At 42.7% G+C, this 566,226-nt stretch overlaps 5 protein-coding genes, 3 non-coding genes and 1 pseudogene across 14 annotated transcripts; 5 read left to right on the top strand and 4 right to left on the bottom strand.

Annotated features, from left to right (window-relative positions):
* The first annotated feature begins 125,829 nt into the window (after nt 1-125,829).
* On the top strand, nt 125,830-244,370 carry PIK3AP1 (phosphoinositide-3-kinase adaptor protein 1). Of its 6 annotated transcripts, none has more exons than XM_053583669.1 (17): nt 125,830-125,972; nt 134,822-135,238; nt 182,471-182,607; nt 184,995-185,139; nt 185,839-185,981; nt 186,111-186,243; nt 188,990-189,186; nt 191,796-191,985; nt 209,126-209,221; nt 210,608-210,685; nt 213,307-213,372; nt 215,400-215,605; nt 219,506-219,578; nt 227,049-227,204; nt 231,621-231,691; nt 232,761-232,879; nt 238,784-244,369. In XM_053583669.1, the coding sequence occupies exons 1-17, from the start codon at nt 125,960-125,962 to the stop codon at nt 238,839-238,841; spliced, it is 2,298 nt and encodes a 765-aa protein (XP_053439644.1). In that variant the 5' UTR covers nt 125,830-125,959; the 3' UTR covers nt 238,842-244,369. The 6 variants fall into 6 exon arrangements, with proteins under 6 accessions (XP_053439644.1, XP_053439642.1, XP_053439645.1 ...); XM_053583667.1 differs by having other exon boundaries at nt 210,608-210,799; XM_053583670.1 differs by lacking the exon at nt 125,830-125,972 and adding an exon at nt 133,405-133,502 and having other exon boundaries at nt 210,608-210,799.
* Nucleotides 244,371-247,444: 3,074 nt separating this feature from the next.
* Nucleotides 247,445-314,648, top strand: TM9SF3 (transmembrane 9 superfamily member 3). The gene is made up of 15 exons (XM_053583337.1): nt 247,445-247,739; nt 257,791-257,986; nt 268,604-268,726; nt 271,305-271,465; nt 272,511-272,588; nt 276,963-277,094; nt 279,250-279,416; nt 284,048-284,142; nt 288,816-288,946; nt 299,706-299,845; nt 302,747-302,815; nt 308,084-308,230; nt 308,724-308,807; nt 308,922-308,998; nt 313,015-314,648. Exons 1-15 carry the CDS (start codon nt 247,641-247,643, stop codon nt 313,080-313,082), a joined length of 1,767 nt encoding a protein of 588 aa, XP_053439312.1. The 5' UTR covers nt 247,445-247,640; the 3' UTR covers nt 313,083-314,648.
* On the top strand, nt 277,984-278,090 carry LOC128582762 (U6 spliceosomal RNA). The gene has a single exon (XR_008379207.1). It is a non-coding gene; the product is annotated as a U6 spliceosomal RNA (small nuclear RNA).
* LOC128582877 (small nucleolar RNA SNORA2/SNORA34 family) lies at nt 283,386-283,522 on the bottom strand. Its single transcript, XR_008379299.1, has one exon. It is a non-coding gene; the product is annotated as a small nucleolar RNA SNORA2/SNORA34 family (small nucleolar RNA).
* On the bottom strand, nt 309,180-309,285 carry LOC128582775 (U6 spliceosomal RNA). The gene has a single exon (XR_008379219.1). It is a non-coding gene; the product is annotated as a U6 spliceosomal RNA (small nuclear RNA).
* Nucleotides 314,649-321,462: 6,814 nt separating the features above from the next.
* Nucleotides 321,463-469,472, top strand: TLL2 (tolloid like 2). The gene is made up of 21 exons (XM_053584534.1): nt 321,463-321,862; nt 358,513-358,623; nt 395,736-395,813; nt 410,228-410,383; nt 413,257-413,374; nt 419,147-419,325; nt 420,276-420,381; nt 427,650-427,774; nt 430,377-430,492; nt 435,726-435,828; nt 443,353-443,469; nt 444,493-444,638; nt 445,293-445,488; nt 453,136-453,261; nt 453,949-454,109; nt 455,328-455,508; nt 459,946-460,071; nt 462,171-462,298; nt 465,241-465,454; nt 467,513-467,763; nt 469,266-469,472. The coding sequence occupies exons 1-21, from the start codon at nt 321,688-321,690 to the stop codon at nt 469,398-469,400; spliced, it is 3,048 nt and encodes a 1,015-aa protein (XP_053440509.1). The 5' UTR covers nt 321,463-321,687; the 3' UTR covers nt 469,401-469,472.
* A 7,719-nt stretch (nt 469,473-477,191) lies between these two features.
* Nucleotides 477,192-496,467, top strand: OPALIN (oligodendrocytic myelin paranodal and inner loop protein). Of its 2 annotated transcripts, none has more exons than XM_053585941.1 (6): nt 477,192-477,495; nt 481,075-481,110; nt 491,257-491,289; nt 492,368-492,487; nt 494,020-494,076; nt 494,728-496,467. In XM_053585941.1, exons 1-6 carry the CDS (start codon nt 477,343-477,345, stop codon nt 494,902-494,904), a joined length of 576 nt encoding a protein of 191 aa, XP_053441916.1. In that variant the 5' UTR covers nt 477,192-477,342; the 3' UTR covers nt 494,905-496,467. The 2 variants fall into 2 exon arrangements, with proteins under 2 accessions (XP_053441916.1, XP_053441915.1); XM_053585940.1 differs by having other exon boundaries at nt 481,075-481,143.
* Nucleotides 490,348-491,240, bottom strand: LOC128582240 (ubiquitin-conjugating enzyme E2 C-like; annotated as a pseudogene).
* Nucleotides 496,468-513,362: 16,895 nt separating the features above from the next.
* Nucleotides 513,363-549,067, bottom strand: DNTT (DNA nucleotidylexotransferase). The gene is made up of 12 exons (XM_053583508.1): nt 548,762-549,067; nt 533,639-533,813; nt 532,507-532,635; nt 531,046-531,216; nt 530,025-530,096; nt 528,409-528,532; nt 524,702-524,834; nt 523,536-523,644; nt 519,570-519,818; nt 517,361-517,449; nt 516,215-516,314; nt 513,363-513,413 (listed from the first exon to the last, which is right to left on the bottom strand). Exons 1-12 carry the CDS (start codon nt 548,962-548,964, stop codon nt 513,363-513,365), a joined length of 1,605 nt encoding a protein of 534 aa, XP_053439483.1. The 5' UTR covers nt 548,965-549,067.
* Nucleotides 549,068-566,226: the final 17,159 nt, after the last annotated feature.

The raw sequence follows: 566,226 nt of genomic DNA, 5'->3' as shown, positions 1-566,226 counted from the left end.
ATATGCCTAAGATATCCCTTGTTTCTACATCTATTTGTAGCTACCTTTATTAAAAGCTTTTGTTCTGGTTTGGCACTTGTGGCTCAAGCGGCTAAGGCGTCAGCCACATACACCTGAGCTGGCAGGTTCGAATCCAGCCCAGGCCCTCCAAACAACAATGATGGCTGCAACCAAAAAATAGCCGGGCTGGGGCGGCGCCTGTGGCTCAGTCGGTAAGGCGCCGGCCCCATATACCAAGGGTGGCGGGTTCAAACCCGGCCCCGGCCAAATTGCAACCAAAAAATAGCCGGGCGTTGTGGCGAGCGCCTGTAGTCCCAGCTGCTCGGGAGGCTGAGGCAAGAGAATCGCTTAAGCCCAGGAGTTGGAGGTTGCTGTGAGCTGTGTGAGGCCACGGCACTCTACCGAGGGCCATAAAGTGAGACTCTGTCTCTACCAAAAAAAAAAAACAAAAACAAAAACAAAAAATAGCCAGGCGCTGTGGCAGGCACCTGTAATGCCAGCTACTTGGCAGGCGGAGGCAGGAGAATCACCTGAGCCCAGGAGTTGGAGGTTGCTGTGAGCTGTGATGCCATAGCACTCTACCCAGGGTGACAGCTTGAGGCTCTGTTTCAATAAAAAAAAAAAAAAAAAAAGATTTGTTCTGTAAAATTTGGATTTAGTCAGAAGGCCATACTCAAGGATCCAGAAGGTCACAATGTGACTCCAAGGTCACAGCATATTTCATGCTGATCTATTTTTACCTGAGCGCATGATATTTTCTTCTAGTTTTCGGGAAACAAATAGTTACTATTGTCTCCATTAGGTAACTACAAGAAGCAATTTTTTAAAGAATAACTGGAAAGGAGTTATTTATAGCTAGGTAGCAACTGAAAGCTGTTTCCATGGAAAATTTCTGTTATAATTTTTATGCCTGAAAAGGTACAAAATGCATCTGAGGTAGGCAGAATGAAATTGTCTAAATCCAAAGAAAGTCCCCAAAGAAAAGTTTAGCTTTAGCAAGTTTCATAAAATCACAGAAAGTACTTAAATGTCCTCACTGAGCTTTAACGTGTACACTTCAGAATTTCCCTCTGAAATTTTCTCATCTAACACCAATGACTCTTCATTACTGAGCAACCACTCTCACTTGTTTTCATTTAATCTTTTAAAAGATTGGTTATTTGGGTGGCACCTGTGGCTCAGGGATTAGGGCACCGGCCCCATATACCAAGGGTGGTGCCAAACTGCAACAATAGCAACAAAAAAATAGCCAGGCGTTGTGGCGGACGCCTGTGGTCCCAGCTACTCAGGAGGCTGAGGCAAGAGAATCACTAAGCCCAAGAGCTGGAGGTTGCTGTGAGCTGTGACGCCATGGCACTCTACTAAGGGTGACAAAGTGAGACTCTGTCTCTAAAAAAAAAAAAAAAAGATTGGTTATTTGAAATCTACTATGTATCAATTACCCAAATGACTGAGTAGCAGATCAGTTGATTTTCATGGGTCTGAATAGGTAAGATGCAGAGTCCATTAGAGATTTATTTTTTGTTTGTTTGTTTGAGACAGTCTCACTGTTGTCCTGGGTAGAGTGTGGTGACATCATAGCTCACATCAACCTCAAACTCTTGGCCTTGAGCAATCCTCTTGCCTCAACCTCCCAAGTAGCTGGTACTACAAGCACCCACCACAACGCCCAGCTAGTTTCCTATTTTTAGTAGAGACAGGGTCTTGCTCGTGCTACAGGCTGGTCTCAAACTCCTGAGCTCAAGCAATCCACCCACCTCAGTCCCCCAAAGTACTAGAAAAGATTACATGGCACCTGACCTCCATTGGAGATTTAGATCACTTTCAAGGGTGGAAGCCAAACAGACAGAGCTGGGCATAGGACTCAAATCTTCTCCTTCCTTATGCAATGGTCTTTCAGCTCTGCCTCTAGGAGTACTACATACTGCTTACCATGAAAAGTAGTTTCACCCTTGTGGCTGAATCTTAAATTATGTTCCTTGCAGATAATACAGCATTTTTTTTTTTTAAACTGAGCCTCAAGCTGTCACCCTGGGTAGAGTGCTATGGCATCACAGCTCACAGCAACCTCCAACTCCTGGACTCAAGTGATTCTCCTGCCTCCGCCTCCCGCCTGCCACAGCACCCAGCTATTTTTTGGTTGCAGCCGTCATTGTTGTTTGGCGGGCCTGGGCTGGATTCGAACCCACCAACTCAGGTGTATGTGGCTGGTGCCTTAGCTGCTTGAGCCACAGGTGCTGAGCCAATTTTTTGTTTTTTTAAAACGGAATCTCAAGCTGTCACCCTGGGTAGAGTGCTGTGATATCATAGCTCACAGCAACCTCCAGCTTTTAGGCTCAAGCGATCCTCTTGCCTCAGTTTTTCTAATTTTTTTTTTTTTTTTTTGTAGAGATGGGGGTCTTGCTTTTTACTCAGGCTGGTCCCGAACCTGTGAGCTCAGGCAATGCACCCACCTCGTCCTCCCAGAGTGCTAGGATTATAGGCGTAAGCCACGGAGTCCGGCTGATAATACAGCAATTATAATTGCCAAAACACAATACAGACATCTTAAGTACCTGTCAGTTTAGAAAAACATAAGAGTAACATATGAATTTTTGAAACAAAAATAGGAGCTACTATTTATTGAGCAAGGACTGTAAGCTAAGTCCTCTGCTTAGTATATTACCTGCTTCATTTCACTTAATACTCCAAACAGTTCTACAAAATAGTTACTATCTGTCTCATTTCAGAGATGCGGGAAATAAAGCACAGAGATTTTAAATACCTTACTCACGGTCACACCACAGTTAGGAGGAAGAATCTGAACTGAAGAGATTACAATAATTTGGTTTTAATTTCTTTCACTGAGTGCCTCACAAATTGAGGTCAATGCTAGCTTAGTTTTTGTGTAATTAAAAGATAGATGTGGCTCGGTGCCTATAGCTCAAATGGCTAAGGCGCCAGCCACATAACACCAGAGCTGGCGGGTTGGAATCCAGCGCAGGCCTGCCAAACAATGACAACTACAACCAAAAAATAGCCGGGCCTTGTGGCGGGCGCCTGTAGTCCCAGCTACTTGAGAGGCTGAGGCAAGAGAATTCCTTAAGCCCAAGCGTTGGAAGTTGCTGTGAGCTGTGACGCTCTAATGAGGGTGGCAGAGTGAGACTCTGTCTCAAAAAAAAAAAAAAAAAAGACCTCAAACTGTAATAACCAGCTCTATGAACAAATTTTAATGACTCCTGTGTGTGTGTGTGTGTGTGTGTGTTTTATAAGCCTCTCTCTTTCACGTTTTAGTTTCTTAGCAAAATAGGGCTTGATGACCAGAGCTCTGTACTTTTTATTTACTTGACTTTTTGAGTTGTTTCCCAGAAATAGTAGAATTTCTTCAAGACAAACGAGTTGAGTTTGTTTTCTTTTTAGAGTCAGAGTCTCACTTTGGTAGAGTGCTGTAGCAAAGCAGCTCATAGCAACCTCCAGCTCCTGGGCTTAGGTGGTTCTCTTGCCTCAGCCTCCCGGGTAGCTGGGACTACAGGCACTGGCCACAACCCCCAGCTATTTTTTTTGTTGTTGTTGCAGTTTGGCCCGGGCCAGGTTCGAACCCACCATATATATGGGGCCCACGCTCTACTTACTGAGCCACAGGCGCCACCCAGGAGTTGAGATTCTGAAGACTCCTGTGTAGACTTTCTGATGGCAAGACTTACCCCCTCGCCAACCTGTTCTAATGAAAATAACCCCTTTTTAATTTCAACCCAACTTGCCCCAGTGCACATAGCCCCTCTTTGAAAAGCTCATACTCTCTGTTAGTTGAAGAGATTGGGACTGATTCCCCTGTTCCCAACTGATGTGTTACGTATTCAAATTTCCTTTCTTCCTTGGCAGTCATCTTTGTCTCAGTAATTGGCTATCTGTGCAGGGAGTAACCAAGGTAGGCCAGACCTCTTTGGGCCTATTCTGTTTTTCAGTAACAGAATTTCCCTTTTACTTAGCCTATACAATTAAACACTGTTTAAGTCTTTGAAGTTCTGAATCATTTAATCGGGATTCTTGCATCTTCAGAGCATAAATGCTCATGAGTTGAGTAACACAGCTATTCTTAAAAGATGGCAATTCATTAGAATATGTATATTTAGTAATTGTATTAACCAATTCACACTTTCTCCAAAATAAATTCCTTTAATATTTTTTTGTGATTTCTCATTAAAAGGCCTTTTCAAAAGTTTGAGCACTGTCATTTATCACTAAAGCTGTGACTCCTTTTCTTTGCCTGCAACACAGATCTCTAATTTCCTTCACAAGCATTGTCTCTTTCATCCAATAACAGCTCTTCCCAAATCCATTGACATGCAGAGGAAACAAATTCCAAAGCACACACTGTGGAAGACTTACAACACTGTTGATAAACTGAAACAAAACAAAGAACAGTTCATCTATTCATGGAATGAGTGACATTTCATATTCAAAAGAAAGGGAATAAGTACACTAAAGTGATGAATGACATCTGTTTTTCACACGTTCACTTAAGAAAAAACAAACAAATATCATCTTTACAAGTTGCCTTACAGTTGTTGTCACCTTAACATAAAAAATTCTCCCTTACAACTTTTCTTGAAAGTTACTCTGTGTGTCTCTCTGAAAACCCTTTATTCTCTCAGTCACAGTGTTTTGGACAGATGGCCTCCTACATTCAAGATTAATGATGCCAATAAGCAGTCTAAGTGTTCCAAACAGACAATGATGTTGCTGCACAAGAGCTCTTTCATATTGTCTTTCATATTGACACTATTAATTATGACAATCACTATTCGTCAGTATCTGAACATGATATGTTACCTATGATATATCACCCTTTCAGAAAGTTGAGGACCACAGTCATTATTATATCTTTGTTTTTTGTTTTTGTTTTTGTTTGAGATAGAGTCTCACTCTGTCGCCATGGGTAAAGTGCCATGTCATCATCTTAGCTTACAGAAACCTCAAACTCTTGGGCTCAAGCGATACTCTTGCCTCAGCCTCCTGAGCAGCTGGGACTGTGGGTGCCCACCATGACACCTGGCTAGTTTTTTCTATTTTTAGTAGAGATGGGTCTTGCTCTTACCAGGCTGGTCTCAAACTCCTGAGCTCAAGGGATCCATAAGCGTTGGCCTCCCAGAGTGCTAGGATTATAGGTGTGAGCTATGGTGCCCTTCACAGAGTTGTTATACACTTGAAATACGTTGAACATTTCCTTTGGCAATCAGTTTGCTTTATGACCTTTGACTAATCATTGACACTCATTTTCTACTTCTATAAAAGAAGATTGGACTAGGTATTCCCAAGTTCCCTTACAGCCTGAGTTTTCTAAGTTATTAGGATTTATCAATGTCACATGTCTGAAAGTCTCAAGAAAACAATTTTACATTAGTAGATCTTAATAATATACCCTGTTTCCCCGAAAATAAGACAGTGTCTTATTTTAAGGTGTGCTCCCAAAGATGCGCTAGGTCTTATTTTCAGGGGACGTCTTATCTTTCCTGTAAGTAGGTCTTATTTTCAGAGGATGTCTTATTTTCAGGGAAACAGGGTATCACGGTGAGCAAAATACAAACTGTGGTATCTTAAAATGAAATGAGCAGACTCAACTCTGAATGAACCAGCACAGTTTTTTTGGAGACAGGGTCTTGTTCTGTTGCTCAGGCTAGAGTACAATGATGTCATGACAGCTCACTGCAATCGCAAACTCTTAGGCTCAAGTGATCCTCCTACCTCAGCCTCCCAAGTAGCTGGAACTACCAGCCTATACCACCATAACTGGCTAATTTTTTTTTTTTTTTTAGCACTATGTTGTCCAGGCTGGTCTTGAACTCCTTGGTTCAAGTGATCCTCCAATTTTTGGCTCTCAAAATGCTGGGATTACAGGCATGAGCCACCATGCCCTGGCTGAACCCGCACGTTTTAATGTGATGTAACTATTTGTTTTTCATTTGATGATGTGACACATTCAAAATTTAAGGCATTTGGAGTTTTCTAGGAAGAAAATAGTATATGTAGGAAATATGTGCCTGCCTACTAGCATATACAATAAATACATTAAAAGAAATAAACTCAAAATAATAAATGGTAACAAAACCTATTAAAATAAGTTTCAAAACAAAGGAATTATAAAATAAATCTCATGTCTCCAGTTAGAAAGTGTGTCACCAAAACAGAGAAGGCTTTAGCAAGTTCTTTCCAAGGAGTTCAAAATGGCAGAAATTTGAGCTCATAAAAGACTATTATACAAAGAAGTAGACAAATGAGCAAAATTTTAATATTTGGTTATTAATGATAGTGAAAAATAGAACCAACAAGGAATTGGTTATGTAGATGAGACCTCCTCTGATTACCTTATAGCCACCAGAAACTATGTTCTAGAAAAATATTGGTTGTCAACATGGCATGGTGTGTTACCTATCACATGTTTCTGGTTCTCTCCACCCCTGGACATGGTAGCCTTTCATTTCCTAGCCCTACTGTGGTTGGGTGGAACCATATGCTTGTGTGGTCAATGCATTGGCTGGGTACAGAAGAGACTCCCAGACTGGGTCATCTGAATGTTGAAGCAACGTCTTTCTGAAGCAACATCCTCCTGGGCACTCTTTTCTCTATGGATAGAAACCAGAATGCAGCAGCTGTTCTGTCAGCTTGGGTCCCTGAGTGAGTCTAGTGACCTGAACCATTGTGCTAAACTTCACACAATGTTAGCAAGTGTTGTTCTGAAAGTATGGAAATTGTGGGATTTTTTTGTTACTTCTCTCTTTCAAAATATTGTACTGTACCATGGGTAACAAAACTACAGAACATGAAACCACAAATAAGGAGCACAACTGTATTTGAAGAGAAAGACCACTTTCATATAACTTTTATTAAATAGTATAGAACAATATATTGTTCTAATTGTTCTATTAGTAGTTATTAATCTCTTACTATGCCTTATTTATAAATTAAACTGTATTTAAAGTACCCATACAATCATTCTGATTTTCATTTTCAGTATAATATTCAATAAATTACAAGAGATACTCAACACTTTACAGATGACTGTGTCCAACTGTAGGCTAATGTAAGTGTCATGGGCATGTTTATGGTAAGCTGAGCTAAGCCATGATGTTCTATATGTTAAATATACTAAATGCACTTTTGACTTAGGATATTTTCAGCTGAGCTTAAGTTCAGGAGCATCTGCACTTTTTTCCAGGTGGCTACCCAATTGCCCAAACATTAGTTACTAAAATATTATCTTTTCCCAACTTCACTGTAGTGTCATCTTTGTCATAAATCAGGGGGCCAAAAATGTGTGGGTTTATCTCTGGCCTCTCAATTATGTACCACTGACCAATTTGTCCTTTTTTTTTTTTTTTTTTTGGCACCAATACACACTGTGTCAATCACCAGACTTTTTTTTTTTTTTTTTTGCAGTTTTTGCAGTTTTTGACTGGAACCGGGTTTGAACCCGCCACCTCTGGCCACAGGCACTGCCCAATCACTAAACTTTTATAGTGAATCTTCATATCAGACAGTACAAATATTCTAATATTGTCTTCTTCTTCAAGGTTTCCTTGGCTATTCTTAGCTCTTTGAATTTCATCGGATTTTGGAATCAGCCTTTTTACGTACCGATAGTGCACGCAGGCATACGCATACTATGCACGTACACACACACTCCCTTCTGTGGTTTCGATTAGTATTTTCAAATTAATATGAGGCTATCTACATCTTAACAATATTGAGTCTTTCAATCTATAAACATGAAATATTTTTCTATTTAGGTCCTTAAAAATTGATTTATGTAATATTCTATAGTTTCCAATGTAGAGGTTTCACGTATCTTTCATTAGATTTTATTCTTTTTTTTTTTTTTTGATACAGAGTCTTTCTATATCACCCTCAGTAGAGTGCTGTGGCATCACAGCTCACAGCAACCTCTAACTCTTGGTCTTAAGCGATTCTCTTGCCTCAGCCTCCCAAGTATCTGGGACAACAGGCACCTGCCACCATGCCTGGCTATTTTTGTTGTTTTTATTGCAATTGTCCTTGTTGTTTAGCAGGCCCAGGCCGGCTTTGAACCTACCTGCCTCAGTGTATGTGGCTGGCACCCTAACAACTGAGCTACGGATGCCAAGCCTAGATTCTATTCTTATTTGATTTTTGATGGTATTCTAAGTGGGATCTTTAAAATTTTTCACTTTAAAGTCATTTAATGCTGGTCCATCCACAAATACAATTTTTTAAATTAAATTTTTGTTTTGGAATAATTTTAGATTTTACAGAAAAGTTGTATGTGATACTCTTCACCCAACTTCCCTTAATGTTAACATAACCATGGTACATTTATCAAATATTTTTAAATATTAACAATATTGAAACAATACCATAAACTAAACCATAGACTCTATTTGGACTTCCACAGTGTTCTTTTTCTGTCCCAGGATCCAATCAAGAATGCCACATTGCATTTCATCATCACGTCCTCTTGGTCTCCTCCAGTCTGTGACAATCTTTCCTTGTCCTTGAAAGATTTTCATGACCTTGAAAATTTTGAAGACTACTGGTGAGGTATTCTGTAAAATGTCCATCAGTTTGGGTTTGTCTGATGTATTTCATGATTACAATGGGGTATGCGAAGAATATTACAGAGGTAAGGGTCCTTTCTCAGTACATTGTGTCAGGTGGTACATGATATCAGTATGAGTTATCATGGGTTGATGAAAATCTTGATCATTTTCATTAATATGATACCTGCTAGTTTTCTCCTTTGCCACTTGCTATTTTTCTTTTTCTGTTCTTTGGATGAGTGCACATATCTAGCCCACATCCAAGGGACGTGAAGCTAAATTCCTTTTTTAATCCTTCCCTGACATCCTCCCCATACAATCACTGATACATTATCTGCCACTATAATCTAATATCTATTATCTATGATCTGTTACATCTATGATCTGTTTTGTCACTATTGCATTTCTCAGAGTCGTTTAGGGTTTTTTTGTTTTTGTTTTTTTTTTTACAGTTTTTGGCCAGGGCTGGGTTTGAACCTGCCACTTCTGGCATATGGGGATGGTGCCCCACCCCTTTGAGCCACAGGTGCCGCCCATTTCTCAGAGTTTTATATAAATGAAATCACATAGTACTCATTTTTGTTTATTTTTCACTCATTTTGTTTATTTTTGTTTAAAAATACTCATTTTTAAACAAAAATAAACAAAATATTTTTTGTTTATTTTTCACTCAGCATATTTATTGTGAGATTCATTCATGTTGACTGTATCAATAATTCATTCCTTTTGCTTGTTGAGTTGTATTCCATTGTATGAATAACTAAAATTTGTTCACCTATTTATCTGTTGATGGACATTTAAGGTATTTCCAGTTTGGCATTTATATTAGTTTGCTATAAAATAACACAATCTTGGAGGCTTAAACAACAGACATTTATTTTCTCTCAGTTTGGTGGCTTCCTACAACTTTGATATGTTATTTTTTTATTTTTATTTTTATTTTATTTTTTGTTTTAAACTGTAGGTTTTATTGGAGGAAAAGCAGAAAGAGGGACGGAGGGAGGGGGGTGGGGCCTTGGTGTGTGTCACACTTTATGGGGGCAAGACATGATTGCAAGAGGGACATTACCTAACAATTGCAATCAGTGTAACCTGGCTTATTGTACCCTCCATGAATCCCCAACAATAAAAAAAAAAAAAAATTATGTAAGTGAGGTGAAGGCTATGTTAACCAGTTTGATACGAGAATTCGAAATTGTATATAAAATCAGCACATTGTACCCCATAAATGTATTATTGTTGTACACAGTTATGATTTAATAAAAAAATTAAGAGTAAAAATAAATAAATAAATAAATAAATAAACTGTAGGTTTTATTATTATTTTAATTAAATCATAGCTGTCTACATTAATGCAATCATGGGGCACCATGCACTGGTTTTATATACAGTTTGAAATATTTTCATCAAACTGGTTAACATAGCCTTCCTGGGTTATATTTTTATTTTGATTAAAATCTGTACAACTACTATCTATCAATTTAAAAAGTTCAAAGTACTTTCTGATTTCTCTTTTGATTTCTTCTCTGGCTCATGGTTACTTAGACTAATATTCATGGGTGGCACCTGTGGCTCAGTGGGTAGGGTGCCAGCTCCATATACAAAGAGAAGCAGGTTCAAACCTGGCCCCAGCCAAACTGCAACAACAAAATAGTCAAGCGTTGTGGCGGGCGCCTATAGTCCCAGCTACTTGGAAGGCTGACGCAAGAGAACTAAGAACCAAGCCTTCAGAAACTCTTATTACTATTTTTTGTTTGTTTGTTTGTTTGTTTTGAGACAGAGCCTCAAGCTGTCACCCTGGGTAGAGTGCTCACAGCAACCTCGAACTCCTGGGCTCAAGCGATTCTCCTGCCTCCCAAGTAGCTGGGACTACAGGCACCTGCCACAACACCCAGCTATTTTTTGGTTAGAGCCGTCATTGTTGTTTGGTGGGCCTGGGCTGGATTTGAACCCGCCAACTCAGGTGTATGTGGCTGGCGCCTTAACTGCTTGAGCCACAGGCGCCAAGCCTCTTATTACTATTGTTGATTCTAATTCTGGTTGTTAGCCCGCCTGGGTGATCCCTGCCATCTCAATATTGGTTATAGCCCTGACGTATCACCTCTACATGACAGAAGACTAAATACCTTCTCAAAAGCCAATGCAAGAAGTGATTGCTTTGGACAAGAAGAAAAGCCAGTGTTAACTACCCTGTTTCCCCGAAAATAAGACAGTTGAAAAAGCTAAAGTAGTCCCAGAATGGCAGTTCCTGTTGACTTCTAGGAGAGGATCAGAAAAATCCCCCCAAATTAGGATAAATACTCAAGGTCTTACAAATAAAGATCAGCAAACATAAGAGAAAATAAGCCACTGTGATTACATTGGAACAAAAAAACAACAGATTTAAACCTCCTTGGTCTTCAGATATGGAAATTATAATATTCCAACTATAAAAAATTTGCATGAAATACTAGAAATTTTCACATGAAATTACAAAAACAAGCAATAAGAGACTGTCATAACTAATTGGGAATTTTTTTCTTCATTTTTTCTTTTAAAAATGGGGTCTTGCTCTGTTGCCCAATCTAGAGTACAGGGGTATGATCATAGCTTACTGCAGCCTTGATCTATTGGGCTCAAGCAGATCTCCCGCCTAAGCCTCCCGAGTAGCTGAGACCTCAGGCTCTTGTCACCATGTCCAGCTAATAATTGGTCATTTTTGTAATAGAAATAAACAATGTACCAGAAAATTTAAAAAATTTGGAGAATAAATCTAATTTATGAATTTCTGGTGGATTAATCAGTGAGAATAGAGGACAGGAAATATTTGAAGAATTAATGGATGATAATTTTTCAATTCTGATGAAAGATATGAATTCACAAACACCTCAAACATAATTTATAGCAAGCTTGATAAATATAGAGGACGCTAGATCCAGATACTTTATAGTAAAACTCTAGAACACAAAGGAAAAAACAGTTTTAAATCCCCTTAGGAGAAAAAATTTACCTACAAATTAATGGCAGCTAGACTGCAAATTTCACAAAACCAAAACCAGAAAATGTATTTATCTGGGCAGCGCCTGTGGCTCAGTAAGTAGGGCACCAGCCCCATATACCAAGGGTGGTGGGTTCGAATCCGGCCCCAGCCAAACTGCAACAAAAAAATAGCCGGGCGTTGTGGCGGGTGCCTGTAGTCCCAGCTACTTGGGAGGCTGAGGCAAGAGAATCGCTTAAGCCCAGGAGTTGGAGGTCACTGTGAGCTGTGATGCTACAGCACTCTACCGAGGGCATTGAAGTGAGACTTTGTCTCTTAAAAAAAAAAAGTTACATATATATATATAATATATATCAATAATATCTTGGCCAGTTGCGGTGACTCACGCTTGTAATCCTAGCACTCTGCCGGGCCAAGGCAGGTGAATCACCTGAACTCAGGAGTTTGAGACAAGCCTGAACAAAGCGAGGCCCCATCTCCACTAAAGATAGAAAAACTAGTTGGATGCCGTGGGGGGCTCCTGTAGTCCAAGGTACTCAGGAGTCTGAGACAGAGGATGGCTTGATCCTGAGTTTGAAGTTGCTGTGAGCTATGATGTCATAACACTCAACTCCAGAGCAACTGAATGAGACTCTGTTTCAAAAAAAAAAAAAAAATCTTCAAAGTGTTAAAGAAACATTAACTGTCAACCTGGAATTGGAAAATAATTGTCCACTTTGAATTATGTGTCTACCACAGATAACTTTCAGGACTGAGGGCAGAATAAAGATTAATAGTATCTGAGAGAATCTGCCGCAGCAGACCTTCACCAAAAGAATTTCTTTAGAAATGATTTCAGAGGGCGGCGCCTGTGGCTCAGTTGGTAAGGCGCCGGCCCCATATACCGAGGGTGGAGGGTTCAAACCCAGCCCCAGCTGAACTGCAACCAAAAAAAATAGCCAGGCGTTGTGGCAGGCGCCTGTAGTCCCAGCTACTCGGGCGGCTGAGGCAAGAGAATCGCTTAAGCCCAGGAGTTGGAGGTTGCTGTGAGCTGTGTGAGGCCACGGCACTCTACCGAGGGCCATAAAGTGAGACTCTGTCTCTACAAAAAAAAAAAAAAAGAAAAAAGAAATGATTTCAGAGCTCGGTGCCCATAGCACCGTGGTTAAGGCACTGGCCACATACCCAAGGCTGGCAGGTTTGAACCCGGCCTGGGACAGCTAAAACAACAATGACAACAAAAAATAGCTGGGCATTGTGGTGGGCACCTGTAGTCCCAGCTACTTGGGAGGCTGAGTCAAGAGAATTGCTTAAGCCCAAGAGTCGGAGGTTGCTGTGAGCTGTAATGCCACAGTCACAGCTGTCTCAAAAAAAAAAAGAAAGAAAGAAATTATTTCAGGAGGATAGTTGCAGTGACTCACACCTGTAATCCTAGCACTTTGGGAGGCCAAGGCAGGTGGATCACCTGAGCTCAGGAGGTTGAGACCAGTCCGAGCAAGATCGAGACCCCTGTCTCTACTAAAAAAAAAATAATAACCAGGCTTTGCGGCAGGTGCCTGTAGTCCCTGCTCTGGAGGCTGAGGTAAGAGGATTGTTAGAGCCCAAGAGTTTAAGGTCACTGTGAGTTATGATATAATAGCACTCTACTGAGGGCATCAAAGTGAGACTCTGTCTCAAAAAAAAAGGTGATTTCAGGAATAAGAAAAATGGTCTCAAAATGAAGACCTGAGATCCCAAAAGTGATAGTGAGAAAGAAATTGGTAAACCTTGGGCGGCGCCTGTGGCTCAAGAAGTAGGGCACCGGTCCCATATGCCAGAGGTGGCGGGTTCAAACCTAGCCCCAGCCAAAAAAAAAAAAAAAAAATTTGGTAAACCGGGCGGCGCCTGTGGCTCAGTCAGTAAGGTACCGGCCCCATATGCCGAGGGTGGCGGGTTCAAACCCAGCCCCGGCCAAACTGCAACCAAAAAATAGCTGGGCGTTGTGGCGGGCGCCTGTAGTCCCAGCTGCTCGGGAGGCTGAGGCAAGAGAATCGCTTAAGCCCAGGAGTTGGAGGTTGCTGTGAGCTGTGTGAGGCCACGGCACTCTACCGAGGGCCATAAAGTGAGACTCTGTCTCTACAAAAAAAAAAAAAAATTGGTAAACCTGTAGATAAAATTAAATAGCCATTACTTATATGAAGTAAAGATTATTATGTTTAATTTGTGTGTTTTCTGAAGGACTAAATTAAAATACAGGAAAACTATAATTTACTAGTTATAAGTAGAAGATTTGGAGGTAAAGAATTCTTTCTTTGTTTTCATTTCATAATCTTTAGGGGCGGCGCCTGTGGCTCAGTGAGTAGGGCGCCGGCCCCATATGCCGAGGGTGGCGGGTTCAAACCCAGCCCCAGCCAAACTGCAAAAAAAAAAAAAAAAAATGTTTAGAAGAGTAAGAGGTAAAGAATTCTACAGTCCGGGCGGCACCTGTGGCTCAGTCGGTAAGGCGCTGGCCCCATATACCGAGGGTGGCGGGTTCAAACCCAGCCCTGGCTGAACTGCAACCAAAAAATAGCCGGGCGTTGTGGCGGGCGCCTGTAGTCCCAGCTACTCGGGAGGCTGAGGCAAGAGAATCGCTTCAGCCCAGGAGTTGGAGGTTGCTCTGAGCTGTGTGAGGCCACGGCCCTGTACCGAGGGCCATAAAGTGAGACTCTGTCTCTACAAAAAATAAAAAAAAAGAATTCTACAGTCCTTGTTTTGTTTATTAAAAGTATATACGAAATATAAAATTGTCGATTTAAGCAGGCATGCCAAACTTTTCAAGAATAACTAGTAAAAGAATAGAAATACAGGCACATCTGTTTTATTGTATTTCACTTTATTGTGCTTCACAGATACTGCATTTTTTTTTTTTTTTACAAATTGAAGGTTGTAGCAACCCTGTGTTGAGCAAGTCTATTGTAACAATTACATTTCCTATTATTTAGGAAATACATTTCATAAGGCTGTATCTGCCGTAGATAGTAATTCCTCTTATGGATCTAGGAAAAATGAATTGAAATCCTTCTGGAAAGCATTCACCATTCTAGATGACACCAAAAACATTGGTGATTCAGGGGAGGAGGTCAAAAATATCAAAATTAGTAGGAGTTTGGAAGGAGCCAATTCCAACTCTATAGACGACTTGGAGTTCAAGACTTGAGTGGAGGAAGTAACTGCAGATGTGGTGGAATTAGCAAAAGGAATAGAATTAAAAGTAGAATCTGAAAGTATGACTAAGTTGCTGCAACTTTGTGATATAACTTGAATGAGTGAAGAGATGCTTCTTACAGATGAGAAATGAAAGTGGTTTCTTGAGATGGAATCTACTCCTGGCGAAGATGCTGTGAACATTGTTGGAATGACAATAAAGGATTTAGAATATTATGTAAACTTAGTTGATAAGACAACAGCAAGGCTTGAGAGGATTGATAACCATTTTTTTTTTTGAGACAGAGTCTCAAGCTGTCACCCTGGGGGGAGTGCCGTGGCATCACAGCTCACAGCAACCTCCAACTCCTGGGCTTAAAAGATTCTCTTGCCTCAGCCTCCCAAGTAGCTGGGACTACAGGCACCCGCCACAATGCCCGACTATTTTTTGGTTGCAGCCGTCATTGGTGTTTGGCAGGCCTGGGCTGGATTCAAACCTGCCAGCTCAGGTGTATGTGGCTGGCTCCTTAGCCGCTTGAGCCACAGGCGACAAGCCTTGATAACCATTTTGAAAGAAGATCTACTGTGGATAATATGCTATGAAACTGCATTGCATGCTACAGAGAAATCTTTTTTTTTTGAGAAAGAGCGTCAAGCTGTCGCCCTGGTTAGAATGCTGTGGCATCACAACTCACAACAACCTCAAACACTTGGGCTTAAGAGATTCTCTTGCCTCAGCCTCCCAAGTAGCTGGGACTACAGGTGCTCACCACAATGCCTGGCTATTTTTGTTGTTGTTGCAGTTGTCATTGTTTTAGCTTGCCCGGGCCAGGTCCAAACCTGTCAGCCTCGGTGTATGTCACCAGCAACCTACTCACTGAGCTATGATGGTGCTGCCCTAAGAGAAATCTTTTTGTGAAAGGAAGAGTCAATAGATGTGGCAAACTTCATTGTGGTCTTATTTTAAGAAATTGCCGCATGGCAGCACCTGTGGCTCAATGGAGTAGGGCACTGGCCCCATATGCTGGAGGTGGTGGGTTCAAACCCAGCCCGGCCAAAAACTGCAAAAAAAAAAAAAGAAGAAAAAGGAAATTGCCACAGACATCCCATCCTTCAGCAACCACCACCCTCAGTCAGCAGCCATCAACATCGAGGTAAAATCCTCCACCAGCAAAAAGATTATGACTTTTGGAAGGCTTAAATGTTTAGCATATTTTAGCAATAAGGTTTATATTAAGGTATACACATTTTTTTTATTTATTTTTTACTTTTTTATTTTTCGTAGAGACAGAATCTCACTTTATCGCCCTCAGTAGAGTGCCGGGGCGTCACACAGCTCACAGCAACCTCCAACTCCTGGGCTTAGGGGATTCTCTTGCCTCAGCCTCCCAAGTAGCTGGGACCATAGGCGCCCACCACAACACCTGGCTATTTTTTTGTTGCACGTTGTTCAGGGTTGGGTTTGAACCCACCACCCTTGGTATATGTGGCTGGCACCCTATCCACTGAGCCATAGGCGCCACCCTACACATTTTTTAAAGACAAAATGCTAGTCACACTTAATAGACTATAGTTTAGTACAAAAAAAGTCTGTGATATTCACTTTGTTGCAGTGATCTGGAACTGTACTGAAACTGTTATACCCGTATAATGTAGACCTTAAAAATTTGAGGGTGATTCTCCTGCCTCAGCCTCCCGAGTAGCTGGGACTACAGGCACCCACCACAACGCCCAGCTATTTTTTTGTTGCAGTTTTGGCCGGGGCTGGGTTTGAACCCGCCACCCCCTGCTCACTGAGCCACAGGCGCCACCCAGTTTTTCTATTTTAAGTAGAGACGGGGTCTTGCTTTTGCTCAGGCTGGTCTGGAACTTGTGAGCTCAAGCAATCCATCTGCCTTAACCTCCCAAAATGTTAGGATTACAGGCATGAGCTAGGTGCCCGGTCAACCTTCTCACCCTTTTGGAAAGCTTAACTCTATATCCCTGCCTCAGGCCCAGGGCTGGGAGGGGCAGGGGAATGTCTTTTGTTTCCTGTGTCAAAAGAGATAGCTCAAGAGAATTGTCTGGGCAGAGGTACTGAGATTGTCTTAGCCGAAGAGAGAATAAATTCAGGGTCGAGGTCACAGATTGTTTTAGCCAGAGATGGGATGAATCTGGGCAGAGGCCATGAGATTGTTTCGGCCTAAAAAAGGATTATGGGCTTAACCAGAACCTCTCTAAAAGCTCTATGCTTCTCCTCAGAAGGAGGAATCTGGATTCTAAGATGACAGTCTGCCGTTTTCCTCCTTTGTTGGCAAAGTAACAAATTTCTCTTTCCTTCTCCTCAAACCGCTTATCCCTGTTTTACTGATTTAGCCTTAGGTACAAATGTCTAGCTTTTGGTAACATTATCAGATTGTTGTAAAAAAGAATGTCCATGCAATCCAGATGTGGCCATGATGAAATAATGGGTATTAGACTTATTCTCCCACCAGAAGCAACAAAATTGGCACAATATATGAAGCAACCATTTTTAGACATGAACAACAGAGTGATTAGTGAGGATCTTTGAGGAAATGGAAATACAAATGAAGTGAGCTCCGTATTCAACACAACTTTCTGCCTGGGCACACTTGCCAAGCCATGGTGCAGGGAGATTAAGCCTAGGTAGAGCATGCAGATTTTGCTGAGCTGAGGAAGCCCAGCATCAGAGTTCCAAATTACTGTAGTGGCTGCAATTTTGAAGCAGAGTAGAAAAGAAGAATATTCTACACAGAAAAGGAACTCAAGAAATAACGCAAAAGGATTCCCTTAGTCTTTGGCTGAATGCACATGCACAGGAGAACATCCACAAGGCCTGGCAGAAAATAGCTACTACTAATGGGTTGCAAGAACAGAGATCCTTGGTATGTCACTGGGAGAGTGCAGTGAGACAGTACAATTCTGACCAGTAATGTTGCAGGAAGATAAGGCCCGATGGAGAGAAATAGCATCCAAACACCGTATTTAAGAGGAAAAAGGCTTTTATTCAGCCGGCGGAGCCAACAGCATAGAAGAATTTAAAATGGCTCAGCTCTCTGACTGCCTTGGTGTTTCCCTTATCTCCAGTCAAAAAGTTTCAACCCCCAGCTACCTTTCTCATTGGTTAGTCTGAATCAAGCGGGAGAAGCTGTTCCAGCCCCCATAGAACTACATGATTTTGCAGAAGCAGAAATTTTCAGGTCCCAGGAAGTTAAGTCTACAAATTGCTAAGAGCTGAGTCACCGTGGAGAGGACCCTGTAGGGGTATCCTTGGGGTCTCCTCGTGAAGATCTCTGTTCTCCTAGACCTCACCCTTTCTGGGTATCCTCTCTCAGGAAGGATAGGAGACCTTGATATATACCCTGGGCATCGAGTTTTCATCCCCAAACTTCAGTGCTTTAGGAATAGTCTATCTTATCTGTTCTAAAACAATTAAAAAACAAACCTATGATAATTTATAGCTGATCCAAATTACTTCCAACAACAAAAAATAAACCTACAACATTTTTTTAAAGGAAAATCATAAAACCCAGATGCTTTACAATGTAGCCTACACAACGTGTAACAATCAATAAAAGTCACTAGACATGAGGACAAGGAGACTGTGATACACAACTGGAAGGGAACAGAAAAGAAACACATTTAGCAAGGGCAGGGCTTTTCAAAGGACCTTAAAATAGCTATTATAAATGTGTGAGCTCCTTGAAGACCAAAGCCATGCCTTCTCCCAGGGAGGCAGTGTAAGTGCAGGACTGAGAGTATGAGGTTCAAATCTCAGATATGTGGTTGTTAATCATTTAAATTTGAAAAATTATTTAGATTTTTTTTTGAGACAGAGTCTCACTCGTGGCTGAGGTAGAGTGCTGTTGTAGTTCACAGCAACCTCAAACTTTTGGGCGCAAGTGATCCCCTTGCCTCAATCTCCCAGGTAGCTGGAACTATAGGTGTGTGCCACCACACCTGGCTGATTTTTCTTTTCTTTCTTTTTGAGACAGTCTCACTATGTCACCCTTGGTAGAGTGCCATGGTGTCACAGCTCACAGCAATAAGCAATTCTCTTGCCTCAGCCTCCCAGTGCTGGGACTACAGGTGCCCGCCACAACACCAGACTATTTTTTGTTGTGGTTGTTGTTTAGCTGGCCTGGGCCAGATTCGAACCCGCCAGCCTCAGTGTATGTGGCTGGCGCCATAACCACTGTGCTATGTGTTCTGAGCCCTGGCTAATTTTTCTATTTTCAGTAGAGACAGGGTCTCACTCTTGCTCAGCCTGGTCTCGAACTCCTGCGCTCAAACAATCCATCTGCCTCAGCCTCCAAGAGTGCTAGAATAACAGGGATGAGCGACCAGCGCCGCGGCCTTAGATTGTTTCTTAACCTTAAATGGGAAAAAGAATGTCTACTTCACAAAGCTGACCTAGCATTAAGCAAGAAAATGTGTAAAAAATGTCTAACACAGGAGCAAGAAACCTGTAAATATCGTCCATTATTACTCATGTGACCTAGCGAAGGCGGGCTTAACGTAGGTGGTCAATATTTTGAATGAAGAAAGGAACTAATGACTCTAAAGGCTATTATCAATCCCAGTGGAGCTCACATCTGGTCTGAATGTTGGATACCAGCTACGGGGGAGTAGCAAGCACTATGTTGTCAAACCCACCCAAGGCATCAAGCAACTGACCAAGTGGAGAAGGCAGAGAGTGACACCCATGGTCTAGTCTCTTGGGATGAGATGATAGCTGAAACACAAGTGAACTGAGTACTTACGTTTCAGGGGCCACTTTAGGGAGAACAGTGGGTCCAAATAGTGCCTGATCCAGCTTGAAGCACCTGCTTTACCTACTGCTATCTGTTACAGATTAACTATGGGCACCTCTATTGCCACACCCTCCTGTTAAAACACAATTACATTTAAAAATAACACGACTTTAGGAAGAACTGTACAAAGTGCAGGTATCTGGCCTGTGGGTGGGAGTTAGCAGGGTGTAGGCAGCAATGACAGTGGAATCAGAAACACTTTGTCTACCTGTTTACTTTGAAAAACAATTATATCCAGCTCGGCACCTGTGGCTCAAGCAGCTAAGGCACCAGCCACATACATCTGAGCTGGCGGGTTCGAATCCAGCCTGGGCCCACCAAACAACAATGACGGCTGCAACGAAGAAATAGCTGGACGTTGTGGTGGGCGCCTGTAGTCCCAGCTACTCAGGAAGCAGAGGCAGGAGAATCGCTTGAGCCCAGGAGTTGGAGGTTGCTGTGAGCTGTGATGCCAGGGCACTCTACCCAGGGTGATAGCTTGAGGCTCTGTCTCAAAAAAAAAAAAGAAAGAAAGAAAGAAAAAGAAAAACAATTATATCCAACTTCTCACCTGGAGAGGAGAAAGACAAAGAGCCTTCTGAGCTGGGTGTGGTAATCTCTTTCCCAAACCTGATCACGTGGAATCTGAAACTTGGATATTACAAACTCTGCCTCTGGTGGAACCTCTTTCAGCCAGGCCGAGGAAATGTCTAAAACATTTGTAGGAAGAGCCCTGGGGAAATAGGCAGGGGCCATCAGCTGTAAGCTTTACCACTAGGGCCCTGTATGCTCCTGGGCAAGTTGCTGATCTGAACCTCAGACATCAGATCAAGTAGGCCAGCATTTCCAAGGTGTCCCCAGGATGTTAACGGGTATTACAGAAAAGGGGATTTTGTTAACCAATATTTCCCAGACCCTTGCATGTGAACCAGTGGTGTTAGCTGAGAAGACTTTAGGAGTTTTTGGATTAAAATTGAATTTTTTTTTTTTTTTGAGACAGAGCCTCAAGCTATAGCCCTGGGTAGAGTGCGGTGGCCTTACAGCTCACAGCAATCTCCAACTCCTGGGCTTAAGCGATTCTCTTGCCTCAGCCTCCTGAGTATCTGGGACTACAGGTGCCTGCCACAATGCCCAGCTAATTTTTGGTTGTAGTTGTCATTATTTGGCAGGCCCGGGCTGGATTCAAACCTGCCAGCTCTGGTGTATGTGACTGGAGCCTTAGCCCCTTGAGCTACAGGTACCACCTAAAATTGAATATTTTTTGTTCTAATAAATTTTTGCAAATGATCTTCATTTTCCATTTATAGCAGTGATATAAAATGTTCTGTTAGAATATACCTTAAAAGGTGAGTAGATTTAAACAAAGAAGATTGAGTCGATAACAGTACAGGTTGCATGGGCAGCGCCTGTGGCTCAGTGGCAGGTTTGAACCCGGCCCCGGCCAAACTTCAACAACACAAAAAGCCAGGTGGTGCCTGTGGCTCAAGGAGTAGGGCACCAGCCCCATATGCCAGAGGTGGCGGGTTCAAACCCAGCCCTGGCCAAAAACTGCAACAACCGAAAAAAAAAAAAAAAAAAAAAAAAGCCAGGCGTTGTGGTGGGTGCCTGTAGCCCCAGCTACTAGGGAGGTTGAGGCAAGAGAATCACCTAAGCCCAGGAGTTGGAGGTTGCTGTGAGCTGTGACAAAGTGAAACTCTGTCTCAAAAAAAAAAAAAAAACCAAAACAGTACAGGTTGCAGATATGACCAAAGGCATGAAGGCAGCACGCAAATGGCTAAAGCAATGGTTCTCAACCTTCCTAATGCCACGAGCCTTTAATATAGCTCCTGTGAGTTGCAACCCACCGGTTAAGAACCACTGGGCTAAAATATGAGAAAACTTCTTTTTTTTTTTTTTGTAGAGACAGAGTCTCACTTTATGGCCCTCGGTAGAGTGCCGTGGTCTCGCACAGCTCACAGCAACCTCCAACTCCTGGGCTTAAGGGATGCTCTTGCCTCAGCCTCCCGAGTAGCTGGGACTACAGGCGCCCGCCACAACGCCCGGCTATTTTTTGGTTGCAGTTTGGCCGGGGCCGGGTTTGAACCCGCCACCCTCGGTATATGCGGCTGGCGCCTTACTGACTGAGCCAAAGGTGCCGCCCGAGAAAACTTCTTTTAAAGCAAATTAAACTGGCTAATTTGTTGCAAAGACTTCTCAGAGATTTTGTTTTGTTGATGAGTAGTTTGTTCTTCAAGAAGGGATTTGGGGGTGGCACTCAATGGAGTAGGGCACCGGCCTCATACGCCGGAGGTGGTGGGTTCAAACCCAGCCCCAGACAAAAACTGCAAAAAAAAGAAGAAGGGATTCGGTATCATGCATTTCCTTAACTCATTTGACTATGGAACTCTTTTTTTTTAAAGTGGAAGAGCATCTCATTAGACTGTAGTTCTGGAGATTACAATTCAGGAAATTCCTGTGAGAAGTGGCAAGGTAGCTTTTAGAGCTAATCTTACGATTTTGGTTCCTCTTGCATATGCTTGATGGAAAGTCTTAGAAGGAATTACAGGAATGGATCTGGAAACGGCCATCTGAGTAGGTTTATATAATGGTAAAAAGCACTTTAGCTTCTTTTTTTTTTTTTTTTTTGTAGAGACAGAGTCTCACTTTATGGCCCTCGGGGTAGAGTGCCGTGGCCTCACACGGCTCACAGCAACCTCCAACTCCTGGGCTTAAGCGATGCTCTTGCCTCAGCCTCCCGAGTAGCTGGGACTACAGGCGCCCGCCACAACGCCCGGCTATTTTTTGGTTGCAGTTTGGCCGGGGCTGGGTTTGAACCCGCCACCCTCGGTATATGGGGCCGGTGCCTTACCGACTGAGCCACAGGCGCCGCCCGCACTTTAGCTTCTTAATACAATATGGTGTCCTGGGTTGGATCTTTGAAGAGAAAAAGGACATAAGTGAAAAAAAAAAAAAAAAAAACTAGTGAAATATAGAGTTTAGTTAACAGTAGATAAAACAGTGATATATAGTTAATACCATTAATGGTAATGTGGCAAGGTTTGGTTTCTTAGTTTTGACAATGTACCATGATAATGTAATATGTTAATAAGAGGGGAAGCTAGGTGAGAGGCATGTGGAACTCCCTGTACTGTCTTGGAAAATTTTCTGTGAATCTAAAACTACTGTACAGCTAAGATTTTTTTTAATTTTTATTTATTTTTTAGAAACAGAGTTTCACTTTGTTGCCCTCGGTAGAGTGCCAAGGCATCACAGCTCACAGCAACTTCCAGCTCTTGGGCTTAGGCGATTCTCTTGCCTCGGCCTCCCGAGTAGCTGGGACTACAGGTGCCCACCACAACACACAGCTATTTTTCTGTTGCAGTTGCAGTTTGGCCGGGGCCGGGTTTGAACCTGCCACCCTTGGTATATGGGGCCGGCGCCCTACTCACTGAGCCACAGGCTCCACCCGGATGTTTATTTTTAAAAAGGCACATTAGACCAAAGTTTGGTTTTCTGATTTTGCCACTTACTAGGTAAGTCACTCTGAGTGAGAGATTTAGCTTTTCTAATTTTCAGTTTGTTCATCAGGAAAATGTGAGTTACCATGGTTCTATTTCAATACCTTGATGGAAAGATTAAATGATATCATGAAAATAAATTGCCTGGCACAGCACCCGACATGGAATAAGATCTTAATTTACATACCATGGTCAAGGGTGAGCTGGGACCAGGGACTCATGAAATCTTACACCTTCTTGGCAAACCCCAGTGGAATTCTGTGGCAGGCAGTGGAGGGAGTGACAAGGCCAGTAGGCAAATTCACAAAGCCTGGTGACATCTGTCCCCTACTCACTTCTTTGCTTGGTTTCACAGTGCTAGCATGAATGAACAGGGCTGAGTTGAATTTGAACGGGAGAAGTAGAGGAATCGCACACAACTGCTCACCAAACCCACGCTGAGCCCCTCCCTTTGCATTTGCTGGTTCCACATTTTGTCCAATAGGGGTGCCCTGGTAACAGTGAAAGGAGAAGCATTTTTTGTCCTCCTCAGTTACATTCTGTACTGGTCACCCACCCTTCCAGTCACAGTCCAGCCTCTGTAACATTCCTCAACTTCATAAGTTTAGGGCCAAGACCCCTTGGGGCCGGAAATGGGAAAGCCCTCTAAATCAAGGACCTGAGAGTATTCACTTATCTGGGAACAGAAGCTTCAGTCATGTTATGGCCATAAAATCTTTAGCAGGGCTGGTGAGCAAGGGAGATCGATTGAGAGGAGCATGGTTAAGAGGGCTGTGGTCTGTGACTCTGCTAACCCTCCCCAGAGACTGTGCCCAAGTAATAAATGGGTGGGGAAGAGAGAAGTAGCCACTTACTTCCATGTGCAGACAGACACTGGCATTTATGGCACGCTTATCTCAAAAGTCTGCCAGTTACTAGACTTCATAACAAACAGTTGCTGGAGGGACAGAAGGAGCGTAAGACATAAGAGAAACTGAAAGGGAGAGAAGTATCAACAAAAAACCAATTTTATTTATTTATTTAGACAGAATCTTACTTTGTCCCTCTCATTAGAGTACTATGGCATCATAGCTCACAGCAACCTCCAACTCTTGGACTCAAGTGATCCTCTTGACTCAGCCTCTCAAGTAGCTGGAACTACAGGCGCCTGCCACAACGCCTGGCTGTTTTTAGAAATGAGGTCTCCCTCTGGCTCAAGCTGGTCTCGAACCTGTGAGCTCAGGCAATCCACCCGCCTTGGCCTTCCAGAGTGCTAGGATTACAGGCGTGAGCAACAATATATACTTTTTTAAATTACACACCTTCCAACTTTGATCAGAAATGCAGACTAGAATGAAATTCCAAGAAGGAAGACAAAAATCTTTAGAGGTTTTTGGGAAGGAGAACAGAGACAGAAGTAAGTTGGTGCTGTCCAGGACAGGGAAGACTGAAGCAAGGGTGAGGACTGGATGCACAGTTGGTGGATGATGGGGTGGAAGGGACTACTCCAGTCAGCTGTGTGACCCCTGCCTTTCACCAGGAAAGTCCCCTGGATCCCCCTCCAAAGCTTCCATTAGGGCCTACATCAGGAAATCTTAATCTGGGATCTGTGAGCTCCTAGGAGGTCTGTGAATGGACTATGGAGGTATGCATAAACCCTCTAAAATCATATATATCACTTTGAGTAGGTGTAAATATGAGGAGACAAGGTCCATAGCTTTTTTTTTTTTTTTTTTGAGACAGTCTCACTCTGTTGCGCTGGGCCAAGTGCCATGCGTCATAGATTACGCATAGATTGCGTCATAGATTTAGGAGTAACTAAATCTGAGACTGGATTTCCTCATTTGCAAAACAGGAGTGATAAAACTTACCAAGATCCTCTTGTCTCAGCCTCCTGAGTAGCTGGTAGTATAGACACCCACCACATGCCTGGCTAGTTTTTCTATTTTTTTTTTTTTTTTCTGAGACAGAGTCTCATTATGTCACCCTCAGTAGAGTGCTATGGCGTCACAGCTCACAGCAACCTCAAATTCTTGGGCTAAAGCAATTCTCTTGCTTCAACCTACCTAGTAGCTGAGATTACAGGCACCTGTTACAACGCCTGGCTATTTTTGTTGTTGTTGTCACTGTTGCTTAGCAGGCTCCAGCCGGGTTCGAGCTCACCAGCTCCAGTGCATGTGGGCAGTGCCCTAACCACTGAACTCCAGGCACTGAGCCAGTTTTTCTATTTTTGGTAGAGATGGCAGTCTTGCTTTTGCTCAGGCTGGTCTCTATCTCCTGAGCTCAGGCAATCCACCTGCCTTGGCTTCCCAGAGTGCTAGGATCACAGGTGTGAGCCAGCCAAGGTCCATAGTATTAATCAAATAGATTAATCTCAGAGATCAACCTAGGTGACACTTCCTCTGGAGAGCCTTCCTGGATTCCACCTCCATGTTTCCCCAGCACTCAGTACTTCCTCTGTCTTAGCAGTGATCACACTGTCTTAAATCGTTTGGTTATTCATCATTCTCCCTCACAAAACCGCATTTGTTTTCCTTGATGTTGTATTCCTGGCTTGGTGTCTGGTATATAATAGCCACTCAGCATGTATTTGTTAAATAAATGAACAAATGAATGAACTTTTTAGAAAAAAAGAACTCTGGAATGCCAAGGCTCTAGGTTTTCCTTCTGGAGGAATTACCTGGTCCTGTGCATTTCTCCTTGGCCCCTACTAACAAAGTCAAGTGGCAAAGATTAGAGCCAAAGCTGTAGAACTCCTTAATTGGCATAGTGTAATCAGACCTCAGCCATGTTTGGGTCTGCACAAGCTGATCACCCAATCTCACTTACTCATCCATTAGCCTTCTGTATACCCACCTCTCCTACATACACCATGCTCGTAACTGTTACATGCTTGTCACCCTCCCCCAGATCATTAGCTTAACCCTAACAGCTATTGTTATCACTCGTTGGGGCACTCAAGTACTTCTGACATTTTCCACTTTGCTCTTCACTGATGGAGTCAAGAAGGTAACCACTGTGTCCTGGCACTTTGGTTCTGCACACTGCTTGCCATGCCTCTGTCTTATGATTTCAGAATCTTTATGCCTGCTTGTGAGATTATTATTCAGGTATTAATGCACACCAGGCTTGGATGGGCAAATAGACTTTGTGTAGAGCAATAGGTCTCACCCTAGCTGCTCATTAGAATCAATGAGGCTGCTTTAAAGAAGACCAATACCAGGTTCCACCCCAAAGATCTAAATCAGAAGTACTGAAGGTGGGCCTAGGCATTGTGGTTTGTTTTTTAAGATCCCTTGTTAGGATGACCAACTGTCCCAGTTTGCCCAGAGCTAAGTGGTCTCACTGGGTCTTACATGGCTAGGAAGGCCCAGGCAATTCAAGTTTGTCACTCTAGCAGGTGATTCTAGCATGTGTAGCTAGAGCCGAGGACCACTGATACTGATTTTGTCATTGTTGGTCAAGAGATTTGCATTATAAATGCTTTATGGTTTTCCCCACCTGAGAGTGACGTACAAAGCCACTCCACTCTGTGCGGTAACTAAATCTGAGACTGGATTTCTTCATTTGCAAAACGAGAGTGATAAAACTTACCCTACCAAACTAGTCATTAGTCTGGATTGCAAACAATAGAAACCACTTCTAGTTAACTCAACCAGAAAAGGAATTTTTTAAAATTGTTTTTTACTAAATCATAACTTTGTACATTGATGCATTTATGGGGTTCAGGGTACTGCTTCAATATACAATGTGAAATGTTTACATTGAACTAAGTAACACATCCATCACAATTATACTCCTTTCTGAATAGTTTTGAAATGTACCATTGCATCATACACATTAGATGAGGTCCCCGAATACCCTCCCTCCTCGCATATCACCCAACCTCTCCCCTCTCTCTCCTCTTCTCTTCTACTTTCTGGACTATAGTTATGTTTTGCCAATTGTGTGAGTGTGTAGGTAGTTACATGTTGATTTCATAGTAGTATTGAGTACATTGGATACTTCCCCCCCCCATTCTTGAGATACTTTACTAAGAAGAATATGTTCCAGCTCCATCCAAGTAAACATAAAAGATGTGAAGTCTCCATCTTTTTTATGGCTGCATAGTATTCCATGGTGTACATATACCACAATTTGTTAATCCATTCATGGGTCGATGGGCACTTGGGCTGTTTCCATGTCTAGGCTTTTATGAACTGGACTGCAATAAACATTCTGGTGCAAATGTCTTTGTTGTAAAATAATTTTTGATCATCTGGGTATATACCCAGTAGAGGAATTGCAGGATCGAATGGTAGGTCTACTTTTAGTTCCTTGAGTGTTCTTTCCAAAAAGGTCATATTAACTTGCATTCCCACCAACAGTGTAGAAGTGTTCTCTTCTCTCTGCACCCACATCAACATCTGTAGTTTTGGGATTTTGTGATGTGGGCTAATCTTACTGGAGTTAGATAATATCTCAAAGTGGTTTTTATTTGCATTCTCTGATGATTAAGGATGATGAGCATTTTTTCATGACTTCCTAGGCCTTGTGCCTGTGATCATCAGAGAAGTTTCTGTTCTAGTCTCTTGCCCCATAGAAATAGGGTTATTTATTCTTTTCTTAATGATTAGTTTGAGTTCTTTGTAGATTCTAGTTACCAGACCTTTGTCAGAAGCATAACCTGCAAAAATCTTCTCCCATTCTGAAGGTTGTCTGTCTGCTTTACTTACTGTGCTCTTGGCTGTGCAGAAGCTTTTTAGTTTGATCAGATCCCAGTAATGTATTTTTGGTGTTGCTTCAATTGCTGGGGGAGGGGGGCGGGGGGCGAGAGGGGGTCCGCCTCATAAAATATTCTCCCAGGCCAATTTCTTCAAGTGTTTTCCCTGCACTCTCCTCTAGTATTTTTATAGTTTCATGTCTTAAGTTTGAATCTTTTATCCAGTGAGAATCAATTTTTGTTAATGGTGAAAGGTGGGGGTCCAGTTTCAGTCTTCTATAGGTCTCCAGCCAGTTCACCCAGCACCATTTGTTAAATAGGGAGTCTTTCTCCCACTGAATGTTTCTGATAGGCTTGTAGGACATCAAATGGTGATAAGTAGCGAGGTTCATCTCTTAGTTCTCTATTCTGTTTCATACATCTACCTCTCTGTTTTTGTGCCAGTACCATGCTGTTTTGATCACTATAGATTTATAGTATAGCCTGAATTCTGGTAATGTGATACTTCCTGATTTGTTATTTCTGAGTAATGTATTTGCTATTTGAGTTTTTTTCTGATTCCCAGGAAAAGAATTTATTGAAAGAGATTGATTCACAGACTCAATGGGAAGGCTAGAGAAGCTGGCTTTTGTTGGTTGCGACCTAAGTGAGAAAGACATGTCCAAGACATCTTACCTCCAATACACACACAGGAAAGGTCCACTTAGGATACCACCAGATCCTGCTGTCCTGGACTTTTAACTCCACTGCAGTTTCATGAATAATTTTGAATTGGCTCCAAGACTTTGAATTTCTTCTCTCAAAAGCCAGTTCTGGTTTGAATATCTAATGGGCTACGCTAGGTCATACTGCACACTCGAGTCACTTAAGGTTAGGGAGATGAGCCATCTAAATTAGGGAAGGCAAGTGAAAGCACGTTAAGAAGGATAAAACTCTGTGCTTCAGGAGTTCTCCATTGTGGCTTCACTGTAGGATCACCTGGGGACCTTCTAAAAGATCAAAATCTCAGGAGTGGGACAAGAGAAATTTCATTTTAAATGTACTAAGTGATCCTAAAATATACTAATATCTGAGAACTATTGTGCCAGAGAAACACCTGGTCCTTCTGTGTACTGAAAAGACTTGGGGGTGGATGTCATGCTCAAGACTTACCATTCTAGCCCATATGATTGCATGAGACCCAATCACAGACGTAAAAAGAGAGAACAAAGGAATTGGATGTTCTTTTAGAAGCACTTCTTTTAAACTATAGTGTGGTAAACAGAAGAATTGTTCTTTTGTATTTTATATATATATATATATATTTTTTTTTTTTTTTTTGTAGAGCCAGAGTCTCACTTTATCGCCCTCAGTAGAGTGCCATGGCGTCACAGCTCGCAGCAACCTCCAACTCCCGGGCTTAGGCAATTCTCCTGCCTCAGCCTCCTAAGTAGCTGGGACCACAGGCGCCCACCACAACACCCAGCTATTTTTTGTTGCAGTTCGGTCAGGGCAGGGTTTGAACCCGCCACCCTCGGTATATGGGGCCGGTGCCCTACCCACTGAACCACAGGTGTCACACTTCTATTTATTTATTTATTTATTTTTTTGAGACAGAGTCTCACTTGGTCACCCTTGGTAGAATGCGGTGGCCTCCCAAGTAGCTGGGACTACAGGTGCCCACCACAATGCTTGGCTATTTTTTTTTTTTTTTTTGGTTTTTGGCCGGGGCTGGGTTTGAACCCACCACCTCCGGCATATGGGACAGGCACCCCACTCCTTGAGCCACAGGCACTGCCCTTGCTTGGCTATTTTTCAAAGACAAGGGTGTCCCTCTTGTTCAGGCTGGTCTCGAACTCGTGAGCTCAGGCAATCCACACTCCTTGGCCTCTCAAGTGCTGGCATTCCAGGTGCGAGCCTTGCCTGGCCTCCTTGTGCATTCTAAAAAGTATTTCCCCTGAAATATTTGGGACCAGCCACCTCACACCACTACTATATATTCTTTACTCTACTATTAAGGAAACACTGGCGAATTATTTACACCTAGCTCTTCCCTCCACCATACACTTCATGCAGACCAAAATCTACCTTCACCAAATCTCAACTTTACTATAATTCATAATACAATTAATTTAAAAAACCCTTACTTTCATTTATTTTTATTTTAGACATTTTAGAGATTGTGATTTCTCTAAGGAAATCGAGAACGTTTTTCCCTCCTCAAATAATTCTATAATCAAATTTGATCAGAAGAAAATTGCATTTGAGAGAACACAGTCAGCTTTCCATATCTGTGGGTTCTGCATCTGTGGATTCAACCAGACTCAAATCAAAAATATGCCAGGAAAAATAAAAGATGATTGCATCTTTACTGAACTTGTCATTATTTCCTAAACAATATAGTTTAACAACTAATTACATAGCATTTACATTGTATCGGGTATTATAAGTGGTCTAGAGATGATTTAAAGTACATGGGAGATTACAGTTATATGCAAATACTACACCATTTTATATCAAGGACTTGATCACCTGAAGCTTTTGTTTTCTGTGAAGGATCCTGGAACCAAGTCTCAGGAATAAACAAGGGAATATACAAATAGCTAGTCCCTAGACATTTTATATTGGTGTTCTTAATTTTAATTTCTGGTCGTAAATTTCCCTGTTTATTACTGAATTTTAGGGGTATCACTATTTGGCTCTTTTTGCCTCCTGTAAACTGACTTTCCCTATGATAATAGCTTTAAAAATATATATTTTAAAAATTCTTTTTTTTTTTTTACCACCTCAAAATATATATATATTTTTTTTTTTTGTAGAGACAGAGTCTCCTGTACCGCCCTCGGTAGAGTGCCATGGCGTCACACGGCTCACAGCAACCTCCAACTCCTGGGCTTAAGCAATTCTCTTGCCACAATGCCCAGCTATTTTTTGGTTGCAGTTCAGCTGGGGCCAGGTTTGAACCCGCCACCCTCGTTACATGGGGCCGGCGCCTTACCGACTGAGCCACAGGCGCCGCCCCTAAAAATTCTTAAAAGACAGGTGGCACCTGTGGCTCAAGGAGTAGGGCTCCAGCCCCATATACTGGGAGTGGTGGGTTCAAGTCTGGCCCTGGCCAAAACTGCAAAAAAAAAAAATCTTAAACGAGTAGGTTCTTGTAAAAAAAAAAATGGAAAAGAAAAAAATTGGAAAAGATAGAAAAGATCATGAAAGAAACTAAACTACGAACTCTACTATCCAGACAAAATTCACACATAATATTTGGTGTATATTTTTCTTTTTTTTTTTTTTTTTTGCAGTTTTTGGCCGGGGCTGGGTTTGAACCTGCCACCTCCGGCATATGGGGCTGGCACCCTATTCCATTGAGCCACAGGTGCCTATATTTTTTCTTAATTGTGACAATGTTATATACTAAATGTTGTATTCTTTTTTTTTTTTAATTGAGACAGAGTCTCACTTGTTGCCTTCTGTAGAGTGCATGTTGTCATAGCTCACAGCAACCTCAAATTCTTGAACTCAAGCGATTCTCTTGCCTCAGCCTCCCTAATAGCTGGGACTACAGGAGCCTGCACAACACCCGGGTATTTTTTCTGTTTGTTTTGTTTTGTTTTTTTGTTTAGCAGGCCCGAGCAGGGTTAGAACCCACCAGCGCCAGTGCATGTGGCTGGCGCCCTAACCACTGAGTTATGGGTACTCCCTAAATGTTATATTCTGATTATTTTAATGGTCAGGAGAAACTATAAAAGACTTTAAAACGGGAAAAAAGAAAAAAACAACCAGATAGTTTCCTGTCTATTGCATATCTCTGCTAACTGATAGCCATGCAAATTAGTCTGGTCCATAGGTATGCAAATGATTTCTGAGAATGGAGGGACAAATGACTTCCAAATCCCCAAGTGGATAAAGACAGTTTTGCATCTATTTATAAATTCATTAAAGTCTTCCTGATTGACCTATTCATGTGTGATTCTTTGAATTCACTTTTGAGGGCGGTGCCTGTGGCTCAGTCCGTAGGGCGCCGGCCCCATATACCGAGGGTGACGGGTTCAAACCTGGCCCCAGCTGAACTGCAACCAAAAAGTAGCTGGGTATTGTAGCGGGTGTCTGTAGTCCCAGCTACTTGGGAGGCTGAGGCAGGAGAATCGCTGAAGCCCAGGAGTTGGAGGTTGCTGTGAGCTGTGTGATGCCACGGCACTCTGCCGAGGGCTATAAAGTGAGACTCTGTCTCTACAAAAAAAAAATAATAATAATAAATAAATAAATAAAAAAAAGAATTCGCTTTTGAACTAGTTATAACACCTTACTGCTTCCCTTATTAATTAATGAGTTAAATTAAATCTTGATGAGTATTCACCTTATATTTGCAAGAGTCATGATTTTGCCTTTGAAAATATTATCCTTTAACCCAACTAACGTTATAACATAAACAGGTCTCCCTTAAAATTATTCATGAATATACGTTTTAAGGATTCTAGGACATGCTATCATGTGAACGCATTCTTCTGTCCTCTAGTGTTCAAATATTCTACTGTCCCTCACGTGTCCAACATTTACATTGGTTACATTTTTTCCTTTTACCAAGAAAAAGGATGTAATGAACATCTTTTTTCTTTTCTTGTTTTGTTGTTGTTGTTCAGTCGGAGTTCTACCCTATGCCCTGAGCAGAGTGCAGTGACGTCATAGCTCACTGCAACCTCAGACTCAGGCTGTGGGCATCCAAAATCTGCTGGGATTGCAGGTGCTCACTGTGGTGCCTGACTGGGTTTTTCAATTTTTCTTTCATGAGTCAGGGTCTCACTCTTGCTCAGACAAGCCTGCAACTCCTGAGCTCAAGCAATCCTCCTGCCTCAGCCTCCCACAGCGCCAGGCATGTACTGAATATCTTTATGCATAAATCCTCATTCACATTTTTCACCCTTACAATAGATTTTCATAAATAGAACCATTGAGCTATTAATATCTTTATGTTTCTAGAAAGGTATTGCCTTCCAGAGAACTTCTACCAACAGTTGTGAGACTACTCTTCTCCTTGAACTCTCACCAATATTTAACATTATCATCTAAACAATACATTGGGGCGGTGCCTGTGGCTCAGTGGGTAGGGCGCCAGCCCCATATACTGAGGGTGGTGGGTTCAAACCTGGCCCAGGCCAAATTTCAACAACAACAACAACAAAAATAGCTGGCGTTATGGTGGGTGCCTGTAGTCCCAGCTATTCAGGAGGCTGAGGCAAGAGAATCACCTACATCATCAAGAGAATCACCTCGGGAGGCTGAGGCAAGAGAATCACCTGGATCATCAAGAGAATCACCATCAAGAGAATCACCTGGATCATCAAGAGAATCACCTCCAGCAAGAGCTGGAGGTTGCTGTGAGCTGTGACGCCATAGCACTCTACTGAGGACGACAGAGTGAGACTCTATCTCTAAAAAACAAAAACACACAAACAAAACCCCCAATACATTGTTTTGGTTTTCAAAAATTATTTTAAATTGTGATAAAAACACATACAAAATAAAATTTACCATTTTATCCATTTTTTAATAGTGTTACATATATGCACATTGTTCAACAGATCTCCAGAAACTTTTCATCTTGCAAATGTTATGTTTCATTGCTTTCATTTCTTCTTTAGGGACCTCAGTTTTATAAATGACTGTCCTTCATTTTCATACTTATTTTCTTGTCTTCTTTTCCAGCTGGACTCCCATATCAAGTGTTTACTTTTCTATCTTTCTGTTCTTAAATGTGACAGCTGAGGCATTTCTCATACACCAATATCTCCAAGGAATCAGGACCATGTTCCAGAATCCCACACGCTCCTTTATTCTGTCAGTAGATACTTCCTCCCATCCCCCATCAAAGATAACCACTTTTCCAACTTCCCATCCTCATTAGCTTTGCTCTTTCTTGATATTCATATGCATGAAATCAGACGGTACTTACTATTTTGTCTGGCTTTCTTTCCTCGATAATATGTAGATGAGATTCAGCGTATATAACAGTAGTTGTCTTTATTTTATTGCTGACAACAACAAGTATTCCCAGAGCACCTATCATATGACGGGCTTTGTGACAATAATCTTCAACAAGGACTGTGGTTAATTCTGTGATCTTTCTGATGCCCAGCATCATGGGTGACATCCTATTCATAGGATAATATAAAACCAGAACAATGGGAACACGTTTAATCATCACCTCCACAGTCTTGCTGAAGCCAAACAGCCACCAGAATGGTCCTTGGGACTGTGTAGAGCCTGTCTTCAATGGAGCATCTTGTAAAGCAATGGTTTTCGGTATATCAGAATCACCTAGAGTTTTTCATTCTGTAGGCCTCAGGTGGGCCTGGCAATTTGCATTTGTTTTATTATTATTATTATTTTAGATATACAGTCTCACTATATCACCTCAGTAGAGTGCCTTAGCATCACAGCTCACAGCAAGCTCAAACCCTTGGGCTTAAGCGATTCTCTCACCTCAGCCTCCCAGGTAGGCTGGGACTATAGGTGCCTGCCACAACGCCCAGCTATTTTTTTCATTGTTGCAGTTGTTTAGCTGGCCAGGTTCGAACCTGCCACCCTTGGTGTATGTGGCTGGCACTGTAACCACTGTGCTAGGCACTGAGCCAGGTAATTTGCATTTCTAACAAGTTCCCTGAGGGTACCGATGCTGATGGTCTAGGGATCACATGGTAAAAACCACTGCTTCAAGGTGCTGGGTTCACAGAAGTTGATGTGGTTCTATTACCGGACCCCTTACCACCATCTTCATCAGTGGCAGCACATGCCTCTTGCGCCCACTCTGGGAAGGCCTGAGACTAGCTCAGGTGACTTCCACTGCTGGAGGCAGACACTTGGTTAGAGGTCTCTTAGGCATTTGTGCTTGGGATGGCTCATCAAAGTTCTCTGGGTCCAGAATTGGTACGGAGGAAGCTAGGCTCAGGAGAACAATGTTGTTACCCGTTCTGTAATGTCATCTAAATAGCCATCTTCAATATTATTAAGCATGGACATCTGGTTTAGCTTCTTGCTTCCAGAAGCCCTTGGTGACCACACCCGGCTCTAGGTCCAAGATACCCTTAGGGAGGCTGGGCCCCTACTGTTAGGCGTAAAGGGCAGTAGAACCTTCCAATGGCTTCATATTCTGAATTTCTCAGATCAGGCTGCTGAAGGATGTCCCAGAGAATCCAGTGGACTTTAGAGAAGTAGGAGTGTGCGCTAAGTAGAGTGGGATGTCTCTATGGAATCGCAGTGCTGCTGGAGATCATTCTTTCCTCCTCCTGTCCCAAAGAACCTCCTCTTCAAGAAGTAATTCTCCTGGTGAAAAGACAGTCCCCTCAGGGTAATTTCCAGGTTGTGGGACCCAGGTATGCCTGGGGTACCTAGCTTCTTATTCTGGTCTTTATTTCCCAGATGGGAAGATTTCAGTACCTACTATTGTTTATGATGATATATATACACATATATATTTTTTAATTAAATTAATTTATTATTATTATTATTTTTTTTTTTTTGGTGCTGCAGAGCAGGCAGATTTATTTCAGAGAGAGAGAGGGAGCTTCTGCACAGTCACAGAAGGGGCCCCCAGAAAGAGTTGCCAATGAAAGGTGGAGCGTGCTGGGTATATATCCTGGTGTTCACCCCTCCCCAGACAATGAGGTCTGTTTATTTTCAATCCTCCTGATTACTGATTGTTTCTTTAATCCTTTGTCTAATTGGCTCTTAACCTTGGGGAAAGTCCAAGGGGAAGTCTCAAGATCAAAGAGGGCCTGAGCCAGCTACCCACACTCCCTCCCTCTGACAGGGAGACCCAGCTGCTGTTGGGAAAGGGGGCACTGACTGCTCTGGCTGCTTCCTGCTGTGAGGGGTGTTAGGTGGCCCAATAGTTGGGTGTTCCTCCAGAAGGAGCTTCTGTAAGGTGGGCTGCTCAGGGATAATTAGTGGGTCTATCTAGGGGCCCATGGGAGAAGGTTACAGTTGCTTCCATGCCGGGTTCCATGTCAAGGATCATTTGTAACTAGATGGCGTCTAGCCTAGAAGAGACAAATTTGACAAGAAGATTTAGGACACAGACTGATTGAAAAAGAAGTAGCATTAGGTTTTGGGATGATACATGGAAGAAATGTGGAGAGCACCTTATGTCTCCATGTCCTGTCCGGAGCCCCCTGGTTATTCCCAGGGCAGCAGGAGTGGAATGGGGGCTCTTTTGGGCCTGACATGTGCCCTTATCGGGATGGATAGAGGTTGATTAGGTGGGGCGACGTTAATATTAGGAGACAGTATAGGAGAGTGCTGGTGCCATTCCAGTTGGTGGGTAGGCAAGAATGTGCTGTTTCCACAAATAAAAAGTAGCCTTCTTGGGTCAAGCATGAGCTAAGGTAGAATGAAAAGAGGTGGAAGAAAGTGTTACTTCTCTGCAACCATGTTCATCGCTCCAGACTGAAAAAGAACCAGCGTGCTCCCTCAGGGAGAAGGGGGATCTGTCCACTGGTCTGCGAAGGGCAGCTGAGAGCCTGTACCCTCTCAGGGGACGGGTTTTGAGAATTATTGTTATGGCAAGAAAGAGTGGAAATATTAACGACGTTGCGGGGGTGGGGTGGGGGTGGGGGTGGGGGGTGGTGGAGGTCCTGAGAAGAAAATGGTTTGTAAAAACAATCCATTAGCATGAGATGACAGAGAATATACTGAGGCATCACATCCAGAAATGTTAAAGGGACCAAAAGAGATAGTAAAGTGGGGAAGAAAATAATTCTAGTCACTCTCACCATGATGGAGGGGCAGGAGTTATTTACAACTTACCTGTGGTCACAGGATGAGTTGACGACTTATGGCTTGGGGCTTGTTGGAGATAAGTCCTGAGGAGCTTTCACCTGCAGAGTACTTCTGTTTTCTGAAGGCTTGCTGGAGGTTTGAGGGTCCGAGGGGTCCTGTCCTTCGGTTCTTGAGGCTCAGGGTTTGAGCCGACTGTGGTGTAGCCAGTTGCCTGTTCCTGATACCTTGATGCGGACGCGGGGAGGTGGGACGCGCTCCTGGCTGGCTCGCCTACATGTTCCCCGCTGCTTTTGGAGTAGCCGGCAGGTTGTTCGGAAGAGGCCTCCGCGGCCGGCCGCGGTAAGTGTTACATCCCAAAGGAAGAGGCTGGACTCCAAGAGCCTGCTGCAAGAGAGAGATAAAGGGAGAGCGAGCACGAGCGTATGTGAGCGAAGAAAGGGCTGCCCAGCAGGATACTGTTGATGCCTCTTGGCAACAGGAGTTGTGTGGGGGATTGGTCAGCCAGGTGTGAAGGATTCCCAGCTGAGGAGCCCTGGAATGTGCAGGATGAAGGGGTCACAGACCATGGCTTGGTGACTTAGTTGATGTTTTTTATAGTCTCATAAACATGCTTCTGGAGGGTTGTCTGGAAATTCTATTGTTTTCCAACTGCAGTTCCTTGTTCTGTTGCCAAGTTGGTCAAGGGAAACAGATTTAGTGAGGCACGAGGTGTTTGACATAGTTTGTTCTGAAGATTTTCAATTTTCGTTTGGTCTAACGAAGCATTTCCACGCACGCTACATCCTATGTACTTATCATTCAGTTGCGGAGTTCATAGCTTGCAGCCAATGGCCATCTTGAAAAGCCCCTGGAGGCTGGATGTTTTACAGTAACAAATTAGGCTAATTCCGGAAAATATTTAAAATGGAAGGCTCTTCCAAACCACACAATTTGTTACTTTTTATAAAAATTAGGTTGTTCTGAAAATTGGGCTGAACTTATGGCTTTTGGAAGAGAATTATGATTTAGCAAGCCTGAAAAGACCTATCGGTAGAAACTGAAGCCCTTTGGCTGGGTCAGGGGCATTTTACAAGAGGTGCACAACGCCATCTGGTGGTGATTATGGACAAGAAGCCTCTTCTTTCCTTCTGCAGATTGGCGACTGAATCTCCGGAGGCTAAAAGACCCGCTAGGGTGGGCTACAGCAAAGTCCGGCAGATGCTGCACCTGTACGTCTTCTCTGGTTTCTGAGGTCTTGCCTCTCTTAGCTTCCAGTTTCCTTTTCTGTACAACAAAGGGCAACAGGTGAACTTGCGGTTTCTTTATGTGAATCAAAATCCCCTTCTGCAGCTTCCCTCATACTTCCTCTTTCTCTATTTGCCAGAGAAGAAGATAATAAAATGAGTGTTTTTATTATGAAATAAGAATTTTGTTCATGTTGTTGGAGAGGGCTTTCAGGGGTCCTCAAACTGTGGCCTGTGGGCCACATGAGGTGGTGTGATTGTATTTGTTCCCATTTTGTTTTTTTACTTCAAAATAAGATATGTGCAGCGTCCATAGGAATTTGTTCATAGTTTTTTTTTAAACTATAGTCCGGCCCTCCAATGGTCTGAGGGACAGTGAACTGGCCCCCTGTTTAAAAAGTTTGAGGACGCCTGCAAAGATTAACTTGGCAGAAGTGTAAATTGCACGTGGATTACATAATGAGGTTGCAAAAAAAAGTGTCATGCTTAGGAAACACTATTAAAGAGAGTGCTATTTCCTGCCATTATTTTTCTAAATCATGGAAACTCCATCACAGAATATTGGAATATGGAAGGAAGAGTATTATATCTATACCCCAGTCCTGAGAGCAGGCTTCCACGTGCTGCAGTTTCTAATTTGTGTTGTTTCACACCAGATTCTATCTTCTGTGGGTGGCCAGAGAATATCGTTTGCTTGCTTGGCAATCAAGCAAGAAAGTAAGGTGTGAAAGGTGATTTTACAATTGATCACTTAAAATGGTTCCTTTGTAAGAGCGCTCAGGAGTACCCATTACTCAGCAGTGTTGGTCATTAACCATATTTTCTCTTTGCCCATCTCATGAGCAATAACAATAACTGGTTGTTTGTGCATTTCTTGTACTACCTCAGAGAATGAAGAGCTCATGATTTGGCTCAGCTTCTATAGCTCAAGCAGCTAAGGCGCCAGCCACATACAACAGAGCTGGTGGGTTCGAATCCAGCCTGGGCCCTCCAAACAACAATGACAACCACAACCAAAAAATAGCTGGGTGTTATGGCGCGTGCCTGTAGTCCCAGCTAACTGAGAGGCTGAGGCAAGAGAACTGCTTCAGCCCTGGAGTTGGAGGTTGCTGTGAGCTGTGATGCTACAGTACTCTACCCAGGGCGACAGCTTGAGGCTCTGTCTCAAAAATAATAATAATGATAATAATAATAATAATAAAAATTAAAAAAAGAGTTCGTGATTATTGACTGTTTATATGTATTTTTCTATTAATTTTTGTTCCTATCCTTTGCCTTTTTTTTTTTTTTGCTTACATATTTCTATTTTGGAATTATTTATAGATGAGTAATATTACACTTTGTCATATCTTACAAATATTCTCTCCCAGATTATCATTTATCTTTTGAGTTAGTTTATGGTATTTTCAGTGTTTATGTGGTTGAACACATCAACTTTCCCTTTAAGGCTTCCAAGTTTTCAGTATTTCTTAAAAGGGCTAACCCCACCCTGAGGGTAAATAAATGTTCTAATTTCTTTTCTGCTATTTTACTAGTTCTAATTTATTTTTTGTATTTGTGTTGTGAATCTCTGTGGAGTTTATTTTTGTAGTGTGAGTAGTGTGAAGCAAGATTCTAATTTTATTTTCTTCCAGAGGGAGAGCCACTTTCAACCTTTTCCAGAGAGAGTATAAATTCTTGAAAAGCAGTCTGGCCAAGCTACTTCTTTAAAATGCACATACCCTTTGATACAGCAGTCCTATTCCTAGAAATGTATTTTGTAGAAGTAAAAGCACAAACATATAACAATTTATATGTAACACTGTACATGGTATCATTTCTTTTATAATAACAAAAAAGTTTCCTTTAATATATGGGAAAATAGTTAAATCAATTATAACAAGCCCATACTATGAAATATTATGAAGTTAGGGCGGCACCTCTGGCTCAGTGAGTAGGGCGCTGGTCCCATATGCTGGAGGTGGCGGGTTCAAACCCAGCCCCAGCCAAAAAAGAAATATTATGAAGTTATTTAACAGAATGCTATAGAGCTCTACATACCTTGAGTTAGAAAAATGTTCAAGTGTTCAGATATATTGTTAAATGAAAAGCAAGTCACAGGGCAGCACCTGTGGCTCAGTAGGTAGGGCATCAGCCCCATATACTGAGGGTGGCGGGTTCAAAACCAGCCCCGGCCAAACCACAACAAAAAATTAGCTGGGCGTTGTGGCGGGCACCTGTAGTCCCAGCTTTTCCAGAGGCTGAGGCAAGAGAATCGCCTAAGCCCAGGAGTTGGAGGTTGCTGTGAGCTGTGTGATGCCACGCCACTCTACCAAGGCCAATAAAGTGAGACTCTGTCTCTGCAAAAAAAAAAAAAGAAAAAAGCATGTGACATGTCATTAAAAACACTCTTTATATGTATAATATATTTGTGTACGGACAGAAAAAACTATAAAAGCATATGCATTATACAATTATCATTAGTTTCTTCAAGGGGAAGGAATTGGAAAGGGATTGGAATGTAAAGGGTGAAGATTATAAATTTTTATTTTCTAGGCATGTATTTTTTGAAATATGGCAAATCAAGATAGAAATCACATTACTAGGTGGTTAATTATCCAAAAAGTAAGGAATCTGTTTAGCCTCTGGAAGGCAGAAGGGTCATTACCCACATTTTTCCTGCAAGAAGGCTGAGGAATATCAGGATAAAGACATCAGAAGGCTAGTAGGTTTGGAGAGCCATAGACTTACACCATGTTAGTGCAGAACCGGGAGGAGTGGACAGGAATTTCAGGAGGGCTGATTGTAGCACAACATAATGTACATTTCTAATCACGATATGTGTCAAAAAACTGAAGCGTCTGTCACAGGAATTTGACTTTCCATTGCTAGAAATATTCAAATTGAAGTTAGGTGACCATCTGACATGTGTGCTATGGAAAAAAAGACTTCTCAATTTGACTGGAGATTGGGCAAGATAATATTGAATATCCTTTCAATGCTAGAATTTTAAGATTTTATTAGCTGCACAAAATTTATTAAAAAATAACATTGCAGGCTCAGGGCCTGTGGCTCAAGCAACTAAAGCGCCAGCCACATACACCTGAGCTGGCCAGTTTAAATCCAGCCCAGGCCTGCCAAACAACAATTCCGGCTGCAACCAAAAAATAGCCGGGTGTTGTGGCAGGTGCCTGTAGTCCCAGCTACTTGGGAGGCAGAGGCAGGAGAATCACTTGAGCCCAGGAGTTGGAGGTAGCTGGGAGCTATGATGCCATGGCACTCTACCCAGGGTGACAGCTTGAGGCTCTGTCTCAAAAAATAATAATAAATAAATAAATAAATAACATTGCAAATAAAGTGCCCCTAAACTCAAAAATGACATAGATGTTAGAATTAACAGATAAAGACATTAAGACAGTTACTGTAACTGTTTTATGTATGTTCAAAAAAATTAAGTAGAGACAAGAAAGCTGTAAAAAAGGAACTGTATCAAACATATGGAAACAAAAACTACAGTGTCTGGATGAAAAATATATTGAATAGGATCAATGGGATATTAAATATTGAGAGAAAAAAGGTTGCTGCTCTTGAAGACAGAGCAATAGAAGCTCTAAGAAATGAAACAAAGAGAAAAGAGAATTTTAAAAGTTGAATATCAGGGCTGCATGTGGTGGCTCACACCTGTAATCCTAGCTCTCTGGGAGGCTGAGGTGGGTGGATTGCTTGAGCTCAGGAGTTGGAGACCAGCCTGAGCAAGAGAGAGACCCTAGCTCTAAAAATAGCTGGGTGTTGTGGTGGGTGCCTGTAGTCCCAGCTACTTAGGAGACTGAGGCAAGAGAATCGCTTGAGCCCAAGAGTTTGAGGTTGCTGTGACCTATGATGCTATGGTACTCTACTGGGGGTTGGGGGTCGACAAAGTGAAACTGTCTCAAAAGGGGGAAAAAAAAGTTGAATATTAGTGAGCCAACTAATTGGTGAGCCAAAGTTGAATATTAGTAGGCCAACTTTGAATGGCCTAACATATGCCATATGCCACTCCATGGGGACAATTATAGTCCCCAAAGGAGTAGGAGGGTCAGAAAAAATACCTGAATTAATAATGGCCTTTTTTCTCGAATTTTATTAATATTAAAAACTATAAACTCATAGATCCAGAAAACTCAACGAACCCTAAACTCAAGAAACATGGAGGCTCAGCTCTCATAGCACAGTGGTTACAGCTCCAGCCATATACACCAGAGGTGGCAGATTCGAACCCAGCCCGGGCCTGCTAAACAAGGACAACTGTAACAAAAAATAGCTGAGCGTCAGACAGAGGCGGAGCAAGATGGCAGCTGAGTAACAGCTTCCTTGCATCTGGGCACCGTGAGTCTGGGGATATAGGACTCCAGGCATCTCTGGCTGGTGGGATCTGCCTGTCATCACCCCTGACAGGACACAGGGAGTCAGCGAGAGACTTCTGGACCCCAAGAGGAGGACTAAAACAGTGGAAAACCAGCAAGTGGTCGCGTGTGTTCAATCCGTCTAAACCCGCCCGCAACTGTAAGTTCAGTAGCAGTGAGACTGCAAACCAGAAAGGCCTTACCTGTGAACTGTTTTGGTGTCTTTGGACTTGGCACTCAGCTGAACTGCCTTGGGGAGAGCCTGAAAGGGAGTGCGGAGAACTTTGGCCTTTGTCTAGGGCCCCAGTCTGAGCCGCTGAGCCAGACAGAGCTAATAGTGTTTGGCTCTGGGTCACAGGCAGACATTGTGAGCGATCTGCCCTGGCAAGCTCCGCCCTCAGGGTCGCAGAGCTGGAATTGGGTGGGAGCTGGTAACCCAGCGACCAAGTAGCCTAAGGGCGGGGTCTGAGCCGCCTTGCAGCCCTAACCCTCGGGGGCAGAGGGAGACCAGTTTTGACACACAGGGTAAGTGGATAGCTACTTCAGCAGTGATTCCAGCGATAAGCACTTCCCTGAGAAAGCTTCTGCTCAGTAAGTGAACAAGTTCAAAGTGCCTTTTAAGTGTGCTGAAGAGAGATTTAGGGTGTCTACCTGCTGGGGTTTGAGAAACTAGCAGCCTCCAGTCCTATCAGAACTGTAATTAACATCTCATACCCCAGAAGACCACGTGTTGCCAGGACAATATTCAATAACATATACATACTGCTTTGTTTTTGGTTGTGTGTTTTTTTCTTTTTTTTTTTGGTTTGGTTGTTTTTTTTTGTTTATTTGTTTTGATGTTGTGGATTGTTGTTTTGTTTTTTAAGTTCAACCTTTTCCATACAGATCCTTTTTCTTTCTCAATTTTTCTAGTTTAATTATAATTTCCCATTGCTGCCTATTTCAATAATTAGAACTTCATTTTTGTTAGTGTTTCTACTGCTATTATTTGGTTTTTCCAGCCAATTTTATCCCGTAAACTTTTCTGTTTGCTTGTTTTGGTTTGATTTATAGCATTTTTGTCTTTCCTCTCTACTTGGTGGAGGTGGGGTACTGTGTCTGATCAGGTTAGCAAAGAGCTGCTGACCTCAAGGGAACCACCCAACTGGGCACCCCCAGAAGGTGTTTTTTTTCTTTAAGGTTGTATCAAAGTACCCTGCTGTACACCTATATTGCTCTGTCTCCCTCTTTCTGTGCCTCTCTTCTTTTTATCAATATTCCTTTTACCCACCCCCTCTCCTTTCTCTATTTTTCTTTTTTTTTTTTTTCTTATCACTCGGTCCTCCTTTCTTTCATCCCTTTTTTGCTCTTCAACCTTCTCACCCTTCTGGTCCTGTAACCCTTAGTCCACAGGCACGAGAACTTAAAGAGCAAGAGGAAGTGAAAGGAAATTTAGGGCAAGGAAACAGATAAAAGAAATCACCCATGAGGAAGAATCAGCAGAAAACTCCAGGCAACATGAAGAACCAGTCCAGAACAACCCCGCCAAGGGACCATGAGGTAGCTACTGCAGAGGATTCCACCTATAAGAAATGTTAGGAATGACAGAAAGGGAATTTAGAATACACATGTTGAAAACAATGAAAGAAATGATGGAAACAATGAAGGAAACTGCTAATAAAGTGGAAAATAACCAAAAGGAAATCCAAAAACAGAATCAAATAAGAGATGAACGATATGAAGAATATAAAAAGGATATAGCAGAGCTGAAGGAAATGAAACAGTCAAACAGGGAACTTAAAGATGCAATGGAAAGTATCAGCAACAGGTTAGACCATGCAGAAGAAAGAATTTCAGAGGTAGAAGACAAAGTTTTTGAGATAACTCAGATAGTAAAAGAGGCAGAAAAGAAGAGAGAGAAAGCAGAACGTTTACTGTCAGAATTATGGGACTTTATGAAGCGTTCCAACATACGAGTTATAGGAATTCCAGAAGGGGAAGAAGAATGCCCCAGAGGAATGGAAGCCATACTAGAGAATATTATAAAAGAAAATTTCCCAAATATCACCAAAGATTCTGACACACTGCTTTCAGAGGGCTATTGGACCCCAGGTTGCCTCAACTCTAACCAAGCTTCTCCAAGACACATTGTGATGAACCTGTCCAAAGTCAAGACAAAAGAAAAGATTCTGTAAGCTGCCAAGAGTAAGCACCAGTTGACCTACAGGGGCAAATCCATCAGAGTGACTGCAGACTTCTCTAATGAAACTTTCCAAGCAAGAAGACAATGGTCATCTACCTTTAATCTACTTAAACAGAACAATTTCCAGCCCAGAATTCTGTACCATGCTAAGCTAAGCTTCAAAATTGACGGAGAAATCAAATCATTTATGGATATACAAACATTGAGGAAATTCGCCACAACAAGACCAGCTCTACAGGAAATACTTCAACCTGTTCTACACACTGACCACCACAATGGATCAGCAGCAAAGTAAGAATTCAGAAATTAAAGGACAGAACCAAACCTCCACACTGATGCAAAAAATAAAACTAAGCAATGGACTCTCACCAAATAAGATGAATAGAATACTACCACACTTATCAATTATCTCAATAAATGTTAATGGCTTGAATTCCCCACTGAAGAGACATAGATTGGTTGACTGGATTAAAAAACACAAGCCATCCATTTGCTGCCTGCAAGAAACACACCTGGCTTCAAAAGACAAATTAAAGCTCCGAGTCAAGGGTTGGAAGACAATTTTTCAGGCAAATGGAATTCAGAAGAAAAGAGGAGTTGCAATCTTATTTTCAGATATATGTGGATTTAAAGCAACTAAAGTCAAAAAAGACAAAGATGGTCACTTTATATTGGTCAAGGGAAAAATACAACAAGAAGACATTTCAATTCTAAATATCTATGCACCCAATTTAAATGCTCCCAGATTCTTGAAACAGACCTTACTCAGTCTGAGAAATATGATATCTGATAATACCATAATAACAGGGGACCTTAACACTCCTCTTACAGAGCTGGACAGATCCTCTAAACAGAAATTAAACAAGGATATAAGAGACTTAAATGAGACCCTAGAACAACTGTGCTTGATAGATGCATATAGAACACTCCATCCCAAAGATAAAGAATATACATTCTTCTCATCACCCCATGGAACATTCTCCAAAATTGATCATATCCTGGGACACAAAACAAATATCAACAGAATCAAAAGAATTGAAATTTTACCTTGTATCTTCTCAGACCATAAGGCACTAAAGGTGGAACTCAACTCTAACAAAAATGCTCGACCCCACCCAAAGGCATGGAAACTAAACAATCTTCTGTTGAATAACAGATGGGTGAAGGAAGAAATAAAACAGGAAATCATTAACTTCCTTGAGCATAACAACAATGAAGACACAAGCTACCAAAACCTCTGGGATACTGCAAAAGCAGTTTTGAGAGGAAAATTCATCACTTTAGATGCCTACATTCGAAAAACAGAAAGAGAGCACATCAACAATCTCACAAGAGATTTTATGGAATTGGAAAAAGAAGAACAATCTAAGCCTAAACTCAGTAGAAGAAAAGAAATATCCAAAATCAAATCAGAGATCAATGAAATTGAAAACAAAAGAATCATTCAGAAAATTAATGAAACAAGGAGTTGGTTTTTTGAAAAAATAAATAAAATAGATCAACCATTGGCCAGACTAATGAGGAATAGAAAAGTAAAATCTCTAGTAACCTCAATCAGAAATGATAAAGGGGAAATAACAACTGATCCCACAGAGATACAAGAGATCATCTCTGAATACTACCAGAAACTCTATGCCCAGAAATTTGACAATGTGAAAGAAATGGATCAATAGTTGGAATCACACCCTCTCCCTAGACTCAGCCAGGAAGAAATAGAGCTCCTGAACAGACCAATTTCAAGCACCGAGATCAAAGAAACAATAAAAAATCTTCCAACCAAAAAATGCCCTGGTCCAGATGGCTTCACTCCAGAATTCTATCAAACCTTCAAGGAAGAGCTCATTCCTGTACTGCAGAAATTATTCCAAAAAATTGAGGAAGAAGGAATCTTCCCCAACACATTCTATGAAGCAAACATCACCCTGATACCAAAACCAGGAAAAGACCCAAACAAAAAGGAGAATTTTAGGCCAATCTCACTCATGAACATAGACGCAAAAATTCTCAACAAAATCCAGCCAATAGATTACAGCTTATCATCAAAAAAGTCATTCATCATGATCAAGTAGGCTTCATCCCAGGGATGCAAGGCTGGTTTAACATACGCAAGTCTATAAACGTTATCCACCATATTAACAGAGGCAAAAATAAAGATCACATGATCCTCTCAATAGATGCAGAAAAAGCATTTCATAAAATCCAGCATCCTTTTCTAATTAGAACACTGAAGAGTATAGGCATAGGTGGCACATTTCTAAAACTGATTGAAGCTATCTATGACAAACCCACAGCCAATATTTTACTGAATGGAGTAAAACTGAAAGCTTTTCCTCTTAGAACTGGAACCAGACAAGGTTTTCCTCTGTCACCTTTACTATTCAACATAGTGCTGGAAGTTCTAGCCAATACAATTAGGCAAGACAAGGAAATAAAGGGAATCCAAATGGGAGCAGAGGAGGTCAAACTCTCCCTCTTTGCTGACGACATGATCTTATACTTAGAGAACCCCAAAGACTCAACCACAAGACTCCTAGAAGTCATCAAAAAATACAGTAATGTTTCAGGATATAAAATCAATGTCCACAAGTCAGTAGCCTTTGTGTACACCAATAACAGTCAAGAGGAGAAGCTAATTAAGGACACAACTCCCTTCACCATAGTCTCAAAGAAAATGAAATACCTAGGAATACACCTAACAAAGGAGGTGAAGGACCTCTATAAAGAAAACTATGAGATCCTCAGAAAGGAAATAGCAGAGGATATTAACAAATGGAAGAACATACCATGCTCATGGATGGGAAGAATCAACATTGTTAAAATGTCTATACTTCCCAAAGCAATCTACCTATTCAATGCCATTCCTATCAAAATACCAACATCGTACTTTCAAGATTTGGAAAAAATGATTCTGAGTTTTGTATGGAACCAGAAAAAAACCCATACAGCTAAGGCAGTTCTCTGTAACAAAAATAAAGCTGGGGGCATCAGCATACCAGATTTTAGTCTGTACTACAAAGCCATAGTGCTCAAGACAGCATGGTACTGGCACAAAAACAGAGACATAGACACTTGGAATCGAATTGAAAACCAAGAAACGAAACTACATTTTACAACCACCTAATCTTTGATAAACCAAACAAGAACATACCTTGGGGGAAAGACTCCCTATTCAATAAATGGTGTTGGGAGAACTGGATGTCTACATGTAAAAGACTGAAACTGGACCCACACCTTTCCCCACTCACAAAAATTGATTCAAGATGGATAAAAGACTTAAATTTAAGGCATGAAACAATAAAAATCCTCCAAGAAAGCATAGGAAAAACACTGGAAGATATTGGCCTGGGGAAAGACTTCATGAAGAAGACTGCCATGGCAATTGCAACAACAACAAAAATAAACAAATGGGACTTCATTAAACTGAAAAGCTTCTGTACAGCTAAGGAGACAATAACCAAAGCAAAGAGACAACCTACACAATGGGAAAGGATATTTGCATATTTTCAATCAGACAAAAGCTTGATAACCAGGATCTATAGAGAACTCAAATTAATCCACATGAAAAAAGCCAACAATCCCTTATATCAATGGGCAAGAGACATGAATAGAACTTTCTCTAAAGACGACAGACGAATGGCTAACAAACACATGAAAAAATGTTCATCATCTCTATATATTAGAGAAATGCAAATCAAAACAACCCTGAGATATCATCTAACCCCAGTGAGAATGGCCCACATCACAAAATCTCAAAACTGCAGATGCTGGCGTGGATGTGGAGAGAAGGGAACACTTTTACACTGCTGGTGGGACTGCAAACTAGTACAACCTTTCTGGAAGGAAGTATGGAGAAACCTCAAAGCACTCAAGCTAGACCTCCCATTTGATCCTGCAATCCCATTACTGGGCATCTACCCAGAGGGAAAAAAATCCTTCTATCATAAGGACACTTGTACTAGACTGTTTATTGCAGCTCAATTTACAATCGCCAAAATGTGGAAACAGCCTAAATGCCCACCAACCCAGGAATGGATTAACAAGCTATGGTATATGTATACCATGGAATACTATTCAGCCATTAAAAAAAATGGAGACTTGGGCGGTGCCTGTGGCTCAGTTGGTAGGGCGCCGGCCCCATATACCGAGGGTGGTGGGTTCAAACCCGGCCCCAGCTGAACTGCAAACCAAAAAATAGCCAGGCGTTGTGGTGGGCGCCTGTAGTCCCAGCTACTCGGGAGGCTGAGGCAGGAGAATTGCTTAAGCCCAGGAGTTGGAGGTTGCTGGGAGCTGTGTGAGGCCACGGCACTCTACCGAGGGTGATAAAGTGAGACTCTGTCTCTACAAAAAAAAAAAAAATGGAGACTTTACATCCTTCGTATTAACCTGGATGGACGTGGAAGACATTATTCTTAGTAAAGCATCACAAGAATGGAGAAGCATGAATCCTATGTACTCAATTTTGATATGAGGACAATTAATGACAATTATGGTTATGGGGGGGAACAGAAAGAGGGAAGGAGGGAGGTGGGTGGTGCCTTGGTGTGTGTTACACTTTATGGGGGCAAGACATGATTGCAAGAGGGACTTTACCTAACAATTGCAATCAGTGTAACCTGGCTTATTGTACCTTCAATGAATCCCCAACAATAAAAAAAAAAAAAATAGCTGGGCGTCATAATGGGCGCCTGTAGTCCCAGCTACTTGGGAGACTGAGGCAAGAGAATTGCTTAAGCCCAAGAGTGTGAGTGAGGTTGCTGTGAGCTATAACACCACAGCGCTCTACCAAGGACAACATAGTGAGACTGTCAAAAAAAAAGAAAACAAAACAAAAGAAAGAAACATGGAGGGAAGGAGACAAGATGGCTGACTGAAGCCAGCTTTCCACAGAGGCTCCCGTTCAGAAGGGAGTTAAAGGACAAAAATTCAGCAAGTAATCTGGTGGATTTGAGCTGCACTAAGAGAGAAGGTTGAAGAACATACGTCAATCCCACTGAGGCGAGCTGCAACCACAAGGACACAAACAAAAGGTACAAAATCCATTACCAAGCGGACGGGAGTCCCCTCCCCCATGAGAACGGCTCAGAGTGCCCCACAAACAACTGGGCAGAGTTCAAAGGTCCTCCCACTACACTCCACGGGAGAGACCCTCTAAAAACTGGACTTACCTCCCCTACTAGGGTGCCATGGCATCCTCCTGCCAAGCATAAAACTGTGTAAACTGTATATAGTCTCTACCTGGAATTCTGAGCTACCAGCGCTCTCCTTCGCTTACACTGGGGTCTGGAGGCCAGTCCTGGTCGGTTGGCGGAGAGGGGACTGCACCGGAGTGGCGGTTCCCTGAGGCACAGTGCGACAGCCGTCTTTTAGTGACAATACGGCCAGGCATGAAACTGTGTGAAGCTGTGTGTGTTCTCTGCCCACAACCCCCAGGCTTCCAGCGCTCCCCGTGCTCCCCTCTGCTCTCGCTCCAAGGTCTGGAGGCCTGTCCTCCGGGGGTCCAGACTCTTGGGCAATTGCTCGAGGGGTGTGGACAGTGCTGGGCTGCAGCCGGTCAGTGCAGACTCTGGGATGCGGGAGCAGAGAGAGGACGGTTGGCCGGAGGGGAGCTGCACCGGGGCAGCGGTTGCCTGAGCCATGGGGCAGCAGCCCTCTTTTGCTACCAATATGGCTCACTACAGAATATTCTGAAGCCACACCCCCTGTCTTCCTGGGCAACCAGAGACTCTGAGTTTGCCTGAGGCAGATCCAACTTGCAAACCAGGGAAACTCCCAGGGTGGGGCTGACCCAGAGGTTCGCTTTACTAAACCTAAGATGCACCTGGCCCTCAGGGGATCGTCAGCCTATAGACAATACAAGAGCAAGACAAGCTGATTTGGAACTCAATTCAGCTTCTCTTCTGCAGGGGAAACACAGAGTTGTTTTGTTCTGTTCTGTCAGTAACATTAATCAGGGGCGAGACTGGACCTGAGTGAAAACCCCTCAACCTTCATCTAGCACCCGAGGTTGTCAGGCCTCACCTCCTCCTGCTGGAGAGAGGCAGAGCGCAGCGGCCTGGCAGACTTCCTTGTGACTCAGGCAGGTACAAACTTCTGGAGTACTGATTCACTACAGGCAACTGGGTCAGCCAACTGCAGGGCTATCAGTGACTGGGTGTGAAGTGGTGCAAGGTGGGGAAGGAGGCAGCAACCTTCCCAGACTGATTTATAGGCTGGGTGGCTTCTCCTGACTCCACGCAGCACTGGAGCAAGCCACACCAGAGTAGTCACCAGACGCCTGTGATCCAGTTCCCAGAGACCTCTTAAACTTTCTCACCCGAGACAGGTGCAGACTGAGACAATTGATTTGGACATTTTTGAACTGAACCAATCACCTGAGGACAAATCAGGTGGTGCCCTAGGTGCACGGTGGTAGAAAGGTTTGATTTTTCTTTTCTAATTGTTTGCCGGTGGGGGGCAGGGTGACTTAATTACTGATATTTCTCCACAGCTGAGACTTCAATCCAAAGTATCTGTTTTACTAGGGTGGAACAGAAACCAGCTGAAAACAAGGCAGAACCATTTAGCCCCACCACACCAGACAGGGCCCCAGTTTCTCAGGCCACAACACTGTATGGGCCCTCGACAAAGCCTCAGGGGAAAAAAATCAGAGGGAGTAAAACAACCATGGGGCGGAATCAGCGGAAAAACTCTGGTAACATGAATAACCAGAATAGATCAACCCCCCCAAGGAAAGATATGGCAGATGCAATTGAAGATCCCATTCATAAACAACTGGCTGAGATGTCAGAAATCGAATTCAGAATTTGGATTGCAGACAAGATTAACAAAGTGGAATTAGGAATTCGAGGAGAAATTCAAAAGTTGTCTCAAGAATTTGATGAATTTAAAGACAAAACCACCAAAGACTTAGACACACTGAAGCAAGAATTTGCAGCCCTCAAAGATATGAAAAATACAGTAGAATCCCTCAGTAACAGAATGGAGCAAGCAGAAGAAAGGATTTCTGACATCAAAGATAAAGCCTTTGAACGCTCCCAAACTCTCAAAGAGGAAGAGAAATGGAGAGCAAAAACGGATCACTCTCTCAGAGAGCTCTTGGATAATTCGAAGAAGGCAAATATCCGAATCATAGGAGTTCCAGAAACAGATGAAGTGGCCTCGCTGGGCACAGAGGCCCTTCTGCATGAAATTACGAAAGAGAATTTTCCAGACATGCCTAGAGATTCTGAAATTCAGATAGCGGACAGCTTCAGAACCCCAGCACGACTCAACCCCAATAAGACATCCCCAAGGCATATCATAATTAACTTCACTAAAGTTAATATGAAGGAGAAAATCCTCAAAGCTGTCAGGAGAAAGAAAACCATTACCTTCAAAGGGAAGAATATTAGAATGACTGCAGATTTCTCTGCTGAAACTTTTCAAGCCAGAAAAGGGTGGTCACCGACTTTTAATCTCCTAAAGCAAAATAACTTTCAACCCCGGATCTTGTATTCAGCTAAACTGAGTTTCATTTATGATGGAGAAATTAAATAATTTAATGACATTCATATGTTGAAGAAATTTGCCATAACCAAACCAGCTCTTCAGGATATTCTCAGACCTATCCTCCATAATGACCAACCCAATCCTATACTACAAAAGTAAACTCACTCAGAAACTTCGGATCAAACTCCAATTTCCACACTGGCGAAAGGATTAAAAATGGCCACTGGACTTTTGAAAAACTCGATACCCAAAACTTCACCAGACTTATCAATATTTTCCATTAATGTGAACGGCTTAAACTGTCCTCTAAAGAGGCATAGGTTAGCTGACTGGATACAAAAACTCAGGCCAGATATCTGTTGCATATAAGAGTCACATCTTAACCTAAAAGACAAATACAGACTCAGGGTGAAAGGATGGTCGTCCATATTTCAGGCAAATGGTAATCAGAAAAAAGCAGGTGTTGCAATTTTATTTGCAGATACAATAGGCTTTAAACCAACAAAAGTAAGGAAGGACAAGAATGGTCACTTCATATTTGTTAAGGGTAATACTCACTATGATGAGATCTCAATTATTAATATCTATGCACCCAACCAGAATGCACCTCAATTTATAAGAGAAACTCTAACAGACATGAGCAACTTGATTTCCTCCAGCTCCATAATCGTCGGAGATTTCAACACTCCTTTGGCAGTGTTGGATCGATCCTCCAACAAGAAGCTGAGCAAAGAAATCTTAGATTTAAACCTAACAATCCAACATTTGGATTTAGCAGACATCTACAGAACATTTCATCCCAACAAAACTGAATACACATACTTCTCATCAGCCCATGGAACTTACTCCAAAATCGATCACATCTTACGTCACAAGTCTAACCTCAGTAAATTTAAAGGAATAGAAATTATTCCATGCATCTTCTCAGACCACCATGGAATAAAACTTGAACTGAGTAACAACAGGAATCTGCATACTCATACAAAAACATGGAAGTTAAATAACCTTATGCTTAATGATAGCTGGGTCAGAGATGAGATTAAGAAAGAAATTGCCAATTTTTTGGAACAAAACAACAATGAAGACACGAACTATCAGAACCTCTGGGACACCGCAAAGGCAGTTCTAAGAGGGAAATTTATAGCACTGCAAGCCTTCCTCAAGAGAACGGAAAGAGAGGAAGTTAACAACTTAATGGGACATCTCAAGCAACTGGAAAAGGAAGAATATTCCAACCCCAAACCCAGTAGAAGAAAAGAAATAACCAAAATTAGAGCAGAATTAAATGAAATTGAAAACAAAAGAATAATAAAACAGATCAATAAATCAAAAAGCTGGTTTTTCGAAAAGGTCAATAAAATAGATAAACCTTTGGCCACCTAATCAGGAAAAAAAGGTAAAATCTCTAATCTCATCAATCAGAAACAACAAAGACGAAATAACAACAGACTCCTCAGAAATCAAAAAAATCCTTAATGAATATTACAAGAAACTTTATTCTCAGAAATATGACAATCTGAAGGAAATTGACCAATACTTGGAAGCACGTCACCTTCCAAGACTTAGCCAGAATCAAGTGGAAATGTTGAACAGGCCCATATCAAGTTCGGAAATAGCATCAACCATACAAAGCCTCCCTAAAAAGAAAAGCCCGGGACCAGATGGTTTCACGTCTGAATTCTACCAAACCTTTAAAGAGGAATTAGTACCTATATTACTCAACCTGTTCCAAAAGGTAGAAAAAGAAGGAAGACTACCCAACATGTTCTATGAAGCAAACATCACCCTGATCCCCAAACCAGGGAAAGACCCAACAAGAAAAGAAAATTATAGACTGATATCACTAATGAATATAGATGCAAAAATATTCAACAAGATCCTAACAAACAGAATCCAGCAACACATCAATTATACATCATGACCAAGTCAGTTTTATCCCAGGATCTCAAGGCTGGTTCAATATACGTAAATCTATAAATGTAATCCAGCACATAAACAAATTAAAAAACAAAGACCATATGATTCTCTCAATTGATGCAGAAAAAGCTTTTGATAATATCCAGCATCCCTTCATGATCAGAACACTTAAGAAAATCGGTATAGAAGGGACATTTCTTAAACTGATAGAGACCATCTACAGCAAACCCACAGCCAATATCATATTGAATGGAGTTAAATTAGAATCATTTCCACTCAGATCAGGAACCAGACAAGGCTGCCCATTGTCTCCATTGCTTTTCAACATTGTAATGGAAGTTTTAGCCACTGCAATTAGGGAAGAAAAGGCGATCAAGGGTATCCATATAGGGTCAGAAGAGATCAAACTTACACTCTTCGCAGATGATATGATAGTATATCTGGAAAACACTAGGGACTCTACTACAAAACTCCTAGAAGTGATCAAGGAATACAGCAGCGTCTCAGGTTACAAAATCAACATTCATAAATTGGTAGCCTTTATATATACCAACAACAGTCAAGTTGAAAAAACAGTTAAGGACTCTATCCCATTCGCAGTAGTGCCAAAGAAGATGAAATATTTGGGAATTTATCTAACAAAGGACGTGAAAGATCTCTATAAAGAGAACTATGAAACTCTAAGAAAAGAAATAGCTGAAAATATTAACAAATGGAAAAACATACCATGCTCATGGCTGGGAAGAATCAGCATAGTTAAAATGTCTATACTACCCAAAGCAATATATAATTTCAATGCAATCCCTATTAAAGCTCCACTGTCATACTTTAAAGATCTGGAAAAAACAATACTTCATTTTATATGGAATCAGAAAAAACCTCGAATAGCCAAGACATTACTCAGAAATAAAAACAAAGCAGGAGGAATTACGGTACCAGACCTCAGACTATACTATAAATCAATAGTGAACAAAACAGCATGGTATTGGCACAAAAACAGAGAGGTAGATGTCTGGAATAGAATAGAGAATCAAGAGATGAATCCAGCTACTTACCGTTATTTAATCTTTGACAAGCCAATTGAAAACATTCAGTGGGGAAAAGATTCCCTATTTAACAAATGGTGCTGGGTGAACTGGCTGGCAACCTGTAAAAAACTGAAAGTGGACCCACACCTTTCACCATTAACTAAGATAGACTCTCACTGGATCAAAGATTTAAACTTAAGACATGAAACTATAAAAATACTAGAGGAGAGTGCTGGGAAAACCCTTGAAGAAATCGGGGTGGGCGAGTATTTTATGAGGAGGACCCCCCGGGCAATTGAAGCAGCTTTAAAAATACACTACTGGGACTTGATCAAACTAAAAAGCTTCTGCACAGCCAAGAACACAGTAAGTAAAGCAAGCAAACAGCCCTCAGAATGGGAGAAGATATTTGCAGGTTATGTCTCCGACAAAGGTTTAATAACCAGAATCCACAGAGAACTCAAACGCATTAGCAAGAATAGAACAAGGGATCCCATCGCAGGCTGGGCAAGGGATTTGAAGAGAAACTTCTCTGAAGAAGACAGGCGTGCGGCCTTCAGACATATGAAAAAATGCTCATCATCTTTAATCATCAGAGAAATGCAAATCAAAACTACTTTGAGATACCATCTAACTCCAGTGAGACTAGCCTATATCACAAAATCCCAAGGCCAGAGATGTTGGCACAGATGTGGAGAAAAGGGAACACTTTTGCACTGCTGGTGGAAATGCAAATTAATACATTCCTTTTGGAAAGAGATATGGAGAACACTTAGAGATCTAAAAATAGATCTGCCATTCAATCCTGTAATTCCTCTGCTGGGCATATACCCAGAAGACCAAAAATCACATCATAACAAAGATTTGTACCAGAATGTTTATTGCAGCCCAATTCGTAATTGTTAAGTCATGGAAGAAGCCCAGGTGCCCATCGATCCACGAATGGATTAATAAATTGTGGTATATGTACACCATGGAATATTATGCAGCCTTAAAAAAAGATGGAGACTTTACCTCTTTCATGTTTACATGGATGGGGCTGGAACATATTCTTCTTAGTAAAGTATCTCAAGAATGGAAGAGAAAGTACCCAATGTACTCAGCCCTACTATGAGACTAATTTAGGGTTTTCACATGAAAGCTATAACCCAGTTATAACCTAAGAATAGGGGGAAGGGGGAAAGGGAGGGGAGGGGGGGAGGTGGGTAGAGGGAAGGGGATTGGTGGGATTACACCAGCGGTGCATCTTACAAGGGTATATGTGAAACTTGGTAAACGGTCTGTGAAGCTAGTGAATGATGCCCCATGATCATATCAATGTACACAGCTACGATTTAATACAAAAAAAAAAAAAGAAAGATGGAGAAAATACACTAAGACATGTTATAACCATGTTGCTAAAAAACAGAGATATGAAAATTTTAAAGCAGGGAGTGGGAAAAAAAAAAGACATATAGCGAAAAACAAAGACAAGGATGACAGCAGATCTCTCATTAGGCAGACAGTAGAGCAACATCTTTCGGGTACCGAAGGGGAAATAACCCCTCTCAACCTACAATTCTATACCCAGTGAAAAATATATAAAAGCTTAAAGAATTTGTCACTAGTACATTCATACTATAAGATATGTTAAAGGATGTCCTTCATGTAGGGGGAACATGATTCCAAATGTAAATACGGATCAATACAAAAAAATAAAGAGCATCAGAAATGGTAACCACATGAGTAAATACATATAGTAAGCTTTTCTTTTGGGGGGGGTGGATTGCTTGAGCTCAGGAGTTGGAGTGCAAGCAACCTCAAACTCTTGGACTCAAGCACTCCTCATGCTTCAGCTTCTCAAGTAGCTGGAACTTCAGGCATGGGCCACCGTGCCAGGCTAACTTTTCTATTTTTAGTAAAGACTGGCCTCACTCTTGCTCAGGCTGGTCTCCAACTTCTGAGCTCAAGCAATCCACCCACCTTGGTCTTTCAGCATGCTGGGATCACAGGTGTGAGCCACTGTGCCCGGCCTTGTCTCCAGCTTCTTAAAGGAACAACTTTTTCTCCCTGCTCCATATGCATAGTTGTAATTACAGGGTATGTACACATAAATTTGTGTTCTTTGATTTCATGATATTTCATCAAAAATATACACATATGAATTTGTGATCTACTTTCATTTTTATTTGATGTTGTTTCATAAGTGGTTTTCTCATCATGAGTCTCCTCTTTAAAAAACTATTTAATTTCATTACATGCAGATGACATAATTGGCTTATTCATTTCTCTAATGGTGAGCATTTAAAACACTGCCTTTTTTTTTTCTTTTGGCTGGAGAAATTTTGTTATAAAATATTAAAAAATAAAGGTCTCAGCTTGGCACCTGTGGCTCAAGCACTAAGGTGCCAGCCACATACACCTGAGCTGGCGGGTTTGAATCCAACCCAGGCCCTCCAAACAACAATGATGGCTGCAACCAAAAAAAATAAAGGTCTTTTTCAAATTATTTTTTTAAAAAATAAATCTCCAGGTATATGTGAAATGGGGGAAGGGGAGAAGTTTGAATTTTTTTTTTTATTAAATCATAACTGTGTAAGAAGTTTGAATTTTTTTATTGTCCTTAATATATACTACTAAATTTTACATAATAAGATTCTAGTAATACCATCTGATTTCATAACTTATAAAGTTATAGTAATCGTGACAATGTTATATTGGTTCAAAGATAGACAAATACATGAATCAAACTAGTTAGAGTCCAGAAGGAGACTTCTACACATACGGACAATTGACTTTTGACAAAGCTTCAGAGACAATTCACTGGAGAGAGGATAGTCTTTTCAACGAATGATGATGGGACAACTGGGATATCTACACTTTAAAAAATAAACTTCAATTCGCTTTTTTCTGCCCACGCCACTCTGGCTCCACTGCTCTGGATCCCAGCTCTGGGTTCCTGCAAAGCTAGCGTCCCCGCAGGCTCCCTTCAGCCATCATGATTATTTACTGGGACCTCGTCAGCCACTACAAGATGTTCTCCACACTGACAAGAGCCAAGAGATTGAAGCATCCCAGCCAGCCTGTACCTGGAGGTGGAGGGAAGATGGTCAGCAAGACAGAGGGTAACATTGATGACTTGCTCACTGATAGAAATGCTTCTGCTGAAGGTCCTGAGGGCCAAAGTACAGAAAGCACAGCAATCACTGGTGTTGATATTGTCATGAACCATCACTTGCAGGAACCAGCTTCACAAAAGAAGCCTGTAAGAAGTACATCAGGTTTTTCTTTATTGGCTTAAGGATGAAAGAGCCAGAAGATGCCCTTAAAAAATGTGGCCTTAGAGTGGCCAAGAAACAGCTTCCCTACAACAGGGCTCAGTGAGTCTGGGGAGATAAGACTCTAGGCATCTTTGGCTGGTGGGATCTGCCTATAATCATCCCTTTGAGGATGCATGGAGTCAGCAAGGGACTTCTGGACCCCAAGAGGAGGACAAAAACAGTGGAAAACTAGCAAGTGGTTGCATGTGTTCAATCGACCTAATCCTGCCGGCAGCTGTAAGTACAAGCAGCAGTGAGACTACAAACCGGAAAGGCCTTACATGTGAACTATTTCAGTGTATTTGGACTTGGAACTCAGTTGAACTGCCTTGGGGAGAGCTTGAGCAGGAGTGCAGAGAACTTTGGGTATTGTCTAGGGCCACAGACTGAGTCGCTGAGCCGGACAGAGATAATAGTGTTTGGCTGTGGGCCACAGGAAGCCATTGTGAGAGAACTGCCCCAGCAAGCTCTGCCCTCAGGGTCACAGAGCAAGGATCAGGCGGGAGCTAGTAACCTAGTGACTGACCAGGCTAAAGGCGGGGACTGAGCTGCCTTACAGCCTTAACCCTCAGAAGTAGGGTAAGACCAGTTTTGGCACACTGGAGCTTTAGGCTGTTGCCCTGGGTAGAGTGCCATGGCGTCACAGCTCATAGCAACCTCAAACTCCTGGGCGTGGCACCACCCGGACCTCCATAAGAGCTGTGCCATGACCTCTGACCTCTGACCAGCACCCACTGGGCCTCCATATGCCCTGACCAGGAACTACAGGAGCCACGCAACCCTGCCTCCTTCCTTCTGTACCCTCCCTGCCTCCACACCAGCCCGCTTGTCTGGCCAGGTACTTTGGTAGCCGCGTGCCCTCCAGAGCCCTCCCTGCCTCTGCACAGAGCCCTTCTCCTGGCCAGAGACTGCTGTAGCCTTCGGCTCTCCATGCCAAAGTCACTGGGCACCAGGCACTCCCAGAACCATGCTCACCACCTCCTGCCCTGTTGCTGGATCCGGGTGTGTCACACTCTGGAGCTACTTCCACAACCAGAACTCCCTGGCTGGGGCAGCCCCAGAGGAACTACACAGGGTCACTCCCTACAAAGATCTAGCAACAATAGAGTAATCCCGCTGGGGTCTAATCTTAGAGAGACACCTCCCCAACTCTGAGGATGGCCAGAGGCAATGGTGAAAAACAATCATGAGGCAAAATCAACAGAAAAACTCTGGTGATATGAATAATAAGAGTAGATCAACTCCCACAAGGATCAATGAGGCAGACACAGCACAAGATCCCATCCACAAACAAATAGCTGAGATGTCAGAAATCGAATTCAGAATCTGGATAGCAAATAAGATTGAATTAGAATTCCAAGCAGTAACCCAAAAGATATCTCAAGAATTCAACAAATTCAAAGACCAAATGACCAAAGATTTTGACAGATTGAGAAAAGAAGTTGCAGCTCCCAAACTCTCAAAGAGGAAGAGAAATGGAGGGCAAAAACAGAACACTCTCTCAGAGAGCTCTGGGATAATTAGAAGAAAACTAATATTCGTCTTATAGGGATCCCCAAAAGCAACGAAGAAAACCAATATTAGTCTTACAGGGAACACTGAAAGCGACGAAGTAGCTTCACAAGGCACAGAGTCTCTTCTCCATGAGATTATGAAGGACAACTTTCCAGACATGCCAAGAGATTCTGAAATTCAGATAGCAGACAGTTTCAGAACTCCAGCATGACTCAACCCGAATAAGACATCCCCCAGTCACATCATAATCAATTTCACTAAAGTTAATATAAAGGAGAAAATTCTGAAAGCAGCCAGATGAAAGAAAACCTTCACCTACAAGAGCAAGAATATTAGAATAACTGCAGATCTCTCTGCTGAAACCTTTCAAGCTAGAAGAGGATGGTCATCAACTTTTAATCTCCTAAAACAAAATAACTTTCAACCCAGGATCCTGTACCCAGCTAAACTGAGTTTCATTTATGAAGGAGAAATTAAATACTTCAAAGACATTTACATGTTGAAGAAATTTGCCATAACTAAATCAGCTCTCCAGGACATTCTCAGACCTATCCTCCATAAAGACCAACGTAACCCTCCACCACAAAATAAACCCACCCAGAATATTTTGATCAAATTCTAACTTCCACTGTTGCAAAAGGATTAAAAATGTCCACCAGACTCTCGAAAGGCTTATCAATATTCTCAATTAATGTGAATGGTTTAAATTGTCCTCTAAAGAGGCACAGGTTGGCTGACTGGATATGAAAACTCAAGCCAGATATCTGCTGCATACAAGAATCACATCTTACATTAAAAGACAAATATAGACTCAAGGTGAAGGGATGGTCATCTATACTCCAGGCAAATGGAAAGCAGAAAAAAGCAGGCGTTGCAATCCTATTCGCAGACGCACTAGACTTTAAACCAACCAAAAATAAGGAAGGATAAAGATGGACACCTCATATTTGTTAAAGGTAACACTCAATATAATGAGATTTCAATTATTAATTTTTTTTTTTTTTTTTTTTTTGTAGAGACAGAGTCTCACTTTATGGCCCTCGGTAGAGTGCCATGGCATCACACAGCTCACAGCAACCTCCAACTCCTGGGCTTAAGCGATTCTCTTGCCTCAGCCTCCCGAGTAGCTGGGACTACAGGCGCCCACCACAACGCCCAGCTATTTTTTGGTTGCAGTTCAGCCAGGGCCGGGTTTGAACCCACCAACCTTGGCATACGGGGCTGGTGCCCTACCGACTGAGCCACAGGCGCCGCCCTCAATTATTAATATTTATGCACCCAACCAGAATGCACCTCAGTTTATAAGAGAAACTCTAACAGACACGAGCAACTTGATTTCCTCCAGTTGCATAGTAGTTGGAGATTTTTTTTTTTGCATTATTATTATTTTTTTTTATTGTTGGGGATTCATTGAGGGTACAATAAGCCAGGTTACACTGATTGCAATTGTTAGGTAAAGTCCCTCTTGCAATCATGTCTTGCCCCCATAAAGTGTGACACACACTAAGGTCCCACCCCCCTCCCTCCGAGTAGTTGGAGATTTTAACAGCCCTTTAGCAGTGCTGGATAGATCCTACAAAAAGAAGCTAAGCAAAGAAATTTTAGATTTAAACTTAACCATTCAACATCTGGACTTAACAGACATCTACAGAACATTTCATCCCAACAAAACTGAATACACATTCTTCTCATCAGCCCACGGAACATACACCAAAATTGACTACATCCTAGGCCACAAATCTAACCTCAGCAAATTTAAAAAAATAGAAATTATTCCTTGCATCTTCTCAGACCATTATGGAATAAAAGTTGAACTCAATAACAACAGGAACCTGCATACCCATACAAAAACATGGAAGCTAAACAACCTTATGTTGAAGGACAGATGGGTTATAGATGAGATTAAGAAGGAAATCACCAAATTTTTGGAACAAAACAACAATCAAGACACGAATTACCAGAACCTTTGGAACACGGCAAAGGCAGTCCTAAGAGGGAAATTTATAGCACTGCAAGCCTTCCTCAAGAAAAAGGAAAGAGAAGAAGTTAATAACTTAATGGGACATCTCAAGCAACTGGAGAAGGAAGAACACTCCAACCCCAAACCCAGCAGAAGAAAAGAAATAACCAAAATCAGAGCAGAATTAAATGAAATTGAAAACAAAAGAATTATACAACAGATCAATAAATCCAAAAGTTGGTTTTTTGAAAAGATTAATAAAATAGATAAACCTTTGTCCAACCTAACCAGGAAAAAAGGAGTAAAATCTCTCATTTCATCAATCAGAAATGCTAACGATGGAATAACAACAGACCGCTCAGAAATTTAAAAAATCCTTAACGAATACTATAAGAAACTCTACTCTCAGAAATATGAAAATCTGAAAGAAATTGACCAATACCTGGAAGGACGCCACCTACCAAGACTTAGCCAGAATGAAGTGGAAATGTTGAAAAGGCCTATATCAAGTTCTGAAATAGCATCAACTATACAAAATCTCCCTAAAAAGAAAAGCCCAGGACCAGATGGCTTTACATCAGAATTCTACCAAACCTTTAAAGAAGAACTAGTACCTACATTACTAAACCTCTTCCAAAATATAGAAAAAGAAGGAATATTACTCAACACATTCAACGAAGCAAACATCACCTTGAACCCCAAACCAGGGAAAGACCCAACAAGAAAAGAAAATTATAGACCAATATCACTAATGAATATCGATGCTAAAATACTCAATAAGATCCTAACAAGCAGAATCCAACAACACATCAAAAAAATTATACACCACGACCAAGTGGGATATATCCCAGGGTTTCAAGGCTGGTTCAATATATGTAAATCTATAAATATAATTCAACATATAAACAAACTAAAAAATAAGGACCATATGATTCTTTCAATGGATGCAGAAAAAGCTTTTGATAATATCCAGCATCCCTTCATGATCAGAACACTTAAGAAAATTGGTATAGAAGGGACATCTCTTAAACTAATAGAGGCCATCTACAGCAAACCCACAGCCAGTATCGTATTGAATGGAGTTAAATTGAAATCATTTCCACTTAGATCAGGAACCAGGCAAGGTTGCCCATTGTCTCCATTGCTCTTTAACATTGTAATGGAAGTTTTAGCCATTGCAATTAGGGAAGAAAAGGAGATCAAGGGTATCCACATAGGGTCAGAAGAGATCAAACTTTCACTCTTTGCAGATGATATGATCATATATCTGGAAAACACTAGGGATTCTACTACAAAACTTTTAGAAGTGATCAAGGAATACAGCCATGTCTCAGGCTACAAAATCAACACCCATAAATCTGTAGCCTTTATACATACCAATAATAACCAAACCGAAAAAACAGTCGAGGACTCTATTCCTTTCACAGTAGTGCCAAAGAAGATGAAATATTTGGGAGTATACCTAACAAATGACGTGAAAGATCTCTACAAAGAGAACTATGAAACTTTAAGAAAAGAAATAGCTAAAGATGTTAACAAATGGAAAAAATACCATGGTCATGGCTGGGAAAAATCAACATTGTTAAAATGTCTATACTACCCAAAGCAATATATAATTTTAATGCAATTCCTACTAAAGTTCCATTGTCATATTTTAAAGATCTTGAAAAAATAATACTTTGTTTTATATGGAATCATAAAAAACCTCGAATAGCCAAAACATTACTCAGCAATAAAAACAAAACAGGAGGAATCATGCTCCCAGACCTGAGACTGTACTATAAATTGATAGTGATCAAAACAACATGGTACTGGCACAAAAACAGAGAAGTAGATGTCTGGAACAGAATAGAGAAGCAAGAGATGAATCCAGCTACTTACCATTATTTGATCTTTGACAAGCCAATTAAAAACATTCAGTGGGGAAAAGATTCCCTATTTAACAAATGGTGCTGGGTGAACAGCTGGCAACCTGTAGAAGATTGAAACTGGACCCACACCTTTCACCATTAACTAAGATAGACTCTCACTGGATAAAAGATTTAAACTTAAGACATGAAACTAAAAATACTTGAAGAAAGTGCAGGGAAAACTCTTGAAGGAATTGGCCTGGGTAAATATTTTGAGGAGGACTCCCCAGGCAATTGAAGTAGTATCAAAAATACACTGCTGGGACCTGATCAAACTAAAAAGCTTCTGCACAGCCAAGAACATAGTAAGTAAAGCAAGCAGACAGCCCTCAGAATGGGAGAAAATATTTGCAGGTTATACCTCCGATAAAGATTTAATAACGAGAATCCACAGAGAACTCAAACATATTAGCAAGGAAAGAACACGTGATCCCATCTCAGGGTGGGCAAGGGACTTGAAGAGAAACTTCTCTAAAGAAGACAGATGCACGATCTACAAACACATGAAAAAAAGCTCATCATCCTTAATCATCAGAGAAATGCAAATCAAAACTACTTTGAGATATCACCTAACACCAGTAAGAGTAGCCCACATAACAAAAATCTCAAAACCAGAGATGTTGGCGTGGATGTGGAGAAAAGGGCACACTCATACACTGCTGGTGGGAATGCACACTAATACGTTCCTTCTGGAAGGATGTTTGGAGAATACTTAGAGACCTAAAAATAGACCTGCCATTCGATCCTATAATTCCTTTACTAGGTTTATACCCAGAAGACCAAAAATCACAATATAACAAAGACATCTGTACTAGAATGTTTATTGCAGCCCAATTCATAATTGCTAAGTCATGGAAGAAGCCCAAGTGCCCACTGACCAACGAATGGACTAGCAAATAGTGGTACATGTATACCATGGAATATTATGCAGCCTTAAAGAAAGATGGAGACTTTACCTCTTGCATGTTTACATGGATGGAGCTGGAACATATTCTTCTTAGCAAAGTATCTCAGGAATGAAAGAAAAAGTATCCAATGTACTCATCCCTACTATGAAGCTAAATTATAGCTTTCACATGAAGGCTATAACGCAACTATAGCACAAGAATATGGGGAAAAGGCCGAGGGAGGAGAAGGAAGGGGGGAGGTTAGGGTGGAAGGAGGGTAATGGGTGGGGCCACACCTACGGTGTATCTTAGAATGGGTATAGGCGAAACTTAGTAAAGGCAGAATACAAATGTCTACATACAATAACTAAGAAAATGCCATGAAGGGTAAGTTGAACAGTTTGATGAGAATATTTCAGATTGTATATGAAACCAGCACATTGTACCCCTTGATTGCACTAATGTACAGAGCTATGATTTAACAATAAAAAAAAAGTACATCAAAGATTACATAAAGTCAGTCAAAGGCAAACTTGAAGAACAGAGACCGGAAAGAGTCTAACCTTTTATGACAGGGACTCCAGGCCAAATCAAACACATCTTGGCTAATTTCAAAAACTACCAGTTCTTTCTTGGTGAAAACATGAATCCAGACGGTATGGTTGCTCTCCTGGACTACCGTGAGGATAGTGTGACTCCATATCTGATTTTCTTTAAGGATGGTCAGAAATGGAAAAATGTTAACAAATTTGGCAATTACTTTTGGATGTATCACCTGTCATCCTTGCTGGCTGCTGCTTGTCATCCACATAACACCAGGACTTTTTTTTTTGCTGTTGTTGTTGCAGTTCGGCTGGCACTCGTTCTAACCCACCACCCTGGGTATATGGGGCTGGTGCCCTTCTCACTGAGCCACAGGCGCTGCCCCCAACACCAGGACTTGAGACAAACAGGATTGATGTCATCTTGAGCTATTTATTTATTTATTATTATTTTTTTTTTCTTTTTTGAGACAGAGTCTCACTCCATCCCCTTTGGTAGATGTCATAGCTCACAGCAACCTTAGACTCTTGGCCTTCAGTGATTCTTTTGCCTCAGTCTCCCAAGTAGCTAGAACTATAGGCATCTGCCACAATGCCCATCTATTTTGCTCTTGTTGTTGTTGTGGTTGTCATTTTTTGTTTGGCAGGCCTGGGCTGGGTTCAAACCCGCCAGCCCTGGTGTATGTGGCCAGAGCCCTAGCCACTGAGCTACAGGCACTGAATCAGAGCTCTTCATTTATTTTGACCATGATTTATTTGGAGTGGAGGTATTGTTAAGGAAAAAAAATGTCATGTAGGTTGTCTAAAAATAAAATGCATTTAAACTCATTTGAGAGAATGCCTCTTAGTTTAATACATGTTTAAATTAAATCCATCCTGCAGTGTTCCTGGAGAAGCTAGAGACTGGTTGTAGGCCACTACTAGAAAGCGTAAGACTGTCATCAGTCATGGTGGGGGATAGGGGAATGAGGGAGCGGGGAGGAGAAAGAAAGAAGGAGGTTGGAGGAGTCATTGTGTATGGCACACCTCTTGAGGGTGCGGCACAATTATAAGATGGAATTTACCTAACAAATGCAATCAGTGTAACCCAATTATTTGTACACTCAATGAATCTCAAACAATAAAAAAAGAGAGAGAGAGAGACACACACACACGTAAAAAACTGTCATCAGATAAATTCTACAGTAGAAACTACTTCTGAGACTGGAATATAAAAATGAATCACAAGTTTTAATTCTGAATTACAGTGAAGGGAGAGACCATGCTCATAGCAGTGCCAGCACTTGAAGTGGAGCCTTACACATTTCATTACCTACAACAGAAGTAGTAACTGGAAAAAATTACCAAGAGAATAGAAAGAAACTAATTCAGTCAGAAAAAAACTTCAATTCATATGGCACACCATATACAAACATTAAAAATGTATTTTATAGACCCCAAAGTAAAACCTATAGCTATTAAACTTACAGAAGAAAATGTAGAAGAAATATTTGTACCTTGGGGCTAGGCAATGATTTCTTAGAAATGACACCAAAACCACAAGCCATAAAATAACAAATTGATAAATTTAACTTTATCAAAATATAAAACCTCTACTCTTAGTAAGAGATAGTCAAGAAAATGAAAACACAGGTGGCACCCAGTGCTCAGTGGGTAGGGTGCCAGCCACATACAGTGAGACTGGAGGTTCAAACCTGGCCCGGGCCAGCTAAAACAACAATGACAACTGCAACAGATAAAATGGCTGGGCATTGTGGTGGGCGCCTGTAGTCCCAGCTACTTGGGAGGCTGAGGCAAGAGAATCACTTAAGCCCAAGAGTTTGAGGTTGCTGTGTGCTGTGACTCCATAGCACTCTACCCAGGGCAACAGCTTAAGACTCTGTCTCAAAAAAAAAGAAAAGAAAAGAAAAGCCTTTGGGTGGTGCCTGTGGCTCAGTGGGTATGGTGCCAGCCCCATATACCGAGGGCGGCAGGTTTGAACCTGGCCCCAGCCAAATTGGGACAAAAAGATAGCCGGTTGTTGTGATGGGCACCTGTAGTCCCAGCTACTCGGGAAGCTGAGACAAGGGAATCACTTAAGCCCAAGAGTTTGAGGTTGTTGTGAGCTGTTGCCACGGCACTCTACCCAGGGCAACATAGTGAGACTCTGTCTCAAAAAAAAAAAAAGAAAAATATTCAATTTTAAAAAAGGTAAAGGGCATTTCATCAAAGAAGATATACAGATGGCAAATAAATACAAAAAGGATGAGCAAGATCATTAGCCACTAGGGAAACACAAATTAAAATCCCAACAAGATAACTGCTACAGTCCTAAGTAGCATGGCCAAAAGTAGAAAGACTGACCAGACCAAGTGTTGATGAGGATGTGGAGCAATTAGAACTTTCTCATATTGTTGGCAGGAATGTAAAATGGTACAAGTACTTTGGAAAACACACTGGAAGTTTATCTAAAGGTTAAAATGCATCTGTCATGTGACCCAGATATTTCACTCCTAGGTATTTACCCCAAGGGAATGAAAGCATAGAGCAATGTCTATGCCAGCAATTTTTAATTGGTATGCCGTGAAAAAATTTAAAGATCATTAATTAAATTATATTTGAAAGAAGTTTAAAAGTTCAAAGCACAGCTAGTGAATGATGCCCCATGATCATATCAATGTACACAGCTATGATTTAATAAAAAATAAATAAATAAATAAAAGTTCAAAGCACAGTAAGTAGATTCTTTTTACTCTTTTTTGTTTTGATCAACATAATTTAAGTTTATAAGTTCAAGTGTGCCGTGAGATAAAAAAGGTTGAAAAACATTGGTCTATACAAGGACTTGTACATGATGGTTTACATAGCTTTATTTAAAATAACTAAGGTTGTGGGCAGCGCCTGTGGCTCAGTGAGTAGGGTGCTGGCCCCATATACCGAGAGTGTCAGGTTCAAACCTGGCCCCAGCCAAACTGCAACAAAAAATAGCCAGGTGTTGTGGTGGGTGCCTGTAGTCCCAGCTACTCAGGAGGCTGAGGTAAGAAAATCACCTAAGCCTAAGAGCTGGAGGTTGCTGTGAGCTGTGATGCTACGGCACTCTACTGAGGGCAATAGAGTGAGACTCTGTCTCAAAAAAACCCCCCAAACAAACAAAAAAAACCCAAAATAAATAAATAAATAAAATAGCTAAGATTTGGAAAGAAGTCAAATGTCTATCAATATGTGAACTGATAAAGAAACTGTGGCATATTCATGCAATGGAATACTACTCAGCAAAAAAAGGAATGAACTATTAATACATGCTATAACGTGTGTGAATCTCAAAATAATTATGCTGAGTGAAAGAATACAGACAAAAAGAATAATACTGTCAAATTTCATTTCTATAAAATTGTAGAAAATGCAAACCAATGCATAGTGACCCAAAGCAGATCAGTGGTTTGCCTGGGGATGGGGCGACTTTGTGCTTGGAGGACAGAGTACAAAGGGGACAAAGAAATTTGGAGAGGTGATAAATACGTTCATTATCTTGATTGCAGTACGATTTCACTGGTGTTTTCTGTGTGTCAAAACTTATCAAAGTGTATCCTTTAAATAAAGCTACTTTTAAAAATGGGGAAGACATGCTGTCTTTCTATTTTTTTACACTATCTCCTTAGAAAACCAAGATCATATATATTTAAATGTTATCAATTACTCCTGACATGCTTGAGAAATGGCAATAACAAGGATAATGAGCTTTCTTCCTGATTTTAGTATGTCTGGATATCGATGTCTCTAGGCAGCCCAAACTTTTAGCTTTTGGTCTTCAAAACCCCAGACTTGAGCACTGACACGGCTATTTGTTGGCTTTAGTGATGAGCTAGTCATTTGTCCTTTCTTGATTCAATTTCCTGTGTAATGAGGGTAATGGGTCACCTCCTCAGATTGTTTTGAGGATCAAAGAAGGTAATATATGCGAAAGTGCTTTATACCTATGAATGGCAAATCACATGTATAATTTTATAAGCTTCATCATTAGATGACCTAATTCACACTTGTGCTTTGATTAGACCAGAATGAAGATAATTCCTATTTCATTTTTTAAGGGGGTTGTGGTGGAAGCCAGGGCGTAGACACTAGATCGAGGTTGAGATTTCAGTGCCTGTGGCATCAGCCACAGGTGGTTCCAGGAACCTGGTTTCATGTATTTAGATATGATATCTATGATATCTGTTAGAACTTACTCCCCCCAAGTTCCTCCAACACCTTGAACAAACACTAGCACTAAAGGAAAACCCTACGGATAACACTGGGCTATTTTCTAGGCCAAAGCTAAATTTGAACTCCTTTTATTACTGAATAAAACTGAATTTATGTTCATTTTATAGTTAGCCTAATAGAGTTAGTGTTTTCACATTACTGTAATACAGTGGCTCTAAGTGTGTGGCTCCCTAGAAGTCTCAGCATCTACTGGAGACTTGTTAATAATGCAAATTCTCCACCCCAGCCCACATTGAACAGATCAAAAGACACCAAAGATGGAGCCCATCATTTTGTGTTTTAACGATCCCACCAAGTAATACTGGTGCAGGCTAAAGTTTGACAACCAATGCTATAATACAGAGGCTGCCAAAATATACATATACACAATTTAAGAAAGGAGAAAGACCTGTATTAAATTTGTAATACCCAAGTCACATTTAACTTCTGCAGTTATGACTTGTATTCAACGTGACTCGTATTCATCTTTTGTTATTGGTTTGTATTATTACAAATTTATTACAGTTTTTTACTTTCTTAACAAACATGCATACTTTTTTTTATACCCTCTGTAATACTGTTATATCTTACATCTCTGCTGCCAATTAACTAGTTGGTGGCAAATTAAATAGTTTTTAACATTTAAGGATAGCCCTTTCTGTAAACATTTTCAGAATTCATTCATTCCTTCCCTCCTTCCTTCCTTCACTCCCTTCCTCTATCCCTTTCTTCTTTCTTTCTTTCTTTAAAGGACACAATGAATAGAAGAGAAACAGTTTTGTAAGAAGCCCAAATTGCATTTGAATTCTACCTATTGAGTAGGTTATGAGTTACTGGACATGCTTGTTACCCAATTTTGCCATTAGATTATGCAGGCATTTGGGAAGTTACTTTGACTTTTAGTATAGTGGAGTGACATTTGGACAAAGTGGCTATTTACATAATAGTATCCTATTCTTAGGAAATTGAAGAATTATTAAAAAAAAAAAACAACAACCCTGCAGAGTCACCTTCCTTATACCAACGAAGGAATTGTACATTGGGAGACTACGGCTTATGTTTTACAAATTTGCATAATAAGCTGTGGTAGAAGTAGGCTGTTGTGTTAAGATAAAACGTGACTTGAGTATTACAATCTCCGTGTGAATTAAAGCTTAACAGCATTTTCAAATTCCACAGTGCCCCTTTCACCTGTTTACTATTACCCAGAACATCTTCTGTTCATTTACCTAACAGAGTCACCAAAGTACCAAACTTCCATCTGGGTGGTTCGTTATGCTGTAATATATGTAACTGGTACAACAGCCCTACCTAGGGCACAGGCATTAGGTATTTCTTCTGGAATCCCAGAAAAGATAGCTGGAAGGGAACATATGTTAGCAATGGAGGTGCCATTCTTGAGAATACCACAGTTGTCTGGATTAGGAGCCAGGGTACAATTAGGGAAATGTTTTTGGTGGTGCCCATAAGCTGCTGGGTTCTTCAGGGGTATAGAAGCCTCCCAAAACGATAGAGGGCAAATTTCTTTCAAATCTTATATGACTGAGGGATTAAATTAGGTTTATTTTGATTTAGAAAAATAAAACAATGTGATATTTCCTGCACCTAGTTGTTAAGGAGCAAATCCAAATAGGCTTTAATAAACTGGTCTATCCATAGGGTGCCAAAAATGTATACACATTTTACGAAAGGGAAGAAGACTATATTAAAATTGTAATGCTCAACATATACTGATAACGTTTGTTATCTTATATCTCTTGTAATTGCAGAAGTCAAACTATTAGGTAGTTAGGAACAGTTCTCCCAGGAAGGAAAACAAGGTGTGTGGTGGGGGTAGGGGGAGCAGGCCTCCATCTTGGTGGCACCCGCCTTAATTTTGTTCCAGGTGATTGCTCACACCTGGGAAGGAGGAAACTTTCTATCAAACTACCAATCAGAATTTAGTGTACCAATTGCAAAAGGATGTGGAAGAACTGTCTAGCTTAGCAACAGGTAAAATAGAGTCTTGAAGATGACCCAGAAGTAATTATTACGTCATTAGCTTAAATCTACATTGTGGTCCACACCTCCCAATAGGCTCTCAGAGAGACTCACGGGAGGTCTGCATATGCAGTAAGACTCTGATTGCTAGTAATGCAGGTCCCCTTCACCTAGGGCTAAACACAGACCCCATTTTCGGGCCTGAGCAGGCTCATAAACCAGTTCGATCTAGTTCCATCTAAGGTACCACTCACAGGGCAGGGCGGAATGCCCCAACAGGACTGCATTCCTACACATGGGCAGTTTTAAAATTAACTTCTGCCCACAGGGGGAGTTACGATGTATTTTAGACATGTATCCCACCTCTCCAAACTCCCCTGTCTGCAGGGTGGCAAAAGCTGCATCAACCCCCTAGACAGAGAACTGAAACAGGCTACCCACTGGGGACCCTGCTCTGCTGTGCTGAGAAAAGAGGCTTTCCTCTTTCCTTTCTCTTATGTCTAATCAAATCTATCCTTTCTCTTACTTGTGGTGCTTCGTGAATTCATTCTTTGAATTTCCAAGACCAAGGACCTGGCAGAGAGATTCTGGTAATAGTAAGTGACTTCTGAACCACAAGGTAGGCCTGATCTAGGCAATATAAAAGAGAACCCACTGGCCTCTTGGCCTCTTGGCCTAGTTGCCAATGGAGACCCATTCCCTGTCTGTTGGGAATGTATCTTGCTTTGTAAATTTTCTTACTCTGTAAACCTATCTTTCTCTTCCTTAATAAACATTGTTTCATGCTTGCCTTCCTTTAGGGTGCCTGGTCATTTTTTGAGCAAGAACCAAGAACACAGACAGCTGAACCCCCAACATTTTAGGACATGGACAGCTGCCTTGAAACCTGACAAGACGTGACTTGAGTATTACAGTTTTAATAAGTCTCTTCCTTCCTTAAAATGTGTATACATTTTTTGGAATCCTCTCTATACACAGTAGAACCTCTGTAAGTTGGCCATGCAGTGACTGTAACAAACTGGTCAACATATGGAGGGGGTCAACATAAGGAACCAGGCCTGCTGTACTGATAGGTACAGGTGGTGCATGTCCAGTCTATGAAAATTAAGCTAACTTAAGAAGGTGGTCAATATAGGGAGGTGGTCATCTATAGAGGTTCTGTTGTATATTGTTTGTATCAAAATAATTTTTTTTTACTAATATGATGGTACAGATGATTAGGTTATATTGTTTGTTAGGTAGAGTCCAAGTTGTAGTTGTGTCTCACACCTAGGAGGTGTGCTATATACCCTTAACATTGTGCCTGTTAATTGAGAGCACACCAATCCCCCTCACTCCATCCTTCCCCACCTTCCCTCCTACTTCAGTTAATTGTGTTTTTCTCTTGTGTGGACATGTATTTGTTCATCTACTGGTTTCATATTAGAATAGAATTACATTGTATACTTGATTTTCCATCCTTGTCATACTTTATTAAGTAGAATGTTCTTCAACTCCAGCCAGGTTAATACAAACAATGTAAAGTTTCCACCTTTTTTATGGTTGAATAGTATTCTACAGTATATATATACCACATTTTATTAATCCATTCATTGTTGATAGGCACTTGAGTTGATTCCACATGTTGGCGATTGTGAATATGTATATATGTACTTATGGTAAAATGATTTTTTTTTCTTCTGGGTAATGAGTACTCATACTTGGTAATGGGATTGTGGGATCAAATGGAAGGTCTATTTTGAGTTCTTTGAGGATTCTGCATACTTCTTTCCAAAGAGGCTGTATTAGTTTGCAGTCCCACCAACAGTGTAAAAATGTCCTCTTTTCTCCCTACCTTTGCCAGCTTCTGTAGCTTTGTGACTTTGTGATGTGGGCCATTCTCACTGGGGTTAGGTGATATCTCAGGGTAGTTTTAATTTGCATTTCTCTGAGGATTAGGGGCGATGAGCTTTCTTTCGTGTGTTTGTTTTGGCCATACATCTGTCTTTTTTGGCGATGGTTCTGTTCATATCTCTTGCCCACTGATAAATGGGATTGTTTGCTCCTTTTTTGGTGATTAATTTGATTTCTTTGTAGATTCTGGTTATCAACCCTTTGTCTGATTCATAATTCACAAATATCTTTTCTCATTCTTTTTATTTATTTATTTATTAACTCTTGGGCTTAAGCAATTCTCATGTCTCAGCCTCCCAAGTAGCTGGGACCACAGGCACCCACCACAACACCTGGCTATTTTGTTGTTGTTGTTGTTGTTGCAATTGTCATTGTTGTTCAGCTGGCCTGGGCTGGGCTTGAACCCACCAGCCTTGGTGTATGTGGCTGGCACCATAACCACTGTGCTATGGGCACCAAGCCATCTTTTCTCATTCTGAAGGTTGTCTGTTTGCTTTAATTGTTGTGTTCTTAGCTGTGCAGAAGCTTTTTAGCTTAATTAAGTCCCATTTATTTATTTATGTTGCACGATTGCCAATTGAGTCTTCTTCATCAAGAGTTTTTCCGTGAGACAGAGTCTCAAGGTGTTGCCGTGGGTAGAGTGCCGTAGTGTCACAGCTCACAGCAATCTCATACTTTTGGGTTTAAGCCAGTCTTTTGCCTCAGCCTCCCAAGTAGCTGGGACTACAGGCACCCGCCACAATGCTCAGCTATTTTTGTTGTTGTTGTTGCAGTTGTCATTGTTGTTTTTTTATCTGGCCTGGGCTGGGGTGGAACCCGCCAGCCTCGGTGTATGTGACCATCACTCTACCCACTGAGCAACAGGTGCCACCTTCCCACACTTTCTTATAGGATTTTTATATTTTTGTGTCTTAGATTTAAATCATTTATCTATTGTGAGTCAATTTTTGTAAGTGGTGAGAGGTGGGGGTCCAGTTTCAGTCTTTTGCCTGTAGTTATCCAGTTCTCCCAGCACCATTTATTGAATAGGGTTTCCTTCCGTCAATGTATTTGTAGTTTTGTTTGGCAAAGATCAAATGGTGATATAAGGCTAGTTTCATCTCTAGGTTTTTTATTCTGTTCCATATGTCAAATGTGTCTATTTTTGTGTCCATACCATGCTGTTTTGATCACTGTGGACTTGTAATATAACCTAAAGTCTGGTAAAGTGATGCTTCTGGCTTTGTTTTATTTTATTTTTATTTTTTATTTTTTTTAGAGACAGAGTCTCATTTTATCACCCTCAGTAGAGTGCTGTGGCATCACAGCTCACAGCAACCTCCAGCTCTTGGGCTTAGGCGATTCTTTTGCTTCAGCCTCCCAAGTAGCTGGGACTACAGGCGCTCGCCACAACACCGGGCTATTTTTTGTCGCAGTTTGGCCAGGGCTGGGTTTGAACCCACCACCCTCGGTATATGGGACTGGCGTCCTACTCACTGAGCCATAGGCACTGCCCCTGGCTTTGTTTTTATTGCTAAGAGTTGCCTTGTGTATGTGGGCTTTTTTTCTGGTACCATACAAAATGAAGAACTATTTTTTCAAGTTCTTCCAAAGTATGATGTTGGTATTTTAATGCGGGATTGCATTAAATCTGTAGCTTACCTTGTATAGTATAGACATTTTAATATTGATTCTTCCCAACCAATAGCATGGTTCGTTTTTCTATTTGTTAATGTTTTCTATTTCTTTTCTCAGGGTTTGATAATTCTCTTTGTAGAGATTCTTTACCTCTTTTGTTAGGTATATTCATAGATATTTCACTTTCTTTGAAGCTCTTGTGAAGGGAATTGTGTCCTTGATTTCATTCTCAACTTGATTGTTATTGGTGTATACAAAGGTTTCTGATTTGTAGACATTGATTTTATATCCCACCATGTTACTGTATTTCTTTATCACTTCAAGGAGTCTTGTGGTTGAATTTCTGGAGTTCTCTAAAGTATAAGGTCATATCATTAGCAAAGAGTGAGAGTTCGACCTCCTCTACCCTCATTTGAATGCCCTTAATATTCCTCTTTTGACTGATTATACTGGCTAGAACTTCCAGCACTATGTTGAATATGGCGAGAGAAGACATCCTTGTCTGGTTCCAGATCTAAGTGGAAATGCTTTCAGTTTTACTCCATTCAGTATGGTATGGGCTGTGGGTTTGTCATAGATAGCTTCTATCAGTCTAAGAAATGTCCCATCTATGCCTATTTTCTTAAGTGTTCTTGTCATAAAAGGATGCTGAGTTTTGTTAAATGCTTTTTCTGCATCTATTGACAGGATCATATGATCTTTATTTTTGCTTTTATTTATGTGGTGAATTATATTTATGCATTAAACCAACCCTGCATCCCTGGGATAAAGTCTACTTGATCATGATGTACAATTTTTTAAATGTGTAACGGTATTCTATTTGCTAGGATTTCACTGAGTATTTTTGCATTGATATTCATTAGTGAAATTAGTCTGTAGTTTTTCTTTTTTGTTGGGTCCTTTCTTAGTTTTTGTATCAGACTGATGTTTGCTTCATAGAACAAGTTGGGGAAAGTTCCTTCCTTCTCAGTGTTTTAGAATAGGTTCTGCAGTATAAGTACAAGCTTTTCTTTAAAGGTTTGATAGGATTGTGGTGTGAAGCTGTCTGGTGCAGGACTTTTCTTTTGTTGTTGCTGTGAGCTTTTTTATTATTATGTGTTAATTTTGGTGCTTGATATTGGTCTATTCAAGAGATCTATTTCTTCCTGGTTAAGTCTAGGGAGGTTATGTGATTCCAGGTATTAAATAATTTCTTCCATATTGTCAAGTGTCTGGGCACAGAGTTTTTTGTAGTAATTGGAGATGATTTCTTGTATTTCTATGGTATCTGTTGTTGTTTCCCCTCTTATATTTCTGATCGAGGTTATTAAGAGATCTTACTCTTCTGTTTCTTGTTAATCTGGCCAAAGATTTATTGATTTTATTTCTTTTTGAAGAACCAACTTTTGTTTCATTAATTTTCTAACTGATTCTTTTGTTTTCAATTTCATTTGTTTCTATTTCTGGGTGTCTTTGCTGGTGGACTGTTATGATGATCTGTGTGTAGTGTATGTCTGAGAACTTCCTGCAGTGCTGATCTTATAGTGGCAAATTTCATTAATGATTTCTGTTTGTCATTAAAATATTTGATTTCTCCATCAACTATGAAACTTAGTTTGGTAGGATATGGGATCCTTGGCTAGAAGTTGTTTTGTTTGAGTATGTTGAAAGTTGAAGCCCAGAGGGACTTTACCTAACAACTGCAATCAGTGTAACCTGGCTTATTGTACCCTCAATGAATCCCCAACAATAAAAAAAAAAGAAAGTTGAAGCCCAGTCTCTTCTGGCTTAAAAAGTTTCAGCTGAGAAGTCCACTGTCACCCTGATGGATATGCCCTTGCAGGTCAATTGGTGCTTACCCCTGGCTGCTTGCAGAATTTTTTCTTTCATTTTGACCTTGACCAAGTTCATTACAATATATCTAGGAGATACTCTATTTGTATTGAGATGAACTAAAGTTTTATTTGTGTCTAAAAGGAGTGTGTCAGAATCTCTGGTGATATGTGGGAAATTTTCAGTTATGATATCCTCCAGTAGGGCTTCCATACCTTTGCATCTCTCCTCTTTTAATTCAGGGATACCTGTAATTTGTATGTTTGTATGCTTCGTGAAGTCCTATAATTCTCGGAGAGATTACTCTGTTTTTACTCTCTTCTTTTCTGCCTCTTTGATTGAATGAGTGAGCTCAAGAGCCTTATCCTCTATCTCTGAGATTCTTTCTTCTCCATGATTTCATATGTTACTGACACTTTCTACTGCATCTTTAAGTTACCTGAATGACTCCTTCAATTCCTTAAGCTCCAGTTTACTCTTTCTAATTTAATTATGCCTTTCATACATTTCTTCGGTCAATTTTTGGATTTCCTTTTGGTGGTTTTCCACTTTCTTTTTATTTTTTATTTTTGTCTTCCATACTCTGAATTCCATTTCTATCATTGCCATAATTTCTTTATAGGTGGGATCTTCTGTGGTAGCTACCTTGTGAGCCTGTGGGGGATTGATCTGTTCTGGTTTTTCATGTTGCCAGAATTTTTTTGTTGGTTCCTCTCCACATGTGTTTTCTTGTTTACTTCCTTCCCCTACTTTCTCCTTTTGCTTCCTCCCTCTCCTTGATTTTCTTTGTCTCTGTGCTTGGGTGATGCCGTGGCTGAGAGTGGCTGGTGAGGAGATGTCTCTAGTCTACCACTTTTGGACTCCACTCAACATTTTTTTAAATTTCTTTTTACCTGAACAACTTGGGAAGCATTATACAGTATTTTTAAGTAGCACTAGGTTAAAAACTATAGAATCCTAGGCCGTGCCTGTGGCTTAGAGAGTAGGGCGTTGGCCCCGTATACTGAGGATGGTAGGTTCGAACCCAGCCCCCGCCAAACTGCAACAAAAAAAAAAGCTGAGCATTGTGGCGAGTGCCTGTAGTTCCAGCTACTGAAGAGGCTGAGGCAAGAGAATCGCCTAAGCCTAAGAGCTGGAGGTTGTTGTGAGCTGTCAGGCCATGGCACTCTACTGAGGGTGATAAAGTGAGACTCTGACTCAAAAACCAACAAATAAACAAACAAAAAACTACAGAAACCTATTTAGTTTCCATCCGTATGCTAGATATGTCACAGTTTTCATGGGAACCACTTCTCTTTGTTTCTTTCTTTGCTACATTAAGCATTTTTTTTCGTTTTGTACACAATGTGATGTACATCGAATTGAAACTTAAAATATTAATACCAAACAAGGTCAGGGGAGAAGAGGAGGCATTGGAAGGAATTGTGTCATTGTTGATATTGTTTTCCTTTCCCATCCTCCATTTATTGTTTCTGATTTTGTTCTTTTTCCATCATTTTGTTTCTTAATTGTGAGCTCTGAGGAGTGTAGAGTGGGCTGGTCATTAAGTGTGAACTCATGATAAATTCTCCGGAATCTCCTAGGTTCACTTGATATTCTGACTTGTGTACCTGGTGCTTGTAAGGCCTCTTTCCTTTGAAAAGTTTTAAAGTCAATTAAATCGTATAATTGATTTGCTCAGAATCCTCAAATAGTTTTCCTAGACAGAGTAAAATTCAAAGTCCTTTCCATGGTGTGGTAGCCATATTAACAGACTCCCACAGAGGTTCACATCTGAATTCCTGGAACTAGTTAATATGTTACTTCACATGGCAAAAGAGACTTTTCAGCTGTTGAGATGGGGAGATTATCCTGGATTATCATGTGGGTTCAATGTAATCATAGAGTTTTTACAAGAGAGAGAAAGAGAGTCAAAGAAAGAACTGTCATAATGGGGGCAGAGATGAGAGAGAGATTTGAAGATGCTATGATGCTGGCTTTGAAGATAGAGGAAAGGGCGATGAATTAAGGAATGTGGGCAGGCTCTAGAACAGAGTGGAGAACCTTTTCATGTTAGAAGGCTGCATTAATTTAGCTGTAATAAAATAAGGCCATGTTCAAGAAACTTCAGTTAGATATGTTTAAAAATACATAGGCTCAGCCCCTGTGGTTCAAGCAACTAAGGCGCCAGCCACATACACCCGAGTTGGTGGGTTTGAATCCAGCCTGGGCCCACCAAACAACAATGACAGCTGCAACCAAAAAACAGCCAGGCGTTGTGGTGGGTGCCTGTAGTCCCAGCTACTTGGGAGGTGGAGGTAAGAGAATTGCTTAAGCCCAAGAGTTGGAGGTTACTGTGAGCTGGTTCTCAAAAAAAAGAAAAAACATAAATTTTGTAAAAATCTAACTACTATGGGGCGGCACCTGTGGCTCAGTGAGTAGGGCACTGGCCCCATATGCCAAGGGTGGTGGGTTCAAACCCATCCCCGGCCAAACTGCAACAACAAAAAAAATAGCCGGGCATTGTGGCAGGTGCCTGTAGTCCCAGCTGCTCGGGAGGCTGAGGCAAGAGAATCGCTTAAGCCCAAGAGTTAGAGGTTGCTGTGAGCCGTGTGACGCCACGGCACTCTACCGAGGGCAGTACAGTGAGACTCTGTCTCTACAAAAAAAAAAAAAAAAAATCTAATTACTATGTACTTAATAATTTCAAAAATGAAAACTATTTGTTAATTTTAAAGTTAATTAACCCTTTTTTTTTTTTGAGACAGAGCCTCAAGCTGTCGCCCTGGGTAGAGTGCTGTGCAGCTCACAGCAACTTCCAAACTCCTGGGCTTAAGCTGTTCTCTTGCCTCAGCCTCCCAAGTAGCTGGGACTACAGGCGCCCACCACAACGCCTGGCTATTTTTGGTTGTAGTTGTCATTGTTGTTTGGCAGGCCTGGGCTGGATTCCAACCCGCCAGCTCTGGTGCGTGTGGCTGGTGCCTTAGCCTTTGAGCTATAGGCACCGAGCTTAACTAATCTTTTAATGACTTTGTTGCTTCTGCTTTTTTGTTGGAGAGTACTTGAATATGCGATTGCAACATGGTGGTCTGCAATTTCAATTGATGCTGTAGATGGTATTAGTCATTTGTGACCGTAAGGGCACCTTGATTTGATTTAGGTAGGAGACTGTAGACTTGCAGCAATAAGTGACTGAAAAGCAAGAAAGCACTTTTCAGGCTGCCAAAGGTGTAGGTATTCTACTGCATGTTTTTCATATTTCTATTGGGTCTTCCTTTTTTTTTTTGAGACAGAGTCTCAAGCTGTGACCCAGGGTAGAGTGCCGTGGCATCACCAAACAATGACTTTAAAATGTCATTTACTGAAAGCTCAATTCATTCTATCTGTAGTTCTTTAGTTGTCTTGGTGATATCAACTAGGTGAGGCTAAATGCTAATTTAGGGTGATATCCTGATTCTCGAAGTTTGAACTTTTCACTATATTCTCCAATTAGTAGGTCTACAACACAGTTGTGTATTCTTCAAATGATATGACATATCATCCTCTTCTTTAATGATATTTGCTAAGTGGGAAAAATGTTCATCTGAAATTTCCTTTTGAAGAAGTATTTTGAAAAAAATAGCTTTTTTAAAAAAATGCTAGATTTTTTTTTTCCACATATCATACATAGACTTAGTTATACTTTGCAAAGAAATATTCAAGTCATTTTGATTTGATATGCTGCCACACAGAAAAGCTGCATTCCTATAGAAATCTTTTTTCAATAATTCACGTTGCTGATTCTATTCTTCAGAAATTTATCTGTCTGGCTCAGCTCCCATAGCTCAGTGAGTAGGACGCCGGCCACATGCACCAAGGCTGGCGGTATCAAGCCCGGCCTGGGCCTGCTAAACAATAATGACAACTGAAGCCAAAAAATAGCCAGGCACTGTGGCGGGCACCTATAGTCCCAGCTACTTGGGAGGCTGAGGCAAGAGAATTGCTTAAGCCCAAGAGTTTGAGGTTGCTGTGAGCTGTGACGCCATGGCACTATACCGAGGGTTACATAGTCTCAAAAAAAAAAAATTATCTGTCTGCACAGAGATAGATATAAAATTTTGGCTAATACCTATTCCTGCAACAGCCAACCCACTTTAGAATGAGACAGCAAATCCACAGTGAGTACTTCATGGTTCAACTTCAGCATGTTAGGAAACTGACAATGCCACATTTGCATGAATATGTTAACAATACTTCCAACTTGTTGTAAAGTGTCACTTAAAATAGTAGCTTTAGCACAGAGATTTTGCTGATGCAAGATATGATGAAAAGAAATGAGAGTATCTGGATCTATTAATACTTTTTTTTTATCTGCGCAATAAACACTTCATGTTTTCCTGTCATGGAAGGTGCACTGTCTGTACATCCATTCACTAAATTTACCAAATTCAGTCTATCTTCATGACATTTATCATGAAAATTGTTAAAGATATATATTCTCTGTGGTCTATTCACAAGAGTGCCCAAAGTAAGTAACTTTTCGTAGCAAAGAAAATCTTTTGTTATGATGACCAGAATGAAGTATAAAACCTGAGTCAATAGTATTGGTTGATTCATGCCAAGCAATTGAATAATATCTATTTTCCTTTCGAATAATTGCATGAAATTGTTCTGCTAAGTTGAAGGCTAATTCATGCTGCCAATCAGTTATGGTTGTCCTTGAAAGGGGCAGTTGTTTGTACTTTGGGGTTTTTTGTTTGTTTGTTTTGCTTTTTTTTTGAGACAGAGTCTCGTTTTGTTGCCCTAGGTAGAGTGCTTTGGCGTCATAGCTCACAGCAACCTCAAACTCTTGGGCTCAAGCAATTCTCTTGCTTCAGCCTCCCAAGTAGCTGGGACTACAGTCACCTGCCACAATGCCCGGCTATTTTTTGAGATGAGGTCTCTCCCTGGCTCAGGGTAGTCTCGAACCCATGAGCTGAGGCAATCCACCCACCTCGGCCTCCCAAGTGCTAGGATTACAGGCATGAGCCACCATGCCCAGCCTGTACTTTGAAATGTTATTGGGCCTAGGCATCCTACAACTTGGACAGTGAATTCTTTCACAATTTCTACATCACTGAATGGCTTCCCTTTTCCCCCAATGATGTAAGCTACTTTATAAGTTCCTTCAGGGGAATTATTTGTTGACAATTAGTTGTCAATCCTCGCTCTTTGTAAGAATTGTCTTTGCTTTTGCTTTTCATCTTTTAATTTCCATAATACAACCTTCTGTGCCTCTCCATCTAATTTATAGTATCTGTGGTCCTTATGAGTATAATGATGCTGGGCATTGGATTTCTTTAATGTTTATATTGCAGTGTCACAAAGCAAGCACATCATCTTGTCTTTAGCAGAAACAAGATAATATTGCAATTCCCAATCCTCATTAAAAAGTCTGTTTTCCATGGGCGGCGCCTGTGGCTCAGCGAGTAGGGCGCCGGCCCCACATGCCGAGGGTGGCGGGTTCAAACCCAGCCCCGGTCAAACTGCAACAACAAAAAAAAATAGCCGGGCGTTGTGGCGGGCGCCTGTAGTCCCAGCTACTAGGGAGGCTGAGGCAAGAGAATCGCGGAAGCCCAGGAGTTAGAGGTTGCTGTGAGCCGTGTGACGCCACGGCACTCTACCCGAGGGCGGTACAGTGAGACTCTGTCTCTACAAAAAAAAAAAAAAAAAAAGTCTGTTTTCCTTCAGCATTCTCTTGGTCTTCTTTGACATGATGGGCTCTTAAGTAGACAATTAAAAAATACTGTCAAGCTGTGCAACTATTCACAAATTACACTTCACACAGAAACATGGTGCACTGTTGTCAAAAGCTGGTAACAGACTGGTGTACTTGACCCCCATAAACTCTTGCCAACCAGCCTTATGCAGTAGTGGTGCCAGTCAGGTGGGGGAAGTTAGAACTAAATCATGTGTGTAGCAGCAGTTAAGTTAGCTAGAACATTAGCTTACTAATATTCTAATTGTGCCAGTCAAACTGGGAGGGTTATTTTATTGAAACTTATTTTATTCCTTGGTATTTGAAATACATTTATTTTTGAAATAAAATATAAATATGTTAGAAGAACAAAAATGTATTAGTGAAAATAAAAGGATTTGTTCTATAAAATTTGAATTTAGTCAAAAGGTCACACGAGAACCTTCAAGGACATTAAGGTCCCGTTGGTTCTTAGAAGATAGAAGCTAAGGGGAAAAAAAAAAAAAGAAGCAGCTAAGGGAATAGAAGCTAGAAAAGGGAATAGATTCTCTCCTAGTGCCTCCAGAGTGAACACGACCTTGCCAATACTTTGCTTTTAGCCATTTCAAACTTCTAACCTCCAGAACTGTAAAGTAACTAATTTGCATTGTCTTAGCTGGGCATGGTGGCTCACACCTGTAATCCTAGTGAGACCCCGTCTCTACTAAAAATAGATAAACAAGCCAGGTGTTGTGGTGGGTCGCTGTAGTCCCAGGGAGGATACTTGGGAGGCTGAGACAAGAATCTCTTGAGCTAGGGAATTTGAGGTTTCTGTGAGCAGTAACACCATGGCACTCTACCCGAGGTGACACAATGAGACTCTGTCTCAAAAAAAAAAAAAAGAAAAATTGTGTTGTCTTGAGTTTGTGATAATTTGTTACAGCAGCAAGACCTTGTACAATTTGTTCCCCTCTCCTGTCCCCCACCTCTCTGACTTAATTTCCTTGCATTTCTAACCCCTCTCCCATCCCTAATCATGCTTTTTCTACTCTTTCTTTCTCTCTCTCTTTCTCTCTTTCTTTCTTCAACAAAGCAGCTGTCGCCCTGGGTAGAGTGCCGTGGCATCACAGCTCACAGAAACCTCCAACTCCTGGGCTCAAGCGATTCTCTTGCCTCAGCCTCCCAAGGAGCTGGGACTGCAGTTACCTGCCACAATGCCTGGCTATTTTTTGGTTGTAGCTATCATTGTTGTTTGGCAGGCCTGGGCTGGATTCGAACCTGCCAGCTCTGGTGTATGTGGCTGGCACCTTAGCCGCTTGAGGTATAGGCATCAAGCCTCTACCCCCATTTCTCCAAGATTTCAAGCATGCTACCTCCTGGGCAAGAAAGCCCAGTCTTTATGTTTGCTGTTCCTTGCTTCCAAATGCTTCCCCCCATACATCTACAAGATTTCACCCCTCCTTTCCTTCAGGTTTCTGCTCAGATGTCATCTTATCAGGAACTTATTTCCTGAACATTCTGTATGAAGTAGTTTACACACTCCACCTCCAATCTCTCCCCCTTCTTAGTCTACTTTATTTTGCAGACTATTTCATTTATATACCTTTCCCTGTGGTATGTATTTTGTTTGTTATCGTGTTTCTTTGTTCATTGTATGTTGTCCACCCTTAGAACACAGGCTCCTTCACCACTATAGCTATGATTCCTAGAACAGTCTTGACTTGTAATAGGTGCACAATAATTATTTATTCAATAAACAAATGAATAAACATCTGAGGAATAGCCTGATGTAGTAGAAAGAATATAGGCTTGGAAATAAATTCACTTGTGTTGAATCTTGGCTTTGGGGTGTATGGCCTTGAGCAAGACCCCTTGATTTCAGCATCCATCCTGAAAATGGGGGCACAGGTCCTCCCTCTTTGTTTGGGGGACTTAAATGAAACAATGCACAAGGGGCCTGTCTCAAAGCTGGCATTCTTTTTTCTTTGGATGAGCATGCAGTAGACTGAAGCCGAACTTTTATAAAAGGAGAAGTCATAAAAGACACCTGCTAAAACCAATGCTACACTAAAACATATAGTCTATATCAACCTTTGGGGTAACTTCTGTTCCTTTGTGCTTCATTATGGCATTTTTCATCTGGCTCATCCTCTGTTCACTGCTTGATTCAGCTGAATCTAAGAAACCGTTAAACTCATCCACTGAGTTTTAAGTTTTTATTATTGTATTTTTTATTGTGATATAATATGCATAACATTTATCATTTTAACCTTTTTTTTTTGAGACAGAGTCTCAAGCTGTTGCCTTGGGTAGAGTGCTGTGGTATCACAGCTCACAGCAACCTCCAACTCCTGCCTCCACCTCCCAAGTAGCTGGGACTACAGGTGCCCACGACAGTGCCCAGCTATTTTTTGGTTGCAGCCATCATTGTTGTTTGGTGGGCCCGGGCTGGATTCGAACCCTCCAGCTCAGGTGTATGTGGCTGGTGCCTTAGCTGCTTGAGCCACAGGTGCCGAGCCATTTTAACCTTTTTTAAGTGAATGGTTCTGTAGCATAAACCATCACCACCATCCATCTCCAGAACATTTCATCCTCCCATACTGAAACTCTATACTATTAAACAATAACTTTCCTTCACTCCAGTCCCTGGTAACCAATATCCTACTTTCTCTCTCTATGAATTTGACTACTCTCATATAAGTGGAGTCATGCAATATTGGTCTTTTTTTATATCTGGCATATTTCACTTAGCATAGTGTCTTTAAGGTTTGTCCAAGTTGTAGCATATATCAGAATTTTCCTCCTTTTTAAGACTGAATAATATTCTCTTGTGCATGTATGACACATTTTGTTTATTCATTCATCAGCTGATGGACATTGGGGTGTTTCCACCTTTTGGCTATTGTGAAAAATCCTGCTATGGACAAGGATGTACAAATATATGTTTAAGTCTCTGCTTTCAATTCTTTGTCTGTATACTCAGAAGTAGAGTTGCTGGATTATACGGTAATTCTGTTTAATTTGAGGGGGAAACCACCATACTCTTTTCCACAGCAGTTGCACTATTTTATACTCCCACCAGCAATGCAGACACATTCTAATTTTTCCACATCCTTAACAGTGCTTGCAATTTTCTGTGTTTTTGATAGTAATCATCCTACTGGATATGAAGTGGCCTTTCATTTTGGTTATTCTACTTTTGAGATATACATAATAGTTCTTCCTGTATACTTTAGTAGCCAGCCCAAATAGTGAGTCTTGTCCTCTATCTCTTTAACCATATGAAGCACAGATATTTGAATAAGTGGGTCTGATAACTCCAGTGTCTGGATCTCCTGTGGGTCTGCTTCTACGTCTGCTTTTGCTTTGGCTTTTATTCATGTTATTTTCTCAGTGCAGGAGTTTGTTTGTTTGGGTTTTTTTTTTTTTTTTGAATACTGACCCTTGTACCTGAAATAATATAGAAATACTTTAAATCTTAGGATAATGTATTTTCCTCTAGAAAGACAGTGCTCTGGGTGCTACCTATCCAGCATTGCCCTAATCCAATTGCACTGACCAAGATGACGAGAAGCTGGGCTTCTGTAGCTACAAGGCAGATCAATCTCTCATTTGCCATTACTCGAAGGGTAACATTTTGATGTCTCATCCCAAAACAGAGGGGGAGTTACCAGGTGCCCCATCTATTGCATGTCTTAGACGCCAAAGACAGCTCCATTTCTCAGCCTCTTGAGACACTCCTTTTGTAGTTGACAGTTTTCCCACACAAGAAAAAGAAAGCCCAAACTGTAAGCTTTCATTTGTGGATTTCCATCTTCTCTCAGTTCCTGGCCTATTAATCCATTATTTCTTTGCTAGCTCTCTTCTTACTTTTAATATTTACCATTAGTGGATGTGCAGTAACAAACACCTAGTTCCCTAAACTTGCCTTTTAAAATAGTCCCCAGTTCATAGCTCCCACTCCTAAGAATGTGCCACAGCAGCCCCAGGTAAAGGGATTTGAACAGTCTCTTTTCTTTTTTTTGTAGAGACAGAGTCTCACTTTATGGCCCTCGGGTAGAGTGCCATGGCCTCACACAGCTCACAGCAACCTCCAGCTCCTAGGCTTAGGCGATTCTCCTGCCTCAGCCTCCCGAGTAGCTGGAACTACAGGCGCCCACCACAATGCCCGGCTATTTTTTGGTTGCAGTTTGGCTGGGGCCGGGTTTGAACCCGCCACCCTCGGTATATGGGGCCAGCGCCTTACTGACTGAGCCACAGGTGCCACCCTGAACAGTCTCTTTTCTATACCTGTATTTCACTGCTGGGTGATATCTAAAATATTTAACACTGGTTTGGTTGATGCACTGTCAGAACAGTGGTAACAGTGTGGAGCCTGGTGCTGAAATTCACCTGCTATGCCAGACATTATTCCGCCAGGAAGGCACACTTGGCAAGGCCCCGGGGTCCTGGGAAAGGGATGACAAAGCCCACTTGGAAGGATTGGGCAGTGATTATTGACTAAAAGTAAGTAAACATAAGTGAAAGGTGATTCAATTTTAATGCAGCACATGCTGTCTTACTTCCCCTTGAGAGGAAAAGCCTGGAACAAAGACATGTGTGCAGGTGGTTTACCGTAGGAGGTGATCCCAGGGAGCAGGACTGAGAGTCTCTGTAGACTGGGAAAGGAGGGAAAGTCAGGCCAGTCATGCTGGTCATTGCCGTGAGCACCTAGGCTTCTGTCTCAACAGGAACTTCTGAGGAGTTGTACAGAATGTGCCTCAAGTTGGCCATACAATGGATGAAAGGGAGAAGTTGTAAGTATTCATCCCTCGATTCCCATCTAGCACTGACAGAAGGGCATGGTAGGAGGCAAATTACAGCCTACATGGAATTATGTTTGAAAACAAAGGCTGGGATCAAGTATGGCCATGAGAGTGTAAGGCAGTGCACATGGTCCCAACACTTCTGCATTTCCAAAACCTTGAGTTTGGCAAAATCACGCAGTAACAATAATAGGTCTTATAGGGAAAAAAGGATTAGAGGCAGATCACTCCAAATCTATGCAAATCTGTGGCAAGAATAGTAATAAAAATAGTGGTTTGCACATAGGAGATGACTTGGACTGCCCAGACAGGGATCTCAGTGTGGCTGGAGAAAATGGTTAATATGATAAGATGGGAAAATGCTGACAACACTTTAATTAGAGCTGGGTTGGCAGGTGCTAAAACAGGGCAGACTGTGATGGGCTCTGAGCACCTGTCAGGTGGGTCCAGGAGGCAGTGCAACCTGGCTGAGAGCCGGATAAAAAGGCTCTGTGTGTGGTAGGTGCTCATACTGAATTTTCCTAAAATATAGCTGCAAGGGCTCATGAAATTAGTGTAGCAGCTGAGATGAGTTCTTCTTGATGGCAGCTATAATTTTCCTTCGTCAATGAGCTGATTCCTATTACAGAATTGCAATTTTAGCAGCATGAATATGTATCAGCGTCTCATTATATGGCTAGCGAGGTGCATACTGGTTACGTGTTGGCCCATTTCACTGCGTCTGTGGGTTTCCCTTGCTCCATACTTCACTTCTTCATTTTGTCTCTGAGACCTCAAAGCTACTGCCTGTATAGGTTGAGAGATATTACCTTCTGTGGCTCCTCACCTACCATTTTATTTTTATTTAATTTAATATTTATTTATTTATTTATTTGAGACAGAGTCTGATTATGTCACCCTCGGTAGAGTGCCATGGCGTCACAGCTCACAGCAACCTCAAACTCTTGGGCTTACATGATTCTCTTGCCTCAGCCTCCCAAGTAGTTAGGACTACAACGCCCTACTATTTTTTTGTTGCAGTTGTCATTGTTGTTTATCTGGCCCAGGCCAGGTTTGAACCCGCCAGCCTCTGTGTATGTGGCTGGCGCTGTAACCGCTGTGCTATGGGTACCGAGCCAACTCACCTACCATTTCAATTCCCATTTTTGGTAAGTGCTAGTTAAGCCTATTTATAGCTAACCTCTCTGGCTTAATTTTTTTTTTTTTTTTGAGAAAGAGTCTCACTTTGTCACCCTTGGTAGAGTGCTGTGGGGTTATAGCTTACAGAAACTTCAAACTCCTGGGCTTAAGTGAAATTCTTGCCTCAGCCTCCCAAGTAGCTGGGACTACAGTGCCTGCCACAATGCCTGTCTATTTTTTTTTTTTTTTCTAGAGATGAGGTCTTGCTCTTTCTCAGGCTGGTCTCGAACCTATGTGCTCGGGCAATCCACCTGCCTCAGCCTCCCAAGTGCTGGGATTACAGGCATTAGCCACCATGCCCAGCTCCCTCTGGCTTAATTTAAAAGCTCCTCTTTTCCCACAAGAATGTTTTTCATTCCCCTCATGTCTGCCCTTGTCAGAAGCCCTGATGAATGTGCCCTGGTGTTTGGACTCCATCTTCTTCTCATGCTTCAGAGTCACCCATTATACATACGTCAAAATGAGCAACATATGGATTAATGAGATTAAAAACAAAAGTACTAGTGAAAAAAATGATTCAGTCATTTATCACAGCTATGGTAAAACAATCATTTTTCTAATTATTGGAGGAATAAGAGAATGATAGTAATGATGCCATGATGAACGGCCTTTATGAATTGCTGTATGCCAGCTGCATCTTATGCATTATCTCCTTTATTCCTCTTAAGAGCTCGGTACCATTATTAATGATATCAGGTTCTGGCCGGGTGCGTGCAGTGGCTCTTGCCTTTAATCCCAGCATTGTGGGAGGCCGAGGCTGGTGGATTGCTTTAGCTCACAAGTTCGAGACCGGCCAGAGCAAGAGCACAGACTGTTTCTACAAAAAATAGAAAAATGATCTGGGCATTGTGGAAGGTGCCTGTAATCCCAGCTACTTTCAGTGACACTCGGGAGGCTGGGGCAAGAGGATTGCCTAAGCCCAGGCAAGAGTTTGAGGTTACTGTGAGTTATGATGCCCTGGCTCTCTGCTCAGGGTAACAGAATGAGACTCTGACTCAAAAAAAAAAAAAAAAAAAAAGAAATGATATCGAGTTCTTACAGATAGGAATAGGGCTTAGAGAGAGGCTATTTCATTTGTTCAGTCACCTTGAGTAGCAGAACAGGAATAGGAATGATGGACTTTGACTTTATACACTCCTTTCTACTACTTTCTAGCATAAAGTAAGAAATAATGAGGAAAAAGCTGAACTGCTAGGACATGGTAAGAAAATAAGAATATCTACATATAAAATTTATAAAGAAGGAAAAGAAGAGATTGGAGGAAATAGTTACAGTGGATCTAAAGGAAGTTTTTGAAGAAGAGCATTAAGAAGCCAATTACAAACAGACCACATACAGAAGAGAAACAACACATTTTAAATTAAGTGGCAAATTTTTCAATAATTCTGATATTCAAGGACATGAAAATAGAAATAATAATAAGATGCAATTTTGCATCTGTAAATTCGCAATACTTTTCTGCAAACACAAAATTCAATGTAAGTGAGGTTATGGAGGAATATTAGTTGCTAATGGCATTGTAAATTTGTAGAACCATACTGTGAACATTTAGGAATACATATCAAGGGCCATAAAAATATGAACTCCTCTTCTGCCGTTGACCATATTCCTAGGGGGTTATGTTCAGAAAAATAAATTGATAGAGATCTTTAATTGTTTAAAAATATTTTTATAACACATTTTCCCCAGCAAGAAAGGTGGAAAGTTCTTAAATGTTCAACACTAGAGAAAGGATTAAGTCAGTTATGCCCACCTTTATATGATGGAATTATATAATTTTTTACAGGTAAGACTCACAATGAGAAAATCGCTCAGGAAACAACACTAAATGAAAAAGAATAGAGCACAAATTTGTGTGTGTGCTCGCTGTGATTACAAGTATGTGAAAGCCATGCATCTAGAGCAGGGAGAAAAGTTGTTCCTTTAAGAAGCCGGAGGCAGAAGTCCTCAGAAAGTGAGCTCACTTTGCTTGCCACATACTTCATACACCCTCAGGGTTATAGCTATCTTGAACTTTGGCTGGCCTGGGTTTGAGTGAGACAAGTAATTCAACATTGCTCTTCTTTTTTTTTTTTTTTTGAGACAAAGTCTCACTTTGTCACCCTCAGTAGAGTGCTGTGGCATCACAGCTCACAGCAACCTCCAACTCCTGGGCTTAAGCAATTCTCTTGCCTCAGCCTCCCGAGTACCTGGGACTACAGGTGCCCGCCACAACACCCAATTATTTTTTGGTTGCAGTTGTCATTGTTGTTTGGCACGCCCAGGCTGGATTCGAACCCGCCAGCTCTGGTGTATGTGGCTGGAGCCCTTAGCTGCTGAGCTACAGGCGCCAAGCCCAACATTGCTCTTCAAAACAAAGAAAAATAAATTTTGAATGTCCTACAGTAAGTGAAAGTGGGCAGGAATGGGGAGAAGCTGGTGGAGATGAAGGGTGACTTCAGAGAAAGAAAGGTGGCAAAAGTGTGGGTGGCTGGAGCCTTGGGGAGACCAACGGCCCATGAGAATGTTCTAAGAACACCCATAAGGTGGAAGCAGAGGAGGCAGCCTAGGGAGTGGGTGGGGAAAACCAGAATACAGCTAAACAAGTATCCCCAGAAAGCTGGTGAATTTGGGATAACTAGGAGGCTGACCTTTAGGGTTATATAGGTGAAGACTGGAAGATGCGGTAAAAAGCAGCTACTGCATTAGTGTAGTGGATTATAACTAAACTTTTTAAAATTTTATCTGTATTTCTTCATCTGTTGCTGAGCTAATACTATATACTTGATTAGAGGAATGTTTTAGAAACTTTTATCATCTAGTATGCCAAGTCTCTACTCAAAATTCCTTTTCCCCCATAAATTTCGTAGCCATTCTCTGACTTCTCAGACTTTGATTCTTCTTTACAGATTTTTAGTTTGAAGATTTTTTAATTAATTTTCATTTTATTTTATTTATTTTTTTGAGACAGAGTCTCACTTTGTGGCACTCAGTAGAGTGCTGTGGCATCCCAGCTTATAGCAACCTCAAACTCTTGGGCTTAAGCGATTCTCTTCCCTCAGCCTCCCAAGCAGCTGGGACTACAGTCACCTGCCACAATGCTTGGCTTTTTTTTTTTTTTTTTTTTTAGAGACAAGGTCTAACTCTGGCTCAGGCTGGTCCCAAACTCCTGAGCTAAGACAATCCACCCACTTTGGCCCCCCAGAGTGCTAGGATTACAGGCGCGAGCCACTGCACCCAGCCTTCTTTACAGATTTTTAAATGCTTTTTTCCTATTCTCCTAGTACACCATCATTCAAACCAGGGAACAAATGCTACAAGAAGCTCAGAAATAAGTCCAAGTATATATTCCAAACTTATATGACAACATCGTTGTTATGTTTCAACAGCGAGAGTATGATTTGCACGGCTGCCATAATCGGCTCTTCATGCGGAAGAAAACGAAGCTTGACTCTGTACTTTATGCTCTGCACAAAAACAAATTTATATGAGATCAAAGATGCAAATTAAAAAAAATAAAGTTTTTAAGTTAATGTAGGAGACTATTTGTAAAACTTTGAGGGTGAGGCTCGGCGCCTGTGGCTCAAGGGGCTAAGGTGCCAGCCACATATACATGAGCTGGCAGGTTCAAATCCAGCCTGGGCTGCCAAACAATGACGGCTGCAAACAAAAAAAATAGTCAGGCGTTGTGGCGGGCGCCTGTAGTCCCAGCTACTGGGGAGGCTGAGGCAAGAGGATCTCTTGAGCCCAAGAGTTTGAGGTTGCTGTGAGCTATGATGATGTTATGGCACTCTGCCCAGGGCCACAGAGAGACACTCTGTCTCAAAAAAATCCCACAAAGAATGGTTTACATGGAAAAAATGACAGTAGACAAGAGTCAACAGATGGTGATGGACTGGTGAAAAAAAAAATCTGCACATATATTACAGACAAGGGATTAATATCCCTAGTGTTTGACAGGTTCTCACAAATTGATAGGGAAAAGATACACACCCAACAGAAAGAGGGTAAGGATCCTGGCTGCCTGTTTCTCTGAAATGGACTGTGCTGGCTCTCCTGTTTCCTCCCCACATCTATTCTCCATCCACCTCTGCCTACATCTGTGCCTTGGGAGGATGTCCTGGGGAAGGGGTTGCCTCAGCTGGGATCCTTGCTGGCTGACTCCCCGTTAGGTGTGGCCAATGGGAAGAACCAGCAGGAAACTGGAGAGCTGAAGGAGAGAAAAGTTAGGGTATCTCCTGCGTCTGGTAATGTGTCTCTGGCAGAAGCTAAGTGCTCCCACCTCACCAGCTCCTCTGAGGCAGCTTTTCCTCCATGATGCTGGTCCTCTCAGGGCTCACTTGGTGACCTACTTTCATGACTCTCTCCTTCAGCTTCCCCCTGCCTCTCAACTGCACGTGCCCCACCAGCTTTTCATTTTTTGATTACTCCCTGAGTCCTACCCACAGCTCTGTGAGTTGTCCCTTCACGATGATCTCACCATTTGAACCATGTGGGGTGAGTTCAGTTTCCTGCTGAGATTCTCAGGGGTACAGATATGAACGAACCCGCAATACACAAAAGAGGAAAGGCAAATCATCAGAAAAGGTATGACAATACCTTCAACCTCACTCGTACCCAGAGGAACTCAGATTTTAAGTAACAATGAGGTAGAGTTACTTATCCATTCCAATAGGCAAAAACAAGAGAATTAATGCCAATATAAGGAAATGGAGACTCTCATTCATTGCTGACTCATGCATAATTTATTATTACATGTAGACTTTGTGGGAAGAAATATGGCTATATTAATAAAAATCTCATGTGTTCTTTGACTCTTTTGGGGCAATTTATCCCACAAAAACAAAAGCTGTTGGAAGCAAGAATCTATAAACTGGCATATTTATTTAGTGAAGAAACTTTATGGGTATAGAAAGATGGACTTAAATTGAAAGTCCACCAATACAGGAATGATCAAATATTTTATGCTATAACTATACAATGCAATATCAGGCAGCTATGAAAACAAATTTTCTCTATTTATTGACTTGGAGGGACATTATGAAATAAGCAAAGAGCAGAACATTGTGTCTAGTCTGCTAAATGTCCCCATAAGATTCACTCTTCTTTTTTTTCTTTGGTAATAGAACCTCCAAATTTTATCCAGGCACATGACTAACCAGTTACAGATTCTAATTCAAGCCTCCCTTGCGGTTAGTTGTGTACATGGTTCTAAATTATGGCCAAGGAGAAATGATTAGAAATGATCTATGCAACTCTGAGATTCTGTTCTTAAAGAGAAGGAATGTTTTCCCTGTCCCCATGCCTTCCCTTTCCTGTTGACGGGAACACAGACATAGCGTGAAGCACCCTGGAGAATGTGGCCAACGCAACCCCCAAAGGATGGTGAAGGAAGGAACTTGGATCCCAAGATGATCTCAGAGGACAGAACCACCTTGTCAGTCTTGGGCCACCCACCTTGGGACTGTCATGCAAGAGAGAGGTAAGCTTCCATCTGTATAAGCCACAAATATGTTGGCCTATTTCAGGAGCAGAATGTGAATCCTAATAAAAAATAATTTATTTTTTGTAAAATAAATAGTAAAACCTTTCCCACATGTGTGTACGGTGCTCAAAGAAAAATGTGGAAAGGTGCCTACCAAGCTGCTAACCTTGGTTATGCAAAGGGTGGGTTGGAATGGAGTTGGAGATACTGAACTTCGTCTCCATTGGAGGGTATGGTGATAAGATTCACTCTTCTTTTTTTCCTTTGGTAATAGAACCTCCAAATTTTATCCAGGCACATGACTAACCAGTTACAGATTCTAATTCAAGCCTCCCTTGCGGTTAGTTGTGTACATGGTTCTAAATTATGGCCAAGGAGAAATGATTAGAAATGATCTGTGCAACTCTGAGATTCTGTTCTTAAAGAGAAGGAATGTTTTCCCTGTCCCCATGCCTTCCCTTTCCTGTTGACGGGAACACAGACATAGCGTGAAGCACCCTGGAGAGGAAAAAGGAAAAAAAGAAGAGTGAATCTTATGGGGACATTTAGCAGACTAGACACAATGTTCTTTCAACCACATTCTAGGCAGGATTTTTGTGTTGCAAGGAGCAGAGTTTGGTGTATGGATGCGAAGAGGGTCACACAGATGTTAAAATCAGGAACTTGATTATAGCTTGGCCTATGGGAACTGAAGAGTAGTCAGGACCCTGGCCGCTCTCGGTTTCCCCGGGTGGTTTTCTCCATCCTGTGTTTGGCACATCTGCTGCTTGCCCAAGGTCCCAAAATAGTTGCTCCTTGGCAACATCTTGATCCGTGGCTTTCAAAGTGTGGTCCTCCAGCAAGCGGCAGCAGCAGCAGAATCACCTGGGAGCTTGCTAGAAATGCAGATTCTTGGGCCCTATTCCAAACCCAGTGAACCCGAAACTCTTGGAAGGGGGTCAGAAATGTGTATTTTCACAAGCATTTCCAGTGACGCTCATGAATATTAGAGAACCACTGTTGTAGATGATATTCTAGCTCTAATACCTATACTTAATTGACATTAGGCATTTCTTAATTTAAAGACAGAGTGAATCTCTAATAGGCTCAGTTTATCTTTTTTTGCCAGGCCAAGGAAATTATAAGTTACTGGTCAGCTGATGGATTTATTGGGTCTAGTATCTATTATTCCAATTAGTCTTTGCAAGGAGGCATGATCACAGTTTATTTAACTCTTGCCTTGTGGCTGTATATTTAGAGGATGCCATTTTATCCCCATCACACAAACACACACACACACTCACACACATTACACACATACATTCATAGAATCAAAAAGAATGCACATTATTATTATTATTTTGAGACAGAGTCTTGCTATGTCACCCTTGGTAGAGTGCTGTGGCATCACAGCTCACAGCAACCTCAAACTCTTGGGCTTAAATGATTCTCTTGCCTCAGCCTACCAAGTAGCTGGGACTACAGGCACCCACCACAATGCCCGGCTATTTTGTTGTTGTTGTTGCTTAGCAGGCCCAGGCTGGGTTCAAACCCACCACCCTTGGTGCATGTGGCTGGTGCCGTAACTACTGTGCTACGGGCACCGAGCTGAAAAATGCACATTAAAACATCACATTGTACCCATTAGTATATAATGTGCACAATTTTTTTTTTTTTTGAGACAGAGTCTCACTTTGTTACCCTCAGTAGAGTGTCATGGCATCACAGCTCACAGCAACCTCAAACTCTTGAGCTTAAGCAATTCTCTTGCCTCAGCCTTCCAAGTAGCTGAGACTACAGGCGCCCACCACAACGTCCAGCTGTTTTTTTGTTGCAATTGTCATTGTTGCTTAGCAGGCCCAGGCTGGGTTCGAATCCACCAGTCCTGGTGGATGTGGCTGGCACTCTAACCACTTAGCTACTGGCTCCAGAGCCAATATACACAATTTTTAAAAATGCTAAAAAGGAATGCACAACTTATGGCCTTTATATCATTTCCCACTTCCATTAGCAGCATAAAATTGTACCAGTGCATAATCTTCAAAATATAATTAAATTATTTTTGCTTTCTTACTAACTTAACAGTATCACTTTAAAAAGGAAATGAATAATACCTTTCTTTATACAAGGGAGCGGGGGAAGATGTGGCAACAGTTAAACAAGTGGTTTAAAGAGTCAGTATCAGAGGGGCACTACCCATGGTGTTGGCAAAGGTGGGGGATGTGGAGAGGAAGGAGAAAGGGTTTATGGAGTGACGTCCAGCAGGGCAATGGCAAGGGTCTTGGGAAAATTGCAAGGCAGGGGCTGGGAGTCAGAGAAAGGTGATATGGGACTGAGAGATGTCGCATTCATCAGAGCCACTGACTAGGTCTGCTAAAGGGTGTCTGAAGAAATCTTGAGACATCTGGGAGCTCACGTACACAGTTATGGTTTAATAAAGGAAAAAACAGTGCATATACATATGCTTTATGGACTTAGGACTTGCTTGTTTAAAAAAAAAAAGAAAAGAAAAAGGAAAGGAAGAATTGGAAGTTGTGTGTTTTTATACATTTTCAATAACTTTTTTCCATAAAAAATATAGGGCATGAGATGGGGGGAAAAGTAGATAAATGGGAGATAATTTTAACTTCATATGGATCATGAGGTTATTGTATTTGAGCTCTACTTTAGCTCGTGAAAGAGAGAAGGGGAAAGCAGGTCTATTTGCTGAAGCAAGTAAGGGTCCAGGATCCAAGGCATCCACGCGGGCTAGTACAGTAGTGTCTGCATTCAGAATTCAAAATGTGGCTGCTTGCATTTGCATTTCTTTGATTACTAGTAATTATAAGCCCTTTTATATACTGTTTACTATTAAGTCTTCTCATGCAAATTGCCTGTTCTTTTGTTCCCTCCCTCCCTCCCTCTCTCCTTTCCTTCCTTCCTTCCATCCAAACAGGGTCTCACTCTGTTGTCTGGGCTGGAGTACAATGGCATGATCATAGTTCACTGAGCCTCCAACTCCTGGGCTCAAGCAATTCTCCTGCCTCAGCGTCCAGAGTAGCTGGGACGACAAGCATGCACTACCATGCCGGCTACCTCTTTTTTTAAATAGCTAGAATAAGAACTTTCTATTAATCTGTTGTCATATTTGTGACAAATGCTTTTTAATCTGATGTCTTTTGTTTAATTGTTAAGGTGTAAACGTGAAAATTTTTATATATTTGAACGTCTGGCTTCAGTGATATTTTCCATTGCTTTTAGAGTTGAGATAGTTACCCATCCTTCACAGATCTGACAAATACTCCATTCTCTTTTCTTTTTTACTTTAGTTAATGTGATTTTTATATTTAACACTTCGAGCCATCTGGAGTTTCTTTTTGCAGTATGTTGTTAAGAGATGGGTCTGATTTAATTTCCTCCCCAAATTACTATCAAATTATTCCAACACCATTCAAAGAAAGTGTCCTCACCTCAGAGTTATTTAAAGCTTATAATATCATATAATGAGTTTATATTTAGCTGAGTCTATTTCTGAATTTTGTTCACTGCCTTATGTTGCTTTTCTCTTTCTTTTTTCTTTTATTTCTGCTATGATTACATTGTATTCCTTCCTAGTTGTTAGATAATCTACTGATTTTTAAGAGTGCTTATTCAGGAGACTCAGAGCACAGTTCTACTATACTAGTTTGGATTTGGAGGGAAATCTTTAATATGTAACAAATCCATATGATAATATGTATATTTAGCAGATAAAGGGCTATTTTTATTAGTATGAAAGTAATAAATGCTTCTTATAAATTTTTCATGAACAGTTTTATTGTGATATGATTTACATGGTATACAATCGACCCATTTAAAGTGTACAATCCAATGATTTTTAGTATATTCACAGGTATGTGCAATCATCATCATAATAAATTCTAGAACATTTTCATTTCCCCATAAAGAAACTTTGCACCCCTTAGCCATCGTCCACCAGTACCCTCATTCTCTTAGCCCTGGACAACCGCCAATCTACTTTCTGTCTATAGAGTTTCCTTTTTTGGACATTTCACATAAATGGACTTAAATAATATGTGGCCCTTTGTGACTAGCTTCTTTCACCTGGCATAACATTTGCAACTTTCACCCATATTGTGGCATGTGTAGTACTTCTTTTTTTTTAATTGCCAAACAATATGCTATCACATGGGTATACTAGATTTTATTTATTCGTTTATTAGTTGATGGACATTTGGATTATTTCCACTTTTTGGCTATTATGTAAAATGCTTGTATGAGTATTTGTGTACAAGATTTTGCATGGACATGTTTTCCATTTCTCTTGGGTATATATCTAAGAGTGGAATTGCTGGACCATATTGTATAGCTTTTAAAATACAGACTTTCATAAAGTAAGAACTTATAATACTCCCCAACATCTCCTGCTCCCCAAGGGAGTCAAGTACTTTAATATTTGGGAGTAAATGCCTTTTCCCCAAGCATACCAATGTATGCCACTCTTTTTCTGCTTGGTTTTACTATCCTTTCTTTTACTTTCTTTCATTTCTTTAAAAAGTTTTTTTCCCTTTGTTCTCTTTTCTCTCTCTTTTTATTCCTTAATGAAAATGGAAGTATCCCAGTAAAGGAAAGATCATAGCCCAGGGGCGTGTCCTCCCTTCCAGACCTTCCATTGTTGTGGTCCAGCCTCCTTCTGCTGAAAGGTTTGGGCCACAGAACAGAAGAGAATAAGAAAGAGCTCACTCATCCCCTCACCATTCCCTCTCTGTACCCCTGCAGGTAGAAACCACCACACCGAGCAAAGACATTATATGGAGCAGAAGAGATAGTCATGATCTTCCTCAACCCATCTCTGCTGAGGTGGGGGATGAGGCTTGCAAAACAAATTTGATATTTATCAAGAAAAATAAAACCAGCACATGCATATATATATATATATATATATATATATGATGTAAAACCATCAATCATCTTTTTACATTCATTTCATAACTGCTACCATAGTGATCTCTCTCTCTTATCAATTCTGACATGATTTTTCTTTCTTTTTGTTTTTTAGAGACAAGGTCTCTCTCTTGGCTCAGGCTGTCTTGAACTCCTGAGTTTAAGCAATCCACCCACCTCAACCTCCCAAAGTGCTAGGATTACAGGTGTGAGCCACTGCACCTGGCTCTCTTACCAATTCTAATGGTTTTGGTTGACTGTTGGAATTTTCTAATATAATTATATCTCTGAAAAACAGCTTCTAATTTTCCCTTTCTGTATTTTAACTCAGTGACTTTGCTGATAGCACTAAAACAGTGGTTCTCAATTCAAACAGATTTATAATGAAAATTATGTAACAATATCTTGACTAATCTGAAATAAAATTAATAGGTAATAGAAAACACTTAATCTCATGATTTCTAAACCAGCATTATTGTGCAATAATGTAATATCAATTTATGGAGAACTTAAGGAAAAGTGTTTTATAATAAGACAATATATTTTCAAAAATTTAAGTCTTGTTTTAGAGACAGGGACTCACTGTCACCCAGGCTGGAGTGCAGTGGTGACATCATAGTGACACAGGAAAGAGGACCGACTCCCAAACTGGGACTGAAGGCCAGGAGAGCTCTTGGATTCCTATAGGAAAATAATTCAAGTATGAGCCTTAAGTTAGAAATGAAAGCAGAAAACTCTGATCTGGGAAGGGTGGAGCAAGATGGCAGCCGAGTAACAACTTCCCTGCAACTGGGCACAGTGAGTCTGGGGAGATAAGACTCCAGGCATCTCTGGCTGGTGAGATCTGCCTATAATCATCCATTTGAGGACACAGGGAGTCAGCAAGGGACTTCTGGACCCCAAGAGGAGGACAAAAACAGTGGAAAACTGGCAAGTGGTTGCATGTGTTCGATTGACCTAATCCTGCCAGCAGCCGTAAATACAAGCAGCAGTGAGACTGCAAACCAGAAAGGCCTTACCTGTGAACTGTTTCGGTGTTTTAGTACTTGACACTCAGTTGAACTGCCTTGGGGAGAGCTTGAGCAGGAGTATGCAGAACTTTGGGCATTGTCTAGGGTCCCAGACTGAGCCGCTAAGCCGGGTGGAGCTAATAGTGTTCGGCTGTGGGCTGCAGGGAGCCCTTGTGAGAGAACTGCCCTGGCAAGCTCCGCCCTCAGGATCGCAGAGCAAGGATCGGGTGGGAGACAGTAACCCAGTGACTGAGCAGCCTAAAGGCAGGGACTGAGCTGCCTTACAGCCTTAACCCTCAGGGGCAGAGTAAGACCGGTTTTGGCACACTGGAGCCTCAGGCTGTTGCCCTGGGTAGAGTGCTGTGGTGTCACAGCTCATAGCAACCTCAAACTCCTGGGCTTGGCATCACCCAGACCTCCATAAGAGCTGCACCATGACCCCTGACCCGGGACCCATGCCCGCTGGGCCTCCGCATGCCCTGACCAGGAACTGTGAGAGCCGCACAACCCTGCGTCCTCCCTCCCGTACCCTCCCTACCTCTACACCGGCCCGCTTGTCTGGCCAGGGACTCTGGTAGCTGCGTGACCTCTGGAGCCCTCCCTGCCTCTGCATGGAGCCCTTCTCCTGGCCAGAGACTGCTGGAGCCTTGGGCTCTCCATGGCAAGTCACTGGGTGCCAGGCACTCCCAGAATCGTGGGCACCACCTCCCGCCCTGTTGCTGGATCCGGGTGTGTCACACTCCGGAGCTGCTTCCACAACCAGAACACCCTGGCTGGGGCAGCCCCAGAGGAACTACCCAGGGTCACTCCCTACAAAGATCTGGCAACAATAGAGTGATCATGCTGGGGTCTAATCTTGGAGAGACACCGCCCCAACTCTGAGGACAGCCAGAGGCAACAGTGAAAAACAATCATGAGGCAAAATCAACAGAAAAACTCTGGTGATATGAATAATCAAAGTAGATCAACTCCCACAAGGATCAATGGGGCAGACACAGCACAAGATCCCATGCACAAACAAATAGCTGAGATGTCAGAAATCGAATTCAGAATCTGGATAGCAAATAAGATAGAATTAGAATTCTAAGCAGTAACCCAAAAGATATCTCAAGAATTCAGCAAATTCAAAGACCAAATGACCAAAGATTTTGACACATTGAGACAAGAAGTTACAGCCCTCAAAGATCTGAGAAACACAGTAGAATCCCTCAGTAACAGAATGGAGCAAGCAGAAGAAAGGATTTCTGACATTGAAGACAAAGCTTTCGAACGCTCCCAAACTCTCAAAGAGAAAGAGAAATGGAGGGCAAAAACAGATCACTCTCTCAGAGAGCTCTGGGACAATTCGAAGAAAACAACTATTCATCTTATAGGGATCCCCGAAAGCGACGAAGTGGCTTCACAAGGCACAGAGTCTCTTCTCCATGAGATTATGAAGAAGAACTTTCCAGACATGCCAAGACATTCTGAAATTCAGATAGCAGACAGTTTCAGAACTCCAGCATGACTCAACCCAAATAAGACATCCCCCAGACACATCATAATCAATTTCTCTAAAGTTAATATGAAGGAGAAAATTCTGAAAGCAGTCAGACGAAAGAAAACCATCACCTACAAGGGTAAAATTACCCTGTTTCCCCCAAAAGAAGACATCCTCCGAAAATAAGACCTACTTACAGGAAAGATAAGACGTCCCCTGAAAATAAGACCTAGCTCATCTTTGGCAGCACACCTTAAAATAAGATACTGTCTTATTTTCAGGGAAACAGGGTATTAGAATAACTGCAGATCTCTCTGCTGAAACCTTTCAAGCTAGAAGAGGATGGTCATCGACTTTTAATCTCCTAAAACAAAATAACTTTCAACCCAGGATCCTGTACCCAGCTAAACCAAGTTTCATTTATGACGGAGAAATTAAATACTTCAATGACATTCACATGTTGAAGAAATTTGCCATAACTAAACCAGCTCTCCAGGATATTCTCAGACCTATCCTTCATAAAGACCAGCATAATCCTTCACCACAAAAGTAAACCCACCCAGAATATTTTGATCAAATTCTAACTTCCACAGTCGCAAAAGGATTAAAAATGTCCACCGGACTCTCGAAAGGCTTATCAATATTCTCAATTAATGTGAATGGTTTAAATTGTCCTCTAAAGAGGCACAGGTTGGCTGACTGGATACAAAAACTCAAGCCAGATATCTGCTGCATACAAGAATTGCATCTTACATTAAATGACAATTATAGACTCAAGGTGAAGGGATGGTCATCTATACTCCAGGCAAATGGAAAGCTGAAAAAAGAGGCGTTACAATCCTATTCGTAGACGCAATAGGCTTTAAACTAACCAAAATAAGGAAGAATAAGGATGGACACTTCATATTTGTTAAAGGTAATACTCAATATGTTGAGATTTCAATTATTAATATTTATGCACCCAACTAGAATGCACCTCAATTTATAAGAGAAACTCTAACAGACATGAGCAACTTGATTTCCTCCAGTTGCATAGTAGTTGGAGATTTTAACACCCCTTTAGCAGTGCTGGATAGATCCTACAAAAAGAAGCTAAGCAAAGAAATTTTAGATTTAAACTTAACCATTCAACATCTGGACTTAACAGACATCTACAGAACATTTCATCCCAACAAAACTGAATACACATTCTTCTCATCAGCCCACGGAACATACACCAAAATCAACCACATCCTAGGCCACAGATCTAACCTCAGCAAATTTAAAAAAATAGAAATTATTCCTTGCATCTTCTCAGACCATCATGGAATAAAAGTTGAACTCCATAACAACAGGAACCTGCATACCCATACAAAAACATGGAAGCTAAACAACCTTATGCTGAAGGATAGATGGGTTATAGATGAGATTAAGAAGGAAATCACCAAATATTTGGAACAAAACAACAATCAGGACACGAATTACTAGAACCTCTGGGATACTGCAAAGGCAGTCCTAAGAGGGAAATTTATAGCACTGCAAGCCTTCCTGAAGAAAACGGAAAGAGAGGAAGTTAATAACTTAATGGGACATCTCAAGCAACTGGAGAAGGAAGAACACTCCAACCCCAAAGCCAGCAGAAGAAAAGAAATAACTAAAATCCAAGCAGAATTAAATGAAATTAAAAACAAAAGAATTATACAACAGATCAATAAATCCAAAAGTTGGTTTTTTTGAAAAGATCAACAAAATAGATAAACCTTTGGCCAACTTAACAAGGAAAAAAAGAGTAAAATCTCTCATTTCATCAATCAGAAATGGTAACGATGACATAACAACAGACCCCTCAAAAATTCAAAAAATCCTTAACGAATACTACAAGAAAATCTACTCTGAGAAATATGAAAATCTGAAAGAAATCAACCAATACCTGGAAGTACGCCACCTACCAAGACTTAGCCAGAATGAAGTGGAAATGTTGAACAGTCTTATATCAAGTTCTGAAATAGCATCAACTATACAAAATCTCCCTAAAAAGAAAAGCCCAGGACCAGATGGCTTTACATCAGAATTCTACCAAACCTTTAAAGAAGAACTAGTACTGGGTGGTGCCTGTGGCTCAAGGAGTAGGGCGCCAGTCCCATATGCCGGAGGTGGCGGGTTCAAACCTAGCCCCGGCCAAAAACCACAAAAAAAAAAAAAAAAAAAAAAAAAAAAAGAAGAACTAGTACCTATACTACTAAACCTCTTCCAAAATATAGAAAAAGAAGGAATATTACCCAACACATTCTACAAAGCAAACATCACCTTGATCCCTAAACCAGGGAAAGACCCAACAAGAAAAGAAAATTATAGACCAATATCACTAATGAATATTGATGCTAAAATACTCAATAAGATCCTAACAAACAGAAACCAACAACACATCAAAAAAATTATACACCACAACCAAGTGGGATTTATCCTAGGGTCTCAATGCTGGTTCAATATATGTAAATCTATAAATGTAATTCAGTACATAAACAAACTAAAAAATAAGGACCATATGATTCTTTCAATGGATGCAGAAAAAGCTTTTGATAATATCCAGCATCCCTTCATGATCAGAACACTTAAGAAAACTGATATAGAAGGGACATCTCTTAAACTAATAGAGGCCATCTACAGCAAACCCACAGCCAATATCGTATTGAATGGAGTTAAATTGAAATCATTTCCACTTAGATCAGGAACCAGGCAAGGTTGCCCATTGTCTCCATTGCTCTTTAACAGTGAAAGGAAGTTTTAGCCATTGCAATTAGAGAAGAAAAGGCAATCAAGGGTATCCACATAGGGTCAGAAGAGATCAAACTTTCACTCTTCACAGATGATATGATCGTGTATCTGGAAAACACTAGGGACTCTACTACAAAACTTTTAGAAGTGATAACTTTAGAATGATCCTTCAGTACAATGTTGGGTCATAGATGTTAGTGTTACTGGATGAAGAGGGTTTGGCCACCTGTCACTGTCAGCCAATATGGAGAGACAGAGATGGGTCCACCAAACTTTGTCAGAAGGCCAGTGTTTCTGGAGAACAGTGAGAGTAGCCTCTCCAAGACTATTCTGTTCCTCCATTTTGAAAATTACAGTTTTATACATGAAAGTTCGAAGTAAAAACCATGTTAATCTTTACCTTATACAACAATAATCAGCATAACCCATCACCCATAATAAACAATAATCAGCATAAGCCAGGACACATAATAAACAATCAGCATTAATCCATGACCCAAAACAATATTCTAAGTCAAAGGTTAATTTCCTAAATCAGTCCTCCTAAATTACTCAAGCTAAGCATCTTTAAGGTGGGAGCTAAATTTATAAAACAATAAGAATGAGAGACAGGCAGTGAAGGTCACATAGGCCCTAAACTGACCAGACCAGCTGTGTCAGATTCCATCTTAATCTCAGCACATGTGCTTTCATTAGCAGGTGCTTGTAATTGACACGATGTTTCACCATCCATGTGATGTCTGCTCTTGGTTTCTGATGGTGAGCACTATCAGGTTAAGGAAAGTTTCTATCATTAATATCTATTCATTGTTTTGTTCCCATAATGTCTTAATTTTTGTTTACTTTTCATGCTTTTCTTTAATGTGATTGCTTGTGCATTCTATTTTTTAACCAATTTTTTTTTTTTTTTTTTTTGAGACAGAGCCTCAAGCTGTCACCCTGGGTAGAGTGCTGTGGCATCACAGCTCACAGCAACTTCCAACTCCAGGGCTTAAGTGATTCTCTTGCCTCAGCCTCCCAAAGTAGCTGAAACTACAGGTGCCCACCACAATGCCTGGCTATTTTTTGGTTGTACTTGTCTTTGTTGTTTGGCAGTCCCGGGCCGGATTCATATCTGCCAGCCCTGGTGTTTGTGGCTGGTGCCTTAGCCGCTTGAGAGCTATTAACCAACTTTTTGAGTAATCATTTGCATACTATAAAATTCTTTCATTTAAATGTTAAAATATGCACTTTGATGGATTTTTAACAAATTTATATACCATTCAGTTGAGAAAGGATACCTGGAAAAGTAAGGTCTAAGAGAACGGAGGTTTTCTCAAGGAGACCCCAAGGCCCTCCCCTGGTGACTCAGCTCTTAGGAATTTGTAAAACTTAACTTCCTGGGACTTGGAGGCTGACCTGTGCTTCCCCTTCTGTGAAAGCCCTTGATTGTGTAAAAGTTGGAGCCCACTTCTCCAGCTTGATTCACACTAACCAATGAGAAAGGTACCTGTGGGTGGGAACTTTTTGACTGGGGATAAAAAGGAGAAGACTGAGCCAGTTGGGGAGTGTGGCCATTTTGAATTTTTCCTCTGGCTGAAATAAAGCTCTTCCTCTTGTAAATATGGTGTTTGGGTGTTCTTTCTCTCCACTGGACCTCATCTTCCTACAACATAGTCACCACCACAGTCAAGATACAGAATGTTGGCTCGGTGCCCATAGCACAGTGGTTACAGCGCCAGCTACATGCACCGAGGCGGGGGGGTTTTGAGCCTGGCTTGGGCCAGCTAAACAACAATGACAGCTGCAACAAGGAAATAGCCAGGCAATAGCCCCAGCATACTCCTATAGTCCCAGCTCTTGGGAGACTGAGGTGAAAGAATCACTTAAGCACAGAGTTTGAGGTTGCTGTGAGCTGTGATGCCACAGCACTCTACAGAGGGCGACATAGTGAGACTCTGTCTCAAAAAAAAAATGCAGACTGTTTCCACCATCCCCCTTACACCTTTTTATAGTCAATTTCCTTCTGTCTTTAGCCCCAGGCAACTTTGGATCTTCTTTCTGTCACAAGAGGTTAAACGGATTTTCTCAGAGTTTATTCTGGACTCATACAGTTTGTGTTCTTGGGTTCCTCTTCTTTTGTTCAGTTTGTTTCTGACATTCATCCATATTTAGTGTATATCAATAATTCATTTCTTTTTATGGCTGATTAGTATCCTATTGTAAGAATATGTCACACTTTTTTTTTTAAATCTGATAGACATTTGGCTTGTCTCCAGCTCGAGCTATTATGAAGAAGGCTGCTATGAACATTCATGTACAAGTCATTGCATGAGTATATGTTCTCATTTTTCTAGGAGTAGAATGGCTGGCTCATTGGGTGTTTATTTAACTTTATAAGAAACTTGCCAATGGGTTTTTAAAAACGGTTGTGCCATTTTCATTTCCACCCATAATATTGATCAAGGCCAAAATCCTGCTTTTAAGAAGGTCACCATCCTTAGGATGGATCCCAGCCAGCCCCTCCCAATCTTGGCTTTCCTATGGACCAAGTGGGACCTGTGTTTGAGGGAGAAGGAAGAAAAGGGTGGAGGAGATGTGGGGCCACCAATGGAGGATGCCAGCTTACACAGTAGCCCCCTTTGGGGACGTATCCTGGGCAAGGCAGTGGCCCCCGTCCCTTTCAGACCATGGGGAAGTGGTTCTAAACTTCCACCTTCGTATTTGATTCAGCAAGTGCTGAATAAAGAAAAATACTAAAAGATCATTGAACAGAGAAGTGAATAGAAAGAACCCATTGTCATGTGTGTGACTCACCGCTTATGCTTGTTTTTTTACAGGATGGGGATCCTCAACCACTTTCTGTTTTCAATATTTGGCAGAGAAACATGCCTTAATCCCTTCCCCTTCCATAACCCTTTACCATACATCTGATCCAAAGAGAAACCAGAAGTTCTGCTGTCAAAAGGGGAAGACGAGGTAATGGTGACTCTTCCTTAGACAGTAAAAACTCACATGAAACTAGGTTAAAAGGTACACAGCCCACTGCAGCCAGACACACCCATCTACAGGGTCTGGCTCTTGCTGCAGGTAGACAGGTCGGCCGGGAGCAGGCCGGGGAAGGAGGGTGCTGGGAAAGCAGGTGGCCTTCAGCTGTCAAGCCCTCCACAGACACGCTCTGTCCCTGACAGTAGTGGGAGTGTTAAGGCCCAGGCCTTTGGGAACAGATGACGTGGGGACAAATTCTGATGGTCCATTTAACTCCAAGGCTGTGCCAGCATCCTGACCTCTCCCTCCACCCTTCCTTCTCCAGGTGTCACTCCCAGGAGCACTCCCTGGTGAGCATTTTGCATTCTACACTCCATCTGAATCTGTTTCCTGGGGAGCACAGGCAGAACAAGTACTTAGTGAAAAAAGTAAGCTGTGAACTCATACTACACATCAGCCTATTTGCATGACAAATGGATAATAAGCTTCTGAATGCATAGACAATCTCTTTAACCATACAGAAAGTCCTAGTAACAACAGCTATGTTCAAGGACTCGGACTGGGCTCTTTTGGGACAGGGAAGGTGTTGCTTTATACTCTTTGTCACAAACATAAATTGCTTTTTCTTTTATTGTTTAAAAAGCCTTTAATTTTGAAGAGCCATTGGATCAAAATATAGATAGTTGTCATAGCTACCGTTTGTTGAACATAGTCTACATACCGTGAACTTTACCGTGTATTCCCTCATCCTCGCAGAGATGCAGAGAGGTGGGCGCCGTTAAAACTTCATTTTACAGATAAGGAAGCTGAGCATCAGGGGTGCCGAGTGATTGCCCCAGGAGCATTTGTTACCAGGCCGTGGAACTGAAATAGTCTCAGGCTCTATCTCCAAAGTTCAGGTTCTTTCTGAGCTCAATCAGGGTGTGTCTTCCTGTCAGCTCAAATGACACCTTCTGTTCTGAGCAGAAAATATGGTTAGGTGGGAAAAACAAAGTGGGAGTTGAGACCAAGCTTCTGGTCCTGTTGCTATCATTATTTATTGTCTATGCTGCACTCACTTCATCCAGAAAAATCCCAAAGGCAGTTTGGGGTAGAGGCAGGACCAAAGGGCTGTGAGGTTGACAGCGCTGGGTCCCGCTATTTACTGTGTGTGTTTTAATAGTTACCTAACTTCTCTGAGCCTCAATTTTCCATTCTTTAAAGAAGAGAAAGAGAATTGTAAGACTCAGGGTCGTTAGGAGAGTTAAATAAATAATATAACATCACTTGTATTCTAGGCACTCAAAAAATAATTCCCTCCTCCTTGAGATTAAACTTTGGTCCTTGAAGAGAAGAAAAAATGTCCACAGTTTTAACATAAATAGTAAGTCTCAGTTTAATGAAGAAAATATATTTAATGTACTTGAAGTGACTGGTTTGGGATTCTTTGCTGGATCAGCAGAAGAAAGAAAACATTTTCCTCATGACTATAGTCTAACTTCTGCATGACTAAAAGATCTCTCAGGATGAAGGGCTATCCAGCATGGGTGAGCAAGAGACCCACGTGGAAAGTAAAAAGGAAAAAAATCAATTCCTAGACTTGGGAAGAGTGGTGTTATCATGGGTTGAATGATGGCTTCCAAAAAGGTATGTCTATGTCTTAAATCCTGGAACCCACCAATGTGACCTTCTTTCTTTCTTTTTTTTGAGACAGAATCTATGTCGCCCCCTGTAGAGGGCTGTCGCATCACAGCTCACAGCAACCTCAAACTCTTTTGGGCTCCAGTGATTCTCCTGCCTCAGCCTCCCAAGTAGGTGGGACTACAGGTACCTGCCACAACGCCTGGCTATTTTTTGGCTGTAGTTGTCATTGTGGTTTTGGCTATGTGACTAGAGCCCCAGCCACCTGAGCTACAGGCACTGAGCCATATGTGACCCCTATTTCGAAAAAGGGTCTATGCAGATGTAATCTCAAGGTGAAATCATCTTGAATTATCTAAGTGGCCCATGACAAATGTCCTCATAAGCGACACAGAGAAGAGAGCTGGGGAGAAAAAGGAGAAGGTCATGTGAAGATGGAATGGGGATTTGAGTTATGCAGCCACAAGCCAAGGAACTCCAGGAACCACCAGAAGCTGGAAGAAGCAAGGAAGTGTGGAACAAAGTGGCAAATGCAAGGAGCGACATTTGCTCAGTCCTTTTGCCGGTAGAACTTCACAACCCCCCGACTGAATGAGCCCAGAAGAAAGCCCTGAGAATGACAAGCAGGAGAGAGCCTGGGTTCCTGCTGCTTGCTGCCTGGATCACTGCAGTTTTAGAAAAGATACGTTCAATGAGTGTGGCCTTTGACGACTCCTACACATAACATTTAACGGGACTAATGGTTATGCCTGTGATCTATGACCAGATGTGCCCTCATACCCAAACTTTGATGAGATTTTGCTCTAATGCAACTTCTGAGCACATTGATGTAACTTACGAACGCATGCTGGACTGCCACCACCTGTGTGTGAACCACAGGCTGAAACACTACTGTGGAGCGAGCAGTCTAACAGACACTCTGACTGTCCTGGGTCGCAATTCCCAGTAACACTCTGAATAAAACTGACTTTAATTCTTTGAAAACCTGATTTTTTTTCTTTAGTTCACAGAAAGATTCTCCTGTTGAGGCCTTCAAAGGAAGTAGAACCCTGCTGACGTCTTGATTTCAGATTTTTGGCCTCTTGAATTGTGAAAGAATTAATTTCTATTGTTTTAAGCCACAACATTTGTGATACTTCGTCACAGTGGTGACAGGAAGCTAGGACAGGTGCCATGGGACAATGTTAGTAGCAACTCTGGGAAAAGAATCAAGATTAAAAGACATCAAAAAAGGACATATTGGACTAATATGTAGCATCAGGCAATAGAAATACAGACTTCACACTGACAACATGCCCACCTTCTGAAACCAAGTAAGGCAAAGAAGGAAGTAGGTCAGTTCACGGACCCACTCAGGGCAGGAAACTCAAGAGGCTGCAGTGCAGGAAGGGAGACCTGCCACCATCTCAGACCCCACCCCAGCCATGGCAGAAGGGACTTCTCAAATGCCAGGAAATTGGACAGGGACATATAGAGAATGAACACATTTCCATTAGAATAAGAAAAAAATGAAAAATACATAAAGAGATGGTCAAGGTGTAAGAAGACACAGCTCCCTCTCAAGGAGCCAGCAAGTACTGGGGTGCACTGTCTTCCCAGGGTCAAAGCTTTGAGAGAGAAGATCCTACTGAAGAGTCTCGCAGAGAAATGGATCACAAAGAAAGGGTGTGGGAACAACCCAAGGCTCTGATGCCAGAGGACTGTGAACCCATAGCACAGCCATATAAGAGGCCATGATGCTGTAGAAGAATATTTACTCAACTGAAAGATGTTCAAGATTTAAGTGCAGAAATCAAGTGATAAAACAGTAGGTATGATATAATCCTATTCCCCATATGTAAAATGCAGATGAAAATAATGGGGCCTACCCTGTAGGGGTGTTATAAAGTTTAATTAATGACTGGATGCAAGCACAGTACCTGGAGCTTGTAGAGGTTGTACGGCATCATGATTTTTTTTTATCATCGCTTTTTTTTTTTTTATTGTTGGGGATTCATTGAGGGTACAATAAGCCAGGTTACACTGATTGCATTTGTTAGGTAAAGTCCCTCTTGCAATCGTGTATTGCCCCCAGAAGGTGTGGCACACACCAAGGCCCCACTTTATCATCACTTTAAAGAGTTTGAGTCCACCATTCTGACCCCTGGGAGTCACGTGTGTTTTGTGGTTCTAACTTTTTCAGATTTTTTTTTTTGTTGTTGTAGAGACAGAGTTTCACTTTATCGCCCTCGGTAGAGTGCCATGGCGTCACACAGCTCACAGCAACCTCCAACTCCTGGGCCTAGGCGATTCTCCTGCCTCAGCCTCCCAAGTAGCTGGGCCTACAGGCGCCCGCCACAACGCCCAGCTATTTTTGTGTTGTTGTTGTTGCAGTTTGGCCAGGGCCGGGTTTGAACCTGCCACCCTCGGTATATGGGGCCGGCGCCCTGCTCACTGTGCCACAGGCGCCGCCCACTTTTTCAGATTTTTTACAGAGATCGTTAATTACAGAGCACTCTCTGTGTGAGGCAGCAACTCGCAAGCAAACTCATTAAATTTCTGAACGAAACATACATATTCAGACTAAATATGTAAACTAAAGACTATAAATATCACCTCATCAGTTTGGAGAGGGTTGCACAACCAAATAAATTCATTACAACTTAAAAAACAAACACAAAAATACCACAACCTTGTGTTTCCAGAGGTTTTTGCCTTCTGAATTATGGATGAAGGACTGTGTATCTGGGCATATACAGAGGGTGCCACAAAAATGTATACACACAGTAAGAAAGGAAAAAGCTGTATTCCAACTGTAATAAAACATACCAGTAACAAAAGATGAACACAGGTCACATTGAGCACCTGTTGTAACTGCAGGAATCAAATGTGACTTGAATATTACAAATGTAATATAGTTTTCTCCTTTCTTAAGATGTGTATACATTGCTTTGGCACCCCCTGTATGCATAGTATAGGGATCCAGAAAGCCTGAAAATATTGCATTATTACAGTGCTACTGCTGACTAAGGAGACTGCAGCTTGTTTATATTTTTACCTTTGCTATATTTTAATTTTTCTGCAATAAGTATTCATTACTTTGTTTACTTACAGTTTCCTAAGTTTTAATCTATTCAGATAAACGTAACCCGATTTTAACACCAGGAGAATATTGCATAGCTTAGTGGTCAAAAGAGATAATAGCATCGGGCTCACAGCTCTCATTTGTGCATTTAGGGAAGTATTTTGATGGGGGAAACAGGGACCAATGAAAAAGATGGAGTTGGGTTTTTATTTTTCTTGAGTCTTCAAGTCATCCCCACCAATACTGTCATTATCCAGAACCTTAATTCCTCACCTAGGGCTTGCCTTAATTACTGTTTCCTGATAAGTATGTTTTGGTTTTATATTAAAAAGTAAACAACAATAACAATGGCGAAGGCAAAGTGGAAAGGAAATAGCGAGAATGTGGGAAGTCTGTGTGGACATTGTCTACAGAAGGAAGTGAAAAGGAACCCACTGGGGCAGAGGTCTTCTCCCACCCCGCAGGGCCTGCCTGTTAAGGAAGCAGAGGGGGAGAGTTTAGGGGAGAAAAGAAGCAATGGAAGGGACAGCCATGGAATGGAGCAGCAGAGAAGAGGGAGCTGCTTCAAGAGCCAGGAAAGGGCCAGGTGCTATGGCTCTCAAATGTAATCCTAGCACTCTGGGAGGCTTTGGGGGGTGGATCCCCTGAGGTCAGGGCTCATGAGACCACCCTAAGCAAGAGTGAGCTACCCCCTCCCCAATCTCTACTAAAAATAGAAAAAATTAGCCAGGCGTGTTGGCACACCTGTAGTCACAGCCACTCGGGAGGCTGAGGCAGGAGGATTGCTTGAGCCCAGGAATTTGAGGTTGCTGTGAGCAATGATCATATGATCACACCACTGCACTCTAGCAGGAGTGACAGAGCAAGAGTCTATCTCGAACAACAAACAAACAAACAAAAAAACCCAAGAGCCAGGAAGGAGACTTCTTGCTGGGCAAAGCTGCTGTGGTGGGGAAGCAGGGAGAGGGACTTATTCCACAGAGACTTTGCAGATGGGGTCGGGCAAGCGCAGGGCCCACAAGGGGAAGTGTCAGTGTCGAAAGCTGAGTTCTATCAGCTCTGAAACCAGGGGCCCTTTCCTGCTCAGCTACTTGGGTGGTTGAACAATTTGAAGAGGGAAGTGACAAACCCAGGAAGAAATGTCAGTGCACATGTGTAAAGCCTTCTCGTCAGCTATGCGGTTGAGGATTTTTTAGAATGATGAAAAACAAGAGCTATAAAAAGGATCTGTATCATCTGTATGTATATCACGCATGTCTATCTATATAGTTACTTCTTTTAAGCTATGAACCTCACTGCATGCAGATTAGCTGATTGTGGAGCGAATTCTGCCAGAAAGTTGGCCAGACTTAGAAGGTTAAGTGCCCACAAGCCAATGGCAATCACCCAAGAGATGCTGTGGGAAGGACTTGCAGAAAATCTAGAATTTAGAAAGGGAGCTTTGGATTGACTAGACAAGTCATATGTGGACTTCAGGGACACTGGATGTTAGAAAATGCCAGATGTGAAGAACGCCGTGTACCCACAAAACTAACAGGCCAAGCTGCTTTACCCGAGCCCTGCTGTCAGGACTGAAGATCAATGGCTAGTGAAGGGACCTGGAGGCACAAGAGTCCCAGAGAATGAAGAACCTCCAGGGAAATCTCCAGGTGACAGCTCCCTCTGAGCTCCAAGAGGAGTCCCCAGTCCCCCAGTGAAGTCCACATGCTGCCCAGGAGAGAAAGCTCAGGTTTCTTACCCATATAACCAGCATAGGACGGCCCACACAAGAATCTGGGTCAACCCAAATGGCCAGCCTTGGAGGCCTAGGACTGCCAGCGGGGCAAGGCTGAATAGAGAGGGTAGAGCAGCTCCAAAGGAGGTGCTGCTGAGCATGTGTGACATGTGACAGGGCAGTGGCTCTTAACCTAGGCCATACAGAACCCTGGATCAAGGTGGTCTACAGCTAAAACAGAACTGCCTCTTCTGCATCTGCAGATAGAATTACTTGCTTTGTTGTTCCATTTCTAGAGCACAGGCAGAGTAGATTTAGCATAATTCTTAAGGGCTCTCAAAATTTCAGAATGCTAAATGGCTTCACCAGCTAGGTGCATTAGCATGTAACGAGAGTCAGCCTATCCTGTGATGCTTTGAAACCAGGTATTGAGTTTTCCTGTCTCGCTAGGAAAGTCCTAAATGACACCTTCTTCCAATAGATGACTGAAACTGAAAATCTGCTGTTTAGTGTTCAGTGATCTTAGCTCGATCTTCTGGATAACTTGCTGCAGCTTCTCCATCAGCACTTGCTGCCTCACCTTGTACTTTTAAGTTATGGAGACAGCGTCTTTCCGTAAACCCTATGAGTTTAGCCTCTGCTAGTTTCCAAATTTCCCTGCAGCTTCCTCACCTCTCTTAGCTCTTGCTGTCCACTGGCCTAGTCAGAGACATGGAGGCAGACACTGCAGACGAAATGAATGATTTATTAAGGGATGGCTGGTGCTCGCTCAGGCACAGCTGCAATTGGCCGTTCTTATGCACTTTCTTATTTACCCCAAATCATCAGATAGAAATAATCCAAGAACCAGGAAGACAAAAGGTAAAGATGCCTTATCAGAGTTAATCCAGCAAAGTATGTACACACCTTTCTAAACCAAGAATATCTTGTTTAGAGATAAATAACAATGGAGATGAACCACAAAGGGCTGGGTTGTCTGGTCTGTTTGCCTGCTTCTCTATATGATTAACTGAAAGTTTTTGTGTAAATAGAGGTAGGGGATTAAGTGCAATGGTCCATTGCCCCTGGCAGATGCTCTGTCTTCAGCTACGACTTGGGGAGAGTCCTCCGGGATATTATTTCCTTTAAGGCGTGACTGCCTGCATTTTTCAGCAAAGCCACTTATGTGAGTTGGGGGAGAATATCCTCCAAAACTCACACCTAGCCCAAGTACTGGAAATGTCCCTTCTCAGCGTTTTGTGCTTCGAGGAGCACAAAAGAAACTGATTCACCTTACAAGGGTGCAGTGGACTGTGCCCCTTCACTTAGCCTTCATGGGAATTGAAGAGGGTTAGGGCTTTGCTCTGGATTAGGCTTTGGTTTAAGGGCTGTTGTGGCTGGTTTGCTCTCTGTCCAGGCCACATATATTCCCTGGAGTAGCATTTCCAATTTTTCATTTGAATTCACAACTTGGCTAACTGGCACAAGCGGGCTAGCTTTTGGTCTGTCTCACATTTTGATATGCCTTTTCCACTAAGCTAAATCATTTCCAGCTTTTGATTTAAAGTGAGAAATGTGAAACTCTTCTTTCACTTGGACACTTAGAGGACATTGTAGGGTTATTGGTCAGTGGAGCAGCCAGGACATACAACATTTGTCAATTAAGTTTGCTGTCCTATGTGGGTGCAGTTCATGGTGCCCCAAAATAATTACAATGGTAACATCAAAGATCAGTGTTCACAGATCACCATGACAGATACAGTAATAATAAAAAAGTCTGCAATATTGCAAAAAGTACCAAAATAAGGAGACACGAAGGGAGCATATGCTATTGGGGAAATGGTACCCATAGACTTGCTTGACACAGGGTTTCCACAAACCTTCAATTTAAAAAAAAAAAAATAGTATCTGTGAAGTGCTATAGAGTGAAGCACAATAAAATGAGGTGTGCTTGTAACTCAAAATGAATCAGAGATCTAAATATAGACACAAAACTATAAAAATTCTAGAAGATAATATAGGAGAAATTCTAGATCACTTTGGGTTTGGTTATTACTTTTTAGATACAAAACCAAAATTACAATCTATGAAAGAAAAAATTGATAATTTGGGCTTTGTTAAAACCAAAAACTTCCGCTCGGAAATAAGTCCTTAAGAAAACAAAGGGTGGTGCCTGTGGCTCAAGAAGTAGGGCACTGCCCAATATACCAGAGGTGGCGGGTTCAAACCCAGCCCTGGCCAAAAAACCCTGCAAAAATAAAAAATAATAATAAATAATAAAATTAAATTAAATTTTAAAAAGCTACTTAAAAAAAAAAACAACAACAAAGGAACAAGCCACAGATTGGGAGAAAATATTTGCAAAACCCGTACCTGATAAAGAAATTATATCCAAAATATAAAAGAACTCTTAGAACTCAACAGTAAGACAACCAACCCAATTAAAAAATTGACAAAAGACTTGAACAGACACCTCACCAAAGAAGACATAAAGATGGCAAATAAGAATTTGAAAAGATAGTCAACATCATATGTCATCAGGGAACTTCAAATTCAAACAACATTGAGGTACTGCCATAAAACTATCAAAATAGCCAAAATCCAAAACACAACACCAAATGCCAGTGAGTAAGCGACACAACAGGAGCTCTTGGTCATTGCTGATAAGAATGCAAAATAGTACAGCCACTTTGGAAGACAGTTTGGCAGTTTCTTACAAAGCTACGCATAATCTTGCTATACAGTTCAGCAATTGTGCTCATATATATTTACCTAACCGAGTTAAAATTAAGTCCACGTAAAGTACCTTTAATCATAATTGCCAAAGGTTGGAAACAATCAGGATGTCTTTCATTAGGTGAATGGATAAACACACTGTGATGTATCCATACAATGGAATGTTACTGAGCAATAAAAAGAAGTAAACTCTCAAGCTATGAAAAGACATGGAAGAAACTTAAGTGCATTTTGCTAAATGGAAGACATCTGTTTGAAAGCCTACATGTTGTAGGACACTGGGGGAAAGGCAAACTGTAGAGATAGTAAAAAGATTAATGTTGAGTTCAGAGGTGTTTGGGAAGGGGTGGACAAATGAAGCATGGTGGAGTTTTTAGTATGGTAAAATGATTCTGTTTGATACTGTAATGGTGGGCACATGACATTACGGGTATGTCAAAACCCATAAAAGTGTACAACACAGAGTGAACCTTAATGTAAACTATGGAAATTACCAATATTGCTTCATTAATTGTAATAAATATACTATACTCATGCTGTGTGTGTGACCGGGGTATACATTATGTAAGGAAACTCTTTGTACTATCTGCTGAATCTTTGCATAATTCTAAAACTGTTCTTTAAAGACATCTACTAATTAAAAAACATAAATGTCAGAGACCAACCAATTATATTTTTTTTTGTCTGAGACCAAAAAAAGAATGAGGGAGGGGAGGTTTACCTTCCCAGATGTGGCTGAAACTAACTAGGTGCACTTTCAATATCTGGCAGCTAAAGAACTTCATTTCCCTGCTTCCCTTTCAGATAGGAGTATAAATAAATCTTTTAGGTAAAACTTTCAGAAAAGCATGTAGAAAGGAGGCCAGACAGCTGGCCTCTGCCCTCTGGGCCCTTCCCTACTCTGCTTGTTTTCTTCCTGGAATAAGGGACATATGGCAAGGAGCTTCCGCAGCCACCTTGGAGCAAAAGGAGATCACAAGGTTGAAAACTACTGCTGAAGATATAATAGAAGAACCCGGGTTCCTCCTGAGCCCAGTGCTTCCATGCCAATCCCGGGCTTCCTATATCAGACTTCTTTTTCATGAAAAAAATATACTTATTTCTTGCTTAAACTTCTTCTATTTGTGTCTGTTACTTAGAAGCTAGACATAATTCCAACCTTATATACCAGGTAATAAAACTTACTGTTATGTTAATATAATAAAAACCATATGTATAGCACAAGAATAAACAATGTAAGTAGAATCTAATATAGAATCCAGAAATAAATTCAAATGGGGACTTGATATAAATAAAGATGACATTTCATTTAGAGGGGGAAAGATGGTTTACTTGATACATGGTGCTAGCAGAACTGACTATCCATCTGGAAGAAAACATAGTTACACTTCTACCCCACTTCATATGCAAAAATAAACTCCAGATGGATTAAAAGTCTAAATGTGAAAAATAAAAATATTATCTACAAATGTAAGAAATTATTTATAAAATTGTAAATTAAAGAAAACCTTTTGAAGGAAAAGATGAAATCCAGAAACCTAAAAGCACCATCTAAAAATGATAGTCAGATATCACCTCTTAAAAATTAATTTATCTTGGGTGGTGCCTGTGGCTCAAAGGAGTAGGGCGCTGGCCTCATATGCTGGAGGTGGCGGGTTCAAACCCAGCCCCGGCCAGAAACTGCAAAAAAAAAAAAAAAAAAAGTATATTTAAAAATTAATTTATCTTAAAAAAATTAACGTATCTTTTGTATAGTGAAAGAAACTACAAATAATGCCAAAAAAAATGATAGACTAAATACTTAAACTATATATGGCAAAGAATGAAAGTTGCTAATATACCTTAGCTCTTACAAAGCTAAGGTACATTATAAAAAGGACAGTTAATCCAATTAAAATTGATAGTCATAGCAACAGGCACTTCCAGGAAAAAAAACAAATCATAGGCAATATGAAAAGATTCACAGTCTCATGAGGATTAAAGGAAACACTAATTAGCATAACAATAAGTATAGCATTTTTTAAAAAAATCATCAGACTTGCAAAAAAAATCAGTGAGATTGTTGATATGGGTATAGAATGTGAATTTGTATAGCCACTCTGAAAAGTATTGTCATTATATGTATTTTAAAATGTACATATCTGTTGGTCCAGCAATACTTTTGTAATCTATCCTACAAAGAGAATAGCATTAGTACATAAAGAAATATGTTCAAGAAAGTTTATTATAGCATGGCTTTGTAAGGACAAAAAATTGCACCTAACCTGAAAAAAATTTTAACTTCCATCAGTGAAGAACTGGTACATTATAATATATCTATACTATAGAGTATTATCCAACTTTTAAAAAGAATGAGTTAGATGCATGTTTATTGACCTAAAAGCGTGTCTGGATCAATGGAAGATTTTTTTATGTCCTTAAATATCCACTTGAAGACTGTGTTTACCTAAGCAATGAACAATTTGTATGTCATCTATTATATAAGGAGTCACATAGAAACTTGAGTTAATTGGTACCATACAAGTATTTCTGATTTATTTTTGTGATGTTTTCATATTCCTTATAGTGTGGCACCTTGGGCATGGCTCAGCTGGTCTACCTCTTTTTTGGGATCCAGACCCTAGGGGTTCTAGCTTTCAATAGAGGGATAGGTCCTTGGAACAACCCTCCTATAGGAAGCACCATAGACTCTGGGCAAAAAAACCCAAAATGACAACAAAAAGTAAAGGCACTGGAGGAGAGTCAAGGCTTAGAAGACAGGGACAGCACAGGGTTTCTCAGATTTACAGTTGTTTTGCCACAGGGCCGGCCTCTGTCCATGCTCTGTGCAGGAGTTAAAATTCAGACAGATGAGACACAGCCTGTCTTAAGGAACAAAAAGATAGGCCAGCCGAGTTTGCTGACACCTGTAATCCCAGCACTCTAGGAGGCCGAGGCAGGTAGATCTCCTGAACTCAGGAGTTCAAGATCAGCCTGACCCAGAGGGAGACCCTGTCTCTAAAAATAGTCAGGTGTTCTGGCAGGCGCCTGTAGTCCCAGCTACTTGGGAGGCTGAGGCAAGAGAATCGCTTAAGCCCAAGAGTTTGAGTTTGCTGTGAGCTATGACTCCATAGCACTCTACGTAGGGGGACAAAGGGAGGGTCTTTGTCAAAAAGAACAAAATATAGCATCAGAAAGGAGGGAGGAAGAGAGGAGTGCTCCAAACTCTGAGCATAAACTCTGTCCAAACCTTTGGCCGACTTCTTCTTTTCTTTTTTTTAACCTGACTTGCAAGCTAACTAACCTCTATACTAAAGCTGTGCAGGCCAGACTCCGAGAAGCTCATTAAACCCTGAAAGAACTAGAGAGTCCTACTGTTTCCCACCGCAGTGGAGAAGACAGAATTTGGAGTTTCAGTCCAGCCAAAGTAATTGGTTAAAAAAATATTTCAGAGGCATAGTAGAATCCTGAGTCTCTACAAGTGTCATTTACAATGCCCAGGGTAAAATCCAATATTACCAGGCTATCTTTATTTCATTGACATTATTCCAAACAACTACAAATACTTGTTATTTTCAAATGCACATTTATCAAGACAGATCATCAGTGGGGCCATAAAACAAATACCAATAAATTTTAAAAGTTAAAATCATAGGTCTGTTTTTAATCATAAGGAAATTAAATTAGAAATTAATAACAATACCATGTCTTTTAAGAATTCAGATGTTTGAAGATTAACTTACTTTTAATTAACCCATGGCTCAAATAAAAAAAATCACAGGGTATAAAACCTAATGGAAATCAAGCACAGGGGAGGAGCAAAAACACTATTTGGGCCACAGGCATACTTATAGTTGTGACCCAAGGATTACAAAAGCGAGCCATGTAACCAAAAACATTTGTACCCACTTAATAGTCTGAAATAAAACAAACACCCCCCACACACACAAAAGAAATCATAGGGGACACTAGAAAATATGTTGAACTAAATTACAATGAAAACATAATATATCAAAATTTGGAAGATGCAGGAAAAACACTGAATTGGAAAAATTTATAGCTTTAAATGTTTCTGTTAGAAAAGATGAAAAGAACAAAATCAATGGCCAAAGGTTCAACCTTAGGAAGCTAGATAAGAACAAAGTGAACCCAAAGTAAGTAAAAGGAAGGAAATAACAAAGACAAGAGTAGAAATCAGTGAAGTAGAACACAAACTAAAGAAAAATTAACAAAACCACACTCTGTTGGCTGAGGTTAATAGTAAAAGAAAGAAAAAAGAAAAATTAACAAGACCGAAATCTTGTTATTTGAAAAGATCAACGAAGGTGATAAATATCTATTTCAACTCATAGAAGCAGACACACACACACACACACACAAGGAGAGACCGAGAACACAAATTATCAATGTTGGAAGTAAGAGGGGCTATCATTACAAATCCTACAGACATCAGACAGATAAAAAAGAAATATTGTGAATGACTTCATGTCAATAAATCTTAAAGAACAGAGGAATGAATTTCTTAAAAAGTACAATTTACTAATACCGGTAGGAGATAAAATGTTAAATCCAAATAGCCTTGTATCTATGAAGGAAATTGAAATTGCTAGCAAAACCTCACAAAGAAAAATTTAGGCCTGGATAGTTTTATTGGTTAATTCTATCAAACATTTAGGAAAGAAATAACACAGATCTTTCTCTACCAAAAAGAGAGGAGCAGGTATGCTTCCAAACTCATTTTATGAGGCCAGATTAACCCTAATAGCAAAAACTGACAAAAGACATTATAAAAAATGAAAATCACACTGGGTGGCGCCTGTGGCTCAAAGGAGTAGGGCACTGGCCTCATATGCCCCATAGGTGGCGGGTTCAAACCCATCTACGGCCAAAAATTGCAAAAGAAAAAATGAAAATCACAAACCAATATCTTTCATGAACATAGAAGCAAAAATCCTTAACAAAATCTTAGCAAATTCGCAATATTTCAAAAGAATGCTACACAATGACCAAGTGAGGTTTAGCTCAGGGATTCAAGTTTGGGTTGACCCTCTAGTGTTTGTGGCAGATTTATGGAAAAGAACTGAAAAGTTAAAGCATCAGATCAAGAAGAAATTTCCTATAGTCTTTTAAGAAAATTTACTAGTAGGAAAAAAATAAGTGGCTGGATAAAGCAAAAAAGCATCACACTAGAAATCAGGACCTCTCAAAGTATATTAGAAAGGTCATTTTTGCCTAGGTTTTCATGGGTGTCCAATAATGACCTCTTAGGGTCTTTCCCAACTCTAGCACTCTAAAAGTCTATGAGGTCAAGTCCTAACATTTTTTATCACAGCTGCCTAGACTTTCTGCTTCACTACCACAAAAGGCAGAAGTAGAAAACGTGCAAGATATGCTTTCACGCACGAATGAAGCCACCACCAGCTGTAGATTACTTGAAGTGCCAAGGATTCACGGGTGGCCTCCACTTGAGAGCACCCACATGTCCTCAGGAAGTACTTTCAAATCACTTGTCTGCAAGGCATCCATTATATCATTGTACTAGGGCAAGATCCTGGACTCTGGACTGAGACTGACCTGGGTTTGAATCCCAATTCTGCTGCCTGCTGAATGACCCTGGAAACATGATCTAACATCACTGATGCTCAGTTTCTTCACCCACGGAGATTATTATAATACTGTGATGCAGAACTGCTGTGAGAATTAACCGAGATAGCGTTAGAAAGTTCACAGTTATAGTCAGTACTCAATAAATGTTAGCTTCCATTCTTTTATCAGTAAAGAATTTGGTTTGACTACATACAGCAGAACACTCAAATCATTGTGGCTCAAACAAGACAGAGATGTATTTATTTATCTCTCATGTAAAAGAAGTCAGAGGTGAAAAACCTGGAGCTTGACTGGGATCCTTTGTCAGCAGGGAGTGGAGCTCTGCCGAGATTTCTGCACTGCCATCCTCAGTGTATGGCTTCTACCCACATGGTCACCTCATGATCTAAGAGTGCTGTTGGATGATTCGTCCATTCCATTCACATTCCAGGCAAGAACTAAGAGAAACAGGGCAAGGCAAAAAGGGCATCTGTCAATTAGAGTTCAGCCTCTTTGTAAAGAACTTTCCTAGAAATCCCAGCCAGTGACTTCCATTTACATTTTATCAGCTTCCCCTGAGTTACAAAAGAGGCTGGGGAATGGACTCTGTCAGTGGGGCACATTGCTGTCCCCTAATAAAAATTGAAAGTGTGCTATTAAGAAACAAGGGAGTGAAAATCAAATGGTACATTAAAACGGAAAAAAAAATAAACAAACAAGGGAGAATGAATATTGGGTGGGCAGCCAGTAATCTCCGTGACACTCCTTTTTCTTGTTACTAAGGTAACTTTTGGGGTTGAGGATCATGGCCTTATAGCTAGCATGGCTTCTAAATCATGCCTGGCACAGGAGGCAGCTCTTGTGTAATGAATGGATTTGAATAAAAATCTAGCTTTGACATTTACTAACCAAGTGACAATGAGTCAGACAGATTATCTTACTGGAGTCATATAGCAGGTGTCCAGGGTTCTGTTTCTCCAGACACCGGGGTCTGGAAACAGGCACTGCCATTGTCCAAAGTGTCCCAATGAAGGGGCCTTGGGCTACGGCACAGCCTTTGTGGGGAGTGGCTGTTTTGGTAAGCAGGGAAGGAGGTTGTACTCTTTCAAGAGGGCTAGGCTTCTTCTAGATTTTTATTTACAAAACTACTTGTTCTTGAAAAGCTACAAATGTCCCCAAATTACCTGCATTGGGTTTAGATGAGCTGCCTTACTGGCAGATACAAAACTATCTCATACGGATAAGAAGGGCAGCAATCTTTATAAAGCCAGGTGTTTATAAACAGGATTTATAATGAGTGCCTGGTTTTGCCTTGGTTTATTAAAGTTCTTATACTGGGGAACTCCTTTCCCCTGCCCCCACATATGATGTCTCACCTGCCTGTCCCACAGGGTCCAGTCTTTATATATTCTGCCCTATCCATACAAACATTCCTGAGTCTCCTTGGTCTCCTGAACAAAGCAAAGAACAAGCTCTTCAAATGAAAGTTGTGGACCATAGGCAGGTCCCTTAACCTGCATGTCAGTATCTTCATCTGTAAAATAAGCAGGTTAAACTTGATGATTTAAAAACAATTAATTCTGTTAAACACTTACTTTTTGCTGGACTCAGTTGTGGGTGGTGATGAGAGAGACCATCAAGGAGCTGATGGTCTTGTGGGACCCTGGCAGTGAGGAGGGCAGGGAGTACGGGATACTAAGGGATTTCAAAGGGAGGGCTCTTTCCAGATGTTGATGGCTCAAGAGAATAAGGTAACCTTGGCAGTGCTAGGGGAACTCACAGATGACAGACAACTATTCCCATGCCACCTGCAATGGGAGGTGATGCCAACACAGGGTGAGTTGTGGGGCCCTTTGGGTCACAGCAGGGCCTGCTTTAGGCATTTACCACCTAATCTAGTGGGCAGAAGCATGGACTCTGGAGTCAGACTGTCTGGGTTCAGAACTCAGTGTTGCAGTTACTAACCGTGTGCCCTTGGGCAAAAGTTATTGAACTTCTTTATCTGTAAAGTGGCTATGCTATTAGAACCATCTTCAAAGGCTAGCTAGGAGAATTAAGATGAATTAAGAGCATCCTGTAGGTATGGCAAGCTCCTCTACCTTTACCTTTGTTCAGCAAGTGAGGCTTTGATAATCAGGAAAAAGATCTTGTCCTGTTGTGAAATCACATCTTTACAATGTGAGAAACAAGGTTTTCTTCCCCTCTGCCTGTCCTTGTGTGCCTTAGATGACGCATGCTCACCTCTCTGTCCCCTCCTGTTTACCATGCGAAACAGGACTCCGGGGCAGCAGCCAAATCTGGCTTTCCATCCTTCCTTAACGCCATTCGCCTGGCTTCCAGTGCTGCAGGGACTGATCACAGAGCCTGCCCAGTGTACTGGGGCCAAGCAGGGCTCTGCAAAGGTGCAGCTGCTTCCATCCCCCCATTCTGCAAAACCCATCACATGGAGGTACAAAACCTAACAGTCACTACTCCCCCCCACCTCCTTCCCCACTTGCTATACAAAGAAACCAGGTGGAATCACCAGTGTCAGACACTAGTGATGTCCTCTTAGCACAGGATTTTTGGCCTCTGAGTCCTCTCCTTGGCCGTATTCCAGAGGTCAGTGCTGTGCAGCAGTGGGAGCAGAGTTTGGACAGCTGACCCAGCACCATGACCCTGTCTGAAACTGGCAGAAGCCCTCTATCAATTTAACAAGTGTAGAAGAATCTTTTAGGTTAAGAGTTGTCCAAATCCTCTCTGTTAAGAGGGAGGAAAGGGCTTTCCCTCTCTAACATCTGGAGCTGCAAAGGAAGACTGTGGATTTGAACAGTGGGGGCATCTGGGAAGTTGACCTCAAATGAATGGATGCACATTCAGGAGAAATGACTCCAGCAAGGAATGCAGACACCAGGGAGAGGATAGAGCCTGGAAGACCAGGGTTTAAGCATGGTTCTCCAAATAGGGCATTTCACAGAGCCCTACCACTGTCTGAGTTGGAACACCCTCACTGTACACAGCAGTGTACACACTGAAACAGAAGGCTTTAGAGTTCTGGCTTGCCCAAGGCAAGAGAGGAATTTGAGTGCAGGGCTGAGATAAGAATTTGGGCCCCAGGCTTTGAGTCCAGACCTCTGTCCCCTGCTTCCAGCTGCATTCCTCACTACACTCTCCCCCTCTTCTAGCAGTCTATGTTTCAGGCTGATTTCCTGGATGTTACTGTTGACCCCAGTGTCCTGTTGTTTTTATGTAAGATTTCATTTTTCCAGACCCTCATGGTGATCCAATAACAAACTTCTCTTCAGAACTGTCCTTTCGAGTCCTCTGTTACTTGGTCCTGCTTCTCTGGTAACTCTAGTCTCCTTTGCAGACCCTTTTGCTTGTGGGCCAGAAGCACAGCACTTCCCCAGGGTTCTGTCTTTGAGGCCAGGCTCTTGCTCTTTGTGTAGCTTCACTGCCTCTGTTTGTGTAGCTTCAGCATAAGAGAGAGAAAGAGAAGTTATGTTGCTGGCTTTGAAGATGGTGGAATGAGCCAAGGAATGTGGGTGACTTCTAGAACCTCAAAAAGCAAAGGAAACAGATTCTCTATTTGCAGAAAGGAACCCAACCCTGCTGACACCTTGATTTTAGCCTACTGAGAATCATGCTACACTTCTGAACTACAGAAATGTAAAATTGTAAGTTGGTATTGTTTTAAGACACTAAATTTGTAGTAATTTATTAAGGCAACAGTAAACACTAACACATCTTGTTATCTCATTCTTAAGTCCATTCCGTTTATTTCCACATAGACTGGAGCCCTAACTTGCCTTCGTCTCTTGTTCCCTGGGGTGCGGGCAGTTGACTGGAAGGGCATGTGCTGTGCAGATTCATACAGCAGCAGCAAAGGGAGAAGGACAAGAGGGGCAGGGGAGTGTGAGGGTTAAGGAAGAGCTCTGTCTCTCGTGCCAGGCAGGCCTGGTATGGAACCTCCAAGAAGAGGAGCATTTTCTCTCAGTGGAAGTTTGAGCAAGGTATTTGGTTTGTTTCTTCAGCTCTAACATAAAGAAAATGATAGATTCCACCTCAAAGGGTGGTTGTGAGGATGCAATTCAGTGCCCGGTGTAAGGCGGTGAACACCCGGACCAGCCAAGAGCAACATAATAGCTGGCAGCGCTAACCATCACATTATACATCCAATAGATGAGATGAGAACTGACGTTCCTGTGCCGGCAGGAGACCAGGTCCAAGGAATTGCGGAAAGATCACAGGAGGGTACTCAGGGGCAACATGCCCAGCACTGAGGGCCGCTGCCCAGCCTTCCTCCTCTTCCCCTTCCTGCCCCCACCCGCTTCCTGCTGGGGCTGCACGGCTTAGGGACGAAACCCCAGGGGGTGAGGAGGTGTTTTAAACAGCTGGTACTCTTGTCCCAGAGGCCTGGCAGCCCAACGCTCTCCCTACCTCTCATCCCAACATCACCTCGGAGTGCCCTTGGTGGCGATGAGGGCTAATGTGGTGCGAAGCCCCCTACCCCCTCTCTGCCCTCTCGAGGAGGGCGCCGTGCCCGGGGGTGGGGTAGGGTGGAAGAGCTGGCCAGGGTCCCGGCCCGCGTGGGGTTCTCACTTCCCCTCCCCAACGGCCGAGTGCAGGTGCCCCGGGCCGAGCCTCGCAGGCGGGGCGGTCCCTGTGGACACGCCCTCGCGGCAAGTCTTGCCTGCTCGTCCGGAGGAAGCGCCACAGCGCTGCTGGCCCCGGGTGGAGCCCGGCGCCCCTCCAGCCCTGCGCCCAGAGACGCCGCCGGGCTCCGGGCACCGGCACGGGCGCGCCGCGAGCCGGGGATGTGAGCTGCGCCCGCGGGATGGCAGCCTCAGGTGGGTAGGCGGGCGCCGGGCCCTCCGCGCAGCCCCTCGCTCGCGCCGCTTGTCCCGGTGCCAGTCTCTCGCGCACACCCGCACCCCTCGTGGGGGCTCCCTCTCACTTCTATCTGCAGCTTCATGCAGGGACCTGGTGTTCTTTCCGTTCTTTACTCTGTTCTCTGTTGCGAACTTCCTACCTAACTTTCGCGCGGTCCTCTTCCCAGCCTGTGGCGCGGCTCTCTTCAGCCCCTGCCTGACTTTCCGGCGTCCGCGTCTTTTAAGTCTCCTTTTCTCAGTCTCTGGCAGTCGGAGCATCTGTGGGTCGCTTCCCGGGCTCCTCAGACTCTGGGAAGCCGCTCGCGGACTTAATTACGCCGGACAAACGCTTCTCCGACGTAGGGCCTCGATACACCCATAGGGGGCGCTCAGGCAGCCCTGGGTGGTGCGGGGAGATCGCAGGTGGCCGCCGGTCCAGCCGCCCAAACCCACTTCCTGCACTTACCCTGAGCTTTGTTTTGCATCTGGAATTTTGCTAGGAATCCAGGAGCACTTTTCCTTTAGTTTTACTTTTCCTATGTCATTTGCAGAACTTTGGGGGATGGGGAGAGTCTGTGGTCACTGGATAAACCTACCGATGAAAGGATGCCAGGAATCTTTTCTGGCTGGTCTTGGGTTTCCTACTGGTTCATGGGTGTATACACTTGGCAAGTCACTCACCCACCGAGATCCAGACAACGGCATACCAACGCTAATATTTAAGGACAACAAATGAGCCCTTATTGTGCTCTCCAGTGGACACTGTGCACCTAATACGTTCTCAGTGGTGATCAGGACATAATACCTAGTCTCTACTCTTGAGGAGTTTATAGTTCTGGAAAGGAAAGCAGTAAGCAAGCAGGGAATTACTAGATGAGAAGAGAGAGAGAGACCATGTTTGCAAAAGGGTTTGCTTGTATTTTCCCAGCCTACTTTATGATGTTTTAGTAGAGATAGCTGTGTAAACAGATTGCAGATGCCTTCTGAAAATGAAAATCTAGTTGGCCAGGAGAAAGCAATGCTTTTGGAGGAGGTGAGCAAATTCTAGACTGAAGAACCAGCTCTCCCCAGATCCTTTGAGGTCTAGCCTTATAATGGTGCTTTGGAAGAAAAAGCAGAAAAGGCCAGTGGTGATGGTTCTATTAGATTTGTTCATACAGACTTATTTCGAGGGGCTGGGAAGATAGTTAACCTCAGCTGATGGCTCTCCAGCTGGGCTCTGGAGGCTAGAGGAAGTTGTATTGTGAATAAGGAGTCCTTGATAATAGAAGGTTTATGGTTCACACATTGTGTCTGAAAGCCAAAGTTATTTAGGGGGAATTCAGGCATTTGACAAATATTGATTGCTATGCTTACTGTTTCTAGGTCCCTGTTCCAGGTGTTGGGTGTACCTTCAGTAAACAAAACAGACAAAACCCCACCCCCATGTCACTTACCACAGAGTGAAGACAAACAATGCATTTAATAAGAGGAGTCAGTGGCCTGATGTGCACTACAGACAAATTATAAAGAGGGGTAAGGGAGGTTGGGGTTAGAATTTTAAATGAGGTTTTCAGGTTAGGCCTCATGGAGAAAGGGACATTTGAGCCAAGACCTTTAGGAGTGGGAGGAGTCTTGTGAGGAAGGGTGCTGTGCCAATAGGTGTATATATGGGGTGTTTAATGCATGGGGAGCAGGCCAGGGTGGTGAGGGGAGGTGGGTGACAGGGGAGAGGAATAGGAGATCGGAGAATGAACCATTGAAGCTCCCACCTCCTTCCATGGTTGGGAACAGGCCTTGGGCTGCTAAGGCCAGGATGCAGCAAACAGGGAGGGCCTTTGGGCAGAGGAGGCCGGGGAAATGGTTACTCTCTTCCTCTCATCCAGTGTCCCGTGTGCATCTCCCCAGGGGGCAGGCCGAAGCGGTAAGAGGGCAAGCCCCAGCTCAGATGGGGACCCTAGCCCATGCTGAACCTGGGGCTAGTTATGGGCTCTGCAGTGGCTTCTACAGATGTCTGCAGTGGTTAGAACTGCTAAACATCTTGCTGGCAGCATTCTCTGTGGTGGGACACTTCTCCAGGTGCTACAAATGGGAGTTGGGCCTCTGTAGTCCCTGGGGGCTCCCTGAGGTCTGGAGGTACAGGGGCCCTTGGGAGCAGGTCACAATGGTGAGAGCAATGCCTCTGGACAAGATGCTGTGGGCTCTGGAGTCATCCAGGATACCCCTCTGTGTGGTCTTCTTCTCTTTTAAAGAGCTTTATTGTGATATAATTCACATGTCATACAGTTCATCCATTTAAAGTGCACTGTCAGTGGTTTTTTAGTATCTTCACAGAAATGTGCAACCATCATCACAGTCAATTTTAGAACATTTTCATCCCCTCTAAAAGGCGCTCCATAAATTTTAGTTATTACCCTTTTTAACTCTTCTCTCCGCCTCAGTCCTAAGAGCTGCTTTGTCCCTGTAGATTTCCCTACTCTGGACTTTCCATACGAATGGGATCACATAGTGTATGGTCTTTGGTGACAGGCTTCTTTCATGCCATTTAATATTTTCAAAATTCATCCAATTAATCCAAAGGAATTAATGTAGGTACTTAATTCCTTATTATGGCCTATGCCTCAGGTCTTCTTAAATTCCCTTCTACTTAAGGGTAACCAATAGTCTTTTATTTTCTGAAAGATTTGTTTGCTTATTGAAATCTAGGAGGCTCTCCACCCTTAAAAGAACCTTGGATTGGGCGGCGCCTGTGGCTCAAAGGGGTAGGGCACCAGCCCCATATGCCGGAGGTGGTGGGTTCAAACCCAGCCCCGGCCAAAAACTGCAAAAAAAAAAAAAAAAAGAACCTTGGATTAAGGTAAAATGAAATGAATTCAGCCTATCCGTAATATTCTTTAGGCCCCTGATGGTATCTTATGTATTTACATGTGAGAGGGGAGAGAGAGAGGCCAGAAATGACTTTCCCAAGTGGCCGGGTATGTGGCTAGGCAAAGACTAGAACTCTGTCCCCTTGTGTTAGCCTCCAACTCTTTGAAGGTAGCTCTCATACCTTTTCCTGTCACCTCTCCCCAAGGGTTCTCTTATCTTCAGATTCTTCTGCCATTCCTGGATTCAGAACCAAGAGGCTTGCAGGGATGTTTTACATTTTTGTGATCTTAATTTCCATCCAGTTCTTGAGGTCTTTCAATATCCTTGCTAATCCCTAAATTTGAACACATTTGAGGAGAGGAAAGTCCTCATGTGGTTCCTTGTTAGATCTCTCCCTATCCTGATCATCTTCCCTAGCTCACATCCCTTTTCAGATATGGCGTTCAGCTTCAAACGTGGGGCTCCAGGACAGATGAATGGGGTGCCAGAGTCCTCTATAGAGAAGAAATGATCTGGGTAGTTTGAGTAGCTCCTGGCGATTCCCCTCTACTCTTCTCCAGTGGGTTCTGAATTGTCCAAAGGTGGCTGTCCATCGGCCGCTGCCCTGCTTACCCCTGCTGCGTCGCTCTGCTGCCACCAGCCAGCCCCTTCCTTAACGCATACCCTTCTTTTCTCCTGCTATAGCTAAACCCTTTCTTTTAAGTTTTACAAGGACAAAGACCTTTCCTCATTTTTGTCTAGGGTTTATGGACTCCTTGTTGGTTCATGTATTTACTTCCTCTTAACAAATAAACAAAACGAGAAAGAGAGAAGTAATTCAGGACATGGGGAAAATGACTTACAGTTAAAGGAATTATTACTGAAGAGAGGGGTTTCCCCCGACGAGGGAGCATTGCTGACAAAGCATTTAGTCCTACTTTGCTGCCCAGCACATCACAGAAAGATTTTAACTTCCACTTTGGACTTTTTTACAACTTCCCCGTCTTTCAGTTTCGGCAGCACAGTAATCTTCAGGAAGGTAATAGATTTCACTGTCCTCATTGACTTCGAGGCAAATTTGCATAGGTTTAGTATCTTAGTCTAAGTCACATCAGAAGTTAGTGATCAAACAGGTGGTAATGTTAACTCTTCCGAGGCACCACCTACTTCTTTCTCAAATACTTTTGCTCAGAGAGGATTGAATTTAACACTAGAACCCCATGAAGGAGATGTTTTAAATAGCTGTTTTTTAAAGAGAAGAGGCTAAACTCTTAAATACTTTTTATTTCAATTGTATTTTTCATGAAGTTTTATGTTAGAACAGTTTTAGATTTCCAGAAAAACTGAAGACAGTACAGAGAGTTCCCACATATTCCACCCCTAGTTTTCCCTAGTATTATTTTATATTAGTGTAGTATTTGCTATAATTTTAATGCACCAATATTGATAAATTATTATTGACTAAAGTCCATACTTTGTTCAGATTTCCTTAGTTATTAAACAATGCACTTTTTCTGTTCCAAGATCTCATCCCAGATACCAGGTTACATTTAGTTATCATGACTCTTTAGGCATCTCAAGGCTGTAACTTTCTTTAACTCTCTTTGTTTTTGATAACTTTGACAGTTTTGAGGAGTGCTGGTCATTTATTTTTTAAGACTATCTCTCATTTTGAATTTGTCTTATATTTTTCTAATAATTAGACCGGGTTGGTGGATTTTGGGGCAGAGATCCAAAAGATCCAGAAGACCACAGCAGTAAAATGCCATTTTTAGCTGGACCCAATACGTTGAAGATAAATTGCTAAAGATAAATTGAAGATAAGTGGCTTATGCCTATAATCCTGGGACTTTGGGAGGCTGAGGCAGGAGGCTCCCTTGAGCTTAGGAGTTGAAGATCAGCCTGAGCAATAGGGAGACCCCATCTCTACTAAAAATACAAAAATTAGCTGGTGTTGTGGCATGTAACTATAGTCTCAGCTACTTGAGAGACCTTGGCGTGAGAATTGTTTGATCCCAGCACTTGAAGTTACTGTGAGCTAAGTAACTAGATTAATTGCTCATGACACTATGGTACCTAGCCCCCCGGGCAGCAAAGTGAGATCCTGTCTAAAAAAAAAAAAAGTAAAATGCCAATCTTATCATGTCGTATCAGGGATACACACAATTTAAATGATTTTTGACTATTGATATTGATGACTGGGCTGAGGCGTATTTGCTAGGTTTCTCCACCATAAAGTAACTTTTTTTTTCTCCCTTTCTATATCCTGTCTTCGGAAAGAACTCACAAGGCATGGGCACACTTAGGCGGAGTTATACTTACCTCCTTGAGAGTAGAGGTATCTACATGTATTATTTGGAATTGTTATGCATGGGAGATTTGTCTCTCTTCCCCAATTTATTTATTCAATTATTTATTTATATCAGTATGGACTCATGGATATTAATTTTATGCCTTGGGTTATAATTCAATATATATATTTTTTGAGACAGAGCCTCAAGCTGTCGCCCTGGATAGAGTGCTATGGCATCACAGCTCACAGCAACCTCCAACTCCTGAGCTCAGGCGATTCTCCTGCCTCCACTTCCCAAGTAGCTGGGACTATAGGCACCCACCACACGCCTGGCTATTTTTTGGTTGCAGCTGTCGTTGTTGTTTGGTGGGCCCAGGCTGGATTCGAACCTGCCAGCTCAGGTGTATGTGGCTGCCTCCTTAGCCAGTTGAGCTACAGGCGCTGAGCCTATAATTCAATATTGTTTTACTTATTTTGTTGCTGATATTATTCCAAATTTGCCCATTGGGAACTCTTTCAGTTGACTCCTCCTGTGTCCCTTTGACAGATGCCTATCATTTTTTGTTTGAGCAGTTCCTTACTTTCTGGCACTACAAAGTACTCTGGGCTCATCTTGTCTATTTTCTACCTCAGAAAATATATATCCTAGAACTGGTCATTTCTTCAAAGGAGCCATGGTTCATTTTATTGGAGGATGGTTTTTGAACCATTATATGTTCTGCATTTTTCTGACTTTTTAAATAAGGTGCATCCTAGAGATTAACAGCACGGCCTTCAGAGTTAGATGCCTGCTCTGGCACTAACAGTGTGGTCTTGGGAAGCAGCAACTTATTTTTAAAGAGTTTTAATGTCTGTGTCTATAAAATGAGGCTACTGATAGCATATACTTTGTAGGATTGTTCTGAGGATTAAAGAGAGAATGCACCTGAGATGCTTAGCAGAGTGACTGGCACATGGCCCAGGCAACAGAGCTGAATTACTATTTAAATTTCCTTGGTAATGACCTGAAGTCTACTGAACAGCAAGTGCTATTCCCATGTGCTGTTAACAGAGGAGCAGGCTCAGTGGGGCAGTACTCAGGGTAAAACGAGTATTCACTCTCTTACTGACCCAGCGCTTGTCATCTTAAAATATTGGCTTTCTTTTGGGTCACTAAGTCCTTCACATAAGACTAGATTCATTGCTCAAGACTATGTGATCTTCAGGGCAATGCAAGAGTTGTTGCTTTTCTACTAAGTCAGCCAGTGGTCAAAGACCCAAGTGACCTTCATTTTTTCATTTTTATTTTTACTTATTTATTTATTTCGGGACAGAGTCCCACCCTGTCATCCTGGGTAGAGTGCTGTGGCATCATAGCTCACAGCAACCTCAAACTCCTGGGCTTAAGCGATCCTCTTGCCTCAGCCTCCCAAGTAGCTGGGACTATAGGTGCCCACCACGACTACCCTGTTTCCCCGAAAATAAGACAGTGTCTTATTTTAAGGTGTGCTCCCAAAGATGCGCTAGGTCTTATTTACAGATGCGCTAAGACCTGTAAGTAGGTCTTATTTTCGGAGGATGTCTTATTTTCAGGGAAACAGGGTAGTTTTTCTGTTTTTAGTAGAGACAGGGTCTCAGTGTTGCTCAGGCTGGTCTCAATCGCCTGAGCTCAATCTACCCACCTCGGCCTCCCAGAGCACTAGGATTATAGATGTGAGCCACGTCTGGCCCCAAGTAGACTTCTTAAGGGTACTTTGTATGCTTCACGAAATCCTCTTCTTTCCTTTTTTGCCGTCACTTGTCAACCCTCTTGAAAACATTTCTGATGGTTTCTTCATCACTGGTGTATGGGACACAGCCAGCCTTTTCTGAGATTAGTCTCTTTCCACTTATTTGCATAATTTGTTGACATGGTACTTGCTAGTGTATTTGTGTGAATGGGGAGGAAGGTGGTGGCTACTGTTTCTCATTTTTGCATGGGACTTACTAGTGTATTTGTGTGAACGGGGAGGGAGGTGGTGGCATACTGTTTCTCATTCAGCATCACTCATTGCATCCTTAACATTATAGTAAATGTAAAGTCTTGTCCCTTTCCTGCTTGATAGTTCATGCTCATGCACGCTCATCTGTAATAACACTTCACATTTTTGTTTCTTAAGATAAACCAGCTACATAGGAAAGAGCAGTGTATTGGATTAATGGAGAGGTGATGACCCAAAACTGTCGTAACAGTTATGGTAAAAGCTAAGCTTCTTTGGACTTGGATTATTTGATTATGACTTATTCCTCATAAGATTCTTGACAGAATTCCTGATGGGAGATAGCGGGTGAATTGGGAAGAGGACTGGACCCAGAACCAGGAAACAACCTGAATTTCAGCCCTGGCTCTGCTGCCCTCTACTGAGTGTGAAGTGAGCAAGGCCCTTGACTGTTCTAAATGAAATGCTTCTTTTATCTGTAAATGAGGAGTTTGGGCCAAGTGATCCCTGAAAGCCCCCTTTCACTCTCTTCCTGGCATTTCCATTGTATTAGAGGAGGAACAAAGCCTATCTTACAGGCCTCCTGTGGTGAGGGACACCTTATAAAATAGTATCGTGGAGGTCAAAGCACTAATTCAACCACAAATACCATGTATGTTAATGCACTGTTTATGCTGATGCATAGATGATAAGACCATCTACCAATTATTGAAGGTTTTCTATATGCAAGTGCTATGCTTAGCACTTTACATGAAATATCTAATTTAATTCTTATAAACACTGATAAGTATAGCCATCACGTCTAAGCTGATGTTCAAGGAGTTTGAGTAACTTGCCCAAGGTTACAGAACTAATCAATGGCAGAGCCGACTCTAACTCTGACCCTCTGATCCCACACCTGTGCATGTCACCATTGTACTTGGGAAAGAGCCAGGTTCTGAGGTCCACACTGAGTTCAAACTCTGACTCTGCCACTGTGAACATTGGGTAAGTTACTTTCCTTGCCATACCTCAGTTTTCTCTAAAATAAACTTTTTTTTTTTTTGAGACAAAGTCTCACTCTGTTGCCCCAGACTAGAGTGCTGTGTTGGATAGCTCACAGCAATCTCAAACTCTTGCGTTCAAGCTATCCTTCTGCCTAAGTCTCCCAAGTAGCTGGAACTGCAGGAGCCTGCCACTATGTCCAGCTAGTTTTTCTGTTTTTTACTACAGGCAAGGTCTTGCTCTTGCTCAGGTTGGTGTGGAACTCCTGAGCTCAGACAATCCATCTGCCTCAGCCTCCCAGAGTGCTAGGATTACAGATGTGAGTCATCATACCCAGGCTAAAATGGGCTAATATTAATAGTAGCACCTGCCTTTTAAAGTTGCTGTGAAGATTACATGAAATTACTAGGCAATGTGTTCAGAAGAGTGCATGGAACATAGTAAGCTCTAGATAAGTGCTTGTGGTACTACTGTTATTGATATTGTTATTGTCCTATACTCTGTCAGCTGTGGAGGGATGTGCATGCCATACAGAAACAATACCTTGTGCAGGAATCTAAACCAGAATGGTATGTTTGGACAAAGACAGGGAAACTGGTATGACTGGAACACAGATTATAAGTGAGGAAAGGGGTTAGATAGGTATACTGAAAGAAGATTTTGTGGGTGACAGGTCCCTGATCTGGATGGTCTGTTTTGCTGGTTGTAGGGAGCTCCCTGGAAGGAACAGGCATGCTAACTTACTTCTGTGCTTCATTCTTGCCCAGGGGTGCTGGGAAGATGTGACATCCTTATCGTCTACAGCCCAGATGCCAAGGAATGGTGCCAGTACCTCCAGGAACTTTTCCTGTCCAGTCGGCAGGTCCACAGCCAGAAGATGTTAACTCACAGGCTGGGCCCTGACACCTGCTTTTCAGCCCAGGACCTGAGCCTGTTCCTCAGCGCCCGTTGCGTCATGGTGCTGCTGTCTGCGGAGTTGGTGCAGCACTTCTACCAGCCGGCCTTGCTGCCCCTGCTGCAGAGAGCCTTCCACCCTCCGCACCGCGTGGTGAGGCTGCTCTGTGGGGTGCAGGACAGCGAGGTGTTCCTGGACTTCTTTCCAGACTGGGCCCACTGGCAGGAGCTTACCTGTGATGATGAGCCCGAGACTTATGTGGCAGCTGTGAAGAAGGCCATTTCTGAAGGTAAGGATTTCTTCTGGAGTAAAGACAAGTAAGCCTAGAAAAATTACTAATCCAGGTTCCAGGCCTTCTAGTGAGACTTGTTTATGTTAATACTATAAATGTTTTTTAAATTACTTTTTATTAAATTATAACTTTGTACATTGATGCATTTATGGGGGTCAGGGTACTGCTTCGATATACCATGTGAAATGCTTACATTGAACTAATATAAATTTATATTACAAAATGAGCAGGGATCTCGCCACGTTAAGAGATACCGTCATATTTATTGGTTAAGAGCAACATATTCCAGGAGTGGGATAGGTGCAGGATAGGTCTCCTGAACTGCAGGAGAGGAAGATGACATTTTCCCTTGTGTTCTGTGTTTTCTAGAATTTTCTTATTTTTAATTCGTACAAATTTAAGGAATACAAGTGCAACTTTTTGTTTGTTTTATTTTTGAGACAGAGTCTCACTTTTGCCCTGGGTACAGTGCCATGGCATCACAGCTCACAGCAACCTCAAACTCTTGGGCTCAAGCAATTCTCTTGCCACAGCCTCCCAAGTAGCTGGGACTACAGGTACCCGCCACAATGCCTGGCTATTTTTAGAGATGGGGGTCTCGTCTTGCTCAGGCTGGTCTTGAACCTGTGAGCTCAGGCAGTCCACCCACCTTGGCCTTCCAAAGTGCTAGGATTACAGGTGTGAGGCACTGCACCTGGCCCATACAAGTGCAATTTTGATACATGGATATATTGTGTAGTGGTGAAGTCAGGGCTTTTAGCATATCCACAACCCAAATAATGTGCATTGCACCCATCAAGTAATTTCTGATCATCCATTTCCTTCCCACCTCCCAAGCCTTCAAGTCTCCATTATCCGTCATTCCATACTCTGTGTTCCTGTGTACACACCAGGGGCTCCACTTATAAGAGACAACATGTGTTATTTGTCTTTCTGTATCTGAGTTGTTTCACTTAAAAAGTAATGGCCTCCTATTCCATTTATGTTTCTGCAAAAGACTGATTCTTTTTTATGACTGGGTAGTATTCCATTGTGTATATATACATATATCACATTTTCTTTATCCAGTCACGGTTGGTGGACACTTAGGTTGATCCATATCTTTGCTATTGTGAATCGTGCTGTGATAAACATACAAGTGCAGGTATCTTTTTGATATAAGGATTTCTTTGGATAGATATCCAAAGGAAAAGTAGTGGGATTGCTACATTGAATGGTAGTTCTATTTTTAGTTCATTGTGAAATCTTCATACTGATTTTCATAGAGGTTGTAATAATTTACATTCCCACCAATAATGTATAAAAGTTCCCTTTTCTCCATCTTCCCTCAGAAGACACAAAACAGAAGTTCCAGTCTAGAGAGCAGTGGGCGTGGGAGGTGGTGACTTAGTTTCCTGCGGGTGTGAGAAACATGAATGCCCACCTTTCTGCTCGCACGCCGCTTCTGTTTGATTGTCACAGGACCTGAACATTTTTGTTGAAAATGAATCATTTTTGAAACATGTGTTTATAGAGATATAGCCCTCTTCTCTATATCTCACCAGCCTATTTCTGTCCTTTGCCCTATTTCTCCTTTTAGAGTGGGAAAATTCTGATCTTCTCTGCTGGGGCTAGTGACTTCACTGGGCCCAGGAAGTGTGACATACACTCTGATTAACAGTAACGGAAGATGTGTTCTGGGATGGATACGTGTCATAGCTTTTCTTTCTTTCTGTTTTCTATTTGTGCCTCACTGTTGGCTCTGAGTGGGCTATGCCTTTATCTTGTGTTTGCTCACCACGTGCAGTCTCATGTACCTGACAGTACATGCCAGCAAAAAAGCCTGATGATCATCAGCCTGATTTCACTGTGCCTCTTCCTCCCTGTTGGGACTTGGGTGTTAATTTGGTTCATCCATCCTGTCCCATCAGATCAACTAAATTGCGAATTCATTAATTTTTAGTGACTTTAAAAAGGTAATGTAGCTTCCTCAGTAGGCTACTCCTAACATAGTGAGATCCCTGTTCATTTTGCAATATAAACAACTGATTTTAATGTAAAAGCTGTCTCATCTAAATGCCTGGGACCTGGATGAGTCATTTTTCTAGATTTGCTTTAGTGGGACACAATGATAGAGCTAGCACATCATTCGTATTTGCATGATTGCCCTTCATGGCTTTCAGGGAGTTGTGATCTTCCCAAACTCACAGAAAACTGAGATGCAAGTGGCTGTTTATGCAATGGATTTATGTCACTACAATGATCTTCTTTGATCTCACGGGCTGGTCACTGTGAATGGCCAACCAGTCCTTCAGCCCTCCATGGAGGTATCACCACTGTTTTGTCACTTCACACTGTGTTGCTCTAACAGATTTCTTTAAAACATTATAGTGGGTTATTTTTCACAAAGGATTCTTTTAATATTGTTTGGATGCATGCAGTGATTAGATGCCTGGATAAACTGATCTCTTCTACTGTTTTACTTTTGTTTGTTTGTTTTTGTTTTTGGCCGGGGCCGGGTTTGAACCCGCCACCCTCGGTATATGGGGCCAGTGCCCTACTCACTGAGCGATAGGTGCCGCCCGATTGTAGGGCTTTTGAAAGCTACAGGCAGACAAATTTCAGGAAAAGCTTTATAGAAATTAGAGCTGTGTAAAGATGAATTGGATTGTCTTTGGAGGTGGTAAACTCCATATGACCAGGAGACACAAGAGTGATTACTGCAGGTGTGTCATAAAGGGATGAGGCTTTGATACTGTGCTTGAACATGTGGCTTTTGCAGCCTTTGATCATACATTCTTTTGTAAGAAATTTCTATTTTTCGGCCTGGCGAGGTGGCTCACACCTATAATCCTAGCACTTGGGAGGCTGAGGCAGGTGGATTGCCTGAGCTCACAGATTCAAGACCAACCTGAGCCAGAGCAAGACCTTCTCTCAAAAAATAGCTGGGCGCTGTGGCGGCTGCCTGTAGTCCCACCTACTTGGAGGCTAAGGCAAGAGATTCGCTTAAGCCCAGGAGTTTGAGGTTGCTATGACCTATGATGCCATGGCACTCTACTGAGGGTGAGAAGTAAATAGCAGGAAAAAAGACTTAAATCCATAGTCTATGTAACCCTTTAAAATGGTGAGGCTGGCTCGGTGCCTGTGGCTCAAGCGGTTAAGGTGCCAGCCACATACACCTGAGCTGGTGGGTTTGAATCCAACCCGGGCCCACCAAACAACAATGACAGCTGCAACCAAAAAATAGCTGGGTGTTGTGGTGGGTGCCTGTAGTTCCAGCTCCTTGGGAGGTGGAGGCAGGAGAATCGCTTGAGCCCAGGAGATTGCTATGAGCTATGATGCCACGACACTCTACCCAGGGTGACAGCTTGAGGCTCTGTCTCAAAAAAAAAAAAAAAAAAAATGGTAAAGCTACCAGCATCTATATGTATAATATATATTACATATATATTTCTTCTTAACTTTGAAGCATTTTTTTGGTAGAGACGGAGTCTCACTTTATGGCCCTCGGTAGAGTGCCGTGGCCTCACACAGCTCACAGCAACCTCCAACTCCTGGGCTTAAGCGATTCTCTTGCCTCAGCCTCCCGAGTAGCTGGGACTACAGGCGCCCGCCACAACGCCCAGCTATTTTTTGGTTGCAGTTTGGCCGGGGCCAGGTTTGAACCCGCCACCCTTGGTATATGGGGCCGGCGCCTTACCGACTGAGCCACAGGCGCCGCCCTGAAGCATTTTTTGATATAAAAGGACTGTTTAATGAAAGTCATGGAGCTCATTTAACATTTTTTAAGTTTTTTTTTTTTTTTTTTTGAGACAGAGTCTCATTTTGTTGCCCTCGGTACAGTGTTATAGTGTCACAGCTCACATCAACCTCAAAGTCTTGGGGTCAAGTGATTCTCTTGCCTCTGCCTCCCAAGTAGCTGGTACTGTAAGCACCTGCCACAATGCCTGGCTTTTTTTTTTTTTTTTTGAGACAGAATCTCAAACTGTTGCCCTGGGTAGAGTGCTGTGGTATCATAGTTCACAGCAACCTCCAACTTTTGGGCTCAAGCAATCCTGTTGTCTCAGTTTTTTCTATTTTTAGTAAAGAGAGGGTCTCGCTTTGCTCAGGCTGAGCTCAAGCAATCCACCCTCCTCAGCTTCCCAGAGTGCGAGGATTCCAGGCATAAGCCACTGTGCCCGGCTTGCTTGACTATTTTTTTTAGAGATGAGGTCTCACTCTGGTTCAGGCTGGTCTCAGGTGATCCACCTGCCTCAGCCTCCCAGAGTGGTAGGATTATAGGCGTGAGCCACCACATTCGTCCCATTTAACATTTAGTCTAAACTTCCAGAGGTCCTCAAACTTTTTAAACAGGGGGCCAGTACACTGTCCTTCAGACCGTTGGAGGGCCGGACTATAGTTTTTAAAACAAACTATGAACAAATTCCTATGCACACTGCACATATCTTATTTTGAAGTAAAAAAACGAAACGGAAACAAATACAATTACACCGCCTCATGTGGCCTGCGGGCTGCAGTTTGAGGACCCCAACCTGGGCCCGATGGCTCACGCCTGCAATCTTAGCTTTCTGGGAGGCTGAGGTGGGTGTTTCGCTTGAGGTCAGGAGTTCAAGACCAGCCTGAGCAAGGGCAAGACCCCAGCTCTACTAAAAATAGAAAGACCGTGGCAAGAGGATGACTTGAGCCAAAAACTTGAGACTGCTGTGAGCTATATAATGCCACGACACTGTAGTCAGGGTGCCAGAGTGAGACTATCTCAAAAAAAGAAAATTATTTTCAAGTTTAAAATAAGGCTTAAAGGTGAACAACTTTGTGAGTAGAGCTGGTAATAGAGCAGAGGAACTAGTTTTTCCTGAAATTTAGATTAAAATGGTTACAGGTAGTTAATTACACTTTGTTTTGCTGCACCATCTAAACAAATGGTACTTAAATTTTAATGTGTACAGAAGGACCCAAGAATCTTGTCAATATGCGTGTTCAGATTCGTTAGCTCTGGGAAAGGCCCAAGATTCTGCATTTCTAAAAAGCTCCCAGGTGATGCTGGTGCTGCTGGTCCAGGCACCGCTGAGTAGCAAGCGAGGGTCTGAGCCATCCCACCTCTGGCAGGCTGATAGTCCTGTATCTCTGGTATGTGTGAAGCATTTTCTCCAATCTCCACTTTTCTGGAAATGGAGGTACTATCACATCAGGGCAGCTCCCGCACACCCATCAATTTAGGTAGAAAATTAGGCCAGTGTTTGGTGCTGACGTCAGCACACTGCAGGGTACAGCTCCTGAGTCCTCTTCCTGGGCCCCTACCCGCAGATTCACTGTTTGTGCTCTGGCAGGTTTTAATCTCTCAGTTTTCCAGACGTTGGGATGGGGGTACTACTGCTACCACAATTCTTACTCTTTCGTCACTTACTAGATCCCTTGATCAAAATTACTATTCCACTAAAAATGTTTTGGAGGTTTCATTTTATTTCCCTGTCCCCCCTCACCTTAAAATCGAGCAGATGTTTTAGTAAGAATCTTCAGTGTGTTGGAGTAGCTAGTTTATTTCCCAAGTTCTTTATCTATAAAATGATGGGTTTGAACCAGATGATTTGGAATATTTCTTCCAGCACTCTGTGGTGTAATATATCATAAGTTTTTCAGGAAGATGGTAAATTACTCAGAACATTTTAACTGATTCAGTTTAGTTCCAAAATGTCTGCAGTGGTGTCTACCAGTGCAAAGAAGACTAGACTAATGTTCTGAAATTTTTTGACTTGTGGGATGATTATTTTAAAATAAGGAAGTGAGAAAGCCCAGGTACAGCAAATAAATTATTTCCTCTTTTTTTTTACTGACACTATGCTTTGCTGCAAATCTCACTGGAGTATAAAAATAGATTCTGTCAGACTGTAAAGGGAAAGGACTCAGTGGGTGGCATTGAGTTTTATTTCAAAAGTTCTCATTTGTGTGTGCTTGTGTGTGTGAAGGGCGGAAGAAAGCATTAAATCTGCTTCTCCCAATATTGTTTTAATATTTCAGTGGAATATCTTGTCTGTGTCTCTATATGCATTATTTTTTCCTTGCCTACCCCATCCCTCCCTGTGCCCTTTGTGTTGCAGAAGCTCCGATGTTACCCATAATTATAATGTATTTTGCCTTTGGTTCCTGTGGGAAAAATTTAGAGGGCTCTGTCTACATCTGGCCTTCCTTTATTGATAGTAATATTCTAATTTGAATATTAAACTGGAATTAAAAGAACAACAACATAGATATTTAAGAATGCTTTCAGCTAATCAAATGGATTCCAAAATCTTTTCCTAAATCAACCAATTGATAAATTAATTAATTTTCATTTTTCTACTTTTATTGAGGCACAATTGACAAATAAAAATTATATATATCTTCAGTAGGCCTAATGCTTGTATAATCAATAATAATAATGCTTGAATAATCAATAAATTATTTTCATGCTCAGAAAAAAATTATATATATCAAATGTGTACAACATGATGATTTATTCTGTGTATGTACTGTGAGATGATTACCACAATAGAATTAATTAACACATCCATCACCACACATAGTTAACATTGTATATGTGTATGTAGAGGTCAAGGACACTTAAAGTCAATTTCTAGTTAACTATACTGTATTATTAATTATAGTCACCATTTTATACATTAGATCTCCAGAACTTATTCATGTTATAACTGAAAGTTTGAATACTTTGACCAACACCTTCCCAAGCCCCCTGGTAAACATCATTGTATAGTCTCTGCTTCTACGAGTTCAACTTTTTTAGATTCCACATATAAGTGAGATCATACTGTATTTGTTTTCCTGTGTCCGGATTGTCTCACTCGGCATAATGCCATCCAGGTTCTTCCACATTGTCACAAATGGCAGAATTTTCTTCTTTCTTATGAATGAAAAATATTCTATTGTATAACTTTTCCTAAATTTAAAAAGGAACATTTTTGTTTGAAATAAAGTAACGGGTTCATCCTAATGTTAAGAAAAAGAAAACAAAAAAAACACCTGTAAGTTCTTTCTAATTTTCCTTTTTTATAAAGAATGCTGCAGTAAATCTTCATGTAGCTTTGTGCCTAAATCTTTGTGAATCTCTGTTGATTTCCTCCTAATCCTATCTCGGTAGAGCCCCCAAAGATTAGATTGTAATCCTGCTCTGAGCATTTCCTCAGCTCCCCGTATAACCTGAATCCACTGTCTTTCTAGCTGCAGATCTTGTTGTTGCAGTTTATTTTAGTTTTTTCTTCCCTTTATGCCTGGCTCAGTCCATCATTTACATCTGCAATTTATCTTGCATAGATAGTCATATGGAGAACTGCCCTGTACCCTTCCTTCCCTTGTGGAAAAGGCTAATAATAAGATGGATGCTTTTAATGACATTACTACCCGGTTTCCCCGAAAATAAGACATCCTCCGAAAATAAGACCTACTTACAGGAAAGCTAAGACGTCCCCTGAAAATAAGACCTAGAGCATCTTTGGGAGCACACCTTAAAATAAGACACTGTCTTATTTTTGGGGAAACAGGGTATGTGCAATACATTGAGCATTTCATGTGTGTTCATTCCCTCCTCAACCCTAAATGGGCAGATGGTTTTATCACCGTTGTACAGATGAGGAAACCAAGGTTCAGAGAAGTCAAATGACTGGGATCTAGGGCCTTTGGGCTGTAGAGTGCTTTCCATTTTGCTTTGTTTTTCCTCTAAGTCTTCCCTCCCACTCTGAGACAAGGATTAGAATGGAAGAGAAAATGAAGCTTCCCTGAGTTCTTCAGGCCACAGATTTCCAAATCAGGCTCAACGTTGGCACTGCCATGCACTGTTTTAAAATGTACATGCCCAGGCCCCACCCCAGGCCTACTGAACAGGAGCCTCTGGGTGCTGATCCTGGGAATATGAATTTGGAGAGCCTCCGCAGCTGGTTCTGCTGTGTGGCCATGTTTGGGCTCTGCTCTGGGCCTGATGTCTTGTCCTTCGGTTTTCAAGCTGGAGGAGCTGGCAATAGCTCAGGCCCTGTGGGCTGTTATGAGCTAGTGTAGGCAGGTCACAGGGCAGTCGTCCCAGAGGCTCAGAGCTTGGCCCTGGCGTGTCACAGGCAGCAGCCCCGAGAGAGGAGGAGGGAGTCAGACCCTCTCAGCGAAGAGGAAGTGGCTGCTCTGCTTGGTGCGCTGGCCTTGCCGATGGTAAGTCATGGACGATTTCTGGGGCTTCTGGGGCACCTTGTAGGGCTGAAGGGAGAATCTGATCTGGGATCTCTTGAAATCTACTGTTTTGGTTCTGCTGGCCTGCCTGTGGCTGTAAGCTGCTGGGGTCAGTCCACTCTGCACTCGGCATTTTGAGTCTTCTCCCTAAATGGCCCTGCTGAGGGAGGCTTTCTTCATATTTTCCCTTTTGAAATGACCTTTGATTTGGGGAAGAAGATGCCCAGCTGGGATGGCGAAATCCTTCTGGTGTCACTAAAAAGCTACAGCCTGTCCAAGAGTCATTTGGATTTCCCCTGCCATATACCCTGACCCCCTTGCCGAATCAGGGGCTGTTCATGCTCCTGTGCGGCTCATCGCCAGCTGCGCCTGGAGCAATTAACAAGGAGCAATGCCCGCAATAGATTTTTGTGCCCATAGAACTTTTCCTCTGAGGCCTCAGAGTCTCCCAAGATTACAAATTTCCCAACAACCACCTGCACCAGGTGGCATGGTAAACCGGATTCCTCTGCCACTTCTTTCTTCAGCCACCACCTCCCGTTCACATTAGACTTTTGTGCTCCTTCCAAGAAAGTATTTGCCAGTCTCTCTGTCAGCTGTGCGTGGTGAGCCATAGTGAAAAGGGTGTAATAAGTGCTGAAGTTTCTGCTAGTGTGGGAATCTCAAGTTTGCACCTGTCTTTGTCTGAATTTTCTAACATATACTGGAATGAAAACATGAGATGTAGGAATTTTATCAGTTAATTTCTTACCCAGTTGTTTCCATAATTTTTTTTGTTTTTGTTGCAGTTTGGCCGGGGCTGGATTTGAACCCGCCACTCTCGGCATATGGGGCCGGCGCCCTACCTGCTGAGCCACAGGCGCTGCCCTGTTTCCATAATTTTTATATCTCACTTCTCTTGGGACTATTACTAGAAGAGAATACTAGAACTCAGCAGGAACCTGACTCTGTTTTACCCTTTCAGAACTCTTTTATAGACATTATTTCATTTGGTCCATGCAATTTTCTTATAAGGGAGGGTTAATGTTATCTCTGTTTTAACGATCACAAAAACAACCTCAAGGCAAGTTTAATGACTTGCCCAGGGTCATACATCTGCTTTTGCATTAGATCTAGGATGGGGTGAGGGAGGAGCTCCTGTTTTTTATAGTCCAAGGCCTAGTTTTTGCCTAATCTAGATACCAGCGCCAGCCTTTCGTCTGATGGGTATTCATTAAGTATCTACTATTCTCATAGCCTTGTGTTGGGTGCTAGGATAGAGCAGAGAAAGCCAGACACTTTTACTGCCATGATGGTGTCTATATTCTTAACCAGCTCTATCCAAAGTAACTATAATAGAAGTGTGACTTTTAAAAGCTGCAACAAGTGATTCGTTCCTGGGTTTCGGCACAAAAAAGAAAAAAAAAAAAGAGCTGCAATAAGGAAAAAAATAAATAAAAAGAAACATGAAATTGATGTTAATAATATGACTTACTTAACCTGATATATCTAAAGTATTCTCATTTCAACAGTCAATATAAAAATTATTGAGATTTTTGCATTCTCTTTTCATATTTGAAAGCTACCGTGTTTGACAGCAACATTTCACATGTCCAATAGACACATGCGGCCAGTGGCTACCACATTGGACAGTGCAGAAAGTATGCTTTTCAGCAAATTGGAGCCACTTATCAGTTAATATTTTAATATATTACATGTTAAAACTATGCCTATTTTGGTTTCTTCCTTCATTCATTTATTCAGTCAGTCATTAAGTCATTCATGAACTATTGAGCGAGCATCTACCAGTTTCTGGAAGGCTACATAACACCTCTTCATCTTATCCTCATCTTCCCTCACCCAGACCTGTTGTTGTTTTTCTTTTTCTTCCCCACTTCTCCCTTCTTTGTCCCTTTCTATATTTGTCACCTATATAGCTACATTCCCAGGCTCCAGATACAGTGTCCGTGAAGACAAAATTAGCTTTCATTAACAATAGGGTTTCTGTCCTTAAGATGACAGTTTACCATTGGAACTATTGAGACTGAACTCCTGGCGGCCTTTATGAAGATGAAATCAAACCAGGGTGCCTGTTTGCCTTTCAGAAGAATCACGTTTGGGTCAGAGCCAAACGTGGATTACTCTTACATTTGTGCAATGGAATACCACACAAACTTCAGTAAGAACCAGGTAGCTCTCTTTGTGTTGATATGGAAAGTCTGCCAAGATTTATTAAGGGAAAAAAAAAAAAAACACACTAAGATACAGAAAAGTATGTCTAGTGTACTGTGATTTAGGTATATTTTTAAAAGGAATATATCCTATGCTGGTACAAGCATAACTTTTCCTTGGAAGGATTCATAAGAAACTGCTGGTAGTGGTTACCTTTAAATTGATAGAGGACATTTTGAACTTTTTGTTTTAGACATTTCTCCCGTTTTTAAATTTTTCTATGTTCATGTTTGACTTTCAGTTAGGAATTTTGAAAAGAGAAAAATGATGGAGTCATGGAGATTTCTCGGATCTAAAGAAGATGTTGGGCTTGCACCCAGATAATCCAAGAAGGGTGGCTTCAGGTTTAGTTCCTTTGTGCAAGCTCATTGGCCTTCTCCCTCGACTTTCTTAGGCTGACCTCTGGTTAAGGGAAGCAATGTGGTATTGGTTCGTGTTCTTGCTGTGATGTCTTCACTGTCACTCACTCAGTGTGGGTTAATGCCTGTAAAGAAGGAACAGCTACTTATCACTGAATCATATTTTTACTCTTCTCAAATGGAATTTGACTCATGTTAAGTTTGGAATGATGTCTTCTCGGGTTACCACCATCTTTATGACAATCTGTAAGAGAATATTGATGTTTCGTGTAACAGTCTGACACTAACTGGTTGACCCACCTTAGGCAAACAGTCTGACACTAACTGGTTGACCCACCTTAGGCAAAAAATCTATTCTTGTCCCCTTTAAAATGCTAGGGGAAGACAAATTGACATTTTAAACTTTTATAGCCATGAAATTTCATGATCCTAACTATGTGTGATTTTATATACTTTGCATTTCATTTCTGGGTCTCAATATGGTATTTTTTCAAATCCCATCAACGTACAGTATATTTATTTCAGCCAAGTTATCTTTCACAACAGAATTATAAACAAAACCTTAAATGACATGTTAATAATAGCTTTCTGTTTATGGACATTAGCTCAAATTCAGTCTTATGAGACTATAACATTATATCATTATCTGTGAGGGAATAAAGGAATGTATATGTATAACATTTTACATATATTGCTTAGTATGGTCTGCATGAAGATTTATGCATGTGGGTTCATAGGAAGATGATGGAGGCAAGGGAAATGGAGGCAAATATGCATGCAGAGTGAGCCTGTTAATTTTTCTATTATTACAGGATGTTTTTACAGGTTTTCATTTTAGTTTCCACCAGCCATTCACATGACCAAAAGTGGGTCTGAGATGGCCCAGGAAATAGGATGATTGAATGCTATAAATGATTCTCGATCTGCCCATTGGAGAAATTATTAAAACCACAGTAGACTTGTCATATGGACTTCTTTCTGGGAAAAATATTTCCAATTTTAGCCAGTTTGGCAAAATTTAGACTTAAACAAAGGATAATTCTTTTTCTAAAACACAGAAAAAATGAACAAATCAGTAACTGATAAAAATTACATGTTCCAATAGGTGAAAAGACATTTGGAGGCCTTTTTATTTTCATGATGTTTATGCTTAAAAAATAATACTGGTTTCCACTGGCAATGTTTTATGTGTGGTAGGTGCCCACTGAACAGTGGATGGGTGGATAACTGGTTGGGTGGGTATATCCATGTGTTATTGTCCATTTTCCTTGTTCTTGGGCCCATTTTGACCGTCCCAGTTAGAGAAAAGGTGTCCCTCTCATGAGCATTCTATGTAGGGGCCTGCCTCACTGGTGCCCTTTGGATTGTTAGCAATTTGGAGTAGCTTTGTGTTGGGTCGCATGGTCAGGGTTTCTAAACAGAAAAGAAGCAAGGCAGGGTCTGCAGAAGACATGTGTTTTTCCATGTCCAAACTTAAAAATGTGCCAGATATGACAACCTATCACACAAAAGATTCGGACATGCTGTTCCAGAAGCTAGTTAACAATTGGAATTGTCAGCTTCTTAGGGTGGGTATAGGTCTATTAGTAGAGATTACATTGGATCTGTTCTTTTGAAAAGAGGTCATAAAAATGAAAAAATCTGTAGAGTTGGCTTATTTGTTTGGGGAATTTCTTGGTAATTTTTCTTCTGGGTTCATACCTTATGATTATGTAGATACAAAGTTAGACCCATTCTAGGTTCTTATTTAAAATAATGCTGGTTGAATGTGCATATTTTGTCTACCAAGTTGCCAGTTTCACAAACAGACTGCTGGTTCTCTCCCTGACATCTGATAACACAGGAAATAGAGGGGGAGGCTGATGATGAAATGAAAATGTTCTACTTTTAACTTGGACTAAAATAAGTTTCTTTTTACATATACAGCTAATGTTTGAGACTGTAGCAGATAGTTGAAGCTTGCAATAAGATAGGATATTCATCAAGACTAGCAGGTAGAATAGTATCAGCATTAGCTGTTCATTCACTCAAGTTTTTTTGAGCACGTAATATGTGGGAAAACACCTCTGTTGCAAGAGGTGGCACTTAGTATTCCAAATGGAGCCAAACTTGTTTAGAAAGGTTTTATATTTTCTAAAACTTTCTGAATATCATTGTTCAAAGCCTTGGTTTGTTGCCAGAGGAGGTCCTCAATTGATTGTATTTTTGTGTTAGAGAATTGGACATATGTAATGTTGAAGTAATTGTAAGGTAAGCTAGCAGCCTAAATGTTTATTTTTGTTTTGTAGTCACTTTGAATTCAGAGTCCCTGTAGATTATAGAAATGATTACAAGTTGTTTTGTTCCAAACCTTCTCCATGGTCCAGGGTATTCATGTGAATAAAACTTGTCCATACTCAGGAAACAATCTAGTTTTAGAATCTTTGATAGGAAAACTGAGACAAGGAGCCACTGAGTCAATAAGGTGGACAAATTGAATATTAGCATTGGAAAAGAAAACTTTGGAGGCTGGGTTGGTGGCTCATGTCTGTAATCCTAGTACTCTGGGAGGCTGAAGCCCGTGGATTGCTTGAGCTCAGAAGTTCCAGACCAATCTGACCAAGATGGAGACCTGTCTCTGAAAAATAGCCAGGTGTTGTGGCGGTGTCTGTAGTCCCAGCTACTTGGGAGGCTGAGGCAAGAGGATCACTTGAGCCCAAAAGTTTGTGGTTGCTGTGAGATATGACACTTTACCCTGGGTGACAAAGTGAGACTCTGCCTCAAACAAAAGCAAATACAAAAAAAAAAAAAAAAAGAAAGAAAGAAAAGGAAACTTTGGGGGGACAGATGTGATTTATGCCTATAATCCCACTATTTTGGGAAGCGGAGGTGGGAGGCTGAGGTGGAAGGATGGCTTCAGATCATGAATTTGAGACCATCCTGGGCTACATAGCAAGATTCCATCTCTAAAACAAAACAAAACAAAACAAATAAACAAAAAAAATTTAACTGGGTAAAGTAAAATGGGCCTATAGTCCCAGCTATTTGGGTGACTGAGGCAGGAGGATCGCTTCAGCCCAGCAGTTTGAAGTTGCTGTGAGCTATGATTATGCCACTGCATTCCAGCCTGGATGTTGCAATAAGACTCTGTCTCAAAAAATGAAATGAAATGAAGAAACGAAGAAAAATAAAAGGAAACTTTGGGATGATCTGGCCCAACCCCTTCAGTTTAAAATGAACAAAATAGGATCGAGAGAGTTTAGAAGATTTGCTCAATGTTACATAGTTAGTGTAGAGATGAGACTGTAAATATGTTTATTTTCAACAAATCTTTATTGGACTTTAAAGTCCATGGGTGCAGCACCATGCAAGATCCTAGGGAGACTTGATGGAAAAGTCAGATTCAGCCCCTGCCATTATGGAGTTTGTGTGTCTGAGCAGGAGACCAACATTAAACAGCTAGTAGCCCTGTTAATGATTTAATGCCAGGAGTGTCTGAAGATATGAAAGTCAGAGAGCTTCTTTTGAATCATAAAGGAGACCTGGCTATTTTTCCAGATGAGGTCCCGCTCTGGCTCAGGCTGGTCTTGAACCTATGAGCTCATGCCTCATGCAATCCACCTGCCTCGGCCTGCCAGAATGCTGGGATTACTGGCGTGAGCCACCATGCCCGGACTATTCACTCATTTTGTTTACTGTTGTTGTTTTAGTAGAATGGAAGCTGTAAGATCTCCACAACCTAGAACAGGCACATAACAGGCCCTCAAAAAATTATTGAATTACTGAATGGAATATGGGGGAATTTCAAATTCTGTCAGATGAGAAGTGATTAAAGGAAATGAACTTGTTGAAAAGAAAATAAGTTTTATTGGAGCCACAAAAACTGTCTTCAGAGTTTTGAAGGCCTGTCACCTGGAAATGTGAGGGGCAGGATCATTTCTGTGTTTCTGGAGTGGGCAGGGCAAAGAGCAGGGGATGACAGCTGCCAGTAATGGCAGCAGTGCAGGCTTAGGAGGCCTCACAATCTGAAGACAAAGGATCCTGGGAAGAGGTCACTTAAAGTGGATATACTTAAGCCTGGGGCATAAAAATGTTTGATTGGGCCTTTGATTTTGAAAAAATAAAACTAAACATTAAAAATGCATTTATTTTATTATATTAATGCAGAATTGGTTATAATTTCAGCTATATGCTAATTCTAAAACTACATAAAGACTGAGTCCACTGTTGCTAGGCCTAGTGCAGGAGAGGCTGAGGCTGAATATTTCTGACACAATATTATGCTAGAACAATATAACTAACATTGATTAGTTCACATTTGATGTTTTATTAACAACTGTAGTTAAATATAATTTCCAACACATTTGACTTTTACCATTTTCCCAAGGTCTTCTCTTAGCCGTTGTTTATTCCTATTATTTGATTTTGATTTTTAGACAGCATCCCTATGGGATTTGGTAACCTCTCCAACTGACAGCAGCTTCAGTTGTGATTCAAACAATTTTCCAATGTCACTTTCATCAACTTCAGAAAATTCTACATCTTTTACAAAATCTAGAATTACCCAATGAAACAAGATCGTATTGCATTTGTAATTTATTGTGCAGAAATTCTAAATCTGGGAGAGACTGAGAAACAAAAACATGAATTGATGGATGAGAATATGAACCAAGATTAATCAAGCTGGGATGTTTTAAGTAGGGACCAACTTCATAAATGAGCATAGTTTTGTTTGTAAATACTTTTATATTATAAAAATTTAGTCTCCCAATGTTATTATAACTATGGGAACTTGAAATAGAAATACTCAGAAAATGATAAAAGAGTAGGAAGCCACTGTTATGGGTTCAGAGCTCCAGTCTTCCCTTCACTGAACAAAGAACTAATGGAATGAATATCCAGATACATCTATAAACCATTCCATTTGGGAGATCAGTTGGGAAATTCTGCTGTTGATGATGGAATCCTGAGTTTAAAAAAATCTTGAAGATCAAAGTGCATTTGGTCTTTACAGATATGTGGAACCCAGGACATACTTCTCCACCTCTCATTTCTGTGTCTCTGCATATTAGCATGATTCTCTCTACCGAGTCGTCTCCAAGAAGAAGAATTAGAGCTCCCAGGACCCCCTAAAACTCACTTTTTCAACTCTAGCTCTAAAGAGGAACTGATACTTGTTCTTTCTGGTCCAAAATTTAAAAATCTCAAGGTGAGGTCTAATTGGTTGAACTTGGGTCAGATGCCTAACTCTAGGCTGATTAATGGTCCAGGGGAGTAGAGAACTGTGACTGGCCCATTCTGGTAGCCTGGGCATGGGATTTCTAAAAACTAGGCAGCTTCCATTCAGACTACTTGGTGAATATAGAGGGATTAAGGATTTTCCCACAGGAAGATTACTGTTCTTATCAAGAGATGCAAAAGTTGTCTGCCACACTGAACAAGGTGCAAACAAGCCTAGGCCTGAGGAATAGAGGAAAGAACTGGGAATGTTTGATCATAGAATTATGGACTTGTAGGATAAAGTGGAACTGGGCTGAGTATTGTCAAATGAGTAGAGTCAGAAGCCCAGGGCTCCAGCACTGAACTCAAGAGTTTCATCCACTATACTTTGCTGTCTTCCCAAAGAAGAAAATACCAAGGAGAGACATGATAAGTGCCTTCAAACATTGAAGGACTGGTATGTGGAAATAAGAACAGTGTTTGATGATGCTCCGCAGGGCAGATTAGGATTCACGGACGTCCTGAGAACAGAATTCCACCAGATTTAAGGGCTTAGCAATGGAGCAGGCTGCCTCAGGAAGTGGTGGCCAGAGGCCCTGTCACTGGAAGCTATCAGGCCAAAGTTGTGTAAACATCTGCCAGAGATAACTGAAGAAGGAATCTTTCAAATCTTTTCCATCTGGAGAGACTATACGTTACAAACCGGGATCACGTTGCTTCTTGCTGTTTCTTTCAGCCACTGCAATATAAATAACAGCAGCAGCAACTATCACCATTCGTAAATGTTTAACCTCATAAAATACAAATTTTATCTATTTCTATTTATAACAATATTAACTTAGACTAATATTAAAGGGCATGTGTGTGTGGGTGGGGGGGTGCCAGGTTTGCCCCCAAGGCCCTTGTCTTAACCAAGCTCAGTGGCTTCTCAAAAACTTGTTTCCAGCCCTATTTTTCCAGTGTCTGTACCAGGTATTCTCGAAGTGTGATCCTCAGGATACCATCAGAACCACAGATTTTTGAGTTTGATGGAGAACCAAATATTTTGAACCCCACATTTTTATAAATATTTGTGTTCCCCATATAGTTCAAACCCCACATTTTTGTAAATATTTATGATCTTGGTCCCTCTCAATTACCTAACTAGCCACAATGTCTGTCTGGAATGGACTGAACAAGTGTATTTTTTAACCAGTACCCTGGGTGATTCTGATGGGCAGTAAGTTTGAGAACCTTGCAGGGGTGACCGCAGGTAGTCTTCTGGATCCTTAAGTGCGGTCTTTGGATTTATTCTGTGAAGTTTGGATTCAGTTGAGGGGCTGCATTTGAGGATCTGGTGGGCCACATGGCCTTGAGGCTAAAGGCTCCCCACCCCCTTGAGGGGAAGGCTGGAGGGGAGATCCTGAAAAGTTCCATGTTTATCTTAGCAGCTTAGGCTTCACTCTGAAGGCCATGGGGAGACATTGAAGGACTGAGAGTTTGGGATCTGATGGGATGAGAATTGACTTTTAGCAAGTTCAGTGTGGTGGTCGTGTGGGGGCAGAGTTGGAGGCTAGGGAGGGAGCAGGGGGCTAGAGCATTCTTGCAAGGGAGAGGTGACCTGAGCCTGAGCTGTGCAGGGGCAGTGGAGATTGAGAAGAAACACTCTGGAAGGGTGAAAAGCAGGTGCAAGCAGCCGGACTTGGTGCATGGTTGTGGAGGGAAGGAGGAAGCAGCCTAGTGGGTAAGTTCATGTCCTGAAGAGTAAAAGTTGCCCACGGTGGGACTGACATGCATGTAGAAGTCAGAAAATAAGAAAGGACTTTCAACAGGTGGACAATTGAAACCTTGAGTGAGGAGATGGCACTGAAATAGAGGGTTGGATTTTAAGAAGCATTAATAAGAATGAAAGGAAAAGACATCCAAGACCAGGGAACTCCCTGGGCAAGGCAGAGGGGGAGGAAGGCACAGAATGTGTTTGCATTTGGGCTGAGGAATGGCTTGGTGGGGAAATGATTATAAAAGGCATATTGAGTCAGTAAAAGAAGGGCCTTCAACATCAGAATGAGAAGCTTTGCCCATCTTATTCCACAGAGATTTTTGTTAACTGGTAGCAATATGACAAAAATGGTATTGGGAGAAGTTATTGAAATAGTCCAGCTAAAGGGTTGACCCTAGTTCTTGAGGCGGCCTTTCTCCCACCATGATGTAAAACTAACCATGTATAGATTCTACTTAATGGAGAAATGGTTGAGTAATTCGTTTGTTAATTTGCTAGATTTACCCACTCCATGATGTAAATGTATTCCAAAACACTGTGTTGTACATGATAAATACACACAATTTTTTGTCAATTAATTTTTAAATTAATGAATTAATTTAAAAAAGAAACAAGACCCATATTATGCACAGATTTTCTGATGAAATATTATAGTACACTTCTATGGGTTCATGAGTACTTCAGTGAGATAGATAGCATCAAGTGCTAAGTTCCTTTGACATCTTATCCTTGCCCTTTGATTCTTATCACCAGCCCTCTTTACTATCAGTATTTACACACTGTTGAGAGCTTTGCTGTGTATTTGCATAGACTTCATCGCTAATGTGGGTGGGAAATGACATTGCCTAGAAGGAGCAAAAGACCCTGGCATGCAGCTTGCTGATTGAATCAACAGTGGAAACACCAAAGAGTGTCTGGGTAGGTTGTTTAGCCCTAAATATGCAGAAGCTTCCTGGCACATAACACAGAGTCCAGGAGAAAAGAATGTGCTTGCTCTGCAAAGACTTCTTCAAGACAAATTCCCTATCCTTTACTCCATCCTGCATTCCCTTCAGATTTGCTCCAAACCAGCTCTGTGAACATCACTCTTACTAGTGTCCCAACCATTGCTTACCCAGGTGCCTCTCCAGGCTCTGGCCTCAGGATAAAACAGGGACAGGGCTGAGGGCAGAGCAGAGGTCATGGGAAGACTCAAGTGCAGTTCAAGAGCAGGAAGTGAGTTGCTTAGACCAGGAATGCAAGGAAGGTTGGGTCTAGTTTGTACATGCTTCTCTGAGATATAGAGGGAATTAATACACAAAGGCTTTAATGCAGGCATGAAGGTGGTGAGGGCCTGAATGAATTATGACAAGTGTTGAGTATACTAAATGGGAAAAGAGACAAAGAGGAAGCAAGAAGATAGGATTTTGAGTGTGGGGCTCAGGGCCTGTAGCTCAAGCAGCTAGGGCGCCAGCCACATATATGGAGGCTGGTGGGTCTGAATCCAACCCGGGCCTGCCAAACAACAATGAAACTACAATCAAAAAAATAGCCAGGCGTTGTGACAGGTGCCTATAGTCCCAGCTACTTGGGAGGCTGAGGCAAGAGAATAGCTTAAGCCCAAGAGTTTGGGGTTGCTGTGAGCTGTGACACTACGGCACACTACGGGGTGAGTGCTTGAGACTTTGTCTCAAAAAAAAAAAAAAAAAAAGATTTTGAGTGCGGGTGACTGGACGAATGATGTCATTGAGAGAAATGGTGGAATGCTATGACAGACAGTTTTGGTGAAGGGCTGGGTATTCACTCCCAGGGACTCTGATCTTCTGGTGATGATGATGGAAGTCAAAGTCACTGTGGAGTGGACATTTGGAAGTGTGGGATTGGCACTGAAGACATGGGCCTGGAAAGGATTTGCCTTTTAATTCACTATTTATCATATATCTACCATAGTCCAGGCTCTATGGTGGGGATGCAAAATCAAAGAAGTCTCCAACTCTTCTTTGAAAGAAGGATGTCAAACAGAGTCCTGTAATGGAGATAAAGTGTTTAGTTTCCAAAGCACAGAGGGAAGGAGGAGTGTTCAAGGCAGTGGCTTTTAACTGCATGGCCTGGACACACCTGCATACATCTATCCTGCCCTTCCCAAGGCAGAGTGGGCCAATTTGGGTTTCATATTGAACTTTTATTTGTTTTTGCTGGAAATGTTTATGAACCAAGTTGCTTTTGGTTTGCATTCTAAATGTATGGAAGAGTTATGAAGCACACCAGGTACCAAGTCTACTGAAATTTATGACAGTGCTGTCCCTGATACTTGAGAAAGGGTGGTCAGGGCATAAAATAGTTCTGGTCAAGCATCCACACAATGCTGGGTGCTGACCAGGTGCATAGGGTGAAAGCTGTAGTTGCTTTTATGGATACTGCAAAATGCCATTATGTTCTTGAGGGGCTAGGGAGAATCCAAATCATTTTTCCCTTTGTCCTTTACCACAGAGCTCAAGTCCTTCCAAATTAAATTCTAATACCTATGATTTCTCCTTTCTCTGCACTCTCGTGGAACTCATTTGTAGGACACTTACAGGTAACATTCATTTAGGTAATCACTTCCTGAATTCCAGTTTGGTTCCCCAGCTAGAGCAGGCTTCGCAGGAGTAGGGCCATGCCTTATCATTCTGTGGGATTCTCTGTTGTGCCCAGCACATCGTGTGAGCATTGGAGATTTTAGTAGGTGCTATTTGGTAGGTTGGCTGTTTGGCTGAAGTCTTGGAGCACATATTACAGTTACTTTTCAAGTGCAGCAGCTTTAGAACAGAGTGAGTAAAATACTCTCTCGTTAGTGTCACTGTCATTATCTGTCACAAATGTACATTGACTGCCTACATCTCGAATTGTTGAGGGAAAAAACACTTTCAGAGCACTCATGTTCTAAATAAAGAATAAAATACACTTTCATATTTGCTTCAGGTGATCCTCTTGCTCTTCCATTAATATGTACTTATTAAACACCCACTCAGTGAATTTAGCGAGGACTTGCTGCTGTATCAGATGCAGCAGAGAGATTACAGATTCTGAGCAAACACTGGTCCTACCCTCCAGAATCCTCAGGAGCTAATCTAGCATAGGGGCATTTGTGTGTTGGTGGCCAGTTTCAGAGTCTGGGACGTAGTACTCCACAGGGACGGGCACACATTTTATCCTTGCAGGTGCCCCATCTGCCACCCTGTACTGTCAGATCTAACTCTCTAGTTCTCTGTGGCTGCCTTGCAGGAGGAGACACAGTTATTTCCATTGCAGGATATATGAAGCAGACTTGTCCTTTGGAGATGGCACTAAGGACTGTGAACAGATGAAGATGGTTGGCATTCTTTCTTGCTGAACCACAGCCTGGCTGTCTCTGCTTCTCCTAGCTGTGCAGACCTGAACAATGAAGCCCCAGGATGGGGGAGATTTAGGGCTGCTCTGTCTTTGCTCAGTTCACACCAGTAATAGTTTCATGCATCTTGAACTTGATGACTGCTAGACTGACCACCCTGAAACCACCGTGGGATCATTTTAGATTTTGATACCGGTGATCTAAGAAACTCTGAAAAAAATCAAGACATAAATAACTCACAAGCTGAATTTTGTGGCTTTTGTGGATATATTTGTATTTTTCAAACGTAGTATGTCTATAGCCCTAAGGTATGCCAAACGACGTTCTTTGCATCCTTTGACCGCTAAAGCCACGCATCTGCACCATTGCCAAGAGGCTGCGTCAGACAGGTTGTGATCTCCCCACTGATCTTTATTATTATTATTATTTTTTTTTTTTGGTAGAGACAGAGTCTCACTTTGTCGCCCTTGGTAGAGTGCCGTGGCCTCACACAGCTTACGGCAACCTCCAACTCCTGGGCTTAGGCGATTCTCTTGCCTCAGCCTCCCGAGTAGCTGGGACTACAGGTGCCCGCCACAATGCTCGGCAATTTTTTTTGTTGCAGTTTGGCCGGGACTGGGTTTGAACTCACCGCCCTCAGTATATGGGGCCGGCACCCTACCCACTGAGCCACAGTGCCACCCCCTACTGATCTTTAAAGAAAAGCAAAAAATAAGAATTCCGGTGGTGGTTGTAGTACATACATTGGTTAAACTCTTCAGCTCTTACAAAAAGATTTTAATCCTATCCTCCTTGTTATGTCTTGTTAATTGGCAACATGGCACATCTGTCAGACAGTGCCACCTCAGGTGCTCTGATCTCTGATCTCTGTGATCATATTTAGATTTTCTGTGTTTATGCTTTTGTGTTGCATTTTTTTTTTTTTCCAAAATATAATGTGTTTGCTTGGCTCTTACCCTTTCCAGCAATTTGGAAAGTGCTCATTCTGTCTTAAATTCTACCATTTGTGCTTCACAGTTTTCTCAAGATTGCATTCTAAGGTCTGTTACATTGGGATTTTTCTGTCTGATTATTTCTGTACACTCTCTCTGGGAACTCAGTGGCATGTATCTGCCTTCCATCGGCAGCATGGTCCAGGCCATATTGGACAGTAAGGACACATTCTACAGTGCAGCCTACCTGCTCCCAGACCAGACTTCCTGAAGGCGTCTTTGCTCACAGAGTTGGGCCTAGGCCTCAGCACTGTCTCACTCACCCACCACTGTTGCATTGGAGCTGGCACCGGAGAGAAGACCAGCATCCCATTCCTGGGCTAGCACTTCTCACGCATACGTTATGTTACTTACTATGTAAAACTTCTCGCTTCTAAGCGTGCAAGGTACTTTGACAACTGTTTGGAAATAACCCGCTGCTTACGCACGTTGTCTAACTAGCTACGTCATAGTCTTGAGTGGAAAAGAATCACTGAGAAGATTGAAGAATGGCTTTTTCTGGGATTTCACAATACCTGACTATTAGGGGCACTTGGGGAAACCTTCATCATTTGGGGTGGAATTCAGCCATATCTCCTAAGTAGCACAGCTGTATGGTATTTTCAGAAATCCCAAAACAACTGTCCTGTGGCAAGGTCTCCTAGGTCTTAGTGGTGGCCTGTTAGCCATCATTCTAGTTCTGGTGTCCAGACTGGAGTCGTTAAAGTGAGTAGCATAGCCATGTGACTTGTGTTCCCTCCTGTATATAAACATAATCTTGAATTTTTATTTTTTTTTTGAGACAGAGTCTCACTATGTTGCCCTTGGTAGAGTGTGGTGGCATCACAGCTCACATCAACCTCCAACTCTTGGGCTTAAGCGATTCTCTTGCCTCAGCCTCCCAAGCAGCTGGGACTACAGGCGCCTGCCACAATGCTGGCTATTTTTTTTTTTTGTAGTTCTCATTGTTGTTTGGCGGGCCCGGGCTGGGTTCAAACCCACTGGCCTCGGTGTATGTGGCTGGTGCCCTAGCCCCTGAGCTACAGGCGCCGAGCCACCTTGAATGTTTATTTAGAGAAAATGGGTTAAAATTTCCCCAACATTTTGGCATAAAAATCTGCCACACTATGGATTAGAAGGGCAAAGAGGCCTTGGATGGAGTCTGACTCATCATTAGTAGACGCAGCTCTCAGTATATGCTGGAGTCTTCTAGTGCTCGCTGAGTGTTTGATGAATGAGCAGATGAATGGATTGAGTATCACTAAGTTATAGTCTGGCTTTAAATAAGTAAGATGAAATTATTTGGCTTATGGAAAATGACCTAATTTTATTATTTCAATGTTCAGTACAATTGAATTTTCCATTTTCTGGGACCGTAAGTAGCAAGGGAATGAGAGATATAGGAGTGATGAGATGGGTGGGTGCTCATTAATTTGTTAGCAGATTTGTATTTTGTCTTAGTAAATTTTCTGAAAGGTATCTTTTCTTACCTTTTTGTAAATATGAAATGCATTTCCAATATCTGCAAATACCCCAGGCCTCACCTGTGACATTGTTCTTAGAGAATGAGAAAAAATTAGACTTCCTGAGTGAACATCTCGCCCGTTATCTCCGGCTTAACTCTCCTTACCTTGGCATATTCCCACCACAGCCTTGAGCCACATTAGCAACTGAATAGCTCCTCTTCAGTGAATAGGTAAAGTCTAGAAATTTCAAGAGATTTGCCAGTTGCATATTGAATAGTCTAATCCAACCTTGTCTTATTGTTTTTTTTTTTAAACCTGATGCATGTATCTTTTTGAAATTAGCAATATTATTTGCCCTAGCTTGGGGTTGTTATCATAAGGCACTTTTCAAAGCATGGTTGTCACACTTTGGAGGGAAGCCTTTTTTGATTTTAATAATTCCTAGCACTGGGCCAAATCCTTAAGACTTCAGTAACATTAAGGCCACAGTTGAGGGATAAGTGTATATGTCTAGGTGTCTAGAAACCACTTAAATGCTTGGTTTTAGAACCTTGTTACAGTCTGTTTAAATGTAGTTTTTTCATAATAGATTTTTAATGGTTATCTTCTGAATAGTGTGGATTTGAAAATGAAGAGGAAAGCAGCTTTTTAAAAAAAATAGTAGATTATATCAGAGATGGAAAAGTTGTATCTAATTCTGTGTGATGGTTGCTATGGTGATGATTGAATATAAATTTCAGTTTGTGTAAAACTCCATTAAGGTTTTGATTAGACACCATTGGTAAGGCTTGGGGTCAGTTGGTGAAGTGGCTAAAAAGCATTTACTAATGGGGCCAAAAAAAAAAAAAAGAAAGAAAAGAAAAAGAATGAAGGGGTGACACAGCTCCCTCCCCACCTGGCTATCATGTCAGCACAGACGTATCTCATCATGGTAAAGCAGTACAAATTCACACAGGGGATGAAAAAAGGTGTTTCTCTTCTCCCTGCACAATTTCTTCCTTGAGGAAATTGAGAAGGAATAAAGTGTTTCCTCGGAGAGAAGGCAGCTCTTGCAAAGGTAAACTCCCATGCACCAGTTTTACTGGTTTTAAGTAAGCATTTGGTTGTGGGAAAAATTCAAGCATCAGATGTAGGAGCAAGGCTGAGCTATCTTTACAGACCCTCCAGCCACGATTTCCATCCTTGGAGCACTTGCGCACACCAGCAGGAAGGAACGAAATCAGCAGGGCAGTAATCACATCAGGTTACCCTAAAGCCTTGAGGATTAGAATTCTAAGTTGACCTGGAGTGCAGGCTTTGGCTTCTTAAGTGGAGCAGTTAGAGTGAAGAGTCCCTATTCCATGCTTTTGGACGTAATTTTCTCTTTTTTCTCTGGACCTTGTGTCTGAAGTGAGCCCATTGCTGCCACAGCCATCTTGCCACCAGCCGGAGAATGAAGCTCGTTCTGAAGATCATGGCATCGAGAAATGGAAAAGCCTGGGACTCTAGTGATGTGGCTGACAGCTGATCAACCCCCAAACTCTCTTGACTGCTATATTTTCTATTCTGGAAAATAAATGTCCTTAATATCAAAGACATTTTGAGTTGGGATTTCCCTTAATTACAGCAGAAACAACTTAATAGAGTCTGCCAGTTGGACTGAAGATAAGGATGAGCTTTTACAGATGATTAAAAATGTACATCAGTGGAGTAGACTCAAGAAGAGAGCTCTTGTCACTGTAATATTCAAATATAGGTTGACTATAATAAAAAAAATCCTCTACACGCCCACACAAAAGAAAAAACACAAGTAATAGTCTAGCAAGGGGGAAGGAGAGGAAGGGAGAGGGTTGAGGAGGGGGTAAGAGATGAGATGGGAGTAAGGGGAAGGAGGAAGGGCAATTGGCGGGGTCTCACCTAAAGTGCACCATGTGAGGGTGTTCAGCATGCCCCCTGGGTGAAAGACTCAACTACAACTTGAACTTTACCTTAGCCAAGGCAGGTGGATCACTCGAGCTCAGGAGGTTGAGACTAGCCTGCACAAGAGCGAGACCCGTCTCTTCTAAAAATAGACAAAAGCTAGCCTGGCATTGTGCTGGGCACCTGTAGTCCCAGCTACTTGGAAGGCTGAGGCAAAAGGATTGCTTGAGCCCAAGAGTTTGAGATTGCTACGAGCTATGATGCCACGGCACTCTTCCCAGGGCAACAGAGTAAGACCCTGTCTGAAGAAAAAAAGAATAGAAAAATTAGCTAGATGTGGTGGCAATGCATATAGTCCCAACTACTCAGGAGGCTGAGGCAGGAGGATTGCTTGAACCTAGGAGTTTGGGGTTACTGTGAGCTATGATGCTATGGCACTCTACCCAGGGCAAAAGAGTGAGACTCCGTCTCAAAAAAAAAGGAAAAAAGAAATGAAAACAATGTAACCTAAACATTTGTACCCTCATATTAATCTGAAATTTAAAAGAATCCTTTAGTGTGATCCTAACTGATTCTTAAAGTTGTCTCAAACGCTGATGATCTAAGATTCAAAAATAATTCTAACTAGGGTGTGAGTGACCGTGAAGCTGAACCTTTCCCCAGAGCATTTGCATTATCCCCAGCATAATAACTCGGATGAAACTTTTCTTAGTAGAATGTGGAGGTGGGGGAGGTTTTTGTGCATGAGAACCTTACAGGTGCTCCTCGCCTACTTCATATGAGTGAGCCATTCTCCTCTTCTGGTCTGTGTCTGACACACCTACTTTTGGGAAGTTGTTGAACCCTGACCAAAGAGGAAACAAACTATATCGTGGCTTCTGGGTTGGAAAAACACAAAGTACAAAGGACTGCAGTATCATGACAGGGAAAAGTGAAAAAGAGCAAGGTCTTAGAGCAAGTGGGCTTAAAGCTGAAGGAATGGTGCAGAGGTAGGCAGCAGATTGCCAGGATTCCAGGAGAGCAGTGTTCTGCCTATTTTAGCCCAGGATCCCTTTTGATATACATTCCCCTCCCATAATTCATATTATAAAAATAATAGTTAAAAAATTAAATATAAAAGGAAGCTATAGCTGCTTCTAACAGCTACACAGTTTCTCCATTCTAATCCATCACTCTGGCAGGACCTTTGCGAAATCTCCCGCCTACCTCTGAGGAGTTGAGAACCTCTGGGATGGGATGTTCTTGATCCCAATTTCAGTGTTGATTAGGTTTCTAGGATCCCTGTAAAATAACACTGCAAACTATATTTTGTCCTCATGCTTGCAACCCCAAACAGAAAAGCATGTCCTCTCACTTTATCTCTCAGGTTACACCTAACCAAAGTGTGTGTGTTGGGGAGAAATGTTTACAGAAGGGCAAAGGGCAGCATTTTTGTACTTAGTGAGTATGCAGTTGGCAAGGTCAGTGGACTCACAGAGTGTCAGAGCTGAAAAAGACCTCAGAAATAAAATTGTATTGTCTACCCTGTCTTATCACAGAGAAGGACAAACTGGGCTTTCAGAGGGAAAGTGACTCACCCAAGGCCATGTAGTTAGTAATGGTTAATGGATAATTGACCTCCAGGTAGGAATGTCAAGCCCCTCCAGGAAATAGCCAGACTGGGAATGCCCAGGTTTCACTGCAGGGTATCATTTCATAAAGAATTTGGATTTGAAAAAAAAAAAAAAAAAAGAATTTGGATATTTGGATTTGCAAAGAACCCAAACATGATTGGTTTTTAAATTAGTAAGAGGGATAACTTCAAATGAGAGATTTAAAAAAAGTGATGCTTGGGCGGCGCCTGTGGCTCAGTGAGTAGAGTGCCGGCCCCATATGCCGAGGGTGGCGGGTTCAAACCCAGCCCCGGCCAAATTGCAACAAAAAAATAGCCGGGCGTTGTGGCAGGCGCCTGTAGTCCCAGCTGCTCGGGAGGCTGAGGCAAGAGAATCGCGTAAGCTCAAGTTAGAGGTTGCTGTGAGCTGTGTGATGCCACGGCACTCTACCTGAGGGCGGTATGTGAGACTCTGTCTCTACAAAAAAAAAAAAAAAAAAAAAAAAGTGATGCAAGGAGGCTAATTAATAAGCTTATAAATATATGTGTCATAGGGGTAGAAGATGGTGTCACTGAGGTTTCTCCCTAGTGATGGTAGTTCTCTCTCCTGGACACTGGGCATATCTGGTGCCAGACTGACGCAGCACTTCCTAGCTCTGGTGTGGAGGACCAGAGGAAAAAAAGAAACTGCACTGGAGGTGCACGTGTGGGCCACCTATTCAATTGCTCTGGGACTTTACTTCTACCTTGGAGTGCAACCCTTCTGTCCTCACATGGGAAGGCCCAGTTGGGCCTGGCTGGGAAAGCTGAGCTTGTCCTTTATTTTTGGTCCTCTGCTGTCCCACCTCAGGCTGAAACAAGGAAGCTCAAGTGTTGAATTCTACCTCCAACACAGAAACCTAAAACCCCCCGGAAAAGTCCCTGTGAAATGAAAATTATTATTCAGGAAGGTACACTTCAATCAGCTTTGTTCAGCTGTTAATTATTAAACAAAATCAATATTTTTTAGTCGAATTTGGACTCCTTCAGTTAGGAAAACTGAAGGTCATTCTCTCAAAGACAGAAACCGAGAAAACCCCAGTGTGTTTTTGATGACCCTCTGGGAAAAGGGAGCTGGAGAAAAGGCCTGTAAGTCGCTGTAGAAGTAGGTGAGAGCACATTTTCAGTTTGTCTGGACCTCCTTTCTTTGTTGGTTCTTGGCCACTACTGTTACCAAAATGTGAGGATCAGCTCAACTGGGACCATGAAACCTGTAATTGCCTCTAGTTGTAGCAGCCCAGCAAGGGGACAGTCTGTGATTCCAGCAGGGTGCAGGTGTTAGGGGTCAGCAGTAGCCAGGGAATGAGCACTACTGAAAGTTGGCCAAGGTTTAAAAAAAAAACACAAAAAGTCACAGAGACAAAGGCAAGAAAAGAGTCCCCAAACAGGTACTCAGAATTAATATAGCACAGCAAAGAGTCGTGGCCCAGGGACAATCCTGTTCTTAGAGGAAGGTTCCTTGACTATGCTTTCTTTCAGAGGAACACAAGGGTCCAGCAGCTGACAGGGGCAGACTGAGGACATTGCCAATGAACAGTACAAGCAGAAGGGAGGAGAAGAGGTTGTGGCCCATCCTGGCAGCCCCTCCAGGAAATAGCCAGACTGGGAAAGTCCCTCTGATCTTTCATTTGTAGACAAACTGGTTTGGTTGTTTAAATTGCGATACTGCCAAACCATGATTTTAGGCCATGTTCCCTGTCCCCGAGGTGGCCTAAAAAGACTCCAGTACAAGTATACAACAGCGGGTACTATTCTCAGGTCCTCATTGCTAGTAGACGTACTTGTTATAATAACAAGTATATTAAGTAATATAATACTTGTTTTGAGGCTTAATTATTTATTAAGTATTAATTTATTAATGTAAGTATTATTATTCATGAATAATAACAATAGCAGACAGAGAAACGGCAGCTGCCAGTTGTTTTTGGTTTTATTCTTTTGAGACACAGTCTCATTCTGTACCTGGGGTAGAATGCCATGGTGTCACACTCACATCAACTTCAAATTCTTGGGTTTAAGTGATCCTCTTGCCTCAGCCTCCCAAGTAGCTGGGACTACAGGCACCTGTCACAATGCCCGAGTAGTTGTTCTATTTTTAGTGCAGACAGGATCTTGCTCTCACTCAGGCTGGTCTTGAACTCATGAGCTCAAGGGATCCACCAGCCTGGGCCTCCCAGAGTGCTAGGCTTACAAGCATGAGCCACCACACCCAGCCCTGGCAGTTACCTTTTATTGAGCACTTACAATGTATCAGACATAGTGTTTGACAACAATCCCAAGAGGTAGGAATTATAATTTCCATTTTACAAATAAGGAAAATGAGGCTTTACAAGTTCAAGTAAGCAGTTAGTGAGAGCAGAGTTTCAACCCAGATGGGACTCTAAACTCCACGCTTGGAAGTATTGCCATGTATGTGGTGGCTGTGAGAATGCACCTCGAAGGCAGTATACCTGTCTCTTCTAAAAATAGAAAAAAGCTAGCCTGGCATTGTGGTGGGCGCCTGTAGTCCCAGCTACTTGGGACTGCTGGAAATGGAATTGATCATTGATCCCAGTGCTGCACTCTAAATCTATCACGGCTTTGACCAAGACCCTGCTTTACATGGCTGCTCCTAGCCAATGACTGAGGATGGCATGGATGCTATAGCAGACCAGTTCCTGGAAGACATGGAACTCTCCAGTGGCCAATTTCAGTTTCAGGACCCTCACAGATTTGCACAACTGTCTTTAGACGGGTCAGTGTGTGGGACACTTCCACCCAGGCCACCTCCCTTTTCTTCTTCATTCAAGCTCAAACAGTCTCAAGGTTCTCCCAGCCTTCCCCTTCCCCATTTTCTGTTCCAGGCACTTTCCCTAATAAAATCCCTGTATGTCTAATCCCAATTCAGTCTTTGCGTTTTAGAAGACCTGGATGAAGACAGCATACCATGCAGAATTTCCGGGGCAGCTTGGTTCAGCCTGCTATCATAAGTTAGAAGGTGAGACAGTTTCCTGTTTCTCTCCCGATTCCACGCTAAAAGCCTCCAGGCTCAGAGGCTTGCAGTGGTCCTCCCTGAGGGGTTGTTATTTTCCCTGCTAGTAATTTTAAGATGTTGCTCTTATCTCATTCATTGATTCATCCATTCATGCAAAAAGCATTTATTGATTTCTCAATATATTCTAGGCTGTGGGGATACAAAGATGAATGAACGTCAGGGAATCTGTTCTCAGGAAATCACAGTCTAGTAGAGGAACAATTTGGTCAACAGCTAAACGACAATTGATTTAACCCTGTCTTGTACATTTCAGTTTTCAAAGGGCTTCTGCACGTTTATCACTTAATTCCAACAAGCCTGTACAACAGGCCAGGCAGGTATAAATATTCTCATTTTAAAGGCTGGGCAAACTGAAGCTTAGCAAAGTCAAGATTACCCAGTAAATGTAGAGGTGGGACTTGAATCCAGGTCCTCTGCGGCTTAGTTGAATGTGCTTTTCCAGAATCTCTCTGTAACTGGATTTTTGTTGCTAGGAAACATTATAGAACATCTTTAGCATTGTGGCTTTAGTATCCCCAATTTTATTGTTAGGGCAATGTGCAGTTCCTAGGTTAAAGGAGTTTTAATTTTAGCCCATAATGATTTAAGCAGAATTTGGAATGCCACCTTATTGTTCTGTATTCCTGTAAGCCCTTCAATAAGGAGCATCACACCCCTACCCCACCTTGACCATTCTGTGAAGCCAGACACAGTATTTCACAGTGAGAAGTGAGAAATAGAAAGTACCCTTCTGAAAAATGGAAAGCGAAACCGACCAGCTGGTCAGAATGCTAAGGGGTCAGCAAAAGTGGGAGGAATAGACACTCTTTCAGCCTTTTCTGGAAGTCTGGTGACGGAGCAGTAGGGAGACAAAAGAAAGATATTTTCTTCACAATTTTCTGACCTTGGTTATTATCAAGAGCTGTCTTTGGGCTCTCAGTTCTTGTCTAGGGGAAAATAAACCGTGTTTATGTGGCTGCCTGTCCCAAACAAATCCCATTTGTCCATCCTCAACACCAGTGAATCCAGACATCAGTGTCTGTCTAGATTAAAATTGATTCCTGCACCAGGAAACCAAGACTCGTTATTAATGGCCTCGTTAAAAACCTGCGTTGTCCCATTTGAACCAAATTTACATAGGCAGAGGAAGCACATTTATAAGTGTTGGAAAGAGATGAAGAAAGAGGAAGCCTTTTGGGGGGCTGTGGTGGCTCTTGCTTTGTTAGCAACACTGGGGTTTCCTGAACAATGAAACAGGGCCTGTTGGCCTCCAGACCTGGGCACCTGGGTGGAAAGCTTTCTCCCATGGTGGCCACTGAGACGTAGGTTTGGACAGTGCTCCTTAAGGATCTTGATTAACTCAACCAAGGAAGCTTTCCTGGACTCTTTTGGTTGCCTGTGTTTGGTGGCAGCAGCTCTAGAGATGCTGAGTCCAGAACAGAGGTGGGCTTTTGTGAAGCCTGTTTACCATGGTGGGGAAGTAGATTTTTCCTCATCCTTTCCTAGGTTTATATCCCAGAGATTGGTTGGAAGATCTACAGTCTGTGGTTAGGAAGCAGCCCACCCAGCACAATCTTAATACCCTTTGGGGTCTGTTCTTCTGCTAAGAAGTTCCGGGGCTGGAACTTTAAGTTTTAGTGTGGTTCTACCATTAAACCTGCAGCTAATGACCTATGGTCAGTCAGTTCATGGCCCCATGCCTCCATATTTCCATCTGAAAATTGGAGATAGTCTGGAGACACTGAAAGAAATGAATGAGAACAAATTAAAAAGTTTTGAGGCCCTGGGTAGTGAGACAACTCCAGCTAATCCTTGGCTTCTTGGATGAGGATAGAGCAGCTTGGCTCTACTCAGGAAAGCTTCCTGAAGGTTGAACTTGGAAGAAGGTGAAGGGGCCCATCGCAGCTAGGAGAGGGCCATGGGAGCCACAGGCAGCTTTTATCATCAGTGGACAAGGATGAGCACAGGCCTTCACTGGTTGTCAAGGCAGCCTCAGCTGTGGTGCTATTTTTGTTCAAGCTGAAGAGCAGGTAGGGTGGGGTGCAGAGGGGAGGGGAAGAACCAACATCCTTTGCTTTACAAAACAAAACCAAAAACCAACACTTTGAATAGTTCATTTAGAGCTAGTAGTTCGTTTATTCAAGTGGAGCTGGATAAAGGTCTTAGAGGCTTCTCTCCTCCTGTCCGGCCACCTTGATCTTGAACTTTTAAGTACCTGGGCCTCATGAATGAAGAAAATTTCTTGGATCTATGTGAGCTGGGAAAGACTGAGGTTGATGTACACTAGATCCACCAATGTGTAGTGAAACCAGGCAGCCTCAGGATACCTGGATGGCCAAGCAGGTTGGATGTGACAGGTGAGCTAGCCTGCATTCCAACAGTCAGCAACATGGGATTGTGGGAGGAGCAGATTCATTCTTCCTTCCTCCTTTCTATTACTTTCTTCTCATTTCTAGGGAGACAGAGTGGCCTTAATGATTTATGTAGTCTGATTGGGGGTGTAACCATAGGACTCCATGGTGTATCCGTGATGATGATGTTGATGAAGATGATGAGGGTAATGGTTGATGTCACTTTAACCCACACTAACATCTCTAAATAATTGTCACCTCTCCCTTCCCTGGTTTCAATTCCGGTAAGATGGTGGGTAAAAGCCTGACATTCCACTGACTATCTTACCGTAAGTCTGATGACTGTGACTTTGGGGTAACTGGTGACTTACAGGTCGGGTGTGCTTGTCGCTCTCTGTTGGGAGCTTTGTGAGTGAAGGAGGTTAGTTGGACGGGAAATTCAATACCTATTAACCGAGGTGGGTGAACAAGGGAGAAGACAGACCCATGGTGATGACTAAAATGAAAAAGCAATCTTGATGTTTGCCAGGAAGCAGGTGGGGGGAGAAGGGGGGTATCGAAACTGAAGATGTGAGTCCCACCATTGCGTGCCTCTCACCGCCCACCCTGCAGCTTGCGTATATTTGCAGTAGCTCCTTCACTGGGGTTCACACATTTAGAATTTGGACACCAGGCCAGGCTTCAGGTTTCCCTCTGTGCTTTCTAAGGAAACAATAATAGCTGTGGCACTGAATTTCTCAGCTAATAGCCAGTGTAAACAAATTGAATGCAGTGTAAACAGGAGCAGTGTTTATAGTCTACTTCAGAATCTTCGTCTAAGCTCTTTATAAACCATGCTTGTGGTACATTTTCAAACATGGGGTTAATTATAGCATCTTATTTGTTCCTGGAAGCAGAGAGAGCAGGTTGTTGGCTTGGTAACACTGTGTTAGCCACTAGCTCATGTTACTTCATGTATTTGAAGGCAGCGCTTGCTCAGGGCGGGAAGGGTGGGCAGCCACAACTCTTTTCAATTCTGACCAGACTTTACAAAAGAGCTGATATATTCTTTTCAAGTGTCTGGAATTATTTTAAAAATAAGCAGAGAAAATGTCCAACTTAAAAATAAAACTGCATTTTTAATCTACATTTTACAGAATTTCCTTTTCTCCTGAATTCTTTCTGCTGACAGGTTTCCAATATACAGACCAAACTCCTTTGCATGACATTTAAGGTCCTCGCAGGCACCCAAGCGCTTTCCCCCTCTCATGCAGCCCTCCCCCAAATAGATGTAGAAGGTGCCCCCACATTGCTCCTGTATTCCAGACATATCACTTTTTCTCATACTTTGTGCTTTGAATTATATTTTGCTGCTGTGGGAAAGTTCTTCCAAATCTTCTACGTGGTCTTCCTGATATCATTGAGGACAGAAGTTTTCTCATCCTTCCATTTCTTGGGAAGCCTAGGATAGATTTTGAATATTTGTTATTCACTGATAGATAATATTTCTTGAAGGAATAAAAGAATGAGTGATGCTGATTTTATTTATTTTTGACACAGTCTCACTTTTTCTCCCTGAGTAGAGTGCCATAGCTTGATCATAGCTCACAGCAACTTCCAACTCTTGGGCTCGAGCAATCCTCTTTCCTCAGCCTCCCAAGTAGCTGGGACTACAGGTGTGCGCCACTCCCCCTGGCTAGTTTTCCGTTTTTCTTTTCTTTCTTATTTTTTTTTTTTCGTTTTTTAGTAGGGATGGGGTCTTGTTCTTGCTCATGTTGGTCTCGAACTCCTCACTCAAGCAATCCACCTGCTTTGGCCTCCCAGAGCACTAGAATTATAGGCATGAGCCACTGCACCTGGCCTGATGATTGCTTTATTAATTTAAATGGAAAATATCATACCTTTTTCATAGAAGGGTAAGTTCAGCATCCTAGTGCCATTTGACTTAAGGGAACTAAGCTCGCTTTCTTCATCCCTCAGAAAGTTTTTCTCAATGTCTTTAAAATGTTCCATTCTTTATGTACCAGCACTTTTCTAAACACTTAGAAACATTAACTCAATTTAGTTAATGTATAGCTTCGTCATACTGGTTGGTGCCTGATGGTAAAGTATCTCATAATTCTTTTGACTTTTTCATGTGGAAATTCATCTTTCCAATTCAGGTGGAAGCCCCATAAGGGCTGAGACGATAGAGGACACGCGTTTGGGATTCCCCCATGTGACCAGGCTAGTGCTAGAACATCTAGACTCATTCAGTAGATGCTTGTTACGTGCTAGGAAACTTCGTAATGAGCTCAGGTTTCAGAACATTTTGTTCAGGGTTTTGAGAAATAGCTCCTTAGTGATTTCATCACCGTGGCTTACGTAGGATGGATGAACTTCATTACAGCTGAGAAATTTCATCCTGAAGGGAAAAGCCTCCGGAAGTTTTTTCAGACCTCCTGCAACTCTTGGTATTCCTGCCCCATCTGAGCAATGCCGAGTGATAGTTCAATCTGGGACCCAGACCTAGGACAAAAATGCAGAGGGAATACAGCCTTGTCTTACATGGACCCCAATATTTAGGTTGAGTGTTTACTTATTTCCACATTCTTCTAAGAAACCATTAGATCGTCTTCATTCTTTCTTTTATCAGCCACACTGGAAACCTTGGATGTGAATCCACGATCTGCTTTTACTTCAGTCTAACACAGAGACACATGTTTCCCCAGCTGCCCCCGTGACTGCTTCTATTTCATTCCACTTTTGATAGACTGGTGGCAAGCTGTTACTTCTTAGCTGAAATTTATCTCCTTATTTCTTTCTCTGTTCACTTTCTTTTTCCTCGTCATCCAAAACTTGGAGAAAGCAATGCAGCATGTTTATGCCACAGGCCTTCTTCCTGCCCTCCCACCTTCACTTTATCTCATTTAAACATTTTAAAAATAAGTTTAGTTTTCAAAAGTGGAAGCAGTATGGTGCTTTTTCCAAATTTCAGTCATTTGAGAACTACCAACATTGTTGTTGGCTTATCTTTGTACCATAGAACGACTATTTTCTTTTTTTTTTGAGACAGAGCCTAGGTAGAGTGCTATGGCATCACAGCTCAGAGCAATCTCCAGCTCCTGGGCTCAAGCGATTCTCCTGCCTCCATCTCCCAAAGTAGCTGGGACTATAGGCGCCCGCCACAACGCCCAGCTATTTTTTGGTTGCAGCCATCATTGTTGTTTGGAGGGCCCAGGCTGGATTTGAACCTGCCAGCTCAGGTGTATGTGGCTGGCGCCTTAGCCACTTGAGCCACAGGTGCCGAGCCTATTATTTTCTTTTGTACTTTTCTTTCTTTCTTTTTTTTTAGATAGAGTCTTGCTCTGTTGCCCAAGCTGGAGTGCCATGGCCTTAGCCTAGCTCAAACTCCTGAGCTAAAGCCATCCTCCTGAGTAGCTGGGACTACAGGCACCCGCCACCACACCCTGCTAATTTTTCTATTTTTAGTAGAAATGGGGGTTCTCTCTTTGTTTACTCTGGTCTGGAACTTTTGAGCTCAAGTGATTCTCCTAGCTCAGCTTCCCCAAGTTCTAAGACTACAGGTGAAGTCACTGCACACACCAGAACTATTATTTTCTTTAACAGCTTTCTTGATATATAATTCACATACCATACCATTACAATTCACCCATTAAAACTGTACAATTCCCAGGAAGGCTATGTTAACCAGTGTGATGAAAGTGTGTCAAACGGTCTGTGAAGCTAGTGAATGATGCCCCATGATTATATCAATGTACACAGCTATGATTTAATAAAAAAAAAGTGTGCAATTCAGGGTGGCACCTGTGGCTCAAAAGAATAGGGCACCTGGACCCCATATACTGGAGGTGGTAGGTTCAAACCCAGCCCTAACCAAAAACTGCAAAAAAAAAAAAAAAGAAGTGTACAATTCTGTGGTTTTTGGTATTTGATATTGTTAAGTGTTAAAAATCATGGTAAAGCTTGGCACCTGTAGCATACTTGTTATGGCACCCATAACAACTGGTAGGTTCAAACCCGGCTCAGGCCAGCTAGACAACAATGACAACTGCTACAAAAAAATAACTGGGCATTATGGCAGGTGCCTGTAGTCCCAGCTACTCAGAAGGCTGAGGCAAGAGACTCGCTTAAGCCCAGGAGGAGTTTGAGGTTGCTGTGAGCTGTGATGTCACAGTACTCTACTGAGGGTGACACAGTGAGACTGTTTCAAAAAAAAAAAATCAGTGTAAAAAATATATAACACAGGTGGTGACTGTGGCTCAGTGAGTAGGGCTCTGGCCCCATATACCGAGGGTGGCGGGTTCAAACCCAGCCCCAGCCGAACTGGGGAAAAAAAAAAAAAAAAAAAATATATATATATATATATATACATATATAACATAGTATTTGTCATTTTAACCAATTTTAAGTGTACACTTCAGTGACATTAATTATAGTCACATCACCACTATCTACTTCCAAAACTTTTCCATTATGCTATTAACTTAATATTTTTGTTAAGTCAATTTATTTTTTAAGTAAGTTTATTTCAAAAGGAAACTTTGCCACTGTAAATGAAAAACCAGTATCTCTTGTTATAGAATGAAGGTAACTATCAAAATATGGACAATAAAAACAAACACTGGTGTTAAATTCTTTGAGATATAAGTGCCTACGAAGCCTATGGGCGTAAGGCCTTATTGTATCTATGGTTCAAAGGGAGATATTCATGTTAAAGACATAGTAAAGGCATCTTCCCACCAGGTGGTGAAGTCTTTCTGGTTTTTGTTATAAACAGAATTGAAAGATTTAAAAGAGGACTGATTTCTTAACATGTGGCTCACTGAATGTGTGCTGTACACTTTAGAATCATCCTTGTACTCCCAGAGTACATGGCTCACGGTGTGGGAAACCTTGGCAGATGGAGGAGAGCCTGGATTTGGGGGTAAATTGCTTTATAGCATGCAAGCACTGTGTGACAAATTATCTAGATTACATCTGTGAAATGGGCAGAATCATACCCATCTCCTATCCATGACAAAATGGAATCATCTATATTGTGTTTTACGTGGCCCCTGGCATAGCGCAGCTGCTCAGCAAATAGCTGCTGTTCTTGTTTTTACAAACCATCCTTATTTATATGTTTCCTAAGGTGTAGCATTATCTTACAAGAGAAGTTAGCTTGCATACTCAGGGAAAAACTCTAGTAGATCAGGAAATGCCATTCTTTACCCTAATCATTTTCAAGTGCTGACTGAGTACCAGACGTTATGTAGTAAAAAGAGGCAGTGACATCATGCTATGAAAATGTAACTGAGAAATAAAAGTGTGCATCCTTGGGTCAGAGGCCACCAGGGCACTTAGGACCTTGGCTGGCTCAGTTGGCATTAAGTTTCTGTTGACTTAACTCCCATCCTTGGAATGTGCCTATTTGCCCTGGTAATAGGTCACAACATAGGTAACCAAACCATCATTACTCATTGCTCAAAACAAGGCAGCACCAACAGGTGTCAGTGACAGTGAAAGTCCAAGTCCTGTCTTGTGAGCTGCAGAGTCACAATCCCAGACTAGGAATAGCAAGTAAATAGTGCCTTCTGCTGCCCCCAACCACATCCAGAAGGGGGCAGGGCAGCTACAGCTGGGGGAGAATTCTAGCTCTGCCCATTGATTGATGCATGACCTTAGCTGAGTTATTTCATTCCATCCAGGCAGGGTATTTTTATCTATAAAGTGGGAATGGAATATTGATTCCTATTTTACAGAGTTGTTTGGAGGATTAAATGAGATTAACACCATTGAGCAATCACCACAGTATTCAATAAATGGTAACTTTTATGGTTATCATTATTGGTAATAATAATGAGTCTATCACTAGTCTTCTTACCTAGTGTGAGCTTCTCCATAAGGCTTAGGTGTGAGTCTAAGTGCATACGTGCACCGATTACATTTAAAATTCATACTGCTTGTTCTAGACTCAAATAATGTATAATTTTTCCCCTCTTATGGGAAAAAATTATGATGAACCTTTAGTGTTGACAGATTAATTATTTTGATGTCACTTAAAAATGCATAAACATATTTAACTCCTTATCTTTATTCCCTTTCCCAATTCTGAAAGCAGAACAAATGAACAACATACAAATACCTGTATAAAATGAACAAAAGGCAAATTGACTACATTTCCTTTGTCATTAGCAATGCTAGTTTATTGAGGCAGCGTCACGAACACGGTATAGAGGTTGGGGTGCTTGCTGATTCCATTGGGAGGCTTGCTGCGTCTCTCCATGTTATTTCAGGACTTGGATGTCCTATCACGTTTCTCTATTTAAAGTAGTGTACTAGGAAATCTTCCTGTGTTCAGTTGGTACAAGTGCCTCATTTACATAGCATCCTACCTTCTCCCTGCTTTCCTCATTACCCTCCAATATTTGGTGCAGCATGACCTAGTTACAAAATGATCATAAACACAGACACACGCACCAAAATCCTATGGCAGGACCCAATTATAATGCAGTCATTCAGATAATCTGAAATGTTCTAGCATCCCATTATAAAGGTATTATCATCTAGCTGAAGATCCCAAATATAAATTCTCACAAGAAATATATCTAGGACTTTTGGTAGACAACGGCTTGAGAAACAGTGATTCATATACCCACCGGATGGCATTTGAGGCAGAATACAAAACGAAACATAATATAAAAAATATGATATAAATAATATAATATGCTAATGTAAATAATATACAATATGTTATATTAATATATAATATATAATAAAATTATATATTAATAATATATAATATAATTATGTATATTATATATACATAATATATAACACAATAGTATAATATAATAATATTATATAATATTAAACAATATATAATATAATATAGTATACAATACAATAGTATACTATATATACAATAGTATAAGATACTAATATTATATTAAAATAAATAATATTATATAATATAAAAAAAGAGAATCAGGCAGCACCAAGGACCTAGACAAGAGTGTGAAAGAGATTAATAAGCAAATTTGTCACTGAGCTTCCTGGCAGCAAGGGCAAAAGGTGAAACATGCTAATGTTAGCTCATTCTGATTGTCTACTAAGATAAAGCAGTCAAGTTCTCTGAAGAGACAGAAGTTCAGGAGTATTTGCCTCATGGGCCCTTTATAGATGACACTTTGGGGAACCAGATGCACAAATAGTATTTTTCTGTAATTTTTTCAGAATTTTTCTAGACTTCATAATACCTGAGAGGTATTGTTAAATTCTAAAGCAGTGAGGATACTATTGACATCTTAATAATGCTTTACATTGGAGAGGATCATTGGCACTTTCGGAGTGCCCTGACTCATTTGTTATTTGAGTCTCAGGATAGCAAAGGTGGTTATTTATCTTCAATAATAATGATTGGAGAGGGATTTACATGTCCAAGGGGGAACAGTTAGGGAACATCCCATTCTGTCAGGTGGGTTTCAGCAGTGCATATGTCTGAGTTGGCATTTCCTTCAAAGGGAACTTTTTTTTTGCACTTTCTGGCTGGGGCTGGGTTTGAACCCACCACCTCCGGCATCTGGGGCCAGCACCCCACTCCTTTGAGCTACAGGTGCCGCCCTCAAAGGGAACTTTTAATCTGCTGAGTGTTTGGACCCTGGCCCTGTCTAGAGGCTTGCCTTCTCTGCAGCACACTGTGTAAGAGGCCGCTGTGGCTTGTCAGTCAGCGCCAATAAACTAACTCTGCAGAATGAATGACACGCTGCTTGATGTCTTGACATGAGTGAGCTTCCCAGGCTATCCAAGGTGACAAACCAATGGACCTACTAGAAGAAACTATTTAATTTCTATGGCCCACCTAAGTGCTGGGGACTATCTGCCAAGTGCTGCACTATCACAATCCATCTCATTCATGTCAAGCTGGGCTCATGGGCAAATTATTAGCCGATAGATTCAGTTGCTACTTTTCCTATGACCCACCCCACCACTGTTATCAAAGTAATGCTATCTTGCTGTGGAAAATACTAAAATACATAAAATGGTAGAAGGAGGGAGGGAGGGAGGAAGAGGCATGCAGAAACCAGCCACACATTTTCTTCTAACACTTTAAAATGCCTTTTTTATGCAATTGAAACCCAGCAGCATGAGATGTAATTTCATACCCTGGTTTTTTGCTTCACACGCCGTAAGCTTTTACTCATATCACTTATAACTCTTTGAAAAGAATGTTTTTAATATTCTTTCTGATGGGTTGTTTTCAGTTTTCCGCTGATGCCAAGACATCTCCATTCAGTATCTTTACCTACATTTCCTTATTTTCCTCCTTTAGAGAAACTTCTGGAAGTAGAATTACCTAGTGAAAGGTATGAAAATTTTAAAGGCTTCTTCTTTTCTGGATACAGACACATGGCTTTCCAGAAAGACTGTACATTTTATACTTCCCTTAGCATCAGGGGGCTGCCTGTTCTTCAGTCATCTCCAAACAGCACACCAAGTATACTTCAAACATTTTCTAATTTGAAAGGGTAAGGTGGGAATATAGTACGTTATTTGTATTTGAATTTCCGTGATGACTAGAGAAAATTAATGATTTTTTTTTGAATGGGGAGGTAATTTACAAGGTGTCCCAAAGATCACCATACATAGGAAATTAACAAGCTCATATTATACATTATATTATTATATTTTATATTTTTTAATTTATATATCAACATATAGAGGAATATTTTGTAAATATTTAATAAAATTTTGGAAATAAAGGTACATTTAGCTACAATTTCTCATTTTCCCTATGTATGTATATAGAGAGACTTTTGTAAATTGTCTACTTATTGGGCTTTGGATGTATTTTTTGTTTGTTTTTTGGCTGGGGCTGGGTTTGAACCCGCCACCTCCGGCATGTGGGACCGGCGCCCTACTCCTTGAGCCACAGGCGTCGCCCAGGCTTTGGATGTTTTAAGGAGATTAGTTCCTTGTCATATTTATTTCAAATTTTTAACCAGTTTGTGATTTGCCTTTTGTGGGGGGATTATAACAACTTTATTGAAGTATAATTCACATAGCATACAATCTCTCCATTTAAAGTGTATAATTCTGTGTTTTTTAATATATTCACAGATTTGCACAACTATCACCACAAACAGTTTTAGAATATTTTCATCGCCTGAAAAAGAAATCTCACATCCTTTACCTATTGTCCTACAATCCCACCCATGTCCCCAGACCAAAGCAACCACTAATCAGCTTTCTGTCCCTGTAGATTTTCCTGTCAGGGACATATCATGTATTTGGAATCATATTCTATATGGTCTTTTATGACTGGCTTTTTTCACATAGCATCATGTTTTCAACATTTATCCTATCTATTTATTTTAATTAACAAATAAAAATTATCTGTTTATCATGATCAATGTATTTTTGGAATTTGTTCCTTTTTATTACTGAACAATATTTTGTTGTATGAATATGCCACATTTTGTTTATCGATTCATCCATTGATGGACATTTGAGTTGTTTCCATCTTTTGGCTTTTGTGAATAATACTGCCATATGCATTTAGATTTTGTTTTTGGTTTGTTTATGAAAGTTTTAAATCCATATCATCATATCTATTGCTCCTTTAGATGGTGATTTCTTCAATTGTTTTATTAGCAATCTTTTTCAAACCAATGTTAACACTTTCACCCATATTTTCATCTTTTTAGTTTAAAAAAATTTTTTTATTTGCATTTAAATCTATAATCTATTTAAATTTTGTTTTAGGGTTAAAAGAGTTATAAAGAGTCTAATTATTGCCCCTCCCTTCCCCACTTTTCCCGTTAACCATTTCCTTTGTTCTATATTGGTTTATTTTTTAATGGACTTTATTTTTAGAGTAGTTTTAGGTGCACAACAAAATCAAGTGGGAAGTACAGAGAGTTCCTATATGCCCACAACCTCCCCCACCATCAATGTCCAGCACCAGAGGTACATTTTTTTTTTTTTTTTTGCAGTTTTTGGCCGGGGCTAGGTTTGAACCCACCACCTCCAGCACATGGGGCCGGCTCCCTACCCCTTTGAGCCACAGGCGCTGCCCCATAGGTACATTTTACAGAAGATGAATTAACATTGACACATTATTATCACCCAAAGTCCATGGTTTACATTACATACATTACATAGAATACGATGCTGTGTATTCTATGGGTTTAGACAAATATATGACATGAATCCACTGTTACAGTCTCAGACATTTTCACTGCCCTAAAAATCCTCTGTTCATTCTTCTCTTCCTCCCAGCCACTGGCAAACAATGTTCCAAAGATTTGTGTTTTATAGAATGTCGTGTAATTGGAATCATATAGTGTGTTTTCAGATTGACTTTTTTCACTTAGGAATGTGTATTTAAATTTCTTCCTTGGCTTTTCATGATTTGATAGCTCGTTTCTTTTTAGCGCTGAGTAATATTGCATTGTCTGGATGTATCCGTTTTTTTGATTCATTCATCTACCCAAGGTCCATGTTGGTTGCTTCTGAGTTTTGGCTGTTTACGAATCAAGCTACTATAAGCATTTGTGTGAATATAAGTTTTCAACTCCCTTGAGTAAATACCAAGGAGTGAGATTGCTAGTTTGTATAGTAAGCATCTGTTTAGCTTTGAAAATCTCTCTTCCAAGGTGGCTGTGCATTTTTCATTCCCATCAGCAACAAATGAGAGTTCTGATTCTCCACATCCTTTCCAGAATTTGCTGTTGTCAGTGTTCTGGATTTTGACCATTTTGATAGATGTGTAGTAATATCTCACTGTTGTTTTAATTTGCATTCTCTGATGACGTCTGATGTAGACTGTCTTTTCATGTGCTTATCTGCCACCTGTATATCTTCTTTGATGAGGTGTCTGTTCAGGTCTTTTGCCCATATTTTAATTGGGTTGTTCATTTTCTTTCTTTTTTTATTCTTATTTTATTTTATTTTCATATTCTGGATTAATATGAGGGCACATACCATTAGGTTACATTGTTTGCATTTGTAAGATGAAGTCTGAGCTGTGGTTGAGTCCTTCACCCAGCAAATGTGTCATATGGCTGTATGGTTGTGGAGCTTTAAGAGTTCTTTTGTGTATTTCAGATACATGACCTTTATCAGATGTGTATTTTACAAACATTTTCTCCCAGACTGCAGCTTGTCTCCTTGTAGAGAATGTCTTTTGCAGAGCAGAACAGTGCTGGTTTTTAATGCTTTCTTTATCACATACTAAGTTTTTACAGGAATGAAGCTTTATTTTTGAGATATCTGCTAGATGTAGTATTCAATTGCTCTGTCCATTCTGTTTTTTCATGACTTAAATATAAAATAGGACTACCCTTTATTATTTTTTAAAACTTTACTAGGGGACATAATACCTATATAAATGGACTTTTTATAAATGGAGTATATTATAAAGTTGCACATTGCCCAAAATAAGATTTTAAATTCAGTCCTAAGAGGGGTAGGTGGGTTTTACTCTAAGTATTATTTGAAAACTGAGGAATGTTTTTTCCCATGGTTATTGATTAAGTCAGACTTTCTATTTATTTTGAGGCAATTTTGGTACTTTTTATGTATTTTTCTATAAAAATTTCATTGAGATTTTGTTAGCCTGGAGTGCTGATTTCAATAGTCATTCTTTTTTTTGAGATAGAGTCTCATTATGTCACCCTGGGTAGAGTGCTGTGGCGTCACAGCTCACAGCAACCTCAAACTCTTGGGCTTAAGCGATTTTCTTGCCTCAGCCTCCCAAGTAGCTGGGACTACAGGCACCCACCACAACACCGAACTACTTTTTATTTTTTTGTTGTTGTTGTCATTGTTGTTTAGCAGGCCGGGATAGGTTCGAACCCGCCAGCCCTGGTGTATGTGGCTGGCAGCCTAACCACTGAGCTATGGGCGCTGATCCTAATATTCATTCTTAGCATAGAGTTTTCATTTCATTGTGTTTCTTAAAAATCTCTTCTATATAGGTGGTTGCCATTTCTGCCTCATTTGGCTTATTTATGTTTTCTTCATTTTTTTTCTTAATTATATTTTTAGAGTTTTGCTCTTTGCCCAGTAGATGAGTGGACCAGAAATTTGGGAGAAATAAAAGATACTTTTGTCATTGAAGCAATGTCAAACTGCACTATGAGTCCATCCCAAAGAGGTTATCCCAGTGTGACATATTAGAATAGGTAATTGGCAAGAGTTGAGGCCACTGCAGCCATTCAGGATAGTGTCTCAATAATTCTGGAACAAGAAGTCATTCCAGGGAGCCTCTTTCCATTTTAAGTAACTTAATGAATGCTTTAAGTCAATGGGATTCCCTAGAATCTTTTTGAAAGGGACACCCAGGCATCTAATAATAAATAATTGAAACTTGATATAATCATTTAGAAGAAGAGTATGAATTGTCCCTGATCTTTTTGGCTTCTGTGTTGGATGAGAGCCACTCGGGTGGTACGTATAACTCTGTCCATGGTGATAGGCCCTGGCTGTGTCGGCAGTGACCTGTCTACCCCGTTTCCCCGAAAATAAGACATCCTCCGAAAATAAGACCTACTTACAGGAAAGATAAGATGTCCCCTGAAAATAAGACCTAGCGCATCTTTGGGAGCACACCTTAAAATAAGACACTGTCTTATTTTCGGGGAAACAGGGTAGGAGAGAAGGGTCATGGAGAAGGGCAAATCCAGGAAAGAAAATGGCGGCCTTCTGTTAATGTGGCAAGGAGAGGTGGAAGGTGGGGAGACTACTGTGTTAGCTTTTGTAGGGGAATAATTAGCACAGAGTGAGGAGAGAACCAATAGAAGAAAGGAAAGGAGAGGTGTGGGACACTGATGGCCCTGATGCCCAGCTAAAAACCGTATGGTCCTGCTTGGAACTCCCAGGGTCATTTGTTCCTTCTCTTAATTCTAGATTCTGTCTGTTGCACAAATAAGGTCAAAAACCTGACAGCATTCAAATAGGCTTTCTGGAATGGTGAATCTTAGAGAAATCACACAGTGGGGAAGAGCAGCAGCAGGACATGCCTTGCTGTCCATTGCATTCTGGGGAGGCCTGAAGATATTCACCAGAGCTAGATTTTAGTCTCTGGGACAGAACCTCCACTCAAGGATGTGGGGCTTTTAAGCTGCACCCCTAGGGGACCCCCAGCTCCTTCCCTGACCTGAGCAGTGGTTGATGCCTCACAGTTATGGCAGTAGGATGTGGTGGTACCCTACCCTTTCCCCCCCACCTCACCTTCATGGCCATGGGAGCACAGCTTCTTTCTGGCATGACTTGGGGTCTAGGGTGCAAGTCTGAAGTTACAACTTTCCAGGGAGCATATCACCCCAGCTTTCTATCAGGACAGTTGCCACCAGCTCTGGAGAGGCCAGCTCCTTCCTGGGAGGCCAGCTGCAGCAACCAGCCAGACTAATCCTCACCTCTTACCTCTCCTCCCCTCTTAGATCATGGTTCTATGAAGGAAGGGTTGGTGTCTGATTCATCCTCAGGTTGCTTCAAGTTCCTAATACCTATGGCTGGTTTTATAAATGGTTTAGGAGTGAATGAGAGCAAGCCTCAAAAAGGGACTGGATGAAGCTTTTCTCTCTTTCAAACAGTCTTAACCATTTTGGGATCCTGTCCCTTTTTGAGGATCTGATGAATCCTTTGAATTATCTCCAAAAAAGCATAGGCAAATACATGCATACACACGCATGTGCACGCGCGTGCGCACACACACACACACACAAAATCTTGTGCACAACCAGAGGCAGACCTGTTAATCAACAGATCCTGGTTAAAAGTCCCTGCCTTAGAGCCCTGGTAGTTCTCAGCATCATCTCATCTTACACATGCACTTACGTGCTCACCAGCTCTGAATCTGTGTGTGCTCTAATGAGGGCTGTCCAACCTTTTTTCTTTTCTGCTGCACATTGGCAGAATTAGAATTGTCTTGGGCCACACATTAAATACACAAACACCAGTGAAAGCTTATCAGCAAAAAACAAAAAAAGGTTCATGCATACTTTTTGTGATATCCAACACCAGAGATAAGAAAACAGTCCTCAAATAATCTGCATGTGGCCTGCAGCCACAAGTTGGACACTCCTGCTTGCAGGACCAGTGTTAGCTGGGGTACTGATCTGGAACCTGGTTAGACTGACCTAAGGGCGGCGCCTGTGGCTCAGTGAGTAGGGCACCGGCCCCATATGCCAAAGGTGGCAGGTTCAGACCCAGCCCCGGCCAAACTGCAACAGAAAAATAGCCGGGCGTTGTGGCAGGCGCCTGTAGTCCCAGCTGCTCGGGAGGCTGAGGCAAGAGAATCGCGTAAGCCCAAGAGTTAGAGGTTGCTGTGAGCCATGTGACGCCGCAGCACTCTACCCGAGGGCGGTACAGTGAGACTCTGTCTCTACAAAAAAAAAAAAAAAAAATGATTGCTACTCCCAGAGGGGCACATTGTCTAGCTGCGACATTGAGGTCTAGTGGCTTTCTGAACAGCACAAGTTTTACTCAGTGTTACAAGGATGGCCTTTAATTGGCCAACTCTGTTAAGTGGGAGGTGAAAGGGCCTCTCTTTCTTACACCCCTTCAGCCCCACAGGAACTCTGGAGGTGAAGCTTCCTGAAGCCTGCTGGTTGAGACTAGATTTGCAACCATAGGCATTTTTGGCTTTCCTTACCCTCTTTATCCTCTCTTACGGGCATCCTACCCTGTGGCCTACGTGATGGCTGACTTTTCTCCATTAGATCCTCTTTCTTGATTTCCTGAGTCACTCCTTTCAGCCTGTATTCGTCTGACATGTAGAGCCATTTCCTATTTGGTAATGTTTGGGGTTCTCAGCGGGTGGAGAGTTCTCCTTCTTTCTGTTTCCATTTAGCAGTGTCCTCTATTCTATAGATTCTGGCTGTGACTCAGTCACTGACACTGAGCCTGAGGACGAGAAGGTTGTTCCCTACTCAAAGCAGCAGAGCCTGCCGCCGGGGACTTCACCTGGGAACCTGATGGTGGTGCAGCCGGACCGCATTCGCTGTGGGGTAGGCTCTCCTGGGGCCCTGGTAGATCAACCTCAGAGCATGGGCTTTTCAGGTGGATACACTTGTTGCAGTAAAGGGGTTCTGCAACAAACGCATCCACCTGAAAAGCCCGTGTTCTGACCTTGTACCTCGGTATAATTGCAGCCTTTCCTTGGGGTTTCCCTTGGCCACCCCTTCACCTGGGCCCTGTATACACCTAGCTCCTTTGGGTCAGAGGCCCAGGAATGTATGTGTTGTCGACCTAAGACTTTCATTTTATGGATCAATAATACAGAGCATGTGGGTGGGAGACCAGCAGACAGGAGCATTCCAGACACTTAGGCAGGCCAACTCTGGGGTTACAGGCTGTGTCTATTTCTGCTAGCCTAGACCAGGGAGGAGGGAGATATGGGACATCCTGGTTCTCTGTCAGCTGGTCATTGGCATAGCCACAGGAGTGCCTTGAAGCTTGACCGCTGAAACTTACTGGCCAGTATTGTTTGCTAAATGGATCACATAAATGCCTAAGCATCATGTGACTAGCATTTTCAGGGGTGTGGCATATATTAACAGGTGACTTGAACTTGATGGCCCAACTGATGAGCCACTGTCATCTGAGTCCTACCATGGTATTGATGGTTTTTCATTATTTTTCCTTTTTTGTTAAAAACGGATGGCATTGATGACAGTTCAGAGCAGCAGATGTTTTCTTCATGGCGACAGGCTCTTCACTAAGCTGGCCACTGTGGGCTCCTCGAGACGGGGTGCACGAGCCTTGGGAACGGGAAGCACTGGCCTCCCTGCCCTTGTGAGAGGTTTTCTGAGCAGCCCATGGCCACGAGGCATTGAGCAAGAGCTTCCTACACGGGGGTTCCCAGCTGCTTCTTTGACTCATAGACATATTGGTTTGGGGGACCACATTGTGTTTTAGAAGTTTGGCACACAAAGCTGTGTTTCCAGCTTCCTTTGAGTCTGCTCATAGTAGCTGGCGGGGGCTGAGCAGCTCTTCCCATGGGACATGCATCCTGCGTTCTGCTGGTCCCCACACCTCCCTGCTCTTTATACTTTTACTCTTTTGCCCTCCTGGCCAGGCCGCTGGGGAACAGAACAGTTTCTTCATGCTCCTCCCTGTCTTCCCCATGCCCTTTGATCAGGCTGTTGGGTGCCTGTGGGTAAAGGGAGTTTAAAAGCAAAGCTTGACTCCCTTCACTTGCCTCCCTGATTTTCCAGGTTTTCATTCCTTCTCCCATCTTGGCTGCCCGTTCAGCCAGCATCTCTGTGTTACTGACTGTAGGTCTCTGGAATCTGGCAGGTTTGGGCCAAGTGGGTCTTGACTGTCAGCAGAGGAGACATGCATCTCCTTTGGCTCCTCACTCCTGGGACAGACCTGGGGCTGCAGCAGGAGCAGTGACAACCACAGCACAGGTGTATTCTGCCTCAGCAGCCTCCAGGACCTCCCTCCCTCCCTCACCTATTGTAAAATCCAAGCTTGCTGCACCCTTCCTGTGATCTTTGTCATGAAGGGCTATTTTGGGGACTTTATAGCAGAATTTTAGGATGCACATTTGGCATTAGCCATGGCCAGAAATTTCTTCTTTCCCTACGTTTTTGGAGGGCCTATTTTTATCAGTCTGAGAAGATGATTCCCCAGTTTAACCAGCACAACAAAACAGGATCGATTCTGTTTGGCAGACTTGGCATGAGATCTCAAAGCAAGGTTAAAATAAACTTTTTAGGTTGCTTGATATGTTGGAAAAGTTAATCCCCCCAAGAAGTTATTTTTCCTAGCCAGGAGCAGCATGAAGAACAGAGCTCAAGAGAGCACCTCTAGGCCAGTGTCTCTCTCACTGCAAGGCGCGCAGGAATTACCTGGCGTTCCAGTGCAGACTCTGGTTCAGGGGGTCCAAGAGGGGCCCGAGATTCTGCATTTCTAACATGCTTCCCGGGGAGGCCAGTGCTACTGACCCCTTGGCTTCACTTTGAGTAGAAAGCTTAGTCTGGAACAGCGCTTCTCAAACTGTCTGTGGCAAAGGACTCTAAAAAAAAAGTCCAATTCTGCAGTGGACCAATGATTTTATTAAAAGGATTTAAAAAGAAATGCTGTACATATGATATAAAAAGACATATAAAATACAAGCCCTAGGTATTATTATTATTATTATTAGATTCAACAGACATAAAATTAATCTATCAAATTGCTAACAATGTTTACTCTTGGTTTTCGTAATTTGTCCACTGGGATTGAAAGCAAACAGCTGATCGCCTAGCGCTGGTCTGGGAGGCCCACCCTATCCAGGAAGACCCTCAGTCTGTAGGGCCAGGGCTGTGGGAGCTGGGGAGACCCTCTGCCCTGGTACCCGAAGAGGATCAAGAAGGGAGTGGGAACAGTGACTGACCTCTCATTCCAGGCAGAAACCACTGTCTACGTTATAGTGAGATGTAAGCTGGATGAGAGGGTGACCACAGAAGCAGAATTTTCTCCTAAAGATTCTCCCTCCTTAAGGATAGAAGCCAAGCTGGAGAATGAATACACCGTTTCCGTGAAGGCCCCCCGTAAGTAGCCCCACGTTTACATGGTAATGTGCTCCACTGCCTGCTTGGTCTACTGTCACCAAGACCAGCCCATATTGTTTTAAATAGTTTTGCTAATTAGATGTTTTAAATAGCAATCCATTGTTTTAATTTCCATCTCTTTGATTATTAGTCAGGTTGAATATTTTTCCATGTTCTCTACTTGTTGTATTTCCTCTTTTGTGAATTGAATCTTTGTGGTTTGGTGTATTTTTAATGCTTTTTTCCCCCGTCAAAACCCCTTCCTGTGGTGTAGAATCCTGCCTGGGCAGAGTACATAGTCATCTATTCAGCTGACCCAATGTGGCAGAAACCGCAGTTTCACCCCCCTAAGATCCCTCTTACCTTCAGCCTTTGTATAAAGTGCCTTCAACTTGAATTTCCTTCCTGTTCATTGAGGCTCTTAGCCTATAGTAGTGAGTAAAAAGGTGGAAATTAACTAAAATTAAATCGCAGACCCAGTGAGGGTAATTGCTCTGGCTCAGAGCCCTGCAGTGTGCTGGTGCACTCAGCTTCGACACCTCCTCTCTCCCTCATCCCCCAGCTCACTGCCAAGGTCTCTCTTCCAGTTCCCAGGTAGTTTCTTTTCCATTCAAATGGAGCATATATATCCACAACCACGTCTCCCTAGACCCTTGTTTTTCCTGGGCATTATTTAATAGTATCTTTTCTTCTGTTCAGACCTTTCATCAGGGAATGTTTCCCTGAAGATATATTCTGGGGACTTGGTGGTTTGTGAAACCTTCATCAGCTATTATACTGACATGGAAGAAATTGGGAACTTACTGTCCAGTGCTGCGAATCCTGTGGAATTCATGTGTCAGGTAAAGTTGTTGAAAAGGAACACTGAGTTTTCTGGGCATGTAATTTCTAAGAATGGTTTCTCAGTCTCGGATGTGCTGGCTAGGAGATAGCTGGATTTAAAATCTGACCATCTTCATCTTTGTATTCAGGCCTTTAAAATTGTGCCCTACAACACAGAGACCCTTGACAAACTGCTCACCGAGTCCCTGAAGAACAACATCCCTGCCAGTGGGCTGCATCTCTTTGGAATCAACCAGCTGGAAGAAGAAGATATAACGACAAGTAAGTCAACGGTCAAACCTCAGGCAGCCAGCGGCGGCTGACTCCTGCTGGTTTAGCTTCTCGTCCACACCGCGTGTGCTTTCTGCTGGCCCCTGCTCTATAGCCTATCCTTTGAGAAGGACTCATTCTGCACTGAGTAGCTAGACATTCTTCTAATTTGCAAATCTGAATGCTTCACCTCCTTCTTAAAACATGTGTGGTTCCCACCTGCCTTCTAGATAAAGTCTGAGCCTTGTGGCCTTTACCAGCGCCCTGTTACCAGGTCCTTCTCGGGGACCCCTGCTGCATTTCTGCCCCCTTTTCTCTCCTCAGCCCCCTCTTGGCTTCTATCGTCTGCTGTGCAGAAGGTATGAACTTCTTTCTCTTGCCACTTGATGCATGGGAAGACAGTTTCTTCCCTGCATGGATCACTATTGGCATGGCTAACTTCTCTTCACCTCCCTACAGCAGCTCGGATGGTGCTTCTTCTAGAGCAGCGGTTCTCAACCTGTGGGTCGCAACCCCTTTGGGGGTCAAATGACCCTTTCACAGGGGTCGCCTAAGACCATCCTGCATATCAGATATTTACATTACGATTCATAACAGCAGCAAAATTACAGTTATGAAGCAGCAACGAAAATAATTTTATGGTTGGAGGTCAACACAACATGAGGAACTGTATTAAAGGGTTGCGGCATTAGGAAGGTTGAGAACCACTGCTCTACAGGGCCTTCTCCAAGCCTCCACCCGCGGTGGGCTCCCTTAGCAGTTGTGCACCTCTGTCCTAGGGCTCCACAGCTGTGTCTGTCTTCTTTGCCGTCAGCTCAGTGAGGACAGAAACCCTTCCTGGGTGGTGGCTGATGGTAGACCCTAAACTAAGAATCAAAGAAATTGATTGTTCCATGAGGGCGGAGCAGCCTCTTACATATATGTGACATGCTGGGAGCACGGAGATGATCGCCTGATGTTCTGGATATTGTTTTAAATATTTTTGCTAATTAGCTGTTTTAAAAAGCAATCCATTGTTTTCATTTCCATCTCTTTGATTATTAGTGAGGTTGAATATTTTTCCATGTTATCTACTTATATTTCCTCTTTTGTAAGTTGAATCTTCGTGGTTTGGTGTATTTTTAATGCTTTCTTTCCCCGTCAAAACCCCTTCCTGTGGTGTAGAATCCTGCCTGGGGAGAGCAGGTAGTCATGACAGCTGCAGGGCAAGAGAACCTATTCAGCTGTTGTAATGTTTCTGTGGACAACACCCTTCCATCACACGGCGGTTGCTCTGCACAAATGAGACTCAGGTCTCTGGTTTTCTTCTGCCTGTGTTCCATCCTTCCATATTCTGCAAGGACCATAAGGATGGGGGTACATCACTTTCTAGGACTTCTCCCAGAAGAAGACTTCCCTTTCTTGTTGCCTCTCCCCATTTCCCTATCATGCATGTTATTGCATCACTTCTAGTCGATGTTACCACTCTCTCTTCTTAAAACCGGGGCTCAGGAGAGAGTATTTCATAACCTGGCATCTGAAATCCTTCCAGAACCTTTGCCCCAGTGGTCATATCCTAGTAAATAGGAAGCTGGGTTTATTATTAAACAAACAAAACAAAACAAATACATATGTATATACACATGGGGCACTGTGAAAGTTTCGAGACAGACTGTGTTAGGGTCCATTATTTCACTTCCAAGAACACAGTCAACAACGTCCTTTCTGATTCATCCATGGAAGTTTTAACTTGCTTAAGCTCATCATCAACAAGCTTAAGTTGCTGGGAGGACTTCATTGTTTCTGTCCGCGCAGATTTTATGTTTCTTGATTTCTATATATCTCAAAACTTCTGTAATAACTCGTATATATAAACATTAAATTTATGTATACATGTATATATAGATATTAAAGTATACGTAAATTTATATATTAAATATAAACATTAAATTATATATAAACAGTAAATTTATACATAAATATTATAGATATATAAATATTGGCCTTCAAAATCAACTTTTATGAACAAAAGAGTTGTTCCCCAACTTGATAACACAAACATGTACATTTTTGAGTTTAACTTGCTGTATTCCGGTATCGGCAGGTGGTGGGGCCGTGGGAGTCCTAAGGCTCTTAGGAGTACTTTGCTTCCCACCAGTTAGACAATTAACTGATGTCCTGGGGCTCACGTCCATTAATACCAACGTCTGAAATCTCTCCTAAACGAGGACCTCCTGGAATACTATCTTATTACTCCTCCCAGGTCTTTTTGAGATAGTCTGGAAATATTTTCTGTTTCAAAACCAAAGGCTACAGAAAGGCTAAGTAATATACCCAAGATTATTTGCATGCTTAATATATAATTGAGACTAAGAGCTAAGAGGATATACCTCTGTTTTTTTTTTTTTCTTTTCAATCAGCACAAAACAATTGTTTTAAAGTGCTCTGAACTCTGCAGAGAAGCTTAAGACATGATTCCTGTTGTGCTTTGTGGTTGCTGGCTAAGCCTTTAAAACACCAGCACATTTTGAATTACTGCTTTTCCTCAGGATTTTCCAATCCTTTTGGAGAAAGCAGGTAGGATTTTAATTATTAGATTTGCTAATTAATTAAGATATCACTTTCTCTGTCATCAGAGGACATGATCTCAGTCAACCAATAAGTAATGCTTGAGTGTTTACTGGATGCCCCACTAGGGATGGCAGCTTCGTTTCTGTGGACAAGTGTGTCCTGTGCTTTGTTTTTATATGTCAGTTAAGTTTTCCTGGACAATTTTCAGATCAGAGGGATGAGGAGCTGCCCACCCTGTTGCATTTCGCTGCGAAGTACGGACTAAAGAACCTCACTGCCTTGTTACTCACCTGCCCGGGAGCTCTCCAGGCGTACAGTGTGGCCAACAAGCACGGCCACTACCCCAACACCATCGCCGAGAAGCATGGCTTCAGGGACCTACGGCAGTTCATCGACGAGTATGTGGTAAGGTCAAGGCGGGAGGCCCCTAGGGTCGGGGTGCACCGTGTGCTTCTCTGCCTTCCACAGAGTCCCACACACGTTTCCTCTCTAGCACGTCCTCGTGTGCCTCTTGTGGCAGTGCATGGTCTGTGTGGGCTTAAGAGATAAGCCCCGGAGTCACATGGGGGCTTCAAGTTCCTGTACCAACACTCGTTAGCCATGTGACTTTAGGCAAGTCACATATCCTCTCTCAGTTTCCTAATATGCAGGAGGAAGATAATAATAGTTTTGCTCATAGAGCTGTTTTGAGAATAAAAGGAAATAAAGCATGTAAAGCACCGAAGCCCACCCTCCGGGAATCCACGGAGACATTTATAGACTGAATCTGCTGAAGGCTGGTGCTGATGCCTCTTCCACCTCCCCACCCCCCTCGATGGTACCTTGGTGGGATATCCTTGCCTACCTGAGGCCCAGGGGGACTGTATTGGCACTGGCTCCTTCCTTAGCACAGACTATAGGAGACCTCTGCACTTGAGGCCTCGGGGAGGCCAACAATGAGGCCTACCTGTTGCTGCCTGTTTTCCTGACCCCTATTTAGCTCTGACCTTGAGAGAGGCAGATAGATACCCCCAGTTTGTCTGCTCGTCTGGCCTTGGACCCCCAGCTGCTCCTTAACCACTGACTTCTGGGTCTTTTTCTGAGTCTTCTCTCACCTCATGTCTACTTCTTATTCCACGCCCTGGTATTGCCCTGGTTTTCTGGGAGACAGCTGCTCTTCCTGACTCCACCCCTTCTGGTTTTCTTCCTTCACAGACTCCCAGAGGGCACCTGAGAACAGCTCAGCCTCTCAGGTGGAGCTGTGACCTCCAAAGGAGCAATAGACACAATACAGTTTTGTTCTTGACCTCCAGACAGGAGGGAGCCTAATATCACCCCCAAAACTTAACTTTCTGCTCCATACTGGGGAGTCTACAAGGCAGTCACTCACAGAGGCACAAGGGAGACTTCTCAATGTTTTCAGGTGTCTAAGTGTTTTGAATAGAATAAATAGTCCTTGTCCTGAGCATCACTGGCATAAATGAGGCTAAAAGGTGCTTGCAGTCTTGAAGTATTTACTCAGCTTTCCTTAGAAGTCACAAATGTACACAATGTAGCATTTCATTTCCATGTCAGTAGCTTTTATTAAGGACATACTGTGTTCATAGTAGTAACTAGTATCTATTGAATTATCTGACTTGAAAATGCATTATCTCAATTAATCCTTACCATAGTCATTTGAAGTTGACACTATTGTGATCCCCATTTTACAAATGAGGAAAAGGATTTAGATAGCCAAAGGCATTGTGTGTTAGGCCACAAACTAGAAAGGACAGAGACAGGATTTGATCCTAGTTTGAAAACCAGGGCTTGTTATGCTGATGTATCTAACACAAATGTTTAAAGATGCACTTTCAGTTTGCCCTGAAGTTACTGTGGTTCATATCACTTTTGCTCTCTGACTACAGTCACTTTCCGTCAATGCATCTTCATTGCTGCCAAAAGCTTGTCCCTATCTGTTTCTACTGGCTCTGGGAGCTGTCCATTTCGTTTCTCCACCACATCAAAGTCAAAGGCCAGACCTTGGGTCTCCAACACTTTGCAGCTGTCACCTGGTCTACTTGGGTCCCACCAGGAAACTAACAGAGTGGCAATAAAAGATTAGCTCTCTTGGGGTGGTGCTGATGAAAACGAGGAGTTTTGTGGGTTAATGCTGAAATAAGGATTGTGAAACACCAAAGTTTCTTACCAGGAAAGGTTGTGCAGAGGTTTCAGAGAAGTCAGCGCTCTGGCTTCACAATCACCTCGGGGTAGGATGCCCGAGGGGTCAACTTTCAGACATCAAGCACTTCATCCAAGGCCATCTCTCCTCTTGGACGTGTAAGACACAAAAATGAGGGAGGAGCCCCTGGAAACTCAGGCACTTTAAAGAAGCCTGCAGAAGGAACGGGGACTAGTTTATCAAGTCATTGAGGGACCTCCGATTACACACAGTGCAGAGACACCTTAGCTGCAGCCCTCTGGAGCCCAGTGGAACTTCTCTGTGGCTGGTCAGTGAAGGTTACACCCTCTTGTGTCATCGTTCCCTTTGGATGACCCACTAGGATGTGGTAGAAAGATTAAAAGTCAAGAATGGGAAACTTTGAGTAAGGCACTAGATTTTCCTGAGCTTTATTTTTGTCATCTGTAAACTAGAGAGTATTATATTGTCCTCAAGCAATAGTGGAAAGGGTGACAAAATAATGCATAGGCTTACTTAGCATTGTACCTGACTCATCATAGGTGCTCCTGGGAAAGTAAGTTTTAATTTGTACTCTCTGGCCATTGGACATTTAATGAGCATCTCTTGAGTGTGTCACTCATGCTTAGTGTTGGGGGAGATACGAAGATTAAAACCAAAACAAAACAAAGAAACAAAGGTAGGAAACCTAGCCTCATGGTGCTTTCAGTCTGGAGGGCAAATCCAGATCTACTCAAACAATTTCAATTCTGACTCATGGGAACCTTCACTTTGCCCATTTGGGAGGCCAAACTCCACTCAGAAAGCCAAAGCCAGGCTGTCTCGGTGAGCCAGTGGGTTTCGTCTCCTCTTCCAGGAAACTGTGGACATGCTCAAGAGTCACATTAAAGAGGAACTGATGCAAGGGGAGGAGTCTGATGCCGTGTACGAATCCATGGCCCACCTTTCCACAGACCTGCTCATGAAGTGCTCCCTCAACCCTGGCTGTGATGAGGACCTGTATGAGTCCATGGCTGCCTTTGCCCCAGCTGCCACTGAAGACCTCTGTAAGTGTGCCACAGCTCAGTTCTGCTTTTTTCATTGTGGTCTTTGAGGGAGAAGTCCCTGCTTACCCCCGCCCCACCCCAGAGACGTGCAGATCCTGTTTTATACAAAGTCATATCTGTAGTCTTGTGCTGTCATAAGCAGAATCCTTCTCCAAACTTCCTCTGCTGTGACCTCGGGGCATGTTTAGGCAAGGGTCTGGGAGTTAGAATTGTTGAAGGTTTTACCTTGTGATCTGAGAAGCTAAATCCGTGGCTCTCAGCCCTGCCAGTCTTGATGGGACCTTTTTATAACAAACTTTTTGTAATATGCCTTTTTCTATCCCGCCATGGGATTTATGTAACTGCTTCCATATGCAATCCTCAGACATCAATAATACTGCCCTAATTGAAATACAAAAGAGAAATAAAGGGAGAGGATGTGCTGAGGTGTGCCTGAACCAGAAGGCGTGAGAAAATAGTCAGAGACACCTACACTCGGAATCATATAATCACCTACACCTGGCCACCATATTGTGGCCTCAAATATTAAGTGATTGCATATTTATGCTGTCTTGGGGACTCAAATGTTGGTATCAGTGCCTGAATTTTTCTAAAAGGTAATACCTCTTTACAACATCCTCTCCATTTTTATAGTAATTGAATTCCTTGAAAATTTATTGTATGCAAAGATAAGGTATGCTTATATGCAAAACAATTTGGGTTCCAAGCTCAGAAAATTAATAAGCAGGTTCTTTTGGGAAGGGATAAGCTGATTTTATTGAATTAACATACAGTGTATCATACTCCAGGACATTGTTTTTCTTGAAAATTATTTAATAAATTTCGCACATTTTTTGGTTATCTTGTTTTTCCAATTATAGAAAGAATATGTTTTTATGAAAACTTGAAACAAATTAGGAATGTATAACTGAATTGATAAAACTCTGTGTGACTGCCCACCAAGATGGCATTAGTAATAGTTCTGTAGGTATATTTGTCTATATTTTTTCTTATATCTATTGATGTTAAATTAGAAAATAGACGCATACATCTACATGCAGATATTTCCAAAAAAACACGTATGTATAAAGCCATATCCTAAGCATAGCTATATGCATTTCTAGTGGAATATTGAGTCACAAGGAATATGAAACCCTTCTTCATTGTGCAGGGCTGCCCCACACCTAGTAGGATGTCTACTAAGTACCATGGACTCCTACTAGTGTAGAGGTAGTGGATCTTCAGAACACCCCCTAGAGGGCAGTGCCACCACCCTTGAGAATCCTGATGTAAGTATGCTGGATTTCTTTTTTTTTTTTTTTTGTAGAGACAGAGTCTCACTTTATGGCCCTCGGTAGAGTGCCGTGGCCTCACACAGCTCACAGCAACCTCCAACTCCTGGGCTTAAGCGATTCTCTTGCCTCAGCCTCCCGGGTAGCTGGGACTACAGGCGCCTGCCACAACGCCCGGCTATTTTTTTTTTTTTTTGTTGCAGTTCAGCCCGGGCAGGGTTTGAACCCGCCACCCTCGGTATATGGGGCCAGCGCCCTACCGACTGAGCCACAGGCGCCGCCCAAGTATGCTGGATTTCAATGCACATGCTCGTGTTGGAGCAGGACAGCCACGCAGCAGGCCCTCTGAGAGGCTGTTCTTGTGTTACTGTCATGTGCTGTCAAATGCTGAGCACCAGCAACACAGCCCAAGACCAGCACTCCTTCCCTCTGGATTTAATTAATAGATTCAAGAAAGACAAGACAAATATCTACCAACATATCAGCTTTATGGATGGAGGGCTTTCTGAAATGGGCTGGATTGAGTACTGCCAACTGTTAGCCTGAAAAGAAGACGGTGGGGACCCGGGCCCACAGGAGATAGGCCTGATGTCCGTATCCATGAATTCATGTTAAAGCAGACATCAAGGGGGTGTCTGCTCCTGTTTGGAGCAGGAGACTCAGGCTGGTCAGGGGGTTAGAGGCCATCCCTGATGCCAGCAGGCCTTTGACACTGACCCCAGCACCTGCAAGATGTGGTTGTCAGGTGTTGCCAGTCAGATTGGGGATTGGCTGAGGGAGAGTGGTAAAAGCTCCCTTCCAGTACCTAACTGCTCAGACCAGACAGGTACTGGAAGGGACCTATCTCAGCACGGATGCAAGGAGAGAAAGTGTCATCCCCACTATCCACATCCTTTATCTCATTCAGTTCCTAAAGCAATCCTATGGGTTTGGCTCCTGTAGCTCAGCAGCTAGGGAGGCAGCCACATACACTGGAGCTGGCGGGTTCAAACCCAGCCCAGGCCTGCCAAACAACAATGACAACTATAACCAAAAAATAGCTGGGCATTGTGGTGGGCACCTGGAGTCCCAGCTACTTGGGAGGCTGAGGCAAGAGAATCGCTTAAGCCCAAGCCCAAGAGTTTGAGGTTGCTGTGAGCTGTGCTGCCACGGCACTCTACCGAGGGTGCCATAGTGAGACTCTGTCTCAAACAAACAAATGAAAGCAATCCTATGAGGATGCTTTTATTAGCTGCACAGTACAAGGGGAACTGAGGCACAGACAGGTTAAACAACTTCCCAAAGTGTCATGGTCAATAAATAACAGGGTACAGATTGGAATCCAGGCTTCTCTGTCTTTAGGACTATATTCTTTACCCTATGCTGGAAACTTTTATCCCACACCACAAATGTTAATCCTAGTTTCTTTTTTTTTTTTTTTGGTAGAGACAGAGTCTCACTTTATGGCCCTCGGTAGAGTGCCGTGGCCTCACACAGCTCACAGCAACCTCCAACTCCTGGGCTTAAGTGATTCTCTTGCCTCAGCCTCCAGAGTAGCTGCGACTACAGGGGCCCACCACAACGCCCGGCTATTTTTTGGTTGCAGTTTGGCCGGGGCCGGGTTTGAACCCACCACCCTCGGTATATGGGGCCGGCGCCTTACCGACTGAGCCACAGGCGCCGCCCAATCCTAGTTTCTTTTAGAAAAACCATCTAGCCTCTACAGCCATGCTTCCCCTTTTTGTAACTCAAGACATCCAATAACAAGACAGACCCCTGCCCTTGCACATCATCCGTCCAGCCACATACCCAAAAACTAATGCTGAAGCGTCTACTCTGTTTCAGCTACTTGCCTCTCCTGGGTGTTGGAGATAGAGGGACAGGGGTGAGACTCAGGCCTTTCCATTGTGAAACAGGGACTCATTCACAAAAGAAACGTGAGGAAACTGATGCCAACTTGGGAGCCCATCAACATTTCTGTCCCGTGTCTTCGTTATGGAGCTGCCAGACTGTTAAAGACTCTCCCCCTTTACTGGCAGTTTAGCTTTGACACAGAGCCTCAGCACCTGTTATGCCCTGGGTGCACCAGCACATGAAATCAACCCCACCACAGTATTGGAAACCTGCAGGGAGAGCTAAGGGCCGTTCTGTTACTGCCTGGTCTGCCTGGGAATAGTGAGGCTCACTAGTGCTTCTCAGAACAGCAGCGTGCTCTGGAGCTAGCCCAGTCTGCAGCTTGCCAGGGAGCTGGAAGAAGGATATCAGGAGGGAGTCACGTGGTAGAATTTGGCTGCTTTTTGGACTTTTAATTTGTCAGATCAAATTTTTCATTTGTGAGATCATATAAACTCTGAAATTTCTTTTTTTTCTTTTTTTTGTGGGTTTTGGCAGGGGCTGGGTTTGAACCTGCCACCTTCGGCATATGGGACCGGCGCCCTACCACTTTGAGCCACAGGCGCCGCCCAAACTCTGAAATTTCTAACTCTAGACATGGTTTGGTGTGTGTTTCTTCCTCTGTGGCTGTTGGGTTTAGCACTGATCTGTTGGTTTGAGAATGATCCCTTACCTCTGGCTCAGAAGCAACAGCAACTTGGATCTGGAGAGGAAGCATTCATTTTACTAACAGTGACTATCTAGGTGAGAAGGCCTAGTTCATAAAGAAGTAGGACAGAGGACAACTGATAATCGGAGATGAATATTTGCAGTACTGCCCAGCACAGTAATAATTTGAAACATTTGGCAATCCTTTGAAATCAACTGACTGCCTTTCATCTGTTATCTCATCTGATAATCCTTGGGTTTGGTGGATAGAATTATTTCCATTTTACAGAAAATTTAGTAACTTACTTAAGCCCCATCAGGTGAGAACTAGATCAGGAATCTGGGTCTTCAGATTCCGAGGAGACAAATCTGTCTGCTGCCCCACTATAATCTAGGGCTGTCCCTTCTAGGGTCTGCATTTAAGCCAGTCCTGGGGTAGACACTTATACATACGGCACATGGTAACACTAGGTGCTGAAAATAAACTTGTTAAGGAAATTAGGCTGTGATCATCCCTCACTTGCTCACAGGACAAACATGGTAGAGTGCCAGGCTTTAGGCCAGTTGCCCACCACTGATTTGGAGCTGACCTAGTCATTGCTGGGACAACCTGTCTGACTTGAGTTTGGGAAAAGGATGGCAATGAGGTCGCCTTCCAAAGGGAATCCAGAACAACCATGAAGTTGGAAGGTTGCAGAGGAATCTCCCATTGTTGAATGAATACCATTCTTGTGTTTCTAGAGCCTGAGATTTTATGATTCTGCTCCAGTCTCTCCTTCCCCTGAACCTGCGTGTATACACATGCACCCCTCTCAGGCTTACTGTCTTTAGTTTACATATGCTGCCACCAGGTGGTAACTATGCATCTTGGTTTTACGACCTTCAACTTTGCTCCTGAGAATTTCTCTCTCTCCTTCCCCCACTCCCCCCCAGATGTGGAGTCTTACTCTGTCAACCTGAGTAGAGTGGTGTGGTGACACAGCTCACAGCAACCTCAAACTCTTGGGCTCAAGAGATCTTCTTGCTTTATCCTCCTGAGTAGCTGGAACTACAGGCACCTGCCAAAATGCTTGGCTAGTTTTTCTATTTTTAGTAGATATGGGGGCGTGGGGGTGGAGTCTCACTTTTGCTCAGGCTGGTCTTCTTTTTGTTTTTGTTTTTTTTGAGACAAAGCCGCAAGCTATAGTCCTGGGTAGAGTGCTGTGGCATCATAGCTCATAGCAACCTCCAACTCCTGGGCTTGAGCGATTCTCTTGCCTCAGCCTCCCAAGTAGCTGGGACTACCAGCGCCCACCATAACACCTGGCTATTTTTTGGTTGTAGTTGTCATTGTTGTTTGGCAGGCCCAGGCTGGATTCGAACCCACCAGCTCTGGTCTACGTGGTTGGCACCTTAGCCGCTTGAGCTACAGGCGCCGAGCCTCAGGCTGGTCTTGAACTCCTGAATTCAGGTGATCCACCAGCCTTGGCCTCTCAGAGTGCTAGGATTATATGCATGAGCCACCACACCCAGCCTCTCTTGAGAATTTTTTGATCAAGACCCCACAGATTTAAACCATCAACAGCCACACTTTATTATATAAGAGGTAAATGTCTTTAATAAGGCTTTTATGCAAACAGTTTTATGCAAAACCGTCAACAGCCACACTTTATTATATAAGAGGTAAATGTCTTTAATAAGGCTTTTATGCAAACACTCAATGAAACCCAAAGCAGACCTCTCTTGGGGTGTGTTCACTATCACTTCATCTTTTTCTTACTTAGGTCTTTTGCCCCTGTCCTTGCCCTCAAAGAATGATATGTGGTCCCTTGACCTAGGGAGTTAATGTCACATTGAAAGTTTCACCCAGTGATTCCTTGCTTCCCTGAGAGTCTGGGTAGTAAGACCTCAAGAGCCAGTTCTGGGAGGCCTTTGTTCAGTCTGTTTCCAAGGTAATCTTCTGGGTGGATTGTAGCTCTACTTCAATATTTCGGAGGCTCATTTTTCTTCCATATGGAGAAAGGAGGAAAAGGAGAAAGGTGTACTATCTTGCTAGCAGAAGCTGCAAACTCTCATGAGTCTCTCAAATCAGTCCCAGAAGGCTGTTTTGTTTCATGTTAACCCTCTGCTGAGCTTTTCTTTTCTACCTCATCCCTCCTTCGTGGTTCTGTGGCTGAGTTTTCACACGCTGACTTTCTGGCTTTCCTTGACAACCTCCTTAGTAACTGGCATCTTTGTAACAGATCATCTCTAGCAGCGACTGTTTTCTTTACGTGAGCTCTCTGCTTATAGCCAGCCTGGAGATCTGGTGGCACAGCCTGCAAGTAAGGACCTCACAGCCTGCCCTGTGGGTCTGAGACCAGCTGAAGAATGATCTGTAAGCAAAACTACCCCCGTATCTGCACCCTTTCTTCTCAGGAACCTCTCTTCCTGCAGCTGCTGAGGCTCTGTCATCCTCCCTTTGTCCCTCTTGGGAAGCTTCTGGCTAGTAGATGTCTCAGGGGCAGTGGCACAGGGTGGAAGGCATGAGGTCTTACCAGCAAGGACAGAAGTCCCTGGGAGTCAGGCAGCTGAGTTCAGCGCACTTCTTGACTTTCTAATGGTTTTTGCACCTCTAGAAATACAAGACTGGTTTGGGGACATAGGCCCTTAGTGAAAGCATGGTGGATTGAAAGTTTTAAAGTTAATAAGGTAAAGTCAGCACCACCAGCAGCCACCTTGTTCCTCTCTGGACCTACATAGATTGTGGATCAAACTTTTCTTGGGGCACTGCACACACATCCTCCTGGACTCTAGTTATTTACATGTTTCTCTGGTTACCCACTTCTAGCCTTGACAGGAAGCACATCTTACAGCACTGTCATCCACAGTGCCCAACGCAGTGCTGTACACAACAGGTGCTCAACTATTTCATGAATTTGAGCTATCAAGAAATAAGACATAATCCTAGACTTTGTGGCGTGGATAGTTTGTCAACCTTCCAACGCAAAGCCCTTAATTTCCTCACACGTGTGTGAGACATCAATTAGGTGTCCCCAAGTGTGGGACATCCAGGGTGGCAGCTGCTCCTTCGGTCACTACAAGCTGCCTTTTCTTTCCTGTCTTATACCTTTGTACTGTTCCTTCTGCCTAAATTGCCCTTCCCTTTTCTCAGCTTGGGAAGTACACAGATTTCTTCACAAAGCCAACATGCCCTTAAATTCATGCCTTCATTTGTTTCTTCATCAGTTTGCTCATTCATTCATTCAACAAATGCTTGTTGAACCCCTCATGTGTCTAAGTCGTACTATAGTGGGTGATGAGGAATCGGTGGACAAGATGGCATGATCCCTGCTTTCTAAGAGCTTACATGCTAGTGCGAGTGCTGGATATTAAACAAACACATCACACGACTAAATACATAATCACAAACTGACAGTGCCATCGAGGAAAAGGGCACTTCTTTTTGAGAATGCAGTGGGAGCTGTGTGCAGGTGGGTCACTATGCCTGACTCACCATCCCCCACCACAAACACACTCCACAGACTAATTCCTGCATGGCAGAGGGTCTTTGTGTTTGTCAGGCATACTGTATTGAGGAACTTGTTGTCTGCATAAGAAAATCACAAAACTGGGCGGCACCTGTGGCTCAGTCGGTGGGGTGCCAGCCCCATATGCCGAGGGTGGCGGGTTCGAACACGGCCCCTGCTGAACTGCAGCCAAAAAATAGCCAGGCGTTGTGGCGGGTGCCTGTAGTCCCAGCTACTCGGGAGGCTGAGGCAAGAGAATCGCTTAAGCCCAAGAGTTGGAGGTTGCTGTGAGCTGTGTGACGCCACGGCACTCTACCGAGGGCCATAAAGTGAGACTCTGTCTCTACAAAGAAAAAAAAGAAAATCACAAAACTTACTTGTTGCTTCTCCTGACCTTTTTATTCTTAGCCCCATTTTCATTGCCCATGCCAGCCATCGCTTCTTAGCCCCTTAATTTCAGACTACTATTCTCTTCTGTCTGTGTGTCTTAGTCCACTTTCTGTTTCTCTAACAGAACACCATAGATTGGATAACTCCTAAAGAAAGGAGATTTATTTAGCTCACATTTCCTGAGGCTGGAAAGTCTTAGAGCAGGGGCCTCCATTTGGTGAGGGCTTTCTCACAACATGACAGAAGTACTCCCATGGTGAGAGGGCAAGAAAATGACGCAGAGAGAACTCACTTTTTTTTTTTTTTTTTTTTTGTAGAGACAGAGTCTCACTTTATGGCCCTCGGTAGAGTGCCGTGGCCTCACACAGCTCACAGCAACTTCCAACTCCTGGGCTTAAGCGATTCTCTTGCCTCAGCCTCCCGAGTAGCTGGGACTACAGGCGCCCGCCACAACGCCTGGCTATTTTTTGGTTGCAGTTTGGCCGGGGCTGGGTTTGAACCCGCCACCCTCGGTATATGGGGCCGGCGCCTTACCGACTGAGCCACAGGCGCCGCCCGAGAACTCACTTTTATAACAGATCTATTCCTGCAGTAACAAACCCACTCTTGTGGGAAATGTTACTCCATTATGAGGTCAGAGGGATTAATTTTCCAACACATGAACTTTTGGGGTGCACATTCAAATCAAAGCATTCTACTCCTGGCCTCCAAAATTCATGTCCTTCTCACATGCAAAATACATCCATTCCATCCCAAGAGCCCCCAGAGTCTTACTTACTTCCAGCTTCTACTCAAAAGTCCAAAATGCATAGTCCAGAGGCCTCATGGAACCAGGGAAGCCAGTGGTGTAACTCTCAGTCTGAGGCTGAAAGCCTGAGACCCCAATGGGCAGCGGGTCTAAGTCCTGGATTCAAAGGGTAGAAAGCCTGGAGCTCTGATATCCAGGGCTAGAGAATAAAAGTGTATCTCAGTTCCTGGAGACAGAGACCAATTCACCTGTTTTCTGTTTTTGTTCTATTGAGGCCCTCAGCTGACTGGACAGTGCCTGTCCACGTTGAGGGTGGATCATTCCCACTTAGCCACTTCTGGAAGCACCTTCACTCTAGAGCAGTGGTTCTAACCTTCCTAATGCTGCGACCCTTTAATACAGTTCCTCATGTTGTGGTGACCCAAGGCTTTAGGAAGGTTGAGAACCACTGCTCTAGATATTCCTTATCCAATCAAGATAACACCTGAGACTGGTCATCACAATGTGTCTGTCTGTCTCTCTTTCTCCTTCCCATCACTTCCCCATTAGGGTATGGAAAAGTTGGACTTTTTTATTGACATGGTCAGTCAAACCATTCCATTCTACCTAGATGCAAACTCAGCCAGCCCGGTTTTGGGTTATCTTCAAATGTTTTACTATATTGCTCCTTGCTGTAAGACTCTTTTCTTGGCCACAAAATATTCTTGCTGGGAAAAAAATTCTTTTGACCTACTTTCAGGGGTTGAAAGCCTGTCTAGATGAATCGTCTTTCAGTAGCTGACATTTTACTATATTATATACTCAGACTTGGTTTCCTATTAAATTAACAACATATGATGTGGATGGAGTTTCCACTGCAGCCAAGCGATCTAGATTCACGTCCCATGAGGAGTATTGTATGAGTGTCTTTGAGAATTCGCTTTGCTCTCAATTCACCCCTTAATTAAGTGCCTGCCTGGGTGTTCTAGCATCTGCTTGAGCATTTTGCATTCCAGAAATGGGTTCTTTCTGATTGACTCCTTCAATGAAGTGCGGGGTGACTCAGTAGCTGGCACTTCCACAAGGAGACTGCGACCCCAGAGTTTCTCCGTTATTGTTGTCATTGCTGTTTTTGTCTGCTGAAATGAAAGGACTTTGCACTTAGTTTTTGGACCAGTCGGTTTCCACACATTTCAGTTTATTTTTAACTAGCAAATGATGAAGGTTAAATGGTTGGAATCTGAAGTACAAACGTTGAGCATCCGGGAATGCAAGGATTTGTTGTTTATAAAATGCCCTTTGTCTAGAAAGACTCCTTTCGTCGGCTTTCTGTGTATTTCCATTACTTGCGCTGCTCACTGTGTGTCTGAGTTGTGTGTACACACAGAGTTTGAGAGTGTCTTATCACTCATTAACTCCAAACAACAAGGTACATTTAAAAAATTTATTAGTAACAAAAGTAATATCTGCTACTACCAGGGATTTAGTGTCTAATACAGGTATGGTAAATAATATTGTTGTTTTTTGAGACAGAATCTCACCATGTCACCCTCAGTAGAGTGCAATGGCATCACAGCTCACAGCAACCTCAAACTCTTGGGCTTAAGCGATTCTCTTGCCTCAGCCTCCCAAGTAGCTAAGACTACAGGTGCCTGCCACAACACCTGGCTATTTTTTTGTTTTAGTTGTCGTGGTTTGTTTGACAGGCCCTGGCTGGGTTCAAACCTGCCAGCTCCAATGTACGTGGTTGACACTCTAGCTGCTGAGCTATGGGCGCCAAGCCGGTAAATAATGCTTTTAAAATAACTTCATGTACCAATGCCAATTGGCCAGTATTGAGTGTCTGGGTGCTGTGTTGGAAAGGATTCTCAGGCCAGAAAGAATGTTATGATTGGTTAGTGATGTTTTGGTGAGTACAAAGTAAAGGAAGGGGGGCCCACATGTGTATCTGCTGTTCACAGTCTAATTCGAAGATACTTATGTTAAATTAAGTATAAAAAGAATCATTTTATTTATAATGGAAATGGAAAGAAAGTCATTTTTAGATAACTTCATTTTTAAGGTAGATCGTATTCGGAGACTCAATAGTCTGATCAGTGTCTACATCAGAACAAGGCTGCCTAAGTCTGTGTGTAAACAGGATGGATTAGCTTGAGTGTGCCCTAATCCCTGCCCTCTGCTCCCCTTGCCAACCCAGTGTGAGAAGGAAGGTCACAGTGGGCTAAATGTGCCCAATATTTGCTTCCATCTGTGGGAGGCAGAATAATGCCCCCGTATCTGTGATTGTGCTTGGTTATGTGGCAAAGGGGAATCAAGACTGAAGATGAAATTGAGGCTGCTTATTAGCTCACCTCAAGATACAGGGAATATTCTGGAATATCTGGGTAGGCCCAGTACAATCACGAAGGTCCTCAAAAGTGGAAGAGGGCATCAGAAAACACACCAGAGGGGTGGCACTGTGAGGACTCAGTTCAGCTAAGCTTTCTGCCCAACATTGTTGGCTTTGAAGATGGAAGAAGAGGGCCTATGATATGGGATACTGGGGGCCTCTAGAAGCTGGAAAACACATGGAGAAAAATCCTTCCCTGGAGCTTCCAGAAAGGATTGCAGCCCTGATGAAACCTTGACTTTGCCCCAGTGAGACCCATTTCAGACTTCTGAACTATGGAACCGTAGGATAATAAATTTATGTTAAGTGGTAATTTGTCACAGAAGCCATAGAAAATTAATACACCAACTTAGCCTCAATGTAATAATAACAATAATAATAATAATGATGATGATAACCATGAATATTTAGTGCCTGGCACTGTTGGTAAACGTTTTTTAAGCCTTGTCTCAACTGACCCAGGCAATTGTCCTATGATATAGGTACTGTTATTCACCCTCACGTCACAGGTGGAGATACAGAAGCTTAGTGATGTCAAGTGACTTACCCCAGGACGCAGAGCTCCTAAGAATCAGAGCTAAGGCTTGAACTCACATGTCCAAGATACTAAGTCCATGCCTCTGACCATGATGCTGACGGTGTTCTGGGACCCTCTGGTTTACCTGATTTCCATGGCTGCCTTTCTCTAACTTGTTCCTGAATGCAGACCATTCAGGTGGCTCTAAGCCTTTATCAGTGTCACTACTGCCAACCTCCAGCCTCCTCTTGTGTGAATACCCTTCTTCTCCTCCCTGCAACTTTGTCCCCATTACGCTCTTCCAGCCACTCCTTAGATCCTCTGACTTTAGACTCTGTCCTGCAGATTGGCCTCTACCTATGATCCTGGTTGCAGGGAGTAGGGCCAGCAGATTAAAGGGCTTTTGAAATGCCCCTTGATGTTCACTGCTGAGTCACTAATAAAGAGTGTGCTGGGCCTCAGGAAAGTGCCGGGCACATGGGCATGGGACCTCCACATCTGGTCTGGACTGCAGTGGCAGAGGCTGGGCAAAATGAAGGAGCCTGCTGGCTCTGTCCGGCGGATGCTTGGTGTTCAGGAGCCATGATTAAAATAAAAAAAAAAAAAAAAAAAGCACCTGACAAGCCTTGTTTGTGAGTCAAATTTCCATAAATAATTATATTGTAAAGAATTGACAATTCAAAAAAAAAAAAAAGAATTGACAATTCATTGTCTGAACATCTCCCCCTTGCTTTAAGCATGTTCAAATGTAAAAATATTAATTGGGCATAGTTTTTACGAGGTTAAATAAGCACATGAGATGTTTGAGAATATGTATGGAAATTCGCATATTACAATTAACTCATAAGCATTCATTACTCTGGAAGCAGAAGACTTGAGTGCAAACAAAGTTACCATTTAAAAAAAAAGTATAAATCAGGGCGGCGCCTGTGGCTCAGTCGGTAGGGTGCCGGCCCCATATGCCGAGGGTGGCGGGTTCAGGCCCAGCCCCGGCCAAACTGCAAACAAAAAATAGCCAGGCGCTGTGGCGGGTGCCTGTAGTCCCAGCTACTTGGGAGGCTGAGGCAAGAGAATCGCTTAAGCCCAGGAGTTGGAGGTTGCTGTGAGCTGTGTGAGGCCACGGCACTCTACCGAGGGCCATAAAATGACACTCTGTCTCTACAAAAAAAAAAAAAAAAGTATAAATCACATCCTGTTTTTTCAGTTGTTCTCTGTTTAGGACATTAGCCTGGGTATAGAATTAATATTAAAAATGATAGCGCCTGTGGCTCAGTGAGTAGGGCGCCAGCCCCATATGCCGAGGGTGGCGGGTTCAAACCCAGCCCCGGCCAAACTGCAACCAAAAAATAGCCAGGCGTTGTGGCGGGCGCCTGTAGTCCCAGCTGCTAGGGAGGCTGAGGCAAGAGAATCGCGTAAGCCCAAGAGTTAGAGGTTGCTGTGAGCCGTGTGACGCCACCACACTCTACCCGAGGGCGGTACAGTGAGACTCTGTCTCTACAAAAAAAAAAAAAAAATGATAGTAATAATAATAACAACAGCATCCAGCATTCATTTAGCCCTTCCTATGTGCTAAACATTTGGTAAGCTTCTCTTTTAATACTCATGACAATCCTATGAGATATATACTATCATTATCACCATTTTACAGACAAGGAAAGAGAAGCTGAAAGGATTTAAACAACTTGGCCCAAGATAATTATGGGCCAAGAGATAATATAACAGCTATCATTTCCCTTTCTGCGTAAGATTTTGACCTTTGGTTGACTTCCTAGCTCTGTTACCCTGGTAACCTGATAAAAGCCAAATGTCAACTATGTTTCTAGGCAACATTGCCTATGATAAAAATGACACTTGATTGGTAAATTGCATCTGGAACTGAGATGAGATGTACAGGAAGTATAAATGCCTGAAAAGGACACCAGTCTTTGAGTTTTCCTGCGGGCAATGACTCTGGCCTATCTCTTGTGGGGACCCTGGAAGCTATGCGTTTTGAGTGGCTGTGAGAAATACTGCTCCTATGGGACATGAGGTTTTCTAGAGGAGTGGAACCTCTTTGCACCCGAGCTGTTGGTGGGGTGCAAGGACTGACCCAAATAAAGAATGCCTCTTGGCCCTGTCCTGTTAGCTTGCATCCTCATCTTTCTGAGTACACTGGTGCCAAGCATGGCCCTTGGTCATCATGTGAATCTGAATGTTCACTTGGACCTAAAAACACGGATTGATGTTGGATTAGTGGGTGTGTAGTGATATAGCCAAAAGTGGGGGAGGGAGTGGAACCTGTGTATTTTGATCCTAGCCCAAGCTTTGAATCATCCTCTAGAAACTCTCAGCAGAGCCTCAATTGTTGCTTCCAAAATCATGCTTTTAACCTCGAGTTAAAGTCTGTTTTTCATAGGTAGCTCTCGGTTATTGTATGCCACCTCGATTATTGTACTCCCATACACCTGTTCCACTTGCGTCACTATAAGGTACTTTTCTTTGATAGTATGAGCAGACAGGAGGAGCACCATGGGTCATCCCCAGGAGCTACGCTAACTTACTAAATAGCTTAGCTTTTGTGGTTCCTCCTCTCCTTTTCTCATTTATTCTTCTCTCTGTTTTAAAGAAACAAGTTTTATTTTGAACTACTTTTTAGTCTTAGAGGAAAGTTGCAAAAATACTAGTTTTCCTGCACACCTTTTACCCAGGTTTTCCTGATAGTAGCATCTTATATAACCATTGTACAATTACTGAAGCCAGGAAATTACGTTGGCAACAATACCTCTAACTTAACTACAAACCATGTTCAAATTTCACTAATTTCCCCACTAGTGTTCTTTTTCCGTTCTGGGGTCCTTTCTAGGATTTAATAATACATTTAGTTTTTCCTCTCTGTCTACTCCAGTTTGTAACTGTTCCCCAGTCTTTCCTTGTTTCCATACTTTTGGGGGGCTCTGATCAGTTATTTGCAGAATGCCCCTCACTTTGGGTTTGTCCGACGTTTTCTATGATTAGACTGAGGTTATGAATTTTTTTTTCAGAAAAGAATGCACCAAAGACATTCGCATTTATTTTTTTTTAAAGCAAATACAAAGACCCAGTATACCAGGTTTACTTTTTAACCTAACCTTAACATTACATATTTAAACAACTGTCAGAACTTACTAAGATGCCAGAATTCATGCACAGCTAGAAAACGTCCTTAATTTATAGTAAACCAGAAATCGATTACCATTAATGTGTTAATATCTTTTACTACTAAATAGTGAAAAAAAATGAAATTATTTCTGTAGAAGATTCATCCTGCAGTGTTATCTTGACAGCAGGCTGACTTGGCTCACGTTTCAGACACAGTGGAAAAGCAGGTCCACGCTGGCGTTAGTGCACATTCTTCTGGAAGCTATGTGTTTAATATGTTTAATAAAAAAGCAAAATGCATACAGAGATTTAGAATAATTTTAAAGGCAAATAAAAGGTCCTATTTAGCCGGGCGTTGTGGCGGGCGCCTGTAGTCCCAGCTGCTTGGGAGGCTGAGGCAAGAGAATCACATAAGCCCAAGAGTTAGAGGTTGCTGTGAGCCGTGTGACGCCACGGCACTCTACCCGAGGGCGGTACAGTGAGACTCTGTCTCTACAAAAAAAAAAAAAGGTCCTATTATATGGTCCCAACAATAAACTCGAAAGTCTATGACAAATATGGCTCTGATGAGCGGTTTATAAACACTGAGATTAGGTACAGTGATGCTGAAAGTTGAGTTCATTTGAAATCTTCAAAAAAATGTTCCTGTTAATCCTCAAATGATGTTTGTTACAGTTAACATTTCTGTTAAACCTGTACATTCAGTCACTTGTTATCCAAGCACAGCTGCTCCTTACCATTTATTGTCAGGGACTTGAGCTGCCCGTCTTCCTCAACTTCCACTCTTCCTGGACCATTCTCCATGATTCTCTTTGTAGTGATCTTTTTGCCATTAACTATTTTTGTAGAAGTTGATAGAGATGTGAAGTTGCTCATCCCACTAACACCAAATGATGTGGAAGAGAATGAAGTGAGCCCCCCACCCCCCGGTGATCCAGCAACCTGAGTGAAATAAATCCTGTAGGAAATCCCACAGAAAGTCCTGTCTCAAAAGAAAAAAATTTCCAAAAGATGGAAATCCAGTGAAGGCAGAGAAACATGACCCTGTTCCTCAGTTTTCGCTTCCTCGGAGACCGCTCCGATTCCCAATAAAGTCCTCAAATGCGTCATCAAAGATGTCGAATGAAAACGGGCCCCTTCTACCAAAAACTTCTCTGAAGACATCCTCTGGGTTACAGAATGTGAAGCCAAACTCAAATGGTTTCCAAATGACTTCCACCTCCTCCAGCATTTATCCTTCATTGTTGGATAAATGAAGAACTTCAAAGTGGATAGTTTCAAAAGATGGCTGGATTTGGGGTCAGGTGGCTGGGATTAAAAATTGAGGTGAGGTTAAGAGAGGAGGGAGGTGAAATAGGGTCTTGGTCAGGTAGAGGAGGGTCCTACGCTCAGCAGAGCTCACACCTAGAGAGTTTATCTTCCTTCCCAATTTTCTAACTCCATGGGGAAAATGTTCTGTGAAAGACAATTAAGTGAATTTAAACTGAAATTCTAAAATAAGTGAAATTTTTTGGCCTTAAATTTTTAAAGAATGAATTAATTGCGAGTCCTTATCAGAAAATCTCTCTGCAGACTGTTATACAATTCAGTGGTGACGATAGTGGGGATATTTATTTACTCTGGTTCTTCACTTAGAATCACAGGATTCTGAACTAGAAGAAATCAAGGCATATCGTATTCAATGGAATGTGTTTTCTGTGTTAGGAAACAAACTGTTTTTTGGATGATAAGGTAATACAGACATGATCTGAAACATGGCATTTCTTTATGTTTTGAATGGGCTGAAAAAACTGAAATATAAGAAGATGGACAGTGGAATAGCTTTCTCCATTTCTTGTCCCCATCTATTAGTTCCCAGGAAACCACTCGTCTTAATTTCTTGTATCTCCTTCCAAGTTTCTTCTTATATATACAAGCAAATGACAAAAATAGAACCTTACTTTGCCCCCTTTAGGTAGCATCTTAATTATCTAATATGCTGGATATTTTTGAAGATTTGAGTCTTCAGATTTATCAGAATCTTCAAAAATAATTTATTTCTTTTTTTGTCTCAGATTTTAAAAAGTTGAATATTATGGTCCCCATTGCGGTCTCCTGTTAACCCCTTCCAGAACTGAGTTGTCCTCCCTCCCTTTCCGGAGGTAACTACTACCAGGAATTCAATCAACACTTAACCATTCCCAGCATGTTTATATACTGACTACCTATTTATGAATCCATAAATAATTTATAATATTGTTTTGTAGGGCTTAAAACTTTACATAAACAGTATCATCCTATAAACATCTAACTTTTTCAGTCAGCGTGTCATTGAGATGGAATTACATTGACAGAGGTGACTTCAACGCATTCTTTTAAACTGTTGTAGAATGTTCCATTGTTTGAATACATCACAGTTGCTCACTGTTGTTCCTGCTTCCTTTTCCTTTCTGTATGCACAATTCTATGGTGTAGATATTTAAAAATTGAGCCTATTCTTTCCAATGCCAGTGAGCAACTTTTGAGGCCTGTGGTCAAAGAAAGGGCCTGAGGGTTGTGACTGTTGCTCTACACTTACTGGGTGTCTTGATTGAGTAGCTGGATGGAGGAAGGGATGGATTGATGGATTGGCAAATGCTTGAATTTGGTAAGCAAGTTGCCAAATTGTATACATCCATCTGTGAAATCTCCTCACCTGTGTAGAAGAATAATGTATCAATTCTTTGTCTCTTTTTCTTCTAGACGTTGAGATGCTTCAGGCCAGTACATCTAGTCCCATCCCTGGTGGTAGTTTCTGTCGGACCACTAAGGACTCTATGATCCGCAAATTTTTAGAAGGTAAGTTGTAGCTACGAGCAGGAAAGCAAAAAAAAGGAAGAGAAAGCAAAAAAAAAGGAAGAGAAAGCAAATGCCAGCCATTGCCTGGTTCCATATGAGGGTTGTTCCACTCAAGGGATGGTCTGCTACATACCTGGCGTATGATGTGGTTGTAGGCACTCTGTTTCCCTCCCACCTGCCTAGAACCACCAATCAGCCCATTACAGGCAGGCCAGAAATTCCTGCCATTGGACTGCTCATTTGGGTAAATGAGTTGCCTCTGCCAAGACCTCTTTTAAAATACATGTATCTACTTTCATTTAGCCAAAATGTATTATTGAGTACCTATCATATGCAAAGCACGGTACTGGATGTCAGGGCTGGGGACACAAAGAAAAATTACATATGATCAGTGCCTTCAGGAGACTTTACTTTCCAGTGGAGGGGAATATAAACAAGTATCACTAATTTGCAGCTGTGTTGTATAGTAGCTAAGAACACAGACTCTGATCTAGTCCCAGTTTCCTGCTTTAGTTATTCAACTTTAGGCAAGTTATTCAACTCCTCGGGGCCTCAATTTCCTCAGTCACAAAACGAGATGAATGTTGTGAGAATTAAGTGGAATTATTACACTGTAGGTCTCAGAGCAGGCCAGACACATAATAAACAGTTAATAAAGATTTGTTACTGTTGTTATTTTTAGTATTGAAGGTATCAAAGGTGGAAGGTATTAAGTCGTATGGGTAATTTCTTAACCCTGTCCGATTGTTTGCAGTTTAAGATGGGGTCTGTAGATATGGAAAGCAAATACTAAGAGGAAAACACCTAAAGCAGTGGTAGATGAACCACAGTGTGGCCAACTGCCTGTTTTGTAAATAAAGTTTTATTGGGATACAACATGCCCATTCATTTAGTACTGTTTATGGCTGCTTTCATGCTATGAGGGCAGAGTTGAAATATTTACTATTTGGAGCTATAAAAATATTTCCTGGTCTCCTGCTCTACAACTTACTGTTTCCGTGAGAGGGAAGCCCTGGGAATGTGTTTACAGCCCTAGGTGAGAAGTACCACTTTTACTGGATGGTAGGCAGCAGATGCCCCACCTTTCTTACCTCTGACAGCCAGGGTTTCCCCCAGTTCTAACAGGATGAGTAACTGAATCTCAGCAGTACAACTGAGGTGATAGAGCCCGGTGTGCACATCCTTTTACTGCATGGATGGTGGCAAATGAAGGTGATGTCTGTTTTCCCAGCTTTGCAGGGTGTTCTGGGTGGATGACGTAGGAGATGGTATTTGCCAGAGGGAAGTACTGAACAGATGGACTGTGGTCACTCGCTCTGTTCTGTGACTAGCAGTCACCCACTTGGTTTGGCCACTGCTTTCAGTCACTTTTCTTTGTGTTTCTAGGCAACAATGGGGCCAATTTGGAGAGACAGCTGCACCATCCTGGGCAGGAAGAAGATGTTTATCACATGGTAGATGATGGTGAGGCCTTTTCCATGGACCTAGCCAGCAGGCCCCCTGTCCCAGTGCCCAGGCCAGAGGCTGGTGCTTCTGGGGCTCACCAGCTGCCAGATAATGAACCATACATTTCTAAAGGCAAGTGTGTCAGGGAATGATGTCTTCAGAGGATCTCTGAAGGAATTTCCTGGATTGCCTGGCTTTGTGGACCATTGCTCAGAGACTGTCCTGTCCTGAATGCTTTCTAGCCATCCACAGGAGATAGGGTCATAGCTCAGGGAAGATTCTGGAGCTGGACTAGCAGCAATGATTAGAGTGTTGTGGGCCTTCTTGGAGGCATTCATGCACAGTGGCAAAAACTTAGGTAATCAAGAGCCCTGAGAAATGTTTACCTCCTGAAACCCTTCTTATTATTTTTAATTTTTAATATCTAACATGTGCCAAACTCTGCCAAGAGTGCTTTGTCTGGAGCATGCCATTTAACCTTTATGATAACCTATTAATTAGGTAAGTACCAGCACTATCCCCATTTCACAAATGACTAAATAGCGGCTTACAAAGGTCACTCAACCACCACATGGCAGAGCCAAGATTTGAACTCAGGGAGTCTGACTCCACAGTTCTATCTTTTAGTCACTATGCTAGGATGACTACCAACCTACATTATTAAAAATTGTGTTTTGACTTATTCCTAATTGTCCCTGGGACATCAGTTAGGTACTGACGGCATTGTCAGTTTCACTCTCTTTTAGAACTTGACTGTATTAATATGGTTACAAGTACAAATTGCCAGATCTATGCTCCTGAACTACATTCCATCTTTTTAAAAAATAGTATAACAATGTTGTGGAAATTGTGGCAGAAGGAGATCATAAATGGGGGAAGGTAGTGCTTAACCAGAATCCCAGGTAATTAAGTTGAGGTTGCCACGTAAATGCAGGATGCCCAGTTAACTTTGAACTTCAGATAAATAGCAAGTAATTTTTAAGTGTAAAACTTACCACGTACTGTCTGTGTCAATGGCTTGCCATCTCCTTGGCACATGCAGACACTCTTGATCCCCTAGCTCTTAACGTTTCTGTGCTCACCAGCCAGATCCCACCTGTCAGTAACCTGTGTCTCTCCGCCTACGGGCTTCCTCTGCCATCCGGAGCCCTTTCTGTTTTCTCACAGGATGGGCTGGGGTGTTGGGGAATTAACACACGTGGCCATTGCCCTCAGTGACTGACAGCAGGTGGCAGATGACTGCCTTAGCTTGCTTGACCCACAGGACCTTGAGTTGCACATCCTGCCTTGCTCCAGGGATCCCCATCTTGCCCACAGTAACAACTTGCTTAATAACCCACCACGTATTGCTTCGTCCACTTCCCGGTCTTACCTCCCAAATAGACCACTTGTTCTCAGTCTTTGTCTTAGGGTCTGCTTCTGAGGTAACGAAAACTAAGAAACATACACATATATATTGGTCATTCCTAAAGGGCAGAGGTAGTTTTGCAGTATTGATGACATATAGGGAGGCAGTTGGACAGAAGCAAGAGTGATTCTTAAAGAGCCCAGATGGACTTTCCAGAAAACTGTGGAGAAAGGAAAGGAGACAGACAGGAGAGGACAAAAGAGGCAATTTCTTGGAGGCAGAATACGTGGCTTCATCCGTCAGCTCTTGTATTTTCCAGTTGTATAGCATAGGACATTGGGTAAGTTATTTCACTCTTTTTAGCTTTAGTTTCCTCATCTATAAAATGGGTATCATAATAACACATGTAGGCATTAATGTATATGTCACAATAAAACATCATAATATTCCGCCACAGCATCATCATGAGGCACAGATGAAATACTACCCGAGGAAGTACTTTATGAACTGTGAGGCTCTGCCCAGACGTCACTGGGGCTGACTAGCAGAGCTGGCCATGGTGTTGCTGACTATCAGCATCCATCTCAAGGTGTAGAGGTGAATAACGATTATAGAGCTAACAGAGTGCTCACATCGTCAGGCACTGTTCTAAGTATTAACTCAGTAAACCAATGAAGGTGTATTATCATCCTCATTCTATAGATAAGGGAGGGAGGCAGGGAGCAGTCAAGCCTCTTGGCTGAGATCATATTGCTCATCAGTGGCAAAGCCAGGATTCAAATACAAGGAGAATCATTCAGAGCCCAGGAAGCCAAAATCAACACGCCATTTTACCACTAAGTCCGCATTAGTCGCGTCTCCATTTTCGCCATTAGCCTTTGTGACCCAGGCCCTTGTGAGTGACCTCATCTTAGTCCCTTTGGCTCTGTGCATGCTTTTGTACCTGCTGGCTTCAGGTGCGCAGGGATCTGGGCGCCAGTTCTTGTTCCCATCACCCTTTTCTTCAATGATCTTGTAAATGTCGATCATGTTCTCTGGCCGCCTTTGTCCTTCGAGGTTTGAGATCTTGTCTGTGTGGTCTGTCTTCATTTGATAATTCCTGTTCCTTCTTGGTTGCCTCCTAGAATTTTGATTTACAGAACCTCACACAGTGATCCTAGGTGTGGATTCATTGTTGTTATTTTTTGCAGGAAATATTGATAATTTTTTTGGTAAATATATTAAAATATTTTAAAGCTCTTTAGAAAGATGTCTGCCTTGGTGTTTACTCAAAATATTCTTTCTGTCATAGTTTTTGCAGAAAAAAGTCAAGAGCGGCCTGGGAATTTCTATGTTTCCTCAGAGAGCATCAGGAAAGGTAAGCTGGGTGTTACATGAACTGGACTTCTGGGTCATAAAAGTGTTCATATTTCAGTGATTCCCAAGTGTACCAACAATTTCTTGGTACTAAAAAGATTGAAGAGATACTTTGGGGTGGAGAATCCTTTATTGGTAGTAAGAGAGGAAGAGATTGGGGCACCCTAGAATATTGTACAAAGTTATCATACAAAGGACATTAAAATAGCAGAAAGTGTCTATAGAGCACAGAAACGTGTGACATTGGGGTTGATGGCAGCAGGAGGATAGTAGGCGGCCCAGCAGCTGGGCTTTCCCTAATGATACAGCCTATTTACTTACCCTATCTATACTAGCTAACCTATACTTTCATTCAAATTTTATTTAAAAGATATTTTGCTTGCCATTGGGTAACAATGACATCTCATTTTCCTAAAAACTTTTTTTTTTGAGACAGAGCCTCAAGCGTCGCCCTGGGTAGAGTGCGGTGGCATCACAGCTCACAGCAACCTCCAACTCCTGGGCTTAAGAGATTCTCTTGCCTCAACCTCCCAAGTAGCTGGGACTATAGGCGCCTGCCACAACTCCTGGCCATTTTTTTTTTTTTTTGGTTGCAGCTGTCATTGTTTTTTGGCAGGCCTAGGCTGGATTCTAACCCGCCAGCTCTGGTGTATGGGTTTAGCACCTTAGCCACTTGAACTACAGGTGCTGAGCCTCCTAAAAACTTTTTAAGGGAGCTTGAGAAGCTGAATGCTCTTTTTTCCTTTGATTAATTTCCTGGTGCTAAACAGACATTCGGTACTGTCCCATTGAGGACTCTTTTGAAAAGTAGCCAAGCACCTTCTAAGCATTTAAAGGCATGCCCCAAGGACTTTGGGGAGGGAGCCTGAAACTGGTGGATTTGTGCATTTTGTTTTTCCCTCCACCCTATCTCCTAATACCCTTAAAGACAGCCTTGGAAAGGGCAGGACTAGGAGATGGGCATGTGAATGTGTGTAGACAGATGAGTGACTGGTCAGGCAGAATGGTAGACAGACTTCTTCGAGGCTTTTTCAATACCCACTGGTGAAACCATCTCTCCTTTCACTTCTTGTTATGTCCCTGAGTCACAATGAGAAATTTAGAATCAAGTTAGCCCATGTGACTTGAGTAGGAAAATGTCAAGTTGTCCTCTCATGCCTCAATGACCCTATCATCTCTGTAAGTAGCTCATTCCTCACAGAACTGGAGTCACAACCTGGAGAACGAGGAGCTTGTCTTCATATTTCCTTGGAATCTCCAAAGCAAATAGCTATGAACTTGTAACATGGAAAAGAGGTTGGCACAGGGACAACAAGGATAGCCAGTTGGTACCCGGCACCTGATTTATGTGTTTAAATCAGATATCTGGTGCTATTGGACCTGGGTCACAATTCCATTTGTGTTCCAGTCTCATGGGGCATTTCGTGCCTCTCAGTCCACAGTCATTGTGCCTCATGCTACTCAGAGGGCTGGGAGTGGAGCTAAACTCTTCCTCTATATTCTCTTCTGGGAGTGGATTTACATTTAAAGCAGTGGCTCTCAACTGAGCATGATCCCCCCATCCCCCTTTCCAGTAGACATTTAGCAAAATGTAGGGACACTGTGAGTTGTCATAACTAGGGAAAGAGGTGCTACTGGAATCTAAAGGGTAGAGGTCAGGGATACTGATGAACGTTTCACAGTGCACAGAACATACTTCCATAACAAAAAATTACCTAGCCCAAAATGTCAATAGGGCCACGGTTGAGAAATGCTGGTCTAAAGGCATCTCAATAATGACGGCTTGGGGGAGTCAGCAGATTTCAAATGCTGCAGCCTTGTCTACTTCAGTGTGACAGGCTTTGAAATCATTAGCTGCTTCCTTCTCCACTGATTCCATGTCAGATTTACCCCTTCTTGATTCTGCATGTAATTGTTCTTTTGAGACATGTCCTCTTGATCCAATGACCAGCTTGTTAACCTCACTCCTCCGGTCAGCTGTTGCCCAGTGTGGGGAGCTGTCATGCTGTTTCTTGCCATCTTTTCCAGAGCCACCTGTCAGACCGTGCAGGGACAGGCCCCAGTCCAGTATATATGACCCCTTTGCTGGGATGAAAACACCAGGCCAGCGGCAGCTTATTACCCTCCAGGAGCAGGTGAAGCTGGGCATTGTGAACGTGGACGAGGCTGTGCTCCACTTCAAAGAGTGGCAGCTCAACCAGAAGAAACGCTCTGAGTCCTTCCGCTTCCAGCAGGTAACTGGCTCTGTGTGGGATCTGTTTAACGTCTGTTTCTCCAGCAGACAGTGGAGGAGGCTGGGCCATGTGAACATTTGTGCGTTATTGTACATTGGTGAATGTGTATCTTTGTTCCATTCCAGGGGCTGGGAACCTGCGGCCTTGAGCCCACATGTGGCCTTCTGGATCCTTGAGTGTGGCCTTTTGTTTGAATTCAAATCCTAAAAGGCTTTGTTCTGCAAAGTTTGGATTTGGTCAATGGGTCACACTGGGCATCTGGGGGGCCACAGGCTCCCTACCCTGTGTGTTTCCCCTGAAGCTTTTCCAGGAGCTGGGTGCTGTGAGGCTGGGGGTCAGCAACCAAGATGAACCAGAAACCCCAATTCTGCCACTGCTGCTTCTCTCCACATCTGGTTCTCTACCTTTGCTATCTAGCTTATCTAGCTTTTCTCTTTAAAAAAAAAAAAAAAGTTTCTGTCTCTACTAGTGCCAAATCCTCCACACAACTATTATAGTTGAGAGCTCAAAGAGAACTTGGAAAGCTCCCAAGAAATAGAATTAAATGAATAAAACGAAGTCCAGATACAAAGCTACCCAAGTTAAAGCAAGTTGTGCGCGCGCGCACACACACACACACACACACACACACTGCGTTTCCATGCGCATATATGTAAACGCAAAACAAAGATCTAGAAAGGGCCAACCCCTGCCCACACCAGTGGTTATCCCTTGAGAAAAGAGGGCTGTGCTGGAGGAAAGTCCTATTGTGTGGTTTGCAGCTGTTTGTGAGAATATTTATTTAAGTCTGTATGTGTATGCCACATACACTTACAAACCATCAAAAGAACTCAAACTCAACCTTAGGAAGCATGTCCCTAGGTCCTATACCTTCATATTAAAAAAGAAGAAAATTGGGCCCAGGTTAGGGGACATGCACAAGACCACCACTTGGGCTTTTTCTCTCTACCCCCCGCCCCCACTCCAGGGCGCTTCCCAATGGTGTGTATTCTCCCTTCCAAGGACCAGCCAGACCTGACCCTACTTAGCTTCCACGATCAGACAGGATTGGGCATGTTCAGGGTGCTGGCTGGAGACCCTGGTGTGTGTGTTCTAGTCTCTGTTCTCGCAGGCCGGGATACACTGGCTGTCAGGGCAAATGAGCAAGCAGCACCCTCCCCACCTGAGATGGGAGCCTCGCCTTCTGGGAGTGGATGGAGCAGTCTAGAGCAGGGACCCGCTCAGAGAGCAGCATTTGTCGGGCTCTGACAGCACTTTGTGGGCCTCTGTGCTAAATGTGGAGTAGACCTAGTCTCTCTTACCCACCACAGCATACATGTGCAGTAAATATTATTCCTTCCATTTTACAGAAGACAGAGGCTCAGAGAGGCGAACAGGCAGTCAGGGTTCAAAGCGGTCCTTTCTCACTCCAGAGCCTGTGCTGCCTTTCCTACGTGTGCTTCTGCCTTCTTCGTGCTCCTTAAGATGAGGGGCACCCACTCTGCCAGGCGCCTCCCTCCCCCTGGGGTTCTGAAAGATGGGAGGCCACCTGTAGTGCAAGAAGCAGGAAGCCAGGTCCCTTTCCTGCAGGAGTCCAAGGGAGGTGGACTCTCAGTCTTGCTGAAAATAGGCTGATTTTGGACAAATAATGATTACAATGACTTTTTTTCTCCTTGCCAAGTTGTACAGCCACGTGGCAGGTTGTTAAGAGCAGCCAAGGCTCTGGAGTTGGCTGCCTGAGTTTACATCCTTGTTCTGCCACTTGCAGCTGGGTGACCTTGACCTCATGTGCCTCCATTTTCCCCCCTAGTAAAGAGAGAGAAATAAGCCGTGTAAAGACCTTACTGTGCCTGGTGCTTAGTAAATACCTAATAAATGTTTGCTATCTTGGGTGGCCCCATATACCGAGGGTGGCACATTCGAACCCAGCCCCAGCCAAACTGCAACAAAAAATAGCCGGGTGTTGTGGTGGGTGCCTGTAGTCCTGGCTACTCAGGAGACTGAGGCAAGAGAATCCCCTAAGTCCAAGAGCTGGAGGTTGCTGTGAGTGTCACAGCACTCTACTGAGGGTGACACAGTGAGACTCTGTCTCTGAAAAAAAAAGTTAGCTATCTTTCTATGTTTATATCCAAGAGGCTTCTTCCTCTCCCAATAACTTGTCCAGAACTCCTGGGTAAAACAGATAACCAGGGTTCACATTTAACATGGCAGAGAACCCCAGCGCAGGGGTCTCACACTGTTCTGTGCAGCTCCCTAGTACTTCCTGAGTTCGCCCATCCAGGGCTTGGCGGTGCGGAGACCATTCCCGGGGAGCCGGATCCTCCTTTTCCTCTGCCTCTCTGTCCCCCCTTCTGTCACTGTCACGTCTGCCTCTCACAGTGGGCACTGTCCACCTTCCCTTCGGCTCCTTCTCTGTGCCGTCTGTGTCTCCTGTTCTAATGTCCAGCCACCAGCCTGGTGTGTCCTCTTGAGGCGCCCTGAGCCACCCCTCTAGGCTGCTCGCCTCTCCCTGCTCAGTGCACGGACACCTCCCAGAGACTGAAGCCAGATGTCAGACTCTCTCTGTCCCTTCTCCCAGGCTCCCTCGTGTGCAGTCTGCCCCGGGCCGTGGTTGGTCTTGCTCAGTGGTGTTCTTCCTCTTGCATCTGTTCTAGTCTCTCCATTTCCCAGCCTCCCAGTGTGGCTTCTGTCACCTACATCTCTCTGGCATACTGCATAGCGTGTGTGCGGAGTCTCGGCTTTCTTCCAATTCTGTTAAGCAGAACTATAAAGTGGTGACCAGATCACATCGTTCAGGGTTCCCTGCAGCTTCCTGGACAAAGCTCCCTCTCTTTAGTCTGCAGTTGCAAACCAACTACCCCTGCAGTTTGGCCTCCTTGGCTCCCTCATGTGAACCTTTTGCCCCAGCTAGATTGTCTGGATGTGTTCCCTGAAGCATCTTTTCTAGAATGCTCAGCCACTTAGCCTCTAGGTTATTGTTGTTGATTGACTAAAATAGCAACAATCTCCACCCTCACATATCTGTTCAACATTTATTGAATACCCACAATGGACCAGATGGCAGGATCACAGAAAGGTACAGGCCCTGGTCTCTTGCTCTTGGACAGCTCACAGTATTTCCAAAGAGGAAATATGCACATGTATACATGCGTGCGTACATGTGCACACATACTTAAGAAGGCGCATAGTCCAAGTACCAGATAGTTGGCATGGACAGTCTCTGAGGCCTGGAGCAGACTGGGAAGGCTTCAGGGAGAAGGTAGGCCTTGACCCAGGCTGGGAAAAGACTTGTGAGGAGGAATCACCACCCCTCAAGGTCAGGAGAGTGAGGTGACAACACGGTCTCAGAGGCAGGAATGTATGTGGCATATTTGTGAGCAGGTAAGAGACAGGCTTTCTAAGGAGCATACCTGGGAGAAGGCAGTAGGTTTTAAAGCTGAAATAGACCTGGGAACCAAAGGGTTTGTAAAAGGACACGTTTTGGGGGCAGAGATATCTTGTCCTCGGCTCAAATTCCATGAGTACTTAGATTTTTCTGGGGGCCAACTGCAAATGCATAGAGCCTCCTTTGCGTGTTGAAATGTTATTGCATATTGGTTCACGTGCTCTGATACTACTCTTTGCTGCTACCCTTAGTGTACATATCCCTCCAAGACACTAAGATTTGCTTCCATTTTAGAAAATTGCTGGTTAATAGAATTCACTGCCTATTCAACTTTGTGATTCAATACATGTTTAATGAACAGGTTTATGTGCTTATTGTTATATATAAAATGGCTTATATTAATTAAAAAAAAAAAGAAATGTTATTGCAATGTGATATTCCTTGCAGACAGCTAAAATCAGAAAGAAACTCTAAAGTTTGGACTCCATACATTTTGGTATATACTTGAAAAATAAACTAATTTTTTTTTTTTACAGGAAAATCTTAAACGGCTCAGAGATAGCATCACCCGAAGACAGAAAGAGAAGCAAAAGTCAGGAAAGCAGACAGGTATGTGGCTTCCTGGGGCGCTGCATTGTAGGGACATTGCTGTCATCTGTTGTCCTTGACTTTCCTTTTCATGGTGGCCCAAGTGAGCAGACCACTTGTTCAGCATCCACCACCCTGTTACAGATCTGGGTCCCCCACTAGACTGTGAGGGCTTTTCAGACAATGGTTTTGCCTTCTTTATGCTGTCAACAATCTGGTGCCTGGCACATAAGACATGCCCGGCAAATGCATGCATGGATGGATTCAACTCTGCATCTCTCCACCCTCCTATTCAAAGAGGGTGGTGATACTTTTTCTCCAGGCACCTGACTCTCCCCTTGGCAATTAGGAAGACATATATTTTTTTGAGTAAAGAAAGGTGAAAACCTCCTTCAGATCGTGTCTGTGTTTGAGTCTGATGGAGAGTGGCATCATCAGCGTCCATATCATACACTGTGGGCCCAAGGGTTTGCAATAGCAGGATGTGAATGCCAGTGGTGTACACTGTGGACTGGGCCCTCTACTCCCCTTGACCCGCCACCCTGTGCCACCACCCTGAGCAAGGAAGGAGTCATTGTTCACCCACATTGCACCTTACCACTGAGTGCTTCTGGCTGGGTGGGCCTCTGTGACTTACCCAGTCCAGCCTCATAGCAAGAGGAGCTAGCAGGAAAAGGCTTGAATGGAGCCCTGTTACATAAATAACTAAGGTGAAATCTAGCACTGGACAACTTCCATAGTCTGTCTCCAACTGTCGTTAACAGCCCCACCTCTTATGAATTTGGTCAGGCTGATACCACCCAGGTCTCCAAACAGGACATCTTCCTCTCACCTGCCTCCTGCTCAGGCCTCTTCCTTCTCACCAGTGTGAAAACAGGGCTGCAAAACCCAGCCGTGGCAGCCCTGGGCAGTGCAGCTTCCTGTACCGCTCCAGGCCATTGTATTCCTTCCTCATTCCAGCACCTGTAAAACCTGGAATCCTTTCCATTCATCTGGCACTTCTCTTTTTCTGCCTCTGATTGCTCCAACCTCCTTCCTTCCTTCAAACCATCAGCAATCCCCAGAGATTCTGCCTCCAAATACACATCCTACATCTGATCATTTCTGACCACCTCCTGTGCCACAGCTGCAGCCAACCCACACTGTCCCCTGCCTGGACTCTAGTGCAGTCGCCTCTTTAGATGACTTGCCCTGTGAACTCTTGTCTCTCTGCAGTTAATCCTCCAAAGTTCCTCCAAGCTGTAGTGTTAAAAATAAAAAAATCAGGTGACTTTACTCCCTTGCTCAAAGCCCTGCAGGGGCTCTTGTCCCACTCAGGGTAACATCAGACCCCTCCCCGTTACCTCTGCAACCCCAGGTGGTCTGGGCCCCGCTCTCATCCTCCATTCTCATCCAGGCTGATGCGTGCTCCAGTCGAGGTGGACTATTTTTTGTTGTTCTAACAAGCCCAGAGCATTTCTCCCCTCAGGCCGTTCCCACATCTTCACTTCTGGCTCTTTTTTCACCCTTCAGAGTTCAGCTGTACCATCTCCTCCTCAGGGAGGCCTTCTCTGTCATTCTCTCCAGAGTGGCCCAGCACGGCTCCGTTCCTGCTCCCTTGCTTCCCTCTCTCCACATATCCCAGACTGGAATTCTCTTATGTTTCTATTCGCATGGTTACAGCCCAACACCCTGTCTCTCTCCTATTGTAACCTCCATACAGGTAATATCTTGGTTGTGTGCTCTGCTGAGACCCCAGCATGTCGTGGGGTGCACTGATGGTGCTCAAGAAGTCTTTGTTGGAATGCTTGGTTTCAATAAAATATTTGGTGACACCATTCATTTATTCCACCGGGCACCCTGACACGTACAGAGACCTAGCAGACACTGTCTTCACCTTGGTAGCTAATCAGTTAGTTGTCTTTTTATTCACTCAACTCTGGTTTTCCCTGCTGTGATCTGTCCCACACACCTTGCACAGTGCTTTGCAGATAGCAGTAGCCTAGCGAATGTTAATGCTTTCAACTGTTTGGGAGAAAAGGGGGTAAGAAGTTATAACTATGACAGAAGGTCAGAGAGGTCACCCTAAGACTTCTGCTTGGGTGTCCAGATTTTTAATTCATGCTGCTGCTAGCTGAGTTCACACTTGTCTGCCCTCCTGGTTGAGAGGAGGAGAGTAGAGAAAAGGCAGAAATTCTGTTTTAAGATCTGCACAGTTATCCCAGGGTCAGATAATAGGGCTCCACATGGTAAAAGGACTGAGGCGCTTTTCAAAAGAAGAGCATAGGCCAGGCATGGTGGCTCAGTCCTGTAATCCTAGCACTCTGGGAGGCCGAGGCGGATGAATTGCTTGAGTTCAGGAGTTCAAGACCAGCCTGAGCAAGAGTGAGGCCCTGTCTCTAAAAACTAGCCAGGCATTGTGGCAGGCACCAGCTACTCAGAGACCTGAGGCAAGAGGATCACTTCAGCCCAAGAGTTTGAGGTTGCTGTGAGTTTTGACGCCACAGCACTCTATGGAGGGCGACAGAGTGAGACTCTGTCTCAATAAAATAAAATAAAATAAAATAAAATAAAATAAAATAAAGGCACAAGATCCCAAATATAGATACCTTAGTTAAATAAAACATGTCAAGGTTTTAGACATAGGCAGCATCAAAAAACCTCAAAGTGGTAGTACATCCAGTGTTTGAAGGCTGGGCACTGCAGTGTTGGCTTCGCATGTGCTCGGCAGTCTGGAGTAGAGAATTGAGCCTTCTGGGTGTCATGACATCCTGACCACCCATCCAGGCTCCACTGGTGCCTGGAGGTGTTGCAACAAGGTAGAAACACAGGCAGAGGGGTAGATGAGTATAGACATGGACCCTAGGGCCAGCAGAGGGTCAAATTCCTGCTCTCTGCTCACCCCAACTGGCGGGAGCCATGGGCAAGACACCTCATTTCCCTGAGCCTCCGTCCTCAAGTGCCAAACAGCAAAAATGAAAGTCCTGCACCACTGGGGTTCATACAAGGATTGAATGAGTTAGGATATAACTGGTGTCTGGCACAGTACCTGGAACATGGAAGCACTCTCAAAACTGTCTGCTTTCATGATGACACAGACCCACACACCAGCTGCCATCTACTCAAGGCCATCCAGAGCAAAGTCAGACCCTAGAATCACAAGTTTTGAGACATCATGGAAGGTTCACCCAAGGGTAATCAGGCTCTAAATAAGTGATTTATACTCATCAGTAGCTACAGTCTGAATTAGAATGGTCAATGTCTACCTTTTCCCAAAGCAGACCCTCTGGGGGCACTTATAGCTCAGAGGTTAGGGCGCTGGCCACATGCTCCAGTGCTGGTGGGTTCAAACCCAGCCCCGAGCCTGCTAAACAAACAAATAAACAACAACAACAAAATAGCTGGGTGTTGTGGTAGGCACCTGTAGTCCCAGCTACTTGGGAGACTGAGACAAGAGAATCACTTGAACGCAAGAGTTTGAGGTTGCTGTGAGCTATGACACTATGACACTTTACAGAGGGCAACAAAGTAAGGCTCTGTCTCAGTTAAAAAAAAAAGAAGAAGAAGCAGACCCTGTGATAAGGAATTTTTGAGGGAGACGGGTGCCAAGCAGTTTTCGTTTTTCTATCAGGGGTTTTAATTAATGTCATAACTGTTGAAAGATTAAACTATATATAATTTGCCACTAAACAAAAATGACTGGGGCCATAAGCAATCTACAGGGGGATGATGTCTCCCTGTCAGTCCCAAGAGCATCCTTTTCGCTTTTTATTCTAATAAAATATACATAACAAAATATAGCATTTGAGCCATTTTTAAGTGTACAATTCAGTGGAATTCACAGTGTTGTGCAGCCAGTACCACTTCCATTTCTAGAACTTTTTCCTTCCTGACAAGTATTTGAGAGCAAATAGCTGGTATGGACTGTGGCTCCAGGGACATGGTAGGGATAGGGAAGGGAGCTGGGGAAGGAGTCTTTGTTGCCCTTGAGGGGCGAGAGAACTGGAACACTTGTACAGAGCTCCTGTCAGTCACACGATTGGTGCAGTCATAATTTGGGGGCTAGAAGAAGCTTCAGGCAATTGGAAATTGGACCCCATACTGCGTGGTGAGGCCAGGGGCATCAGAACATCTGCCAAAGAGAAGGCATCATTTAGAGTTGAGTAAATATGACGCATTAGTTAACTCCATAAAACTTGATTTTGTATGGCAAACTACCTTATAATGACATTCTGGGTTTTCACACGGAGTTCCTTGATGGGCCTCAGGGCTGCTACATGTGTGTTTGTGGGGGTAAGGTAGGAATCTGGGCTGGGAGGCGAGGGTGGGGGGACGGGAGGATTTAGGGCCAATTACTCTGCTTTGGCTGTTGAAGCTCCTTTTAAAAATCTGTCTTCCATGGTGAATTTCTGTTTTCACTGGAGGAAAGAATTCTGCTTCACCAAAAGCAATTGACACACAGTTAACATTGAGTTATATGAAAATTAGGGTTGATGAATGGTATTTCTACTTAAAGGACCTTTTCTAAGAATGTGACTACTCTAAACACAAGGACTGACTCTATTAATTTGGAAAATTCATTTGCTTTAGAAAAATTTTTAACCTTATTTTGGGTTAGAACACCAAGGATCATTAAAAACTGAGACTTTATTCAAAATAACTTGCTCATTTTTCTTCAGCCCCAGGAGGTTGTTTTGCTCTTACTGGGATGGTACAGAGCGTTGAAATCAGAGAAGGGCTGCAGAGACTAGTGGCCTGTTGAAAGCCATTCCCCCTCAGAGAAGACAATCAATATTTGTGTTCTGGGTGTGTCCTATGGGGCAGGACAGAGAACAGCAGGCTTGGTCCCAGGAACTTGGTTTCTGGTCTTGGCTTTGTCACTGAGCTACTTCATGGTCCAGGGCAATTCCTCTAACCATTTTGTGTCTCAGTTTCCTATTTGTTGATTACACCCTACTGGAGAAGTCATCAAGTTCAAAGGAGATATAATAATGCATGTAAATGTACTTTGGGAAAGTACTATGCAATAAAATAATAATTATTATTCCTGGCATTGCACCTTTATTCACAGAATATCAGGGTTTTGTAAACATTTAGACTTGCTCTACCTGATTATTTGAACTTTTGACTTTCAATTTTTTTCCTGTGTATTTTACCTTCCTTCCTTATACTGATTAAGGGTATAACAGTGCCTCCTTGAAGTTACTTAAGCAGATGGGAACTTCCTTTAAAAAGATGATTTTTGAAAAGGTGGTCAAAGCTGAGGGGGAAAAAAGTGTGACACAGGTTTGGGCCCTGAGGTAAGGTGGGTTGCACTCATGTGAGAGGTCCCCCAGCTACATTCTGCCCAGGTAGCTCCAAGTTCCACCACACAGTTGTAACAAAGAGGGCCCCAAGATGTGAAAAAGACCTGCATGCCATGAAGACCTGGGAAGCTGGTTGAACACTAGGATCTTGCACTACACCTGGATGGGAATCTTCAGAATAAGAACATCTTGTGCCTACTCAAAACAATAATCCGCCCTTGAAGATTCTCTGTGCAGGGCCAGGTGTGGTGGCTCATGCCTATAATCCCAGCACTTGGGAGGCCAAGGCCGGTGGATTGCCTGAGCTCACAGGTTCAAGACCAGCCTAAGCCAAAGTGAGGCCTCATCTGGAAAAATAGCCAGGTGTTGTGGTGGGTGCCTGTAGTCCAAGCTACTCGGGAGGCTGAGGCTAGAGAATTGCTTGAGCCCAAGAGTTAGAGGTTGCTGTGAGCTATGATACCATAGCCCTCTACTGAGGGTAACAAAGTGAGACTGTATGTCAAAAAAAATAAAATAAAAAATTCTGCTCAGAATGTTTGCTGAGGGACTTGGTCCACTCCTTCCCGGAACAGCATCTCTGTCCTGTTCCAGCTTAGCCCTACACAGTGGACTTATGCTGCCCCTGGACTCTCAGGACTTCCTGCCACGCCTGTCTCCCTAGAATAATAGGGGCGGGGAAGGAGGTAGTGCCTCAAGATAAGAGCACACAAAGCATTCACCTTCCACTTGAGCTCATGTGGCCACTGTCCCTGGGCTCAGGAAGGTCCCCAGCAGCAAAGAGAAACCAGAGGCAGGAGCTCACCCAACTTTACATTCCCCGAGGAGGTGCCGGGTACCCACAGACAGTTTATTCTGCTCATTAGCAGGAGTGGAAACCTAGGGAGGAATAAAGACAAACCAGTGGGCAGAGCTACACGAGTGAGGAGGTCAGGTCAATGGACAAGGGATTGGATTTCTTTACCACTGATTAGCCTTACTAGTCACAGATGCTTTCACAGGCCTGAAGGACCTCCTTTCATAAACTCTCTGGGTCATTGCTGTCTGTGTGGGTCACCCACCATCCGTCATTCATGAAAGGAGGGAGTGAGAGGCTGTATAAATGCTGGTTTAGAGCCTGGATTCAGGAGCTTGGGTTCAAATCCTGGCTCTGCCACTTGTCTGTTCGACAGGGCATGCGACCTCACTTCTCTGTGCCTTAGTTGCTATTGGGAATGATGGTAAAATATTTCTTGGGTGTTGTGAGGATTAAAGGAGCTAAAAATGTGGAAGCTCTCAGAACTATACTGGCATAGCCTATTGTTACAGTCAGTGATGGCCATGAAGGGGCAGTTCAGAGAGGGGGACTGACTTATTCAAGGTCCACGATTGCTAAGTGGCAGAGCCAGGATTTCTGTAATCACATGTTCTTTTTTTTTTTTTTTTTTTTGTAGAGACAGAGTCTCACTTTATGGCCCTCGGTAGAGTGCCATGGCATCACATAGCTCACAGCAACCTCCAACTCCTGGGCTTAAGCTATTCTCTTGCCTCAGCCTCCCAAGTAGCTGGGACTACAGGCGCCCGCCACAACGCCCAGCTATTTTTTGGTTGCAGTTCAGCCGGGGCGGGGTTTGAACCCACCACCCTCGGTATATGGGGCCGGCGCCTTACCAACTGAGCCACAGGCGCCGCCCGTTTTGTTTTGCTTTTTGAGGCAGAGTCTCACTCTGTCATCCTGGGTAGAGTGCCACGGCATCATAGCTCACAGCAAACTCAAACTCTTGGCTCTGGCAATCTTCCTGCCTCAGCCTCCCAAGTAGCTGGGATTACAGGTACCCACCACACCCTGCTAGTTTTTCTATTTTTAGTAGAGATAGATTATCATCCTTGCTCAGGCTGGTCTTGAACTCCTGACCTCAGGCAATCCACCCGCCTCAGCCTCCCAGAGTTCTAGGATTATAGGTGTGAGCCCGGCTTAATGGAATGTTCTTTCTGCTCCCTGGCATGGCAGCACTCCTCTACCCTTTTCTCTTGTTCCTCCCACCCTGTCTTTGGGGCCCAGCCGGATCACAGCCTTCTGCGGCCTCTTAGTGCTGAAGGGCCTCTCTTGCCCTTCCTCTTTACCTGCTCCCTCCCTTCCCTCCAGGGAGGCAGGTGGAGAGGGAGCGGATGAGAGTGGCAGATGACAGTCTGATATCTTGATGCTTATTCCTTGTTCCTCTAATTCCAGACTTGGAGATCACAGTCCCAATCCGGCACTCACAGCACCTACCTGGGAAAGTGGAATTTGGAGTCTATGAGAGCGGCCCCAGGAAAAGTGTCTTTCCCCTCAGGACGGAGCTAAGAAGGGGAGAATGGAAAACAGACAGTACCTCCAGCACAGCAAGTGAGCAGCTGGCCCGGAAGTGGGGGGAGGTGACTGCAAGGGGTGGGGGTGACTGCTGGGGGAAAGGAGGTGACTGGGGGGGCTTGCTGCTGGGCCCCAACTGATGCCCTTGGGCCTTGGGAAGGCTTTCCTATTCTGAGCCCAAGAGCTCTCCAGTGGGGTCTAGTTTGAGATAAGGAACAATTAGCCTGTGAGGTTTGTGTTTTATCCTGGGAAGCCAGGTTGCATGATAATAATTACTCTTTCCTTTTTCTAAATAGCAAACCCTACTGGTAATAGTTAACTTGTATTGAGCATTTATATGGAATGCTAAGCCTCTTCATAGATTAACTAATGGAATTCTCACAAAACCTTTATTAGATAGGAACTGTCACCTCTACTTACTGAGGGGGAAGCTAGCGAGACCTAGGGCCTTGTCTTAGATTAAAGAGCTAGCTAATATGGTATAGCTGAGATTTGAACTTAGGCAGTCTGGGTCCAGAGCCAAGATTGTTGGCTACTATTCTTGCTGCTTCTCCAATTATGGTAAGGGGAAGGAGAGGGCATGGGAGTCGGAAACATTAGAAAACAATGGACTCAAATTTGAGAGTTTCAGCTTTAAGGGCAGGTTGAGGATCTAATTAGGAAATGTCTTCCTTTCAGCTTGAAAGCTTGAATAGGCATCTGATTGCAACAGACAATACAGGCTGATGGGGGCTTGGTTTTCACATCCAGGGCAGTGTTAGCTGACTCCAGACGCACTGGCTTCACAAGCAGAATAGATTTGTCTCTTCTTTCATATGTTTCCAGTTAACAAAACAGCTAGGAAAGCAATAAAAGAGAGTGAGAAGCTGAATGTTAGGACTCTGGTCTCCTTGAATGTCCGGCAGAGAACCCCAAAATGTATGTTGGAGCAGGAAGGTCATTAACCCAGGAGTTCTTTATCTTTTCTGCATCACAAACCCTCTTGAGAATCTGATATGTGTGAATGGTCTGGATCTGTTTCCCAGACAAATGCGTGCGCACACACACATACACACACTATTTTGCCCATCCACAGGCTTAGGTCAAGACCCTCTGAACTAGTTTCCCTCCTTGCTTTATAGATGGGGCATTTTCAACCCAGAGAGGAAAATAATTTTGTCCAAAGTCACACAGCCAGTCAATGGCGAACATGGGAGTACAATCCAGCTCTTTTCTTTTTCTTGTAGCAGAGCCACAGCCTGTCACATGACCACCTGGGAAGTCTAGACTGGACAGAGGAGAAAACTTTCCCTTACATAGTGGGGACAATAATGTACACCCCCTGAACCCCAGGGCAATTTGAGATTTTTGACAAGTTCAGAAATGGGAGGCTTTTTTCAGGGATCACAGATGGCAGAGAGAACAAGGGGCAGATGGCTGTCTCTCAGACATGTGGGGGAGGAGAGGAGAAGTAGAATCGGCTCAGGGTGAGAACAGAGCATTCCAGGTGGGGCAGGAGAGCAACGGCTGGAAATTTAACAAGACAAATGCAGAGTACTCATTTTGGGTGCAAAGTAATTGAATATGTTTTATGTACTTGTTTAACTTTAGGATAGTATGGTATAAGGACAAGATAGAAAGAATAAACAGTATACTTTTCACCTTGTGCAGTGGTTTATTGTCTAGGGGTGGCTAGCTCATTTGCTGGAAATGTTATTGAATGACAGACCAGTGGATTTTACTCTACTTTGTGGCTATAGTCTGCACCCAGTCCCTGTTAGACAGTTTTCACTATCTATGGCCATGCTAAATCTTAGTGGCTTGCACACAGCCATTTATGCCTGATCCTACAACTTTGGCAGGACTCGGTGGGGATGGTTCATCAGCTTTCATGTGCCATCAGGTGGGATCACTTACACAGCTGCATTCAGTTTTACGTTTGCCTTGGGCTGGAGCGTCCAAGATAGACTCTTCTCCAGGATGAGAGATCCTCTCTATACATGGCCTTTAATTCACAGTCTTTAATTCTTTTTTTTTTTTGTAGAGACAGAGTCTCACTTTATGGCCCTCAGTAGAGTGCCGTGGCCTCACATAGCTCACAGCAACCTCCAACTCCTGGGCTTAAGCGATTCTCTTGCCTCAGCCTTCCGAGTAGCTGGGACTACAGGCGCCCGCCACAACGCCCGGCTATTTTTTGGTTGCAGTTTGGCCGGGGCCGGGTCCGAACCCGCCACCCTCGGTATATGGGGCCGGCACCTTACCGACTGAGCCACAGGCGCCGCCCCACAGTCTTTAATTCTTATGCCAAGAAGATTCAGAGAAGAAATAGTCCAGGAGGACAAGCTTCCATGTGCAAATGGCTTATCAAACTTTGGCTTGTATCACACTTGCTAATGTCATATTGGCCAAAGTAGGACACATGGCTAAGCCCACATGAGGGAGGGCGGGGCCGTACACAGGCTTGGATACAGAAGGGGGTGCTCACTAGAGGTCACTAGTAGTTAGTCTGTCATCTTGAAATTGGTGACAATGATGATAAGTAGCTACTTCCATTACTCAAATGCTTACTAATTGCAGCCCTAATGCCAAGCATGTCACCATGTGGTCTAATTCCTATGATAATGCTGTGACTTTCTAGATAAGAAAATGGAGGTAGAGAGGGTAGGCAACTTACCCTGGGTCTCCCAGCAAGCAAGCAGAAGGTCTGGGATTCATGTCTAGATCTTTCTGTGCTCTTCTCTGTGGGGACATACTGTCTTCCAAATAGAAATAGCTCCCAGGACAGGGAGGGAAAGCGAGGACGGCCCAGCTTTGATCCACCAAATGTCCCCTAACCCCCAGAGTCACACCCTGAAAATAGCACTATTTTTGTTACTGTGCAGCTGTCATCTCTTGGAGCCGTAGAAAAATAGTTGCAGGTTAAATCTAGTTATATCTAAAGAATTCAACCCAGGATATCAGTGTTATGTTTAAGAGAACAAAAGTTTTCATTTTAGAAAGGCTTTTGGGAGAAGTCCGTAGTTCAGTAGGCAAGGGCGCTGGCCACTTACACCGTTTCAAGCCTGGCCTGGGTCTGCTAAGCAACAATGACAACTGCAACAAAAAAAAAAGTAGCCAGACGCTGTGGTGGGGGCCTGTAGTCCCAGTTACTTGGGAGGCTGAGGCAAGAGAATGGCTTGAGCCCAAGAGTTGGAGGTTGCTGTGAGATGTGATGCCACGGCACTCTATCCAGGGGGACAGTTTGAGACTCTTGTCTCAAAAAAAAAGAAAGACTTTTGATCTTCTCTTAGGTTGTTTGTCCCAACTTTCTTAAAGGTCATATTGTACTTGTAGACGGACGGACCTTTCCTCATTCTTCTACCAAATATGGAGGACAGCTCTGTGTATACTGAGCTAGACCGTGTACCAGAGACACAGACACAGAGAAGACCCAGGGTCTGTCTTTAGGGGGCTTGCAATGGATGAGAAGAAGAATAGGAACAGCACAAGTTAGATGCTTGTCTGTTCTGTCTTCCCTGAGGATAGAAGCCTGGTAAGAGGTGGGCACTGCCCTCCCCCTCCCTGGCAAGAGTGAAGATGATGAAATCTGGCGCCAGAGCCTGCTACCAGCTGTGCATCAGGCAGAGGGTGGGGTGGCAAACAGATCATCAGCCTAGAGAGAGGGAGAGTAGGACCGTTGAATAAGCAGCTCAAGTTCAGAGCCTAAGGTTGGGGTTAAAGATTTATGAATGCCATGGGAGGGACAATGGGACCTTATGGGTAGGAATTTTCAGAGTCACAGAGTCAGTGCCCGTGACAGCTTTATACTTCCTGCTAGTGGCAGATATCTTTCAAGAAGAGTATGGTTCATTGTGTCTTTCAGGTCAAGTGCCTGGCCCCTTACTACCCTGTTTCCCAAAAAACAAGACATCCTCCGAAAATAAGACCTATTTATAGGAAAGATAAGACGTCCCCTGAAAATAAGACCTAGCGCATCTTTGGGAGCACACCTTAAAATAAGACACTGTCTTATTTCCGGGGAAACAGGGTAGAAGGTCAGTGTCTACTTGTGTGGTGCATGCCCATGTTTGCTGTGATTCCTAAACATATAAAGAACTGCAGCAATAAAGTTAGTTTGCAGATTTTAGAAATACAACCACACAACTGGGAAACAGAGCACCTCTGGTTCCTTGTCTGTCGACTTGGAGCACTAACATCAAATAGGATCTTTATAAGGATTAAATGGCAATATGTTTTTGAAGCACTTTGCATGTGGTAAGTCTCCAGTAAATAGTTGCTATTAAGCCAAAAATGATCATCAGAATGTGGACCATTTCATTTTATGCTGAAATAAACACTGAACTCCAATGAAACAGAATATAAGATGGCCACATATTGAAGAATCTCAATAATAAGTAAACACTACACTTCTGCTAAACTTCTGTTTAGCCTGAAAGAGTCCACAGTCCAACTGAGTTTGTTTCTCTCCCTTAGGCAGCACAAGTAACCGATCCAGCACGAGGAGCCTCCTCAGCGTGAGCAGCGGGATGGAGGGAGACAACGAGGTGAGACAGGGCTCTGTCTTGTCCTAGGGGTTGTCTCATTGCAAGAGAGAGAAGAAGCCCAGTGAAGGAAACCAGGCACAGAAGGTTGCACGCTGTAGGAGTCCATGTATCTGGACCGTCCGGAATGGGCACTCCCATAGAGACAGCCTGCAGCTTGATGGTTGCTGGGGGCTGAAGGGAGGGGGAACAGGAAGAAACTGCTTAATGGGGACAGGCTTTCCTTTTGGGGTGATGCAATGTTTTGAGACTAGATAGAGGTGATAGTTGCACTGCATTGTGAATGTACTCAATACCACAGAATTGTTCATTTGAAAATGGTTAATTTTATGTTACTGAATTTTACCTCAAAAAATAGAAAGAGGAAGGAAAGAGATAGAACTCCATTCTGACTAGTTGGGCCAATAGGGCATCTGTGGGAGGAAGCTGATGAGTACTTGGGAATACAGGGGCAGAGATGGAGCTCAGGGCGTGGATTAGCAGCAGCGGAGCAGTGAGGATCAGCATGCCAGAGGGAGGCTGGCCCCTGTTCTGAGGACCAAAAGCTTCTTCTCATGCACAGCTGCTTTCCTCTCTCCCTGCACACTGCCTTTCCCTGCCTCTCCACCAGCACAGTGGCACAGCCCCCTTTGAGCAGAGAATAAGTAGCTGCTTACGGTTGAGGCCCCATTCCCAGGAGGCCAAATTTGGGTCAGTGTGTTTACCCGGATCTGGTGACCAGTGGACAAGTAGGGGGGATGTCACATAAGTCACACCAACCCTGAGACTTCTGGGAAAGGGGCAGGGGGCAGGGGTGCACAAGCTCCCAGGTGTGACTGATGTCAGTGGGCCACTCACGCTTTGGACACCAAGTAATTAGAGTTCAGGGGGTTACTGATAATTTGGGCCAGATGTCTTTCTCAATGATTCCAGGAGGACTTAGAAAACTGCCAGGCATTGCTGGGCTGATAAGTTGTGAGAAGCCTTCAGCCAGGGCCTAAGGAGGGATGGGGAGCTTTTAAGGTATGGGTGTCCAGCTATGCTGGTTGCTTAATATGCTTTTCAACTTTCTTTCTTACCCTGTTTGCTGTAGGATAATGAAGTTCCTGAGGTTACTAGAAGTCGTAGTCCAGGCCCCATACAAGTGGATGGGATACCCCCTGCGCCTCTGGAGAGGCCCCCCCGGGTGCCTCCCCGAGCTGCCTCACACAGGTAACCGTTGAAGCTGATAGGACTTGATTTCCTCACTTTCTGAATTCCAGGGGAGAGTCAGATATGTAAGATGATTTAAGAATGAGTATGGAGCTAACTGAAATGCCTGCTTTTGGCACATTTCAGTGTGAATGCTTCATAATTTGAGCAATGCTTTACTTAGTTATAAAAACTTTAGCAAATGCAATATTTCATAGATGAAATACATTGAAAAATATCAACTTTTAAAATAATTGTTATCTGTTTGTCTAGAATTCAGCTCCCTAATAACTAATTTGCCTGTACTGTGGGCACAGTGGCTGTTGGGGGGCAGGAGATAAGAAGGAATTGGAAATGAAAATGCAGGAAAGAGGTAGCATTACATGGTGGTGGCAAGCCTGGCTCACAGCCTGTGACCACTGTCCCTGTCTGGGGTTACATCTCCAGCAGCCACTTGTAGAACTTGGCCAAATTTGGGTCAGTGTGTTTACCCTGATCTGGTGACTAATGGACAAGTAATTTTAATTTTAAATTAAATTAAATTAAATTACTTAAATAATTAAAATTGTTTAATTTTCATGTACCTCAATTTCCTGGTCTATAAAATGGGAATAATAATAGAACTTCCCTACAGAGTCATAAGGTCTGAGATGTTGGCCTATAGTGAGAGCTCATCATTGTGAGTCATTTTTTTTTATGTAGGAGAGGAGGAATGGAGATTTGGGGATGAGCATTAGACTAAAGAGTTTGGCCAGTTTAATGGGCTCTGATGGACATCTTTTTTTATATGGTGTTTAGGCCACTAGTGGAAACTTTTGTGGTCTTGTGGAATAACAGAAAAAGTGGTCAAAGCTAGCTGTGTATCTGCTGATGTGGAAAGGAGCCCTTGGGAATAAAAACCTAGGCTTGTTTTAGGAGATTAATTCATTGATGTTTAAAATAAAATGTATGTGTGTTGGTGGGGAGGGGGATGATAAAGAGGTAAGCTTTTTCTCAACCAGGGTTTTTTTGTGTGTGTTTTGTTTTTTTGGTTTTTTGTCACCTGGGTAGAGTGCCCGGGCGTCACTGCTCACAGCACCTTCAAACTGTTGGGCTCAAGTGATTCTCTTCCCTCAGCCTCATGAGTAGCTTGGACTACAGGCTACCACCACAATGCCCAGCTATTTATGGAGATGGGTCTCGTTCCATCCACCCACCTCAGCCCCTCAGACTACTAGGATTACAGGTGTGAGCCACCCAGACTGGTCCTTTGTTTTTGTTTTGCATTTTGAACTTTTAAAAACTTAGATGCCAGGTGTGGTGGCTCACACCTGTAATCCTAGCACTCTGGGAGGCCTAGGGGGATGGATCACCTCACCTCTCGAGTTTGAGACCAGCCTGAGCCAGAGCAAAACCTCGTCTCTAAAAAAAATTTAAAAAATAAAATAAAAACTTAGATGGAGTTCATCAGTAGAGTCAGTTGAGAAAGTGCAACAAAAAGAAGCCTTTTTTCTGGTTTTCTGGCAGAGAGGCTGACCTGTGCTAAGGATCTTTCTATTTCTCCCTCTGTTACTTACCACTTTGCAGGTGTTCCCAGCAACATTTATGTACTGGCCCTTGCTACTCAAATATCCCTCATGATACACAACCAGGCTTGTTTCTCTGGTGCAGCCTGGAGGCACATGTTAGAAAATCAGTCTTGCAAGGAACCTTCACAATAATCTAGTCCAATCCATTTATGTTCCATTGCTTGAAAACTATTATATATTTTGGGAAAAGGGCTTATCAAGAGTGGTTATGGTAAAGAAATGCTATTATTTGTTGGGAGCTTACTATGTGACCAGTATTATGTTAAATATACTAAATATATTATTTCGTTTAATTCTCTCCACAACCTTGAAGGGTAGATATTTGTTATTTATCCCATTTTGCAGATGTGGAAACTGGGGCTTGAGATTAGGATGAGACTGGCTCTGTGTAGCAAACCTGCTACTCCTGGACCCCAGACATTACGCTATATCTGGCCAAGAAAGTCTAGGTATCAGGGGAGGAGGTCTAAGATCTGAGACCTTTTATTGCCAAAGGTCAAGGAATTTGGAAGCAGTCTAATTGTGCCAAGATAGAAAGAGTTGTCAAACTTGAAACTTTAGCTACACAGATTCTATGGGATTTTGTTAATGGAAGAGAAAAAGAGAACCACCAGGGAAACAGGTTCCAGAAATTAAAGGATAGAAACTGAGATGCCTGTAAATATGTAAATGGAGACAGCAGATGAATTATTTGGGGAGTTTGGGAGCATGTTGTGATAGACATGAGGAGAGAAAAGGAGGAAAACACTTTATGCAGAGGAAATGATGTTTGCAAAGAAGTCTGTAATTGAGAGAATGTGGGGTCTGTGTGAATTTGTGGTGTGAAAAAAGATTTGTGAGTATGAAGTTGTTTTGCATGTATGCAATTTTTATAATAAAATGAGATCTTTGAGCAGAGAATAAACTGGGCCTCTCTCCAAAGTGGCCTCAATGCTTGACCTGCTTACAGGCAGGAGAGGAGGCTGACCTCACTGTCCCCCGTCTCCACTCTCAGATCTGGGCATTGGCTGCTCCAGTTCTGTTGACCCACCAAGGACCACTGACAGGTGCATCTTCCACCCACCCTACTTGTCTCTCTATCCTTATTATCCTGGATCTGGTCCCAACCTCTGCTCACTCTGCTTACTGCCCCAAAGCTGGACTTGCCATCAGCAGACAGACTCCAAGTCTCCATCTCAGCTGTCTCTTTCCATCTGCTTACTGGGATCTTCACCCAGGTGCCCCACAGATATCTCAAACACAGCCTGTGCAAAACAGAATTCATCGCCCCCCACCACCACCACCATTCTCTGCTTCAAGTCACCTTCCTCTGGCACATTTCCAGGCTGAGAGAGTGGCACCATTCCCTCCCTTCCCGGCCCTACACCTGGAAGTTATCCTCATCCTACCTCCTTCCCAGCTTCCATGTCCAGTTCGTCTCTGGGCTCTTTCCATTCACTGCCCTTGGGCTGTCAGATCCATCCTCTCTTCCTTTTTTTTTTTTTTTTTTTTTGGTTGCAGTTTGACCTGGGGCCGGGTTTGAACCCGCCACCTTTGGTATATGGGGCCGGCACCTTACCGACTGAGCCACAGGCGCTGCCCTCCATCCTCTCTTCCTTATGCAAGTGCCTAAGTCATTCTCAAAGGCCCACACTTCTCTCGCTGCCTCCAGGCACTCCCTCCTCCACACTGCAGCCAGAGTACACTTTCTTGAACGGAAATAGCTGATGATGCCATTGCCTGGCATAAAGGGCTTCAAATTTAATCCTGTGTATTTCAATATCCTTTGGCTCTGCTTAGTGTCGAGATCCACCCCTCTCTGTATTTACCTGTGCTCCTCCCCTTAAGAAATCCCAATGAGCTGTGCCGCTGAGTACTCTTTCTTTGTCTAGTCCGTTGTTCCTTTTGCATGGAATGCTGTCTTCCTATTCCCTTCCAATCTCTGCTTAGGAAACTCCTAAATATCCTTCAGGACTCAGTCCAGACATCACCTCCTCTGTGAAGCCTTCCTTGATGTTCCTATGTAGAATGAATCATCATCTTCTTCTGGGTCCCCAAATACATTCCACACGGCAACCCTTGTGTACATATCTGTCTCCCCAGGTGAATGGTGAACCTTGTGAGGAGAGAAACTAGTTTTAATTTTTTTTTTTTGTAGAGACAGAGTTTCACTTTATTGCCCTCGGTAGAGTGCCGTGGCATCACACGGCTCACAGCAACCTCCAACTCCTGGGCTTAGGAGATTCTCCTGCCTCAGCCTCCTGAAGCTGGGACTACTAGTTTTGATTTTTAAACTTTTTCTGCTACCGCAGTGCCTGACAACACACAAAGATGCGAACATAAATGTTCCTGCTATGTGTTCCCCATAGGTCCTGAATGCCCCTATCAAAATTTTCAATATGGTTTTGCCTATTTGTCTGTCTTCCCACAGATGTAGCATCCTGAGGGCTGAATCCATCCTGGTTGTACTTACTATTATATCCCACACTCAGGAATAGACATAGTACACAAATGTTCGCTGAGAGAAAGAAGGCGGGAGGCAGGCTAAATTTGCTCAGGGAATGAATGGCGCCACCTGACTGTCCTTCTACTTCTTCCTATAAGGCCGCGGTGCATAGGGCAGGCTGAGGAGCTGGAAGGAGACCATTCATTTGTTTTCACTGGATAATGCTCAATCACTCAGAACCCTCTCCTCCCAGGATCAGAGAAGGACCTCTTGAGGTTGTCTGTGCTTATCCTTTTCTATTCTGTCTCCCTTGTTCCAGCAGTAGCCCCTTTTCCCCCAACTCTATTGTCATTTCCTTGACCTGTGCAAAACTTGTGTTCAAGAGACATTTAGTAAATATTTACTCATTGATTCTTTCAAGCCTCAAGTAGGCAGCTCAATTGTAGCACCTGACAAAGCTCTCTTTCTTGACTTATTGACTTGCTTCCAAGAGAATTAAATATTGGTTTTACAGCACATACATGGAAATGCCATCTGTAATCGTCAAACCTATCTGTAAATAGACTCACCCTCTTCTTCCCAGAGTGTCATTTAGGACTATTCAAAAACCATCCGAATAACATGGAGGGAGGCTTCAAGGAAAGCGAACACAGAATTGGAGTAACATTTGGTGATCCTCTGTGGATGTAGTCCTGAGAAGCAGACTTTGGAAATTCTTGATTTCTCTGTGAATAGATCTCCCTACTATAGTGTGTCTCCTGTATGGTTGCCTGTTAGACTCACTGGTGTTTTAAAATCTAGATTTTATGATTATTTATGTAGGGTAAGGTCAACAGATCAAGAGACAACTGCCATTGAAAAGATAGATTGTGGGCAGTGCCTGTGGCTCAGTCGGTAAGGCGCCGGCCCCATATACCGAGGGTGATGGGTTCAAACCCGGCCCCAGCCAAACTGCAACCAAAAAATAGCCGGGCGTTGTGGCGGGCGCCTATAGTCCCAGCTACTCGGGAGGCTGAGGCAAGAGAATCGCTTAAGCCCAGGAGTTGGAGGTTGCTGTGAGCTGTGTGAGGCCACGGCACTCTACCGAGGGCCATAAAGTGAGACCCTGTCTCTACAAAAAAAAAAAAAAAAAAAGAAAAGATAGATTGTTACATTCACAGATCCCAAGAGGAAGGGGCACTCTATGCCATGGGTGGGGCACATGGGGAAACATCAAGGCTGGTCAAGAGGAGGCTGGGGGTGAGGTAGGGAAATGTGGACAAGAGCTTTCCTTGTTGTTTTCATAGGAGGAAACAGGGTAAGCAGATTTAGCATTGGCTACTTGGAATAATTTCCATGGGCTCTGAGGCATAGGGGCTGTCTCTAGTTATCTGATATCTGATCCTGGGGTGATTAAGGGCAGGTAGATAGGGGCCTTAGGTATGAGAGTCCTGTAAAAGTGATGGTTGGAGCACAGTCTGGATTGGTTGGTTTGCCTATGAAAGGCCTGCTTGGTGCTCCCAGGCAGGCAGCTTTTTTGCTATCTCTGGGAATTAGCTTACCCTAGAACAGGCAGCTCCTCCAGGGTCAGCAAGGCTCTAAGATAGAAGCATCAGAAAATAAGAGGCATGGTTAATATACCTGCTTAGGGGAGGGAATATGAAAAAGTCTTGATGCTTGAGCCCTATCCTCTAGAGATTATAATGGGATGGGTCTAGGATGGGGCCTGGGAATGGGTGTTTTTAAAAGCTCCTCTGGTGATTGGAATATGCAGCCAGGATTGTGAACCACAGTTAGCAGGTATGTCACTCAGACCTTTCTATGTGTGTCTTATCTCATTAATTGAGGAACGTGTCCTTTGTGTGGTTTATCAGTTTGCAACAAAGTGTGAGTGCCTAAGAACGATTTAATCAAATTAGTTTTTAAATAAAATTGCTTTATCTTTCGTTTCAGGCCTCCAACTAGGGAGATCTTCCATCCTCCTCCACCTGTCCCACCTAGAGGTCGCTGATTCCACCTCCTCAAAGTGCCTACTCCAGAACTTTAAGACTCACAGTTTTCAGCCTGTCAATGAGTGTTATGGCATGACTCCTGACCTTAGGATCCATTCTCATTATTGATATTGTTGCAGCCCTGCTGGTTTGGGCTTTCCTTAAAGAAGACTTTATTAAGGAATGGAGAAGTGAAAAATTAAGGGCTTTATTCACCACCCCCAAGTATACTGGTCCATATACTCGTTTAATGGATGAAGACTTAATCGGAGTACTTACCTCTAATTTGCCAAGTCGGAAGCCTCAAATGATTGGTCATAAATGTACTTTACAAGTGATTTTTCTGAAGTGAACTTATATTAGTCCAACCTAATTTTTAGAAGTGGTTAAAAGATTCCTAGTATTCAACTAAGAAGATAAGTAACCTAATTCTTTGTTTTTTGGGTTTTTTTTTGAGACAGAGTCTCATTTTGTCACACTTGGTAGAGTGCCATGGTGTCATAGCTCACTGCAATCTCAAACTCTTGGGCTCAAGTGATTCTCTTGCCTCAGCCTCCTAAGTATCTGGGACTACAGGTGCCCACCACAATGCCCAGCTATTTTGAGAGGTGGGGGTCTCACTCGTGCTCCAGCTGGTCTTGAACCCATGAGCTCAGGCAATCCACCTGCCTTGGCCTCCCAGAGTGCTAGGATTACAGGCGTGAGCCACTATGGCTAGCCTAGTGACTTAATTCTAAATAATTCTTCTACTTTTATGTATATTCAGGAGGGTGTTTAAGTGCTAGGGCTAGTTATAAGCAACAAGCTGACAAAGACTTTAGAGAGGGATTAGTACTAATTCTTATATAGCAGGCAAATCTGAGGTTTGACAGAAATCTGGAACCAAGAGGGTGCAGTTGATTAGATGAAGAGGTAGGTCTAGATCCGGGCCACCTGATTCTAGGTCATCATACTTTTCATTTTCAAACAGCCAGTCCCTCTCTCCCTCAAGAAATGCTCAGACGTATAAATTCATCAGTGACTGACTATTGGTCCTCCAGAAATTTCCTTTTTCCCTATCTGCTAGGCAGGAGACTACCAAGTATTTTTTTTTCAGTTTGGGCATTTATATTTCAGTGTGGTTTCAAAACAGTTATGTTGCCAGAGAACATCTAAAAATGCCTGGGACCCAAAAGCTTGAGGTGCCACAGACCCCATTTATTGCTCTATATCATTTATAGGTCTTTGTTCTGGTCATAAAGAGAGAAGGGAGGATTCTTAAGTTTTTCTTTGCTGAAAGAGCTGAAGAGGAAGAAAGAACTTTTATTTTATTAAAATAAAAATACAGTCTGCCCTCCACATCCGTGGGTTCCATATCTGTGGCTTCCACCAATCTCAGATTGAAAATATTTTGGAAAAAAAATTACACAAAGTTTCAAAAAGCAAAACTCGAATTTGCTGCACACCAAGTATTATGTTAAATGCATGTAAATGAAGTGATATGTAGGCATTGCGTTAGGTATTATAGAGAATCTACAGATAATTTAATGTATATAGGAGAATGTGCATGGGTTATATGCAAAAACTATGCCATTTTATGTAAGGGATGTGAGCATCTCTGGATTTTGGAATTTAGGGCCCTGGAACCAATCCTCACAGATACCAAGGTAGAACTGTAGTTATCTCTTCCCTTTCATACTTATTATTCCCACCAGGCTTGGTAAATCCATTTGTGCAGAGGATGTAGAGGCTTAAATATGTCATGAATTTTGAGTCTCTGGCACATAAATCTACCTTCAAAGCATGGGTCCTTACTGATGCCTAAACCTATAGTAAAATTAGTATCAGAACTATTTCTTTAAAAAGTATCAGAAATCGGGTGGCGCCTGTGGCTCAGTGAGTAGGGCGCCGGCCCTATATGCCAAGGGTGGGGGTTCGGACCCAGCCCCGGCCAAACTGCAACAGAAAAATAGCCGGGCGTTGTGGCGGGTGCCTGTAGTCCCAGCTGCTCGGGAGGCTGAGGCAGGAGAATTGCGTAAGCCCAAGAGTTAGAGGTTGCTGTGAGCTGTGTGAGGCCACGGCACTCTACCGAGGGCGGTACAGTGAGACTCTGTCTCTACAAAAAAAAATAAAAAAACAGTATCAGAAATCTTTTGTTTCTTGTGGAATTGTCCTCTATCCCACACAGAAACATGTATATAAAACCCACATTTCTAATGATGCATGTTAAGTTTTATAGGGTCCTTTTTGAACAGTTAAAGGTTCTTTCTCAATCTCAATCCTTAGTTCAGCAAACAAAAACTGGTATTGACGTTAACAGTGTCTGGAATCTTGGGACGATTTTTGGTTCATTTGGTTTTTGACAGAAAATACACTATTTGCCTTGTGTGTTGTGAGAGTATTTGTACAAATTACCTTGTACAGGGCCTAGCACATAGTAACTATTCTGCAAGTGTTTCTTCAGGCATCCATTTACTCTCCGTGCCCCTTATTTGGGAGAAATAGGGGAATGTGAGATAAGGAGAACAAGAAATTGCAATGTGGTATGATTGTCCTTTCTGTTATTTATAGGTAATCTCTAGTCCCTACCTTAAGCAAACTTGATTTTGATAAAAGCAACAATTTTTTTTAACATTCAGTATTTCTAAGCTCTCTTTTGATGCCAAATTTAGAATTTTGTACATTCTCTGGTGAATAATCATTTAGATCAATAATATAGCAATACCAGGTAATGGTGTTAGCCATCTTTGTATATACATCACTGTTTGTGTAATATTTTACTATTTTATTGCATTGTATTCTTATATGAAAATAAGTAGAAAACATAAAGTTGAAAGTGCTGTAGAGAAGCCTGGGTCTCATGAATGTGACACTCTTGAAACATGGGTGGGACGATGACCAGTGCCAAGTCCAAAGAGGCAGGTCTTTAACCCTCACTGGTGGTTCATTGAACATCCAGCCTGGTTGGTTATACTATACTATGTATGTGAAAATAGAAAAGGTAAGAATTTGAGTAAAACCCTGGGGCTGCGTTGTCGAAGAAGGCCTCTAATGGTAAGGTGAAATTTTTCATTCTCTAGAAACAGAACTACTCATTTATAACACAAATTTATTCAATTTCCACATATTCAGTGCGTTTGTACACGTTTTCAGGAAAAAATTATGTTATCAAACCATGGATTTTCAATACAGTGAGGATTGGAACATAAACTATAAGCTAGTGTCCAAAGAAACTATTAAAAGGTTTCCTACCTGGTGCTTGGGAAACAGCTCTACTGCTCCATAGAAAGTGAGGCTCTTGTTAATTTCATTGCCCTTGCCTTTGTCCCTGAGGTAAATTGGCTTCTAATTCCTAGGTCAGCACTCTTCCTTCATCTTATATTAAAACCTGAGAGCAGATATTCTAACTATATGTAACAGAGTATGAAGACTAAGAGACCATGAACGAAAGGTTGTTGTTGACATCAAAGAATTTAACTTGACATATTTAATGATGTGAGTAATCCCTAATGTTTTGCCATAATTGTGCAAAGTGGCAGTATGTAGGTAACTTCTATGAATGTTTTTACAAGTCAAGCAAAGTTACATTCTCTCCTTTTTTGTTTTGTTATTAAAAGAGAGAGGTCCTAGGCACTCCTATATCATCTCAATAACTGGAATTTTTAGATCCTTTCCCCATATGCCCAGGAATTAAGTTGGTTTTCTATGCTCTTCCTTCAAAGAATAGTGTGTGGTTTTGCAGCTGGTTGGTGGAGGAAGCATTAATAACAGATTTATTTCTGAAAAAGGCAAGTGGCTAATTTAGATAATACTAAGAGATTCATTCTAAATATCAATCCTCAATTTTTAGGAATCTACCTATATAAATATTTGCTTTGATTTGATAAATAAATTATGTTGTGTTCATTTCCAAAAACAAAATTATAGTTATGAAGATCATAAAATGATCTTTTTTTTTTTTTTATTGTTGGGGATTCATTGAGGGTATAATAAGCCAGTTACACTGATTACAATTATTAGGTAAAGTCCCTCTTGCAATCGTGTCTTGCCCCCATAAAGTGTGACACACACTAAGGCCCCACCCCCCTCCCTCCATCCCTCTTTCTGCTTCCCCCCCCATAACCTTAATTGTCATTAATTGTCCTCATATCAAGATTGAGTACATAGGATTCATGCTTCTCCATTCTTGTGATGCTTTACTAAGAATAATGTCTTCCACTTCCATCCAGGTTAATACGAAGGATGTAAAGTCTCCATTTTTTTTTAATGGCTGCATAGTATTCCATGGTATACATATACCACAGCTTGTTAATCCATTCCTGGGTTGGTGGGCATTTAGGCTCTTTCCACATTTTGGCGATTGTAAATTGAGCTGCAATAAACAGTCTAGTACAAGTGTCCTTATGATAAAAGGATTTTTTTCCTTCTGGGTAGATGCCCAGTAATGGGATTGCAGGATCGAATGGGAGGTCTAGGTTGAGTGCTTTGAGGTTTCTCCATACTTCCTTCCAGAAGGGTTGTACTAGTTTGCAGTCCCACCAGCAGTGTAAAAGTGTTCCCTCCTCTCCACATCCACGCCAGCATCTGCAGTTTTGAGATTTTGTGATGTGGGCCATTCTCACTCATAAAATGATCTTTATCATTCATCCCCTGCTGTCACGATTCTATGTTCACCAGGGTGGTGAGAGGATAAGTATGTAGTTGTAAGATGTATTCTGAATTTGAAGGCACAACTTGCAATTCATTTTGTCATAGAAACAAAATAAATTCCTAGGCTAGCCTGCCAAAGCCCATTTAACCCATGATATAGGAGACAGTGGCTTAGCTATCTACACAGCAGTGTAGGGAACACATAGTGTAGGGAAGAGAACATTCACTGGTTTGGAAGTCAGGGAACCTAGTTTTTATTTTTGGTGTGCTACTATCTTGTTAAGTTCATATAACTTGACTACACCGGTCTGTGTTTCATTATCCATGAAGTGGAGAGTCCTGTGTTTGGTAACACTCCAGGTCCTTTGAACTCTGTAAGTCTTAGGCAAAGAGTGTGGAATCCTTTGTTCTGAAGAAGCAGGGAGACGGTCTTACTGGAGTCACTACCTAATTGGCAGGGGTATTTTTATTATGTGGCAGCTGCTGTTCCTTGTAGTCTTATTGTTATGACACATCAGATAAAAAACAAAGTGAGAGAATGAAATAGGACCTACACAAATTAATGGCCTTAGTTGTTTCTCCATCCAAGAACCAAATGTTTTAAGTGATGGCTTCCTAAACAAAGAACTCGGAGTAATCATTAAGTTCTTCCATGTATAGAACATTTTAGGTAGGACAGGAAAGGTGGGGGTGGAAAGTGTCAGATAGCAATAAAAGGACTGTCCTCTCACTCCTCTGCAGTAAATAACTGGCAAGACCAACAAAACAAAGTAGGAAGAAGAAACAGAATTAAAAAAAAAAAAAAAGGTAGCTGGTGATAGAAATCAGATGTTGTAAATCCATACCCCAAGAGGTAAAAGGGATGATCATGTTTATCCAAATGCAAATAAAAGATTGAAGTTGTGATTTTTCTGGTTTATTGGTCATAAGCTCTTTCATGAAAATTGGATCTTATTAGAACTGTTACAAAAGAGGACTATATAGACATTAGAAGAGGTAGACATCGCCTTTCATTGGCATTTTGCCCTCATCTTTCTTGGTGTGAGGGAATGAGGTCATCCACTAATCTGGATGAAAGAACTGGTGAAATGAGCTATTTCAATGTTTTTCACTCCTTAGTTTGGTGAAACAATCCTAATTTTGATAGTACCCTTAAGCCCTGTTTTGTAGCCTTGAGGTCATCAGGCTTAAAGGATTTTTGAAGCCACACTTCTTTTCCTTTACTCAGTTACTTTATCTCCTTTTCCCTCTTTCCATACTTTACTGTTCTCAGACTTCTTCTACCTGATGTCATTTATCAGTATCATTCTCCTAGTACCTACCAGAGTTCCTGACACAGTAGACGTTCAAAAAATAGTAGTTGCATGAATGGTCCTGCCTGCTCTTCCCTCCATTACACTCCCCCAAGTATTTCACTAAACTGTTTCTTTCTCCTCTCTCCTTGCCCATTGCTCTTACTGCCTGTTGATCATTTGCAAAGCTGGTTATATTTTGTGCAGTTCTTTTTTGTACACTGTCATGCCAATTCTCTTTTGTGTGAGTAAAGTTTCCTAGTTTTAAGTCTGCCTTCCCTAAATGAATACTTTTTACTTTTTCTTGTGCCCTCTCTACCTCCAAGCATTTGCCAGCCCAGTGCTCCCTATAACACACAGCAAATGCATACTACCTCAAGTCTGTGGAGACTAGGGATAGATGTTTAACCAAGAAACGACACATCCATCTTAATGCAGCACTTATACTGCTTGTTCTTTAATTGCCCATCATCACTTCATTCAAAAGCAGTGATTATTCATTCAAAGTATTTACTGAGCTTCCACTATGAGCAAGTCACCGTGCTAGGTGCTCTGGAGGATATACAAAGATGTATAAAATGCCTCCTCTGATTTCTACAGCAATTATTGGTATATGATTCATTCAGCAATTAATCATGCCTTATGATGTCTCTTACACTATCTAAAAAGCAATCTCTAAATCCTGCTATGCTATTTGACTTTTAACTTGTTAATGTCTTTATTCTTTTATTCAGCAAATAGTTGTTGAATATCTATGATGTGACAAGCATTATACCAGCAGCTGGGATAGATATATAAACAAATGTTAGTCCCTTCCATGAAAAAAAGGTCAGAATATACAAGAGGAAATGTGAATAGGTAAGTAATTATATCATAATGAGCCAAATGCAATTGGAATTCCAAAGAAGGGATGCTCAACTTCCCAAAGGCATCAAGCAACATTTCACTGAAGAGGTGATAATTCAGCGAGGCCTGGAAGGGTAATATCTAATGGACAATGAGAAGCAGGGCAATCTAGATAAAGGGACTATCAAGAGCAAAGGGATGGAGGCAGGACAGAACATGGTTTATTTAGGAAATACACAGGTGAAAGCAGAGTGTAGAGATTAGTGGGAGGTAAAGTTGAGGTAAATTGAGGTCTGATTATGCAGGTGCATGTTAGGCAACTGATTTGGACTTTATCAAGGAACTTTTTTCTCTGATTACATATTTAGCATATGCTCACTGTAAAAAACATCTGAACATTTATAGGCACTTACAGAGTAGAAAGTTAAGGACTGATACAGGTTTGACTCATTGGTTTTCAGACTGTTTTCTATAGGTAGACTAACATATTACCATTTAACATGAAATTTTCCTCTGTTTTTTCAACTTTTAAAATTTAAATGTACCTCTTAGACATCTTTTCATGCCAGTATGTACCTATTTCATTAAAAAAAAATGGTTGTATGAAGTTGGTAGACCATTAGCAGTGGAAAGACCGATTATGGAAGCAGACTGCTTGGGTCAGGTCTTTCAGCGAGCCACTTAACCTTTCTGTGCCTTAGTTAGGTGTCTGTAACATGAGCTTACTAACACGACCTGTTGCACAGGGTTTTTGTGGAGGGTCTAACACGACCTGTTGCATAGGGTTTTTGTGGAGGGTTAAGAAGTTAATACACTACATGCAGAGTTCACAATGGTGGCTGGCAGATGAGAGAATCTTAGTGGTGATTAGATGATTTATTTACCTAATATTCAAGAAGTGTTAAACAAGAGAGTTACATCATCTGGTTTCTTTTTTGAAACATCATTCTGCCACCTCTCTGGGAAGAAAGATCAGTGGCAGGGATCCTGATGCAAGATGTACAATGATTTGGAAGATTGATACTGGCAAGAGAGGAAAAATTAATTCTTGAAACTTTAAAGAGACCAAACGCAAGAAATTTGTTGACTGCTTATGGCTGGGGAGCCAACCGGCCAAGCTCCAGATTTTTGGCTTGGAGGACTGTGTAGATGGTGGTGCCATACTCATATACTTTTTTGAGTTCTTACTGTGGGTCTGGTACTGTTCTAGGTACTCTTGAGGAGCTTACTTACATTCCAAAGGGCATTTATGAACGTGCACGGGAGACCCACAAATTCTAAGTAAACGAATAAATGAACAAGGATTTCAATCCAGCCCAGCATTTCCTGATTGAATAGTGCGCGTGGGGGGCGGGGCGCGGTGTCCAATAAACATTCAGTGACTTTAAAACACTTATCCAACCCTGTGCAAGTTTATCAATCTCTCATAATGATAACCGTAAGGAGCCCGTGATTCATTCACAGTGGTACACGAGTGCCTGGAAAGGGTTATTTGATCTGATCCCTCAAGCTCGAGAGGCTGCTGGTCAGACGATCAGCCCTATTTGGCAGTCGGGGAAAGCTAAGTATTTTGGCCAAGGTCACACAACCCGAAGGGCCGAGAGCGTCCCGGGCAGCTTCGGCCTTGAGATGCAGGCCAGGCTGCCGCGCCGGGCGCGGGGCGCGAGGCCACAGGGTACCAGGTGGCGCGGCGCCCTCCGAGCGCTCTCCAGGCCAGTCCCGCCGCCGCTCCCCGGACCGGAGGCGCTGGAAGGCGGAGCGGCACCCTCCCTCGGTCGGCGGCGGTTGCGGCCCCGCGTCGCGAGGCACTTCCGGCGTGTGCCGGGGTGGCCGGATGACGTGGCTGAGTCAGAGGAAGAGGCAGAGGAGGCGCGGGGGGCGGGGAGGCTCGGGAGCGGGCGGTGACGGCACGGCGGCGGCGGCGGAGGAGGCAGCGGCTGGGCCCGGGCCCCGTGCGTCTGTCCGCGTTCCGTGGATGCGAATCGGCCGCGGCGGCGGCGGCGGCGGAGGCGGAGTCGGTGGGCCGGCGCCGAGCGGGTGGGAGAGCGGAGGATGAGGCCGCTGCCGGGCGCTCCCGGCGTGGCGGCGGCCGCCGCGCTGTTGCTGCTGCTGCTGCCACCTCGGGCCCGGGCGGACGAGCATGAACACACGGTGAGGCTCCACGGCCCGCTCCCCGGCTCACCACCGCGGCAGGCCCGGCGCGGCCCGGTGGAGCCCCCACGGCTGCCGGAGGGCTCCTTCCGGTTGGGCCTGGCGGAGCGGGAACCCCGGAGCTGGGAGGAGGCATTTCCGTGCGCTCCTGGGACAGGGCTCCGCTTTCCCGAGAGCTTGGGCCACCTTCCCCCGACCCGGACCTAAATGGCGCCGCACTCCTGGGTCTGGGGGCCTTGGGACCCTGGGGGCAGAGAAGGAGCCCGAAGAAGGTCTGGGTTTACCCTCCTGAGATGCGGGGTCCGCGGGCAGGAGGGGCGCCGGGCTATTGCCCGCCTAGGGAAGGGGACTGTTCTCTGGCTACAGGGGGCTACGACACAGCGGAAGATGGATGCATCGCTATTACCCGTCATACACTAACCAGGAAATAATCCACCACTTTATAGTCCTCTCCGCCTGCCTTTTTTTTTCTCCTGCCCAAACGGATTAAAACCTTGGGGTGGCGACCGAATTAATAAACTTGAGGTAAAGAGCGGTTTACAACAGTACATGCACTCAACCTACGAGCACTCAGTTTCAAGGCCTTGTAACTTTCTTCTCGTTCTCTTATAGCCCCTAGATGAATCCTCCACCCCCAGAGCTCTCTAAACTAGGGCAGCTTCTGACAGTAAAGAGTCTTTTTGAGTTTCCCAGTCTGCAGGCTTCTTTTGCATTTGGCCGATAGTTGATTGGCGGTTTGTGTAATTGGTGTTTTCACATCAAAGCCTGGATGTTAAAGACTCTTCAAGTGGCTTTCCCTTAATTAAGGCTGTAACTCGATGGCTGTCGGAAGGGTAGACGGGAGCAAGGCATGAAAGTCAAGTGAATTGAGAGGTTGCTGGGCGAGTAATTGTTTTATATACTTTAACATTAATGATATAATTTTGCAAGCTCGTTGTGTATATTCTAAATCTGAAAGATTTGGAGGAGTCTTGTTATTGCTGATGAACCAAGAAATGAAGCAATCGTCCTTGTCTATTCAAAGGACCCGATTTTTACATTTTATTGGTAATTAACAAAATTTTCTTTAGTCCTTAGGTTAGCTGGGCTTTTATTTAACCAATAAAAACTGAAGTTTTGGCTGTTCTACCTTTAGTCACAGCCAGGAACTTCTTACCTGTATGGTATATATTTTTTAGAGATATAAATCCTGAATTGGCGACATGTGTTTGTGCTATATTTGTGAGTTTTCACCTTAAAATAATTTTGTTCAGATGTTAAACAGTTATATTAAAAAGATTTCCTCTTGTTTATTCTGTCGGGTAACTTGTCTCAAAGTGTTAATATAAGAATTGTTACAGTTTGTCATAATATACAGGAACCATGTATAAATTTAAGTCTTTGATTACTTTTAAATTTACAGTGGGCATCCTTTGGTTAATGGTATTATTACTGATATATTTTTTCAATTTCTTTTTTTGTGTGTGTGTGGTTTTTGGCCGGGGCTGGGTTTGAACCCGCCACCTCCGGCATATGGGATCGGCGCCCTATTCCTTGAGCCACAGGCGCCACCCTCAATTTCTTTTTAACACCTGGGAAAAGTTAGGACCCTAGGAAAAGTTAGGATTTAAACTCAGAACTCTTTTCTTAACTACAGTTCCACCACATAGGCATATAAGGTTGAAAGTAGTACTTTATTGTACTTTTTAATTTTGTTATAAATACGAAAAGCCATTAATTAAAACTTTATATAAATCAAGTTATATAAAGCCCTTAGAATAATTTACAAATTTAAAGTATAAATGCCATTTTCGGTGAAATTTTATTGCCAGGAACATTGTTATTCTAGCAATTGAATATAAAATATTTGATGAAAGGTTTTCGCAGACGTACACAGAAGAGAATAAGATATATGAGATGATTGTTGGAGATAAAAAATTTAGAATTGGGGCCGCGCCTGTTGCTCAGTGGGTAGGGTGCTTGTCCTATATAGGGTGGCGAATTCAAACCTGGCCTGGCCAAACACAACCAAAAAATAGCTGGGTATTGTAGCGGGTGCCTGTAGTCCCAGCTGCTCGGAAGGCTGAGGCAAGAAAATCGCCTAAGCCCAGGAGTTGGAGGTTGCTGTGAGCTGTGTGACTCCACAGCACTCTACCGAGGGTGATAAAGTGAGACTCTGTCTCTACACACACAAAAAAAATTTAGAATTGGTGTCATTTCATGTCTACATTGAACTGCTCTCATTTGGTGACCCATTATTAAATACATAGTACCTATTACTTAAAAAGCAGGGGGGAAAAAGTTACAGGAAAATTAGCATTAAAATGTAACATTCAGATAAATGTCATTCATATTATTTTTTGCTGTTAACTAAAATCTTTTACTAGATTTATTGGAAGTATTTTTCTTTCTTTCTTTTTTTTTTTTTTTTTTGAGACAGAGTCTCACTATGTCACCCTCAGTAGAGTGCCATGGAGTTACAGCTCATAGCAACCTCCAACTCCTGGGCTTAAGTGATTCTCTTGCCTCAGCCTCCCAAGTAGCTAGGACTACAGGCACACCCACCACAACGCGTGGCAGACGAGGTCTCACTCTGGCTCAGGTTGGTCTCAAATCTGTGAGCACAGGCAATCCACCCACCTCGGCTCCCCAAGTGCTGGGATTACAGGTGTGAGCCACCAAGCCTGGCAGAAAGTATTTCTTGAAAACTAGGCTTTCACCTTAACCAGATGACAGTACTTAGAAGGTCAAGTGAGTGAGGTTTTTACCTATCCAAAAAAAAAAAAAGGGTAAAGAGACAAATTGGAAGATTTCTGAGTAGGTATTTAATAAATACTTAAATTGGAATTGAATTATTAATTAAAGAACAGCTTTGAGAAGCTAAAGTATTCTCTTTAGATTAACTTCCTGTCAACATTGTTTCCATATAAAGATAATAACTAATATGGCTTTTCTAGCAATAATATGCTAAGCATTGTTGTAAGGGCTTTACAAATATTAGCTCATCTTAAATATATATATATATTTTTTTTTTTTTTTTTTTTTTTTTTGTAGAGACAGAGTCTTACTTTATGGCCCTTGGTAGAGTGCCGTGGCCTCACACAGCACATAGCAACCTCCAACTCCTGGGCTTAAGTGATTCTCTTGCCTCAGCCTCCCGAGTAGCTGGGACTACAGGCGCCCACCACAACGCCCAGCTATTTTTGGTTGCAGTTTGGCCGGGGCCGAGTTTGAACCCACCACCCTCCGTATATGGAGCCGGCGCCTTACCGACTGAGCCACAGGCGCCGCCCTCATCTTAAATATATTAATAACCTATGATGCGGTTATTGTTATGCTCTTTTAATAGATAAGGAAACTGAAACCAGAGAGGTTAAGTTACTTTCATGACGCTACACAGGCAATAGGGCTAGAAGTGGTGGGATTTGAACCCAAGCATTCTGTGTTAAGTCTTCTGCCAAGATATGGTCACAAACAGTCCTCAGTCCTGAAAATATGATGGTAAAACACTTAGTTTTAAATAGAGTAGTCTCTTTATGGATAAAAGTGCTTAAAGAAAAGTTTGGGTGACTTTAGTTCCGTTATGTAAGAGATATTTGGTTTAGCATTAAAGAGGTGCCAGCTTGACTTCATGGACCTATTCCCTGAACAGTCACACACACAGGCTGTCACCTGATCTGCTGTCACCATCATGAAATTTAAAATTTTTGAACAAGGAGTCCTATTTTTTGTTTTGCACTGGGTCCCACAAATTATGTAGCTGGTCCTAGGAAGGGATAGCTACTTTATGCCCTTTTTTTCCTGTTACTATACCTACTGCATTAGAATTTAGCTGGCCATGAGACTCATGGTATTTTTCATGTACTTATTTATACAAAATTCTTTTCATATTCCCTGAAGAATGATGAAAAGAGAATTTGCTATTGACTTGTATAGTGTTTATAAACATCTAGAATACATAAAGATGTGTTCCTTTTAACTTTTAAAATTTGAATCATATGACATGATCACATGACATTGTTTGAAATTAAAATTTAAGAGACTCTTTAGAATGAAAGGTCAAGAAAAGGCCTCTTTAGGCTTCATACCTGTAGCTCAGCAGCTAGGGTGCCAGCCATATACACTGGAGCTGATGGGTTCAAATCCAGCCCGGGCCTGCCAAACGACAATGACAACTACAACCAAAAAACAGCCAGGCATTGTGGCGGGCGCCTGTAGTCCCAGCTACCATGGAGGCTGAGGCAAGAGAATCGCTTAAGCCCAAGAGTTTGAAGTTGCTGTGAGCTGTGATGTTACGGCACTCTACCCAGGATGGGATAGTGAGATTCTGTCTCAAAAAAAGAAAAAGAAAAGACCTCTTTAGAATGAGTGAAAGGTATGTAGGGTGTGGTCTGTGCTCTTTTGGTTTTCTGAAGCTCAGTGCACAGGGAAGCATCTAGAGTTAGATGACCAGATCTACAATTCCAAAAGACTCCATTAAAAACGATCACAAATTGAGTCATAGAATTTTAGAACTGGAAAGATTTGAGATCTTTTAATACAACACTCTCATTTTTTTAATGGCCCATAGAGGCCCAGTTACTGGCCTAATGCCACAGAAACAATCTGAGCTTCCTGATCTATAATCCTTCCCTTTTCTACTTGTATGTATGACAGACAGTTAAGTTTGTAATTCATCTTAGAAACATTACTACACATCTCTTCGCTGAATATCACTATAGTCACCAAATGGCCAAGGGGAATACTTCGAAGTGATATTCACTAATGAGATGTGTAGCATTTTTTCTAGGATGAGTTCTTGAGCTTAATTGTCCAACATTGGACTTCCATAATAATATATGTAAAGATGTCAGCACCAAAAAAATAATAATCAGAGGCCCAGAAATCATAAAGCATTTTATAGTGTATAATGTAGCCTTGAATTTTTATGTGTTCTATTTCCTTAATAAGATGACAAAGTATTTTTTTTTCTATTACATATCTTAGCACTGTGCATGGCACAAATGATATTTAATCAGTACTTGTTGAGTGACTTCAATAATTAGGGACCTATTACCTTGTTGCTTAAAGCACAGTGAACGAACCCAGACAGTTGTTCGTTTAACATATGGTATAGGAACTCTTTTCTTTTTTTTTTTTTTATTAGAGTCTCACTTTATTGCCCTCGGTAAAGTGCCATGGCATCGCAGCTTATAGCAATCTTCAATTCCTGGGCTTAGGCGATTCTCTTGCCTTAGCCTCCCTAGTAGCTGGGACTATAGGCGCCCGCCACAACACCCAGCTATTTTTTTGTTGCAATTTGGCCAGGGCCAGTTTTGAACCTGCCACCCTCGGTGTATCGGTCTGGCGCCCTACCCACTGAGCCACAGGCACTGCCCGATATAGGAATTCTTAAAACTTATTTGAAGATTTATAAAGAGAATAAGCTATTTACTACAAGTGAATTTGTGAATGCCCTAATATAGATCTAGTTTTTAGGAAATGCTAAAATTTCTTGTCCTATTTTTGGCTGTACTCAAAAATAGATTAAAAATTTAGGTGCAAAGCTATTTGAGTGAGAATAGTTACCTCAAGAGACTATGCAAGAATACACATCTAATTTATTTGTATTGGAATTCTGATGTGTATTTTAAATAAATAATTAAAACTCCTTGAAATTATGATTTCTGAAACACTTTGAGAACTGGATTTTGCTTTCTATGGTAATACATTAAACATTTTTTCCCCCTTCCCATGAAAATGAACGATACCATTGGAAGCTTATTCTGAGCCCTCAGTCCTTTGCCTGTCATGTATAACTTCTGTTTTCTTTATTCAGATTTACAGGAGCACATTAGCAACATTATGTTCTAAAATGTTTCTCCTGCAGAATATTTTCATGGTGTCTGTCAAGGAGAAAACTTTGGTGCCCTCCCCCTCCCAGTGCATAACAGTATTTAAATAAGAGGGGTGCAACATCAGTGACTTCTTGACTTTTAAAATTATTCCTTTTGAGATTGGTGTGCAAGTAGCTTCTCAGGAAGTTTTTTTTCCTTTAGGGCAGATTAAAGGTTCAAATGGTAAAGTTGTTCAGTATTTGGTACCGTCTTTTGTTGTTGTGTACAACTCCACTTCTCCCCACTCCCCCATATATCCTTGCTTTTTAGTGAATGAAGCTGACTGGGGATTAGCAAAAGTACAGTCCTAAACATGATAACTGATTAGTTATATGGTCTTAGACAAATTATTTAACTAACATCTCTGTCTTTTGTTTTGGCTTTTTTTCCCCCCAAAATGGTAAAAATAATAGGACCTATTTTATAGAGTTTTGAGAAGATTAATATTTTTGCAAAGACTTTAGAACTATGCCAGCTCTCATGGCATTTACTTAGTATTAGCTAATGATGTTATTATTACAAAAGATTGTTTTACCGGTGGATTTGAGAAATGAGAATTTGAGCAGTTCTGAAGGATTATAGTAGAATTTGACTGAGTGGAGAAAAGGAGGGGCATTATAAATTTGAGGGAATGACAAGGTAGAGCAGAAAAGGAGAGGAAGGCAATGTCATAAACCATTTTGGCCGGAGTGGACAGCTCATAAATTGAATGTAGCAGTGAAATTCTTCTGAAAGCTAGAAAATAAATAGGTGAAGAACACAGGTAGACTAAATTGGCCTCTAATTTGGCTGCTTTCTAGGGCATCTCAGATGGAAGGAATCATTGCCTTGCTCAGGGATTCTCTGATTTACTGCTGTGCTTGGTGACTCTTTCCCTTCCCCTTGTTCTTCTAGACCTGGTGGTCTTTCCACAGACTGGGAGGGCTCAAGGGAATTTGTCACCAGCCTTAGGGAAAGGAAAGGGTTTTTTTTTTCTCCCTGAGTTTTTTTAAACATTCTTTTTAGTATTTTCTGATTTCAAGATAATCTTAAAACACATTTTCTCTCTTGAGAAAGAACTTTTGTCCTTGTCTTGAGCAGTTATTCTCAGGAACAATCAAGGACTGCAATGGAAAGTAAACATTTTAAGTTCATTGTATTTAACCATGGTCTGCATGATAGGGAGTAATATAAAAGAGGCACTATTTTTGCCTTAATATTCACCCTAAACTCTGTGTATTTCAATTACTATTTCAGTCCTCTTTCCAGAAAGACTATAAAATAGTATAAATTTTGTTTTAGTATTTGAATCACATCATAACTACTGTACCAACCCTATTAAGGTTTCATGAATGTTTAAAATGAGCGACTTCAGAAGGTGTAGTTCAACATATACTGTGACCTCTAGTGACCACAAGTTATTTTAGTTCTTATGTTTGTGTAAACAGATAGCCTGTTTTAAAAAAGGATGTTCAAATTGTTGTCTATTTTTAAAGGAATAAGTGTATTGGGATTTATAGAAAAAGTATCTTTGCTTATTTTCACAAGTTACACTTATAATATTTTTTCAGACTTAGCAGGATAAATGGCAGGATCTTCATCAACAGGTTCTCTGTTCAATATTCTAATCTTAAATGGATGCATTTTGTTACCTCCCCTTTCTTCTCTAAAAAGGTACTATTGCAGTGTACACATCAGTCAGTGCACATATTTCAAACTTCTTTTACTAAGTTGTAGTGAACTTTACATTTCAGAATTTCTTCAGTGTCTTATCATATTTATTAAATACCTATTGTGTACATTATACTATGCAGACAGTATTCTGCCTTGGTGAGCAGGTTGGAATTCTAATCCCAACTCTGGTCAGTTGGTGGTAATTGGTTCAGAGTACTGTTCTGAGAAAAATTCTGAGGCTCTATGTTTAGCAGAAAGGAGTACCTTCATTGATTAGTGCTATGTAACCGTGAGCATTGGATGGAAGAACAAGGACATACATAAATTTGTCAACTCCCCAAATAAAAAGAATAGTAATGAAAGGGGATATATGGTTCATTAACATTTACACCATTGATTCATTATGTTATATGTGAGATTATCGAGTGGGATGTCCAACCTTCTTTTTTCTCTGCTGCACATTGGAAGAATAAGAGTTGCCTTGGGCCGCACATTAAATAGACAAACACTAAAGCAAGCTGATTAGCAAAAAGAAAGGTCCATGTGAAAAAAGTCCTCACATTCAGCATGTGGCCTGTGGACCACAGATTAGATACCTCATAGTTTTTCTGAACTCGGCTTGTAATGGCTTATGATTTTCTAAATGATCATTCTGATCCTTCTCTGCCAAAGCAGAATTAATCATTCCTTTATTGTTGCTACATTAGCTCTGTATTACCTTAATTATATTTCTTATTTCTTCTTTATCATTTACTTGTCTGGCTCCACTGTGGATTAGGAACATATTAAAGGAAAGGACAATATTTTACTTATCTTTATATCCGTAATACCTAACACCGTGCGTGGTACATGTCTTATTTAGTCAAAAAATGAGACAGTATTTCCTGATGACCTGAATGATGTCTTACATGAACAGTGAGACATTTATTAAACATTTATTGTGTTGAAAGGTGAAGTAGCTAGGTCTTAGTCTTATGGTGATGGTGTGACTCAAAGGGAAGAGGCAGATACTTTGGGTAAAAGTAGACAAGATACTGTTTTTTGGTTCTCTGGGATGGAGAGATTTGGGATTTGAGTCTCCATGTCTATGAAAATGGTAGTGCCATTAGAAAAAGTTGGGGGGGTGGATTTGGATAGAATGAGTTTGGTTTTGGAGCTGTTAGATTTTGATGGAAAATGTTTTTATTTATAGTTTTAGATGGAGGACTGGAGAGAAGAACTTCATAGTGAGGCAGCATATATACATGCTGTTATGTATGCTCTATGGCAGTCTACCTACAGTTATTGCTTGCTCAGTTGTTACGTTTCCTTTCAGACTCCAGGAGGGCAGGGAACATGTCTTATTTAAAGCTGTATCCTTAGCCACTACTTATAACCATAGTTGTTTGCATATGCTAGGCACTTAGTAAATTTGTTCAGTGAATTAACTTCTACACTATTAGTTGACTTAAATCCATCCTATGTTGTCTTTAGTATTACTAGATTTTAAAACTGAAAAAAAATTACTAAAGTGATCAGTTTTCAGTAGAATCATTAGAATTTTAAACTTGTAGTGATCTTTGAAATAGTTGACAGATTCCCCCCACTTAGACCTTGGAAAGGTGAAGTCAGCTATACAGAGTCATTGGTCCACACTCCAGATATAGCTATACAGAGTGTTCATTGATGTGTAGAGCCATAATTACTTATTCAAATAATCCATGTCGTTAGGCTGATAACAGAATATTGACTTGAATAGATTTGTTTCATTGTATAGCTTTTCTTCCTCTTGTTTTGGTCATTTCTCTCTAGTGCTTTGACCAGTGGCACCTAAAAAGGAGACAGATTTTTTTTTGTGCTTTCTGACATTAGTTTTTTTGGGTATCTAATGATTAACATGAAATTCTGGATAAGCTATTGATTTTATTTACTCCTTCCTTGTTCATGTTAGTCATGATGGTTCTACATTTATCATTATTGATAGTATAAATATTAATTATAGATATATTCTTATGAAGTATTGGACTTTGTTTAAACACTATCTTCTGTAAAAACTTGAAAAAGGTGGATCTGCCTTAGACCACAATCAGGATATAATTTTAAAATTCACAAAGTTTTCATGTTATTATTGTTGTTTTTTAGGAGACAGAATCTTACTTTGTCACCCTGGTGGAGTGCTATAGTGTCATAGCTCACAGCAACCTCAAACTCGGATCCAAGTAATCCTCTTGTCTCAGCCTCTTGAGTAGCTGAGACTACAGGTGCCCGCCACACACACTGCCTGGCGATTTTTAGAGACGATCTTGCTCTCTCTTGCTTAGGCTGGTCAAGCATTCCACTCACTTCAGCATCCCATCCCATTACAGGCGTGAGCCACTGCGCCTGGTCTCAAAGTTTTCATTTTTAAGTGTGGACATCAGTCATCAGATTAAAGGAATCTTCTAGTGTTATTTATAGCTTTCTGAACAAAGATAGTATATTTGTTTAGAACACATAACAAATATTACCTTAATTTGAATTAGATTTTTTTAATAAAACATTCTTATTTGCCTTTCTTATTTCAGTATATAGAAAAAGAGGAAGTTGTCTTGTGGATGAATACTGTGGGGCCCTACCACAATCGACAAGAAACATACAAGTACTTTTCACTCCCATTCTGTGTGGGCTCAAAAAAAAGTATCAGTCATTACCATGAAACTCTAGGAGAAGCACTTCAAGGAGTTGAATTGGAATTTAGTGGTCTGGATATTAAATTTAAAGGTAAGTAAGTCTCAGTAGTCCTTACAATACAAGTTGGACTGTAGATCAGAGTTTATTAACTTTGGTGATGTTGACACTGGGGCTGGATAATTCTTTGTTGTGTGGGGCTGTCATGTGCATAGTAGGATGTTTAGCAGAGTCCCTGGCCTGACCCAAAAGATGCCAGTAGCATCCAGATATTGTGAGTCTCCAGATATTGCAAGTCATCCTAGGTTGAAGAGCTACTACACTAGATTCTAAAAAGGTTTTATTCTGTAAATTAAATGTATCACCTTTAGGAAAGTATATTTGTAACTAAGAAAGATTTATTTTAAGTATTTATAAAATAATAAATGTTAATAAATTTATATATCTCTGGCATGTGTTTTTTTCTAAAAAGTATTTTCTAGTAGACCTTCTATTGATTTGGCATATGTGGCCTGGGAAGGCCTTCATAGATTCGTAATGAAGTAATCTCTGGAGGTCTAACGCTGCAATAGGATGTGTAGATACTTAAAAAATTATGTGTAAAACCTCAAATTTAAACTTGTGCCATTGGCCCATCATGTATTTATGAATGTTGTATTGATTTTTCCTTTTAATACTTGTAGGATATTTAAATTTTAAGTCAAAGAGTGTTAAACTTAGGGAAAAAACTCCTTATTATCCAGTTACTGTGCAGATATTTGTCAGGTCCTTGGATTATGTTTCTACTTTTTATTTTCCTCTTTGTAGTTTGTCAGAGAGTATTTCTTACATAGGCTTTTTTTTTTTTTAAATCATAGCTGTGAACATTAATGCAATCATGGGGTACAATGTGCTGTTTTGTATACAATTTGAAATATTTTCATCAATAACATAGCCTTCATGGCATTTCCTGGTTTCTGGTTTCTGGAGATATTTTCTTTTTTTTTTTTTTTTATTGCAGTTTGGCCGGGGCTGGGTTTGAACCCGCCACCCTCTGCATATGGGGCCGGCGCCCTACTCACTGAGCCACAGGCGCCGCCCTCTCTAGAGATATTTTCATCAAACTGATTAACATAGCTTTTCATTTATATTCTACACTTAGTAAATTTCACGTGTACCCTTGCATAGGCATTTTTTTGTACATTGAACGGAAGGTTGAGTAATTGAATTCTTGCAGGATCTTTAATCAGGTGTCTTGGTTTTTGAATAGAGCATAGATCTTGTAATCAGGAGCTTTGAATTTTTTTTGGCTGGGGGGGACTTTGAATTTTAATTCCATTTCTTTTACTGTATTGATTTTTAGTAAAGTTGTTTACTCCAGTTTTGACTTTGCTGGCTCAATGTACGAGATGAGTAGAAACTGACTTCTGGTATTTTTAGTACTTTGGGGTGAAAGATGTTAATGAGATATTTCCAAGATAATTTTACTTTAATTTTTATTTGTTAAATTTTATTTTTGTTTTTAGGACTTTTTGGTTATTTCTGAAAATAGATATACTATAATACATATTCTTTTTTCCCCCTTATATTCCTTGGGGCATAATTATAAAATTAAGTTGTAAACTTAAACCACAACAGCCTGACCTATAATTTTGTGAATCATTGTAAACATGCCCTGGTGCTTGGGTTTTGCCAAATCTTTTTTTTTTTTTTAATTTTATTTATTTATTTTTTTCAGACAGAGCCTCAAGCTGTCACCCTGGGTAGAGTGCTGTGGCATCATAGCTCACAGCAACCTCCAAGCGATTCTCTTGCCTGAGCCTCCCAAGTAGCTGGGACTATAGGCGCCCACCACAATGCCCGGCTATTTTTTGGTTGCAGCCATCATTGTTGTTTGGTGGGCCCCGGGCTGGATTTGAACCCACCAGCTCAGGTGTATGTGGCTGGCGCCTTAGCTGCTTGAGCTACAGGTACCGAGCCTGGGGCTTGGGTTTTAATTAATTAGGTAATTTGAGTATTTAATCACAAATAAGGAGAAAATATAAACTGGAATGTATGATCTTTGAGAACCTTGATACTATACTTAATCATTGTCTTTGTTTTTTTTGCTGTAAAGGAATACCTGCAGCTTCATAATTTATAAAGAGATTTATTTGGCTCATGGTTCTGCAGGCTATATAAAAAGGTTGTACCACTGTCAGTTTCTGGTGAGGGCCTGAGGCTGCTTCTATTCATGGTAGAAGAAGAAGGAGAGCTGGTGTATGCAGAGATTAGTTGGCTAGAGATAAACCTAGAGAGAGGAGAGGAAGTACTAGGCTCTTTTCAACAACTAGTTCTTGCAGGAACTAAAAGTGAGATCTCACTCACTCCCACGAGAATCACACCAAGCCATTAATGAAAGATCTGGCCCCAAGATCCAAGCACCACCTCCCACCAGGCCCCACCTACACTTGGTCTTTTTTCATATTTTGTGCACATTTCTAGTTTATTAAAGAGGAACTGGTAAGAGAGATTAGGTAAAACTCCTGAGCCCTACTTTGCTACTATGTACAGATTTCATCAGCTTTTGAAATCCTTACCCATATTTACTAAAGAAGAGTACTCATTCAGCAATCTTAAATTCTCTTCTTTTATTAGATCATAGAGGCTGAGATGAAGAGATTATTTGAATAGATTAAGTTGGTTTTCATGGGCTAGAAAACTGGGGTTTATTGTATTTCAAACTAAGCTAAGCACTTTCAAATTAATGAAGAGCTAGCCTGGTATACCCCTGAGAGTTGATGGTTCTTCAGGATCTTGTGAACTGTTCACGTCCAGCATGAATATGCTGCTAAATAAGTGGTCCAGATGAAACAGTAAATGCTGATTAGAGTTATGTTCCCTCTCTGCTGTAGCCCTTTGCTTGCTGCTATTCAAAGGTAAAGTTGATCATGTACTAGAAAGTCTTCTGATTGTTATTTATAGTAGCATAACATTTAAAAGGTAGGATGCACCTCAGAGATTATGTCATCCATTTCTCTAGATGGAGGCCTAGATGAATGAAGTGATTTGCTCATGGTATATCGTAGCAAACTGATAATGTAATGGAAACTAGAACATTCTGTCTCTCTGTGAACTATAGAAATATTTAGTGTATATTGTTAATCTTTGATCCTTTACATATTTGATTTTTAAAGATTCTTCTGAAGATAATGTTCAAATAAAATAAAATTTTAGAAAAGTGGAACCAGAAAATAAAATATTAATGTGTGCATACTTCTTTTTTTTTTTTTGTAGAGACAGAGTCTCACTGTACCGCCCTCGGGTAGAGTGCCGTGGCGTCACACGGCTCACAGCAACCTCTTAACTCTTGGGCTTACGCGATTCTCTTGCCTCAGCCTCCGGAGCAGCTGGGACTACAGGCGCCCGCCACAACGCCCGGCTATTTTTTGGTTGCAGTTTGGCCGGGGCTGGGTTTGAACCCGCCACCCTCGGCATATGGGGCTGGCGCCCTACTCACTGAGCCACAGGCGCCGCCCGAGTGCATACTTCTTTTTAAACTAAAAATTCTGTCAGGCTAAATCAATTTATCATTTTATAAAATGATGATCACTGAAGGGGCTATTTTGAGGAACTAATGATAATCTAAGTCTAATGTAGGATGGTTGTCACTTAAGATTTTATGTATAACTTTCTTTTTTTGTTCTTAAAAGTATTACATACTACCACTAGATGAATATCCTGTATTGAGACCATTTAAAAAAAATACATTAAATACAGAAGGGCAAACATAGATTAGGCATGCTTGCACCAGGCCTGAATTTATTATTAGGCATGCTTGCACCAGGCCTCTAATTTTAAAGGGTACCTCTTAGACAGAATCTTGCTTTTATAGAGTAGAAAGAACATGTGCTTTACAGTCAGAGAGGCTCCTTGCATCCTATTTCCACTTCTGCATCCTATTTCCATAGGTGGTCCATCCAGGACCACCTATGTGGTCCTGGGAAAGATAGGAAATTCTGTTTGATGGAATTGTCAGATTTCAATGAAGTAATGCATGTGAAGCATTATTCAAAGTTCCTGTTATATAGTTTATATTTAAAAAAATGGTAGTTCTTATGAATACTAATAGTACGTCGTGTGTGGTGTGTAGTTCCAGCTTGATTTTGTGTCAGACATTATGAAATGTTAAATTAGTTTATTGATTATAGAATTTATCCCCAAGTTGCTGCATTAGCTTATTGCAGTAGCATTCTTACCATTGCATCCTTAGCTATTAAGACATAGTAAGCTTTTAATAAATTGTCAAGCACCCAGACCATTTGTGCCTATTTGTTCTCATGATGATTGGTTCGTTATGATCATTAGATGATCTGGAATAGTAATTCTTAACCAGGGGAGGTCACTCCCCCACCCCCACCCCTGTGCCCATTTGAGAATTCCTATAGTATAATGAAGGATGTTAATTGTTAAAAAAAAAAATCGGTGACTTCTAGAGGTTTCCTTTCTTCCATTTAGTTTATTGATCTTCCTTGAATTTTGTCTTCCTTGACTATCTCACCTTAACAGGGGGATGTAATTATTTTATAAGGATTTCTTCCCTGGAGTGAGTTGGTAAGATGAAAGTACTGCATGCAGATAAGAAGTGGCAAGGGCTGCCTAGAGGCTTACATATTTCTGTTTCACTGAGTCTCAATCTTGGCTTTTCTCATCCTCACTATGCAATATTTCTCTCTAGATATCTGCCTCGGTGACATAAGCCTCATTGCAAAGGGTGGGGATAAAGGCCTGCGGGGTGGCTTGTCTTCTCATTCAGCCTGAAGATTTTTACGTAAGGTAGTCTCCCCACACTGTTTTTAGTCTGTTCCCGCTGTCCCTGATTCTGGAGCTTCTCTGATTTAAGTTCTCTAAAGTAAGGCTTCTCTTGTTTCCTGCAGAGGTTGAGATGATGGTAGAGTGTTTAGCTGTATGATGGATAGAGGCAGGGACTGGGCTTCCAGTCTCTCCATATACGTGTTTGTGTATAGTTCCCCTGTGTGTTTACCCCTACAACTATACCCCTATCTTTTGAGGTCTATGGTGCCATCAAGTTCAGAGTGACTCTTGGATTCTGTGACATCCTTTTATAGGTATACCTCTTCTGTTATATTTTTCTCTGTTGTGTTGTCATCCTACTCCTGTTTTCCATTTTTTCAAAAATTTGTTGAAATCTCTTATCATCTTTTTGTCTTTGAGGACTTCTGTCCTTTTTATTTCTTTACTGACATTTTAATGGGCTTCAGGAGGGAGAAGAAACATACTTGTGATTAAATCTGCCTTGTTTAATTGGAAATCTGGAAAGTTGATGCAATATTTTGTCCTGTTGGTTTTAGCCAGGCCAAATAATTTGATTCTGAAATTTGTCTATTCTTATTAGTGATTTCTTAGACCTGTGTTAACTGTAAATTTGAAAGTATTATTCAAACCATTGATAACATTGTTCTCATCCAGATTGACATCTATCTTTTTTTGTTTTCAACCAAATGTTGAAACCAAATGTGTGTGCGTATATATGTGTGTGTATATATATATATATATATGTATGTATTCTTTTTTTCTGAGTTTAACAGTGACATAGGTTCAGTGTATACAATTTAGGAATTATAGAAAAATATTTTTAAAAAATCACTTGGCTATGTTAATAATTACCAATAACATTTTGTTGTATTTTCTTCAGCCTTTCCTTCTTTTTTTCTGTTCATTACATTGTATGTAAAAATTTAGTTCATGTTCCATGAATATGTTTTTTTTTAAGTTTATTTAACAAATCGTTGTATAGTGCTTAATTAACAGGTGCTGTTCTAAGCACTTCTAACTCATTTAATAAGTTATATGTTTTTTTTCTTAAATTTTTTTGTTGAGACATAGTCTTGCTGTGTTGCTCAACTTCTAGGCTCAAGTGATCCTCCCACTTGGACCTCCCAAAGCTATGGGATTACAGGCATGCGCCCTCTCTTCTCAGCCTGTATCGTTTTTATTCTGCTTTTTTCTCCTAAGTTTGTCCTTATATAGTTAATTACTCCTTTTAAAATGTGGCTATATAGTATTCTATAACTTGGATACTGTAATTTTCCCCCATTTCCCAGGTATAGGATATTTTGATCTTACCTTTCATCCTTTTTTCCTTTTCTTACCTTACTTTACCTACCATCCTTTTTTTCTTTTTCTGCTTTTTTTCAGAATAACAGTGCATTTGGCTTTCCTTGCACATAAGTATTTTGATGCATCTCTGAATCTTTTATTAGGATAGATTCTTACAAATAGAATTACTGAATCAAAGGGTATAAACGTACTTAAGACAGTTCTTGAGAACTATAAATACCACATAGCCATTTAGAAAAAAAATCGTACAGTTTATACTGCTAGTCAGGTGGGTCACTTAATCAGCACTTTTTATATGTGCACCTTTATACAGGCATCTGTAGTTTTTTATAGTAGTTTAATTAACTATGAATATACTGATTTTTCTAGTCCTTATTTTCCTTTAATTTATTCAGCAGTTATCAAGTGTCTTACTGTGTTCTGGCACAGTTTGTAAGCTCTGGATATACAGAGTTCAGCTGGGAGCTCTGGGTTCGGGGATCCATGGACTCTCCGAAATTGCACACTTAATTTTATGTGAATGTGCATTTTGGCTTGGGGGGTGGGGGGAGTGCAAGGGAGATACCACTTTCATTGGGTCCTCAAGGGATCTGAGGTCCAAGAAGGAAATCTAAGAACATTGTAAATTTGTTGGCACTTTCTATCCTTAAAACAACTCTGGGAAGGAGATAGATGTTATCTCTGTTTTACACTTGAGGGAACTGAGGTTAAATGACTTGCTTTTTTATTCATATAGCTAATAGATACTGAAGCTCACCTTTCTGCTCATTTCTCTATTAATTTGTCTATATCGATTTCATGAGACTGCCAACTGCTGCTGAGTTTGAGGGAGAGTCTCTTTTTCCTATTTAGTAATGTTATCACAAGAGAAAGTAAACGAAGTGTGGCATCATGTGTTCTTAGAGAATTCATGAATAATTATAGTATCACATTTTTTCTCAATCCTTTCACTGCCTATTTAATTATTAGTTTGGAGTTTTATTAGAAATTGATGATAGACTATTGGTGTATAGTTTCCAGAATCTACCTAACTTTGCTTTCTATTTGACAGATATTGTTAACATTTGCCACTTTACAACTTTGGTTTTATTTTTTTTTCCCACAAAATGTCTTTACGTTGGTAAAATGTATTGCATCTTCAGAATACCTTGGTGTATGTTCCATATGAGAAAGGTATATCCTATTGTAATTTTAAAGCAGTGATTTGTGGTAGCATATTTTTTCAGATTGTTTGCTAGTTGTGTAGAATACTGAACAGTGATTCAGCATGTTCATACATATTGTATTAGTTATCTTCAAAGAGCCTCCCTCCTGAGAGAAGTGTTGTTTGGGTTGGACAGTCATACTCTTCAGTTATTTATGATTGTATTTGTCTACATGTCTGGAAGAGGAATTTCATTAAAATATGACCAGCATTCTTTTTACAGCCTGCCATAATGATAGGGTTTTCCTTTTATAGTAGCATTGCTTTTCCAGAGTTTATATCAATGAAAGATAATCTTCAAGATCTCTTTGTCAATCCTGAGAGACTCTCCTGCAAAATTTCATTTGTTTAGATTTAGCATTTTCTCCTTCTGTACACACACACACACAAATTCATACACAGTTGCCTGTATAAAGGTGCATACCCTATTGCACATTTATCTAGTAGTTTTCTTTTTTGATTTTTTTTTTTTAATTATGCTGTTAAAAATTGTTGACTTTTGTTTGTGTTTTTGTTTAGTGCCTAGTCTATGCAAGGTACTGACACAGGTATATCTGGGGATAAAAGGGATATAATCAGTTATGGGCAAAACTTTCAAAATCTACTGGTGCTTTTGAGTTACTAAGGTGCTGATGTGAGGTAGAAAGTGGTACAGGCGTACAGGCCATAGGCAGGTATGGAAAAGAGGCAGAGGACTTCAGAGGAAGTGGCAGTCATTGGGGGGGGCGGGGGGGGCGTTGAGAGGTAAGGGGTGTGGGGAATCAGGAACTACTTATGGAGGAAAGGGGGTTGGGATAGGAGAGATTTTTTTTTTTTTTTTTTTTTTTGTAGAGACAGAGTTTCACTTTATTGCCCTCGGTAGAGTGCCGTGGCATCACACAGCTCACAGCAATAGGCGATTCTCCTGCCTCAGGCTCCCGAGTAGCTGGGACTACAGGCGCCCGCCACAACGCCCGGCTGTTTTTTGGTTGCAGTTTGGCCAGGGCTGGGTTTGAACCTGCCACCCTCGGTATATGGGGCCGGTGCCCTGCTCACTGAGCCACAGGCGCCGCCCCGGGATAGGAGAGATTTTAGGCTAGACATTTGAGGTAGAGTTAATAGCATGAGGAAGAAAGCTCAGAGGCTAGGGGAGCACAAAGTATGTGGGATGATAGGTTAGTTGGGAAGCAGAGAGTTGAACTAAAGTTCAGACTGAGGAATCTTTAAAAACTTTATACAGGTAAATGTCATATCATATATTTCAGTGGTTTTGCAGAGGTAGCTGTGAGGTCTCCCACAGAGGCTGGAGTTGTTTGCTGCCCTTTTGCCAGCACCTTCCTTGATTCTGCCTGTGCCTCTATAGCTGCAGTTGCCTGCTGCCTTTTGTTTATTACCACAGTCCATGGAGACTCCATTACAGAACTTCCTGCTGCCATTCTCCTACCCTCTCATGTTTCACTGCTGTGCTTCAGTTTTTACCATTATGAAAACCTTAAATTCCTTGCTGCCTACAAGGGCCTAGGTAGAAAGACAATCTGTGTGGGAGTCATTGTTGTAGGAAGTCAAATTACTTTCCTACTTTGAAGGTGAGAATATTTCTCCATCTTTCTTCCATGGGACTTTGGAGTTTGCTGTCATCTTTGGGGTTCTCATTTTGGGATACCTGCACTGGGCTGATGTATAATAAGGGGAAGCTGTTTTCTCTGTTGAGGGCTGGGGAGATGTATTTCTGGGTATCTTGAATTGTGACTTAGATTGCTCTTATAGAGATAATATTGAAGGTAGCCATTAAATTCATGGTTGAGGTATAGTTTATGTTTAAGAGGTTTGATCAATTTTTAAGAAGTTTAGTAATGTTTCTTTGGAAAAAATCCATTTCAGATTCTATTTTTTTTTTTTTTTTTTTTGACGGGGAGTCTCACTATGTCACACTCCATAGAGTACTGTGGTGTCACAACTCATAGCAACCTCAAACTCTTGGGCTTAAGCGATTCTCTTGCCTCAGCCTCCAAGTAGGTGGGACTATAGGCGCCCGCCACAACATCTGGTATTTTTTGTTGCAGTTGGCATTGTTTGGCAGGTCTGGGCTGGGCTTGAACCTGCCAGCCTTGGTGTATGTGGCTGGCACCCTACTAACTGAGCTATGGGCACCAAGCCAACATTTCAGATTCTAAATAACCGATATTGTAGGCCAAAGATAGTATAGAACTTAAAATCAAACCTTTGCTTTCTTTCTTGTTTTTAAGATTGATTGATTTCTTTCTCTCTCTCTTTTTTTTTGAGACAGAGTCTTACTCAGGGTAGGGTACTATAGCATCATAACTCACAGCAACCTCAAACTCCTGGGCTCAAGCGATCTTGCTTCAGTTTTCTATTTTTAGTAGAAATGAGGTCTTGCTCTTGGTCAGGCTGATCTTGAACTCTTGAGCTCAATCAATGCACTTGCCTTGGACTCCCAGAGGGCTAGTATTACAGGCGTGAGTCATTGTGCCTGGCCTAAGATTGATTTCTTAAGTTTTTTCTAATTACGTTAGTAATACAGTAGAATCTGCATCATTGATCATGTACCTACATTGACCACCTCTGTAAGTTGACCTAATTTTCATGCAGCAGGCCTAGTTTCTTATGTTGACCACTTTTGTATGTTAATCAGTTTGTTACAGTCCCTTGGGTAATATACTTCTACCATATACCAAAATAATTTAATCCTTTTGATTAATATCTAGAGTGCAGACTTTTTGGATTTTGTTTTATTAGAAATATAAGCACATTTTTGAAATATTAGGTTTATAAGTTTGGGAATCATTTGAACAGAATTACGTTATCATGGCAATATTTTTGAAAGCAGCCAGGAGTGGAAATGACTCATCTTTGGGGATTTTCAGGTAATTTATAAATAATAATAACTGGTGGTTAGAGGTTTGCCTTTTAATCTTCCTAATTATAAATAGTCACTGGGATTTTTTATAGAATCTGTGGCCTTTAATGACTTGTATTTCTAAGAATGTTAAAATAAATGTTTATTTCAGAGATCTTACAGCTAGAAATTGTTTCTATTTAGGATCATGTTCTTGAACTTTTGTATGTTAAGTGAAAACTTAATTGTTTGAAGTTTTTTATTTTTTAAAATAAATTTAAATTTACTTTACAAATGTTCTTATGTAATTTTCTTTATGTAAATATAGGATGATTTCATTTAAGGTAATCTTTGAAAATAATGATAATTAAAATTCTTTCAGTATAAAAAATCATAGTGTATACAAAAGAGGAAAGAATAAGGTACAGGACCTTCATATATTTATCACCCAGATTCAAGTATTATGAATATAAATTTTAACTTCAGGAAGTGTTGGCTTTTTTCTTCTGTTAATTTTCTTGTAACTATTTTGCAAGCAAGTAGGCTAATATGCAATTTTTATTTTATGCAGATGATGTAATGCCAGCTACTTACTGTGAAATTGACTTAGATAAAGATAAGAGAGATGCATTTGTGTATGCCATCAAAAATCACTACTGGTACCAAATGTATATAGATGACCTACCAATATGGGGTAAGTACTATATGTTGTATTTAAGGTTTGGGAAAATTCGCACAATGAGTAAAATTTATGCAATGACTCTTCTGGAGATTGTATACTGCGTCATGATATAAATGTTTTTTTACTATTGTCCATATAATGATTTTAATACCAATTTTGTACTGCCATATTACTTGAAGAATTTTTGACATTGCCAACCTTACATGAAACTTCCCCAAAATAAAACTTTGTAAGTATAATTTTTCAGAATCAAGGAAAGGTACTTGGAACAATCTGACAAATCCTTCTGCTCCCATTTTTCTCCTGATTTATTTTAACTTGTTTTTTTAAATACAATTAAAGTGACTAGGATTTTGAAGTTTAATTTTGCTTTTTTCTTATGTGGTACTATGGTAATATGTGGTATAGTTTTTAGATATGATAGTTTTTTGAATGTCTTGTTTTGTTAGTTCCAGTGTTATTTTCCCAAACTCTTAATATTTAAAAACTTACGTTTTTTTCCCTTATCAATATTTAATGGAGAAGAGGTGTGGCATAGTTTTTGCAAATTTTGCATAGTCCAAAACTGATTTGTGTTAGACTTGACTAAACTATTTAAAAAGCAAAGCATAGGCAGCGCCTGTGGCTCAAGGAGTTGGGCGCTGGTCCCATATGCCGGAGGTGGCGGGTTCAAACCCAGCCCCAGCCAAAAACCACAAAAAAAAAAAAATAATAAATAAAAAATAAAAAGCAAAGCATAGTCAGCATGTTTGATCATATTTTTCTTTTTCTGTTTTGTCTGTGGATATCTGCTATTGTATGATTAGTGTTTCTTCTAATTCTTAAAATTGTTAGTAGACTACTGTGCTCTGAGCATATCAGATCAGAATTTAATATTATACTAAAATGAAATTTATAAGAAAGTTAATCTCAAAAGATAATTGTATACATCATTACCATGTTGCATGTTAATTAAGCATAGGTAGTAGCACTTCATATAGATGATGGTAATTACTATTACCACGACACAGATATTTCTGTGATCAGTTCTGAGGGCAAGAGGAAGATGTGCTATATATTCACTCAAGATTCCTGAATCTGTAGTTCAGGAAAATCCACTGGTCTGGGCTTCCTGTGTTTTTGGTGAGAGAACAGAGTCCTCCCCCATTCTTTTCTAGTGCTTATAGGTTTTTTTGTCAGGATCTTTAGTTTTTTTTTTTTTTTTTTTTAGTCATTGCTGTTAGCCTCTTTAGCTACTGTGGTTTCCTATGTTAAAATAAATTTTTTTAGCCCTGGGATTTCAGGATCTGCCATGTTTGGGGAGAGTATTTTGAATGTCCTAGAATGTCTGAACCATGGGGAATCCTTATCAGAATTCTTGAGGTAAAGGTTTCAGAGTCTTTTAAAAGCGTCTTGGAGAAGAGCTTCTTATTTGGTGTGATTATATTGTCATTTCCAAAGTTTGGTTTTCAGAGTTGATAGGTAAATAAACCTTAATGAAATTAATTATTATTGGTTATGAGTTATATTTAAAAAGAAAAATGTTAAAAAATTATTAGAAGGATTTTATTATTCCTCTGCCACCCCAATAAAACAAAACTGTACTTCTTGAATTTATACCAATTAGAATCTCTTCATTTAACAACCAAATAAAAAATGATCATTTTTTTTCCTAATACTTTAATGGGATGCATTGACCATAGGGAGAAAGCCCTAAGGACTGTAAGCCTTTGGGGAAGTATCTGGGCTTAGTTAGGTAAGGAACATTAAATAAGTGCTCAATAGTTTGAGGGTTCAAGGGCTGGAAGTTCCCACCTATTGCGCTTACATTGTGTGGATTTTTTCCTTCCAGTATCCCAAGTCATGATCAAAATGGTCATTTTAAACTATTGCCTCATTACCATTTACCTTCAGTGTTGCTTTCATTTTGATGACTTTGCAGTGTTCCTTTCATTTTGATGACACCAATACTTGAGGTGTAAAAAAAGAGAGTTTAGTTTGGGTACCGGTATATACATGTATGCTCTGTCTCATGAGCAATGGGTAGATCATAGGTTATTAGAGAAAGTACTGGACTGGGCCTCTGGAAACCTTGGTTTTAATTTTGGTTTGACCACTAGTAGCTGGGTAACCTTGACAGATGGTGATATAGCACTTGCCTGAAATTTTGAGGTATTAGGAAGTCTGTACATACAAAATGTTAATTGTTCTAAGAAAATTATACTAATGACAAAACATGAACTTTGAGGATCAAATTGGTGATAATTTATGCTGAGCTATTTATCACTTTTTCACTGTGGTATGATCATGGTGTATGTTTGCTAAGTAGCTAATGAAGAGTCCAACTTACACTTTCACTTTATTCTAACCATGAAGAATAATGGTAGTATTTCTTTTTTAAAATAAAAAATATGGGCGGCGCCTGTGGCTCAAGGAGTAGGGCACCGGTCCCATATGCCGGAGGTGGTGGGTTCAAACCCAGCCCTGACCAAAAAAAAATAAAAAAATAAATAAAATAAAATAAAAAATACTTTCAATGAGCTTTTAGCTTCTAGGGTATTTTAAATATTAAATCATATTATCTTGTATAAAGTGTTTTTTTCTTTTGTAGGTATTGTTGGTGAGGCAGATGAAAATGGAGAAGATTATTATCTTTGGACCTACAAAAAACTTGAAATAGGTTTTAATGGAAATCGAATTGTTGATGTTAATCTAACTAGTGAAGGAAAGGTGAAACTAGTTCCAAATACTAAAATACAGATGTCATATTCAGTAAGTATTAAAATACTTGTAAGGAGGAAGTAGTATTTGTAACCTGAAATCAACAATTAAGTGTGTTGTTAATGAAAATGTAGCTTGAAATGGGACACAACAGATTATTATTAAACTGTATTTTCTCAGTGTACCCAAGTAAGCTTCCTGAAAACAAGGAGATTTGCTTCAAATCTGTAGTATTAGATACAAGTTTTAAGCATTTGCAAGATCTACTATTTTCTGTAATGAAGTTTGCTATTATAACTAGGTAGTTAGAGTAACCCAGCCATGTATGTTCATGGTTACGTTTTTAGATTGTAATACTTCCTTCTGTTTCTCTTTCCTTTTTACTATTGCTGTAGTAAATAGTAAAGTAGAGTTGATGCTGTATTGAGAGTTGCTGGATAAGGCATAGTTACCATGGCTTGCTTTGTCAGTTGGAGTAATATATACCTGCAGAGTGAGAGCTTATGAAACCCCTTCAGCAACTGTCAAGCTAGTTCTATTCTCTTAGGCTTAAAAATAGTGGAAAGGAGAGAGAAATACAATGTAGTAGGTCTCTTTCTTTGTTGTTTTTAATCCTACTGAAGTGAGTCCATTGCTAGTGGCCAATTTTGAAAGTTTTTTAAGCTTTGTGCATGTGTACCTAGGGCAAATCATGTTTGTGTAACTGAACTTACAAAGAAATTTGATAGTTGTGAGATAAGCAATACGACCTAAAAATAAAGATGGACAGATTGTTATTTTAATTGGTTTAAACACTTGGCAATGTGAGCTTGTGCTTTATTGCATTTCAGGCCACAAAATCTAAGTTAGCAATAGGAAATAGTCCTTATAAACTTGAAGTGATCCCTCTAAGGAAAGTTGAAAGTTTTGAATACACAGAGGAAGAACGTTGGTTAGTTTTATCATACTTGTTTCAATTTCTGATATTGTCAGTGACATTCTACCAATTTCTCTAGTTAATTTAAGTATGTAAATAGGTCTAAATTTTGCTCTGAGTTTTGTCATCAAATTATTTGTTTACTGGCCTTTATTTTTAAATGAAAAAATTTGTTTTCAGGTAAAATGGAAAAAGTCAGATGTAAAATTTGAAGATCGGTTTGACAAATATCTTGATCCATCCTTTTTTCAACATAGGGTAGGTACATAGTTCATGTATTTTAAGATACTGAGTATGTGCACCAATCAGTTTAACAAATACTGGGTTATCTGCCATATGCAGGGCATTGTGTCGAGGGCTGTGCATTTCAGGATTTAACTAATGGTGATCTCACATGTGAACTTGAAGTCATGAGGATGATGTGGAGTTTTAGAAGAGCAATCTAACACTCCCTTCTTCATGCCTCGAGTGTAAATCAATTAAGAGATATACAAGGAAGAATACAACACACGAGAAGCCAGAATATCACTGATAAGCCTATTTTGGGAGAATGTGGCTTGTATTCATGGTCAAGTGGACTGACTTCTTATTGCTAAAACTCAGAATTAGGAAGACTTAACACACTCAGAAGATATTGGACTATCGCAAGCTTCCCTACATGGGCACCTGTCCTTGTAAAACCTACAGTGTGGAGAAAAAACAATGTGTGCATCCTCTGGAAAGGAAGGACAGAATGAGAGAATGACTGAGGCCAGGAGTTTTTCCTAGTAGAGGTTCTTCCATGTAGAAAGAAACATCAAGGAGGGAAGAAATGCCACCCACGCCTCCTAACCCCCATAAAACAGATACAAGGTGAATCTCAGTTCATAAGACAGTGCCATTGGTACTAGTTTTGAACAAGTAGTTTAGTAGTTCTGTATAGCAAATAACATACTTTATTTTGGTGATTCCCTCCTTCAAGGATGGAGATAAAAAGGCATAGGGGATATATATTCAGGAGTTTCTTCTGTAATTACTACCTTTTCTTTCATTTTATCTAATCTTTATGACGAAAATTCTGAAGTTTTATTTATCTTCTAGTTTTGAGATGGCCCATAAACCATTTTGTGGTTTCACATTTTTATATTGCTGCTAGGTTTTCTGCATAGACTCTACCAGAACCTATCACTGCTTCTAATCTTCCTCAGGGTCCTGGGATTTAAAAAATTAAGGAATTTAGGCTTGGCACCCATAGCACAGTGATTATGGCACCAGCCACATAGCTGGGTGTTGTGGTGGGCACCTGTAGTCCCAGCTACTTGGGAGGCTGAGGCAAGAGAATCACCTAAGCCCAAGAGCTGGAGGTTGCAATGAGCTGTGATGCCACTGCACTACTACCAAGTGTGACAAAGTAAGACTCTGTGTCTAAAAAAAAAAGGAGGTGAGGTAGCTCAGGCCAGGGTGGTAGCAGTGTAGGTGATGAGAGGATGTTAGATTGTGAATATATTTTGAAGTTAGAGCCAGCTAGACTTCCTGGTTGATGGGAAAATTAAGAAGGGTGGCACAGCAGGGATGGGGAACCTGCAGCTTCAAGGCCACAGGTGGTGGCTCTCCAGATCCCTAAGTGTGGCCCCTGAACTGGATCACAAAAAAATCTCTTGATTAAAAGGATTTGTTCTGTAAAATTTTGATTTAGTCAAATCCCACATTCAGGGATCCAGAAGGCAACATGTGGCCCTGAGGCCTCAGGTTCTTTACCCTGCTAGAGTTTTCAGTATGGAAATGGAAGATACCATCTGAATGGAGACGGAAGTGTAGACTTGTAAGGAGTTTGACTGCTAAAGGGAGCACAGAAATGGTGCAGTAGCCAGTAGGGGAGGTGGTGTCAAGAGTTAGGAGGTTTTGTTTTGTTTTAAAGATACGAGGAAAACATATGTTGATGAGGTTTGATGGAAAGTGAAAAACTCATGTTACAGGAGAGGGAGGGAGAATTACTGCAGCATTTTGCTTAACCAGGCGGGAGAGGATGGGGTCTACTGTTTAAGTGTGGGGGTTGCTTCTAATGCAGTGACTAAAGGCACAGGCAGGAGAGCTAGAGCTGAGTTCAGACTCTGGCTCTGCTAGTTACTTACTGTACTTGGGTAAATGACTCAGTTCTTCAGCTTCTGTTCCCTTAATAGTGAAACAAGGATTATAATACCTTGAAGTTGTTGGGGAGTTTCATTTTGATGAACTAGATATATAAAAACCTAGTTCAGGGTGTGGCACACAGCAGGTGCTCAGTGGTATAGTCGTTTATCTCCAGTTGTGTTCTAAAATTTATGACTGAGTGTAGTGCTTCAAGATCAGCGACACTAGGGGGTGCTGGAGTGCAGCAGTTTGTAGGGTTAGTAAACCCCTTTGTAACATCAGGTTTCTTTGTTATTTTTGAGAAATATTTTCCTGGGTATAATAAAATTTCAAAATCACACAGAATTTCATAATTTGTAGAATAAATGTATGTTATAAAATGTCAAGTTAGTAGTATATTGTAATAAGTATTGATTTAAAGTTTATATGTTGGATTATATATATCTTAGATTAGAAAAGAACAGAGGGCATTGTTAGAAATTTTAGCATTTTAGGTCTTTCTTATTACTAAATGGTGACTATATAAAACTTTTTCTTTAAAAATGTGATAAATTTGACTAGAAGAGAATATATGTTGTATATTTTTTCCCTCTAATTTTTGCTTTTAAATTTGAATACACACCAAATGTTAGTTCCATTAGCAGAAGGAATCAGAAGCGAGTGTTATATGTGAAGCGGAAGATTCTGAGTTTACTTTTAGGGCAGTCTGAGGCTGAAATTCCAGAAAGACATTCAAGTAGAAATTACTGTAGTAGCAAAAGTCTAAAACATGAGTGAGAAAGAAAGCTAGAGATTTGGGGTGTGGTGATGGATGGAGGCTGTCATCATCATCGTCGTCATCATTGGAATACTAGTTAAAAGCTCTGAGAGCCTAAAGAAGTCACGTTGTACCTGGAGCGTCTGGAAAAGTTCACACAAGGTGGGAGGAGCTGGCAGTGAAGATGAAAGAGGAGAAGCAGTCAGTGCAGCAGAGTGGTGTAGTGTCAGGAGAGATCAGATGTGGCAGAGAGATCAAGGGGAATGAGGCAGGTAATTGACTACTGAATCTGTTTAGAAGGTCACTGCAGGCCTTTGAGAGAAATCTTGTGGGCTAAAGTGAGATTATTGTGTTTTTAAGGAAGTGAGGGAAGGAATGGTACATGTAGTCTCGTTTGAAAAGTGTGGGCATTGAAAGAGAAGTGAAAGGATCAGAAGAATGAGAAGACAAAAGATGAAGCAAGCACTTTAAAAGATAATAGTACTACTAATGTATTTTATTTGGTGTTTATGATGTACCATTATATGTATGTATTTATTACTTTTATTATCTTGTTCAAACCGTATGATGATCGCAGGGAAGAGATACCATTATAGACAAGGGTCTTTGGAGATTGCTAATGTTGGTGAAAGGTGAAAGATGAGGAGTGCAAAATGAGAGGGGAAAAGACACCTCCAAGAGTGAGTGAGATCTAGAGCCTACAGACAATATGGATTTCAGAGGAGAAAGCTTCTAGGAGATTGACAAGAGGCGTGAAAGGATAGGAGGATAAGTGTAGAAAGTTTGTGTCCTGCCAGATGATAGAAAGGATCACCAGCTGAAGTGAAGGCAGGAGAAAGGGTGGTGTTGGCACCTTGAGAGGAGAAATTGTGAAACTGTCTCTAGGTCTTTTTGGGATTTGAAATATAAATAAGGGAACAACTGAGCAGTGTTGCAGACATAGTTCAGGTCATATGCACTGGGTTCTGAGATGCAGTCCAAGATAAACAGTAGTGATTATGAACCAGAACCTGGCTTTGTGATTATGAACCAGAACCTGGACATAATGTGACTAATGTGTGGGTAAAGTCAAAGCCAAAGGCCTCAAGAACATTGAGGAGCTAAGGGGTACATTTCACTATTCTGTGTACCAGAAGTGGTTAATTTTGAAAGGACTGAATTTGAAAGGACCGAATAATGATGGTGACAGAGTGGAGAGGCTAGGCTAACTGGAAACAAGTGAAGCAAATCATTCAGGACAGTATGGCCTAAGTCTAGGGCAGCCAACTGTGATAGTTTGATCTTGGTATTTTAAGGAGGTTTTCAGGTTACTGTTCCATTAGGGAGAAGGGAACTAGCATATATATTTATTATTAAACCTTAAAAATCACTTACAACGTAAGTGTTAGTTCCTCTGTTTTTCAAATGAGAAAACTGAGATCACATAGCCAGAAATTAGTAAAGCCTGTGCTTAAAATCCAGGTCTATTTGACTGCTGGCCCATTTTTTCATAATATTTCATAGTGTATATCATCATTGTACTTTATTCATACAATAAATTTGATTTTAAAGATTTGTGTACATGATATGTTTTCAGTGTATATAAGGAAAGCCAATCTGTTAGCATAATGAATACTCATCCCCAGAGTGTCTAAGTTTGGACTTTTATCTACAAGATTTTAAAACACTGTATTTTTTTTGCCTTAACATCTAGTTGATATCATGAAACCCCTGAATTTTGTGACTGATAATTCATGTTGGTAACCTTTTATTTTCTGTTATTTTAGATACATTGGTTTTCAATTTTCAATTCTTTTATGATGGTGATCTTTCTGGTGGGCCTAGTTTCAATGATCTTAATGAGAACTTTACGGAAAGATTATGCCCGGTATAGTAAAGAAGAAGAAATGGATGACATGGTAAGCAAACATTTTACATGAAATATATGAAAACAGTTTAATTCAGTGTTTTTTCGAAAGTTGGAATGTAGATCACAGTTTCTGGCCAGGTGTGTTTTCAGAATTTTTAGGTGTTTTTATTTTTTGTTTTTTTTTAAGAGCCAGGATCTCATTTTGTCACCTGGGCTAGAGAATTGCAGTGATGTGATTAGAGCTCTCTGTTACCTCAAACTCCTGGGCTGAAGTGATCATCCTACCTTAGCCTCTTGAGTAGTCATATGCCACCATACCCAGCTAATTAAAAAAAAAATTTTTTTTGTAGAGATGAGATCTCACTATGTTGCCCTGCCTGGTCTTAAACTCTTTGTCTCAAGTGAACCTTCTGCCTTGGCCTCCCAAAATGCTAGGATTGTAAGTGTGAGCCACTGTGCCCAGCCCAGCAGAATTTTTAGGTCTTAGAGAGGTATAAAACTCCCAGTGTAGTCTGGGACCATGCCCTGTAATCAAAGATATTAACTTTTTAAAATCAAAACACATGAACATTCACCTTAAGTGGAGTAAATAAACCATGTATATAACCTCTTGTTATTTTAAAACAAATTTTGTCACCAATTAAGGCTATGTCAAACTTAAGAAAGAAAATTGCAAGCCTAGGAGGTTATAGGCCTATATTGGTAACTTTCGAATACTGTTAAATATTACATAAAATTCAAGGAATAGGTGGAAGGTTTATTTTACATTTAGTAAAAATATTAAGATTTGAAAGGTTTGTTTTCTAAATTTTTTACTAAATTATGGAACAAAAAGTATGTTCTCTATAATGTTATTGGCTATTTTATGTAAATATCTTCTATTAAAGAAATAGATTTGGTGAACACAGTTTAATTTTTTCAAATTTCATATTAACATAGTGCTCGCTCCAGCAGCACACATACTAAAATTGGAATGATACAAAGAAGATTAACATGGCCTCTGGGCCAGGATGACATGCAAATTTGTGAAGCGTTCCGTATTTTAAAAAACCAAAAAAAAAATTTCATATTAATATAAAGGTATAAATGTTTAGGTTACATTGTCTTCATTTCTAAGGTAAAGTTCAAGTTGTAGTCGAGCACTTTACCCAGAGGGCTTGTTGAACACCCAGAGTTTAAAATTTAAAATTTTAATTTTCTAAAGTATGTTATGAAGTATCATAGGAGTAGACGGAATATTTGGTGCTTCTCAGATATATATGACCAGGATTCTCACCTAAAACAGATTATCTTGAAGGACCTTCTTCCTTAAGAAACACTGTTTTAGGAACCCGTTAAACTGTTACAGAAACAATTTAAGGAACACTTGCTTATTCAGGCTGAAAAGTAAAAATTGAATTATTAAAAAAAATGCAATAGACAGCTAATTAAAAACATCCACATCTAGTGTTTTCCCCCTTTGTTTTCTTATATTCAGGGTTTTAAAGGACATTTCTACATTTTTAGGGCATCCAGTACTGGTTTTGATACTCTTCTTTTTAGCTGTCTGCCTGGCCCCTAGTTGTATATGAACTCCACTCATTATGTGAATGGCAGGAACAGTGCCCGAAAGTAATAGTAGGAGAGTCAGTGCACTGTTCTACCAGATTGACCATTTCATTTTGTTCCCAAACCTTTTCTTTTTCCAATATTTGAAATTCTCTGAACACAACCTCAGCATCTTAACATTGTAAGTTTTTTTTGGTGGGGGGAGACAGAGTCTCACTCTATCACATTGGGTAGAGTGCATAGCTCCAGAAACTTCAAATTCTTGGGCTCAAGCAGTCTTCTTGCCTCAGCCTCCTGAGAAGTGGGACTGCAGGTGTGTATCACAGCATCCGGCTAGTGTTTCTGTTTTTAGTAGAGAAGAGTCTTGCTCTTGCTCAGGCTGGTCTTAAACTCCCGAGTTCAAGCGATCCACCCGCCTTGGCCTCCCAGAGTACTAGGATTGCAGCATGAACCACCATGCCTATCCAACATTCTAAGTTATTAAGGCAATGATTATTTTAAATTTGAAATATCATTTCTCAATATTTTGGACCTCTTTGAATAGCTATAAATTTGGAGGGAAGAAACTTAACAAGTGTAATTTTTTACCTTTCTACTGTATTTTAATTTGATTCTGAATGATTTGCTTTCCTCTATTCATACACATCTGCATACAGGATAGAGACCTGGGAGATGAATATGGATGGAAGCAGGTGCATGGAGATGTATTTAGACCATCAAGCCACCCACTGATATTTTCTTCTCTTGTTGGTTCTGGATGCCAGATATTTGCTGTGTCTCTTATTGTTATTATTGTTGCAATGATAGAAGATTTATATACAGAGTAAGTGCCTGTACTTTATTACTTTTTTGTTGTAATCATTAGAACCTTTTAAGTCACTCATAATTAAATATTTGCTTATTTACTTGCTTATTTCAGTTAACTTAGAATTTATGGTAAATGCCATTAATGCAGGCAAATTAAATAATAATCTTCACCTAAAGTATTTTTTCTGTTACATGCTAAAACTTACTAGTATTACTGAACGTTTTGGTTAGTTATAGAGGTTATGTTTCATTACAGATAAGAGTAGAGGTTGAGTTGAATCCTGAGTTGTTTGACAAAGTGAATTGGCTTTTTTTTTTTTAATAAAGATACAATAGGAACTTATTGTATCTTTAATAAAGATACAATAAGAATCTCCCAGTTACTAAATTACTACTTCACATTTACCTCCAAAACTGGGAGACTTCTACAGAATAGATTGTATAGAATAGTAAAAAGAGTGATGGGAAAGTTATATGAGGTTAGAAAAATAGTTGGGTAACTTTAAAAAGTCCTGGGTCAGGTCAATATCTTACTTTTACCTGGCTTTTGGTACATTTTTCCTTGTCAAAAAACCATTTGCAAGAAAATTCTTGATTTGAGGTCTTTGAATTATAAGGCAAAGTTATACATTGACAGAAGATCTGAATTCCCTGTGGAATGGTCCTATAATCTTGTCCTCAGAGAGCCACACCTCTGTGGAGTAAACACACTCAGGTGCCTGAGTGGTAGTGATTGGAATTCAGGCATTCGAATACTGTCCCATGAAGTCCTTAGTCAGAATACTTTTCAGTGGTAATATTTCATATCTCTATTTCAGTTAATGTATTCTTTCTTATATATCCTTCACATTTGGTCGATAAGAATAGTTCTTTTTTTTTTTTTTGAGGCAGAGTCTCACTCCGTCCTTGGTAGAGTGCTGTTGCGTCACAGCTCACAGCAACCTCCAACTCTTGGGCTTAAGTGGTTCTCTTGCCTCAGTCTCCCAGGTAGCTGGGACTACAGGTGCCTTCCACAACACCTAGTAATTTTTTGGTTGTAGTTGTCACTGTTGTTTGGCAGGCCCAGGCAGGGTTTGAACCCGCCAGCTCTGGTGTATGTGGCTGGCGCCTTAGCCACTTAGCTACAGGCGCTGAGCCGAAAGAATGTTCTTTAGTTATGTAGTAAATATTTGACTTTATACTATTAAAGTTCCTCTGCCAATTAAAAGTTCCTTGAGAGTAAAGGCTAGGTCTTAACTTATCTTTACGTTTTCAAAGTACCTTCATATAGAGTTTTGTAAGTGGAAGGTACTCAGTCAGTGCTTGCTGAACTGAAGTGATTACGTATTAACTAACAAAGCTATTTCTCTGTAGTTTCTGTTAAGTTTCTTTAACAATTCTTTGCAATTAATCACCACATAGCTTTAAAATAATTAATCCAAACTTAAACTTTGGAGTTTTAAAGAGTAGTTGGTGAATTTTAGGGTATAATATATTTTAGATAAACTGAATCCTAAAAAAAAAAAAGACACCTTTCAAATATGCCAGGATGTTGTGCCTTACTTTAAATACTGGATTAAATTCATAATCCAGTCACTGACAGTGACTATTCCATCACATTCTTCTGAGCTACAAGAGGGTAACCTCTCTTAGAATCCAACTGTTTGCTTTGTCCCTTTTCAAAATGTTAGTTTTAGGGCGGCACCTGTGGCTCAGTAGGTAAGGCGCCGGCCCCATATACCGAGGGTGGCGGGTTCAAACCTGGCCCCGGCCAAACTGCAACCAAAAAAAAAAAATAGCCGGGCGTTGTGGCAGGCGCCTGTAGTCCCAGCTACTCGGGAGGCTGAGGCAAGAGAATCGCTTAAGCCCGGGAGTTGGAGGTTGCTGTGAGCTGTGTGATGCCATGGCACTCTACCGAGGGCCATAAAGTGAGACTCTGTCTCTACAAAAAAAAAAAAAAATGTTAGTTTTAAAACTTGGCAGCTCATTTGTTAATGTAGAAGCTCCTCCTCATAAAGACCTTTAACTTTTAGGAATAAGAAACAACTCTCTAATTCATGAGATTAGCAGGCTGGGATTAGCATTGTTATTTTGTAGCTTGCCATTACTGTAAATGGTTGTTCTCTGTTGTGTTTATTTGAAGTGAACATGATTAGCTATAAGAACTAGAGCAGTAATTATTATTGTGAAATAGAAGGGGCTAACGTTATTGAGGTTTCATGTCAGGTGCTTTATGCACATTAGATCCTTTAATCTTCACATCGATGCTTCAGTCAGATAGTGAAGGGACTAATTATTATCTCCATTCCTAATGAGGAAAGTTAAAGCTCAGAGAGGTTAAGTAATTTGATTGAGATCACACAGCTATTAGTAAAGGGTGTTAATAAACTGGGGTTTGAACTTAGGCAGTCTTACTCCAGAACTCTTTTCTTAATTTGCTGTGTAATGGAAATGAAAATAGTGATAATAATACAAAATGGTGATAAAATGAAAAATTTGCATATAAAATTGGGATGAATCATTCTAGAATAGGAATGATTGTAAAGGATAAAGAACAGATAATATGACATGAAAACAAATTGCTTCTGTGGTCATCAGCAATCAGAGAAGATAAATATTTTGAGGGTGTAGGTAGAGAGTTACCGTCGATGTGGATGCCTGTTAATATGTGACATGAACCCTTGAGAAGGCAAGGGTAAGCCTGGTAGCACTGCGGCTGCTCTCTGAAACTTTTTGTTGGAGTGTGGTAAGGTAGTGGCCAGTGTAGGCAAAACAGCTTCTTAAACGTTTCACCTTCCAGTTTTGGAGACGTGAATAAAGGAGGACAGGTCTTTTCTTCACAGATTTTTCAATGTAGTTGAAAATGGATTACTTGGTGTGTGTGTGGGGAGGTTTTATGAACAAAAAGGTAAAGGTTATATCTTACTTTTAGAGTTATGATGGATACTTACACTTTGATTTAGTGGAAATTTCTCTGGGGACTGCAAACTTACCAAGCTTAAATACCTGGTAGTCATTTTGGATTCTGAATGCCACAGGCAACCTATTTGTTTTTTTTTGTTTTTTTTTTTTTTTTAATTTGGCCGGGGCTGGGTTTGAACCCGCCACCTCCGGCATATGGGACCGGTGCCCGTACCCGCTGAGCCACAGGCGCCGCCCCACAGGCAACCTATTTGAATCCTTCTGATATTAGAAACTTTTGGCTACTATTAGACTGGTCTTAGACTGAAAGCTGCCTTTCTCTCTTTAGCATTATTAGGTCTAGGTCAGCCTTAACACCCATTATAACCAGAGAATGGGTCAAATTTGTTAACGACAGTCTGAAAGTAATAAATTAGTGCTTGTGATGTTTAATTAGGTTTTTGAAAAAAAACAAATTTGGGTTTTAAAACTGATTAACTTTGAGAGCTATGATCTTTGAAACTTAGAAATGACAGGTTCTCATATTAGCTATATATATCCATATAAATGAAATACTGTCATGTTTTCACTGTTATACATCCACTTTAAGAAAGTGAGCATAGGTATTTGAGCAGAGGAGTGTTACATATTTTAAGATGAGCAAGTTGAAAAATATAGTGAGTTAAGTTCATTTTTGTATTACAGCAAATGATACTGTCATTTATCATTTTAATCCTCTTTGCAATTAGTCATTTAAAAAATATTTTCTCCAGTTTTACTCCACAGAAAGGTTGATCTGAATTCCCTAAATATTCAGAGAATAGGTTAGGAACTGTTGATCTGAATTAGTGTTGACTTGTGGACCTATAGTTTTTTAAAACATAATTTTTTTTTTTTTTTTTTACTGTAGAATTATCTTTTTATTTTGGGTAAAAACCCACAGTCATTTTGGGGAGCTGTAATTAAGATTTAACAGCATTATAATTCTAACAAATAACTTAAATATCCTTGTGAGATAAATATAGTAATATTTTATGGGTATTTTGGAACCCGACAGAATTAAGACTACAAATCACACTAGCCTACATCTATCACCAATGACTCATGCTGTTTCTTTCTAATGAATTAACCATTACATTTCCAGAGTTCTGAAATGGCCAACAGACCATAGAAAGCTAATTCTTTAGGCTCCTGCTTGAAACCAACAGCTTCAGCAAACTGCTGGCCTTGATAAAAAATAATTTTTAACGTACAAGGAAACCTAAATAGGGAAAGTCTCAGTGTTATACTATTTAAAATAATAGCATTTAATATATTATACTATCATTTCTGTGAGCAAGGAAGAATCATAAGCAGTTGAATTAAGTTATGGAAAGTACTCTCAAAAGTAGACAAATATCCTGTTCGATATGGGGTTGGTTTACAGGCTTGCAAAACAGTTTAGTGCTGGCTTTTAATATTTTTGCCAAAGAAATGTGAAGTACGTGTTTAGAATATATTATGAAATTTAACAGAATATATTATGAAATTTAACTACAGGCTTAAAAAATCATGGTCCATTTGGTATTGTAAAAGTGCAGTTGTAACTGTAAACTCATTCACTAGAGAATCTTTTGAGATTTTTTTTTTTGTAGTTCAGTATTTTGTATTTTTGGGTTTCTGTTAAATTTATCTTTGAAATTAAACTAATGCTAATGTGGTACACTATATGATGGTTTCTTTAAATTGTTAATTTGAATTCAACATCTGTGTTGTTTGCCTTTTTAGGAGGGGGTCAATGCTCAGTACAGCCATATTTGTCTATGCTGCTACATCTCCAGTGAATGGTTATTTCGGAGGAAGTCTGTATGCTAGACAAGGAGGTAACTTAGGAATTATCGCTTGGTGTTCTTAATTTTTGATGCTAATATTTTACTGTGAAGTATCTGGAATTTAAAATGGATAGTAAAGCCATTGTAAAATCCTTTGTTGTACTGTTTCACATCATTTTTAACAAACCCATTATGTGTTCTATCTTGTTTTTTGGAATTCTTGCATTTTATTCTCTAAAATTATGAATAATTAATATATTATTTTCATTGTTCACTATAAAATTAGCCCTGAAGAACATGTAGTGTAGGAGAGTACATTTAAGTTATTGATACTGTTTGCTTTGAGGTGCCTAGCTCTAAATATAATCTGTGTAAGGCCTCCACACAGAGGATAGCTTTTTTTTTTTTTTGCAGTTTTTGGCCGGGGCTGGGTTTGAACCCGCCACCTCCGGCATATGGGGCCAGTGCCCTACCCCTTTGAGCCACAGGTGCCACATAGAGGACAGCTTTATAGATGAAAGGTAAATGTACATTTATATGGTAAGCTTTCTGGACAGTGGAAAGAACAGGAGAGCTGTTCATGTCTGTTGGCACTTAAATATTTATCAGAGGACCCTATGCAAAGATTTGTTATTTTTTTTCTTTTTTTTTTGTATTAAGTCATTTGTACATAGATCATAAATACATTTATGCCATTATGGGATTCAATGTATTGATTATTTGTACAAATTGAAGTGCTTGCATCCTACAAATCAACATAGCCTTCACCTCATTTACCCAATTACAGCATTAAGACATTTGTGTTCTACACCTGATAGATCCAACTTGTACTTGCAATATGCTCCATAGGTGTGGTCCCCCCTACTAACCCTCCCTCTATCGACCCACCCCTCTCCCTCCCCTTCCCTCCTTCATCCTAGGCTATAGTTGTGTTTCATTTTTCATATGCAAGTGTGAGTGATTATAAATTGGTTTCACAGTAGTACTGAGTACATTGGATATTTTTTTTTCCATTCCTAAGATACTTTACTAAGAAGAATATTTTTCAGCTCCATTGATGTAAAGATTTCTGTTACTCAGTGTCACAATCTTTTGCCAAGAGCACTTCATCTTAAATAGCCCCTTGCTTCTTTGCTACTGTGACCTAGAAATGACGGGAATAATATATGGATGATACAAAGATTCTTTAGCGGTCCTTTATTTTCCCTGTAATAGTCTTTGTTTTCTAATAGTGTTAGAAAAATGTGATAATAGACTTGCATATTTTAGTTTATGACTAGTTATTAAAAGAGCTTACAATTATATTTTTTTTTGGCCAGGGCTGGGTTTGAACCCGCCACCTCTGGCATATGGGTCCGGCGCCCTAGTCCGTTGAGCCACAGGCACCGCTTTTTAAGGATAGAGTTGTGATTTTCAAAGCGTATCCTGAGTAATGTCAGCATTAGGAGATCCTGCCTTCTTTTCAGTAGACTAAAGAAATGGTTATAGGAAATCAGAGCATAAGATTATTTTAAATTCCTGGTAACATTTTTTTTTTTTTTTAACAAGGTTTTTTCTTTCAATTATTTTTTATTAAATCATAACTTTGTACATTGATGTATTTATGGGGTTCAGGGTACTGCTTCGATATACAATGTGAAATGTTTACATTGAACTAAGTAACACATCCATCACAGTTATACTCATTTCTCAATAGTTTTGAAATGTACCATTGCATCGTACCATTGTTTTTTTTATTGGTCCTACTTGACTTAGTGTGGTCTGTACCTTCAATAAAGATAATTTTGATTGCCTGACAGAGTATCATTATAGATTTGTGACCATTTTAGTTAAGTGTTCTAGTCCTTAAATCCTTCCTCCAAATATGGGAAATGAGTCCTATCATAGAAGATTACATGTCAAGGAAGTAAGGATGCCTAAGGCAACTTCTACTTTGAATTCAATTTGGAAACTAGTTAGGCTAAAAATCTTAATGACTTCCCAAAAGTCTCCACAGCAGAAACAGATTTTTTTTTTTTGAGACTGAGTCTCACTATGTTGCCCTTGGTAGAGTTTTGTGGTGTTAGCAACCTCTGCAACTCTAGGGCTTAAGTGATTCTCTTGCCTCAGCCTCCCAAGTAGCTGGGACTACAAGGCAACTGCCACAATGCCTGGCTATTTTTTGTTGTAGTTGTCATTGTTGTTTAGCTGGACTGGGCTAGGTTTGAACCTGCCAGCCTCAGTGTATGTGGCTGAGGCCATAACCACTGTGCTACGGGTGCCAAGCCAGAAACAGATTTTTTTAAAACAGGAAATTTATTTATACTTGGACATAAATTTACCTTTAGTCTGGTTGCAAGTTAAGAACACCCAGCCAGACTTTTCTTTAATATACTTATTTTCTAAGGCTGACAGTTCAGGGCTAGAAGTATCTAATCTTACAAAGTATAATCAAAAGATTGTTTTTTTTTTTGTTTTTTTTTTTTGTTTTTGTAGAGACAGAGTCTCACTGTACCACCCTCGGGTGGAGTGCCATGGCGTCACACAGCTCACAGCAACCTCTAACTCTTGGGCTTACGCGATTCTCTTGCCTCAGCCTCCCAAGCAGCTGGGACTACAGGCGCCCGCCACAACGCCCGGCTATTTTTTTTTTTTTTATTGCAGTTTTGGCCGGGGCTGGGTTTGAACCCGCCACCCTCGGCATATGGGGCCAGCGCCCTACTCACTGAGCCACAGGCGCCGCCCAAAAGATTATGTTTTGATTGATAGTATCCTGAGGAGGTCTGGTAGTGTCCTGATATTTTGTCTGAACAATCCCTAAAAAACAGATTAATTTAGAGGTCTGTCCAGGGAATTAGGAATTTTTCATGTATCTCGGGGTTGGAACCACAGTGAAGCTCAAGGTCCTCACATTGTCCTTACTGTCCTGAACAATACTGTTAAGACCCAACTCGAAGCCAGGAGTGGCCTGGAACTTAACTAGAGTCTCCAAGATTGAGGGGGAACGGGGAGCGGGGGTGGTAGAAAGCACAGCTACAAAGATGCCTGGGCTACTGCTTGTACCCAATGGAATGTGTGTGGGATTCTTTTCACTGCTAAAAAGGAGAGATAAGAGTTGGATATGGAGCTTTATTAATACATGTGTGAATTTGAGAAGGTAGTAGAAAGCTCAGGAAAAGAAAATTCTGGGAAGGTGTTGGGATTAAATAAAAAATACTTAATTTTAATTAATTGTTCTTTTTGTGTTGTTTAAATGCTATGAATTAGTTGGAAAGGAGAGGTTTTTAAAACTTGAAATGAAAAGGAGGAGACAGCTCAAAAGCAAGGGGGGAATGTTACAGTTTGGGGTAGTAATTCTGTGAGACAGATGTTTAAAAAGAACTTTAAATAGAAGAAAACAACAGTTAAGATATTGCTTATCTTTCCTATAGCACTTTGTGCTTGGTTCCCTGTTGCTTATGATTGTGGAGTTGAATTTTAATAGTGATCCAATGTTAATTATTTGCATTTCCTTCTTAAGCTGCATAAAGATATTGTCTGCCAGCTTGTATGCTCTGCTGTATTAGAAAGATAGCTCCTTATTGCTTTCCTGGTCAATATGAGCATGATTGAATGTTTTTGATTATATAGTTAAAAAACTTCTTTACTTGATTATTTCAGTAATAAATGCTCACTTTGTAGAATTTTGGCAATACATAGAGGTGCAAAGAAATAGTAAAACTTACAAGTCTGTAGTTCTGATTGCTGAGAGAAAACTCATGAAATACATTCTGTTGTTTCTACATATTTATAATCACAATTACAGAACTGCAAGTAAATACAGAGATTGTCTAATCCAAGAGTTTTTAGACCTTTTTTTTTTTTAAAGCAGTATAATTCCCTTTTCAAATGAAAGCTTACATGAAACTCTAGTGCGTACAACTGTTGAAGATGGAACTGTTATGGTTGATGCAAGGTTGGGGGCCTTGGGATTTTCTTTTTTTTTTTTTTTTTTGGCCGGGGCTGGGCTTGAACCCTCCACCTCCGGCATATGGGACCGGCGCCCTACCCGTTGAGCCACAGGCGCCGCCCGGCCTTGGGATTTTCATTCAGTAGTGACTTCGTGAGCACACCACAAAGGTCTAGAGGTCTAGTAATAGTTTGAAAATCTCTGTTTAGCCCAGAGAGATTGAATGACTTAACTAAAGTTCATAGCAATTCAGTGGCAGAACCAAGACAGAATATGAGAATATTTTTCCACTACACCTACTTCCAAAGCTGTGTTTCTATTATACATACTTGAAGAACTGGACTGGTCTTTATTAGCAATTTTGGGGAAACGATTATTAGGATGTTAAATTTTAAACGTCTATTTTAAAATCTATTTTAAAATCTTAAGTAAAGGGGGCATTCATAGCTTAGTGGTTAGGGCGCCAGCCATGTGTACTGGGGCTGGTGGGTTCGAACCCAGCCTGGACCTGCTAAAAAAAATAAATAAATAAATAAAAAATAGCTGAGCATTGTGGCGGGTGCCTGTAGTTCCAGCTACTAGGGAAGCTGAGGCAAGAGAATCTCTTGAGCCCAAGAGTTTCAGGTTGTTGTGAGCTATGACATCACAACACACTACAGAGGTCGACAAAGTGAGACTCTGTCTCAATTTAAAAAAAAAAAATCTCAAATAAATAATTTGGTGTTACATAATTATATTTTAAACATTTATACATGCCTGTTTAGCTCTGGTTTTTATAGTTTCCTTTTTTTGTCAGGAAGGAGATGGATAAAGCAGATGTTTATTGGGGCATTCCTTATCCCAGCTATGGTGTGTGGCACTGCCTTCTTCATCAATTTTATAGCCATTTATTACCATGCTTCAAGAGCTATTCCTTTCGGAACAATGGTAAGTTGCATGAAACTTTTAAATTGAAAAAGTATAGACATTCTACTGTGAGGCCTGCAGTCTCTCCAAAGTGTCTTTTATTAGGTGTTTTGATAGTTTTAGCCAGTTCCTATTCAGTCCTAGAAAGTTAGGTGAGTAGGAAGATATTGTTGTTACTACATAAAATTTTGCTTAAGTTTAGATTTATAGTTGTCCTTTTTTTCCTTGATTCTGTAAACCAATAAAATGAAAGGGTGAATTTAAATATGACAAAAGAAAGCACTGTAGCTTTTTTTTTTTGCCGTTTTTGGCCAGGGCTGGGTTTGAACCTGTCACCTTCAGTATTTGGGGCTGGCGCCCTACTCCTTTGAGCCACAGGCGCCACCCGAGCACTGTAGCTTTTTATCAGAGATGAGAGGACTGGTGAATATATTTTAGAGAAAGAATAATGATGCATCAAGAAACATGGAGGTTTTAAGGTGATAGGTGAATGCAGTGGTAGGAAGTAAAGCTTCTCTGTAATACTGCAGTACTTTTTTATATTAACACACTAGTTTTAGAACCTCATTAAGCATTTACATTAATATTGCTATAGATGTTAAAATCCTTTCACATATCTTGCATATAATTATACATTTGAAATGTTTTTAATTATTTAGAAATATTAAAACTAGAACACAGGTATAATGGTGCTTTATAGAGTTAACCCAGTCTTTTTACTAAAAATGTAGTCTTGATGTATACGTGTGCACAATTGCACATACATACACACGTATGAAAGTTGTGGGGTGGTGACTGCTTTTAAGAGAGCTAAATAACTTGGTTGAGGTCATACAGATAGTTAATGGTAGAACTGCGACTAGAACCCCTGTCTCTTTCTGAGTGTTAATCTTGTTTGGGTTCTTTTACATGGGAGTTATCAAATGGTTTGACAGAAATTCCAGATGATTGATTGTTTTACAGTTCAGCTTTCTCACAGATACTTCAAATATATCTTTTTACTATATCTTGAATATTTTTTAACTAGAAGTATTTTGAAACTTGCTACAAAATTGAAATTTTTTTCAAGCCACAGTAAGTGATAATGACTAGTAAAGGGGGAAATAATGATATCACACTGGAAAATAATTTTCTTTATAGTTACTTTGGGTCATCAGAAAATACATACAGTGAGTCAGGTTTGCTTCTTATTAAAGATCCTCTACTGAATAAATTATTTTCATGTGGTTTAAAAATTAAAATTCTGGGCTTGTTGCCCACAGCACAGTGGTTACGGCACCAGCCACATGCACTGAAGCTGGCAGGTTCAATCCCAGCCCAGCTAAACAACAGTGACAACTGCAACAACAAAAAAACATAGCCAGGCGTTGTGGCGGGTAACCATAGTCCCAGCTACTTGGGAGACAGAGGCAAGAGAATCACTTAAGCCCAAGAGTTGGAGGTTGCTGTGAGTTGTGACGCCACAGCACTATACCTAGGGTGATACAGACTTTGTCTCAAAAAAACAAAAAATTAAAATTCTGATCCTTTTATAATTTTTCTTAGCAAAGTTTGAATTTTATATTGGCAAAAATGGCATTTCAAAGTTGCTTTGTCACACTAAAATTGTAAAGTTTACCATTTTATAAATGGAGTTTTAAACAGTAGGTTATATTTTATTTTCATTTTTTGCAGTTTTTGGCCGAGGCTGGGCTTGAACCCACCACCTCTGGCATATGGGGCCAGCACCCTACTCCTTTGAGCCACAGGCGCCGCCCATAAATGGAGTTTTAAATATTAACATTCCATGTAATTTGCCTTTAGATAATATTACTAATTATTAGAATATAATATTAAACTGTGCTGAGGAAGAGAAGTTTTATAAAATTGATTTTTAGTGAATAAAATACCAATAGTAACTGTTGGTATTGCTCCTGTATTATTATGTTCTTAATATATCTAATGTGAAAGAATAATAAAGAGCTATAAAATACAGTGTTAGAAAACTTCATTAGCTAAACTAATGAAAAATGCTAAGGAAGGCAAACAAAAGGATTTTGTAAAGATATTTTTGTAGTAAGACCAAAGGCTCATTACATGGGATCAATGATATAACAAGAAAAATGGCTCCATCTCATTCTTTCTCTTTTCATTTTTTACCAAATAAAATAAGCTTTAAACAAGAAAAGCAAGAGGAAATATACTCTGAGAAGAGGGAAATGAGGCCCAAGATAGGTAAGGTGATTGTACAGGAGTACCTAAGCTACCTTAGTTGAAAGTCTCCTTGCTTTTCAAGATCATACTGAAAATTCATGTTTGAGTAACTGTAAGAGAGCACAAGTATTTTGAAACTGGGCACAGGCAAATTTACTTTCCTGGGAGGAAAAGGAATAAAGGAGATTGGATTCTGTGTTACAAAATGCAGTGAACTTGATGAGGCGCAAGATTGTAGATTGGGTTAAGATTTATTTTTTTAGTGACAGGAAGTAATGAACATAAGGAGCCAATACGACTTATAGCAAAAATGCTGAAACAACTTAATTTCCCCTTTGTAGAAGAGAAGAAGGATATGTAGATAAAATATGTGTGTTATATGTTGTTGGGCAAGGTAGGGAAATGTGGCCCTAATAGTACAGTAAGGTACATGTGTAACCAAACAATTAGAGAGTGTTGGGATGTTAACCATAGTATGTCATATACTATCCTTTAGTAGAATATGACAGATATTCTTGTCTCTGAATATCTGATTATTAATAACTTAGATAAAGACTTGGTGATCTGCTGGTTAAATTGAAAAAGGACATGAGACCAGGGAGGAAACTAGTAATTTGGAATGATGCTGACAGCATTTGAAAAGATTTCAACTGATTGAAATTGTGTGACATCTCTAACAAGAAGAACTATCATAGGACAAATAATATATTTGCACAGCACTTTGTACTTTACAAAGCATTTTCATACCCATTGTATCATCTGATTTTCAGAAGAACCCAGAGACATAGAGCGAGTGGTATGATTATGCCTATTTTACAGCTCAAAGAACCAAGACTCTCTAATTGACTCAAAATCATGTTTTCTTTGTTGTGGTGGTACTGAAGGGGAGATGGTGGGTTTTTATTTTCTTTCCTTACTTTTTGTCAAAAGGACTCCTAGCTTTATTCTGCCTAGCAGTGGGCAGCTCCAGGAGAAGGTTTTTTGCCCCTTATTATTTGTCTGTTTTTATAGATATATTAAGGTATGATAAATTGCATATGTTTAAAGTATACAATTTGATGAATTTTAACATACATATACAACTGTGAAACCATTACTGCACTTCAGAAAAAGAAGATACTCCTCACATCCAGAAGTTTCCTCATTATACCTCTGTAATTCATCCCTTCTCTTCCCCTTTTTTTCCTTCCCCATTCTTAGGTATCCACCAGCCTGCTCTCTTATCAAAAGTTTAGTTTGCATTACCTTAAATTTCCTTTAAATGAAATCATGCAGCTTGTATTTTTTGTCTTTTTTATCCACGCATAAAAATTATTTTGAAATTTATGATTTTGCTGCATTTATTAATTATTTGTTTGTTCGTATTGCTCAATAGTATTCCATTACATGGGTATGCCTCAAGTTTACCTACTTAAGTGGTAATGAGTATTTGCGTTGTTTCTAATTTTTGGCTATTGCAAGTCAAGCTAGTATGAGCATTCATGTACAAGTCTTTGGGTGAAGATATGTTTTCATTTCTCTTGGATAAATAGGAGTGGAATGTCTGGGTCATATGATAGTTTAAATTTTCAAAAAACTGCTAAACTTCTCCAGAGTGGTTTTGATATTCTACATTCCCATCAGCATTGTATGAGAATTTCAGTTGCTCCACACCACTATCAGTACTTGATACAGTCAGTTTTTAAAACGTTAGCTTTTTTAGTGAGTGTGCATAGTGCTGTCTCTTGGTGGTTGGTTTGTTTGTTTTGAGACAGTCTCTCACTTTTGTCACCCTGGGTCAAGTGCCATGGCATCATACCTCACAGCAACACTCTTGGGCTCAGGCAATCCTATTTCCTCAGCTTCCTGAGAGGCTCCTGACACAGTGCCTGGCTAGTTTATGGGGTCTCATTCTTGCTCAGGCTGGTCTTGAACTCCTGAGCACAAGCAATTCATACACCTCGGCCTCCCAGAGTTCCAGGATTACAACTGTGAGCCACTGAGCATGGCCCTGTCTCTTAATTTTAATTTGTACTTCCCTAATGACTAATCATGTTGAAGATCTTTTTGTTTATTTGGTATCTATATATCTTCTTTAATGAATTTATAAATCTTATGCTTCATGGTAAGAGTTCTTTAAATATTGTAGGTAAAAGTTCTTTGTCTTCGTATGTATTTTGTGAGTATATACTTCTGTTTTGTGGCTTATCTTTTCATTACCTAAAGAGTATTTTTTGAAAAACAAAGTTAGTAATTTTGAATTCAAATTTAATGGTACATTTTTTCTTTTATATTTTGTGCTTTTCCTGTTCTATTTCAGAAGTCTTTTGCCAAATTGGATATGACCAAGCTTTCCCTGTGTGCAGTCTTGTGGAGATTTTGTAGTTTTAGCTCTTAAATTTAGGTCTGTGATCCATTTCTGGTTAATTTTGTATATAGTGTGAGTTAAGGCTCAACAAGTTTCTTGCTTTGTTTTGTTTTGCATATTGACTATTCAGTTGTTCCCAAATTATTTGTTGAAAAGATTATCCTTTCTCTGTTGAGTTACTTCAGAATCTTTGTCATTTCCGTGTGGATTTATTTCCAGATTTTCTCCTTTCAAAGGTCACTTTGTCTTGTTTTTATTCCAGTACCACTGCCATAGTTACTATAGTTTTAGTCCTGAATCAGGTCTTTTTCCAAGTTGATATGGCTCTTTTAGATCCTTTGCATTTCCATATAAAATTTAGAATCAGCTTGTCAATTTCTACAAAATGCTGGGATTTTGATTGGGATTACATTGAATCTATAAATCAATTTGGGAAGAATTGACATCTTAACTGTTGAGTTCTGGTTCTTGAGCATAATGTCTCTCAATTTATTTAGGTATCCTAAATTGTTCCTGGCAATATTTTATTGATTTTAGTGTTCAGATTTTGTACATATTTTTTTGAATTTGTCCTCAAGTATTTTGTAGTATTTATTTTGGTTGTAAGTGGTATTTTTAAAACTTTAAGTTGTGATGGTTTGTTGCTAGTAAATCATGTGTCGCTTAATGACAGGGATACATTCTGAGAAATATGTCATTAGGGAGTTCTTTCCTTATATGAACATCATAGAGTGTACTTACTCAAACCTAGATGATAGAGCCTCCTACACACTAGGCTTATTGCTACAAGGCTACAAACCTGTACAGCATGTTGCTGTACTGAATTTTATAGGCAATTATAATATAATGGTAAGAATTTGTGTATCTATAAACATATCTCTACAGAAAAATTACACTAAAAATACACTATTATAATCTTATGGGACCACCATTGTACCTGTGGCCCATCCCTGACCATATGTTGTTATGTGGCACATGACTATACAGTTAACCCTTGAATAACACGAGGGTTGGGGTACTGTTCTTTGCTCCTACACAGTTGAAAATCTGTTTATGACTTTAGGCTCCCTAAAATCTTAACTGATAAGCCTGCTGTTGACTGCAACCTTATCATATAAACAGTTGATTAACACATATTTTGTTTATTGTAGTCTTAAAATAAGTAAACTAGAGAAAAGATAATGTTACTAAAGAAATCTTAAGGTTATCTTGCATGATGGCACATTTTTAGTCACAGCTACTTAGGAGTCAGAGGCAGAAGGATCACTTAAGCCCAGGAATTTGAGGCTGTAGTGCCCTATGATTTTATTTATAAATAGCCACTGCACTCCACGCCTGTGGCTCAAAGGAGTAGGGCACCAGCCCCATATGCTGGAGGTGGCGGGTTCAAGCCTGGCCCCGGCCAAAAAAAAATAAAAAAAAAGAGGAAGAGAAAATATATACTATTGATAAGTGGAATGGATTATCAAAAGGTCATCATCCTCATTGTCTTCACATTGAATAGGCAAGGAAGAGGAGGGGGTTCAGTTGTGGTCTTAGGGGTAGCAAAAATAGAAGAGAAAATTGAAGTATAAGGGGACTTGCACAATTCAAACCTGGGTTGTTCAGGGTCAGCTGTACAGAAAAAGACTTGATTTTTAGATAAAAGCCTATAACCTTGCTAAATCCACTTGTTAGTTCTAGCTAGTAGATGTTTTTTTATATAGTTTTTCAGATTATGGATAAAGAAAGTTTTCCTTTTCCTTCGTAATCTGTGTGCTTTTTATTTATTTTTCTTGCTTTATTGCACTGGCTAAGATCTTTAATGTAATATTGAATGGAAGTGGTGAGAGCATACATCCTTGCCTTATTCCCAATTTGGGGAGGAAGGCATTTTATTTTAGTCTTATACCATTAAATAAAACGTTAGCTCTTGTTTCTGTTTTTCATTTTGTGTTTTGCTTTGTTTTTGTAGATGTCCTTCATCACATTAATAAAATTCCCTTCTATTTGTAGTTTGCTGAGAGTTTTTGTTTTTTTTTTTAATTTGGGAATGAATGTTGGATCTTCCAACACCTTTTTCTGCATCTTTTCAGATGATCTATGATTTTTCTTTTTTAGTCTGATTAATATGGTGAATAGCGTTGATTGATATTCTGATCTTAAGTTAGTTTTCATTTCTTTGATGAACCATACTTTGTTATGATGTGTTATTCATTTTATATATTGTGGATTCCATTTACTAAAATTTGTTGTTTTTCATGTATAGTATTTGTAAGAGATATTGGTCTGTAGTTTTCTTATAACATCCTTTTTTTCTGGTTTTGGTTATCAGGATAATGCTAGGTACATAGAATAAATTTTTTGCTTCAAATGTAGTCTTTAATATAGTACTGAAGTACCCAATAGGAACAGAATGGTGAGTTATATATATTAGTATGTTGAAAATATCTGGCTAAATTATAACAGATAGGCTTCTTAGATGGATTTGTATTTGAGTTAGCAGTACTCTGATTAGTATACCCAGTTGTTGAAATGCTTGAATTGAGGCTGAATACTTTTTATGTAGATCTAAATAAAGTCTTAAAATGTATGAGTTTTTTTTAAAAAAAAAATATGAGTTTAAAAAGGGATAGTAGAAATTATCTACTGTGAGCAGGTGTTGAAGAAATACTTAAATATAATGGCTGACAAGATGATACATTTCCTAAGAATCATCTTACAGTTACCATTTATTATCCTGAAAAAATTCTCTCCTATTAGTATTCCAAAATAGTCCATCTTAGGCTGCTTTTTCCTTTTCCATCCCATTCATACCAGATTTCCCAAAAGACCATTCTAGACGCAAAGATAGAGTAAGTAATAGCCACATTCTTGGTATATGACTGAGATGGATTGAGAAGAGTTGACCAGTTGGTAGATCTTTTGGGTGTTAAGTATGACAAGCATGACTTGTTCCTAATATGTTCTTGCTGTGGATCCAGAGAGGACTTCAACATAGAGAAAGTCTATCTTCTCCTCACTGTCTGTTTCCACTCTCCTCTGGTTCATGAATGGTGGGTAAGGGAGAGCCTCATACTAGTTTGAGTTCCAGAGTTTTCTCCTATATTTTAGATACTCTTAATTGCTAAATTTCATTTTAAAATGAAACATTAGTATGGATGCAAAACATAGAAAACAGATATATAAGCATGCTTGTATTAGTATAAATATACTTTGCAAATTCAATATTTTAACCTTTTACATTTAATGAAAGCAAAGTTGTAATGAATACAAATCTAGTATCAAGGGATATAAATAACAATTGTACCTTTTTAATAATCAGTTTATTTAGCTGAATATCACTATTGAGAAAAATCCTGATATTGCAAATGAGTTAGTTTCATGTAAGTTTTTTTTAATAACTTGTCCTGTAGTCTCAGAGTATTCTTTAATTAAACTCATTCAGAACTTGAACTTAAAGGGGCAGGGAATTGGTTTCACAATTTAATCACTAACAATTAATTTCTGGCAAATTACTTATATTTTTTATCAGGTATAAAAAAGACCAGAAAAAAGAGAAAATTTTATTTTAAATAAATGCTAAATAGTTGATAATGTTTAGAGACTATGGATTTTTTTGGGGGGGGGGGACAGAATCTCACTATGTTGCTCTCAGTAGAGTGCTGTAGCGTCACAGCTCACAGCAACCTTAAACTCTTGGGCTTAAGCTATTCTCTTGCCTCAGCCTCCCAAGTAGCTAGAACTACAGGCCCCTGCCACAATGCCCGGCTATATATTATTTTGTTGTTGCAGTTATCGTTGTTTAGCTGGCCCGAGCCGGGTTTGAACCCGCCAACCGTGGTGTGTGTGGCCAGCGCCTACCCACTGAGCTACAGGCACCGCCTGTTGATGGGTTTCTTAATTGACTAGTTTCACTGGTCACTCAGTTGCCTATGACACATATGCTATAGCAGTATCTCTGCGTGTGGAACTTTTATTGAGCAAATAAAAGGCCAAAATTGGGATGGGGAAAAGAAAAGAAGAAAAAAAGAACTTTCTAGTCAATGACACATTTCATTTAGTTCGACGGTATGCACAAAGACAGGAGGAGAAACTGTATTCTGAGGTTTGTGTGAGAATGAGTTAACCTAGCCATGTATTGATATTTGGTATAGAACTCATTTGAGGCTCAGCGCCTGTGGCTCAAGCAACCTAAGGCGCCAGTTACATACACCTGAGCTGGCGGGTTCCAATCTAGCCCGGGCCTGCCAGACAACAATGATGGCTGCAACCAAAAAATAGCCAGGCATTGTGGCAGGCGCCTGTAGTCCCAGCTACTTGCGAGGCGGAGGCAGGAGAATGGCTTGAGCCCAGAAGTTGGAGGTTGCTGTGAGCGGTGATGGCACAGCACTCTACCCAGGGCAACAGCTTGAGACTCTGTCCCAAAAAAAAGAACTCATTTGAGTTTGTGTATTTTTTATTACATTAGTTAAAATATTTAAAAAATATTTTCAAAAGGATATTCAAATCAAATACTTGTGGAATTCCTGGACCTAAGAGTTCTACGGAACCATTTGAAAACTGTTCTTTTAGACCATGTGTTTCCACATAGGAAGATTTTCTTTAGTTTCTCTTAAATTCTTATTTGAAATTAGAGTCCTGCTAAATTCAGGGAAAAAGACATAGATCTTAATTATAATGTGTTAAAGTTTATGAGTCTTAGAGTAATTAAGAAAGCAGTCAAAAGCAAGAATTGAGAATTTCTCCTCCCTGTATGTATAAAACATATGTATAATTCACAATATATTAAAAGTAGCTTAAAGATACCTGCTTACTTTTCACATTTTACATAATAATATGAGCATAAGTTCATATTTTATAGGTCTTAACTGAGGTACAAGTTAAGTTTTATCTTTCAAATGGGATTACAGAAATTTCGTAACTCTGACATGTTTATATATTTTATCTGAAAGGAAGATGATGATACCCTTGGGCTTGTTTTAAAATGCACACACACAATGATAGAATGAAGAGAGTTTTCGCTAATGTTGCTTTAAAAGAGATTCTTCTTATACAATCACTGGTTTTCTGCTCCAAACCTCTTTATTTCTCTCACTTTCATTTTCTACCTATTAGAACCCCAAAATAAGTAACTGAAAGAGTTCTTAGCAGTGCTTGAGTTCTACTCCATTTTACAGAGCTCAGAGAGAAGCAAGCTTAATTAGATGTTGGCCAGAAAAGAGCATGAGTGTGTGTCCTTGTGTACTCTCTCCCAGCCCCCCCCCAAAAAATCACAAAAATAAGTATTTTTCTAGTTGATGACTTTAGTTCTAGAATTTATGTATAGTGTTCTCTGTCATTTTAGACTTTGAATTACTAAAGACATATTTATACTATTTTAGTAATGAAGCATAGATAGAAATAGGCTTCTATTATTAGGATTCTGAAGCAGTGTAGAATAGGAGAAAAAGAACAGCTTTGAGGCTGGCAGATCTGAACTGAAATCTTTTAGTCTGTTTACCTACTAGCTGTGTGACCATAGGGAGTTACTTAGCCTCTCTGAGTCTTGCTTTCTTCATCTGTAAAATAGGGAAGTAATACATATAAAGCTCCTTGAGCATATTAGGAGATCAAGAAAGTATAGTCAAACAAGTAAGTTGGCTATAATGATGAAAGATAAAGGATAGATGTTTGTTTCTCTCTCTTTTTTTTTTTTTAGAGACAGTTTCAGTTTGTCGTCTTGTCACCCTTGGTAGAATGCTGTGGCATCACAGCTCACAGCAACCTCCAGCTCTTGGGCTTAGGCAATTCTCTTGCCTCAGCCTCTGAGTAGCCGGGACTATAGGCGCCTGCCAAAATGCCTGGCTATTTTTTTTTATTGCAGTTTGGCCGGGGCTGGGTTCGAACCCGCCACCCTCTGCATATGGGTCCAATGCCCTGCTCACTGAGCCACAGGCTCCGCACGGTAAAGGATAGATGTTAAAAGCATGACAGCTGAAAGTGCAAGAACAGAGAGAAAAAAGGACTATAGCAGAGACAGTATGGAACAATAGGAAAAACAGGGCAACTGAAGTGGATAGGAAACAGTTCATTTTGTATTAGTTCAATTCATATATTTTAAAGTTCCTTTTCATCTTGCTGCAATTTTAGCCCATATTGAACGTTTAAGTTCAATTTTCTTTTGTAATCAAATTGTGTTTAAATCTTTTTGTCCCTTTTATTTGTTTTTATTAATGTTATTGTTCTCTAAGTAATTATACATTTTTATTTAATTTACAGGTGGCCGTTTGTTGCATCTGTTTTTTTGTTATTCTTCCTCTAAATCTTGTTGGTACAATACTTGGCCGAAATCTGTCAGGTCAGCCCAACTTTCCTTGTCGTGTCAATGCCGTGCCTCGTCCTATACCGGAGAAAAAATGGTAAAGAGAATGCTGAATCTTATGTGATTGTTTCTTAACAATATACGAGCTCTTAAGGCTACTGTAACTTTAGAATTAATGCGTATAAAGTCATAAGAATGACACTTTATTTGGAGCTTTTTCTTAACTTTGAGCTTAAGAATTTGTCCATTTTAATTTTTCCTTTAATCTACATTATTATTAGTAGTAATAAATTATATCCTCATTTCACTTGCTGAATGTTAGGCCCTTTGTAGATGGGTCAGATGCTTTAATGAGAACACTGGTATAAAAGTATGGAGGTGGGGACTAAAGCTGCAACAGTTTTATTAAGCCTGCAGGCCAAATCTGCTGTCCGTTGCTATAAATAAAGTTTTATTGGCGCTCAGTCATGTTTGTTTATTTACATATTATCTGTGGCTGCTTTTACACTGTGGTATCAGGATTGACAGATCAGTAGTTTATGTCATAGATCATATCACCTGCAGAACCTGAAATATTTACTATATTTCTTTTAATAAATATTTCATTATTCTAAATAATGCATTTATAGCTATATACATGCTAGTAATTGAGAGGTGAATTAGGGTTTGAGACCAGTTATAACTGTTAACATTCTTCATCTTCACTCTGGGGTAGCATACGTAGATACATGTCCATCACACTTTATGTTCATCACACTTTATGCACTGAATGTGTTCTTGAGGAGCTCCCATAATCCAAGATTAGTTCTAACAAAGGATATAAATATTTCTGTTTAACAACTAAAGAAGTGTCTCTCTGGGGCGGCGTCTGTGGCTCAGTGAGTAGGGCGCCAGCCCCATATGCCGAGGGTGGCGGGTTCAAACCCAGCCCTGGTCAAACTGCAACCAAAAAATAGCCGGGTGTTGTGGCGGGCTCCTGTAGTCCCAGCTGCTCGGGAGGCTGAGGCAAGAGAATCGCGTAAGCCCAAGAGTTTAGAGGTTGCTGTGAGCCGTGTGATGCCACGGCACTCTACCTGAGGGCGGTACAGTGAGACTCAGTCTCTACAAAAAAAAAAAAAAAAAAGAAGTGTCTCTCTGGCAATGGTTTAAACATAGTTTATATTGGCTTGGTGCCCACAGCTCAGTGGTTAGGGAGCTGGTCACATACAGCGGGGCAGGTGGTTTTGAACCTGGCCTGGGCCTCCTAAACAACAATGACAACAGTGACAACAATGACAACAGCAACAAAAAAAATACCTGGGCGTTGTGGCAGACGCCTGTAGTCCTAGCTACTTGGGAGGCTGAGGGGAGAGAATTGCTTAAGGGTAAGAGTTTGAGGTTGCTGTGAGCTGTGACGCCACGGCACTCTACCGAGGGTGACATAATAAGACTTGTCTCAAAAAAAAACAAAACATAGTTTATAGTTCATTCTACCAGTTACCTTTGAAATTTTGATTCTCGATGGATTTTTAATTTGAGATGATTTTTATTTTTTCAAACTTTGAACATAAAATGTAATGTGATTATTATTTTTGGTTTTTATTTTTACATTACAAATTTGAACAAAATGTGAACTCATAGTTTGCCTTTTAAAATTAGTAAGTTCAATGTTAGTGTTTATGCTATTCTATATTTGCTTTTAATCACCTGTTTGTAGAGTGATCTGTTCTAGGCTTGAGAATTGGTCATGTTCTTTTCTTTCTTTAGATTGGTGTATATGAGAGACTATCTAAAACTTTTGCATTTATTTTTTTAAAGTAAATATTTTCCTCAGTTCATGATAGACTATTAAGGATGATCAATAACCTGATGTTCACCTCATTACTGGGGAAGGTGAGGTTAAAGACAAGCATAGTCAGAAGTCACAAAAGTTCCTCTAAGTCACTAGGGCTTGTCAGGCTTTCTCACCAGAGATGGGTCACATTTTGGGGTATAATCACATGGAAACCTAAAACTAAATCCTAGATCTGGCTCTCATAGACTGTGTTACCTTGAACAGGTCACTTTTAACCTCTGTGGGTCTTGGCTCCCTGTAAAATAAGGAAAGAAGATTAGATTAAATGATTTTTAAGTTATTTTTTCAAGTCTCAACTCAGTTTCTTAGTTTGTTCATTCCAGAGATAAATTAGTTTAGTATCTTTTCTAGGTACTATGGTAGGCACTGGGAAGTCCTAGATGAATAGCTTCTGCCTGCCAGGGTGGGGTTTGGTACACACACACAGACAGTTATAATACAGAGTGGTAAGTGCTGCAGTGGAGTTACATTCAAGAAGCAGTTGGAGAAGGGAAAGATTCACCTCTCCCCAGGAGACTCAGGGAAAGCTTTCAAGGGAGAACATTTGAGCCAGGGCTTGCAGGAAGAGAAATAGATGAGAGAAGACATCCAGGTAGAGAGTTACCAATTTATAAATTGTAGTAAATGCTTCTTCAGTGAATTAATGAATTTTAAATTTTATTTTAAATTTTTTTCTTTTGTCCTCATTATAAATGAGAACTTATAATACCATAATTGTATAATTCATAGGAAAAGGAAGTATAGAGCCAAGGAGAGAGTGAGCAAAGAGATAGCAGGGCCACACTTTGGGCAATATTATTTCAGATAGTGGTTTTAAGACTCATTTTCTTTCCTTCTGGCTTCCTGTGAGTAAATGCCTAACGAGTTCTTGGAACTAGTAAATCCTGAAGAGTCCTTGAGTTCTGCCAGTGGCAATAAATTGTGTTCCTCAAATCCTTGCTTTAGCCTTTAATGCTGGAAAGAATATTCACTACAACCCATGAATAATTAAAGTCCCACCTCTGTATTTAACCTCTTCATTTTCTTCATTTTGACTTTTCTTTTTACCTGGTTTGTTTCTACCCTTTAGAGATGACGTTTTAAGTATCCAATCTACTTCCTAAATTATTAGAATTTAAGTGAAAATCATATTAGAAATTTACTATTAATTTTAATATTTTCCAGGTTCATGGAGCCTGCAGTTATTGTTTGCTTGGGAGGAATTTTACCTTTTGGCTCAATCTTTATTGAAATGTAAGTTTTTTTGTAATGTATTTATGTTTTGAGGGATTCAATTGTAATAACAGATTGCAGGGTTAGGATAGATATAGAATCATCAGATTGAAAAGCATCTAATAGAGATAGTCTGTTAGACTTGGCTTCCAGAAAGGGGTCTATGTAAACCATATAAAGGTAGTTTTCTGTTCTGTTGTCAAATATTCAGGTGAAGTTTGTACTTTTTTGTAATATTCTAGACCTTTCACCTAACAGGAGATCTTAGACATTAAAGCATAAATGCTAGAGAATGGTAGACCAGCCTTGGAGCATATGCATTATGTTAGGAATTACTAGGTTTTGTGGTATTTTTTTGAGTATTTATGAGGACCCAAGGAACTAGGTGAACCATTACCTCCTAGTTAGTCTAGGCCCTGCCATCTTTCCACGCATAGTCATTCCTAGGTTCCTTCTGAAGAGGCCTGCAGGAGTACTGGGAAGTGTGTGTGTATGTGGGGGTGGGAGGTATGCCACTTTGTGCCCACTCAGGATGCTTTGTATCTGCATCCTTTGTCACCACTGCAGAATATAAGCCTTTCTTTTTCTCAGCCCGTGTCCCAGTGTCCCTTGATGAGAATGCTCTGGTTACTTTAGGCAAGATAATTCTTTGTCTAGGACTTTCTGAAATACTGTAGTCATGCACCCTGGGCTCCTGCCCCCAAATGCCAATCCTTGTGACAACTCGAAATACACTTGTATGTTTCCAGATGCTCCACTGCTGAATCTCCTCTGTACAGTTAGTAGGAGCCTCCTTAACAGGCATGATTGGATTTGATAGTTGGTCAACTGAAAAAGTTGGCTTATGTGAAGGAATTACTTAAAAAGATACATGCGTAACATTTTAAAACAACTGAAAGTATACTCTTCACTGATTCATTTTTATTTTTAATTTTTAGAGGCAGAGTCTCTCTTTGTTACCAGACTAAAGTACAGTGGTGCAGTCACAGCTCACTGTAACCTCAAACTCCTGGGCTTAAGTGATCTTCCTGCCTCAGCCTCTTGAGTAGCTAGGACTGCAGGCACGTTGCCACCCTTCCTGGCTAATTTATTTTTTATTTTTTTATTTTTTATAAGATAGGTCTTGTTATGTTGCCCAAGCTGATGTTGAACTTTTAGTCTCAAGCATTCCTCCTGCCTTGGCCTCCCAAAGTTCTGGGCTTATAGGCATGAGCCACTGTGCCTGGCCTGACTTTTTTTTTTTAAATATAGAGCTAAAGTCTTGTCTTTGATTTCTGTCTACTGATTGGAGTTTCCATTGTTTTTCCTTTGACATTCATAATACAGCTTCTGTGTTTTCCAACCATATAAAACCAGTTTAAAAGAACAAAGTCTGAAACATTTTCAGTACAGAATTCTACATGTGTATATTTGTACCCAGTCTTTTATGACCATCTTACCCATATCTAATCTTACAACTTTTTAAAGTGACTCACCCTTATTGAATCTTTCCAAAGCGTTGAAGATAATTTTCATAGAAACCACGCATCTTTTTTTGTTCCCATGTTTATTGGTTTATGTAATATTTAATTTAGTCAGTTTAGTTTCTAACAGGTACAACTGACATAGATACAGGCCAACTCCTTGTTGTCACCTGCCAGCTGCAAGTGTGCTATGGGCGTTAGTAGACAGGGGTTGGAGTATGTGTCACTGTAACTCGCAGTTTAATAAAGCCAGTTCGGGAACAACTTCTGGAGTTTCAGTCTGACTCCGCTTTGTGTCCTCACCTGCACTCACTTGCGACTCCCTACTACTCTTATCTCTAGTACTTCTGGGTCACATTTCTTCCTGTTTTCTCAGGCACTGTGTTCCATAGATAGCTTCTCTGCTGTTTCTTTAAGTTCTCTTCTATTTTGACTATCCTCAAATACATTCTCCTCCTAGTAATCAAAGTGATCTTTTTAAAATATCACTCTAATCATGTCACTTCTTTGCTAAAAACCTCTCATTTTCATTTCATTGAAATGAGTCATTTTCATTGAAACGAGACGCCAGCTTCAAATGTGGTTATTAGTAATAGTAAGAACTGGCCTGTTCACCTCTCCAACTTGATATCTTAGTTCTTGCCCCTTCCTACAAAGTACTGGCCATATCGAATTACTTTGAGTTTTTCACAATGCAGTGCCTTCTCTTATTTGCTGGCTTTTGCCTTTGCTTCTAGCTCACCTCACCCCATATATTATGCCTTTTATGATTCTTCTCATTACTGTCTCCCCTAAAGCCTCATCCAGCCAAAATGCCCCTCGTAATGTGCATTGATGTAGCACATCACAGCATACCACAATCCTTTACTGGTGTTTCCCCACCAGCCAGTAATCTTAAGAGTAGACACTTTGTTGCCTTCACAGTTTTGTTCTCACTGCTGTCCTGATAGGTGATAGGGGCTCTATAAATATTTGTTGAAAGAATGAATGATGATTAAATAACAAAGAGAAGAGGACAAGAAAAAGAAGAGGCGGAAAGGCTTTGTTCTAATTTAATGATGACTTGATAACAGATTTAGTGTAAAGGATCTTTTTCTTTTTTTTTTATAGGAATATTTATACTGTATTTTATTTTTTTCTTTATTTTTTTTAAATTTATTTATTTTTATTCTTAAATCATAGCTGTGTACATTAGTGCAATCAAGGGGTACAATGTGCGGGTTTCATATACAATCTGAAATATTCTCATCACGCTGTTCAACGTAGCCTTCATGGCATTTTCTTAGTTACTGTATGTAGGCATTTGTATTCTGCATTTAGTAAGTTTCGCCTGTACCCATTGTAAGATGCACTGTAAATGTGGCCCCACCCATTATCCTCCCTTCACCAAACCTCCCCCCTCCCTTCCCCTTCCTTGGCCCTTTCCCCATAGTCTTGTGCTATAGTTGGGTTATAGCCTTCATGTGAAAGCTATAATTTAGCTTCATAGTAGAGCTGAGTACATTGGATACTTTTTCTTCCATTCCTGAGATACTTTGCTAAGAAGAATATGTTCCAGCTCCATCCATGTAAACATGAAAGAGGTAAAGTCTCCATCTTTCTTTAAGGCTACGTAATATTCCATGGTATACATGTACCACAATTTGCTAGTCCATTCGTGGGTCGATGGACACTTGGGCTTCTTCCATGACTTAGCAATTATGAGTTGGGCTGCAATAAACATTCTGGTACAGATGTCTTTGTTATATTGTGACTTTTGGTCTTCTGGATATAAACCTAGTAAAGGAATTACAGGATCAAATGGCAGGTCTGTCTTTAGGTCTCTAAGTATTCTCCAAACATCCTTCCAGAAGGAACGTATTAGTGTGCATTTCTACCAGCAGTGTAGAAGTGTACCCTTTTCTCCACATCCACGCCAGCATCTCTGGTTTTGGGATTTTGTTATGTGGGCTAGTCTTACTGGGTTAGGTGATACCTCAGAGTAGTTTTGATTTGCATTTATCTGATGATTAAGGATGATGAACTTTTTTTCATGTGTTTGTAGATCGTGCGTCTGTCTTCTTTAGAGAAGTTTCTCTTCAAATCCCTTGCCCACCTTCAGATGGGGTCACGTGTTCCTTTCTTGCTAATACGTTTGAGTTCTCTGTGGATTCTGGTTATTAGACCTTTATCGGAGGTATAACCTGCAAATATTTTCTCCCATTCTGAGGGCTTTCTGCTTGTCTTACTTACAGTGTTCTTAGCTGTGCAGAAGCTTTTTAGTTTGATCAGGTCCCAGTAGTGTATTTTTGATACTGCTTCAATTGCCTGGGGAGTCCTCCTCATAAAATATTCACCCAGGCAGATTCCTTCAAGAGTTTTCCCTGCACTTTCTTCAAGTATTTTTATAGTTTCATGTCTTAAGTTTAAATCTTTTATCCAGTGAGAGTCTATCTTAGTTAATGGTGAAAGGTGTGGGTCCAGTTTCAATTTTCTACAGGTTGCCAGCCAGTTTACCCAGCACCATTTGTTAAATAGGGAATCTTTTCCCCACTGAATGTTTTTAATTGGCTTGTCAAAGATCAAATAACGGTAAGTAGCTGGATTCATTTCTTGGTTCTCTATTCTGTTCCAGACATCTACTTCTCTGCTTTTGTGCCAGTACCATGCTGTTTTGATCACTATCAATTTATAGTACAGTCTCAGGTCTGGTAGCGTGATTCCTCCTGCTTTGTTTTTATTGCTCAGTAATGTTTTGGCTATTCGAGGTTTTTTCTGATTCCATATAAAACGAAGTGTTATTTTTTCAAGATGTTTAAAATATGACAATGGAGCTTTAATAGGAATTGCATTAAAATTATATATTGCTTTGGGTAGTATGGACATTTTAACAATGTTGATTCTTCCCAGCCATGAGCATGGTATGTTTTTCCATTTGTTAACATCTTCAGATAGTTCTTCCCTTAAAGTTTCATAGTTCTCTTTGTAGAGATCTTTCACGTCCTTTGTGAGGTATACCCCCAAATATTTCATCTTCTTTGGCACTACTGTGAAAGGAATAGAGTCCTTGACTGTTTTTTCGGCTTGGTTATTGTTGGTATACATAAAGGCTACAGATTTATGGGTGTTGATTTTGTAGCCTGAGACATTGCTGTATTCCTTGATCACTTCTAAAAGTTTTGTGGTAAAATCCCTAGTGTTTTCCGGATATACGATCATATCATCTGCGAAGAGTGAAAGTTTGATCTCTTCTGACCCTATGTGGATACCCTTGATCGCCTTTTCTTCCCTAATTGCAATGGCTAAAACTTTAAAGGATCTTTTTCTTAATGAAAAATTTTAATGCCCTTTACAGTACTCTGAAGATAGCATGAATCTTTTTTAGGCTTCTTTTTCTAATTATCTTCTTTTCCTAATTGTATACATTATTACTCTATCAAACTTATTTTTCTATTTAATAGGGTATTTTATAAAATACAAAAATACATCACTTGAATAGAGTATCTACAAAGTGAAAGAATAAGGGAATTAACATTATTTTATAATTATGGATTTTCAGCTATTTTTGTTTCTTTTCCATATTTTACTCCTTTATGTTTCTGATTTATTCCGTTTGATTGGAGGTGACTGCCTTCTCTTAAAGAATCTGTTCTTGAAAAATTATACAAGAAAATATTTTTGAGAGAATTTTAGAGGATTTAATAGATCCTCTAAAACTGTTGGAAGTTAACCTTAGAGAAAAAATTGAGGTTCAAGTGAGGCAAAAGTGAGAAGTAAGGTGTAAGAAGAGCAGAGTGACTTCACGGGTGATGACTGGAAATCTCTGCTTTCCTTGCCTTTTATGTAGGTATTTTATCTTCACATCTTTTTGGGCGTATAAGATCTATTACGTCTACGGCTTCATGATGCTGGTGCTTGTGATCCTGTGCATCGTGACTGTCTGCGTGACCATTGTGTGCACATATTTCCTACTAAACGCAGAGGATTATAGGTGGTAAGAACCCATTTGGGGGAAGGAACTTTGGCATCCTGTTTTAAAATACGATGTGCTTTGAAGTCTGTTGAGTAAAAGATCTGTATAAAAGAAATTTTGCTCCTTAAGATAGTGGAGGGATTTTTTTTTTTCCAGTGGTAAAAATGATGAAGATTTTAGAGGGAATAATATCAGCCAATTTTTTTTATATCAATGAGGGGTACTATGTTAGAAAAATTTTTACAAATTGCTTAATATGGAAATATTTTTACAAAGCATTACTCCATTTTAAACATGAGGCTTAGATACGAAAAAGGAAATAGTATATTTAAGGTCAGAATTCAGGATCTTTCCTTCCAATTCTTAGGCTCTCTTTTTGTTGGTACATTTAAGGTGCCATACATGTGACTTTTTTTAATATGCAGAATTTAAAAAGATGTTTTTTATAAATTTTTTTGCTTTAAAATCTTTGTTTTAGTGCCATGCATTCAAAGGAGTTATTTCTTTCCCTCAGGCAATGGACAAGTTTTCTCTCTGCTGCATCAACTGCAATCTATGTTTACATGTATTCCTTTTACTACTATTTTTTCAAAACAAAGTAAGTGGAGACATTTTTTTATTTTACTGAATTTGTCCTTTTAATACTAAAATTGAAGGCCTTAATATGGAAAATAAAAGTGGATATACTATATATAGTTTTGTTTTATTTCAGGATGTATGGCTTATTTCAAACATCATTTTACTTTGGATATATGGCGGTATTTAGCACAGCCTTGGGGATAATGTGTGGTAAGTTTTAAAATTCTTTGGATATCACTGAGTAAATCTAAGTTTATTAGAATCCAAAAAATACCGTAATTGGAAATAAAGAAATTCCGTTCTGTTGTTTGATCAGGAACATCTCAAAATAAACCCAAGAGCGTATTCTTCCTCCGAACCTAACTTATCACCTCATTAATTTCCTCTAATTTTTTTAATCAAATGCTTTACAAATTTGCATGTCATCCTTGTGCAGGGACCATGCTGATCTTCTCTGTATCATTTCATTTTTCTGTATGTGCTGCCAGAATGAGCACATTGATTTCTTTTTTATAGAAATTCTAATGATTCTGTATAGTACAGAATTCTGTACCACAATTAGTTTCTCATTCATGTTGAGAGTTAGCCTTTTTAAAATAAAGCTTAGGTTCATGATGTAGGCAAGTTCAGGTGTTGCTGAATGATTTCTATTTGCAAGATTTTTGTACTCTTCATGAAGGTGCCAGTATCCAGGAGGTAGCGCAGTCGATTGGTTCTGAGTGCCTACTTAGGGGCCTGCAGGCTGGGCTGCAGTTCTGGCTGTGCTTTGTGTGTGCTTCGTGCCTTGATCCAGTTCCCTAAGCTCTCCAAGCCTTTGTAAAATGGTGATAATACCACTGTTTCTTGGGTCTATCTCAGTCTTTGCTATTACTTGCCATTGGCTATTTGTCTGTCTTTCTATCTGTCTATCATTCTACCTTTAGCTACAGGCCAGGCAATGGAATAAAGAAGATGCAATAATCTTGTTGAAAGCGGGTCCTGGTTCGACATCTGAAGATACCTTTGGGGTGCCAAGATTACTTTGTTTCTCCATCAAAGGGGTCTGTTTAGTTAATATATGCCGTGTGTGATCATTAGTGCACACGTACAGATGAGGTTGACTATAGTGAAACTAACTCCCCAAGCTATGAGGGAAGACAGTTATCTATATTATACTCACAGGTTTTATTTATAGCTGTTGTGGTAGCCATTTTCTGTGATAAATTAATTAACCAAACCAACTTTGAGGGAAAGATGACTAGGGCCTGAGTGTTAAAACTAAATCATGTCATGCCGGAACTGTCCCTATTCTTAGGCATTCAGAAGGTTCCTTTAGTATTATTAGCCATCCTTTTTTAGAATATGGCTCACTGGGCTCCCCTTTATTAATCTGAGATTTTTCTTGATTATCACCAGCATTCAGTCAGGTATAGAATTATGTGATTAAGCCAAGAGTTAAATTTCTTTTTTTTTTTTGACTTAACTTTTTCTTATATGTGATCTTAGGACGACCTAGAGGGGTAACATCTTGACATTTACAAAGATAATGAAATGAATTCAGCTAAATTTTTTGAGTGCTTTTCCTGTTGAAATTTCATCTTGCTGCCTGAAAATCTTGGCACCTTTATAGTTCCCTGCTGTTCTGGCAGTGTCCCAGCATTTATTATTTAATGGGTTTATGTGCCTTTAGTGCTTCATATTTCTAAGGGGAGAGAAACTATTCAGACTAGAACTGATTAAAATGTTATAACACAAAAATTATATATACTCATCATTTTATGTTGCTAAAATGCTTAAGTTGTAATTAACAGAAAAATATTTGTTGATTTTTTTTTTTGGAATGTAGAAAAAAGAAATGACTGTTAAGGTGGGATATTATGAGCATAGCATTTTTGTTTTAAGGAAATTAAAAGTGCATTTCTATTCCTAAGATATTTATTTTTCTAGAGAGCATATTCAATATCCTATTTTTATAAAGGTGTATTTTTATAAGTTTATTCTTGAGGTACTCATAAGGTTGGAAAAATTACTCTCTAGGTTGATACTATTTTGATTTTAAGCATATCTGCTCAAAGGGGAACAATGTTTTATAGGTCTGGAAAATTGGATTTGGTTATTGGACTAGTGTTATATTATGCCAGTTAAATTTTTGGTGCTAATTAAAATTTTATAGATGTTTTTATGTTCTAAGGATCCAGGTTTATTTTTACAAAATTGAATGCTTTTTCTCCTACCCTGTAAAGAATCATTTTATAATGATTTCAGAACGCATTATCAGTATTTTGAAGTGCAATATTATTATTTCATATTATAAAAGAAGTATCTAGTTATTATAAAAGTAAGTGGAAATAAGTTTGCTTTGTCATTTTGGTGAGGGGTTTGGTATTTTTCATATTTAATAATGGGAAATTTTCAAATACATAGAAAAATAGGGACAGTAATATATATCGTGAGTCCCCATGTACTGGACAGTTACCATTAGCTTATCAACTCGTGGCCATTGTTTTCTTTTGTTTATTTATATCCTCACCTAACCCCCTTATATTCTGACATGAATCTTAGACCTTATGTTATTTCAATTGCTAATATATATATATATCAAAATATAATTCCTTAAAATGATGCACAGTTTGTATTCAAATTTATCTCACCTGTAACTCTTTTGATATGGTTTATTTGCATCAGGTAAGGTCCTTGCATTACTTGGTTAAAATGTCTCTTAAGGGGGCAGCGCCTGTGGCTCAAAGGAGTAGGGCACTGGCCCTATATACCAGAGGTGGCGGGTTCAAACCCAGCACCGGCCAAAAACTGCAAAAAAGGTCTCTTAAGGCTCTTCTAATCTACAGGTGTTATCTCTCTTTTCCCTTGTAATTTATTTTAAAAACTTAAAAAAAAATTCCTATAGAGTTTTCCATACTCAGGATTTGACTGATTATGTCCCTCACATGTCATTTAATATTTCTCCATGTGTCTCCCTCTGCTCCATATTTCCTGTAAAGTGGTAGACTTAACAAGTTGTTTATAAACTTAACAAGGGGCACATAATTTTTATTTCTCTTTCTTTGTGAGGTCAACAGACATTGATAATTATTACCTGGCTTATTTAATTAGTGATTGTACTGTTGTGTTGATCTTTTACATTTATTAGCTGGGATACTTCTATAAGGAGAACCTTCCTTTCATCAACCATTTGGTTACCTTGAGGTACAGTTCATACATACACAAGGCAAGATACATGCTTGTTTCCTTTCATTCACCGACTGGGTGAATAAAAGTTGATTCTAAGGTGACCGGTTAGGCGCACGTCTCTGTGTGTGTGTGTGTGTGTGTGTGTGTGTGTGTGTGTATGTGTGTGTACCATCATTAACTCATGGAAGAGTTAATTTTAAACTTCGAATAATATTGGGCTATGTGGTAAATTCCTAAGTCCAATGGAGAATTTTCTTTGATAGTTCAATGACCAGTTGTCTTGTTTTAAAGATCCCTTAGTATTTGCAGTAAAGTACTATCCAGTTCATTCATTCATTAAACAAATATTTATTGAGTGTCTTACCATGTTGTCAGGTACTCTTTAGACTCAGAAAGTAGATACTTCATTTAACAAAACAAATACTCTGCTTTCTGGCATTTAGAGCCCCATTTGAAGCTTTATTTAAAAATGTTTCAAAACGTGTGATCTGCTTACCTATATCTTTTGTCTGTTCCCTCAAATATGTCATCCTTTGTTTAAACCACACAGCATCTGTAACTTAAACATATAAAAGAAACCATCAGAAAATGCCTCTTCTCTAGAACTTCACATGCTATTGGGCCATGGTTCTCTGACCTTTGCTGAGAGAATTCCGCATCTTATCCCTTAGGTTTTGGGAACATACATCAATAGTGCCGTAATGATGCAGAATAATAGATGCTCAAATGAAAGAAGACATGTTTTTTTTTTCATTTAACATGTTTTTTGCTATTATCAAATTATCCTTGTTTTATACAAAACGTATTTTAATTCCCTTGTTACTGATTATACAACAAATAATTGTTACTTCTAAAAAAATTACATTAGGTTAGAATTGGTGTATGATGGTAACAGGTGATTTGCAAAGTAAAGGACACAGTTTTAGTAAGTTCACTGACAATGCTAACATAACAGCATCTTGAATAACATTCCAGAGCAGAGATCATTTTGTGTTTATAAATTTATGGACACTGCTCTGTATGTTTTTGTTTCAAAATATCTTATTTTATTTTTGCAGGAGCGATTGGTTACATGGGAACAAGTGCCTTTGTCCGAAAAATCTATACTAATGTGAAAATTGACTAGAGACCCAAGAAAACCTGGAACTTCGGATCAATTTCTTTTTCAAAGGGGTGGAACTTGCACAGCAAAAAAAGCGCAAGAAGAGATTTGGGCTTTAACACTGGGTACTTTGTGGGTCTCTCTTTCGTGGATGGCTTAAAGTAACATCTATTTCCATTGATCCTATGTTCTTACTGACTGCTTTCTCCAACTGTTCACAGCAAATGCTTGGATTTTATGCAGTAGGCATTACTACAGTACATGGCTAATCTTCCCAAAAACTAGCTCATTAAAGATGAAATAGACCGGCTCTCTTCAGTGAAGAGGACAAATAGTTTATTTAAAGCATTTGTTCCAATAAAATAAATAGAGGGAAACTTGGATGCTAAAATTACATGAATAGGAATCTTCCTGGTACTTAGAGTTTCTACATTATTGAAAAATGATGTTCCAGAAAGATTACTTTTTTTTTTCTCTTATTTTTACTGCCATCATCGACCTATTGTGGGACATTTTTATATATTGAACGTGGGTTCTTTTTTGACTTTGTTTTCCCAATCCAACTGCATCCTTTTTTTAACAGAGAGAATTAAAAAATATTAAGTCCTGCATGTAATATATCTGCTTAGTTGGACCAACTTCCCATTTATTTATCTTGAAACTATCCTGTTACATCTTAATTCCATCCAAAGAAGATACAGTCTGAAGATAGAGATGTATTCTCTACAATGCAATTTACTGTACAGTTAGAAAGCAAAGTGTTAAATGGAGAAGATACTTGTTTTTATTAAACATTTTGAGATTTAGATAAATTACATTTTAACTGAATGTCTAAAGTGATTATCTTTTTTCCCCCCCAAGTTAGTCTTACATCTTTTTTGGGTTTGAATGAAGGCTTTAAATAAGAAATTATTAAAAACAAGGGGGGTGGGTAATAACTGTATATAACATTAAATAATGTAACGTAGGTGTAGATTCCCAAATGCATTTGGATGTACAGATTGACTATGGAGTACCTTTTTCTGATGATGATTGGTGTAGAAATGTGTGAATTTGGGTGGCTTTTTACATCTTGCCTACCATTGCATGAAACATTGGGGTTTCTTCAAAATGTGTGTGTCATACTTCTTTTGGGAGGGGGGTTGTTTTCTTCTCTTTTCTTTTTGAGACTCCTGTAGGAGCTGAATTTGTAATTTAGAAACACTTAATTTTGTTAATCCTGTCTGGGACACCTAAGTAACATCTGAAGCATTATTGCTTTAGGATGTTCAAATAAAATTTCCTGACCAAATTGTTTTGTGGAAATAGATGTGTTTGCAATTTGAACGGCAATATTACTAAAGGCCATTTAAAGAAATATATAATGGACTATGCTTTTCTAATATAGGGGACCCACACTTAAAATCCCCAAACTTGCTTACATCTAGATTAGTTGTAAAGTCACAGAGTGAATAACTAGCCCTTTGATTGAAATTGTGGCACAAAATCTGTTCAGGTTGTTGTACCGTGTATAGTGGGGCTGGGGTACAAGTAGTTAGCTTACTATTGGATGAGCAAGTAAAAGTTACAGTTTCCTAGGAGAAGTGAGTTTAGTTTTGAATACATCCTTCTGGGACTAACCATAATGTGAAGTTTTTCTAGAACCACTGAGTTTCTAGCTTAATAGTTTGCTATGCAAATGAGCACCTAAAACAATACTCTGTATATTGGTATTTTTGGAAGGACTCAAAACAGCTGTTCTAGACCTTAATTTTGAAACTTATGCCATTAATAGTTAACGTAATATATTTTCATTACAAAATGTTTCTATAAATTGATGGACTCCCCATCCTACATTGTGGCATGTAAGTCCTAGAAACACCGAAAAGTATGATTTCTTACCACTGAAGTATGGTTGATGTGAACAATAGAAACTTGATGAGAAGCTGTAGGTAAATCCTCCTCTTCAAGCCAAAATTTTATATTAAACATAATCTGTTGGTTCTTATGTTTTCTCTTCCTTCTCTCTTGTGTTTAAGACCTTATAAAAAGCTAAAATTCAATATTTAAATTACTTACATTTCTTTTTAGTTGCATGTGCAGTACTTCTAGCATATCAACACATAGTCTGATGGGAGTATAAATTGGACAGTAAGCTTTTGTTTTAATAAATTGAAATTTGTTTTATGTTTTATGAATCTTGCAGGTTTTTAAAAATGGGTAGGTTAACTGCTTTTAGGTGCACCAATTCTACTAAATTGAGCTCTATTTGAAATTCTTTGGAATTTGCAGTGAAAAAGAATTTTCTAATTTACAATTACATTAACAGCACTAAAATGAATATAAATCACCTTGAAAAGTCTTTTAGAAAAGGACTTGTATTGGTTTATGGCTTCATAGAGGGGCTGAATAAATGTGTTTATGTGTCTTGAAGAACATGTAATTGACAGGTGGTTTGGCTACCTAGGTATAGAATAGAAAATAGAGTATTATTTAAGTTAATTGAAGGCTGGGATTTTTTTCTTTTTTACCACATTAATGCTGTGTGTCTTCCATTTGTTTAACATCATTTGCTCAACTTAACTGATGCTTTGAACAGTACCAGACACTAAGGATAAACTTTCTCTGCATATCTTTTCAGCATACTTCTACTGACCTGAAGTTTGGCTTCATTACTAGTTGACATCATTATATGTATATCTTAGTATAAGAGTAGGATAAGGTGGAAATATAAAATAATGGTTAAAGGAATGGTAAAGCATTCTTAAGTATATCATGTTGGGCTCCTAGATAATACTGGATTTGCCCATAAATCAAACCCCATACTCTTAGAATTCATTATATTGTGGTGATATCTGAACATAGTGAATGCTATGCTCAGGTATTTTCCTTAAGTGTGGGTGGACCTCTAGATTATAAAGTTGGTTCCTGCAAATTCCACTTCTTCCAAAAGCTACTTTTCTTAGAGTTTATTTACAAATTGTATTCGTTTTGATAAAACTTTTGTTTCCTAAATGTTTATTCACCACGGTATGCCAAATGTCTTGCAAATAAATGTTATTAAAAACTTCCTGAATTTATAAATGTGAAAAAGAGAAAGTGTATTAATGTAATTTGTTCAGGAAAAGCTACATACTGAAGGGGCTTCAGTGTATGAATTCGGTGGGGAAGGGGGACCCTATTTGTAATCTATACCCCGTAGTTCTATCTGGGTTTTAAGGTTAGATTTCAGTGTGTTTTAGTGCTTCATTCTGTTGATTTATTGGAACATATGATAAATAGGAGTAGTGACATACAAAAACACAAGTATTTATTAATGTTTTATATTTTCATTAAAATTATATAGGAAGCTAAATTTTAGTAATCAAGGTGTCGAAGAGATAAGAGAAGTGAAAACTTATGAAGATTGTTTGGAAGTGTGGACAGAAATAGACTAGATTATAGGTAGGGCAGATCACAAAGTTAACATATACCTGGTGAAATTTTTAGAACTTTTCCTCAAAGACATCTGATTTGACATTCCTACTGGAGCTGTAGACAGAAATGTGCAAAGACAAAAGTAAACAAAATTAAGTTCTTATTTCGCTATTAGAGGGAATGGAAATAAAGAAACTTGTTAAATCTGCTTATTTTGAACTATTGGTGCGCTAGACTTGCCAGTAATTGATAACATAGCCTAGTGTGTATTTACTCCGGTTCATCAATTTAGGTCATTTGAAAATTATAAACAGTGTACGTAAGAGCTTAAGGCAAGGAAGAAGTAACATGGAACTCTTATTAGAAGGACAACAAAGCATTCTCGGAAAAGCAGTTCTACTTGGGCTTTTTCAGTTGTATCAAACAATCTATAAATTTCCATAAAGCACAGGCAGGCAGTCACAGAATTGGAAGGAAACAATTACAGCTTGATGGTTACTTCCATTTTGTCTACGCCCTTGGTTTGTGTAGGCCTATTCTGACTGGCTTTTTAGTAATAGAAATTCAGTATATAATGTATCAAATACCCTTGAGGTTCTAATATGTCTGTTCACTTATCTGAAGTTGGATTTTTAAAAAGTAATAAAAAATTAAAGTTACTTCCTTTGATGCTTTCTTTCCATTTTCACGTAGGTAAACCAAGCCTAAGGGATAAGCCACTATTACTGGCATGCATATGAAGAAATTACTGATGGCTCTCCACACTTAAATAAAGCAGAGGTCTGCAAATATTTTCTGTAAAGGGCCCGTAAATATTTTAGACCTCGTAGGGCCATACAGTCTCTTGTCAAAACTATGGTTAACAGCTCAAAAGCAGCCATAGTAAACAGACATAAAATAATGAGCATGGCTATGGTCCAGGGTGACTTTTCTAAAACAGTCGGTGGGGCATACTTTTGGTAACCCTTGAAATGAAGGATTTAAAATACAAGGTTTGATTTTTCCCCAAAAAATTTATGTTTAAAAAAGTATTTTTTTTTTTTTTTTAAGAGACAAGAGTCTCACTCTATCACCCTCGGTAGAGTGCTGTGGCGTCACAGCTCACAGCAACCTCCAACTCCTGGGCTTAGGCAATTCTCTTGCTTTAGCCTCCCAAGTACCTGGGATTACAGGCGCATGCCATGATGCCCGGCTATAAAAAAGTATTTTTAATGTACCGAAAAGTTGAAAGAATGGTGTAATGAATAAGGTTTATCTTTTTTGAAAATAATTTTCTTTTAATTTTTTCTTGTATAACAAATCTGATGCCTACACTCAAACCCCACCATTCCCTACACCTATCATTCTGATTGATAATGCATTGCATTTGCCTAGTATTTACTACTTTTTACAAGCAGTTTTACATATGTTCCCTTACAACCATCCTGTGAGACTGGTAGTCAGTCACATTTTGTAGATAAAGTAGGGCAGTAGAAGGAGCTCTTAATTTTAGCCCTGAAGTCATTAAGTTAGGGCCCTGTTGTCTAGGGTACAGTATGTTAGAAGTCACATTGAAAATTAATGTTTTGTACAAATGGAGAGGATTATTTTACTGTGTTACATTGAAATCAGAGGCTAATTGCTCCAATTCTATTTGTACTTTTGTTTTTCATCTTCACATGTAAGTATTTTAAAAAATTTTTTTTATCAACCTCCTTGGTTATTTTCTCCTCCTAGTCTTTTTAGCTACCTTAGTCAACACCTAAACTTGGCAATTTCAGTTAGCCAAATAGTTTTAATTGGTACAAATTACTTCTGATCTCTTTAGTGAACATTTTTTGTCTAGTTGGAAAATAAAGAGTAGAAGAGAATGTTACGCAGCCAATTTCATTTCAGAGTGAACTATTTTATGAAATGTAATATCTACAATATAATATTAGGAAAGGGGGAATAAACTTACATTGGGACATGTGGAATCAATGTAGTCTACACATGTATTTATTAAGTATTTGATTATTTAAAATGATTTTTCTTTTCAAAGGTATGCTTAATGTGACAGGAGTTTCACATGAAAAGAAAATGAGGGAGATGGTTGTAGGGAGAAGTTTATTTGAGTGATTTTAACTGGTCAATGTTATGTGACGAACATGTGGCCTTCTAGGTCTGTAAATGTGGCCTTTTGACTGAACCCAAATTTTGTAGAACAAATCCTTTTATTAAAAGGGACACAGCAGAGAAAGATGATGCTTTTTTTGCCTCCTTTGGCACTTAGAAAGGAACATTCTTAAAGTCAAAAGGCTGCAGGTTCCCCAACCCTGGATGACTAGGATAGTAAGACTTAATCTTAAAGGTCAGTGAAAGGAAGGAAGGGTCTAGAGAGACACCTGGAAGGTGTTTCCAAGTTGGGGTCGAGAGAGGTCTCCTATACTTCAGAACAGTGGAGTAGGGCAGACCTGAATAGCTAAGTGTCACAGATGTGGTTGCTGGCGCGAGGATGCCGGCCGCATTGTTATCAAGATGCCCCAGTCATCCCTAGGATGACTACAAGGTGTTCAATGCAACAAAAGTATAATATGAAGGTGGTATGAGCCAAGGCTGGAAGGATAAAAGCCTGATGGTGGATGAGGTCCTGGTATGCCACCTGAGGTGCCTGGATAAAGGTTTTTGAGAGGGAGGAAGGGTTTTCAGCAGCTGTTAAAAGCAATATTTAAAATTTTTAATTACCTTCTCCAAAGAACTCAGTACCATCTTGGTGGGCAGCAACATAAACAAAGGAATGAACTAGCAGGTGAGAGTGCCCATTTGATTCTGGAGGTTGTGTTTCTTGCACTGGAGGAGATTATGATCATGCATAGTGGCCTGGAAAGGCAAAACGAGAAGTGGCTGAGATGTAGTAGTTAAGGAGGATAAAACTTGGTAGACTTGAAGAGCTCCAAGAGTGGCTGTAAGAGAACCCAGTTAGCCTGGGCCTAGGTGTACAGATGGAATGAGAAGTTACCTGAACCTAGATTAGAGTTTAAAAATGGTGAGTGAAATCAGGAACTTACAGAAAAGGTGAGAAAAGTTATTAAACATCACTTTCAATCATTCCTTTCTAACCTTTCTATTATGATCCAAATATTTGTTGCTGTTTGTTGGTTGATACCACATCTAAACTGGCCTTCTGACATAAAACTGTGCAGCTTGCTCACCCAGCAGCTCCACTGTCTTCAAAACATTTGGACAAAGGGTATGGGTGAGATGACCCGGCAGTTACCCACTAGGTAGGTATGGAGGCAATATAAGCTCACAACCTCTAATGTCTGTTTTACAGAGGAATTCACTGCTAATGAGGAAGCCAGTTGGCTATTTTTCTAGTGCCATCTGGAGACCTGGAAGTGTCAGAGAAGTTTGTTAGGTCTTTTAGATGTTGACTCTGTGGACTTCTCTACTGACAGGTGGTGGCCTTCACTGGGGTGATGCAGAGGACTGTGGCGTTGGGTTTGACTCCTTCCAGCATTCAGGCAGAAATGCTGTTTGACCTCCTCCCACACCTATTGACTATTAAGTGGCCACTTGGCCTTCCCTGCCATTTGGTGGCGTTCATTCCCCTAAATTCCTTCCTCCTTACAGTTTCTAACCATATCTTGCCCAATCTGGCTTCATCCTGTATGTGTCCATTTTTGACAAAAACAGCATGAAGCAAGGTCAACTCTGCATTTCTTTCTAAGAGTCAGAACAAAATGAGCAGTAGCACCCTTCCAGTGGTTTAGGACAAGGGCACCTTCACCCTAGTGGTTTGAAGGACTCATTACCTTTCTTGTTACCTTTGTTAATAGATGAGAAGACAGATGACTGTAATTTGAGAAATTTGGAGTCCAGTGTAAAGGTCAGCTTTGGGCTCTCTGTTGACTATTAATGTATGTGAAATCCCAAAGGGAAGTTCAGTCCATTTTTCTGCTTGCACTTTAAATGAAAACATACTACTGGGTACCATACTAAAAAAGTCTACATATACACATTTGTGTGTTACACTTTTTGATTAGGGCAATTTTGCTTGCATAAAAATCTTTGAAAAGCCTCTCAGTAATACTTTTCATGTCTCTAAATCAGAGTGGCTCAGTTCTGACAATTTTTACTTTTAATGTGCAATATAGAAGTGGGTTTCAAATAGCTCTTGATTTCTAACTTATTTGGGCATGTGTATTTAATTGGCAAGAAATAACCAGATTTCAGAACTTGTTCATTTTCATTGAACAACTGAACAATCCAGTAATGGTGGCTTATTTAATAAAAACATGTCTAATTTAACACACATAGCACGTACATTTGTCAGTCTTTTTGCCTGTATGAAGCATCTTAGACTGTATTACTAGAGGATAGGGTCACCCAGAGGGGACCTCTGTCATTTTAAATCTTTCTTCCGTACATATTACCAGCCACTAGGTTAAGTGGGTGCCGCTGCAAGCGCCCTTCATGGCTGGACGAGGAGATGCTGAGAGAGCTGAGAGAACCGTAATTCTGGATTGTTTTCTGCTTGGGAAGGGACCTGAGAGCCGATTGCCTTCATCCCTCACGGGAACTATTGTCCGAAAGCACGCCGCGAGGTGGTAGCGACACAGACCGCTCCCAGCACGGCTCCTGGCCCTGTGCTGCCAGCTCCAGCCACTGCTGCCTGCCTTCGTGCACGTGGGCATCGGGAGTTGTAAAGTGAGCTGTGAAAATAGAACGGGCGGGAAGCCCAGCCTCGATCTTTGGCAGCAGCGGTCTCAGGAATTCCAGGCCCAGGTGCTCCCGGAGAAGGACGCCTCCGGCTCGGTGGCGGGGTGGGCGCGCCGCTGGTCCCTGGCCCCTGCCTCCAGCACCTTAGCCTCGCTCGCCTTCCTCCGAAGTTGCGGAGGTGCCGGGAAGAGGAGGGGCCGCGCCTCGGGCGCCCGAGTTGATTGGCTGCCTAGGGCCCCTGGCGAGGGCTGTTTGGTCCAGCCCTGGTGGCGAGGGGCGGAGCGGCCACTGCTCCAACCACCGCTGCCACCGCCACAGCCTCAGCCGCTGCAGCCTCGGCCGCCCAGCAAGTCTCTCCGAGCGGCCGTTTCCCGGGTGCCTCGACGAGGACAGGGGGCGCCGCGCTCTGTTGGCTCAGCACCCGAGCCATGCTTGGCAGCCGGGAGTAACCGCCGACCCCGGCCGTCACCGACACAACCCCGTGCATAGTCCTTCGACAGAGCTGAGCTTTCGTGCGCGCATCTCCCTCTGCCCCGGCCGGCCCCGCGCCACCATGCCGGGGGCGACTGCGCTCGGGGCCCTGGTGTCACTGCTGCTGCTGCTGCCCCTGCCTCGCGGCGCCGGGGGACTCGGGGAGCGGCCGGACGCCTCCTCGGAGTACTCGGCGCTGGAAGGCGAAGAAGGCGCGGAGCAGCAGCTGGAGTATTACCACGACCCGTGCAAAGCCGGTAGGTGCCGCCGCCGGGGAAGTCCAGCAGAAGTTTGCCTTTGAAATGCAAATAAAGTGGTGGGCCGTCTGTGGGGCGGGTCTCCCCTCCTTTTCCTTGAGTTCCCCTGTGTTCCCTGGAAGACAATGACCCGAGTTTTAGCTTAAATACCACTCTGAGGCCAGGACGTCCTGGCTCCAGGTTTGCGGCGCGCACCGGGTGGCGGCCCCCCATAGCATTCCCAAAGCGGGCTGGGGCCGGTGCCCCAGGCGGAGAAGGCGCTCGGGTCGCCAGGGCCTCCTGACAGTCGGGTGGTCAGCACGGGCCACCGCCGGCCGCTCCGGCAGGGCGCGGCGCTCCCACGCTCCGATGGAGTTGCTGGCTCGGATTTCACCGCGTTTGTAAGTTTTGCACAAAGTTTCCCAAGGTCTTGTGGTTGGTTACTCTTGAGAAGAGATTTTAAAAAGAAAGCTTCGCAGCAGGCAAAAGGAAAGGGATCGCCGAGGGAGAATGTGCGGAGGCCCTAAAATTCCCCGTGGTCCCCTCTGCGTCGTCTAGCCCTGGGGGATTGCCCGGTGCGGGCGGAGATGGAAGCCGGCAGGTGCTCTAATCCCGCCAGGAAGCTGCGCCCCGGGACGCATGGGCCTTTTCGGGCGCAATCGCCTGCAGGCACTGCAGCTCCCCCTTTACCCTAGCCACTAACCGGCTCGTGGATGCCTAGGGGAGCGGCTTCTGAGCTGGAATCGCTGAGGGCTTAGCCTCAAAGGGGCCCGAGCGCGTGTCCCAGAGCCGATAGCTCTAGGGCAGTTCCCAGCAGGGATGGAAGGGTGCTCACGCTCCCGAGAGATGAGATGGGCCCTAAGGTCCGCTCAACCCTCCTGCCGCTGGCCATAGGCCCGCAGGTAGTGGTGTTTATCTCCGGCATTGTCCTTCCCTTTCCACTTGGCGGCCGGCAGGGATGGGCGGAAAGAGGAAGGAGCCCCATCTGCACCTCTGCACCCTCAGGGAGGCAGGTGCTCCTTCCAGGAGCCCACCAGGTCTCGAAGAGCTGTGGGCCAGGGGCCCCAGTCCTTCACTCTGCCAGCTTCAGTTTCCTCGTCTCTAAATTGGGAATGGTAATTACAAGAGGACTCAGAAGATTTATAGGAAAATTCCCTGCAAATGGAATAATTATGGAATTGTAGCTGTTTTTACTGTTAGTGTTACTGCAGCACCTTTGGTCTAGGTGAAGGTGGGGAGGGTTAGAGCCAGGTGAAGTTTGGGGAAGACCAGGTTACTAGGAGGCTGAGAACCTAAGGGAGTTTGTGAGATATGAGAATCTTGTGTAGGTTGGAGATAACTCATGCTTGAAGGTCCTGGTCTTCCCCTGGGGAGACTCCTGCAGAGTATTTACCTATTGTTGTACCTCCTGGAGCAGTCAGAGTTAGGAAGGTGGGCAGAGAAGTTGGTTCCTGGGTAATTTGAGAATATCAGCAGGTCATATGCTGGGCTGAGGTACCCCAGTTCCTCATAGGGCCCAACTCATGGCCAGGGAGGAGGATCTCCACCGCACTGTTGGAGTGGTGGCCTGGACCGGCCCTAAAAGAAGGCTGCTGAAGCTGGAAAATTGGGGGAGGGGCTAAAGAATACAGTGGTTTGACCATCATCTGTACCTGTGAGAGCCTGTCCTCCACTGGGTATGAGCTGGGACCTCTGGGTGGCAATATGGACAGCTCTGGATCTGGAGTGGGAAAGCACTCAGTTTGCTCAGGAATGCACTAAGCACCTTCAGTATGTTGGGTGCTGGTCTGGTCGCTGTGAATCCAGATGAAAGAGGCATAAATCTCCTGTGAGAGCTTCCCAGCTCCTGGTCTCAGCCTTGCGGGATAACCTTGAGGTCAGCTTGCCTATTGGGGCCTCATTTTTTCCAGTATTTTTGGTGAGAATGGAAGATAACCAGGGGCACGCACATTCTGTAACAATTTGCAGACAGGATGGGATAGACACCAGGGCTGGAAGGTAGAGGATCTCGGGAGTGTGGTTTCAGCCAGCTATGTGCATCCTCTGGAGCTATCCTTGAATTCTTCCAAAGCTTTGGCCTCTCCCTGGGCTACACTGATGCTAAACATGGCCAGAAGAGAGCAAAGGCAGGGAAGACCCAGGGGAAAATGTTAGTATCTCTCTTTGCCCATCCTTTTGGAAATTCCCTAGGGAACAGCTGTCTAGAACAGACCAACAAGCAGTTAACCAGTGCTCTGAAATCTTAATAGAAAAACTTGCCTCTTGGATGGTGGCAAACTACACTTCTTGGTTACATATTTAATGCAAACTTTTAGGGGCAACTTCTCATCCTAGTCCAGTCCAATCCTAATTCAGCCGTCATAAGGATCACCTTAGTGTTTCCAATCTAAAACACCTCCCACCCGTCCTTTCTCCATGTGACTTTCCATTGTGCTATGGATTCAGAATGCAGAGGGGAGAGTCTTGGATGGTCTACTCCTGGTCTCGTGGCTCTGTTACCCTGGAAAAGTGCCATGTTCTCTGGGCCTCAGTTCTTACCTGTAGAATGGAAATGTTGGACTTGTTAGTTAACCATCTTGCCCTGGGCTTCCTTCATACCTTGCAGACATTCGAGTTTGAGCCCCTGGCTCCTTCCTAATCAATGTCTATGGTTCTGTGATCTTTGTATCTAGCCAACTTCTCAGAAGTTGAGCAAACTGGGTAAGTAATAGACCTCTTACAATTTTATGTTTTGCCTCTTTTGCATTTTTTAATGACATTTTTTACCGTTTTACCATTTACTCTGCCAATTATAAGCTATGTGACCTTGGGCAAGTCACTCAATCTCTCTGGGTCTTAATTTCCTCATTTATAAATGGAGATGATTCTTGACAAATTGCTTAGAGGGCCTGACATATAGTTAGTTACTTTATAAACAGATTTTCTAGAAATTTATTGAAAGAACATCTTTTTTTTTTTTGAGACAGAATTTTAATATGTTGCCTTTGATAGAGAGCCATGGTATCACAGCTCACAGCAACCTCCAACTCTTGGGTTTAAGCGATTCGCTTGCCTCAGCCTCCCAAGTAGCTGGGGCTACAGGTGCCTGCCACAACACTTGGCTATTTTTTTTTGTTTGCAGTTGTCATTGTTGTAAACAATGGCAGGCCTAGGCCAGGTTCGAACCTGCAAGCCTCGGTGTGTGGCCTATGCTATATCCACTGTGCTACCGGCGCCAAGCCTAAAAGAACATCTTTATACTGATCATTGAAGCAGGTTTTAAGCTGTAAAATTTAAATTTGCTAATAGACAAACGATTTGATTCTATGAAAGGGGATGATTTTTAAATCAGATGATTATGATTTGGGAGTGAGTCTGTGAAGCCCATCTGGCCTGGAGCTAGTGACAGGTGTCAGGCTCCTGGGGTGTTTTCTGTATGGTCGTCCAGAGCACTACCATTTTGTTTTTCTTCTGTTACTGTCAGTGCAGCCACAGGTTCAATGGCAATTAATCCTCCCAACCACAATGTTTCTGAGAGACAGGCTGGGGAGGATGGTCCTGCCTGACCACCAGCCCTCATCCATAATTCTTTAGTGGGATCCAGGCCAGGTGGCCTGGGTCCTTATCCTGGCCCTTCCTTTTATTCCATGCAGCCTTGAGCAAGTCATTTTAAATTTCCTTACCTCACTCTCCTCATCTGCAAAATGGGAGTAGGAGCAAAAATGCTTGCCTTGGGGGGTGGACAAGAGGCCAGTTTTATTTGGATTTCTCCAAATGAAGAGCCTTAGACAAAGACGTGTGTGTCAATTGTTGGAAGGTGATCCCAGGAAGCAAGAGGAGTGAGACAGAGAAGGAGAAAAACGAATGAAGGGAGTGGGATCAAAGTCGCTGGTTTAGGCAACAGGCTCCTGACCTCACTGGAGCCTCTGAGGAGCTTACAGAATGACTCCCAGAAGTGGCTGCCTGCAGCATTTACCCAAAGACTGCCATCCATTGTGGTTTGCTCCCTGCTCCAGTTTTTATTCCGAGGTAAGAAACCACCCCAAACTCAGTGAGGTAGAGCAATCTCTATTTTATTATTTTCATGATTCTGTGGACTAGGAATTTGGAAAGGACACAGCAGGGATGGCTTGTCTGTTCTGCATTATCTGAGCTTCAGCGAAGAACACCTTGCAGGTTGGGGTGACAACACCTGGGGACTGAAACCATCTGGGGGCTTGTTCACCCGTGTGTCTGGCAGTTGAGGCAGGCTGTGGCCTGGGACATAAGTTAGACTATTGGCCAGAATACCTACAAGTGGGTCTCTCCATGTGGTCTCTCTGGGTGGGCTAGTTAGGCTTCCTCACAGCATGGCAGGTGGGATCTTAGTGTAAAGCGTCTCAAGAGAACCAGATGGAAGCTGTATTGCCTTTAATGGCCTTGCCTCAGAGTTAACTTACACCATAGTCACAAGTCCTCCCAGATTCAAGGGGAGGGAACATAGATACACCTTGCCAATGAAAGGATGGCAGAAACATATTGCCAGGTACATGGACTGGAAGAGACTGTTGCAGCCAGTCTTTTGTAATAGGACACTCTCCAACCCTTTAGCTTCCCTGAACATCCAGGTATAATGAGCTCTACAGATTCAGAACAATTCTCAAGCAGAAAAGTGGGGTGACATGCATCAAAGTCAGGGACCTGCCCAGAGTTGAGATAAGGGTATGTGACTCAGGTCCACATGAGGCTCAAATAATGTGAAAGTGCTGCATGGCCTTTGGGGTTTATTAAATCTAAAGGAAGCAGCTGAAAGTTAGCTTTACTTTTCAGCTGATGGCTTGGTAAATGCCAGGGCCTTCTTCACAGCTATGGTTCTCCTGTTAAGATAGAATAAATATAGCTGGTGGTCCCTGAGGGCTCAGAGGCAGTAGAGAGGACAGTCCCCACACTTCTAGACTTTACTTCTGCCTGGAACGTGGTGCTGCACTTCACCTTGTCCTTCTCTCTGAGACATCCTGCCAATCAGGTTTTATTGTGGAGGTTGCCCAGAGCACTCTCTGGCGGCTCTTGCCAGGAGCCCTCATGTTATCATCAGCCTGGAAACTGAAGCAGCCCTGGCCCAGTGCACTGCAGACTTCCCAAGAGCACTCAGAGTGGGTCCGGCGAGATCATGGAGTACTGGACAATACTCCTCTGAAGTTTCCACCCTTCATGGCCAGGGCAGGCATCCTATTTCTTAACATGGTGTCTCCTGGAAGATTGTCTCCCTGGTGCTGCTTGTTCCCAGGATGGGAGCTGCTTTCCCCCTGGTACCCTGCCTGTCCTTGGTCTGACTCCCATACCATGGGCCACCGCCGGGGAGGAGTGGCTGACATTTTTACATCCTTATTCTCATTCGTCTTGTCACAGTGTCCTTGCTGATGAGAAGGTGCTATTGATGGAATTAAAATACTTCAGGGCCATATTGGAGTGAAATGTTTGTCTTTCCTGATTCTCCAAGCAGGAGCAGCATCTAGGCCACCTCTATTTCCACTATTTCACACTCTGCAATGCAGTGGGCAGAGGGTGAACTGCTTAAGTGCACAGGCTCTGACACCTGCCAGGTCTGGATTTAAAACCTGCTGGTAAGTGAGGCTGTGTGACCTTGAGTAAGTTACTTAACCTCCCTGAGCCTCATTTCCTTACTTAAAAAGAACTATTCATATCCACTCTTCAGGCTTGCTGCAATGATGAGAAGATACCATGTTTGTGCTAGTGCTGAGCACAGTATCTGGCACGAGGCAAGTGCTGACGGCTGGTGTGTACATTATTAGAGCACAAAGCAGGTGCTCACCAGCACTTCTTGAACTCCTTTGTTGAAATGCTTCAGAATAATCTGAAGTTTTACAATAGGTGAATAATAGATTTCATGTGGTATAATTAGAGTTAGGGATTCTTAATTTCAGACCTGATCATTGTTCTTAAATAGGGTCATGAAGTAAGTAAGTGAAGAGTGAATATTATGATATGTGAGTTATATTTCAATGAAAATTACTAAAAAAAAAAAAACTAAGTACAGATGAGCACAGGGCCAGGGGCAGAGAAGGGGGAGGAAGCTCATTGCCTTGGCTCCTGAGTGGCATAGCAGCCTGAACTGAGAATCCGGCTCAGCCAAGCAGGTGTGGAGTGTGTGGCCATGAGATGCCAGACAGAGCACAGAGATCTCAACAGAGGCCAAGACTTACACTGGAGTGGCCAGCATCTGGGAGAGGGGAGACCAAGAAGGAAAACACATTGGTTCCCTCCTGGATGGGACTGCTCTGAGAACTGGGTAATGGCAAGATCACCACCTCACTGACCCTCAACAGCCCCGAGAGCAGACAGGCATCTGTGATGACTGCTGTTTTGTGTATAGGGAAACTGAGCTTTGAGCCTAGACTTTCTGCCTGGCTTTGGTGGTCCTTTCTTCACTTTCAACACCATCAAAACACAGAGTGCAACTCTCTGTTCAGCAGACAGAAAAGGCTGCAATGATACCGTCAAAGGTAGGTCCCTAAGTCTCATATCAATGGGAGCCATTTTTCCTTTTCTCTCCTGCCCAGCAGTGCAGTGATCAGCACTGCACACCCTTTCCTGGGGGTGATGCGTGTGCTGGGAGAGTGTTCTGTCCTCTGTGGTCCATCATGGTGAGAGGAGCAGGGTCCACCGTGGTGCCACAGAGGTGTCCACACAGTCCCAGGTCTGCAGGGAACCTGGGTAGTGCTGGGTGGTAAGAATCTAAGTGCTGTTATACCTCAACCCTGAGCTTGGGGAGCCTCCTACCCAGGGCTGGACACAGTCTGCTCTTTAGGCAGATGGTCCCAGATGGGAGCTGAGTGCAGACAGATGAGCTGCCCATCTCATCCAGCAGCACCTTGCTGGTCGGTTCTAGATCTCCAGTTTCTCTGGCCACTCTCACTTGCCCTTGATGGGCTGGGCTGTGATTGTTTGAGCACCTGGCTCCTCCCAGCCTATGGATAATAAGGACCTTGCCGTGGCATTGTGGTTCTATACCCACAGTTTAGTTTTTTTTTTGAGCTTTGTCACTGACTAGCTGTGAGACCTTGAACAACTCCCTCAGCCTTTAAAGCCCCAGTGTCCTTGTCTTCATCATGTGGTTAATAGAAACTCTTATTAACAAGCTTGTATGTGAAAGGCACTGGATACTCAAAAAATATGAAATACTGCTAGAATTATGTGACCCATGAAGAACCTATCATGTCCCCAAAAGTGTGTGGACTGAATTGAATCATACAAACAGCTTTCCATTCCTGTGAGACAGCCTGGGGCAAAGTAAGTGGACTAACAGGCAGATTGCCTGGATTCAAATCCTTTGTAGCTGTGGGCACACCTGCTTATGCTTGATGGGACTCAGTTTCCTCATCTATAAAATGTGGTTACTGGCTGGGCATGAGGGCTCATGCCTGTAATTCTAGCACTTTGGCAGGCCAAGGTGGGAGGATCGCTTGAGTCCAGGAGTTTGAGGTTGCAGTGAGCTTTGAACACACCACTGCACTCTGGTGGGGGCAACAGAGTGAGACTATCTCAAAAAAAATAAATTAATAAAAACTGTATTTACTCATGTCTACCAAATAGGATTATTATGCAGATGAAATGAGTTGATATAGGCAGAGCACTTAGAAGAGTACCTGGAACATGGCAAACATTAGTAAATACTAACATTTTAGTTGTTAGTATCATCCCAAAGAAATCCAACGAGATTTCCAAGTGTCAGGAAACCAACTATGTATACAACCAAAGCCAAATGTTGTTTTAAGAGTTTTATGTTTTCCAATAATATACTGATAGCTCCTCTATATCCTTACATTTTGACCTAAAAACTTGAATCTGCCATGAATCTCACTGGCTTCCCTGAGGATGGTGTTAGGCTGAGGGGTTTCACACCCTGCAAGCCAGCCAGCTACCTGGGCCCCACCTGAGGAACAAGCTCTTGACTCTTTGGAAATGTATGAGTGGTGTTGAGCCCAAACTTCTATTCAGGTGACGCTCCTCCTAGTTCTCATCTTTCTTTTTTATTTTTATTTCAGATTAATATGAGGGTATAAACGATTAGGTTACAATCTTTGTGTTTGTTAGGTAAGGTTATAGTTGTGTCCCTTACCCAGGAGGTGTGCTAGGCACCCTTACATTGTGCCCACTAGGTGATAGCACACCAGTCTCCCCTCTTCCCCTTCCCTCCCAATTCCACCCTCTTTCCCTGTCCCCTCTCCCTCAACTTAAATTAAATTGAGTTTTTCTCTTGTGTGGACTTATATTATCCATCTACCAGCTTCATATTAGTGTTAAGTACATCGGCTGCTTCAGCCCTGTTCTAATACAATGTTCCTATGGCCTCCAAGGTCCAAAGCGCTGAGGGCTGAGCAGGATTTAGGCCCATGCCACATTCAATGGTGGTGTGCATTCCTCCCCCAAGGGGACCTAGTCAGGCTATCTGCTTAGGGGATGTAGCTTCCTTGGTTCCCAAACCTTTGCCTTCTGCACCCTCACCATGCTTGCAAGAGGAAGAACAGTGATAGTGACCCTCACCTTACCGCCTTTCCTTAGAGACTCGGATCACACCTGGTGGTTTACAAAGCTCCTTACTTTCTGTTCCCTCCACTGGTTTTTCCAATAGTCTAGGACCTGGCCTGGAACTCACAGGATGGGGACTGGGCTGACAGGATCTCATGGGCATTGCAGGAGCTTGTCTGGCACTCACAGGAGGGGGCCTGGGCTGGGACCTGCACAGGACATGAAGCCAGTATGTAGTGGAACAAGGACCCCCCACCCACCCACTCAGTCCCTGTTCTCTCTAGGCCATGTGGTCTCTCCAGCTCTAGGGCTTCCAGCTTTTCCTGGCTCCCTCACCCTCAGTGAACAAGCATCTCCATGCTGCCCCAGTCTGAAGGCCATGTCTGTATATTTGCTTCCCAAAGACCAGAGCCACTACCTTTCCCTACCTTTTTCTCTATTCTTGGCTAGGAATCCAACAAAACAAGAGAATTCTGGCTTTCAAAGTACTTCGAGTCCCAAAGCATAGGGAAGAATAAATGAATAAATGCAAGGTGTTGATACATCCCTACCCCTCTGTGCTCCTCTGCCCCTCATCCAGAAGGCCCAGGAGTGGTGCCTAGGTGTGAAGACAGTGGGAAGACTTAGGTGGCCAGTCTTTCCCAAGGAGGTGCTGGAACGGCAAGAGCAGAAGCAGTGAAACATCCTTTTGAAGAGACTGTCTTTGGCATCACATCGCCATGGCTGGGAACACGCTTCTGCCTTTACTCCCTGTGCGGTTTTGACCAAGTCTCTGAACTTCCCTGAGCCTCAGATTCCTCATTTAGAAAATGAGAATTATATTAAAGCCCATCCATATGGGTTTGTTTGAAAACGAGTCCATCAACATAAGCGTTTAGCAAGCATTGTCAGCTGTTCTCTTTTCTATTATTATTAGTCTTATTATTGTTCTCCATTTAAGAATTTCCCTGTAAGTGACAGTCTCAGTGGTCTGAGAATTCTAATCTCTCCCTGTCAGGGCTGCAGAGAGTTCTCTTGGGATACATAGCTGTGGCAAGTGGTAATTTATTGCTCCACAGCTCACTTGCTCTCGTCCATGAAGCAGAGAGAGGATGACAGATAAACCAAATGCATATGAGAGGTTTCTCCTGGTCTCCTCTTGGCCTGCTTATAATACAGTTCTGCCTGGATGCAAACATAGCAACAGGAACAGAGCTTTCTTGCTGATTGGTTACAGACCTATCTGTGATCACGCCACCTCTAACCACTTCTGCCAATTACCAATAAATATTCTCAAGCTCGCCTGCATGAGCACTTGAGTGGTGATGCTCAGCCCTGAGTCTTTGCCTGCTCCGCCAGCTGGACCACTTATCTTCTGCCTCATCCTGCAATTTACCCTGAGTCTCTTTCCCTTCCTCCCACCTGGGTTACTGGCCAGCAGTTGAGAGTCCTGTGAACTGGTTCCCACAGACACAACTCCGAGCTACCCTTCTTTACTCCCTCTCACGTCCCTGGGTCAGTTTTCCTCCCTGCTGAGCCAGCACTGGTGTCCTGTCCTTTCCTACTTGGTTCACCGAGGGGTGGGCCCCGGGGTGCAGGCACCACACAGTTACTAGAGTCTACCCAGGTGCTTACACCAGAAGTGTGGTTGCCACCTGACTCTCCCTCTCTCAGGTGGTGTGACAGTAGGTTGTCAGTTCTGTTCCAAAATTGAGCCCATCCACTTCTCTCCATCCTCACCGCCTCCATTTGTTCCAGGCACTCCGCCAGCTTCCACATGGGCTGCCCGAACTGGTCTCCTGATGCCGCTCTGGCCTTCCTACATCCACCTTACACACTGCAGGCAGAGGGATCTTTCTGAAAACTCACATCTGATCATGTTTGCAAAATCAGGCCTGCTTAGAACCCTTTACTGACTTGTCATTGCACTTGGGATGAGAGTAGTTGGAGGCCCTGTGTGTGCTAGTCACTGCCTGTACCTCTAACTCAGCCTCCCCTAACCTGCCAGGCTCTGCCTCATCCTGGTTCGTCCTCCTGCTTGAAAAGGTCTCTCCTGATCAACTCTGACTCATCTTCTAGGACTCAGCCTACATGTCATCTCCCTCCTGAGGCCTTCCCAGCTCCTAATCTCAGTCAGGTGCCTTCTCTCAAATTTCTTATCACCTTTGTTCTTCTGCATAGCGCCTTGCACCGTCTATAATGGGTATAACTATTGGTGTGATTATTTGCTTGATGACTGTCTCTGCTTTGGACAGTGAGCTCCACTGGGTTGAAACTAGCCTCCTTGGGTTCTCCATTCACCAGTGTGCACGCACATGGTAGGTGCTCAACCGATATCTGTCAAATGGAAAACTGAGCAAATAGATACCATGGGGATTCAGAAAATGTAGCCATCACCATAAGGAAGACTTCCTGGGGAGAGGGTTGGTAAGCCCTGAGTTTGACCTGGAAGAAATGTGAGGGATATGGAGAAGCTGCGGTTCAGGGGAAGGCATTTCAGGTAAAATATATAGTGTGAGTGAAGGTGAGGCAGCAAGAATGCTGTGAGGTGTCTGGAGCTGGGGGGCTATTCTCATTTACTTTGTATAACATTATCAACAAGACTGAAATTAGCTTGGAACAGTGAAAGCCACAAGAGACATTTGAAATGCACTACAACCTCTTAAGTTGACCGCCCAAACGACTATAACAAACTTGTCAACATATGGAGGTGGTCAACATAGGACTTTAGAACATGTGGTGCAGGTCTGGTCTATGAAAATTAGGTCAACTTAAAGAAATGGTCAATGTAGAGAGGTGGCCAACTATGGGGGTTCTACAGCATATCCTTAAGAAAATGAGCTATTGATGGTTTCTGAGCAGAGGACTGTTCTGATGAAGACAGAAAATGCCACCAGTTCTGGGCCTGGGAGCACGAGGATGTGGTCTATGTCCTTGGGTATGAGAGCGGAGGAAAGAAGGGGAGATTGGGGCTGTGTGTGGGAGGGATCCTGAGCTAAGGTGTGCCTCAAGGTCAAGGTTAAAGCATGAATGAGTTCATCCAGACGTGTTCACTAAGCACTGGCTTGCCCTTGGGTGGGTGAGAAACGGGCGTTAATGTTTTAACATAAAGTATTTTTCTTAATATGCAGCTAACACATATCCACCAGGACACATTTAGAAAATATACACAGCAAGCATAACTAAAAGTGTCCAGTAATCCCACTGCCTAGAGTTAATCATTAACATTTTTTTGTATGTTTTATGACAAAATGTTGTAAACACACATTTTCTATGCATGTCTGTAATATTTTCCTCTAAAAATGCTGTACATACTGTTTTGGACCCACTTCTATTTCACTTTTACTTAGTATTATAAACCTCTTATGATAATAAAGACAGTATGTAATAAACATTCTTGTAAACATCAATTAAGTTGTCTTGTACACCATTGTCTAGATGCATTATAATTTGTTTAACCAGTCTCTTATTGTTAGGTATACAGATTTTTTTCCCCAGTATTTTTCTTTTGCTTTTATAAACAATGATGCTGGAGTCATCCTTGTAGCTAGATTTTTATGTGCATCTTTGGTTATTTCTTTAGTATCGATGCTTTTAGGGCTTCTGGGTTCTTTCCAAATTACCTTTCACAATTTTCTGTTCTTTTACACTCCTATTACAATCCATAGTTTGTACTCTAGTTTTTCAAAATCTTTGCTGATTTGAGAAAAATATTTTGCTATTTCCTCAACTGGCACTTTCATTTCAATTTGTGTTTCTTTCTTTTTTTTTTCTTGAGACAGAGTCACCCTGGGTAGAGTGCTGTGGCATCACAGCTCACAGCAACCTCAAACTCTTGGGCTTAAGCAATTCTCTTGCCTCAGCCTCCCAAGTAGCTGGGACTACAGGTGCTCACTACAATACAATGCCCGGCTATTTGTTGTTGTTGTTGTTATTGCAGTTGTCATTGTTGTGACATTGTTGTTTGAACATTGTTGTTTGAACCCACCAGCCTCAGTGTGTGAGAGGTGCCCTACCCACTGAGCTACGGGAGCTGTCCCAATTTGTATTTCTTTTTCAAATATTTTTGAACCATTAAAAATAGATTTTGACCATTTGTATTTCTTCTGTTCTGTGCATGTCCTGTTCATGGGCTTTTTCTTCTGTTCATATACATTTTTCTAATTAGATGTTGTTTTTTTTTACATTTGAATATTAAGGAACCCTTTTAAATATTAGGGACTTCAGCCTTTTCTCTGCCACAGTTGGCACAGATGATTTTTGGAGAGAAGATATTTAAAAAGAAGAAAGCTTCTTCTACATCATATCATTGACTTTTTCCCATGGAAACAATTGTATAGCTGGATCCGATCAGATTAGGTTAAAGAGACTGCTAGTAACAGACCCAAGTTCATTGGCCGTGGCCATCAGATTCCAGTTAGGAGAGTGAAACCACACCAGTAATTTAAACAGTAATTGTAAAATTTAATATAAATAATTATTGACTGCTAAAGGAGATAGAACTCCAAAGAAAGCAGGAATAGCAGATGTGAGTAGCACCTGCTGGGAAGGAGGGGGCCACCCTTACCCCCCCAGCCCTTCTAGGCTGAAATTCTAACTTAAGGGAGGATGTGGTTGTGGCCGCTGGAGGTTGGAGAAGTTCGTCTAGATACTGGTCAGCAGGGAGTTTTCCGGTGGAGATTGGCAAAACTCTGACGGCTTGGTGCCAGAGGTTCTTTCTCCTGAACACTGCTGGCAGCAGCTCCCGTAGGAACACGTTGAGACCATGGGAACCAGGGAACCAGAAGAGAAGTCCCTTCTCTTGTAGTGTCCCTCCAGTGCCCTCTACTGACCAAGCCTAACGCTGAGCCAGCCGGGAAGAAGCAATGTTTACCGGGTTCAGCTCTGGTACCACAAACTATGACAGGAGGGTCGATTTGGAACTGAGAAGCAATATACTGATACCTGGGACATCGGCTTAAACAACTAGACATCTGTTTCTTTCCCATATCAAAGTCTGGAGGTCTGCAACTGCCGGTCTGGCAGTTTCACTCCAGCAAGTCCTCCAAGATCGAAGCTCCTTCTAGCATGCCACTCCATCCTCCTTACCTTGTCCTCTTGGTTAAAATGCTATCTAGGGCTCAGACCATCACAAGAATGGTTTTGACATGGAAAGGATGGAAAAAGAAAAGGGAACAAAGAATGTGTGAGAAGAAGCTTCCCAGGAGCTGCCATTTGTCGCTTTTGCTTCATCACCTTGGCCAGAACTTAGCCACGTGGCCACAGACAGATGCATGGGCGTCTAGAAGATGTTTCTTCTGGAGGGCCTGGGACAGAAACCTCAGAGGTTTTATTATTATGGAAGAAGGGAGAAAAGTATTGATGGGCGATCAGCAGTCTCTGGCACAATAAGCTATACTTGCTGGACCTTTGTGAAGAAAATGTAGTCAAAATGATAATGAGTCCACTGTCATTACTGAAGTTAATCAGCTACCCAAAGTAAGACCTTCGAGTCAAATCTTATAGAACGTTAGAGCTGGAAGGAGCCTTTCTAAGTTTTTCATGTTTCCCATGAGAACCCTGAGGGCTTGGGAGGGGCACTCACTCAGGGCTGGAAGTAGATCCTGGGTTTCCTTCACTCTTCACCTGGTGTATCTTTCCACTTTTTGCACTACTTAGAGTGTCCAGTGACCTTTGTCTTCAGAATGAGTCAGGCATAATTGCACACATAACTACAAAAGATCATTCCACAATGGGGATATTAAGCTTATGACTATAAGGTGTAAAATTAGAGCCGAAGAAGCTTCTGGCTTTTAGGACCTAAACTGTATCCTTTTCTCCATTACCGAGTCGAGCCCAGGTGTGCTCACGCTGTGGGAACGCAGTAGGCATGAGGTAACTGTAAGTTATATTCTGTAGGAATTAAGCAGTGAAAAATGTCATTTTAAGCCATGGTAGTCATCCCCATGCCCCTTCAGAGTCCCATCTTTCTCTTTAGCTATGGGAATAATGGAAGGATTTCCTTAGAACTGCTATGTAAGTCAGAGTCCCAGTAGGAAACAGAATTTACCCTCAATTTCCTGAAGGCACTAATCAGATATGCAGGGTTAAGGGAACTAACGAGAGAGGTGAGACTAGCCAGCTACCTCTGTGGTGAGGCAACAGGGGAGGGAGCAGTGTTGCTGGAGACGCTGGGGAGGGATGAGCCGATGGCCAGATCAGCAGTGCCAAAGCAGGGAAGAAATGCCCAGGGCTCACTCTCCTCTACCCTCCGATCTTCCCTAGTCTCCTCCTGGTTGAAGACAACCAGAAGTCAGAGAGGGCAGAGGAAACTGGAGGATAAGCCATAGGGACTGGCTTCGTGGGCATACAGCAGAGCAGAAGGGGTGGAGAGTAATCATATAAAGAATAATGCTAATCATAGCTGGACCTTGGCACAGCTGTTCATTTACATGGACAGAAATACTTTTAGCATCTTTACAACATAATTTATGAATGGCAAATGTGTGGCACGTACAATCTACTCCATCCCGCTCCCTTAAAATAAAACTTAAATAGCCTTGCAGATATGGCCTGCCTGTCTATACCAATCTGGTGGCTAATTTTTCTTTTTTGGAAATTAGCTGGGTATGTGTCAGTTGCGAAAAGTCAACCCTGTTCGAAGAGCCAAGCTGTGGCATGGCTCTAAAATACACTGGCACAACCACATTGTGATACAGATGAAGAGGTGAGGCGGGAGGCCTTTATCTGCCTTGAGCGAGGTGGTCGCCAGCCCAGGCAGACCTTCTCGGCTCCTCTGTTAAGTTGAGTGATGTCAGCCAAGGCAGAAGGCAGGGCGGGTGTTCTCTGGAGGTGCAATCAGCTTTGAGAGCTGCTCTGGAGTACCCATCTGTGTAGGGCGCTCTCCTAGGTCCTGATTGACCTTTCATGTGGAGAGTTAGAAAATAAAACCCTTAGCTGGAACAAATGGGCAACAGAACGCTGCCAGCATGTGCGGGGTGTAGATGGCAAGTAAGTACCGTGTCAGGCGCCATTCCTGCCCCTTGGAGCTGGCTCTTTGTAGCACCGTGTTGAGATGGATTCAGAGGCTGTGTCCAGGTTCCAAGGACAGAAGGGCGATGATTAATTGGGGAGATCTGTTCTGGGCAAAAGCTGGTAAGGAGTGGCACATGTTTGTCTCATACTTCCCTCCCCTGAATATACAAAGCACGTAAGAACAGGGCACATGCAGACCTCATCATTCAAGTCAAAGTGATTTGAATAGAATCAGGACAGAAACCCACATACAGTCAGTCTAGTCACAGAAGTATAAAGAATAGATAAGTGGACTATAGAAATGTTAAAAAACCATTTAGGGCCCAAGTCCCTGGAGTGAATTTTTGCAGCAATTTACTGAAATATTTGCAACTACATTGATTCTATAATACACAAAGAGGAAAATACAGGAACAATTAATATAATTACTTTAAATAACTGGTTTAGCGTTGACCGCACACTCATCCACCCAAGTCGTTTGATTAGCTTTCTATACTTGGCATTATATCACGTGCGTAGACATCATGAGTAGAGGAAGAGCCTGGATGAGAGTCAGCAGATGTGGCTTCTGGGTGTAATATTTTGGGCGAGTCATTTGACCTTTGTGGACTCCCTGTTCTTCATATGGAAAACCATGGACATGCTCAGATGACTTTTAAGTTCTCCCCATCTTAGAAATCCTTTTAAAGTTTTTTGAGTCTTCAGTGTACAACTTGCAATAAATCTGTTTGATTCCATTAAAATATTTACAGCTCCCCACTCCCCTCTGCCATATGCTTGAGCAACTGAGCCCTCTATACCGGGAGAAGGCCTTCTCCCCAAGCCAGAGCAGATGGGGACCCTGGAGAAGGAGGCTTCCCATACTAAACAGACTCTACCCGTTAATCTTGACCAGGTGGCACGATTCACATCTCGCTTGTTTCCTCTCCTCTGTACTCCAAGAGCTAGCCCGGACCTCTCCCGCCTGCTCTGCGAACACGCCTGAATGCAGAGTCCTGAAATTTAGGGTCATGGTTTCAAAGTTCATGGTCCTGAGAATAAACAAAAAAACTATTGTGGTTGCATAGAGCTGTGGTCCCCATTAACACCGTCCCATGAATATTTATAGCATGGAAATACAAAAGAACATAGAGGCCATATTGTATTTCCTAGAACTTTCTTTCCATGGGGTCCTTTTCTGCGGGTCACTTTAATGTAAGCTTTGCTTATTTAGTTGCACACTTTAAGCCGATTAACTTTTTACTAAAAAAAACCTCCCTGTTTGTTTGTACATACTCCCCCTTGACAAAGATTCACAGAAAACTGCTTTAAACCTGTTAAATCCCTCTGCTGGAAACTTAAAGTGAACTAAATGCATCTCTGGGTAGGGTTTTCCTGCTTCTGGCCCCTCCACCCCACCTCAGCCTGTTTCCTGAGAGGAATTCCAATGGTTTGAGTGCTTCAGTTCCTCCAACAATCTAGGCGTATCTCTAGGTGACTATCTTACAGATCAGTAGTGAGGCCCTTCCTGGCTTCCCAAGTAGCTTGTTGTTAGGGTGGACACACACAGGGCCCAGGCAGACACTCTACACTTCGCTGAAAGAAACTGTAGTGAAATCAAACATCAGATCAGAGACTACTGACTCGGGTTCCCAAGCTTCAGTGTGCATCAGAGTCACCATGTGGGGCGGGGTGGGGCATGAATTTCAAATGCATATTTCTGGGCCCTGTCCCCAGAGGTTCTAATCGCTTAACTCTGAGTTAGGGCCTGGGGATCTGCATGTCGCCCCCCGCCCCCGCTTAGACACTTCTAATGAAAGTGGCCTGGGAGCCGTGCTTTGAGAAACACTGAGCTGGTTCAACTATCTCATTCTCCAAGTGAAGAAAATGCCACTGAGGGGAAAAGATACTTACCCCAAGTCCTACATACCTTCCAGTGTAGACCATGGAAGTGTAGACCTTGTCTCTTCCACAGTGTAGATCATGCCTCAAGATGCGGGTCTGCTGTGGAACATTTGTTACTATAAATAGTGATTATAGGTAGTCCAGAAATTGGAAGTTGATTGGATAATAAACCATGCCTTAGTGCAACCTTAAGTTTTAAGTATAGAAGTGAAAATCAGGAAGCGGCCTGGTTGGTGGAAGTGAGAGGGAGGTAAGGTGAGTACCTGCTAGAACTTGATCCCCTGGAATAAAATCCAGGTTTCTGTTGGTTTTGGAGTGAGCCCTGCAGTGGGGCAGGGCAGGTCAGGGGGCTGCCCTAGGCCTGATGCTCCCTGGACACCAGGGTTCAGAGTCTAGAGGAGGGTGCGGTTGGCAGCCCAGTGGAAGGAGTCTCCCTCAGGCTGCTGGGTGCTGCCCCAAATCAGGGACCACTCACCACCACCAGAATCCATCTGCCTCAGACTCATTGGTTAATAGAGCACTTACTGCTGACCTTGAGATAAACCTACACCTTGAATCCAGATGCCAAAAACTGGGCCTGAAACAGGGGCATGAACTGAGTTCCAATTTTGGAGTCTGGAGCCACAGGTCTGAGTTCATGCCCCACTCCATTCTCACAGGTTGTCCACTAGGCTGGCTATTGATTTCCCTAAGCCTCACCTCTCATAAAAATCAAGCGGATGGTTCTTGCCTTGACTTCCTCTAGAACGGCAGTTCTCGACCTGTGGGTCGCGACCCCTTTATAACAATGAAAATAGATCACGGCATTAGGAAAGTTGAGAACGACTGCTCTAGAACTTCTGCAGGAAGCATTCACACTCTCACCTATTCGTTTATGAAAATGTTCTGAAGGTCACGGCCAAGCTCTGTACGGGTGCTGGGGTTAGGAGTTGACAGAAAGAGGGAATGTGTGCACGGAAGGGATGGCAAACTGTGAAGTGTTGTACCAAAGTGAAGGTATCCTAGTGACCAACCCCACCTTGGTGCTCTGACAGCCCTGGAATCTCATTCCTGAGCCTGGGCCTCTCTTTCTGCCCCTGGCCAGCCTCTCAGATCCCTCTGCTTCACATCCTGTGTGCTCTCGCTGTCTCTGACAGCCCACGTGGCTGCGTTCCCCACTCCAGCTGGCCTGCCCTCGCTAGGCCCCTTCTGCTGCTGCCTTGTAGTGCCTTGCTCACCCCAGGGCCTTTGTACATGCAATCCCTTTGGCCAAGCATGGTCTTTCCTCTTGTTATCCTTCTGCCAAACTGCTGTTCATTTGTCATCTTTCCACTTGAGTGTTGCCCCCCCCAAGCCTTTTCCCTCATTCCACCCCCTTCAGGGCTGAACTGATCACTTCTCTCCGTGCTTCTAGCTCTTACTAAGGGAGACAAAGACCCATGGCTGCTGAGAGTTGGAATTGAAAGGGGGCCTGGAGCAAGCTGCCTGTGATGATGCACATTGTGCAGGTTTGCTGCTGTGAGAGATGGGAGAATGGGAGGAGCATGCAAGGGGCGGTGCTTCAGAGTTGCTGCTGTGAGGGATGGAGAGTGGGAGGAGTCTACATGGGGCAGTGTTTCAGAGTTGCTGCTGCAAGGGTGGAGAGTGGGAGGAGTCTACATGGGGCAGTGTTTCAGAGTTGCTGCTGCAAGGGTGGAGAGTGGGAGGAGTCTACATGGGGCGGTGCTTCAGAGTTGCTGCTGCGAGGGCGGAGAGTGGGAGGAGTCTACATGGGGCGGTGTTTCAGAGTTGCTGCTGCAAGGGTGGAGAGTGGGAGGAGTCTACATGGGGCAGTGCTTCAGAGTTGCTGCTGCGAGGGTGGAGAGTGGGAGGAGTCTACATGGGGCGGTGTTTCAGAGTTGCTGCTGTGAGGGATGGAGAGTGGGAGGAGCATGCACGGGGCGGTGCTTCAGAGCCATCAGTCCCTTTGTCTTCAGTGCTGTGGTCCTGAGAGGAGATAGAGAACAGCAGGTGTGGAAGAAACAGAGAGAGCTGTTCAAAGAGCAAGGGGGATGTGACGCCACCGCGTGAGCTCCTATCTCTTGAGGTGAGAAGAGGCTACTTGGGCATCAGAGGGAGTGTTGGACCTGATGACCTGTAGGACGCTCTGCAAACCCAGAACTCTAATTCCTGGAGGATTGTGGAGCAGGGCAGTAGTCTCCAAAATTTGTTCCTTGGGGTAACAGACTCAGTGAAAAGAGATTTCAGGAACAATTCTGCTGGGAATCTTTTTCTTGGAGAGTCATGATATTTGTTAGGATTGTAAAGGCTCTGAGAAGTCCTGCAGTAAAGAAAATGGTTTAACACAGTTTCTTAATAACTTCTTAGAATGTGGAACTTTGGGAAGAGGTGGCTTGGTGGGTGAGGGCTCTGATTTTGGAATCAAGGAGACTTCCATTGACTTAAAATACCCGTGCAGGCTGTGTACCTGTTTTCTTCAGAGAAATTTCTCTTCAAGTCCCTTGCCCAGCCTGAGATGGGATCACTTGTTCTTTTCTTGCTAATACATTTGAGTTCTCAGTGGATTCTGGTTATTAAACCTTTGTCAAAAACATAAACAGACATACGAAAAAATGCTTATTATCCTTGATCATCAGAGAAATGCAAATCAAAACTACTTTGAGGTATCATCTAACTCCAGTAAGATTAGCCCATATCACAAAAACCCTAAACCAGAGATGTTGGCATGGATGTGGAGAAAAGGAAACACTTCTACACTGCTGGTGGGAATGCACTCTAATTCGTTCCTTTTGGAAAGATGTTTGGAAAACACTTAGAGATCTAAAAATAGACCTGCCATTCGACCCTACAATTCCTCTACTAGGTATATACCCAGAAGACCAAAAATCACATTATAACAAAGATATTTGTACCAGAATGTTTATTGCAGCCCAATTCATAATTGCTACGTCATGGAAGCAGCCCAAGTGCCCATGGACCCACGAATAGATTAATAAATTGTGGTATATGTACGCCATGGAATATTATGCAGCCTTAGAAAAAGATGGAGACTTTCCCTCTTTCATGTTTACATGGATGAAGCTGGAACATGTTCTTCTTAGCAAAGTATCTCAAGAATGGAAGAAAAAGTATCCAATGTACTCAGCCCTACTATGAAAGTAATTTATGGCTTTCATATGAAAGCTATAATCCAGTTATGGCCCAAGAATATGGGGAAAGGGAGGGGAGGGAGGGGGTAGGATAGGCGGAGGGAGGGTGATTGGTGGGATTACACCTGTGGTGCATCTTACAAGGGTACATGTGAAACTTAGTAAATGTAGAATATAAATGTCTTAACACAATAACTAAGAAAATGCCAGGAAGGCTATGTTAACCAGTGGGATGAAAATATTTCAAATTATATATAAAACCAGTGTATAGTGCCTCATGATTGCGTTAATGTACACAGCTATGATTTAATAAAAAAAAATTTTTTTAAATAAAATAAAGGGAACTGCAAAAAAAACCCCCAAAACAAACAAACAAACACAAAAAAGCACCCGTGCAGCCTCTTCCTGCCTGTCTGACGTTGGCCAGGTCCTATCTCCCCTGGTGGTTTTCATTTGCTCTTCTGTACAGTGGGGATAAGCTTGGCTTCTTCACAAAACTGGTGAGGGCAGTCATGTGTGGAAAGCGTGTGGCCCAGTCCTGGGTTCAGAGTGAATGCCATGTGCCCCTGCGGTAGGTGGGGAAAGACGTGGCAAGATCTGTGCTGTGAGAATCTGGATAGATCTGCAGGGGTGGGCCTTGGCCAGCGAAACTCACATCAGCGATCTGCAGCCATGGTGGTCAGGCACATGCATGACATTAGACAGGGAACATAACAGAACTTCAGGAACTGTGAGGTACTTTACTGATATTTACTGTCCTAGTTACTGTGGTGTGCTGGAACAGGCCCTTACCTGCTTGTGCAGGCTGATCGTGCACACTCCCTCCCAATTCTGTATTCAGTCACTCTGAATCAGCCATGGTGGGAGTCTTCACACCACGGATGTCAGCAAATATTATAAATCAAGGCTGTCTTCCCCACCAATTGTTAACTGTCATCACACCGCCAATTATACATGTATATCATCAGAAAGTTTGTCTTTAAAATTAATCTCCTTTCACATTTTCAAATTTATTATACAATAGCTTTAAAATTGTAGTTGACTGCTTTCTAAAAATTTCTATTTTTGTTTTCTGAAAAGCATTTTCCCTTCTGTATTTCATACTGTATTCCTGAAATACTTACTAGCCAGAGCTTCATCACAAAACACTAACATCTGGCGACAACCGGGTTGAAATTCCAGGGGCGTCAGCCCAGACCGGAGTGGAGGGCATTTTCATAGAAGCATCCTCTGGCTGGTCATTCGAAGCTCTTCATCTTTGTGAGCAGTCATCCTGCCTGACCTCTTCATAGCTTCATGACAAACCTAAGAGCGATGGAGAGGTTACCCCAGGGTCATGGTTGACAGAGTCCATGGTCTTTTGGGTCAGTGTTTCTCAAACTTCAGTGTGCACACCCTTCATGCTGATGAGGAGGCAGATCAGATTCAGCAGGTCTGGAGTGGGCTCTGAGAGTCTGTGTTTCTGGCAAGCTCCAAGATGATGGAGATGCTGTTGACCTGTGGATTATACTTTGAGTAGCTGGGATTGGTGGTGGAAGAAGTGATGGATATGCTTTGTGAGTCTTCTCTTAAAAGGCTACCATGGACCATGCTTTACCTTTTATTAAGAATCCATTTCAGGCTTGGTGCCTGTAGCACAGTGGTTACAGTGCCAGCTACATACACCGAAGGTGGCAGGTTTGAACCCGGCCCCGGGCCAGCTAAACAATGACAACTGTAACAAAAAATAGCCGGGCGTTGTGGTAGGTGCCTGTAGTCCCAGCTACTTGGGAGGCTGAGGCAAGAGAATTGCTTGAGCCCAAGAGTTTGAGGTTGCTGTGAGCTGTGACGCCACAGCACTCTACTAAGGGCAACATAGTGAGATTCTGTCTCTAAAACAAATAAACAAACAAAAAAATTCATTTCAAAAGCCATGTGTGTTGAATGCAGACTTAATTCATTTGCTTCTAAGTAATGTTCAGCCAACTTATAGATTTAACTTTTTACTTTTTAGAGTTAATTTTGGTGTACAGTATGAGGTTCAAAGCCAACTTGATTTTTCCTCAGAAAGCTAACTCATTTGTTTCAACATAATTCATCCATGAGTTTCTTACTTTTCCCCTATTTGTGAGACCTTCTTTCCCCAATTTGTGAGTTTTCTATATAATCTTTGGGACTGCTTCCAGATTTTTCTACATCACAGAAACATTGTAGCTTTATAACCTAGTTTGATGGCTGATAAGGCCAGTCTTCCTTTGGTGCTCTTTTCCTTGACTATACAGATGGACTTTTTTTTTTTTTTTTTTTTTTGTAGAGACAGAGTCTCACTTTATGGCCCTCCGTAAAGTGCAGTGGCCTCACACAGCTCACAGCAACCTCCAACTCCTGGGCCCAAGCGATTCCCTTGCCTCAGCCTCCCGAGTAGCTGGGACTACAGGCGCCCGCCACAACGCCCGGCTATTTTTTGGTTGCAGTTTGGCCGGGGCCGGGCTTAAACCCGCCACCCTCGGCATATGGGGCCGGCGCCTTACCGACTGAGCCACAGGCGCCGCCCTACAGATGGACTTTAATATCATTTTGTCAGTATTAAAAATTATTGGGATTTTGATTGACATATATTAAACATTAATTTGTATAAAATTAACATTTTTGTACCATAGCCTTCCATATTCCCCACCTCCTCTTCTTCCAACCACCCACCCCCCACCTTTGTCAATACCTGGCATTTGCCGGCCCCATAAATGTCGAGTGAATACGATTTAGCCCCTGCTGTCTGGTTAATGTTGTCTGGTTGAGATCATTTATCTTGAGGAATATGGAGAAAGAAGGAATGTGCCAGGGGTGGGAGGGAGACTGTTGGTGAGTGAAGTCCAGTTGAATCTTTCAGGGGCAGGATCTTCAGGATGAGGACAGGGTAGTGTAGGGAAGAGACAGGAGCCAGAGGAACCTAGTACAAATTAGAGTGGCACCAGTGTCTTCTGAATGCTTGCTGAGGGCCAGGCTCTGCACCAACTGCTTAACACACCCTGTGTTGTTTAATTCTCACACAACGCTACAAGGTAGGAGCTACATCTATTTCCAGACAAGAAAGCTATGACTCAGAGAGATCAAGTGATGTGTCCAATGTCATGCAGCTCTCAAATGGCAACACTGGGATTTGAATCCAGATCTTTTCTGGCTTGAAAGTGCAGGTGTGTAATGAACCTGCCTCCCCAGGCAAGTAATTCAAAGTCTACAGGCAGGAAGTGCGTTAATGGAGAATTCCCTTCAAGGCCATGGGCCTGAAGCTCCCACCCTTCAGTGTCAGGAGGCTGCCTGAATGCTGGGTGTGGAAGAGGTCCAAAGTAGGGAGAGGCCAAGGGGGCTGAGCAGGCCCAGGAGATGTTGTGGGAGGAGTTTCCCAGCCACCCTTGACTTGCTGGATCCCTTTGCCTCTCTGCCACGTTCTGTTTTTCAAACCAGGGTGTGCAGGAACACTGAAGACTTCCCACGGGATACACAACACAGAGAGTGTAAAGAAGTGAATTTCCAAGTTCCAAAGCTGCCATCTGGGATCCCATGCTAACACCGCCGCAGGGTGCCCTGGGTACGTGGCCCTCCCCTCACTTCACAGAAGGGAGGCTCACTTGTCATCCATTGGACCACTGTGTACAGATCCCCTAGTGCAAAGGAGAAATGAGAAACAGGTGGTTACAGAGCAGCTTTCTCTGATGATGAGGCAAAGCATTTTAGACCTGCTGTTGTCCTGTCTTCTGCTATGTATAGGAATTTCAGTTAAGAGGGATGCTTTGGGCAGGGTGAATTTTGAATATTTTGAATTAAGAACAACTGAAGTAGGATAAATTAATGATACTGACTTTTGTTTTGGTAGAGACAGGTCTGCTATTAGCCCAGGCTGGTTTCCAACTCCTGATCTCAAACAATCCTCCTGCCTCAGCTGCCCAAAGTGCTGGGATGATAGGCGCAAGCCACCGCACCCAGCCTCTGTTATTCTTATTGACCACATCTGAAGAGGGCGTCAGAAAATATGCCTTCCTTGGGGACCCAGGGATCCTTCTGGATCATTTTAAGTCTCAGACACTTGCAGCCTCCCCCTCCCACAGCCCATGCTAATGGCCCTTTTGGAACTGTACTTTCTACCATGTTAGTCATCTTCTTATGTCTTTAGCTCCGTGTGCAATAGCCACAAGGTTATTTATTATTATTATTATTTTTTTTTTTATTGTTGGGGATTCATTGAGGGTACAATAAGCCAGGTTACACTGATTGCAATTGTTAGGTAAAGTCCCTCTTGCAATCGTGTCTTGCCCCCATAAAGTGTGACACACACCAAGGCCCCACCCCCTCCCTCCGTCCCTCTTTCTGCTTTCCCTCCCCCATAACCTTAATTGTCATTAATTGTCCTCATATCAAAATTGAGTACATAGGATTCATGCTTCTCCATTCTTGTGATGCTTTACTAAGAATAATGTCTTCCACTTCCATCCAGGTTAATACGAAGAATGTAAAGTCTCCATTTTTTTTAATGGCTGAATAGTATTCCATGGTATACATATACCACAGCTTGTTAATCCATTCCTGGGTTGGTGGGCATTTAGGCTGTTTCCACATTTTGGCGATTGTAAATTGAGCTGCAATAAACAGTCCAGTACAAGTGTCCTTATGATAAAAGGATTTTTTTCCTTCTGGGTAGATGCCCAGTAATGGGATTGCAGGATCAAATGGGAGGTCTAGCTTGAGTGCTTTAAGGTTTCTCCATACTTCCTTCCAGAAAGGTTGTACTAGTTTGCAGTCCCACCAGCAGTGTAAAAGTGTTCCCTCCTCTCCACATCCACGCCAGCATCTGCAGTTTTGAGATTTTGTGATGTGGGCCATTCTCACTGGGGTTAGATGATATCTCAGGGTTGTTTTGATTTGCGTTTCTCTAATATATAGAGATGATGAACATTTTTTCATGTGTTTGTTAGCCATTCGTCTGTCATCTTTAGAGAAAGTTCTATTCATGTCTCTTGCCCATTGATATATGGGATTGTTGGCTTTTTTCATGTGGATTAATTTGAGTTCTCTATAGATCCTAGTTATCAAGCTTTTGTCTGATTGAAAATATGCAAATATCCTTTCCCATTGTGTAGGTTGTGTCTTTGCTTTGGTTATTGTGTCCTTAGCTGTACAGAAGCTTTTCAGTTTAATGAAGTCCCATTTGTTTATTTTTGTTGTTGTTGCAATTGCCATGGCAGTCTTCTTCATGAACTCTTTCCCCAGGCCAATATCTTCCAGTGTTTTTCCTATGCTTTCTTTGAGGATTTTTATTGTTTCATGCCTTAAATTTAAGTCCTTTATCCATCTTAAATCAATTTTTGTGAGTGGGGAAAGGTGTGGGTCCAGTTTCAGTCTTTTACATGTAGACATCCAGTTCTCCCAACACCATTTATTGAATAGGGAGTCTTTCCCCCAAGGTGTGTTCTTGTTTGGTTTATCGAAGATTAGGTGGTTGTAAGATGTTAGTTTCATTTCTTGGTTTTCAATTTGATTTCAAGTGTCTATGTCTCTGTTTTTGTGCCAGTACCATGCTGTCTTGACCACTATGGCTTTGTAATACAGACTAAAATCTGGTATGCTGATGCCCCCAGCTTTATTTTATTACTAAGAAATGCCTTAGCTATACGGGGTTTTTTCCGGTTCCATACAAAACGCAGAATCATTTTTTCCAAATCTTGAAAGTACGATGTTGGTATTTTGATAGGAATGGCATTGAATAGGTAGATTGCTTTGGGAAGTATAGATATTTTAACAATGTTGATTCTTCCCATCCATGAGCATGGTATGTTCTTCCATTTGTTAATATCCTCTGCTATTTCCTTTCTGAGGATTTCATAGTTTTCTTTATAGAGGTCCTTCACCTCCTTCGTTAGGTATATTCCTAGGTATTTCATTTTCGTTGAAACTATGGTGAAGGGAGTTGTGTCCTTAATTAGCTTCTCATCTTGACTGTTATTGGTGTACACAAAGGCTACTGCCTTGTGGACATTGATTTTATATCCTGAAACATTACTGTCTTTTTTGATGACTTCTAGGAGTCTTGTGGTTGAGTCTTTGGGGTTCTCTAAGTATAAGATCATGTCGTCAGCAAAGAGGGAGAGTTTGACCTCCTCTGCTCCCATTTGGATTCCCTTTATTTCCTTGTCTTGCCTAATTGTATTGGCTAGAACTTCCAGCACTACGTTGAATAGTAAAGGTGACAGAGGACAACCTTGTCTGGTTCCAGTTCTAAGAGGAAAAGCTTTCAGTTTTACTCCATTCAGTAAAATATTGGCTGTGGGTTTGTCATAGATAGCTTCAATCAGTTTTAGAAATGTGCCACCTATGCCTGTAGTCTTCAGTGTTCTAATTAGAAAAGGATGCTGGATTTTATCAAATGCTTTTTCTGCATCTATTGAGAGGATCATGTGATCTTTATTTTTGCCTCTGTTAATATGGTGGATAATGTTTATGGACTTACGTATGTTAAACCAGCCTTGCATTCCTGGGATGAAGCCTAATTGATCATGATGAATGACTTTTTTGATGATAAGCTGTAATCTATTGGCTAGGATTTTGTTGAGAATTTTTGCATCTATATTCATGAGTGAGATTGGTCTGAAATTCTCCTTTTTGTTTGGGTCTTTTCCTGGTTTTGGTATCAAGGTTGATGTTTGCTTCATAGAATGTGTTGGAGAAGATTCCTTCTTCCTCAATTTTTTTGAATAATTTCTGCAGTACAGGAATAAGCTCTTCCTTGAAGGTTTGATAGAATTCTGGAGTGAAGCCATCTGGACCAGGGCATTTTTTGGTTGGAAGATTTTTTATTGTTTCTTTGATCTCGGTGCTTGAAATTGGTCTGTTCAGGAGCTCTATTTCTTCCTGGCTGAGTCTAGGGAGAGGGTGTGATTCCAAATATTGATCCATTTCCTTCACATTGTCAAATTTCTGGGCATAGAGTTTCTGGAAGTATTCGGAGATGATCTCTTGTATCTCTGTGGGATCAGTTGTTATTTCCCCTTTATCATTTCTGATTGAGGTTACTAGAGATTTTACTTTTCTATTCCTCATTAGTCTGGCCAATGGTTCATCTATTTTATTTATTTTTTCAAAAAACCAACACCTTGTTTCATTAATTTTCTGAATGATTCTTTTGTTTTCAATTTCATTGATCTCTGATTTGATTTTGGATATTTCTTTTCTTCTACTGAGTTTAGGCTTAGCTTGTTCTTCTTTTTCCAATTCCATAAGATCGCTTATGAGATTGTTGATGTGCTCTCTTTCTGTTTTTCGAATGTAGGCATCTAAAGCGATGAATTTTCCTCTCAAAACTGCTTTTGCAGTATCCCACAGGTTTTGGTAGCTTGCGTCTTCATTGTTGTTATGCTCAAGGAAGTTAATGATTTCCTGTTTTATTTCTTCCTGCACCCATCTGTTATTCAACCGAAGATTGTTTAATTTCCATGCCTTTGTGTGGGGTTAAGCATTTTTGTTAGAGTTGAGTTTCACTTTAGTGCCTTATGGTCTGAGAAGATACAAGGTAAAATTTCAATTCTTTTGATTCTGTTGATATTTGTTTTGTGTCCCAGGATGTAATCAATTTTGGAGAATGTTCCATGGGGTGATGAGAAGAATGTATATTCTTTATCTTTGGGGTGGAGTGTTCTATATGCGTCTATCAAGCACAGTTGTTCTAGGGTCTCATTTAAATCTCTTATATCTTTAATTTCTGTTTAGAGGATCTGTCCAGCTCTGTAAGAGGAGTGTTAAAGTCCGCTATTATTATGGTATTATCAGATATCATATTGCTCAGACTGAGTAAGGTCTGTTTCAAGAATCTGGGAGCATTTAAATTGGGTGCATAAATATTTAGAACTGAAATGTCTTCTTGTTGTATTTTTCCCTTGACCAATATAAAGTGACCATCTTTGTCTTTTTTGACTTTAGTTGCTTTAAATCCACATGTATCTGAAAATAAGATTGCAACTCCTCTTTTCTTCTGAATTCCATTTGCCTGAAAAATTGTCTTCCAGCCCTTGACTCGGAGCTTTAATTTGTCTTTTGAAGCTAGGTGTGTTTCTTGCAGACAGCAAATGGATGGCTTGTGTTTTTTAATCCAGTCAGCTAATCTATGTCTCTTCAGTGGGGAATTCAAGCCATTAACATTTATTGAGATAATTGATAAGTGTGGTAGTATTCTATTTATCTTATTTTGTGAGAGTCCATTGCTTAGTTTTATCTTTTGCATCAGTGTGGAGGTTAGGTTCTGTCCTTTGATTTCTGAGTTCTTACTTTGCTGCTGATCCATTGTGGTGGTCAGTGTGCAGAACAGGTTGAAGTATTTCCTGTAGAGCTGGTCTTGTTGTGGCGAATTTCCTCAATGTTTGTATATCCGTAAATGATTTGATTTCTCCGTCAATTTTTAAGCTTAGCCAGGGTACAGAATTCTGGGCTGGAAATTGTTCTGTTTAAGTAGATTAAAGGTAGATGACCATTGTCTTCTTGCTTGGAAAGTTTCATTAGAGAAGTCTGCAGTCACTCTGATGGATTTGCCCCTGTAGGTCAACTGGCGCTTACTCCTGGCAGCTTGCAGAATCTTTTCTTTTGTCTTGACTTTGGACAGGTTCATCACAATGTGTCTTGGAGAAGCTCGGTTAGAGTTGAGGCAACCTGGGGTCCGATATCCCTCTGAAAGCAGTGTGTCAGAATCTTTGGTGATATTTGGGAAATTTTCTTTTATAATATTCTCTAGTATGGCTTCCATTCCTCTGGGGCATTCTTCTTCCCCTTCTGGGATTCCTATAACTCGTATGTTGGAACACTTCATAAAGTCCCATAATTCTGACAGTGAACGTTCTGCTTTCTCTCTCTTCTTTTCTCCCTCTTTTACTATCTGAGTTAATCTCAAGAACTTTGTCTTCTACCTCTGAAATTCTTTCTTCTGCATGGTCTAACCTGTTGCTGATACTTTCCATTGCATCTTTAAGTTCCCTAATTGACTGTTTCAGTTCCTTCAGCTCTGCTATATCCTTTTTATATTCTTCATATCATTCATCTCTTATTTGATTCTGTTTTTGGATTTCCTTTTGGTTATTTTCCACTTTATTAGCAGTTTCCTTCATTGTTTCCATCATTTCTTTCATTGTTTTCATCAGGTGTATTCTAAATTCCCTTTCTGTCATTCCTAACATTTCTTTATAGGTGGAATCATCTGCAGTAGCTACCTCATGGTCCCTTGGCGGGGTTGTTCTGGACTGGTTCTTCATGTTGCCTGGAGTTTTCTGCTGATTCTTCCTCATGAGTGATTTCTTTTATCTGTTTCCTTGCCCTAATTTTCCTTTCACTTCCTCTTGCTCGTTAAGTTCTCTTGCCTGTGGACTAAGGGTTACAGGACCAGAAGGGTGAGAAGGTTGAAGAGCAAAAAAGGGATGAAAGAAAGGAGGACCGAGTGATAAGAAAAAAAAAAAAAATAGAGGAAGGAGAGGGGGTGGGTAAAAGGAATATTGACAAAAAGAAGAGAGGCACAGAAAGAGGGAGACAGAGCAATATAGGTGTACAGTAGGGTACTTTGATACAACCTTAAAAAAAAACCACCTTCTGGGGGTGCCCAGTTGGGTGGTTCCCTTGAGGTCCAGCAGCTCTTTCTAACCTCATCAAACACAGTACCCCACCTCCACGAAGTAGAGAGGAAAGACAAAAATGCTATAAATCAAACCAAAACAAGCAAACAGAAATCTTTACGGGATAAAATTGGGTGAAAAACCAAATAATGGCGGTAGAAACACTAGCAAAAATGAAGTTCTAGTTATTGAAAAAGGCAGCAATGGGAAATTATAATTAAACTAGAAAAATTGAGAAAGAAAAAGGATCTGTATGGAAAAGGTTGAAATTGAAAAACAAAACAACATCAACAACATCAAAATATACAAAAAAAACAACCAAACCAAAAAAAGAAAAAAGAAAAAAAAAAACACAACCAAAAACAAAGCTGTTTGTATATGTTATTGAATATTGTCTGGGCAACACGTGGTCTTCTGGGGTATGAGATGTTAATCACAGTTCTGATACGACTGGAGGCTGCTGATTTCTCAAACCCCAGCAGGTAGACACCCTAAATCTCTTTTCAGCCCACTTAAAAGGCACTTTGAACTTGTAAACTTGCTGAGTAGAAGCTTTCCCAGGAAAGTGCTTGTCGCTGGAATCACTGCTGAAGTGGCTATCCACTTACCCAGTGTGCCAAAACCGGTCTCACTCTGCCACTGAGGGTTAGGGCTGCAAGGCGGCTCAGACCCCACCCTTAGGCTACTCGGTCGCTGGGTTACCAGCACCCACCGGATTCTAGCTCTGCGACCCTGAGGGCGGAGCTTGCCGGGGCAGATCGCTCACTATGGCTCCCTGTGACCCACAGCCAAACACTATTAGCTCCGTCTGGCTCAGCGGCTCAGACTGGGGCCCTAGACAACGGCCAAAGTTCTCCGCACTCCTGCTTAGGCTCTCCCCAAGGCAGTTCAACTGAGTGCCAAGTCCAAAGACACCAAAACAGTTCACAGGTAAGGCCTTTCCGGTTTGCAGTCTCGCTGCTACTGAACTTATAGTTGCGGGCAGGTTTGGATGCATTGAACACACGCGACCACTTGCCATTTTTCCACTGTTTTAGTCCTCCTCTTGGGGTCCAGACGTCTCTCGCTGACTCCCTGAATCCTCATAGGGGTGATGATAGGCAGATCCCACCAGCCAGAGATGCGTGGAGTCCTATCTCCCCGGACTCACGGTGCCCAGATGCAAGGAAGCTGTTCCTCGGCCGCCATCTTGCTCCGCCTCTCCACAAGGTTATTTTTTAGACACATGTCTCTCTCTCTGTCCCTGCCCCCTTGACTTAATTACTGCTACTTTGCTCTTAATGAAGTTTCTAAGAGATAAAGATATTCTTAGTTTCATGAACCTGAACCATTCTTTTCCAACTGAAAGGATTTATTTGATTCATGGGGCACTATCTTGATTGCTCCTTGCTACAAGTTTGAATTTCTTTTTTTTTTTGTAGAGACAGAGTCTCACTGTACTGCCCTCAGAGTGCCATGGCGTCACACGGCTCACAGCAACCTCTAACTCTTGGGCTTACACGATTCTCTTGCCTCAGCCTCCAGAGCAGCTGGGACTACGGACGCCCACCACAACGCCCAGCTATTTTTTTTGTTGCAGTTTGGCCGGGGGTGAGTTTGAACCCACCACCCTTGGCATATGGGGCCGGCGCCCTACTCACTGAGCCACAGGCGCCGCCCTTGAATTTCTTGTTTTTAATAGACATCTTGAGTATAATTAACATACTGTGTAATTCACCCATTGTAAGTGATTTTAGTAAATTTATAGGTATGCAACCGACACGATAATCCAATTTTAGAGCATTTCCACCACACCAAAACTTCCTACATGCTTATTTGCAATCAATCCTTATTCCTGCCCACAGCCCGAGGCAATTACTAATCTGTTTTCTAGCTTACATTAGCCTTTTCTAGACATTTCATATAAATTAAATCCTATTATATGTAGTCTTTAGTGTCTAGTTCTTTCATTTAGCATGATGTTTTTGAGATTCATACATGCTGTAGCATGTGTCTATACGTTGTTCCTTTTAATTGCTAAATCGCATTCCATTGTCTAGGCAGGCCACTCTGTGTTTATTTATTCAACAACTGATGGACATTTTCATCGTTTCAGGTATGGGGCCATTGTGAATAATGCAGCTATGAACTTTTGAGCATGTCTTTGTGTGGACTTAAGCTTTCATTTCTCTTGAGAAGATCCCGAGAGTGGAATTGTTGAGTCTTGCGATAAGTGTATGCTTAACATTTTAAAGCAACTTCCAAACAGTATTCCATAAAGGCTGTGCAGTAGTGGAAGCTTCCCATTTCTCCACACCACAAAGCTGAGTCTTAATCAGCCTTTATGACTCTTAAGTTCTTCTCTGTTTTCTTTTATCGTTTAGTTATGAGCATAGGTTGGCTCTTCCAACTCTCTAAGAACCTGAATTTTTGGACTTTCTATTTTCATTCCTACTAAAATTGTCCATTTTGGGGAGCCAATTTCTCTCTTAGAAACTGGTTCCACGGTTAGTAGCCACCAACGCATGTGATTAATACTTTAATTTCCAGTCCCTTCACTTGAAGCCATAGCTCATTCAGTTCATCACATGCCTTCCAGGTCTACACAGGTGACACTTTCACCACCTACTTCATCACTGCATAACATAGAGCAGCTCCTCCCAGCCTTCAGTAGCAGTTTCCTTGATACCTGGCCCAAAGACAATGGATTTTTGTTACGGCAGCATGCACTTCTGGTAGCGATGTCTGCATTACTGAGGATAACAAATGCCCATGAATCTCAGAGGTGTAGAGAACAGGTTTTTTTCCCTTATTCATGTTATGTATCCATCCTGATGTTTTTTCCTTATTCATGCTATGTATCCATCCTGATGCACCATAGTGTGCTCCTAATCATCTTTACTCTAGAACCTGGGGCAGTAGTTACCCCATTCTGGAACCTTGCTTGTCTTCTGGGACAGGACAAAGAGGATGTGTTGAATCACTCTTACAGCACCCTCTCACCTGAGTTAGTCAGAACGGATTGGTTATGTGGCCCATGCAGACATCAATGGGGCAGAGAAATGTCATCTTCTCCAAGGGCAAGGCAGCAACTAAGACAAAGAACAGTATAATTTCTCACCTATGCTTTTTCTTTCATATCCTGGGATCCCTAAAGAAGAAAGAAACAGCTGTCTTTTTGTGGAGGTTTTGCCCAGAGCTGCTTAGAGCGAGGGTAAGACAGAGTGACCCTTTGAGATACCTTACACACTTAGGATTTGGATTTGCCTGGTGGTTGGACTCCAAGTCCAGGATTTTGATGAACAGAATTTTTTTTTCCAGTCTGTGGGCTGATTATTTATTTATTATTAAATCATAGCTGTGTACAGTAATGTGATCATGGGGCACCATACACTGGTTTTATATACCATTTGATATATTTTCATCACACTAGTTAATATAGCCTTCCTGGCATTTTCTTAGTTATTGTGTTGCGACATTTATATTCTACATTTAGTAAGTTTCACCTGTACCCTTGTAAGATGCACCGTAGGTGTGGTCCCACCAATTATCCTCCCTCCACCCATCCTCTCCCTCCCTCCCTTTCACCTTTCTCCATATTCTTAGGTTATAATTGGGTTGTAGCTTTCATGTGAAAGCCATAAATATTAGTTTCATAGTAGGACTGAGTACATTGGATACTTTTTCTTCCATTCTTGTGATACTTTGCTAAGAAGAATATGTTCCAGCTTCATCCATGTAAACATGAAAGAGGTAAAGTCTCCATCTTTTTCTAAGGCTGCATAATATTCCATGGTGTCCATATACCACAATTTATTAATCCATTCGTGGATCAATGGGCACTTGGGCTTTTTCCATGACTTAGCAATTATGAATTGGGCTGCAATAAACATTCTGGTACAGATATCTTTGTTATAATGTGATTTTTAGTAGAGGAATTGTAGGATTGAATGGCAGGTCTATTTTTATTTTTATTTTATTTATTTATTGTTTTTGTAGAGACAGAGTCTCACTTTATCACCCTGGGTAGAGTGCCGTGGCTTCACACAGCTCACAGCAACCTCCAACTCCTGGGCTTAGGTGATTCTCTTGCCTCAGCCTCCTGAGTAGCTGGGACTACAGGCACCCGCCACAACGCTTGGCTATTTTGTTGTTGTTGCAGTTTGGCCATGGCTGGGTTTGAACCTGCCACCCTTGGTATATGGGGCCCAGCGCCTTACCAACTGAGCCACAGGCACCACCTGGCAGGTCTATTTTTAGATCTCTAAGTGTTCTCCAAACATCTTTCCAAAAGGAACGTATTAATTTGCATTCCCACCAGCAGTGTAGAAGTGTGCCCTTTTCTCCACATCCACATCAACATCTCTGGTTTTGGTATTTTGTGATATGGGCTGATCTTACCGGAGTTAGATGATATCTCAAAGTAGTTTTGATTTGCATTTCTCTGATGATTAAGGATGATGAGCATTTTTCATATGTCTGTAGGCTGTGTACCTATCTTCTTCAGAGAAGTTTCTCTTCAAGTCCCTTGTCCAGCCTGGACACAAGTGATAGGATCACTTGTTCTTTTCTTGCTAATACGTTTTGAGTTCTCTGTGGATTCTGGTTATTAAACCTTTGTCGGAGACATAACCTGCAAATATATTCTCCCATTCTGAGGGCTGTCTGCTTGCTTTACTTACTGTGTTCTTGGCTGTGCAGAAGATTTTTAGTTTGATCAGGTCTCAGTAGTGTATTTTTGATGCTGCTTCAATTGCCCGGGGGGGTCCTCCTCATGCTGAACAGAATTATTATCTGAGGTTCCCTCTTTCTCTAGTACCCTGTCTCTTAGGGAGAAATTTGATGGAGTGGGCTATCTTTTCTAGAGTTTAATACCTAGCATTAAACTCTAGGGTATTAGCAAATCCATTATTCTTTTTTGGGGGGGGGTAATTTTATTGGGGGGTGAAATTTACATAATATGTAATTAACCATTTGAAAGTATTTTTTTTTATTTTTTTATTTTTGTAGAGACAGAGTCTCACTTTACCGCCTTCCGTAGAGTGCCATGATGTCACAGGACTCACAGCAACCTCTAGCTCTTGGGCTTCCGCAATTCTCCTGCCTCAGCCTCCCGAGCAGCTGGGACTACAGGCGGCCGCCACAATGCCTGGCTATTTTTTGGTTGCAGTTCAGCCGGGGCTGGGTTTGAACCCGCCACCCTCAGTATATGGGGCCGGCACGCTACTCACTGAGCCACAGGTGCCACCCCATTTGAAAGTATTTAAAGTAACAATTCAGTGGCATTTTAGTGCATTCACAGTGTTAGACAACCGCCATCTCTATCTAGTTCCAAAACATTTTGTCACCTCACCCCAAAGGAACACCCTATATCCATTAAGCATTTTCTTCCATTACCTCCCCCCTACCCCCTGGCAACCACCAGTCTGACCTCTGTCTATATAGATGTACCTACTTCGGATATTTCATGTTGAGGGAATCACACCATATGGATCTTTTGTGACTTTCTTTGTTCACTTAGAGTGATAGTTCTGAAATTCATGTTGTAGCATCTATCAAGACTTCATTCCTTTTCTCCTTAGCTGAATAATATTCTATTGTGTGTGTATATAGGGTGGAGTTTTTCAAGAAGGCAACTTGGCAAATAAAATTTTAGAGCTAGACAGCCGTACTTGGAATCTGGGTCTCGTGGAGACGTGGCTGTGTGGCGTTAAGCAAGGGAGTTCACTTCTCTGATTTTGCAGGTCCATCCAGTGGAGATCATATAGCAACCTTACAGGGCTATTGTAAAAAATAGGCATTCTATGTGCATGTAAAGTACCGAGAGCATAGTACCTTTATGCAGTTTATAAATGGTGGCAGTCATAATGATAATTCATTCAGGGACAAAGTTATCATGAAAATGCTCTGACATCAAGTCAGCCATGATCTTGGCTCCCTCAGAAGGTGCGCACGTTCTTAGCACTCAGAGTCTTGGGAAACCGAAATTAAGAGAGGGGTTCTGAGGTTGAGCTCATGATTGTTTTTCTGTTTTTATATGTTTAGTAGATTTAACCATCAGTTTTTATTTATTTATTTTATTGTTAAATCATAGTGGTGTACATTTGTGCAATCAAGGGGTACAATGTGCTAGCTTCATATACAATCTGAAATATTCTCATTAGACTGTTCAACATAGCCTTCATGGCATTTTCTTAGTTATTGTATGTAGACATTTGTATTCTGCATTTAGTAGGTTTCGCCTGTACCCACAGAGCCTCACAATGTTGCCCTCAGTAGAGTGCCGTGGCATCACAGCTCATAGCAAACTCAAACTCTTGGGCTCAACCGATTCTCTTGCCTCAGCCTCCCAAGTAGCTGGGACTACAGGCACCTGCCAGAACGCCCAGCTATTTTCTCTGTTGCAGTTGTCATTATTGTTTAGCTGGCCCAGGCAGGATTCTAACCCACTAGCCTTGGTGTATTTGGTCAGCACCATAACCACTGTGTACTGGGGCTGAGCCCAAATCCATTATTCTTGATCTCCAGCTTAAATGGATCCACCTGTGTTTTTAATTCCCAGCTGTCTTTTGGGGAGACATTGCCTTAGATGAAGATGACTTGAAGTTATTTAACATTGACAAAGACAGAGACTGGACCAAGCAGTCAGTGGAGGAAGCAGGACACGGCACAGGTAAGTACTGTGCGGCCCCTGCTCCTGTCCCATGGGAGGGACACAAGACTCCAGCAGGGGGAGGTATGGACCACAAGTCAGGGGTGTTGGACCTGTCTGTCCAGAGCCCACCTGCCTGTGGACAACCAGAAGGGCCACCCCCCCTCCTCTGGGGTCAGTGGAGTGGAGCTTCCAAGTTTGCTGATCCTTAAAAAAATATCCACTTACCTCCTTAGGAGGTGGGGGGTGATTCAGGCTGAAGCTCGGTGTTTGTTCTCAGGACTCCAGCCTTGAGGTACAGCACTTCCCAGACTAGAGAGAATTCCTGAATGGGCTTGATTTAGGTCACAGCTGATAATAGTGCTGGTAATGACCAGCCCAGGGGGAGATAGTTTCCCATAGGGTATCGTACAGAAAACCCCCTGGAACCAGGCAACCTACCAGGCTTCAGACTTTGATAACTTCCTTTCCCCTCTCCCTTCTTGCCTCCAGCCTTGGGGTAAATAGCAAGTGGTAGGAATGGTCTCCAGAGTTCTCCTCACCCCTGAAGCAGCCTAGGGGAGCTGAGCTGATGTTCCGTGTGGCTGATGATAGCTTGTTATTGGTGATGGAGGCGCACATCTGCCTACTCCCTGAAACCCTTCTTTCTACCCTCCCTCCCTTTCTGTCAGAGAGAGCACCTGTCATAGGCCAAGTGCAGTGCTGGCAAGAGAAGGAGAAATATGATGTGACCCCTGACTGCTAAGTGACTTTTCACACTGTACAGAGTTTAGATTTTGTCAAACTGTCTAACATTTCCATGGTTCCAGTTTTTCTATCTGTAAGATGGGACTAAGACCAATAGTCCCTCCACAGGGTTTTGGGAGATCGACTCTGAGCATATCAGGCTAGCCTGCTGCCTGGCACATACGCTGTTAGGAAGTGACACGCCTTACTAAGCTGCTCCCGGTCTAGTGAAACATAAACAGATGAACTGTAGCTCCTCATAAAGTGTGCACTGAACCAAGAGCAGTGGAAGAGAGAGTAGAAAAGCCACCTGGCTTCATGGGATCATGAAGGGTGAGGAATACTGGGTGGGAGACAGGACATCTCGGGTAGAGGAGGAGCCTTATGCAAAGGCAGGGAGTATGGGGGGGCTCTATTTGAGGGGCAGAGGAAAGCTGTGAGTCCCTGGTGGGTAGCCTTTTGGCTGGGCTATGGTGGGAGACGAGTTTGGAGAGGCTGGCTGGGGTGGATGTGAAGGGCCTGCCTGTAGAGCTAGTGAGTTCACCCACTGGGCCACAGAGGTCTGTCCAAGGTCTCTGGATGGGAATGTGACTCACTCACCTTGAACTTGGGGTGCCTTGATGGGATAGCCTCTCTCTCCACTCTCTGCAGCCTACCAGCTACCCTCAGGATACTGCGTGGGTTCCTGGCAGGTTGCTTAGACAGCCTCAACACAGTGATCACTGGTGGGAAAGGGGGGTGTACCAGACACCCCTTTCCCCAGGCTGTTGATGCAGCTGAGAGTGTCCAGGAGTACCCTGAAGCCTGGAGAGGTGTGGGTGGGAACGTGCCCAGGGTGGGAGGAAGCTCCCACGGCTCACAAGGAACAGAAGCAGCTATAAGAACTGGGCTCCAAAGCACCCACAGGGCTGGTGGAAGAGGGGCTGAGGTTGTTAGGATGTCAGGGGACCCCACTTCTAGTGGCTGGGAAGAGAGAAGAACAGCTTGGCATTTTAGGACATCTTTGTGGGGTCTGGTTTTATGACTATTATTTGTCAGGATTTTTGAGACCTTTTATATATGGTTTAAAAAGTCTATTCAAATTTTCAATGGAGTTTGAAATTATTATTCATACTGATATTTCTACCTCTAACAAATAGAAAAGCACTTCTTCATGATTCTACTTCTCCATCTAATCACACTCTTCTCCTCAATTCTTACCTGGAGGCCTAGAAAAATTGAACCAGCTGTACCCTTTGTGTGCTTAAAAGATTTTTTAAACTCTTTTTTTTTTTTATATGGTGTTACTTAAAAATGATGAACTTCACGTATCTCAAGCATACAGTATGATGGAATTTTACCTGTATACATGCCCATAAAACCACCACTCAAGTCAAAATATGGAACATTCCAGACCCCAGAGACCTCTTTCACACTCCCTCCAGTCAATAGCCATCCCAAAGTAGCCACTCGTTCAGCCTCTAGCACTACAGATTCCCCTCACCCGTATGAATGGACTCACACTGGCTCTGTTTCTGTCTCTCCCACTTGGCTCATGACTGTGCAGTCCACTAGCATTGCTGAGTGAAGCCATGTTCACTCTTTTGTTGCTGTGTGGTATTCTACAGGGAATCCCAAAAGCTGCCCCTGAAGTCACCATACATAGGGAAATGGGAAATTGTAGCTAATTGTACCTTTGTTTGCAAAATATTCATTACAAAATTTTACAAAGAAGTGGCCAGCACGTAGAGAATATTTTGTAAATACAAGATCTGACAATTAAGTTTGCAAACTCATCCTAGGTGCTATATATTTCATTGCTGAATGTCACTATGATCATCTTTGCAGCACTCCCCTTAGGAAGCTATGCACCTACACCAGCACCTCGTCCACCTTCATAGCAATTTTTGAACTCTTTTTCTGGAATGGCCATGAAAACTGTTGTCATATTACCCCTGAAGTCCTGAATGTCATAAAAAAAAGTCTTCCTTTTAATATTTCCTTTATCTTTGGATAAAAAGTCACTGGGCACCAGATTAGGTGAATAGGTATATAGTTCCAATATAGTTATTTGTTTACTGGCTAAAAAAAATCCCACATAGACAGTGCTGAGTGAGCTGGTGCATTATCATAATGCAAGAGCCAGGAGTTGTTGACCAAGATTTTCAGTTAAAGTTTTCCTGCTTCTTTTTTGATGTTTACTTGGTCAGCTATGCTCTTCTCAGTCAATGATTTTTACACATAATTCAACAAATTTTTGCAGTGTTTCCATCAGTTCTACTCATTATTGGCCACCTTGACCTCTCTTCATCAGTGATGCTTTCTCTCCCCTCAGAAAAATGTTTAATCCATTTGTACACTGCCATTTCCTTCGTGACATTATCCCTACAAACTTGGATTAACATGTCCCTGATTTCACTTCCATTCTTGCCAAGTTTAACAAGAATTTACCAATGTTTATTTGTTGTTCTAATTCAAGTTCTGATATGCTTATGACAGCACATAAAACACACACGCCACTCAGCAAGACATGACCACACATCTACAGAAACACAACTGCGAGACACTGATATACCAAGGTTATGAAACCTTACCGAGTTGTTTGTACAGTGCTGCCAATATAAGCACGTGGTGGCAAGTTCACAAACATCATCATCAGACTTCATGTTTTGTAATTACAAGATGTGGCCAACATGTACAGAATATTTTGTAAATATTTTGTAAAATTTTCTAATGAATATTTTGTACATAAAAGTATATGTAGGTACAATTTCCCATCTTCCCTATGTATGGTAACTTTAGAGGTGACCTTTGGGTCACCCTGTCTTGTGTATGGGTACCCTCGTTTATTCATTCTTTAGTTGGCAGACCTTTGGGTAGTAGTTTGTGGTTCAGGGTTATGGTAAGGAAAGCTGCTACTGACATTCTTGCACATATCTTTTGATAAACACCCACACTTATTTCCACCAGAACTCCAGGAATGGAGTTGTGGGGTCTAGAGTATACAAACATTCAGCCTTAGGAGATGCTGTAGAAGAGTTTTCCAAAGTGACTATATCAGTTTACACTCTGGGTGGCTACAGATCCGTTTTGAAAGCAGGAGTGATGTCCATGCAGGATCTAGTAAGGCCTTTGGGGTCCTGGTCTCACAGTGTGGGTCCTACTCCTGTCCTTTGCACCTGAAGAGTAGTCATTTCATATCCATCCACCATCACGAATCCCACGGGCCCCAAAGACAGCAGAAAGAGAGCTGCTTAATAAATGCCACTCTGCCTCCTCCTCCTTCTCAATATTAATAGTCACAGAGAAAAGACTGATCAGGGCGGGTTTACAATTGAGGTAGAGAGTTGGGGGAATTTGCCATGTATGGAGGGAATTTGGGGGCTTTGAAACATATACCTGGCACCTCCTCCTTCCTAAGCTGGATTTTTTTTTCTGGTGTCTTTTTATGGCAAAGTGACTTTTATCCTGATTGTTTTCCTCTGAGGGCCAATAGTACTTTGCATCTATCTCGAATAGTTATTTTATTCTTAGAATGGGAATATTTTTTATTGCTTTAGCTGATTAAACTAATACTGCTTGTTGTTAAAAAAAAAAGTCTAACAGCTCGTAATTGTATGAAATAGAAAGTGAAAATCCCCTGTTATCCCAGCTCCAGAGATTCCCATCCTTACCTGTTTACTGGATTCTTCCTGTCTTAATGTGCTCAGGGTGTGTGCACGTGTGTGCATATATGTGTGTTCATGGGTGTGTGCATTTTGGTGTGTATGTGTGTGCATGGGTGTGTATGTGTGTGTGTAAAAATACAAGGGATTAGGGATTTCACTCAACATGCTTTGATGTAACCCGTGTTTTCCAGTTAACGCTACATCATGGACATCTCGTCGTGCAGGACGTGTGGCCTCTCTTGTTATTTTAATGACAGTAGTGGTCCCATTTGCAACTCTGCCATAATTTATCCAACTAAGCCCTTAACAGATGGACTTGAAAGTTGTTTCCCATTTCTACTGTAACTTTTTTCCTGTCACACCCAGTGCTGCTGTAAATAACTTTGTGCATATATCTTTAAACATTTGCTTTAATTTTTTAAAAAATAATTATAAAGGAACCACACTTTTCCCCTCTCTTCTTACTTCCAAATGTGTGAAAAGATGTATTCTTAGGTATAGGTTAATCTCATTACCAAGCTGTGGTAAGTGCCCCTTTTTCTTTTGGTGGGGGTGGGAAAGTGGGCTCAAGGGGAGAGGACTAAAGTCCCTAGTGGGATATGTGGGGGTGGGGCCCAGAAACCTGCAGGGCAACCCCAGAGGTCTCCTTCCTCTGTCCCATCAACTTGGAACTGCTTCCCTGGCTGCAGAATAAATAGATGTCAATTGCCCTAGATGTGACCTCATTGGCCTCAGATGTCAAATGTGCCCAGTGTCCCAAATTCAGTCAGGGGCAGAATCAGGGCTAGAACCCAGGTTTCCCAACTCCCAGGCTGTTGTGTCCCCCACTGTGCCAACCTGCCCACCTATTGCCTGCTGGGAAGGGCAGAGAACAGCAGAGTGCAGACAGATTTCCTCTGCAGTCACTCTGGAGTAAGCTGGGGTCTTTCTGTGCCAAGAGGTGAACAAACCCTTATGCTTGGGTTGGCTTAAGAGCCCACTCATGGGACCGCACTGGCCACCATAAAAGCCAATGAAGGCCTTGGGCCTCCCAGCAGGTAGCACCACTGCTGTTCACTCCTGGGCCTCAGGCTGTGCTGATTTTATGACAGTTTCTCGCTGCCTCTGCTTCCAGCTTCTCTGTGTGACATCTTGGCAACCACTGTGCTAGGTTGAACAGTGTCCTCCCAAAATTCACGTCCACTTGGAACCTCAGAATGTAACCTTATTTGGAGATAGGGTCTTTGCAGATCTAATTAGCTAAGAACCTTGAGATGAGATCATCCTAGATTTAGGGCCCTAAATTCAATGACAGGTGACCTTGTAAGAGAGAGGACACAGGGACAGAGAGAGGAAAGCCCTGTGAAGACAGAGGTGGGGAGGTGGGGTGGTGCAGCTAGTAGTGGAGAATGCTGAGGACTGTTGGGAGCTGCCACAGCTAGGAAGAGACAAGGGAGGACCCTTCCCTAGAGCCTCTGAAGGGAGCACAACCCTGCCCACACCTGTATTTCAGACTGCGAGCCTCCAAGACTGTGAGAGAATAGATTTCTGTTGTCAACCGCTCAGCTTGTGGAAATTTGTATGGCAGTCCTAGCAAACTAATATAACTGTGCTCCTTGGAACCCTTTAGTGGCCCCCACTTCTCATAGAGACATTCCTCGGTTGGACCTATAAGACCCCTTGTGCTCTGTATACAACCCAAGTGACCAGGATCCCTCCCTTCTCTGGTCCTCCAGCCAAATGCAAAGACGCTGTGTCTGTCCATGCCCTGAGCTTCCTTCCTCCTGGCCTTCTGTTCCAGCTGCCCCCTCTATTCAAAGGGCCCATTCTACAGATGAAGAAATGGAGGCCCTGAGAAAGGTTCACTGACCCATCCGAGACTCTGCCTCTGGTGTGCGTTCATGACACCTCTTCACTCATTAGCACAGCTGCCAGCTGGAGGAGCCTGCCTGGGTGGACGGCACCGTTAGAATTGGCCTCATTTTGTGCTTGGCATTGAGAGGGCTCTATTTTTTCCCTCATTTTCTGACAGATCCATTCCTCTACCGCTGGAGCTGCCAGAGGACGTGGCAGCCGCATCTCAGATGTGTGTGGGCAGGGAGGTGAGAGCATGTTCTTCAGGGAGAGAAAGTTCTTCTGTGCGCATTTTATTTGCAGTGGGAAGAATGGGAGTTCTGGGTAGGCATGGGCCAGGCTGAGCTATGAATGGGGCCCTTGAATGAACATTGCAGAGTTTCCTAAAGCTGCTAATCGGATTAGCCGTGTAGTGAAGGAAGTGCTTAGCAGGAGACACACACAGACACACACGCAGGCACACACACACTTTCCGACCCCTCTGGGATCCTCTCAGTGTGGCAGTGGCGGAACCTGACCACCCGGTTCCTGAGTGCAGAGACGACTCTCCGCCAAGCACACAGTGTGCAGAAGCCTGAGTGGTGGAGCTTGCCCTTTCTGTTTGTCTGTTTCTTCTCTGAAGAGCCCAGGAAGTCAGGGTTGGCTCTGCAAATGTACCCTCTCTGCAAATGTACCTTGCACTTGTCTCAGTCCGGATAATGGATCTGATTTCTTTCTTTCTTTCTTTCTTTTTTTTTTTTGGATCTGATTTCTTGATCTTTATAATGAGGACTCTGAGAGGGGAATCGGTTTTAATTACTTATTGGCTCTGAGGGAAGCTGACGTTTCCCGCCTCATCTATTCTGAGCCTTTGGGCCATGTCCATCTCTATTTAAGAAACCAACCTTGCTCTAAATCCCTGCTTCCTAAACTCCTGCCATCTGTGTGGGACATCTGCATAACCCCAGTGCTTTGGGCATCCGGATTCAAAATAGCAAATTAGCAGGAGACAGTCCAAGATGTTACTTTGGATAGCTTGTATCTCCTCTTGTCCTTACCTCTGAATCATGGGGTCTCTTTGCCCGCAGACCCTTTGGCTCCTACAGTACCTCTTCCCACTCTGTCCATGACTTTGAGTGACACACGTTGCCTTCTCCTGGTCTCAGTGTTCCCTCTGATGGGGGGAGGGAGGAGGGGAATGATAAAACCACGTTCTCATTTCTTTCAAGCGAGATCTGGATTTAAGCTCTGGTCTTTCAGGTTAGAGAAAAGTGGGGAACCAAAGGCTATTAGGCATGGTAGACTAAATTTAGGTATAGAAGGCTAATGCATACCCATGAGACTCAAATGCCCCGAATCGCAGAATTCTATTGGAGTTGGGATTCCTGCCGTCCCAGAGCAGAGGGTCTAAAAAGAGTCCCAACATGTCTCTGTTCCCAGAATATTCGTAGCTTTGGGACTCGTGAGTGAATTTGTGGATGGGTTGTGATTTATTTCAGCCTCTACCCCTATGGAGACATTCCCCACACTTTCTAGAAGTGGCGTCATCATTTCGCTTCTTTTCTTTGTGTGGTGGGAATGCTACCAGGCACGAACGGGCCAGTGCTGCTCCCTGTGATGGTCTGGCAGGGGGCAATGTCCTATGTAAGGAGTGGATGCCAGGTGGAACTCTGGCTGGTCCCCTCACGGGATTCCAGTCCACCTTCTCTCACATCCTGCACTGCAAGTGCCATCTTGGAAACATCCGGGTGCCGGTGCCATGGGGTCCACCCTTCTGGAAAACTGGAGGGGGACAGGGGACTGGTCGTATCCTGCCACTGTCTCTTCAAGAGCTGGGAGTGGAGGGGTCCTGGTGACTTTTTTCCCAAGTGTATTGAGGTTCACAGACCTCTTTTAGAATCCAGTGGACATTACCAGCCCTTCTCACAGGTACACACACACACACACACAATCCAACAATTTTGCTTGTAATGTTAAAATGTTTAGGCTAGGTGTGGTGGTTCACACCTGTAATCCTAACACTCTGGGAGGTTGAGGTGGGTGGATTGCCTGAGCTCATGGGTTCGAGACCAGCCTGAGCAAGAACAAGACCCCATCTTTAAAAATAGCCAGGTGCTGTGATGGGCGCCTGTAGTCCCAGCTACTCAGGAGGCTGAGGCAAGAAAATTGCTTGAGCCCAAGAGTTTGAAGTTGCTGTGAGCTGTGACGCCAGAGCACTGTACCAAGGATGACAAAGTGAGACTCTGTCTCAAAAAAAAAAAAAAGAAAAAGACAGTGTAACTGTTCTGTAGATCTCAAGTTGTGAAATTCTAACCCCCAGTGCCTCTTTTCCATGTGCTTGCCTGCTATTGGGGATGTTTGCGTGGGCATCGGGCCCTCGGAGGGCTGCGGTGTGGAAAGATGTGGGTGTAGGAGTCAGGCAGGCTGAGTTTATGTCTCAGGCTCTGTGCAGATTAGCTGTGGGACTGGGGGAAACTCATTTGTTATTTGTAAGGTGGCGTAATAATACCTGCCTCATAGCGAGTATTAAGTAAGTGTGGTAGGGAGAGCATTATGCCATGACACCTGAAAAATAACAAAAATACCTGCAGTAGGTGTTCCTTTGCTGGTTATCTTAACTTGTCTTCCGTCTGGCCCACCTGGGTCTTAGACCCCCTGCTTCCTGAACACTTGTGTGTCCTGTAGTTCTTCATGACAGTGCTTTGCCAGACCCTTTGGGAGGCTCAAGAACTGGTCTGCACCAATGTGCTCTTCTCAGACCCTTGGATTTGGATCCCAACCAGCACAAGGGGAATCTCTGTATTAATCTCCAACATAAAGATTGTCTCCTAGGCTCTGAGTCCGACTCTGGGGTCATCACAGAGTTGGCCAGAGAGAGACTTGAAAATGGATTAGGTGCTGGCTCCTTGTGCGTAACAAGAAAAAGAATGATAACTGCCATTGGTTGTGTTAACTATGGATTACGTGATCTCAGTCTGCGCTCTGCAGCTCTCTGTGGTAGGTACTGTTAGTGCCTATAGCTGTGAAAGTGGGTTTTCAGAGAGGTGAGTGTGCTGCCAGTGAGTACACTGCTAGTCACTGGAAGAGTCAAGATTAGGACTCGTCTGTGGAGTGGCAAAAGCCCGTCTTTTAGCCTCTATACTCTATTGCTTCCAGAAATAGCTGCTGGCACTACCCCAACCCCCTTGTGCTGGTGGGGGATGAGGATGAGTACCATGGCTTGTGGGAGCTGCACCCCATCCTGCCTGCCCTTATTCTCAGTTGCCATTTGGTGTCTGCCTGTCCTCATCAACCAGACCATTGGCAGTGGTGACTTGTTTGCTCTTGGTCCTCCTTTCCTTCTAGGATCAGGCTGGATACACAGACAGAGCCAAACACTCACCTGTGAATGGGATGGGGAGGCCCAGGGCTGTTTGGTAGCCAGACCTGCTCCCTGCTTCCCCAAGAGGCTTTCAGAAATACAGCAATTTGTTGTGAAATGTGATGCCTCAGACCCCCAACTGGGGTGGCACCAGAAGAAATAGCTGAAGACGTTAACAAATGGAAAAATATACCATGCTCATGGCTGGAAAGAATCAACATTGTTAAAATATCTATACTACCTAACGCAATCTCCAGATTTAATGTGATCCTTATTAAAGTACCTCTATCATACTTTAAAGATCTGGAAAAATTAGAACTTCGTTTTATATGGAAACAGAAAAAACCTCAAATAGCCAAGACGTTACTCAGAAATAAAAACAAATTGGGAGGAATCACGTGTCCAGACTTCAGACTATACTCTATAAATCGATAGTGATCAAAACAGCATGGTACTGGCACAAAAATAGAGACGTAGCTATATGGAACAGAATTGAAGACCAAGAGGTGAACCCAGACACTTCTCGTCTTTTGATCTTTGATAAGCCCATCAAAAATATAAATTGGGGGAAAGATTCCCTATATAACAAATGGTGCTGGGTGAATTGACTGGCAACCTGTAGAAGACTGAAACTGGACCCACACCTTTCTCCTCTAACAAAAATTGACTCTCAATGGCTAAAGGACTTAAACTTAAAACACAAAACTGTAAAAATTCTTGGAGAAAGTGCAGGGGAACACTTGAAAAAATTGGCCTGGGAGAATAATCCTGGGCAATTGAAGCAACATCAAAAATACATTACTGGGATCTGATCAAATTAAAAAGCTTCTACACTTCCAAGAACACACTAAGTAAAGCAAATAAAAAAAAGCCCTCAGAATGGGAGAGGATTTTTACAGGTTATATTTCCGACAAAGGTCTAATAACCAGAATCCACAGAGAACTCAAACTTATTAATAAGAAAAAAACAAGTGATTCCATTTCATTGTGGGCAAGAGACATGAACAGAAGCTTCTCTGAAGGAGACAGGTGCATGGCCTACAGACACATGAAAAAATGCTCATCATCTTTAATCATCAGAGAAATGCAAACCAAAACCACTTTGAGATACCATCTAACTCCAGTAGGAGTTAGCCCACATCACAAAGATACCATCTAACTCCAGTAAGAGTAGCCCACATCACAAAATCCCAAAACTACAGATGTTGGCATGGATATGAAGAAAAGGGAACACTTCTGCACTGCTGGTGGGAATGCAAGCTTGTATGTTCCTTTTGGAAGGAAGTTTGGAGAACACTCAGGGATCTAAATGTAGACCTGTCATATGATCCTGTAATCCTCTTCTAGGTGTATATCCAAAAGACCAAAAATCACTTTATAACAAAGATATTTGCCCAGATTGTTTATAGCAAATAAATAAAACTTCCAAAGTGGGAAAAAAAAAAGTAGTTCTCATGCTCAGGGGTGCTGGGCAGCCCACATCACCTTGTAGGGGTGTCAGGAAAGGGCAGTCGTCAGTAGCTTCTCTGTATAGGCCCCTTTGTACAGATTCCCAGATGGAAAATGTGGTCCTTAGGTCTTTTCCAAACCAGAGAGAGCCTGCCAGGGTCCTGCTCACTCCCTTGGGATTCCTTTCAGCCTTTGTCTTCCCAGACCCAGCAGGTCAGCTGGCCTTAAATGTCACCCTGCCCTGCCCTGCCCAGGAAACTTCTCAGGCCCCACATTTCAGAACTTGATCTTTAGCTGGGCGAGGTGGCTCATGCCTATAATCTGGGAGGCTGAGGTGGGAGGATCACTTGAGCTCAGGAGTTTGAGCAAAAGCAAGACCCTGCTTCTACTGAAAACAGAAAAATTAGCTGGGCGTTGTGGCAGGCACCTGTAGTCCCAGCTACTCAGGAGGCTGAGGCAAGAGGATGGCTTGAACCCAAGAATTTGAAGTTGCTGTGAGCTATAATCATACCAGGGTACTCTATCCAGGGCAACAGAGTGAGACTCTGTCTCAAAAAGAAAAAAAATAACGCATCAAATTTTTAAAAAGGTTATTTAGAAGTTGATCTTTATGCACTAGACTACTGGTCTGCCACACTCCTCCCCGCCACCCCCCACCTCTGCCAGGGTCTGCCCACAGCTCTGCTGCCTCTCTCCCTCTGTCTTTCCTTCATGTAACAAATGCTAATTGGTAACCACTCCTCTGCTGGTCACCATGGATATAGCAGTGACCACTTCTTCTCCCACCACTAAGGAGATTGTATTTTAATGACAGAAATGATGATTGTCATACTCTGGGAGCATAGGAGGGATGGGACAGGCTGGAGGGAGGGACCCAGGATTGAGAGTGCTGGCTGGTGCTGGGCACCATTGACCTCCCAAGCAGGCAGAACCCACACCTGGAGGGAAGGCCGCAGGTGACAGCTGTCGACCAGGCAGAGGTTTGTGCTGGGGGTCCCCCAGGGCATAGGGCCCAACCTGAGGCAGAGAAGGGCACAGGGAGCCCAGAGTGTGCAGGCCAGAGGGCCAGGCAAATAGCACCAGAGAGGCCTTTAGACTAGTTCCATGCTGGGGGCTCAAAAGAATAAGGCAAGAATCCCTGGCTGTTGTGGGAAGTGGAGGTTACAAGAGAACAGGATGGGGCAGGAGTGAGAAACAAAGCAGAAATCTGCCAAACAAGATCAGGGCTCAGGTCAGAGCCAGAGCCGAGGCGAGACCGAGGTGTGGCGAACTCCTGAAAAGCCTCTGACAGAGCCACAACCCGGCTTAGCATGGACAGCAGGTGCTGGTGGGAGCGGAAGAGGACATCAGGGCAGGAACAGCAGGGCCTGGCAGTTATTCCAGCCGTAAAGTTTTTAATTTAGTAAGATGATTTGAGATGATAAAGAGGCATCTGATAAAGTGCACATCTGCTCTTTGGGAAGGCAAAAAGAATGCAGCATAAGGATTCTATCATCTTATCCTCTGGGGTTTCGTTCAGGGGCTGACTTACAACTTGGATTGCAGCCAGAGTTCACTGAAGACTTGAAGTGTTGGGAAAAGTAAATTCACCTTTAAGTTGATTTTTATTATGACCACATTTGTCAGGATTTGGAGAAGCTGGGCTGGGAGTCCCCCTGGAGCCACAGTGGGGTGCAGAGCTGGGCGTGGGTGGTGACTACTCTCGAGTATCCATTCAGGGAGCTGTCATGCTCAGGCACCCCAAACATGGGAGCCTGAATTAATGTGGGGAGACTAGCTGGAGAAACTGGAGCAAACAGGAATTAAGGACCTGACGTGCCAGGCAAATCTCTTTTAGTTGTGACATACAGAATCCCACTCAAGACAGCTCAAGCTTCTTTTAGGAATGTATTCTCATGGCCATCTAAGGGTAGAGCTGAGTGGAGCCGGCCTCTTGGGGACTGGTTTCAGAATTGGAGAATTGGCCTCCTCTCAGGGGCCACAGAGTGCCTCTTGAGTTTTGTCCCCTATTCTCGGCACCTCTCCCACACAGCCCCGCTCCTGAGTCCACAAAATGATCGCTCACAAGAAGGGTTCCCCATTGCACTGAATGCCTGTGGTACCTGCTTGGCAGGGTGCTGCAGAAGTCCTGAGAGTAGAAGGGGTGTGTAAGGGAGGGAGTTATGAAGTAAAGAAAGCAGAAGGCTGATGAGCCTTGGGGTGGGAGAACAGGGGAACGAAGGTGTAATGGGAGCAGGTGGTAGGTCCGTGTCTGTCCTCAGAGCAGAGTGAAGGATACAACAGCCTCCGATTTGGGGAGTTGAGGGTGAGTGAACTGACCTTGGGGTGGCCCAGATTCCTTCTGGGTTCATCTGGCTTTCAGGGCCAGGGTAATCCCACTCCCACTTTGCCATTTATAATGCTATTTGCATGGGAAGACAGTTTGTAAGTCCAGATCAGCCATCTTAATACTTGGAATTTGGGAACACAGCCTCTTGAGAGATGGGGACTGCTTATACCGGATGAGCAGACCATCTTTGCCTTTGAGCTTTGACCAGCGGTAAGATTATGCCTCATCTTCTCAAGCATGATTCTTTTGGCTTTTCTTAATCCAATTCTTTTTTTTTTTTTTTTTTATAACTGTATACATTGATATGATCATGGGGCATCATACACTCGCTTCATAAACCATTTGACAGATTTTTATCACAGTGGTTAACATAGCCTTTCCGGCGTTATCTCAGTTACTGTGCCAAAACATTTACATTCATTTACCAAGTTTTGCAAATACCCCTGTAATATGCACCACAGGTGTGATCCCACCGATCCCCCTCCCTCTACCCACCACCCCCTACCTTTGCTCTCTTTTAACTGTGTATGTTCTTATTTATATTTATTGAATGGAATTTAATAAATGTCCTGTCCTTAATTTAAATAGTAGTTGATGCCTAAAGCAGAATGAAACGAAGTAAACCCTGCTAATAGGCTTTTTATTTATGTAAACCTTCAATAATTTGTCCAGTATCAGTGGCCTAGATATAAAACATGTTTCTCAGCAACTTGATTTCCTCCAGTTCCATAGTAGTTAGAGATTTTAATACCCCTTTAGCAGTGCTGGATAGATCCTCCAAAAAGAAGCTAAGCAAAGAAATTTTAGATTTAAACTTAACCATTCAACATCTGGACTTACCAGACATCTACAGAACATTTCATCCCAACAAAACTGAATACACATTCTTCTCATCAGCCCACAGAACATACTCCAAAATCGACCACATCCTAGGCCACAAATCTAACCTCAGCAAATTTAAAAAAGTAGAAATTATTCCTTGCATCGTCTCAGACCATCATGGAATAAAAGTTGAACTCAATAACAACAGGAACCTGCAAACCCATACAAAAACATGGAAGCTAAACAACCTTATGCTGAAGGATAGATGGGTTATAGATGAGATTAAGAAGGAAATCACCAAATTTTTGGAACAAAACAACAAAGACACAAATCACTCTGGGATACTGCAAAGGCAGTCCTAAGAGGGAAATTTATAGCACTGCAAGCCTTCCTCAAGAAAACGGAAAGAGAGCAAGTTAATAACTTAATGGGACATCTCAAGCAACTGGAGAAGGAAGAACACTCCAACCCCAAAGCCAGTGGAAGAAAAGACATAACCAAAATCAGAGCAGAATTAAATGAAATTGAAAACAAAAGAATTATACAACAGATCAATACATCCAAAAGTTGGTTTTTGAAAAGATCAATAAAATAGATAAACCTTTGGCCCACCTAACCAGGTAAAAAAAGAGTAAAATCTCTCGTTTCATCAATCAGAAATGGTAATGATGAAATAACAACAGACCCCTCAGAAATTCAAAAAAATCCTTAACGAATACTACAAGAAACTCTACTCTCAGAAATATGAAAATCTGAAAGAAATCGACCAATACCTGGAATTACACCACCTACCAAGACTTAGCCAGAATGAAACGTTGAACAGGCCTATATCAAGTTCTAAAATAGCATCAACTATACAAAATCTCCCTAAAAAGAAAAGCCTAGGACCACATGGCTTTACATCAGAATTCTACCAAACCTTTAAAGAAGAACTAGTTCCTATATTACTAAACCTCTTCCAAAATATAGAAAAAGAAGGAATATTACCCAATACATTCTACGAAGCAAACATTACCTTGATCCCCAAACCAGGGAAAGACCCAACAAGAAAAGAAAATTATAGACCAATATCACTAATAAATATTGATGCTAAAATACTCAATAAGATCCTAACAAACAGAATCCAACAACACATCAAAAAAATTATACACCATGACCAAGTGGGATTTATCCTAGGGTCTCAAGGCTGGTTCAATATACATAAATCTATAAATATAATTCAGCACATAAACAAACTAAAAAATAAGGACCATATGATTCTTTCAATCAATGCAGAAAAAGCTTTCGATAATATCCAGCATCCCTTCATGATCAGAACACTTAAGAAAATTGGTATAGAAGGGACATCTCTTAAACTAATAGAGGCCATCTACAGCAAACCCCACAGCCAATATTGTATTGAATGGAGTTAAATTGGAATCATTTCCACTTAGATCAGGAACCAGGCAAGGTCGCCCATTGTCTCCATTGCTCTTTAACATTGTAATGGAAGTTTTAGCCATTGCAATTAGGGAAGAAAAGGTGATCAAGGGTATCCACATAGGGTCAGAAGAGATCAAACTTCCACTCTTCGCAGATGATATGATCATATATCTGGAAAACACTAGGGATTCTACTACAAAACTTTTAGAAGTGATCAAGGAATACAGCAATGTCTCAGGCCACAAAATCAACACCCATAAATCTGTAGCCTTTATATATACCAACAATAACCAAGCTGAAAAAACAGTCAAGGACTCTATTCCTTTCACAGTAGTGCCAAAGAAGATGAAATATTTGGGAGTATACCTAACAAAGGACGTGAAAGATCTCTACAAAGAGAACTATGAAACTTTAAGAAAAGAAATAGCTGAAGATGTTAACAAATGGAAAAACATACCATGCTCATGGCTGGGAAGAATCAACTTTGTTAAAATGTCCATACTACCCAAAGCAATATATAATTTTAATGCAATTCCTAGTAAAGCTCCATTGTCATATTTTAAAGATCTTGAAAAAATAATACTTCGTTTTATATGGAATCAGAAAAAACCTCAAATAGCCAAAACATTACTCAGCCATAAAAACAAAGCAGGAGGAATCATGCTACCAGACCTGAGACTGTACTATAAATCGATAGTGATCAAAACAGCATGGTACTTGCACAAAAGCAGAGAAGTAGATGTCTGGAACAGAATAGAGAATCAAGAGGTGAATCCAGCTACTTACCGTTATTTGCTCTTTGACAAGCCAATTAAAAACATTCGGGGGGAAAAGATTCCCTATTTAACAAATGGTGCTGGGTGAACTGGCTGGTGACCTGTAGAAGATTGAAACTGGACCCACACCTTTCACCATTAACTAAGATAGACTCTCACTGGATAAAAGATTTAAACTTAAGACATGAAACTATAAAAATACTTGAAGGAAGTGCAGGGAAAACTCTTGAAGGAATCGGCGTGGGTGAATATTTTATGAGGAGGACTCCCCAGGCAATTGAAGCAGTATCAAAAATACACTACTGGGGGAGGTGCCTATGGCTCAGTTGGTAAGGCGCCGGCCCCATATACCGAGGGTGGTGGGTTCAAGCCCGGCCCTGGCCAAACTGCAACCAAAAAATAGCCGGGCATTGTGGCGGGCACCTGTAGTCCCAGCTACTCGGGAGGCTGAGGCAAGAGAATCGCTTAAGCCCAGGAGTTGGAGGTTACTGTGAGCTGTGTGAGGCCATGGCACTCTACCGAGGGCCATAAAGTGAGACTCTGTCTCTACAAAAAAAAAAAAATACACTACTGGGACCTGATCAAACTAAAAAGCTTCTGCACAGCCAAGGACATAGTAAGTAAAGCAAGCAGACAACCCTCAGAATGGGAGAAAATATTTGCAGGTTATACCTCCAATAAAGGTCTAATAACCAGAATCCACAGAGAACTCAAACGTATTAGCAAGAAAAGAACACGTGACCCCATCTCAGGGTGGGCAAGGGACTTGAAGAGAAACTTCTCTGAAGAAGACAGACGCACAATCTACAAACACATGAAAAAAAGCTCATCATCCTTAATCATCAGAGAAATGCAAATCAAAACTACTTTGAGATATCACCTAACCCCAGTAAGAGTAGCCCACATAACAAAATCCCAAAACCAGAGATGTTGGCGTGGATGTGGAGAAAAGGGCACACTCCTATACTGGTGGTGGGAATGCACACTAATACGTTCCTTCTGGAAGGACGTTTGCAGAATACTTAGAGACCTAAAAATAGACCTGCCATTCGATCCTATAATTTCTTTACTAGGTTTATACCCAGAAGACCAACAATCACAATATAACAAAGACATCTGTACTGGAATGTTTATTGCAACCCAATTCATAATTGCTAAGTCATGGAAGAAACCCAAGTGCCCATTGACCCATGAATAGACTAGCTAATTGTGGTACATGTATACCATGGAATATTATGCAGCCTTAAAGAAAGATGGAAACTTTACCTCTTTCATGTTTACATGGAAGGAGCTGGAACATATTCTTCTTAGCAAAGTATCTCAGGAATGGAAGAAAAAGTATCCAATGTACTCAGCCCTACTATGAAGCTAAATTATAGCTTTTACATGAAGGCGATAACCCAACTATAGCACAAGACTATGAGGAAAAGGCCAAGGAAGGGGAAGGGAGGGGGGAGGTCAGGGTGGAGGGAGAGTAATGGGCGGGGCCACGCCTAAGGTGCATCTTAGAATGGGTATAGGCGAAACTTAGTAAAGGCAGAATACAAATGTCTACATACAATAACTAAGAAAATGCCATGAAGGCTACATTGAACATTTTGATGAGAATATTTCAGATTGTATATGAAACCAGCACATTGTACCCCTTGATTGCACTAACGTACACAGCTATGATTTAACAATAATAAAAAAAAAAAAAAACATGTTTCTCACTTTGACTTACAAGAACACTGGTGTGAATCTCTTTTGACAAAGGAAAGGATCTTTTTATCCAATCAGTAATCAGTCCCTAAAATTTTTGAATTTCACATTCTTAGTTTTCATAAGGCTATGTACCTTTGCTTCTGTATTTCTTAGCCTTTTTTCAGATGGATAATTTTTCTCACATATGGAAACTGGACTTTGTTAGAAATGCATTTACTATTCAAGCACTTTTATTACTGGGCATGATAATGACCTAAACTGGTTTTGAACAAAACCAGTGTCATTATCCATAGAGTTACCTACTGCATAGCAGACCTTGGGGATGGCATTCACCTTGAGGGGGGACCTTGATTTATGTACAAAATGGGGGACTGAACTCTACAATTCCTGAGGGCTGAGAATGAGTCTTTTTTGGTTCTTTTGCCAAGTTCCCTGGGGTAAGGGGGACCAGATACTTGGTGTCTGCTGCATGCATCTTTGATGTCTTTGGTGGGTTTTCATGAGATGCCTGGTGGTACTACAGAACAGTCTGCTTGAATCGCATTGAATCTGGTACCTTCCAGAGATCCTCTACTGGGCTCCCAGGGGTGTTGGCAGAAATGTAGCTGTGCCCCCCCCCCTTTTTCCCTTCTTAGAAGACAACAGAAACAACAATGAGCTAGAGAGAAAAGGTGAAGAAAGTCCAGACCGCCTCCCACAGCAGAGCTGCCTGAGGGACGGGAACTGAATTCCTCATGACAAGTGAGCTAGCCCCTGAGGGCTGGGAACACAGCCTAAGCACCTTAGGTTGTCCTGCTGGGTTGAGTTCAGGATGAGGCCCTCATCCTAGTAGCCTGTGGTGATAGGCAGGCTGACCTGGACAAAGTCGCATTTCTTCTGGGGCTGTTTATACTGAAGGCTGCGGGTCATTATTTCTGTGGTTTCTATGGGAGATCCAGAGAGAAAAGATGATGATGGCGATGGATGGTGTTGCCAGTGGAATCCCATCCTGTGCTCTTATCTTTCTTCGATCCCCTTTAAGGAGACGAGTTTGCCCACAAATACTGAGGAGGAACCCCCAGCTGGCATTGGTGCTGAGCCTGTGGATTTTATTCTGCCCACCTCCAGCCCCTGCCGCCCCTTGCTTTCTGCTTCCCAGGGTCTCCATCACCTCCTTCATCCCTAGACCTTGGCTTCTATTGCCCAAGGAATCTCTGCCTTCTCTGACCTTGGCATAACCTACAGGCATGACTTTCCCATTCACCCTCGAGCCTGGAGGTTCTGAGTGGTCAGCCCACCCGCCAAATCTGGTCTGCAGATGTGTTTTGTTTGTTTTGTAGCGCTTACATTTTTTAAATTTACTGGCCACATTCAAAAATCAGATTTCTCATAAAAACCCAGAACTCTGGCTTCTCTTGAAAAGTTGGAAGATTTGGCCACACTGGTCCAGCAATCCCACATGGCAACAATCAACAGAGTTGCATAACAATGGGCTGGGCTCTGTGCTCTGTGGTCTGCCGCAGTCCCCACGGCTCCCTGTTCATCTTTCACACCCAACCGGCCTCCCTCTCACCCCATGCCAATTCTAGGCATATGATTTGCTTGTTAGACTGATGGGTAAAGGGTGCCACCTCAGGTCTTCAAGTCCCATGGTACTGGGCAAGGTCACCTCTCCCTTCTTCATCAAGAGAGGAGGGTCCTAGAGCTTCAGCTATTACCTGGTAGCCTGGAAGATTCTTCTGGAGCCTTTTTTCTTCTTTTTATTGAACTTGCAGTTTCTGGCACCAGCTAGTTATACAGCATGCTGTGTCCTGGGCACTGGATGGCATTGGGAAGCACTGAAAAGGCAGACAGAGGACACACTCAGTGTTTTGCAAGAGAGAGATTAGAGCCCTGCACATGTGTTGGCATCAGAACAGCCTCTTCTTGCCCCAGCAAATCAATGGCATGGACCATTAATAGGCATTAATGTCTCTGAAACAAAGGGGTCATTGCCTTCTACTGACAAATGCTATCTATCACCCAAGAAAGTACTGGTTACCTGAACCTCTATTACTGACCTTATCTCCTAAAGTGAAGGCCATGGCTGTCCTTGAACAGAGCTGACTTGTGTCCCCAAAAGGCCAGGGCGTGTGACAGAGCGCCTGGTGGCTCTTTCCACCTCTCTTCCCCAGCTCCCTGAGAGAGGGCTTGGGCCCATCTCTTCTTTCCTTTGGTCTCTTCTTCCATCGATTTCCTGAGCTCCTGCTGCTCTTTGAGACATCCATAAATCTTCATTGGTCACTTGTTCGTCTGTGCAAAGGCCATGTGATAAAATCCTCCTGAGAGTTTTGTAAGGCCTGTTGTGTGCTTCTTCTGAAGCTTTTTTTATCATGTCGAGAGAAACCCCTTTTTGCTTTTAGAGCTCAGATTTAAATTCAGTGTTCAGTCTCTAAACCATTTAACTTTATTTTGGGGTATATTTATTTGAATTTCTGCCTACATTTAGACACTTTCTATTTCTATATTAAAATATGTGTTATGAATATGTCTTCTCTTGAAATGACCTGAAAGCCCGTTTGAAAGCAGGTGATGTAGACACTCCTGATGCAGGCAGTGTTACAGGCAGCACTCTGCAGGGTCTGGTGGAATACACCATCCGGCCTTCCTGGAGCTTACAGCTGTTGAGTAAATGACCACCCAGCCAGCCAGTAGGGGCCCGTGCGAAGTGAGCAGTCTGTCCCTGCTCACAGTGCCAGCATTCCAGGTTGCAGGCGAGCCTGACCTGTGACTGCTCATGGATCGAATCTTTCCATGTTCTGGCAGCTTCTACATAGAAGGTTTCTGTTTAATAGGCTCTGGGTTCCTGTGTTGGGCTCCTCCAGTTACCCGAGAGAGGGTGTGGGCTCTTCGCTTCCTTTCTTTGCTTTGTTCTTTCTCTGATTTCCTGATTGGCTCTAGTTCCTGATTTCTACTTCTTGGCTGCCCTGGCTCAGCCCCCACAAGGCTCAGCTCTGCTGCCCTGGCTGGTTAGTAGATGACTGTTTTCTATCCATGAGTTTAAGCTCATTTGGTGAAATTGTCAAGAAAATGAGGCCAGGTGACATGTTCATTGCCCCTGTGCACCCTTGAGCTGCCCTTGCCTTCCTAGATGTCTGCCCTGCACTTGCAGACCGAGGTCCCCAAGAAGATGGATGCACAGTTGGCCTGGCACACATTCATCACAGCCACTGAAAATCACCCAGGAAACTGGAAAAGGCATTTTACATTATTTGTATCAATTCAACCTCACCATAGCTCTGTGGATCACCAAATGGGATTCTTCTGCCCTTATACAGTTGAGGACACAGGGACTCAGAGGAGTCAAAGACTGTCCTGAGATCCCACAGCCCAAGGGTCAGAGAACTGAGCTCAGGAGCCCTCAGCTTCAGGGTCTTGCTAAAGCCCCTGATTGTCTTGTGCTGATGGGCCACAATGGCCACCTTCTCAAGGGCTCCCCTTTATTGCTTCTGAATCTAACATTTGATCCACAGCTGAGTTCCTTTCCTTTCCTAATACACTGGGATGCTGAAGGTGAGATGCCTGGGAGGATACAGCCACAAGGAGCCCGTCAGTCGGCTCGAGGGACCACTGACCCCAACCCTCTTCCCTCTTGTCTTCTTTATAGTCAGTGCTCATAATTCAGATTTCGTTTTGTGGGTTTGTCTACTCTCTAAAATTTCTTTGTAACCCTAAAATTAATACTTGGCACTTTTATGGTAAAGCAATGAAAAAATTTGGGTTGCCTAATTTGCATGTTCCCAGCTGAGGCCAAATAATCTGCCCTCTTCCTTCAGCTCTCATACTGTAAACAAGTATCCTTCTTGTGATATATTTAGTGCCCTGTTTTGTTTTGTTTTTAGCATTTTTGTGCTTTCTGTGATTTTGCTGTTTAAAATGGACCCCAAGTATAGTGCAGAAGTGCTGACTGGTATTCCTGACAGCAAAAGGCTGTGACAGGCATTATGGAGAAAATCTGTGTGTTAAATAAGCTTCATTCAGGCACGAGCTAGAGAGCTATTGGCTGTGAATTCCATGTTAATGAATCAACAATATGTATGAAATATGGTGGCTTTAAACAGAAACACACAAAACAAAGTTATATATTGATAGCTGATGAAAATGTGACCAGGATAGTACACACTACTAATGTTGTGTTATATACAGGAAACAGCACTGTAGTGTATACTATATTGCATACGCTTCCTTAGGAGCAGTGGTTCAGTATTCATTGATCTGATGTTTGTAGTAACTTTACAACTTTATGGAACATAACTACCACAAATACCGAGACTGCTGCTTCTCTCTGCAGGACAAAATGTACCTAACTGACTATTCTTCATTGTCTGGGAGTTTCTCTCCTCCTCTGACTGCCCCTGTTACAATACCAGGGGAAGGAGCCATGAGGCAGAGTGCAAGTGGTTGGAGGCAGACCTTCTCGGCTCTGCTGAATGCCACAGTGACTACAGGCCACGTGCTCTGCCTCACTCAGCCTCAGTTTCCTCATGTAATGAGGAGAATAATAATACCTATGGATAATAGGCAAGCACTGGCCAGTCCAATTCAGCTTCTTCAACTGGGTGTATTTGGTAAGCATCTTCTGTGAACAACATACAGGTGGAGATATACAGGTTGTTGTTCCAGACCTGAGAGTACACGGGGTGATAGACTGGTCACAAAGAATTATACTATAGGCATGATCTGTTCAGGGCCAGATGGCCCTTGCGAGCAGTAACATTGTAGGATCCGTTCTGGCACAGAGAGGTGCTGCAGAAAAGTTTGCTGAAGGAGGGAATGAATGAGCAGAGGGCCATGAAGGAGATGGCTGTACGGATGAGGTTGAACTAGGCCTTCAAGATTTTGATCAGGGTGGCACTGTCTGGCATGCCAGGTGGGAGGCAAAGCCTGAACAGAGGCACGGAGGAGGGAACTTGGCATGAGACCCCAGCAGCGCAGGCCGTGTGTAGTTTGGTGATTGGCAGGTGGATGGGGGGTGTGGTACATGAGTGAGGGAGAAGCCGTTGGTAAGGGATGTGGCAATCAGACTCACGTAGGCTGCTCTCCGTGCGCAGATCTTTGTCCTTCCCCTCCTGCCTGTTCCTCAAGCTTAATTAACCATGGTCTGGAGACCTTGGGTGCCCTCGTTGCTTCTTCTTTCTCCCACTCTGGACCATGGGCTGTGTCTGCAATGTGTGAATTACCAATGATCTGTGCATTCCCAGTGCCTAGTTCTGTAATGGGCACTTTTTTTTTTTTTTGAGACAGAGTCTCACTATGTCGCCCTGGGTAGAGTGCCGTGGCATCACCGCTCACATCAACCTCCAACTCCTGGGCTTAAGTGATTCTCTTGCCTCAGCCTCCCAAGTAGCTGGGACCACAGGCTCCCACCACAATGCCCGGCTATTTTTTGGTTGCAGCCGTCATTGTTGTTTGGATTAGAATCCGCCAGCTCAGGTGCATGTGGCTGGCGCCTTAGCCCTTTGAGCCACCGGCGCCGACCCTGTAATGGGCACATTTTAAATGTAGAACAAATTTACTGAATAAATGACTCCTCACTAAAATGAAAATTCCATTCATGACTTTCCATGATTAAGCAACGCCATTAAATTTTTTGTTTTGCTAATAGATGGAAAATGGTACTTAGTTTTTGCTTTTATCTTCCTTTCTCTTCATCTATGATTATCCACTGTCTAAGTCCACTTGGGCTGCTGTAAGGGAATACTGTAGATAGGTGGCTTATAAATGACAGCAATTTATTTCTCACTGTTCTGGAGGCTACAGAGTCAAGATCAAGATGATGGCAGGTTTGGTGTCTGGGGAGGGCCTGCTTCCTTCATGGATGGTGACTTCTCTCTGTGTCCTCACCTGGCAGAAGGAATGAGGGGGCTTTTGGGGGTCTCTTTCATAGGGGCTCTATGGGGCTGAGGGCTGAGCCTGCAGGACCTAATCACCTCCTAAAGCTCCTACTTCCAGATGCTATTGCATTGGAGGTTGGGATTTCTTTTCTTTTTTTTTGAGACAGAGTCTCAGTATGTCACCCTGGGTAGAGTGCCATGGTGTCACAGCTCACAGCAACCTCCAACTCTTAGGCTTAAGCGATTCTCTTGCCTCAGCCTCCCAAGTAGCTGGGACTACAGGCGCCCACCACAACACCCAGCTATTTTTTGGTTGTAGTTGTCATTGTTGTTTGGCAGGCCTGGGCTGGGTTCGAACTCGCCAGCTTCAGTGTATGTGGCTGCCGCCTTAGCCACTGAGTTACAGGCGCCGAGCCAGAGGTTGGGATTTCAACATACGAATTTTGAGGGGAACAAACATTCAGTCTATAGCTTCTGCTAGATCAGAATTTTTCTCCTATGACTTGTTTGCCTATTTCCTTTAGCCATGTGTCTATTGGATACGAAGCTTTTCTCACTGATCTGCAGCAGCTAGTTATATGCATGATAACCATTTGTCGTCCTCAATGGTATTTCCTGTGTATGGGTGATTTTTATTTCATTTTGGGGAATTAGTCAAAATGTTTGAAGGTTTAGAAATTAAATACACACAAAATTTTAAGATTTGAAGTTAAATATGTCAGACTACAAAACTTTTAAAGTTTGAAATATTTAAAGGTTTAGAAATTAAACACATACAAAACTTTCAATATTTGACGTTAAATATGTCAGACTAAATTTTCTTTTTCTTTTTTTTATTTTCTTTTTTTTGGCTTTTTTATTTTATTTCGTTGCTTATTTTTTATTTCTTTACTTTTTTTTTTTTTTTTTTTTGTTGAGACAGGGTCCCACCCTATGCCCCTGAGCAGAGTGCAGTGGGCGTGGTAGCTCACCACAACCTCAGACTCGGGCTGCGGGCACCCCGCTGCCTCAGGCTCCGGAAGCCGCTGGGATTACAGGCGCTCGCCGCGGCACCCGGCTGGGTTTTTCCATTTTTTTCACGAGTCGGGGTCTCACTGTCGCTCAGGCGAGTCTCGAACTCCTGAGCTCAAGCGATTCTCCCTCCTCAGCCTCCCACAGTGCTGGGATTACAGGCGTGAGCCACCGCGCCCGGCTAAATTTTCTTTTTCTTAAACTTGTAAACTTGGTAAAATATTCCTATTGTATTGGGAAATAACTTCTTTCCTGGTAGAGTTTTTCTATGGTTCGTTTGTTTATATTTACAATTTATTTCTTATACTTTCGATCCATTTGGGTTTTAGTTGGGGTGAGGGTTGATTCCCCTCCTACCCGTGTCTGAGCACTGATCTTAACACCATTTATTTCATGTTTTTCACCTTGTCTGCTGATGCCTCCTTTATCACAGTGTGTTTTCTATGTGGTGTTAGCGTTTGTGTCCAGTCATCTCTGTGTCTTCTCGTGCTAGCTTCTTTATATGTTTTAATATTTAGCGGCTACATCCTTTCTCATTGCACTTGCAATGAGAAATTTTATAAATTTCTTAAACAGTTTCACTTATTTATCCTTGCAGGTGAATTTGAGGATCACTTGCTACAAAAATACAAGGGGATTTTGAAGAAATCCTCTTAGAATTTGGGTCATGATGGCATTAAACACAAAACTTCATTGGGGAAAATGACACATTTATAGCATTTACCCATTCCATTGAGAAACATGGACTATGGCTCCTTAACCTGTTCTTATTTTTATAAATTGTAATAAAAATGCATAACTCTTGTCTTGTTTTGCAGTTACACATGTTTCCTATTAAAGTTACTCCAAGTCTCTTACGTTGACCAGTCTGGATGGACACTCTTAAATTTTCCTTTCCACTGGCAAATTGCAGCGTGTGGTACAGGCGAGTGAGTGACTTTATCCAGCCTGCGGCAGCTCAGCAAGGCTTTTCCTCTGTCTCCCTTCTCAGGTCTAGCTGGGTACTGAATCATGCCAACCCGTCTTCTAAGTAACTATCCCTGCCATGGTCCTGCCACACTTGGGAACAGCATGAAAGTCCCACCGGCCCCACATCCTCTAGGTGCTCTCTCCCCAGGGCTCCTGTGGGCTGGCACTGTCTCAGGTCTGGGATACATCCCTGAAGGTGGCGCTTCCCTTTACAAGGTGCGGGAGAGGCAGGAAATAAGCACTTAAGCAAAAAGCAAGTTTGTTGCTGACAATACTCAGTGAGCCCCGAAGGAAATAAATGGGGACTGAGAAGATTCTTACATGGTCTTCTTCCTATGCTTTCAGCTTCGGGTCCAGTTTCTGGCCTTCAGGGAAGGATTTAAATGCGCACCCATCTGTGCTCCCAGGTCCCTACTGCTCCCTTCCTGTGTCACCAGCAGCCATGAAGACTGTGGGTCTGACCTCCCCACCTGTCCTGCCCCAGGCCTCTCTAGGGCCCTGCTGCTGCCACCACCAGACCACGCCTGCTTTAGAAAGCACCTCCCCTAGCAGCTTCTGGATGTCTGGGTGAAAGAGAGCTCCTCACGGATCCCCTGGGAGCCTCTGAGGACCAGCATTGTCCCTGTCCAGTTTCCCAGAACCAGAAAGCGCCAAGCCCCACTGGGTGTTCTGGTGACCATCGCTCCTTTCAGGGAAAGAGTGGTGGCTCCTTTCTTGTCCGTCTTCCTCTCCCTCTATCGCTGTTCTCTTCTAAATGACACTAGAATGTGCTCTCACACTCTGCTAACAGTTTGGCCATTGGCTAAAACAGACAAGCTTATTCTGTCAGGTGAGGTCTGGCCAGTCCTTAATTTGGAGAGGCTGGGGTGCAGGAGGCTGGGGTCTGTGGGGTGCTTCACGTGGAGAAGGCAGGGAGCTCTGGTCTAGCCTTGGTACTGGCCAGAGCTTAGTACCACCCAGACACAGGAGGTTGGGAGCATCTAAAGAATAATCATCAGTAAGCCTATGGGTGCCAGACAATGTATTAGGCACTGCTTACAACCTAAAATATTATAACCTTATTATACCCATTTTTAAGGATGAGAAAATTGAGGCTCAGGGACATTAACTATCCTGCCAAAGATCACTCAGATCTAAAAGGCTATGACACCAAACTGGACCAGCCATTTCCCTTCTGTGTTCTACCCTGCCTGACTCCCTCTCATCTCCATTTGTTGAGACCCTTCCTATCCTTCAGGGCCACCTCCAGGAAGCCCTCCTGGACGTCCAGGTTGGGAGTGAGAGTCCTTCACCAGGTGGCTCTCACTGTTGTTTGTGCTTCGAGGCTCCTATGGGTGGGGCAGGGTCTGGTTCATGGCCGTGTCTTTCACGTGGCTCCGCCCATTGGGAAACTGATTTGATTGGTGGCAGGTGGTGAGCCCTGACCAGAGGAGGGCTGTGAGGGAAGCCAGTGGTTCTGAACTCAGCTGGAACTGAAGGAGCCCTTCTTCATGTCTGCAGCGGAGTACTTCCTATTCCCAGGAAGGACTTGCTCAGTCTTCAGGGACATCTGGTTTGATCCCTGCCTTGTGGGCTGAGAGCTCTGACAGCGCCTGTGTCTAGGGCAGCCACCTGGTGGGGTGGGGCTCCCCAAGGGAGGCAGAGAGTGGCCTTCCAGGGACAGCTTCCCTGGGAGCTCAGGCTCCCATTCATCCTCTGCCCTCTCCAGCTTTTCTTTTCTCCTCTCTTTCCCCCCTCTTCCTCAGAGGCCCTGCCCCTGTCTCCTAGGAACTTCAGACCTTAGTTTACACATGGCTCCCTGAGCCTTCAGGACTGTTCCTGAGATGTGTGCTCAGAGAGCCCTGTGAATCTGACCTTTTGTCTTCTAGCTGCCCAGGGAGCAAGAGACTGGGATTTTCACATTAGCTAATGATTATTAGGTTGGAATCTCTCACCCTGTGTCATAAAGGCTGTCAGTATAGTCAGATGGGTTTTGGCTGTGTGACTGTGAGTGGCTTATTTAAAGTTTTCTAAGCCTCACTTCTTCCCTGTGTAATAAAGCTAGTAATAATAACAGTCTCTCACTCATAGGACTGTGCTGAGAACTAAATGAGAAAATACGCGCCAGGCAGCAAGCACAGCCCTTGGCACAGGCAAAGTGCCCACTCAGCATCATTCGTTCTCTCAGTGAAGCTCCCGCCTGCATCTGAGTCTGGGCCGGTCGGCCCCGCTCTCCCAGGGATAACAGGACGGCTGCACATCACTTCCCTCGTCACTTGTCTTTTCTTATGGCCTATCCTTAATTAATTTTTTTAACTGTTATTTGATATTGCAAGTTACGGGTGAGTACCATATGGAGCAAGGTTTAAAGACACACCAGTTGCCATGGGAACGTTCCTTTCACTATCAATGGCTATCAATGGATTCTCAGCCTAAACTTGTTTGTTTTTTTTTAAAGTCTGATTTGTGATTATCATTAATGACTCTAAAACTGTTCTAAAATGTGAAAGTGCAGAATGGGATGAAACAGTAAGCCATAGGGACATGACATTTTATACCCAGAAGCATCACAAGTCACAGCCTTTTCTGGACAAGGGAAGCTTGGATTTCCCTGACCTTGACTGGACAAGGGAAGGTTGGATCTTGGAACAGCCCCCCCAGCACCCTCTGAGAGAACAGGCCCTCTCTCTTTCCCTCCCGTGAGCTTTCTTCTCTTCTGTCTTGTCAAGGTGTAGACTCATTATTTTGTTCTTTCTGTGATCAGAGCAGAAAAACAGGGAAAAAAAGGTTGGATTACAACTTTTCCACATGCATAAACATAACTGTGTTTCTTTCCTATCAGAAAAAGTGTTCCTTGGCAACTGTGTGTGTGCACGTATACACACACATGTGTACACTACAAAGCACAGAGTGCATGCTCTTAGGCAAAACGTATGCTGTAATCTAGTTCTTCCTTTAAAAAGTCCTTTCATTTCCTGATTACAAAAGTAACAGGTTGAACAAAATGTGAAAATTACCAAAAAGTGTAGAAGAAAATTAAATTCACCAAGTGGCCAAAGATAATCACAATGGACATTGAAGGTATTTCCATCCAGTATTTTTCCCCTTGTTTTTGGCATATGCGTTTTAGGAAAAGATGGAATCATAGTAGATTCTGTTGGAATCATACTGGGTGCTATTTCCTAACCTGTTTTTTTACTTACAATATGAAGACCTTCCCACTTAGTAAACTTTCTTCTAAAACAGTTTGAAAGGCTACATAGTGTTCCATTATACCATAATTTATTTTACTACCACTCCCATTGGGGGTGTGGTCGCTGGTCTTTTTTATTATAAGAAATGTTGAGATGAACATCGGATTACATTTGTCTTCATTGCCATTTGATTCCTTAGTACACTAGAAATCATATTATTGCCTATTATAAAAGATTTTGGCAAATCTTGGGAAATTCCCTCATACCGAGTTACCAGTTTATGGTGCTCCTCCACCAGAAGTGTATAAGAATTTCCCTTTTGAACCTGCCACCTCTGGCATTTTTTTTTTATTTATTTTTTTTTTTGTAGAGACAGAGTCTCACTTTATCGCCCTTCAGTAGGGTGCCGTGGGGTCACAGAGCTCACAGCAACCTCCAACTCCTGGGCTTAGGTGATTCTCCCGCCTCAGCCTCCCGAGTAGCTGGGACTACAGGTGCCCACCACAACGCCCGGCTATTTTTTTGTTGCAGTTTGGCTGGGGCCGGGCTTGGACCCGCCACCCTCAGTATATGGGGCCGGCGCCCTGCTCACTGAGCCACAGGCACCGCCCTTTTTTTTAATTTTTTAATTTTTTTTGATGTTTTGCAGTTTTTGGCCAGGGCTGTGTTTGAACCTGCCACCTCTGGCATATGGGGCCGGTGCCCTACTCCTTTGAGCCACAGGCGCCACACCTTCTGGGGGCAAGACATGATTGCGAGAGGGACTTTACCTAACAAACGCAATCAGTGTAACCTGGCTTATTGTACCCTCAATGAATCCCCAACAATAAAAAAAAAAAAAAAAAAAAGAATTTCCCTTTTATTATACACTCACCAATATTAACTCATTTCACAAACAAAATCTGGCAATGATCTTTTAACTCATTTCCCCTCTCCCTTGTGTAGCACTTGGAATTTGGCACAGATACAAAAGTTACTTGGCATTGAATTGCTTAAGATTACACACTGATTACCGTAGTGATTGCCTCGTCCATTCCTGGATTATCCTTTTAAAGGGGTCTTGCCTGTTTATGTTTTATTTTTCTAAAGAATAATTGAAACCTCAGCTGAGTGTTGTGTTTTGCGGGTAGCTTCCTGACAGAATCTGCAGGTTTTCGTACCTGGGGTGCTTGCTCAGGCCATACCTGTACAGGTCTAGGGTAGAAGGCAGTTTCTGGATCACATAGGCCCACCTTGGAATTCGAATTCAATCACTGACCAGCTGGGTGACCCTGGAAAACTTATTCATGAATCTTAGCATCTGCCTGTGTAAAGGAGGAATGATATTACTTATTCATAAGATTGCCGTGCATGTTACATGTGACCAAGGGCCCAGCAGACATGGTTGTGAGGGTGAGATTCAAGGCCCCCCCCCGCCACGCCCAGTGAGCTAGCCCCTAGCTGGCCTTGCATCCCTCTCAGGCGACAGCTCCTGCCACACCTGTGCTCTGCCCCAGCTCCAGCCACGCTGGAGTTTTATTTTCCTTCCTCAGGACTTCTTTACTTGCAATTTTGGTTTGTCTGGCTTTTGCTAGAATATTTTCCCCAGTTGGATGTATACCTCTCATCACTTAGCTAAAATGTCACCAAGTCAAGAGAGACCGTTATGAGCTTTCATCCCCCACTGCTCTGTCATAAAACTGTTTAACTTTCTTCAAAGTGGTTAATCCATCCACAAAATGATCTCACTGTTCATTTTTATCCTCTCCCTTAGAGCACAGGCACTGCGAAGCCAGGCCTTCAGCACAGTGCAGCCCAGAGCAGGTGTTTGACCAAGAGTTATGGAATGAACAGGCTAAGAATAAAGTGATTTTGACGATCTGGTGATGAGGATTATTATTTTTTTCTTTTTTCTAGAGTCAAGCAAAGTGGTTTTATGCTAGATTTGTCTCATTTGGGTCAAAGCTGTAAATACAGTATGTAAAAGTCAGTAAACCTGGTAGGTGAGGTTCCCCTTGCAGGATTCATTTAGCACGTGATAGACATGAAGGGCTCTGACACTAGACTGATCTAGAGAAAATCTCAACTTCTTCACCCAATAGCTGTGCATCCTGTGATGTCTTAACTGCGCTAGGCCTCAGTTACCCTGCATGTAAACTGGATTCCCAACTCTCAGAGGGTTAGCTTGATGACTAAATAGAGAACATATCTGAAGTACCTGTAACCAGCTGGCATTTACAGTTAAATGTGAGCAGTTAAATGATGGTTGCTAGTCTTGTGTTCAAGGAAACCAAGAATCAAGTAATGTTAGGCTTTAAGAATGAGGAATGGGGGCGGCGCCTGTGGCTCAGTCAGTAAGGCGCCAGCCGCATATACCGAGGGTGGCGGGTTCAAACCCGGCCCCGGCCAAACTGCAACCAAAAAATAGCCGGGCGTTGTGGCGGGCGCCTGTAGCCCCAGCTACTCGGGAGGCTGAGGCAAGAGAATCGCTTAAGCCCAGGAGTTGGAGGTTGCTGTGAGCTGTGTGAGGCCACGGCACTCTAGCGAGGGCCATAAAGTGAGACTCTGTCTCTACAAAAAAAAAAAAAAAGAATGAGGAATGGAAGGAATACTTAATATAAAGTTTTGTTTATGAATTATAACCAACTATTAATTCATATCGGGGAGTATTGATCTATGGCACAAAGCTCTGTTCTCTTGGGCTTTGGAAGAGCCCTTTTCCTTCTGCCTAGATGTCTTTGGGTGTATACAGTTAATGTTTCATGAATTATAGTGGAGGGGCGTTGTGTGTACATCAATGTCTCATATGATGCATATAATTAAGGCACTTTTTGTCAAGAGCGGAAGAAAATTGGGCTTTTCTAAAGAAAAACAGCTTGCTCCCAAAGTTGCTAACAGATTGCTTCTTAATTGAACTTGGGAGGTGAATTATATGGTGAATTAGAAAAAAGAACAACTCTGAATTTAGTGAATTGTTCCATAAAGGAAACTGTGGGATTGAATTGCAAATGCTGGATAGAAACATTTCAGCCGGGCCCCAGGCGGCATGGGCGCTGACCTCGGCTGTGTTTCAGTGAGAGCTGAAACAGCCCCGGAGCTCTCTTTTCAAGGCCTGGAGGGCATTCTTTCCCAGAGACCAGCTGTAAGCCTGGGTTTCTTATGCAAAGGAGGTGTTTGAATAAACCTCTGTGACTAATGAAATCTACAAGGTCTTTGCATAGCCTCCCTCTGAAGAGGTAATTAAGCAAAGATCAAATATGGGGACATTTATGTATTTTTTTAAACTTTTTTTTGTCTTATAATCACACCCAAGGAAAAATTTATCCCCATAGCCTGAGATTTCTCCTCTCCTGGCCCCAGTCTTTGTCGGCACGGGCTGTTTCTCTCTTCTTTGTTCTATGATGCCTACAGCTGCAGGAAGAGGCAGAGGCACACCTGTCTCTGTTTGCCAGCCTTTTACTGAAACAGGGAAACACTTCGCATCAATTTAGACGCGAGAAACGACTTTTCTCAGTGTTTGTTGTGTCTGCCTCCCCCTCCACGTCCTCCATTCGTGGTGAGTTTGGGAGGAGAGAGCTGGGTGGTAAGAACACGGCCTGAGAGGAGGCTTGTTCCTCTTTCAGGGTTCTTTGAGTAGCGAATCTCAATCTTAGCTACACCTTAGAACCACCTGGGGAGTTTTTAAAACTCCCTGTGTCCAAGCTGTGGCCCAGACCAATTAATTAAGAACCTCTGGGGGTGGGACCCGGACATCAGTGTTGTTTTAAAGGCTTCCCTGGTCATTCAAAATAGATCTTAGTCAAGGTTGAGAGCCATAGTTCCAAGAATAGCTACCTCCCTCTCTCCATAAAAGCTGATAAAGACAAATTCTTTCAACAGTTAAGCTGAGTTAGAAATAATTGAGTTCTCTTTTTAAACACTGTCTACCTGGCTGATTTGTCCATCCCTCCCTCCCTCTCTCCCTCTTATGTGTTACTTAGTATCTTCCATGTGCCAAGCCCGGTGCTGGGTATTCACTGTTAGACAAAACTAGATTCCTTCTTTCAATATGCTAAAAGCTAAAAACTAGACCCTGATGGCTTCAGTTGGGTAAACAGGAGATCCCAGTGGCTCCTGGTGAGTGTAGAGAATGAGGCGTGGGGGCTGTGGGAGCACACGGAAGAAGGGCTTTTAACCCAGGAGCAAGGGCGTGCTTCCCAGAGGAAGTGGTGTCTCAGTGGACCCGCAAAGGACCAGTAGGATTTGGTGGGTATGGCTGAGGAAGGTGCATGAGTAAGAGGAAGCTGGAAAGCCAAGGCATTCTGGATAGCTTAGTGCCAGGGACAGATGGCATCGGGGGAGGTGGCAGGAGAGGAGGCCTCCCCTCAGTCCACTGGGAGGTAGAATTCATCCCAAGGGCAGTGGAGAGCCACGGAAGGGCTTTCACTAGGGCGGCAGCCAAACCACATTAATTCCAGGTACATCCGGGTCTCAACAGCTCTGGAAGCCTGAGATTTGCTGTTCTTCAAAACAAGACTGAACTTCTGCCTCTTACTGGTAAGGGCAGAGGAGGGACATGTGTTCTCAACTCCCAAGTCCACAGCTCAGAGGTCCTTTCACAAACATCCTGGAGGTCTTTTGGGAATCTCCAGCTTGTACCAGGCCCCTCTCTTGCTCTCGTTCTCTTTTTGGGGTCCGAAGCTGAGAAGGGGCACAGGAGTGGGGGTCTGACGGGATCCACCTGCAGCTGTCACCATTAACAGCCATCTCTGTACCATCAAGACAGGCAAGTCATTTCATCTCTTGGAGGCTTGTTTCCTTATTCATTAAACAGGGATGTTCGTGGGCCTTTTGTCATTGGGCGTTTGTGATCCTAAATTGCAAAACTCAAAGCAAGGGAAATTCTTAGCGCTGCTCGCAGCACGTGGTCAGTGCCATAATAGGCCTGTAGTAAACACTGATGCTTTTTCCCTCCATCTGCTGCGGGGCATCTGAGCGCATAGCAGAGCCTCCAGAGCCTTACTCCTATTGTACTTTTTTTTTTTTTTTTTTGGCCAGGGCTGGGTTTGAACCCACCACCTCCAGCATATGGGACCGGCGCCCTACTCCTTGAGCCACAGTAACCTCAAGCACCAGAGAGCCGAGAGAATCAGGAGTCCTCATCCTCCCTTCCTCCTCTGCCTGATTGAGAGATCTCAATCTCTCCCAGCCTTGGCTTCCTCCATCACAGCCCTCAGGGCACCTTGAACCTGGACTGTGCCCTGGTACCCTTATGGTCCTTGTTTTTTTTTTTTTCATGCTCCTGCATCCTTTTTGCAGGAACCAAGTAGGTCTAAACTCACCAAACCCCCATGCCGGGCTTCCAGTGCTTTATGGAAACTCATTTCAAATGGCAACTCCTGTCCACTACTGCCATCATCCACTGTCGTGTAAAACATCGGTACAGTTACCAAGCCCTTCCATGTCCTCCGGTTCCCATAAAGTTCACTCAGAATAAAAGCCAAAGTCCTGAAAATGGCCTGCAAGGCCCCCACAGACCCTCCAGGCCTCCTCTGCCCACTGACCTACCTTGCTGACTCCATCCCAGTCACACCCACCTCCTTACCCCAGGCACACTCCCACAGGGGCCTGTGCACCTGCTGTCCCCACAGTTCAGGATGCTCTTCTGCAGACACCCAGAGACTCCTCACACTCCCTGTCCCCATTGCCCTCATTCTTTTCTTTGTAGCACTTAATCAGCAGCTGACGTAAATATCCAGTGGCCTGTTTATCGTTTTCTCCCCTACCCTTCATCCGAATATAATTTACATGAGGTCAGGGTACAGTTTCTTCATTGTCGTATCCTGAACAACAGAAGCAGCATCTGGCCCAGAGCAGGTGTTGGATAAATATTTGTTGAATGAACAAATGCCTAAATAAACCCATTACCTCATTTGGTCCTCACAACAGCCCATTTGACAGATGAAAAGTGTGGACACCCGAGTTCTCAGAGGCACTTGCACAGCTGAGCGGAGGCTCAGAAGCTCAGGGCCGGGCTGGGCTCCTTGCCACGCCACAGGTGGCACATTCCTCTGTTGGGAAACGATTTCATACCATCAGGATTTCCCCCGACTTTTAGCTCTAGAGGAAATGATATCACAACTGGAAGAATACCCAGAAGGCTGGGAGCTGGCAGCAAACAGCCCAGCAGCTGCAGGGAATGTGTGAGTGGGTTCTGGCTTGGCCAGGAGGCAGCAGACCAGCGGGACTCAGGCACGGAGTCTCCCGTCTCTGCCTTGCCTTAGTGGACCTTCTCAACTGGAGGCTCGGCATCTGCAGCCACTGCTGACTGCTCAGTCACCGTCACACAGAGGGAGGGGGCTGCCTGTGTGTCTGGAGTTGGGATGCAGGACCACCTGGCTGTCTCCAGGATTGTCTGGGCCCAGAGTGGGTTCCATGTCAGGGAGCACGGGTGCTATGTACACCTTGGTTGAGCAGTGCTGGAGGCTGTTGGCTGTGGGTACAGAGAAGATCGTAGGGTTTCTGACCAGGAAATCTGTCCTGGGCCCAGGGCACCCCTGGGCGAATCATTTTGTGCCTCAGTTTTCTTCTCTGGAAAATGGGGTTACAGTGCAGCTGCCACAGAGTGCTCCCATCGGGGTCAAAGGGGATACTGGGGATTGGTCTGTAAGCTGCAAGCTTCCAGACAAACGCAAGAAATTTTTTTTTGTTTGTTTGTGAAGAGATTGTTTTTTTGGTTGCTCTGATGTAGCTTTACAGTCTTTGTCCTCAAGTCTGTTCCCTGGTGTCACTACCACCCAGTTCCTTAAACCCCAAGGTCCCTGTCAGTCCTCACATGGAATCCACTAGCCCTCTGCCTGCTCCCAAATCCCTAACAGGACAGGTCCCAGAACCTCTGTTGCAGTGTGTGGTCCATGACACCACTGTCTGTCTTGTGGACCCTTGCAGGGCTCCTAACTCATTACCTGCCTGTACCCCAGAGCACTCCTGGTAAAACACAAATAAAAACATGCCCCTCTTCTGTTTTAAACCCTCGTGACAAAGAGAATAAAGTCAAAGGACAGAGCCTGGGTGGCAAGGCCCTATGGACCTGGCCTCCCTCCCTGGTCAGTATCCCCTCCACATGGTGGGTGCAGTCCAGGTCCAGGCTCTTTCCCCATCCCAGATCTCCACATGTGCCCCCATGAATCTTCCTGACTTTCAGATCTGACCCCCAACACCACCTCCCCAAGGACTCCCCTCCAACTACCAAGTAAGCATCGGCTCTAACCACAACTGAATTATTTGATGCTCTTCTTTGGAGCATTTTCCAACCTGTAATTATCTTATTCATTTGTTTTCTTACTTGCTGTTTATCGTGCAGCTCCCTATTTAGAATGGACACATCTTGAGGGCAGGAATCCATCTGTCTTGTTCCCTGCTGAATTCACAGTGCTTGGATTCAGCATGGCACATAATAGCTCAAACAAATATTTGGTGATCAACCATCTTTCTGATGGGGACATGTTAACGTGGTTTATTGACGCGGGACATATGTTAACGTGGTTTATTGATGCGGGCTGCTGGCATACGTGTACAGGCACCACTGTCCTTGGTGGACACATGTCTTAAGAGTCTAATTTATAAACACAGCAGTTTCTAAAAACAGGACTCACCCCAAGGGGAACCAGAAAGCCTGGAGAGTACCCTGGATCCCAAGACAGCAGCCACCAACCGCTCATGTGTTCAGCAGCAGTGCTGGTGCCATCTCCTTGCACTTTGCACCAGGTGTGCTCCAGACCTGGGGGGTCTTCTGTGCATTTGTCCTTTCTTATGCGGCTGACTAAAGAGTTGCCTGTTAACTTTGTAAGTTTGAGTCTGAGTGCCTTTAAGCGGATCAAAGACAGCATACTCTTATTCATTGTGAATGATGTGCGTGGTTATCAAAAGCAGGTTCACTTTTGCCCTTGCATCTAGAACAGTGCCCGGCATGTGGGAGATGCCCAGTAAACCTTTGCTGAACAATCTTCCTGATGCAGGGTGACTGTGATCATCAGGCGGCCAGGTGTGCACCCTCATCCCGTGGTCCTGGCGCAGGGAAGGCTGATGCATCCTCACCTGGCTTTCTTCTCTATTCCTTTAGGTGGGCTTGGAGAGCAGCCATCTGAGAGTTGGCCAAACACCACAGCCACCAACACCAGTGCTGAGGAAGCTCGAAAGGGTAATATGAGGCTCCAGCAGGTCTTTGGGTACCTTTTTTTGTGTGTGTGGAAAAATATATATAACATAGACTTACCATTTAACCATTTTAAAGTGTACCATTTAGAGGCAGTAGGTGCATTCACAACATTGTGTAACGCTCACCCCTATCTAGTCCCAGCAGCTTTTTTATCACCCCCAAAGGAAACCCTGCACCCCTTCTGCAGTCACTCCCACTTTCACCTTCCCCAGTCCCCGGCCTTGGAGAGTTCTTGTTGAACCTTTTCCTAATTAGAAGCTGAAACAGACTAGAAGCATTGTTTTCTGAGGACACAGCAGAAGTGTTTTTTCTGTCGAGTGGGTCTGGCTGGCTGAGAGATGGAGAGATGGAAGGGTGGCATTTGGGGGTCAGGGACTGTATGGGCCTCAGATCAATTCCAGTCTTGTGGCTGGGCATTCCTCTTTAGTGAGTGGCTTATGAGTTAAGCTCCTCAAGGCCTGAGAGGGGGGATGACAAGGTTTGGGTAACTGGGTGTCTGAAAGGAAGATAAACCTTGCGTGAGTGTAGACTAGAGCCCCTGTGGGCTCTTGGGAGCACTGGGGACAGGTGTGGGGCTGGTTGCTTGAGGGCAGGGGGCATCTATCAGCCTGGAGCCTGCCTAGAAGCACCACCCCAGCCCATGTGCACACAGACGCTCTGACGTGGCTGTGGTCTGCCAGGTCTTGGAGTTTCTAGCCTGGAGATCACAGGAAGCATCTCGTGTTTTGGAGAGGTTTTCGTGGTCAGAAATGGTGTTGGAGGAGAGAGGCAGCTGCACTTCTTTCTGGCCTGCTCCCTGCAGGGACCAGGACTCGGCAGTCTGCAGCAGCATTTCTTCTGCATGAACTTACTGCAGAGCAACAGGAATCCTTTCTAAATGCCAGAATCCCTGTGTTTCAGGGACATCTACATAGGGATGAAATAGAAATCATTCTTTATGTTTTTGCTTCCATGCTATTTTATATTTTTACAGACACATGACATATATATAATTTTACACAAATATATAAATGTGATGTTATCTTACACTTTACTTTTTTTAGTTTTGTCTTTTTTCCCCCTTTCCCTTTAATTTGGCTGCCTCCTTTGGTTCCTTTTCTCCACTTATCACCTCTCTACTCTTTCCACGGTAAGCGTGCTAATGACTTTGTGTGCACCCTTCGTATTTTCTGCCATGCACGTATGCTGACATATACACTTATGCAGAGATATATGTATTTAAGCATACATACAGACGTAAATAGAGATAAAAGCTTTGTCATTGTTTTTAAAAAGGATCATATCCCATGCATGTTTTTAAGGCATCGTGCTTTCTCAGCAATACTCCATCTGAAATCCCTCCAAGGCACTTGTTATAACTTAAATTTATTCTTCCAAATAGTTGGAAAATATTCCTGATATGGCTGGACCATAATTCTTTAGGCGTTCTCTTAACAATTATTATTCACTTCAATTCAAGCTTTTGCCATCACAAACAATGCCTGCAGTAAACATTCCTGAATATGTAATATATTCTTACACACTTAGTGTATATATTTTTTTTCTTTTTTTCTTTTTTTTTTTGAGATAGAGTGTCAGTCTGTTGGCCAGGCTAGTGGCTTTGGTATCATCATAGCTCACAGCAACCTCAAATTTTTGGGCTCAGGTGATCCTCCTGCCTTAGTCTCCCAAGTAGCAGCCACATACCACTGCCCCCAGCTAGTTTCCTATTTATAATAGAGATGGGGTTGCTCTCTTGCTCAGGCTGGTTTCAAACTTCTGAGTTCAAGCAGTCCTCCTGCCTTGGCCTACCAGAGTGCTAGGATCACAGGGGTAAGACACTATGCCCTATCTTAGTATGTTTTTAGTAGACATACATTTCCATAGCAACTTATAAGCATACCCCTTTCTCCATATCCTCACTAGCAATGGATATTATCAGTGTTTTTAACAAGGAAGCAATAGCTCATTATTACCTAATTTGTATTTCTCTGACTACTGGTGTCTTTGAACATCTTTTCCCACGTTTGTTGGCGGTTTGGGTGTGTGTTTCTGGAACTGGCCACTCATATACTCCGCCCAATAAAATTGTCAAAGTTTTTGATATTTACTAGTATGTTGGGTATAAAATGACCCAATCGTAAACTTGGACTGTGAGACACAACTTGGATTTGAATCCCAGTTCAACCACTCAGTAGCTATGACTGGGTAAGTTATCTTATTCTCATATGAGGTGTAGAGAGAATTAAAAATAGTATTTATGTATAGTGCATAGCTAGGTATCTGGAATTTCAAAGTTCCTCAGTGAATGCAGCTCTTTCATGTAATCCTTCCCACCCCATCTCCAAGAATTATATTCTCCAATACGGAAAGCGCATCATCTACCTCTGGACTGAGATTCTACAGCTGTTCAACAGCTGCACCAGAAACACAATTACAGAGGACAGGAAGGAATAAGGCTGCTGCAGCTCATTACAGTTTTGCCTCTACTTGGGTTGTGCACAGTAACCACACGGCGACAAGATTCTTCTTGGGCTCTGTAGGGAGGATGATGATCGCACTCACCCACTGCTCTGAAGCTGGCTAACACCACAGTCTACAGCCCCTCAAATGACTGGTTTGTTTAAAGAGGAAAATGAATGCCACATGGAGACAGATCTCTCCAGTTCGTATTACAGCAGCAGAGAAGGGGGTCCAGAGCGGTCCTGAGGATGGAGGAGACCCTGAGGTGGGGTGAAGGCAGGCTTTTCTAGCATGTCCTTCCATCCTTCTTCACCCATCCCATCAGGACACTGTCGAGTGCCAGCTGGGAGGGCCTCTTATTTTTGCTTGAATTAAAGATAAGACAAGTATGTCAATCTCAGATTCCTCTTTAATCACAACTCGCAACCCCACCCCGCCCCCAGCCTGCTGGTTTCGCAGCAGGTTTATTTCCTGGCTTTATGTGGTTCCCCTCAGCCCTGATGGTGGGGATTTGTACCTCCAACTTTGGGGAGGGGTGAACTGCTGAAATTCTCACTCAGCATCCTCCCTGCAGACCTTTCAGTCAGAAGGGTCTCCCCCTCTGCCCAGAGGAGAGCACAGCATGCATTTCAGGGTTGATAATGGGATTGATGAAATGGAGTGTGCAACTGCTCCGTGGATGAAGCCGTGACGTTTTGATAGAGCCTGATTTCCAGAACCACATTTATAAAAGAGAATGGACCTTTCATTTTTGGTAACAGCCACCAAGGGCTTTGTGCTGAAGCAAATAATAATGGAATCTGGTTGAACTAGAGAACAGGTATCCCCAAAAGGCTGGGTGCAAAACACCACTCAATGCTGCAATCCCTGATGTCACTGTGTCAGCACACCGGGGTGTAAACACTGAGCCCAATGGATTTCAGGCCCTCCTTTTAACCTGTTCCAAACACAGACCTCCATGGCTATTGCAATGGCTCACATTGAGCCCTCATTCACCACAGGCTTTGACAGTCATTCCCTGTCATGGTTCATGCACAGCCATGCAACATGAAGTGATGCTTTGAGGGGCACATGGTTTGTCCAGAGCCATACAGGTAGCACATGGTAGCATTATCTTAAGCTGAAATCCCCCTGACCTCAAACCCCTTGATTTTTTTTTTTTTTTTAGAGACAGAGTCTTATTTTGTCGCCCTCGGTAGAGTGCTGTGGCATCACAGCTCACAGCAACCTCCAGCTCTTGGGCTTAGGCGATTTTCTTGCCTCAGCCTCCCGAGTAGCTGGGACTACAGGTGCTCACCATAACGCCTGGCTATTTTTTTGTTGCAGTTTGGCCAGGGCCAGGTTCGAACCTGCCACCCTCTGTATATCCCTAATCAGGTCAGCCCTAATCACTGACCCACAGGTGCTGCCCCAAACCCCTTGATCTTAACCTTTGTGCTCTATCAGTGGTTCCCAAACTTCACTGAGCTTTGTAATCACCTGGGGACCTTTAGAAACATCAGGTGCTTTGACTTCATTCTAAGGCCAATTTAATTGCAATCTCTGGGCAGATGCAGACACCAGAATGTTGCAAAAGCTCCCCAGGTGATTCTAATGTGCAGCCAGGTTTGAGAAGCAGCTTGAAGAATAATCTAGTCTCCCCCCTTTTATTAAGGGGCTGCTCTTAAATCTTTCAGGATTGCCGCAAGGAGGGTGCAAATTCATCCCTCATCCTCGGGGTGAGGGTTAGGCAGATGGCTGGACTGTTGGGGTGTTTACTTCCAGTGTGGGAGAGACCAGTTGCCTAATCTAAAAATTGCACTTCCTTGCTTGAGAAGGTTGGGTCAGGCCTGGTTCTGTTTATGACATGGCTGTGCCTTCAGCTGGAAATGGGAGATCGAATAGCAGCGGCTGCTTTGCTGTCTCGGAGGGGACAGGGCCTGCTCCCAGAGCCAGAGAATTTAAATGGGCTTCCTCCCACCCCACCCCACCCCCAGCGTGTTAAATCCTGTCAGACGCCCCTGAGCTCCTCTTCAAATGCAGGACTGTTGGCCATAATAAATAATTACATCTTTCTACTTGGACTCTGATTCCAGATAGTAGTAATCCAAGAAAATCCAATAATGACAGTTGCATTAAGATCCTTCTTCCAGGCTAAGCAGAACATCTGTTTAGACATATTTTTAATCGGCAAATGCTTCCTGTGTTGCGTCCTCAGCAAATTAAATTTCTCACTGGACTGAAGGGGAAGCTGTCATTCAATAACCCATCTCTGGAAATTACACCCCAGTCTCTTTCCAGGTGCACTTAACATTTTCCCATGCTGACTTGGCTGCGTACACCTGGCCCTTACAATACCAGGTCACATGTGTACATAGCACAGCTTCTCTGAGAAACATGGGATGTCTTAGTGTTATTCCTTTGAACAGAGAAGTATTTTTGCCCATTCTCCAAAGAAGATTTGGTGGCAGAGAAAAATTAAGAGACTTGTTGAAAACCATATGGGACATAAATAACAAATTTCCACTTGCTACATCGCTGCCTGTGATTACTTAAGACTTGATGATTCTCAGGATGGAAATGTTACGGGCTTCAATGCTGCCAGCATTTTGGAGAGGTTTCCGCCACAGAATTATTCGGACTGTTGGGCTGTTTATTTTTAGAATAGCTCATCCCTTCTTTAATTCATTCATTCAAAACACAAAAATATTGAATGCTTTACTACCAGCCAGGGACTGTGCAGGGTAGGAGAATAGACTGGCAAACAAGCCAGCCACTTTTCCTGCCCTCACGGAGCTTCCAGTTTACTGGAACAATTCACATCTGAAATCCTGATGCAAGTTGTCATCTAGGGCTGGGATAGCAAAGTCAAATACCTGTGGTGGAGGCCAGGCAGGCTGTGTAAATGAGTGATGTGGGCTGGGTGGGACAGTGTGAAGCAGGAAAGAGACTCTGGCAAGCAGGAGCACACGTGTCCCAACTATGGGGAATAGGTGCTTTTAACTCCAGGGGATTGTACCATGACGGAAGATGGGCCTTCTCCTGCCAGATCTTTTCATTTTTAAAGAAAAACTAGAAAATCTGGACTCTTACGTAAAATCTCTTGATTTTTAATAGTTGGCTTCTAAAGCAAAATTAAAAAAAAAAAAAAAACATACTGTGGGCCAAAAAGTGTCTAGGCCAAACAAAACACATCTGTGGGCTGGGTTTATCTCAAGACTGCAAGTGTATGACTTCTGTTCTAGAAATCCTAGTAGTGAAAGAATTGTTATCAGCTTTAAAAATGTATTATATACCAACTTTTTGGGCCTGGCAGTATGACCAACTGAATGACTAGTGACCTCTTATACAAGTGTAAGAACACTGAAATTTCCCCCACCCCAAATTAAAAGTACAGGGTTGAGTTCAAAGGAAAGAAAGGAAATGGCCATGAGCAGAGGAGAATAAGGAGCATGCAGTCACAGAACTAAGCTGTGGGTGGTGGCAAGATGCAGGAGGGTGCTGAGACTGAACCTGGAGTTGACGAACTCAAGGCTGGGATTTTAAGGCCCATTTAATGCCCATCTAAGTATAGGACATGTGGCCTTGGTCCCAAGTGAGGCAGGAAGTAGAGACTAAGTTCCTGCATAAGTCGAATACCCTCAAAGGGGCTTGGAGGAGGGTAAGAAATCCTGCTTATCTTTCTTAGGCTTTAAGTGCGAGTAAAAATATCTTCTATGAGAAACCGAATCCCAAATCTTGTTCCTCATGCAGGTATGGATTCTCAAATTAGACTTCCTGTGTACCAAAATCCTAAACTGAGAAACACATAAAAATTGATCTGGGGCCCATAGAATCTCAAGAGCCCTAAAAGAAAAAGTAAACCAGGGTTATACCCATGATCTAAGGCATATGGGACTCCTATGGAAAGGAATAACCTCTCCTAAAAATGAAAATACTTGCAATACAAAAAGTCCATGAGGAAGAATCCACAGACACAATAAATTGGAGAATTGTTACCCCAAGATGTAGAAATAATAAAACAATCTGAAGGAGATTATAATAAATATTACTAAAATGAATAAAGAGCCAAAGGGAGTATCTGAAACTACAGTGTGGATAAAATAGGGCAATGTAAAAAAAGAGAAGGCAGATTTGAAAAAGCACTAAATAGGTCTTTTATAAATAGTAACTAGTTCATTGAAGCTGGAATGAGAGAAATAGTCTGTTGAACACACGAAAGAGAGAATAGGTGAAGTGGATAATAGATCTTAGGAAAGTATACAAATTTTACCACTGAAAAATAAAGAGACATAAACGTGGAAAAAGAAGAGATGTGGAGGATACAATGAAAATGTTCACTGTGCAGTCAATAGGAATTCTAGGAGATGGGAGAACTTCCGCAGAGGGACTGGGAAGGAGGCAAAAAATGGATAATAAATTAGAATTTTCCAAAATTGAAAGCAGACATGAAATTTCAAGAATCATACTGAGTTCCAAGCACTGAATTAAAACAAACGTCCATCTAGACAATTATAAATGATGCTGAGAAACATCAAAGATAATAAAAGAAGAAACATAGAACAAAATATGAAATAGACAATGGGTAAGGAAGTAGCCATTTAACTAAAAAGATACTTCCCACTGGTGAAAGTGAAGACCAGAAGCACTGAAGGAAAAATATTTGTCGACTTAGAACTCTAAACACTCCCAGCTAAACTTTGTTTCAAGAGTGAGGATGAAAGGTATTTACAGGTAAACACTGAGTTTATTATTATCATGAAAGAATGCCTGTGGCTCAGTCGGTAGGGTGCCAGCCCCATATACCGAGGGCGGCGGGTTCAAACCCGGCCCCAGCCAAACTGCAACCAAAAAATAGCCGGGCGTTGTGGCGGGCGCCTGTAGTCCCAGCTACTTGGGAGGCTGAGGCCGGAGAATCGCTTAGGCCCAGGAGTTGGAGGTTGCTGTGAGCTGTGTGAGGCCACGGCACTCTACCGAGGGCGATAAAGTGAGACTCTGTCTCTACAAAAAAAAATAAAATAAAATAAAAGATGCATTTCTAAGCAGAAGTGGGATGATGTAAGAAACAGCAGTTAGGAAGGAAAGGGGTGAATATGAGGGAAATATAAATTGGTATTGCAAACAGACAGACAAATGAACTGTAGGGAATAGCAATTAATTTGGGGGGTTTGAAATCAAATAAACAATAATGCACAAAAAGGAGCATCTTTTTTCTACAAATTAAGGTGTATTAAAAACCTTGTGTTTCTGAGAATGAGACTGAGGAATCTGATTTCTTCAAATCTGTCTTCTAGCTTCCTAATTATTATTATTATTATTATTATCATCATTATTATTATTTTTAGTTAGACTCTCCCTTTGTAGCTCAGGCTGGAGTTCAGTGGCCTCATTATAACCCACTGCAACCTCAAATGCCTGGGCTCAAGCAATCCTCTGCCTTGGCCTCCAGAGTAGCTCATACAGACTAGTAGCTCACTACAGACTCATACCACCACACCTAGCTAGTTTTTTTTTCTATTTTTTGTAGGAACAGGGTCTTGCTCTTAGTCAGGCTAGTTTCCAACTCCTGCCCTCAAATGATCTTCTGCCTCAGCCTCCCAGAGTTTTAGGATTACAAGCATGAGCCACTGTACCCAGCCTCACTAATTCTTTATACTTCATTAAGTATGAATGTTAAATATTAAAGATGATAGGGTGGTGCATGTGGCTCAAAGGAGCAGGGCACCAGTCCCATATGCTGGAGGTGGTGGGTTCAAACCCAGCCCCGGCCATAAACTACAAAAAAGAAAAAATAATAATTAAAGATGATACTAAAGAATAGAAAGGGAATAATGGAAATAAAAAGTAAATATAGAAAAATTTTTAAATTTAACGGAAATCAGAAAAGGAACAAAAAAGGAGGAAAGATGTAAAAAGCAAAATGAAAGCACACAACAAAAGGAAGAAAACAAGTCCAGGTATATGAATTATAAAATCAGTGTAGTTCATCTGTTGGAAGAGAAATTCTCAGGTGGATCAGCAAGAAAAATTCCCCAGCTATTTGCTGTTTATAAGAGACATACCTAAAACCTAATTAAACTTAACATGCAGAAATACTTCACTAAATGTTAGCAAATCAAACCCAACAATGTACGAAAAAGAATTAAAGACCATAACCCAATGGGATTTATCTTGGGTGTGCACATTTGCAAATCAATCTGAATAACACACATATCAACAAGCTAAAAAAGAAAAATCCTGCGATCACATAAATTGAAGCAGAAAAAGCATTTAATAAAATCTAACACAATAAAAACTCAACAAGTTATAGAGGGGAATTAACTTGATACAGAATAGCCACCAGGAAACCTACAATTATATCATAATTAATAGTGAAATACTGAATGCTTAACTCATAAAATCTAGAACAAGGAAAGGGTGTCTACTCTCATACTCCTACTATTTTGTTTTTATTTGAGATAGAGTCTCACTTTGTTGCCCTCAGTAGAGTGCTATGCCATCACAGCTCACAGCAACCTCAAACTCTTGGGCTTAAGTGATTCTCTGGCCTCAGCCTCCCTAGTAGCTGGGATTATAGGTGCTGGCCACAAGGCCCAGCTATTTTTAGAGATAGGGTCTCACGATTACTCAGGCTGGTCTCCCAACTCCTGAGCTCAAGTAATCTACCTGCCTTCTCCTTCCAGAGTGCTAGGATTACAGGCTTGAGCCATGGTGCCCAGGCTGTCTCAACACTGTGAAGTAATCTGAACACTGTAATGAAGAAAAACAAATAAAAGGCATAAAAATTGGAGAGGGAGAAATAAAATTGAAAAAAAGAAATAAAATTGTCCTATTTGCATGTGGTTATCCAGTTCTCCCACCACCATTTATTGAATAGGGATTTTTCCCCCAGTCTATGTTTTTTGTTTTTTGGTTTTTTTGCTTTTTTTGAGACGGATTCCCACTATGTCACCCTTGGTGGAGTGCTGTGGCATCACAGCTCACAGCAACTTCAAACTGTTGGGCTTAGGTGATTCTCTTGCCTCAGCCTCCCAAGCAGCTGGGACTACAGGTGCCCACCATAACACCTGGCTATTTTTTGGTTGCAGCTATCATTGTTGTTTGGCAGGGCCAGGCTGGGTTTGAACCCGCCAGCTCCAGTTTATGTGGTTGGTGCCCTAGCTGCTAAGCTACAGGCACCGAGCCCCCAGTGTATGTTTTTGTTGGGTTTATCAAAGATCAGGTAGCTCTAAGAGACCATTTTCATCTCTTGGTTTTCTATTCAATTCTATATGTGTATGTCTCTATTTTTTGGGCCAATACCATGTTGTTTTGATCACTGTGGACTTGTAATATAACCTAATGTCTGGTAGAGTGATGCTTCCAGCTTTGTTGTTATTACTAAGAATTGCCTTGGCTACATGAGTATTTTTCTGGTTCCATATGAAATGAAGAATTATTTTTTCTAGTTCTTCAAAGTATGATTGTCACCACTTACAAAAATTGACTCAAGATAGATAAAAGATTTAAATCTAAGACATGAAATGATAAAATTTTTAGAAGAAAGTGTGGGAAAAACTCTTGATGATGTCGGCCTGAGGAAAGATTTTAAGAAGCAGACTTCGGTGGCAATCACAACAATAAAAATATAAACAAATGGGACTTAATTAAACTGAAAGGTTTTGTACAGCTAAGGACACAACAATTAAAGCAAACAGACAACCTTCAGAATGGGAAAAGATCTCTGTATGTTATGAATCTGACAAAAGGTTATTAACTAGAATCTACAGAGAACTTAATCAACAACAACAAAAAAGAATAAACAATCCCATCTATCACTTGGCTAGAGACATGAATAGAACCTTCTCTGAGGAAGACAGATGAATGGCTAAGAAACATATGAAAAAATGCTAATTGTCCCTAATCATTAGAGAAATGCAAATCAAAACTTCCCTGAGATATCACCTAACCCTAGTGAGAATAGCCTACATCACAAAGTCTCAAAGTTGCAGATGCTAGTGTGGATGTGGGGAGAAGAGAACAGTTTTATGCTGTTGGTGGGACTGCAAACTAATACAGACTCTTTGGAAAGAAGTATGGAGAGTCTTCAAAGAACTCAAATTAGACCTCCTATTTGATCCCACAATCCCATTACAAGACATCTACCCAGAAGAAAAAAAAAAACATTTTATCATAAGAACATTTTGCATTAGGTTGTTCATTCCAGCTGAATTTATAATCACCAAGATGTGGAAACAACCTAAATGCCCACCAACCCAGGAATGTATTAACAAACTGTGGTAAATATATATCATGGAATACTATTCATCCATAAAAAGATGGAGATTTTACAGCTTTTGTATTAACCTGGATGGAGTTGAAACATTCTTCTTAGTAAAGTATCACAAGAATGGAAAAGCAAGTATCCAATGTCCTCAATACTAATATGAAGCCAGTGTATGATCTAATTCACATCCACCTAAGAGAAAAATGCAATTCAATTCAAGTTGGGAGAAGGGAGAACAAGGAAGGGGGTTGGTGTGCTCCTACTTAATGGGCACAATGTAAGGTTATATGGCACACCTCTTAGGTGCAAGACATAACTACAACAGGGACTCTACCTAACAAATGCAAACATGGTAACCTAGTTTGTACCCTCACATTAACCTGAAATTTAAAAAAATAAAATAAATTTTTAAAAAAGAAAAGAATAGGGCGGCACCTGTGGCTGAAAGCAGTAGGGCGCCAACCCTACATGCTGGATGTGGCGGGTTTAAACCCAGCCCCTGCCAAAAACTGCAAAAAAAAAAAGAAAAAGAAAAAAATAAAATTGTCATATTTGCAAATGACATGTTCATCTACATAGAAGATCCTGAGGAACTTATAAGGATAAAAAATTTCAAAAAACTTCTAGAACCAATACATGAATTCAGCAAAATGGCAGACCAACACATGAAAACTGTTCACATTGTTATATTCTAATGATGAGCTTGCAGAAATCAAAATTAAAAGTGCAATACCATTTATGATAACACTAAAGAAAATGAAATACTTGTGTATAATAAGTAACCAAATATGTACAGGATTTGTATGATAAGAATTAAACAATGCTGGTGAAAGGAACCAAAGACCTAAATAAATGGGGGGACGTACTGCATCCATCAATTGGAAGACTACAGTAAAGGTGCCAGTTCTCTCTAAATTGATCCACAGGTGTAATTCAATTCCTCTTAAAATCCCAGCATGGTTCTTCTGTTTGTTTATTTGTTTGTAGGCATAAGACAAGCTTATTCTAAGATTTGTATGGAAAGACACATAAAAATTTATATGGAAAGATAGGTAAAAACGATCATGGAAATGAAGACTAAAGGAGAGTAATAACTCTAGCCCACATTAAGGCTGACTGCAAAGCTCCAGCAATCAAGACAGCATGGTATAAATGGTGCACAATGGAATAGAGAACCTAGAAATAGACCCAATCTCTGTATGACCCATTAGTCTTACTCTTGGGTGTTTATCCCTGGGAAGTGAAAACTTAACTTCACACAAAAACCTGTGCATGAATGTTCATAATGTCTTTATTTGTAATACCAAGAAACAACTTAGATGTCCTTCAGTAGGTGAATGGTTAAACAGACTGTGGTAGATGCCTACCATGGACTATTACCCGGCAATAAAAAGAAACTATTCATACATGCAACGCCTTGAATGACTCTCCGGGGAATTTTGCTGAGTAAGAACAGCCAGTCCCCAAAGGTTATATGTTGTATGATCCCATTTATTCCCATTGTTGGGAATTGTTGTATGATTCCCATTTGATATTCTTCAAATGACAAAATTTAAAAATGAAGAACATGTTAGTGGTTGCCAGAGTTGAGGGATGAATGGAGGGAAAGGGAGGTGAATTGTGGTTATAAAATAGCAACATGAGGGATCTTTATGGTGATGGGACTGTCCAGTATCATGAATGTGGTCATGAATACATGTAAGTATGAATTGTATGGAACTGCACACATACACACATACACAAGTATAAGTAGTGGTGGGACATCTGAATGAAATCAGTGAATTGTATCAATGTGCATATCCTAGTTTGCGATAATGTACTATAGTGTCAACAAAATTTAAACACTGGAAAAAACTGAGTAAAAATACATGAAATTCTCTATGTTATTTGTTACAACTGGGTGTGAATCTGCAGTTATCTCAATAAAAATTTCAGTTTATAAAAAGCTATTTTATATATAGATGTTGGCATGGATGTGGAGAAAATGGAATACTTCTACACTGCTGGTGGGAATGCAAACTAATATGTTTCTTTTGGAAAGTTGTTTGGAGAACACTTAGGAATCTAAAAACAGATCTGCCATTGGATCCTACAATTCCTCTACTAGGTATATATCCAGAAGACCAAAAATCACATTATAACAAATATATTTGTTTATATTTGTACCAGAATGTTTATTGCAGCCCAATTCACAATTGCTAAGTCATGGAAGAAGCCCATGTGCCCATCAACCCATGAATGAATTAATAAATTGTAGTATATGTACATCATGGAATATTATGCAGCCTTAGAAAAATATGGAGACTTTACCTCTTTCATGTTTACATGGATGGAGCTGGAACACATTCTTCTTAGCAAAGTATCTCAAGACTGGAAGAAAAAGTATCCAATGTACTCCACCTTACTATGAAACCAATTTATAGCTTTCATACGAAAGCTATAACCCAATTATAGCCCAAAAATATGGGGAAAAGGGAGAGGGAGGGGAAGGGTGGAGAAGGGGAAGGATGGGTGGAGGGATAGTAATTGGTGGGACCACACCTATGGTGCATCTTACAGGAGTACATGTAAAATTTACTGAATGTAGAATATAAATGTCTTAACGCAATAACTAAGAAAATGCCATGAAGGCTATGTTAACTAGTTTGATTAACATATTTCAAATTGTATATAAAACCAGCATACTGTACCCCATGATTGCATTAATGTACACAGCTATGATTTAATAAAAAATAAAAATAAAAAAGATTGACAATAACAAGCGTTGGGGAGGATGTGGAGACATTAGAACCCTGGTGTATTGCTGATGGGAAAGTAAAATGGTGTCACTGCTTTCGAAAACAGTATGGTAGTTTCTCAAAAAGTTAAGCATAGTGTTACCCCATGACCCAGCCATCCCACCCCTAGGCATATACCTAAAAGAATGGAAGGCTTATGTCCATCAAAATGTGTACATTAGTATTCACAGATGGTCCAGGTGAAAGAAACCAGACACAAAAGATCACGTGTGGCGTGATTATGTTGATATGAAATGTCCAGAATTAGCAAATGCATAGAAACAAAACATCACCAATTGCCAAAGACTGGGGAAGGGAGAAATGGGGAGTGACAGTTAATGGATGCAGGGTTTCTTTTTGAAGTGAAGAAAATCTTACAGAGTTAGATAGTGATGATAGTTACATAATTTTGTGAATATGTTAATACTAAAACCCACTAAATTGTGCACCTGGAGAACATTATGTAAATATATGAAATATATATCTATTTTTTTAAAGAGAGAAAAAGCTAGAAAGGAAACATCAGAATAAAAAATGAAAGTAGAAAAAAGTAATAAAATTAATGGAATAAAGAAACGAATGCCTCCACCCATTCCTGTATCATAGGCCTGTACGCTCACTACACTTAACTCTTCCCCCTGTCTGGAAAATACCCCCTTGGGGTGCCAAGCCCTGAACAGATGGTATACCCACTTTAGAACTGTTTTTTTTACTTTTTTTTTTTTTTTTTTTTGCGCAGTTTTTGGCCGAGGCTGGGTTTGAACCCGCCACCTTCAGCACATGGGACCAGCATCCTACCCCTTTGAGCCACAGGCGCCGCCCCAGAACATGTTTTAATACTCCTTGTGTGGATCTGTGGATAATACAATTTTAACCATCATTCACAGGAGGAGTCCGAGGGCAAAGCAAAGGGTAACCTGACTGTCTTTCAGATGGCAAGGAGAATGCCACACTTCCGCACAGTCCTGGGACCTCGAATACCACAGCTGGGTCTTCCTCTTCCCGGGTCCGAAGAGCCACAACCTCAAGGACAGAGAGGATATGGCCCGGAGGAGTCATTCCCTACGTCATTGGAGGGAACTTCACCGGTCAGTAGCCCCAGACAAGGCCAGCTGTGGGGCTTGGGGATTTTGCCTCTGTACCTTGAGAGGGTCCTTCTGGGTCCTGGGAACGGTTCAGGTGGGATTGAGAGATGCCTGGGGCCACAGTGGGCCTACCCGTCCATGCTCCCTTGTGGCTACAAACCCTGGTCCACCAGATCTGGGGAAACTGCAGTCTCTGTTGGGGCTATGTCCTCAAAGTTAGTCACCTTGTTCTTGAGGCTTTATGTTGGGAGTGGCCTGTGACCCTAGTCTTGAAGGATAGATAAGGTTTGTACAATGGGTTTATGAGGACAAGTCCTCCAGGCAGATGGAAGCCTGTGAGCAGCTCACCTATCCTTGCTGGGATGAGTGCCCTGGACCCGGTGACTAGGGGGACCCTGAGCTCAAATCCTGGCTCCAGCACTACCAGCAGGACATCCTAGGCAAATTATTTACCTCTCTGTGCCTCTTCTAAATGGGGATGATAACATTTCTACCATGTGAGTTGTTTTGGAAATTAAATCAATTAGATAATGCACTTAGAATAGTGCCTGGCACATAGTAATTAAACATTATTTGATACTGGAATTATCTTTAAAATATGTAAAATGTCCCACGGCATCATGTTGCCTCTAGAGTGAAACTGAAACTCCTGACAGTCCCCTGTGAGGCCCTGCCCCAGAAGTCCTCACCTGCCTCACTGCCTCTTTGGCCCTCTCCCTGGCCCCTCCACCCCCACACTCTGGCCTCGCCAGCCCAGCTATGTCCCATCATGTCCCCTCTTAGCCCCCTCAGCGCACCCATATTTGCACCTGGCCTGCTGCTTCTCATTGTTCAAATGTCATATCAACGAACATGTCACAGAAAGGGCTACTCTGACTCTCCACTGCCCCATCAGCTGCCGTCTGTCCCCACACCTGCTTTATAACCTTCACAGCACTTGCCATCACCGGAAGTAACTTTCCTTTTTTTCTGTCTCTGCCCAAGCTCTGTAGGAGCAGGGGTCTTTGTTCTGTCTGGCTTCCCCTCCTGTGGCCCCTGCACCCAGAACAGGGAGGGGGACGTAGCAGCCCCACAACACCACAGGCCTGTGAATGCCTCAGTGAAGGTCCATGCTGAGTGGCTCTCCCAGGCTCTCAGTGCTGTTTCTGAGTCATTCCCTTCCCTGTGGCTCTCTGACTTCTCTAAGAGGCAGCTGATGAAGGCAGATGCGCTGAGGACCTGCCAGAACCACTGAAAACCACTGATGAGTAAGTGAGAAAAGGGACTGAGACCTGGACAGGGGCCCTGGGGCCTGGAGACAGCCCAACTCCTCCTGCCTCCCGCCTCCCCTGCCTCTGTCCTTGGAGGCTGTCCTGCAATTCCCGTTTGTCCCCCAGTTCCCTTTTGTCCCCCAGCAGGAACCCAGGGCTTCCTCCTGCCAGACACTTATTAGGGGCCCCAAGATCTCTCCTGTCCTCAGGGCTCCCTGTTGTCATAGCAAAGGAAGGTGGGCACTTAAGGAATTGAAACAGGAGGATTATATATAATCCACCAGGAACTTTTGTTCTTTGGTATCTTAGCTGTGTTCTTTCAGATCTGGTGTGTTTTACTGACCAAAGATATATATTACTTTCATCCATGTGAACTCAGTTTATATACTAGACTTTTGTTGGCTCAGGGATTTATGTTATTCTCTAATTTGTTGGATTGCTTTTCGGTGAGTGATTGAACTATAAGGAATTTGAACCAAAAGTGTCAAAATGTCAGAAAAAAAATGGACAGCTAAGTTACTCTTTATTCTATACCTGTGTTTTTGGAAACAATAAAATGATACCACAGAGCCCTGGACTAGGATGGGACCCTCTCCCGCATCCGGTTTTGTTTTGTTTTGTTTTTGTTTTGCAATGAGGGCTCTCTAGAATTCAGGCCCCTATGCTCCACCATCCTGTGTACTTCCCAGACACCTTTTTTTCTATGTCTTTCTCATTGCTTCTAGGAAAATAAAAATAGTCTTCTGCCAGATTGATAGATTTTGAAAAGAAATTACTGACTATATGTAACTATCAGGCTGGGGTTTTATTATTCAATAAATTTCCATTCAAGGAAATATGAAGACAGGTTCAGAGAAAGTATGACATTCAACTGTTTTCAGAGGAGGCCTTATTGAAAACTGGGCTCAGGGATCTTCCAGAAGACTCTGAACTCCGAGCAAAAGTACATGAATGTCCATGCAAAATGTTAATAGAATGTTTAGCTACGTGGCTAAAGGAGAACGAGGGGGTGGGATGCAGGCCTGGTGAGCTGATGCCCCCTACTTTAAAAGCCTACGATTTCCAAATCAATTAACCTGGGTAAAGTTTTGTAAAAGTTTAGAAAATACTTTCAATACAAAGGGAAAACTGGGAAGCCCACGATATTTTGAAAATCTTTTTTATTCTCCCTTCCAACTCACAAACTCTTTCTCTATAGGTTTGGCAATTTGGGAAATTTGTGTTGGATTTTTAGCAAGGGGGATCTTTATCCCTAGTGCATTCTGGGTTTACTCTGGGTCACCAGAGCAAGCTTTTAAAGAACATTTTTAAAAATATTTAATTAGCAAATAAAAATTGTATGGATTCAAGGTATACCATGTAATGATTCGATATATTATGTGACAATCACTACAATCAGATTAATTAGCACATCCATTATCACCCATGGTTACCCTTTTTTGTGTGGGGGGCCGGGTAAGAACACAAAATCTGCTGTCTTCTTACATTTTAAGTAAACGATACAGTATTATTTAGCAAGCTTTTTTTTGATCATTGGAACAAGCTTTGTCTTAAGCCAGCATGTCTTAAAGCATCTAGGAAAGTATGGACTCATGGAAGTGACCAGCAAGCGCTCTGTTGTTTCAGGAAGCCAGAGGGCCATTTTTAAGCAGGCCATGAGACACTGGGAGAAGCACACCTGTGTGACCTTCATAGAAAGGACCGACGAGGAAAGCTTCATTGTGTTCAGTTACAGGACCTGTGGGTGAGTAAGTGAAAGCAAGGCCACCTCAGCAGAACCAGAAGCAACAAAACAGATGATTCGTGAGTCTTGAGTTTCTCTGTAAAACCATTTCCACTGTTGATAGGAGTCCAGAGTTTGCTAGAAACTCCTTGCCCTCAGTGAAATTTCAATCCAATGGCAAAGCAGGCGGGGCCAGGGAGACCAGGGGGCCTGTCCCTAGGAGGGCAATGAGAGGAACTGGTGGTGTGTCACAGGGAGAAAGATGTAAGGCAGTGGTTCTTACCCACTGGGGGTCAGGGCCCCCCTTGAGAATCTGATACACTGGGTTTTTCTCCCTCAAGAATAGACATACGCATATACAAAATTGTGTGTGGAATTTGAGGGACACGGGCTTACAGACTTACTACAGAGAAGACAGCGTGTAATAAAATGTCTGGCTTATGACTAAAGTGTCTGTTATGCCAGTAAATGTGAGTGCAATGTGCTCTTCTACAGAAAGAAAAAGGTTCTCACCTTGGGTCAAAAACCCAGTCCCGACTACATGTTCTCTACGTAAGATGGTTACTGAAAGAAATGACCTAGAAAGAATAAATGAACCTAGAGAGGTTTAAAGCTAAAAGGAAAGAAGCTATACAGGCAAATGCTAACAGAAAGGAAGCTGGAACCACAATTTTAGTTATATGCTAGGTTTTGTTATTTTGCCGTTTATGTTTTTACAGTTAGAAAGTGTTTTTTTAAAAAGGTGAGACAATTTATAATGAGAAAAGATACAAGCTACAGGGAGTATATAACTGTCATAAATCTTCATGCACCAAATAGCATAGCATTAAGACTCATAAAACAAGCCCCAGGGAATAGAAGGGGAAGTGGGCAGAAACACCCAGCAGCGGGATACTTATTTCATTCCTGTCAGCCCAAGTAAATCAGTGTCAAGTTGACCAAAAATAAGTAGAGCTTCATAGAGGATTTGAAAAATGTAATTAATAGAGTTGATTCTATAGGTCATCAGATTCTGTAACCTGATAACACAATTTGAAGTGCCTATTGAAGGATTATCAACCTTGACTATCTATTGTAAGTGTTAAGAACATCTTAATGGATTCTAAAAGGCAGAAATCGCACTAAAATGTTCCCCGATTGTGAAGCAATGAAACTGGACATAATGACAAAAATGGAATAAACATTACCTGGTAATTTAAAAGCTTCCATCCCCTTTTTATAGCTTTTAGGTTATATAAAAATCAAGATTAAAATTACAGAATATCTACATAATGAAAGCCCTACAGTTCAAAATGAAAGAGATGTAGCTAAAGCTATGTCCAGAGGAAAAGCCCACAGCACCAGTTCATGTTGTTGAACATGAAATATTCAATTCAAATAAGTTAATGAAAAGAAATAAAACCTACCACCATCACAACAAAGTAAACCTAATGAGAGCACAAGGAAACAGCCCAGATGAAACATTAGAGGGCTAATACATTCAAGAGTAAATTATTTGAATAAACAAACAAAAAACAATAGCTAAACCACTCAGGAGTTTAACTGAGACAGAAATATACAAAATTACAAATGGAAAAAGGAAAAATAGCCACAGATTTAGCAGAATCATAAAAGAGTAGTTTGCAAAACTCTAGGGCAAGAAATGTGAAAATGTGTAGGTAATATGAAAGATGTCAAGGTAAAAGGTACTGGCACAGACCAATAACTTTGAGAAAAATTGAAAATTGGAGGGATAAAGTTATCTCCCCCTAAGCATCAAATCCAGAATTTCACAGGTGAATTCTTTTAAACCTTCAAGAAACAGATTATTCTGATATTTAAGCTTTTTAAAGCACAGAGAAAGAGGAACACTTTCAAATTACTTTTAAGGAATTACCATAGCGTTGTTACCCCCAAATGACAAAGATGGCACCTAAGGAAAAAAAGGAAATTATAGACTCATCTCACTCATTGATAGCCGTGTGAAATCCTAAATAAAGAATTTAACAGTACACTCTCGCCAGGGCGACAGAGGGAGACCCTGTCTGGAAGGAAGGAAGGATCCAACAGTAGAAGAAAAGAAGAGTTACCTGCCAACTAGGTTTATCTAAGGAATGACAGACTAGTTAAGCATTCAGAAATCTGTTACTGTGACTCATCAGTCAAAGGAGTGAGGCCATATTCAAATCTCAATAGATGTTAAAAGGCATCTGTATTATTCAATGTGCATTTTTTTGTTTAAAAAAAGTAATCAAGGTAGCACAGAAATAAATGTCAAAAGTAGATTCTTGAATTACAAAAAATTAACATACGTATGTATAAATATACATATATCTGAATATCTGTATAGTTTCAAACCAAAAGCCCACATCACATTTTATCAGTGATATTCTTTTAAGTGTTTCTATTAGGATTAGGGGAAAGTCAAAGATGTTTATAGTCACTACAATTATTTAGCATTGTTCTGGAAATACTAACTAATGTTATAATTAGACAAGAGAAAGAAATAAACATGTCGAATGTTGGCAGGAACAAGGCAACATTTGCATTGTTGGAAGTTAATGTGATTGCATGCCTAGAAAACCCAGCATATCAATTAAAAAACTGTTAAAAACACATGGAGACTATATTAAGTGACTGATTACAAAATTTGTTAATAAAAAATTAATTGCTTCTCTTTACATGAAATAGTTTGATATGCTTTTATAATAGGGAAAATATTACAACTTTAACAGAAACATAATAGATATTATATCTAAAGAATAACTTAACAAAGATGTGCCAGACCTATAGGAAGAAAATTCTAAAACTCCAAGGAACCTAAAAAAAAATAAAATAGAAATGCGTACCGGGGCGGCGCCTGTGGCTCAGTGAGTAGGGCGCCAGCCCCATATGCCGAGGGTGGCGGGTTCAAACCCAGCCCCGGCCAAACTGCAACAAAAAAAAAAAAAGAGCCGGGCGTTGTGGCGGGCGCCTGTAGTCCCAGCTGCTCTGGAGGCTGAGGCAAGAGAATCGTGTAAGCCCAAGAGTTAGAGATTGCTGTGAGCCGTGTGACGCCACAGCACTCTACCAGAGGGCGGTACAGTGAGACTCTGTCTCTACAAAAAAAAAAAAAAAAAAAAGAAATGCGTACCATTTTCTGGTATGGGAATAGTCAACATAGTAAAGATGTTGGAACTCCCTAAAATAATCTATAAATTCATGCCATTCTGATTTGCACACCAACATTTATTTATATATACAGTAGAACCTCCCTAGTTGACCACCTCCCTACACTGACCACCTCCTTAAGTTGACCTAATTTTTATAGAGTGGACATGCACCACATGTACACATCAGTACTGTAGGCCTAGTTCCTTATGTTGACCACTTCTGTATGTTGACCAGTTTGTTAGAGTCCCCTGGGTGGTCAGGTTACAGAGAGGTTCCACTGTGTGTGTGTGTGTGTGTGTGTGTGTGTGTATGCACGTTTGTAGGTATGGACTTATTTTTACAACTTGAACCAATGATATTCAAGTTTATATGGAGGAAGAACCATGCAGAACTACAAAGAGAGACAGACAGAAAGAAAAGAAAGCAGTGATGGACAGAGATGGGGTCATAGATACACATGTATCTAAACATACAGATTATTAAAATGCACAATGAAGACAATTACAATAACTTAGAACTTAAGAAAAAATAGACATGTGGGGAAAAGGGCTCAAAATGAATATGCCTATACACAAATTTAGGTAGTATTTTAAATGAGTGAGAGAAAGATGGATTAGTCCACTGGGATATTTGAATACTGAGATAATCTGTGAAAAAGCAAAGCTGGGTTTCTACCTCACTTTTTACACCAAAAAACTATTCAAAGATGTAAGCATTAAAAAAAAAAGAAAAGGAAAAATAAAAAGAGTTTTAGAAAGAAATAAGTGTAGAATTTATTTATAATCTTGAAGCATGGGTATCCTTTCTCAGCAGTAACTAAGAAAATGAAGAAATTTGACAAATTTACATTCAAAACTTAAAATTTAACCCAATTTAATTTAAAATGCAACACATTTTTATGACAAAAAGAAAACAAAAACAATACATAAAATAAAACCCAAGTCAAATGAAAAATAACAGTGAAAAAAACATTTGCAACACTTTTGACAATCAAAAGCCTAGTTTCTCTAATTTACAAATGATTCTTAAAAATCAACAATAAAAAGATCAACAACCCAAAAGAAAATTAGGGGAAGATCTGAGCACAGTTTATAAGAAAAAAAATGCAAATATGTCATAAAATATGGGAAAAACTATCCAGCCTCACTGCAATGAAATGCCATTTTTTAACTATCCAATTGAAAAAAATTTGATAAAATTAGTGTTGGCCAGAGTGTGGGGAAATGGGGATTTGATATTATTAGTACGTAAATAAGTAGACAACATTTTGGGAATGCAATTTGATAGTGTCTATAAAAATTTTAAATGCCTATGCCCTTTTATTCATTAATCCCACTGCTGTAAGTTGACCCTACCATGAATAAATAAGAGTCCAACTATTTGTTTTGCTTTTTGTTATTGTTGTTAATTTCTTTGTTTTTTGGTTTGTCTTCCTCTCTCCCCTGTGGGTTTGTTAAAATAGCAAAAACTGGCTTGGTGCCTGTAGCACAGTGGTTACAGCACCAGCCATATGCACCAGGGCTGGCGGGTTCAAACCCAGCCCGGGCTTGCTAAACAATGACAACTGCAACAAAAAATAGCCTGGTGGTGTGGCAGGTGCCTATAGTCCCAGCTACTTGGGAGGCTGAGGCAAGAGAATCGCTTAAGCCCAAGAGTTTGAGGGGGCTGTGAGTGGTGATGCCGCAGCACTCTATGGAGGGTGACATAGTGAGACTCTGTCTCAAAAAAAAAAAAAAAAAAGAAATAGCAAAAACTGGAGTTAGCCTAACTATATATTAACAGGGAATTGATGAAATAATATTTAGTACTGTAAGAGATTTAGTACTATGAAATAAACTTAATACTATGTCGCTTTGAAAAGAAAGAAGGTCTGTATGTGCTATTATAAAAAGATTGCTACATTAAGGAGGACAAGAAGCAAGATGAAGGGCAATGTACACAGTATATTGTGTAATTTACATACTTGTAGAGTTATCTATGTCTGTCTATATTTAATATCTATAGCATCAAAATTTTCTGGGACGGCATGCCAGAAACTGTGAGCAATGGTTATCTTTGGATAAAGAAATTGGGTACGGGGGTGAGAAAGACTTACTACTTTAAACTTTTGTAAAGTGGTCATGTATTTTTAATAATGTTCGGTAGAGTTTAACTCAGTGGTGAAATTATGGGCCATGTTAGTTTCTTTTTTAAACCTTTCTGATTTGAAAATAATGGAGTCATCACTAAGGTGGCTCTGATAGTGGTACCAAGATGCATGCTTTGCAGAGACGCAGTAGCCTCCTTCCTCATCCTCCTCCTCCTCTGTTCTCATCACTAGAGATGGTCCAGCAGAGATGTGGGGGCCTTGGGGCTTCAGGCGTGGGTGTGGTTTGCACTTTACTTCAGGGAGAGAGGCCATGTCATCCTTGAGATTCTGAAGAGGGTCCAAGACCACCACCGCCACCAAAGAGGAACCATTTGGCAAAGGGCAGAGGAGGATTTCTGCACTGGGTGGGAAGTTTGACAATAAGAACAATTTCACCTCTGAAAGCCTGTCTTTTGTTTACATACACACACACACACACACACACGGTTGTTGATGATGAGGGGCTGGAGAGAGTTGCCTCTTGTTCTGAATATTCCCTAACCTGCTGACCTGCTATCTCTGCCACTGCCCAGCTGTTGCTCCTATGTGGGGCGCCGAGGAGGAGGTCCACAGGCCATATCCATTGGGAAAAACTGTGATAAGTTCGGCATTGTGGCTCATGAGCTGGGCCACGTGGTTGGGTTTTGGCATGAACACACCCGACCAGACAGAGACCAACATGTCACCATTATCAGAGAAAACATCCAGCCAGGTAAGGAGGCCTTTGTAGAGTCTGGAAGCCATTGGCCAGGGAGGTGGCTATAGGCCCAGGAGGGAGGGAAGGAGCAGGCTTGCAGTAACTGACCACCGCCAATTGCTAAAGATGGAGTAGTCACCCTCCCGTGCTGATGTTTGCCACCGGCACTGCCACTATCCATGTGTGGCTTCCTGGGAGGTCATCTGCCATAGCTGGCAGGTTAGAGCAGAAGCGAAAGGATTTCCCATGTTGTGGAGGACAATGAAATCCAACTCCATTTCCTAAAAGAAACACAATTCAGCAGAACACTGTTTCAGCATCAGAGCTGATAAGTTAACAAAAGAGTTCTCCTGGCTGCTTTTCCAAGTCCCTTTTGCTGATAGGCAGCACAGTGCACCAGAATGCAATACAGTTGGGACATGAGTACGTGTGAGAGCAGTATTTCTGCCTGGAAACATTCTGATGCAAGGCGGATAAAGTGTGTAAATGTTTAAAAACTATCTTATGTCAAATAATTTTATAAAGAAATTCATATTAAACAGAAAGTAGCTAGTTGATAAATATGATTGCCTTAAAAATGCTTCAGACTTAGAGAATCTGAATTGTGAACTATTTGGGATCAAATTTAACTCCTTGATTCATTTTCTTTTATTTCTTCAAATTGGAAGCTCAAAGTTTTATTTGTTTTTTTTTAATTTTTGGCAAGCAGATTAATGACCAATTTGTATGCGAACTTTGTTGAAACATTTTGAGTCTCATTTGGGTGGTGGTGTTGGGAGAACATAGGGCTTGCTCTAAGTTTCAAATTCTAATCTGTTAAAAATAACAAGAACCACAAACCCTGTTTGACTGATTGGGCTAAGGGAGCCCCCAAAAGTTGCTATGGGCCCTCCTTCTCCCTCCTCTGCCTCATTTCAGGTGCCTGGCTTGGTTTTCAAAGGCCTTAACAGAGTGTTGTGTCACAGGTCAGGAGTATAATTTCTTAAAAATGGAAGCTGGGGAAGTGAGCTCTCTGGGAGAGACATACGACTTTGACAGCATCATGCACTACGCCAGGAACACCTTCTCAAGGTCAGAATCTACCCCTCTGCCTCATTTGTGTTTTACTGTGCCTGCCGCAGGCTTGGGTCAGAATCCTGGAGGTCTGCAGAGTGTAGGTCTCTGCATGCTTCTAGCAGGGTCGGCCCGTCTGTCCTTGAAATACAGTGGCCTCTGGGATGCAGTGAAATATAATCTAATCAGGTTCCTGCTAATATGATTGAATGCTGTTGTGAAGCTGGCCTTCCATCATGCCCTAATGTCACAAGCAGCAAACTGGAAAGGGGAAATTATTGAGAGGTTGCCTGGGACAATAACTTAGAGGCTCAGTGTAAAATTTCCAGCAGGTGGGGGAATCTTCTCAAGCATGTTCTTGTATAAGCAGGATGGTGCTCCCCATCCTCCTAGAAGACATTTGGTCTATTGGAAGCTGGGCCATGTCTGAGCTGGGAAGGCTGGAAGTCGTGGATTCATTTGAGAGGTGATCAGCTCAGGGGTGCATAGGAGCTGGGGTCAGAGTGAGAATAAGCACCCAGGCCTCCCATCTATACCGGTCATAGGTGATGGAAGCTGGTACGCTCAGGTAGGGCCCGACCGTTATTTGTGGCACAGGCAGGGTCTGTTCTGATGAGCTGTGCTGAACGATGTTAAGGATCTTCAGTATTTCCCTTGTTTCTAGCCCTGTAAGTGTTTTATGTACAGAAGTTTTTCTCTGCTTGTCCCAATTTTGTAGATCTTTCTACCTACAAATATTTTTTTCTCTTGGCATTTTCAGTTTCCTATTAAAACCAGCTATTTGTTTATTTGCTTATTTATTAAATCATTCCTCTCAAAAGATTTGAAGTGACTTCCAATGTACACATGGTATAAGAAAAAAAATAAGTGAGGAAAAAAAATAAGGGTAGAAAGCTAAGCTGAAGCCTGGAGTAAACTTAGTGTTCAGAATAGATGCTGTAAAGTCACATACACTTTGTTGCGGTTGCAGTGAGTCCTGCCCTGGGCTTCCTAGCAGTCACAGCAAATAGGGGAACAACCCATTTCATGAGTCTCTGTGTCCATAGAGATTAGGGGAAACCATTTGCTCAGGAAACATAAGGCTCTTGAGAGTGAAGGGGAAACGATTCACCAGAGGCTCCTTGGTTCTTGGGCAAGGCTACTAAAAGCATCCTGTGATGAGGTCATAGGATTGTGGTAGGATCCCTCAGATCTGAGCATCCCCAAGCACACTGTCCATAGCTATTCAGCCATGGCCTCTAATCTTCACCCAGGCAGGAGCCCTCGAAAGCTATAATGGGTGCAGCTGTGTTGAAGTCACCATCTTTAACAGCACTTGAAAGTGGCATGAGGCTGAGCCTCCCTGGACTCTTTGCTCTTCTTCTGGCTCTTTGTCAAAATTGAGAAGAAACATAGGGAAATGAAGAGACCACTGAAGTGAGAGGCAGAAGGCTGGGTTCTCGTCCTGTTCTCCTGAAAACCTTGCTGTTGAGGAGATGTAGACAGAAATTAGGGGCAGCTGTGTGATTGGTAAAGTCTTCACCTCCATGGGCCTTAGTTTCCCCATGAGTGGGTTGGACTTGTTCTCTGAGCCCCTTCCAGCTTGAATCTTTCATGCTACAATTTCTCCATCTTGCACAGATAAGTGAGGGATTGACAGATGTGAACTCATGCACTGCCACACAGGAGATCTGAAGCTAACAGGCTTCCTTCTCCAGGCTGGGAAACTGAGGCTTGGCAGGATCCACCATGGGCCATGTGAGAGAGGCTTGGGAAGCAAGTGGAGCTGGTGAGGTGGGGTCCACCCTGCAAGTGTGAGAGGTGGGATGCTTGGGTGTCAGGGGTAGGCTGACACACCCACTTGGAAAATAGGGTAGGGAGGGCGGCACCTGTGGCTCAAGGAGTAGGGCGCTGGCCCCATATGCTGGGGGTGGTGGGTTCAAACCTGGCCTTGGGCAAAAACTGCAAAAAAAAAAAAAAGCTGAAACATAGAGTAGGGAAAACCAGGTCCCACCTTGTCATTTCTAGAGACTGCTTCTAGAGACAAAGTTGATTCTGTCTGGGAACCAATGTCAAGTTGGCCTAGTGAGGAGCTTTCCCTTGAGTCTTGTTTCCATAGCTGTCATAACTCTTTATGATGCTTTATAATTTATCTATTAATTGTCATTAATTTATCTGCTGCATTCCTTTCTCCTTCAGTACACTGAGATCCTTGAGGACACAAACTATCTCACTCTCTTCTAGTCCTCAGCATCCAACCTGGTGCCTGGCACATAGTAGGTATTCAACACAAAGTCTGCTAAATGGATAAATTAATGAGTTCAGAAAGGCCAGGGGCGCCTGCAATGCTGGAGAAAAGGGGGGGGTGCTCATTGCAATCGTCTCCGCATACTCCTGAGTGCAGTGGTCGCTTCATTACGGAGAATCTCTAGTAATGCAGGGCATTTGTGGCTTGTGGGAGTGGCACTGCCTTCTCAGCGCCTGCTCTGTGCCAGGCACTGCACCAGCTCTGAAGCTGGAGGCCAGGACAGGAATGCAGGCAGAGGATCTTCAGACCAGCATTTCTTTTCTTGTCTTTCTTGTTTAAGAATCTCTATTGTTTTTTTCTGAGATCTCCAGCTCACAATTCCATGCCTTTTGCCCCTCAGGAATAACCATTACTGACACCACGGTCAATGTGAACCATTTCTTCAGCACAGACCAGTAGAAATCCATGGGCCAAACCCATGAAATAATTTCTCACCCAAAGTCCCCAGAATCCCTGGGAGGGAGATTGGCAGGGTCAGACTGGAAGGATGGGCGGCTGGGAGCAGAGCTGCTTCCCAGGGCAGACCGCCCCACCTGCTGCTACCCTTATCTACTGGTGCGGAGTGACTAACTCCCAAACTGAGTGACTTCCAACAGCAGCCTGTCCTTTTTTATGATACTCTGGGCCAGTCTGGCTCATTCTTCTCTGGTCTTGCCTGGGATCACTCATAGTGGCAGTTGTTTGACAGCCTAATTGGGCTGCATGGTCCAAGGTGGCCAGTCACACATCTGGCGCTTGCTGCTGCCTGTCCAGGGCTTTTGTTCTGCAAGGGAGCCCCGTGGTCCTTATTCAAGTGGCCTCTCATCAAGCAGCTTTTCACTGCGTGGGGACTCAGAGTTCCTAGAGGGCAAGCTGGGAAGCTGCAGGCCTCTCAGGCCCAGGCTCTTGAACTTGCATAGCATCACTTCTGCCACATTCTCCTGGTGCAAGCAAGACGTAGGCCAGCCCAGACTCAAGTGAGTGAGAAACAGGGGCCTCTCTTCTTGGAGGAGTGGCAGCTGCACGTGGCAGAGGGGTATGGCTGTTAGGAGGAGCGACTCCTTATTCCAACAATCTGTCACTGCCGCCTTCCCACCTCTGCCCCAGAGCTCATTATGGTGTCAGGAAATCTGTTTTGTTGCAGGTAGATACCTGCATTGTCCTTACTGCCAATATTTTTGCATGGAAAACTACTTCATTCAGTGGGCTCTTACCAGTGGGCTTGTCTGGCATATGTGAGTGTTTTCCCTGCTCCCCAGCTCCATGGCATTACTCTCGGTCACATATCCCTTGGAGCTGGCCCGCACCATTTCTTGGAGTCTGTAAATGAGCAGGAAGTAGCTACAGAACTTTCACTCAGCTGAGGCAGAAATGCTGTGCCTTGCTGACGGGAAGTCCAGTCTTGGTGTGTCTCTTTACAACGGGGCTGTCTCCTTCCGACTTTATTCCTCCAGGTTATTGCAGTTCCTTTCCCCTCTCCCTCCATTAGACGGAGGCATGGGGAGTGGCATCTTCGGAGGTTTTGTTGGGCAGGGATCCCGGGGATGAGACCATTTCTGGGACAGGGGTGTCTTTGTTTGAGAACTCAGAGCCCACAATTTTATTCCCTGAGGCATCTGCTGAAGTCTTTCTTAGTTTAGCGGAATGACAGCGCTGAGAGCTGCCCTCTGTGAGAACAGTTCTAGCTCTTATAGTAAACATCTCCCAGGGCTAGAAGCACTTGCTGGTGGCTCACGTGTGCCCAGGGAAGGAAGCCAGCATCTGAGAGTTGCCTGAGTGGGAGCCAATGTTGCTCCCAATGTTTTGGTTTCCAAAGTCTCCAATGTTCCCAGCTCTGTCGTTTAATGCAAACTATAGGCTCCTGTTTCCTGGGCAGTGGGAAACACTGAAGGTGGGCTATGGGCCTGCCTCTTCATCACTAGCACTGTAGTCTGGACAAGTCACTTAAGCAGTGTAGGCTGAGCTGCCTCACCTGGACAGTGGGAACCTTGGTGATAAGGGCACCTGCCGCCCAGGGTGTTATGATGATGAAGTAAGATGTGCGTGGAGAGAACCCAACCCAAGGCCTGGCTCATAGGAAAGTCCTATGAACGATGAGTGGGTAGAAGAAATGGTCTCCCCAACACCAGGCCCACTGGCAAAGTCACCTATTAGGTGTGGCCATTGGCAGAATGAGTTAGTGTGGGGTGCTTAGAGGTTGTGGTGATCCTTCTGTTCCTGCTGCAACATTCTTCTCTTGGGGGAAACCAAGAAAGTAATTACAAATGGACACATCTTTTGTTAGGGCAGAAGCTCCTGTTTTTAGAGTAGCAGGTTATTGACTTTAGAATTTTACAGAGTCATTGCTGGTGGTTTCAAAATTGGCGAAATTAGTGAGGGAGACCAAAGATTCCACTGGACACTGGATGCACAGATGAGGCAATGGAGTTAAATAAAGACAGGGCAGAGGGTGATAATTGGGTGTAGGGACGCTGAAAAGGAAATCAGCATGATCTAGACTCCCACATGCTGAGGTTGGAAAGTGAGCTTGAAATCTGATTTAGGAAAAAAAGAAAACAACTACATACTAAGACAAAAAGATAACAAAGTGATGTAACCAGGCAGAAAGAAGGGTAATATGTATCTTCCAAGGTGGTGCAGAATTCAGGGGACCGGCAGCGTGGGGGGCAGGAAAAAGTGGAACTAGAGTGCACAGCTAATAGCTGGGTAACTAGGCATACGCTCGCATATCCTTTTGGATGCAAATAACTATTTTTCTTAAGTTTTTGAAGACAGTGCCCTATCTTGGCTACATAATTTAATTCAAGAAGCATTTCTTGAGGTCTGCTATGCACTAGTCCCTAAGGACAGAGATAAAGGACCCAGTCTCTCTGCTTGAGGGATTTAACTTGTTGCAAAGAAGACAAACACTCCTACTCCTCAAGAAAGACAATGCGGTGTGAGAAGAGACTAGAAAAGTGAACAGGAACAAGAGCAAGGAACAATTAACTCCAGATGCAATGGTAGAAAGGCTTCAGGGAAGACGTTTAAGAGGGAAGACATTGGATGGGGTTTTGGAGAATGAAGAGGAGTTTGTGAGTGAACAAGGTGGGGTATGGACAGCCTGGGGAGAGGATGGCACAGGCAAGAGCATGTTTGGGGCTGGAAGGACCTCAGTGTTGCCTAAGACAACCAGTAAGTGGGGATGTCAGGCCATGTGGCTGCACGGGAAGGCAGAAGCCAGGCTGTAAATGGCCGACAAATCCAAGTGGTGCTGAGAAGTTGGTGAAAGGTTCTAAGCAAAGAGGGCACCTCCAACCCTTCCTTGTATTTTTGGGGTGATCAGCATTGTGAGATGGGGAGTAAACAGAAGCGGCGGTGTCCAAAGGGAGGGCGGGCACTTAGGGCGAGCACTTACGAAGCTGGATGAAACAATTCAGGGAGGAGGTGCTGATCACCTGAGCCAAGACAGTGGTCTGGGAACAAGGAGGAGGGTATAGATTCAAGGCATGCGTGGACAGGGCAGGGGACAAGATGGCGCGGGGCTGTTTCCAAGGGAGAGTGAGTGAGAGGGAGTAGCCGAGGTGCTTTCAGATTCAGGCTCAGCAAATAAGGGATGAGGGGTGTGGAATGAGAAGGACAAGAATGGAATTGGAATAAATTTGGTTTTGAGCCTGGTGGACATAAGAGGCCCATGGGACAGCCCAGTGGAGGTGTTCCCAGGCATCTGGGGCTTACCAGGTGGTTCTGGGCTGGAAACAGAGAATTAACTATGAGCTTATGAGCTAGGAGGTGGATAAAGCTCACAGGAGCAGGGGGAATTTGGAAAGAAAGAAGACCAGAGGGTGTCATCTGAGGGAGAAGCAGCGGTGGCTCTTATCTCCCTGCTCAGTGAGGGCAGCCCCCTGGAACCAGGGCCCAGGTGTGGGTGGGAGTGGGTGCTGGAGAGAGGCCAAGTGGAGACTGAAAACTGCCCACTGCTAGGTGAGTGGCGACCACCTCGGATGCCGTCAGATTGCAGACAGAGGAGTGAGTGAGAGCTGAGCAGTCAGAGGATGGAGGCAACATTTTCTAGAAACTTGGTTAAGAAGGGGAGGAAAGAAACAAGGTGGTAACTGGACAAGGAGCTGGTGCAGGGAAAAGCCTCATTGAAGGGTGTGGAGGCAGAGGAGGGGGTTTGGAGCTGGCAGCTACCGGGCAGCAGGTGGGGTGGGAACCATGCCCACGATGGGGCCAGGGCGGCTCATCTGTTTTAGAAATAAAGCCATCATTTTATAGTTGAATCATGTAGGTGTAAAATAAGATGCTAGCAATAGGAGGGGCTGCCAGGACCACCTAGGCCAGTCTCTTATTGTTCAGAGGGGTAGACTGAGGCTGAGAGAGAGGAAAGGACTTACCCAGGCTCACCCAGGTGGCAGAGCCAGGCCTGGTATAGAAATTTCTAGCTCAGGGCTCTCTCAACCACCTCTTGTTCTCTGCATTTATCTCATTTTCCACCTGATTGCACTTCTTGCCAGCAAGGCACCCAGACTCTGATGGGCAGGCTCATCCGCCTGCACGTGCCGGCCAGCCCTGGGAGGCTGACACTGACCCAGTTCCCAAGCTTTCCCTGGGGTGCCTCCGATTCTTCTGTATGCACAGTACTGCCCCACGCACACCTCCAGGGGGTGCCACTCACACTGCAGCCTCTCCGAAAGCTGCTCCCTGCAGCTGTGCAGTATAGTGGTGCTTCTGGGGCTGGACCTGCCAAGGGCTTCATGGAAATGCACAGTATGCATCAGTAAGGAAGCCCAGGCTACTGGGCCAGAGTGTATTTTTGAACTTGGCATAGTCATCTTCCCATTGGAAAATAGTAGGCAGCTGATGGAATGGAATGTAAAAATGCCAGTGCAAGCAGAAGGAACCTCCACAGTCATGCCAGCCTGGGAGAGGAGGGCCAGGGGTAGGAATGGGGATGGGGTTAGGGTGAGGAAATGAAGGTTGGAAATCCCATGCGAATAGTCTGATGCCTTGACTTTTCTTTCTCTCTTTCTTTCCATAGAGGAGTTTTCTTAGACACCATCCTCCCCCGTCGAGATGACAATGGCATCAGGCCAACAATTGGCCAGCGCGTGCGGCTCAGTCAGGGAGACATAGCTCAAGCGAGGAAACTGTACAAATGCCCAGGTAACCATGCGTCTCCCCAGCATCGTGGAAGCACAGTCCCCCTTACTGGGAAGACAACTTGGGGAACCTAACAGGGTTTATCCTTGGCAGCTTTGATTTCTGGTGTCCTTCTGGCAGGAGATGCTGGGCAATATCAGGTTGAAATGATGACGTGATTGCAGGTAGTGAGGAGAATAATAGGTCTTAGCGCCCACAGCCCAACCTGCGGGAGGCTTTGGATTACTCTGGCGAAGTGTCCAGGAGAGGAGGAGGGCAGAGCAGAGTGACTGCAAACAGGACTCAGTGCTCTTGCGCCCCTTGACAGTAAGAGCACCTCTCCTTTCTGTGGGACTATAGGGGGTGTAGGTCCCAAGAACCCAGGGGGACTTGGCAGGAAGACAGAGAATGAGGGAGAATGCTTTGTGCAGCATGGGGGTCAGGTGCTACAAGGTGGAAGACATCTCAGTGCTATAAACAAGGTTGTTTCTCTGGTCTTGGGCTCTCCCAGCCCTCCAAGGTGCTGGTCAATGGCCAACAGGCTGCCACTGAAGATGGGATGATACACTGGGGCCAGGAAAATGCCTGTTCCTTGGCCTGTATGACAGTCCCCCCTCCCTGAATTTCCCCCTCTTTCTCTCTGTCCTCTAGGCTTCAGCATCATCCACACACACACACACATGCACACCTAGGGTAAGCACTTCTTGGCCCCTTTAAGCTATCGAGCTTCAACACAAAGCATTGCTCATAGCAGCTGAATTTTCACCACTGATGGGACAGTGTGCATTTCAGTTGTTTAAAGAGGGAGGTAGCAGGTTCCATTACCAACAGCATTTTCCAGACCCCTGAACCAGGCTCAGAATTTAGACATGGGACAGGATATTTAAAATGGAGGCCACTTAGAAAAACTGGGCTGTCCCATTGCTCTGCTAAGCAGGACAACAGGGCATGCCACGGAGTGCAGGGGTGGGTGGGTGTGGGTCGGGCTTGCTTCCTCAAGAAACTCTAGGAAATATGTTCATCCAGCTATTAGTCATCTGGGGGCGTGTTAGGGCTGAAATGCAGGACACACATATCATATAACCTTGCTGAATTTAAAAGGAAACCTTATAGCATTCCCTGGGAAATGCCATAGTATTTATTTAGTTATAATGTATATACTGCTTACTTCCCTAAAGGCAGCTGGCAAATACCAGGGAGCCACACAGTAATGTATCTGTTCTTGCAGAATGTTGATGATTATTCTAAAATAATTTCCCTGGGACCCTCGGGGGTGTTGGCTGCCAGGCATAATGTTCATGATGCCTGGCAGTTGTTCGGTAATGTGATACTAAAGCTTCACTATCCAGGATTTCCTGAGGCCAGTGATGGGCAATTCGCTACATATCCCTTCCTGCAGCTCAAAACAATAGGGAGCTTTAAGTAGTCTTGAGGAGTAACCAGGGAAGCGTGGGCAGTTGCCATGTGGAGGTTGAACGTATATAGGAAAGGACCTTGAGGGTGCTTGTTTCCCCCACGGTGGGGGTGGCCCCAGAAGAGCAGGGTGCTCCGCAAACCAGTGCCTGGATCTTGGGAGTATGAATCCCGGAAGGTTAGGGAAATACAAAACCTGTAGCTTCCAAGTTTTCATACAAATTAGGGGCAATATTTTTCTCATACATAAAGTTTAGGTTCTAGACTCACAACTAGGCTGCCCTCAAACACGCAAGGAGGGAGCAGCTTACTCTGTAATGTGCTGGCCCCTGCGCCTCCGCATTTTTCTATTTTCCTGGCTTCTTTTAGAGGTGGGTAACAGAAAAAGAAAGGAAAGATCCAAATTAAAAGCTGAAGTGAGTTGCAAAGCATTTCTTTTTCTTTTCTTTTTTTAAGACAGTCTCACCATGTCTCCCTTGGTAGAGTGCTGTGGCGTCACAGCTCATAACAACTTCAACTCCTGGGCTCAAGTGATTCTCTTGCCTTGGCATCCCAAGTAGCTGGGACTACAGGTGCCCGCCACAACACCTGGCTATTTTTTTTTTCTTTTTTTTGTAGTTGTCACTGTTGTTTAGCAGGCCCGGGCGGGGTTCGAACCCACCAGCCCCAGTGTATGTGGCTGGTGCCCTAGTTGCTGAGCTGCAGGCGCCAAGCCTCAAAGCATTTCTTTTTGCTTTACCTACTTGCTCTTTCATGTTCTCTCTGCCACAGATATTATTATTATTATTTTACAAGTTATAATATTTACTCTATCTGGAGTGCTCTCTATCCCTCCAGCACTGAGCTGATCTGTTTCACATAAGGCACGTAACTTCACTACCCTTCTGAGCAGTCCTGCCCACTTTACAGATAAGAAAACTAAGGTCCAAGAAGGCAGGGAAACTGGCCCATAGCCACACAGCCAGCTGGAGAGCTGAGATTCCTGAAAGCCTCAGAAGAAACCCCAGGATGTTTACTTTTTGGCACCCAGGCCCTACTTGTGTTTTTGTTAGCCAGAAAAATCTCAGGCTGCTTGGCACACTTCTCATTAACCTGTTCTGAGGCCTTTGCCTGGTAAAGGGATGTGTTTGCTCAGCTGCCCTGTGCAGGAGCTGCTTGTGCAGGGCGTGGGTGTACCACATGCCACATCACATTTGTCGTTTTGCTTGTGCAGCGTGTGGGGAGACCCTGCAGGACACGACAGGAAACTTTTCTGCACCTGGTTTCCCAAATGGCTACCCTTCTTACTCCCATTGCGTTTGGAGGATCTCAGTCACTCCAGGGGAAAAGGTAGGTGGGAAGCCTCTCAGGAAATGGCATGATCATCCTTAAGTTGGGGGAGGCAGGAGGAATTATTGTGCTTGTCAAGAGTAGTAATAAGAGCTGTTCTGTTACAAGCACCCCTACGTGCTGGGCACTGTGCTGTTTGCTTTGTGGTCGTTATTTGTGGGCTTCTCAATCAGTCTCACTGATAAAACTGAAGGCCTGGCATGTAGTAAATGTCTGCTAAGTTATCAATCAAGCTAACAGTTTTTAAAATAAAGTAGACTCTATCCTCTGACTTCAGTATATGTACTATTATAATGTCCTGTAGGGTGAGCAGCCAATTGAAGATTCTGAGACATTTTGGGGTACTGCTCTGGAAGGTGGCAACATGGGGAGGCCAACTATGGCAGGCTCTCTTCCCCCACCCTCCATCTCATCATTCTAGGCCTCAGGAGCACAGAGACACCCCTGCCCACATTTCCAAGCATTCTCCACTCCTTCCCTGCAAACAGCTGCTCCTTGGCTGCCCCCCCCAGCAGGTGTAGACTGGCCAGGGGTGCAGTCCACTCTTAGCAGGATGAATGAAAGGAAAATGACTTTGCATGCCCTAGAAGTGGGCTCAGAGCTATTTGGTCAGGGAACTCCAGGGTCTTTGTCCCCTCGAGTGTGGTTCCAGGTAGGTATATTCTTTGACTGTGAAGATTCCATGATCCTCTAGAGCTGAGCCCAGGGCCTCTTTTACCCTACTCCAAGGATGGTTCTTCTTAGCCCAACTGCAGGCTTGTATCCACTATGGCTTGAACATTAAGGAAATTGCCCAAATTCACCTAAGTTGTAGAACTGGGAACTGGGGGTTTGCACTACAAAGCTTGTTTTTTTGCTATATCTCTCTCCAAATCCAAGTGATTTTCAAGTTGTCACAGACTAGATGCAGCTATCTTTGAGAAGCCCTCTCTGTTCCTTGGGAAGAGGTTAGGGGATACCTCCTGTGTCCCCAAAAAATCATTCCTGTTGTAGAATGTCTCAGTATTGTAGCTGCCAGTTTATTTGTCCTGTTTCTAAACCTTAAGCTCATCAGGGATGGAGATTGTTCACCCCCAGGCTCCCAGTGCCCCACACAGTCTACAGCACAGGATGGTCACCACTAAGTACAGCAGAACCTCCGTAGTTAACCCCCTCCCTGCACTGACCACTTCTTTAAGTTGACCTAATTTTCATAGACCGGACTTGTACCACACGTACTTATCAGCACAGTAGGCCTAGTTCCTTATATTGACCACCTCCATATGTTGACTGGTTTGTTACAGTCCCTGGGGTGGTCAACTTACAGAGGTTCTCCTGTATTTGTTGAATGGATGTGTGGATGGATGAGGAGCTGAGTGCAAAACCTGAAGTGAGGGCTGATAATGGGTTGCTGGAATTTTTCAGTCACCTCTAGCCAACTTTCAGGTATTCCTAATTCATAACTTTAAAAAAAATATCCATTTAAATGGCAAGTTGAGCATAGCTAGCGAGGAATGGCTAGGCATGATTGTGAGCATTTGCTATGGACTGGGTGTTCTCCTCAGCATGTTATGTGATGTGCTAATTTAATCCTCACAACTAATTTAATTCCCCCAACTTTATGTGTGGGGAAAACCAGAAAGGACAGGGAGACCGGAGATCACAAGGACAAATAGATGCTGTTACCAGGCTTATTTCCAGGGAAGGAAGTGGACTTGCCCAAGGCTGCTTAGTCGGTTGCATAGTTGTGAATTGAACCCAGGCCATGGACGCTGGGAGCCTTCAAACTTGACTATTGTCTTATATTTTTACACAAAAGGGGACAGGCCAGCAGATAGACATTAGGACACACATTTACACACACCCTTTTGTGTACACACTTACACACTCTTTTATGGCTCTAACATGTAAGACATTAAATGTGGTTGTCATCTTGTGTCTGAAACTTCAGACCTGTCTCCCTGAGGTGGCTGTGATGTCCCAGGGCCTGCTGGAAGGAGGATGAGAGAAAGAGAAAGGGGTCTGGTAATCTCCAAATTGTTGAGTTGCTCTGCACAGCAGGGGCTGTGTGCTATGTTTGAACCTTGTAAATCTCACCAAGCCTTAATTATTAGTGCTAACTGGGGACAGGGAGAATATACATCATTGAAATTCTTGCACCAATTATTTCAATTTCTGCCTCACCCCGCCTTCCCCAGAGCTGCTAGTAATTGGCAGACTTGATTGATTCAAGTATCACTCCTCGTTCATCACCTCTTCCCCTATGGTCTTTATAATTCACTAACATACTTAAAATAATGAGCCTGAATAATTATTCTGTTCATTCAGATCACGAATGTGTTACCAAGGAAGTTGTACTAACATTTTCTTTTTGTAATTTTAAAAAGCAAAGGCTAAAGAATTACTGTGCAACCTGCACACACGTATCACTGAGCTCTATCACCTGAATTCAAGCACAGTGGGGGATAGCAAAGCAATCCAAGGCACGCCCCGTCTTTATGAGTCTCAGCATTTAGTTTAGGTCCTCCCTCACTCCTGGGGAATCTGACTTAATGGAAAGAGGCACATTTGCTTGGTACCAGCTTTTTTATTAAGCTTCCAAAGTGATTCTGATGTGCAAGGTAGGAATGGAAATCACTAGTCTAGTTTGAAAGATGAGTGACACACGGACATCAACAGGAGGTGAGCTGGCCCGTTGTTTTCTGGTCCTGACTCTTCATATCCGAGGAGTCCACAGGGCTTTGCAGAAGAAGATGCTGCTTAAGACTTGAACGTTGGGTGGGATGAGCCCAAGAGCAGGGGTGGGCACTCAACACTAACCCGGATGGACAGCCTGTGAGGAGCAGTGTAAGTTGCTGCGTGTGCTATGCGTGTGCTATGTGTGTGCTCAGTGTGCGCTGATGTTCAGAGTTGCCATTTTGGAGTGCCTGTGATGAGCCAGGCACAGCAAGGCACACCCTACACTGTTTCTCCAGCACCCTTCTCAACAGCCCAGTGGGGAGCATGTTGTTTTACAGGTGAAGAAACTAGAGATCCAAGAGTCAAGTATTCCCCCAAGACTCCAGAGCTCGAAAATGATGGAGCTGAGCAGCAGACCCAGATCTGCCTGATTCTAAAGACGCCCACTCTGGAATTACTACAAAAGAGAGAATGTGGAGTTCAAAAGAGACAAAGAGATCACATCGTGCCCATCTGTACAATCAGGACAGAGTTCCGGAGCAGGGGCACTTGACCTGGGCCCAGGAGGGTTTCCTATGAGGGTGCACTGGGCAATAAGGTCACACAGGATGCGCCCTGGCGGCTGTGAAAGTGAGGAGAGAGTTGTATTTATGAGATGGGAATGCAGGGAACTCCTGAAGTTTCCTGAGCATGGGAGGGGCCTGATAAATGTGGTGGAAGATTGATCTAGAAGCCCCAATGTAAAGAATAGATGTTCCAGTAGGGGATAGTCCAGGAAAGGGTGAGGAAGGGGGGCTGGGTGGGATTGGGGGGACACAGACATCAAAGGAAAAAGAGCCGTCAGCAGGGATGCTGGGCAGATATGGGGGGTCGACCACAGGTGCCAGAGAGGTGATACCAGGGTTTGTCACCTGAGTGGTGGGGCAATGGTGTCCCCTACCATTGGGGAGGCAGGAAGGGAAGTGCTTTGTTTGGAGGTGTTCTCACCATTAGTGGGGAGCAGGGAGGGCAGGAGCTAGCTGGAAAGAGAACATGGGGAAAGGATAGGTTAGTGTGGGGAAAACCAGAAAGGACAGGGAGACCGGGTATCACAGGACAAATAGTAATCCTTTAGATTTGGCCAGGAGGGTACCTTCACCACAGCCTCTCCAGCCTAAGGTTTTCCTTGGACATAAGAGGGCTCCGAGGATGTTTGAATATAAAAGGAGTGGCCAGAAGAAGAGCAGAGAGTGAGAGGCTGGAGAGAGATGGGCTTCTGAGCACAAGGTCCCCTGAGTTGGAAAAAGAATAGTGTCAGGGTGCAGGGGCTGCGGAGTGAGGGCACAGGGCAGGAAGTGTGGGGAAATGCTGTAGCAGACGCTTGAGGGGCTGGGGAAGGAGCAAAGTGGAGAGCCGGGGCCAGACCAGCTGCTGCTCCTCAGGCCTGGTGAGCTGGGTGGGGATGAAGGGCCAGGGCAAACCTTAACTCTGCTCTGGGCCACCCGCAGCAGGGGCATCAGTGCTTTGTGGACTACTAACTACTAACCTGTTTGGCCATGGGGCATTCACTGGATGAACTCTCAGGATGTCCTAAGGAGCCAGCATTTTTGCTTTTGTTCCCAGCTGCACCTGCACCTCCCACACCCACCCCCCTTCTGCCCCTCATTCCAGACACATGCACAGCACCCACAGGACAGCACCCGCAGGACAGCGCCCCACACAGCTCCTGACCTTTGCTCATGTCAGTTTCTCTCAGGGAAACACTCGAGCCCTGCTTCTCTGCCCACTGAGCCCCCTGTCCCCTTAGTGCAGATGTCACCTCCTCTGAGAAGTCTTCTCCAGTATTATCAGCAGGCAGAGTTGGTTTCTCCCTCTTCATGATGGCCAAAAGGCTCTTTCTGGCCATTCCTCTCTCCTCAGCATTTACACCGTGGTGTCCTGGTGTCCGTCTTCCTGGATCTGTGAACTCCTTAACAGCTGAGGCCCTGTCTCACAGCTCTTTCTGTCTCCACTGGCCAGCAGAGGCTGGCACTCCCTAGGTGGTCAGCAAACAATGGTGGAGTGAACAATTGAACAAATTAATGAATGAATGGACTAGCTGTGGGGAGGTTATTAGATGCACAGCACCTCTACAGAGTGAGGTCATGGCCAGGGGCATGGACCACAGAAGCAATCAGATGCACCCAGGCTAACCCTAGCCCCCTTAGAATGACTGATGACGCTATAAGATTTTTTTATATCTCTGCACTTCCTTGACCCCTCACCTCCATCCAAACACCCAGTCTCAACGCACCTCGGTGGCTCTGTTTAATGCATCTTGGCTTTGTGTAAACCACGTAGTGACTTCAAAAGCTCAAATGATTCCCCAGACAGAACCAAAAGACCCATCTCCTTCTGTTTACTCCCCGTCCTGCTGAAGGTTTATTATTTAATGTCATCAGGTTTCCTGTGAGTGTGCTTTTGAGACAACACTCCAACTGTGGTCTGGGAGTCCTGAATGCTAAGGGGTAGCGTGAGAACACTGGTATGCAAGATGTAGCTTTCCAAACTCCTGGGGCTTTGCGGCCAAAACTCACTTTATGGTAATTCTTTACAGATCATCCTAAACTTCACATCCATGGATTTGTTTAAAAGCCGCCTGTGCTGGTACGATTACGTGGAGGTCCGGGATGGTTACTGGAGAAAAGCCCCCCTGTTAGGTGAGTCGACTTTAGACAGAGAGGAATGATGGGAGGTTCTCTGGGACATTGTTAAACGGTGAGAAGGGCCCGTCCTGACAGCAGCCTGACAGCAGTCACAGGAAGCTATCAAGGGTTTGTGTCAGTGTAAAACTCTGGACACTCCATTTGGCCACACATGTTAAAAGCTTTTAAAACTGTAAATACCCTTTGACCCAGCAATTCTGAGCCTTGGAATTTATCCTGGGAAACTAATTAAGGAAGTGTGCAAAACTCTAGCTACAGGGATGTTCACTGAAGCAGCAAAAATGGAAAGCAATTTAAATGTTCAATGGTAGTGGTTACCCGAATATATTATGATACATCTTTTCAATGGAAAACTCCCCAGCCATTAAAGATAAAGTTGGAAGTGACATTTATAGGTACAGAAAAGGTATTCATGGCACACGGTTACATGAAAAAAAAATGTTGCAAAATAGAATATGTAGCAGGATACCATGATTAAAAATGCATAAATATTGTGCAGTCATTGCAAATTTAGATGCCTCCAGGGATGAAGTGTGAATGAATGAGCTGGGATTTGGTATAATAAAGTGAGTGGTAGAGAATAGTCTATCAGTCAGTTATCACTGACTGTCCCATCCAAAATCATTCACTATAAAATTACTTAAAACAAGGTACAGTCTGAATTCAACTGGAAGAGGCCATTTTGTAATGTGTAATATAAATATCAAGCAAAATTATAAATATAAATAAATAACACACAGTGGCTATTGCAGAATGAGCATTTTTAAAAACATTATATTTGGCCGTTCTTGGTTTAGCTGTATTTTCTAGTTTTTTCATGATGAGCATGTATTATTTTTATGAGATGAACAGGGCATGAACTCATCCATGAGAAGTTAGCTTGACCTTTGAGAGAGGTGCAGCAGGCAGGTAATGTAAAAAGAAAGGTTAGTTCCCTCCAGATGGGTTACAGGAAGAGGGCGCACTCACGGATAACAGGGAACATGAACATTGTATGGAGGCCCGATGGCTTCAGTGTCCTGGGAGTAGACACTGGAATGACAGCCAAGGTGGAGATGGAGAGAGAAGCTGATCGGCAGGGAGCCAGATTGGGGGTCTCAGATGAGAGTGGATTGTCCCTGCTCTTAGAGGGGCTGTAGGGCAGGCTCCCGGTTGGACAACTGTGAGCCCTCAGTGAGGACTTTGTCCTTGGTGCATTTCATGAGAACAGAAAAGCCACACTTGTTATGCCATGAGTGATTGTCAAGGCAGCTGGCTGACACGGAGTAGAAAAAAACAGGACAGGGCTAAGAAGGAGTGTCATGGCTGGATGGAGCCCAGGGCTGGATTGAGCCCTGGCTTCATGCTGGATTCTGGGGAGCCAGGGATGGGACAGGTCAGAAGAGATGGGACTGGCTGGACTCTGGGCACAGCACACGTGCTCCCTCATCCAGAGGGCCATGAATGTAAATTCCTGGAGGTACAAACAGGTGCCCTTATCTGGTACCAAAGACACAGAAAGGAGACTCCCAGGATGCTCATCAAACTGTTGAAGGTTGGGTGGTGCCTGTAGCTCAGTGAGTAGGGCGCCAGCTCCATATGCCGAGGGTGGCGGGTTCAGGTTCAAACCCAGCCCTGGCCAAACAAAAAAAATAGCCGGGTGTTGTGGCGGGCGCCTGTAGTCCCAGCTGCTTGGGAGGCTGAGGCAAGAGAATCGCGTAAGCCCAAGAGTTAGAGGTTGCCTGGGAGCCGTGTGACGTCATGACACTCTACCCCAGGGCGGTACAGTGAGACTCTGTCTCTACAAAAAAAAAAAATAAATAAAATAAAATAAATAAAAATAAATAAACAAACCGTTGAAGGTGGTTCCCTCCGGGAAGGGAAGCTGGGGATCGTGGGCAGCGTCATCTTTTGTTCTACTTCTCCTTCATTTGAATCTTTGGTACGGATGCATCCCGGTCTCATTTTATAATTCAATGAAAGGAGCTGTGTGAGAGGAGCCTCCTGAGAGCATGGAATCCCAGACCTCCTCAACCTGGAGGAACCTCACAGTCACCTCATCCCACACCTTCATGAGAAAACTGGGCTCCCCCAGTTTGGACTAATTTCTAAGGCCGTACAGCTACCAGCCAGTGGATCAGACCAGAATTCAGATGTCCTGGGGATGGGGGACAAGTGACTTCTGAATCTGAGCAGGGACTCCTCTGAGGGAAGCCAGATAAAATACATTACAACCTGTTTCCTCCAGGTTGAGGAGGCCTGGGATTCCATGCTCTCAGGAGATCTTCTCTCACACAGCTCCTTTCTTTTTTTTTTTTTCTTTTTTTTTCTTTTTGGCTGGGGCTGGGTTTGAACCCGCCACCTCCGGCATATGGGACCGGCGCCCTACTCCTTGAGCCACAGGCGCCGCCCACACATCTCCTTTCATTGAATTATAAAATGAGACCGGAATGCATCTGTACCAAAGATTCAACGAAGGAGAAGAACAAAAGATGAAGCTGTCCACCATCCCCAGCTTCCCTTCCTGGAGGGAACCACCTTCAACAGTTTGATGAGCATCCTGGGAGTCTCCTTTCTGTGTCTTTGGTACCAGATAAGGGCACGTGTTTGTACCTCCAGGAATTTACATTCATGGCCCTCTGGATGAGGGAGCACATGTGCTGTGCCCAGAGTCCAGCCAGTCCCATGTCTTCTGACCTGTCCCATCCCTGGCTCCCCAGAATCCAGCATGAAGCCAGGGCTCAATCCAGCCCTGGGCTCCATCCAGCCATGACACTCCTTCTTAGCCCTGTCCTGTTTTTTTCTACTCCGTGTCAGCCAGCTGCCTTGACAATCACTCAGGGCATAACAAGTGTGGCTTTTCTGTTCTCATGAAGATGCACCAAGGACAAAGTCCTCACTGAGGGCTCACAGTTGTCCAACCGGGAGCCTGCCCTACAGCCCCTCTAAGAGCAGGGACAATCCACTCTCATCTGAGACCCCTAATCTGGCTCCCTGCCGATCAGCTTCTCTCTCCATCTCCACCTTGGCTGTCATTCCAGTGTCTACTCCCAGGACACTGAAGCCATCGGGCCTCCATACAAAATACATTATTTGTTATTTATCTGAAATTCAAATTTAACTGGGCTTCCTGGAGTTTTGTTTGCTAAATCTGGCAACCTGATACCCTCCCAGGAATAGATAGATTTAAAGACTCAAGAGGAGGAAGCTCTCTGTTACTGAAGTTCCCCAGAGAGGGCCAAGGCACGTTCCTGAGAATGGGCACAGGCAGTGGTTTCCTTTGCTTGAACTTGAAAAAAAGAATTTTCTCACTACAGATCCTGGTGTCTCTGGCTACATATCCATTAATGAGATTGTACTTTGGTTGTTCATTGTTGGTGGTGATGGTGTGGGGTTTTTGTTTTGTTTTGTCTTGGATTTTGTTTGTTTGTTTGTTTAGCTCATATTTTACCCACTCTTGCTCTGTGTGCGTGCGTGCGTGCGTGCGTGTGTGTGTGTGTGTGTGTGTGTTGCAGCTAGCCAGTGCCTGTAACCATCATTCTTCATTTGCAGGAGTTCTCCTTTGCCAACTATTTGGCCTGCTCTGATGTTTCCAAATGCAGTTGTTAGTGAACTTTTGTGTTTGGAACAAGTGCATTGTGTCGCTGAGCTGGTCCCTGGGAGGGGTCAGTGCCATGAAATCTGCTGGGAGGAGGCAGGTCAATACCCCTTTGGCAGGAGGGAGAGCGGATTAGGGCGGATTGTGAAAGTATGCATCTTGCTCTGAAAACTGTGTATCGAATTTTTTCCCAGGGCAGTGTGTGAAAATCCAGGCACAATGGACACATAACTTTTTATGAATGAACCCTTTATGACTCCCCATGGAGCCCACTTGTAGTGTTCTCATCCGCATTTCCTCTTCTTGATGTCCTTATTAAACTCCTCCTCGAAATCCAGGCACTGGATTTCAGTTTAGGAATCTGACACATTTTCTCTAGTCCAGTTTCTCTCCAGCCTGTTTATTCTCCTTGGAAGGAGGCTGTTTGAGACCTACGTTTTCACCTAGTGATTAAAGGGAAATGTAAGTAGATTGAGAACATTTCACGTCTGGTTAAAAATATCAAATTGGATTTTCAGTTTCAGGGGTCACTTATGAGATTGCACCCAAATGGGAAGGACGATGGCTGGGCAGAGAAGTCAACCAGCAATCTTAGATACTGTCCTGTAAATTGGGTTCTCCTCCTCTGTTACAGACATTACTCGCACAGTGTCCTCTTGTATGCCGAACTGTCTTTGGGCATTCTGTATCACCACAACGCACATAAAAAGCCCCTTTTCCTTCTTTCCTTGAAATGGGGAGGGACATTCAGAAAGGCGCGGCTGGTCAACCAGTGTCTGGTGGCCCCACTTCTGAGGCTCCCTGGCCAGGGGCAGCCTCCCAAATGTGCAGAAACGATAGAGTGAGGCAAAGAGCCAAACTTGGCATTTCTACACCTTGCTTTATGGTTTGAACATTTGATCTTTATTCCTACTGTTTCGAAACTGGGAAATGGAAGGACGTTTACATTCCCAGGGAGTAGATTTGATGTCTATTTATCCAAAATTGTACAGTGTTCAGGACTGCAACTTAGAGGGGTTTCTTTTGATGGTGGTGATGGTGAGGAGGATAAGAAAGTGATGGTGAGGGCGGCGCCTGTGGCTCAGTGAGTAGGGCGCCGGCCCCATATGCCGAGGGTGGTGGGTTCAAACCCGGCCCCGGCCAAACTGCAACAAAAAAATAGCCAGGCATTGTGGCGGGCGCCTGTAGTCCCAGCTGCTCGGGAGGCTGAGGCAAGAGAATCGCGTAAGCCCAAGAGTTGGAGGTTGCTGTGAGCCGTGTAACGCCACAGCACTCTACCCGAGGGCGGTACAGTGAGACTCTGTCTCTACCAAAAAAAAAAAGAAAGTGATGGTGAAAGACTCAGACTCCCCCTGTTCAAATCCTGCTTCTACTTATAGCTTTGATGTTTAAATTCTCTGATCCTCAATTTTCTTATCTATGAAATGAGATTAATAATAGTACCTAATTCTGAGAGTAAGAGGGATGAAATATTTGTAAAGGGCTTAGGACAGTGTTCTGCCATAGAGGGAGTTAATTCTAAAAGAGGCTTTTATGAGTGAAGATGTTGAGACAAGGGAGTTCTAGATAAGAATTACAAAGTAACTTGGGGAAAGTGTTTAGGAATGTTTTGTAATTTATTCCAAGTGTAGCTCTGCCAGGGCAGTAAAATACACCTTAGCCTGCTTTTCCTACCTCCTCCTGAGTAGAGATGAGTTATCCTGTGGCCCCTGGGTGGTAGGTGGTTCATTTTATCTGGTTAGAGCCTTAGGCGGTGAGGCAGTGAAAAATCCCTTTCTCTTTTGGAAACAGTCCTCAGCGGCTGTGACAGCTGGGTTTTAAAAGGAGAAACCTGGACTTGGAACTTGGGCTAGGCTAAGAAGGAATTTTGCGGACATGTGTTGTCTCACTGCTGCACAGCACTGTCTCCTCACTTCCCAACGCTTGCCTGCCGTTTTCTAAAAACGAATTGACAGTAATTAGCTGTGCCAAAGGAACCATTCCTGAAAATGTATGGGCTTCTGATGCATTTTTCCTTGAAGAATTCATGGCAGGAGTTTTATCTCATCTCACTTCATATTAAGCTCCCTAAATCCAAAAAGATTACAGGTGGCCGGAATCAGAAGGAAGTAGGGGAGATTAGCAGCTTCCACCCTTGTTTCTCCCTGAGGGATGCAGGCCATAGGTGGCCATTAGGAAATGTCCCCCATGGCCTTTATTTCTCCCCCAACCTCACCTGCTCTCCCCATTTCTCAGAAAGGCAAAGTAGGATTATGGCTTTGAGTGGCTTGTCCTGTGCCTAATATGGCACTGGCAATATTTTAAAAATTATAAACTATTGAAGTATAATTTACACGCCATACAATTCACCACCACAGTGTACCACTCAGTGATTTAGTATGCTAACAGAGTTGTGCGACCACCATTAATTTTAGAATATTTTCATCATCCCCCAAAGAAAAACCCATCACCATTAGCAGTCACTCCCCATTTCCCCCCAGCGCTAAATACATTCTTTGACTGACTCAGACAGTTAGTGCTTGGTAGAGCCATGGACCTTCCATCCAGATGGACCCTGGCTAGCCTGTGTTCTGAACTGATCAGTAAGACTCACCACCCATCAACTACCTGCCTCATCCCTGCCCTGGCCCTGGGCCGCCACCCTATGTGCTACTGGGAAATGGATGGCTACGTGTTACCAGGTCCTGGGAAATCCATGCCTTCCCATTTTCCTTGGTAGTAGGTCCAAATTTTAGACCACATACCCAAATGTGTAAGAAATACATTTTTTTCAATAAAAATTTCTATTATGAGCCTCTTTTCCATTAAGTAGTAGTAACTTAATTTCAATTTGTGTTTGCTCCCCCCAGGATGGGGAGGACAGGTGGTGGAGGGCTGGTACCCATATTGCCATTCTGACTGGTGCTGCTGGGATGTCCTCATCCCCAACTTGTTGGTCCTCTGTCTAGATAAGTGGCCACCATGCTTCCTCCTTATCTCGACCCTAGGCTAGTTCAGAGTGGTACCAAGTCCACCTCTCCCTAGAGCTCTAGGAGACGTTCTCCGGCTCTCCAGTGCTCTGGGCTATGGGAAGGAGCCTGGACTCACGTTGACTCCATCCTTCCCTGCTTTGCCTGAGGGACCTGCATGGCTGTCTTGTGGTCAGATGTCTGGATACTGCTGTTCTAAGCCTGAGGCAGGGGGTGCAGGGGAATCTGGGGGCTCATTGCTCCTCCAGGCTCTGCTCAGGGACTAGGGGCACAGCTTTCTGCCTCTCCCAGATTCTTAGACCTACTTGGGGTCTCTGTCATCCTCTTCCACCAGAGTCTCAGCTCAGGGTTCTTTCTGGGGTCTCCCTGTGCTCTCTCCAGTCCTTCCTCTCCCTAGTCTCCCCACTCTGCCCTGCTCGGTCCCCTCCTGAGACTCCCAGGATGGGAAAGCACGCAGTCATTCAGTGTGCGTTTTTCCGGGTCTGTGCTATAATGACTAGGCTCTTGAAGTTCAAAGGCTGAGAAGATCTGGTTTCTTTGTCGGGTGTTTTCTGACTTCCCCTCCTGAGGAAGGACAGCAGAATGTCTAGTGCCCCAGAGGGGAGGGCATATATGCAACAGAAAATATCAGGGAAAGCAACCTTCAGCACTGCCTCGGACTATTTCTCCACCTTCAAGCCCATCAAGGCCCATCAAGAGGGGAGGGAGGCTTTGGCTCTACTTTGGGTCCTTTGGTTGCTGGGATCGGGAACTCTCCTGGAGTCGGCCCGGGTGAGGCACACGGGTTCTGTGGCTCTTTCAGTTGCCCGGCTCATCTCATGGTGCTGCAGGGTCAGCTGTCACAGCCAGGTGCTGCTCACCTGGAGCCACGGTTCCGGACCCCATTTCCAGAACCTCCTTTATCTCCCAGCCTGCACTGAGTGCCCTCTTGCTGCCCCTGGGCACCCTGACTGTTTCTTTTCTGTCTCCCAGGCAGGTTTTGTGGCGACAAAGTCCCGGAGCGCCTCACCTCCACAGACAGCAGGCTCTGGGTGGAGTTCCGCAGCAGCAGCAACATCCTGGGGAAGGGCTTCTTCGCGGTGTACGAAGGTTTGTTCACAAGGAGAGAAGCCACCTGTCCTTGCCAGGCAGCCCACTGTCGCTCTCCCACCCCAGCTTGCCAGAGCTGTGAGGGTGGGGTAGCTGGAGCAGAGGCTGGCTGCACCCACTTCAGAACTGGCGTCACCCCCTGCCCTGACCCTGCTGGACCCTCCTTCCAGACCAGGAAATACCCATACAGGAGTGGGGTGTCTTGGGGTGGGGAGTGGGGTGTAAAACTGTGTGGGGACTACTGCAGCCTCTGAATGGCTGTGTGAGCCCAAGCAAAGAATCTGACCTCTCTGGGCCTCTGTTTGTTCCATTTGTGAAAAGAGAACTTCGAACATCAGGGAATCTCCAACTGCATTTCTCAGAAGGGTCTTTGCGCCACCCTGGTTGTTGAGTTGAGGGACCAACCCTCTAGGTCTGGGCTTAGACAGCTGCCACCAGGTGATGCTGCTTCTATTTGTTCCGAATACCGAGCTTCTCTGGCTTACTCACTCCCCATCCCGCCCCAACCCTGCCAAAAAAGAGAAACTACTAGAAAATTATTAAGCTCCCTTTTGGGGCTGTGCGTGAACCATGTGCGTGCACTGCGTGTGTACTGAGTGTGTGAACCATGTGCGTGCATGTGGCCCTCTGCCCCAGAGGTCCTCTACCCTCTGCGTTAGGATCATGATCACCTGGAGAATGTCAGTGCTGCTCCAAGCCCCCCCAGACCCACCTAAATCAGAACCTCTGGGGATGTGGCTCTGGCTTCCACAGTTTCAAAAACCTGCCAGGTGATTTGGATGCACAGAGAAGGTACAGAACTGCTGCATAACATGGTTATTTCCTTTAAATGAAAAAATTTCCAAGTTGAAGGCAAACAGGGTAGTGCCTTCCCGGAAACACAGTCTTTGTCAGCTGGAGATGAAAGTGCTGGCGAGTGGAGCCACCTAGTGGTGATGAGTGTGCCCCCCACCTCCCTCCAGACTTTCTTCCTAAGATCTGACCAGGGACTCCCACTTGCTCCTGTGCTGTGTTTTTCTAAAGCTACCTGTGGTGGAGACATTAACAAAGATGCTGGCCAAATTCAATCTCCCAACTACCCAGATGACTACAGACCTTCCAAGGAATGTGTTTGGAGGATTTCTGTTTCCGAGGGCTTTCACGTGGGACTGACCTTCCAAGCTTTTGAGGTGAGTGTTGCTTGGGTTGTCTTACCCAGGGTGAAGTAAACGGCAACTTTTACTAGCCGCTTTCTGCGCTATAAAAATGAGTTTCCTAAGAGGCCATTTTCAAACCCATGGTGACTGGTGCCAGGACATCCGATATTCAAATCTTTGCAGGCTTTGAAATTGAGTTCACCTCATTTCTGAAGGCTGCTGAAAGATTGAGGGGAATAATCAAAGTGAAAACTTAGGATAGAATCCAAGGACGTTTTGTAGACCCGTTCTTTCCAGTTTACCCTCTCTTAATCTCTTCTCAGCTTGATTCAACCTCAGCTTCTGCAACTAGGAGATGGTGTGGAGAAACCCAGGAGGCACTCAGGTCCTTGGGAATCTTGGTTAGCTTTTGAGAGTGATATTTGGGTTCCCTTCTAAATCAAAACTTTTATTTCGTTTTTGTATTGAAAAAAAAATTTTTTTTTGAGACAGAGCCTCCTTTTGTCACCCTCGGTAGAGTGCTGTAGCGTCATAGCTCAAACTCTTGGGTTCAAGTGATGCTCTTCCCTCGGCCTCCCAAGTAGCTGCGACTACAAGCACCCACCACCACACCTGGCTTAAATAAAAATATTTAAAGCTTAGCCGTTGACCAACAGTCACCCATGTTGCCTCTGTTTCTCCCTTCAGATTGAAAGGCACGACACCTGTGCTTACGACTACCTGGAAATCCGAGATGGCCCCACAGAAGAGAGTGACCTGATTGGCCACTTTTGTGGCTATGAGAAGCCAGAGGATGTGAAGTCGAGCTCCAATATGCTGTGGATGAAGTTTGTGTCTGATGGCTCCATCAATAAAGCAGGCTTTGCAGCCAATTTTTTCAAGGGTATGAGTTAGCAGTTTGTTTCCACTTTTAGTCATGAGAAGAAATATTGCCTCCTTGGCTTAAGACTCACAAGACTCATATGGAAACTTAGCATCAAACAAGGCTCCCTGCAGGGAAAAAGCAGTGACCCCTTTTAGGGCTGTTCAGGGCCCCAGCAGAGTTCCCACCTGATGGGGGAGGCTCGGCCGTAGCTTCTCTGTGGCAGGAAGTTCTTTCTGTACTTGGAAATTAGGTTTAATAAGTTCACAGGAGCAAACTATTCTATAGTGAAACTGGGCATTGATAACAAATATTTTTATAGCAGCTATCAGTAATGGGCACCTTCTGTGTGCCAAGGAATCGGAATACATGATGTCATTTAATTCCCAAAGTAACCCTTTGAGTTAGGCTTTTGATCAGGGCTGAGAAGAGCTCCTCAGGACCGCACAGATAATTAAAAGGCAGGCTGGGATCCAAACCCAGTGAATCCATCTTCTGAGCTCAGACTCTTTCCACAGTGTTGCCTTGCATTCTTTGATGTGGGCCAGAGATGCAGCCCAGGTCTTCAGCTCCTGAAGTGTCAGCACCCCCAGCCTGCATACCTACCCCCAAGTGATAGAGTGTGGAAGACAGGAAGGGAGTGGTGCTCTGGGGACAAGCCTCTATGCTGCCCCGGGCACCTGCTGCTCTGTGGGTCTTCCAGACCCAGAATGACACAGAAAGACCTAGTTTTCCTAGCTTTCCTTTCTATCTTCCTTCTCTGTCTTCAGGGCCCTGGAAGCCCCACAAAACACACCCTAAGAGGGATGGATGCTCCCCCACATTTGGGCTGGGCACCTACAAGTATGGCACCAGTCACTGAACAGAGATATCCCGTGCTGCGCAGCTGAGGCCCCTAAATGAGTGACCCCTCTTCCCCCAGTCCCAGCCACCCATGCTCAGGGGAGGCTGCTTTTCTTTCTTTTTTTCTTCCCTGGGACTCCTGCAAGAGCCAACCTGGAAATCTTTATCCTTCCCCTCCTCCCAGTCTCCCCTCTGCCCAGTCTTTGGCCTTCTCCAGCTCCTACCTGAACCGAGCGGCTGTCGGAAGAGCCCACTTTAAGCAGGCAGCCATTTGTTCCTATTGAAGCCTCAGTTTTCCTGCCTGTAAGGTAGGGAGCAGGAATCTGCACATGTACTTAGCCCCATGGAAGGACAGCTGTGGAGGCACTTCATAGGCTGGCAAATGCCAAACAGGACATGGGACTTTTTCTTTCCTATCTGGAGACATCTGGGGGAGAGCAAACCCCAAGCAGTGACAGAACAAGAATCATAATGCTCTGAATAATTAGAGATCACCCTTAGTCTCTTCTTTCCCAAGCAAAAAACAACAACAAAAAAAAAAATCCAGGCTACAGCAAGTGCGTTTCAAATATGGCTCAGCTTGTGATTGCCCAGGGAAGATGGCTATGGCCGCCTTAGTCAAAATGCCTGGAAATTCAGGCCCACCCTGACCCTGGCCCTGTCAGCATGTGCCTGGTGTCTCCCAGCCTGGGGAGGATCCTGTCTGACTTGGCAGTAGTGACACTGCCTAAGTGGCTTTGAGCAAGTGGCCCAACTTCTCTGAGCTCCAGCCTCCCTACCTGTAGAAACGTTGCTACCAGGTTCTTGGAGGAAGGTTGTCAGGAGGAAGTGGATACCCCTCATGTACCGTTTAGTCTCATCAATTGCATTTGCTAGGAAAGGAACTTTAAAGTGGTTATTCTCTCTGGCAAAAACAAAACAAAACAAAACAATGTGACATTTTCTCCTTGCTATGGCAATGAATTAGCTTCTTGTTGCTGCTGTAACCAATTACCATAAAGTTGGCAGCTTAAAGCAACACGAATTTGTTATCTTATAGTTCAGGAACTCAGAACCCTGAAATGGGCTTCCTGGGCTGAAATCAAGGTGGAGACTGGGCTGCATTCTTCTTGAGGCCCTAGGGGAAAATCCATTTCCTCACCTTCTCCAGCTTTGGAAGCTGTCTACATTCCTTGGCTCCTGTGTTCGAAGCCAGCAATGCCAGTGTGTCTTTCTCAGGCTGATCACAGACCTGTGCTCCTGTTGTCCCATCGTCTCTTCTGAGCCTGACTCTCCACCTACCTCTTTCCTTACATGCACTCTCCTGTCAACATTAGACCCACCCGGGTCCCATCTCAGTCTCCTTAACTTAATCACACTTGCAGAGTCCTTTTTGTCAGGTAAGGTAATAGGCTCATAAATTGCAAGGACCAGAATGTAGACAGCTTTGGGAGGGCCTATGATACCTACCACCTGTCATGTGTGATGATGAGGTTTTTATTTCCATTCTATTTATTCTAAGTCTCTTAACCTTCTCCCCTGACTTCCACCCCCAGGTCTGAGTTAGCTTCTGGGTTCCATACCGCTGACCCATCCACACCTCCCTCCTGGTTCTATACTAATCAGCAATGCACATTTTCAAGAGGATCAGCTGTGGCAAGAGATTAGGGTGGCTAGATTTAGGAAGTAAAAACCAAGATGCCCAATTAAATTGGAATTTCAGATAAAGAATGATTCTTTCTACTATATTTTCCAAGTATTGCACCCTGTGCTCAGAAGCAGTTGTTTATCTGAAAGTCAAATTTAACTGGGCCTCCTGAATTTTTCATGGCAATCCTACTGGAGATGCCAGTCAGGGCAAAGCCAGGGAGCGTCTCTCTGATACTAAACTGGTTTGCAAGGGACTGCGTGATGGCCTTCACTGGCTCTAAGTAACCATGATAACTGGCTGTTTGTTGGTAAGAAGATGCTGCCCACTCCTTCCTCCACATGTAACTGCTTTCAGCATTCACCACGTCATGCTGTACATTTATCCAGCGCTATGCTGTACAGTGTCAGTGCCATGCTGGGGCTGGGGATACTAAGGAAAGCACACAGGTGTTGTTCTCAAGGGCTCATAGTGCTGAAGAGAATGTAGAAAATGGGTGGTGACATCGCTGAACCTCCCAGGCTACTCAGTGTCCTCCTCCAAGGGCATTTCTATTTGCAGACATCTCTTTAGTTGTGGGTGAAGTGTTGAGGCCCACCTATGTCAACTGAGAGCACAGATCCAGGCTGACATCTTCTTTATGTCAAGGACTGCAGGGAAGGACAAATGTACAGCATTGACCTTGACCCTGAATCTTGGGGGAGGAACAGGACTAGCAGAAATCTCATCTAGACCTCTGACAGGGAGTGCTGACCATGTGCCAGAGATTGCATTAGTCAACTCACTTTCTAGAATGACCCCTGGGTGGGCATTATTCCTGCCTCTATTTTAAAGCTCAGGGGACTGAAGTACAGAAATGACAGAGCTGGAACTAGAACCTGGACCTGAAGTATTTTACTGTCCACTCTCTTTACACTGAGGAGACCTGAGAGCCACAGGAAAGGAAAGTGAAGGTGCTGGAATTTTTCCTTAGTGTCTGCCATTTGATTCTGACACTGGTCACCCTTCTACCTCCTTGGTACCAGTGGGTGGAGGTCAGTCTTCATTCCTCGCCAGCGAGCTACTCCCTGACAGGTCAGTATTCCTCCCTGCCCCTGGATCACACCTGCTTTGTCCTGCGCTATATTCCCAGTGCCTGGCACACAGTAGGCTCAGTAAATACTTATGGAGCAATAAATGAATAAATGAATGGATGAATGGATGGGGCTCACTTTCCCCATCTGTGTGACCTGGCTGTGCCTGCCTGGCGACGTTGTCCTGAGGCGTGAGGTGAGACCACGCTCTCATGCAGCACTGTCCAACAGGAGCAGGATGTGAGGCGCACACGCAAACTTAAATTTTCTAGCAGCCACTCTGGAAAAGAAAAGGAACAAGTAAAATTAATTTGAATGATATATCTTATTTAACCTAACTTATCCTAAACAATATCATTAATACATAATCAATACTTAACAATATTAATGACATTTTTCATTCTAAGTCTTGGAAATCCAGTGTGTGTTTTATGTTCATGGTACATCTCTTTTTTTTTTCCGGTTTTTGGCCGGGGCTAGATTTGAACCCGCCACTTCCGGCATATGGGACGGGCGCCCTACTCCTTGAGCCACAGGCGCCGCCCATGGTACATCTCAAGTGCTCGATAGCCATGTATGGCTGGGGGCTGCCTTATCAGACAGTGCCAGTCTTAGACTCAGCACAGCCAGCTTCCTTAGCCCAGTCCTGTGCCAGCAAGGCCATCAGTAGGATGTACTGTGAACACAAAGTGCCCGGTGCACGTGTCAGGACTTCTCCAGGGAGAAAGGCTGAGGAGTAACCATGAGGGCCTGCAGGAGAATTGGAACAAGCCAAATGATCCTTGCCTTGATGCCAGTTGGCAGGAGGCTCTGCCCAGGGCCCAGCTGGCACCTGACACTGGCCAGGGCACCCTTTGGCCTCTGCACCCCATCCTGGTGCCAGATGGCAGCTCCTCTCAGAGCCTGCTGGCTGGTCACTGTGGGAGACAGCAATAGCATTCCAGGACTGGCAGGGCTATTTTGGTTCCACACCCCCCACGTAAAGGGTGTGAGGATTCCTACCTTGACCACGACATCCCACTGTCCCAGAGATGATGGGCCACCATGGAGGTGTCTTACGTGACTGACTTCCTTCAAAGCATTTCTTCAGAAGCCTAGGGTTGTGTCCCCTGCCTTCCCTTTCCTTAATTCTCTCTGAAACAATTTTTGGGATCTCACCTAATCCGTCTCATGACCTAACCACAGAAGGGTTCCTTCTTTCACCATTGCCACCTGGAGGACAAGGAGCCAGGGATCCTGCCGTGTTAGGCTGAGGCCCAGTTCCAGCCTCTTCTCTAGCCCCACGCACTCCAGGATTTTCCGGGAGGCTTGGCCTGGGACCTGCAGCCCAGAGCAAACCCCAGCCAGTGGGCTTGGCGCGGAGGCACAGTGGGCAGCAGCGGCATGCACCCGCGCCGTCCTCAAGCTGGGGCCGGCTCCCGGCTCACGCAACACTTCTCATCCTTGGCGGAACCTTACTGCCTTTGCCCCAGGCCTGTGTCCATTCCACTGGCTTCTCTCCCTCTACCTGGCTAAGATGGCACCAAGAGACTTGTTCCTCTGCGAGCCTCTCTTTCTTGCCCCCAGGGCAGAGGTCGTGGGGAGTCCCTGATGCCAGAAGATGCATGGCTTGTCTCCTGTCCTGCCCACGGCTACAGCATCTTCTGGCACCAGAGTCTTTCCTGCCCCCCACGCTTGGTCCTCTGCCCACTTTCGTCTCCTCTGGGGGCTCGTTCCTCAGTTTCCTCCCGCCTTCTCCCTGGGACCACTGGCCAGTGCCTTGAATCTACCAAGGTGCCTCCTACCCATCCAGTCTTTCTCCACTGTCCCAGCCTCGAGGTGTTTCTTTGGTTCTGTTCTTGCCTCATCTCCCTCCCCTACTCAAGCCTGCACTTCTCCTGTTTCAGATACGCCCAGACAACCTATCCTTCTCCCTACTCCCATCAGCGTCTCTCTGCCCACTGGAATTTCACAAGCAGCTCCACTGCTGTCTATTGTGATAGCTCCTGTGTATTGAAAGGCTATGAGCTGGGGAATTCAGTCACCACAACCCTAAAAGCAAGTATTATTATTCTCTCTTTAAAACAGGAGGGAGGTTCAGAGAGGTCAACTACCTCAGGGTCATTTAGTTTGTTGGGAGAGAAGTCAGGATCCAATCCAGGTCTAACTCACTTTAAAGCCTGGACTCTTTCCATTACTTTTTATGATCTATTTTTTTCCTTCTAGCAAATGTCTAAGAAAGCACTTTACATATTGTAAGGTGATGGACAAATAACCGCAGGAGTACTACTGGTTTTGCATATTTAATACTTATATTGATTCAAAGTCACAGGCAACTTCACCTCCCTGCCTAGCGCATCTCTCCTAAACCTAATTCCCCCTGATGACAGATTAATTTATTTAAGTCTTTCCTGAGCCCAAGAATACATCCCTTTGAGAGTTCCCTAAGTCTGCTATCCACTACCTGAAATGATGAGGCATTTATAACCCGTCATTCATCCAATGAAGAACAACCAGGTTGATGAGGAATTTGTATATTGCAAAGAGGACTGGAAAGAAACAGGTGTATCTGAGTTGGAAAAGGGCAGAGTAGAGAGAGAGATGATGATGATTGAGGGTTTGCCTTTTCTATAGGGTCAGGAGCTTGGGAGTTGCAAGGATTCAGACCTTGACCAAAGTAGTGAGAGGCCCGTCTCTTTAGGAGTTTTCAAGCAGGGTCTGAAAAGCCATCTCTCAGGAATGTGATTAAAAAAATCACTGCCTGAGGTGGCAAGTTTGGGTATCTTTCCAGGTCTGTACCAACCCTGAGATGTCCTGATTTATTTTTTGTGCAATGTGGTCTTTCAAGATCTGGCGAACCATCCATACTTGCTTTGTTCTTACCATCCAGGGTGCTGTGGGCTCGTACTCTCCTTCTCACCCCTGCCCCTCCTTTCTTCTTCCTAGACTGGACTTTTTTGAAAAAAATGTGTCAGGAGTCAGTTGTCCTTTCCCCAGACTCCTCTGTTAGGCCACACCCTGCATCCTCTCAGGGCCAGACTAGCCGTGGCTTGGCAACAAACAGTAATAGTTGCCCTTTTATTTCTAATACTTTGCTTAGAGATGCCCAATGCTAGGGCTTCAGTGGCATGTGGGCTGAAGTGTCTGGAAAGAGTCTCCACTGACTCCCGTGCTTTTCCTCTGGACAGCACCCATGGCATCCTATGTGCCATTCTTTAATTGCTTCAGATGCATGACTAGACACTCATCAGAGCCCCCTTCTGCTCAGCCTGGTGATGACCTCTTCTGCAGTTTCTCCCAGGAGCACTGGCTAACCTCAGGCCCAGTGTTTCCTGTAACCCTGTAGATCTTCCTGTGCACACCTCTTAAGGGTATTCATAAAAAGTGCTAACTAACAGATTCCGGCTCTATTACATATCTTCATTTAGCAGCGTGCCCTTCTGTCTTTACCCTTTATTTAATGTCTCTGAGAAGTTGCATTACAGGGGGGAATTCCCAATTCCATGGCATTAAAATTGATGCAGTCTTTGGTTCGGAACCTTGTGAGATTTTTCGAGACCTCAAATGAACACTGCTGACTGACCGGCTCGCAGAACTCAGTTTCCCAGGTCTGAGGCCTCTCAAGCAGCCCTGCTCTGCCTGACACGTGGTCCTCGCTTGTGTTGCTAGGCTCCTGCCCTCACCATTGCCGCTGCCAGTTTCTCAGCTGTGGGCATGCAGATCCTTGGGAAGTGGCCTCCAAAGGTCACTCTTTTTTTTTCTTTGAGACAGAGTTTTATTATGTTGCCCTTGAGAGCTGTGGTGTCGTAGCTCACAGCCGCCTCAAATTCCTCAAATCGCTTAAGTGATTCTTTTGCCTCAGCCTCTCAAGTAGCTGGGACTACAGGTGCCTGCCACAATACCTGGCTATTTTTTTTTATTGTTGTTGTTACCATCGTTGTCATTGTTGTTTGGCAGGCCTGGGCCAGGTTTTAACCCGCCAGCCCTGGTGCAGATGGCTGGCGCCCTAACCGCTGAGCTACAGGCACTGAGCCAGGAGTCACTCTTGTTCTTAGAGCACACTAGCTGGGACCCATGGATGGGGAGGCCTTGGGGAACAGACCAGACATCTATGTGACCAGGTGCCTGTTGTGATCTCCCTAACAGAGGTGGATGAGTGCTCCTGGCCAGATCACGGCGGGTGTGAGCATCGCTGTGTGAACACACTGGGCAGCTACAAGTGCACCTGTGACCCTGGCTACGAGCTGGGTGCTGATAAAAAGACATGTGAAGGTTGGTGTGGGGCCCGCCTTGCTGGAATGGGAGGGGCTGGGGAAGTGGAGCAGAGGGGGAGCAGCTGGGGGGGGAAAGATCCACCCACCTCCCAGAGGGAGCACCTCTTCACAACTGTTACAAATGCGAGCAAACTGCCAAAAATTACATGGACTCTGCTCTAGAAAGTAAAATCAGGCTTATAATTTATTTTCTTCTGTGATTCCATAAAATTTACATGATTATTAAGGCAGAAAATAAAAGCAAAGAAAAACTGTGAGCCCTTTGTTGTGACTCGACCAGCAGCACACTTTGTTCACTCCATTTCCACCTGGCTTGTTTTCCTCACCCACCTGCATGAATCTGCTCATTCATGGAAGCCAGCAACGGTGACCAGCTTGCTGCAAACATTCCTAATTCTCCTAGAAACAGAGCCCCCAACTATACCACTGGTGATAGGAAAACACAAAGGCATCGTCGTTATTTAAAAAAAAAAAAATCAGTAAAGACGGTCCCCAGGGTCGTCCTTCCAAATCTTCAGTTGGAATTATTAGACTAGGATAAAGGACATGGGATTAATCAGTTCAGACGGTCGAACTTTTTTGTTGTTGTTATTACAGAACAGCAGGACTTATTGCCACTTTGTGGGAAATTGCAGCCACTTGGAACTAAAACCACATGAATCTTGTTTCTGTTTCCCCCGTGCAGTGGCCTGTGGCGGTTTCATTACCAAGTTGAATGGGACCATCACCAGCCCTGGGTGGCCGAAGGAGTATCCCACAAACAAAAACTGCGTCTGGCAGGTGGTGGCCCCCGTCCAGTACCGGATCTCCCTGCAGTTTGAAGCGTTTGAACTGGAAGGCAACGATGTACGTGCCTGTGCTCTAATTGGTTGGGGATTGTGTTAAGATGAGACTCAGGGAGAAGTTTGTGTTGGTGCTTACCAGAGGCATGGGAGATTAGCTGGGAAGAATCTGGGGGAATGTTTTATCCAGTAGTTTCAGCTGCTTGTCCTCTGCAGCTAAAGCAGTTGTGGCCCACTTGTTATGATAAATCCAGGGACAATCAGGACAAGAGGAGAGGAGGCAGGTGTTGGTGGGGGGAGGAGAGATGGCCAGGCCTGGTGTGTGCACTCCGGGCTGCAAATCAGGGGTTGATGTCCAGCTGAGTGGACCGGCGGGATGAGGATCAGCTAGGGACAGGGATGCTACAGATGGCCTGTTTCCCCTCTTGGGCAGTGGTCAGTTGAGGCCCAGGCAACGCCTTATAGCCAGAGTGCTAGTCAGGTGTGCTTCCGCCTGCATATTGGGCTGGCAGGACCCCCAGGGCACACAGGTCCTTCTCCACACTTCTCCTGACCCCTCCAAGTTCCAGCCCTGGCTCTGAGCTGACCAGCCAAGACTTTTGGGTACTGAAAAAAGACCTCAATGCTAATGACTCCAATGCCCAGAGCTCCTGGTGCCAATGAGGGGCTTACCCCAAAATGAATACTGCATAGAAAAAACAATCCTTGAAAGCAATTAATCAGAATGCTTAGCAGTTAAGTTCTTTTTGAGAAAAATCATGGCTGTAGCAGGAAACGTGAAGTCTAGTCCTGGCTCCACTGCCTCCGAGCTGCATCACTTCAGATGGATGTCTCTCCTTTTCTGAGCTTGTTTCTCTGCATGAAAATATGATGCAGCTGGATTCAATCAGTGGTTTGCAGACTTTTCCTTTTTTCCTCCTCCCCTTACTACTCTCTCCTCTTGCCTTCTTGCTCTTCTTCCAGCGGGGGTGGGGATGGTGGGGGTGGGGGAGAGAGGGTAGCCCTTTCTTGAAGCAAAAGTTCATGTGGAAGCCCAGTATGTAAACTAAAAGTGCAACCACAGTTATGGGAATGCAGGTTTTGAAACCCAGGTGGGCTTTTGAATCCCTGTCATTGTTGGGAGCACAGTCTGATGAACAGCATAGTAGGAGTCCGGTGACCTGCAACCTGGCAGGGTGCAGCTTCCTGGAAGGGGTATAGCTCACAGGAAGGGTGCAGCAGTGCACTGGGAGCTCTGGGTAGGGATGAGGCCTGGGCCGCTCCCCATTGTACCCCCTTGCAGGTCTGTAAATATGACTTCGTGGAGGTGCGCAGTGGCCTGTCCCCTGATGCCAGCCTGCATGGCAAGTTCTGCGGCTCTGAGACTCCCGAGGTCATTACCTCGCAGAGCAACAACATGCGTGTGGAGTTCAAGTCTGACAACACTGTCTCCAAACGTGGCTTCAGGGCCCACTTCTTCTCAGGTACATGGGTTGGGAGGTGAAGTCACACAAGCCGGGTGAGGCAGCTCTGCCCACTCCCCTCCTGGTGTGGCTGCCTTGGAGGGGGCTTGCCTAGATCCAGAGTTTTGTTTTTATTAGTAGCTATGTTAGTTTCCTGGCCTGCCATAACTTATTACCACTAACTGGTTGGCTTAAAACAATCGAATCTTATTCTCTGACAGTTCTTATTCTCAGAAGTCTCAAATCCAGGGTGGGCAGGGCCCCCTTGCCCCTCTGAAGGCTCTAGGGAAGGATCCTCCCATGTGCCTTCTGAGTCTGGGGTGGCTCCCGACAGTCTTGCGCCTTCTGTGTCTGGGGTGGCTCCCGAGAGTCCCGCGCCTTCTGGGTCTGGGGTGGCTCCCGACAGTCCCGCGCCTTCCGGGTCTGGGGTGGCTCCCGACAGTCCTGGCCGTTCTTGGCGTGCAGCTGTCCGGGTCCCCTCTCTGTCTCCACCTTCTCTGCGCCTCTCTGTGTCCTTGTCCTCTTCTTATAAGGATTCCAGCCATTGGAATTAAGGCTGGTTCTCAATCCAGGATGCTTCCAGCCCAAGACCCTTTATAATTCTGCAAAGACCTAGTTTCCAAATAAGATAACATTGTGAGGTTCCAGGTGACCATGGATTGGGGCAGACACTATTCAACTCTTTACAGCCACACATCAGTCCCGACCTCAAACTAGAGGCTGTCAGCAGCTGGAGGAAGAAGCCCATACCCCTGGGCACGGTTTCTGATGCTGGATGCTATCTCCCCTCTGTCCCGCCAGGCACTTTTCCTCTGGAGGTGCCGGTGCTCAGCTCACCCCTGACCCCCCGCCCTCTGCCTCCGGTGCCATCATCTTACACTCCTGCACTCTCCTACCCTCCGTTCTCTCTTCATACCTCCTGCTCCCTCTCCTTGGAATATCCTCCAATCTTTCCCACTTAGAAAGCACCTGCTTTGACTTGAAGATCAAAAGTGCACTTTCTGTAGCTTTCCCTGGTTTCCTCATATCCCTCTGACTGGGTCCATTGTGCGTGCTATAACAGAATACCACAGACTGCACAAACTGATAATGGGCAGAAATGATTTAGCTCATGGGTCTAGAGGCTGGGAAGTCCAAGATCAAGGGCCACAAGCAGCTGTGTCACAACAAGGTGGAAGGCATCACATGGGCGACAGGAACAAGGAGGGGCCAACCTCATTCTTTAGAAGGACCTCACCCAGGGATAATGAACCCTCATGACCAAATCATCTCCTAAAGGCCCCACCTCTCAACACTGTTGCACAGGAGATCAAGTTTCCAGCACATGGGTTTTGGGGGACACATTCAAACCATAGCACCCTGTTAGCACATTAATTGTTCTTTCATTAGTGTTCCCACTGCACTGTCTGCCTCCCTTCAGAGCTGGCACTGTGAGTGTATCACCTGTGCAATACCTCAGGGACTTCACCTGGAGGGGCCACACTTGGTTTGAGGCTCCTATTCTCATCATGAAATTGGTAATAGGTTTTTAGCAAATGACCCTCATGTTCATTTTGCACCATCTTGCACCAGGCCCTGTAAATTATATAGCAGGTCCTGCTTATCACATCCTGTTAGGGTATGAACTGTTTAAGAGCAGGAACTGTATTTTGGTTCCCTTTATAGTCTCTGTGCTTAATGTAGAAACAGCCCAATTATTTCTTTATTTTATGGATGCCCAGAGTTCTGTCTCTGTGATGGGTTTGTGGTCTCCCATTGAAAAAATTGTGTTTCACTGGGCTGTGCACAGTATTCGGCTCAGGAGAGCTGCCAGGGAGGTGCCCTGGCAGTGGTGAGCTCATACCCTGGCCGGGGAGCCCAGGGACACACACCCTGCTAAGTCCCACCCTGGGGCACTGTGGGGCAGGCCAGTGCCACAAGGACTAACACCTGGAGGAGAGAGTAAAGCCTTTTCATGGGCTGCAGGGTGGTCTCAGCCAGGTCTTAAGGGACAGGAAGGCGCGGAGGCAGAGATAGGATGACAGAGAGAAGGCAATCAAGGTCCCCAGAAGGGGAGGCAGTGTGCTTACAGGCTTGGGGTCTCTACTGAGCACAGACAATACAGAGGTGGACCAGCCTGGGTTACTGCAGGAGCCCAGACCCATTCTGGGAAGCCAAGGGCATAAGATGGGCCACAAGGGACAGGGGCAGTTCTAAAGGGCCTTGAATGTTGGGGAGAAGAGTCAGGACCTGATGGAACAGGAAATGGGACCTTTCACAGCTTCCTGAGAAGGGTAGGCCTAAAAATTTACCTGCCAAAGCCAGGCCAGGAGTGTGAAGCTGAAGGGGCCAGGCAGTTATTGGGCCAGGGGAACAGGGTGAGGCAGAAGCCTCCTCAGAGAAGGGGATGGGAGGGCCTTCAGGAGAGGCCAACTGCCTGACCGCAGCTGGGACCGAAGGGCAGAGGAGATGGTCAGAGCAGGGAGAGGATCTGCATGTCACCCACAGGAGGACTCCGGGAGGAAGACAGAGAGAGAAGAGCTTCATGGCCGGCATGAGGCAGCTAACTTGCTTCTGTATTCTTTCTTTTTTTTTTTTTTTTTTTGAGACAGAGTTTCACTTATTAACCCTCTGTAGAGTGCTGTGGGGTCTGTCACAGCTCACAGCAACCTCCAAATCCTTGGGCTTAGGCGATTCTCTTGCCTCAGCCTCCCGAGTAGCTGGGATTACAGGCGCACACCACAACGCCCAGCTATTTTTTTTGTTGTTGCAATTTGGCTGGGGCTGGGTTTGAACCCACCACTCTCAGTATATGAGGCTGGTGCCTTACCCACTGAGCCACAGGGGAAAAAAAAGAATCAAAGGGCGCTTCTGTATTCTTTAAGGAAGCAGTTCTCAACCTGTGGGTCACAACCCCTTTGGGGGTCAAACGACCCTTTCACAGGGGTCGCCTAAGACCATCCTGCATATCAGATATTTACATTACGATTCATAACAGCAGCAAAATTACAGTTATGAAGTAGCAATGAAAATAATTTTATGGTTGGGAGTCACCACAACATGAGGAACTGTATTAAAGGGTCACAGCATTAGGAAGGTTGAGAACCTCTGCTTTAAGGGTTTTGGAAGGGCTCTTAGTTGTCCTCATGAAATAAATGGATGAAGCTAAAATACTACAGTGTTAACCACAGAGGGCTAGAAGATGTAGAGAGGGGAGGGAGATAGAACCGACCCCTGAAGTCACTGGCGGGAGTTGGGGGGGGGAAGAGGCAGAAGGGAGATTGATTTTAGTTACTGCAGGAACAAGCTGGCTTAGCAGGGGTTGCACACGTGTCAGCTGGAGCCACAGAACACTAGGGTGACAAGAGCCAACACTGGACTTCATACATCATAAGTATTCTAAGGGCCATGCTTACTGCGGGCTAGATGCAGTTCTAAGCGCCTTACCTGTGCTAATTCATTCACGCCTCCCAACAACCCTATGAAGTAAGGGTACCATAACTCTGCATTTCACAGTGAGGCAGCTGAGCTGCAGAGGTCAGGAACTGCCCACGGCCACAGAACTGGCAGTGGTGGAGTAGGGCTAGCCCTCATGGTCTGGCCTGCGGCCCACGCACTTACCCACCCCTGACACAGGAGGTGGTGCAGTCACAGGGCAGGAGTCTGGGCCTCCAGCTCAGCCACACACGCCTCTTGGTCAGGGGGTGGTGTAGAGTCACAGGCAGGAGTCCAGGCCTCCAGCTCAGCCACACATGACTGTTGGTCACTGAGAGACCCTGAGCATATTAGCCATTCTCAGCCTCAGTTTCCTTACCTGTAAAATGGGCATAAAGGTATCTCCCTCCTAAGACTGGGTGGGAATTAACTTAGACAATATATAGAAAGTGCCTAGGGGCAGTGCTTATCCCACAGTCCAGTGGTTCTCAACCTTCCTAATGCCGTGACACTTTAATACAGTTCCTCATGTTGTGGTGACCCCCCAACCATAACATTATTTTCGTTGCTACTTCATAACTGTAATTTTGCTACTATTGTGAATCGTAATGTAAATATCTGATATGCAGGATGGTCTTAGGTGACCCCTGTGAAAGGGTCTTTCAACCCCCAAAGGGGTCGGGAGCCACAGGTTGAGAACTGCTGCCATAGTCAATACGCAATAGTGGCAATTATTTTTATCATTGTTACTGTCGTTACTAACATTAGCCTGTCCTTCAGGGAGCTTCTTGTGTGCGGCAGGGAGCAGGGCACAGAATGCATACACATTACAGTGCTTTAGGATGATGGGCCAAATGACACCCTCCCTAAACCTGTTTTCTTATTGGGAAACTGAGGTGATTACCCACCAGCAAGGGTGCAATCAGGGCAGGGTGGCAATCAGGAAGGCTTTCTGGAGGAGGCCACTTCTGGGCAGGGTTCTGAGCTTCAAGGGATGTGCCCAAGTTGGTGCTTTCTCTTAGGAGAGTCCCTTGATCTCCCCAGACAAGGATGAGTGTGCCGAAGACAACGGCGGATGTCAGCACGAGTGCGTCAACACGTTCGGGAGCTACCTGTGCCGCTGCAGGAATGGCTACCGGCTCCATGACAATGGACATGACTGTAAAGAGGGTGAGCTGGACATCTGTGGGATGCTGTGACCCCATGCCCCTCTGTGCATGCTTGTGTGAGTGTGCCCCGGGGCAGGTGGCTGAGGAGCCCTGCCACCGGCTACCTCAGGCCACCAAGCTGGAACCTCTGAGCAGGGAGGTTCAGCATCTGTGCTCCTCCTCTAGAGACTCCCTTTGGCCCCCCTGCTGGACAGCAGTTTTCCCCAAGGCAGTGGTTCTCAACCTTCCTAATGCCTCCTAATGCTGTGTCTCTTCAATACAATTCCTTACGTTGTGGTGACCCCAACCATAAAATTATTTTTGTTGTTACTTTACAACTGTAATTTTGCTACTGTTATGATTGTAATGTAAATATCTGATATGCAGGATGTATTTTCATTGTTACAAAGGGGTCGCAACCCACAGGGTGAGAACTGCTGCCCCAAGGCATCCTCTTCTTTCTGGAGGCACCTGGGGGCCTCTGGGGCTCCCGGTTGAGTTATTTATGGAAAGTGGTTAAGCCTGCAGGCTCTAGGATAAGAAGTACCCAGGTCTAAATCTTGAATTTGCCATTCACTAGCTATGTGACTTTGGGCTAGTTTCTTAACCTCTCTGGGTCTTTCCCCTTCTGTTAAAAAGAGGCTAAGCACACCTTCTTCTTGAAGTCTTTGTGGGGATTAAAAGAATGCCTAGAAAGTATTTCAGAGTCTGACACATACTATGCATTCAAATGTCAATACAGATCAGTCAACCTGCATACTGTTTACCATATGCAGGTCTCATAGTAAAATGGAATTGGGAGAAAACTTTACTCCCTGCTCCATTCACTACTAGGCGTTCTTTAGGGCCAGATGGCTTTTAATAGCCAGTCATTCTGGAAAAAACCTTCCACCTGTTCTTACCCTGCTCAGTGAAGTCTGAGAATCTGTGATAAACACACTGGCCCCCAGATCATGGCCCCAGCCACAGAGCCCTGCAAAGAAAATCAAGGGTTGGGGAAGGCGTGGAAGACACATGCCCCTTCTCTGAGATAAACAGTTTGGGGTCAAGAGACTTGGCTGGTGCTGTTCATTATACAGTTCAGTGTGCTTGCTTATCAACAAGTTACGGCATTAGTCAAACCAGGCAGCCAGTTAGAGTCCTGGCTCCACTCCTCTCCAGCAAGGGGCTTACCCTCTCTAAACCTATTTTCTTATTTGGAAAGTGGGAAGGACTACATGGGAGGATGCATGGCAAATACTGACAACAGCACCCAACACAGAGGAAGACAGACGCCTACTGTTGTCCAAGACACTGGGCAGTGAGCAAGTCATGGGCCCACTCCTGGCTAACAGCACTGTAACCAGACCAAACTCGGTAGACTGCATAGGAAACTGTTTTGGGAAACTAGAAGAAATGTGGAGAGCAGGGGTGTCTGACCACAGGCTGCATGCTGATTTTTTGTATTTCTGGTGTCAGATACCACAAAAAGTATGCACGGACAGTTTTTTTTTTTGTTTGTTTGTTTGCTAATCAGCTTTCATCAGTGTTTGTGTATTTACTGTGTGGCTCAAGACAGCTCTTATTCTTCCATTGTGAGGCAGAAATGAAAAAAGATTGGACAGCCCTGGCATAGACAGAGGCATGGTGTTAGCCAGCATGAACTAACCACGTTCTATGGGCCTTGCCTGCGCTAAGCCTTTCCCAAGAACTATCTCATTTAATCCACGTATCAGCCCTACCAGGTGGGCATGCTTTTACAAATAAGGATGCCAAAGCTTACATAAGTGCCCAGAGTGCCACTGATTGGACCTGGTGGAACTGGGACTTGAATTGAGGTCCATCTGCCCCCAAAGCTTGTGCTCTTACAACCAACTCTGTGATATTTATGGTGATGACCGCAATGTGAATAGAAATCATAAATAGTAAGAAGGATGATATCCAGGAAGGCAGAAAAGCCAGTTCAGGTATACTTTTCTGAATATCTCCTTGCCAGGGGACACTCGATTCAGGCTGATCCTACCCCCATGCTTGATAATGACCCTGAGAGTTAAGCAAAGGGGAGGAGCCGCCCCTAGAATGCCTTTGGTGCTGCCACAAGGGAATTACTTCTGTCTGTCTGTGTGCCCCCCTCACCCCCAGCTGGCTGTGCACACAAGATCAGCAGTGCAGAGGGCACCCTGGTGAGCCCCAACTGGCCTGACAAATACCCCAGCCGGAGGGAGTGTACCTGGAACATCTCTTCAACTGCTGGCCACAGGGTGAAACTTGTGAGTCATTTTTGTAGTTTATTGAGAACATGGACTTTGGCAACATACAGACATGGGTTTGAGTCTCTGTTTTGCCAATTCCCAGTTCTGAAACTTAAAGGGATTTACTCAACATTTCTAGGCCTCAGTTTCATTATCTGGAAAGTGGGGATGCTAATGAAGCCTACCTCAGGGGCTGGTGTGCAGATTAAAAGAGAGAGTGCTCAAAAGCTCTAGAAATGACACCTGTTCACAGTGGTACCAGAATGAGCCGGCATCCACCACACAGATATGTGGCGCTGTGTGAGATTCTGGTTTTAATTTTTACAAGACAATTCAGTTTCAAGATTTAAAAAAAAAAAAATGTAGCCAGTACATAAGGTTGGAAAGTGGAAATTGAAAGTCCCCAGGTCCGTCATTCCCACTCTAGAAATAACCACTTTGAACATTTTCTTATGATCCTTCCAGAAAATTTCTATGCACATACAATCATGAGCATTTATGCACATAGAAAACGTATCTTTTTCTTACTCAAACTACTCTAAAGGAATCTTATTACTCATATTTTACAAGTCACATTTTTTTTCTGTTACCAATAGGAGACTAAGTTCTTTAATTCTCTCTTAAATATAAAAGACTTCTCTCTCTCTCTCTCTTTTTTTTGAGACAGTCTCTGTTGCCCCAGCTAGAGTGCAGTGGTGTCATTGTCCTTATATTGATAGCTCCTAGCAACCTCAAACTCCTGGGTCCAAGTGATCCTCTTGCCTCAGTCTCCTGAGTAGCTGAAGGCACTCACAACCACACCTGGCTAATTTTTCCTATATTCTAGAGATGGGGTCTTGCTCTTACTCAGGCTGGTCTTGAACTCCTGAGCTCACAGGAGCCTTGTGCCTTGGCCTCCTTGCTAGGATTATAGGTGTGAGCCACCGCACCTGGCCATAAAAAACATTCTCAAGCCTTTATCTAAAGTCACCCATGTGATGTGTGGTCTGTACACCACGCTCAGTTATTTCAAAGGAGAAATGAGTCTCTTGTATATATGTCTCATTTCTCAGTCCCCAGGGACTCCCAGATGCGGGAAAATAAAACAAACCCTCTTGCCTGCTGGAGAACTTGTACTCCAGGCAGACAAACATTTTTTTCAAATGGGTTGTTCTGACTATGGACAGGAGTGAGACTGGCCCTGGGGATTATGGACCACTAATTCAGGGAGAATGGACGAGAACAAAGGAGGGGAGTGGTAATGAACAGAGGACGCGCAGGGACTTGTGAGGGTGTTTATGGTGAGAACGAGTGAGGAGCAGAGCACGTGAATGGGCTTCTGGGGCATGGAGGGGTGCAGGAGACAGGGCCCCTGACCACAGCAGGCACCTCAGAAGCATGGGCTGCCCTGAGGGGAACTGTTGCTCTGCTAGAAGGTGCTATCCTGGATGGGTCCGACAGCCTTGAATATGGGTGAGGGTAGATTAGAGAGCGCCATAAGGAAAGACACTCCTTCTCCAAGACTGCCCTCTGCTGGAACGTGTTTGCAATGGCAGCATCAGTCTCTGAGGACTGTGAGGGCGTCTCACCCTGGGGACAGGGGTGCACAATCTGCCTCCTGGGAAGCATATACTTTAAGTTTCTGAAGGGCGTTTCCTTGGGAGAAGGGTGGGGGATATATTGACCATGCTCCATCTACCATAGGACATGTGCTGAATAATCAAGAAAGCTGGTGTTTCACTGCATGGGGACAGCGACAGGGCACCCCATGCCCCTGTTCTCCCCTTCCTGTCCTGCCCAGTGTCTCTGCCCATCACCCTGGCTCCAGAGCTCCTTCCTCATAGGCATGAGAGCTTTGCCCATTTCGGGTGTGTTGGGCATTCTCGTGACAGCTTGCACTGCCCTGGTCCCTCTGTTTCCCCTCACACCTCCATCTCTGCCTCCCCAGCCTCCCCCTTTTGAATTGAGATCTCCCCACCTCCAACTAAAGTCCTCTCTCCCTGCTCTGTCATTAGAACCAAGGCTTCATTTAACAGTCCCCACTCACCTTGTCCCATCTCCTTTGCTACCATGGGTTACATCAGTCACCTACCCAGCATCTGAGAAGCCTATATTTGAGGGCTTGAAAAGCCTGTCCCCTGGAGCTGAAGACAGTACTGGGAAACAGGAGGCAGGCAGGCAGCATCCCCTGGTGATGGTTAGCAGTGTGGGCAGAGAAGACTGGCTGGGGTCAAGTTCAGCTTCGTCTGCCTCTAGCTGCATGAGCTTGGGCAAGTCAGCGAATGTCTCTAAGAACAACTTTCCTCTTCTGCGTGTTGGAAACAATAATAGCTCTTCTCTGACAGCATTACCAGAACTAAATGAGAAAGTGCCCCTAAATGCTTGGCATGGAAATAACAGCTGACAAATGTCGGCCACCACAAGCAACACAGAGTGGTGTGTGCTTCACAAACACCTATTATACCATTTGCACAGAAGGGTTGCACAGGTCACAGGGTCTCAGAAGCCAGAGGGGCTGGGCTACCGCCCAACTCTACCAGTGTGTGACCTTGGGCAAGGCATCTGATATGTTTGTGCCTCAGTTTCCTCAGCTGTAAAGCAGGGATTAGACCCATGCTCAGGGTGTGAAGTTTAAATGAGGCAATACTTGTAAGGCACTTAAAGCAGCTGCCAGCACAGAGTGAGCCCTTGGCCAGTGCTGGCTCTTAATACAGAGTGAGGGAGAGACTGTATGATGGGATGAAGGAAGACAGATCTGGGCTGTCAAGATGTCAGCAAGCATTTAAACTCTCTGAACCCCCACTGTCTCGTTTGCAAAGTGATCATCGCAGCAGTAGCTCATGTGACTACCTCACAGGGTTGTTCTGGGGGCCACATGTCCCCAAGCGTCATCATGGCCACACACCCCCGCACTGCCTTCCCCGCTCTCCAGCCCCCAGGAGGCGGTCCTACCACCTTACTTACTGCATTTCTGCCCGCAGGCCTTTAATGAGTTTGAGATCGAGCAGCACCAGGAATGTGCCTATGACCACCTGGAAATGTATGACGGGCCTGACAGCCTGGCCCCTATCCTGGGCCGTTTCTGTGGCAGCAAGAAACCAGACCCCGTGGTGGCTTCCGGCAGCAGCCTGTTTCTCAAGTTTTATTCGGACGCCTCAGTGCAGAGGAAGGGCTTCCAGGCTGTGCACAGCACAGGTATTTGGGGCCAGGGTACTGGCCTCCTGCTGATGAACACCTGGGCAGGAGGCAGAGGTGGTGAAGGCAGGGATAGGTCTGTCTTGGATTCTGTCCGGGGAGAGGGGAAGAGAGAGAGCGAGGGCAGGAAGGTACAGGATAAGACCTCCCTGTTAAAATGAAACATCAGCAACCATAGGGAGAAAGTCTGTTTTCTTTTAATCTCCTTAAATGACAAAATTTGAAGTGGGCGCCCCTTTGCTTATGCCCCATTTCTTTCCTCCGTTACTTCTTTACTTCCTCCCTTTTAAAAATGTATTTGCCTTGGTCTATAAAATCCAAATGTCTGGGAGCTGAATGGTGGAGAGCAGCCCTTTTGTCACTCTAAGGACCAGGTCTGGAAAACAAAAAATATTTCTGTTCTCTATTATTTTTATCCTCCACTCAAAATGTACAGACCTCTATTGGGTCCTTTGAAGGAATATGTATATGCTTTTAACTTAGATTACCTACTTTGTTAAAAATAAGAATGTCAGTAAGAAAATTGGGTCTGTTCATTAAAATGTTACCACCAGGGATTGGAGCCCATGGCAGCAAATTTGACCTTTCGATCCTGGCAATAGATCGTGTCTCTTTGGCAGAGCTGGTGGCTGCTAAGGCCCACTCTACTCCTGCAATGCTGAGTCTGAGATCATGGTCATGGGACCCTGGATACTTTTAGCAGCCCCTTCCCTCCAATTTTTTTTTTTTTTTCAGAGTCAGAACCTGTGCATTAGGTTAAGAAAAACGACAGCCAGCATCCATAGGCAGTTTCGCTTGCTCATTCCTAGCGGAAAATACTTTGTGGTTTATGGAGCCCTCTCAAGCTCCTTGGGGCAAACTCAGCTCCCCCCAGAGAAGTTTTGAGAGCTGTTGATAGGTGATTTTGCCCCTTGTCCCTGCAGAGACCAGGAACATAGGTCTCTAGGTGCTTATTTCACTGCTACCTGCATCTCAGGAATTTGAAATTTCCTGATGACAGGTCGGAGCTGAAAGAAATTCTGAGCCAAAGCACAGGTGGGATTCAGATGTGGGCAGTAGAGTAGGTCTAGGCCAAGCAGGGACAGGTACTCCCGCAGGGCTGCTGGGGAGGGTTAGGACCAGATGGTACAGAATATACTCTAGGGTGAGCCCCTGGGCCCTTGGGGGCTGGCAGCACACTGGAGATGGGCTGTACAGGAGTCTGCAGAATTTCTGGGGACAGAAATAGGTCTTGATAAGTCTCATCCATTTTATTTAGTGTGAACTCAAATGGTCAAGACATTATATATATATGTATGTATATATAGTGTATGTGTGTATATAGTATGTATATTATATGTACTGTATGTGCATATATATAGTATATACACATACATACACACACACATATATAGGACCCAGGCTGCTGTCTTAGTAAAATACCAGAAGCAAAGGCTACAGAGTAAAAGCTCACAGGCTGATGAGCAGCTTATCTGTTGTCTTGTAGTCAGTATTAGGAGATGCAAGAGCCAGCCAGGTAGACCCTGAGATTTCCAGGCTGAGAGCCGACCGACCTGCAGTTCCAATGTGCTTTTATCGCCCTCTGTTGGCCGAAATTATGAATTACAGTAAATCAGTCAGGTGGTCATGAGACCTTCCAGATGCTTCTAGGACCTCCAGGGAGTGAAGTGGTAAAGATCTAGCCACATCTCAGCGACCTGTCAGGGAAACCATCCATGGGTTCCATATCTCCATGACTGGAAAAGGCGCGGGGCTGGGAGGGCGTTGGGGGAACAGCTAGCTCTTATCAGTTGCATGCTCAGGTGTTCCCAGAGGTCTTGTGTGGCCCAAGCCGAGAAACGGCAACTTGGCTTCCATAAGCCGCTTTGGAGCCCCGGCCACCAGCGAGTTCTGACCTCAGAGCCAGGGGCCTCTGTTGACTCCTCTGTAGAATGGGGTGAGAGTTTGCCCGGCCTCTTCTGCAGGGCGCGCACCAGGCTCTGCAGAGAGCTGCCGGGACGCGGTGGGGTGGCCGTGGGTGCGGCGCAGGGGGGCAGCAGGCTTCTCTCTCTGCTCCAGAGTGCGGGGGCAGGCTGAAGGCTGAAGTGCAGACCAAAGAGCTCTATTCCCACGCCCAGTTTGGGGACAACAACTACCCGAGCCAGGCCCGCTGCGACTGGGTGATCGTGGCGGAGGACGGCTTCGGTGTGGAGCTGATCTTCCGGACCTTCGAGGTGGAGGAGGAGGCCGAGTGCGGCTACGACTACATGGAAGCCTACGACGGCTACGACAGCTCAGCGCCCAGGCTGGGCCGCTTCTGCGGCTCTGGGGTGAGTCCAGGGATGCGGGGCGGGGTGGGGGTGGGGGGCAAGGCAGGGGATTCAGAGCCCAAGTTGCAGGGTCAGACACACGTGGGGTGGAGTGCTGGCCGCCCCTGCCACTACGAGCGGCAGCCAGGAGGCCTGCTCAACAGGAGAGCCGTGGAGGGAGGGCGGAGGCAGCCGGGGACCAGTCCATGGGGCCTCATGCTAAAGTCAGCTATGTGCCAGCACTTGTCCTTTGAGAACTTTCCCCATGTATTTGCAAAGAATTTTTCCCTCCCTCGTATTTATTTGGCCTTCAGGCTTTTAAATTATTATTGAATTATGCTTTTGTGTATCCCCTACATTCACTATTCTCTCCCTAAGCAAACCAGATGCCTAGGAAAATTATGAATTATTTTCTCACTACATATGCAATAGTTATGCTTAAGGTCATTATCACTTTTCTCATTATGGTCTCTTTCCTGGGCACCCCCTGAGAGCAGACAGGCCTTCTTCACTGCTTCTCCAGCACCTGGCATGGAGCCTGGCATATAGCTGGTGCTCAGCGTAAGTACGTGAACCAGCCAGTACAGTGTCCTGGTCACTCCCAGGCTGTACATGCTGGACACTGCCCATTGGGCTCCAGCCTTCCCCTTGCCTTTGCCTGTAGGACTGGTCACCCAAGCTTCTTTGCTATGGGCCATGTTTCGGAGTCACGTTTCCTGTGCTAAACAGAAACTCAAATTGGCATAAATATGTCTTTGAATAATTCCCCATCATCTTCTCTTGCCTTCTAAAAAAGCAAGAATGACAAAGTGTGACTTAACTAGTGCACTGCCTTTGATAAAGCCTTTCCCACTGTGGGGTCTGTGGTGAGGAACCCCTTGGAGAGTTCTGAGCAGTTTTGCTCCACTGGAATCTGGCAGGCAGCATCCTCAGAACCTGGCTCCCGTTCACAGACCACCCGACAAAACTTTTCAGGCACATGTGGTAGCTCTCCCCTACTTTTTGTCCTTGGACAAGACAGGGAACAAGGGTCTTTCTTTTTGGTCTCCCAGGAGACACATCACAATGAAAACCCTAGAGCTGGGTGATTCATACTGAACAGTCAAAAGGACTTGAGTTTGGGCCCTGCCTACATGCATGAACTTGAGTGTCCAATTCCTCAATTATAAAATGGAGACAGTACCTGGCCTAGAAGGCTGCTGTAAAGTTTACATGAGAAAAGATCTGGACATGTTTATCACAGTCCCTGAGCCACCTGTACCCTTAACAAATAATAGATTCTCTATGAACTATGCAGCTGGAATCATCTATGGAAAAGTGGGACCACAGAAGCTCTCCAAAGCAGAATTTGCAATGCTTTCTTTTGAAAAGGAGCTTGTTTTGATGTCCTTCAGAGTCTCTGGGGCCAGGGCCACCTCATGACAACATCACCATCCTATGTCCTTACATAAAGTCCTGTCATCTTCATTTTATACTCTAAACACAGCTGAAGTCTTTCTGGTTTTCCTTTCTCCTTTCCTCAGCCATTAGAAGAAATCTACTCTGCAGGGGATTCCCTAATGATTCGATTCCACACAGACGACACCATCAACAAGAAAGGCTTTCATGCCCGATACACCAGTACCAAGTTCCAGGATGCCCTGCACATGAAGAAATAATGCTCATGTTCTGGAAAGACAAGAGCTTAAGAATGTTTTTACACCAATAGCACCTTGCAACTCTGCCCTAAATCAGTGTACAGTATTTTTCTCAAACAAAAACTCAAAAAAAAAAAAAAAAGCCAGTCTTAGAGGTATATATTTGGTTAAAAGTACACAAATGTTTGGCCAAAAAGAAGGAGAAAATATTCTTTTGGTTCTGGCTACAATGTTATCGATCGTGGAGTTTGAGGTCACTATAAATTTAGCAGGATGTTTGCTGGTAAGAGTCCTGTTTGCTTAGAGGAAAGCAGCCCAGCTCATCCTGATATCTCACTACTTGCTGACTCTACCTGTGCATGGGATTCCACAGGCTTCAAAGAACATTTCTTCTTCCAGCTTTGAAAGTGCTTATGGTGGTGAACTCAACAACTAATTCAAACTGCACTTACAAGATGTGCAAAGATGTTTCACGAGGGACAAATTAAGGTCCCTCGTGGGGTCAACACTGTTGAAGACTGGTTAATTATAAGTTATGTAAGAATCATCACTCTGTGGGGCAAGTCAGTTTGTGACTAGTTTCCCGTAACCAGTTGGGTTAAAGAGTGCATTGGTAACTTTGGTCCAATGAAGTAGTACTCAATCACCAACTTGCAATCAAAATTCACAACACTTGGCACTTGTTCTAGAGAAGTGTAGAAGATGATGTTTACATAATTTTAGCACCTCAAGGTATAATTTAAGCAGTGAGGTAGTTTTGAATGGCATTTCATTAAGGCATCTATGGGCATTATGAGCTAAAAGCTGTGGTATGTTAGCTTTAAAAGAGTATTTATGTTGGAATAATTTTAAAATAATGTTTACATAACCATAAGTCCTGTTTGGTTTGTGTTGACCACAGGGTGGCATGTGAGTATTTTTGGCTAGAGCCAAGAGAGCTCCCAAGCCCTAGAATTCCTTTGGGGTGAATCAACATCATTTTAGACAAACTGTAAAAGGTTAAATGTTATATTTTTCAAATATCAGAATATGCCACCAGAGGACTGTATCTAATTAAAATGGTTGATGGGAGTAAAAACTAGGGTAATACAAAGAAAGGTCAAAAAATGCATGGAAATATTTTTCCTAAAAACAGAAAAAAATCAAAGTATTATAATTAATAATAATATATGTCTGTATATAGATATGTGTGTAAAGGATCAGCTGTCAAAGCCTTAATCAATGCAATGTGACAAATGCCAGCCCACTGGTCATAGCTTTACTGTGCAGCCCTCCGGGACTGGCCTCTCCTGTCCCCAAGCTCTGTTCTGGCTGTTCTTGGCCCTGGGTTGAGGTCCCGCCTCCATTCTCACATTGTGGTCTGTGGCAGATCCTGCTCAGGTCCAGCCTCCATTCTCACATTGTGGTCGGTGGCAGATCCTGCCCAGGTCCAGCCTCCATTCTCACATTGTGGTCGGTGGCAGATCCTGCCCAGGAGGAGCTTTGATGACCCAAATGAAGCCTCTTCTCTCATGGTTCAGACCTCACCTGCCTGGTAGGGCAGATTCCATTTCTCTGAGTTTTGTATTTTCTGAGGTTTTATTTTGTCTTATCTTGTCTGTCAGAGCAGGAACTGAAATCAGGATAATTAAGGTAGCTGTTGAGGGTCATTCTCCAAGGAAATGAAAACTCTGTAGTTTCAACCTCTGGTCTAAAATAAGAGTAATGAATTCCATAGAGGAGTGGGAGGGGAATCAGAAATGCAGTGGGCTCTGCCTCAGCATTTGCTGCCCCGGTGAAACAATGATACTTCTTTTTTTTTTTTTTAGAGACAGAGTCTCACTCTATCACCCTCGGTGGAGTGCCATGGCATCACAGCTCACAGCAACCTCCAGCTCTTGGGCTTAGGCGATTCTTTCACCTCAGCCTCTCAAGTAGCTGGGACTACAGGTGCCTGCCACAACAACCGACTATTTTTTGTTGCATTTTGTCTGGGGCCGGGTTCGAACCCCCCCCCCTTGGCATACCGGGCTGGCGCCCTACTGATTGAGCCACAGGCTCTTCTTTTTTTATCTCTTCTTTATCTTTTTATAAGCACACAGCTTCAGCAGCTATCACCATACGGCCAATTTGCAACAATGAACCCTTATGAAAACCTTTCTTCAGGCTTTCTGTGAGTGACGTGTTCCCAGAAAAGACAAGCTGTGGAGATTTGTGCATGGTGTGGGTTCTGCAGACAGCCTCAAGGCTGGCTTCACAAGAGACAGACCCAGGCCCCTGCCTCAGCACTTCCAATCACCGAGTGACCTACACACATCCTCAAAGTAGAGGACGAAGGTAGAGGAAGGTGGTCGGTCCAGCCTGCCTTGTCCTTTAGTTGGGTGCCAGGCCTTGGGGATGACACAGAGCTGCAAGAGTAGCTTCAGTTCAGGGAACTATCTTAGGGCAAACCACCTGATGAAGCATGTGGGGTGCAGCCAGGTCCAAGTCTAGTTTAATCTGCTCCATCAGAAGCTAGAACCTGGATCACAGGGCAGGATAAAATCTGGAATTAACATTAGTAAGCAGAATTTCCCCAAACAGAGAAAGTGAGGCTGTTCATTAATTCATTATTCCCTCTATTTTTATTTCACTATTTCCCTCTAAAGTTTCCTATTACTCACAAATTGCTCAGCCACTTTACATAATTTGTAAAATCTTGCTAATGAGCAGATTCTTATTAGGATTTTCCATTGATAAGGTGCATTTGATAACTCAAATAATTCTTGGTATTGTTAGCATTGAGTTTGTGAACAAATGTATCCTTGTCTTCAGCAGATGTTTTTAAAGCTGTGGACTGAATTTCTGAACAGTAATCTCAAATGCCTAAAAGGTTTCGTTAAAAAAAAGAAAGAAAGAAAAAAGCTATTTAAAATGTTATCTATAAATATATGGGCATTTTTAATTTTGTGTCATTTTACATTTCATGAAACAACGTCAGTTTCAAAGAGAATGTGGAGAGCAGCTAACATGTCTTTGTTTAGAAAGGGTGGTTTCATTAAAGACTGTGGATTTATGGATGCGTTCTGGGTTTGTATTGCTAGTTCAAACAAGATGGGTCCTCTTAATGATTATTTTTTCCTGCACCGTAAGAGCGTGGGGAGGATATAAAGAGGGGGTCCTTCTCTGTGGCCTTCTACTCTCTGGTGAGTATCCAAGTGTCTAAATCCAGAGCAGAATTCACTCTTGGACCCAGAAAGTCATGAGCCAAGCTAAAAATGGCTTTCAAACTTGTCCTGTTCCTTGGACCAAAACGAGCTGGAAATCTGCTAACCTAGTTGTGAAGATGGCTGCTGCAGTAGTTCCAGATGGGTAGACATCTTCCGATTGCCCCTCAGCTCCTGCTCCACCCTTCTCCACCTGACCATGCCATGCCTCTGAGGACTGTACCTGACATGCAAGACCAAAGGTCACAGTCCTCATAAGGTGGCCCCCTCTCTCTCCGGGCCCAGGTAGCCACCTCGCCTTCCATTTGCCACTTCCAGCCTTAGGGTGGTAATAAGAAACTACTAATCTCACTCCCCCTGAGTACTGCATGACCCCCAACAGGGACCTTTATAAATAGTCCCTTTAATAAGCCCTTCTCAAGTATAGTAAATTGAGTGTATCACCTGACTCCTGCAGGGACTCTGACTGATAGACAGTCATTTCTAACACAAGGATGAGAAAGGACATCCTTTTCAGGTTGACTAGATAAAGGGGCTTTGAAGTATGTTTGGAATGTTGTGGATTATACAGGAGGTCCACAAAGTTTGTGTGCAATTATTTAAATAAATTGCACACAAACCTTTGTGGACACCCTATATTACAGAAGGATGATATAGAATCATGCTTTTATAAACACTTCAGTTGGTCTCAAGGCAAAATCCCTTAACACATGCAGTTGTTTTGTGTTATACATAGAGTCTCAAGATTTAAATAGTTGTCCATTTTCAGTCACTGAACATATATATGTATACAGCTAGCTAGCCATGGATCCCCAGCCAGGGTTCATCATCTGGACCTAATGATGAACTTGAGTGGTGCCAGAGGATGAATGCTTCAGCATCAGTCAGCATAGGCTAGCTTACGCTGCAGCAAGTCACACACCAAATCTTAGGGACTTTACCTAAGAAAGGTAATTTCTTGTCCACACTACATGTTCATTTCTGGTTATCTGGAAGCTCTTCCATATCATCCTCAGTCAGGACCTAGCTGATGGAGCAGCACCATTAGAGAATTGCTGGATTTTATGGCTGGAGGAAAGAGAGGGTGACAAAGTACACCCTGGCTCTTAAAATTGCCTGGAAGTGACATATTGCGTCTACTCACATTTCACTGGCCAAAGCAAGTTATGGCTAATTGGCTTCATATTAAAAACAAGGTGAACTAGAATATGGTGGGCAGCGGTAATGCCTCTCATATGTGACATTTATTGTGAGAGAAACGACCAGGATCCTTTCTTTTGTTCTAAAGTTTTATTTTACTTCATCATTACTTCATTACTGACATTTTCAATAAATATCTCTAAAAATTAGAGCAAGGCCATTGCTGCAGACGGTGTTTGTATACCTACAAAATAGATTTACTGAAATCTTAACCCCAAATGTGGTGGTAGGGCCTCTGTGGGGCAGCTGGGTCATGAGGGCCCTTTCATGAGCCTTTGTGAAAGGGGTTAGCGGCCTTATAAAAGAGGCCCCAGAGAGACGGTCACCGCTTCTAGCACGTGAGGACACAGAGAAGATAGCTGTCTGTGAACCAGAAAGCAGGCTCTCACCAGGCAGTGGATATGCTCCTTGATCTTGGATTTCCCAGCCTCCAAAACTGTGAGAAATACATTTCTGTTATTTATAAGCTCCCAAGTCTGTGGAGTTCTGTTTTAGCTTCCTGAACGGACTGAGACAGCCACCTATCATCTAGAATGGGCCAGCTTTTTAAGCTGACCAGATGTTGCCTGGAAAGCCATCTGCGTAACTGGTCTTATACAAGTTTAAAAGATACCAAAATATAAATGATCAGAGCATCTCAGTATTGGAGACCTCAACTTTTCACCCTCTAAGGGCTTTCCTTCTCTGGTTTCTAAGGATACGATTCTTAGGTCTAATGCTTCCAAAGGAGTCTCACTTCAGCCATTCCCTCTGCTTTAGGTAACAGTGGCAAATTTGTTTTGTAGAACTGCTGCTTCTCACTGGAGGGACCCTCACTGGGGATTGTCTGCCAGGTGACATGTCCTCTCTGGGCACATGAACCAAGCTAGACCAACTAGATCTTCTTCCTGGGGATAGAGTCCTGATCACAGGGGGAAAAGATCTCCTGATCTGAGAATTTTGATGCTTACTTTTTCTGGAAGGATACCCCCAGGGGAGTGTCCTGCTGCTGAAGCCTTGGGAGCAACCTCCCTCTATCTTCTCTCTGGGAAGAGCCCTCTGTTCTGTGAGTACCACTACACGCACCCAATAAATTCTCCCATCTAAAACATTGAACAGAGTCCAGTTTTGATGTGATCGGAGAACCATGACTGATACAGACACTTAGACAGGGGCACCCCTTGACTGAAGATGTCAGCATGCCTCAGATGTGTCTATTGGAGGACAAGTCAGTGATTGTAAATGCACAGAGCAGAGAGAATCAAAAGCACCTCGCTGACCCTGTTCATCCGTACACAGCCTCACCATAGGATGCTGGGGCAGTGAACTGGAGTTCTTTGACCCAGTTCTCTGGTCCAGGTGTGCTTGTCAAGCAAAATCAGAACCATAATTTGTACTAGTTATGCTGATTTAAATAGTCCAGTCATGGTAAACTACAGTAGAACCTCCACAGCTGACCATCTCCCTACACTGACCACCTCCTTAAGTTGACCTCATTTCCATAGACTGGACTTGCACCACATGTACTCAACAGCAGTTCCTCATGTTGACACCTTCGTATGTTGACAGTTTGTTATAGTCCCTTGGGTGGTCAATTCACAGAGGTCCTACTGTATATCATCCCCATTTTATAGATTAAGATACTGAGGCTGGACGAAGTTATTTCACTTGCCTAAGATCACACAGCTCCCAGTAGGGCAGCTCTGGCTTAAACACAGGTATCTCTGAACTGTGACTTAGGCACTAGTAGATTCAGTTTGGGCTGTCACTCTGGAGTCTCTGGAACCAGAAGCCCCACTAGGCAGGGGCACATTGACCTTGTTGAGTGTAGCGTCCATGCCAGGCATGTTACAGGTGACCAATCACAGTCTAGGAGATGACTAGAGGAGGAGCTCGCATCCTTGGCTGCTTATTACCACCCCTGGGGATGCCCTGACCCCCCGATCAGTCTCTAGGGGTGGGGCCCAGGCATATGGAGTCTTCATAAGCCCCCCAGCTGATGCAGGTCTGCCCAGTAAGGAAAACCCACTTGATGGAAGGCAATCTCTCTGCTACCGTGCCACTAAAACTGCTCTTGTCCTGGTCACCAGCAGCCCCCATACTGGGAATCAATCAGATGACTCTGATTTCTTTCCAGACTCCTCTCAGCAGCCGTTGATACACTCACCTGCTTCCCCCCCAGCTTCTTAGGCCCTTAGGTGTCCATGAAGCCTTGGCCTCTGACCCAGCCCCCTGCCTGCTCATGTGTCCCAGTGGCTTTAATACCATCTATAGGCCAAACACTTCCAAGTGGACGTCATCAGTCCCAGACCATCTTTATCCAATCACCTCCTTGGCGTCTGCTCTTGGATAGCTCAAAGGCTACCCAGGAGCAGAAACAGAGCTCTGGATCTCACGCCCAAAGATCTTTCTCCAATATTACCTGCCTAAGCAGATGGGGTCTCCATCTCCTCTGTTAGTCAAGCCCGAGACCCAGGAGCTTGACTTTACTCTGCCCTTTCCCTCACCTCCTGTCCCCTCCACCGCCCCTACTTTTGCCATCAAATCCCACTTCCTTTGCCTCCACGATAAGTCACACATCATCCACTGCTTCCTGTTTCCACCTTATCGCTGGCTTGGACAATGTGGCCAGCATCTATTTCTACTCTCTTCCTCTGCAATCCAGGCTCCTCAGGAACACCAAGGTGATCTGTGTCGCCGGCTGTCAGAACATGCCTCTCTCCCACTGAAAACCCTGGACAGGTTTCCTGTGGCTCTAATAATGAAAATCTTACCATGCCCTGCCCCTGCTGGGCCACTCCCTGGTCTGTGTTCCTCCAGCTGTGCCGCCTCCTCTGGCTCAGGGAGCACACCCAGCCTGTGGCGCTTTGCACCTGCTGTGCCCTCAACCCTTGCGGATCTGTCCTCTTCTCATCTCACATGCAGCTTAAATCCCCCTCCGAGTCATCGAAAGCACTCTTTCTCCTGACACCCCTGTGTGCTCATTTCATGGTGATTTTTATTTAAATGACCAAATTATTGGTTTTATTCTGTTGTTTGTGGCTACTCATTCGCTGTCTTAAAGAAGCAAACTCCTAACAGGGTAATTGTAAGACACAAAGCAGCCTGTGTCCTTGGCGTCCTCCAGCTCCAGGACGCTCCCCACTCAAAATGTGAAAACAGAGAGGGGGTGAGGCCGAACGCCCCCCAGGCAGCTCGCTGACCGGTGAGCTTGCTATGCCCAGTGGCAGCTGGAGCCCTGCCCCAAACTGAGGACGGGGCCCATAGCCTCCTCCAGGCACCCTCGATGTTGATCCTGGTAACGTGTTGACTCCATCCTGGTCAGGGATGTGGTTAATGTGGACCCCTGTCAGTATGGACAGAGTAGTCAGCCTCAGCCTTGTGTAACCCATTGTTTCTGAAGCACTACAGGCTGCGGAAGCCCCAAGCTCTCAGGCCAGCTGAGATGGGGATGTGGCCAAGGAAGCAGCATGGAAAGTAAAACCCTGGAAAAGGAAGGCAAAGTGGGCGGTGACGCGGCCCATACGCAGTAGCCACAGAGCAGGAGCTCATCTTTCTCGAGGGACAGGCTGAGGACTTGGCTACTCCCCTGACCATACATGGCTTGGCCAGGGCTCTCTTGGAGCCACCTCTCACCCTGCCTCCCCAGCTCTCTCAGCTGGTGTTCATACAGATGGGAGACACAAGCCAGTGAGAAAGGAGCTTGCCGAGCACAGTGTGTGGAGAAGGTTCTGGGGAAGCTGTCAGAAATGGTGAGTGAGACTGGCATCGCTTCCCAGCCTAACCTGCATTTCTCTCTATGAAGAGAGAAACAATTCCCAGGCTACTAAACCTCATGTCTCCAATTCGATCAAAGTCAAGGAGCTTGGCTTTTAATTATTTTCCTATATACAAAATATTAATCATTTTTAAAAATTCTTATCTATTGCTGATCTCATCTTTTATTTTGATATTAAGGTTTTGTTTTAAACCCCCACATACAATGAGGGTACAGAGTAGATATTTTAGCTATTCACTCCTAGATGACTCCAGGAGGGGGGATTTAAGCTGCACATGAGATGAGAAGAGGGTCTGATTTTTATCCTTCTTATCTGTTTAATATGCCTTCAGCTACAGTATTAGCAAAATAGCTATTCCTAATTGCTGCCTAATAGCTGTTCCTAAGAGCTGTCCCACCTTTCTTATTGACTTGTGACATATGTGTGGTTGGGACTCAATCAAGTGAAGTTTGCTAAGTTAATAGGGAAGACAGTACAGGCGTCTCTAATTTCATTATTAAAGGATTCTGGAAATATCTTGGGTGTCCATCAGTGGACAAATGGATAAAGAATTCATGGTGTATATAGACACAATAGAATGTTAGCTTTAAAAAAGGAGACCCTGCCATTTGCCCTATTTAGTTCTAGAGAACATTATGCTAAATAAAATACAGATATAAAGAAAAAACACTGCATGATCTCACTTTTATGTGGAATCCTTAACAAAAAGGATTATTAAAGGGAGTTGAATTCAGGCTTTGGAGTTAGAAAGATCTGGGTTCTAACCTGATCTCTACCACTTACAAGCTGGTGACCTTTGGAAATCTATCTTGACTGTAGAAACACCTGTGAGGTAGGGGGTAACAAAGTTCCCTTCATAGGGAAGTTGTGAAAGTGTCCACACAGCACACACTCAATAATAGTGAGTTGTTATCCCCTCACAAATTTCACACTTGTCACAAGGGATATGCAGCCACTGGGATCCCAAAGTGCCTTCGGGATCATTATGAAGATATTATATTCCACTCAGACTAGCAATAAGCAATGTGTATTGCATCAAATTCTGGTACTTTGAATGTTGCTAATTCATGTTTGCAGTTCCAGCCCACAGGAACTTCCCAGGTAGCTCTGTGCTGGTCAGGCCATGAAGAATATGATACCATGTGAAGCCCCACACACTGAGAGTACTTTACAGTTTGGAAGGAACCACAACATGCCAGTGTTTCCTTGGGCTTATCCTGTGCAGTGGGCTGGGCAAATTAAGAGCATCTCATTTTGAGGATGGGAAAACTGAGCCTGGGAGAATAGATTTGTTGTGAGGAAATGGAGACCAGAGAGTCTGAGTGACTTATTGTAGACCACATAGCTACTAAGTGGCTGAGCCTGAACTTGAATTGAGATCAGGTGGCTCCAAGCCCAGGGTTGCCTCACGCCACCCAGCTGCATCTTTAAAGGGCACTGCCTCAGATTCTTCTCCACCCCAATTTACGTGATGTTTTCCTCTCCATGAGAGCACTGTACTGTGTTTCTACAAAATATGAACATTTTTCTGAAATTGGCCAAAATCTTCGTCATCCAACTGTTGATAAACAATGCATGCAATGGCCCACTTGTTGCTGCTTCCCGCTTCTGCCATCCTCCCAAAGGCAGCTTTGTCTTGGGCCAGCTGACATCAGTGCCCAGGGCTTGCAGATGAGATAAGGCTCTGGGCAGCTGTGTTCAGCGCAGTGTCCTTGTAGCACCTGTTGGCTTGGTTGGTGTTAGCATAAGGGCATGGTGACATCTCTTGAGCAAGAGGACCCTGACCTAAGAGGCTTAGATGTACCTCTTGTTCTTACATTGTCCCAGGAGGACAGGTGCTTTGTGCTGTAAGTCTGGGGACTCTGATTCATCCAAGGACACTATAGGAGTTGTTTGGGAGCCTTGTGAAGTGGTGGAAAGAGGTTATCACCAGAAAACTCAGGTTCTGGTGACAGCAAATTAGTTGTGTGAACTTGAGCCTTATCTCTGGAATGTGGGTGCCCTATTGCTAAGAGACAGAGAAGTGAGCAGAGTGACCAGAAGCAAGCTGGGCAGGGCCCTCTGAACCGAAGGACACACTCTTTAGGGCAGGCTCTAGGGGAAGTACACGCTGTCAGGGCTTAAAACGCCGTTGGATCATGAGATTTTCTCATTTGTTAATCCACCAATAAATTAGCTGAAATAGGTGCTTCATCAGTCTCACCTATACTGTGTCATCTTTCAAGTGGGATGTGAGTCTTGATGAAGCTCGTTTGGGAGGCCTGATTTAAGAGGTAGGCTCTAACTGTTCTCATTGTCCATGAGCTAATTTCTGATAAGATTCTGGGTCTCAGTTTCCCCTTCTATAAAATGAGGGTTTCAAGGCAGATGATCTGTGAGGTAATTTGGGTGTGAAAGACTGTGATTCTTTTGTTCTTTGTGAGTTTCCTATGGTTGGATAACATTTAATTTTAAAACCTAGCAAACGCGTTGCTTCTAGAATGACAGAGCTTGTGCTCGGGAGGCTGTGGATGGGGAGGAGGGGCTGTAGACTACAGTGAGCTCCGGGGTCTGGGGAGGCTGCCCCCGCCAGGGGGTATTAATCAGGGACAACTGGACTCAGGAGACTGAAGGTCCAGCAAGTGGACAGAAGACCACTTCTGCCCAAGGAAGCTGGGTGGGAGCAGGGTCCGCCCACTGTTCCCATGGAGGCGGTGAAGGGACTTGGAGAGGAGCAGCCTGGAAAGAGGCATGGATGAGGCCAAACTGGGGTAAACAGGATGGGGACAGGGCGGAGAAAGGAGCCACCACAGGCCCTGGGCAAGCCTGGCCCAGCTTGGTGGCACCTGGGCAGGCTGTCTGGTGCCCCCTGAGCTCATGATGTTTTTTTTTTTTTGCAGTTTTTGCCTGGGGCCGGGTTTGAACCCGCCACCTCTGGTATATGGGGCTGGTGCCCTACTCCTTTGCGCCATAGGCGCCGCCCCATGATCTTTACATATTGACTCTGCATTTGGTGAGGAGGTGAGACTGGCTGCTGAGTGGGAGGAGGGCAAGGAAAGTTCAGCTCCAGCAATCTAGAATCCCTGCCTTGGACTCAGCGAAGGCCTTGCCTTTTCTGGTTAACCCTCCTGGAAAGTGAGCGGAGGGTCAGGAGTTCTCGTTAGACCATGCCCCTGGCCAGTCTTACTTTCTGCTCCTAGCGAAAAATACAAAGAACTAAATTCGCTTAGTTCTGTTACTGAAAAGAGTTCTGGGGAAAATATAATTTTCAGCTGAATTTCTAGTAATGTTTTTGCTGCCTTGTGGACAATGGTTCTCAGGCAATAGCCTCACTGGCGGCCCCTCTAGCCCGCCTGGGGTGAGGACCCAGGGAGAGGAAGAGTAAGATGGGCTTGGTGCTGACGGAGGACTCAGGGCTTCAGTCTCCTTTGTTCCCCTCCTTATTTTGGAGCCAAGACGGGGGGTGAAGACTGGGACTGGTTGAGAAATGGGATAGGTGATTCTCCTGGGATCACCAGGCCAGTGAGCTTGGGGGCAGAGTCGGGAACATGAACGTTTCCTTCTCTCTTGCAGAGTTTTTCCCTGAACTTCACACTGCCGGGGAACACGGTGAGTACAGCAGTCCCAGTCCCTGCTCACCAGGTAAGTCAGCACATAAGCCTCTCACATGGGGATCAGTTACACTGCCTTTCAAGGGCACTTAGGAATAGCTGGGGGGAGCTAAGAGAAATGTTTTTCAATTATAAAACTTACAGGAAAAGGAAAATAGAAAAGACGAAAAAGCCCCTAAATCCCCATCAGCAGAAAACACTGGTGTAACCCCTTTCTATCCTGTTTGACTTCACACAAATTTGGATTTTGTTGTTTTTATACCATTGTGTTCTTACCTTACATATAATTTATAACATAAATGTTTTCACCAACCTTTACAACCATAACTGAGGGTGGTCACATAGTATTTCTTCCAGTGCATTATTGCTTTAATTATAATTAGGAATAATTTTGCGATAAATGTCATTACAGATAATCCTCATCTACATTTAAGGCTATTTCGCTAGTAAATACTCTAGAAGGGAATGATTGGGTCAACAAAAATCAACATTTTATGGCTCTTGATTATGGTATTTAATTGCAAGTAAAACCAGAGATTTTCAGTTGATGATGTAGTTTCCATCCACAATTCATCTTCCATCTTCTGTTCTCGTTGCGTGGACAAACAGCTGGGGTTGTTTCTAACCAATAGTGCTGCTATGATTTAGCAAGGTATTTTTCTGGCCCAGTTTTTTTAGTGTGTTTGGCTGTGCAAATTATTTCTGAAAGGTAATATGATTATGCAAAGAACTATGTTTATTTTAGTGAAACGTGGAGGCATAGTTCTGGAGCAGTGATTTTCACTTGGTGTGCCGCATACACTGGTGTGCCCTGAGAGGATCTTAGGTGTGCCACGCAAATTTTTTGTTTTTTTTTTTTGCAATTTTTGGCTGGGGCTGGGTTTGAACCCACCACCTCTGGCATATGGGGCTGGCACCCTACTCCTTTGAGCCACAGGTGTTTCCCGTGCCACTCAGATTTTTAAAAGATCATTAATTAAATTATTTTCAAAACAAGTTCAAAGCACAGTAAGTATATTCTTTTTTTTTTTTTTTGGCTCTTTTTTTTGATCAACATAATTTAAGAGTGCCATGAAAGTTGAACTATAAGTTCAAGTGTGTCGTGAGATTAAAAAAAAAAAAATGGGGGGGAGGAGAGCAAGATGGCGGCCGAGTAACAGCTTCCTTGCATCTGGGCACCATGAGTCCGGGGCGATAGGACTCCAGGCATCTCTGGCTGGTGGGATCTGCCTATCATCGCCCCTGCGAGGATACAGAGAGTCAGTGAGAGACTTCTGAACCCCAAGAGGAGGACTAAAACAGTGGAAAACCGGCAAGTGGTTGCGTGTGTTCAATCGGTCTAAACCTGCCCGCAACTGTAAGTTCAGTAGCAGCGAGACTGCAAACCGGAAAGGCCTTACCTGTGAACTGTTTTGGTGTCTTTGGACTTGGCACTCAGCTGCCTTGGGGAGAGCCTGAGCAGGAATGCGGAGAACTTTGGCCGTTGTCTAGGGTCCCAGTCTGAGCCGCTGAGCCAGACGGAGCTAATAGTGTTTGGCTGTGGGCCACAGGGAGCCATTGTGAGCCATCTGCCCCGGCAAGCTCCGCCCTCAGGGTCGCAGAGCTAGAATCAGGTGGGAGCTGGTAACCCAGCACCGAGTAGCCTAAGGGTGGGGTCTGAGCCGCCTTGCAGCCCTAACCCTCAGTGGCAGAGTGAGACTGGTTTTGGCACACTGGGTAAGTGGATAGCCACTTCAGCAGTGATTCCAGCGACAAGCACTTTCCTGGGAAAGCTTCTGCTCAGCAAGTTTACAAGTTCAAAGTGCATTTTAAGTGGGCTGAAGAGAGATTTAGGGTGTCTACCTGCTGGGGTTTGAGAAATCAGCTGCCTCCAGTAGTATCAGAACTGTGATTAACATCTCATACCCCAGAAGACCACGTGTTGCCCAGACAATATTCAACAACATATACATACTGCTTTGTTTCTGGTTGTTTTTTTTTTTTGGTTTGGTTGTTTTTTTGTTTACTTTGATGTTGTTGATGAGGTTTTGTTTTTTAATTTCAACCTTTTCTGTACAGATCTTTTTTCTTCCTCAATTTTTCTAGTTTAATTATAACTTCCCATTGCTGCCTTTTTTAATGACTAGAACTTCATTTTTGCTAGTGTTTCTACCGCTATTCTTTGGTTTTTCACCCAATTTTATCCCGTAAAGTTTTCTGTTTGCTTGTTTTGGTTTGATTTATAGCATTTTTGTCTTTCCTCTCTATTTGGTGGAGGTGGGGTACTGTGTCTTATCAGGTTAGCAAAGAGCTGCTGACCTCAAGGGAACCACCCAACTGGGCACCCCCAGAAGGTGGTTTTTTTTTAAGGTTGTGTCAAAGTACCCTACTGTACACCTGTATTGCTCTGTCTCCCTATTTCTGTGCCTCTCTTCTTTTTGTCAATAGTCCTTTTACCCATCCCCTCTCCTTTCTCTATTCTTTTTTTCTTTTCACTCGGTCCTCCTTTCTTTCATCCCTTTCTTGCTCTTCAACCTTCTCACCCTTCTGGTCCTGTACCAAAAGGACTCATCGAACCCTTAGTCCACAGGCACGAGAACTTAAAGAGTAAGAGGAAGTGAAAGGAAAATTAGGGCAAGGAAACAGATAAAAGAAATCACTCATGAGGAAGAATCAGCAGAAAACTCCAGGCAACATGAAGAACCAGTCCAGAACAACCCCGCCAAGAGACCATGAGGTAGCTACTGCAGAGGATTCCACCTGTAAAGAAATGTTAGGAATGACAGAAAGGGAATTTAGAATACACATGATGAAAACAATGAAAGAAATGATGGAAACAATGAAGGAAACTGCTAATAAAGTGGAAAATAACCAAAAGGAAATCCAAAAACAGAATCAAGTAAGAGATGAACGATATGAAGAATATAAAAAGGATATAGCAGAGCTGAAGGAACTAAAACAGTCAATTAGGGAACTTAAAGATGCAATGGAAAGTATCAGCAACAGGTTAGACCATGCAGAAGAAAGAATTTCAGAGGTAGAAGACAAAGTTCTTGAGATAACTCAGATAGTAAAAAAGGCAGAAAAGAAGAGAGAGAAAGCAGAATGTTCACTGTCAGAATTATGGGACTTTATGAAGCGTTCCAACATACGAGTTATAGGAATCCCAGAAGGGGAAGAAGAATGCCCCAGAGGAATGGAAGCCATACTAGAGAATATTATAAAAGAAAATTTCCCAAATATCACCAAAGATTCTGACACACTGCTTTCAGAGGGATATCGGACCCCAGGTCGCCTCAACTCTAACCAAGCTTCTCCAAGACACATTGTGATGAACCTGTCCAAAGTCAAGACAAAAGAAAAGATTCTGCAAGCTGCCAGGAGTAAGCACCAGTTGACCTACAGGGGCAAATCCATCAGAGTGACCGCAGACTTCTCTAATGAAACTTTCCAAGCAAGAAGACAATGGTCATCTACCTTTAATTTACTTAAACAGAACAATTTCCAGCCCAGAATTCTGTACCCTGCTAAGCTAAGCTTAAAAATTGACAGAGAAATCAAATCATTTACAGATATATAAACATTGAGAAAATTCGCCACAACAAGACCAGCTCTACAGGAAATACTTCAACCTGTTCTGCACACTGACCACCACAATGGATCAGCAGCAAAGTAAGAACTCAGAAATCAAAGGACAGAACCTAACCTCCACACTGATGCAAAAGATAAAACTAAGCAATGGACTCTCACAAAATAAGATAAATAGAATACTACCACACTTATCAATTATCTCAATAAATGTTAATGGCTTGAATTCCCCACTGAAGAGACATAGATTGGCTGACTGGATTAAAAAACACAAGCCATCCATTTGCTGTCTCTGCAAGAAACACACCTAGCTTCAAAAGACAAATTAAAGCTCCGAGTCAAGGGTTGGAAGACAATTTTTCAGGCAAATGGAATTCATAAGAAAAGAGGAGTTGCAATCTTATTTTCAGATACATGTGGATTTAAAGCAACTAAAGTCAAAAAAGACAAAGATGGTCACTTTATATTGGTCAAGGGAAAAATACAACAAGAAGATGTTTCAATTCTAAATATTTATGCACCCAATTTAAATGCTCCCAGATTCTTGAAACAGACCTTACTCAGTCTGAGCAATATGATATCTGATACTACCATAATAACAGGGGACTTTAACACTCCTCTTACAGAGCTGGACAGATCCTCTAAACAGAAATTAAACAAAGATATAAGAGATTTAAATGAGACCCTAGAACAACTGTGCTTGATAGACGCATATAGAACACTCCATCCCAAAGATAAAGAATATACCTTCTTCTCATCACCCCATGGAACATTCTCCAAAATTGATCATATCCTGGGACACAAAAAAAAATCAACAGAATCAAAAGAATTGAAATTTTACCTTGTATCTTCTCAGACCATAAGGCACTAAAGGTGGAACTCAACTCTAACCAAAACCCTCGACCCCACCTAAAGGCATGGAAATTAAACAATCTTCTGTTGAATAACAGATGGGTGCAGGAAGAAATAAAACAGGAAATCATTAACTTCCTTGAGCATAACAACAATGAAGACACAAGCTACCAAAACCTGTGGGATAATGCAAAAGCAGTTTTGAGAGGACAATTCATTGCTTTAGATGCCTACATTCGAAAAACAGAAGGAGAACGCATCAACAATCTCACAAGCCATCTTATCGAAATGGAAAAAGGAGAACAATCGAAGCCTAAACTCAGTAGAAGAAAAGAAATATCCAAAATCAAATCAGAGATCAATGAAATTGAAAACAAAAGAATTATTCAGAAAATTAATGAAACAAGGTGTTGGTTTTTTGAAAAAATAAATAAAATAGATAAACCATTGGCCAGACTAACGAGAAATAGAAAAGTAAAATCTCTAATAACCTCAATCAGAAATGATAAAGGGGAAATAACAACTGATCCCACAGAGATACAAGAGATCATCTCCGAATACTACCAGAAACTCTATGCCCAGAAATTTGACAATGTGAAGGAAATGGATTGATATTTGGAATCACACCCTCTCCCTAGACTTAGCCAGGAAGAAATGGAGCTCCTGAACAGACCAATTTCAAGCACCGAGATCAAAGAAACAATAAAAAATCTTCCAACCCAAAAATGCCCTGGTCCAGATGGCTTCACTCCAGAATTCTATCAAACCTTCAAGGAAGAGCTTATTCCTGTACTGCAGAAATTATTCCAAAAAATTGAGGAAGAAGGAATCTTCCCCAACACATTCTATGAAGCAAACATCACCCTGATACCAAAACCAGGAAAAGACCCAAACAAAAAGGAGAATTTTAAGCCAATCTCACTCATGAATATAGATGCAAAAATTCTCAACAAAATCTTAGCCAATAGATTACAGCTTATCATCAAAAAAGTCATTCATCATGATCAAGTAGGCTTCATCCCAGGGATGCAAGGCTGGTTTAACATATGCAAGTCCATAAATATTATCCACCATATTAACAGAGGCAAAAATAAAGATCACATGATCCTCTCAATAGACGCAGAAAAAGCATTTGATAAAATCCAGCATCCTTTTCTAATTAGAACACTGAAGAGTATAGGCATAGGTGGCACATTTCTAAAACTGATTGAAGCTATCTATGACAAACCCACAGCTAGTATTTTACTGAATGGAGTAAAACTGAAAGCTTTTCCTCTTAGAACTGGAACCAGACAAGGTTGTCCTCTGTCACCTTTACTATTCAACTTGGTGCTGGAAGTTCTAGCCAATACAGTTAGACAAGACAAGGAAATAAAGGGAATCCAAATGGGAGCAGAGGAGGTCAAACTCTCCCTCTTTGCTGATGACATGATCTTATACTTAGAGAACCCCAAAGACTCAACTATAAGACTCCTAGAAGTCATCAAAAAATACAGTAATGTTTCAGGATATAAAATCAATGTCCACAAGTCAGTAGCCTTTGTGTACACCAATAACAGTCAAGATGAGAAGCTAATTAAGGACACAACTCCCTTCACCATAGTTTCAAAGAAGATGAAATACCTAGGAATATACCTAACGAAGGAGGTGAAGGACCTCTATAAAGAAAACTATGAAATCCTCAGAAAGGAAATAGCAGAGGATATTAACAAATGGAAGAACATACCATGCTCATGGATGGGAAGAATCAACATTGTTAAAATGTCTATACTTCCCAAAGCAATCTACCTATTCAATGCCATTCCTATCAAAATACCAACATCGTACTTTCAAGATTTGGAGAAAATGATTCTGCATTTTGTACGGAACTGGAAAAAAACCCGTATAGCTAAGGCAGTTCTTAGTAATAAAAATAAAGCTGGGGGCATCAGCATACCAGATTTTAGTCTGTACTACAAAGCCATAGTGCTCAAGACAGCATGGTACTGGCACAAAAACAGAGACATAGACACTTGGAATCGAATTGAAAACCAAGAAATGAAACTAACATTTTACAACCACCTAATCTTTGATAAACCAAACAAGAACATACCTCGGGGGAAAGACTCCCTATTCAATAAATGGTGTTGGGAGAACTGGATGTCTACATGTAAAAGACTGAAACTGGACCCACACCTTTCCCCACTCACAAAAATTGATTCAAGATGGATAAAGGACTTAAATTTAAGGCATGAAACAATAAAAATCCTCAAAGAAAGCATAGGAAAAACACTGGAAGATATTGGCCTGGGGAAAGACTTCATGAAGAAGACTGCCATGGCAATTGCAACAACAACAAAAATAAACAAATGGGACTTCATTAAACTGAAAAGCTTCTGTACAGCTAAGAAGACAATAACCAAAGCAAAGAGACAACCTACACAATGGGAAAGGATATTTGCATATTTTCAATCAGACAAAAGCTTGATAACTAGGATCTATAGAGAACTCAAATTAATCCACATGAAAAAAGCCAACAATCCCATATATCAATGGGCAAGAGACATGAATAGAACTTTCTCTAAAGATGACAGACGAAAGGCTAACAAACACATGAAAAAATGTTCATCATCTCTATATATTAGAGAAATGCAAATCAAAACAACCCTGAGATATCATCTAACCCCAGTGAAAATGGCCCACATCACAAAATCTCAAAACTGCAGATGCTGGCGTGGATGTGGAGAGAAGGGAACACTTTTACACTGCTGGTGGGACTGCAAACTAGTACAACCTTTCTGGAAGGAAATATGGAGAAACCTCAAAGCACTCAAGCTAAACTTCCCATTTGATCCTGCAATCCCATTACTGTGGGCATCTACCCAGAAGGAAAAAGATCCTTTTATCATAAGGACACTTGTACTAGACTCTTTATTGCAGCTCAATTTACAATCGCCAAAATGTGGAAACAGCCTAAATGCCCACCAACCCAGGAATGGATTAACAAACTGTGGTATATGTATACCATGGAATAGTATTCAGCTATTAAAAAAAAAATGGAGACTTTACATCCTTTGTATTAACCTGGATTGAAGTGGAAGACATTATTCTTAGTAAAGCATCACAAGAATGGAGAAGCATGAATCCTATGTACTCAATTTTGATATGAGGACAATTAATGACAATTAAGGTTATGCGGGGGGGGGAGGAAAAGCAGAAAGAGGGACGAAGGGAGGTGGGTGGGGCCTTGGTGTGTGTCACACTTTATGGGGGCAAGACATGATTGCAAGAGGGACTTTACCTAACAATTGCAATCAGTGTAACCTGGCTTATTGTACCCTCAATGAATCCCCAACAATAAAAAAAAAAAATGGTTAAAAATATTGCAGAGTAGCAGGAAGTTAGAACCTTGAATAATCAAGGTCTGACTTATTGTCAGACTTCTTGTGCCCACCACTGACTGCCCTGGACATCTGTCCAAAATCCCCTGGTATCTGCCCCATCCCCTTGGTGGGCCTGACCATCTGAACCTCCACAAAACTTTCTCTGCTTCCCTGCTTCAGCCTCTTCCTGGTGTCTGCAGATTCCCCCATCCTGCCTCTCCTTGCCTTTTCTTTGGTTATTGCTAGAAGTTTCCCCCTACCTGCTAGAGCAAGTCTGTAGAGACCCCAGGTTCTGTCCGATCCTGGCTTGGCCTATCATATCAAGGTGACACAAAGAACAAGAAGCCACTGCTTGGGACAGTGGGGGCAAGTAGGGTGGGTGCAAGGCCCTTAGGAGGCCAGCCATCGCCTTTTAGAGTAGCTTCTTAATTAACAGCTCATTTCTCATTGTAAGAACTGTCCCTTTCCCTTCTGAACCTGTGTAGGGCAGTGAACCATCCTAGTTTTCTTGGGATTATCTGCCCTCAGACCAAATGCCCTACATCCCACAGCCTTTCTTTGAAATGGGGTTGGTTGGTCATCCTACTTGGCAGCCACGTTCCCACAGCATAACTTCCCCTTCAATGCACCTGAGTGGACTGGGAATGCCAGTGCCCTGGGGAGTAGGGGAGAGGTGGATACTGGATCAGAGCTTCCTGCAGGGGGTTTGGAACAGGGCTACCTCTGCAAGTCAGACCCTGCTGCACCCAGTGTGAGACACTGGCTTGGAGTCTGCCACTTAGGGCTGTGTGACCTTGCACACTATAATTCCTTTCTCTGCCTCCCTCTTCTCAGCTGTAAAATGGGGATTAGTAAAGTCTTAGTTTGCTTTTTCTTTAACAATTATTCTTAGGACCAACTTAGCTTGAAAGTTAGAACGTGCAAAATCACAGAGGCTTTCAACAGTGTTGAGAAAAAGAAATGAGTTGATTCAGGTAAAGTGCTCAATAGCCTGGCTTATACTAAATGCTCCACAGGGTTAGCTGGCACAATTAACAGGTGTTCACGAGGGCATAAAAATCCATCTGGGTGGTGGGGGGAGAGAGAGAGACTGAGAGAGAAAGCAAATACGCAGAGACGAGCATAGGCAGAAGGCCAAGGCCATGCGGCGTGGGAGAAGCCAGCTTCCCACCTGCCCTGGGGCCCTTACATCCTGAAGAGTTAATCCCCCTCCTTTATCTTTTTTCTTTCTTTATTTTTTAATGACTTCAAGACAGCAACTCCTACAAAAACCCCAACCAGAATGTATTTAATATACATCACAAGGGCTCAACCAGAGACTAATATAAAAAACAAACAAAACAAAAATACCTCCACGGTTCGAGATACAGAGTCCTATGCAGAAATCAAGGAAAGGACAGAACACTGAAGGAAAAAATAAAAACACAATGTAGAGAGAGGCTGGATACCCCAGGTCAGGGCTGCTGGCTGGATACCTACTTTGAGTAGGTTTCTTGCAGGTACTTCTTAAAAGCTGTGGGGTTTTTCCAGAGCTTGGCAGCACATTTATTCAAATGCCATCAATGTTGGGTTCTCCTAGCAGACTCTGAATAGAAAGCAGGATGGTTCTGACATCACACAGGGCAGACCACTTGTCCTTCAGAAGTCCAGGCAGATGTTACCTTGGGTGTGCACATTGGGGTGGTAGCAGGGAGTGAGGAACTTCACCGTGGGTGCACTGTAAGGGTGGCCTCTGGGGAACTCTAGGGAGAGCTTATACCTCAGTTCTTCGTACACTATGCCAGCTGCTCCATGGATGGCCCCTACTCATTTGAAAAGGTTGTCTGATTTAGGGAAGGTAGAAATTCCTTTGTCACCAGACACCATGAGGGTCATTAGCTCATGCTGTAGCCTTTTGCCCATGGGGCCCCAGGTGGCACCCCAACTGGGATTGGCTCATTTACAGGCCATCGTGATGTTGGCAGCTGCTGGGTCGCGCGGTTTTATAGGCCACCCCAGTGGCGCTGGCAGGGAGATAGGAATTCGGAAAACATGGCTGCAATTACAGCCCCCTCCCTTTCTTTCTGTCAAAGCCACTGCAAGTAAATTTATGTAATCCGAAGACAGAATGGAAAACCCACAGGGTGAATAATGAAGATGTCACCTGAATTTCCAAATTCTCCTGGTAGCCAAATTTTATTCTAATTTCTAGCTGGGAAGCAATCAAGTAAGGTTCTATTTGGCAGTTGTTGTACTTAACAGAGTTTTGTGACGAGGTAAACTTTACGCCTTGCAGCCTGACCTTGGACGGCCTGTCTTGTGCGTGAGTATTGTGTGCTCTGTAGTTCTCGTTCTTTTACAATGCCTGTTCTTTTTCTGCACAGACTTCCTCTCCTGTTACAGGTGGGAAAGAAGCAGTAAGTATATCACTCGAAATGCTGAGCCTTAGTTTGATCATTTATAAAATGGCATTAATCATGCCCTACCCATCTTGTGCATTTGTTTTGAGGATTAAAGTTTGATAGGTGAACTGTTGCCAAGCATAGAACCAGGATCAACTATTATTCTATGACCAACTTAGCTCAGAAGTGAGAACATGTGAAATCACAGAGGCTTTCACAAAGTGTTGAGCAAAATAAGCCAGACACCAAAGAGCACATAACCTTATGGACATCTACATGATGTTGAAAACCAGACACAGCTGGCTTGCAGGGTAGTGGTCACTCAGGGGAGCCTGAGGGTATCTGAGGGGCCCTGGAGTGCTGGTGATGTTCTGTTTCTTGATCTGGGTGTTGGTTACATGGGTGTGTTCCTCATGTGATGTCATCAACCTATATATTTATGATTCATATACTTTTATTAGCTTTCAGTAAAATCACACACACCCCAAGTGTGAAGGAGAATCCAGTATTATATGAGTTACACATTCATATGAGGAATTCTGCAGATTCTTTTCAAAATCCCCAGATAATCTGAAAATCTGAAAATGTTTGTGGCTTCAAGCATGGCTTTTCCCACTCAGATCAAAACAAAGTAGGAATTTGAAAATCACTTGATTAATGCATGTAGAGTAAGAAATTTTTAAAAATTCACATCAACGTGGTATGGTAAATATTAATAATAAAAGCTTTAACTTCTTGCCAAACTGGTAGGTGAAAATAGTATCTTACTGTTGTTCTGAATTGTCTCTCAGTTTTTCCTATGTTGAAGAGACATGTGTACATCTATTCCTAAGAATGCCTGTTCATATCACTTGCCCATTTTCCACTGGATTATCACCCTTTCCAACTGATTTGAACTACGTAAATAAAATCCCATGGAAATAACTCACTTGTCATGTATATTACCAGCATTTTTTCACATTATTTCATTGCCCATTTGATTTTATATGACATTTAGGGTCAGTGTAAAATGGATTCAATATATTCTAGAATTTTTTCTTTATTCTTAAAGAATCTGGGCTCCCCTGACTGTGTGCTTTTCTCTCTATGCCAGGACTGTGGGCCATCTCTCGGATTAGCAGCAGGCATCCCATCCATAGTGGCCACAGCCCTGCTGGTGGCTCTGCTATTCACATGGATTCACCGAAGAAGAAGTAGCACTGAATCCATGGAGGTGATTAACAGCTTCTTTGGGCCTGGGTGTGTAAGCAGGGATCAGTATTTCAGCGAACTGGCTTTTAGGTTGAGGGTATAAGAGTTCAGAGCCCATGTCTATTTCCTGAGGACAAGACAGTAGATGTTTCTGTGACATAATTTTCATCTCAAATGTGACATCAGGCCCCATGCCGATTTGGCATACAACCCTCATTCAGAAGCTTCACAAAGGGAGGATGAAAATAATGTTAGGACAGACAGGAGACAAAAAGGTGCTGAGGGGTCTACACTAGGGATATGTGGCCTATTTGTCTTTGTCTTTTTCCCACATCTGAGCATGACAGTTCACAGGGAATCTACATTCGTCCCACCCTCAGGTCCTATCCCCCCAAATGCCAGATTGTTCCAGGGACCATGCTCAGAATTCAAGGGCCATCAAGACCAATATCCAACAAGGTTCCACAGCATCCAAGGTTCCAGCGTTCAGCCATGTCATGTGGACTCTGGGTTCTAATTCCATTCTCTATTTATGAGCATTCCTGGTTGTTCTCGCACTGGTCAGCATGAATGGAAAGGTAGATAATTAAGGTTCTAATTCTGACTCTGCCACTTTATGATTTACATGATCCTGGTTTACAAGTGGCTTAGCATTTTCTATGCCTTGATTAGTTCAACTCCAAAACAGGAGTTGTAAAAGCCACCCTCTCTATTTTAACAGGTAGGCAAAGTTGTAGACGAAATGAGATCAGGAACAATGAACATCTTTTCATCATATCATATGTAAAAGTTCACAAGTTATAAACTTTAAACACATTGAGAAGTATACGGTGGGCAGGAATAGTTTCTCAGCCTTTAGTGCACTTTAAACTCATTGAAAAGGTTAAAAAAATACCAATCACCAAAACCCAATTAAATCATATTTCTGGATGATAGAGCTGTAGCATTGATTTTTTTTTTAAAAGAAAACCTTTCTATTATGGATAATTTAAAATATATACTAAAATAGGCTCGGTGCCTATAGCTCAAGTGGCTAAGGTGCCAGCCACATACACCAGAGCTGGTGGATTCAAATCCAGCCCGGGCCTGCTAAACAACAATGACAACTACAAACAAATATAGCTGGGGGTGGGGCAGGCGCCTGTAGTCCCAGCTACTTGAGAGGCTGAGGGAAGATAATCACTTAAGCCCAGGAGTTGGAAGTTGCTGTGAGTTGTGATGCCATGGTACTCTACCCAGGGCAACAGCTTGAGGCTCTGTCTCAAAATAAATAAATAAATAAATAAATTATATACTAAAATAGAGAGACTATTATAATGAACCTAATTATCAACTCATGGCCAATCTTGTTTTATTTCTACTCATGCCCTGGATTATTTTGAAGTAACTCACAATGATGTTTCTTGGTTTTCTTTTGGGCTCTTTGTGGGGTAGGCGGAGTTACTAGCTGTTTATATATTTATTTTGTTTTTGTTGTTCTAATGTGCACAACACTGATCACAGTGTCACTCTCCCCTCTCCTCCCCTCTTTCTTTCTTTCAAAAAACAATTTAGGAAAGTGAAAGACCATGTGAAATTTCAGAAATTGATAATAATCCCAAGATACCTGAGGTGAGAACTCTTGGTTATGATCTCTGTATAGCATTCACACAGTAAACAAGCTAAGAGTTTTAAAGCCTTTCATGGATGAAAGAAGTACTGTGTGAACACATGTGGGAAGATGATCAAGTGAAGTTCAAGCACAGGAGAGACTCTTAGTGTATTTTTATCACTGATCTCTTTAAGATCAGAAATAAAACAAGGATGTTCACTAATACCACTCTATTCAACATTGTACTTGAGGTCCTAGTCAGTGTAGTAGGATGAGAAAAAGAAATGGAAAGCATAAGACTGAAAAGGAAGAAATGAAATCGTCAATGTCTGCAGATGATATCACTGTCTGTATAGAAAAGCCAGATGATCTGTATCCATAGGTAAAGAGATACCACGTCAACAACAAACGAAAGGGAGGTGAACGCCTGAGAACCCTGCCTAGGCTGTAAGCGCAGGCAATTGTTGGCCTCTCCTTATTTGTTTTCTCTTTCTCAAGGATGATCGTCCTTGCCTGCCCGTTGTCCAGTATCTTAAAAACTATTATTTCAAATGTTTTGTCTGATTTTTTGTTGTTTCAGGTGGGAGGGTAAACGTGATTGCTATTATTCCATCTTGACCTATAGCAGAAGTCTGAACTATATTTTTAAAAACCATATTTGTTTTCTCAAGAATCCTAGGCGATCACCCACACGTGAGATGAATACCATGGGAGCACAAGAAGCCCACATATATGTGAAGACCGTGGCAGCAAGAGAGGAGCCCATGCGTGACCCTTACCGCCCTACTGTAGAAATGGAGAGGAGGAGGGGGCTGTGGTGGCTTATACCCAGACTGAGCCTAGAGTGATGTGGTTCAGGCCAGGAGCAGGCCTGGGGCTGAAACAGGCCCAGGTGGTGTTGGGCCCACTGAGCACGGCAGGCAAACGGTAATCAGTTTGCCCCAGCAGGTAGAGGTGGGGAACCTGCGGCCTTCTGATTTCATGGTTGTTCTTTTATCAGTACCAAGGAAGACAAGAAAAGCTTCATATTTCTCTGCATCACCCCTTTAATAAAAGGATTTGTTCTGTAAAATTTGGATTCAGTTAAAAGGCCACATTCAAGGATCCAGAGGCCACTGTGGCCCCAAGCCCATAGTCCCCCAACTATGTGCAGGCAGCTCTTCTTCCTTTTTTCACACCTTTCCCCCTTTCTGCTGTTCCCCTGTTTCATCCTTAATACTAATTACATTTCCTTTGTGACTTTGGGTAAACTCCCTTCCTAGCATGTGTCAGATATCCCAGCACCCACCTGGCCTCAAAGACACATCATTCATTGCTCCCACTGTGTCTGTGATCAGAGAGTGTTTAAGGAAGCCAGTTCTGCAACAGGCTGTGTGTGTGAGTGTGTGTGCGTGTGTGTGTTGAAAGAAATGATGGGCAAGGGAAAGCAAGAGTTGCTCCAAGAGATTATCAGAAATGAGGGCTGTATCCATTCTGGGGGAATGGAGAAAAGGCCCAAGTCCTTGGACTGTCATGTGAAAAAACTGGTAGGAAGAGAGATCAAAAGGACCCAGGCAGATAAAGACAGGACTAAAGGAATGGGCCAAATGGCAACATGCCTTCCATCTAAGGGAAGCCCATGGGTAGCTTCTGCTGGCTGTGGCCAGGCCTCCACCTTCACTCCCCTGAAGATGCTTCCAGATTGCTGGTTCCTGCATACACAGCTACTGCCCCTGAGCAGGCCAGGCCTCCTGGTGGGAAAGCCTGGGTCCAGGGCATCTTGGGGCCCATCCACCAGCTCCATGAGCCACACTGATATCCTAGAAAACATTCCTTTCTCACAAAGAGCTTGTGAGTTCTCAGAAATGTGCCCCTTTTCCCCGAATAATCAAGAATGGGTTCTATAAAAAAAAACTTTGTCACGTGTCAACACTTGCTCTTCAAAGGGCCTTGTGAAATTCAAGTTTGTGCCAAGTTGCCTGGGTCTAGTCACCTTGACTAGCAGATCTATTTTTAAGCAGACATGCCCAGTGATCCTGATGCTTACACTTGTCTCTCACACATCAGATAGAACACTAGATTTACTGAAAACTCAGCTGTGGCCTTGGCTTTGATACCTGTAGGTGTCAGCTCCAGGGCAGACTGTTGAGCACTCAGGGCCTCAATTCTGTACTTGTAAAGAGCAATTCTCATCTTCCTACCCCACACAGGGGTTGTGAAGCTGGATTGAAATATGCATACGAATAAGCCTTTAAAATAAGGTGTGATTTGTATTTTGGATTGCTTATTTTAATTCTACTTACAATCGATTGCTTAGAATCTTTATTTCAAATTGTTTCTATTAAACTAGCAAGGTTCAGTATTTCTGTCATTTATTTCGGCTATGATGCACAAGAATTTGTTTTGTAATAAAATGAAAAGTAAAATGGCCATTCTTATGAACCTAAAAAATGTCTGTGGCTTTTCTTTGTCTATAATAGGAAATTGTCCTCAGCTTTGGAACCAAGAATATCATTGGCACTTTCTTGGTCAGGCTGGAAGATGTTCAGTCCTTCACAGAGGGTAGCCCAGCGTTGTAAGAAAAGAGCTGATGTAAGCCAGCAGCTCTGGTTCCCAGACCCAGGGCTGCTGCCAAGTTGTGGGTGACGTTAGGCAGGTTGAACAACACATTTGGTCTCGTTTCCTCATGTATTACTTGGAGTTGGACTTGCTCTGTCTCTAAGGATACATCTACCCAGTTTGAACATTCTAACTCTGATTTTCCCAAACTGAAAAGTAAAGCAATGTGTACTTTCTTTACTTCCCTCCCCTGATGCCCTACCTATTTCTCACTCCCATCTGCACAAACTTCTGTGCCCTCTGCTTTTTCTCAGTTTCTGACTTTGCAGGTGGAGAGACGTAGCTATCCTATATTTTGCCGAGAAATAACAATTATGTGTAACAGTTTTCCTTGTGGCATTTATCCTTGCAACATTATGATGTTAATTGAAGACAAGTGATTGCTAATGACTAATTTTTTGAGGGATTGTCAGTTCATAGAACGTTTGAATCCTGGTGTGAATTATTGTTTAATGCGTGAACTGATACAACAAATGAACAATAGCTTCCTTCCTGTGTCAGACGGGTCCTAAGACAACACTGGGGATATAATGAAAATGCTGAAGGCAACTGGGTTTTCTTGGAAACATCTCTCCATCCAAAGGAATGTCAGTCTCCTATTCACCCAAAGAAATAATATCAGCAACGTTGTCGTGGTGGTTCTATGCCTCTAGGCTCGAAGACATAAAATGGTCTCTCTAAGGCTCATATGAGAGAAGAATATATACTCTCTTTCCTTCTTTCTCCTTTACTTGAACTTAGAGAAGGAGAGGAGGACATGGCCTGTCCTCACACTGAGCACTTCAAATGGCTGAAGAAAAGTCAGGGTAGACTTCAAAATGCTGTGGTTCCAACAAAACTCAGGAAGGGCTCTCTCCTCAGCCCTCTGCAGAGGCTACCTGAACTCCAATTAGAGGTGGAAAAACACTGGAATTGCACAAGTGAGTGCAAGTGAGTGAACATTTTGTAAGATGGCTGAGTCTATTTAGTAAGCTGTAGAATCTGAACACTGATGAGGCTCTCTGAAGGATGGGCTAGGTATGATTTGAGGCTTAAAAACTGATCTATAATTATAGAGAATAATTTCTCACAGACTTAAATTCCCAGAGCTAAAATGAGCTGAAGATTTGACTATGAGAACAAAGCATGGTGCAGGAATACCACAAATGTGACCCATTTTATGATGAAGAGTCAGGCGGTGGTTAGTGCTGACTCACCTGGCTGGGGACGATCCATTTATGAAGGCCAAGTTAGGGATGTGGGTCTTTGTCTTAGGAGCTGGGAAAAACCTAGTCTTGCGTCCTACTCCTAGTTTCTCTGTTCCAGACACACAGACCTCCCTCTGCTCCTCAGATGCCACAATCTCGCCAGTACCATCGGCAGCTTCTCTGCAACCCAGACACCTGGGATCTTCCAGCTGCAAACACTTTCTCTCTGATGATTTGATGATGTGATCCTTCCTACCACATGGGCCTTTTCTCTGACACCAGTGTCCTCCTACCCCATGGCCTTTGCACATGCTGTGGATATGACAGAAGTGGAGTCCATGGAGACCAAGGTGAGTAGAATTTGTCAGGTGGAGCACAGGGGAGGAAAGACTTGCACAGAGGCAGAACTCAGAAATCTGCAGTATCCCTCTTGAATAGTGTATTGAGTACTGACCCACACGTGCATGTGAGGATGTTGCTCAAGGCTGGATGAAGAACCACTCAAAAGGATCAGAGGGAACAATACCCTGCGCTCTAACAGGGCCAGAAACAGTGGCTGTTCCCAAACAGCCAGAGCAGAAAACATTGTAATCAGACATCAGGTAGAATATTAACCCTATATTGAACTCTCTTAGTGCTGCTCAAGTCCTGCCTAACAAAGCTTAACAGCAAGATGAGGACAGATCACACAGTTTCCAAGTAACTTAACCACATCCTAGAGCAAAGTTCAAGAATATTCACAGGAATACAAAACTATCCAGCTCCCAACAGGGTAAAAGTCACAATATCTAGAATCCAATAGAAAATCATTAAGGAGGTAAAGGGAGAGGAGAAAAATGTCTCATGATGATGAGAATACTCAGAATTTGCACAGATGACACAATTAGTTTCAAAGACCTTGAAACAGTTAAAACTATATCCCACATGCTTAAGAAACTAGAGGAAAAATTGAATATGTTAGAGACATGAAAGATATTTCAAAAAACCTAACTCATATATCTAAAGTTGAAAATTATAACAACTGACGTGAAAAATATACTGAGTGGGGTTAATGAAACTATACATGACAGAAGAAAAGGTTAGTCAACTTGAAGATATAGCAATAAAAACTACCCAAAATATGGTGTCTATAGCTCCAAGGAGTAGGGTGCTGACCCCATATACCAGAGCTAGTGGGTTCAAACCTGGCCCAGGCCAAAAAAAATGAAAAAAAAAAAAACAAAAACTACCCCAAATCAGATACAGATTAAAGGGCTGAATAAAAAAAGTGAAAAAATAGAGCAGCCATGAAACAAACATAAGGATTGTAACAGATTTCTCAATTGGAAACAATACAGGGTAGATAATAGAGCAGTTTTTTTTCTTTGTTTGTTTTGGATTTTTTTGTTTTATTTTCTCTATACATATACATGTGTTTATTAGGTTTCCATTTTTTTCTTCACAAAATTAAAAAGGCTTAAAATTTAATAACAATAACAATGTTCAAGATAAGGACCAGAAACAAAAACCTCATAAAGAATGAACGAAGATAAATACATTCAGAAAAGAAATTAGATGATTGCTGCAATGAAATACTGAGCAATGATAATAATAGTTCAAAAAAAGTAACATTCACATTGTCGGATAAGAGTATGTCTATCATAGAATGCTTTGGCTACTGACTCTGAGGTTCAGTATGGAGTCATCAGTTAACTTCTTTTTATTCTTTTTTCCAAAGTCTCGAAAAGTAGACAACTAATATTTATAAATAAAAATAAAAGATAATTTCAGAAAACAGATCACGCCAAATCTTATAGACAATAGAAAAAGAAGAAATACTTCAAAATCATTCTACTTCATCTGGATACACCTGATATTAAAATTGGAGACAATATATTATTATAAAGGGAAATTACAAACATATTTTACTTATAAATGAGGATGCAATATCCTAAACAACATATTAACAAGTTGAATTAAAAATTAATGTTCAAGTAATGTACTTTGGTCAAAATTAAATCCAATTTATGTGAGAATTAGTCACTATTTTCTTTTCCTTTCCCTCACCCCCTCCCTCCTCTCTCTGCTCTCCCTTTCCCCCATACCCCACCATGTCATTAATTATCATTAATTGTACTCATATGAAAGTTGAATACATAGGATTCATACTTCTCCATTCCTGCAATGCTTTACTAAGAATAATGTATTTCACCTTCATCCAGTTTAATACAAATGCTGCAAAATCTCCATTTTTTAAAATGGCTGAATAGTATTCCATGGTACACATATACCACAGCTTGCCAATCCATTCCTGGTTTGAGGGGCATTTAGGCTGTTTCCACATTTTAGCTATTGTAAATTGAGCTGCGATAAACCATCTAGTACAAGTGTCTTTATAATAAAAGGTTTTTTTTTCCTTCTGGATAGATGCCCAGTAATGGGATTGCAGGATCAAATAGGAGGTCTAGGTTGAGTGCTTTGAGGTTTCTCCATACTTCCTTCCAAAAAGGTTGTATTAGTTTGCAGTCCACCAGCAGTGTAAAAGTGTTCCCTTCTCTCCACATCCACCCCAGCATCTGCAGTTTTCAGATTTTGTGATATGGGCCATTCTCGCTGGGGTTAGATGGTATCTCAGGGTGGTTTTAATTTGCATTTCTCTAATAATTAGGGATGATGAGCATTTTTTCATGTATTTGCTAGCCATTCGTCTGTCTTCTTTAGAGAAGGTTCTGTTCATCTCTCGTCCCCATTGATGTATGGGATTGTTGTTGTTTTTTTTTTTAATGTGGATTAATTTGAGTTCTCTATAGATCCTAGTTATTAAGCTTTTGTCTGATTCAAAATATGCAAATATCCTTTCCCATTGCATAGGTTGTCTTTTTGCTTTGGTTGTCTCCTTAGCTGTACAGAAGCTTTTCAGTTTAATTAAGTCCCATTTGTTTATTTTTATTGTTGCAATTGCCACAGCAATCTTCTTCATGAAGTCTTTCCTCAGGCCTGTATCTTCCAGTGTTTTTCCTATGCGTTCTTTGAGGACTTTTATTATTTCATGCCATTTAAGTCCTTTATCCATCTTGAATCAATTTTTGTGAGTGGAGAAAGGTGTGGGTCCAGTTTCAGTCTTTTACATGTGGATATCAGTTCTCCCGGCACCATTTATTGAATAGGGCGTCTTTCTCCCATTGGACGTTCTTGTTTGGTTTATTGACAATTAGGTGGTTGTAAGTTGTTGGTTTCATTTCCTGGTTTTCTAAGCAGGAAATGAATAAAACTAAGCAATGGACTTTCACAAAATAAGATGAATCGAACGCTACCAAACTTATCAATTATCTCAATAAGTGTCAATGGCTTGAATTCCTCACTGAAGAGGCATAGATTGGCTGATTGGATTAAAAAGCCCAAGCTAGGCTTGGCACTTGTGGCTCAAGTGGCTAAGGTGCCAGCCATATACACCTGAGCCGGCAGGTTCGAATCCAGTCCAGGCCTGCCAAACAACAATGATGGCTACAACCAAAAAAAAAAATAGCCGGGTGTTGTGGCAGGCACCTGTAGTCCCAGCTACTTGGGAGGTGGAAGCAGGAGAATTGCTTGATCCCAGGAGTTGGAGGTTGCTGTGATGCCACGGCACTTTACCTAGGGCGACAGCTTGAGGCTTTGTCTCAAAAAACAAAAAAACACAAGCCATCTATTTGCTGTCTGCAGGAAACACACCTCATGTCAAAAGACAAATTAAAACTCAGAATTAAGAGTTGGAAGTCACTTTTTCAGGCAAACAGAATTCAGAAGAAAAGAGGGGTTGCAATCTTATTTTCAGATACATGTGGATTTAAAGCAACTAAAGTGAAAAAAGACAATGATGGTCACTTCATATGGGTCAAGGGAAAAATACAACAAGAAGACATTTCAATTCTAAATATTTATGCACCCAACTTAAATGCTCCCAGATTCTTGAAACAGACCTTGCTTAGTCTGAGCAATCTGATACCTTGTAACACCACAGTAACAGGGGACTTTAACACCCCTCTCTCAGAGCTGGACCGATCTTCTAAACAGAAATTAAACAAAGACTATGAAACTAGTGTACGATGCCCCATGATCATATCAATGTACATAGCTATAATTTAATGAAAAACAAAAATATTATAAAAAAAGAAATTAAACAAAGATATTAGAGATTTAAATGAGACTTTAGAACAACTATGCTTGATAGATGTATATAGAACACTTCATCCCAAAGATGAAGAATATATATTCTTCTCATCATCCCATGGAACATACTCCAAAATAGATCATATCCTAGGACACAAAACAAACCTCAACAGACTCAAAAGAATTAAAATTCTACCTTGCATCTTTTCAGACCACAGGCACTAAAAGTGGAACTCAACTCCCATAAAAACATTCAACCTCACACAAAGGCTTGGAAATGAAACAACCTCATCCTGAATGACAGTTGGGTGCAGGAAGAAATAAAAAAGGAAATCAATAACTTCCTTGAGTATAACAACAATGAAGACACAAGCTACCAAAACCTATGGGAAATAGCAAAAGCAGTCCTGAGAGGAAAATTTATCACTTTAGAAGCCTACATTCAAAAATCAGAAAGAGAGTGCATCAACAAACTCACAAGCCATCTTATGGAATTGGAAAAAGAAGAACAATCTAAGCCTAAACCTAGCAGAAGAAAAGAAATATCCAAGGGCGGTGCCTGTGGCTCAAGGAGTAGGGCGCCGGTCCCATATGCCTGAGGTGGCGGGTTCAAACCCAGCCCCGGCCAAAAACCAAAAAAAAAAAAAAAAAAAAAAAAGAAAAGAAATATCCAAAATTAAATCAGAGATTAATGAAATTGAAAACAAAAGAATCATTCGGAAAATTAATGAAACAAAGAGTTGGTTTTTTGAAAAAATAAATAAAATAGATAAACCTTTAGCCAGACTAACTAGAAATAAAAAAGTAAAACCTCTAGTAACCTTAATCAGAAATGATAAAGGGAAAATAACAACTGATGCCACAGAGATAGAAGAGATTATCTCTGAATAATACCAGAAACTTTATGCCCAGAAATTTGACAATATGAAGGAAATGGATCAATATTTGGAATCACACCCTCTCCCTAGACTTAGCCCAGATGAAATAGATCTCCTGAACAGACCAATTTCAAGCACTGAGAGCAAAGAAACAATAAAAAATCTCCCAATTAAAAAAATGCCCTGGTCCAGATGGCTTCACACCAGAATTCTATCAAACCTTCAAAGAAGAGCTTATTCCTGTACTGCAGAAATTATTCCAAAAAATTGAGGAGGAAGGAATCTTCCCCCAACACGTTCTATGAAGTAAACATCACCCTGATACCAAAACCAGGAAAAGACTCAACTAAAAAGGAGAATGTCAGACCAATTTCACTAATGAATATAGATGCCAAAATTCTCAACAAAATCTTAGCCAATAGATTACAGCTTATCATCAAAAAAGTCATACATCATGATCAAGTAGGTTTCATCCCAGGGATGCAAGCCTGGTTTAACATACACAAGTCCATAAACGTTATTCACCATATCAACAGAAGCAAAACCAAAGACCATATGATCCTCTCAATAGATGCAGAAAAAGCATTCGATAAAATCCAGCATCCTTTTCTAATTAGAACACTGAGGAGTATAGGCATTCATGGCGCATTTCTTAAACTGATCAAAGCTATCTATGACAAACCCACAGCTAATATTTTACTGAATGGAGTAAAACTGAAAGCTTTTCCTCTTAGAACTGGAACCAGACAAGGTTGTCCTCTGTCACCTTTACTATTCAACATAGTGCTGGAAGTTCTAGCCAATACAATTAGACAAGACAAGAAAATAAAGGGCATCCAAATGGGAGCAGAGGAGGTCATACTCTCCCTCTTTGCTGATGATATGATCTTATACTTAGAGAACCCCAAAGACTCAACCACAAGACTCTTGGAAGTCATCAAAAAATACAGTAATATCTCAGGATATAAAATCAATGTCCTCAAGTCAGTTGCCTTTGTATACACCAATAACAGTCAAGATGAAAGGCTAAATAAGGACACAACTCCCTTTGCCAAGGCCCCAAAGAAAATGAAATACTTAGGAATATATCTAACAAAAGAGGTGAAGAACCTCTATAAAGAAAATTATGAAACCCTAAGAAAGGAAATAGCAGAGGACTTTAACAAATGGAAGAACATACCATGCTCATGGCTGGGCAGAATCAACATTGTTAAAATGTCTATACTTCCCAGAGCAATCTACCGAATCAACGCAATCCCTATTAAAATACCAACATCCTATTTTCAAGACGTGGAAAAAACAATTCTACATTTTGTATGGAACCAGAAAAATCCCTGTATAGCTAAGGCAGTTCTTAGTAATAAAAACGAAGGCAGGGGTATCACCATACCAGATTTTAGGCTATACTAAATGGCAATAGTGGTCAAGACAGTGTGGTACTGGCACAAAAATAGAGACATAAACATTTGGAATCTAATAGAGCATTGTTTTTTAAATACCAAAGGAGAAGCATTTTCAACCTAGAAGTTTTACCTAGCAAAAATATCTTCAAAAGGGATGACAAAACCATTTTCATACATACAAAAGTTAAAAAAATCTTCATCAACAGATGAGCAGTAGAAGAATATTAAGGGAAGTCCTTCAAGCAAAAGGGAAATGGTGCCAGATAGACACCAGGATCTACACCAGAAGGAAATGTACCAGAAAGGTCACTCCGCAGGGAAATGTACAATCTATATTTTTATTTTTACTTCAATCTCTTTAAAAGATACTGGACTGTTTGAGCAAAAATAATTTCCTGTGGAGTTCGTAGCACATGACAACAATGGTAGAAAGTCTAGAAGCAGAGAAAGCGTAAGCACACTGCTGTAAGGGTCTTATATCATATGGGAATGACACAATATTACTGTGTGGACATACAGGGTGACCAGTTAGATGTGAATATGACAAACCCTAAAGCAACAACAAAAAGGACATCTGAAAATCTAACCATATCAAGTGTTGGTGAAGATATGGAAGACTCCCAGACACTGCTAATGAGAATATTCACCTTGGAAAATAGTTTAGAGGTTTCTTTAAAAGTTAAATATATCACTTCCATATGACCTAGCTTTCCCATTCCTAGGTATTTACCAAAGGCAAATGAAAGTTTACACAAACACGGATACGTTAATGTTCACAGCAGCTTTATTTTGTAATAGCCAAATGCCTATCGCCAAGTGAGGGATAAAGACACGTTGGTATATCTTACAATGGAACACTAATCAGCCAGAAAAAGCAATAAATGAACTATTGTTATACATTACAGTATGGATGAATCTCAAAATAATCATGCTGAGTGAAAGAAGCCAGGCATGAGTATTATTCCATTTCTGTAAAATGATTCCACTTATATAAAATTCTAGGAAATGTGAACTAATAAATAGTAACAGAAACTTTATCAGTGGTTGCCTGGGGATGGTGGGGATGGACAGCACACAAAGGGGCTGAGGGAAACCTTTGCAGGTGATGGATATGGTCTCTAGATTGATGATGATTTCACAGGTGTATGACATGTCAAAATGTAGCCAATTGAGCACTTTAAACATGTGCAATTTATTGTCAGTTTTACCTCAATTAAGCTGCTAAAAAAAAAATCCAAGCCACACAGACCCATAATATTCCTTTCCTTATTCATTGTGTTGCCAGAAAAACCAGAGGATTTGAGGGATATGGTTGGTATCTTGGGAAGGAGAAATATAGTGTTTCTCTGGAGAAGTTGGAAAAAACAGGGTCAGCTATGGAGTGCTTCCAGGGTAGAATGGAATCCACTTTCAAGGGCTTTCAATGTCAATTCCACTGGAAAACCTTAAAAGCTTCCAACTTCACCTGCATGTCAGAATTTTGTCCCCCCAAAACACAGGGGGAGTAACTACGTAGAACTGGAGGCAAAAATTAATATTACTTTAAACCTAGGTTTCAGCTGGATAGAAGATGTGAATTCTCTGCAGTTGTATGTAAATTTTCAATGTATAAACAAGGCATTACAGTGGAGAGTTTCCATAGTTTCCTTCAGATTCTCAGAGGAATTTGCAATGCCCTGTCCCCATAGTTTTAAACATAAATAGTGATCATTATTGTTGAAGGATAGTGACAAGGATACCCAATTATATCTATCTTAAGCCACTTGTTGAAATACCTTTGATATAAAGTGATTTGAAATTAGTAATGATTCAAACCTGACAGCTCTGGTGTATGTTGCTGGTGCCTTAGCCGCTTGAGCTACAGGCGCCACCCCAAATTTCTTTCTATCTCTCTCTTTTTTTTTTATTATTAAATCATAGCTGTGTACATTAATGCGATCATGGGGCACCATGCACTGGTTTTATAGACGGTTTGACACATTTTCATCACACTGGTTCTCTTTTTTTGTTGTTAGAGACAGAGTCTCACTTTGTCGCCCTCGGTATAGTGCTATGGTGTCACAGCTCACAGCAACCTCCAGTTCTTGGGCTTAGGCGATTCTCTTGCCTCAGACTCCTGAGTAGCTGGGACTACAGGCGCATGCCACAAAAACCCGTTATTTTTTTGTTGCACTTTGGCTAAGGCTGGGTTCAAACCCGCCACCCTCAGTAAATGGGGCCAGCACCCTACTCACTGAACCACAGGCACTGCCCTCCAAATTTCTTTTATTTTATAGCACTTTTTACTTTTAAAAGTACTCTTTATCCATTATTCTGTCTGATTTTTACAATAAACCCAGGAGGTATGCAGTATAGGTGTTACCGTGTCTGTTTTACAGATAAGAAAATCAAGGCCCTAGGAAGTGAATTTCACTGGAGCCTGTGAAGCAATTTGTTTTGATGGATGATTTAAGTTTTCAAGGAATAAAGATTAAAGAATAATGAGTTTAATGTGTTGGTATCATTTCAAGTCCTCTTTTCTACTTACTTTGAAATATACATGATATCGTTGCTAAGTATAGCCGCCTCATGAATATGTAAATTATTATATATCAATAAATGAGAAAAAAGAATAATGAGTTTAATTGACAGCGGGGAAATTTCTGTGCTGTTATGGGCATCCTTTAATATACATGCTGGGAAGAATTTGAAATGCTTAGAGTAGTATGAATTGGTTGAAAAAACTAAATTTGAAATAGATAAAAAATTATTACCACTGTGGCCCTTATCTGTCCGTAAAGGACCAAGGTCAGTGAGTTTCTCTGAATACCCTTGGCCTCCATAGAATCTCCAGAGTCATCTGACCGGGCCTTTGCCTGCTATCCTCCATGCCTGGTGCTTAGAAAGTTTCAGCTGATGTAGCTGGCTCTGGCCAAGTCCAGACAGGCTCGGGTTTAGGAGTCCAAGAGCCAGAATACTGCCCTCATCTTCACCACCTCCTGTTCTGACTTCAGGGGCTTGGGACTTCCAGTGAACTTCAATGTCCTTTCCCCCTGAGATATTATGAACTTGCTCCTTGATCCTTTCTAATCCAGAGGATTCCCAAAATCAAGAATTTTACAGCATTACCTCATTTAATCCTCCAGTAGATACAAAAGAAGCAACCATTATTATCTTGGTTTTAAAGAGGAAGAAATCATAGCTCAGAGAGCTTCAGTAACTTGTCCAAGGTCACACAGCTAGTAATCAGGGGAGCCCAGTCTGTGTACATATTCTCTGCTGAATCAGCAAAAGCTCTGGAATTAAGTTGGTGTGTAATGTTGGGCAGGCCACTGCTTCTCTGGACCTTAGTCTGTTATCTATAGAACGTACAGGCGGGACCAGAAGTTCTCTAAGGCCCTGCTCAACATTCTTCAGCTTCTTGAATCTGCCAGGATCATACTGTACTTGTCTCTGAATGTTCTTTCATCAACCACCAGAGGGCACTTTGCTCCGAAGCAGGAAGCCCCGGGAAATGCCGAGTTCGGATAACCAGGCACCACCCTAATTGATTAAACAATTCTGGCCTAGAACAAAAAACCACGTTCTGCTCAAGCAGAGGGCATTTGTGGAATTCCCAACAAGGCTTTTCAAATAAGGAAAATAGCGTTTAGAGTCTCCGAGGTTCTCTGACTGGGAAACTCCTGGATGGACCTCCTCGGGCTACTGGGTGGTGGAGATTTTCAGAGAATCAGAACTGGGGAGATGGTTAGTGAAGGTGGGAGGACCACCTGCACAATTTCAAGCATTAGCCACCTGAATTCCTTGATCCCCTCTCATCATTCTTGCCAAATCTCCATCCCACTGGTAACATTTTCCCTTACTTTGATTCACTTTTCTTATTTAAATAAGTGTGCTCAGAAAAAGGAAGCTTTATATCACTACCTTCAAGGAAAACACATTTTTATAACACATATCAAAATAAATACTTTTCTAGAATATGCTTCATGCTTATACAGGCAGAGATTTTTGATAGTTTTGTTTTCTATGCCTTGTGCCTAGAAAAATGCACGCAATAAATATTTGTTAATCATTATCAGAATAAAAATATTCATCTATAATTACCGAGAGTCATCTTGAATATCATACCTGGAAACACTGGCAGCAGAAGAGGCTAGGAAAATTCTTTGTGGATTTTGGTATTTGAAGCATCTGAATGTGACCAGAGGGGCTGGTTTCTGTCCGCTCCTGTGTTGCCCAGCTTTCCTTAGCCATCAAATCCAGATGAGACAGACATGCAGATAGACCTGAAGCCCTGTCCAGTGTATTCCTATTTTCAACTTGAACCATGTTTGTGTTTCCGGATGGGCAAAAAGTTTTCACCTGCCACTTCACACCCATTAGCACAGCTATGATAAAAAACAAAGTAAAAAAGTGAAAGTGTTGGCAAGGATGTGGAGAAACTGGAAAGCTTGAGCATTGGTGGTGGGAATGCAAAAAGGTGCAGCTGCTGTGGAAATAATAGGGTAATTCCTCAAAAATGTAAATGTAGAATTACCATTTGATCCAGAAATTCTATTTCTAGGTATATAGCCAAAAGAATTGAAAGCAGGGACTCAAACAGATGCTGGGACACCTACGTGCATAGCAGCATTATTCATGATAGCCAAGAGGTGGAAACACCACAAATGTGGTGTTTGGATGAATGGATAAACAAATGTGGGCGGTGCCTGTGGCTCAGTGTGCGGGGCGCCGGCCCCATATACCGAGGGTGGCGGGTTCAAACCCAGCCCTGGCCAAACTGCAACAACAACAACAACAAAATAGCTGGGCCTTGTGGCGGGCGCCTGTAGTCCCAGCTACTTGGGAGGCTGAGGCAAGAGAATCGCCTAAGCCCAGGAGTTGGAGGTTGCTGTGAGCCGTGTGAGGCCACGGCACTCTACTGAGGGCAATAAAGTGAAACTCTGTCTCTACAAAAAAAAACAAATGTGGTATTCGCCTACAATGGAAGATTAGTCAGCCTTAAAAAGGGAGAAAATTCTGGCACATGCTACAACATGGATCAACCTTTAAAGCATTATGCTAAGTGAAATAAGCCAGAGACAAAGGGCCAAATATTGTATGATTCCACTTATATGAGGCACCTAGAATAGGCAAATTTCATAGAGACAGAAAATAGAAGTTGCCATGGCTTAGGGGCTCAGGGAATGCAGAATGATTGTTAATGGGTCCAGTCTGGAGTGAAGAAAAAGCTCTGAAAATGGATGGTGATGGCTGTACAACACTGTGAATGTACTTGCCACTGACTTGTGCAGCTAAAAGTGGTTTAAATGGTAAGATTTATATTACCACAATTAAAAATGAGGTTTCTCTGATAAACTGAGGAATCTCCGTGTTACTTGTGTCTGAAGGGTTCTGAATTGGCAGAGTCATGGTTGGTGTCCACAGGGTGGGGGCAGTGTGCCATCCCTGTCACCCATGTGTCCTCCCTGAAAGCTAACTTAGGTGTATTTACTGCCAGATGGAAAATGTAGTTCTTGCATCATGATAACAAGTTGGAAGTGGCCTTGTCACCATTTGAGCTGAGCTCTTAATTTGACAGGTAAGAAAATAAGCCCCAAGGGAGACACGACTTGGTGCAGGTGGCACAGTGTGCTAGTGAAGGGCGTGCAGTTCCTGGCTTCTCTCTCGTAGGGCTCTGAACCCTATTCCAGGACCCACAAACATAAACTAGGGGCTTGCCAGATGCTGTCAGTAGAGAGGCAGTAGGGTGGTGACAGGGTGTCAGGGCTGAGCTGGAGAGTGCATGCCTTACACTGAGCTACAGAGGGCTCTAGCCCATCATTACTAAGTGGGACTGCAGCCTATTGTGACTTTTGTTTCCGAGGAGAACCACCAACCTTTTTTTTTTTTTTTAATATGCATTCTTTCAAGTTTTAAATATCGGCCCAGAGTCAAATATTTCTAAAACACAGTGGAGGCCAAACAAAACACACCTATGCTCTGTGTTTGGCCCGAGGGCTGCCAATTTTTGACCTCTGCCATATATAAAAATGTCCTTCTCTCCTGTTCAAGTTTTACACGTGTGAGAGGTCTTTGGACATGTATTTCCAGAACTTCATTGCAAAAACAAAAGCTCTCGATCAGTTGTCCCCTTCACCATCTGTCATCCTGGAAATAGACCTTGAGGCTTCTCTAACTCAGAGTGGGCCAAGCAGTGGAGGAGGGTCTGGATGCCTCAGGTTCTATGGAGCATCTCTTATGCAAGCTGCAACTCCCAGCTTTCTAGAAGTCTTTGCCTAGCCTATTATTTTTGATACTCCCTCTGTTTCAGTTCTGGCTACAGCCAGTCCTGGAGAAACTGGATAGGAACACCCCTCTATCCCTCTTTCTATACCTACGCAGTCACTCAGTCTGGCTGATTAGACTTCCATGATGCACACCTGACCCAAATGCAGCCTGCCTATTGGTTGGGGAACAACCAATCACCATTTGGCCTAGAGTAGCTCTTGAGCAGGGCCCATCAGATTCTGTCTCAAGAAATGGAACTAGGCATTCTGGGAGACTGAGACAGGTAGACTGCTTGAGTTCAGGAGTTAGTTAAGGTTAGGTTTAGGGTTGAGACCAGCCTGAGCAAGAGCAAGACCCGTCTCTATTAAAAATAGGAAAATTAACTAGGCATTGTGGTGGGTGCCTGTAGTCCCAGCTACTTGGTTTGCTGTGGCAGGACGATCACTTGAGCTCAAGACTTTGAGGTTGCTGTGAGTTATGACACCGTATCACTCTACTCAGGTGACAGAGCAACACTCTGTCTCAAAAAGAAAAAGAAAAAAGAAATAGAACTGGAAGATGCAGGGATTATAGGGCAAAGCTGAGCTGACATTCAGCAGGAGTGATTGGTCCCTGCTGCTCTTCTAAGGTGTGGTTTGCAGGGTGTCAATCTGTGCTCTGTTGTCAGTCCTTGGGTGTCATGAGATCCGTGTCCCTCTCTCTTTTTAAGCCTGACTGGGTGTCCAGATGAGTTTGCTTCAGGCATCCCTCTGCACTCTTTTGCTCACCTTGGCTGAGGTGCTGCTTGGCTTCCGACTTGGGGCCAGGTGCTCTCAAGACCTGGGCACCAACAGGACTGGAATGATTGTTCTCACTTCCTGAGGGCTTGGCCACTCTTGCCTGTTATGTATTGGTATCAAGTACCAAACTCCCAGACACTGTCTGGCCCCAGCACCAGAGCATTCTGCTAAATAATCCCAGCAGGGGTATCTAGGTAATGCTGGTCAAACCATGATGCTGAGGAGACATGATGTGCAGTCCGATACTCAAGCCCAAGAGCCGGATCCTCTGCCTATCACCCCAAGGTGCAGCTCTGACTGGAGACTGTCCCCGTCCACATGGCCACCACTGCTCCTCTCTTCTTCCCTCAGTGGCTTCCTCAATGTTTTCCTCTGACCTTGGACCCTGGATATGAACTAATAATCATCAGAATTTGTCTCCTGCCCAGGGGAAAGAGGGCACTCTCTTGTAGTCTCCTGGGGATATGGGGAGGAAGCACTAGACCTCCCCACCCCACCCCCACCTTGGGCGCCTATAAAGTTTCCGCCAACCAGGAACCAGACCAGCCTATCCTTTGGCTCTTTCTCTCCACACACCAGGAGAGGTTTCCTCATTCCCACTCCCCTCATGTCAAGCTCCCTGAAAATGGGACTCCCAGCTCTGGTGTCCTCCTAGGTGTCATGGCCTAGGCAGGCCAGCTAGTATCTCAGGGCACCCCGTGCCTCATCCCAGCCACCCATTCTGTGTGGGACCTGTAGTCTCAGGGAAAGTCTGTCAGGAATTCCCCCTCCTCAGCAAGGTCTGTATGACTCCCTGATGAGTGGCCTTTGGTTTCCAAGAGGTAACAAGCAAAGAAGCCACTCAAACTCCCTGTGAGCAGAGACAGGGAGTTTTGTTGGAGTACTCAGTGCCAGGAACAGTGGTTGGCACACTGTAGGGGCTCATAAGTATGGTGACCATTTAATTTATCCCCTAAATCAGAAATTTTTAAGAGGGAAAGGATGTGTTATCATAATTATGCAGAGACATCAGGCATAAATTGGATCTTTCCCAGGCAAACCAGGATGAATGATCACCCTGTCAATATCTCTTTTGAAAGACTGAGTGAACACAGCTAATGGCTCCTTCTAAACATTCTTGCTCAGGGAAAAATATAATGGGCTTTGAAGTCAGTCAAACTAGAACTTAGAATAAATCCTGGCTTTTCTGCATATTAGCTTGATCTTGGGCAAGAAGCATAACTTCAGGGGACCCTAGATTTCTCTCATTAGTAAATCAGATGTCCTACCCACTTCAGGGCTTATTGGGGGTGATTAAATGGGATAATGCCCGTGAAAGCCTCAGCAGAATGCCTGAAACTTGTCATTCACGTAGTTGGGATGTGGTGTTGATGGGGAGATGGCCTTTTAGCTGTCCTGGGCAACACAGGAACATCTCGAGGTCTTCCTTTGTCCTCAAACTCAGATACATATCCTCTGTAGCTACTCCCTGTCTCTCCTTATTCTCACCTGCCACCATCTCAGCCTCCAGAGCTCAGTGCCCTGCTGAGCAGAAACCCCCCTCTCGCCAGCTTCAAATATACCCTGAGATCTACCAGGATGAAGTGGGAGAGTTCATAGGAAGAGCAAAGAATGAAAAGGAAACTAAACATTTGTCTTTTAGAAGTAGTTTGCAGCCATGGACCCCTTCCCTTCACACCCTCCTGAATCTCTGCCCTTCACCGTGTAACTCTGCAATACCTTCCCATTGGGACAGGGCACAATTCTCATTCCTGGAGGCTTAGATATGTGACATACTTTGGCCATAGACACAGAAAGAGTCTTGAAAAGTGTTTGCACGCTTGAGTTTGCTTGTACTGGCTTTGCTGTCCCCACAAGAAGGATATGCCCATATAAGCCCACTGGTCCCAGGAATATAAGGGACAGAGCCCAGCCTAGATCAGCCAAACCCCCAGCCAGCATGTGGATTTGTGTGGTTTTAAGATTCTGAGTTTGGAGATGGTTTGTTTCCTGAATTTTTGTCGGTACTAACAGATATGACCCATACTTCCAGATTCCAACCCCAGAAAGGCAAGGAGCCTCTATTCCTGTACATTCCAGAGGAATCACCCTTCTTCATGGGGGCCTGGACCACCAATGTCCTCTGTCCAAAAGGGCTGGAAGAGAGGAGGGTTGTCATGGGCCTCTCAACTGTTTAGTAAGCTGAGGACATCAGAAAGGCTATAACAGATGGTCTGTTAGGTCCCTTCAAACAATAGTCTGTGGCCTCCTGGAGAAAGTGAGAGTTAAGAATGGGTGGGGAGTCTGTGGGTTCCAAAGGCTATCTCGGTCAGAGGTACCTCCCTTCCCATGGGTTCCTGAGATGAAGAGGCCAAGAGAGATCTTCCTGAGGGAGATTGAACCACTAAACCCAGAGAGAGGCTCCAAGATGGAAAAAATAGGGAGGTATTTCTTTGGTGGCTTAGGAAATTGCACTTCCTTCCAAATGAAAGCAGTGAGAACACATCTCTTATGTGGCCCTGTGCTGGGTACGTAGGGACCTAGCTCTGTAGTGGCCGGAGAGGGGCAGGCTTGGAGCTAAGCTGAGCCTGTTAAGAATTAGCAGTCCCCCTACTCTGACCCCTGAACCTCCTTTGGAATCTGCATCTTCTGATTAAAATGCAAGCTAGTATGTTCCTTTAGGAAGGAAGTTTGGAGAACTCTCAAGGATCTAAATGTAGACCTGCCGTTCAATCCTGCAATTCCTCTTCTAGGTATATATCCAAAGGACCAAAAATTCAGCAATAAAGATATTTGCACCAGATTGTTCACTGCAGCTCAATTCATAATAGCCAAGTCATGGAAGAAGCCCAAGTGTCCATCGACCCATGAATGGATTAATAAATTGTGGTATATGTATACCATGGAATACTATGCAGCAGTAAAAGAAATGGAGACTTTACCTCCTTTATGTTTACATGGATGGAGCTGGAAAATATTCTTCTCAGCAAAGTATGTCAGGAATGGGAAAAAAAGTATCCAATGTACTCAGCACTGCTGTGAAACCAATTTATAATCACTCACACTTGCATATGAAAAATGAAACACAACTTTAGGCTATGATGAAGGAGGGAAGGGGAGGGAGAGGGATGGGGAAGGGGTGGGAGGGATAGTAGGGGATAGTAGGGGGAGCACAACTATGGAGCACATTGCAAGTACAAGTTGGATCTGTCATGTGTAGAACACAAATGTCCTAATGCTACAATTGGGTAAATGAGGTGAAAGCCATGCTGATTAGTATAATGTGAACACTCCAATTTGTACAAATAATCAACACACTGAAATTGGCATAAATGTATTTATGATCTGTATACAAAAGACTTAAAAAAAGAAATACTCTTAAATAATAATGAAAAACATCTGTTTGTCTACCTCAAGACAAATCGTAAACTCTTTCTTCTTCCATTTAGTTACATTTATATTTAAAAATGTTTTACAATATTTGAGTGAAGAAAAGACTCAATCATCTTGTTTCCTCCTATTTTTATTGGAGATATGCAGTAGTTTAGCTACACTGTGGGCAAAGTGGGCTTTGATTAGCTTCTCTGGATAAGCCACCAATGATAACACCATTTCTGTTAAAAAATACATCATGATTTTATGCAGCAGTCATACTAATGGCCTATTAGAACATAACTCATTACCAGGAGATATGTTTTCAAAGCTATTAATTTTTTTAAGTTCTCTATATACTAGTAATTAAGCTATTTATTTCTAGTAGCAATCTACATTTCAGTAAGACCTGAAGAATCTTGAACTTTCCTAAGGCATCTTTTACTAATATGAAGCACAATTTATTTAACTTGAAGAGAATGGGTGAAAATGTAGACAACTTTTTCCTAGGCATTTCTTTCCCATGGTTCAATGTAATCCAATCCCAGATGTGCAAAAATTTCTTCTTCACTTTCTGCTTTGAGAAATATCCTCTGAAAGTATAACAAGAAATATGTGCATTCAGCTATCTTTCTTAAGCACCTCAGTGTAGACACCATGAAAGTATTACTTGTAAAACTGTCTTGTCAGCATGAATTACTGCCAAAACATAATTCCCTCAGGAGAGTATAAAAAGTCATTTTAAATGAGTTCCATAATTTTTGCATTTTCCCATCCTAGAATATGGTACTAACTAAATTAAGGTAAAGTCACACCAGCCTTACACATTCAGCAAAGGGCATTTGGATATTTTTCTATGAGTCAAAACTCTTAACCACAGCTGTCCTTTAAAAACCATCTAATAAAGCTGAGCATGGTGACTCACGCCTGTAATCCTACCACTCTGGGAGGCCAAGGTGGGTGGATCACGCCAACTCAGGAATTCAAGACCAGCCTGAGCAAGAGAGAGACCCCGTATCTACTGCAAATAGAAAAACTACCCAGGTGCTGTGGCAGGTGCCAGTAGTCCCAGCTATTCAGGAGGCTGAGGCAAAAGGATCATTTGAGCCTAGGAATTTGAGATTGTTGTGAGCTATGACACTCCAGCATAGCGCAACATGGTGAGACTCTGTCTCAAAAATTACCTGCAAACAAGCAAAAACCACCTGATAAGAGTTTTAAAAAAAGAAAAACATTGACACTTGAGCCACACTCCAGTCCAGTGAAATCAGAACCTGAGGGGAGGACTTGTCATCAGCCTATTTCAAAACTCCGAGTAGTTTCATGTGCAGCTGGAATTATGTACTACTGGTAATTAGAGGATACTTGAGTGTGTTGGGTTTTCCTCCAGTCTTCCACACCTGTCTCTGACCCCACCAGGCCACCCCATGATCTCTTTAAGACCAACCACTTCTTCCTCTCCATCCTTCCTCGTATGTAGCACAGCGCTGGGCATGTAAAAAGCTCTCACTTACATCCAACTATTTATTAAGTGTCAATTTGTAAGTGTTCCTTAGTTGAATCACGTGACTCTGTCTCCACTCACATGCTCAGCATCTGAGACTTTCCTGCTGGCATCCACAGCCCCCTCTTCTGTGAGCAGCGTCTCTAAGTCCATGAGTGTCAGGTGGAGCTGCTCCCGCCTCCTAGGAGGAGCACATGACCCAGGCCTGGCCAATCAGAACTACAGTAATGAGTGTGGGGATGGGCACATGATCCAGGCCCAGTCCATAGGTATCAGCAAGGATTCTTGCTGGAACCGTTAGGAAAGAGGCTCTTCTTTGCTGGAGTAACTGGGAGAATGGGACTTATCATAAAATTTGCCTGAGAATAAAAAAAAAAAAGTACTGAGGGAGGCTCCCTGAGCACCTGGATGCAGCTGCACCTGAAGCCACATTACCCTGGGATGCTGCAGTATATTACCCAAATTCCTTTTTTTTTTTTTTTTTGCCTATGCCATTTTGGGTTTGATTTCTGACACCTGTAATATACCTCATTTAGACCATAAGCTCCTGAAGAGAAAGGAACTTTACTTTTAGTTATTTTGAATCTTCTCCTTCAGAGTCTATTTTGGTGTTCTTGACCACTGTAAGAACAGTGGCCCTTAGCACTTGTGGATTTAACAATTGAATATTTAACTCTTCATTGTTCCCACAGTAGCTACTTTGCCAAGGCATGAACTGGATCATGACCACAGCAAGGCGGGCATGGTAAATGGGTCACACAGCTGCTGAGTGAGGTTGGCTGACTGCTCATTGCTTGCTCCCTTTCTTGCAGGAGACTCTCATTAATGACCCACGTGGTCACTCAGCATGCTGCTGCCCCTTGAATTTGACAGATACTCACATGGTATATGTGACTCACAGAGGGTGGGGAATCTCTGGTTTTCTTTGGAGTTAATCATTCAAACACCAGGAATAAACCAAACTTAAGTAATGTTCATGACTGGACTAGTTTTGGAGGCACAATTTGCTCATCATCTTTGATCCAAAAGCTCCTGAGGTACATTTAGGGCCAGGTGGGGACCTTAAGCTGTGGGGATGGTTCTAGGTGCCCTCAACTTTAATCAGCTGGGAATAAGACACTCCTAGCAAAGGGAAGTGTCCTGAGACACTCAAATAAGTTAAGGAAGAGTACTTAGGAACCCAGCCGTGGGGATGAGGCTCAAAGTAGCCCATTCCAGAAAGAAAACTTTACCTTGGTCTTGTCCCATAAACCGTGGTTATCCAGCATCATCTTCCGCTCATGGGTGGCATAGCGCCGCAGATCTCTCTCAAACTGCTGAAGAAGAGGTAATTAAAATGAATTACAATCAAGTCTAGAATATCTTCAGCAGTAGATCTTTAAAGACATCTAAGTCCCTCTAGTGAATATCTCCAATAAGCATTCTCAAAGTGATTTTCTCCCTGGGGCCAAGCTTTCTTCTTACACTGGAATGTAGCCTTCACAAGAACAAAAATGTAATTTGTTTTGCCCATGCCTCTATTCCCTCAAATAGTGCCTGGCATATAGAAAATGTACGGCAAATGTTTGTTGAATGAATAACTAGGCAGTGTGAAAATTTTGTCCAGAATCACACCTGGTTCAGAGTAAATGCTGGATAAATAATAGTTTGGTGGGGTTTTTTGTTTGTTTTTGTTTTTTCAAGACAGAGTCTCACTCAGTCACCCAGGCTAGAGTGCTACAGAGTCAGCCTAACCTACAGCTGACAAACTCCTGGGTTCAAGCAATCCTTCTGCCTCTGCCTCTCAAGTAGCTAGGCATGCACCACAACGTCTTGGCTACACTTTCTGTTTTTAGTAGAGACAGAGCCTCGCTCTTGCTCAGGCTGGTCTGCTGAGCTGAAACAATCCTCCCTCCTTGGCCTCCAAGAGTATTAGGATTACAGGTGTGAACCACCATGCTTGGCCTAAAAAATAAAATAGGAGGAGTCAGGGAACCCATTCCAGCCTGTTTTTTGTCCCCACCTGGCTGTGCATCTCTTGATTGGCAAGTCACCCACACTTTCTGAATTATGGTTGGTGAAACGAAAGGATGGAGAAGTGCCTAAGGTCCCCTCTGGCATTAATATCCTCTCATGCTGAGAGTCCGTCAAACTGATGATCTCAGTTATCGCCAATAACGTCACTGAGGCTAATTTTCCTGAGAGAAGGATAGATCTAGAAATTTTGTCCTTTCCTGTGTAGGATTGGAGAGTAAGCCTAGAATAATTATGCCCTCTAGTGGTGAGAAAAAATTCCTAGTATAGGAAAGTGAGCAGGGGCTGGGTGTGCAGACACACTTCATAACCATTACATCCTTTATAACAGGGCAGAGAGGGAGCCAGGGCTGTGGAAGAATCTGGACGAAGCCATTTCTGGGAGTGGTAGCTGCAGCTCTGTGAAGGTACGAGAGTCCTGGTAAGCCACCACCTCCCTATCCTGCACGTATGGGCCACTCTCCTCCCCTCCCTGGCTGTTCACACTGTTGGGGGCAACTGGAGAGGCTAGGAGTGAGCTGGGGCAGTGGGAGCTTCTGTTGTTTCCATATTTTAGCTATTGTGACTAACGCTGCAGTGAACATGACAGTATAGACGTCTCTTTGGCATACCGATTCCAATTTCTTTGAGCACGAACCCAGAGGTGGGAATGATTGATACTATGGTGGTTCCATGCTGTTTTCTAAAATGGCTGTACTGATTTCTAATACCACCAACAGTGTATCAGGGTTCCCTTTTCTCCACATCCTTACCAACACTTATGATCTTCTATCTAAATAATAGCTGATCTAAGAGATCTAAGGTAATGTCTTTTGTGGTTTTAATTTGCATTTCTCTGATGATTAGAGACGTTAAGCATTTTTTCATATATCTGTTGGTCATTTGTATGTCTTTGTTTGAGAAATGTCCATTCAAGTTCTTTGCCCATTTTTAAATAGGATTATTTGTTTCCTTTTTATTGAGTAGTTTGGATTCCTTGTATATACTGGATGATAGCCCCTTATCTGATACGGCATTTGTTCCTAATCTGTGAGTTGTCTCTTCACTGTATCATTTCCTCTCTTAACTACCTTGCTGGTTTCTCCGCTTCAGTGGTTCTCACACTTGAGCAGCATCAGAAACACCTGGAGGTTTTCTTTCAGACCTGAATTTCTGGGATCCATCCCCAGAGTTTCTGATTCCATAAGTCTGGGATGGAAGGCTGCTGCTACTGGCGTGGGGATTACACTCTGAGAATAAGTTAACCTGTCTCACTTGACTGTGTGCAGGTAGAACATCCTGATTTAGAGGTTTCCGGGCACTGTCTTGTCCCCTGGCCTTTGTCCCCCAACTCCTGCTGCCATTGTCTCTCCCCTGGGCCCAGCTAGACCAACCCATGTTTTGAGAAAGCCAACATTGTCCCATGGATCCACATAGCACTTACCCGGGAGCCAGTCCATCCCAACAGAGCGTAGGCATGGCGCTCATAGGGGCACACGACTAAGTCCACACGGATGGCCTTCCAGGTCTTTCCTTCCTGCTGGCTGGACTGCTCACTGTCTACCACTCTCTGATGGTGCAATTTTAAAATCAGAAAACATTTTTGAAAATGATCCAAGGCATCAACCTTTCTGCTAGGCAACTTGAGCTTTTCAAATGTTGACTCCACAAGGTCACAGTATAAAAGTAATCCCTGAAAAGAACCAGAACAATGTCAGGAAGAGGCCCTGCTGGAGAGGAGCTGAGATCTTATATTGGGTTGTTAATGAAATCATGGATTTCAGCAGAATGTGGCGCTGTGAGTGTGTCCTTGTATGACAAGCCCACCTGGAACACCAGAAGAGGGAGCTAAGGAAGTGGCTGCATTGTCCTTTCTCTGCAGAAAAGGAATGTAGTGATTAGAGAGGCTTAATGACAAAACTGCAAGAGAATACCCCTCCCCACTTCTGAACCCCAACCAGTGCGGGGGCTCTCTTCAGCCCTTTAAAAACAAACTCACTATAAATAAAGCCATGCTGTTTCTTGGGGGGCTGCTTTGAGTTAGTGTCTTCTATAGTTTGCATGTTTGTTCCCATAAACCTTATGTTGAAATTGACTCTGACCCTGACACCGGTGGGAGGTGTCTAGGTCATGGGGGAGGATCTCTCATGAATGGCTTGGTGCTATCTCCATAGTACTGAGTGAGTTCTCACTCTGAAGAGTCTGGCACGTCCCCCACCCCTGCCCACTTTCTCGCTTCCTTTCTGGCCGTGTAATTTCTGCATTTGCCTGCTCAGCCTTGCCCTGCATCATGAGCAGAAGCAGCCTGAGCCTGAGAGGCAGAGCTGGCCCTCTGCTTGTGGTACAGCTGATAGAAACATGAACCAAATAAACCTCTTTTCTTTATAATGCTCCTGTCTGCATATCAGAAGGTTTGTTTGCAGCAGGGGACCGTTACCAAACATGCACCTAAGCCCTTGTGTCACCTCTGGGTCTCGAGCCTCAGCTATTCACTGACTATCTCTATTTTCTGCAGTTTCTTTCCTTTCCCTTTAGGTGACTTCTTTGAAACATCAGGGTCAGGCTCTGACTTCCCCATCAATGCCTCATTGGTTGACTATTCACACCAGCATGTTTTTTCATTTTTCCTGCTGGAAACCACAGAGACTCCTGGCTAGGAGGAGATATTTCCCTGCTCCTTCCCTCTCTCCTCAGATGACAGAGCAGCCAGTTCTCAAGGTAAATGAGAGAGGAAGAGAAGGTGGAGCAGGAGGTGAGCACCTGCACCTCCCACGAGAAGAAGGCTCCATCCTCATTTAGTCTCAGGCTCTGCCAGCCGGACAGGGAGCATTGCCAGGCTGAGCGTGAGGCTCTCCAGCCTGGATCCCCACCCTGCCCTTTGTGTTCAGCCCCCTCCAACTCCTTCATGGAAGACTCTCGGTTCCCCCACTCAAAGTCAAGTCAGTTTCTCAAGGTGAACATAGTCTTTACTCTGTAATGTTTGTCAATACCTTGGATCTCTCAGCAGCTTCATGAACTGGAGATGTGACCACACGGAACAGTTAAGGGCCTCATGCCCAAAGTCCCACCCACCAGGTGTGAACCCCCAAACCAGCATCATTTAATCTCCTCTTTTTGGGTTGAACTACCAGTGGCCAGTAAGGACTCAGGCTAATACAGTCTCTGGCAGCCCTCCCTCGAGGTCACTATTTCCAAGATCTTTTCTTCCCTTTTTCCTATTCCTGACCAAGGGATTTCCTACAAGGTTCACATTTAGATTTAGCTAATGGGTGACTCAAACTGATACCCACTGGTGTTCACCAGGCTCCACATAGTACTTGTGTTTTCTCACAGCAACCTCAAATTCTTGGGGTCAAGCCATCCTCTTGCCTCAGCCTGCTCAGTAGCTGGGACTATAGGTGCCTGCCACAACGCCTGGCTAGTTTTAGAGCTGGGGGTCTTGCTCTTGCTCAGGCTGGTCTTGAACTCCTGAGCTCAAGCAATCCACCTGTTCCAGCCTCCCAAAGGGCCACGTAATGTTTTAGAACACTGACTGTTTGTGTTGTGCATGCTGTGTGAGTTTGCACCTGTGTGTGCCTGTATAGAATACAATCTTTATAATCTGGACAGTGCAGTTTTTGATAAGGCTGGCAGGACACAGGAGTGAGGTAAAGGTGGAAGCTAAATATGAAGAATTCATGTGCTGATCTTGAGGGCAGGGCTGGAGGTTTGGAGGTCTGGTCAGGGCTAGGACACCAAATGCCTCACAGCTTCTCCCACTGGTCAGTGTTGGCCAGAGTGGGAGGGAGGGGCTGCTCCTGATCACTCTTGGGTTCCCCTACGTGTCCCAGGGCCTGGCTTTCAGGCAAAGCCCAGTAACTGATTGTGCATGAGATGATGATAACAGTCACCATGGGTTAGGCCGTCCCATTCATCAGGCATTGTGCCAAGTGCTTTACCTAATTCTCTCCTTTACCCATCCTCTTTAATGAATAAGAGAGGCTTGCTATCCCTGCTTTACAGAAGAGGAAAGTGAAACTTGGGAAGATTAAGTAACCTAGCCCAAACCATATAGCCAGAATGTCAGGCCTGTGTTTTTAAAATCCCAAATCTAAAAGCCATGTGCTGAAATTAAGTCCACTGTATGCCTGCATGCGAAATGCCCATCAGTGAGGACCAGCAGTCAGTATAAACGCCTTGAAAGTGGGAAAGACCATGGAAAGGGGTTTCCTGTAGCCATCTCCCTACTCCATCTCCATCTTGAATGGTCTCCATGTGGGGACAGGGCTGCCTATAAGCCAAGGTCAAATAGGTCCATCCTTGCAGAGGCCTCCAAGTGGGAAGCCAAGGCAGCCCACTCTCCACCCAGGCCTGGGCTAGCAGGGTCCATGGGTTGTGCTCCTTTGCCGGTCAATGAGAATCTTTTATCTTTCCCACATGAGCAGAGCAGTGGGGACAGTTTGCTGACTCTTCCTTGCCCTGCCTTCTCCTGGCTTGGCCTGTTATATTGAACTCTCACTTGATCTTAGCCAAAAGGCCGAGAAAAAATATATATCGAACTCTCAAATGCTGACTGCTCAGGAAGGATGACACTGTGCTGGAGAAATATCAGCCCACCTCCTCAGCCCACCCAGGCCTACAGGTCCCTAGGAAAGGGGTCTCCCTGGGAAGTGGGACTCTCACTAGAGCTGAACAGGAACCAGGGGCCTCATGTGGCTGTGTCTGTAGAGTTAGTTAGTTTAGCTTAGCTTCTTCCACTGGGCTTGTCTCAAGTCTGATCTCCTCAATGGGTGGGGACTTCTAAGCCATGACCTCTGCTGGGCTCAGCTTGCCATGTTAGTTTCCATATTCCTATCTCAGCATAAAGTCAAATTGGTGATTGACCAGTAGAGAGTTCAAGGCCCTAGCGACACCTCTCAGACTGATTTTGTCCCGGTCTACGCAGTCCTGCCCCTTCCCCCAAGCCTGCAGCTTTCCTAGCACTCCCCTGGCGCATGTTCTTCATTTTGTTTGGGAGCTTTCATGCCTCTGCTTGTCAAACACAAATGCACAGCCATGCTGGGACCCTTTGGTGATAGGGTAAGTATAAATAAACAAGATATGGTACATATTCATAAAATGCTTTCCAGGACCCACAGCACGTAAGTTTCATTGCTGTTCCTATGGCTATGTAGAAGCTGCGGCAAATAACTGAGATTTGATTAGATGACCATTACACAATCACAAGGTATGATGTGCAAAATTCAATAGTGTTAATACACTATAATGCTTGAGTGTACAAGCATCTATTTTTTTTTTATTTTTATTTTTTTGCAGTTTTTGGCCAGGGCCAGGTTTGAACCTGCCACCTCCGGTATGTGGGGCCAGTGCCCTACTCCTGTGAGCCACAGGCACCGCCCGACCAGCATCTGTTTTTGATCTTTCTTCTTACCTTCTTTTCCCATAAGTCCATTACTTTATGTAAAAGTTGTTGCTCTTCTTCCTCTGTTGATTCTGGGCTGGTAATTAAAAAATCAACATCGTGCCCAATCTTCTTACCCCTAATATAAAAAGCAATGGGAATTGATTCGACTTTTAGCCCTTGGTCTTGAAAAATTACCTTTGTTTCTATGCCCTGTGTTTAAAGTTTGCAACACAAAACGCTCATGACTTTTTTTTAAACAACATATTCTTAGTTACACAATTCTGTTTCTTGCAAGATAAATTTATGTCATAGGAAAAAGTCATATGTAATACATGTATGTATGTAATTACGTACGTGTGGGCACAAAATAACAAAGGAATATTTCTTCTACACACACTACATGCACTCACATACAGACACACAGACATGGGGAGACAGACATGACAACAAGAAAACCAAGAACTGTATTCACATATCACAAAACAGCACTCTTGGAAATGCCGTACAGATTAAGGACATTTTCTTAGATTTGACCTCCTCCTCCTTTCTCCCTTGCCCCAAACTTAGCTTGTCAGAATGGCCAACAGCTACCAGGCAAGAGGGCCAGGAGGCTGGGAGGAGGAGGTCATGGGACGGAAAGAATTCCTTTCTGAAATGGGGGCTTAATATCCAACAACTGCACACATTCTGTGAAGACTTCACTCACTGATTCATTCATTGAGCCAACCAAGATTCCTTGAGCACCTACTTGGCTCCAGGCATCTTACACTGGTATTGCAGAGAACTAACATCGAAAAGCACATATAGGAGCAAATCCCTGTAACTCTGTGCAAAAGGGTCGTGGCAGTTGTCCAGGGAGCACTGAAGAGAGGTCCCTAACCAAGGGGGGCTTTCCAGAGGAGGCGGCATCTAAATTGTCTTAAAGGATGAGAAGTCAGCCAGGTGACAAGTTGAGAAATGGTAGCCCAAACAGAAAGTCTGACTGGGCATAAAAAGCAAGAAATAGCTCCGTATGCGTAGGAAATGACAAGCCATCCCAATGGAAATGCAGCGTGAGGAGCAGGAGACAAAGCTGCAGACAGAAGCTGGCATCAGGTCACGAAAGGTCTTTGGTGCCATTTCAGAGCCTGCCCGTGATGTGGACTCACTGAAGGTGTTAGAGCAGGGAAGGCAAAGCAGCCCCAGTTATTTACCTCCGGAAACCTCCTGTCATGGTGACGAAGGCATCCGGAAGAAATGCCCAGATGGCCTCCTTAACCAGCACGCTGACGGCCTCTGCTTCTGCCCTGGTCACACAGCTGACAAGGTCTTCATAATAGAGGAATCCTGAGAGGCCATGTGATAGGTCAATGGAGAGAGTGACACATGTGTGAAACGAACCAGCCCTCAGTGGGAGGGGATTCTGCCCCCAAACACAGCTACCAAGGCACAGGCGGGAATGCCAAACTCCGTTTCCATAGAGATAATGGTAACGCGTGTGGCTCATTTGGTTGTGAATTTTGTACAGTAACAATGGCTCTCTGCCTTCAAATGAAGAGGCTTACAAGTTCCTAAGAAGGAAACAATATTTCATAGCCCTTTGGAATCCAAATTGTTCAGACCTGACCTATGCCCTACTATCTTTTAAAAAAAGTTATGCCTAAGGAGATTTGGGATGTGAAGGTAATATGGTTGGAAGATGATATAACAATTTAAAAATAAAAGTAAGAACAGGCAGAGGATAAAAAAGAACAGGAAGATTATGTCTGAAGCAAGGTGGAAAACGTCCTCGGTGTTTGGCTTACTGCTTCTTTGCCATGAATTCAGGCAAGTTCTGAGTCTCATGATGAGGAGCTGATGACCTGATTATTCTCTAAGAGGGGCGTGGAGGGAGGTAGGCGGGCAGGGAGAGGCAAAGGAGAAGGGAGGTTTATCTCCAAGCACTGGGGTGAAGTACTGGCAGGGAGACGATCTGAGCGGGACATTCACAGAGCTGGAGGGACATCTAATTAGGCTTAAATACAGGCATTTCTTTCCTAACTAGGATGCCGAAGAGGAGGCCGTTCAGACTGTGCTTGAATCTGATAATGGGGACCTCTGACGCCTCCAGAGGTAGCCTGTTTCCTAACTGTAAACTATTTGAGCTGTGTTTTCTTTGGATTGGTGTAAGTCTACTTCCTTGCATCTTCATCCACTACTGGCCCTCTGAAATGATGCAGAGGAAATCTACCGGGCCTTGTTCTTCCCCCGAGATTGCAGGAGGGAGGCTGCAGGAAGGCCATCAAGCTCAAGCGTCCTGTTCACAAAGTTCTTAAATTCAAACTTCCATTGTTATTGCTGAATGGGGATGGTCACAGAAACACGTTGGCAGGACCAAAAGAAGCTGATATTCATACTGATATACCTGTAAACTGTGTCAAATACCAAACCAAGCTACTTGTGGAACACTGCTTTTTTCATTTCAATGCTGATAATTTATCCCTTTTTTTTAAAGCCACATTTAAAAAAATTATTGCAGCACGGCCATGGGGGGCATGGCAGAGTAAACAATGTTCTGTTAGGCTATGATACAGAAATTGCCATTATGACTGATATTCAAAGTACAACTCACTAATATTCAAAGTACAACTCACTAATAACTGTATGTTGAGCAACCACAAAAACCTGTGCTTCTTTAGTGATGTATGTCATCCAAAAGTCATAATTAGTAGCTCTTTCTTTAAGAACATGTACAGCAGGGGTCCTCAAACTTTTTAAACAGGGGGTCAGTTCACTGTCCCTCAGACCGTTGGAGGGCCGGACTATAGTTTAAAAAAAAACTATGAACAAATTCCTATGCACACTGCACATATCTTATTTTGAAGTAAAAAAACAAAACGGGAACAAATACAATCACACCGCCTCATGTGGCCCATGGGCGGTAGTTTGAGGACCCTTGATGTATAGATATCAAGAAAGAACATGGAAATCCTGTGATAATTTGTTGACATCCATGGAAGTAATTTAATTGGCTTTCCTTTTTGGTATGGCAGGGCAGTTAACTTATTACATAATGTTAAATGTGTGCTGCTGTATTTCAGAGAAAGAGTTTTCAGGGCAAATGTGGCCTGTGAATGCTCAAGCCTCAGGGAACTGCCATCAAGTGCAGATAGAAGCAAAACTGAGCCAGGTTTTAGATCTGACCAGTGAATCACTTTCAGCATAAAACATACTTTATGTGTTCAATTAGCTTATTTTTTATAGTATCATAAGCTATTCCCACTGGCAATTCCACTCACTGTGGTGCTGCTCCAAAGGATGCAATTTTGGGGAGTTCTAAGTGATGGGAGGGCATGCCTCAATTTCTACGTAGAACAACTAGTAGCATTAAACAGTGTGATGGCAACTCTGATTGACAAGTGGCTGCTTCATTCACTGGGTTGGAAGAAATGGGAAGAGGAAAAATCAATTTACAAAGCTAGGGAATTGGAAGCTCCTTAGATCCTGAGAAAACCTGACACCATTTGGTAAGGGTTTCATCTAAACGAAACCCTACATTGCCACCCAATTTCTCAATAAGCACTGAAAGTCTTTACTAACATTCCAAACCATTCAAACTTGCTACTTATGTCTAATACTTATGTATATTTTCTTTTTAATGGCTTCTCTAGAACTGGCATCAATCATGCCTATCAAATGTGCACTTTTAGGAGCCCAGAATACAAATATTGGGTATTTTCATCCTAGGCTTTCCTATTTCCTATGTGGCATCATATAAAAGCTTATTAGCAACCTCTCAGAAATTAGTAACTTTATAAAAGATGAGTAGGGGTCTTCTATGATGTCATTTATAGGACCCGCTAAGATTTGATTTGACTTTATTCCTCTACCATTGCTTGTTTTGTTTTAATCTTTTTTTCTTTTTTTTTTTACATTATCTCTTTAACAGAATGTAGCTGTTCACTTCCTTTCTTTCTTTCTTTCTTTTTTTTTTTTTTTTTTGGTCTCCTCTAGTATAAGACTCCCTTACTTTCACATCAATAAAAATTTTGATGACATAACTGCATTCTGTGACTCGAGAAGACATAGTGCTGGGGACTGTGGCTGTGGCTCCCTTTTGAGTCACAAGTGTGTTTCTATGCATATTAAAACTAGCATTTAAAACACCCACAGTTTTTTGACCCTGTATTGGCATTTCTTCATTTTTTTTTTAAATTTACTGGCACCTTCCACAAATGGAAGTGACCACGCCACTGTCAGCCACTGGAAGGCTCTTCCGGGCTTTCAGATGGGAGACGGCAGTTCTCATGTGTCACCGCAGTCTTCCTATGTCAGACTCAGGAGTCCTGTTGGGTAGATCAACTCTGTGTCTAGATTTCCACCATTTCCCTTCTATGTTCCTGGTGATTTTCAGTTTCTAAAGCATGTTCACATTTGTACCAGGCAACAACTCTGGTTTGTCCAGGTTTTCTTTATTCCCAATCCTCCACACCAATGTGCCCTTCTGTCCTTGGCTCCTTACCCACAGCCCTTACCCAGGGACTCAATGTTGGGACCAGTGAGAACAGGAGCAGGGGTGCAGCCTGGCCTGACGTCTGGGGAAAGGAGTCATGGCAGCTGCCGTGAAGAGTGTGTGCCTGTGCCTGTGCCCGACTCCAGGTACGGGTTTTGCCTGCATTGTCTGATTTATTTATTCCCCAGTTAAGTGCCAATGTTATCTCCCTTTCAGAGATGAGGTAACTAAGGCTCATAGATTTTTAACTAGCTTGCTCAAGATCACATTGCTGGAAAGTGCTAGAGCCAGGATTTGGATTCATGCATCAAGAGATGCCAAAAAAGTGTCCCAGTGCCCCCAGGTTGGAGTCACAATATTTCTGAGGTAAGTCTCTACCACAATCTGACTGACCTCTACCAAACACGACTTTTAGGAGACACTGTTTACCTGCTTGCTGCATTCGTGTAAATGTCAGGCTTTTGTCCGACCTTATTTTACTCAGAGTTCTGAAGCCCATCCTGAACCACTTCTCAGAGGTCTTCAGCCCTACTCCAAACACAGAAGTAAAGAGCTAAAATGAAGGGAAGCACATGCCATTAGTCTCTAAAAGCATCATTCTGACAACCAAGTCTTGGCCATTTCAAGGCCTCAGGCAATAAGAAAAAGCATTAGCAAACCTCTGACCTAGTTTTTCCTGAATATGATGAGCAGATGGGTGTCGGTAATACTTTAGAGTCATTTTTGTTTCAAGCGAGTCCTTTTGTGACATGTGGCATGATGAAATGGAACAGTAGTAAGGGACAGGCTCCGGCATCTGTGTAGAGCTTAGGTATAGTCTAGTCAACAGTTGCTGGTGCTGTCCGTGCCTGATAAGTCATCCCTGTCGGGCTCTCCCCTTTGCTGGGAGTCTCTTACTCACAATCATGCCCCGCACACCTACCCTCACATTTTGAAGAGGGATGGTCATGTAGGTCATATGATTTTCCACCATCACACAGCTGTTAAGTGGCAGAGCCCAAACTTAAACCTCAGTCTACTTATACCCCAAGCCTGGGCTCCTGCATCACTTCTGCACTGAAGAATCTGCAGAAGTCCCTTCTACGGCAACCCTAAAGTGGGGACGATTAGGAGGTAACAAACCCTGCTTTCAAGTAAGTAAGGATGCACTGAGGAGCTTTCCAGAGGCAGGATTGCTTTTTAAAAGCAGGTTTGTCCTATCCCCATGGTCCTTGTGCTCCTGTGATATTTGTACCCATCCATGACAGATTCTTGGAAGGTAAGGTAATTTGTATGTTACCACAGCATGGCAATAAGCCCGGGGCACATTTACTAACTTCAGCATTTTCTTCCTAGACTACTGCCCCCTAAATTCCTGTGTTGATTCCCAGTGTGATGCTATTTAAGATGGGGCTTTTTGGAGGTAGTTAGGTTTAGATGAAGTCGTGGGGGTGAGGCTGTCGTGATGGGAGTTGTGTCCTTGTAAGAAGAGACACCAGAGAGACTATTTTCTCTCTCTCTCTCCACCAAGGGACACATGCAAAAAGGCAGCCATCTAGGGTTGGGCGGGTGGCTCACGCCTGTAATCCCAGCATTCTGGGAGGCAGAGGCAGGTGGATTGTTTGAGCTTAGGAGTTTGAGACCAGCCTGAGCAAAAGCAAGACCCTGTCTCTAAAAATAGCTGGACATTATGGTAGTTGCCTGTAGTCTTAGCTACCTGGGAGGCTGAAGCAAGAGGATCGCTTGAGCCCTAGAGTCTGAGGTTGCTGTGAGCTATGACATCATAGCACTCTACCGAGGGAGACAAAGTGAGACTCTATTTCAAAAAAAAAAAGGCAGCCATCTGCAAGCCAGAAAGAGAGCCCTCATCAGACAGTGACCACGCTGGCATTTTGATCTAGAACTTTTAGCCTCTAGAACTGCAATAAAATAAATTTCTATTGTTTAAGCCACCCAGCTTATGGTATTTGGTTACAGCAGCCAAGATGGCTAGTATGAAACAACTAGAATAAGAAATAAGATTAACTGAAAAACCATTTTTTACAAATATATGTACAATCACTTACTTTGAAGGATTGGTATCGTTCATCATTTAACACAGCTTTAACTTCAGAACTTTCTCCTTCTTCAATAATTTCCTGCATGAACAGATGAAAAATATTTTAAATGTGTGATGCTAGACAATAACTGTCCAAGACTCTCAAGTTTACAGATCTAGTAGCTTGATTTCTCATGAAATGGACAATAGTGCATGCAGCACGTTTTCCTCACTGATCAGGAGAAAACACAACATTTCCTCGTGATCTTGAAAATCCTAGCTCATCATATATCCGAAGGCCACTTTAATCCTCAGGAACAAAAATTCAGAATGATTAGGGTCCAAATCTACAGATTCCAAACCAAAATATTCACTGAAAAATATATGTCCAAATATTTGTGATGATTTTCTCTTCAATGGATATGAACTTTCTGAAATAAGAGCACTTTTCAATCTAGCAGGTTATTTTGAACCCCTGAAAAGCCAATCCACAGTTAAGCCCTATGATGTCTAGCTCAGAACCACCTTCTTCCATGTAGAATTGGGATTATTTTCTTTGAATAACCTTGCACTTGACTATACTGAAACTTGCTACTATGTCACCAACTTGCCTTGCTGGGGAATCCTTAAACATTGTTCAGTAATTAAACACATCTCAGGTAACACCTACTAATGCTGAAGATGATAGCCTCTGAGTGAAACTGAGGCCCTTCATGCAGCCCATGTTTGAAACAAGACCATGCCTCTGCTCTCAAGCTTTTGGGTCACCTGAATCTTTCACTGTGATTGATAACAATATGGGAGAGCTCTTCTGTTTCCCCTACCTATCCCCATGTCACTCTAGCTGTGATAGTATTGGGGTATGGGTTATACATAATATGCATCTATCTGCTTCTATACACACACACACACGTATATGTCTAGGAAGACTCACAGATACAGAGAGAGAGAGAAAGAGTTGACAGAAGAATGTTAGGTGCCTCTCTCTCTCCTTCCCTCACCTCCTCCGTATTATGGGGAAGTGGGTCAAATCCCACCCCATCCCTTACCTCTATGATACACTTCACTTTGTCACCCAGGCAGGGAATTCCTTCTGTGTCCTTCATACTGATGATTGTGAATGGCAGAGATTTCAAAACAGAAGCTGCTCTCATAAATGTCACAGAGGAGCTTTCATTTTCTCTAAACTCATAATTTTCAGCCAGTATTTCAAAGGCATCCTGAAGGATAAAACCAGATAAGCAAAAGTTCATTTTCCAAGCTCCTAAGCCAGCAGTCACTCGAAAACACCTCTCACTCTCCTTTAAATACTGGAATACCATTTGACTGTTTCCTTGAAGCTCAAGATTGGGTCCCTTGTAGTTCTGTACCCTTCCCTCGTAGTATAAAGTGGAGTTGAATTGAAAAGACAGGCACACCACGGTGAGTTATAAAGAGACTTAGAGTTCACTGCCATTAGATACTCAGGAGTGATTTAACCAAAAATGATCTGATCCTCATCAGTTCCTGCTAGTCATGACTCTGCACCATCCTTCTCTCTTTGCTATTGTCCCCACAAGCTTGCAGCCAGGGCTCTGCCTTGATCGCTGGGCCTGCCTATTTCTTAGAGCATCCATAAAACACAGGAGGCGTTTAAGGTAGGCTTTTTGAATGAATGAGTGTCATCACAGAGCACATAGACCCTGGCTGGGGTTATTTAAGGTTGAGCATGTTTGTGGCTATGTGACCCCATGCTAGAGTGCCCAGTAGCTGTAAATTCCTGGTCTTCCTTACCCATGTGAGGCCGGAAGTCTAGAAAGGAGAAGCTCTGTATGTGAGACACTACTTACTGCATGTTTTGTCCAGCTGACCACTGACTCTGGGCTAGGTGCCAAGAACTTGTGAGCCTGTAGGGCCACCATTCCTAAACTATGGCCAGGTGGAGCCTTAGAGATGATTTATCCAATTCCTTACGGAATGGGTAAGAAAACTGAAACTTAGAGAGATGAAGTGCCTTTTCCAAGTAGTTAATCTCTGAGGGCTCGGCTTAATCTTTTGATTTTTGGGGAAAGGCTGTTAATGCATTATTGCTGTTTCTAAATAATTTGCTCTTACTGTGTTTTAGACTAATTATAGCATTTGTTCTTTCAGAATGTTAGATAAGTACTGTGCTCATTAATGACAACTCTCAATAAGTAGAAATCTACCATCTCTAAAGAATATAATCCAAATGTATTTGGCCATTTCTAGGAAAAAAGGAGACCTATTCTTTTTTTTTTTTTTTGCAGTTTTTGGCTGGGGCTGGGTTTGAACCCACCTCGGGGCCGGCACCCTACTCCTTTGAACCAAAGGTGCTGCCCAGGAGACCTATTCATAACAGAAAGAAGATCCAGAGATCAGGCTAAGGTGATGGGTAGGTAGGAGGAAAATTTTCACAGATTTTCAAAAAAATTAAAAATTAATTTGCAGGGCCATGGAAAGTAGCTGCAAGCCCTCCATCTGTTCTGGGCATTGATGTAAAGTCTCATTACCGTGAACATGTGGTTATAGTTGTTTAAAGTGGTTCTTCTCTGACAGGCATACTGTGAGATCTTTTGTACAGCGAGGGGTGGAGTCGTCTGGGGGCCTGGGTGGGGGCTGGGTGAATAGTCTCCTCTCACCTGCACAAATGCAGAAGCATCCATTTTAAATAACAATGGTAATAATAATACGAAAAAGTTAGAGCAATTGTCTCTGGAGGGAGGATAAAATTACAGGAGACTTAAATTTTATGTTATATACATTTCTAATATTTGAACTTTCTCTTGATATTTATTATCTTGAAATCAGAGAAAAACATGAAAAAGAACAACCAAGTTAAATATAATTTTCCTTTTCTGTGGACTTATGTAGTTAACAAGCCCTTTTCCTAAAGGCTCTAGCACTATTGGTCAAGTTATTTGGAATTAAGGACTTAAGTTTGTGAGATATATATATTTCACATTTCTATATAGCTCGCTGTCTCTCTACAAGACACACACACATAAACATATATAATATATGTGTATATATATATATATTTTCCCCCCTCTTTCTGAATCATCATGGTAAGAGAAAAAGTAGGAACTAGGGACCCTCCACTTTTCTGGCTACCAGAACATCAAGGCTTAAGTGCTGTGAAATATTTGCACGTAAACATAGCTACCACTTATTCAGTACCTGCAACATTTCACACACTGTGTTAAGTGCTTTACATGTATGTTATTCTCATCTTCTTGACCATTTTGGGAGGTCAGCATTATTGTTATCTCATATTAAAGAGGAGGAAACCGAAGCTCAGCAAAGTGACTTGCCCAAGGTCACACAGGAAGTAAGCAGAGAATCTGGAGTTTAACCCAGGTCCCTTGATTTTAAGAACATATTCTTTTTTCTTTTTATTGTTTAATTTAATTTAATTTTTTTTTTTATTGTTGGGGATTCATTGGGGGTACAATAAGCCAGGTTACACTGATTGCATTTGTTAGGTGAAGTCCCTCTTGCAATCATGTCTTGCTCCCAGAAGGTGTGGCACACACCAAGGCCCCACCCCCCTCCCCCCTTTCCTCTCTCTGCTCCCCCCCCCATTAAGGACATATTCTTAATCATCAATCAAAGGACCATGAAAATCACAACGGTGGCACTTACAACAAGCTGGTGTTTTCCGGTCATCTCCACCGGTTTCCCTGCTCTCATACATTCTATCAGCCAGGAGACATCAAGGACTTCCATCTGTGAGCCAGCTTTTATTTTCTGTGCCTGAATCCACTCCAGAACATCTGAACCCGAGTTGTTCTCTGCTATAATGTGGGTGACAGAATCACTGCAAAATGCAAGACAAACTTATCAGCTGAATGAGCATTCAAAATCAGAAGGGCTTCTCTTTCCTCGAAATTTCCGAGTGTTCTATTGCTGGAGAAAGCTCAAGCTAGATCTGACCAGAGGTATGGAGAATCTAGGCCTTCCTGCAAGGGAATTCTGTCTATATGAAATAGTGTGGCAGCACTGGGCTATGTTACAATCAGATACAAGAAAAATTCAGATGACATTAGCAAGACTGTGGTATTGAAGGAGCTAAGGAAATTTCACCCCAAAATATGACTACTGAAAGGTCAAAGACTGAAAATAAAAGATTATTCCGAAACATAAACAAAAGGAAACGGAGTCCAGGTTCTGTGTCAGCAACATGGGTCTTTATTCCTCCCAGGTGCAGGTGAGCTGAGCTGGAGAAGAACGTCAGCACACGGGTTAAGGTGGATGGGGATTTTAAAAGGGTTGGAAGGGTAGGCGTTGGCACAGTCCCTTTTTCCTGGGTGGGACATTGTATTTAGGCAGGCCCCTCCCTTTGAATCTATCAACTACGTGGCATAAAGAATATTTTGAATTAAAGGCCATTCATAATCAGAAAGCTTTGGAAGGGGCTTTCCATCTACCTGCATAAAACCATACTTACCTGATCAGGGGAGTAAAGTGGGGAGGGGGCCAACTTCCTTTCTTTCCGCTGAATGCTAGAGGACCTGGCCCAAATCATTTAAAACACAATACCTATCTCCCAGGTTAATTTACACATCAATCTGTTTCTACCACCTATTCATCCTCCCTAGCAACCACTAGCTGCACTTATACTCCACATTCTACCCCTCCCTTCTAAAAGGCATCTATGAAGGAATCTGACCATCACTGAGACAATAGGTAATCACTCTTTTGATTCTCCCCATGCACGTGGTAATTTGGAAATCAACATTTCTCCTATTAACCTATTAGCTGTGAGTTATTCTTTCAGCAAACTTTTGAGAGAAAAAGGGCAAGTTTCACCACGATTCTTACAGTATCAATGGAAAACCAAGGTCCAGAGAAGGTGGAAGAGGACATGATTCTTAAAGCAGCACCTAACACTTCACGTATGGTTTGGTGTGCCATTTCAGTTTTATTTGTGGAGGACTTAAATCGAATAGCTTTCAAGCATGTTTGACTGCGACTCATGGCTAGAAATACTTATTATACATTGATCCAAATGTATAGAAATAAAAATAGGTACAGATGTAGATATGCTTATAATATCTGTCTTAGTCTGTTCGGGATGCTATAACAAAATATCTTGGGCTGGATAATTTATAAACAGCAGAAACTTATTCCTCCCAGTTCTGGAGGCTGAGAAGTCTAAGATGAAGGTGTTGACAGATACTGCATCTGGTTAGGGCCCATTTTTCGTAGATGGCGCCTGCTATGTGTACTCCCGCAGCTCTCTGGGGCCTCTTCTATGAGGGTACTCATCTCATTCACAAGGTGGAGCCCCCATGGCCTAATCACCTCCCTAAAGCCCCACCTTCTAATACCATCGCCTTGGTGATTAGCTTTCAACATAAGAATTCTGGGAGGACACAAACTTTCAGACCACGACAACATCCCATTTCATTGATCTCACAACCTGCAAATAGTTTGTAACTATGCTTTGGGAACTTTTACTTTCTATGTTTTTCAAAGCACAACCCTGTGATACAAACCAGGCAGAGGTCCTTTCCTGTAACAACTAGTAAGCACTTTCCATGTTTCAGGCGCTGTCCAAGTACTTTACATACATTATCACATTTAGCTGGTCCAGTAAGTGTTAATATTATTCATACTTCGAAAATGAGGAAACTGAAGAACAGAAAGGTTAAGTGGCATCCAGATGGTCACATTGCTGGTAAATTATACTTCTTTTTGATTATCTTTTCTGGGTCGAGTATGTTATTGCTAATTTTTAACAAGTCTTCATAGTCAGCATCATAAGACTCAGTGATTTTCAAGATCCTGTTAGTTCAAATAGTCTATAAATCTCAGAAATAGCAATGGCATACAGGCATACAAAGGCAAAAATAGAAGTGTTTTCTTTTCCTTTTCAGACTTGGTTTCATTGACTTCACCTTCCTCTGTCTTCTTTTTCTGACTGACTCTGGTTCATTGGGTGTTTTATGGTTTACGCCCACAGAACTATCAGTGTGGTTCCTTGTGGCGGTGGTGGGGTTAATGATGGGAGGGGGCTGGCTACCAAAAGATAAAAGAGAAGTCTCTGGGCATTAGCATCTTACATGAAACAGAGGGTTAACAGTGTGTGCTGCCATGGGACATGAAGTGGAAAAGATCTACAAGAGTTCAAAGAAGGAAAAGGGTTGGGACCAGCTGGGAGAGGTGGTGGCTGAGGAAGAGCTGGGAGTATACATCTAGTCCTCATGGGCGGGTAGGAATGAGGTATCTGGAAGACAGGACTTGAGGTTCTCCTGGAAGAATAAATAGGTTCAGAGGTCAAAAGGACAGAGGATTGGCGTGGAGAGTTTATGCTGGAAGTAGCTGTAGATGTAACTGAGTTGGTGGGACAGCCACATTCCAGAGAGCCTTACAAGCTTTTTAAGGAGGTTGGATCTTATTTTCTGGGAGTGTGGAGCTGGCAAAGGCTTTTGTGAGCGGAGCTTTGATAGTGTTGCAGTATTATTTTATTTTATTTTATTTTTTAATTTTTAAAGTCTATTTCTTTTCTTTTTTTTTTTTTTTATTGTTGGGGATTCATTGAGGGTACAAAAGCCAGGTTACACTGATTGCAATTGTTAGGTAAAGTCCCTCTTGCAATCATGTCTTATTTTAAAAGACTAATCTGGTACACACAATGATTTGGAGGGGAGAGTGATGGGGAGCTCCTTAGGAAGAAAAAGTAGTAGATTGTGAGATGATTTTCACCCAGTCTGGTCTAGGAAGGAAGGCAAAGGAAAAATGCGGTGGACACTGTGAAAGGTGAAGTGGAGGGGGAGTCAAATAACACTGAGCGTATTGATCAAGGCAAAGTAATAGCACGTCTGTAGAAATAGAGGCTTAAGTTACATCTCTTTGGGGGAAGGAATGGGGCAGTGAAATCGATGTTTATTTCAGGCATGCTGCGTTTGAAGGATGCCAGGGGATCCAGATGAAAGTATTTGGTTGACAGGTGGGGTCTGAGGTTGGCACTTAGAGAGAGGTGGGAGCTAGAAGTCAGAACTGAGACCATCTGGGCAAGGTACATGCAGCAAGCCCAAGTAGAAGTAAGTCGTGCAAAGCAGGATTTTACAAGGGTTGAGGGAAGACAGGTCCATATAATTTCAAAAATTATTCATAATAAACTTCTTGGAAGATTCCTTATGTCAGGACTTTAAGAAGATAATAAACGGATTAATAGGCTTATATAAGGACTTTTATTCCATATATATTGCTGCCCTTTGGAGGGAAACATTAGCATTATTATATAATTATATTTATGATAATATTATTATAATATATAGGGTTTTACCTAAACCTCAGAGAGAGGAGGGTGTTCTGAGGAGAGCCCTGGGCCCTTTCTGTCCATCTTGTCCCCACCACTCCCACTGCTACTTCTCTTGGGATTTCCCAGGACAGCCTGGGAATGCCTGAGCTCACACTATTGGATAGGCCTCACATGCATTTCTTAGTCAATATCAGCAAGTTTGTGGATGACAGGCTGTGCATCATATGAAGGAAAACTCTGATTTAAATTCCCCATTTCTGCTTTTAAGCAACTAGCAAACGAAATAAAACAACAGCAATAATATTAAATACTTACAAAAACAACAACAAAATCAGTGAATAAAAACTCTCAAGCCAGTGCTGCTCAGAGTTCAGCACTGCTTGCAAATGCTTCCCACCAAGGTAAATACAGAAATTGTAAACCAGCATTTAGAATCTAATTGTAATTTGATATTACCACAATAGTTTTACAGTGGCTTTTTTAAAAATAGAAGCATAAGTCTGCAACAAATTTTTTGAAAACTGGTCCTTCATTACAAATAATTTTTTTTTTTTTTTGAGACAAGAGTCTTACTTTGTTACCCTTGATAGAGTGCTGTGATGTCATAGCTCACAGCAACCTCAAACTCTTGGGCTCAAGTGATCCTCTTGCCTGAGCCTCCCAAGTAGCTGGGACTATAGGCTGCCACAATGCCCAGCTGGTTTTTAGAGACGGGGTCTTGCTTTAGCTCAGGGTGGTCTCAAACTCTGAGCTCAAGCAATCCACCCGCCTTGGCCTCCCAGAGTGCTTAGAAATATGCTGTTTAGAAAGTAATCTCTTAAACTAATGTAGGACCTTCACGTGAAAGCTATATCCCAGTTATAGCCTAAGAATAGGGAGAAAGGGGAAAGGGAGGGGAGGGAGGGGAGAGGGAGGCGGAAGGAGGGAGATTAATGGGATTACACCTGCGGTGCATCTTACAAGGGTATATGTGAATCCTAGTAAATGTGGAATGTAAAGGTCTTAGCAAAATAACTAAGAAAATACTACAAAAGCTATGTTAACTAATGTGATGAAAATGTGTCAAACGATATATGAACCAAGTGTATGGTGCCTCACGATCATACTAATGTACACAGCTATGGTTTAATTAAAAAATAATAATAATAAATAAAAAAAAAAAGAAAATAATCTCTTAGGGCGGCACCTGTGGCTCAGTCGGTAGGGTGCCGGCCCCATATACCGAGGGTGGCAGGTTCAAACCCGGCCCCGGCCGAACTGCAATAAAAAAATAGCCGGCCATTGTGGCGGGCGCCTGTAGTCCCAGCTACTCGGGAGGCTGAGGCAAGAAAATCGCTTAAGCCCAGGAGTTGGAGGTTCCTGTGAGCTGTGTGATGCCACGGCACTCTACCGAGGGCCATAAAGTGAGACTCTGTCTCTACAAAAAAAAAAAAAAAAGAAAGAAAATAATCTCCACTGTGGCCCCGTCTGTATTTCCATCTTCTTGTGTTGCCTGGGTTGGGCTGATCTTGTGGCCACCTAGGTCTGGGCTGCAATGTGCTTCCTCAACTCAGTTGTCATTAGCGCCTTGCAAACTATCCAGTCTCTGACTGTTCATTTGCTCACTTTCAGTTCTGAGCCCTTCCCAAACAGTATTACTAAGAAGACGCACTGCCGCCCTGTGCTCTGCCAACAATCTCCCGTGTCTGTGTTGTGGCAAGTGTTTTTCTGCTTGCTGGGACAGTGGTTTCCTCTCTGCTGTGAACACTCTACTACTGCAAATCTTCATAATATTGGACAGTTACTATGAGCCAGCTACTCGGAGAGTAAGCACATTTCAGGCATTACTTCATTTAATTATCAATAATGCATTATCATCCCCATCTAAAAGTGAGAGGAGATAGCCTTGGAGGTGTTAAGCATTCTACCCAGCTAATAATTGACGGGTGGAGTAGGGAGTTGATTCTGGGGCTGCCTTAATCCAAAGCCTGGAGGCCGGACCATCTGACACTTTGTGCTTGTTCCGTGGCAATGGAGGGAGCTGCTCAGGTCCCTCCTTGTTGCATCTGGACGGGGGTCACCATAATAAGAAAACTGATTTCCTCCCCGGGGGAGACATGCAAGTGGAATAGCACTTCCAGTGGACACAGTGCCCTTGCTGCTGCCATACAGAATTCTTGCTTGGCTATTTTAAAAGGTAGGATGATTTCCTAGAACTCTTTCCAGAAAAATTGCTACATACCTTATTGCTGAATATCACTGTCGTCACCTTTGAAGTACTCTCCTCGGGAAGCTATAAACTGACACCAGTGCCTGGTCCACCTTCCAAAGCACTTTTTCCAGGATGAGTTCAAGAACTTAAATGTCTGACTTCATATAACGACAGCTCTGATGGCCATTGGAGAAAGAGTTCCAAAATTGCTCTGAAGGGTGGATTAGGTGCTGGCATCCGTGCATCGCTTCCCAAGGGCAGTACTTTGAAGGTGACTGATATTCAGCAGTGGGGTATGCAGCACTTTTTCTATGATGAGTTCTTGAATTTAATTGCCCAGCCTCATATGTGCAATAAATATCATACAGGCTACAACAAGTCTGCAGGAGATGGAAACTGTCTCAGAAGATCTGAAAGAACATAGCCAGAGCCACACACCAAGATGGAGAGGCCACAGGGAGGTCACCAGGCTCTCAGGGCTCTGGGTTCTGCCTGAATCTCTGAGGCAGATGGATATGCCAAGCAGGAGCCCTGAGGGTCACCTTCCAAGTTCAGGCCCCTCTCTATCCACTCCCACCCCTCTGCTCCTTCACCACCATCTCTTCACCTGGGAGTCTTCTGGGCATAACGCTGCCTCTGATGGGATCCAGAATGCCTGGAGGGGAACAGGGAACCTCTCTACAGTAAATGATGAATACTGTACATACCCCAAACAAAAAGACTAGAAAGAAATACTAGACTATTAGCAAAAATAATAATAATGACCTAAACACATGTATACATTCTTACTCAATCCTCACTACAGCCTTGTGAGCTGAGCAGTGTAATTACAGATGAGAAAACTAAGGCTGGGAGAGGTCACATGAAGCCAGGATTCAACCCAGGTGTGCCTGACTCGGGCAACCTCTTAACGTCCGTAGACTGTGGTTAGACCCCGGAAGGAGGTTTTGCTTGTTGTTTGAAATACTTTTATATATTTTCTCACTTTATTTCATGAACTATATCATTACTTTTCTACTTAAGAGAAAAAATACACATGAATGTTGTCTTCAAGGGCAAATAAATCTGGGGTGGGGCTGAGGTCTCTGGCTTGCCCATGGAGGCCTTATAATAAAAGGTGATAGAAATCCTCAGGCAGCCGCCTCCAGCTTCTTCCAAAGACCCCAAGGTGCTTCTGAGATGGCTATTCCTAAAGTATCGGTACGTTCAATTTTCATCTAGTTTTTAGCCATGATCAGTTACTAATGTCTTCAGACCTCGAACTGATTATAGCAATTCTGAACTGGGATTTGTCCCTCAGTTTCCTACAGGAAGGAAGATTCAGAGTTTCTTTCTTCAACTCGTGTTTAACTATCATATGTTCATCTTGGTCCTCAGTGTCCCTGAGGGCAGGGACAGTAGCACAGTCTCTGGGTTATAACCATGCCTGGTGCCCTGCACATGACCAGACTCATGATGACAATAGATTATGGTAGACTGAATAAATGAATGAACTGATAGCTCTTAAGGAATGTCTCTGAAACTCTATCAGGGGTCCTCAAACTTTTAAACAGGGGGCCAGTTCACTGTCCCTCAGACCATTAGAGGGCCGGACTATAGTTTTTAAAAAAAAAAACTATGAATAAATTCCTATGCACACTGCACATATCTTATTTTGAAGTAAAAAACAAAACGGGAACAAATGCAATCACACTGCCTCATGTGGCCTCTGGGCCGCAGTTTGAGGACCCCTGCAGAGACACCTAGGAAGCTTGGTTAAAATTCAGATCCCTGGGCTCCATCACCCAATGACTTCAGTTTCCCTACTCACCTGAGGATTATGCATTTTGATAAGCTCCATTTGTGATTCTGATATAGTCAGTTATCAACTGTGGCATAACCAATGATACCAAAATGTAATGGTTTAAAAAGGCAACAGGTTTCTTATATCTCACTATTTAGTGCATCAGGCAGGCGTGGCTGGGTGATTCTTCTGTATAGTAAAATTCTGAGAGGTCCTGATATTCATATGGTTCCACATTCCACCACCTTGGCCAGGATGTCTGGAAGGCTGAGCTCAGCACAGCCAGGGACAGGACCACCTTTACATGGTCTGAGAGGGTCTCAGACTTCTTATCTGAGGCTCTGGGGTTCCAGGGAAAGTCATACAGCATCACTTCCACTGTACCTCATTGGCTGAAGTGGTCACTGGCCCTCCCAGATGCAAAGGACGGGAAAAATTCCTGCCTCTCCACAGTAGCAACTGTATTTTTAAACTATCCACAGCCCAAGAAGTCTACTTTGAGAAGCATTGCTGTAGAGAAAGATCTGTTTTGAACTGCTCCAGCCTACATTTGATTCCCACACTGGCCTCTGGGCTTAGTTACAGCAGGATTTTTCATCATGGTGGTACCAGTTTCTCTGTAGGTACATGAAATAATGTTAGGGGGTACACACTGAATATTTTAAAAGCCTCCGTGTTTATTTATATCTATTATTTTTAATTGTGCATATCAGACCATGGTTTTGATGGATAGTATTCCTTATGGCAGGACTACATTTTCTTAAATGCATCAGTTTAGGGACAATTCGAAGAAACACGTTAAGTATGTAATAATGCATGTGGTAAAGGATTTACAGGAACTGTGCCTGTGGTACTCAGATGTCTAGAAAGCTCAGGGTTATGGAATTAACTCACAAATCTCAGGTCTAATTTTTCTTTCTCAGATATGAGTTTCCTTATGCTTCCTGCCTTTTTTTTCCTTGTTGGTCCTGCCTCTGGGAAGGAATAATTAGAAAAACCCTCTGTGAAGAAAGTGGTAGCTGATTTTCTTCGCCTGGGGACAGATACGCACCCCCACTCCAGCCCCAGCTGACTTTCTCTGGTCCTCATGGATGGTCACCTGCTACTATGTTTGTCTTTAAAACTGTTTTCTTTCCAGGAAGAGTTAATTTTGGTTCTTCTCATCTGATGTAGGACTTATTTTGTAAACAATGACGTTAGTCATTGACTATTTACAGTTTAAAAACCCTCCTGCCAATTTCCCTTAGTAAGTGAACTGTTTCAGAGTCCTTGAAACAAGAAGAATCAAGCAGTTTTATCTCGTTTTATCCCACCCTTCTACTAGGACCAATAAAGACAGATATCTATTAATATTTCCAGCCCTGCTACCCTTATGACTAAGAGGATCTTGCCTTCAATTTTGGCCCACCTTAAAGGAGATGATGAAAGTTTCCATTAATTCAAAGCCACACATTTTGAAATAGAAAGTATTAGGACCAGAGAAGGACTATAATTTACACTCCATATGCCTGAATTTATAAAAATAAAGTCTTTATTATATTGCTGATTATAAAAGTAATGCACATTATAAAAATTTTTTTCAATTAATCATTTAAAAAATTACTCTTTATAAATATAGGTTCCTTGGGGGTGGTTTCATATTTACCAGATAAATCATTCTCTGAGCAAATATTTCTTTCTCTTTTTTTTTGCAGTTTTTGGCCAGGGCCTGGTTTGAACCTACCATCTCTGGTATATGGGGCTGGCACCTTACTTGTTTGAGCCACAGGCACTGCCTGAGCAAATATTTCTTGAAGACTACTATGTGTAAGAAAATTGAAGTCTGCAGAGGAGGTTTACATGTAGCTCTTACAGTCAGAGAGGGGTGACCGGATGCACCTTTGCTGGTCATGGGGGAGAGCTGAGAACATACCCCAGGCAATGAACCCCACTGGCATTCCAGGGAGGAAGGGCTCTTTTGGGAGACTTTCATGAGTCCTATAAGCATCCTGGAAGCAGAGTGGTATAGGGAGACAGTGAGAAAGACCAGTGATGTCATGTTTGGACACTGGACCTGGAAGAGGCCTGGAAATGAGCCAGTCCAACATGTTATTTTCTAGAGTAGGTAAGTGAACTCTTTCATCTGGTGTTCTGTTTATTTTGCAAACAATGACTTTGAATATTTTGAATATTGTCAAAGACTAACAAAGCTGGACACTAGTTATCTAGTGGTAGGGATGGTTTTTATTCAGTAATAATGATGACAATAGGAATGAGGGTCCAGTATGAACTGAACTGAGCTTGGTAGGAACAAAAGGCATGCGAATCTTTACTAGCTAGGGCGTGCTAAAGGAAAGACCCCAGGGGCAGTGGTAGGGAGATTGGTCCATGTGACTAGGAGGAGTTTATTAATTGGAGCTTATCTGGAAGAGAAGCAAACTCTGTGATGCAAGTTAAAGCAAGGTGCCCACTACAGTTAGGCCCTCGCCTGCCCTCCGAGACCAGAGGAGAGAGTTATATCCTGGAATGTTCGCATTCCTCCGATCCTTGGATGACAGTTCCGGGTGGTTAGAAGATTTACGTCTCAAAGGGACAGAGCAAGGATTTATAATGGTAACTTTCTAAAGTAACTGCTCTAAGAGGAGGTTCAAGGACCTATCTGCCTGTTGCCAGGGTTTGGCTAGAACAAACCATAAATTCCCCTGGCAGCAAGGAGCTTCCATAGGCAGGCATTTTATGGGGCAACATCCTAGAGATTTGGCCTTAAACTGCTAGAAGCCATGTTAGATATTGGTCAAGAAGAGAGTCTTTGCCAATGTCCAGGTGGAATAATCACAGATTTTACCACACTGAGATTCCTGGGGACTTTGGAGGCAGTAGTTTGAGAACCCTCTCCCCGCCCCAGCCAACAGAATCTACCTGTTCTTGGTCAAGGGGACTCTGGGGAAACCTTAAAAATGGAAATCCCAGCCATGATGAGATGGAAGGTTGGAAATATACCTAGTTATACCCCATCCCTTGCTTTCTGCCATCATGCTCTCTACCCTAAGGGTTATACTGAAACCAGCCCTTTGGAAAGATGGTCCGCTGCTGATTTCAACCAGCCCAGTGACTGGCCCTCCTCTTTTGTGGTTTTGGCACAACTGACCAGCATCTCTCTCTGAGAAGAGACCACCAACCATGGAGTGGTTTTGACCGGTCCATGAGGCTGTGCACTGAGGGCCTTCGTGTCACCTTTTGACTTCAGAGGGCTGAAATATCAAGCAAATGCTGCCATTTTTATATGTGGGACCCATGAAGCGGTAGGAGGCTCAGGTGCACATGTGCATGTTTTTCCTTTCGTAAATACTCTTGACTCCTCCTATAGCTTATTATATATGCATATTCGGCCATCCCACTCAGCCCTCAGCATAAATTCCTATTCCCTTTGCCCCTCCCTCAAAGTGCTTGTTCTCACTTCTGCCTGAGGCTGTACTTCCTACCCTACAAGCTGGGTGCCTGCAGGTGCAACCCTTTCTGAGGAACAAAGCTCTCCTTTCCAAGTCTATGAACCTCACATTCTTCATTTAACAGGTTTCAGGATAATGAGTGAGGCCGAAGCCACATGGCAAATGTTATATAGTGACTAGATAGAAAGTATAAGCAACCATGCTAGATAAATCTAAACCCAAGAAGTATAAGAAGGCTGGAAGGAGAGGATTGGGCAGGCAAATGGTGATTTAAAAAATGTATGGGAGGGCGGCACCCGTGGCTCAAGGAGTGGGGCACCAGCCCCATATACAGGAGGTAGTGGGTTCAAACCTGGCCCTGGCCAAAAAAACCTGCCACAACAACAACAAAAATAATAAAATAAAATAAAAAATTTATGGAAAAAACTATTTCAATCTTGGAATGTATGGTGTGGTTATTTTTTAATTCTAGGTGACAACAAAGGTACAGTTCCTGGCTCCCTTGTCTGATCATAAACTTCCTGCTTACAGCACACATCTTCTACTATTAATATTTTGTGTCTCCAGAACTTGACAAATATTGTACAGAGGGGATGCTCACTAAACCTTTCATTGGTGATGACGTGATGCTGTATCTCCCTTTCACTGAGGGCAATGCACCCTGTTGACAAATTATGAAGGTCTAGGCAGGGCGATAGTACCACCTGGTCGGTTTCTAGCTGCTTACACAGGGGGGCTTGGCAAGTGTTCAACTGCTAAATACACAAGGAAAGCCACCCTTCCTGCATTTTCTTCCTCAGCATCAACAGTTTGGGTCAAGATACAGAGAACAGGCCCAGCTAATGAATGTATGGAGGGTGGATAACAGAATGATGTTTTAAAATAGCTCAACCTATTGGATCATCAGGTAAAATAAGAAAGGGACAAGCAGCTGATTCCGATCTTTCTCCAGCCTGTCCTAGGTGAGCTAAAGAATGTGAAGTTGCTCTAAAATGTAGAACCTGGCTGTAGAATAAAATTCAGGATCTATTTCATACATGTGCCAAAAATATGAGAAGGCACTTCACATCTCCCCTGATTTATGCTTTTAGAACCAGTTTCCCATGGCACTTGAATGACACATATTTTGCAATATAACATAAATATTAATGAAGCCCCACCCAAATATGCTGGAGAATGAAATAGCTCCAGGTGGTTCAGCACACTGAGGTACACACACCACTTCTAAGCTGTGTATTCAGACCCAGGTAAAGCAGGAATCAGGGTTCCTCTCCAGTTTAATCCCCTTCAAAGCCAAAGAATGTGGTAGTAACTATGGAAATTGTTACCTATTTCAGAGCATATTTTTTCCTTTTTGTTTTTCTTAGTACTTCTGTTTTTAAATCTTATATACCAAAAAAGAGAGGTATAGCCTTCACTGTTGAGAAATAATCCTTTAAACCCAGCTTTCTTTGTTATTTTTACTTTTAAAATATATGGTTATTGTAAAACATTTAGAAAACATACAAAATAAAAACAGCCAAAATCCTTCCCTACTCACTCACCCCAAAAAACCACTTTTAACATCTGGATGGGTTTCCTTCCTGTCTTTGTTCTATTTATTTTTACCATGTGACCTAGTTTGTATTGTAAACTGAGAACCTTCTCCTTAGGGTTTTGCTGTAAAAGTCAATGGATCCAGGTAATTAACAGGTAAACAATCACACTTTCTATTTTTAATAGCTTTTAATTCGTCAAAGCACACTGACATCACCATTTAGTTGGAGAGTACATCAGATAAATTAGGCCACTTATCAGGATACTAAAGCCCGGAGGGAAAGAAGGGAGCTTGCCCCATATTGCATGGCTGAGGGAGGTCGCAGCCAGGATTTGAGGTTTCTAAATTTCTCAACTATCATGCAGGGGTCCTCAAACTATGGCCCGCGGGCCACATGCGCTGGCGTGATTGTATTTGTTCCCATTTTGTTTTTTTACTTCAAAATAAGATACGTGTAATGTGCATAGGAATTTGTTCATAGTTTCTTTTTTTTTAAACTATAGTCCGGCCCTCCAACGGTCTGAGGGACAGTGAACTGGTCCCGTTTAAAAAGTTTGAGGATCCCTTATTATTCTAGAGATTTTCCACTTCCAATTAAAGGCTATATATCTTTTTCTTTTCCCTTCCAATTAAAGGGTATGTATCTATGTACAGAAATTCCGTTTGAGAGCTGGGACTTCGACTTCCTGTGGTTTATTTTTGCGCCATAGAGCACAATTGTATGTCACGCGTCTTCTGAGCCACCAGCCTGGGAACTCTGCCACCTCACACGCGCAGCAGCAGCTTGCGTGCCCGGTACCAGTAGAGTTTCCTCTGCTGCCCGAGCAGCTGGCCTGGGTCCCTGGCAGCATGTGGGGCACTGAGCTGCCCCTGGGGCTCTCCTGCCCACAGAAGAAACTTGCCTCCTGTTGTCTCGCTAAGTACCCGCCGCAGCCACCGTTTGTGCATTCACTGCTGCGTCTGTCACCAAACCAGTGGGCCCCTGCTGGAAACTGGGCATTTCAACAGAGAGCTTTTCGTGTAAGTGGCACCTTGACCATCTGGCTCTCGCCTTCCTGCCTGACCCTTGCCAAATTTCCTTACCCATGAAAAGCGGTTCCATATTTGCTAAGGCTCTTAATTTCTGTTTTTTTCATTTCTATTTTTAAACTTCTGTTTTCTTGCCTCTTTACCTATGTGATCATCTTCCCTCCCCAATTGTAACACTTTAGGTAAGTCTGTCAGATTAGACTACCTTAACAATGAAATGAGATCCAGTATTTTTATGGAAAGGATGTTAGGCAATGAAATTAAGAGTGGCCGTGGGAATTTTGAAAAGAAAAGAAAGAGGCAGAAAGGGAGTAAAGGAAACCTTATAGAGAGACAGCAGATGACAGATCATGGGAACTCAGGAATTTCTGAATGGGGCATTAAAAAAATAGCAAATGAAAAGTCAATACCATATGAATTATGGTGTTGTGAAAATTGAAATATCTTATTATTGACACTTGATATGTGTCTCCCCACGCTTTGAAGCTGGCGTTTCTTCCACAAGAAATGCTTGTCAGTTTTATTTTCAAATATCAAGAGATTATTTTTTAAATAAAAATGTCTTTTCACAAAGGATTCTCAGAGTTTTTCCTGAAAAGCTTTGTGGCCAATCTATTCCTTGCACAGTTAAAGTTGTCAGGCAGAAGAGTCAGCACCCTCTGCATCGAAAGCTCCCTGCCAGTTCTGTTTGGAACCTTCATTTACATCAAGGACCTAATACCATTTGTTTCTGGATTTTGTTTTGTTTTCTCTTCATCTCTTTGAGGCTACTGAAGAGCTTACACAGCAGTTAGAAAAACAACAAGAATAATTGCTGTGTAAGGTAAGTGGATTAGTGAGGGAACCAGTCTAGGTGGTCCAAATGGTGGCTTCAGTTGCCTCCTGGCCTGGGCTGTGATTACATCGCACTCAGTGAGGTGTCTGTCACCTCTGGACAGAGCCGTCTGTACAAGGAATGAATCTTTGCCCAGCAATTCTCTTTCTACACACCCCATTTGGACTGCTCCTCAGAAAAACATGATCAAGGGCACATCTGGGTTGGGATAAGCCAACTAGTCATCCTCGCCCATCACAGACACTGATCGCCTTAACACTGTCAAATGTGAAGTAGGAGCCAACCAACCAAATCATCCTTTTGGCCTCAGAGCAGCTGAAAACTGTTAATTGAACTCAGGGATATTTTGTTCAATTTGGTCAAGAATGAAATTGAGTGGTTTCAATATTAAATTTTCCAACTAGTTTTTTGTTTATCATCCCTAGAAAATTCATCTCGTAATAGTCAAAGGCCAAAAAACCCCGTACCTTACCTTTTCGTGCCAACCAGTTTCAAGGTCATTGCATTTAGTTCCCGCTCATCTTGTTTCCCTTAATTAATCTACTCACATTTGTTCTTTGACTTTAAAGCTGTTGTTCTCCCTGTGGGGACATCACCTCTTCCATAGGTGGAAGAAAACACAGGTGCCTGGGGTCCCAGAGAAGCTGTTTGCAAAGCCCCTGCTTATTCACAGAGTGAAATTGGTGCTGTCCTACCTGAACTCATTTTCAACCCTGAACCCTTTTCTTCGGGCCAGCTCCATGAGGAATGTCCTGCGGGTGGTTCCCATTTTCTTCTCCAAAATAAAGAGGACCAAATCTCGAAATTTGATGTCCTGAGGCGTGGAGACTATCGATGCAGCCGTCTTCCTGGGTCTCTTCTTCCGAGGACCCGAGTGGGTCGTTTGCAGAGGATCCATGGGAAGGGGCTGCTGCTTCCTCTGGCTGTGCCATCAAGTGGTGTCCCCAGAAGTGAGGACAACCTGCCACCCTCCCTCCTGAGGGGCTTTGATGTCATCTCACAGTGCCCTGTCAACAGCTTCCTGCCAAAGAGCAATGGGGAATTTTTATCTCCACTCAGTTGATTTGTCTAACATGGAGATCATAATGAAAACAGTAAATTAACATTTGTTTTCACATGCATAATCCCATCAGCTTCTCAGAATAACCTTGTGAAGAAGGTAGGGGAGGACCACTTTTTCATTTTATGTATTTAGTCTTAACTGTATTGAGACGCCTCTATTTATTTATTGATCCCTTCGTGACCTCCCAATTCACTTGCATGCTCTTCCTCTCGTAGACAATCATTATACCATATTGGATCTCTGTATTTGCGTAGGTATTTCAGGTTGTGTGTGGTTATTTTGATTTTACATAAATGGGATCGTTACATTTCTCCTTCTGCTAATCACCTTTTTTTTTTCCTAAGCAGCAGGAACTATGTTTTTCAGATCTGTATTCTACCCTGTTGCTTTTAATTGCACCATAATTCTTCATCGTGGGTATTTATCACATTTTCCATTATGTAGGTGCATTTTATAAATGAGGAAACCAAGACTCAGACAATTTGAATAAGTCTAATAATAAATCACAGAATAAGGGGGTCAAACCAGATCTTGAATTCAGTTCTCCTGACTCCAAACGCTACGGATTTAGTTATCCTCCCACCCCCAGTGGATGAAGGTTGTCCATGGAGTAGTCTGTTACTGCAACCCTAAAATAGATCTTTTATAGTGAGATGGGATGACCTTTAGATGAGAATCACTGCCATAAAAAGGCATTTCTGTAACTTCATATGCAAAATAAAATTTGTCTATTTATAGATTTGATTTCCTGAACACCTACTACACAGCCAAGGTAAGTACCTACCAGGTTTAGCTGATGGAGCCCTCACAACACCACTGTCAGGTAGGTGCTACCATTCTCGTTTGGCTAAACAACTTGCTCAAGGTCACAGAGCTAGTAAAGTGTAACATCTAGGAAATGATTGAAGTAGGATTTGAACTCAGATCTGTCTGATTTTAAAATCTGTACCTTTAGCCACTAGGGAGCCCTTTTCTGTACAAGTGTCTCCCAGTTGTAAATCTAAGCTCTGCTCATCTGCTCCACCATATTATTTGAGACTTTTGCTACCCCCTAAAGCACATGAGCACTTCACCACCGCACCAGGGGAAGAGGAATGGGATAGCCGCCTTCAAGCATTGGCAAAGCCCTGTATTGCTCAGGAAAGCAAAATCAAAAATATTTCAGGTGGATATAGAGTAACAGATTTTAATTCTCTGTATGTACTGTTTAGTAACTACAGCTGTCTAAGATTATAGGGAGGGCTGCTTTGAATGGCTATATATTACAAGTCATGAAAAGTATTCAAACAGATGCTAGACAACTGTTTATTGAACCATTACAGAAGGTATTCAGACATCTGGCAAGGGCCTTTAATTCAGCTCCGATATTCCGGATGCTATGACTGTTTGCTGGAGATCAAAATTTGGGAATAAGAATCCATTGTGGTCCTCATTATTAGGTATTTGGTTACTGAAGTGATGATGCTTTCTTGTCACAATGCTGCTTTTCTTTAAGACAGAGGACAGAATCTTACTTGTTGCCCTGGGTTGAGTGCCCTGGTGTCATAGCTCACAGCAACCTCAAACTCTTGGCTCAAGGGATCCCCTTGCCTCAGCTTCCCAAGTAGCTGGGACTACAGGCACCTGCCACAACACCAGGCTAGTTTTTCTATTTTAGTAGAGACTCAGTCTTGCTCTTGCTCAGGTTGCTCTCAAGCCCCTGAGCTGAAGTAAGCCACCTGCCTCGGCCTCCCAGAGTATTAGGATTAGAAGTGTGAGCCACGGTCCCAGCTCACAGTGCTGTCTTAAATAGAAAGTGGTACCACAGCGTGGAAACAACAAAGGATTCTAACAGGAGTCTAAAGTTTTATTCATTCACAAGGTAGGGCCACCTAATGGAAAGGTGTACCACCTAGAGAGCAAAGGGAATGGGGAAGCAGTACAGAGATGTGATGAAAAGCTCAGGGTTTGACATCAGGCTGCCCATAAAAATTCTATCTCTATTGCTTGGAGCCTGTGGCCTTGAGCAAGTTGCTCAGTTTCTTTAAGCCTGAGGTTTCTCCAGTTGTAAAATGAGGACCTAGATAGCCCACATGACCTGTGGGGGCAGAGTGCTGGACACAGAGGAAGCCCTTTAAATAAATGTCAGTCAGTAGTGATTTGTGTTGTTTTTGGAGACATCCCAGCTCAATCTGAAATCAGATTTAAGTTTTGTAAAGCTATCAAATTATCAAAATAACCATATTAACCAATGCCGTATTTAATTTCTTTTGAATCACTGATGTTGAAATGATTTGCAACAAAAATTTAAGATGTGATAATGCATATGTGGTTATCAGGCTATTGTCTCTAAGCTCCAAATCTATCTTTCTCTGATGGATTCCATGAGGCCGAGACTGGATTATGCAAATCTTACTTTTCTTTTGTCAGCTGATTCTGTGTTAGACTCTGCCCATAGGCTGCCAGGCTGGAGAAGAGGACTTGACCCTTTGTGTCTGCCTGCTGCTGCTGTCAAGGTCTTCTCAGTAATGGTCTCTACTTGAGCAGCAGTGGTTGGTCCCAAAGTTTTTTCTTTTTTTTTTCCCTGCACGACCAGATCCAGCTTCATCATGTCCTTCAGAGGCATCAATACCAGTCAGGCAATGTCTCCTCAAATATCTGAGTCCCATTTCTGCAGGGACTTTCTGAGGAACTTCTGGTGACAGTGGCAACTACCTTGTGAAAAGATCTGCATTCCAGCTCCTCAGTAATCCTTGCTCTAAACTCCTGGTTTTCAGCGTCTCCAACTCTTGCATTGTTGTCCCTCCTCTAGGGGTGGAACATGCTTCCTGCAGTTACTCCAAGTTATCTTAAAGTGTCCTCTTTTTGTTTTCCAGCTATCCAATGCTTTTAAAGGCAATCCCTTATATTTAGTTCTCTCTGTTAAAAAACCTAGTGTGATTTCTGTTTTCCTAACTGGACCCTAACTAACCCATCCTGCTGGAGTCATAGTCTTTCTAAAGAGAAATTTGACAACAGTGTGAAAAAATTTTTAAGACATCTAAATCACTTGACTCAAGATTTCCATTTTTTAGGAAAGAGAGACACATAAATATGTGTGTTCTAAGATGCTCATCACATTATCTGTACAGGGAGAACTTAGAAACAGCATAAATGTCTAATAACAGAGACTTGAAAAGTGTAACAGACCACGGTGCAGCAACCTAAGTCATGTCATATAGAACATTAAACAATCTAGTGACTGTAAAATCTGTTTACAAGATAAGGGTTATGGTATGACACCAATTTGGATAGAGAAGAAAAATATATAGCAATATCTGGCAAGTCTAACATTATAATAATGGATACTGGTTGTTGGGTCTAGGCATGATTTGTATTTTTATCTTTGTGCTTTTATGTATCTTACACATTTTCTAAAATAAACATGAATTATGTTTATAACTACAAAACAATTACTTTTTAAAAATATTATCTTGAGTTGACCCCATGTGGCTCTAGTAAAAAGCTGTGATGCAAAGACCACAAGGTTGCTCCGGGTAAGCTAAATACCAGTTGGACATGTTTTCTGATGACTACAGCATGCATAGAGCTGAGGGACAAATACTTTTATGCTTTATGTAAAAATTCTTCCTTACTGCCAGGGGAAACTCCACTGAAGTAGAATGTCTGTGCTGAGGAAATAAAGGGGCTTACTAACGCCACCTGGCTTAGATAACTTATTGAAACTGACCCTGGGCATAGAGTTTGTGGTTTCTAAGTCCATTTTTCTGCCTTTTCGGTGGCTTTGTGTGACTCACATAAAGATCACAGTAAGGAGAGTTGAAACCATTGCCAAGGCTGGTGAAGGGAAGTGTGAATCCACTTGGCCCCACTTTAAAATGGGTCTGAGAACACCAAAGTCTTGTTGCCATTTCAGGAATTAAATTAAATCACATTCATGAAGTGCCTTAAAAATAAGGAATCATTCTACACAGGTCAATTGCTATTATCCTCCTTGGTGTTAATGCTAATAGCTGGAATCGATTTCTTCTTACTATACTGTTATTTTCTGAAACTATTTTTATCAGATGTTGACTACCACCTTAACAGATTGGTCAACAACTTCCACATCTCAGTGGCTTAACATAACAAAAATGGCTGGGCGTGGTGTAATCCTAGCACTTTGGAAGGCTAAGGCGAATGGATTGCTTGAGCTCACAAGTTCAAGACCAGCCTGAGCAAAAGTGAGACCCTGTCTCTGAAAAATAACCGGGCATTGTGTTGGGTGCCTATAGTCCCAGCCACTCAGGATGCTGAGTCAAGAGGATCCCTGGAGCCCAAGTGTTTGAGGTTGCTATGAGCTATGATGCCACAGCACTCTACTGAGGGTGACAAAGTGAGATTGTGTCTCAAAAATATATATATATATTTTTTTTACTTTCATGCTACTTTGTTGGTGGAGAGGTCTGTTCCACTCATGACTTGAGCTGATGGAGGTTTCACATTTTTGTACCTGCACTACCTGAACCATAAGGCCATCTTGGTCACCGCAGCAGGAAAGAGATCAGTGAGGTGAGGAGCCTTACATCACCAACTAAAAGCTTCACCTCAGAAATGATACGTGTGACTGCCAGGGATAGTCACACAGGCCCACTTCACTGCTTCAGGGCTGGGCTGGGAAATGCAAGGAGCAAATGGAGTTTGGGGAGCACCCCTATTCCTGCCACAGTCAAGACTAAGCTAAGTGCCGGTTGATGGTTGTGAGACTCCCAGCTAAGGCAGTCTACTGCCTCTGCAATAAGCTTGGGGGCAGAGAGCAGGGAGGCCCCAGAGGCCTCAAATTCCGGGAGGAAAACTACTCCGTGCAGTGGCCAGGCCATTCTGGTTCTAAGCTATTGCTCTGGTCCTTCTGAAGTACCTTCATACTCACCCTCCTTTCCAGCTCATCTGGAGCAGAAACTTCTTAGAAAGTGTCAAAGGGCTGAAGTTTGAGTCAGACACCCTTCCTGCTGCCATGGTCTCTGCCTCCTTGCCCAAAGGAGCCCGTGCCATCCTGTGTCTGTAAGGGTCCAGTGCTTTGTGTGTACTTTCCATTGGACTGACTGTAGGTCCTGTTGTATTCACAGCTTCATCCCTAGCACCTGACACAATACCTGGTAAGATAGGTACCAATAAATGTTTGCAGAACAAATAAGAATTCAAATATAAGTTGATATTGAGTTTTTATACTATTTGGCAACTATGATATGAATCTTATTCCATGACTACCCCTGTCCACCCCACATATTCTCAACTAAATGTCTCTTCAGGAGCCACACTATCTGGATTCAACACCCAGACATGTGCGAGCTCTTTCACCTTGGGCAAGATACCAGATCTCTCTGTGCAATGGGGGATTGTAATGATATCTATCTTATAGGCTGTTAGGAGGACTAAATAAGCCCTTCAAAGCATACCAGCATGCAACAAGTGCTCAGAACCGTTCATTGCTATTGGCATAGCTCAGGCTTCTCCTTGTTCCTTCTTCCTGTCCCTGTGTTCCATATACTTTGTAGGTGTTCCCAGCACAGCACTTCTCAGTGACCTTTAGTTTCTCTAGACCCTTCGAAAAGTGGTGCCAGGCCCACTCAAGAACAGACCCAGGATTTCAATGAGACTGGATGTTTCCTGCCATGATTCATGGGAACACTAGTCTCATGATGTGTTCCAGGCAAAACAGAAAGTTCTGTTGTGAATTAAGTTTGGGGAACCCAGACATAACTCTATTCAATGTGTGTTGAAACGCTGAAGGATTCAAGAAGTCTTACAGTGGCAATCTTTGTCTAACCACTGTATTTCCAACTTGCTTAGGTTTCATTTTTTGTTTTGTAGAACACTTATGGCACTGTGGTGAATACAACCCAGAGTGTGGGTGGCTCTGGAGTTAGACAAACCTGAGCCACCTGCCACTTGCCAGGTGAACTTGGGCAATTTCCATAACCTATGGGGTTCTCAGTTTCCAGTTTGTGAAATGGCAGTTGGGGTGCCAGCTTCATAGCATTGTAAGTGATGAATAAGATAACATGAGATCTGCCTGCCTCACCTTCCGGGGGAGCTGGGTCATTGTTCTGTCCTTCTCTTCACCTGTGTTCTTAAGTGCTACCTCCTGGTCAGGGGCTGATGCTGCACCTGCCCACCCCTGCCTACTGGCCACTGCTCTGATGCTCCCACCAAGTTGCTGCTCTCCTTACTTTGGTATCAATTGTGCTACTTGTTGGTGGAGAGGTCTGTTGCACTCATGACAATTGGATAATATTTAGTACACACATGATCATTCTTAGAGATCTTTATTGAGTAAAAGTGTGTGGGGCAGGCAAGAATGGGGGAGGATTTCAGGGTTTTCCTCTTTCAGTGGAGAAGCAGGTAGGATTCTTCCCATCAACAAACATTATTTTTATCCTTACGAGTGCTGCTGCTGTTCTCTGTGCACTTGGAGGAAGTCAGTTTGAGAAAGAAGACTTCTGTTTCCGGCAGTTTTATTTTCTTTTATATCAAGTATCTTATATCGCCTATTCATTTCAAGGTGTAGATCTGGGACCTGTGCCATCCTCAAATGTGCGGGCAGAGTTTCGTTTTGGTTTGGTTTTTTACCGAGCACCAGCTTCCTCTGTTGCCTGAACAGCTGTGTTTGGTTCTTGGCAGCAAATGTCTTCTGGAGCTTAGAACTACCCTGGCAGGAAAACATGTAGAGTTTCTTAAATGAAAATAAATCATGGAAAATATACTTCTTGACCTTGAGGAGCAATCAGTGGCTTTATATCCTGGGTGCCTAGTTAGTATAAGAAAATTCTGTATTTCTGTTATAACAAGGTTTCCCCTTCATCCACAGGTGAGAAAAGATAGCTAGAAAAGGGATCGATGGAAACAGCCCTTATTTGTGACTTATTGTCTTTATTAAAAATATTGATTAAGCTCTAGCTGTGCACAAAATGGTGGTGACAGCATGAGTACTGAGCATGGAGGTAAGATTGTGTGCCTGAGGAAAGTTTGAATAGGAGAGTTGGGGTTTTACTCACAAAGATTTGGGAGCTGTTGACAGTGTTTAAGCAAAGCAGAATGTGAACAAAATGGTGCCATAGGGAAATTAATCAGGCAGTAATATATGAATGGGGTGAATTGGAGAGAGGGAAAAGGGAAGAAATGAGGAGATAATTATAAGATACAACCTGGGACAGCCAAAGAGAATGGGAACCAAGCCTGAAGTGAGATGACAGGCCTTGAAGTTTGCCTGCACTATTGATCACTGACTGTTCAGAGCCATGGCTCCTGGGCACCTGGGGGAAAGTCTTCCAGCCCTGCCAATATCCTGTAACTTCCAAATCTATTTTATTTTTTTTTTTTTGGAGATAGAATCTCAGTCCGTCACCATGGATAGAGTATGATGGCATCATCATAGCTCACAGCAACCTCAAACTCTTGGGCTTAAGCAATCCTCTTGCCTCAGCCTCCCGAGTAGCTGAAACTACATATGTAGTCTGGCTGGTTTTTCTGCTTTCAATAGAGATGAGGTTTTGCTCTTGCTCAGGCTCGTCTCAAACACCCGAGCTCAAGCAATCCACTGGCCTTGGCTCCCAGAGTGCTAGGGTTACAGGAGTGAGCCACTATGCCCAGCCTAACTTCCAAATCTTTATCTCCAGCCTATTTCCCTCTCTCTTGAGCACCAGGTCCATTTACTTAAAAATTTTGGGCCAGGTGTGGTGGCTCACACCAGTAATCCTAGCACTCTGGGAGGCCAAGGCAGGTGGATTGCCTGAGCTCACAGGTTCGAGACCAATCTGAGCCAGAGTGAGACCTTGTCTCTAAAAAAAATAAAAAAAATTGCTGGGCATTGTGGCAGGTGCCTATAGGCAAGAGAATTGCTTTAGTCCAAGAGTTTGAGGTTACTGTAAGCTGTGAAAGCATGGCACTCTACCAAGGGTGACAAAGTGAAACTCTGTCTCAAAAATCAATCAATCAATAAATAAATGTATATATAAAAATCTTAAGTAAATTTTACCATACCATACCACTTTAAAATCTTACTCAAAGTGCCTGAAACAGAACTACTCATCACTCCCCGAACTGCTCGTTTGCCTCTGTGATTACCAGATCCTTGTAAGTCTCTCTTCATTGACTGATGATACTGCTATGGTAACCAGTAAAGCACATCTCTCTCTCTCTGGTTTATGACCCAGAAACAAGCACAGGGGTCAGATAGGTGGTGGAGTGCACCTGACTGTTTAGCAACCAACTTGCAAAGCTTCAGGACATTTAGCCGTTGGTTCTTGCCGCTGGCACTGCAACATGCTGATCAGAGTCACTAGATCAGCTTTATTACTGGTGACCTAGAGAACTCAGCTTGATTATTTAGCTCTGACCTCTAAGACGTGTATAATTTGAGAAGATGGGCTATAATAATATTATGACAAGGTACTGTAATTATGGTCATCTGTGAAGATGTTGGGCCTCATGAAGTACTTTAATATTTATTCTCACATTCTTCACAATACCCTGGAGGAAATGAACTTAGCCCTCACACTCTTCTGCTGGAGGAATTCAAAGGAGGGAGAGACAGTGGTGGCAGGAAGGGCACTCACAGAGGTGGGAGCTGCAGGGGACAGGAGGGATGGGTGTGATTTGGGCAGATAGGAAGATGGGTCGTGGGGAAACTGAGCAAACCTAGGTTTTAGGCCCCACATCGAAGAGCACTGGGAGCCCCGAGAGCTTCCAAGCAGGACAGTGGCAGAACGAAAGCAGGGCTACGAGGGTCCATCTAGCGGTAATGTACCCAATAGTCCAGAAAGGGGATGCCTTGGAGACATAGGGAGAAGTAGCTGTGACTCTAGCCAGGAGAGCATTACAAACGCCCAGGAAAGGGCTGATGGAAGCCCAGACCAGCGCCCTCCACTCACTCATTCAACAAATATTTCCTGTATGTCTACAATTTGCCAGACGCTACTTTTTAGGACAGCAATACAGAGTGAGTAAAACAGCCAATCCTTGCCTTCCTGGAATTTACATTCTATTAGAAGGAAACAAACAATAAATACAATTATTAAATAAACTAGAGCAGGTCAGATAGAGATAAATGCTGTGGAGAAAAATAACGGGAATAGGCCATGCCAGGATGGGGTTTGGGAGGCGATTTTAACTGAGATGCCCAAGAAGACTTTAGGGAAGAAATGATACTGAAGCGAAGATCTGAAAGACACTGGTGATAGTTGAAACGGAGACTGAGGGCATAACTGTGCTAGACCAAGAAGGCAAAAATCAAGAAATAATTTTAAAGAGAAAAAGAACGTCACAATCATTTAGACCATAAATTGGAAAACAATGGGATCATAACCAAAAATTATAAAATACATGAAATTAAACCAAACTTGAAATTTGTTTGATTTTTATGGTTTGAAAAGTGTCAAATATTTCAGTTAGTCTTTCCTGGATTTTATGGAGGAAATTTTATGGGATAGTAGTATTTGTAACTCCAGGGGTCAGAGATGGTCTTAGATCAGTGAAATGAATAGCAGATGGAGCTGATTATAATATAGCCATATGCTGCAAATTCCCTGATTACTCGTAGTGTCTTCACAAGGGACCTTTCCCCCTCCTCCTGCTGTGAACATTTGTCATCAGGTCCCTGACCACCCCTTGTAGTGGACTCTGTGGTGTGTGGCCAGGACCCCGCTTCAGGACCGGGGCAACTCATTCCCCCTGCTGCTGGGTGTGTTGGCAGCTGAAGGCTCACTGACAAAGAGACACCCTGCCTAAGGATAGCCCCCTCCCTGACTTTCCAATTATTGGTCAATGATTGGGGGGAGGTCAAGAAGGCTGGGCCATCTTGTTTCCAGTGGTGACAACCCTGAAGGGTCACCCTAGTTCTAAAGCATCCTGTCAGGCTGGCTGAGACCTGTATTACGATGGTATTGTGACTCAACTCTTCCTCTGGCCATCTACTTCCTTTACTGCCCCCCAGATGCTGATCCCGATGGCATTATCAGTAGACTTCTGCACACAAATCCTCACCTTGGAGCCAGATTTTTTGGAACACACCCTAAGAATACACCTTTGATACTTAACCTGCTTTAATTGCCTTCTGCCTCTACCTACCTTGCCTTGTGTAGACAAATTAATTCAGCTTGTCTTCCCACCTAGATTTTAATCATCCTTGTGTGTCCTGGAGGGTTTAGAATGAGTCCTTGTTACATAGATGACAGTCTCAAATTATAGCCTGGAGAATGCCATTTCTGCACCTCTCTAGAGAGACCAGTGGCAATTCTGTCCGTGACACAACCCTGATGTTTAGAAGGGGGTAGCTGGGCAGGCATGGTGGCTCATGACTGTAATCCTGGCACACTGGGAGGCTGAGGCAAGTGGATTACTTGAGCTCAGGAGTTCAAGATTCGCCTAAGCCAGAGTGAGACCCCCTCCTTGTTAAAAATAGAGAAACAATCTGGTCATAGTGGTGCACGTATGTAGTCCCAGCTACTCAGGAGGCTGAGGCAAGAGGATCACGGGAACCCAAGAGTTTGAAGTTGCTGTGAGCTGTGATGACATCACAGTGCTCAACCCAGGGCAACAGAGTGAGACTGTCTAAAAAAAAAAAAAGAAAGGATTTCATAGTTTTCTTTATAGAGGTCCTTCACCTCCTTCGTTAGGTATATTCCTAGGTATTTCATTTTCTTTGAAACTATGGTGAAGGGAGTTGTGTCCTTAATTAGCTTCTCATCTTGACTGTTATTGGTGTACACAAAGGCTACTGATTTGTCAACATTGATTTTATATCCTGAAACATTACTGTATTTTTTGATGACTTCTAGGAGTCTTGTGGTTGAGTCTTTGGGGTTCTCTAAGTATAAGATCATGTCGTCAGCAAAGAGGGAGAGTTTGACCTCCTCTGCTCCCATTTGGATTCCCTTTATTTCCTTGTCTTGCCTAATTGTATTGGCTAGAACTTCCAGCACTATGTTGAATAGTAAAGGTGACAGAGGACAACCTTGTCTGGTTCCAGTTCTAAGAGGAAAAGCTTTCAGTTTTACTCCATTCAGTAAAATATTGGCTGTGGGTTTGTCATAGATAGCTTCAATCAGTTTTAGTAATGTGCCACCTATGCCTATACTCTTCAGTGTTCTAATTAGAAAAGGATGCTGGATTTTATCAAATGCTTTTTCTGCTCATGGATGGGAAGAATCAACATTGTTAACATGTCTATACTTCCCAAAGCAATCTACCTATTCAATGCCATTCCTATCAAAATACCAACATCGTACTTTCAAGATTTGGAAAAAATGATTCTGCGTTTTGTATGGAACCAGAAAAAACCCCGTATAGCTAAGGCAGTTCTCTGTAACAAAAATAAAGCTGGGGGCATCAGCATACAAGATTTTAGTCTGTACTACAAAGCCATAGTGCTCAAGACAGCATGGTACTGACACAAAAACACAGACATAGACACTTGGAATCGAATTGAAAACCAAGAAATGAAACTAACATTTTACAACCACCTAATCTTTGATAAACCAAACAAGAACATACCTTGGGGGAAAGACTCCCTATTCAATAAATGGTGTTGGGAGAACTGGATGTCTACATGTAAAAGACTGAAACTGGACCCACACCTTTCCCCACTCACAAAAATTGATTCAAGATGGATAAAGGACTTAAATTTAAGGCAGGAAACAATAAAAATCCTCCAAGAAAGCATAGGAAAAACACTGGAAGATATTGGCCTGGGGAAAGACTTCATGAAGAAGACTGCCATGGCAATTGCAACAACAACAAAAATAAACAAATGGGACTTCATTAAACTGAAAAGCTTCTGTACAGCTAAGGAGACAATAACCAAAGAAAAGAGACAACCTACACAATGGGAAAGGATATTTGCATATTTTCAATCAGACAAAAGCTTGATAACTAGGATCTATAGAGAACTCAAATTAATCCACATGAAAAAAGCCATCAATCCCATATATCAATGGGCAAGAGACATGAATAGAACTTTCTCTAAAGACGACAGATGAATGGCTAACAAACACATGAAAAACTGTTCATCATCTCTATATATTAGAGAAATGCAAATCAAAACAACCCTGAGATATCATCTAACCCCAGTGAGAATGGCCCACATCACAAAATCTCAAAACTGCAGATGCTGGCATGGATGTGGAGAGAAGGGAACACTTTTACACTGCTGGTGGGACTGCAAACTAGTACAACCTTTCTGGAAGGAAGTATGGAGAAACCTCAAAGCACTCAACCTAGACCTCCCATTTGATCCTGCAATCCCATTACTGGGCATCTACCCAGAAGGAAAGAAATCCTTTTATCATAAGGACACTTGTACTAGACTGTTTATTGCAGCTCAATTTACAATCGCCAAAGTGTGGAAACAGCCTAAATGCCCACCAACCCAGGAATGGATTAACAAGCTGTGGTATATATATACCATGGAATACTATTCAGCCATTAAAAAAAATGGAGACTTTACATCCTTCGTATTAACCTGGATGGACGTGGAAGACATTATTCTTAGTAAAGCATCACGAGAATGGAGAAGCATGAATCCTATGTACTCAATTTTGATATGAGGACAATTAATGATGATTATGGTTATGGGGGGGGAAGCAGAAAGAGGGAAGGAGGGAGGGGGGTGGGGCCTTGGTGTGTGTCACACTTTATGGGGGCAAGACATGATTGCAAGAGGGACTTTACCTAACAATTGCAATCAGTGTAACCTGGCTTATTGTACCCTCAATGAATCCCCAACAATAAAAAAAAAAATAAATTAAAAAAAATAAAAATAAAAAAATAAAAAACAAACAAAAAAAGAAAAAAAGGAAAAAAAATAGAAGGAGTGCTCATGCCTGCAAGTGTTTGTGTCAAACCATTTCTCTAAGGCTGGTTTTGTTGGAGATGCAACCCAAACTCTCTCTTATTCCTTGCCAGGAAGTGAAAGTCTTTTATCACCACCTGGGAGGAAAAAGGGGTTCAACGGCCCAGCAGAAATAATCTTACATTGTGAATTTGTTAGCAAAACTTCGTTATTGTTGCAATAAATTTAAGAACTTAATTTTAAATGTGTATTTCTCAAAGAGTATAATTTAATGGAGTGAAGTGGAGGGAGAGGGCACTCACTGTCAATATCATAATCTTTTTATAAGGGTTTGCCAGCAATTGTTTACTTTCTAAAAATAACAGAAAAAAATCTTTTTTTTTTTTTTGTTTGCTTTTGTTGAAACTGAGTCTCACTATGTTGCCCTTGGTAGAGTGCCGTGGTAGAGTGCCATGGCGTTACAGCTCAGAGCAACCTCAAAATCTTGGGCTCAAGTGATTCTCTTGCCCCCACAATGCGTGGCTATTTTTTGTTGCAGTTGTCATTGTTGTTCAGCTATCTCAGTCCTGGTTTGAACCTGCCACCCTCAGTGTATTTGGCTGGCACTGTAACCTCTGTGCCACAGGTGCTGAGCCAATAACAGAAAATCTTATGTTTAACGTTTTAAAATTGTATGGATAATAGTTTAGCTTATAATTATATGTGAAACGGCATGGTTATATTTAACCAAATGTTTTAACTTATATAAACTATATGCTACTTTGGGACTATGGAACTGCTATGGTACTATTATGTTGCAAAGAGCCTGACTCCTTTCAAGAGTTTTCTGAGCAGGTTACTTAAGTCTCAGAGGAAGTAAACCAAGGTACTGCTAGTAAGACTTGGGTCTGTTAGATAAGACAGAAGAAGGTGAAGCAGAACTTCTGCTGAGGGAAGAGGTTTGCCTCAGACAGCTTGGGAAGAGGACACAGGGAGAGAAGGGGAAGAGATCCAGGAAAACCCAGGAGGAGGCTGGTGACTCTTAGAAAGAAACTAGGTAAATTCCATATATTAGAATCGCTAGAGTCACCAAGGGTATCTTAGTTCAGGATGCTACAAAATTATCATAGATGGGGTGGTTCAAGGTCAAGGTGCCAGCTGATAAGGTTTCTGGTGAGGGCTCTATTCCTCATTTGCAGACAGCGACCTTCTTGCTGTATCCTCACATGGTGGAAAGTGAGAGATCTCTCCCATGTTTCTTTTTATAAAGGTATTATAGTCCCAGTCATGAGAGCTCTACCCTCATGATCTAATTAGCTCCCAATGTTCATTCCAAATACTATCATAATGGGGATTCGGGATTCAACATGTGAATTTTGGTGAGAAACAAACATCCAGTCCAAAGCAATGGATAAAAACAAATAAAAAACCCTGCTTATTATGTGTGTACATTGTTGCATAAGTATTTGCTGTCTACTTAGAACTTTAGTTCACAACTCGGGCTATACGATAAAACTACCTGAGTTTTAAAAACATCATTGACCAGGCTCCAACTGAGACAAAATGGAATCCACATCTCAGCGGGTGGGAGTGGGGCTGGGTATCTGTGGTTTTTGTAAACTCCTTGGTTCTCTTTCTGTGCCACCACAGCTGGGAAACCGCTCTGTTGAGCATGGCTGATCAATGAATAATTCGGCTTGTCCTCCTTCATATAAAGCTAACAAGACATAGAGGTATAGACATCTTCCCCACTCCCTATTGTTATTTGAGTTTGCTAAGTAAAACAATTTTAATTGGTGGAGCATTCTTTTCAACGGTGTAGGCAACTCAAACTTGCAGTCCCAAGCCCCTGCCAGGTGGCAGGAATCAGGGCATCAGAAAGTGTTTCCTCCTCGTTGAGTACCAGCTCTACTTCATCAGCCACCTTGTGAGACAGGGTTCCCCAGGGCCCCGAGGACAGACACATGCTTCTCCCATGTACCTAGGTGCCATCTTGGGAAGAGGGGAAAATTCTGAAAGATGTTACATTTCCTGGTCTTATCCAAGCAAAAGAAACTGAGTTACTAGGTGGGACAGTTAAAATGATTGTATTGGACCGAAATGGCCAGATGGGACTAAGCTTTGGTTCTTTTCTCCCATCCTAGTGAGAAGAAAGAAAATCAGCTCTTCTATAAACAAAATGACAAAGCTCAAATTTTCTCTGTACACATAAGGCAAGGTAAGTGATTTTGCACACTGAACATAAGTTTATAAATACACACATGAATCCATCCATCCGCATGTGTCTGTGTGGTTCTACACACCCACACGCTGCCGACCAAGGCAGGGTCCCCTGGCTCTTAGAGGCACAGCTAGCGCCTGGCATGCTCTGGGATTGTGGTGGCAGAGATGGAAAGCCAGCTTGGTGGGAGAAATCCTGACACACACACGGAAAATGCTCCCAAATGATACCCATCAGGGGTGCCACTGACAAGCCAGTTCTCCCCGTGGGAACTATTGCTGTCATTCAAATCTACTGTCCCAAACATGGCATTTCTACTTGTTGCCACTGGGTGTCAGTATTTTCTATCTTAAAAGGTGTCTGGGTTGTAAAACCAGAGGCTCCGTTGGAGAAAGTCTGGAGTATTTTTACTTATGAATGAATTGCTTTATTTCAGAAGATTTCAGTACTTTTCTTTTTAGCCTTCCCTGCTTCGTTTTATGCTTTGTCATTTTTTTCCTTTGTGCCGAAAAAGGGCTGCATCCTCTTCATCTGCAAAGACTGGGATCAGGATTCTACCATCCACTCAAGCAATAGATTTTGAGTGCCAACATCATGCAACACAGGTCCCTCCTCCTATAGAGCTGGACAGCAGCACACAGAGGGCAGGGGTGGCTGTTGAAGGCCGCAGTTCTGTGGGAAAAGAGTCTGGCCCTGGCCTTGAGCCTGGCCTTTCCATTTGGCAGCTGTGCCCTTGGACGAGAAACTTAACCTCGTTGAGGTTTTATCTTCATATATAAACTATATATGTAGTTTTATCTTCATATATAAAGTATACATAAAAAACACTTACAAAATAATATATAGGCTAGTTTATCATGAACATTTAAAATGTTGAGGAATAAATAGGCAGAGCACAGAGATTTTTTAGGTCAGTGAAACTACTCTGTGTGATACTATAATGGTCTTTATATGTTTGTCCACACCCATAGAAAGTACACCACCAAGAGTGAACTTTAAAGTAAACTATGGACTTTGGGTGATAATAATGTGTCAATGTAGGTTCATCAGTTGTGACTAATGTACTATTCTAGGGGGTTGTAGATAATAGGGGAGGGTATGCACTTGGGGGAGGACGGGGGATATGAGATATTTCTTTGCTTTTTCAATTTCTCTGTGAACATAAGACTGCTCTAGTGCGGCTCTGGTAGCTCAGTAGGTAGGGCGCTGGCCATGTATACCGGGGCTGGTGGGTTCAAACCCAGCCCAGACCTGCTAAAACAACAAAGGTAACTGCAACAACAACAAAAATAGATGGCCATTGTGGTGGGTGCCTATAGTCCCAGCTACTTGGGAGGCTGAGGCAAGAGAATAGCTTAAGCCCAAGAGTTTGAGGTTGTTGTGAGCTGTGATGCCACGGCATTCTACCCAGGGCAACCACTTGAGACTCTACCTCAATAAATAAATAAATAAAAAAAAATAAAAAAAGACTGCTCTAAAAATAAAGTCTATTTTAAAAATTAAAAGTGTTACTGGCATTTCTGGGTACTTATTAAATGTCTGTTTAATGTGTCAGCAGAGGCTGCTCCAGCTGTGTGGTCTTCTGGCTCTAGGGCTGTGATATGGAATCAAATCCAAGTTCCATCATTTGCACTTGATGGCCCTTTAGTGCCAGGTAATTTCCTCAAATCCTTTATAAGTGCATTTCACTTTTGACAGATACCGCCAACCCACAAATGGCTCTTCATTGACAATGTACCAATTTACACCCAGATCACACCACAGTCTGTTATCAGACTTTGGGATCTTTTTTTTTTCTAGTGTTTGGCCAGGGCTGGATTTGAACCTGCCGCCTCCGGTATATGGGGCCAGCGCCCTACTCCTTTGAGCCACAGTCGCCACCCCAGACTTTGGGATCTTTACAGATGTGACATGCGGAAGAAGGTCTCCTAGTGGTGCTTTCATCTGCTTTTCCCATAAGTAAGATTGTACAGCTTGTCATCAGGGCTACATGGATTTCTGTAAACCATCCATTTAAATCTTTTGCAATATTTTTCTATTAGGTGTGTCATGTTTTTCTTATTGATTTGTGGGATTTGTTTACATATTACAA

Source organism: Nycticebus coucang, chromosome 3, assembly GCF_027406575.1.
Source record: "Nycticebus coucang isolate mNycCou1 chromosome 3, mNycCou1.pri, whole genome shotgun sequence".
Lineage (NCBI taxonomy): Eukaryota > Metazoa > Chordata > Mammalia > Primates > Lorisidae > Nycticebus > Nycticebus coucang.
This window is presented reverse-complemented; position numbering and strand designations above follow the sequence as displayed.

What these genes read in the sequence shown, in the direction of transcription:
- PIK3AP1 (XM_053583667.1), top strand. An exon ending in GAAGAAGGCCATTTCTGAAG is followed by an intron (nt 135,239 to 182,470) that starts GTAAGGATTTCT and finishes TCTATTCTATAG; the next exon opens with ATTCTGGCTGTGACTCAGTC. An exon ending in GATCCGCAAATTTTTAGAAG is followed by an intron (nt 209,222 to 210,607) that starts GTAAGTTGTAGC and finishes TTGTGTTTCTAG; the next exon opens with GCAACAATGGGGCCAATTTG.
- TM9SF3 (XM_053583337.1), top strand. Translation starts at nt 247,641, where the DNA reads ATGAGGCCGCTGCCGGGCGCTCCCGGCGTGGCGGCGGCCGCCGCGCTG. An exon ending in CTATTCCTTTCGGAACAATG is followed by an intron (nt 288,947 to 299,705) that starts GTAAGTTGCATG and finishes TTTAATTTACAG; the next exon opens with GTGGCCGTTTGTTGCATCTG. An exon ending in CCTATACCGGAGAAAAAATG is followed by an intron (nt 299,846 to 302,746) that starts GTAAAGAGAATG and finishes AATATTTTCCAG; the next exon opens with GTTCATGGAGCCTGCAGTTA.
- TLL2 (XM_053584534.1), top strand. Translation starts at nt 321,688, where the DNA reads ATGCCGGGGGCGACTGCGCTCGGGGCCCTGGTGTCACTGCTGCTGCTG. An exon ending in GCCAGGAACACCTTCTCAAG is followed by an intron (nt 420,382 to 427,649) that starts GTCAGAATCTAC and finishes TTCTTTCCATAG; the next exon opens with AGGAGTTTTCTTAGACACCA. An exon ending in CTTCTTCGCGGTGTACGAAG is followed by an intron (nt 443,470 to 444,492) that starts GTTTGTTCACAA and finishes GTTTTTCTAAAG; the next exon opens with CTACCTGTGGTGGAGACATT.
- OPALIN (XM_053585940.1), top strand. Translation starts at nt 477,343, where the DNA reads ATGGCTTGGCCAGGGCTCTCTTGGAGCCACCTCTCACCCTGCCTCCCC. An exon ending in TGGGGAAGCTGTCAGAAATG is followed by an intron (nt 477,496 to 481,074) that starts GTGAGTGAGACT and finishes TCTCTCTTGCAG; the next exon opens with AGTTTTTCCCTGAACTTCAC. An exon ending in ATAATCCCAAGATACCTGAG is followed by an intron (nt 494,077 to 494,727) that starts GTGAGAACTCTT and finishes TGTTTTCTCAAG; the next exon opens with AATCCTAGGCGATCACCCAC.
- DNTT (XM_053583508.1), bottom strand. Translation starts at nt 548,964, where the DNA reads ATGGATCCTCTGCAAACGACCCACTCGGGTCCTCGGAAGAAGAGACCC. An exon ending in AAGTGAAGTGTATCATAGAG is followed by an intron (nt 530,097 to 531,045) that starts GTAAGGGATGGG and finishes CTGTTCATGCAG; the next exon opens with GAAATTATTGAAGAAGGAGA. An exon ending in ATGACAGGAGGTTTCCGGAG is followed by an intron (nt 523,645 to 524,701) that starts GTAAATAACTGG and finishes TTTTTATATTAG; the next exon opens with GGGTAAGAAGATTGGGCACG.